The sequence below is a fragment of the Chelonia mydas genome, chromosome 3 (assembly GCF_015237465.2).
Source record: "Chelonia mydas isolate rCheMyd1 chromosome 3, rCheMyd1.pri.v2, whole genome shotgun sequence".
Lineage (NCBI taxonomy): Eukaryota > Metazoa > Chordata > Testudines > Cheloniidae > Chelonia > Chelonia mydas.
In genome coordinates this window covers 144,920,070-145,409,250 of record NC_057851.1, presented here as the reverse complement: position 1 = coordinate 145,409,250, position 489,181 = coordinate 144,920,070, and the positions used below count along the sequence as shown (strand labels likewise).

Below are 489,181 nucleotides of genomic sequence, written 5' to 3'. Positions count from 1 at the left end.
CAGGAGGCTGTCTGAGCAGATTGGTGATCTGAAGAGAATGGGTTAACACTGACCTCAGCTACTACTGTTCTCCAAGGAGGGGGATGGCTTCTATTTTCAACAGGGTGGATTGCAGATTGTTGGGATAGAGAGGAGTAAGGAAGTTGTCCCATGGAATTGTGGGATACTTCTGGATGACTCCTAGGACCTGAGTCAAGCAGGGCTGCAGCTACTCTGCAAAGCAGTAGAGTTCTGACCCTGGGTCTCAGCTTCACTTGAGCTCGGACCCTCCAGCCCTGCAGGGTTCTGGGACCCTGGTCCGAGCACTGGGTTAGTGCAATTGCAATGTAGACGCAAGGGGAGTTAGACTTGAGGCTGGGCTCAAACACAGGTTTATGCTGCAGTGTAGACATAATCTTCAGGGGCATTACCCTGGCTTCTTGCTCTGGGTGACTCTCTGGCTCTTGTTGATTGGCAGGCACCTCCTGTGCAGAAGACAGATTGTGGTTTTTGGCTTGTGCTGGCTGCAGAAGGATGATGCAGTGTGCCTATGGGATAAGAAAGTGCTTAGTATGCTGGAGATTTCTTCTTGTTGTTTCTCATTTCATTTTGAGTAATCAATTGGGCTGCTTTGGAGCTGCTGTTTACGACCTGTAATTTGTATAATTTGATTTGACAGTAATTCCATTGTCGTTACATTTATTTACAAGACATTCCCTGTGATTTGTTCATTTCTTATCTGTTATCTTTGCTTCTCTAATCATGACTTTCATAACAGTTGATCATTTTTAAAAAAAAATTGTTTGTTTTAATTCTGAGGGATTGCAATGTTTTCCTGGCTGCAAAGATGGTGTTTAGCTGTTCCCTTTAACTTCTAATGAAGAGCAAGGAACTATGGTACCTCTTTGTCTTTGCTTGCAAAAGACATGATAGACTGAATTACCCATTTATATTCTGGTGTAGAAGATACTTTTGGACTTCGGGCTAGATCCACAAAGGGAATTCAGTGGCTTACTGCCACTATAGGCACCTAAGTCCAACATCTAGGCATAACTGAGATCCTCAGACCACCTGCTTAGCTGCCACCTAATCCTGTGTGCACTTAAATTTCTGCTGGTGGGCATGTGCAAAATCACCTAAGTCCTGATGCCATCAAACAACTTAGTGCGCTAGCTCATGCGTATGCCCTACTGGGTTTCTGAAATTAGGCATTCCACTGCTTTTCTTGCCTGATACAGTAGGCGTGCTCTGAACCCACCTACTGAATCAGGCCCCATGCAAATGACGTGTGTGTCTATGTCCATATGTGTCCATCCAGTAGTCCAGTGGTTAGAGCACGCACCTGGAATGTGGGAGACTCTTTGCATCCTCTTTCCCTGATTTGGAACAGGGAAATGAACCCAGGTCTCCCTCATTTGAGGTGAGTGCCCTGACTATTGGGTGTTGTGGCGTGAGTCTCTCTTTTTGAAGCAGTTATACAAAATTAAACTAACTAAATATTCATTGGAGCAGGAACTTGAACATGACTGTCCCACATCCCAGGTGAGTGTCCTAACCACTTGGGTATATAGTCAGGGGTGTGAAAAAACACACCTCATGAGCAATGCAAGTTTCAGCGCTGTAAAGTGCCAGTGTAGACAGTGCACCAGTGCTGGGAGCCGCGCTCCCAGCTCTGGTAGCTATTCCCCTCGCGGAGGTGGTTTTATTTCAGCACTGGGAGAGCTCTCTCCCAGTGCTGGAGCTGTGACTACGGCAGCACTTTAACATCGACAGTGTAGACATACCCTCAATCTTTTGCTTTTTCTCTGGGCGCCCTGGTGAAAATTTAATTATGTATGCGAAGTGGAACAGCTTTAACTGGAGGAATTGAGAAAAGCCCACCTGAGAATATTCAGTAGCCCAGATAAGGTCACTTTCTTGCAATGTGGGAGAGCTGGGTTCAAATCTCTGCTCCAAACTGGGCAGAAAAGGACTTTGAAAACTATTCTCCCACAACTTGGGTGAGTGCTTTAGCCACTGGGCTGTTGGCTGTAATGGGATATGTGTTTGGGGGGAGGGGTTGTCTCTTCTTTTCTCCTCCTCCCCCCAGCCTTTTCTTCTTTTTCGCTTCCTCATGAGTAAAGGCTGAACTGGCTTAGGTACTTAACTCCCGGGGAAGATTCACAGCTGTGAATTCTGACTGAAGATAGGCATCTCCCTTCATTCAGGTGTGCCTGTCCTTTTGTGGATCTGCCACTTTCCTCTGCATTTCACTTTTGGCTAGCTTAGGCAGGTCCATGCTTTGCTTGCTGACTTCTGTGAATCCATTTCTTAGAATCTAACTCTCCCCATAAATTGTATTGGGAATCTGGGTGCCTATCTCAGGGGTGTGAATTCCATTGGACAGCAAGGCTCCCAGGTGTTAGGGGTTGCAATGCTAAGCGTTGCGATGCCAAAATCCCCTTTGTGGATCTAGCTCTTAGTTGTCTTCTGTCATTTTTCATTTTTTTGCCTTTTGCTCAGACTTGATTCCTTGCAACACACATGGTTGAACAATAGGGTGCCTGTTAATTTGGGGGGTAGTGGATAGGAACTAAACTATTGGGGCTCTTTTTAAAACTTATTCCATCTGCTACATTATCTTTCACTTATTATTTACACAAGTAGGCAAATGATGCCCTTCTCTAATGTATGTGTTGCCTGTGGGTTTCAATGATTCTGCCCCACAGTTTAAATGGCTAGATGACTTTTTCTCACAATACAACTTGCAGCTTTCTCTGTTAGTAAAGACAGGTAAACTTGTGTTCATGCTGACTTACACTAACATCAGTAAGTGTAATGAAAGTTTAAGGGCTGCATTTTCAAAGCTACTGTGCAAAGATTTCAGACCCACAAATGTACATGCACTAGGTGTGCCTTCAGCACCTTCTATCTGCATTTGTAAGCGGCATTTGCATATATCAACTGGGTAATGGTGTGCACAACAGGCAGTGAGGCAAGCAATTAATAAATAATAATGATTTGCACTTGGTGATTGAAATGTATGAGATTGTGATGCCTTGAATAAAATTGTGAAGACTTCAAATACAATTGATAAGTACAATAGAAATGACTATAAAAATAAGTTAAATTAATGTAGCCCCCTGTCAGACAAGCCTAGTAAAATATCTTTAAACAGGTGTCTGAACATTAGTATCGTTCAGTATCTCCGTTCTGTAGATGGGAAACTGAGGTAAAAGAGTTAAATCACATGTCCCGGATCACCTAGGAAGTCAGGAGAAGAGCCAGGAATGGCACTCAGAAGTCCTCCCTCCAAATCCCCTGTGCCAACCTGTAGACTGCAGAAATTTGTTTCTATGCATAACTTTTGCTCCCGTTCTATAAAAGCTTCGTCTTTATAGTTTACAAATGCTATGTAAAGTGATTTAATCATGTTTATGCTCATTCAAATGCTGTCTGCCAGTGTTTACACCGCCTGACTTGTTTCCATGCATATTATAAGCTACAAGAAATCTGTTTTTATGCAGTGTTCTTCCTTGCACTTTGAATTCTTCTTCCATGTATTTAGAATTTTCCTGGTTATGTGACCTCCTGCATCACTGGCTAACATTACTGCTGTGCTGAGTCTGGGGTTCAGATCCATCTCTGTTCTTCTGAAATACTGAGGTGATTATCTGCAAATAACAAGTGTCTCAGCTCCTGTCTTTGGGATTTGTGAAGAAGTAGAGGAGTGAGACTTCTATCTCTTGGCTTTTATTCCCTGGAATACATTTGAATGTGGCTTACTGCTTTGAAGCAGTGTTCGTGTTTGTAGGATTTACACTAAAGTTTATTGCTTCATTTTAAATACACCCACAGTGTATTGAAATTTGCCTTTCTCTAGTCTTCTTTTTCTTCTCTAAACCTATTTTCGGGCAACCAGTGGCAAACTTCCTCAATAGAAAAGTGACATCCTAGTGAGTCAAGTGCTGGTCCAATTAGAACTGTTCTTCCTTTCTGCATTTTAGTGGCTGTTACAGCTGGATGTAGCATTAAGACTTTTATGCTGCAAAAGGTTCCATTTTCTGAATGTTCTTGTTGCATTGCAATGTCAGACTTTAAAGGAAGGCATGTCTTCTGTGAGAGAAGACAAAAGTACAGTGGGGTGGCCTCATTGAAGTCTCCATTTGATCATGTAACATCAGCCTGTTCCAGAGAAGCCCTAGTTTGGAAGAGCATGGATGCTGCTAGTCAGAATTATTGAACTAGACGTGAATTAGCAGTGATACAGTTGTGGAGTATAGCAGGTTGGTACTGAGGTGCAAGGCTGTGCTCTAAGAAGGGTCCAAGACTTCAGGAGAACAGGGTTGCTTTAGGACAGCACTGAAGGTGCATTGTTGGGGGACTCTAGAAGAGAAGTAGTAGTATTGAGGTGGTAGGTTAGGATTGACATGCATTGGCAGCGGTGCATAGAGGCTTGGAATGGAATTGGAATAGCTGCTTAATGTTTTGAGAGCTAGGAACTGAATTATGCTCTGGGTGCCATCTCCCCCTCTCCCCCTATTCCAAGACTAAGATCCTAATTAAAAAGAGGTTAGGAGGAGCAACTGATGGACATTTTACTGCTACTCCTTTGTTGTGTAAATTAAGTACCTAATGATCTGCATCACAGACCTGTTTTTTGTATGTGTTGTTTCAGTGCAGATTGTTACAGACTGCATCTCTCTTTCATGAACAAGCATATTCACACTTGACTTGACCCATTTCCAGGAAAGTCCTGCCAAGCAGAGGAATCTATCTTACAATGCTGTCCCAGTCCAAGGATGCAGGAGGTCACATAGGGCCCTTATTCTGTTGTATGAGAGGATCTTATCCTTGTCTTACTCATCATAAGAGAGGTGGACTCGGAGTCTGGGTTTAAAGGGCACCACGCCATAACTTTTTTATAAGTGTGTGTGTTGCGGGGGCGGGGGGACAATGGGTTGAAACAGATCCTCAGAATAGAGGAGAGGTGTCTTCAATATGGGGTAAGGGAAAGATGATCTCAACAGAAACCTGTGTCTTCACATGCCTCCCTGCCCTGCCCTTTTTTTTTTTTCTTCTTTTGATCAAATTTGTGAATTTCCTTCAATGCCAGACTCCTGTGTAGCAAGTTTTGGTTGTCACTGAGCCTGGAAGCTCAAGCTGCTCAGTGATGACTCCATCTAGGTTGATCTTCTGGAAGGACAGTCATTCCACTTCCTTCCCCGCCATAGGAAAGCTGATACTGTGCATCCCAGCCCTATCTGTCTATCCAGGGGCCAGTTAAAGCAGGTCAGGAAAATGATTTTCCTGTCCCGTGAAAATTTTCAAGATTTTTCTGTTTTGCATTGGGATGAAATAAGAGAAGAACGACTAGGCACCCAGTTTCAAGTCCTTGCTCCAATAAATAGGAGAGATTGAGAAAAACCCACCCAGAATAGCTAATAGCCTGGTGGTTAGGGAACTTAGGTAGGATGCGGGAAACCAAGGTTCAAGTCCCTGGTCTGACTCAGGCAGAGCAAGGGTTTGAACTTTGGTCTCCTACACCCAGCTGAGTTCCCTAATCACAAGGCTATACTGTGGTGAATGAATCTTTGTCTCTGGTTTTGACCAGGACTTCCACCTTGGATGTGAGCGAATTTTTGTCAAAACTGGTATGTTCCCATGAAAAGGCCACATGGTTACAACATTCCTGACCACAACCTGTGAAGTGTCATTTTTGTTTAATCAGCATTTTCCAACAAAAAACTGTTCTGTTGAAAATTTCTTTACCAGATCTAATGTCAAGGCAGAAGTGTTTTCTATTTTAATTTTCTGGTGTTTTGTTCAGTCTAGTTTTGAGAATCTCTTCATCCTTTTTGACAAGGAGCTGATTGGTGTCTACCCCCCTTGTTCTACTTACTTCCAAATTGGCGTCTACCCCCCTTGTTCTACTTACTTCCAAATTGGCTCCTTTGAAAAGAATAACATATGAGTGGTAGCTGGTTTCACACACACCCATCCCTCAAGCTGAGTTCCTGGAGGGAATCTGTCCCTTTGAGAGGGCAGTGAAGAGTGACTGTTGCATTTAGATCTTGGCAGCTGGAAGAAACAGGCTGATGCTATCAATCATTTGAGGGGCCAGATTTGGGAGATGACAGACAGACCGGAGAGATAAGGACTGTGGACTTGTGATCAACACAGATACAGACACTGGTATCCAGGAACTAGTGTAGCTGCATCGGTAGAAACCTATAGCATAGACAAGCAAACCTGTGATTTGCAGAAGTAGCATTTATCCTGATGCCAGACAGGAGTACACTCAGCCAGTGCAAATTGTGGCTATTCGTGTTTCTATCTGGCTTTTCACCAGTGCAGCTACGCCGATTGCCAGCTACTGATGGCTGAGTTACAGACAAGGCCCATGATGCCTACATGAGATTAGGCAATAAAACACCCACTTACTGGAAACAAACACCACCATCCCCCCCCATACTGTGCACTAAGCCTTTCTGAGTAACCCCATTCTGGCTGATGGCATATATCTTCCCTCCTCCAGCCCCATACCTCATGTCTAATCTAGTTTGCAAACTCTTCAGGGCAGTTTGGGGAAGTGTTTGGTGTCACTAGAGATAAATAATGGGGAAGCAGTGGCTCAGCCTCCTCTGAAATTGGAGGAGTCATCAGGGCAAAAGTTTTGTTCTGATAGAAGAAGAAATCTAGCCCATGGCTCCAAACTATAAATGGACTGAGGGGCCATATCCCTCTTCAGTGGTTTAAAATATAAAGGGTGCAATGACACTGCCCCGATTGGTGGTTTAGTCCCTGGCCTGGGCCCTGGTCCCACTTAGAAAGCCAGCTGAGCCTGGACCTCTGACTGTCAGGTGCCTGCTGAATGCTCACTGTGTATGGGATTCCCTCTGTCCTCATGTTCTGATGCTGAATAATCCAACCTGTTGGCACTTTGAATTCCCTAGCCCAGCTCCACTCCCTGTTCATTCAGGTGCATGTGAGCCCCCACTGCAGCTTGGATGCTGTGAAATGGGGAGCTTTGACAAGACATAGGTGCATCTCGTCAAAACTGGTCTGGGCAAGGAGACAATCTATCCCAGTCAGTCAGGGGGAAAGTCCACCAGTGCAGCTGAATAACAGGGATGTGAAATGGTTTGTGGCTTTGGCTTATAGCTTCTCTCGGCAGCTGCCAATAGGGAGGGAGGGTAAGAGGGAGACTGTTTCATGGGCTCAGGAGGTACAAGAAATGTCTTCCCTTGTCTTTTCACCTACCATCAAAGATTGTTCCACCAAAAATGGAATGCAGCACTGTGCACCATCTGACCTGGTGAATTAGGGAAAGGGGAAATAATTTACAACTGATTTCAAACCCCTCCAGGCCACTTTCCCCAGCTTCACCATCTCGGCCCAGAGAAGATCGTTCAGATTGTAAGGCAGAGAAGAGAGAAATGGTGGTAGGGGGAGTTGCATGGGATAGGAGAGTCTTGCAATAACAATGAAACCTTCACGTTGGCACAAACAATTATGAGCTTCTCCTGCCTGTTTCATTTCTTCATAAACATCCTGATCCCTGAACTGTGTATTCTCTGGACAGCATGTCACTTAATTATTTTTTGCGGGATGAAAAAACTGTAATTCCACTAAATTAAAAATAGAACTGCAAATGGGTCTGGTTTGATCTCTGTGGCGTCTACAGCAGAGGAACAAGAGTAATTCTAGCAATTAGATGTTAATTGATGTCTGAGTGTATCTATTCCTAGAAACAGCAAGACCATGTATGGCATAACTAGCATCATTAAACAGCATCATCTCCCCTCTGTGCTCTGCAGGCTAGAGTGGAGAAACTCACCCAAGAATTCTCTTCTAAGCGGGAGAGCAGTGGTGGATGATTCAGGAGGAGAGGTTTGTACAAGAATTGACCTCATCTTAATAATGGCAAATGATGGGGAGAGGGAATGGGACTAATTTTTCATTGGCTGATTAAGTTAGAGGAGGTTAAATGCAGAGAATGTCACAGGCTTCCTAGTGTTTTTATTTAGTTTTTTAAAAACCCGGTGGTGCACACTGCCAGTGCTGGTTAGGTCTGCGCAGGACTATAATGGCCTACACAGTTTTGATGCAAGCCAGTCAAATGTAGAGTAGAGAAAAAGAGAAATTTGCTTTAGCCTATGCAGGCCCGTTACTAATTACTTCAGTTAAATGGAATAAGAGATCACTGAATTTGGTATCTTTTTCTATTGTACATAACTTCAGATACAGCCATTTCAGTAATGTGATCCCATTTCTGAGCTGCTTGTGCCTTCACAATAAAGCACAAAGTGCTATTTGTTTCACTTTGTTTTTCATTTTACAATACAATAAAAATCTTTTTCAACTAGAAAAAATGCTAACCTTGGATTCTGAACTGAAGCACAGCACAGAATAATAAATCCTATGCATCAGCAAAGTGGCTTTCATCTGTGGGTCTTAAAGAGCTTTGTAAACATCAATTAATCCTCCCAACATGCCTGTCACATAGAGGAGGAGTATTAGCTCCTTTCTGCAGTTATTGTTATGAATTCGTATTGTAATAGCATCTAAAAGACCCAACTGAGATCAAGATCCCATTGTACTTGGTATTGTGTACACACAATAATAAGACATCCCTGCCCCCAAAGAGCTTACATCACTATAAGAGAAGAGAGATAGGGGATAAAGCCACCACACTAGCTGTCCAGCTATTGTCACATGTTTTGTAGACAGCGTAGCAGAGGTGAGGAGGAATCTGGAGTTAGAGTATACGGCTTTTCAGATTTTAGAGGGCACTGCTCCCATGCATAAGAGGGAGCATAGGAAAAAGCATGAAGGTGTTTGAGGGACATTTGGACTAATGCAAAGGTGGGCAAACTACGACCCATGGGCTGTGTCCAGCCCATCAGATGTTTTAATCCAGCACTCGAGCTCCCGCTGGGGAGCAGGGTCGGGGGCTTGCCCCGCTCTGCGCGGCTCCTGAAAGCAGCAGCATATTTCCTCTCCGGCTCCTATGCGTAGGGGCAGCCAAGGGGCTCTGCACGCTGCCCCCGCCCCAAGCGCTGGGAACCACTGCCAATGGGAGCTGCAGGGGCGGCGCCTGTGGACAGGGCAGCCCGTAGAGCCACCTGCCCACACTTCCGCATATGAGCCGGAGGGGGGACATGCCGGCTGCTTCCAGGAGCTGCCTGAGGTAAGCGCTGCCCAGAGCCTGCATCCCTGACCCCATGCCATGCCTCAACCCCCTGTCCCAGCCCTGATTCCCCTCCCGCCCTCCAAACCCCTTGATCCCAGCCTGGGCACCCTCCTGCACCCCGGACCCTCACCCCGCGCTCTGACCTGCCCTCCCTCCTGCCCCCTGAACCCTTCGGTCCCAGCATGGAGCACCCTCGTACACTCCAAACCCCTCATCCACAGCCCCACCCCAGAGTCTGCGCACCCAGCCTGAGCCCTCACCCACCCCCCGTACTCCTGCCCCAGCCAGAGCCCCCTCCCACACCCTGAACTCATTTCTGGCCTCACCCCCCTCCCACACCCCAACCCCAATTTCGTGAGCATTCATGGCCACCATACAATTTCCATACCCGGATGTGTCCCTTGGGTCAAAAAGTTTGCCCACCCCCTAGACTAATGAATGTTAAAGACTGGTGTCATTGGCAGAGTGAAGGAAAGTTGATGGCTCAGAGTGGTAGGGGTACGGCTAAACTATGAAGAGTCTTAAAAGCGAAGACAAGTACATTGCATTTGTGGTGGTGAAGCGGGTGCCAGTGCTTGGGTGTAAGGAGAGGGGTGGCACAGTCCGCACTTAGAGTATGGCTACGCTGCAATCAGGAGGTGCGGTTTGCAGCATGTAAGACATATGGCTTGGTTTACCCAAGCTAGCTTTGCTCTTGTAACAATAGCTTGAGAACAATAGCCATGGCAGCGACAGCGTGGGTAGGGCTGCCCCTTGCCACTGTGGCTTCGCTGTTATTGTTACTGGAACTAACTTTGATCTATTTAGATCAAAGCTAGCTCCTTGGGTATGTCTCTGTAGTGCAATCACAGCTCCCAGTAGCCAGTGTAGACGTAACCTTAGTGGTAAGAACCACAGAGTTCTCAACAGTTAAGAGGCCGCTTGCAACCTGTCTGAGGGCAGCCTATTACAGTGCAACGTAGATGGGTGCCCTGCCCAGGAAAGGTACATGACATCTTATTGAAGGAGCTCAGGCTATGTCTACACTGTACTTTCATCGTTTAAAACTTTTGTTGCTCAAGGGTGTGATAAAGATACACCCCTGAATGGCAAAAGTTTTACCGATGAAAAGCACCAGGTGTGGACAGTACTTTGTCAGTGGGAGACACTCTACCGGAGACAAAGCTCTACCGCCCCTTGTTGTGGGTGGTTTTATTTTATCGCCGGGAGAGCTCTCTCCCAGTGACAAAGAGTGGCTACACTGTGTACCCTACAACAGCACAGCTGCAGCGGCACAGCCACGCCGTTGTAAGGTGCGTAATGTAGACATAGCCTCAGGCTGAAAGACAGTCGAGTGTTGCTAGAGAATACTGTCTGACTCTACAAATTAGAGCAGACTTTGACTTGGGGCATGGCTACACTAGAGAGCTTACATTGGCGCTTTTGCAACGTTGTAGCTGCACCACTGTACGCTAATGTAGCTGCTTTAAGCCAACAGGAGACATAGCACTGTGCACACCAGTGCTTATGACTGCGTAACTTATGTCACTCAAGGGGGTGATTTGTTCATCCCCCACGAGCGACTTAAGTTATGCAGACGTAAGCAGTAGTATTAGTATTAGGGAGAGTAGTAGTATTAGGGAGAGCCTTGGCCTGCAGCCAGACCACTTTGGGCTATAATCTTGTCAGATCTCATAAGTTAAGCAGGGTCAAGCCTGATCAGGACTTACAGGGGAGAGCTCTAAGGAAAACCCAGGTGCAGCAGGTGACGCAACTTGCTCTAAATACAGTGCCACTACCCCTGCCTGGAGAGGTTCTGTGTTTCTGGAGAGGCCATGTTTCATGTGAGAAGTGAAATTTACATCTTGTCCACGTATCCTTATTAAAGATCCCAGGGCACTCTTCCCTGAGTGGTGCCTGCTGTTTCATTTAGACAGCGTGTGCTTTTTCCTATTTCAAACTGAGGTGTAGTGTTGTTTTGTGCTGTAAAACAGCTGGTGTGTTCCATGATTCATCTATGTGTAATTCATCAGTGAGGCTTCTGATTTTCAGTTCTAACCAATAAACACTCACATATACTTATATATAAAAAATAAGTGTTTATCTAGTAAACACCAGAAATGGTTACTTGTATCTAAGGGGCTTGTCTGCCCAGAGCCGTTATGTGGACTAGCAGGGTGTGATTTTTCTGAAGTGCACTAACATGTTGTGCATTAATTGGTCTATGTGGACCTTGCTGGTGGACAGTAAAGGTTCCCTAGCGTACTTTAGCGTAGGGCTGTTTGAAACACTACTACATTAAAGTTCACTAAGGTACCTAAAGAGAGTTCTGAAAAAAAAACAATTTTTCATTGTAAAACTAAAAAAATGCTAAAAATAAACCCTAAAAAATAGAATCCCCATGCATAAAGCATTTGGGGATTTTTCTACATGAATTTTTTTTTTTTAAACTCTGATAAACTTGGGTCTGTACAAGCTACTCAGTAAGACAGCTCTACCCAAAGGAGTTATAATCCTCAGAAAAGCTTCTGTAGATGGTGCTGTACAGATGTAAATGATTTACATTTTGACTTCATAGAAACCGAGCCAGGTTATGAGAAGAGGATTGTATTTAGAGAAATAGCTGGCTATGAGAAGCATGACATATGAGTGAAGATAAGTCTTGAACTAATGTCCCAGTGGTGGGCTGATCATTTGGGGATACTCTCAGTGAAAAGGTAGCGAGATGTATTGGTGCTAGTGCTCTGAGGTAACTGAACCACTGGAACGGGATAGGATAATGTGTGCAAGGGGAGGATCTCAGTGTTTGGAGAAAGGCATCATCACCAGACTTTCTCGGAGGGATTTCCACATTGTGGCCAGGCTAGACTCAGTACCAGGAGTCTTTCACACAGAATTTCAGCGCTTCTGTTCCTAGTTATAAACAGATTTGAGCAGAACAATATTGCTGGTAGTTGGCTAGTCTGCATGTGGCATTATGGGTTGACTTAAAACCTCATTGAAAATGATTTGTGAATAATGCCTTTCATTCAAGGTAGTTGCAAAAGACAGTGAAGGGGCTACACCTAAAAAAGAGAATTAATGGAGTCTTCACAGAAACTCACAACTTGTGGGCAGAGGGTTCAACTGTGTGTGTGGGCAGACAAGAAACTGACCCAGACTGAGGCCTGGTCTACACTGGGGGAGGTGCAGGAGGGGAATCAATCTAAGTTATGCAACTTTAGCTACGTGAATAATGTAGCTGAAGTTGACGTACTTAGATCTACTTACCGCAGTGTCTTCACTGTGGTAGGTCCACTGCTGATGCTCCCCTGTCGACGACTCCTACGCTTCTCACTCCAGTGGAGTGCCGGAGTTGAAAGGAGAGTGCTTGGCGGTTGATTTATCGCGTCTTCACGAGACACAATAAATCAACCCCCGCTGGATCGAATGCTCCGGAGGTAAGTGTAGACATGCCCTGAGGCAGGAAAAAAAGTAAAGCAGCAGCCAGTAAATGTGGTGTGATCCTGGAGAAGCCTAGAGAACGGTTCTGGGTCTGGTGCTTGTTAAAGAGACATGGAGCGATAAGCAAAGAAGCTATCCTGTCTTTTTTTTTTTTTTTTGGTTCCTCGTTTGGAGAAGCAGAGCTTTGATGCAATTATGTTTATTTACAAGGAACATACAAAGAAAATACCAGATTCAGTCATCAATTTCTGCTTCCATCTGAAACATCCCAGGGCCCTGAACTTTGAGTAGCTGCTCGGTTTAAAAAGGGGAACATCTGTGTGAAGCATGGGATCTGGTTTCCAGGGAGAGATTGTGGATTGATATTCCTGTTGAACTAAATTAGAGCAAGTTAAGGCAATGCTTGCAGAAATCGAAGATGGCCAAAAGCAATAACTAAAACAGGAGCTGGAGATGTCACAAAATGAATTTAAGACGACCTAAAGCAAGAGCTGGAAGTTTCCCAGAAAGGACTCAAAGATGACTTACAGGCCTGGTGGAGCAACAATTACAAAGAGCCTAGACAGATTGGGAAACCAGAAGTTTTTCATGAAAATGGGGTAAACCAGTTAGACTTTGTTCAATTTCAGGGCCCTGAACTTTAAACTAGCCACTCAGATTAAAGAGGAGCCACATGTAGTGTTGCCTTTTTCTGGAACAGAAATGCTCACCTGTGCATTTGTCTTTTGAAAAAAGGACCATTTTCCAAAGAGCAAAGTGGCAAATGTTATGGGTAAGCTATTTTAATGTCCAGTATCAACCAAACTAGGCTTTATAAAGAAGCTGCAAGCATTTCAGGACTTGCCCAAAGAAAGAAACGGAGGATTCCCACTGGGCTCAGCTTGATGGAGCTTTAACAGTTTCCTCTAGACTAGAGAATTGTTTCTCGACTTTTTTGATAACATGGACCGGCTTGCTGCCTTCCTAAACTGTGCCAGGGAGATCTCAGGGACTGTCACTGGTCCGTGGACTGGTTGTTGGGAAACACTGCTCTAAGAGTCCTCTTTCTTCTAATGCTGAGTCTCTTCCTTTGCCACAGTGCTGATTCCTCATATACTTCTGAAAGAAGGAGTCCTCCATGCAGACTAGGCCATTCAGAACAGGCGCACTAGAAGGAAAGTCTCTCTCACACACAAAACAGTCAATATAACTTTCTCTGTGAAGTCCGCCATGACTGAAAATAATGCAGGCTTAATGTGAGCTACAGGCAATTCTCCTTCAGTTCAGATGTACTGGGCCTTCGCTGGAGCAGAGGATCCTCCTGAAATCTATTTGCAGCAGAGAGACACTCAAGAAGTGCTAGGTGGCCACAGCCTTGTTTCATTGTTACTTGAGTATCTTCAAGTCATAAAACGAATTTAGGTTTGGGTAGAGTTTGCAGCCAAGTTTTGCGTCACTTTTCATTAATATTTTTACCCAGCAGGAAAACCAGCAGTTGGACATTGGTTTAGGTGGAAATGTACCACTCCCCAACTGCTTTCCCCCGCAAAAAATATTAGCATTTGTAAATGTATTTGTGTTTACATAAAATTGAATTGGCTGCTGGCTATGTAGGTTGGTTTGATTAGAAATGTATGGATTGACTTTAGTTATACTACAGCCTTTTGGAGAAAGAGTGCTCAGTCTTGAAGGATGGATGCCTGAGAGTAGCTGGCATGCTTAGGTCACCTCTGGAAATCACAGACCCTTCTGGGTCCGTGTGTTACAAAGGGGAGTCAATTAAATGTTTCCAGTTGTGGAAAAAGCAGCCTCCTCAAAATACATTAGCTCTCTCAAATATCCAATTTAAAAAAAAAGGGGGGGCGGGGGAGGGGAGGGTTTGATTGCAATTTACAATAGTCTATTCCTTTAGTTCAAAATACCCTCCTTTCACTACTGTGTGCTTGGCTCAGCATCTCCATTTGATTAGATCTGTACAGTGTGATTCTGTGTATGGTGTATTGATCTCACTAGAAGTAATTTGGTGAAGACAAAAGTGGAACTGTTGGGGCACCAAGCCCTGATTTTTTTTATTTAACAACCCCACAAGTGCTCTTCTAAACCAGACATCCTTGAAGAGTCTAATGGCCTATAGAAATGAAACATGCTTGCAGCTGGCAAAGGAGGTGCAAAAAGACTGGGCTTTTTTTAAACTTTGTTTTTATTATAGGTTCACACAAATCCTGGTACAAGGGGAAAAAAAGAGAGTAGTTATTCTACAAACCCTACCTCTCCCATTCCTGCACAGCTTTGTAGCTGTCCCCTATTTACATACCACTGCAGAGAGCAGCCATACAGAGCGAGCACAGGTTTTAAGGCCATCTGGCACACACCACTCACCTGTCCATCATTTGAGACACAATGCTACCTCTGCGTTCAGAGAGACCTGCTGTTCTCTCTATTACTGTCATTTGTTGACATCAAGAAATGGAGGTTATGGAAAACGTTGTTTGTGAATAAAACAACCACCACCTAATTGGCAGCTGCCTTCTGTCTAGTTCCCTTGTTTTGGGGGAGGATATGTGTGTGTAATTCTGTCCTTACAGTTCTCTGTGGTCCTGTTGTAAATTGAGAGAGTGACAGACCTGATCACAAAACCAAGCTTTTAGCCATTTTGGCTTAAATGCTAGGCTAGTGTTCCTGACCTTTTTGCTGATGCTAATAGTTCTTTCCTAGTTTCCCATGGTCTGCAGGAAATTAATCATGATGGATTTTACTATGGTAAAATGACTTCAGAGATTCTAGTTTAGTTGTACTAGGAAAATTATTTTTGAGTTTTCACTGAATAATTGCAAAGTGAGGATGGGTACAATTGAATGAGTGCAACAGCAATGAAAAATGCAGGTAGAGGCATGAATTCGTAGAATTATAGAAATGTAGGGCTGGAAGGAACCTCAAGAGGTCATCTTATCCAGCCCCCTCATGCTGAGGCAGGATTAAGTATACCTAGACCATCCCTGACAGCTGTTTGAAGGTTTTTAAGAACAGGTTAGACAATGACAGATTCTGTAATCTCCCTAGGTGACCTGTTTCAGTGCTGAACTAAGTTACAAAATTTTTCTGGAGATCTAATCTAAATCTCCTTTGCTGCAGAACTAGCCAGTTACTACATGTACTAGCATCAGAGGACGCAAAACACAATCAATTGTCATTCTCTCCATAACGGCCCATAACATATTGGAAGACTTATGTCCCCGCTCAGCCTTCTTGTCAGATGAAACATGCCCAATTCTTTCAACTTTCCACATAGGTCATGTTTTGCAAGCTTCTTAACATGTCTGTTCTTTTCTGGATTCACTTCAGTTTGTTCACATCTTTCTTAAAGCGTGGCACTGTACAGTGGACCCAGTGCTCCAGCTGCAGCCACACCCGCACTGCATAGAACAGGACAGTTATCTCCCATGTCTTACTTACAACCCTCTGGTTAATACATCCCAGAATGACATTTGTCCTTTTAGCATCACACTATTGACTCATATTCAATTTGTGATCCACTGTAACCCCCAGATGCTTTTCTGCAGTATTGGTGCCTAGCCTATTATTTTCCATTTGTGCATTTGATTTTTTCCTTTCTAAGTGCAGTACTTTTGCACTTGTCTTTATTGAATTTCATCCTTATTGTACAAGGGGAGACAAAAGCTTTAATCGGACATTCTGAAAATAAGATAAAAGGCACATCAAGTGGACTAAGTCCATTAAAATGACAATATCCCTAGATAGAAGCAATCGACTTAATAAGCAGGGCTAGCATAGCATAACATAAATGTCTTGTTATAGCACCATAAGCCTACAGGGGGTGCTTTACAGGCAAAGCCAATGATAACACACAGTGGCTGCAAGCTAGAAGGCTAAAATGGCAGCACTTCCAAAGATGGGAGTCAGAGAATCAGAAGACAAGTCTTAGGCCTTGTCTACACTACAGTGGGAGATCGATCTAAGGTACGCAACTTCAGCTGTGTGAATAACATAGCTGAAGTCGACATACTTAGATCTACTTACCGTGCAGGGGCAGCGAGTTGTATGGGTGTGTGGTGCCCATGCTCCACTAATATGAGAGCATAGGGGCCCGGCTCCACCAAAGTTCGGAGTAGGGTCTCTACCCAGGCCCTGCCTGCCACCCTCAGGCAATTTAAAAGGGCCTGGGGCCCCCACTGCCAGTGCAACGGGGCTAAGGCAGTTTCCTGCCCACTCCGCTTCCGGAAGTGGCCGGCCTGTCCCTCCTACACCCCAACCCCCTTCCCCAGTCCAGATCCCACACCCAAACTCCCTCCCAGAGCCTTGGGGAGGGGGTGGGACTTGGACCCATTCTGGGGCACGACCAAAAATTATACAAACCTGCCGCCCCTGTTACCGCGGGGTTCACACTATGCTATGGAGTCATAGATTAAAGTTATCACCAAAAGAATAGGTTTGCGGTGGGTGAGAGCAAGAAACAGATGTACCTGTTACTATTGATTGTATAGTGGTTCTATGATTCTATGGTGACAGGAGAGTGTTCTGTGGTCGATTTCGCAGGTCTTCACTAGACCCGCTAAATCGACCACTGATGCATCAATCGCCGCGTGTCGATCCCCCAGTAAGTGTAGACAAGCCCTTAGTTTTAGGTTAACTTCCAACTTGAAATGCTCACAAACCCTGTTCGTAGTGCTCACACTTTCAAGTTAAGTAATTGATCCCCCACATCAATTAAAATATTTTATTTTAAACCCAGAAAGTTAAGAAATTTGCAATCTATCAAAAGGTAAATTGCCCAAAGGAGCCTGTGCAAACACTTCCAGCATGGATTACAGCACAGAATTTACTGTCATTCCACTGTGACTTTACTGCTGTTAACAAAGTCATTATATACCCTAATATAGTCAGAACTAGACTGCCCAGTGCTTACACTACAGCCACAAATTGCATTTCCTGACTAATTCATCTAAAACATAATATTCACACCATAAAATCAACATTAAGAGTGTGAAGGGAACCCATACCCAGCAAAGAAACATAAGGTCAAAAGTCTCTATTTTATTACCCAGTATTTTGTGCTGCAGTGATCCTGATTTTGTTCATTATGTCGTTAAATCCTCCAATTTACCTGTTTAACTGAAATCCTCAAGGAATGCTCTGATGTACCCCAACACACAACACAATGCTAGAGGTGCTTTTTGCCCAGCATGCCTGGTACAGTAGGCAGCAAATTGTTTAATACTCAGTAATAAATACTTAGCACCATATAGTGCTTTCCACCTCCAAAATGCTGAAAAATGTTAATCAATCAGTCCTTGCCCTGGACCCTGTGAGGTGGTATAAGGTTATTATATAGACAGGGATACTGAGGCCCAGAAAGGCTAAGTGACTGACTCAGGGTTCTGCACATTGCAAGTTAATGATAGATTGCATTAGACGGCATTTAACTTTACCTTGCTCGGGATATGTAGTTTGCATAGATATAGCATCATTTAAGTTTCATTTCATGATAGTTGAAATAAGTTGTGCAGGAACACTGTGTCCATGAATGAGCAATTGTGGTGTATTCTCAGAAGTGTTGTAGACCATTTAATTTCCTCATGTTTCCTCCTCCTTTCAGCCAGATAGCATTTTGTCAGGGGAAAGGCATTGCAGCAGATAGGTTCCCTGCTAGGCCAGTCACAGATCAGGGTTGTACTGCTTAACGTGATTAATACATTTTACCTCTTTATGCACAACCCAGTGTTTCACATAAATATTTTGACACCTCTTACTGTGCCTAGTTAGAAACTGCAAATATAATATACAAGGACTAAAGCTTCCAAACCCAGTGTTTTACATTTGCTCATAAAACTGTAACTCCTAGATGGTGGGCTGCTACTGAGATCTCTGGGGCACAGGGTACAAAGAGGTGAGCACCAGCCCCTCTGGTAGCACTGAGCACACCAAAAGCTCAAACATTATAAAAGTTAAGGGGCCAGATTGAGCTCAGTCTGGAATTTCATAAGTTCAGTGACGTATATTTATTAATGTAGTTCTGAAAATGGGGTAAACAGATTCCAAGGCCAGAAGGGACCATTACATCGTCCTTTAAAGAGCAGCAACTAAGTAATTTAGCATTTAAGAATTAAGATCTTCATTTACAAGTAGACTGAGATTGATTGGCAATAAAAGTCTTGCTGCTGTGATATTAATGGACATGATTGACTGCTCTAAGGACTGACTGACTGACTGTATATCACCATGCCCTCAGCTATAGTTTACTATGAAAGTGATCATGCAGAGTAAGAGACGGATTTGGGGAGCACCGAGAAAGGTTGTTAGGCACTGAAGGTGACTGGTGAGTTGCTAGTGGCACCGTTACTTTAAAATGGGTATAGCATTTTCTAGTATAGGTGCAGGCCTGGATGAGTGAAGACAGTAAAAGCTCAGACAGGTCCTTCCAGTAAGTGAGGTCAATAGTAGTAGGTAAGAAGCCACAGGCCATAAGCAAGCAGAAAAATGAGGAAAGACAAAGGAATCATTGGCAGGCCACTTTCCACCTGGAAATCTGTTGAGACAAGGGCTGGTGATTGGATGTGTGAATGTAATGAATTTATGTTTTCCTTCCAAACAAGGTAGGTCCGGCTTCACTCAGGCCTCTACTTTACAAGGAAACAAACATTTCTTTGCCTAACCAAAGCACGCAAGGAATGCCCCTTTGAAACTGCCTAGAGCCAAGTCAGTAGCGATCCAGGAACAGAAAGAAACAGTATGCACGCTGGTTGGTGGCTGTGAACATAAATTTGGGTAAGCAATTAATTAATGCTTAACTAATAAGGATTTCATCCAAACATCTCCAAATGTGGGTTTCCCCCTTCATTACCTTTCTGTATATTCAGCATGCACAAACTGTACATGTGTAGAGATGTATTCTGGGCCAACTCAAAGGTAAGAACCTCACTGGACTTGTCTAGACTAGAGTAAAAGGTGCATTAGCTAAAACTGTTTTAAGTAACATTTTGAAAACTTTAGATTAAGCAAATTGAATTTTAACATGCATTAGCTGGTAGAGATGAACCCTAGCGGGAGTTTAGGCTTTAACTCAACCAGCTAGTTAAGTACACACTGTCTTGTTTACACGAGACTAACATGTTTGCTAGAATGTGTTATCATCACACCTTTAAATCCTAGCCTAGATAAGGCTTTAGAGAGCCTGAATGTAAATTGGGGTAATTTACATGCTGAAGGGGGCAGACCAAGATGTAAAATTACAGGAATTTAAAATAATCTCTAAATCCAGCCCATCGAGCACAGGGGATTTCTCCCCTCAGAAGTTTGCTTTTTCTCCTTTGAAAAGTAACAGCTCATTCTGTTGGGTATTTCAGCATTTATGGAAACATTTATTTCAGGGAAAGAAATCTTGATTATCTTTGCAGTGCTGATCACACAGGCTTTTTTTTTTTTTTTTTAAACCCCACACACAATATGCTGCACTGGCAACTACTCGTTTCAGGTTTTTGGTTTTTCTAAAAAATTAAGGAAGTAGGATTACTAAGAAATTCTGAACAATACTGGAAGAGTATGGACTAAAAACACTATCCAGACATAAAACATCTTTCTCACTTTCCATTCTCATTCACAGTAGATCAGTTCTCTTAGCACTCTCTACCTTCAGCCAAATTTGTTTGCTTACTTAAGAAAGTAGCTTTCTAAAAAGTCAAGGACTTTGATTAGATCCCCATCTTCATTAGCAAAGTGCATCAGGAATTAAGAGATGGAAAAGAACTATTCGATCAGACTTGTCCTCTAGCTCAAGTGGATTATTCCATATAGTTAGGCGAGGTAGAATTCAGGGTGGTTTTATTTATTTATTTTATTTTTTAGTAATTTCAATGGATAATACCAGTGTTTATTTTTAAGCATTTTTATTGCTTTAAATTTTCACAGTTGTAAAAAATTATGGGGCGGTGGAAGAGAGAAGAGATCAAACAATCATCATTTAATGACAGTAGATGTTGAGATTCAATAAGTTTAAAGCTTTATAACCATTAAAACAAATTGTCAACATCACATGTCAATACACAAAGTAAATATCCTTAAATCAAACTCTAATGAAAGTTCTCAAGCAGCATTTTTCTTATTTTGCCCATCTGTAAATTTCAGTTATGGAAGTTTTGTTGGTTTGTATGTGTAGAGTGAAATCAACATTTACAGATAAAAATCTAATCCTCCCAAGCCCTTATTCAGTTTGGTTTCAATAGATTTAAGCAGCCAGGCTTCCACTAGTTGTCTAGAGGACTATATTCAATAGTCCAAGAGCTCATTTAGGAAACTTTTCCTTGGGTAGCTAATTTTCCTTTTGTTTTAGCTGCACCCCTTGAACAGACCCAACAGAAAGAAACTTTGTGCTTGTGATTAAACCAATGCCTTCAAAGCTTATCTATCACCATCTTAAAAAAAATGTTTTAGAATGCACTTCCTGAATTTTCAAACATTTCCCCAATACTTCAGCTGTTTAATCTTTTTTTCTATTTTGAATTCGGTATATAATTTATCTGCCAAAGTTATGCATAGTTTGTCCATTAGGGAATGTATAATATATTGTAGCAAAACAGGAAACTCGTAGCAAAATTTAATCCTATTAAACAGTAAAAACCAACATTTGTTTTTAGACCAAATATAAGCATGTTCCCATTTTACTTTGAACATAAATGGAGTTCCAGGTGTTGAATCAGACACCAGGACGCTATTCAGGTACTTTTAAAAAAAAGTAAGTTCACACCATAGCTTGGCACTTTGGTAATGTGTGAGATAACCTTTGTGATCACGGACTTCAGAAGATGCAAGTGGCTAGTACTGTATATGCATGTAGGTTTTGTACATTCTCTATTCTGGTTTCATTCTACTCTTCCTCTTGCTGACTCCTATCCTCAGCCTGCAGGACATGGTATACTGTAGGTGTCCGGCACCTCCAAAGGAGTGAGGGGAGTCTATAAAAAAGTCATAGTCCACATCCAGATTAGACAGGACACCTCCACGATGTGTCTGATGTCCTTGGAGCAATGCCACCATCTATATGCTTGTGGTGCCTCATGAACGTTACAGAACACAGCTCCTGGTTCAACCTGCCTGATCTTAAATTCTGAGGGTTGCAAAAAGAGGAGAATTGATACATCTTGTGTCTTATTGGGAATGCTGCAAATCAGTGTAGTAGAAGTGTGTGCTCTGGCAGAACACGAAACACTACTTCCACATATCCAGCTAACTTGGAGAGTACATCAACAGATAGGCCCTTGGGAGTTTGCATAAAAGTAAAGAACTCATTCACTTCCTTCAAATGAAACTAACACACCCAGTGCTCTCTGTTAAACAGAAGCAATACTTCTTGGTAAGACAGCCCGGAGCTCTTCCTCTCACATCTCCTTTTGATTTGAAGGCTATAACATGTCCTTCTTGTGGTTTGTTTGTTTTTTTTTTTTTCCAAGAGGGCAGCATCATAGCGGACAAAAGTTTGGCTAATAAGACAAAACATGCTGACCTCAGTAAGCAGAGTTCAGTCTAGGGAATGGTGACTTGTTTGTGTAAATCTCTCTCTTTTTACATTGCTGTAGACGTGCCCCCATGTTAAAGTTTAGAGTCAGAATTGAATCTGATATTCTACAGCAGTGGTTTTCAACTGGGGGTGTCTGCAGACCTTATCTGAGGGGTCCATAAAAGGTTGTAATTACCATACAACAATGGTTTTCAAGGAAGAAAGGAAAGCAGCAGAATACTGACCTGGTCTTCAGAAAAGCAGACTTTGACTCCCTCAGGGAACTGATGGGCAAGATCCCCTGGGAGCATAACATGAGGGGGAAAGGAGTCCGGAGAGCTGGCTGTATTTTAAAGAATCCTTATTGAGGTTACAGGGACAAACCATCCCGATGTGTAGAAAGAATAGTAAATATGGCAGGCAGCCAGCTTGGCTTAACAGTGAAATCCTTGCTGATCTTAAACACAAAAAAGAGGCTTACAAGAAGTGGAAGACTGGACAAACGACCAGGGATGAGTACATAAATATTGCTCGGGCATGTAGGAATGGAATCAAGAAGGCTAAATCACACCTGGAGTTGCAGCTAGCGAGGGATGTTAAGAGTAACAAGAAGGGTTTCTTCAGGTATGTTGGCAATAAGAAGAAAGCCAAGGAAAGTGTTGGCCCCTTACTAAATGAGGGAGGCAACCTAGTGACAGAGGATGTGGAAAAAGCTAACGTACTCAATGCTTTTTTTGCCTCTGTCTTCACGAACAAGGTCAGCTCCCAGACTACTGCACTGGGCAGCACAGCATGGGGAGGAGGTGGCCAGCCCTCTGTGAAGGAAGAAGTGGTTCAGGACTATTTAGAAAAACTGGACGTGCACAAGTCCATGGGGCCGGATGTGTTGCATCCGAGAGTGCTAAAGGAATTGGCGGATGTGATTGCAGAGCCATTGGCCATTATCTTTGAAAACTCATGGCTATCGGGGGAAGTCCCAGAAGATTGGAAAAAGCCTAATGTAGTGCCCATCTTTAAAAAAGGGAAGAAGGATGATCCTGGAAACTACAGGCTGGTCAGCCTCACCTCAGTCCCTGGAAAAATCATGGAGCATGTCCTCAAGGAATCAATTCTGAAGCACTTAGACGAGAGGAAAGTGATCAGGAACAGTCAGCATGGATTCACCAAGGGAAAGTCATGCCTGACTAATCTAATTGCCTTCTCTGATGAGATAATTGGTTCTGTGGATGAAGGGAAAGCAGTGGACGTGTTATTCCTCAACTTTAGCAAAGCTTTTGACACGGTCTCCCACAGTATTCTTGTCAGCAAGTTAAAGAAGTATGGGCTGGATGGATGCACTACAAGGTGGGTAGATTGGCAGGCTCAACGGGTAGTGATCAATGGCTCCATGTCTAGTTGGCAGCCGGTATCTAGCGGAGTGCCCCAAAGGTCGGTCCTGGGGCCGGTTTTGTTCAATATCTTCATTAATGATCTGGAGGATGATGTGGATTGCACCCTCAGCAAGTTAGCAGATGACACTAAACTGGGAGGAGTGGTATATACACTGGAGGGTAGGGATAGGATACAGAGGGCCCTAGACAAATTGGAGGATTGGGCCAAAAGAAATCTGATGAGGTTCAACAAGGACAAGTGCAGAGTCCTGCACTTAGGACGGAAGAATCCAATGCACCGCGACAGACTAGGGACCGAATGGCTAGGCAGCAGTTCTGCAGAGAAGGACCTAGGGGTGACAGTGGACGAGAAGCTGGATATGAGTCAACAGTGTGCCCTTGTTGCCAAGAAGGCCAATGGCATTTTGGGGTGTATAAGTAGGGGCACTGCCAGCAGATCGAGACAAATCGACGTGATCGTTCCCCTCTATTCGACATTGGTGAGGCCTCATCTGGAGTACTGTGTCCAGTTTTGGGCCCCACACTACAAGAAGGATGTGGAGAAATTGGAGAGGGTCCAGCGAAGGGCAACAAAAGTGATTAGGAGTACTTGTGGCACCTTAGAGACTAACCAATTTATTTGAGCATAAGCTACAGCTCACTTCATCCGATGAAGTGAGCTGTAGCTCACGAAAGCTTATGCTCAAATAAATTGGTTAGTCTCTAAAGTGCCACAAGTACTCCTTTTCTTTTTGCGAATACAGACTAACACGGCTGTTACTCTGAAAAATGATTAGGGGACTGGAACACATGAGTTATGAGGAGAGGCTGAGGGAACTGGGATTGTTTAGTCTACGGAAGAGAAGAATGAGGGGGGATTTGATAGCTGCTTTTAACTACCTGAAAGGTGGATCCAAAGAGGATGGATCTAGACTATTCTCAGTGATAGCAGATGACAGAACAAGGAGTAATGGTCTCAAGTTGCAGTGGGGGAGGTTTAGGTTGGATATTAGGAAAAACTTTTTCACTAGGAGGGTGGTGGTGGAATCCCCTTCCTTAGAAGTTTTTAAGGTCAGGCTTGACAAAGCCCTGGCTGGGATGATTTAGTTGGGATTGGTCCTGCTCTGGGCAGGGGGTTGGACTAGATGGCCTCCAGAGGTCCCTTCCAACTCTATGGTTCTGTGATTCCTGGGAGTCCACACCTCCATTCAAAAATTTTTAGGGGTCCACAAATGAAAAAAGGTTGAAAACCACTGCTCTAAAGATTTGTTCTATCCCAGACTTGATGCTCTAGTTTGAGCTTCTCTCCATTTTTTTACTGTACTGAGTGGCAATTTCAGTTAATATACCCAGTGACAAAGGAGCATTGATTGATGGCTGTATGTATTTAATAATGTACCAAGGACCATGCTGTCTGGGTACTGTTAATGATTTTGCTGATGGAGCATCTGGAATCCATTATAAAATTTGCATTTTATAACAGATTCCAGTTTTCTTCCTTTTGGGAGACCATTATTAAAAATAAACATTGCAAGGCAGAGAACTGGGTTTGAGTGCATGTACCTTTCACCCTTGGAGAGGTAGGCACAAATCATTCACATGAGAGAGAGAGATGATTGTGGCACAAACTAAATTATGGAGAATGAGAACAAAGTCAACTCACTTCAGCACAACATCGAAATAGGGTTCAGTGGATTGGAGTTGGTCAAAAAACTGAAACTTTTCACAAGAAAAAAATCACCCCATTTTGTCATCGGAAAAATTAAAATTGAATTTTTGACTGGCTCTGAGGATACAGCACCAGGGGACTGTTACACCTTCAGACTGAAGTATAATTGCATGTGTACACTTGCATAATGCTAGCACTTTCACCAGCACTAAATTCATTTTCTGTAATTAAAAAAGCTTTATTGTTGCAAGACAGACAATAGCAGATACAGAGCAAGAAAGGATTTTGGACGTAGGGCTCAAGACTAGCTGAGAGATCTCCCTCTTTTTCTGAAACCTTGGCTCACTCCTTGGAGCTACACCAATAGCAGCTGGGATATCTCTAAGTGTGACTAACCTTGCTATACTACTGAAGTGGTGTGCAAGAACCACAATACACAATTTTATCTTTGAAAGTACAGTGTTCATTTCAGGAAAAAATAGGGGTACATGTCCCATGATTCAGGCATAATTTCAATTCCAAACTGAATTTAAATAGTACCAGTTTGACTTTGTCTCCTTGTTCAACACATTCCGTTGTTATTGGCATTGTAAGATCTAATCTATATAGTTTAGCTCCTAATTACCAATTATGAACATCTCATAACTATGGAACTTTACATTCAGCATATAGCTACTGCAGGTGAAGAATCAGTCAAAATACATTTACTTTAGAGGACATTCTTTACTTCTCATACCACTGTAGCAGTGTGCAGTACCATATGCATGGGACTTAAGAGCAAAGAAACTTGTTTAATTGATAAAAGTGACAAATCTACTGTAACCTCAATATTAGGAAATAAAGTTTTGTGAGGTTAAACTAGAGTTGCTTACAAAAGAAATTGCTAAACTTGAACTCTGCAGAAGTGCTAGCTCCAATGACTGGCAGAAAATACTACCCACTTCCCACCAACTTTAAACACAATTTGAAATCACTGGCCCAGTGCTGAGGTTCCCCCTCCCCCCCCCCATTCACATTTCATAAACAGCAGAAACAGTGCAGATCAACATGACCTGCTGGAATAGTCAGAGAGGAATTCAAACTTTAGTCTGATTGGTTTAATTTTTTTTTTTTAGCAGGAGGAAAAAGAATAAAGTTACAAGAGTCTTTTAATATTTTCACAATGTTAAACTAAAACTGAGCACTAGGCTACATGTGTAAGTAAATCTAGAACACAAAAGGGTTAAATAAGATTTTCTTTAAAGATACAAGAACTTAAGCTTTCTTTACGTTTAACAAACTTCACAGAACAGATACTGCAGAAGGAACAACCCCTCCCCCCACTTTTTTTTAAAGTGAATATTGCCCATAATCCACATGAACTTTGAGTAGTGTTCTCTTAAGAGCCACCTTGAAACCAACTGTGCATTTATAACAGGGTTAAAGGAGTAGGAGGGATAAACAGCATCATCAGTATTAATGCAGAGGAGTCTTGTGTGTCAATCAGAATGTCCACCAAAGACTATGCTATGATTTTAGAGGAAAAGAAAGTGCGTATCTCAGCAACAGCTGAAATCCATGGTTTTTAAACTCTTCATGGCAAGTGTTAAAAATATCCTCAGATTGCCTTGTCACCAGGATGGAGTGGGACCATTTCCTGAAAATACAGCTGGAAATTTTGTTGCTGATTCCATAACCTTGAATAATAAAAAAATAGTTTGGTTTACATAGCTTGCATTTTACAAATGATGGAACATTTCTGATTTACTTCATGATTAAATCACACTAATACAGTCTGATGCTGAGTGTATTTTTAAAAAAATGTCTCATTAAATGGTTTGATCTGGCTACCAAACTAAAAATTAATTTGGCATGTATGAAATTATTTACCTTTAACACATGCAGAAAAAAGGAGGACTTATTTAAGCTCTCTTTCCCCACACACTATTATTGGAGTGACAGTATGCTACTTCACCCCTTGGAAGTTTTACACAAGCCCAATTTTTCAAAACTATACAAAATCCTCCCACCCCTCCCAGTTTTTCTACTAAACTACCTGATTGTTAATGCTTTACTAACTTGGGTCAGGGAACCATATCCACATAGGACTACTGAGACAAATCAGCATGAATCCTCTTGACCTGCATAAACTTTGTCTGCAGCAGGAGACATGCTGATTTTTTTTTCTTTCTCTTTTTTTTTTTTCTGCTACAAACTAACAAGATCTGTGCAGTTCAGCTCTATGTGGCTCAGTGTGAAAGCGCACATAAGTCTAAACAACAGATCCAAAGTTTTCTATTCCATGTAATGCATTTCACATTCACTTGCTTTGCAATATATGCGGGCAGAGATTTTCATGAGAGCATCGAGCTGCATAGAAACAAGGCTGACATAGCCCATTTGATTATCTTGTTAAAACTCAAGCTGATGAGGGATGCTTTCCTGGTTGTTCCCCAATACTGTTACTGAATTCTGTTTGCTACAATATGTCCTTTCCCCCCCCAATATATATGTCTAGCTACAGAAAGTCAGTCTGTAGAATCCAGCCTTGGCTACTGTGCTGTGAATTAGCCTTATTTGATCAATTATCAGATACCTGCACTTAGCAAAAGGCAAACAAGAGCCAATCAGGTTTCGGCCGGTGGGAATGGCAGCACTGGTCAGCATACATAACAACCGTGGAATCTGGTCAGACAACGCTTAGAAATTCTATGGATGCCATGTAGAGAATATACACTGTTTACTGCTCTAGGATGGAACCAGCTTTAAAATGAGATCACCATAATTTAAATGAAGAAAAATAGGATCTCTGCAGCAAGTTAGATATAAATTTTTTTCATAAGAATCTCTGTCCTCCTCTCTTTTTGGCTTCCTGGGAAGAATCAGAAAGATGTTCCCTCCCCAACAGAATCCCTGATGCTGGTGACATTGCCCAACCTCAAAAGCCACACGTGATGAAGGCACGGATGACCAGTCAGGTCTTCCGGGCTTAGCAGCTACCACTGCTGCTTTTAGTGGAGTTTCACCTCTTCAGGATTAACTAGAAGTGAAGAGGTGAAAGGCTGCACATTAAACACAGTTTGTCTGAAAGCCGTGTGCATAGCAAACTTTTACACCAGCTTCTACTCAGCTATTTATTTTAACTCTGCAGCTGGAAGGTTTCCAGCATAAGGCTTTTAGAGTTTGACTCCAGCAATAACAGAAGCCTTTGGATTTTTTGTTTTGTTGTGTTTTAAATCCACTAGCCATGCTCAAAAAAATATTTCTTCATGTTTTAATTTTATACATTGGCTAGCAGGCACCTTTGTAACCAGCCAGAAATCAATTTCAACCACCATCAACCCCTAAACTACAGTACCAGGACGGTTGGCTAAAGAAAGGAAACTGATTGGCTGTAGTCTGAAACTTGCCCAGTACAAGGTGTCTGGCTGACTTTGTCCTAAATAAGGCTAACATTAGTGAACTAAGAACAGCATTTGGTTGCAGAGTGTCGCACTCAGGAACACCCTTCGCCGATGCGCTGGCATGATCTCCCTACTTTCCGGTCCAGTTTCACCATTTTCATAATGGCTTCCTCGCGCCCACGTCCCATGTGGTCAAACGTGCAGTCATGTTGTTCGGGCAGGCGATGTAACATACAGAACACATAACCTGCCAAGGAGAAGGAAAGAATGTGTTGTGTTAAGGACTCCCTTGAAATGGCTGAATCCTATGTCACCCAGGAGAACAGCATTATGCTGGGTATTAGTGGGGTTTCAAGATCAATGAAAACTTCACGTTTTCATTTGTTTTCATGATATTGTCACAAATATTGGTATGAATAACTTTAAATTCCATGCTGTTTTGTATCATACACATTCAATGGGAGACAACATAGTTTACACCTACATTTACAGAATTTTCTATGGCATATCTGAGTTGGAGTCATATATTAGTAATTTATTCTTGCAACCCACCCCTCTGTGAGGAAGGAAGTTTCCTATTTTACAGATGAGACAGAGTAAAACCAACATTTTCTAAATTAGTCTGATTTTGGATGCCCAGCTTGAAATACCTAGGGTCTGATTTTCAGAGGCATTGAACACCCTCAGCTTCCTTTGACTTCTTTTGGAGTTGTGGGTGCTGAGCATGCTGTCCATGGTGTCACAGTTTGGGGACCCAAATACCACAGCACTCAAAATCAGAAGTTATTTTAAAAATGTTGACTCTGTTAGCACCACCAACCCTGTGACTGAGCTGGAAAAAGAACCCAGATTTCCCCAGTCTAGTTGTACTGAATGCCATTCTCTTTTTTGAGGGTGTCCTCACTCTCTGTCAGAACCCAGAGGATTCCCTTCCTCACGATGCTATGTCATGCCATTATCCTTCTGACTGTGGGTCAGTCTTCTCTCTCCCTTCCTTCCTCTCCCAGCTACTTAATACCATTCAGGCATCCAGAGCCCTGCACTTCAATGATAAAAGGCAGCCTTTTTTTCCCCCCAAAGGGGAAGAATAAAGCCTCTTCAGCACCCAGTCTTTTCAATCTAGGGAGAGACTGGAAACCGAACTCTCATCTCGGGACGTGGGCTGAACATCAGAGTGAGTATAAAAGTCTTGACTTCAGATCCCGTCTCTGACACAGATACTTGGTAACTTTGAACAAATCTCCTCTCTGCGTCCATTTCCCTATCAGTAAAATGAGGATAATAATTACCTCACAGGGACATTGTAAGTAGTGTTTCTAAAGGCCTTTGCAAGTGAAAAGTGCTGTATGATGGTAAGTAGTAGTAGGCTGATACAGTATGGCAGAACAGCAGCACACAGCTACCAGGATGGCATAATCCACTGCGTTTGAAAAGTAGTACAATATAATGTATGCCAACAATATCCCTCCTGCATGATAGCTCAAAGGACATCATTCTGCCTCCCACAGAACACTTAGCTAGTGCCTCTCCATAAGCAATCAGAACAGATTAAAACCACAATTATTTCAAGCTTCTAAAACAGGGGTTCTCAAACTTCATTGCACCATGATCCCCTTCTGACAACAAAGATTACTACACGACCCCAGAAGGGGGGACCAAAGCCTGAGCCCACATGAGCCATGCTGCCCCAGGTTGGGGTGGGGGCAAAGCCCAAGCCCCACCACTCCAGGAAGGGGGGCCAAAGCTGAAGCCCCGCCACCCAGGGCTGAAGCGGTCGAGCTTTGGCCCCAGGTGGTGGGGCTCGGGATTCAACCCCAGACCCCAGTAAGTCTAAGCCAGCCCTGGCGACCCCATTAAAATGGTGTCACAACCCACAGTTTGAGAACCGCTGCTGTAAACCTATATTACAAGACACCACTATAGAAATGAAAGAACCAATAGATTACCTTTACATTGGTAAGATCCTTAAGAAAACCGATACAAAAAAAATCTCATGAGGGATTATTTTTGCAAAACTAACTTGAAGACAAAATGGATTTATTTTGGCTTGCAGTTTCGATGACATCTACTATAGACTTCGCTATATTTCACACCCTTACCTTGTGCAGAGCATGTATTCTCGGGATACCAGCAACAAAAATGGAGTTTCCTTTACTTATCTTATTTAACAAAACAGACAATGATTCAGCTAAATTAGGATATAAAACCTCTATCCCTTTCCCCATTTATTCTCAACTGCTGATCCACAGCAGACATATGCAGGAAGTACCAGGCACTTCCAAGGTCAGATGGTAAAGATGGTTTAAGTAAGAATGCCCTTGAGTATCAACTTAACAGGCTACTTGCCTGATCCTCTTGTGTACATTCTGGGGTAGAGAACATCTCCAACTGAGATTGGCATTTCCTTTCTCCATTTGTTGAAAATAGGACATCAGCCTGCTGAACCAGTACCAATTGGATGGCATAGGCATATAGCAACTGCCATATTGCATCAGACCTGAGGTCCATCTAGTCCAGTATCCTGTCTCTGAAAGTGGCAAGCATCAGATGTTTTACAGGAAAGTGCAAGAAACCACGCCGTAAACAGATATGGTATAATCTGCCCACCATGACGGTTTCATCCTAATCCCTGTTAGAAATTGCCTTAAACCCTGCAATATGAGGTTTCATATCCTTTCCACTTTTTTTTATATCATTAGCTAACAAGTCTGGATATTCTTGCTATCCATATAAATGTCCAATCCTTCTTTGAATCTTGCTAAAACTCTTGGTTTCAATGACATTCTGTGGCAGTGAGTTCCAGAGTCTAATTATGCATTGTGTGAAAATGTATTTCCTTTTATCAGTTTTGAATTTGTCACATTTCAGCTTCATTGACTGTCTCCTTGTTCTTGTGATACGAAGCAGGGAGAACAGAAGCTTTCACTCTATCTTCTCTAGACCAGTGGTCTCCAAATTGGGGTGCGCAGCAGGAGGAGCGCCGCCAGAATGCCACCGTCACAGTGGCGGCTGCGCTCCTGGACCTTTGATTCCTCAGTGGCACGCTGGCGGCTGCTCAGCTCTCCCTGCCCCATCTTTGGCCGCACGCCAGCAGCCGCTCTTTTTTTTTTTTTTTTTGCTTCCCCTTAGAGCTGGCCCGGGGGGGTGCGCGATCCAAAAAGTTTGGAGACCACTGCTCTAGACCATTGTTTTATGTAACTATCACGTCCTATCTTATTTTGTCTCCTTCTAAGGTAGACAATCCCATTATTTTCATGCTCCACATATCAGTTTTTCTAAGCCCCAATCATTCTCACCACCCTTTTCTGAGACCCCGCTAATGCTGCAACATCCTTTCTAAGATGAGGTGAGCAGTAATTTACACAGTATCCTACATAAAGATATTCCATCAATATTTTCTCTATTATTCTTCCATTCAATCCTCATGTCTCCTAACATGTTTTTTAAAAAAAACTACAACTGCACACTGAACAGAAATTCATCAATCTGTCCACAAAAGGTATCCAGATGCTTTTCTTGGGTGGATTCTGTTAATTTAGAGTCTCACTATTCTAGTGGGCCAGTGAATGATCTAAACTATTTTCAGCTGTCTCTTATTGCCGGGGCTTTTGCTTTTTATAAATATGTGCAAGTGAAAACAATGCCTTAAAAAACCCATATGGAAAATTTACAGACTGTTCAAACAGAATAGTGATAATGCCTACAACTGAATTCATAAAAAAAAAATCCCATCATTAAAAAACCAATATCCAATACAGGATTTTTAACATTTTAATCAAGACAAGTTTTTATATTATTAGCTTTTCTTTTACATTATGCATTGGGCTTTTTAGATAGGTAAAGGATAAAATTATCGAAAGTGCCTAAGAATTTAAATGAGCCATGCATCAGCCTATCAAAGCTAGGTTGTGAAACAACATAGTTCTGAAGAATTTTTCGCTAGTTCACAGTTGTATCATTGCTTCTGTATTCTCTCCCTGCTTCACTAGCCTTGGGAATCAGGGTGGGCACTACGTAGTCGGTTGTGTGTGGGAGTGCCCATTCCAGTCCCAGGCTCATCAACTTTGACAGCAATTACATTATTAATTTATTGCACTAGGAGAGAAGGCCAATATGTTTATCTCTACTCTTATCCTTAAAACCAGTTCAGATTTAGAGATGAAACCGTTTCCTGAGAAACAGGAGCTCCCTCTTGGTTAGAAAGCAGAGTTAGATTAATGAGCTCTTGTGGTATATTTACTGTTAAGTTCATTACTGAAAGATACTGGATATGGGTTGTCTCTCCTAAAGGATAGTACAGAAATGCAGAAGTACCTTTGCTAGTCCACTTTAACAAGCAAAAAACTTCTTGCTGGGGAAAAATATCTGTCAGCTAAGGCTAGTTTAGCAAAAGCAGAGTCATACCAAAAATACAGCAAAACAAAAGATTTCAGCTCCGGGTAGCAGATCTCAATGTGCTACACTTCATGTCAGGAATAGGCTATGAACTGTGCTGTCTACACTACATTCATCTAATGCAGCATTGTGGAAAGATGTACCGAGGCATTAATACCTTATAGGTAGGGCCCTACCAAATTCATGGTCCATTTTGGTCAATTTCATGGTCATAGGATTTTAAAAATCATAAATTTCATGATTTCATCTATTTAAATCTGAAATTTCACAGTGGTGTAATTGTAGGGGTCCTGACCCAAAAATGAGTTGTGGGAAGGTCACAAGGTTATTGTAGGAGGGGTTGCAGTGCTGCTCCCCTTACTTCTGCGTACTGCGGGCGGTGACACTGCCTTCAGAGCTGGGCACCTGGAGAGTTGTGGCTGCTGGCCAGGAGCCCAGCTCTGAAGGTAGAGCCACAGCACAGAAGAAAGATTGGCATGATGTGGCACTGCTACCCTTACTTCTGTGCTGCTGCTGGCAGGGTGCTACTTTCAGAGCTTGGCACCTGGCCAACAGCTGCCGCTCTCTGGCCTCCCTGCTCTGAAGGCAGTACCGCGATCCCCTGCAACTTCCTTTTGGGTCAAGACCCCCAGTTTGAGAAATGCTGGTCTCCTCTGTGAAATCTGTATAGTATGAAGTAAAAATCACAAAAGACAAGATTTCACGGGGGCAGACCAGATTCCATGGTGCGTGACGCGTTTTTCGTGGCCATGAATTTGGTAGGGCCCTACTTATGGGATCTTATAAGTGCAGTAAGGAGCTATTCTCTGAAATTCATCAAAACGAGGCTTCTGCTACATTAATTAGAACTTCAATGGGACACTGGGAGCTAGGACTGCACCTGGTGTGACATCTCTCTCTAGAGTACTCATGCCATTTCAAGTGATCTTGAAAATGGTGGAAGCATCATTCAAAGAAAGTCTATAAGGCAGCAAAGAACAGCTGTGAAGTCTGCCCTTCATTTTTCATTCTTCCTGAGGACTCTACTGGAGAAAGCACATTTCAGCTGGAGGTCACTAAAGCAGCTCTATGTACCTAAGATGGGAGAGCACATCAGACTTCTGTTCTTACTCTGTGTGAAAGTGAAATGCTGCTGAGTCCCTGTTAAGTAAGAAGCTGTTCACATCACTAGACAGGAATATGGAACAATAACTATTGAGAGCTTCCACCAAAGTGCTAAAAAACCCCACATTTAATTCTTCTTGACGTTTTGACTTCTGAGTTTTGAAAGCAGCTAGCTGCTAAAATACCAGCAAAGTAATACATGAAGCATTAGAAACAATTAAAATACATTGCATAGTAATTCACTAGGAAAAAGTCAGGATGGAGTTTTGGAGGGTTCTTAATTCCCTCAAATGGCATCAATTCAGTTCAATTCCTTTTCTTGTCACGATAACTCAATGGAAGGAAGTATGGTCCTGGAACATGCCCCTTTTTGCAGAGTAGGTGTTGTAGGTGTTACTGCAAGCCAACAGTTTTACCCTCATTGCAAGCCAGCAACTGAAAGCTACAGCAAGAAGGACTGGGTATTCTCTTACAGGTTTTTGGCAGATCTGTAGACCTCAATCTTCCAGTAGTAGAGTCCACTGGAGAATTTCAAGGATATTCCTGATAAATATCTATATGAGGATTTCAGTGACTAACTAGCATGTTAAACAGAAAGGGAGAAAACATTTCCAAATGCCAATCCCTGTGTTTAAGAATCCAAAAACGTGTCATGACAAGACCCTTTTTTGGGGGATATGAGCATGTCTTGAGAAGCTAGCAAGAGAAAGAAAAATTGCTCAAGTACAAGTGTCAACAAAGACTATTCTTATTAAATATTTATGTAGTACCGTAATTTGCATGGTGATTTAGAGATATTGAAGACAATGCCCCATCTCAAAGATTAAGCCTAAATTAGCAAAAAAGCAATTGCACATTGACCTAACTACCCTGGAATAACTGCTCAACTTTCAGCACTTTTAAGCTTTAGTTTTTGTAGAAATCAGAAATGTTCAGACTTACCCTGAAGTTTTCATAGCAAATGTGCCGAGTTGTTGACTCATCCACCGAAGTTAAGACAAAACCCCAAACTCCACTTTAATGGGGTTTTATTTTAGTATTTCCAAACACCTCAATTCACAGAACTGCAAAAACCTCATTAGCTTAAGCTGACAAAATACCTGACTGTAAAATGCTGTAAAAACTGTAACAATATTTTCTGGGTCATAAATTTGAAAACATTAGTAATGTTCAGAGTTGGTTCACTAGTCAAAGCGAAAGTGAGCAATTCTCTCCTGAAATACCGGTTCTAACAGCAACCTGTTAGTTTTCAAAGTTATGCACGGTGATTGTGGCCATATGCACAAACCATTCTGAAAGTTGACTCTCCCCGCCCAAAATATGTATGCAACATCGACCCTCCTACAGCCTTTGAAGGGGAAGCTTCCCTGGGTAGGTAAATGGAAGCGATGCCAAGATTCACAGCCAAAGTCAGAGTGCTTGACATTTTAAATTCAGTCCTAGCTTCACACTACTGCTGTTGTTTGTCAGCTTTATTCCTGAATGAAAAGGCACAAATTCAAAGCCACCAGAATTTGCAGCTCATGCCACTTCTGAATTTTAATTAATAACACACTTTTTCCCTCACAAATATTCTATTTGGAGCCTCTTCAAAAGTGGTCTAATAAAGCCACAGACTTATTCCTGTGCAGAATTCTGCTCCATATGTTCTGGCTTCTTTCACCTCTCTTGCAAGAAATTTTACTTTCCTGCTGATTTGAAATTCTAATCAACAGAAGTTCAAGCAGAACCTAAAAATACCTAGATGCCTTAGAGATGAAGGTACTGCAAGAATTACATGCCAAAATGCAGCATTTTCTAGTAGTGCATGTGTGTGTGTTTACATAGAATTCTATATAAAGATTATGTGCAGGCATAAAATGTAGAAACAGAGGTTAAAATATCTGCAAAATGTAAAAAGACCAATACTTTTGAAGGATCAAAATTACAGACCTATTTATATCGGCAGACAGTACATTTGTGTGCATGTCCAGATCGTAAGTACACAGAAAAAGTCTGCAAATCAAGAGCTGCTCTCGTGTGAAGCACTGAAGTTTAGTCACACACACAATCTTTGCTAAAGCATACAGAAATGGATTTTCAAGCATGTTCAGCACTTACAGCGGGGGCCAGATTTTGAGACAGCTCCACTCCCATTTAGGTTCCTAGAGATGAATGGGAACTGCTAGGTCCTGAGCTCTTGAAAATGTGACACTTAAACGTTAGACCAACTCCTTCTTTAACCTCTTCCCCCTCTTATCCACAATTAGATTTATACAGAATAAGAGTTATTGTTCAGCCACTATAGGTGCGCTTGACTTAACTCAAAACCACACTCCATTACAGCTAAACTGCAGCAATTCCGTCCCATGTAATCCCTAAAACTAATAAACAAGGTAAACTTTTGAAGGCACCTTTTCCCTTCCCACAACAATTGACCACCCTTCACAACTTCTCTTCCCCTCTCCTATTGGGGGGTGGGTCAGAGGGAGGGAGGGAAGTGAGCTTTACCATGTAAAATGTAGCGTCATCTGGTTATCCCATCCTTCCCCCATCAAACTAGTATAGAAGATAGCCAAAAATATGTCTCCAGTACCACCTTTCTGTTGCGCTTTCTGGACTCCTCCCAATCCAGAGCACGGCATAGACAACACTTGCTGCTCTGGTGGGGGATGGCCTCCTGTCCATTTAAAATGGAAAAACAGTCATCTTCATCCTTCGGGACTTCTCTGGGGCATATGATACTATAAGCCACCAGATTCCAGTACACTCTCCAAGAGGCTGGCAGGCATGAATCTAACTGCCCTGAGATGTCTCAGTTCTTTTTTATCTTAGGGTTTTGTACTGCTGCTCATCAACATAATATTGAACTTCCTCCTTGTAAAAAAAAAAAAAGTCAATAGCAAAGTCTCTATTTGACTTATGTATTTCCTGGCTCTTCTCTTTTTGGATTATAGAAAACTGCTTTGAGTGACGACGTGTTTGTGGCTGGCTGGGGGTAGTAACTGCTTTTTGGGAGTTTTTAGCTTTGTTTTTTGGGGGTAGAGGTGGGGGAAAGGGTATTCTGGAAAAGCTTTATCAAAGAAGGTTTTGAAGCACTTTCTAAAAGTAGGACAGACCCTGAATTCATCTAATCGCTGGAAATTGGTTCACAGTTAGAGCCCCTCAATTGAGAAGCTTTATCCCCAAGCTCTCACATAGTATGTGGTCAGTTTTGTGATCTGTGTTATTACAGAGGAGCAAAACTTTCTTGGCAGTTCTTAGGTGGAGCTGAGATCTGATCCACTGATTTTCTTTGAAGATAAGGACCAAGGCTTTAAATTGCATAAAAAACAGACTGGGAGCCAGTGCCAGGTCCGGCTGTAAGTACTCACATGAACCAAAACTATGCAGGAGGCAGGCAGCTGAATTTTGTACTGTCTGGGGCCTTTCTACAGTGTTCACATTCAGCTTCAGATATAGTGAATTATAGTAGTCAAGCCTTCAGGTGACTAATGCATGGATGACTGAGCCAGGTCCTCTCCTGGCAGGAAGGGGCAGAGTTTCCTAGCAAGCTGGAGGTAAAAAAGTTTGAGTCAGATGGTACCTGATTATCCAAGCTAAGTGATAGTCAAACAGTACTGTGGGGCGTTGCACCACTTCAATGAATGTACACGGTATGCTTTCAATGGAAAGGTAGATGCAGGAAGATGGAGTCTCAGCTAGTTCTTCAAAGCTTTTCCCTCTGCTGACCAGCATCATTTCTGTGTTGCCTGGGTTGTGTTTGAGCTAGCTGCTGTTTCATCCGGGAACTGAGAACTTGTAGAAATTGTTAAATCTTAGTAGTGGTAGTATCATTGGAGAATGAGGTCATGTCTATGCTAGGAGCACTTTGCTGGTATAGTTATACCAGCATACTATACCAGGAAAGTGATCCTAGAGTGTATGCCAGCAAAACTGTGCTTTGTACCTGTATAATAAAACCATCCCTTCCTGGCGAAATAATCTATACTAGCAAAACTGCTGTTTTGCTCATATAACTGCATCCATGTTAGGCACTTCTGCCAGCACAGCTATGTCAGTCAGAGATCACACCTCATTACACCACTGATATAGGTAGGCCAACAAAAGTTTGTGGTGTAGACCTGGGCTGAGATGTATTGTTGGGTGTCAGTATACTATTGGCATTGGAGCCCATGAATTCTCACTCTACCTTCATATGGTCTCAGGTAAATACTGGAGAATAGGGGATAATCTGGACATCTGCAAGATCCCATAGGTGAGGGCCTTCAGAGAAGAGAAGTAGTTACCCATCATCACTCTCTGAGTTCTGCTAGAAAGGAGCATTTGGAACCATATGAGCATAACCTTTGTCTGAACCTATAGAGTAGTGGTTCTTAAACTGTGGGTCAGGACCCCAAAGTGGGTTGCGAACTGCTTTGAATGGGGTCACCAGGACTGGCTTAGATTTGCTGGGGCCCGGGACTGAAGCCCGAGCCCCACTGCCCAGGGCCAAAGCCAAATCCTGAGGGCTTCAGCCCTGGGTGGTGGGGCTTAGGTTGCAGGCCCCTGCCTGGGGCTAAAGCCCTTGAGCTTCAGCTTTGGCCCCCTTGTCCAGAGTGGTGGGGCTCAGGCTTTGGCCTCCCCACCCAGGGCAGTGGGGTTCAGGTGGGCTCAGGCTTCAGTCCCCCCTCTAGGGGTCATGAAGTAATTTTTTTTGTCAGAAGGGAGTCACGGTGCAATGAAGTTTGAGAACCCCTGCTATAGAGTCATTATGGACAGTTATATCTCCAACACAAGGGCCTTCAAGTTTTAGTTTTCTCCCCTGTACCATTCCATACCTATATGGAGCCATTGAGTGCTAGTGAGACAACATGGGCTTCAAGGCAGAGGTTGTGAGGGAAATTCCCAAACCTAAGCCATTCTTTTTAGGTGACAAATCTGAGGAACGGTTGCAGATTCAGGTGTAATTAGAGAAGGTTTTGGAACAAACTGATAAACAATAAGAAGTCACCAAGACCAGATGGTATTCACCCAAGATTTCTGAAGGAACTCGCATGTGAAAATGCAGAACTACTAACTGTGGTTTGTAACCTATTGTTTAAATCAGCTTCTGTACCAAATGACTAGAGGATAACTAATGTGATGCCAATTTTTAAAAAAGGCTCCAGAGGTGATCCTGGCAATTACAGGCTGGTAAGCCTGACTTCAGTACCGGGCAAACTGTGTGAAACTATAGTAAAGAACAAAATTATCAGACACATAGATGAAAATAATTTGTTGGGGAAGAGTCAAAATGGTTTTTGTAAAGGGAAATCATGCCTCATCAATCCACTAGAATTCTTTGAGGGGGTCAACAAGCATGTGGACATGGGAGATCCAGTGGATATAGTGTACTTAGCTTTTCAGAAAGGCTTTGACAAAGGTCCCTCACCAAAGGCTCTGAAGCAAAGTAAACTGTCATGGGATAGAGGGAAGGTCCTCTCATGGATTGGTAACTGGTTAAAAGACAGGGAAAAAAGGGTAGAAATAAATTATCAGTTTTCAGAATGGAGAGCAGTAAATAGTGGTATCCCCCCCAGGGATCTGTACTGGGACCAGTCTTATTCAACATATTCATAACTGATCTGGAAAAAGGGGTAAACAATAAGGTTGCAAAATTTGCAGATGATACAAGAGAGTTAAGTCCCAAGCAGACTGCAAAGAGCTACAAAAGGATCTCACAAAACTAGGTGACTAGGCAACAAAAAGGCAGATGAAATTCAATGTTGATAAATGCATGTATAGTTGGGATTATATTTTCCAATGTACATATAAAATGATGGGGTCTAAATTAGCTGTTACCACTCAAGAAAGATCTTGGAGTCATTGTGGATAGTTCTCTGAAAACATCCACTCAATGTGCAGTGGCAGTCAAAAAAAACCAGAATGTTGGGAATCATTAAGAAAGGGATAGATAACAAGACAGAAAATATCATATTGCCTCTATATAAATTCCTGGTATGCCCACATCTTGAATACTGCACACAGATGTGGTCTCTCCATCTCAAAAAAAGATATATTGGAATTGGAAAAAGTTCAGAAAAGGGCAACAAAAATGATTAGGGGTATGGAACGGCTTCAAAATGAGGAGTGATTAATAAGACTGGGACTTTTCAGCTTGGAAAAGAGATGACGAAGGTGGGGATATGATAGAGGTCTATAAAATCATGACTGGTTTGGAAAAAGTAAATAAGGATGTGTTAGTTTCTTATAACACAAGAACTAGGGGTCACCAAATGAAATTAATAGGCAGCAGGTTTAAAACAAAAGGAAGTATTTTTTCATACAACGCACAGTCAACCTGTGGAACTCCTTGCCAGAGGATGTTGTGAAGGCCAAGACTAACAGGCCTCTTCAAAAAAGAACTAGATACATTAATGGAGGATAGGTCCATCAGTGGCTATTAGCCAGGATGGACAGGGATGGTGTCCCTAGCCTCTGTTTGCCAGAAGCTAGGAATGGGCGACAAGATGGATCACTTGATGATTACCTGTTCTGTTCATTCCTTATGGGGCACCTGGCATTGGCCATTATCAGTAGACAGGATACTGGGCTAGATGGACCTCTGGTCTGACCCAGTATGGCCGTTCTTATGTTCTATGCTAATAGAAAACTCCCAGCTTTATACCTCCTTTACCAGATGCTACCATCATCTCCTCCAAGTTTTGTTTGGCTAAAATTAGTGCCTGATAAAGAACAGCTGACTGAAGATGAACCCTAACAAGACTGAGATGATGTTGGTGGGAAGAAGTAGTACTTGGAAGAACTCACCTTCATTACAACACCCACCATTGAAGGTATCTGCACTCAAACTGTTGGACCCCAATCACACCAGACGCTGATCTGGCCATTGTGATCCATGTTTTCATGCCTTCAGGCTTGACTACCGCAGTTTTGGGGGGAAGCTTTATAGTGATAGACTCAAGGAGCTCCATCTGTTTAGCTTAACGAAGAGCAGGTTAAGGGGTGACTTGATTAGAGTCTATAAATACCTACCTGGGGAACAAATATTTAATAAAGGACTCTTCAATCTAGTAGAGGAAGATTGAACATGCTCCAATAGCTGGAAGATGAAACTAGAAAGATTCAGACTGGAGGAACTAAGATATCAAGTTTTAACAGTGATAGTAATTAACCATTGTAACAACTTATCAGCAGTCATGGTGGATTCTCCACTACAGACAATTTTTAAATCAAGATGGGATGTTTTTCTAAAAGATAGGATTTAGGAATTATTTCTAGGAAGTTCTATGGCTTGTGTTTTCAGAAGATCGGATTAGATGATCACAGTGGTCTCTTCTGGCCTTGGAATTTATTAATTCTCTTTACCGAGGAATGCAGGCAAATGCCCTGAGGTAACTACAGCTTTTTCAAAATGAATCATGCCTGGTAACAAGTTACCAGAGACACACAATTCCAACTGCCACTCCCTAAACTGGCTCCCAGTTGTATTCACTGTACTGATTTCCAAATTGGCACAGGACTGGTCCTAGCTAATTTAGAGATCACATCTTCCTCTACAATAATCACCTTGCACAACAGCTTTGCTCTAGCAAATTTTTTGACAAACATGAAAATTCCTATCCACACAGACAAATGTCATGGTTGAATGATAATGTAAATATATATATATATATCTATCTCGAACTCTAAACATATAAAATATAGATTCATTCTGGAATGAAACTGCTAGAAGCTCAGGACAGCTAGGAGGCCAGAGAGCTCATTTTTAAGTACATGTCTGTAACAGGAGGTGGTTACAGTCAGTGGTTTGTTGGAAAGCATTAGCAGTTCATACTCCATCAGCAAAAATACCTGGATTACATTGTGTCTACTGACCCACTGCCCAAGACAGAATTTGTAACACAGAGATATATTAAAGCATCTTAATACATTTTATTTCATCAAGCCTATGGCAGGGTAGAGAAGCTGCAGGTGTTCCATGAATAAAACAGATCTGTTTTACATTCTCCTCCATCCCTGGGCTTTACATGGCTAAGAGAAAGAATTAAATTTACTCTACAGGGCTGGAAATGACTGGCCTGTTATCCAGTATAGTGCATGTCAGGGCAGATAATCAGCAGAGAAGAGATTACTTCCTACTGCGGATACAGAATGCTGCTGTACTGTTTAAAATAGTTAGACATCATTCATAGCAAGGTAACAGTAATCCCCAAAGCAGAGTGTTTATGCAACTCTCCCCCTTACAAAGGGAAAGAGGACTTAATTTGTTTTAAAAGATATTTTTGGCATTAAAGCCGCTAAACATTAGGGGAATCCTAAAATAAGCGTAATCTGCTGGTTTTTCAAGTGAAGGAAAATGGACCAGATAAGACAAATGTAAAAATAGAAGAAATAGCTAAGATACAAAGCAAACATTCTAGAGACTTGTACAGAGTACTTGAGAAACTCTTGCTCTATAGATGCCACTGTGATCCAGTTTATTCCCCTGATACTCCCCATCAGACTGCTCTAAAAGAGCAGCCAACAATGGAAATAAATAAAATTGTGTTACAGTCCAGCTTAATGAAGCTCCCAATGCAATTTGTGCGCACTGTCACTTTAAATTTTTAAAAAAAAATATTCTCTTCTGCTGACATTTTTTATTGTCTCCTTCCAGACAGTTCCATCCTTGCACAAACTATAATTACCTTTTTTCCTCTCTTCTGTAGGAATTGCTTTGTGCTGGTAATGTCTGCTTTCATTGCACAAATCCAGCAACATTCACTTTTAATGACATTTTACAAAAAGAAGAAAAATAAACCCAACAAGCCCACAAATCACAACAATTCACCAAAAAATTGACCTTTGGAAATGAATGAGCCAAACTAATCTCCTGTTTCCCCAAACTTTATAAATGGCAGGGACTCTGAGTAAGTGCTAGGGATAAAGGTAAAACTTTTGCATTCAACATGCTTTTGCTGGGAATCTTTTCACCCCTCCCCCCATCCACCTCGCCCTGAGAAGAGAGATGAGTCACATTATGGTAAAGCTTTTTATCCAAATTAATATAATTTTTAAAACTCCAGGAGAAATGGCCCAAGGCAGTTTTTGCCACAGATAGTGATATGTTCCTCCTATCATTTCTATTCCAAGAGCAGAACTGGCCGGGGTTGGGGGGGTGGGGGTGGGGGTTGCTAACTCCTTAATGCTGGAAATCAGGGTTTCTAGATATTAATGCAAAGCATTTTAGAGCTTATCAAGTGATCCCAAGTTAATATGCCTCTACAGAGGGACAGACACACACACACATACAGCCAGCCGCACATGTTCCAGGAAACACAGACAGCACCAACAGATGGGCTGGTGACCTTGTTTATTCCACAGTTGCCTGTGATCACTGTAGCTAGCCTTTCCTTGTCTTTTTAAAGATGTTCTTTTCAACTGAGTGCTTACTAGAAGCTACCAACAAAAGTGATAACTGAACTGAAATCAGCAGGAGAAGGGGAAGACATCAGAGAGCGTAAGATGCATCATAATGTGTCTCTGAGTCTTCCCACTCATGCTTTAGGACTGGAGCACCACTAGGCTGCAGGCAAACAAGTCTCAACCTGGATTCACATGGCAAGCATATCATGCCATGACATCTGTGATGCAAAGTGAAAGTTTATGCCTCAGAGCCTCAGGATAGTTAGGAAGTACTGCTGATTTGCAGTTCTAATACTGGATAGAAAATATGTCTCTTCTGATACCCTTGATGGTGTGTAAGAGAGTGAGAGGTGAAGAACCTAGTGAGAAAGAGAAGCATGTTTCCCTTCTGATTTGCTCTGTTTTCTTCCCTCTCTTGCAAATAGGACCTAAGCCAACCCACACAACCATACATATAGGCAAAAAGCCATCAGTGGTGCAAGGCTACCATGAGGTCAGAGGGAAACAACTGACATGCTTGCACATGAATGCAAGGAGTCTGTTCAAAACAGATATTATAGGGATTACAAAAACATGGTGGAATTACACTCATGACTAGAATACAGGTATTGATGGGTATGTGCTATTTAGGAGAGAGAGGAATAAAGGTAAAAGCTGTGTGTGGAGGAATAGCACGTCAAATCAACGAAGCGGTAAACTGTAAAGAAATACGAAGTAACAGATTGGCCAAAACAGTCAGTCTGGGTCAAAATCACTTTGGGGAAAGATTGTGAAATAGGTTCTATTAGTATAGTGTTAGGAGTCTGCTTTTGACCCTCAGAGTCAGACTTAGATATGGATAGATACCTCTAATATTAGAAAGAAATACTATTGGGAATTATGTAAATGGGAGACTGACTTCCCAAACATAGACTGGAGAATAAACGCTACTAATACTGATAGAGCCCAGTTATTCCTGGATGTGACAGACAGTTTTCTTCATCAAACTGCCCCAAACCAACAAGAGGTGATGCGATTTTAGACATGGTTTTGGTCAGTAGTGAAGACATCATAGAAGAGCTGGTTGTAGGAAATAACCTTGGATCGAGTGGTCACAAGTTGATTTAGTTTAAATTAAATGGAAGGATAATCAAAACGTCAACTATGATTTTATATTTCAAAAGGGCAGACCAGACACTTTGGGAAATTAAGGGAAATAGTTAAAGAAGTCAACTGGACTAAAGAGCTCAACAACTTAAATGCAGAAGAGGTTTGGAATTTCTTCAAATGAACTATACAAAACGATCTGAAATTTGCACCACAAGCAAGGGGGAAAAACTTGTAGAGAAAGGCTCCAGACCCAGCTGGATAAATAACCACCTTAAAAAGGTTATTAGGAGTAATCAGAGAGTCTATTGGGAATGGAAGAAGGGGATGATCAGCAAATAAAGCTACATTGTGGAGGTTAGAAAAGGTAGGAATAAAGTGAGAATTGCCAAGAGTCAAGCTGGATAAAAAAAAAGAATAAGGATGGATGAAGTTGGGCAGCTATGCAGTGAGGTTTGGGAAGGAGATTAAAGATAATCTAGGTATAGCCCCAAAACTAAATAAATACTTGCCTCGGATTTCAATAAAGATAATATGAAAAATGTGCATGAAAGCAGAATGGCTAATGGAAATGGAAATTACCACAAGTGAGATGGAAGAAAAACTTAAAGCGCTTTAATGCAACTCAGATCAGGGGACTGGATAATTTCCATCCCAGAATACTGAAAGAACTGGAATCTGAGATTGCTAGTCTGATAGCCAGAATCTGTAATAAATCTGTCTATTTGGTGATATTACCATTTAACTGGAGAAAAGCAAAAGTAGTATCTGTACTTAAGAAAGGGGGGAAAAGTGATCTGGGCAATTACAAACCTGTTAGTCTGATCTCAGTAATATGCAAGGTTTTAGAACAAATGGCGAAGGAAAACATGGAGATAAATGGTAAAGGGGATATAAAGCAACATGGGTTTACTGGAAGTAGATCATGCCAGTTATTTGAGAAAATAACTGATTTTTTAGATAAGGGAGTACAGTAGATCTAATATATTTGGACTTCAGTAAAGCATTTGACAAGGTACCACATGGGAAATTATTAGGTGAATTAGGGAAGGCAGAGATCAGTACAAGAATTGTAAGGTGGATAAAGAACAAACTGAAGGGGAGAATGTAATTGGGTTGTACTGAAAGGTCAATTATTAGACCGGAGAGAGATTACTAGTGGAGTTCCCCAAGGATAGGTTGAGGGACCAATCTTCATCAATATTTTTTATTACTGATCTGGACACAAAAAGTAGGAGTGTGCTAATGAAATTTGCTGATGATACAAAAGTTGGGGGCATCGTCAATGCAGAGGAGGATTTGATGATCTGGAGTGACATAAACGGGATGAAATTCAATAGTATGAAGTGCAAGGTCAGGCATTTAGGGTCTGATAGGTATTTCTGCTACACACTGGGGACTCATCGGTTGGAAGCAACAAAGGAGGAGAGAGACCTGGGTAGGTGGGTCGATCTCAGGATGACTATAATCACCTCTGTGCTGTGGCTATGAAAAAGGCTAATGCAATGAGGCATTTCAAGTATTAATGCCATTGTACAAGGCACTAGTAAAAACTCATTTGGAATATTGTGTACAATTCTGGTCATCCATGTTCAAGAAAGTTGAATTCAAACTGGAACAGGTGCAGAGAAGAGTTATGAGACTAATAAGGGGAATGGAGATCCTTTCTTATGAAAGGAGCTTGGAAGACGGCTGAGCGGGGATATTATTGCTCTCTATAAGTACATTGGGTGGTAAAAGGAGGGAGAGTGAAGAGCTATTGAAGCTAAAGGACAATGTTGGCACAAGAACAAATGGATATAAACTGGCCATGGACAAATTAAGGCTGGAATTTAGAAGAAGGTTTCTAACCCTCAAAGGGGTCAGGTTCTGGAACAGCCCACAAAAGAAGTTGTGGGGGCAAAACTTGGTTTTGAGAGAGAACAGGTCAAATTCATGAGTGCAATTGTATGACAGGTTTGCTTGTCACGGAAGGGGACAGAGCTCAACAGCCTTGGGGCTCACTTCTGGTTTATGTTCCTAAAAGCGCATCTTTCAGGGTTTCAGCTGGCCACCCCAGCAGGGGGTCACGAAGAGATTTATACATTGGGGGATTTAAAAAAAAAAATCTCCTTGTGAAACGTTGGGGAGGGCCAGGGCTCGGAGGTAGCACCAAGCATTCTCTCTCTTAGATGTGCTTGGCAGGCTGGTTCTTGCTAACATGCTCAGCACCTAACTGACCACTGTATGTGGGGTTGGGAAGGAATTTCCTCCCAGATTGGGGGGGAACCCTTGGGGCTTTTTGCCTTCCTCTGCAGCATATGGGTGCAAGTCTACCAGACAATCCTGGCATGTATCTCTCACTTATTTATTTCCCTACCGTTGCGGGGTCCTTGGGCACTGGTACACCTTGATCCCTCCTATTCTTTGCCTGAGGCACATAATAGTTTAGCTTCCTGTGGGCTCTAATTTTGGTTGTTGGGTTTATTGTGCGGGTGCTGGATGCTGTTGGTGGCTTGTGTTATACAGGAGGTCAATCTAGACAATCTGGTGGTCCCGTCTGTCCTTAAAGTCTATGACTGAATTGGTAGTGCTCTAATATTCCAGGGGTCTGTGCCCCATATAGAGGAGCAATCACGATGTGCCAAAGGCTTTGATATCTCTTGAGAAAGGTAAAGTGGATGGGATACAGCCACCCGAGCATCTGTGTTGGGGCATTAAGTATAAGGCTTCTTGGGTGTAGAACATTTCATACTTTGCACTGACTCTGGTTTAGTATTCATACTTCTCAAAGTCTCTGCACACCAAGTTAATCTCTACTAATACACTCCTCCCAAAAGTTGAGGATTCAATTAAAAGCCAAAGTGTATCCAATAATTTAATTAAAACAAGCAAGCAATACTAGGTGATCTGATAAAGTATGTGTACCTTCTGTTTTTTCAAACCAATGAAAATGGAAGTCAGATAAGGCTATTAAAGAGCCAGAATAAATCATGACAAGATTCCATGCTGAGGCAATGTGCAAGCTGCATAAATCCAGGGCATTTATATGGCTCCAGGTATTTTGACCTCAAACCTTCACATGCCTATCAGGACTCCAGTGCTTTAACTTGCAACACATTTTCTCAATTAGATTATTTATGCCCTGGATTTAAATAGCTGTCTACAGCTGTTGCTGTAAATTGATTAATCCCCTGACAATAGTCAGAGCTGCTGACCAAACCATTTGAGACAAAAAGCTCTAAATTTAGGCTGAAAACTCAGTGTAATCTATTTTATGTTCTGTTTCCCTCTCCCACTTAGAGGACTCCAGGTGCCACTTTGATTTTCCCTCTTGCCTCCTACTTCAGGGATCCATGTCATAGTAACCTCTTTCTTCTGGCAGAAGAAGGCTGGATGGAGTTCCATTCAGAAGCCCACTTGTGCTGGAAAGGTATGCAAAAAGAGCTGTAGAGTGATGAAAGATCACTTTCTTCCCCTCCCTGGGAAGCAAGGTGAATTTACACAGTACTTCCAACCCTTGCTGGTTCAGGATGTGACCGATAAGACCAAGATCACACACATGCCTGAGCCCAAACTGTTAAGCTCCCTGCTCAGCTATGGCTCCCAGGGCTTCTCAGCTCCTGGCATCCTATCAGCCTTAGTGGACTGATAAGGAACTGAGAGTCTAGAAGCCCTTGGGAGCCATGGCTGAGCCAGAAGCCTCAGAGTTTAGGATCCAGGGCTCCCAGCTCTGTGGCAAGGAGCCTGGAAACTCTCATTTTTCAGACAAGTCAAATGAGTCAGAATGAGTATGTGACTTACCTAAAGCCACAAAAGGATCCAGTGTCAGAGTTGAAATTAGAAGGTCTCACCTACGTTTCTTATGTTCAAGATCACTACATTACCTCTTCTGCTGAGTAGGTAAAATACAAGTAATGGTCTTTTTTTTTTTTTTTTAATTATTACCAGAATCACATCATCTTTTAGTCTGTGTGCATACTACCTATTTCCTACCTCAATTACACCAGTACTACTGTGAGAAGAGCCCTAAACAGGCCATCAGAAAGATGTTTACTTTTCTACTGTGGTGGCATCCCCACAAGAAGTTTGCACCTGGCTGCATACATGATTTATCAGTTTGGGGCTAAATACACATTCTTCCAGCCCAGTGTTTAAATGGGTAATCCAGATTCTGACAGACAACAAGAGTGACAGAGTCTATGAAGCAAAAAGTGGACAGATTCACAATCACATGAAGCATGCCAAAAGCAAAACTGATGTGAATTCTTTTTTTGGTTGATTGGTTGTTTTTTAAAGGGGTAGTGTACCTGTATGTGCGCTCTACTTTCCTGGCTTTTATAATCCTATCACTCTAAAACCCACAAGTCAATGATCAGACTTTAACCTGCCAGTGCCACACAGAAATAAGTTTGCACTTGAATGACAAAGTACATTTAGCTTTTGCCATCAGACACTGAATTTGCGAGTCACCGCTGAATCTCTACCCTGGCAGTCCAGAGAACTCATTACTCTTCGGGCCAGTTTTCATTCTAGTTTTATATCTCAGAATACAATACCTGCCATATTGTCCCAAGTACACTACAAAAATAATTGTTTAAACACTGTGAAACCATTGTAACTCAGGCATATTTTAAAAGGTATCTTCTCTCCTCTGTGAAGTCAGAAAAAACATGTTATAACCATGGGAAGGAGCCATGTTTTACCTAGATACTGATTATAACAGAGGTCCTAATGGTTATAACGTGTCTTTTTCTCAATTTTGTGGACAGAAACTACTTCTATATGACTGCTCTACATTGTTTCAAAATAGTGCTTACTCATGGTTATTGTTAAACATAGACGGGGCCTTAAATGGAAGGTTTTTACATTTCTTCCCTCTCTCTGCCCCCATTTTAAGGCTAGGTTCTGGACTGACAGTCAGGGAGACTAGAGACACCTATTGACAGAAAAGATATTGGACAGGCAACAGCAGTACTAGTCTGACGGACCACCACGAGGGGCTAAAGGGAAGCTCAGTCTCAGTTGCCATTCAGTCACAGCTTCTGCATGGACTGCTAACAGAATGCCAATGAAAGATGGTTGTTACGGGGGGAGGAAGGGTTTGGGATATGAACATGTATGTCCACTAGGAACTGAATACTGAGCACTAATTCATTTCACACAGGGACCACAGAACAGCCAGCGGATGGTAGTAATTTTTCTGTAACTGCTGACCAAGGCTGGATTTGAAATGGTGAAAGAGGGGAAATCCCATTACTGCCAATCCCCTAAACCATCCCCTTACGTCTTATATGAGATTTTTAATAGAGAGAAGCTCAGTTCACAGTTTCTGTGATTTTATACCACTCCAGAAAGCCACTGTAAATCTAACACTGTTAACAAAGACCTTGACAGGCTTTTAAGGTTTGACTTTAAAAATCAAGTAATACCAGAAATCAATTTTTTGTGACTAAACAGTTTACTAGTTGTAAATATTCATCTGCTGTGTGGAGAAATACGGTCATAAAATTAAGCAATATTTTCTATGCAAACAGCTTCCATAATTTAGATTATTATAATTTCAATGTATTTTTGAAAATGTGTACAGCTTCAGTTAATGGCCACATATATCTTATCAAATCATTAATGAAAAGCCTGTGAATCCATTCTACAAATAATCAGTTGGGAAATTTACATTGGAAAAAGGAAGAACTCTCAACGTTATGTTGCCATTTTTACTGACAACTTTACTGTCTCTAATTTTAGTCAACAAGTTTGCTCATGGTTGGCAACCTTGCTCACCACTCCTACTGAATTGGCAGTTTGATTTGCAAAGCAAACATGACCCACTGCTCAATTCTGTGTTGCTTACACTCTTGGCAGAAAGCTTATATTAAAATACACTTTGGGAGATAAGGTTCCTAACGTAATAGCTGATCTACTTGCCCACTGAACCAGATATTAAGTAACAGTATTTTTATGCAATCATTATCCATCATGGGAAACTAAACCATTCAAGGATTCACACAGTGCTAGAATCATCTGTCTGAACACATGCCTGGTGTAATTGGCTTCTAGGAAGGTTTCATAGGAAACTGGTGTTACTCAGATATTGTTAATTTAAAGGTTATCCAGTCAGAGAGGCACAGAATGAGAAGTCATTTTCAAATTTCGCCTCCTCACTGAAGCCTGCAAAGTGCATTGGCAATTAACAATTCCTATCACCTCTCCCAGTTCACTGTGAGAGAAGACTCAGAACTCGTCTTACAAATTGCTCTTTTGAAGATCAAAGGGAAGCGGAATTTGTCTGTGTGCACTCTGGATGAGATTGTAATTTAATGGAATTTTCAGAGAAAGCTTGGCAGTGTGTTCATATGACAGCCCCAGGGTAGAGGATTCAGGGGAGCTCTGTAACTCTTCCCTTCTAAGCGTCTTCCTTGCCTTTAATTGGCACCTCATTAGAAATTAATGAAAATGACATCCTCTGTTCTTCCTGCTTTAGGCACAGAGTGCTACAAAAAGGCCCATCACAATTCATAACACATTCAATTTATATAGCAATGGCTCTTAAGCATTATTTATGAGCTGTGAATTTCTTGTCAGCAGTTAATAAGCTGTACAGAGGGAAAGGAGAATGAAAAAAGATGGTGAATATGTAAAAAACAATATTTCTACAGCTGAGAAATGTTGTGTTTGAGCTTAAAGTATCTTTATTGGGAATCCCTTCTCAGTAGTAAATTGTTTCCCTCCCCCCCACCCCTAAAACCCTACCACACTTAAATTTGTCTGAAGTTCCACGTAGTGTCAATGAAATGGGATCCATGGTAATGCCTGGCTATCTGAGAGGCAGTGGGAGCAATGGAGCAGGATAAAGGGCATGTCTGGCCCCAGTTCTCTGAAGTGCAGTGTCCTGCAGGAGAGTGATTACACCTGGAGAGGTGTAACAGGCTTGAAGCATCATATCGTTAGGACTTGGAAACTGTAAAACTATGGTGTAAGCTCTGGATATCTAGTTCAGATGACACTGGTAAGCAAGGCCATATAAGCTCTAAGCTAATGCAAAAACTGCATTTTACAAGCATTTGTAAACCACCAGAAACTGCTGAAAGTAAAGCCATGCATTGTTCAGAATGTAAACATTGCAATAATGTTACTCTGAGAGCGTAAGTTCCTGGGTATGGCAGACTGTGAAAGACACATTTGTGAAATCTGCACGAGGTAATGGGTTGCAGAGGTGTTTGCTTAGCCTACAGCATTATCTAATGAGCTTCTAGACAGTCATTCAGTGGATGAAATATTCAGAAATAGACACTGCTCGCTTCAGAACTTCAGGGTAGATGGGGAAACATCACTGCATATACAGCTCATCTGACTGCTCAGTGCATGCCCGATAATAGCAGGCAGTATTGCATCAGATTTTCATGCAAACAAGTCTGTTGGAGGCAGCATACCCAACTTGATGAAACAATGGCCTAATCAAATATTACAAATCCTCTCCCTAGCACATGGGTTATCCGAGTGGAAATGCAGTAACCACAAAAGAAAAACCACAGGCACCTTGTTTCGGAGGAGTTGTCTCTTGAGGGTTCATTGTTAATGCTACCCTTCCAGAGAAAAAACAAACGTTTTGGGAGAATTTTCTTTAAAAAAATATTGGCAACAAAATACGAAACACCCAAATTCAAAGAAAAGGCATGCATATTCCAGTTACCTCTCTCTCATGTTTAGTGTTAATGCTAGTGCTGGGGCAGGTGACTATGGGAAAAAGACAACTTGTAAATGTTGAAGAAATGTTAAGCTGCTTTTGGAAACTGTACCCTTGCTGCTTCTTTTGGTATAGGTTTCAGAGTGGTAGCTGTGTTAGTCTGTATCACCAAAAAGAACAAGGAGGACTTGTGGCACCTTAGAGACTAACAAATTTATTTGAGCATAAGCTTTCGTGGGCTAAAACCCACTTCATCGGATGCATGCAGTGGAAAATACAGTAGGAAGATATATATACACACAGAGAACATGAAAAAATGGGTGTTGCCATACACACTGTAACGAGAGTGATCAATTAAGGTGAGCTATTATCAGCGGGAGAAAAAAACCTTTTGTAGTGATAATCAGGATGGCCCATTTCTAACAGTTGACAAGAAGGTGAGAGTAACAGTAGGGAGGGAAATAAGCATGGGGAAATAGAAAAGGAGTACTTGTGGCACCTTAGAGACTAACAAATTTATTTGAGCATAAGCTTTCATGAGCTACAGCTCACTTCATTGGATGCATTCAGTGGAATTTCAGTATTTTCCACTGAATGCATCCGATGAAGTGAGCTGTAGCTCACGAAAGCTTATGCTCAAATAAATTTGTTAGTCTCTAAGGTGCCACAAGTACTCCTTTTCTTTTTGCGAATACAAACTAACACAGCTGCTACTCTGAAACCTGTCATGGGGAAATAGTTTTACTTTGTGTAATGACCCATCCACTCCCAGTCTTTACTCAAGCCTAATTTAATGGTGTCCATTTTGCAAATTAATTCCAATTCAGCAGTCTCTCGTTGGAGTCTGTTTTTGAAGTTTTTTTGTTGTAATATTGCAACTTTTAGGTCTGTAATCGAGTGACCAGGGAGACTGAAGTGTTCTCCAACGGGTCTTTGAATGTTATAATTCTTGACGTCTGATTTGTGTCCATTTATTCTTTTACAATAAAGACTGTCCGGTCTCTGAAGCAAACACTCACCAGCAACCACATACCACACAACAAAAACACTAACCCAGGAACCTATCCTTGCAACAAAGCCCGTTGCCAACTCTGTCCACATCTCTCTCCAGGGGAAACCATCATAGGAACTAATCACATCAGCCACACTGTCAGAGGCTCGTTCACCTGTACATCTACCAATGTTATATATGCCATCATGTGCCAGCAATGCCCCTCTGCCATGTACGTTGGTCATACCGGACAGTCTCTATGTAAAAGAATAAATGGACACAAATCAGACGTCAAGAATTATAACATTCAGAAACCAGTCAGAGAACACTGTGCCAACGTAACTGTTTCAGTAAAAAAAATGTTATAATTCTTGACGTCTGATTTGTGTCTACATCCCTATCTGAAATAGTTATACTGGTACAAAATCTGTATATAGACCAGGCCTTTGATTTAAATACTTATCAATTTTAATAACATGAAGCTATTAACTAAGGGAAGGATCTTTTTTTTAAAAAAAAATACAATTTTTAACTTCATTGTCGCTTATGTTGCAATTTTTTTTGTTTATTTTGGCATCTAATTGCCGCTTTTGTTTAACCAGACAATGCAAAGATGCTTATACTGTGGCTCTCAACCCTTCCAGACTTCTGTACCCCTTTCAGGAGTCTGATTTGTCTTGTGAACCCCCAAGTTTCATCTCACTTAAACTACTTGCTTACAAAATCAGACATCAAAATACAAAAGCGTCACAGCACACTATTACTGAAAAGTTGCTTACTTTCTCATTTTTACCATATGATTATAAAATAAATCGGCTGGAAGATAAATATTGTACTTACATTTCAGTGTATAGTATATAGAGCAATATAAACATGCCATTGTCCTTATGAAATTTTAGTTTGTACTGACTTCGCTGGTGCTTTTTATGTAGCCTGTAGCAAAACTAGGCAAAGATCTAGATGAGCTGATGCACCCCCTGGAAAACCTCTGCATACTCCCAGAGGTACACTGCCACTGGTTAAGAACCACTGGCTTAGACAATAAAATCTCTACCACTGACGCATCCAGAGTGGGGGAGGTGTACATTTTCACATTTGCAGTTTCTATTGTTTGGATGGAAATACTTTTCTACCAAACTAGCAGTGATAGGGCAACAGTATGTTGATTGCCAGCGTGATGGCTTTATCTTCATATGAGAACTTATTTTTAACTGGAAGTTTAGAATTTGCAGAATACAGCAAAAATTGCTGATACTAAAATTACACAATCCACTTATTTTTATACTTGCAAAATTCTCTTGACCTTGACCCCCTAACTATGCTTGGACAATACTTCCTCTCAGTTCTATGTAGTAGGACATCCCAGAGTGCATTGGTCAAAATGCCACAGGTGTCATTGTGTTTACAAGTCCTCTGAGCACTCAATTACTGTAGTGAGGCATCATGAAACAAGTAGCAAACTTCACCAAATGTATAAACATCAACAGGATTAGGAAGTGTGGTATGCAGGAAGCACAAACTTAGTTGATACATGATTGTGTTATGAAAAAAATTACTATGCAAATAAAAGTACCATGTGTTTGTTGTAACCAAGTCTAATGAGTGTATTGCAAATTGATTACAACAAATACAATTGTATTTGTGTGGATGAGACAATTTCTCCCATGGTGTCCACCGCATTCATCACTTTTCCATGTAATAATACAAATTCCAAAATCCAATAGATTTAGAGTAGTCTGAATGAGACAAGCTAGTGGTCAGCATAGGCAATAGCATCCACCCCGAAAAACCTCAAATAGCTGAACAGTTTCCTCAACTTATGGAACAGTCTCCTTTGGGATGACATCAAGAATAGAAACGTTCAGCACAAAGGAAAGGGGTGGTTTTTTGGAAAGTTACAGACCCATCTAAAGATAGGATTCTTATATAGGGAGAAAGGACTGTCTTGTAATTTACATACAGGACAGAGGAAGACCTGTGTTTCTGCTCCAGGTTCTGCAGCAGACTTTTGTGTGATCTTCACCAAGTCAACTGATCTTCTCTGTGCTTCAAGCTTCTTCAGCTGTAAAGTGGGCATAACATTCATCCACCTCACAGGGAGTTATGAAGCTACATTCATTTATGCGTGTTAAATGGTTTGAGATCCTTTGGTAGAAGGCTCTACATAAGGACAGAGCATTAGTGGAAATTGATCTGACAGCATTAACTGTAACTTTTGCCACCAATGAAAGCTAGATCCTTTCTCTCAAATTTATCTTTAAAAGGTCTGAATAGGACTGCTACATTTTCCCATCCGTGCAACGGTACCTAATGTCATTCTGTCAGAAAGCTTAATTTTAACAGTATTGACAACCAGTACTTACCACAGCGACATGATCCCAATTCCTGCTGTACTAGCTCCAGTTTTGTTTGGCACTGGAAGCACCTGCGTCTGCTTTTCTGTTTGGATCGACTGGTTTCCTCAGGCCTGTCATTACTGTCCTCCAGTAGCCGTGGCCGTTTCACAGGAGAAGCCTCGCTCTCTGACTGTGAATCTGTAATATTCAGAACAAACATTTGGGGGAAATGTTAGAACCTCCTTTTTGAGGTCCTGTTCTAGAAAGATTAACGGTCTATTACTTGCATCTGGGGTCACTTGCAAGGATTATGTTCCTTCCTGCTCTATTGCATATATACATTCTTCAACAGTCAACACAGGCACCAACTAAGGGAGCAATTATCTTTGTTCCCTACAAGGACCCCTCCTGGCTCACAATACTGAAAATAAAATAAACTGGATAACTCCTCCCGGCCACAGCTTAGTTGTGCACAGACACATGTAGCACGCACACCATCCTAAACAATTGCAAGCTTCATTTAGTTTCTCCTACATGACTTTATTCCCCCTATACAAACCAACTGAACAAGGCTGCTGATGAAAGCCAACTGAAAGCGAGTTCAGCCTATTTCCTGGTTGGATAGAACAGAGGCTTTAAGGCACAGTGTGCTAGCTACAGCTCTGAAAACTGAAGGCGGAATACAAAAGCATCATACTGTGCCTCCCTTTCTCTACAAGGATAACAATCTAAATGTAAATGATTACACATCACCAAGATAAACTAACCCCATGGATGCTATAGATTCAAAGTGCTCCTGGATTCTCTCTTTAAACTAGGCACAACACTACTTCCATTAATAACCTTTTTTATATACATTTCCTCTTATAAGAAAGCGTGCTACTCTTAGAGGATGTAAATCCGCAGATGTTGCAGTTATTAGTGTATCTGTCGTAAGAATGAGAAGCTAATTAATTGTCTGCACATGACATTTTGTCAGACCACAGCGATTGGCACTATAGAAAAGTCCAAGATGAATGGATCCCACTCTCAAACCTGCCATCTTGCCTGTGGGATGCTCTTCACACTACCAACTTCCTTCAGGCTAAAAAGGTTAGGTAAGCATTTGTTTTAGGTGAGATAGTGCAGAAGAAAATCCTCTGTTGGGAATCCAGGATTCGGAGAGAACAGGCGTTCCCAGGCACCACGGTCTCCCAATATTGTCAGATTCTGAGGTACCCTTTCCCCCCCACCCCCAGGCCTAGAAACAATATAATATTTAAAACAAAAATCAAATCTTTCTTCTTCCATTTCATTTCTGCAACCACAGTCCCCCTTGATACAACATCCACCTCCTCAGAAGTTAACCTTTCCCTGCACAGGAACAAAAGGCTTTTGTTTCCAAACAGGTACATTAAGTGGACAATATTTTGAACAGCAGCTCTGCTGTAACATTACAGGCCTGCAATAAGGGGGGCGGGGGACCCTAATTCAACAGTGCTGTTGCAGCAGAACCAAGTCTCAATAACTTCCTGAAAGTGGTTTTGTCCCATCTACACTACAAATCAAACTGTCTGCAGTACTATTTCAAGTAGATCCACTGCTGAAAGCCAGTGTTGAAATGGGTCAATATCCTAGTGTAGGATGGGGTCTGAGAAAAATCCGTGTTACTGTAGCGACACCAACTGTAAAAACATACATTCAACAAGACAGAACAAACATGCCTTCCTGGCAGGACCCTGGCCTTGTAAACAGCTTTATTTTAAAATGCTATTGCAGGTTCACTATGATGATGGAAAACGTGTTTAATTTGTGTGAGCTGAACCAGTTTTTAAAATAAAGTTTTCATCAGCAAGAATATTTTTAGGACCAAATTCAGTGCCCTGTGCTTGCCAGAACACCCTGTAAAGGGGTGAGGAAGCGAATCACTACCCAAGTAACAAAGCCACTCTACAGGATTAGCACAACAGCGTAAACAGTTATCCACACCCTTGTTGTTTTCCATATTGCGCCTCTTCCCAGCCAATCTGTCCAAAATGCATTAGCCAAAGTTCTCTCATCTAATTAGACCACGTCAGCCCACTTCTGACTTGCACCAATGACTTCCCATCTTGTCCACCATATACAATTTAAACTGCTCTATTTTCTTGCCCTCAAATGCTGCTCTGTGTGTAGTATCCATAGGTGCCTGCCTCCTAGATCAGTATACAGGGGGCCTACAGCTCATTCATATCCCACCAAAAGATTCACTTCTGTGAGGCCCACAAATAAATGACTTATTACATTTAAATAAGTTTACCTAAAGCGATTCCTTCTGGATTTCTAAATGCATCTGTTTTTCTGTATCAGTCTTTTTAATCTGTTTTGTATAGATGACTGGTGCTTAAGTTATAAATAAATAAACAAACAAACTAACTGTAGTAACACTTAGCATATAATGTGCTGCTCTCTGGGCACTCAGATACCACAAGGAAGGAGGCCATGAGAGAATCTAGCAGGGAAGATGGAGAAATGGATGCTTACTCGTGGGGGAATTCTGCGCCACTGTGCATGTGCAGAATTTATATTCCCCGCAGATTTCATTGTTTTTCTGCAGAAAAATGACTTTCTGACAGGGAAGCAAAGGGAAACCACAAGAGCAGTCATGAGACCCTTTTCAGCAGTATGATTTGGGTGCCCAGGACAGCTGGCAGAGAGGTAAATCATTGTGGGGTAGGGGGTGGGACTGGGGAAGACCTGGCTGGTGGCACCTACCCTGCGCCAGGCTCAGCTGCTAGTCTTGGCTGGGATGGGGAGGACGAGACTTCCTCTGCCCCGGCATGGAATCCAGGACCAGGTCAGACCCACCCCCAGATTTTTCCCACAGCTGCAGGAAACTCTGCAAACTCCCCCCCGCAACCCCTTCCCCCGCTTCCTGCACCCATCACTCCTCAGCTGCAGGGGGAGGGATCCCTGTACAGGGAGCTGCTCCCCCATCCGCCTAACCCCTATGCATGCAGACCCCCTCATGACTCTTCTGCTGAGCCTCACCGCCCCGCACTCAAACACTCCCCCCACCCGATAAGCCCCACTCCCCCTGCACCTGGACCACCCCGACGAGCCCCCCACACCCAGATCCCCACCCCACTGAGGCCCCCACACCCAGACCCCCCTGCCGAGCTCTATCCCCCACCCCAAACCCCCACCCCCCCTTAGCCCCAACCACCTTCACCTGAATCCCCCTGCAGAGTACCATTACCCCAGTGACATGCTGGAGTCTCCATATTTATTTGATAAATAAAATCTGCAGAGTTTTGCAGAATTTTAAAATACTGTGTGCAGAATTTTTAAATTTTTGGCGCAGAATACCCTCAGGAGTATATGGATCTTTGTTGTTATGGATCGACTGGCACCATTTTACCTCAAACCACTTCTATGCAGCAATGCAGGAGAAGTTCCATGACAAAGGCTCTTTGAACAGGCTCCAAGAATCCTAACTAAGCCAGACTCCTGAGCAGCAGACCTGCATCAATTCCACTGTCTTCACTATACATTATGATATTAGGCTGGGCATACTGGATTCTGAGGGTAACATACACCTGATGTGCTAGGAGTACTCCTTTCCACAGGAACAGTAGCCCAGTTCATGCTGTGTTTAATAGTGAAGCCTACTACAGTACAGCTCTTCACGGCTAAACAGCTGGGGAAAACAGGAACTATCCTACCTGCCAGGACTCATCACTCAGAGCAACATTCGACACTGCCGTTCCCAAATGGTTAACCTCACACATATCTTTGCTCTGAGAAAAATAAGCCATTCTGGTTCTTCTCAACAGTCAATTTTGCATTTTAAATTAAGTTAATGGAACAAACAGTGGCCTACTGGTTTATTATGAAGTCTCCATGAGAAATTCAAGTCCATGTGCCAAGCAGTATCTAATTTAGTTAATATAGCCAAATCCTGTGGAAAGGCTCCCCCTAAATTAGATAAACAGCTGCCCAGGGTCAGGCTTGCAACTGTATAATTAACTACATCCAAATATTAAATTACACATTTCCTGTTGATTAATAAATGACTAATCAAATATATAGATAAGATGGCTCATAATAGAAATGAGAGAAGATTTAGAAATAAAGCCTTTTAGATGCCCATATCTTCCTGGCTTGCTTGGTTTAAACACTATTTTGTTAGACTACAGAGAGGTTGCTTAGCCTAATTTTAAAGGACAGTAGCCCATTTCTCAGTTATCTGATTACTTAGAAATTATATTGAGTATTACATGCTCAAGTACTGTACAAAAACTAACTAACCCTCACGACAAACTGCAATGCAGGGAAGCACTATCCCCACTTTATGGATGAGGAAACTGAGGCAGGGAGAAAATGACTTGCCCACACAGTCAGTGGAAGAGTTGACATTAGAATTCAGAACCGTGACTCAACTTGGTGTTCATTCCCCCAGATCACCCTGCCTTCCAAAAGATTAAAGTAAAACACGTACTGAAATCTTGCATCAGTAAAGTATAGGGAGCAGACAATGAATGGAAATAGTTTACGTATAGTTTTAGTGACAGGATAGTGAAATGCAAGACACAAGTATGTTCAACAGCATGTTAGAGGAGCTGCAGGAACAGGATAAAACTGCTGAAGCCACTGAAGTCAAGAGTAAATTCTAATTAAAGCAATTAAACAATCAACAAGGGCTACAACAAAGTGGATGCTTTCAGGTGCTGACATGTTCTTACAAAACAAGGTGGCATGTGACCAACAGACATGGGTGTTTAAAAAAAAAAATAGTAAGTTTTCATGTTCATTCTGGAGGTCAATTCTTTTCTACTTCTAACACAGCCTGGTAGAGAAAGGGAGGAGAGAGCTTTCCGTTTCTTAATTGCAGGTGTAAGAATACAAAACCTTATTCTCGTGAAGGAAGGCAAAATTAAATAATTGAGCTATCCCAAGGTTTCATGAGGAGTCTCATCTACAGAGTAACACATCACTCTGTCCTCCATTTTCACTAACTGCAACTCCACATTTAGAGATGGGAAATTTGGATTTTTCTAATCTACCTCTAAGGATGCAGATTCTTCTAATTGTAGCTTCTCTGTCAGACTCATTTGAAAGTGAGAGAAGATTGGTAATTTAGTAGAGCAAGTTTTAAATTGGAGAGTTGAGTAGAAAAACAAATAGAGCAATGTTCTTAAAAATTCTGTTTGGTCTCTAACAGAAACTCACATTTGTTCCTTACTGTCACAGATCTTGTCTTCATTACTTATGTTCTCCAGCTCATAATTTCCAAATAAATCATGCCAGGACTGTCAGAACTGAATCCCAGTCTTCCAGTCACTCTCCTTCCACAGCAGAGTTTGCAGACTGCGCATACATGGCTTCACTAACAATCACTGTGGCTCTTTCCTGACATTGCCAGGGGACTGTGAGGCCAGCAGAGAGGTGAGTGCTTGGAAAATGTAGAGGATGGGGGAAGAGAAGGAAAAGAAGCAGGAGAGAAAGGAAATCCCTTCCCTTGCTGCTTGCTTTAAGAAAGAAATGAATCTGTTTAATCTCTAACTTCATGACAGCTTTTGAGGAACTCAATCAGGCTTTTTTGAACCCATCCCATTCTGACAGATTGACATTTATGATCCCAACTGCCTGTGCAAACATCAGTAAGAGCAATAATTAATGAACCCTCACACATCACTGCTATCTCTCCTCAGACCATTTAAAAAGGAGCATAAGCTGTTAAAACCTCTGTCCACAAAGAACCCCACATAGTCACAGGTAAAAAACACAACAGAGACTTGGAGAAATACAGGCAGTTTTTTTCAGCTAGTCTTAAAGCAAGGGATTATCATTCTCCTGATATGCTGAACTACACATTAGGAATATCTAAGAGGAAACAGCCTAATTACCTGATTTTTACTATTGCATTTGCCAGAATCTTTTTCTTTAAATAAACCGTATCGTATATTTCAAGTGAAGTTAAAGTTAACACATCTGTTTGAAATAGTATTTGCGTGTTTGCTGCAGCAATGGAAGTTCAACTATTTAAGGGGACTGGAGCATAGCAAAATTTGTAGCCATTTCCTCCAGCAACTTCCCCAACCCCTACTCCCCTTTGATACGTATTATGTATTGTCACATGTATTATTATTATTATACGTATTATGACAATTATTTTGAAACCCTGGTAATTACACTGTGGATGATATTCCCCCCACACAACCAGAATCTGCATTTTGAAAGCGGGTCATATATCCTGGTGTTCAACTCCTTGGTATTGTCCATTTCAGCAAGGAACCAATTTACTTTTTATTTCCCTGGATTTCTATAGGACATATTTTCAGGGGTTTTCCCCATAGAGTTCAGGTGTCCACGTCAGAGTCCTAAGGATCCTCTCCTATTTTTCTTCCTGCAGGATCCACATCATCCTGGTTGAGACGCAGACGGAATTCCTTTTAGAACCCATCAGGGCTGCTTCTGTTATGGCAGGGCAAGTCAAAGGGGCAATTCTAGATGGAGACGTCACTTAACCAATATGGGGCCCTCCCTCTTTTCATTTGGGTTGAATTTACCGTATTTACATAGCATTTATATTAGCTTGCCTTCACTGCCTACTCAAAGTAGAAAGGCCGAATGGTGACCCTTCAGGTATTTGCAAAACAGATGGTTGTCACAACATAGAATTCTGACCAAAAAAACAAAAACAAAACGTTTTCTGTTAGACACAAACAACAAATTGAACAATGGCTGTAGAGATACAGAAAGTTAGAAACAAATGAGTAATGGCCTTTTATTACACTTCTGTCCCCCTCGCCAACAGCTCATTTGCATGTGTCTGATAGGCCCTTTTTAAAAGTAAACTGACGCAGAAGTACTATACCACACACCATGTCTTAAACAAATTTAGTGTTTGTGTAACAATAGCCTAGTCTGAGGGTTTTTTCCAAGATTTTACCAAACTAGTGATCTTTGGTTCTTGTTTTGGGGTCTTCACAGATTCCTTAATCATAACTGTTCTCTGGTACTTTGACCTAGCACTCTAGATAGAGATGTAGGTTTTAGCTGTGGTATCTGAACACCTTCCATATTAAATTGCCCATCCAAAAGTCCTACCATAACATAAAATTATCCTGACAACTCCTATTTTATGCAACTTTTTTCAATCTTTCTAGGCTGTAGCTCGTAAACCCCTATCCACAACACATTTCCTTACTAAGATTTAATGAGAAGTCCTGCTGTGATAACTGGGCCTACAGATTTACCCTAATTGTGAGCTCAATTGTGAAAAGTGAGTGAAAGTTCATAAAGCGTCACAATAACCTACAACCATAAATGTTGGTGGGAAAAGGTGGTGTGATACATGAAAGGGGGGAGACGGGGAAAGAGTAGCTCCCTTTGATGGACACCCAGCCAGCCAGTTAGCTGTAAAATCCCTCTTGGTCTGTTCTCTGCTTGCTCTACCTGTAAAGGGTTAATAAGCCCTTAGGTAAAAGAAAAGGAGTGGCCACCTGACCAAAAGAGCCAATGGGAAGGCTAGAACTTTTTAAAATAGGAGAAAAACTTCCCCTTTGTCTGTTGTTCTCTGGAGAAGGAGACATGGAGCAGCAATGCTATAAGCAGGAATGCTGTGTAAGTCTTGAATCAGGTATAAAAATTCATCTTCCATACCTAGAAGAAATCATTGGACAGGGCATGTTTAAATAAACGCGATTAGGTTTATTTCTTTATTTTGGCTTGTGGATCTCCTCTGTGCTAGCCCGAGATGCTTTTGTTTTGCTTGTAAACTTTAAGCTGAACCTCAAGAGAGCTATCTTGATGATTAATTTTTGTAATGGTTTCTTTTAAGATCTAGCAAAAAGCCTAAGTTCCAAATGTATTTCCTTTCTTTTTGTTTTTAATAAATTTTACCTTTTCTAAGAACTGGATTGGATTTTTGTGTCCCTAAGCGGTTAGTGCATGTGTTGTTTAATTAGCTGGTAGCAACAGCTAATTTCCTTTGTTTCCTTTCTCAGCTCTTCCCCGGAGGGGGGTGAAAGGGCTTGAGGGTACCCCACAGGGAGGAATTCACAGGTGCTCCTTCCTGGGTTCAATGGGGTTTTTTGCATTTGGGTGGTGGCAGCATTTACCAAGCCAAAGTCAGAGAAAAGCTGTAACCTTGGGAATGTAATACAAGCCTGGAGTGGCCACTATTAATTTTTAAAATCCTTGCAGGCCCCCACCTTCTGTACTCAAAGTGCCAGAGTGGGGATTCAGCCTTGACAGGTGGAAAATGGAGACAGAGACTGAATTAGTTCAAACAAAAAGGCCTCCTGATATAACTCCAGGAGTATATTAAATTATGCCTGGTAAACAAGGAAAGCACGGAATCAGAAGACAGTGAACCAAAACTGGTGGTCAAAATTAGACCTAATTCATGGACAAAATAATGTTCCACCCATCACTCCCTTTCAGGATTCTTAAAAAGAAAATACTTTTGGAGGGAAATGAGTGGAGATGAAACAAAGGGGGATAACTGCTGACAGAAAAGAGGGGGAGAGGAGTAAGTTTTACCATCATGGCCACCAGCCCACCTCTTCCTGGGACCCCAGGATTCAGTGGATGACACTGGCATGCTTTTGTCATCCTCATCCTAAGAGGTGTCCTGACTAGAGTCTGCACAAGATGACATCATCACCTCCAGTGGCTCAGGCTAAATCCTGAGCACCATCTGGCTTGTGACACACACACACACACACACACACCCACCTTTGTGTGTCTCTCCTTCCTTACCATATTTCTTCTCTTTCCTATTCCTCTAATTTTTTAACTCCTGTTTAATAAGAAAAGGAGTACTTGTGGCACCTTAGAGACTAACCAATTTATTTGAGCATAAGCTTTCGTGAGCTACAGCTCACTTCATCGGATGCAACTGATGAAGTGAGCTGTAGCTCATGAAAGCTTAGAGACTAACCAATTTATTCGAGCATAAGCTTTTGTGAGCTACAGCTCACTTCATCGGATGCATACTCTGTATGTAGCTCACGAAAGCTTATGCTCAAATAAATTGGTTAGTCTCTAAGGTGCCACAAGTACTCCTTTTCTTTTTGCGAATACAGACTAAAACGGCTGCTACTCTGAAACCTGTTTAATAAGAGTCAGGCTTAGGCTGCCAAGACTGTGTATTCTGCAACACTGCTGTGAGCCTGTGACCAGAGAGGCAGCTAAAAGCTATGATTTAACAGCCCAATGCTGGTATAAGTTTGTCAGTTCTCGGAGTGGCTGGTAAGACCATGTGCTATGCCTGTGTTTTTCCAGCAGAGGTTGCAAGTGACAGTCAACACCAGAGATGGAAGCTGCATTTTCTCTCTTTTCCCCAAAAGGACAGTTAATACAATCTTTCATACCATCTAAGAGACTGTGAGACAAAGGGGAGTTCTTTCTACAGAAAAAACTCTCTAGCTAACGGAAAAGGGAACAAGGGATCCTGTTAAAATGAAAGCCTTATTTAATACTTTACATTTCAAATACTTTAACTGTTTTTCCTTCTTTTCTGTATCTTTAATAAATGGTTAAAGTAAATTTTTAATGGTGTGTTTGTCATGGTACTAAGCAGGCTGAGGTCTCTGTATACCAAACCCCAAATCTTGTTTAACGCTGTTTAACGTTGGACAGTGATAGGAGCGTGTTAACATCTTTGACACTTTTATTCCATCTATATTAATACAACAGTCCAATTTCCCATCCTGTTAAGTATTTGTTTTCTGAGGTTACTACAGTATTCTAGCATTATTATTCACATTAATATCTGTTTATAACCTCTCGCTTTAGAACTTTGAGAACTTGATTAGGGGTTTTTTTGGGGGGAAAGATTTAAAAAAAACTTGATGCAGTGAAACTTATATAGAGAGTCCTTGTACAACTTAGTGTTTTCAGACTCTCCAGGAATCCCTGCAGAACTCAAAAACTCTGTTATGCATCCTCTTCTGTTTCTGTGGAGTGAATAAAATAGAGACCTCCTCATGAAAATTACCATTCTGGAGATTTTGGATAGCACCCAGAAACAACAAATAACTTTTACATTAACTACAAAACAGTTCAACATGCATTTGTCCTGAGTCCTAATGAATGCAACAAGTTTGGAATTCCTATACCAAGCTGTTTTAGATACACAATTAAATAATTGTTGGAAGACTTTCCAAAAGTAAAATACGTCTTTTGACACACCTTTCAACCAGTTGGACAAATCCACTTCAAATTCTGACCCTCTCCTAACCCTCTCCCTGCCCAAATCTGTCAGGAGATCACATATGCAAAATTTCAGGTAGAAGAGGTTTTTTTTAAATGTAGAAGTTATTGAGGGGACTGGGTCAAAACTGACCTGAAAATGAAACCTTATTTATTATAGCAGGAGTGACAGGAACTGCTATATTTAAACTTACTTCAAGTTTTCATTCAAACCACCCCAGTTTTTATTGTTTATAAGCTTTGTGAAACTCATCTTTTGGGCTGAAATTTCTAGGCTTCACTCTTTATGAATGTGAGGGGCTTTGTTTAACTAAGTTTGCTCAAAATTAATCTGTTTAGAGTAAGGGGGAAAAATTCCTCCATTATAAAAAATGGTGATCTAATTTTAAATTGCTTTGGCACTAAAAAAGGTGGGGTTAAAAAACCCAAAATTTCAAAAGGGAAATAGTTTTCACTGGCAATTAGCTGAGACTGAGTTTAATTGTAAAAATTGGTTTGATGTGACCAAACCTGATACAAATCACACTGCGCAGCACATTTTGAAAAGGACCTTCTCTCACTAGGCTCAGCAGGAGGGAAACTACAGAAGGCTGCACTTCATGTGTGAATGGCTAACTGCAGCACAGTGAAAAATTTATCAGAGCCCTTTCATTCACTGCCTAGTCTGTAAAAGCTACACGGCTTAAACTTTGCAGCAGGGAATCTCTCCCTCCACACCTTATACCAGGGGTGGGCAAACTACGGCCCGCGGGACCGTCCTGCTCGGCCCCTGAGCTCCCTCCCCCGCTGTCCTCCCTCCCCCGCAGCAATGCCGCCGTGCACGTAGCACGGCTTGCGCCCGCCCACCTCCCAGGCTTTCCAATAAGCCTGTCCTGCTGCTCTGAGCAGCATGGTAAGGGGGTGGGGGGGGGGAGGGGTTGGATAAAGGGCAGGAGGTCCTGGGGGACAGTCAGGACAGGGGATGGTTGGATGTGGCAGAGGTTCGGGGGGGGGGGGGGTCAGGAGACGGGGGGGTTGGGTGGGAGTACTGGAAGGGGGCGGTCAGGGGGGGATTGGATGGGTCGGGGATCCCGGGGGTCCTGTCAGGGGGCAGAGGTGTGGATAGGGGTCAGGGCAGACAGGGAGTAGGGGGGGTTGGATAGGGGGCGAGGGTCCCAGGAGGGGGCGGTCAAGGGACAAGGAGCAGGGGCGGTTGGATGGGTCGGGGGTTCTGAGGCGGGAAGTCAGGGGACAGGAAGTGCGATGAGGCAGGGGCCAGGCTGTTTAGGGGGAGACAGCCTTCCCCACCCGTTTCGCAACCCCGTTTCGCAACCTTTCCATACCGTTTCGCAACCCCGATGTGGCCCTCAGGCCAAAAAGTTTGCCCACACCTGCCTTATGCAGCGATTGGGACAGGATGTTCTCATAGTATAAAAATGGCCACACTTGGTCAGATGAATGGTCCATGTAGTCCAGTATCCAGTCTTTGACAGTGGCCAGTGCCAGATGCTTCTGACAGTTGGAGATTTAGGAATATCTGGAGCATGGGGTTACATGCTAACAGCCACTGATGGACCTATCCTCCATGAATGTATGTAATTCTTTTTTGAACCTATTTATACTTTTGGCCTTCACAACATCCCCTGGCAATGAGTTCCACAGGTTGACTATGTGAAGTAGTACTTGTGACGAAGTGGGACTGTTCTTAACGTTTCCTCTGAATACTGTAGGGGTGCCTCCGTTTCCCCTAGGCATTTCTTAAGTCTCTAGGTGGTGGGATAAGGTGTGAGCTTCTTGCCCTGCAGACAGTCTGCTCACAGAGAGGAGACTTCACCAGAGTCCTGCCTGGCTTCGTAGGGAGCAGTTCTAGAGCATCGCCTGGGGACTCCGTGACAGTACTTCCCTTTTTTTGTTTTAAACATGCTGCCTATTAATTGTATTGGGTGACCCCTGGTTCTTGTGTTATGTGAAGAGGTAAACAACGCTTGCCTTTTCACTTTCTCCACACTATTAATGGTTTTGTAGACCTCCATCATATCCCCCGTTAGACATCTCTTTACCAAACAAACAGCTGCAGTCTTTTTAATCTCTCCTTATATGGTAGCTGTTCCATACCCCTTCTCATTTTTGTTGCCCTTCTCTGCACCGTTTCCAATTCTAATATATCCTTTTTGAGATAGGGCAACAAGAACTGCACACAGTATTCAAGATGTAGGCGTATCATGGATTTACATATTGGCATTATGATATTTATAGTCTTATTATCTATCCCTTTCCTAATGGTTCCTAACATTACCACCTTTTTTGAGTGGTAACAGCTAATTTAGACTCCATCATTTTGTATGTATAGTTGGGATTATGTTTTCCAATGTAAATTACTTTGCACTTAGAAACACTGAATTTCATCTGCCATTTTGTCACCCAGTCTTGTGAGATCTGTTTGTCACTTTTCACAGTCAGCTTCAGGCTTAACTATCTTGAGTAATTTTATATCATCTGCAAGTTTTGCCACCTCACTGTTCACCCCATTTTCCAGATCATATATGAATATGTTGAACAGCACTGGTCTCAATGCAGATCATTGGAGGACCCCACTAGTTACCTTTTTCCAATACGAAAACTGACTATTAGATCTTTTCACCAGGTATTGATCCACGAGAGGACCTTTCCTAACTGCTTACACTTTGCTTAAGAGCCTTTGGTTAGAGACCTTGTCAAAGGCTGTCTGAAAGTCCAAGTACACTATATCACATGATTGTTGACTCCCTCAAAGAGTTCCATAGATCGGTGAGGTATGATTTCCCTTTACAAAAGCTGTGTTGACTCAACATATTGTGTTCATCTATGTGTCTGATAATTTTGTTCTTTACAGTAGTTTCAACCAATTTGCCTGGTACTGAAGTTGGACTTACTGGCCTGTAATTGCTAGGATTGTCTCTGGAGCCTTGTTTAAAACAGCTGTTACATTAGCTACCCTCCAATCATCTCTACAGAGCGTGATTTAAGTGTTAGGTTAATAGCACAGTTAGTAGTTCTGCAATTTCATATTTGAGTTCCTTCAAAACTCTTGGGTGAACATCATCTGGTCCTGGTGACTTATTACTGTTTAATTTATCAATTTATTCCAAAACCTCCAATACTGACCCCTCAATCTGGGACAGTTCCTTGGATCTGTCACCTAAAAGAATGGTTCAGGTGTAGAAATTTCCCCCACATCCTCTGTAGGGGAGACTGATGCAAAGAATTCATTTAACTTCTTCCCCAACACCCAGCCCCTCCAAAGTCTGTAACCGGCATTGAATAAAAACTTGGCATTAACACTCCAAAAAAAAAAAAACAACCCCAAAAAACAAACAAAACAAACAAAAAACAGCCTTGTCTTCCTTGAGTGCTTCTTAAGCATCTTGATCATCCAGTGGCCTCACTGACTGTTGGGCAGGCTTCCTGCTTCTGCTGTACTTTTTTTGGGGGGGGTGCTGTCAGTTTCTGTGTCCTTAGCTAGTTGCTCTTCAAATTCTTTCTGGGCCTGCCTTGTTATACTTTTATTTACACTTGACTTGCCAGTGCTTATGCTCATTTCTATTTTCCTCACTTGGATCTGACTTCCAATTTTTCTACAGTGTCTTTTTGCCTCTAACCTCCACTTTTACTCTGTTGTTTAGCCATGAAAACATTTTTTTTGGTCTTCTTACTGGTTTTTTTTTAATTATTATTTGGGGTATAAATATAGTTTGAGCCTCTGTTATGGTGTTTTTTTAAATAGTCTCCATGCAGCTTGCAGGCATTTCACCCTTGTAACCGTTCCATTTAATTTCCATTTAACTAGTTTCCTCAGTTTTCAGTAGTTCCCCTTTTTGAAGTTAAATGCTACTGTGATGGGATTCCTTGACACTTTCGCCCCTACAAAGATGTTAAACTTAATTACATTGTGTTCGCCATTACTATGCAGTTCAGCCATATTCACCTCCTGGACCAGATCCTGTGCTTCACTTAAGACTAAATCAAGAATTGCTTCTTCTTAGGTGGGTCCCAGGACAAGCTACAAACAATCTAACCAAACAATTCTACTTCAAGAATTTTTTTTTTTTTACCTAGGAAACCCCACGAAAACTCCCAAATACCTATGTCAGTGACTTTAAGGACTTGTCTACACTTAAAATGCTACAGTGGCAGAGCTGCACCACTGGACCTGCACCACTTTAGCACTTCACAGTAGACACTACTTACACCAACAGGAGGTACCTACCGTCAGCAAAGGTAATGCACGTCTTCGGTGGCTAGGGTGATGGAAGAATTCAGTTGACCTTGCTGGTCTACGCGGGGGGGGGGGGGGTCAGATCAGTGTAACTACATCTCTTAGGGGTGTGGATTTTTCACACCTCAGAGACACAAGCTATACTGAAGTAAATTCCTAGTATAGAGCAAGCCAAAGATACATGGTTAAGCTCTCATCAGAATATAGCAAAGCTGCAGCTGCATATGTCATTTTAATTATAACTGCTTGTCAATCTGCATTTTTATGGACTGTTTTTCAAATATACTTTTTCCTACAACCTTAGGTAAATGAGCCCTGCTAACATCCTTTAGGTCCTTCAAGTCAGAAGAAAAGAAGGTTGTGTAGCTGGCTGGGAGGAAAATGTGTAGTCTTTGGCTGCTGACTAAATTAAGATACTTAACGGAAAAAGACTTTTTTTATACAAGTCTAAATCAATGGCATGCTAGACTATTATGACAATGAAAATAGTATATGTATGCGTGAATGGAAATACAATGCAAAATGCTACGCAGGCATAGCTAAAATAGTATGGTATGTTTGAGAATATGTGATTATTAAATTCAAAAGTAATGCATTCACGTGCACATGGGGCAGAATTAAGGTTATGTGCATGATCTTGAATCTTTTTAACTCTTAAGTACTTAATTTTGAAACCTTAATATTTTTGTTTTTTTAAAATATATACAAACAATTTATGTACATAGGGTCACTAGTTTCCATTGTGCTCTGTAGACAAATAGGAAGATAAGGACATTGTAAGCTTCTCAAGGCAATCATAAGAGGATGACAATTTGTAGAGGGGAAATGGAAAGAAGACAAATCCAAAGGGGGGGGAAGTGTACACCGCAGATTCCTTCATTCCTCCCTCCCTCCCTCCGAACTTTCAGCAGTTTGCTTTGCCTCATCCCCATCCCCTGAGTGAGAAAAGAAGCATACTGTAGTAGAATGTAATTTAATGAGGTTGCTACCATCGCTCTCATGAAATGAAACATACCAATCTAACTCCATTATCCAAGATGAATGAAATGAAGGTAGTAAACAGTACAAGTGAAAACTAAACTAGATATTTAAAACTCTTGAACTATTAATCTAAGGTATGATTAGTAAAACTGTGGAAATTTTTTTTTTTACTTCATGGTAGTCCTTTAAATGCTAATAAATCTTGTCAAATTGGTTTGCTTACTATTGTCGTTGAACAATTGTGCCATCTTACAGAGGGCTCCTGCACTACAGTTTGTTTGGTGGTAGAAGGCATTCTCCCCCAGCCCATCATGTACTTCCATTAGTGTCATGCCTGTCTTTATCTGGGAATGTTAATTTCTTACATATTGTTACTTACACACCCAATTGATTCAGTTAATATGCATGTTCAAATGTAGTCAGGCACCTGCATTACAGAACTCCTTTGATGGATTAATAGAGGGATTTCAGTTAGGTTAAATGTGTTATAAGGCAATGGCCACCTGAATTGTTGCTAGTTGAAGAAAAGATTGACCTTGTTTATAAGCAAGAATAGTCTGAATTACTCTGTCTCACTTTCCAAATCACCTGACAGAAAGGAGACTGCAAACCTCTAGAGCCCAAAATAGCTGCTCAGTTTATGAATGTGGAGGAAGATGGAGAGCCTTCTCAAACATTCAGTCTAGCACCAGCTGTCTGTTGTCTGTTACAGGTGCAAGCAGCTGAGATGCTTGTCTAAAAACAGCTGCCAGCTGCAAACCCATGCACCTATAGTAACAACCAGTGATTGGCAGGTACCATGCTGGGTTTGTGATGACCCTTGATCGTTCTGGGCAATTTATCCAGTGTAGAAATTCCATGGTAATCCAGGGAGGTTAAAGGAAGTTGTTACAGCTGGGAAATTGAATGCCATATGATTCTTACATTCAGCTTATCAGCAAAGCAGAGAGTGACATCTCCTCAGCTTTTGGAAGGCTAGTAGTAATACTTTCTTCGCGGTAAAACTGAACTATTAGCTTCCCAAAAACGTTTTATAGATGCCAATGAAAAAATGATAAAAATAACCTGTAGGAGGTTTTCTTTTCCATTCATAAAAATTAGAACTTTCGTGCTCAAAAACATTGAAACCCTTCTAAAAAACAGAAATTCCACAACACACTAGGTCACAAAATAGTTTATAGAAAGTTCAGCTAAAAGGAGGGGTGCTAGTGAGGTTTAAGGAATGGGAATGAACTGTGTCATGGAAAATGTTCAAAATAGGTAGGGCAGGACAAGTGTAGACAAAAGTAGAGAGTTCAGAGAAGAGGCAGAGCAGAGACTCGAGTAAAGTGATCAAGTAAGGAGACAGGATAATATGAGGTCATACAAGTAGAACGGTGGGGTGTTCTGAAAAGCAATTGGATGCAATCACATATATATCACGTGCATCCCATCCATCTGCAGTATTTAAAGAGAACCAATCACTGTAAGACCTAAGCATATTTACATATGCATATGGTTGTTAACCTCTGAGAACAGGACAAGAAGCAATGGGCTTAAACTGCAGCAAGGACAGTTTAGGTTGGACATTAGAAAAAACACTTCCTTTCAGGGTAGTTAAGCACTGGAATAAACTGCCTATGGAGGTTATGGAATCTCCATAATTGGAGGTTTTTAAGAGCAGGATAGACAAACACCTAGACCATTGCTAGCAGATCAGGGGTGGGCAAACTATGGCCCTGCAGATGTTTTAATCCAGCCCTCGAGTTCCTGTCAGGGAGTGGGGTTGGGGGCTTGTCCTGCTCCGCGTGTGCTGTGGCTCCCAGAAGTAGTGGCATGTCCCTCCTCCGGCTCCTATGTGTAGGGGCAGCCAGGGGGCTCCACACGCTATCTCCTACCCCCGCCCGGGAATCGCGGGCAATGGGAGCTACAGGGGCTTGCGGATGGGGCAGCCTGCAGAACCGCCTAGCAACACCGCTGTGTAGGAGCCGGAGGGGAGACATGCCACTGCTTCTGGGAGCCTCTTGAGGTAAGTGCAATCCGGAGCCTGCACCCCGACCTCCTCCTGTGCCCCAACCCCCTGCCCTGATCCCCCTCCTGCCCTCCAAACCCCTCAGTCCCAGCCGTGAACACCTCCTGCACCCCTAATCCGTCATCCCCAGCCCCAACCCAGAGCCCTCACCTCCGCCCCCCACACGCCAACCCCCAGCCCGGAGTACCCTCCCACACTCTGAAGTCCTCATTTCTGGCCCCACCCCAGAGCCCGCAACCCCAGCCGGAGCCCTCACACCCTCCCACACCCCAACCCCCAATTTTGTGAGCATTCATGGCCCGCCATACAATTTCCATATCCAGATGTGGCCCTCGGGCCAAAACGTTTGCCTATCCCTGGTCTAGATAATACTTAATACTGCCTTGAGGGCAGAGGACTGGACTAGAAGACCTCTCAACATCCCTTCCAGTCAACAATTCTATAAAGAAATAGGACTCAGGGTTATTCAGCTTGTGTAGTACAAAATCACGAATCAACATTGTACATATAACATGGGAACTTTGTGTCAGCAGTGGCCTAACTGCTTCCCTTGAAGTCACTGGGAGAAATCCCATATTTATTGAACTACTCAAATGTTGTACTAATTGGAAAGAATGGGTAAGCAAGCTGTAACATTACAATTCTGCGAATGCTCTCAAGTTTATATAAACAGGCAACTCCTTCCTGCCTCAAAATACTGAGTTGTGTGCTTCAGAGTAGCAGCTGTGTTAGTCTGTATTCGGAAAAAGAAAAGGAGTACTTGTGGCACCTTAGAGACTAGCCAATTTATTTGAGCATGAGCTTTCGTGAGCTACAGCTCACTTCATCGGATGCATTCAGTGGATGCAACTGATGAAGTGAGCTGTAGCTCACGAAAGCTCATGCTCAAATAAATTGGTTAGTCTCTAAGGTGCCACAAGTCCTCCTTTTCTTTTTGAGTTGTGTGTGTAACCCATCCATGTCCATATCAATCAGAAGATGAACAGTATTCAAGGAGCTGATTTTTCAGACTATTAATAATCCAAACAAAGATTCTGGGAAGATGCTACTTGTTACAGTATTGTGTGTTGCTTCCTCACCCCACACCTATTGGAATATCAAAGGATTTCCAAGGCAAAACCACAGATGCAGCAAAGGAGGAGCTGTGAAAAGCTATCCTGATTGCTACTGAGCAAAACACTTTCTGCATTGTCTCTTCAAAATATGGTTTGTGAGTATCTATAGAATAGGTGACATGTTCCTAATGATAGTAATCTTGCAATGAGAGACTGTCACTCCATGAGTCGCTGTGTCATTAATGTAAAGAATAAAAATGTATAAACTCTTCTATTTTGATATTCTACTTAATGCATTTGAAAGTAGATTCTGAAATTAAATTGCTGATTTGTTTTCCAACTACTTTAATTTCCAATCAGCATTATCTTAAAATCACATTCTCTCTGGATCACTTTGTTTTTTGGGGCACTATCCTTAGGAAAAGAAGCAGACTTTGCTGTGGTGTGTAGATAGCTTACACTTACAGATATCTGCAGTAAAACAAAAATCAAGCTTTAGCTGAAAAACGTATACTCCATTTTGAAGAGAGAGACTTGGGAAGCATCAACACTGATTTATGATGAAGTGCCCAGTTCTGTGCTGGAGGAGAAGTAGAACAATGAAACTGAAGTTCAGGGAATACACATATGGACCTTGTTTTGACTTGTTTCACTCCTGGTTCTTTATTCAAGTGTTGCAGGGTCTTAGTTCAGTCTTTAGTTGCTCCCTTCAGATTACATTTGATATGCTAAGTTTGTGGGAGTATGATTGGGGATAAAGGCGGAGGTTTACATTGTAGATGCTTTTTTGCGTATCTTATTAGAAAATGGGACAATTTTTAAGTCAGACTGTAGAACGTACAGAGAGCAGCAAAGTAAACCTTGAGAATTGTACACTTCACATAATTTGATTACAGAAACTGGAAAAAGAGAATACCCCGCATATGAATCATGTAGTTAGAGGGACCCCTATCATTAAGGCTCAACACAATGTCTGCTACTTCCCATCCCTTCCATTCAAGGAATTAATAAGCCTCGTACTTCCGTTAAACAGATTTACAGAAGACTCCAAGATTATATCTGTACATTTTAAAGGGTTTCACTGCAAATTAATTCCTAAATGGAAAACAGTAAAAAGCTTTACCTGGAGGTTTATGCTGCTGTCTGAAATGTCTAAACTTAGATTCTGAGGCTTTACCCAAGAGTAAGATAAAACCTTTGGGACACTGTCTCCATGTTAGAAGTACAGCAATTACCTTCTATGTTGTATACACTTTAAATTTAAACACAGTACTAGAAGAAGCAAGAGATAAGTGTCACGTTTTTTAATGGTTCCAGGATAGTTACTTAATATTGAACTGGTAAAAAATATACTCTAGCACACTAAAATATCTCACTGAAAATGATAAAGAGCTATATTTCTCAATATTTTTAAGCCCACTGGTAAGAGAGTTATTACAGATCTGGACAGATAATCAAGCCACTGCTTAATAACTGTAGCAGTCTGTGGTGAAATCAACTCAGCCCCTTCAGGCTGACAGTAGCAAAGTCCCTGACGGATTTTTTCAATCGGATATTGGCTGTGTTCAAGTTAACGACTCAAGGATTCTTTGCTACATTCTTTATTTTGCCCTGCTAAGGCAGCCAAGACAAATTAGCCCAATCTGAAGTAAAAGCAAGCCCTCAGCTACCCCTATCTCGTACTAATATATATTTTTAATAAGTTTTGGAAAAGGGGTATAGGTGGGAAATGCATGACATGCAACTCTAATTCCCCTGTCCCTTGAATAAATGGAGATGTGGTTTATTTAAAATTCTGAGCTGTAGTTCTGCTATTTGGGAATAGCTTTCTGAAAGTCTGTGGGTGGATACTGGTAATGAAACAGAGAATTCAGAACTGCGGGGAGCATAAGGCCAAATAAGCTTTTATACCAGTTTACATGTGTATTCTTGAAAAATAATTATACAGCTATAGTGGAAGGCTAGTTAACTGAACCCACAGAGGCACTGACTGTTCAGACAATTAATCTCAATATGAAATCCCCCATGGCAAAGTGCTGTAAGTTTAAATTCTCTGATTTTAACCGTAACATTTAAATTTATTGGGTAGTGTCCACTCCTCTTTCTCAATGGATCTGAGGAATGATTTTTTAATCACAATATCATTTCACAGAAAGATGTCGTCATATCTGGAGTATAAGTGAAAAATTTGATAGTTTCAAAATCTTACAAACTTCATGCACGCTGACTTGGATAGGACTCCTGTCACATGGATTGAAGAAGGCCTAAAGGACGATAAAAAGCGTAATGGGAAATGGCAATGTAGAGTTGGGGCAAGATGTTTAGTGAGGTGCCGTATGCATTAGTCTTACCTTTAATAAATGATCTAGAAGGGGGAAAACCAGCAACACGTCTCAATCACTGAACAATCCTTTTCTCTGGCCTTGACAAAAGCAATGTTGCCCTGCTCACGTCCATGTAGATTGCTGCTGCAAAGGCCATTCTCCTAACCCAGTGATACTCTGACCTCAGTGGTTCAGGAGTCAAATTAGCAATTGACATTATCCAAAAGGGCCACAGTAGAGTGAATTCATTGTTTCATTTACTCAAATATTACATATTTATATTTAAACAGTATGACAGGAAATATTTATATATATAATTCTCACAGCAGAATGACCGAAAGTATTATTATTTTATCAACTACAACTGCTTAATAACATAGTAAAAGCATCCTGACTGGTTAATAGATTAAATCACACAGTATTTAATATCAAGTGCTGCAATGAGCTGCAGAGGACACACTGAAGAGCCACTTGCTGCTCACGACCCTCAGTCTGAGTATCACTGTCCTAGCCCATCGCTTTGACCGTGTCACCCCTCTCTTTGCATCCCTCCACCGGCTCCCCCTTCTCCATGTCATCAAACATAAGCTGCTTGTCTTCACTCTCAAGGCCTTTCATGGCCTATCTCCCTACTTCTCTCTCAATCGATATCAAAATATTGACTCCCACCTCCAATTGGCCCATGATGCCAGCCATCATCACCACTTGTTAAATTTCCAAACAAACATCTTCATGCTTTCTCCCATTATGCCCATCACACTTACGAGGTACTCCCCATAAACAGCCACAAAGCCACCTCATTATCATCAATCAAATCTCTCATCAGAACTCTTCTTTGCCATAATGCTTACAAAAAACTCGACAATGGTTAGGCTTCTGGTGTGCTGAGACCACTGCCTACATGCTGATCAATTTCTCTCTCTCTAGCATCCTTAATGGGTAGCTGTGATGGCTTGATAAGAAAGAGGAGCTGTTTCTGGAGTGGAGATTATCCGCATGTGTTCTAGAAACACTTCCAGTGTGTGCATTTCTGGGTAGAGAAGAGAGGAATGCCAGAATGTTCTGACTTGCTACGATGTGTTTTCATTTCTAAATGTTAACAAAATTTGTTAGTCTGTATCCGCAAAAAGAAAAGGAGTTCTTGTGGCACCTTAGAGACTAACACGGCTGCTACTCTGAAACATTTCTAAATGTTGTTTTTCACAGCCCAGGAACAAACAGCGTGAGCAACTAGTACCTGAAGTATCAGGCTGCTGGCAAACGTCTTTTCAGGATCCTCTAGTTTGAAGGCTAATTTCAATGGCATTATATTTCCTCTGTGGCTTTTCTGAAGAGATCACCAGTCAAAGGTTTATGAGATTTCAATGGAGGTGAATGATCGAAGATCAGAAAAAAGGCTTTTTTTCTGGATATTGTTAAGTATCAGGTGTTTACATGCTCTTTAAAAGCTTTGCAGTAAAAGCCACAGTTTGTTTCCATAACTCAGGGCTTCTCTACATGAATACTTAGTTTGCAGTGAGCTGGGGTGTAAACGTACCCCTCAGTATCCTGCCATTGACTGAAAGTTCCCTAGTGCATTTTGATCTTTCCCACTTTGAAATGGGAGTAGATCAAAGAGCACTAGGGAACTTTTAGAGTGTGGCAACAGTTACCACATGGACACTTCGCACATGGCAGGCATGTGAGGGGTAGATTTACACCCCAGCTTACCATGAACTAAATGTTTGTGTACATAAGCTCTCACGCAGTGACAGCTGCTGTTTGCACATTAGCACCATTGTTGGGAATCATTTTACCTATTAGTACAATATAGGTTAAGATACAACTCATCTCTTTGGGACTTCAACTACACTGGTTAGGAATCCAGTCCAGACAGTGCATCATTTAGTCTAGAAGAGGCTTCAGATGAAATGGTCAGCCACAAAATGTGGGTAGCAGTTCTGAAATCAGTTTACTTGTAGGTCAAAATTAAGCAAGAATATGCTTATAGTGATGCTGAAACGACATCCTAAAATTGCAGCAGTAGGCCCTTAAAACTGTTTACATGCCGATTACAGTACTTACAATTAGGATCTTAATCTACAACAATCATAAAAGGGTTTTCAAAATGCTCTTAGATACCAGTTTCCGAAACTAATGCAAACGTATATGTGCAGCAAACGTCAGACCACCTTCTGGCAACAGAGGAAACTGATCTGTCTATCCAGATAGATATGGGAGTATGGAACAGATAATACAACTCATCTCAGAAATAGGCAGCAAGATGAGGCAGTAAAAACCCATCAACATACATCATCCGATCATGGTACAGTGTCATCTTCCAGCCTCTATTAGCCCTCCCTGCATCAGTGCAAGTCCCAGACACTTTATCCTGTTTATAATTGCTGATGAGCAGTAATAAGGCCTCCATGCCTCAGCTCCCATCCGTTCCACTTCAGCGCCTACCTATTAGGTAATAACTTTTATTTACAGCCTTGCTTGATGCGCTGTTTTATTAGTATAGCCGAGAACTGAGCCGGGTAAAAAAGTGTCTCTAATGGGCACTATAATTGCCAGGGCTGGGAGATTTATAGCGCAGCTCTGTGGCTGTTCTCACCAGAAGGAACAGGATGCTAGAAGGCTCTAGGAAGGTTGGATTGCTAACACAGTGCCCTCCAACAGTCAAACACTAAAGAGCACCTTAAAGAGCACCTCAAAAGGTCAATTGGAACAACAACAAAAACCTCTCAAAGTTGTTTTTATAATAAAAAAATCCGTCACTAACCTTTTTTATATTGTTAGCTCAGACACTTTACCACTGCAGAGCAATAGAATATCTAATTAATGGTAGACCAGAGCTTTTTGTCCTTACTCGACGTGTAAGGGATGATAAAAAGTGATCATAAAAAGGAAGTTTCAGCCACAGCCAAAGCCAAGGAGCCATTCATTTGACTGGTATTTCCATACTGTCTGTGCTAGCAGTTCCCAAAAGGTTGTCATCTCAGGCAATATGGGCTCAATCCTGGCAGGGGGCTGAGCATTTTGGCACTGATCTAGCAAAACACTTAAGCACATGCCTAAATTTAAAGATCAGTGTTAGAGCGCTCAGCACCTCGTAGGATTGAGCCCCAAACAAGGAGAAGCATACAGCATACTCCTAAAACTGAAACTCTGGACCACAAAAGTACCACCTGACATGCAAAATAAAGTTCTGATATGTTAGCACCAAGACAAAATTACAAATGACGTGCACACATATCTTTATATGACATGAAAATCCTTCGTTTCCATGACCTCCCATGAGAAGTGGAGTAAGGCACAACTATACGGATAAACTCTGTGGACTGACTGTATCATTATTGAAACTGATCTGTTTCTACTGCACTCTCTTTTTCAAGCACAATTAAGAATTAGCAGAGTGCATTCAAGGAGTTTCACTGACCTTTCCAGAAAATCTCTAAATTGTATGAAAATGCTTTAAAATCCAGCTGTTATGATTTACATATTCAGTCTTAGAGTCATATAGCAGAAGAGTAATAAAATCCTTTTATGCTATTTAATACTGTACTTTCATGACACAGGCACGAGTATAAATGGGGTAAGGATGCCAACCTGAGTTGAAAAAGCTTTACTGCAATAATGTCAGCCATTAATCCGGACATGAATTCTAACCAATAAAAGACAAATTAAGATACATAAAAAACCATTCAGCAGGCCAGAGCCCAACATCTTTTCTACAACATTCGCACATGTCTCGCTCTTTAAAACCTTTAAGGCCTCGCCCCAGCTAGTCATTCTTAGACTTTTCATTCTTTTCTATCATACTCCTTGTCCTTTGGACACACTTCAGAATATAAATACTTTTACAACCAGACCATCAATTCTGGCAAAGGGAGAAAAACACTATTTGGTATCATAATGTGACTTTTTGTCAGAGGGCTGCTCCAGAATCCAAACTGATAAGTGCACAAGGTAAAAACTATTCTTTTAAAAAACACTTTTTCCTTGTCTTGACAGATTTATTGTTTTGATCTTTCTTCAATGGTTACACTAAATGCTAATAAAATGTGAAAGGTTTATGTCTTCCTTAATATTCTCCTGATGGGAGCCAGCATATTACATAAGTAGGTCAAATTTCTAATTTTCTGTCTCAAATACTGATACTGCAGACCTAAGGGAAAACCTACACCGAGGTGGGGGAGAGAGACGCAGATGGACTCACACCAAAACATTCTTCTTTAAAGCTCAGACCTGAGGAAACGCAGGGTTCTTACAAAAGGAAGTATTTATGCAAAGTGTAGTATATGCAGTTTTTATCCACTGAACTAACCAACTTCCTAGGAACAAGCACACAAATTGAAATGTGGCTACAGTTATCTTGAGTATAATATGCAACATTCACCTACAGTAGCCCACCTCTCAATCCCAGCTCAGTTTAAGACTTTATATACATATAGTAAACCTCTTTGTAACCCACACTACTATTAAATATTTTTATTTAACTGGATTCCCAAACACTGCCCCAGAACACAGCCATTTCTTCTTCAAGCACCACTGAGAAAATCTGATTGAAATGTAAGTTTTGAAATAAGTAATTTTAACAAAACTTAGAATTTTTTTTTAATTATTACAAGTGGTGCTTTAAAAAAAAAAAAAAAAAAAAAAAAATCTACATTTCCTGTATTACTTGCACCCAAAAAGAATTGCTTGCAAGCTAGAGCTTCCCACATTGTGCAAGAACTTGAGAACTTTAAACTGGAATTGACTAGCTTATTTCTACTGTCAGACCTAGGAGAAATGCTAAAAGTAAGCAAAACATAAATAGTGACAAAAATGTGAAATTTAAAATACTGGCATTTTTGTGGGTAATTATGATTTTTTTCTTTAGAAAGTAACATTTTAACTCCTTCAGTAGAGTGAAAGACTACAACTGAATCACATAGACCCTGACCAGTGAACGGAAAGCAATTTCAAAAAGAGGCTTGGGGAAAATAAGAAAACTACAAACAATGCAAAACAAATTTGCTTTACTCAATTGGCTGTTATACTAAAGGAGAGACTGGTAACCCAAACAGCAAGTTCTCTTTGCATTTTTGTTGATAGCTTCTAAAACAACATTGCATATGACAAATATGCCAGAATAAAGGGACCAAAAATCTCTCTAGATTACTAGCATAGACTTGGAATAAGAAAGCTACTGGGAAAAACATCTTAATGTTTAATGGGACATTTCTCAACATGTCTAATAGTTCCATCTGCCTTAATCTAATCTAAGGAGATATTGCTTCTCCCATATGGCATGCCAAACTGTAATCTTGCCATTATGCTAATTATGATCACATTTTTAATATTCACATAGTGCTTTTCCACTATCATTTTCAAGACCATCTATCCAGAAAGTTATTTAACCACCCTTCAATCTAAATTTTAGTTAAATATTACAGCGGCTACCGTATGAAGGAAAACATATGCAGTTGAGCTTAGTTTGTGTAGAGACAGAGGCAAAGGGATAAAGAGGCAAACTTACTTTCTTGTTTAGAAGCATCTAAATGGGACAGAAACATCTTGATCTTTTATGACTGGAAGAGGGGGACGACGTAAGAAAAAAAGGCAACAGTATAAGTGTCCTGTTTTAGCTTTTGACAAACTGAGAAACGTTTCCTGCAAGAGTCACAGCAGAAGAAGAATGCCCTAATCCCTGAAAGAGAGGGAGTCCTTAACTATGCTCAGGAATAGCCCCCATTCAGCCATCAGTACTGTAATATTGGTGCTTACTCCTAAATATAGAGACAACGGCATGGAAGGGTTTGCAACAACTGATCTGAATCAGGTTTACCCCCCGTCTCAACTGATGCAAACATCAGTTCCTCCTTGTATGTACTGTGAGGTCAATTAGGAAGGGTGCAACCAACTCTGCTCTTTCAAAGTGGGACTGTCATAGGTTCCATCTAAATTCGATTAAAGCAACAGGATTACTTTTGTATTTTTCTATGGTTATGTCATGTTAATGATTTAGCTGTTACTCTCAACAGCAGGTCACCAAGGTTTATTTTCCACTGTTATTCTCCTGGTATACTTACTACACTCACTTGTAATTGTACAACTACATATTATGCAAAGCCGAATAGAAAGCAAAACTTACCAGAGTCACAGGATCTTTTGGTTGGTGTACCTAACGAGACATGAGGTGTACCTGTGCATGGCCCACCTGGAAAAGGAGAATAAAGTCAGTCCCAAAACACATTACTACTCAGCATTTGCCATCTTCTTACAGATAAACCAAATCAGAGTTATGTCTAGGGATGTACAGGTACTGAAACATACACATGTCCTGGGAATTTATGGGTATTGAGAGTCCAGTATTCATTGAGCTCTTTGTCCTCCACCCCTTCCTTCCCATTAATATCTGAATATGACTTACAATTAAATATTGGGATGACACTTTTTTTTATATGCTGTAAACATTTTGTAAGAAATGTCTTTAGAGAAATACACTGGCAAAGGTGATTCTACATTCCAACAGAGCTGGGATCTCCCATGGTTAATCCACAAAAAGACCTTGTGGTGAAATCCTGGCTCCCCTGAAGTCAGTCAGTAGGAGGTTTGCATTATATTTCTATAGCGCTTTACATCCCACAAGGGCTTTACAAGCAGGTTATGTAAATGGATGCAAGATCATAGACTTTAATGAGTTGAACCTACTTTCACCAGGCCTAGATTTTGTCCCATTTCTAAAAATCACTTCTCCCACCATGGGAACGTACTTTTCTTTGGGTGGAATGCAATACTATTGAACAGCATATAGCAAAACTACACAATAGTTTAGGATGGGAAGAGAGAACAGCATATCCAGCTGAAACTGCTGCAAGAAGTTATACAGACATAATATTGACGAAAATGGAAGAAGTGTCATGGGATCATTAATCACCACAAGTGGTCAAAAGTTTGGTTTTACGTATAATCTCAACACAAACATATACTACATTACCTTTGTGGACAAATTTTATTTTCAGGTTCTGGACTCTTGCCCACTCATCTGGTATTTGTTTGGTGGTAAATTGCTTTTAGGCTTCCTACCATATTTCAACACTCATCATCATGGAAGAGCTCTCCAGAGATCTTGTTAAACTAACAACCCAATTCAGTATATTTACTGTGTTGCCGTAAAGCACAAATAAAACCATATAGCTGAGTCAAGACAAATTGACAGAAAGCATAACTGACAGTAATAATACATTGTAGCTTGGATAATTGGATGATATTACATACCTAGAACCTGAAACTAAGTCTGGTCTAGTAGACTTTGGCGATGAAAATACCAACAATTCAGTTTAAAGCAAGGGGTTAGTATAAGTCTGACCCCAAGTATTGGGATGTGCTGTTAACTGGGCGTATGTCTATGCTGCCAGGCAGTTTGGACTACAGGGGTATGAACTGCCATGCACACCGAAGTCCTGCACTATAATGGCCCTGTGTGGACATGAAGTAAAAGGTTTAGTTCACATTTAATGTATTCATCTTCAAATAGCACTACGTTAATGCAAACTAAGAACCCTTTTGTTCGCGCCTGCAGCATCCACATGGGAGTTACAGTGCAGCACTTTGGTGTGCAATGCTATTCACATACTTGTAGTCCAAACTGCTCAGCAGAGTACAGAAGTCCTCAGTTGTTACTAGTCATCCAATATTTGTGTGTCCTGAAATCAGCACTGTTGCTAGAACAAATTGTAGTCTTCCCTTTTCAAACCATTTCAAATCTGGACTGGTAAAAGTGACCAACGATGGAAACTAATTGTACCTTTTTGCTTCTTTATGTTTTATAAAAAGGCAGCCTGAATTTTTCTCATGTTATAATTGCACCTGTTTTTACTACAGAAATGTCAGATTTTGCTTGCCAACTCTGTTTATATTGCAAAAACTCATGGGATTATAGCTTTATAAAAGGTGACAGAAACATGGCTAACTGAGAGGGGAAGGCATTTTTAGTCAGACCACCTACAATTCTGCTTGTTGTGTTTGAACATCTGTTTAACTCAAGCTTCTGAAAAAACACTGAGGATCAAAGCTCTCAAAAGATTTTGAGATTTCAGAACCCAGCCTCTCAAACGAGGGAAGAAGTAGATCCCACTTGAGTTCCCTGGCCCTTCAAGGCGTCCTCAAGCCGACCTGTGGAAAACTAGTTCAACAGCACAATTTTTATTCCCCCTTGACAGGTCACCTTTAAAGTGATTTCAAGGTAAATCAAAATGTAAATCTAACAAGACACTGTCAAGTTCAAATCATTTAAGAATTCAGCTTCTTTACTTGTGTTAGACTTTGTTAGGATATTAAAAATGAAAATGTTAAGAGGTCAGAGTAATTTACACTATTAATGCTATTGTCCAAGATGCCAAGTAATGCACTAGTGTTTTGGAAAAAGGGGATGAAAGAATCCCCAAACAGACCTGATAACCATTTGAAGAGCCTTTTACAAGCTGACTCAAGCACTAGTACAAAGTTGGAACATTTTGGATATTTATATTGCAAAGGAATTTTTAGAACAAATACCAAAAAAACTTGCTATTGGAAATATACAAAACCTTCAATTTTAGGTCTATTTGACTTGTCAGTGTCCATTTTAAAGAGCCGGTGCACATCCATTGTTTACATGTAAACAACAACATGGAACAGTGTGCAGTTCTAGTGATGTAATTCCATGCAAGTGTACTTTGGTTTCAAGTGAAATACCTTTTCCATTAAAAAATGTCATTTAGTTACATTCTTTCAATTTTCATAGAAAGAAAAATTGATTTTCTACAGTGATGGAGCCTATGAGATCAAGATTATTGTACAGTAAAATATTTACACTAGGTGGGGCTTTCAGCACCCAGGCAAATATAGGATTTTTTACTTGCCATTTTTAAAGCAGAATAAATTGCAACTATTTCTCATTCTTTTGCATTTGCTGGAGTGCAACAGGAGTTTGTTTATTGCCTCATTAGATATTATGTTCAGATGGGTCTGATTTTTTGTATTGCATAGTAGTGGGGCTTCAAAAACTAGTAACTTGGGATTTGCATGCAAATACACCAGAGTGCCTCATAACCGATGAAGTCTGCATGCCCTTTGCAGCACTTTCTTCTACAGCTGTTTTTTGTTCCACCATTAAAAGTAGTCATGCATAATTGTGTACGGTGGGCTCGAATCTGCAATTCTATGGGGAAACCATGATGTTGAATCCATTGTAATACTGACAACTAACTCAGAGATCTTTATACTATTTGAAACAGGCGGTGTATTTTTCACTTGGCTGAAATTAGTACAGTTTTGTGTAGGAAACTGAAGTTAAATCACTATCCTCACTTAACCACTACAACAAGTAGGTTTACGTTAACATGTCCCTCTAAGTATCAGAATCTTAGTACCTGGAATCAGTGCTTGGTGTGTTTAACTATGGGTCACAAAATGCTCATTCAGTAGATGCACTTTGCACATGAAACACTCTAGTTGTCCAATTCTTAGCATAATCCAAATGACTGGAAGCTGTTAATTGCTCCCCTTTAAATGAAGCAGGTCCAGGGCCCTATGCCAGACCAGGTGCTCTAGTTTGGCCAATTAAGAGGGCAAAGCAGTACCTGGGGCTAGAAAGGATCAGGGAGAATCAGAGAGGTGGGAAGTTCCTGAAGGAAGCTGTCAGAGGTTCCTGGGGCAAGGCTGAAAGCAGGAGAGGGGGTTTGCTGGCTGACCTCCTCAAGCCAGAGAGCTGAAGGCAGGACAGCAGCAGAGGGAACTGCCTGCTGACTTCCAAGCTGGATCCAGAGGCCTGAAGGAGGCTGAAGCCAGGAGATCTGCAGAGGGGTTTGCCAGTTGACCTCCCAAAGAGCAGCAGAAGAGTCTCCTTGCTGGTCTTTCTGAGAGAAGAGGTTAACAGAGCAAGGGGAGTGATGGATGCTGCCTGGTGAAGATCAGGGGGAGTAGGGGGGTTGCTTCTGGGAAGACCAAGGTTGCACTCCAACTGGAAGGACTGGGGTGGCTGAAGAGCCAAGCTATGATGGAAGACACCAGAGCATGGTATGTGCTACATCGGCAGACTAGATGTCATGGGATTTTAAGGATCACATTACTGGAAATAATAAAAGGACTTTGTTTGGGGACTTTTGTTATGCATTTTTGTCACTATATGTTTTTGTAATGAACTGGCCCCGAGGAGGAGTATTATGGAGGCAAGAAAATCTATTATGGAGCCATTAGGGGCCCAAGTTGGGAAGTAGCATGGTAATCCTAGTGTTAGGGCACCCAGCTGCAAGCGGGTACTTGGGGGCAAGGGGGAATCATTTATAAAAATCATGAGGCTAGCTGAGAAGTCATAAGATTTTAAAGAATTTGTGATCTTTTTATGTGCCTTCTAGGATTTTTTGTTTGTTTGTTTTTTAAACAAAAGCTGAGCTTCCCTTGTAATATGACTCCAGGAGCTGCGGCTTCAAATATTGCAAGACTCACTATGAAGACAAAAGAGTTGACAATGTCATTGGGTTTGCACAGTCCAGCACTCAAAATAAAGGGAGGGCAACTACAGAAGAGAAGCACTTTGTAACCTTGAAAACACTAAAGTACATACATATACACACATATACACACAAGGTCTTGTTAATACATTTGCAATGCCTGGCTATTGTTGGCTCCTGGTATCACTAGTCCACTGTGGCTAATGTTAACATAGTGCACTAAAGACATCAATTAGGAAAAATGGATTGTGAAGCAGTCAGTCAGCTAAAAATTGTCTGTAGGTCAATAATCAAACGTTTCTCTACCAGCTTCTGTTGTAACTCTATAAAATATTAATAAAAACATAAAAAATAAATAGTTAACTTACCTATTTCTTTTGCAGATTTATTACACCTTCAATATTCTCTCTTAATTAGCATGACATTTACATAACAATATAATTAATTTCTATCTACAGGCACAGTGGACTAATTAGAAATGCATAATCCCTTTTAAATACCTTGTCAATTTCACTCCATTTATTCTGGTGGCTGATTTACCTTTGCATAACTAAACATACTAGTATGTCAAAATACTACCCTCAGACAAACAATTTTACCTCAATATTAAAAATAAAGGTTAAAAAATTCACTAATGTAAAATATCTAGTGACTAAGGCACTTGCTAGAATGTTCTTTAAAGTGGATCTATCAGATACCAAAGTTTGTATTTTTCTTGTTTGTCAACATTAATTTATTTAATACTCTAATATTACAAGCACGTACAATAGCTTCCTCACCAGAATAATTTTATTTAAAATTAGAGATCCTGACAAATTTAAATATATCAAATTTAAATATATAAAACAAATTTAAATATATCAAAGGAGATTATTATGTGTTATTTGTTAAGTGATGACAATGTGCTATCTCAGGGGAAAGAGAGACTACTCTTGGTACCGTAATAACTGTAGTTAGAATAGATGGACAGCACAGATCCCCACTTTTGGGAGCATATACATTCTTGACACCTTAGTCAGAAGCCTCTGGAAAGTAGTTCTGTTGGGGCTACTACATACATGTTCCACTTTTCATATAGCTGAACAATAGCTCATTTTTATGAGGAGCAGAAGCCTTGACCCATACTAGGTCCTTTCCCCATTTATTCAGAACCCATTATATAGACTCCAAAGAAGTTTGTGGGGAGTGGGAAATCTGGCTAAGTAACCTCTCTTTCTGCCATTACAGGAGGCACAGTGTTTGAACCCAGAATACTTTTCAATCTGATGTGCTGACTCAGTCCCGGGGATTTCTCAGAATGGTTTTCCTGGTCTACCAACCAGCAGGGGAGATACGCAGTGGATTGAAACCAGCCTGACTACACAATGGCATAGAGCCTAATAATAAAGTAATACATTTTTAAAAAATTTAGGAACTATGAATAGACTCAAAGCATGCTAACTAAAATAGTGAACACACATGACCATGAAGTGAAAAGGATACAGGAGAACAAAGTTTCCATTTCCCCTGTTCACAGTGCTCTAAAAGGGCAGTGTACATCTGAACCTTGGTCTGACCTTTCACTGCTGGAAGGGAGCTAGCATCCCAGAAAGTTCCTACTTAGATGCTGAAAGCATGTGCACTCCCTGGAGGGGTATCTAGCAATCTAAGGAGTGCTGGATTTCTTGGGATATTCATATAGTAAAGAGGGATTTTGTGAAGCTGTAGGAAATATATTGAGGGTATTGCATTACTGGGAAGACCAGTGCTTTGGAAACTTGCCAAAACCACGAATCTAGTTGTGCATTTCCTTAATCAGTAGAGCCGTACCTAATTTATCTGTGTAATCAAGTTTGAAAAGAATCATCGATTAGTGGCACAAATACATAAAAAGATATAAACTAGAGGGAATCTAAATTTGGGCACGTTTAGCCTGCAGAGATAGCACTGTCTTTCTGCAGGAAAACATTCAGAGTTGTGAGAACTGTGTGCATGCTGCCGAATGAGTAAGCTGCACAGTAATTTGGGGTATGTCTACAATGCACCTAGGAGCGAGCGCCTCTCAGGCAGACAGACGTTGTGATCCAAGCTGCAGCTTGGGCTCTCAAGCCCACCCAAGTTGACCCCCTAGGATTAACAGCCTGAGTCACAACATCCATACAGCTATTTTTAGTGCAGTGCTCAAGCCCTCCTAGCACGAGTTTGTCTGCCCAGGCTGAGACACACGCTCCCATCTGCAGTGAAGACATATCTTTAGGTTACACCCCTATTAAGCATAGATAAAAGGGTTAGACATGAATATTTTAGCGGAGTCTAATGAGTTAGCCCTAATTCACCTTGGTGGATTTTTCTTTATATGAAAGTCTTCAAAGAGAAAGTCTTTGCTGCTGCTATCTGGTAGACCTATTTAGTGCTTATAGCAAGGTGTTCTGCAGGGCTGGCCTTAGGGAAAATGGCATCCTGGGCAAATTTGTATTTTGGTGCCCCTGGCCCGCATTGCCTACCCCTCGTGTCCACTTTCCTATGAAGAAGAAGTGGCGAACTAGGTAATGAACTTACACTGGCCAGGCTTCTGACCCGTGCAAGCTGGTACAGTTCTGGGGTGCAAGACTGGGGAGCTGAGGGAATTGGCTGGAGCCTTTCTACCGTTGGTTCATGAGCGGCTGGGAAACCATTCATGTAGCACAGTTGGGTATGTCCCTGCCTGTGGATGTCTGTGTAAGTGCAGTGCCTGTCAGAGGCTTGTAGCTTGACATCAGCATCACAGTTGATACCCCAGGTTAATGGTTTTTGAAGAGCTCAGCAGTCCCACAGTCCAGGGTGCACCCTGGGAACCCTGTCACAACTTCGCTACTTCAGAGGTCTAATGTAATGTTTGCAAGGTGCTTCTGAGAACTGCAATTTAAAAACTGCATTATTAAAAGCCATAGATTAGTATTAGATTTAGGTTGCTTTACTCACACTTTCATACAAATGTGTTTCAGTTTCAGCTTTCTTGGGCCCTTCAGTCTAATGAATGAGGATACAATGTACTGCCAAATCTGCACTGCAAAATTTGCGTAGATCGGAGGAAACAACACTCGTAGAATTTTGCTGGTTTTAATTAGGCTTAAAAATTAACATGTCACTGACATAAAAAGGAGTTAATTTCATAGTCCTATGTGTCATCTCCTCAGCCCATCTACATACTTAAGGCATAAAGCAACAGTCCATATGATATGTTAAGAAGACAGACCTACAAACTCTCTTTAAATGGAACTTGGATTCCAGGGATAAAAGTAGAACCCATGGAAGATCCTACTGCCATAATTTGCACAAGGCAGGTTTGGACTGCCCATAGACAGAGCAAAGGCAAGGCCTGATGTGTACATTACACTCACTTGCTTCTCATTTCTAGTTCTATTTGTTCTGCATTGAGTCCCAAAACCAGGAGCCTAACTCAACTCTCATTTTTCTAAAAAAGATTTTTTAACCTACTCTCCCATAATTCCATCAGTTTTCAATTTTGAGAGTATATGGGTTATACTCCAGGCAGATGCTATTTATTCTCAAATTAAGAGAGGAAAAACGGATTGTGCTAAAATTAGAAGAAAATTTGCTACCATCTAGAGGTGAAAGATTGAATGGTGTTTAACTTTTACATTTTACAGATGTGCTAGACACTGAGCATGTGTGCATTCATTTTAAAATGTACACTAAAGAATCATCCCCTAACTAAAACTGTTCCACCTCTCTCACAATCATCTAGTTCAGTCAAAAAGCCTGAGAACAGTTGGGGCTTACAATGTGCCAACAGACTACAGCACTGACAAACATTAACCAGAGAAGTATATTCTAGAGCAGAGGTGGGCAAACTACAGCCCGCGGGACCGTCCTGGCCAGGGAGGCTAGCCCCCAGCCCCTCCCCTGCTATTCCCCTGCAGCCACACGGGCAGCGCTCTGGGCAGCGCGCTCCTGCAGCGCAGAGCGTCAGCGTGTCTAGCTCTGGCCAGGCAGCGCGGCTGCCAGACATGCTGCTCTGAGCAGCATGGTAAGGGGGTGGGGGGTTGGGTAAGGGGCGGGGGTCAGTCAGTGGACAGGGAGCAGGGAGCGGTTGGATGAGGCAGAGGTTCTCGGGCGGGGCAGAGGAGGTTATATAGGGGGGGTTGGATTGGGGGGGCTTGAGGAGGGCAGGAAGTGGGAGGGGGCGGGGGCCAGGCTGTTTGGGGAGGCACAGCCTTCCCTACCCGGCCCTCCATACAGTTTCGCACCCTGATGTGGCCCTTGGGCCAAAAAGTTTGCCCACCCCTGTTTGAGAGTCAAGGGCTCTCTAATGAGAATGCCTTAGGCCAGGGATTCTCAAACTTCATCGCACTGCAACCCCCTTCTGACAACAAAAAATTACTACACAACCTTGGAGGGAGGACCAACGCCTGAGCCCTGCGACCCAGGATGGAGGGCCCAAGCCCCACTGCCCTGTGGGCGGGGGGGGAGGGGGAGGCGCAAAACTGAAGCCCAAGGGCTTCCACCCCAGGCAGGGGGCCTGTAACCTAAGCCCCACGGCTTTGGCCCCAGGTGGTGGGGCTTGGGCTTCAGCTTCGACCCTGGGCCTCAGCAAGTCTAAGCCAGCCCTGGTGACCCCATTAAAATGGGGTTGTGACCCACTTTGGAGTCCCGACCCACAGTTTGAGAACTGCTGCCTTAGGCCAATTCCCAGACGTGTAAACTTAGGTATCAGCATGTGGGCTGATCACAGTGGATCGTGTGTGTTCACAGGGAAAACTTCATATATTGTATCTTATGGCCACTGTTTTACTTGTATCGTTTGTCAATTATGAGTGGGGATGCAATTAATTACAGTATTAACCATCTTGTCATATGACAGGCCATTGTTGCAATCCAGCACAATTTTAATAGTTGCTGCATTCCTTGCAGAGAAAAGGCTAGAAATTTGCTTTGGGAGAAGTCAGATTTGTGGATTTGCAATTTTATACTACAAAGTAGGGTAAAATTCTTTCCCACAATCACCTTTCAGAAATCAATCCGTTCTTGATTGCTTGACTGAGAAGTAGTGCCGGGGGGGGGGGGGGGGGGATTTAAAGTCTATATTTGTTTACACAGTTGACACATTACAGAAGTATATACAAATTAACATATTTGTCTCTCTCTACTCTTCATATATTGCTCACAATATTTGACTGAAAATTCTTCAGGGCAAGGACCATAGACAAGATTTGCAATACTGACTGGTGTTTGTGTGTGCCCATTTGGAGACACTGTAAAGGCCTCCAATTTTAGGAAAGTGATGAGCACCTGCTCCCTCGAAATCCAGCCCCTTTCAAGTGTCTCGAATTGGACATCCAGAAATGCAAGCACCCAAAAATCTCTGGCCACTTTTGAAATTCATGGCTGATGTTTACATCTATGTGTACAGACCAAGTAGTACAACAGTGATATAAATAATTTTTAACAGTAAACGGTGGAAAGTTGTCATGTCTGACTCAGTTTAGCAATTTTGACTTACTCAAGCAAAAGGCAAAAACCTGAAGCAATTACAAATTATTCGGAACCTTGGTTTTGTCTGGTGCTATCAGAGAGAAGACGCTCAGAAAAGGATGTGTTTCAGAGCAGCAGTTGTGTTAGTCTGTATCCGCAAAAAGAACAGGAGTACTTTTGGCACCTTAGAGACTAACAAATTTATTTGAGCATAAGCTTTCATGAGCTTCAGCTCACTTCATCGGATGCATTCAGTGGAAAATACAGTGGGAGATTTATATACACAGAGAACATGAAACAATGGGTGTTACCATACATATTGTAAGGAGAGTGATCAGGTAAGGTGAGGTATTACCAGCGGGGGGGGGACACCATTTGTAGTGATAATCAAGGTGGGCCATTTCCAGCAGTTGACAAGAACGTGTGAGGAACAGCGGCGGGGAGGAGGAATAAACAAGGGGAAATAGTTTTACTTTGTGTAATGACCCATCCTCTCCCAGTCTTTATTCAAGCCTAAGTTAATTGTAGCCAGTTTGCAAATTAATTCCAATTCAGCAGTCTCTCGTTGGAGTCTGTTTTTGAAGATTTTTTGTTGAAGAATTGCCACTTTTAGGTCTGTAATCGAGTGACCAAAGAGATTGAAGTGTTCTCTGAATGGTTTCTGCATGTTATAATTCTTGATGTCTGTTTTGTGTCCATTTATTCTTTTACGTAGAGACTGTCCAGTTTGGCCAAGGTACATGGCAGAGGGGCATTGCTGGCACATGATGGCATATATCACATTGGTCGATGTGCAGGTGAACGAGCCTCTGATAGGGTGGCTGATGTGATTAGGCCCTGTGATGGTGTCCCCTGAATAGATATGTGGACACCGTTGGCAATGGGCTTTGTTGCAAGTGTAGGTTCCTGGGTTAGTGGTTCTGTTGTGTGGTGTGTGGTTGCCTGTGAGTATTTTCTTCAGGTTGGGGGGCTGTCTGTAAGCAAGGACTGGCCTGTCTCCCAAGATCTGTGAGAGTGATGAGTCGTCCTTCAGGATAAGTTGTAGATCCTTGATGATGCGTTGGAGAGGTTTTAGTTGGGGGCTGAAGGTGATGGACAGTGGCGTTCTGTTATTTTCTTTGTTCGGCCTGTCCTGTAGTAGGTAACTTCTGGGTACTCTTCTGGCTCTGTCAATCTGTTTCTTCACTTCAGCAGGTGGGTACTGTAGTTGTAAGAACGCTTGATAGAGATCTTGTAGGTGTTTGTCTCTGTCTGAGGGGTTGGAGCAAATGCAGTTGTATCGTAGAGCTTGGCTGTAGACAATGGATCGTGTGGTGTGGTCTGGGTGAAAGCTGGAGGCATGTAGGTAGGCATAGCGGTCAGTAGGTTTCTGGTATAAGGTGGTATTTATGTGACCATCGCTTATTAGCACCGTAGTGTCCAGGAAGTGGATCTCTTGTGTGGACTGGTCCAGGCTGAGGTTGATGGTGGGATGGAAATTGTTGAAATCATGGTGGAATTCCTCAAGGGCTTCTTTTCCATGGTTCCAGATGATGAAGATGTTAACAATGTAGCGCAAGTAGAGTAGGGGCATTAGGGGACGAGAGCTGAGGAAGCGTTGTTCTAAGTCAGCCATAAAAATGTTGGCATACTGTGGGGCCATGCGGGTACCCATAGCAGTGCCGCTGATTTGAAGGTATACATTGTCCCCAAATGTGAAATAGTTATGGGTGAGGACAAAGTCACAAAGTTCAGCCACCATGACATTATCGGGGATACTGTTCCTGACGACTTGTAGTCCATCTTTGTGTGGAATGTTGGTGTAGAGGGATTCTACATCCATAGTGGCTAGGACGGTGTTTTCAGGAAGATCACCGATGGATTATAGTTTCCTCAGGAAGTCAGTGGTATCTTGAAGATAGATGGGAGTGGTGGTAGCGTAGGGCCTGAGGAGGGAGTCTACATAGCCAGACAATCCTGCTGTCAGGGTGCCAATGCCTGAGATGATGGGGCGTCCAGGATTTCCAAGTTTATGGATCTTGGGTAGCAGATAGAATTTCCCTGCTCGGGGTTCCAGGGGTGTGTCTGTGCGGATTTGTTCTTGTGCTTTTTCAGGGAGTTCTTGAGCAAATGCTGTAGTTTCTTTTGGTAACCCTCAGTGGGATCAGAGGGTAATGGCTTGTAGAAAGTGGTGTTGGAGAGCTGCCTAGCAGCCTCTTGTTCATATTCCGACCTATTCATGACGACGAAAGCACCTCCTTTGTTAGCCTTTTTGATTATGATGTCAGAGTTGTTTCTGAGGCTGTGGATGGCATTGTATTCTGCACGGCTGAGGTTAGGGGGCAAGTGTGTCCACATATCTATTCAGGGGACACCATCATAGGGCCTAATCACATCAGCCACCCTATCAGAGGCTCGTTCACCTGCTCATTTACCAATGTAATATATGCCATCATGTGCCAGCAATGCCCCTCTGCCATATACATTGGCCAAACTGGACAGTCTCTACGTAAAAGAATAAATGGACACAAAACAGACGTCAAGAACTATGACATTCAAAAACCATCCGGAGAATACTTCTCTCTTTTTGGTCACTCTATTACAGACCTAAAAGTGGCAATTCTTCAAAAAAAAAAAAAAAACTTCAAAAACAGACTCCAACAAGAGACTGCTGAATTGGAATTAATTTGCAAACCGGCTACAATTAACTTAGGCTTGAATAAAGACTGGGAGAGGATGGGTCATTACACAAAGTAAAACTATTTCCCCTTGTTTATTCCTCCTCCCCGCTGCTGTTCCTCAGACGTTCCTGTCAACTGCTAGAAATGGCCCACCATGATTATCACTACAAATGGTTCCCCACCCCCACCCCCCCGCTCTCCTGCTGGTAATAGCTCACCTTACCTGATCACTTTCCTTACAGTGTGTATGGTAACACCCATTGTTTCATGTTCTCTGTGTATATAAATCTCCCCACTGTATTTTCCACTGAATGCATCCGATGAAGTGAGCTGTAGCTCATGAAAGCTTATGCTCAAATAAATTTGTTAGTCTCTAAGGTGCCACAAGTCCTCCTTTTCTTTTTGCACAGAAGGATGTGTGTATCTGTGTGCATTCTTCACACAGACATCCTGAAAGACCTGGAAAGACTGGGATGCAAGTCTCATTGGGAGCATGGAAATAAAGAAAATAGTCATTGTTTTTCAAGCACAATAGGCATGTATTGCATTTTATAAAACAGTGGTTAGGCAAGTCCCCACACGAAGAAGCTCAATCTAAACATCCAACTGTTGCATTGGGAGAACAGGCAAAAACAATACACCTCACCCTTCTGATAAAGCTCTCTGATAGAGAGCCTTGGCCTTCAGCTACAGTACATGAAACCCAAATATATTTAAATTCCCTGGAATATTTTCACACTTACAAAGGCTGCTTCACTACTTCTAGCACAGTCAAAAATGCTTAGTCTAAGAGTAACATCACTAGCATGAGTACTACACAGAAAACTTATTTTATGAGTCATGAAATCAAATACTCAAAAGTGGCCAGTGACTTTGGGCGTACAGCTTGACACAACTAGGGCCAGATTTTTGATGTGCTGAGGAACCACTAAGAACTACGAATGCTCAGCACCTCTGAAAATCGGACCAAGGCGTCTAAAGTTGGGCACATAAAAATTGAGGCACAGTCAGTGGCCACCACTGAAACTTCTGGCCTAAACCTTTAACAATTGTTCTGCATCTACACTTCCACATCAGAGGCATATGTATCTGGTAGAAAGTCTATTTGCATATCTTAATTAAAAAGCATCTTAAGCATTGGAATCTAATGCATTTAATTGTTCTAGAAACAAAAGCAATTCTCTCTTCCCTCTCTGATTACGGTATTTGCAAATTCAAGGCCAGGAAGAAGTTAAGCACATAATTAAAATAAAGCCACGTCATTTGAAACTAAGAACTACTGAAATATCAAACCTGATCCAGCTGCCAAAGTCAGTTTTTCACACTGACATTTTTCCTGTCTTATTACAAGTTAGAGATAGCTTTAAGCCTGCATAGTGTCAGCTTTAGCTCCACCTGTACAGAAAAAGGAAAACAATATGACAGCCCCAAAGGAGGAGATGAAGGGCTGAAATTAAGTGAAATTGTTCCATATCTAGTGTGACCTTTTCTTTACCAAAATACAGAGAACCATACCTGAAGAAGATTTTTAGATTGTGTTTAGGGGGAAAAAAGCCTCCTTCAGTGCTTCCCTCCCCCCGAGATTAACTTCAGATAGCCACCTGCTAAGAAGCCTAGCTAGTCATCTCCAGAGCGACAGACAAATCCTATGCTAGGGCTGGCCAAGTAATGTTAGGGCAGCCTAAACAAAGGGTGGAAAGGGGGATAAAACAGAAGTATCCAGATTTAGAAGAACTGATCTACATAGTTTTTATTGATTTAACTATATCTGTTTATAAACAGATATAGTTAAATCTATGCAACCCCTCATGCAGTCAAAGTTATGCTGCTATCAAAGTGCTTATATCTGTATGGCCTATTTCAGTAAATTGACTACGTTTCTAGATCAATATAGGTAAATCGATATAAAAACTGTGTTGACCAGCCTGAAGATGCCAGGGAGAAAAATGCAGTAACACCTGAAAAAGATCTTAAAACTGTTTTTTCCCCCGAAGTTGTAACTGCATCTCGTAAAGGAAACGTAGTGCTTCATGTACCCAAAATATAAGTGACTAAATTAGTCACAAAGCCTTTGCTCTGGGTGTACTACTGTATGTAGTCTGTAACCCTCAAAGAACTACCCTCATTCTGCAAGAGAATTATTAATCAGCAAACTGGTCGAACCTGAAACAATCAGCACCGCCTTCCAGTGGTCAGGTGACTGTTCTGACCTTGATGTGGCAGGAGATGGAAACCTGCAGTAATCTGGCTCTGTATAGAAGACACTAGAAATTAAATGTGGTTCTCACAGGAAAAGTAATCAGAGTTACCAAAAAACAAACAAACAAACAAACAAGCAAGAGATTGTATTTAAATATTGTCACAAACTGAACTCCTGCAAAATCTAACCCTAGGAACTTCCTTCCTAGACCATTCACTGAATATTTAGAGGACAAAAGACACCCTTAAAGACCAAAACAAAAAAAAAAAAACACCCAAAAACACCTTTCCCTTCACGTAAAATATGAATCTTATCACAGAAGATTTGTACGGTTCTCTTTACTTGTTATATAACATGATGAATAGAGTTTGTTAATTACCAAAATGACTTGCTGCAGTTTTGTTCAATCTGTTTATCTTGCAGACTCAACCACCATGGCAAATGCCTTGATGTGGGACTGATTTAGAAGACATGAAAAGGGAGGAGGGGGCAGAGACTGCAGCCTGAGCAGTTACTGTAAGAGAACACTTCTGAGCACTCCAATCTTTCCACACTTTGATAGGGATTAACTTAATGATCCCATACATTGATTCCTGGTGAATTACTGCAGTTCTATTCAGTACAGCATGCAGCTGTACATCATCATACTGTACTGCAAAATATCAATCTTCTAAGAACACTGCTGTAATGAGAGAGGTGTATGCTTTATAGAACTAGCTACAAAATAAATAAGTAATGCACAGAAAAAGCCACCTTTAAATTAAAATAAAAAAAGACATTTAAAGTTTGGGTATTCTTCATTATGGGAAAGAACCTTCCACTTTGAGACCATTATCCATCAGAAAAGCTCCATCTGTTGTATAATTATCTCTGATAAATGACACTAGTCTGAGCTTCATTAGGGAGGTGGGGGGAGGGGAAGAGAGAGCTAGCTGGAACTGTAAATAAATCTCACTGTTTTGCACTTAAACTAAAGCCATCCCAGCAGGAAGGTGTAAAAAAAAAATTTTTATAGGTAATATTTTCAAGTGCTCTCTACTGGCTGTACTGCCTAATATCATTCACCTTGGAGCATCCATTGATGACTGTGTAGCAATTAGGGATGGAAAACACTTTATTTCTTTAATTCCCCTTTCCCCACACCCACACACATTCCTTGTAATCCAACTCAAGTCTCAATGAAAACATTTTCACAAAACCTGGCCCAGCAGCATGGAAGAAGTGCCCAGTATCACCAAATGGTAGATCTTGGGTTATGAGTGAGCAGGGGATTGAAGGCCCCAGACCTGAGAAGGCCCAACGTGTTGTTGAATTCTCTAGGAAAGGTGTTGTAAGAACTGCTTTTACAGCACCCCACAGGGTTTTCCGTGGAGAAGCGCTGGACGGAGGGAAGTGATGGGATCGTGGCCGCCAGCAACTGTGTGTGTGAAGGAAAGACAACAATAGTCACATTGCAAATTAACTCTTATTACAGCAATGGATATCAGAGTGCCTTGGAGTTTAATTAATAGGAAGTGCCCATTTCTGCCTGCCATAGTACTGACAGGGTACCCAAATACTGTATTCGTAGCATAGTACAATCTAATTTTAATTTAAATTTATGTTACAGTTAGTACAAATAAACTGTCACAATCCCACACTTGTATGCAGTGTTGTTGTACCCGGGTTGGTCCCAGGATATGAGAGAGACAAGGTGAGCGAGGTAATATCGTTTACTGGACCAATCCATATGGATACATACGGCCTTGTTCAAATCACTCAAACTAACAAAACTGAAACCCAACAAAGGCAATGTATCAAAGCTCCTTCAGTCCTGGCACTTTGAGGCAACTACTATAAAGAAGAATTCCAAGTGTTTAAGAACGCTGGCATCTCCAGAATCTTCCCTACTGAAAAAAGTGGATAGAAATATGTTCTCCTTGAAATGTGCATGCGTATCTGCCATTCATTAGATACCAGGGTATTAAGAGCAAGAGCGATTCTTTCCACAGCCCACCTTTCAAAAAAGTAAGACTTCAGTCTGAAGAAAATGAAACTATGAATCACACATTATTTACGAGTGTAACGTATTGTAAAATTTGTAACTCAATATATTACACACAGCATTAACTTATATAGAAATTTAGAATAAATTTTCCTGAAAGAAGGCAGACATTAGCCCAGAGTTTTAGCATGCCACCTCTGCCTTTAGATAGGATTCCGGTCTGTAAGAGTTCTGTAGACAAACAGAGAACCGTGACCAGGGAGATAGGGTCAAAGATCATCCCACAGTCAGTTCTGTGAGAGATTCACCACTAGTGTAACAAACCCTACGTTACTGCACATAGCCATTTTAAAAAGGTTTTAAAATAACGATATATGGACCAAATTGTTAAGATTCTGGGTGCTATGCCACAGCATACAATAGTTTACTTGTAGTAATGTAGGGACAGAATTTCATAAAAATGGGTAAAACTGTCTTAGAGTCAATCAAGATCAGCAAGACTAAAGTTCAAATAGCTGTACATCCGTATAAAAAGAGTTTCTAAAATCATGGTGGCACCGTTTTTGTTTGTTCATTTTTGATTAAACCCAACAGTTTGAGTTTCACGATTATTTTCTAACTCCCTCCTCCCCAAAAGAGAGGTCATATCTTCCTAGTAAGAGGCAGTAACAAATGGCATTGCGATCAGAGCAGATGTTTAGGTTTCCTCTGTTTTCCCCTCCTCAAGGCTCACGCACTTACATTCCTCTTTACTCAGTGAAGTTACATTCAGTTCTGTCGAAAGTTGCTGGCTGGAGTGAACAGTCTGCGTAGTTAGAGAGGTATTGCTGTTGTCACTGTTTGTTTCTCCAGAGAACAAATCTGATTGGCTGTTGCTTGTGCTGGGAGTGGAGTCATCATCTGGCTGCTTCTTTTGGAAATCTATCAAAAACAAGGTTGAGAAAGTGGAATGAGGTATGAAGGCTACTCACTTCATTTTATGCTTGAAGCAGCAGAATTGAGAGGAAAAAATGAAAATAGTCCAAAATGCAATGAGTACACAGTCTGGGTTAACATCACTCCAACTGATTCCATGGATATCCTGTAGAATAAAATGCTGAAGTAGCCTTAAGGTTTTTGATTTATCCCAGATTTGAAACTTCAGTTTAGAATTTCCTTGTTATTAACAAGTACTGACAGAATGGTTAGCACTACACAAAGAAGAAGACAGTCCTTGTTCCAGGGATCTTGGTCTAACAGAGCATCCAAAGTTTACTTGTGTGTTTAACAGTCGAACACTTAACATACATGCTAAAAACTAAGTGAGGAGAGAGTATGCATCTGATGAGGTAAGAACTGGAAGAGATTCCCTGGGTTATCCAATCCAACTATAAGAATATTTACACAATGGTGTTGTGAAAAATGTTTCCCACTGAGACCAGTAAAGTTCCACTAGGGTAGCAATGATGGGAGTGCTAGAGTAGACAGGACTTCTGGTTGTCTGTGAGCACTGTAAGCACAGTATGGTCTAACCCTGTTCTGAGCAGACCTATATAAACATGAGTAAAATGCCTGCAATGGTTGTCTGGCACTTTGTCTATACCAGTGCTCCCCGCCCTTGTTCCCACTAATGGAGCTGAACTGGTAGCAAAAACTGTGGGAAATTTTAGACACGGTAAGCCAGAGTAAAGCCTACCTGACGGAAATAGGCGTTGCCTCTATATTACTTTCTCTGAACATTTTATCTAGCCTGCTATTTAAATCTCTCTCCTAAAGGTGTCTAGGGCTACATCTACATTGCGGACTACAGGCGCGTGACATGCAGACCACACCCAAGTGTTGTGCTTTAACGGCCCTGTATGGACACTGCTGGCAAGAATGAAAAGGTACCTAGTTTGTGTTAGCATAGTCCTATTTGAAAGATGACTATGTTAATGTGAACTAGGTACCCTTTAGCTTGTGTCAGCAGCATCCTCAGAGGTCAGTTAAAGAGCAACACTTTGGTGTGCTCTGCAGTTCACATCCCCATAGTCCTTAATGTGACATGGTGCAGACAAATCCTAAGCCATCTCTTTGGATGATCGCTCCAGGACCTAGACACCACTTAAGTGAGGGATTTAATACCTAACCCTACAATTTTCCTATCACACTGCTGCTGTTTCTAATATTCTCAAATGATGAGTAATCCTCCATCCTCTACACTACTACTTCTCAAACCGTGGCAGACAATCATCATAACCATCCCACTTTATTTGCTTTTTGCAAAGCTATACATAGTCAAATTCCCTTAAAACATGAGAAAGCTCCTTATACACTCCATTTATACTGGAGAAAACTCAAATATATAAAAGTAAAAATATAAATGTTTTCCCCCAACTTTTCTTTTGTCATATTTGCTAAATAGCAAAGATAAAATTGTGAGCATAGAAATGCCTCCCTCCCTCTCCACCCTCACCCTCTACCAGAGACTGCAGTGAAGTCATAGTTCTTCACATTTCAACTGTAGGAAAAGAATACATCATCCCAGGATCATGACTTCATTATGGGATCCAGCAGATGACCTCAGTGAACACAGAAGTGTCCTAAAAAACTGTGAAGAAAAGTTTAGAAAAGTACTGGCAATGCAAACTGTTTGCAGATAAACTTTCACTCTTCCCGCACCAAGTAAAAACCTCAGCTTAATTTTTTCCACAGACATATCTTTTATTTTTCCTCGCCTTTCCATGTCTTTTCTCTAACATACAATGCTTATGGTACCTAGATTGTAAGCAATTTAGGACAGGTATTACTTCTTTATACAAATATAAAGCACCTAGCATACTGCTGATGCTATACATGTAAATAAATATGGAAATATTAGCATTAACATTCAGATATACATGACAACCATCTTATTCCCTGGGCCTCTCAGTCCTTAACCTTTTCCTCCATGTCTCAGACTTGGCTCATTCGCCCCAGCTGTACTCCACCTGTAGATAAGAAGCAGTTGAACAGCCCATGGATTCCTGTGGAGACAGGGCTCTCATCTTTAAAACAGATGAGAACTGGGGAGACCACAGGTCCTTGCAAGCAGTGTTCCAGATCTAGCCAAGCAACTGGGCCACTCATATCAAGGCAAATCATTGCATGTTGAGACCTGTACCCTCCATGGGCTGCTGCATATCTATATGAAAGATGAGAGTTTGCAATCTCCTCCATTTCCTCATACTTTGCTAATACTTGAAACAAATTGCAAGGGACAATTCTCCAAATAAAATGGGGTCTGGGGTCTGCTGCCTGCTGCAAGGTTATGTTTGCATTTTGATTAATTTCATGTTGCTTCGCTTTTGGAAAGGTGTGAGGAAAAGGCAGAGAACAATAAATTAAAATGCATATAAAACCCTCCAACTCTCCCCAGATGGTTCTGCTTATCTGAAAAGTCGCAGCAGTTCTCAAACTGTGGGCTGGGACCCCAAAATGGATCACGACCCCATTTTAATGGCGTCACCTGGGCTGGAGTTAGACTTGCTGGGGCCCCGGGCTGAAGCCAAAGCCCCATCGCCCAGGGCTGAATTCCGAGTGCTTCAGCCCTGGATGACGGGGCTCAGGTTACAGGCCCCCTGCCCAAGGCTGAAGCCCTTGGGCTTTGGGCCCCCCACCTGCGGTAGCGGGGCTTGGGCAGGCTTAGCTCTGCCGCCCCCCCCCCCTCCCCCCAAGGCTCGTGTCATAATTTTTGTTGTCAGAAGGGGTCATGGAGCAATGAAGTTTGAGAACTGCTGTGTTAAAGAGTTGCTTCTCACAGCTCCTGCTATTTTCCCTATGCTTATGGCCTTCCACCCACCCATACCATATACCTCCTGCCCTTTTGTGCCCAGGGATTCTCCTAGGACCCCCACCTATGCAGGTTCCTATCCTGATAGCAGCTCAGCTGTCCACAACAGAGGTGGAGCTGCTGAGGGAGAGAAAAGACAAGACTTGACTAGGTTGGGGAAATGACAGGTGTTTTTAAAAAAGTGTTAGCCAATACACGTCAACATATTGTGACAGACCCAGACCAGTGGGATACAGGAGTCTGGTAGAAGGCAAATATATTGGCCACTGGATGAACAGTTTTCTGTTCCCTGAGTGACCAGAGCAGGGGCTGCCCTAGAGCAATCAGGAACCTGCCAGAACCAATTAAGACAGGAAAGCTAATCAGGACACCTGGAGCCAATTAAGAACTTTCTAGATTCAAATATGGCAGGCCTGGTTTAAAAAGGACCTCCCATCAGTTAGGAGGGGGGGCGCCAGGAGCAGAGAGTGAGAAGGCGTGCTGCTGGAGGAGTGAAGAGTTCAAGGGTGATCAGGCTTCAGGAGGAAGATCCTGCAGTGAGGATAAAGAAGGTGTGGGGGGGGAGGCAATGGGAAGTAGCTCAGGGAGTTGTAGCTGTCACGCAGCTGATACAGGGAACATTGTGGACAGCCGCTATCCACAGGGTCCTGGGCTGGAACCCGCTGTAGAGGGTGGGCCCGGGTTCCCCCCCGCATCCGCCCAACTCCTGATCGGACACAGGAGGAGTTGACCTGGTCTGTGAGAAACACCAGAAGGGAAGGTCTAAATTGGAAAGGGATCTGCCCTCTCCCCGGCCCACTAGGTGAGACGCAGAGACTGAGGGGATTGTTCTCCGTTTCCCCTTGCTGGCCAGTGATGAGGTTAGCTGAGTGGACGGCAGGTTTGAGCCACTAGCAAGAGTGGCCAAACTGAGGGCTGCCGTGAATCTTTGAGGCAAGCAAATCCGCCAATAAGCGCAGGACCCACTGAGGCAGAGGAGGAACTTTGTCACAATATTTTTAACCACCACTTAGCACCTAGTGCAGACACAGGGCTTACCTGGACTAAGAAAACAGGTAGTGTTTAAAAACATGTTACTTAACACTTTTAATGCCTTTCAAACACTAACTTAAACACAGCTGAACTTTTCTAAAAATTATTAGCTAGTTGAGATCACTCCTTAGGCTCCCAGTTAGCCTATCCCTATATATATAGTATCTCCAGCCAGCTAATATATTTTTAAAGGAGTTACCTGTGTCTAGAGTAGCTGCAAAATCATGTTTAAAATCATGCTAGCTAACATTTTCAAACAATCTATATTCCTAATCTAGACAGGGCCCAAGAGTGAGCTGCCAGGGGCATGAAGCTGGATCTTCTGCCGCTGAGCTAGAGAGGAATCAGCCAGGGACTGAGGGGGCTCCTGCCTAGCAAGAAGCAGCTCAGAGAAAAAATTTCACCTGTTGCAACAGCACAGTCTTGAGACATTGGCAGGGATAGCAGTTGTCACAGATGGGTTTTGAAACCCTGGGAATGTCTTGGTCAAATGAGAACTGTTGGCAGCTATGTTTGATTCACTTTGAGCACGGCCCTTGAGCTCCTGGCTGAGTACCAATCTGACGCTTTGCTAGGGAAAGTTGGGCACTCATGGTGTACATCCTGCCTGCGCTAAATGCTCTCTACCTGCAAATGGAAGGACAGAGTAGAGATTAGATAAAAAATGTTTTAGGACGGATTTATATGCAAAGCACTGCACAACAATTAAGCTGTATTGTACACATCTCGGAAATGGAAGTACCTACAACCCTTGAGCAATGGAACAAAATATATAATGGTTACACTCCATATTCTACACCAGTGATCTGCAAAACCCATTTAAAAAGTCAATTTGAAGTTATAATAGAAATTAAGAAAAATATTAACATCCTACAAGTCAAAAATTCTCAGCTGATTTATTCTCCCCCTGCAAAACAGGTACAAATATTTTGCTTTTGGGCTGTGCTGCCTACTAAGTTTCATCCACAAAAAGTATTTACAGGTGAATTTTAAAACTTTAAAAATTAATCCATATAATGCAAGTCCTGATAGGCCCCTTATGACAATATAACTAACAGTGGCCGTACACTACATCTCCCAAAGCTATTTATTTGTTCAGCATGCACACTGAGCAAGGTTGGGGGGTTTTCTGAAAGGCTATTCATTTTTACACCCCACTGATAAACTTTCCTGTTTGAAATTGGGCACAAAAGGTTGACAAAAAATTCATCATTCAGCAATGTCATTCCCCAGAAGCTTAATATTGAAACAGCTGGCAGATTTGAGCAGCCAGACTGCAGCAGAGCCTACTTAACAATTGTACACTTTTAGCCATTGTGGCCCTACGATGTCCTACATTCAGAACTGTATTCCTTATTCATTAGGATCTGCTAGCAGATTTGGCAAACCAATTAGCTCACAAAGAACTCACACTTGCTCCATTTTGTGTGGTAACTGAACATGTCTATTTTTTTGTAATGGTTTCTTCAAAGCACACAAAAGGAGGCAGGAAAAATGTGGGAACTGCTGCTCCGAAGCAGTTGAAAGAGATTTTAGTTCTTCTAAACCACACTGCTTTTGGAATACAAATTCAACTGAAAAATTGCCAGCAGAAGGTTTTATATAGGTCCTATTGATGACAGACTGGTGCCATCAAAAACCATCACCAAAATGCACAGAATTAAAAATATGCAGGTGGTCTAAAATAGAAACTGGGATTTCCACATGTTAAGTAGTTTGGTGCATGCAATCTTTGCTGTTGGTCCATCTGAATCAAGCAGACTTTGCAGTTAGCTTTTTTTGCAGTGTTTGGTCGATCAAAGAGACAGAGGCTCCATATGGAGCTTTTAAATGTATTACACAAGCTTTTGGTCAAATGATCTTCTATAGTAAGACAATAATTTCTGAGTTCTGCTAGAATGTGAACAGGCTGCAACACCACTTCATTGTGTATCTTCCCTAGACCCCACAGCATTTAAATGAGTTTTCTTACCTTAAAAAAAGTTATAAGTAAATATCTAACAGCAGAACTCCCTAATGTAATCTACATTTCTGATTTTGGTAATAATAGTAGTGTGGTGAAAGCATGGTCTGGAAGACTGAACATTGGACTGAAAACCAGCTATTCATTCCACTCACTCATTATGTTACCATATCCAAGTTGCAATCTTTGATGGCCTGCATCTGTAAAATGGTAATAGAGAAGGAGCCCTTAAATTCCACCATTTTCAAAGATTCTGCTGCTTACTAGAAAGACAGAGGACAGCATTGAAAAAGATCTCTGAAAATTTCCTACTTTTTGAAAGTGTGTCCACTGTATTCATATGCCTCACAAAAAAGTGTCTTAGTGCTCTGAAAATGTCAAATGGTAAACATTAGTTTACTATTTTAGAATCAGTCTTTCAAATGTAAAAGAGCCCTCCCAGACCAGACCATTGTTGATATTAAGATCCCACAGCATCAGAATAGAGTTTGTATATTAGAAAACAAAATACATTAGTAGAGATCCAGCAGCACAAGGGCATTAAATTACTTAACATAGTTGAACAACTGTAGTTTGGACAGAAATCAACAGATACAACTAACAAATAATGAATAACAGAACACAGCTTCAGTACATGTAACTACAGCTAATTACTGAAAATTGTACTGGTAATAAAGATAGTTTAAGTTACAATGCAAGATCCATTTTTTCATACACTTAGCATTTTTAATGCTGATGTGAACAATGTATATATTAAAAAACATGAAATGTTTCATATTAAGTGTAGTGCTCCAATTTTTAATTGTGCAGCTGCAAATATTAATGACAAACTGAATTAGTCTTGTTAGTGTGTGTAAATATATTCTATACATTTTATTGGATTGCATTTGGTTTCTTTGAATCAGAGCTTCAGTTAATACAGGTAACTTATGGATCATCTCGATCTCACTCATACATCCCAAAAACGGGCAGTAAATTCAGAAATGCTGAGTTTATCTGAAGTTAGTTAAGCCCAAGCTGCTAGCAAAACAGTTAGGTGGATGCTGCCAATTCTGAAAGAGGTTTTTATGGGCTGTCTAGTGATTAAAACAATTAATCGTAATTAATCGCACTGTTAAACAATAATAGAATACTATGTATTTAAATATTTTTGGATGTTTTCTACGTTTTCAAATATATTGATTTCAATTACAACACAGAATACAATGTGTACAGTGCTCACTTTATATTTATTTTTTATTACAAATATCTGCACTGTAAAGAAGAAATAGTATTTTTCAATTCACCTAATACAAGTACTGCAGTGCAATCTCAATCATGAAAATTGAACTTACAAATGTAGAATTAGGTACAAAAAAAACTGCATTCAAAAACAAAACAATGTAAAACTTTAGAGTCCAAGTCCACTCAGTCGTACTTCTTGTTCAGCCAATGGCTCAGACGAACAAGTTTGTTTACATTTGCAGGAGATAATGCTGCCCACTTCTTGTTTACAATGTCACTTGAAAGTGAGAACAGGCATTCGCATGGCACTGTAGTAGCCAGCGTCGGACAATATTTACGTGCCAGCTGTGCTAAAGATTCATATGTCCCTTCATGCTTCAACCACCATTCGAGAGGACATGCATCCATGCTGAGGACGGTTTCTGCTTGACAACTATCCAAAGCAGAGCAGACAGACGCGTGTTCATTTTCATCATCTCAGTCAGATGACACCTGCAGAAGGTTGATTTTCTTTTTTAGTGGTTCAGGTTCTTTAGTTTCTGCATCAGAGTGTTGCTCTTTTAAGACTTTTGAAAGCATGCTCCACACCTCATCTCTCTCAGATTTTGGAAGACACTTCAGATTCTTAAGTCTTGATTCGAGTGCTGTAGTGATCTTTAGAAATCTCACATTGGTACCTTCTTTTCATTTTGTCAAATCTGCAGTGAAGTGTTCTTAAAAAGAACAACACGTGCTGGGTCATCATCTGAGATTGCTATAATATGAAATATATGGCAGAATGTGGGTAAAACAAAGCAGGAGACATATAATTCTCCCCCAAGGAGTTCAGTCACTAAGTAATTAATGAGGTTTTTTTTTTTTTAAATGAGCATCATCAGCATGGACGCATTTCCTCTGGAATGAAGGCCGAAGCATGAAGGGGCATACGAACGCTTAGCACATCTTGCACATAAATACCTTGCAATGCCGGCTACAAAAGTGCCATGCAAATGCCTGTTCTCACTCGACATTGTAACTAAAAAGCGGGAAACATTATCTCCTGTAAATGTAAAGAAACTGGTTTCTCTTAGCGATTAGCTGATCAAGAAGTAGGACTGAGTGGATTTGTAGACCCTAAAGTTTTACATTGTTTTGTTTTTGAGTTCAATTATGCAACAAAAAAAATCTACATTTGTAAGCTGCACTTTCACGATAAAGAGACTGCACTACAGGACTTGTATGAGATGAATTGAAAAATCACCATTTCTTGTTTATCATTTTTACAGCGCAAGTATTTGTAATCGAAAATAATAATATAAAGTGAGCACTGTACACTTTGTATTCTGTGTTGTAATTGCAATCAGTATATTTAAAACTGTAGAAAAACATCCAAAAATATTTAATAAATTTCAATTGGTATTCTACTGTTTAACAGTGTGATTAAACCTGTGATTAATTGCAATTAATTTTTTTAACCATGATTAATTTTTTTCAGTTAATTGCATGAGTTAACTGCGATTAATCAAAAGCCTAGTTTATTCTTTTGATTAAAATCTCAGTAAAATTCTATATGATGATACGCTCAGTTAATAGCTTTAACAAGACAAAGCCAGACTAAGAGCTGGTGAGAACCAAGTGGTCTGTTATCATTTAAAAAACTTTATTTAAATGGAAATGGTCTGCATACAGAAGACTTTTCTTTGCTCCACATTCATTGTTGCTTTCCCTATGCTGAAAAGTGAGAACTATATGCGAAATAATGAATGACTAAAAATCCATCTTATTACACTGATACTTCTGTAGTCTCCAGTATCCTCTATTGAAATGTTATTTTGTAACTTTCTACAGAAGTACCCTGGTGAGTTTCAACTAGTACTTAGAGGTATACAAGGAAGATAGTAGGTCAGTATCAGAGCAATGAATTATTTTTTGTCAAGATCCAAATTTCTTGGTCAAGGTATAGTCAAGGTCCAGACTCCAGAGAAAAATAATATAAAAACAACAACAATAATGATGATAATAAGAAGTAGTAAATAACAAGATTTTGTGGTCTGTTCAAAAGCATCTGGCACTCCAGATTTGGCCCACAGTCTGCCTATTGACTGTCCCATACTAGGTTCTCTTTCCCCAGCAGTAAGACTTTATGCACTGGCCCTCCTCCCTACAGAGTACACTTCAAAGTGCAGGATTCTACTGGCATCAGTTTAAATGTGCATACTCCTCACTCTCTCTTTTCCTCCCCCCCAGACTAAAGACTTTCTGCCTGAAGGAGTAAAAGGAAATTATCCAAGAGAGATGCATAAAGTGAGGCTTGTGGGCCAGGTCCCGGTCACAAAATTCTACCATACAGCATGCAGCTGCCTTCATCTTTAACAAATGCTGCTGGCAGAAACTTCCTGTCTTCTTTACAGCCAGCAGCTGCCAACCCCCAAACAGGATAAACTGACAAGATTTTGGAAGCTAACTGTATTTTTAAGGGTTGTTCCCTATATGATATTACAGTAGCACAATTAGGTCAGTGGGGAGAGAAGTCTAATGCAGCCTTATCTTGTGTCAGCTGTTTAATAATCTGAGAATGTCAAAGGAAGGGAAAATTTCTTGATAACTCAGGTTACTTAAGTATTTACATGCAACAGGATCACACACACACACCCCCCATATGGAACAACCTATATAAGCAATCAGTTAGAATTACTAATTTTCTTCATGTTGAGGATATTTAAAAAAAAAAAAAAAAAAGGATATTACCTCACCCGCCTTGTCTCTCTAATTTTCGTCAGTTAATCTAACTCAGAGCATTTATTTCCAGACAGCAGAGATTCAGTTATTAGTTTAGATCCTCCACGGAGAGAATGAACTAGACTCCAGCCTTAAAACAGGTTGTTCAGGAGTCAGAATTCTCCCTCTTCCCATTCATCATCGAGTCGAAACAAGCACGAGCATGGCTTCATGTTCTAGTCCTCCAAGTGAGAAAGACACACCACACAGCCTCCAACTGTGATTTGAAGACTACCAAACCAGTGTAATCATCTCTCTCTAATCCCAGTGTACAGAGATAAGGTAAAGGGAAAACATTTAGTGTACCTTCCAACTTCCCCATTTGATCCTCAAACACTAGGACTAATGGAAAGATTTACTATGAACTGTTCAGTGGCCTTAGAAATACTATGCAACTACTTAAAATTCTTTGACATCCCACCATAAGACGACAGTTGTCTCAGTTCCAGCATTCAGTTCAGTCAAGCATTTCAGATAAAATACATTACATATTGCAGCACAGTATCTTAAGGCCTCACCTCCTTGTTATTTATGAAAGTGGCTGTAATTTCTGTAATTTGCTACACTTATGTAAAACTATGTAGGATCATTTGGTTCCTGGTACATTACCTGCTAGTCAGATGAACTTTGCGCACTTATGCCTAACACTACAAACAATATCGATATATCTATCATACAGAGGGAGAATTCTGAAAGAAGAGTTGTGTCTACATTTTATAATATAAATGAATTTATACAAGTCAGTGTCTTTACCTGTTACTATATAATGAACCGAGAGCAGCAGAGCTGAGACCAAAAGGCCATGAATTTAAGCACTATCTTTTGCGTGCTTTGAGAGTAAAAGTTAGAGGTTTCTGATATCTGATATTATTATAAGTATTGATCTTGTAACCAGCAGGGTGGTGTGTTCAAACAGATGAAATGCATTATGAGAAGTATTAGTGTTACCAAAACTGAATATTTGAATCAGCCAAGTTAAATTCCTAACCAAAAGTCTTACAAGTAATTAATTAATCTGGTTTATTGCTGAAATTACACTGTCCTTTGATTTTTCATTCCTACAGCAACTAGAGGTTTGAAGTGTAAACTAGCAAAAAAAGTTATTTGGAGAACATTTGCTTCTTATGCAGCATTTTTTGTGCAGAGCACACAGTTTTCCCTGCAAGAGTACCTTGTTCTTTTACAGAGCATAAATTAACGTGGTAGCATTACAGCAAATGTCTAACAATCCATTAGCACCACAATAACATGCACAAGAGACTTTACCTTATTCTAGTCTAATCAGAAAATGGTTTAATGTCGAAAAGAATGCATATGTTGAAAGTACTGTATGAGAAGGAATATGATTATTATGACATTAATTGCTACACTGTACTGTTTATTTTAAATTATTCTATCATTTCATTTTTTTCTTTAAGTGCCTGGAAAAACAGTTAATACTCCTACCTCAGATTAGTCAGGGTTTTGCTTCAAGTTATGAAATATCAAAATAAACTATTTATTGAACTTTTCTGCTTCACTGCATATTAAAAGCATCTCAAGTGCCATTCATATTTGACTGCATTTAGGACAATAAGCTACGTTCCAATCTTCCACTTTCACTTATGTGCCCTAAATACACATTTGAATAAAACCACAGCCTCTGATCCTGGAAAAACAACTGGACGCCACACTGGATGATGACAGGTTTCAGAGTGGTAGCCATGTTAGTCTGTATCATCAAAAAGAACGAGGAGTACTTGTGGCACCTTAGAGACTAACAAATTTATTTGGGCATAAGCTTTCGTGGGCTAAAACCCACTTCACCCACGAAAGCTTATGCCCAAATAAATCTGTTAGTCTCTAAGGTGCCACAAGTACTCCTCGTTCCTTTTGCTGGATTATGAGTATTTTTTATACTATTCAAAAGGATGTGCTAGGCAGCTTACAGGTAAACAAACAAAGAGCCTACCCTGAGGGGTTTATAATGTAGAATTTAGACAATTATTTGTATTACAGGATCAGGGTCCCTGTAGGGGGGCAGCTGCCCCACTCCCACAGAACAGGGGTTAAAAGCAGCCCAGGAGCAGGGCTGTGGCTAGAAAAAGCAGTGAACATCTGAGTGAGTAGCTGACCACAGGTGTAGCCAGCTTAATTAGGGCCCAGCTGGCCCTTGTAAGAGGGCTGGGGGCTAGGAGTTGGAAGAGTCTTACTCTCTAGCCCTGGAGTGGGAAGGGCTAGCTGTCTGGGAGCAAGATACCTGAAGTGGAGCAGTGCTGGGGAATAGGGCAAGGGAGCTGGGGAGCTCCAGCCTGGTAAAACCCCAGGCTGCAGGCCTTGTTGGAGACCTACAGAGGTACTGGGGCTGCAGAATTTCAGCATGGGAATAGGCAAAGGCAGAAGGTCCTAACCCCTTGCCAATGATGAGAGGCCACTACAGACTCAGACTTTAAGGTCAGAAGGGACCATTATGATCATCTAGTCTGAACTCCTGCACAACGCAGGCCACAGAATCTCACCCACGCACTCCTCTAACAAACCCCTAACCTATGTCTGAGCTATTGAAGTCCTCAACTCGTGGTTTAAAGACTTCAAGGTGCAGAGAATCCTCCAGCAAGCGACCCGTGCCCCACGCTGCAGAGGAAGGTGAAAAACCACCAGGGCTTTCACGTGAGCAGGGACTAGATGATGACTGGCAGTAGCCACTGAGGCAAGGTGAGCTTAGAGCAGAGGTGGGCAAACTACAGCCTGTGGGACTGTCCTGCCCGGCCCCTGAACTCCTGGCCTGGAAGGCTAGCCCCAAACCCTCTCCCGCTATTCCCCCTCCCCCGCAGCGCGCCACATCACCAGCGCAAAGCTCTGTGCAGCTGGGCAGCGCAGTTGCAGAGCCGCAGCCTGACCCAGTGCTCTGGGCAGTGTGGCTATAGCGCGCCAGCCACCGGTGCTCCAGGCAGCGCGGTAAGGGGACGGGGGGGTTGGGTAGACGGCAGGGGAGTTCGGGGGCCTGTGGTCAGGGATCGGGGGTGTGGATAGGGGTCGGGGCAGTCAGAGGGCGGAGAACAGGGGGCTTGGATGGGGCAGGGGTTCTGGGGGGGGCCAGTCAGGAATGAGGGGGGGGTTGGATGGGGTGGCAGGGGGAAGTCAGGGCTGGGGGGGGGGATCCGGGGGGGGCAGGGGGTGGTGGATGGGGCAGGAGTCTTGGGGGAGCCAACAGGGGACGAGAAGCAGGAGGGTCAGATAGGAGGCAGAGGCTGGGCCACGCCTGGCTGTTTGGGGAAACACAGCCTCCCCTAACTGGCCCTCCATACAATTTTGGAAACCTGATGTGGCCCTGAGGCCAAAAAGTTTGCCCGCCCCTGGCTTAGAGGGTTGGGGGTCTCCCCTGGGAGGGGAGACACAGAGCGAGGGGGTACTGCTGGGGTAGAACCCCGAGGTAAACAGCACTGGGGTCCGGGAGGGACACGCGGCCAGCGGCAGGTGAGACACTGGCCTGCAAAGGGCACTCCATACGCTGGAGAGCTAATTCCCAAGACGACCAGCAGGAGGCGCTGCACCGGTGAGTCTCACTTCGCTACAGCCCCATTACACTAGGTGCTATACAAACATGTAGTTAAAAAAAATAGTCCCTCAAGCAGCTGACAATAACAATAAGAGGCAATTGGGGGATGAAACAAATTTAGAAAGGGGAGAGAAGGTGAGATAATTGTAATTATGAGCATGTTTGTGTGTGAACTAGCAGCACATACAGTAGAGGCCATCCCAAATATAGGCAACAAATGAAAAAAACACAAACAGAAGGGGTGGGGTGGGTATGGACAGAATATGGATACTCAATTTATGGACATTTAGTAAATGTTTATTTTTAAAACATATTTATAGTCTTTATTCACTCACTGAGTTATTAGGAGGGGTTTTAATGAAAGGTTGGCATTGTTGACAGAGCAGAGGAGGCAAGGAGGACATGAAAGGAAGAGAGAAAGTCAAAGATATAAATGGCCGTACATAGTGAAGGGCCTTGAAAGCATGGGCATGCAGATTCCTTGCAAGAGCGGGGCCAGCCAGAGTAAATGAGGAATCCAATTTCCCTAATGCAACATACTAAAGTTACATTATGCATGTGCAATGTGGCTCACCATACCTGGAGTCTAACAAAGCTTCCAGCAAACTATTAGAGACTTAATTTCTGTATTACTCAACTATCTAGTAACATATTACAAGAGCATCTGATGCAGAACCTCCATTCGCTAACTGAAAAGTTCTTTCCACCATGGAGGCTTCATAGAATCATAGAATATCAGGGTTGAAAGGGACCTCAGGAGGTCATCTAGTCCAACCCACTGCTCAAAGCAGGACCAATCCCCAATTAAATCATCCCAGTCAGGGCTTTGTCAAGCCTGACCTTAAAAACTTCTAAGGAAGAAGATTCCACCACCTCCCTAGGTAACGCATTCCAGTGTTTCACCACCCTCCTAGTGAAAAAGTTTTTCCTAATATCCAACCTAAACCTCCCCCACTGCAACTTGAGACCATTACTCCTCGTTCTGTCATCTTCTACCACTGAGAACAGTCTAGATCCATCCTCTTTGGAACCCCCTTTCAGGTAGTTGAAAGCAGCTATCGAATCCCCCCTCATTCTTTTCTTCCACTGACTAAACAATCCCAGTTCCCTCAGCCTCTCCTCGTAAGTCATGTGTTCCAGTCCCCTAATCATTTTTGTTGCCCTCCGCTGGACTCTTTCCAATTTTTCCACATCCTTCTTGTAGTGTGGGGACCAAAACTGGACACAGTACTCCAGATGAGGCTTCACCAGTGTCAAATAGAGGGGAACAATCACGTCCCTCGATCTGCTGGCAATGCCCCTACTTACACATCCCAAAATGCCATTGGCCTTCTTGGCAACAATGACACACTGTTGACTCATATCCAGCTTCTCGTCCACTGTAACCCCTAGGTCCTTTTCTGCAGAACTGCTGCCTAGCCATTCGGTCCCCAGTCTGTTCAATTCAGTCTTTGTTTATTTTAAGTCTGCTTGCACTCCCTATGTTGTTATATTTCCTTCTAACATAATGTAGCAGCAATACTAACTTGAGTTTAGACAGAACAGTAATTTGATGTGAAAAACCTAGGTTTTTCACATTTAATTTTTCTCTTCAAACACCAGAAAGGGAGACAAAACAGCTCAAAAAACAAGTGATGCTACAAAGGCAAAATGAAGGTGACCAGCAAACAGTGGGACTATATCACACTAGAGTCAGAAATATAAGTGAAAGTGATAGCTGTATTCCTGGAAGTACTTGTATTCATCCTGTTTCTTGGATGACCAGGAATCTGGGTTAAACTGTATAAAAAGTTGCTCACAAATATCGTATTTAACTTTTGTGCAACTACTGGACACACAACATAGAACACACTTATTTTTTCCCTCAGTATCAAATTTGATGACACTTGTGCTTTTAGGTAACTTTCATCTTCTTTCTCCTCTCAAGAGAAACTTCCGTGTGAATAAAAATATCAAGTCTTCTCCCTTGTGGCTATTTTACTCCCTACATAATCTTGTGAGATTGATATTTTGGCTCAGGAAATCCTTGCTTCATTAGCAGGATGCCCTGATTTTAGTATATTCAGCTATTACTAAGGGAAGTGCAGCAATGCATAAGAGTAACTGCTAAACAGAAGCAAACAAGAAGTTGGGTTGAACAATGGGATTAACAGGAGAGTTTTTATATCCAAAGTCTAAGTAACTAATAATTCCATAGGTAAATATTTGAAAAATAGCAAGACAATAAATGGATTTATGTATGTGAGCAGAAGTATCTATAGGAACTCTCTTAGCCAGGCTTCTAATATAGCTATTCTGAAAACAATGTCATTTCCACAGCACCGCATGCTCCACAGTAGTTGTGCAATGCTGAATGGATCGACTGGGTGATGAAAAAGTAGTTTCCCTAGCATTTAACAGCAACTATCTCACAATACAAAGACATGGTCTGGGTTGTCAGCTGTTGAAAAGTAACTTACTGTATCATTTTTGCCACTCACCAGTAACAGGGTCAGCACAAATTCATGCAAATAAATCTATCATTTTAACAAAGGTTGTGTCACTTTTTAAATTGGTGTGCATGCACTTTGACAATACTGTTAAAGAACTTTTATCCTATAAAACCTGCAAATGATAATGACAAGGAAGCATATTTATTTTTACTCAGAAAAAGCATTAAATTTATTGAAGCTATTACTTTGGCAACTGGCATTTCGCACGTTCCCTGCTATAGGACACCTTATCTTAAATAGTCAGCTTTCACACTGACTCCATTACACAGCATGCATAGTGGAAAAGTGCTGTATAAACATAGTACTGCATTGCAAAAATTAAATATCTCGTTGCAAAACTAAAAATTTAGAAGGCCAACTATTTAACAGTTGGTTCTATTGGTGGAACTAGTAAAAATGTGCGTTCTTTTTATAACGTACTTGTAATATATGGATTCCTGGACCTGTGGCATGGGAATGACTGAGTCAATCAAACCAAAGTGAAAGGACGGAATTTGTTCTAACTAAATTGCGGAACATGTACAGTAGAACCTCAGAGTTACCAACACCTCGGGAATGGAGGTTGTTCGTAACTCTGAAATGTTCATAACTCTGAACAAAACTTTATGGTTGTCCTTTCAAAAGTTTACAACAGAACATTGACTTACTACAGCTTTGAAACTTAACTATGCAGAAGAAAAATTCTGCTTTCCCTTTATTTTTTTAGTAGTTTACGTTTAACACAGCACTGCACTGTATTTGCTTTGTTTTTGTATTTGCTGCTGCCTGATTGTGTACTTCCAGTTCCAAATGAGGCGTGTGGTTGACTGGTCAGTTTGTAACTAGTGTTAGTAACTCTGAGGTTCTACGGTACAATTATTGCGCCTTAAGTCTGGCAACAGGAAACACTTTTCTTAAACTAACATTTTCAAATATAATGGAGCGTTTACATACATCAAGGAGAGCTTTTTGCTTGGTGAAATATCTATGATGAACCATTCCCAGTGGGTAGTTTTCACATAGTGTTAAGAGCCACGGTAAAATACTGTTAGAAGAGAGAGTACTATAGTAATAAATAAACCTGCGAACTGAAGGAATCAGGAACAAAAGTGATTTTGAGTCTGGTAGGGAACAACTGATGAGGAAAGAGAAAAAGAACTAAGGGTACATCCACACATACACAGCTGTGCTGGTGTAGCTCTTCAGTGTGAACAATACCTTTGCCGATGGGGGGGTTCTCCCATCAACACAGGTAATCCACCTCCCTGAGACGCAATATATCAAGGTTGACGGAAGAATTCTTCTGTCGACCTAGCGCTGCCTACATGGGGTGTTAGGTCAGCTTAACACCGCCACTCATGGGCATGGATTTTTCACACTCCTGACTGATATAGTTAAAGCAACCTAATTTGCTACAGTAGACCAGGCCTGATTCTCTATTGCTTGATAAAGTAATAACTAGGAGGTGATTTGTTAATTATCTACAAGTATTTCAAGGGTGTAAACATCAAAGAAGGAGAAGAATTGTCTAGTCTGGTCTGAAGGAAGAAAACAGTGAGCTATGAAACTAAGAAGAAAACTGAGGATGAAAAAGATCATGGAAAGTGTACTAAAAGGTTTGGTCTGTAGAACCCAGGGTGGATAAAAAATATTTTAAATTAATTATTTTTAAAAAAATTGGATTTTTTATTTAATCAGATTTTTTTGATAAAATGCTTTTTGAGGAAAAAACCTATCTAAAGATAGATTTAACTAAGATACATTATAGCTCAAAGATATCTCATCATGGAATAGGAATTTATAAATTCTAATTCAATAGTATGAGACAATATATTCATGTAATGTTTAAGAAAAGTTTTGTAAATGAGTTCCAATAGTTCATGGATTAGGGATCCAATCATATGGGGTTTCAGGGGCTTCTGTATAGATTATTTAGGTTAATCTGTCTATCTACCCAATGGGACTCAGTGCTCAGTCTAGAAGATACCATCACAGATGCTTAGTTTTGCAGTTCTCAAACTATGGATTTGCGTCTCCAGAGATAACATATTTGTTAACAGCAAAACAAATTTTAAAATAAATAAGTAAAATAATATATAGAGGTGAGAAATAACAGACCTCAACCCTATTGTCCCTCTACAAATTTGTGTACACAGGGTCAGTCCCTTACCTCTCTCTAAAAGTGCAAAGTTTCAAAAAGTTCAATGACTAGAAGATTGTTGAGGGCGGAATAGATCTGGACAAGGAGAAGAAGTCTGGAGATAAACGTGAGAAGGGAGGGACAGGCAGTAGAAACAAAAGTGAAACTGTTTGAGCAGCATATTCCAGAAGTCTTGAGGTCTTTCTGAGTGTAGCCTTCATCGATTTAAGATCTACCATACCATTCTCTCACTAGAAGGGAAAACCTATAACGGCGGCAAGCCGTAAAAGAGACCCAGTTTGGGAATACAAACCATTCAAGTATTATATTTGCTGAGCTGTAGCTCACGAAAGCTTATGCTCAAATAAATTACATATTTGCTGATGATGTAAGAAAGTCATACTAGTGAACTGGTGGAAGTCACTTAAGCACTTGGATTCAGAGACTGTTGAAGTGATAATCTCATTTTTAACAGCAGTAGCTTCTTCTGCCGGTGTAGAAAGAATATTTTTTTCCTTTGGACTAATTCATTATAAATTGAGAAATCGTTTGGGACCTGAAAAAGCAGGAAAGCTTGTTTTTCTTTTCCAGATTATGAACAAACAGGAAAATAAAGGTGAAGACAACCAAGTTAGCTGTAGAAGCCAATATTTTAAGTTTCTCATGTTGACCTGGCTGACATAGTTGATTTAATTTTTGTTTTTTGTTTTTAATATTTAATTTAACTATTTTAGTTAAAAACAATTTTAACAAAAACAAACCTGATTTTAAAAAACTTGAATGTTGAACTAAATTCAAAAATTCATATGCTTGTTTTGTTAAAATATTATACGTTTGCTGTTAAAGAAAAAAATCCATAAAACATAACATTGTTGTTTTAATTAAATAAAATAATTTAAATGTCTGTGTGGTGATGTTCTCCTCCTAATACAGCATGGCAAGAAAATCCTCCAAATATTAATAATTAACCTGTTGAACTGGAGATAGTTCACCTCCCAATGCATTCATAAATATCTGCTTCAATTACCTTTGGTAAATGAAATAACCAAACAATCATTCATTTTCTGATAGAGCTGTAAAACTCATCTGAAAAGTTTTCAGAATAAATCACCTTTAAAAAATGTATAGCGTGTACCTTCTAAAAAGGAAACCTACATCTATCTCTGAGTTGTGAAGAAAATGTATGAAGATTATAACAACCAACAAGAATGTACTTTTATGTAGAAATCCATTATTAAATCCAGTCTTCCTGACTAGTGATTGAAATCATGATTTAAATCAATTTGATTTAAATCAAATCCACCCTGGTAGAACCTACTCAAGTGAAGGGGTGGAAGCCCTGGTATATAGGCATTTAAAACATGTACAAGATACACTCTAGAGAATATATTGCAGGTATCAATTTTGTATTGGCTGGGACACATACAAAATGGATAAAATGACTGCAGTCACTTTATCTTCCCTAAATTTCTATGATTTCACCTCTAGGATTCTTGAAGTATAAGTACCCACCTAGAATAATTGCACTACACTGATGATTTAGAATAAAAATACCCACAGTTCCAAAGTGATTTCATGGAATACAGAGACATCCAAAATGCAGTATGTAACAAGGGAAAAAATTCTCTCTGTGATTAGAATAACTTGATAAGCAAACGCACACACAAACCAAGGAGTTAGCAACATGGGACAGTCTGAGGAAATGGACTAAAAATGAAGTGAACTTCTAGATGTATATCATAATAACTGAGGGCTCTTGGAAACTGGGTTATTAATTGATGGATACAGAATTTAATTATCCTTAACATTTACTCTGGACACTTGAATCACAAGGCATGTAGAAGCTAATATTGTTCTAATAAAAAACTTTCAATTAGCTTTTCTTGTACTGCTGGTATCTTCACAGCCCGTCTTGACATGCCCTTTCTGATGTCTAGAGAGAACCATAGAATTTCAAAACATGTCTATTTTTTTAAATTAATTTCTCTAGTCCAGCCTACACAGTTCCAATTAAAGCGAACATTTGCCTCATTTTCTGTCAATGAGATTCATTTAGAGTTCAAGCATTCTCAAATATTTGCCTCAAATATGAACTGCAATAATTTTTACAAGGGATAAAAAGTCTTTATGTTAAATTGAATCTTTCTGGTTCTAACTGACAGCTAGCTGGCCATTTGCCTTTTTCTCAGTCCTAGTTAAGGTATCTTAACTACACATTGAAGTAGTAAAAATTGTTATCAAGCTCTAGGTATATTAAACATACACCACAACCACCCACTTGTTTCCTTAGAACAGCAAAGGTACAAACCTATACTTCTCTCTAGAAGAGAGACAGAAAGGAGGAAAAGGCCCAGAAATATTATTTATAAAAAAAAAGAAGAAGAAAAAGAAGGGCGGGGAGGAGAGGTAGACAGCATTTTTTCTTTGTCCCACCCATCACAGACAGGGAATGTTACTTTCCCCAAAGAAAGGGCCCAGGATAAAGTATGTTAACTACCTTGAGAGACTCAATTTATACTGGCCCTTCATTGAGGGCCCCTTTCACCACATATCACCACCTCATTCATGTACAGCAGTCACAGACACTGTGTGGATGAGGGAGTCAGTCACTTATACAATGCTGTTCGGGCAGGCAGCTACTAAGAGGGGAAAACATGCCAGGTTCACCTCCCATGTTACCTCCCTAATTTTCTCAGCTCTTACAAATCCAGTCAGTGAAAACCTTGAGCTTATTCACCGCCTTTCCTTAAGTGCACAATATTATTATTTTGGGGGTGGCAGAGTAGCACACAAGTATACCTCTTTCCTGTTCCGTTGACCATTTTAGAGTTTTATACTGCCATCTATCACCACCATATCTGAGCGCCTTCCACATAAAATCAGTAGCAACAATGAAATCCCTAATAGATTTCATGGAGTGCCTGGCACGTCTCCCTTTTTGGGGTAAAAACTCACTGGGGTAGAATTTTTAGATATTTTATTAAATAGCAGCTGCCAGTGCCAATAGAAGCATCTGCAGCCTCTTCAGGCAGCCACAATTTCCCCAGTTGGTCTCACCCCCTGCAACGATATCAGAGTCTAGCTGAACACAGCTCCTATTGAGCCAGAGGAAGTCAAAGGACATAGCTTTTCATTCCCTGATTTGGCAAAGCACAAATAATTAGGATACAATTCAATTTAAAACAAAAGACCAAGATTGGTCATTTACTCACACATCTTGACTAAAGAGGAGTCAAGGGGAGAAACTAACTCTAAAATAACTACTTAATCATATGTTGTGTCCCTTATGCATATTACTAGTAATAATGTTGATTATTAAAAGTGACTGGGCTTTAAAGATTCATTTTTCTTGTCACTATTGAGGTTCCATTTTCTTTTTGTATTCCTCAGCTTGAACAATGAAAGGAGTTAAGTTAGGTGTATTTTCAGGATCCACTTCAGGTTAATATTTATTTTCACAGGATTTATTTTTTAATTTTGGGATTATTTCCATTTGTCTTATTTTTTTCCATAGAAACTTGTTTTTAACAAAATTCAACTTTTAGATCTAATTTACACTGATAGTGACTCTAATGTATTTTCATGGACTGTGAGGTCCCAACCATTTGGTTAAGGTCTCTCCAATACATTTGAAAAGATATGAACCAATCGAAATGGTGAAGCAGTAGATTCTGGAAGTGAAACTAATATTTGAAGTCAAACTTCTGCTAAATATTTGAGATTATAAAGGGTGGGAGAGGGTAGTAACATCGAAGTTTACAGTATATTTTAGAAACTAAAGCTTTCAAAGTTTAAAAAATTTTAACTCTGGAGAAAGTGTTATTTTTAGGAAGATTCCAAAAATTCAGAAATAAACTATATTAGCAGTTGAATACTCAATGTGTATGTTCAGCAATATAGTCCTGGATGTCTGGAAATGAAGTAAACATTGCACGAACAAACTAAGAGAAGTGTCAGAAAGAGGTTGTCCGTGTCTGATGAAAATAACCCAATTACTGAAATTACTTCTTCAGCCAATCTCATTTTTAAAAAACCAAACAGCTAAAAAGAAACAGATTTAAACATTAATCGAAAACTTTTACATCCTGCACCAGAAGTGGCTTTCAGAAGAGACAGCATTTTAATCCTTGTTACTGTTGAGAAGTGTCCTTCAAAATTCTGCTGCTTGTTCCGCAAGAAAAAAACCAACTTAATGCATGTACAAAAATTTCCATACCCCATGCATCAAAGTGTCAAAAAACTACCAAGGAAAGAAAAACTGACCTATATTTATGAACCAAAAAAGGTCAAGCGAAGCAAACTTTTCACTAGACTCAGTAGGTGTAAAATAACTGCATTCCCATTAAATTCTCACTGTGGAACACTGTGAATCAGAACATAGCATCAATACAGGCAACCTTTGCTATCACTTAAATTACTTGCTATATTTGAAGGTACCTCTCCATTTGAATACTTCCTTAGGAAAAGGACTGAACATCATTGCTGTATATGCACAGTGCTAGATTACAGAGAACTGCCCGCAGAGAATGAGAATTCTCTCAATCTTCATGGGTGTGTCTACACTGCCATATTTTCTTGCTCACATAGCATATGCCTACACTGTATCAGGAAGCCAGTCTCCCAGCCTGACTTGTGTTAGTGGGGCTCATGCTAACATATTAAAAATAGCTGTGTGGACACTGAGGCACTGGCAGAGGTATGGGCTAGCCACCCAAGTTCAGACTCAGGGCAAAGGGTGGGTCTGAGCTCAGGTCACTAGTCCAAGTTTCCAGCAGTGCTGCAACATCCACACAGCTATTTTTAGCATGCTATTGCAAGCCCCGCCAGCACAAATTTGTCTACCTAGGCTGCGAGGGTAACTCTCTACTACAGTGTAGACATAACCCTATGTGAGCAAGAAAACATGACAAGGTGTTGTGTTATACTGGACACCTGTACGATTTGTCGTACGTTTTGTCTATTTTATAAAATTGTTTGGTTGGGAAAAAAAAGTATGAAAATTAAATTCATTCTGGTACGGATTACAGGCATTTTCATTATTATTCATTCAGTCCCACAAAATACAAAAGTAGCTCATCTCAAGTATTCCAACTACTGTGAAATGAAATATAGTACTATAAAAGTAAGTAGATTTGCCAAGGTACATTTTTGGGTTAAAAAAAAAAAAAAGATGTTCCTAACATACCAATCACTCCCCTCCTCTGCTCCCCGCCAAAAAAAAAAAAGGTGGGGGGGGGCAGCGTGGGAGGAAATGGTCTCCCAAGGATTATGCATTCTTGTCCCTCCAGTGGAAAATTTGGATAATGCAACTCCTTTGGACCAAATAATTATTATATAGTAAATATGTCTGAGCTCAAAGTAGCCCTTGGGATGTTGAAGGGACCTTTTTAATCCCCAAAGGTTGTAAATCATAAATTATGTAGGATAAAAACTGGCGTCATTATCTATCTTGTCTATATTTTCTCCATCACTGACATGGCTACAGGGAGAGAGTGGTACTTACGGCTCCTCACGCGCTACGGTAATACAAATAAACAATATATCACAGGCAAAGAAACAATTACATTTTTGATTGTTTGGAAAAGCGATCCTATCGCTTCACAAACTCATGCCCTATAAGTCTCAGGCTCAGTTTACACTGGAAAGTTATACTGGCATAGCTATGTTTGTCAGGAGTGTGAAAATAACATACCACGGCCCAATTAAGGATGCTTACAAAACCCGCAGCGTAGGCACAGCTATGTTAATGGAGCTAACATCATTTGGGAAGGTGGTATTCCTACACCAAACCCTTCCGTCGCTGTAGGCTGCGTCTACTCTAAGGAGCTATGCCAACTGAGCTATGCTGGTATAGTCTCTGGCGCATAGACATACCCTCAGTGTCACCCGAGTTCCTGAAGATGTGAAACTGGTCTTTTGGCAATTTCCAGATACCAGAGCTTTGGACTTCAGGTCTTACCTGTTGGGCCCATTGGATCTGAAATCCCTTAAATGGAGCCTCTATAGCAATACAGTGCCAACTTTAAACTCCGAGTTTTAAATTTTGGGCCTAAACTTTTCACTAATTAAATTATTGCAGTGTTACGGTACTGCAGATAAATCAGGACACTGAGGTCAGTGTTTAGGCTGTATGTTTCTAAAAGTCTAGCAGTCTCATGGCCATGGAACTGGGAACCTTATTTTTGTAGGGTCCACAGGTGTTTTATGCTCCTCCTGTTGGCCCTGCAGCAGCAATTTACAAACATCCACTGACTGTCCTATCATCAGGTACAATGAAGAACAAACAAAGCTGACTGAGCCTTATAAGGTGCTCTCCATGTTAAAGGTGGGGTTCAAGAAAGGCAACACTGATTTCAGTTCTATTAAAAAAAAGAGGCAGAAAAAAACCAAAATGTTTACCAAACAGAGAGGAAAACTGGCAGGAAAAAATGCCAGTGTCAAGCTTCTAAGATAGTTTGTTAAATTTCCTACAGTTTTATCAACAGCAAACAAAAGACATTAAAATCTTCTTTACAAGAGTACTTGACAGTATCCTTTAAAATAGTATTTGTTTAACTCTGCTTATTCCTAAATATCTGAGCTATTAATAATTGTTCCATGCAGCAGCTTTAGATGAACGCTAAAGATGTTACAGGAGCGTGATATGACTGATTCAACCATCCGTGGAAAGCTTTTAGGGAAAATATTAAAATATACCCACAGTACTACTTTGCATCTAGTAAAATAAAAGAAATAGTTAAAAGCCCTTCTACTCAAACAATGGCTAACTGTGCACTGAGTACAAACAATTATAGGCATTACAACGGAAAAGTAACAGTGGATCGCCAGGTAAAATTCAGAATAAGTAATGAAATGTAAAGTAAACTGAAGTGTGAATAATCCCTGCAGGCAGAGCTGAATCACTGCTCTCGCGCGCGCGCTCTCTCTCTCTCTCTCTCTCTCTCACACACACACACACACACTCCCCCCCCCCCGCCAGCATACTCTGTTTAAAGTAGTTAGAATTGATCTGCAGTAGCAAAGAGTAAAAAAAGATCCTTTGCACTTTTTGGATAAGCAAGTATAGTAGGAACAGATTAAACTACTTCATCTGTGCCACCAGGGGAAGCCCTTCTATTAGCATGAGTTTCATGAGACTTTTCATAAAATGATTTCATTCACTGTCTTCAGTTATCAGCATCAGTAAGGAATAAGCTTCCAAGTCCACATAAAAGAATTACTTTAATACCACCTCGCTGTGCATATGCACTGCACGAGAGTTCACTTCACACTTATTTGCATAGCAAACTGAACCTACTGCAAATGGAATGTCATTTTCTATTTATCACCCCAAACTCAGTAGCTAACCCAGCAGTTCAATTTCCACCTTTTTCAGCACCTAGACGGGTCAGGGATGGTTCACTTAAACCACTACATCTCTAGGCAAGAAAATCCTACCATCCCCTCTTCCCTAGCCATGACTAAAACAAGATGAAAGCTCCCAGAAAGTTCTGCATGGAACAAGTTCCAAAAACTTCCATATTAGTAACAAAACAAGTAGAACAATGTGAAGTTTTTCAAAACACATTGTAGTTTCTGCTCTTACCTTTTAACCAATAGGAAGAAAACTTGGGTAGTGGCATCACCTTGCTGCTAGCCTGTATGAATTAGTTTCCTAACGGATGGAAGGTGGGGCATGAAAAATGTATTATAAATTAAAGTGGATAGGACCTTGACAAAACATGGCTGGGTTGCAGAGGCAAAACTGATTTCATTTTCTCGAAGCAGGGCTCAACTATGAAAAGTTTGGGAAAGGTTGCTATATGAAGTTAGAAGACAATCACTATTATAAGTCAGACTGTTTCTTTTAAAAGGCACGTTTTAGCATCTTGACGATCTTAGGCCAAGTCTACACTTAAAAGTTAGGCTGACATAGCTCTACTGGCCAAGGGTGTGAAAAATCCACCACCCTGACTGACGTAACTATGCCGACCTACCCGCAGAGTAGATGCAGCTGTAGCAATGGAAGAATTCTTTTGACGACATAGCTACCATAGTGCTGGGAGGTGGTGTTCCTATACTGGTGGAGAAACCCAATGTAGCAGTGAAGGCTGTGTCATAACCCCATATTGTAAATGGCATAGCATAGCATAGTCTCTGTAGTGCAGACATACGCTTAGACCAGGAGTGGCCAACCTGAGCCTGAGAAGGAGCCAAAATTTACCAATGTACATTGCCAAAAAGCCACAGTAATATGTCAGGAGCCCCGCAAAAGCTCCCTCCCACCCCCCGCTCCCAGCGCCTCCCACCCCCTGGCAGCCCCGCCAATCAGTGTCTCCCCCTCCTTCCCAACCAGCTGTTTCATGCGTGCAGGAGGCTTTGGTGGGGGAGCAGCAAGGGCATGGCAGACTCAGGGGAGGGGGCGGGAAGGGGTGGAGTGGGGGCAGGGCCTGTGGCAGAGCCAGGGGTTGAGCAGTGAGCACCCCCCAGCACATTGGAAAGTTGGCTCCTGTAGCTCCAGCCCCGGAATCGGTGCCTATACAAGGAGTCGCATATTAACTTTTGAAGAGCCGCATGTGGCTCCGGAGCCACAGGTTGGCCACCCCGGCTTAGACTTTACAGCTCTGGGCAGAGAAGAACAGGACATGGAGGATATGGGGAAATATTGGGGAAGAGAAGATGGCAGAAAGATTTCCTGGATGTATCACTTAGAAAAAAGGGAAGACTGATTCATACTTAACTAGCTACAGTAAAGGTCTCTGAAAATATATCTAACACATTATATATCCAAGGTCTGCTAATTCCTTTATACTTTGGACACTAGAGCAGGATTCTCTAAGTGATGCCGCAATATAGTTAAAGTTTTTCCATTACTCTGAGTTGCTCCAATGTTAAGGCTGACCTGTCTGGGAAAGCAGAAATAAGCCTAAGAAAAATGAGAATGGAAGTGCACAAACCTCTCCCGTGAATGAATGTTACTTGTGGATCAGCAAAGAGACACTTCCTCCACTGAACAGTGAATATTTTACAGGTAGCTTTTTTTCTCTTATGTTGCTCTACTTCACCTAAATGACCCAGAAGACTTTTTATGTTGCTGCATCATCCTCATTTTTAAAATCTTGTTAAAGTGAACCTTTCCTTTAATTTAAGTTTTTCTGGTCAATAAACCCCTTCAATGCTTTTAGAAGTATTTAACTAGGAAGATGGATTGGTTTCTTAGGGTCTTAGGAGAGGACTATCATGGTAAAGTTTAGGAACCTTTGCTCTATATTCTTATAAACTCCTAAGGGTTTAAAACAAAAGCAACAAAAAGAGGGTTCTTCGGGCAGTGCAAGATGGAAGGGAAAGACGACCTTCCTCGTATGAAGAGGCATAGCAGAGCCATTCACTTTCTTCATAACCTTCAACTGGCAATAGAATCCACTTATTTTGCTACTGAGTCTTTGTAGTGTTTATTTCTAGCATGGAGTACTAACAACACAGCAGGAAAACATGGAAACAAACTAAGCTAAGCAAGAACGGGCCAAGTTAGACTCACTTATAGTTACCAGAACCCATATCTAAAACTACAAATATATTTTATATTAAATTATATATAATCAAACAAAAAAATAGGTAATATACGCAGTGATTGTTAGGAAACTGAAATGGTAGCTCCACTAAAACAGAAGTAGGTACATTTTTCCTACATGAAGAACTTTAAGGCTACTACATCAGTCCACTGATTGTTGAGCTCCACTCAAAATTAGATTCCACATTGATGGTTAAAAAGTCTTGGAGAACAAACATATTAAGTTTAAGGAATTCAAAGTTAGTTATGTATAGGGTCCTATCAAATTCACAGCGATGAAAAACGCATCATGGACCGTGAAATCTGGTCTCCACCAGTGAAATCTGTATAATTTCACGGGGGAGACCAGCGTTTCTCAAATTGGGGGTCTGACTCAAAAGGGAGTTGCAGGGCAGTCACAAGGTTATTTTAGGGGGGTTGCAGTATTGCCACCCTTACTTCTGTGCTGCCTTCAGAGCTGGGTGGCTGGAGAGCGGCAGCTGTTGGCTGGTTGCTCAGCTGTGAAGGCAGCGCCCTGCCAGTAGCAGTGCAGAAGTAAGGGTGGCAATACCATACCCTGCCATCCTCACTTCTGCACTGCTGCTGATGGCAGCTCTGTTCCTGGCCAGCAGCTGCTGCTCTCCAGCTGCCCAGCTCTGAAGGCAGTGCTGCTGCCAGCAGCAGCGCAGAAGTAAGGGTAGCAGTATTGCAACCCCCCCCCTACAATAACCCTGTGACCCCCCCACAACTCCTTTTTGGGTCAGGCCCCCTACAATTACAACACCGTGAAATTTCAGATTTAAATAGCTGAAATCATGAAATTTAGAATTTTTTAAATCCTATGACCATGAAATTGACCAAAATGGACCATGAATTTGATAGGGCCCTAGTTATGTATTACAGATATTCCAAAACAACTCTATTGAGTCTCATCAAGCACAATAAAGATTAATCTCTGATCTCTCATTATGTGTGTGACCCTCTTGCACTTTGAGTTGTGGGAGCATTTCTGCAGGAATGTTCTCAGTTATTTTCTAGCTTTCTTCTGATGGCTTTAACAATAACTAAGAATAAGCTAGCAGCAGAAATGCAGCCCATACCTTCATTTCCATCTCCTCCCTGGGTAACCAATTCATGACCTTGGCAATGCACTCAGGAACTGCTATCTAGAGTCTGTTCCTCAATTTATATCTCTCAGTTCAGAGCATAATACAATCTTGGCTGCACCACGGGTGTGATGCACCACGGGTGTCTCGTTGGTCCTCAATTCCCAAAGACCATATCAAACCCTGTCAGCTGCAGCAGGTATAAACACTGTGGTTACAGACACCCAACTTTCAATTATAAGATTTTATTCCCATACATTTAATATTAGGATGCACATTCATTTTACTTTGCTATTGGATTTATACTGATAGCCATGCTGGTGTCGCTGCAGCCATTATATTCTGTGCAGAACTGTATGTATTAATAAGTTACCACTAATGCAGCAGAGGGAAATATGCTGCCTCAATGGTGATTCCTAACCATACCATATTATTTAAACTTGCAAGTTTAAATAAAGTTTTAAAATACAAAGACTCGCTTGCTGTTGAGGAGAAGGAGGAAGCGGTGGTGATGATGGGAGATAATAATTTACCTTCTATAACACATCCCATCTGAAGATCTCAAAATGCTTTATAAAGAATTAAATCTCCACCCCTCCCCCCTTTGGAGTACTGTCCCATCTTTACCATATTTTACTCAGCTGAGGGTGTCCCCCACCCCACCACGGTTGAATGATGTATTAGGTTATTCACCATTGGTAAGTAGATTTTGAGCCCATCTTCATACGTTTTCATGATAATTTGCAAAGCTGTATTATGTCTATTTTGCAGCTTGGAAAATTTAGGCATAAAGAGATATGATTTGTCCAAATTCACACAAGAAATATGTGACAAAGCCAGGAATCAGACAACAGGTCAAAGTCAACTACTTATTTCACATATTTATCCTATCACTTACACAAAGCGAAGGGGTTTACAGTCAGCAGGGAGGTGCGTAAGGACATCCAAGTTGAAGTTACAGTATACTGAGGTAGTAGGGAAGATGAATAGGGCGAATAGTTGAACGACTATGGTGGGAAGGAGAACTTATTATTTAACTTTAAAAAAAAAAAATGTCTTCCTTTACAAGTGTGTGCCTGGCTCGAATTCAGATGAAACTGATTCAAGCTCAGCCAGACCACTAACGTCTCTTTTCAACTTTGAAAAAACAGGAAGGCAATTTTATTATGTTTGTCATTGTTAAGTTTGTTTTCTTTTAATTCAGCTGTACAATGCCTTAACTATCTTGGCTGGAGCAGTGCAGGGTGAAGAATATAGCGATTATTCTGCCACTGAGCGCACACAGCCTTGCCGATGGACGTGGAACTTGATTTGCTGCCACTTGCAACCTGTCCAGGGCCTAAGCAGAAAATGTTTATTATACCAAATTATGCTCGATCACATGGTGGTTGAGGTAGATGGAGATCTAACTGCTAGGATGAGATTACCAAAATAATTCATTGGCTCTACAAAGAGCAAACTAACTCGTGGTTCCTTTCCTGAGAAAGTACTTGTGCATTTCTATTGTCTTCCTTACAAGTTCAGTGAGAGTAGACTGAAAGTATACAATTCATTCAGCTCATCTGATGCAGTAAAGAACTGAATGCTAGAACCGTCAACCTGGGTGGTTTATTTATACTGAAATATCTCCAAAAGCATCATTTGTATCTGTTTTTAAAAATCAGAATTTGAAAGTGTGGCTCTGTGCTTTAACATGTCTACCTTTACTAATGGTAGGTTTCAGAGTAGCAGCCGTGTTAGTCTGTATTCGCAAAAAGAAAAGGAGTACTTGTGGCACCGTAGAGACTAACAAATTTATTTGAGCATAAGCTTTCATGAGCTACAGCTCACTTCATCGGATGCATTCAGTGGAAAATACACTGTACTCCTTTTCTTTTTGCCTTTTCTAATGTGTATCTTGCTCAAATTCAGCCACTTCACAGATCTTTCTCTAGTTCACACCCAGGTTACTTCTCCATTAATGTTATAAAAACACTGTAGTTCAAACAAGAGGAAAATAACTGTTTGTAGGAGGTTATGCTGCTGACCTGGGGATCAGTGTCTGGAAGTAACCTTAAGTAGGTGAGATTCCATCCTAGCTCCTAAGACTCATCTGAAATCCACAAAATAAAGTCTAGGCAAATATCAAGTACAAATATCAGAACACTTGCACAAGAGACATTTCTGAAAACTACTGCTGAAACTGCAGAAATGCCCCACACTGGAAGAACACTGGAATATGCATAACCCTTTCAGAGTAATGCCTGCATCCTGATAAAACGCAGAGCGGACATCAGTGTCCATGCAGTTTTTTTGCTCTTTAAGCAGTGTTAGTGTCTTTAAAAGCTAGTACAATCTATAATATAAATTGGCAGAAATAAATGGACCAGTGACCCTTCAGTTTGATTCTCAAGTATGTTCCTGGACTCGACAGACAAATACAAACCTAGAGATATAAATAATTTAAAATTCAGTCTGACATTTAACTGACATATTTGTTTCCAAATGAGAGTAAAAATTAGTACTTGAAAATTCTTCCTACCCCAAGAGATAAAAAGCACTCCCCAGGAATCATCGGGTTTCACCTTTTGAACCAGATAAAGTAGATGTGGATCAGCATGTGCAAATGAGCTTAGACAAGGCCATCCAAACAAAACCTTAAAAATACCATTTGTGTATACTGCATGTTACTTTTATTTAACAAAAAACAGTCAGGAAATTTGTAGTTCTACATTTTCATTTCCTTTTCTTTTTTAACTATGATATAAAAATAAAATTAGATGGGAGACAGTGGCACCTATTATTAGAACTTTACATATACCAAGAACTTATCAAGACCATTCTATAAATAAGACAAAGCCTTTTTGATTTTCATCAGCTCACCCCATATTCAAATGTGCCAAAAAATGTATTTCAGTATCTCTGATGCTTGTGTCCAATTCATCACCCTCATAAAATTTACATTTATCCAGCAGACAAGTGGATTCTATAAGCCTTACTCACACACTATTTTAAGTATGGCCTCCTGGCCTAGATTTCTTTATTTCACACAAACTGAAAAATTACAGAGGATTGTAAGTGGATAGAACTGACTGGTTAGAAGAACAGGTAGAGAAAAGGTTTCTCTGCTTGAGAAAAGAAATTTATGGGATTTCCACATTTTCAAAAATAACTGGATACAAAAGTATAGCTACAAGCTTGTCCTACACAGGACTTGTTAGGTACCCTTTGACCCTCAGAATTGCCACTAACTCCAATTTCCAAGGCCCTCCAAGTGGACCTAGAAAAGTCTCTCTCAGTCCATACACTAACTCTCCCATGCAGAGCCAGATTAAAAGGATATGTGGATCCGCTTGAGCTCTTGTACCTCTGTTATGAAGCCTTTGAACAGAGCTAGCATCAATTCCAGATCCAGAAGAGTTTCTATGGTTGCCCCAAGACACATTTGGCTGAAGCTACAGCTCAGAAGTGCAAAATCTAAGTTGACAGCTTCCTTCCTTACTGAGGTGCAACACTTTTGAGGGGGAAGCTCTTGAGAAGGCCATGGAGAAGACACTTGAGTTTTGCAAGAACACATCCTCTCAACACCCTAGACCAGTGTTTCTCAACCTTTTTGATACCGGGTCTAGTTTGTTGCCTTCCTAAACTGTATCAGCGAGATTTCAGGAACTGGTGCTGGTCCACAGACTAATTGTTGAGAAACTCTTTCCTAGATTACTCCTCACTAAATCAAGGGCCCCAGAGAAAAGGATTTACTAGATCTTCCACTCCTAAGTCATTTTGCAAAAAGCTCTTCTGTTTTTGGAGTTCCAGTTACTCCTTCTGTGTATCATTCTGGATACTCTGAGCAGATACTTTTGTCCACACTCTCGTCCTTCCTTTCAAGCAACCTTTATGAGTTTAGGCCAGCCTGATCCCAGTACTCCTCATGCCCCCACACCTGCTAGGCGGGCAATGCCAGAAGTTTACATGGTGATAACGAGATTTGTACTGTGCCACCTTTGACTTGGATACCTAGATGAGAAATGGTATGCAATGGCTACTCCTGAGAACTCATTCCTTTTGGCCCAGCCAAATTTCTAGCACTACTGTTGAATACAGGAAATTCTGGATAATAGCCATTCTTTTCCATTGTCCGGGAAGAAGGTAACCAAGAATTCTACTCCTGGTACTTCCAAGAACACAAATTTACTGGAATTTTCTTTGCATTCTGGACTTAACTCTTCTCAGCAGGAGATTTGCAGATAAATCTTCTGCAAGGAAACTCTCTCTATTGCCCCTGGTGAGATTCTGCACTTTCCAGGGCATCTGTCTCCATGTCTGAACCCACCCTAAATTCTGGTCACACACTATTTCTTTTGAAAAAGATATGGAATTCTGGAAGAAGAGGACAGAACTTGTTGTTCTGCCATTTAGTTGTCTTAGTATCTTAAGTATTTGCCAGACTTTGGCCAGAAAGTGCTTCAAACAGCATATTAAAACAAGCCTGTCTCTTGTAGCTTATTACTAGCTATGTCCATTTGGGTCCGAGTTTGCTATTTTCTTCTCTTAGCCTATCCATTACAAATTTTCTTGCTCAATAAAGTTCTAACAAAGGAAGAGAATGGGCTGATGTTCAATGTACTATATACCCTTAACTGACAGGTTTTCTGCTTCTTTGCATCCCGGTGGGGTAGAATGTGGTTTGTTTTGACTAGCTCAAGTAGGATGTTAGAAGTGGGAAACAACCAAAGGAATTGCCAAAAATAATTCTCTGAATGATGAGACCAAGTGCCATGATGGTGATGACAGTAGGAGACAGGAGAAAACAGGAGTATCTAAAACACAAGCTGTGCTCTTATGCTAAGTAAAGGTATTCCTTAAAACTACAAAAGGTTCTGCTTGGTATTTTAGAACAATTAACACAAAAAACCCGAAACTAATTCAAACCACCCATGTTTACACACAGAGTGGGAAGCTGCCAAAGCAATGAGCATCTAGAATACTCCACAGGGAGTAAAGGAAAGCACAAAAGAGTGGCAACCACTGCATTTGGCTTCAGAGAGCTCTGCTAGCATGAATTACTTTTGCTGCCTTGGTGAGATCTCTTTTGCTGATTCAGAACCTTTTCCCCTCAGATATCCAGATTGGTTGCACAGCCTCTGTTGAGAGCAGCAGCCTTTTTGTAGAAATATTAATATTTTATACTTACCAAGGCAGCCAGCCATGAAGAACAGTTTTTCTTCAAAATTTTGCTTTGATTCTCTGTGACTCTCCCCCGATACTCAAAGTCAGATAAGTTACACAGACACCACTGGGGTTTTAAATCCTTGGTACATTCATTAATATTTTATAGGTTTAATTCTAAGTAAACCAAACAATATATCTCTATTAAAATATTTTTGTATATAAAAGAGTGTTGCTTAGAAGAACAGAAAACGGTTTATCATAGAACTTTGCAAAGGAGATCTTTCAAGGTATTAAGAAGCATTTATCCAGTGTTAAAATTTCTTCTTTTAACATAACCAGACAAAGCAGACTCATAAAAAAACCTGCTTGTGTGTCTTTTGTTGTCTGATGAATATTTCCACGTATGCATGCTATGTGCTTGTATAAATACTTTTGGGGGCAGAGAGATTTATGAAAGATAAACTTTGATGACTAATAAAAACAGGACCATCTGCTAACATATCGGCATTTAACAGCTGCCCAAAGCACTTGTTGAGGTCTAATTTGGTAAAACCCAAAGAAGAGAAGGGGAAGACAGACATTGGGGGGAAAAAAACCATAGGGACACACAATTTATATTGATAAACTCTTTGGAGCTGATGAGATCTGGAACTTTTGTCTTAACACACTAATGAATTTAGAGCAGCGGTCCCCAAACCGTGGGGTGTGTGTCCCCTAAAGGGGTATGGAGGAACATGGGGGGCACTTCGGGGTCCAGACCAGCCCTCCCAGGGGGTCAGGGAGGGAGTACCATCCAGCCCAGCTCTGCCCCGAACCCTGAGCCCCGACCGCAGCTCCCAGGGTAGCACGGACAGATTGCATTACAAAAGGGGGGGAGGGAAGCGACATTAAAAGTTTGGGGACCACTGGATTTAGAGTTATTACGTTGGTTTAAAATCTGAACTTCTGATTTCTGAGTCAAGGTTCACTAAAGAGGAACAATGGGTGCCTGTAAAAGAGATATATCAACTACATCACAGTCTAGTCATAAGGGAAACAAAACTCAATTCCTCATCCATTCATAAGGTTTCAGTTACAGGTTCATGCACTAATGAACATACTAACTCAAAACATGCTTAAGTTAGATTTGTAACTCTGCAACAGGCCACTCTGCTTGTGACTTGCACTGATTTATTAATAGCGAAACAAAACATTTAAGATCTCTAATTAACAAAAGACATGCAATCAAATTACAAATACTGTACATAACAAAATTTTAGAAAGTAAATTAATCTCTTGCTTAGCAGGTAAGACTTGAATTCAGGATTTTGAGCCCCCCACCCTACCCCAAAGAACTGAGGGGACCTAGAACAGAGCAAGATGTTGCAGTCTCCACACTGTTGAAGGTATCTGTCATGCTTCATTGTACAAAAGCAGGGAAAACAGATCTCTGAATGCTGGTTTTGGCAAATAAAAAAGGAGGAAGTGAATTCTGTATTAGTGTGCATGTGACTGGAAGCTCTTTAGGGCAGAAAACTGTCTTTCTTTGTACAGCATTCAACACATTCCTGGTTCTATCTTAGATAGGTATAGCCCCCATCACCTTAGTATCTGAGTGCCACACAATCTTAAATATATTCATCCTCACAAAACCCTTATGAGGTAGGACAGTGCTATTATCCCCATTTTACAAATGGGGAGCTGGGGCTCCCAAATTCTAGACTAGTGCCCTAATCACTGGACCATCCCTTCTTCTCTGACTGGAGACCTATTTTTCCCACAGTACTGCTACTAATATTATTATTTGAGCCTATTCTATTTAGATTCTTAAATAGCCTTCACCTAGTGTATTCCAATTCACTGTTAAAACGCAAACCAGCATTATATACAGGGAAAAACCTTCAAGAACGCCTAAGAAATTCAGGAACCTATGTCCTCTTGACTTAGGCAAATAGGAGCCCACAAGTCCCTTTGAACAGGGACCTACCTATTTTTCAAAATTTAACACGTTTTCTCTTTCTGATTGGAGGTTAATTTAATTATAAACAGCTTTGCATTGCAACTTTTAGAGATTGCATGAGTGGAACACAATACTAAAGTGGTTTGGGATATGCTTCCCTCAGTCTGTGGGCATATAACGGCAATTAATGGTGATTGACAATATGCATACTCCTCTGGAGAGGATATGCAGATACCCGAAAGACAGCTCTTTATTTTAAGATGTAATCCAAACAAGAAAGTTTGTACAGAATAGGATTAGATTAAATCTGGGAAGGAATACAGGCAAGGAAAGGAAAAACTGGAAGTTATTTTTTGGTTCATACGGGAGTGAAATGCAACGGTATTTTTAAATGCGTAGGACTGATGAAATTTAGAAACTAAAGTGGACCTTTTGACTATATCTAAGTCTGAACACGTAAAGTTCATAAAGATGCATTTCTTACATTGGTGTGTACAGCAAGCCATTTTTCTTCATTATGTCTGATGTTTCATCCATTAAACTATGAGCTTCCTCAGAGGATAGAAATAAATTGCCAGTCTTGTTTATTGGGTGAGAACATCAAGAATAATTATGAAAAATTATAGGGTATCCAACAGACAAAATTCATCTTTCCTTAGGACAGCAACTCCCACCAGAAAGTATGAGATACTGGATTTTTTTTTTAAAAAAGTCATGCTTAAAAGGTAATTGTCTTTTTCCAAGAAAGTCACAATGAACTCAAAGAATTAATAGATTTCGCAACATCACAATGCAGACGACTGTTGAACTTTCATCATAGATTCATGGGAGACAAGGAAGCAACAACGGCTAAAAATAGTCACAAAAATACTCAAAATACATAAACCTAATCCTAAAATACATTGTTCTATATATAATCTCTTTACATGATCAGCAGTTAATGTGTGCATTCAATAACCCACTCATACAACATACCTTCCTGGTGAACATGGGAAGCCCAGTTTATGTTTGAACGTTTGCTACATTTTCTACAAGACCACAGAAGCTCTTTCCATTTGTTTGCAATAACAGAATTTCATCTTGCAAGATGTTTAGGTCCAATTCTGCTCTTCAATTCATAATATCAACATAGTCAATGGAGCTGCACCTCCCTGGCCCAAAAGGCACAACTTGACCCACTGTATACTCCAGGCCTTCGTGTACAGAACGCTTTTTCATGTTTGCATAATAAAAAACCCTTAGCAAAAGTTCTCTGCTTCATTCAAGTCCCATAGTGATCTCTTACCAAGGGACTATTAACAATCTAAGTCATCTTATTTGAAAAGGAAAAATTAATCGCTAGTCATTTAGGCCAAATAATAAATGACAAAACTTAAAAGAATACTGATGTCTTTTACAGTGTTACAGATTGCTGGATTCAAAATAGTCTGGCAACATTCTAACAGTGAACTAACAATAAACGTCAGTGTCACTTGCTAGGCCTTGTGTCTAGCAGTTTCCTCCCTCCACAGCTGGTTCGAATGCAATTCAGCTTTGTTTTTTTCAAGTAACAATGAAGCCACTGTGTCTATAAAGCAAGAGAAACTTGGCCCTAAAAGGAATTTGAAATTGCTGCATTTTGAGTCCCCATCAAAAAGCTTGTGACAAACCAGATTTCTTATTCTCACCTCCAGGATTAAATTTAAATACCTGTATTTGTACATAGCATCTCTGTAGGATGACAAGATGTCCTGATTTTATAAGGACTGTCCCAATTTTGGGGGCTTTTTCTTATATAGGCACCTATTACCCCCCAACCCCCATCCCGATTTTTTACACTTGCTATCTGGTCACCCTACATCTCTGAAAAATGCAGAAACACATTAACTTGTATCTGAGTAGTTGACAACAATTTTAGACTTAAAAAAGACAAACTAATTCTTTCATGACTGGAAGCAGTAACCTTAGCTCCTGAGGGGAAAAGAGGTTGTGAAGAAAAGTGTGCTATCATTAAGCCCCTTCGTTTTCAGTTTAAACTGATTTTTAACAAAAAAATCTGGGGTTTTACAAGTATTTGTTTCTCCCAGCCCGATTTTCGACCTACTTTTGTATTATTCAAATATATAAAAAATAACTTGTGTTATTAAGAACATACAGTACATTGCATGAGATATATGTATTATAATACATTAGGTTGTGTGCATATACAAAGCTGCCCGTTGAAGTAAAGCTATATATTAGTTTAGACAATACACAACAAACAAACAGGCACGCATGCAAGCTCTGAAGCGCGTGCACATCTGAACATACTGATGAATCTCATGCCACTGCATATACATTTCAAGCTGTTGGCAGATAACGGTTTAAAAATCCGACACTAAAATGGGAAGAAAATGCAAATCTGTATCAGAATACATTTCAGAACACAAGGAAGTATTCAAAAGTTTTATTGGGGTATTAAAAGACATATTGTTTTCTTCAACTCAGAGGTGGCATTGTGTTTTGAGTTCTGTTTTAGTTCTGCAGCAAACCACACTGAATTCTGTTCATCAAAGTATTAATCTGCTGAATATTTTCCCCCCGTCCTTCCGTTCACCAAAATAACCCCGATATTTACCTAGAAAAATTATTACTAATTTTTTCACCAATTTTCAGCTGTCTTTGCTGTAGTAATAAATACCGATAAATTCCCAGGAAAAATTAGAACAAATAAGGCCCTTCATTTTCAGTTTCTATCATTGAATGCCAGACTCCCCAACAATTTAAAATGCAGCACTAATGACCTCCAAAAGAGCCTGTCATCTTTGGCTACAATGATGAATAGATAATGTGGGTCTTCAGGAAGGCGGTTTATTGGGTAAGCAACTCAGAGCTCTGCAGAAATGTGAAGGGGTAGGGAAAGGAAGGAAAGGAAAGTGAAGACAGAAAAATTCTTACAGCAGAAATTCTTGGGAGGCAGCGTAGTGCAGGGGATAGGGCCCCAGACTAGTTCTTAATAAACGTGCATTCTAGTCCCTGCTCTGAAACTGACCAGCTGTATGACCTTGAGCAAATCAATTTACCTGTGTGCCTGTTTCCCCTTTCATCATATGTCCATCTTGTCTCTTTAGACTAAGTTCCTCAGACAATGACTGACTCAGTATATATTTATAGAGTGCCTAGCATAATGGGCCACAATCTCGTTTAGACCTTCTAGGAATAAGTAGATTTCTGAATTCAGCATTTTAAAAAAACCCGTATATATATATAAGTAACATCCAAGTGAGTGCTGAAAGGCCTCTTTATTAGACAAAGCTCTTTAGCCTAAAACCTCCAGTTCTGCAAAAATACTTTACATGCTATTTCTACTTAATTCAAAGGCAAGCAGACTAGGTGAAGCCTCTCAAACCCACATCCAACTGCCAGACTATTTCCTTTGAAAACCCCATCCTTGTAGTAAACTTTTTATATGCTGACTTTCATGGACAAATCATTAACCTTCTTCACATTATTTATCTCAGCTGGGATAATGTTTGAACTAATTCTAACAGATTTTCATTTCAGAACCAATCGTAAAACTCAGCAGGGTGCTATATACAACTTTAATGAGAGTGCTTTATCCAAGATGCCACCAATATGCACTTGTTTAGATCCCTTTTTGGGGGGGGTAGGAATAGGAGGAGAGAGGTTAGTTGAGCAAAGGAAGAATTTAAAAAAAAATTGACACCTCCTTTCTGCTAACCACAGTGATATGACTACATATGAAATCTGACCTAACTGCTCATGGCATTTCTATTTACTTTTAGCAACCTGTATGCCAACTCTGTGCTCCTCTTTTATGGATGCTTTTCATTGCGTCCAGTGGCTTGCAGCAATTAATGCAGAGCAAGAGAGCAGCTCTGTAAACCGGCTGACAGCCGTTTAATGGGAGAGGTAGAAAGTGGTGGACAAGTCCTGGCAGCGTGCTTAATGGATACACAAACACCCACAGTCATCAGCCTGAAACGATAGTGGCAGAAAGTTAACTTAGAACTACAAAACTCATTTAGTTAGGAGATCCACAGCAATCTGGACAATATGAGACTTCATAATGGGAGGAAGGGCGAAAATGGTAAGGTGCATCTCTTGCATTTGCTTTCAAGGAGATGGCAGTCTTTAATTTCACAAGTCTTTCTGGTTAGCCCTGCTGCTTCAGTGCAAAAGTTAGCAGTTGCTTCTGTTTTGCAAAGGAAATGTTATCACATGGATCTGTAAGTTCCATGGACAGAGTATTTCAAAGACTTGTTTGAGGTAAAAGGAGATTTTCATGTTAATAAACAATAGCACCATGCTGCATTTTCTTCAGATACTCTTGGACGTGGCTGTACTATAAATGATTCTTCCCGTTAACTTACGAGAGGCAGTAAGGACAGTCAACATCTTATAAGGTTATTTTAAAAAAATAAGGTAAGCATTTTATGTATTTGACTGTATCCCGCCCCCATACCCCATCCTTTGTATGTCACTTTTCTTAGACCAAATTCTTCAGGGCAGGGAATATCTTTGTGTAGAGGCCAACATAAACGGGGCACCAGTCCCAACTAAGGGTGCTGCTGCAGCATGCATATTACGTTATTATAATAACCATAGTAATAAATCACATCCAATGACAACATTTAAGAAACTTGGGTTGGGGGCCACATTCAGCAATGCATTTTATATTTTATCATGATTGAACAAATAAATCCTCACATAAAATGGAAATTTTGCATGCAATAATAATAGCAGTCACCAATTGTGATTTCTGTAGCTAAGGCTGAAAAAACATTATAAACCCTGTTTCACATTTTCAATTTAAAAATAATAATCACCTTTTGCAATAAAGACTGTCTGGTCCTCAGACCAAGTGGGGTTTTTTTTGTTTGTTTTTTAAAGTTGGAGCAAATCTTCTTCACTAATTTGCATTACGTATTAACCAAAACTCAAGAATATTTTTATACTGGGCAAAAATTCAGACACTTTTTGAAAGCCTTAACAGGGAAAATAAGGCTCCAGTTTTAAACTTAGCTCCTAGACATACTCTTTACAATAAAAGGGCCTTTATCAAAGCTTATCCAAATCAAGCATATTTAAAAATTTTATATTGTACATTTATAGGGGGAAGTGTAAATTTTACAGATATGTATAACTAGTTCTGTGCTGGTTGGTTCAAGGTGTTTACAATGTCTATAATTCTAGCAGTCAACATTTTCCTTTCCCCTTTCAAAAACCTCAGAAACTAAAAGGGAAAGCTAGTCTTGACACATGAAGGGCCCAATCCTGCAAACATTTGTTCACAGGAGCACATGGCTACACCTACACGGTTACTCCTGTTTAGTTCATTAAATGTATAGCTTTAATACCATTGTGTGTTATTAAATGTATATAATAGAATACAGGATATAGTATGCAGTCAAGTTTCTAACGGGAGCATTATCTTACACATCACATTCAAATCAATTGAAATACACAGCTAAATATTTTTCCACATCGGCAACTGCAGTGGTTGATACAGGATGATGCATGACCACAAATGAGACAGAAGATGTCCACAAGATACCCTTCAATAAGAAGTGGCAAAGCATGGTGAGAATCCCTGCTCTCATAACAAGCACAGTCTTAAAATTTTGAAACCTCTCCATATATTTGCATGAATTCAGGCATAAACATTAATACCATATTCCTTTTCATTTTACATTTAAACTGGAGCCAGTGTGAGGCAATTGAATGCATTTCCATGCCATATTTGCAATATTCAATTTCCTTATTCTCTCTTTCACACAGACAAACCCCAAGGTGGAGGAGGATGAGGGAAACAAATCCCTTTCAGTTCCAGCCTAACAAACCTAATACTGAAAAAGGAAATACAGAATTGTGAAGCCATGTTCATCATATCTATACAGGTATTTCAGGAAGAACTGGTAGAAGCATATTAAGGCTGCATTCTAAATATTTTTGGATCCTTGAGCATCCTCTTTTTTCTGCCCTGAGGGGGAAAAAAATTGCTTTCTCATCTCAGAGAAGACTGAGCAGAGCCCCAAAAGATGGTCTAGCAAATTCAAACTTGAATGTGATTAATCTGCATTTAGACCATCTAGATAGAGAATACTTAAATGCAGATCACTGCAATTTCATATAAAGTCTCCCTGCACTGGGACTGGAGCCCAGTACTAGAAAAAGCAATAGATTGGCTGTGTTTGCCAGTACTTTGGGCTAAGCAGCAGCAGTCAGCTGGGGAAATCAGTAGACTTATCAGGTCTGTGGAGATGTTACTAGCCTGACTGAAATCAGTAACACTTCTTGCTAGTTTAGACAGGCAAGAGTTGCAATGGTGTAGTTTTAGGGAGAAAAAATAAGTAAATTTTTATGAACAGTAGTATCTAAAAAAGTTAATCTACCATTTACATTTCATATACAGTACATACACAGGCCTTCACAGCTAACAAAACATACAGAACACAGAAAATGAAACTAGGCCTTTGTCCAAAAGAGTTTACAGTATAAAAGCACAAATGGGTACAGTTCAAATAAGAAAGGGTATATGAATATTAAACTGGTAGACACCTTAGAACAGATAGGGTTCTAGAAGTGATTTGAAGAGAGGTAATCTGTGGAACATACCATATGGCCTCTCAAGGGGATGGGTTTGTTTTTAAAATAAAACACTTTACATATGAAACCACTTTTTAAACTATCAGTTGTTAAGATTTGTGAGCATCCTGGCATCTATCCAGCACAAAGGAGATAACACTAAGGGAAATCCCTGTATTGAAGAAAATCTCCAAGAGGTCATACAATTTTCAGTTCTTTCCTTTAGGTTAGACAGGAGATAAAATTCCTTGTCTCTTTAGTTATTTTGTTCCTATTGATTCTATCTCCCCCTCCACAGCCCCCAAAAGATAACAGAAAAATCTGAAATGCATGTTTATTCTGAAAGCTTTGTTTATCTTGAAGCTCTGTATGCACAAAGTGAAAAGACAAGCTCTGCTAAAGTGCCTCCAAAAGCAGGAACTCTGGTTTAGTGGAATTAAGCAGATCAAGCTTTCAGACTTTATTTTAAAAACACAGCTACCCCAAGAATGCATGGCTCACTGGGCACACTAATAACCAGCCTCAAATACCAGCCGAAGTAAATCTGTAATGGAAAAGCTGCCTGACTAACTGAATGCCAAACAGGAAACACAGCTTATTTTTCATTTGTCTTGCTTGCTTGTTCACAGAACTCACAATGGGTGAGCATACCATTTGTCCTCTAATTTATCATTTCAAGAACTAATATACATTTAGTCCCGTAAATGGAATTCTTAGGAGTTACAGAATGTATAGGGTTAGTCACCTGGGTAACGTTTTCAGAAGCACCTAAGTGATTTAGAAATATCTTAACTAGAAGGGTCAAAGTAGTGTACTAGTTATGGCCTAAACTTTAAAAGCCCAGGGTGAAATTTTAAAAAGCACGTATGACTTAGAAATATCACAGTAAACATTTGCTAGAACCTTGAGATTCTGTCTTCCTAGATCTACCACGGTAAGCATGAGCCTCCAATTTCTTTTCTCCAGTTAACTCCTTCAGATACCAAAGCACACCTACCTTTGGCCACTTCAGAGGTGCTACCACTGTGACACAAAACATTTTCCAACCCTGGCTTGAACATGCAGCTCCCACCAAGTTGTGGAGTGGGTGTAGGAATGAAACTGAACCATGCTTCCCACATGCCAATGCAAAAGCTAACAGGAAGAGTAACATGAAGAGTAACAAAGACTCTTCAAACTGTTACGGTATAGGAGTGAGAATCAAGAGATACTATATTATTTAGGTTTCATAGTGGTAGCTGTGTTAGTGTGTATCAGCAAAAAGAAGGAGGAGTACTTGTGGCACCTTAGAGACTAACAAATTTATTTGAGCATAAGCTTTCGTGGGCTAAAACCCACTTCACTGGATGCATGCAGTGGAAAATACAGTAGGAAGATACATCTCTACCCCGATATAACGCGGTCCTCGGGAGACAAAAAAATCTCACCAAGTTATAGGTGAGACCGCATTATATCGAACTTGCTTTGGCCCCCCCATTCCTTGTTCCCTGACCGCCCCCTCCAGAGACCCCCATCCCTAATCACCCCCAGACCCCACCCAATCCCCCTGCTCCCTGTCCCGACTGCTCCGACCTCTATCCACACACCCTGCCCCGACAGGCACTCACCAGCAGCGGCGGGAAGCAGAGCAACGTGGCCCTAGCCCGCTCCACTCCGCCACCTCCCCGCCATGGAGCTCTGCTTCCCACCGCCGGTGAGGTTGGGGAAAGGACGCCCCTGTACTCACCGGCGGCGGGAAGCGGAGCGATGCAGCCCCAGCCCACTCTTCTTTCCTTGCCCCGGCCCTGTCGCTGGGAGAGGGGGGTTGGGGAAAGGTCCTGCACTCACCTGCGGCGGGAAGCAGAGAGCCGCGGCGGGGAGCTGGCGGACTGGAGTGGGCTGGGGCCGGGCTGCTCTACTTCCGCCACTGCCGGTGAGTGCAGGGGGGGATCCCTTCCCCCAAGCCCCCTCCCCCCGAGTGACATGGCTGGGGCCAGGGCGAGGGAAGCAGAGCAGGCAGCTCCCGGCTCCCCACTAATCCCCCGGGTCACTCTGGGACTGCGGGGCCCCCAAAAGTGACCCCCCACACACAGCCCCTGCCTCCCAGACCCTGGGGGTGGGGGGGAGCCCCTGACCACCCCCGAGACCCTCTACCCCTTATCTAACCCCTCAGCCCTGGCCTGGCCCGGCACCCTTAACATGCTGCTCAGAGCAGCGTGTTGGAGCTTTACAGTGTTGTATGCTAACCCGTGTTATATCGGGGTGTTATATCGGGGTAGAGGTGTGCATATATATACACACATACACAGAGAACATACACAGTATAACGAGAGTGATCAATTAAGGTGAGCTATTATCAGCAGGAGAAAAAAACCTTTTGTAGTGATAATCAGGATGGCCCATTTCCAACAGTTGACAAGAAGGTGTGAGTAACAGTAGGAGGGAGAAATAAGAATGGGGAAATAGTTTTACTTTGTGTAATGACCCATCCACTCGCAGTCTTTATTCAAGCCTAATTTAATGGTGTCCAGTTTGCAAATTAATATTATTTAGATTCCAGCAGAGCCCAAAATATGCTAGACACTTGCCAAACAACAAAGGCATTTCCTGTCTGAAGAACATGCAATCTAATGACTGATAAGATAAGGTGAGGAAACAGGATACAACATACAAAATTATCAGGTTGATAGGTTTAGATTTTATTAGTTACAAGGTTTTTTGTTTGCTTGTTTTTTAAAGCTTCAACACACTAAATTCCCCTGCCTTACACATAAATTCTCTTATTACCATCTTCCCCCATGGCAAACCCTGGCTTCAATTCAAATGCCTTCCACCCTACCCCCTATATAAGTAAGCAGTTAACTCTTAGGATAAATACATTAGATGACTTAGATTTGCATTTTAACTCCTAGCTTTGTAACTAATTTGCTGTGTGACGGTGGAAAAGTCATTTAACCACTTAATAGCCCAGTTTCCCAATCTGTGAGGTGGGCATAACACAATCTTGTACCTGAGCTCAAAATATACTCAGTGATGGACAATCTAATATTTCATTCAACTATAAAAAGTCTCATCCTCGGGCATGCAGAATATTGCAAAGCTAGTCCAACAAGGGTGGTAAAAAGCTTAATCCACTGATTGTTTTTTGAGATCTTCAAATGAAAGAAGTGCAGTGAATGCTATTGATGTGCAGAGCAGTATAACCACCAACACTTGTAAGATAAGAAGCTATGCAATGGTTTTCATTGTAATAAATATGACCTAATCATAGTTTTCATAGTTAAAGTGCTTAGCTGTAACAATCTCATCCTGTTCATTAAAAGCAGCAACTTTATTTAAAAAAAAAGGGGGGGGGGGGCAGGGGGCAGGAATCTAACCATACATTTGAGCTGTTCTTAAGTGGTCTGATCAGTCTTTGTATTTTGAACCTATTTTGCACATATTTAGCTTGTTAATATTCTTTCATTAAAAGAACCCATTAAAGCAGAGACCCTATTCACTGAAAGTTTACAGCAAGTGACCCACATAAAGAAAAGGAGTACTTGTGGCACCTTAGAGACTAACAAATTTGAGCATAAGCTTTCGTGAGCTACAACTTATGCTCAAATAAATGTGTTAGTCTCTAAGGTGCCACAAGTACTCCTTTTCCTTTTGCGGATACAGACTAACACGGCTGCTACTCTGAAACCTGACCCACATAAGCTCTTTTAAAAAAAACAAAAAAACAAAAACGGTTACCCATGAGGGAAGAACAACAACAGTGTTAACCTCAATGATCTTTCATAATTAAATTTGCTGGCAGAACTCAGCACAGAATTAAAATGTTCTAATGTTTCCCCCAGGTCCTGCACTGATTTTTAAGTTCAAAAACTTAATTGTGCAACCTGTACAGAAATCAGGCTCCATTTTGTATACTTCTACACAAGGCTGGCTGTAGGATTTTTGCCGCCCAAAGCCAAAAAAAAAAAGGGGGGGGGGCGCCAGAGTCCCGCCGAAGCAAAAAAAAATTGCCGCCCCAAGCACGTGCTTGGTTTGCTGGTGCCTAGAGCCGGCCCTGCTTCTACAACACCACACATTACCATTGCTGTACACTGTGTCCTGAGTCTGTAAAGACCACATTAACACACACAACTTTCAGAGTAGCAGCCGTTATAGTCTGTATCTGCAAAAAGGAGTACTTGTGGCACCTTAGTGACTAACAAATTTATTAGCGCATAGTTTTGCGACCCCCGAGCATGCTCAAATAAATTTGTTAGTCTCTAAGGTGCCACAACTTACTTTCTTTCTACACACAACCTTTGCTCCCAGAAAAACAGTCTTAGGATATATCAAACTCCTGTAATTTTTGGTATGGAGAAGTTTCTCTGAATTGTTTGCAACACCCTGTAAGTGGGACTAAGCAATACACATAGCCTGATGTAAGTCTCAAGTTACATGAAGTAAAAATAATCCTTCATCCATCCTGAGTTTAATATTCTCCTCACTGCAGTTATCCCTCTGTCCTAAGAACCCAAGTGGGGCTCAGCTGCGGAAGGGACACGGTTGTGTGAGAGAAAGCTCACATTCCCTTTCATGGGAAATAACAATGTCTAAGCTGTACCTTCCTCAATTATAAAAGGCTACATTAATCACTTTTCTTATCCTGAACCGAATAGTAGCATGTTCTTTCAATGCTGCAGTAATATTCAACCATCCATTAGAGGGTGCCCAAGTATGAAGCATACGTCAGTCTTTTCCTTTCCATGGGCCAAGTGTTAAATTTCAACTATTCATCTGAAGCTCGTAGTCCACTAAGGAAAACCTCAGAAGCTGTTCTTGAACAACGCAATGCTATCAGGCAATCACGCTGGCCTATTTTAAGTACGCTTCTAAATTTTAGGGCTGTTGATTATTCTCAGTTAACTTATGCGATTAACTCAAAAAAATTAATCGCGATTACTCACAGTTTTAATCTCAATGTTAAACAATAGAATACCAGTTGAAATTTATTAAATATTTTTGAATATTTTTCTACATTTTTAAATATACTGATTTCAATTACAACACAAAACAAAGCATACAGTGCTCACTTTATATTATTTTTATTTCAAATATTTGCACTGTAAAAACAACAACAGAAATAGTATTTTTCAATTCACCTCATAAATGTACTGTAGTGCGATCTCTTTATCATGGAAGTGCAACTTACAAATGTCAATTATTTTGTTACATAACTGAACTCAAAAACAAAACAATGTAAAATTTTAGAGCCTACAAGTCCACTCAGTCCTACTTATAGTTCAGTCACTCTAACAAAAACTATTTTGTTTACATTACGGGAGATAAGAATCATGGCACTTTTGTAGCCGACACGGCAAGATATTTATGTTCCAGATACACTAAACATTCGTATGCCCCTTCATGCTTCAGCCACCATTCCAAAGGACATGCTTCTATGCTGATGATGCTCATTGAAAAAACAATGTGTTAATTAAATTAGTGACTGAACTCCTTGCAAAAGAATTGTATGTTTCCTGCTCTGTTTTACCTGCATTCTGCCATATATTTCAAGTTATAGCAGTCTCTGATGATGACCCAGAACATCTTGTTCATTTTAAGAATACTTTCACTGCAGATTTGACAAAACGCAAAGAAGGTACCAATGTGAGATTTCTAAAGACAGCTACAACACTCAACCCAAGGTTTAAGAATCTGAAGTGCCTTCCAAAATCTGAGAGGGATGAGCTGTGGCGCATGCTTTCAAAAGTCTTAAAAAAGCAACTCTCCGATACGGAAATCACAGAACTCGAACCACCAAAAAAGAAAATCAACCTTCTGCAGGTGGCATCTGACTCAGATGATGAAAATGAACATGTGTTGGTCCGCCCTGCTTTGGATCATATCAAGCAGAACCTGTCATCAGCACGGACGCATGTCCTCTGGAATGGTAGTTGAAGCATGAAGGGACATATGAATCTTTAGCGCATCTGGCATGTAAATATCTTGCAAAGTCAGCTACAACAGTGCCTTGTGAACACCTGTTCTCACTTTCAGGTGACAATATAAGCAAGAGGAGGGCAGCGTTATCTCCTGCACATGTAAACACTCTTGTTTGTCTGAGCAATTGGCTGAACAAGACATAGGACTGAGTGGACTAAAGCTTTACAGTGTTTTGTTTTTGAATGCAGTTTTTTTGTACCCAATTCTACATTTGTAAGATCAACTTTCATGATAAAGAGATTGTACTACAGTACTTGTATTAGGTGAATTGAAATATTATTTTGTTTTTTCTTTTACAGTCCAAATATTTGTAAACAAAAGTAAATATAAAGTGAGCACTGAACACATTGTATTCTGTGTTGTAACTGAAATCAATATATTTGAAAATGTAGAAAACATCCAAAAATATTTAAATAAATGCTATTCTATTAATGTTTAACAGTGCAATTAATTGCACAATTAATCGTGATTAATTTTTTTAATAGCTTGACAGCCCTAATAAATTTACATAGGTTTTCTTGGTATCAGAGAGCATCTTCTCAGACAAAGATGAGACGTTTGGGTTACTTATCATGCAGGCTAATCATTCTATGTATATACTACAATCCAGATTTTATTATACATGGGACAATATTACAGCCTAAATTGTGAAATACTGTACTTCACTGGGAACGTCCCCGTGCAAATTGTATCTTGCCAGAAAGATCAGAATTAGCAAGTCTTGGGCTCTCTTTTTCACTAAATGTTTTCAAGTGTTTCTATTTTGCTTGGGCATACCCTAATTTTCTTCCCAATACAGCAACATCCCTTTAACTATATAGCAAATTCGCTAAAATTCTGCAGTGGTTTTTGGTTCTAAATTTCAGTAATTTGCAAAGCACCATTTAAAACCAACCCAATAACATCCCAAAGGACAACCCTGAATTTGATTTCCTAGAGAATCCCTATCTAACAATTTTCTAGAAGGAAAGATTAAATTGGGTTGCTAACCAGGAAAAGTATTCAAGAAAGCATATTATTTGTACAATAATGTGGATGAATGATAGAAAACTAATTTTTTTCCAGAATCTGAAAATGTGTGCCTATTATGGAAACAGCAATTCCTATGGACATTCTGTTCTATAAACCATCAAGAATAGGGAAAATCCTCCACAATATATTAACATATGCTAATAAACTGTCCTTAGATTGTTTCTTTTATTAGTCTGTTTGGATTTTGAAAGACTTCCACCAGCAGTTAATTTTTACTATTTTGTATTTGTACAGACAGCTGCATGCAAGACATTTTTAGCAGTTCTAGTTAATTTACTACAGAATGGAAGAATCATTTAGCTGCTATTTATCTAACTGTAATGAGGACTCTCTCCAGAACCCTTTGATACACACAGCAAGTGTCCCTATCACGGTTTTCATACGGTATGCTGGAGCCTTCTGTACTCAAACCTTTCCTTCCATTTCTTCTGTTTTTATTGTCATGACTATATCTGTAACTTTAGTAACAGTGATTTTATCAAGACCGGTTACATTTTCCCAGGATCAGTTTATTATTTAACACTGCACTTCCCCCCCCTTGCCCCCCTCCCCCCCAAAAAATACAACACACCACTGCTTATTTTCCTAACAATCATGGCTAACTGAAACCAACTAGATCTCAACTAGTTTAATATTGTATTATGTGTGCGCGCACACACAGAAGCAATGTATATACGATCAGATAAGTTACACTCATGCACCTCAAGTACCCTCTACCCACTAACATTTCCAATAGGCCAATGTACTTACTACTACTGCAGAAATTTTTTAAATATACAAGAGCTATTTTTGGCTATTTTTAGATGTTTAATGTATTAGTTATAATTCTCCTCTCTGCGCCTTTTAAAGTTGGACTCCTGATCATCAGGAAGCCTGGCTTAGTAAGTGGTGGGGTACAAGAAGTAATCTCAATAAATGCTTTAATATTTCTAAAATATATTCTCTGTTGAATGTGCCATATGTGGAATACACGGTGGTATGGCATGGCACAAAGTTGTTAATCATTTGGGATGACCTATATAACTCCCTTGTGATTTCAACATTCATAAGCAATGCAGACATCCATCCCATGAGTGCTTATCAAATCTTTACTATCACCAACTTGTATTTTACTCGCATAGAATGTGCTACATTTTTTAAAACGCAGAAGTATGACTATACATTTATAAACATTGACTTGAATAGAAAACATTAAAGAAAAACAACTACTGAATAAAACACTTCTAAGAAATCCTTACCGGAGGATCACAATTCCATTTTGTGACAACTTTTGAGATTTCAAAATTTGTTTTTGTTTCACAGCAGAACAAAACCAAAGCCATTTGAACATTTTTGTGAAAATTAAGTTGTGTCAAAAACACGTGTGTGCATTTGTGCATCACATTCTACAGTTTGCCACTTCAGGCACAGGCCTGGGATGTGGGAGACCCAGCTTCAAATCCCTGTTCTCCCTAATTCAGAGTGTTCTAGGATGAAAAACTCTGCTCTGAATCAGGCAGAGAAGGCACTTGAACCTGGGTCTCCCACATTTCAGGCCAGTGCCTGAACCAGCAGGCTATCGTCTCTCTCTCTCTCCGTCTCTCTCACCTTCCCAACAATTTCATCAAAGATACATCTGATGAAATAGCTTATTTCACAAAAATATCATTTTGGCAAAACTGTTCTGGCCAGCTCTGCTAGTTACAGAAACATTCAGTTCAAGATTTTGATAACCATACACAAGGCAGATGTCTAATAGAGATTAAAGAATGTAATATTGTCTCACTTGTTACTCCAAATTTGTGGATATTTAAACTGCAGACTGTGGGTTGCGAGATAAATACTGTACTGTTCGCACCAGATATATGACTGTGTTGGGGAAAGGATACCCCTTCACAGAGATAGATGGTGAAAGATCACTTATAAAGCACCAAACATTAGTGCATGCAAGATAGAGATTATGTGGAGACTGCTCCTGTCGTTTAAGTAGTTCACTTTAGCAAATATTTACCCAGTGGCACTAAATTAACCAAGTGAAGTAATTCAGATGAGTTTGTAGAATTATCAGATTAAAGAGGGTCATTTGCTGGCTACTTTCCAATGGCAGAATGATTATCAAACCACACCATTACTACTATTATGACATTATGCAAAGTAATAGAAATGCTGAATAATACTGTTCAACTGAAACAATCATTGTAGCCTACCTTAAAGGGCTAATTAATATTTAATTATTCCATTTGTCAGGATAGAGATAATGTTATGAGAGCTGAGCATTATTAACACTTCATCTGTAGATTCTGAAACACTGAAGAGTCAAGTATTATCCCCATTTTAGAGAAAGACACAGTTGAAGTGCCTTGCCCAAGGCCACACCACATCAGGGGTCCATCTGGGAATAGAACCCACATCTCCTGACTTCCTATCCAGTATCCCAGTCACCAGACCACAGTGCGAGCATAGTTAGACCATAGGGACTAACTACCGGTAGTTCAAACACCACACACAAATTCACATATAGACAGATGAGAGCCTTTGTTCACGTCCATCCATCTACACACAAAGACACTCAAGATACTAAGTTGATGGGCATGTTGCAAGTTCCTGGGTAAACAAAAAATATTTCTGTGCTCAAGTCAGTGATATTCAGTGTGATAAATTCAGGATGATTCACAGAACACTTCAAATGTGGAATCATCCTGAATGGTACTCCGATTATTTTTAATTAAAGGAAAATAACCCCTTCATTGCTGCATTATGCAATTATGAACCTTTTTTTTTTTTTTTTTTTTTCCAGAGTTCCAGCTACGGCTGGTTTCTTCCTTCAAAACTGAGGTCAATCCTCTGACCTCACAATCCTCTCCATGGCAACCATTTGTCAGGTCACTAGATTCGGACTTTGAGGACTTACACTAATGATGATTCTTCATGCCAGTTTCTCAAGCAACACACAGGAAAGAGGAAAAAATGAAAGTGCTAAGCATTGAAATACCTCTAAAATTCATAGAAATCATAAAAACATGGGGCTAGAAGGGACCTCAAGAGGACATCTACGTCCAACCCCATTGCACTGAGGCAGGACAAAGTATACCTAGGTGTTTATCTAATCTGTTCTTAAAAGCCTCCAATGAAAGGGATTCCACAACCTCCCTTGAAAGCCTATTCCAGTGTTTAACTATCCTTATAGTGAGAAAGTTTCTCCTAATAATCTACCTAAATAATTATACCTAAATCTCCCCTGCTTCAGATTAAGCCAATTACCTCTTGTCCTCCTTGTACCTAAGAACACAAGAATAGCCATATTAATTCAGACCAGTGCTCCATCTAGCCCAATATCTTGTCTTCAAACAGTGGCAAGTGCTAGATGCTTCAGAGGTAGGAACAGAACAGGGCACTTTATCGAGTGATCCACCCCATCATCCAGTCCCAGTTTCTAAGCAGTCAGATGCTTAGGGACACCCAGAGCATGGGGTTGCTTTCTTGACCATCTTGGCTCATGGAGAACAACTGATCACCAACTTCTTTATAAACAGCCCTGAACATATATATTATCAGACTTCTATTATTTTGAAAGTTTTTCCAAGTGAAATCAGTAAATAGATTACCTGGATGCACCTCATTTGTGCAAAGAAAAGAAAAGCTATGTCTGAGTTTACCGCAGTGTGCCATTTGCAATGAAGACCTGTTTCAGCTGAGTGTTAAGGAGTTTTATGCAGTACTTTCAAAACACAGCCCTGAAGATGAGTGAGCATACTGAGGAACACTGAGTTTCAATAAACCCTGGATTTACATTTAATTTAGAAAGGGTGTTCTCTTAATTGTGAGAGGACAATTAGAATAAACTGAAGCAAAATGTGTGAAATTTCTCACAATTTCACATGCCATTACAGCAAGTGCAGACACATGTAACAGCTGGTCAATTTAACTTACATTCTCAGTTATTAAACATTACCTGCAGGTCCATTAAACTGCTTTTCTACTGGAAACACTATATAAATTACTTACTACTCACAACACAGAGGATTAAGTTGACCTTTCTCTAGGGCATGATATTCCAACTCAGAGCCGTTGAAGTATGAAGCCAAAATGATATTAGCTGTTCTTATAGTATGGGATTTCACAGCTCCACCTTTAGTGAGTGAGTTGGGGAGAGTCATAACCATTACCCATATTGCTTCCTTATTATGATCGCTATGGAGTTAATAGCCATTTATATAAAAAAAACCCCTACAAACTGAAGAGATATAAAACAAATGTATAAGTGAGTTGAATTCCTAGTCAATGCAAGGAAATGGTCAAAAATTAAATTGTTTTGTAATTCTCTTATTGTTGCTATAATTAACTGCTAAATGTATTTTATATGCATGTGTTTTATCTTCCATCCATATTATATAGATCAACTAATGGAAAACGAATGCACTATTATACCACTGTTTTTAATTTTTCATCTAGAAGAATTAAAACATTGAGAACTTGATCAAACAGAGGCTCATCAGTAGTAAAAGCTTGCCTTTTGGCAAACTACAGCTTATTAATTATGCAAATTTCAATAATTATATGTTAATTAAATGATTTTTAAAATCCATCATTGCAGCCAGAATAATTATTTGATTTAATATGCTCAGATCCTTGTAAAACACAGAGAATGAAAAGATGTTTGTTGCTATTAAAACCTGAAGTAAAACTCTATTCCTGCCTCAGACACCTGCATTTGGAAGGTACAAAGCCAAAGCCAATCTCCTTTCATTAATAAAGCCAGAGCTCTCAAATGGTCTTTCAGGAGTGGAGCCAGCCTAAGTACTCAGTGTAGAAGGTGTAGGGGAGAACGGGCACTATACCCAGGCCGTGGGGATGGGTGCATAGGTACGACCAAATAAATAAGGTGCACAACTCTATCACCCATGAACAGATCTCAGAATCTTACTCTTCCCACATAAGAGCTGTGCAAAGGTCACTACAGCCCCAGGGAAATATAAAACTTGTTGGAGCAGCATGAGGCTTGCTGTCAGGGGAAGTCAATGGGGGAGAAGAGATCTTCACCTTCCCTGTTACCCTTAGTTAATAGTTATTTCAGAGTAGTTAGCCCGGAGATTCATTCAGGCTGCTTGTGTGCCCTCCTCCTTTACTGTCACTTAGTCAAGGACACCACCCATATATGCCTCCCTCTGTGTGGAAGAGGAACACACTGTCCACCAGAGGTTGGGAGGTACTCCATATCTTGGTTGTGGAGGCCACTGAAGAGCAGCCCTCAGAATGAGAATTTGGCACTTGACTCCATAAGTTATGTCTATTTGACTGAGAAATAGATTATTTTATTTTCTTAATTTCTATGTAAGCATCACAGTCTTTATTCTATATTTTTACAGTGCATTGCACAATGGGATCCTTGCCTACGACTAGAGCTCTTAGGTGCTACGATAATACAAACGAAAACAAGAGAGACCTGGAAAACTGGATTCTTTGCTTGAGGTAGTAACATACAAGCGTGCACGCAGGTGGCACATGTACCATTATTAGCTTTCAAGCAAGTTTTTTTTAAAAGCTTCCTGCTCTGAACATTAACAAACGATAATTATTTTAGTGGCCTTTTGAGTGAAGGGAGAAGTGGAGAGATGCTGACATTTATTGAATAAAATCAATCCTCCTAACTCACAAGAAACCAGTGGCCATCCCATAGAATGGAATAAAAATTGTAACTGGAAGTAAACTGCTGATTTGGGTGCAAGTAAGCAAAGACTATATGATAGGAAACACAAATTCCACGGCGTTTTGTGGAAAGACGGAGTACATGAGATTCTCCCTTTTCATAGGCTGTTGAATCACTTGTTCACAAAACAAACTGAGATAATCTAGTACAAATTACCAATTAAATGGATCTGACCATATGACTGAAGAATGGACATAAAAACGATTACTAAAACACACTTTGGACAATTACAAAAAACTAGTTTAGAACTGGGTATTACAAACATTCTAGCTAATATGGTGAAGGTCTGTTCCCAGTTTCTTTGCGGGCCCGCCCCCTGATTTAACTTGATATTGCTAGGATGATATGCTGCTGCCATGTAAATGTACATGTTCTGCAAGAGTAACAGAAATTCTGCTCCTGACGCTTAAATCAGGCAAATTAAATGAAGGCTGTTGATCCGATGTAACCTGCAATAGACTACATGCAGTTTTCTTTAATTGGTACACCATTTTGTAACAAGCTGACAAAAGCATTTCATACTTCTCAACATTGACTTCCTTTGGTCAGAACTAGAGTAGACAAATATATCCAAGGAAAGAACTCCTGCACAGTACTGCTAGAAGCAAAAATGCCTTCCCCAGCATTTAGCTCTTGAGGCTCAGTATGACTGAGGCTATGTCTCCTCTACCCTATGAGCTAGGGGTGTGATTCTCATGTTCGCGCTCATCGCCTGAAGCTGGTGGGTTTATACTCCACACAGCTGAGCTGTGCCTCTACCAGTGATACTGTGGCTACACGGCTATTTATACTTGTGCTGGCGCAAATGTGTGTTCCAAGCCAGGGGGGTGGGGGTGGGGGGTGGAATCACACTCCTAGCTCATAGTTTAGACATAGCCTGAGGGCTGAATAAGTTCATCTGAGATTCTTTGTGAATGTGCGAACAGCCTGGATTTGCTTTAGGACTTGGAACATGCTTTGCCTGGATGTTTGTTTGATGCAGCTTTAGTGTTGTAAAAGCTCTGAAGTTACAGAATCAAAATCTTTTATTAAAATGGCAAGGAGAGATTCCAAATACCAGCATTGTTTTTTCCCATTTTAGGAACCCTCATTTTAAGGAATGTTCATCCCTGAACAGCTTAAACTCAATATCAGTCAGCATTCTCATGTCCTGATGCACTCCCTCCTACAAAAAAAATAAAAATTGAGCACTCCTGTGCAATTAGTTAACAGGCAAACATAGGTCTGTATTTAGCTGCTACATCAGATACATCCCCTGTGGTCACTGATTTAGCTAGAGCGATTGCGTCACTCAAAAAATTACTTTAAACCAACTACCAACTTCTCCAAACCTGAATATATTCAAACAGATATTGGAGCAATAAACATGAATAGATAAAGTTGCATGGACAAGTTAGAATGGTGAAAGTGTCATCGCATGGTTCCCACTCGATTTACTTTGCCTTTGCTCCTCTTTGCAACTTTCTGTCACAAATGGATTGGTCCTCAAAAAATTTGTGGAGAGGCAAAGAATAGCCATAATTGTGAAACTCTGCAGATTAAACAGCAGTAGTACTTTTGGTTTCATAATTTGCACCTAAATATACCAGACCTAATAAATTAGGCAAATTGTATTAGTGAACAGATAGCGCACACCACAATGGACTATATATAGGTATCGGGGTTTTGTACTACTGAGCTATCATGATGGTTCTTGAACACCTGCCCGGAAAGTTAGATTAACATAGCTAGGTCCCTAGAAAACTTCAGAGAGATTTTGGCTATTCTCCCATCTTAAATTATAGAGGGGGAAATAGCTTTTTGGAGGAGTGGGGTGGGGAGAAGGAGTGCAGTTGTCATAAAAGCTTTTTCACCGAAAAAGATGACACTATCAAAGTAAGGTTTTATGGCATAACCTATATACGTAAATTTTGAAAATTTCAGATTACAGGACATCACAAGAAAAGTTGGTGAGAAGGAGATTACAATTCATGAACAGGATATAAATTTAATTCTGAATATCAAAAAATATAAAATCAAGATGAATCAAACCAACAAGCTATTACATCCATAATAGAAGATAATTTAAATATTTAAGTTTTCAGTAGCGCCATAGTTTATATTAGGTTCTACAACAAATAGCAGATTTCCATTTTTAATCTATATAATAAAACTTCAGGTTTATCACAGTCACTCTAAAGCCCAGAATGTCTGTTGAGCCAGTGTGAAGCAATGCAAACAGCTATAAGCCTGGTTGAGAACTCTTCCTGTTCAGAACATCACCAAGTCAAAATGTTACCATCCAGTTTTTAATTTCTCAGCCATTTTCAACTCCTTTACACACAATTTACAGTCAGCACAGGCTTTCAGCTACTAATATTAAATATACACCTAAAGCGCACATGGTACATAAATTTGGTCTGTAATCCTAATGGTTAGGATTGTCACCAATTTGTGGTTTCCCTGTTCTTTGTAAATTAGGCTGTCATCAGGCAGAAATCACTGATTGTGCTTCATCATTCATCTTTTTCCTAAACTCCACAACGAGATGGTGGATATCCTCTTTGTATTCCGATCTCTTAAGAGTTACAGCCATCCAGTTCTCTGCCAATTTTCATTCCCATCTAATCTGCTCTCTCTTATGTTTATTTTTTCCTTATTTTGTCTGTCACATTCCTCAGGGAAGTAAAAAGAAAAGGAGTACTTGTGGCACCTCAGAGACTAAGGAATTTATTTGAGCATAAGCTTTTGTGAGCTACAGCTCACTTCATCGGATACATTCAGTGGAAAATACAGTGGGGAGATTTATATACACAGAGAACATGAAACAATGGGTGTTATCATATACACTGTAAGGAGAGGACAAGCCCAACAAAGAAAATAACAGAACGTCACTAGCCATCACCTTCAGCCCCTAACTAAAACCTTTCCAACGCATCATCAAGGATCTACAACCTATCCTGAAGGACGACCCATTACTCTCACAGATCTTGGGAGACAGGCCAGTCCTTGATTACAGACAGCCCCCCAACCTGAAGCAAATACTCACCAGCAACCACACACCACACAACAGAACCACTAACCCAGGAACCTATCCTTGCAACTAAGCCCGTTGCCAACTGTGTCCACATATCTATTCAGGGGACACCATCATAGGGCCTAATCACATTGACCACACTATCAGAGGCTCGTTCACCTGCTCATCGACCAATGTGATATATGCCATCATGTGCCAGCAATGCCCCTCTGCCATGTACATTGGTCAGACTGAACAGTCTCTACGTAAAAGAATAAATGGACACAAATCAGATGTCAAGAATTATAACATTCATAAACCAGTTGGAGAACACTTCAATATCTCTGGTCACTCGATTACAGACCTAAAAGTCGCAATATTACAACAAAAAGACTTCAAAAACAGACTCCAATGAGAGACTGCTGAATTGGAATTAATTTGCAAACTGGATACAATTAACTTAGGCTTGAATAGAGACTGGGAGTGGATGGGTCATTACACAAAGTAAAACTATTTCCCCATGTTTATCCCCCCCTCCCCCACTGTTCCTCAGACGTTCTTGTCAACTGCTGGAAATGGCTCACCTTGATTATCACTACAAAAGGTCCCGTCCCCCCCCCCGCTCTCCTGCTGGTATTAGCTCATCTTAAGTGATCACTCTCCTTACAGCGTGTATGATAACACCCATTGTTTCATGTTCTCTGTGTATATAAATCTCCCCACTGTATTTTCCACTGAATGCATCCAATGAAGTGAGCTGTAGCTCACGAAAGCTTATGCTCAAATAAATTGGTTAGTCTCTAAGGTGCCACAAGTACTCCTTTTCTTTTTGCGAATACAGACTAACACGGCTGCTACTCTGAAATTTTCCATTAGTGAATCTAAGAGGCCAAATTACATGTACTTCTGTAGCTGAGCACCTTTTTTCTCCATCCTTCTCGTGCCAATATTGATGCACCAGACAGAAACAAGTCTCTTCCATCCCTCAAATCAAAGATACACAGCATCAAATCAAATATAATCAACTTACAAAATATAACCAAAAAAGAACAGAGCATCATAGGAGAAGCACCAAAAAAAAAGCTCAGGCTGCCTGAGCCTGCAGCACTATGTGCCACTTCCTCCAATGACTGGCTATATTGGTAGCTAGTGCAGGAGCAAAGATAGGACTCTGAAACGTGCTAGCCTTCTATCACCTTCCCCATGGCCACAAGACCATGTTTACGGAGTGTGGAACTGGACTCATGATGCTTATGTTGACCACATTTTTCTCCTCTGCACACCCATTTCTCCCCCCTTTGTGAACAGTTGGAGATACATTATCCCTTATACTGACATTGTCTAGCCTCTTCTCGCTGTGACATCTTTTCCCTTCTGTGCCCCATCCCCATTGCACTCAGAGTAGGCCTAGCAACAATGTTTTTTTGTTTGTTTGTTTTAAGATCTGGGTAGCCAGACTTCTAGTAAGTTGCATTACTACCTGCAGTGCAGCACAGGGAAAAGTAGAGCAAATTTTTATATAGGCTGGAATAGAGTAGAAGTGAACAAGTATTTTTCTCATTTGCTTCCAGACATTTTTCACAGATCACCTCTAATTCAACCTACACAGCCAGTCACACCTTGGACTTCAGATTAAATAATACAGAGATCACCACACTTCAGCTGTTATCCTGAACATATCGTCGGCAATCCCTCGAGGTCGAAAATGATCTCTTTCACAGGTTTTGATGGGTTCTTTGATGACTGAGGAGTCCGATCCTTTAGCCACAGGCTCGTTGGCAGACATTGCAGGTGGTGTTGGAAGACAGGATTGGGACGTAATTGCTGCATGGCCATTGTCTTTCCTGGCATTTTTCTGCAAGCAGGATAAGGCAATTTTCCTCAAAAGTGGATATTCCCTCTCTGACAAGTCTTCGCTAGTTATCCCTAGCCTGGGCTGCTGTCTCCCTGTGTGTGGTGTCAATGCCACATCTCTTCATGTTTATCTTGAGGGTGTCTTTAAAGCATTTCTTTTGGCCTCCCTGTTTCCTTTCTCCTTTGGTGAGTTGGGCATACAGCAGTTGTTTTGGTACATGTACATCAGGCATGCACATACAATGCCCGCATAACCTCAGCTGGTGCTGGATAATCAGGGCCTCAACACTGAAGATGTTGGCCACTGTGAGAACATGGACATTAGTGCGATGATCCTCCCACTTTCTTCGGAAAATCCTCAACATAAAGTGCTAGCGTTCCAGGCTTTTCAGGTGTTTTCTATAGGTCACCCAAGTCTCACAGCCATAGAGGAGAGTTGGGATTATCACCGCTTTATAAAATAAAAGTCTAGTATGTGTTCTGGTGTCCTGATTGTTGAACACCTGGTGAGACAGTCTGCCAAAGACAAGGCTGGCACAATGAATTCTGTGCTGGATTTTGACGTCTATGTCTGCCCAAAGTGAGAGATGGCTGCCAAGATAGGCAAATTGTTCTATATTTTCCAGTTCTTCTTTGTCGACGCAGATCTTCCTTGCTGGGTCTGATGATTGACTGGGGACTGGCTGATGGTCAAAACTTTTGTTTTGCCGATGTTCAGAGTTAGCCCTAGGCTTTTGTAAGCTTCAGAGAAGCAATTAAGGGCTGTTTGTAGATCCTCCCTTGAGTGTGCAACTACAGCACAATCATCTGCATACTAGAATTCAGTTATTGTTGCTGATATTACTTTAGTTCTGGCATGGAGATGAGAAAGGTTGAGGAGGTTGCCGTCGATCCGATATTGGAGGCCAATGCCCTATGGTAGATGGTCTTGGGTTAAATGTTTTCATAGCTGCTAAGAAAATGGAGAAAGGGGTGGGTGCCAGTAAACAACCTTGTTTTATGCCAGTTTGGATGACAAAGGGCTCAGAGAGAGAGCCACTGCACAGGATGGAGGCAGTCATCTGGACGTGGAGGAGTCTTACAATGTTGATAAATTGCTTGGGCAGCCAAACTTTTACATGATTTTCCACAGAGCCTCATGGTTGACAGAGTCGAAGGCTTTGGTCAGATCGATAAAGGCCGTATACAGCTCCTGGTGTTGTTCTTGACATTTTTCCCAGATCTGCCTGACTGCGAAAATCATGTTGGTTGTGCCTCATCAGGGTCTGAAGCAGCACTGGGACTCTGGAAACACTTCCTCTGCAAGAGGGAGCAGGTGATTCAGTAAGATTCTAGCAAGGATCTTCCCAGTGATGGAGAGGAGGGCAATGTCTCACTATAGTCGCCACAGACAGCCCTGTCTCCCTTTTTGAAAATGGTGACAATGTTAGCATTACATAAGTCAGCAGGGATTTCTTCGGTGCGCCAGATTTTGAGGAGCAGCAACTGAAGCTTGTTAGTCAGTGTTTCTCCCCCCACTTTCAGTACTTCAGCTGGTATGCCATCAGGACCTGGTGCTTTATTGTTCTTCATTTCTTTAATTACTTTGCAGACCGCCTCAGGTGTTGGTGGGTTGGCAAGAGTTTCCCAGATTGGGTGTGAGGGAGAGTGTCAGTGGTGTTATCAGTCACAGTTGATTCTCGATTTAGAACAGGGGTAGGCAAACTTTTTGGCCCGATGACCACATCTGGGTGGGGAAATTATATGCAGAGCCATGAATGTAGGGCTGGGGCAGGGAATGCGGGGGTGCAGGAAGGGGCTCAGGGCAAGGGGTTGGGGTGTAGGAGGGGTGCAGAGTGTGACAGGGAGCTCAGAGCAGGGGGTTGCGGTGCGGGAAGGGGTGAGGAGTGCGGGAGGGGGCTGGCGGGGGCTCACGACAGGGGGTTGGGGTGTGGAGTGCAGGTGGTGTTCGGGGTGCGGTCTCTGGCCCAGCGCCGCTTACCTTGAGCGGCTCCAGGGTGGCAACGGCACGCAACGGGACTAAGGCAGGCTCCCTACCTGCCCTGGCCCCCCGCCAAGCCCAGAAGGGTATGTTCCCCGTTCCCAGCCAATGGGAGCTACGGGGGTGGTACCTGCAGGTGAGGGCAGCGCCCAGAGCCCTTTGCCACCACCCCTTCCCTCCAGGGGCCGCAGGGACGTGGTGCCGGCCGCTTCCGAGAAAGGCAGGGGGCCAGGGCAGGCAGGGAGCCTGCCTTAGCCCAGCTGCGCCACGGGGCTGACAATCCCACGGGCGGCATTAAAGCCCTGATGGGACGGATCTGGCCCGTGGGCCGTAGTTTGCCCTCCCCTGATTTTGAAGCCTTTGATAGTGTTCCTTCCAGTGTTCCTTGATGGATTCGTTATCTTTAAGAAGGGTACTACCATCTTCTGATCTCAGAGGTGTGAGGCCACATGTGCTAGGTCTGTACCAAGTCTTTGTCTCACAAAAAAACCTCTGCATATCAGTTCTGTCAGCGAATGTTTGGATTTCTTTTGCTTTGTTCTCCCATCATTTGTTTTTGATTTCTTGGATCCTCCTTTGAACTTCACCTTTGAGCGGATGGAAAGAGCTGTTTCTGACTGGATAGTGGTTGGCTTTGCCAGTCACAAAAAGTTTTTCTCTTCTGGTCCAAAAGGGCTGTAATCTCAATGTTGTTGTCGTCAAACCAGTCCCGATGGCAGCAGGTAGCAAGGCCAATAGATTCCTCGCAAACCTCATGGGTGGCCTGTTTTAGGGATTCCCAGTCTTCAACACTTGTGCTGTCATTTCCAGGTGTACATATGGCCAGTTTTTCACTGAGGAGCGTTTGGAAGTTCTCTTTGTGTACTGAGGATTGAAGTCTTTGGATGTTGTATTGCCGTCTGTGTGATTACGATTACTTTCTACGTTTCAATGCAATCCTGATGGACATGACTGACCTCACCAGATGGTGGTCAGTCCAGTAATCATCGGTGCCTCTCAGGACATGGGTGATTTGGACATTTTTAAGATTCTGTGTTCTTACAATGACGTAGTCTAGGAGGTGCCACTGTTTTAAGTGAAGGTGTTGCCAAGTTGTTTTGTACTTTTTGCTTTGTCTGAAAATTGTGTTTGTGATCACAAGGTCATGCTCTGCACATTTGCTGAGTAGAAGGATGCCAGTGGAATTGGTCTTGCCCACTCCTTCCTTCCCAATGGTGCTACTCCATATGTTAGAATCTCAGCCAACTCTTGCATTAAAGTCCCCTAAAAGGATTATCTTATCTGTTTTTTGGCACGGATGACAAAATGTTATCAAGGTCAGTGTAGAAGGATTTTTTTTGGTGGTTCTTCAGCATCAAGAGTTGGTGCATATGCATGGATGATAGTGGCAAAATGACTTATTGACCAATTGGATGCGGAGGATCATAAGGCGCTCGTTGATGCCAATGGGGAGCTCAGTTGGGCGGTTGACTAGAAGGTTTTTGATTGCAAACCCAATACCGTGTATTTGCCTGTTGCTTGCTGGTTTTCCTTTCCAGAAGAAAGCGTAACCGCTGCCCTCTTCCCTCAAGCGGCTTTCATCTGCACATCTGAGCAACATAAATTCTACTAAGCGCCAGTGTATACAGCACTATGTTTAGTGCACACAGCTTCACCCTCTGACATAGCTGCTGCCTCTCACAGAGGTGGTATTATTATTATTAAGTCCACAGCGGAGCTCTCTCCCGTTGGCTTAGAGCGTCTCCACCACAAGCACTACAGTGGAGCAGCTGGACCACTGTAAGTGCGGTAGTGTAGATGTAGCCCAACAGATCCCCCTGGTTTTTAGACACCCTGCACCAGACAGAAGGGGACACAAACTTAAATTCCAGTGGTTGAAATCTAATGCAGACAGGCTAAAAACAAATAATTTCTTCATTTGTAGAAATTCTTCCCCCTCCCACCTCCAACAAGCTGCCAAATCATAACTGTAAGGAGCTATTCACGTTGGTAACTGCCTACAGTCAACAGCAGAACGCAGCACCAAGATTGTTAAAAATTATCTTCCTACTTAAGTGAAAAAGATTATCCACATTTACAGGAAGGTTCTCAGGCTGCATGGATCCATTCCTCCCTATGCAGGGATGTAAGCACAACCTATCTCAATTCTTTGAGTTCAGCCCATTCACTCCGTAAGTAGTGTTTTACAATCTCAAGGAGATGCTACCAAAGACCTGTGATTCCAACGTACACCCCTCTGAGTTGGTGACAATAATCATGTACAATTGATATATCTCCTTATTGAAATAACCATTGTCCCATTCAGTGAAGCAGTCTTCCTTTCCTCCTTTAAAGAAGCAACAGTGTGACCAATAAAGAAGAAATCCCACCCTGTATATACTGGACTGGCTATCCACCACTCCACATCAAGTTAGCCAAAAGCCACCTTTAAACTCATCTAGAGGCAGCACATATCCAAAACTAGAACAATCCAGAGATTTAGGCCAGGACATGGAACGGAAACATTAATGCACTGCTGATGATCAATCTCTTAATGTCGATGGACAGATGGTCGATATTCCTTTGAGCTCTCATGTAGCAGCATCCACATAATGCACCACAAGCAATGATTCTATCAGAAATGTATGTCTGAGGCCAGATCATCTGCCAGACATACTTTTGTCATCACCTGGGTGGACTATAATAATGCTGGACATGAAGCTACGAGCCCACAGAAAACTCCCAACTAGTACAGAATGCAGGAGTTTGTTTCCTTAGCAACACAGGCTACTGCAAGCACATCAGACCTATCTTCTAAACTGGCTTCTCAGAGAATATCACGTCAAAATCAAGGTCTCAGTCCTTGTTTTTCAGAAAATTGAATTGTTTGGGCCCATGGTACCTGGAAGACACCTAAAACTTAGGGATAAGGACAATTAATCATTCAGTCACACTGGAACTGCCTATGGCAAGGGTAAAGCTGATCTGCATTGAACGATCTGCACTGAACAGGAGTTTTCCGAACAACCAGTCCAGGAGTGTGGAATGAACTCCTTTCGGAACTAAAATTCACCGAACTTCACCACCACCACAAGTTGAAAGCACACTTTTTGGACCTTGCTTTTGCTAATGCAACACACAGCAGAGTGTACCTATATTAAATAATAATACACTCAAAACAAGTTTCCTTTAGGGAAAGGAAGAGAAAGAATAAACTACATGTGACAGATGCTAGCCAAATTGCTTAATTCACTTCTGGTCACACACTATGGTGATGCAGAATTTATAAAAACCTGAATAGAACAGAATTAAAGGAAAAACAATGTCCACCAGTGTTGGAAGACCCAGCACTCTGGGCCGATAGTAGCTTTGTTGGTACCTAGTACCCTCCTGAAGGTCAGAAAATACCCCAAATAATGTGTACAAGACACAGAACTCTTGATAGAGTAAACATTTCTAGAAGTGGCACATAAGTCAGCATGCTTTCCAGGGGGTTAAGAGGAGTATTTTGCTTGTACTTAAGTACCATTTTACTTCAGACAAGTTTTATAATTCTTGGAAGTTCCAATGAATAAACATTAGCCTGCGTACTTTACTAGTAAGACACAGAGTTCTCTTTAGAGGCTGTATGGGTGTGTCTGTCTCCATAGGGTGCAGCAGTGTTCTTTTTTTTTAAAACCTTTCATACTACAAATTTGAATCTGTTCTCTTTTGGATTACCTTTGCTGTCCTGTGCAAGTAAAAAATTGTATGCATCGTTTTCACACACACAGAAACAGTACATTAGAAATTAAGCAATATATAAATAAAATAAACCTAATAGTACTGAAAAGAACAACCTAGAATTCAATCAAGTATGAATATTTGAAATGAGATGCTCTCACTAGAGGAAATCATTTGGAGCCATAGTGCTTAGTGGCTTACCTTACCCTTACCTTTTATAGGGTAAAAATATATATTGATTTCCTTAGTCTCTCTCTTTCCCACCTCTACATTTTATTTATATATATTTTATACATAATATTTTGATATAAAAGTATTAATCACACCCAGGTCAGCAAAAACCCCTCTCTATGGAAGAGCTTACAGAATTTTTTACTATGCAAAAATACAGTATACTTGCTCTGTGTGTGTTCTTGAACTATCTCTATCCCCTTTGAAGGTTTAGACGACAGGTAAGATTTATTCTGCAGATTTCCTTAACGGGGAGGTATGCCATTGCTTCAACAGAATGGGAACTGGTATAAAGAGTTAATTGTTGGCCCCTGGAGAGAGGGCTGCATATTGTTGGGTCTTTGGCAAGGTCTGATTTAAAAGTCTGAATAAACCAAATTAAATAACTCCATAACCAGACATGTCTCAGAACAACTTGAACTCTGTTTTCACGCAATGGGGACAAAGGGAGACAGTCAATTTTATACACTCTTCCGAAACTGCAGCAATGGGAGCTGGGAGAAAGGAATCTTAAGGTAAGCTCATTTGTTTTCTTTGTTTTGTTTTTTAGGACGGTGTTTAAAGTATTTTAAGAACACCTCTCTGTAAAAGGACGGCATGCTAACGGTTTGCTAGATAGTCGTAACTGAAAGTTTATTAGACTTTAAAACCATTAAGGTTTTCCCTGTCCCATTCCCATGTTTATTTGATTTATAGCAATCCAGACACTTCATATAGGTAGGTTCGTAGTTATACAGCCATGTTCCTATGAGACGGACAGACAGACAGACAGCTGTGCCTTAGCTTGATTAGGGCTCTTGTGAAGTTGTTGCAGAACATTGAATCATTACCATGTTAGCAGCTGATGTTTGGGGGGAGGGATGTAGTTTCCACACTCCTGCCCACAATAAGTTATACATTAAAATGTCTTTTTAATCTTATTAATACTTATTATCTTCTGAATCCTCATCTGAGGTCCCACAGGGTTTTGTTTTGCCACAACTCTTGCCCTGAAAACTTTCTTAAACCGCTAAGGAAGATGATCTGGGTGGCAGTGCCATCAATATTCTTCTCTAAGTCTCCATTTCTTTGGAGCTAGCTTGTACAGATATTTAGCTTTCCAAATATCTGGCCAAGGATAGGTCTCTTGCATGAAAACTAGCCAATTAAGGCTCTAACCAGACAACAGTGTCTGCTGGAGGAGCTATAATTCACAACTTAGAGGATTTTACTGGATCCCTGACTGCTTCTCGTTGTCCAGATAACAGTGGCTACTTCCCCATGCTAGACTGTACAACCTTTCCTGTTGGATGTGGACCTCATCCACCACAGCGTCATATAGTGCAAAATGACTGACTGATTAGTTAGCAGTGTTTCACATAGTGCTCTAGTGGGTTGCACTGGCTTCCAAATCATTTTTGGGTCAATTGAAAATGCTGATTATGAGCTATAAAGCCCTTTTCTGATTTGGGTCCTGATTATTTTAGGGTATGTTTATACAGTCTGTGGCAGCGAGCCTCACAGACTGGGCTGACAGACTTCGGCTAGTGGGGCTTGCACCCATGCTCTATAAATAGCTGTGTGGACAGTGCTTTGAAGTTGTGGCTTGGGCTGGAGCTCAGGTTCTGAAGCTGGGGGGGGAGTGGGCTTCACAGCCCAAGCTGCAACTTCAAAAGCACTGTCTATACAGCTGTTTTTAGAGCACTAGTGTGAGCAGCACAAGAATATCAGGGTTGGAAGGGACCTCAGAAGGTCATGTAGTCCAATCCCCTGCTCAAAGCAGGGCCAATCCCCAATTTTTGCACCAGATCCCTAAATGGCCCCCTCAAGGATTGAACTACCATCCCTGGGTTTAGCAGGCCAATGCTCAAACCACTGAGCTATCCCTCCCTCCACTAATCCAGGTCTGTTGACCCAGGCAGAGAGGCAGGTTGTGTAGACATATCCTTAGAGACCTGCCTCTCTGTAAAACTGTGACAGTTCAGAGTAGGTGGGATGTTTGAATCAACAGTCCCTACTTTTGTATCTCTGGGAGCTGCTGGCAGGGCGCTCTTGGTGAAGGGTCCCCTTGTGTAACTGCTTTCCCTTATTTGCCTCCAAGCCCAAATTTGTTAACCTCTGGGCACACTGCAAGGCCCATCTACCTTCCCAGGCGTCTGAGGAGATTTTTTTTTAGGGACATGAGGGGCTCGTTAGTGATTTTGTTGTATTAAATTTTGTATTGTACTCCTAGTGTAATTAAGATAGGTGCCATATCTAAACTGAACAATAAAATAGAAATCACAGCTGCTTCAAATGAGAAATTCACAACAGAAGGGCACAAAATAAACAGATCCCATCAATATGAATATACATATTTAAGGAATTAAGTGCATTTGAAATAGATGATTTATATCTGATTTAAGCACTATAAGCGCTGTGCTATTATTAAGTTATTTCTGTGTATCAAGCTGCAAAAACTATCAGTTTCGACCATATCATACAACAAAGTAACTTTGAAGTACGTACATTCCAAAATCTGCACTAGGACAGTGATGATGGATTGTAGGAGTCTGAAAAGTTACGTTTAAGATTATGCGTTTACTACTCAGAGGTTGACAAGTGAATAATTTATTTATTTTTTTAAACTAAGTAAGTCTGATTGATAACTTTCCAGTGGCGCTTCACATGAGGAGATCCTTCCTGGAGTCTTGACCATGAATTAATATGGAGCAGGACAAAGTCATGCAAGAGCAAGTGCCAAATGGAATTCACTGCACTAATGTATATTTTGAGTTGCCCAAGGCAACTCAGTTTGACATTTATTTTAAAGATCTGAATTAAAAACTTGGAATAAGGCTTGATACAAATTCATATCCTTGTACCAACTCGATAGGAGGGAGGGAAACGTTTGTGTGTCAGTTTAACAAATTAAATTTCTACCAAGAAGCTTTCTAAATTGAGCAAAAAAACTGGTTAATGGGATCTGTCCAAGAGTCAATAGATTCCTCTGTGCCCTTGACACAGCACAATGCATCAATAGACCTAATATTCTCTCACAAATGTCTCCAGCATTATGATACTGTCACCTTCCCTTTTCTACCCTCACCTTTCACTCTCCCATTCATTCACTGTCACATTCAATACAGCTGATCAACTGTTACTCCACTGGAAGCAGCGTAGGGAGGTTTCCACTTACAACTGTCAAATCAGTGTGGGATGTGCATTTCAAGCCATACTCAACAAGTCTTTTCTTCCCTTTTTAAATGGCTGCAGGAGCTGTAAAGTACACACGACTGGGAAATCCATTGACAGAAAAGACTATGAAGGAGTACAGACCCTGCTTAAGTTCATCCAGGACCCTAGTAAGAAGTCTTCACTGCCTTGAATTACTGCACAGAGTGACAATATGCAGTGAAGTGCTTAATGGATGTATATACGTGCTTAATAAGCATCTGTTTTGATGCAATTCACAAGGTTAGTGTTACAAATATATGGTCTACAGATGTGGCAGCCTTTTCTGTGTATCTGCCAAAGAATATAGCTGGAATCCCATTCTATTCCAATTTACATCAAATCTTATATCGCAAAGCAAGTAAAAAAGGGTTATTTTGTTTCAGTCTAAACTTCAAGACTTGCACTGCCACGAAACTCAATGGCAGGCAGGAAAGAAATAAAAGTGAATGCCTTATCTCAGAAAGAGCGTCTTCAACTAAGGCACGAGTTTGGGGATAGCATGGAGTCATGCCCGCTTCTATGGAAGTTAATGGAAATTGTCATTGATTTTAATGGGAGCAGAACTGAGCCCTAAGAGAACGCAGGGAGTTTGAGAAAAACCTCAGTATGCACCACATTTACATTTAAGACACGTTCTAGCTACTCCAGTTTGCTATATCCTCAGTATTCAGTGCATGTTACGCAAACTCTCCAACAATGACCTCCACATTAAGACCAACCTAATATCAGAATTAAAAGTCTAAAACATGGGAGGATATGCATTATGTCATGTCTAATGCAGACTGTAAGTCCCATGGAATGAAGCTGTCTTTCTCTCTGTAAAGCGCAATATACTAGTTTACAAATACTAACCGTATAGAACAAAGTAGCAGCAGCTTCAGTACTTTACCCACTTACAGGTCAAAAGTTAAGATAGCCTATTCAGTTACATGCCTTCCTTCACCAAAATTCCTGTTCAGATCACAGTGGGAGAGATCATCATGCATTGAACTCCAAATAAGAGGGAGAATGGTTTATGGTTAAGTTACTGGGACTCAGGAGACGTGAATTAAATTCCCAGCTCTTCTGCAGCCTCTCCCATGTGATCTTCGGCAGATCACTTAATCTACCCTGTGCCTCAGTTCCCCCAACCTGTAAATATGAAGATCATTCTGTCAATCATTCCGACTAGAGCTGGTTGGAAGATTTCCCAAAAGAACATTTTTCTGTCCGAAAATGCGGATTTCTCAAAAATGAAACATTTCATGGAAAAGTGTCTATTCCAATAAAACTGTCTCAGGAAAAAATAAAAATGCATTTTGATAAGGTCAAAAAGTTCAGTTTTTGACAGTTTCAGAATGGAATGTTTCGATCTTTTGTTTCAAAATGACTTTATTAAGAAATTTTATATTTTATAATATAATTTTTTTAAAAATAAAAAATATCAAAATCTGAACAAAATGATTCTATTTTCTCAAAATTATTTGTTTCAGAATTTTGTTTTGTGGGATATTTCCAAATTTATTTTCATTTCATTTCAGAATGGAAAAAGTTTCAAAATAACAGAATTTCCCATGAAACAGAAAATCCAGTTCTTGCTCAGCTCCATTTGTGACCTTTGCTTTCCTGGTCTGTTGTATCCACCAGTTTCTTCCCCCTTATACTCGCACTATAAGCACTTCAGGGCAGGGACCATCTTTTCATTATGTTGGTACACTGGGTTGCACAATGGTCCCCATATGTCATTACAATACAAGTGATTAAGTAGACATTAAAACTCCAGTAACTCCTTAGTCCATTCCAAAAGGAAGATAGCTAGTGGATACCAATCCTATCATTGGTTGATTTATTAAACCTCCAGATGAAAATTTATTCAAAATAGTAAAAAAATCTTAATACTGATTAGTAAAACTGAAAAATCATGAATATTTGACTTGCAATTTTCATCACCGGTGATGCTATACTAAGCCAGCAATCTGACACTAATCCAACTCTATTGTAATTTACTCATCACTGAATGGATTCAGTTTGCTTGCAGAGAGGACACCATTTGCCAGCACAGCTTAAAATTCTACAGAAGCAAAGGCAGCACTTTCACTCAGTGTTCAAATGAAAACACGACAGTACTAGCAGGACAGACTGACAATTTGTAAACTTTCATCAGTTTAGATTTTGTTAACATTTACAATAATGTTAAGATTGGTCTCCTGAAAGGATTCACATTTTCACTGAATTCCCAAAACTTACCTTCAATGTATACACTTCACCTTTTCTGCCCTGTGGAGGGAGCTCTGAGGTAAGATGTGCTTTGAGCTGTCCATCTTACTAACTCATTTCCACTAACGGCAGAGAAATAAGAGCTCATCAACACAATCTCTGTATGGAGAATATACAATTGTAATACTGAATAAAAAGAACAATTTAATTGCACACACTATTTCCCTAAGGAGCCGCTTTAGAGTTAGTTACCACCATCACCCTTTAGCTATCTGTTCTGACTTCATAATCCACTCTTCCCCCAGCCCAAGTCTTTTAGTCAGAAAAAAAGTCAAATCAAATGCAGGTCCAGTATTGTTAGTTTAGAGTTCAGACTTATTTTCTGTTTCTCTGAATAGGTAAGCGGAGATACAGACAAACATTTATTCTAAACATAACTCAGTACATTTCACGGGTGAACAAATTTAAAACACTTAACCCAGGAGAGAAAAAACATTGTTCTGAAACCCCATTTTAAAAGAGTTCAAAGAAAATACCCAAATAATTTAAACAACAGACAGCACAGATGGAGGAAATGTTGCTTAAAAAATGCTAATCACATTTGCCATTTATAAGCATGTGGGGGAAGGAGGACAGAGAGAAGAGAGAAATATTATCAAAAATGATTTATCAGCTTAGCAAATAACAAATTTTAACATTTAACTTATTTGCTCTCATATAGCATAAACAGTAAGAGCATGCTGTTTAACATTTTAATACACATCTGCTTCTCAGTGAGGTTTCATTAAATCATTTTCCGATACCTAACAATGTGGATATGGGTTAGGGTGAGTTTAAAGAGAGATGGCTGCCACAGCACCTCAAATTTATAAAGAATTCTCACCACTGATAACTCAAGACAGGCACCATATCACACATCAAAGATTAAAAACTGCTATTCAAAAAGCTACCAGTGATCTGGAGATTTCCTCCTAATGCTTATTGTCACATACCAGCATACTGACAGATCTGTATGTATCACTCCCTTTCTGAAGCAAAAACTAAAGGAAAGGACATGAAAGCTGTTGAGTTTGAAAAAAAGGAAAATATCTCCAAGAATGAACCGTCAGTAAGAGATAGGTAGCAGCACAATTCACTGCCTTTTGGAAACCAAAAGGTCAGACCTTGAACTCTGCCCCTCTTTCTGTGAGGTATCCTGGTTCAGTGTATTGAGCAGCTGAAGGGAGGACAGGATCATATTGCACAACTATCACTGCTAGTTTGTTGAAAGCAACATTTAGTTATATTGAATAATAATTAATAATAATAAAAACATCTATAGTATGATTTAAACCAAAATTCAACTGTGTAAAACTCCTGATTCTACAACCAGATGCAGTCCACAGAAACACATTAGACATAATATGAATTCATGAGCTGCATAGTGGCGAAAGATCATCTCATCTAGCACTCTGTTAGTGCCATATAAGCGAAGTTACACTTTCTAGGTGGGACCTTGCTATTTACCTCTCTCCACTGTGAAAACATTCATTCCTACCCTATGTTTCCTATCTTTTAACCAGTTACTGATCCATGAAAGGACCTGCCCTCTTATCCATGATTGCCTACTTTGCAAGTCTTTGGTGAGGGACCTTGTCAAAATCTTTCTGAAAGTCCAAGTACACTTTATCAGCTGGATCACCCTTTTCCACATGTTTGTTGACTCCCTCAAAGAATTCTAATAGATTGGTGAGGCCTTTACAAAAGCCAACAGATCGTGTTCATTTATATGTCTGATCATTCTGTTCTTTACTATAGTTTCAATCAATATGCCTGGTACCCAAGTTAGGCTTACTGGCCTGTAATTCCAGTATCTCCTCTGGAGCCTCTGGTTCAATGTGTGTGTGAGAACATGACGCTAAAATGAAGGAAAAATCATAACCCAGTATGCACTCTATTTTAAAACAGGTCAAAAGAAAAATTTCAAACAAAGCAATGCACACAATCCTTAGTCAAAGCTATGTACATGTTGAGTGGGAAGTTACAGTTGCATGAATAATCAGAGAGTAAATACAGGCCTGAAAAAGAAGTTCTTTGAGAAATGCTTCCCATTTCTCTCCACATGTTTTTACATAGGTCAAAGTGTACTCTGCAACTTACAAAAAAAAAAAAATCATTTCTGGGTTGAGATCAAGACACAAGTATATTCAGCCTAAGGGGATGAGTTAGAGAAAACAGACATCAACTGATAGTGCTACAGGAGTACACTACAATAATCAGCTATAAAGCAAGTCATGGCCCTATGAGATTCTTCCTCCCTGTGGGCAGATGACAGCTGAGATGTTGTGAAGGTCTCACAATGCAGGAGGAGAGAAAGAAGAAAACAGAAGTAATCAGCAAACCTCTGTCACTCATGGCTCCTATTCCTAGAAAGCTCCTACTTACCTATCAGTTGGAAGAGACCTTAAAAAACGCTATTGTGTGCACAAGCTTCTCGAGTTTAATTTTTATAAACTTTCTAAAAACAAACACAGGGGTGAGCCATTTGGCTCAGATAAAAGTGTTCGGCTGTTGAACAAGTTAAGAAATAAGTGTAAGTCACTCCCTTGTTGATAGAGTGATACTCATGCTCTGAGGGGTACACATTTCACCATTCTCAGGCAACCCCACTGGGTGGGTGTATGCAAAGCTGTATTATTTTGCTGCTACTTCATCTTTGTGCGAACTCTCAATACCACTTGGTCACTTGCCCTCTGCAAGCAGGTTTCTTACATACCAAGGCACATGCGACATGTAGATTAAAATACCATAGAGTCTGCAGGATGGTAGTCCAAACAGGTCTCTGCCATCTCTGATTTTTATCCTACTAATTTTATGGCTTCTGACACATTGAATATAATCCTTCCTATAATCCTTTTCTCAGAGAGGATCACTTCTGCCTGATGAGGCACAAAACCCATCCTTTCAGTAGAAATATTCCCAATCCTCCCATTATTGGTCTGCATTTCAGCAACCTCTGCTAAAGAAAGAGAGCAAGATCTTCTTCAGACCAATGTTTCCACATGTGTCAGCTGGGGTTGCCATGGAAGTGAAGCAGAGCAATCACTATTCCCTCAATCCCACCCCACAAGTCTATTGACTCCCTTGAGACATGATAGCAAAGATACATTTCCGCAGAAGAATGAGGCTTCAGGTAATCATTTAAAATGGCTAGTTTCAGCTCATGAAGGTTATAACCAAACTGAACACCTGCACTCCAGATTCTATCACCTAGTGAAGTGTGACAGGTTGCAATAAAGAAACTTTGTATGGAGAGAACCCCACTCACTCACAGGTAGCTGCAACGGCATCCCTTTATCAATAGCGTTATAAATATTTTAAAATTATATAAACAATTCTTACAATACTTCAATAACTGTTAAAAAGTGAAGACATCACAGTGTAGCTCATGAACTATTTGAGGGGGAGATAGGGTGACCAGGCAGCAAATGTGAAAAATTGGGACAGGGCTGGGGGGTAATAAGACCCAAAAATCAGGACTGTCCCGACTGGTCACCCTAGGGGGAGAAATCTGGCATGGGGAGGACACTAAAGTCTCACACTTTCAGCATCCTGACAAAACCCAGAACATATATCAGCAGCTAAGCTGAGCTCCAGATCGTGCTCATCTTAACTCAGTCTCTGGTTTCATACCTTCTAGCTTGTACCCCACTACAGGAGCTAGATGCAACAGAGAAAAAACTGCATTCTTATTCCACTTGTAAAAAGGATTGTGCCACTCATAACGTTTCTTTTTATGCATTCTAATATTAAACGCATGCACATCAGAGGATGACAAAATGTTACTATCAAAAAACTGAGGCCTTTTCTACATGAGACACAATGGTTTCACTAAATTCAGTTTTTAAACTGATGCAAACCCATAGTTGGACACATTTACATTAGTCTAAAACTGGCATATATTAGTTTAGCTTGCATTTGTAAACCTGATTTGAACCGAATTCAGAGCATCTACACAGGGTTCTTCCACTAGCTTAAATGAACTGATTTTAAAAACACACCTTTAGTTAATCAGGTGCAACTCTGGGTGTAGACCAGGCTGAAGACAAAACACCAGAAGCTGTTACAACTGTGCTCCTTGGAAGCGGAGGAACATCCCAGATCATATACTGAAGGCAAACATACCTATATTCATTACTTGCTGCTGCCCATCAACCCCGTGGGAAAGAAAGTACAGCATCAATAATGGAATGGTGTGAACTGTAAAGTATTAGAAAATAGTATTTATAGTGTCTCCTAAGAGTCACTTTGCTTTTTAAAATCAGAACGGAAAGACTACAGCAGAAGGTCCCAAGAATTTGCCCTCTCTCACCTTTGTTTTAATTTGGCCTTTGTTCACCTAATGCCTCTTACAGCACTTTTCCATGCAAGAAAGCAAGCAGGAAGCAAAGAAACAAATTTACATTACAATCTTTCTAGGAGTATTCTACTTCAAGCAAGGTACTGCTTATCCTACAATTAATTTTAATATTCTGGCAGGAAAGCTTTTTTCCTTTATGTTTTAATCTGGGGACAAGAACAAATCCAGTAACAAAACGTCAACATTAATTTGAGGGGAGATGAAAAATGACTTAATAACACTGCAGCAGGATTAATATTGTACAATAGCTCATGGAGCCATAAAACTCTTGACAAATTCATTTTTGTAACACTGTATATTCTTGCTAATAGGGCAGGGCCCGTCTGAGGGGCTATTAATACCTTACTGCACAATGGATATCAATGTACACAGCAAAAAATAAATAAATAAAGCTGCACACACAGTTTCAGTTCCTCCTCAGCAGTAAAACTGGGGTGGAAAAGCAGGGTCAGAGTGGCTTCACGCAGGAAGCCTCCCTCTTGCTTCAAAAATCATCAGGAAATTCACCTCCACTTTAAGCCTCTCTAGTCAAGAAATCTGAGTGAAGTACAGTAAGTGGTATTATAGAGAGGTTTTACCAAAGCCAATTGTAAACAGAGACCCAGAATAGAACATATCAGAGGTATCCTTCCCAGAGAAAGCGTAGGCCATATCTACACAGGAAAAGTGATGACTAATTCACCACCCGTAGTCACTGGTGCAGTTCCACAGCTAGAAAGCGGCAGAGTATACAGAAGTCAAGAAATTCTTCTACTGTGTTGTCTAGCTCTGCTCATAGCTGAGTTAGAGAACTGTGGTAAAAGCACCCAAGTCCCATCGACAATACTGCTTTCTGCTTGTGCTACCAGCAGCGGAGCTACACTTAGGGGGCACCTGTGATGAATTAAAAGGTCCCATTTTGGCAGCTTAAATGCAGCCCTAATGACATAATCCAGAGACTGAGATATCAATAACATCATTTTGTACTTATGTGACGTTATTGACTTGAACTGGGACCGTATAGAATATTGTTGCAATCAAGGTCCTGTAGTGGCACCAAATCTTGTATAAAGGGGGTCAAATAAGGTGTCTAAGACGAGGTTATGGTTTGCTGGTTAGAATTATGCTATCTGTTTGCATGTATCATTTTTGTATTTAAAGATATAAGTATTGGCTCTATACTGTCTGTATTCCAAACTTATGCTATGCTTCTGGGAGACACCCCAGACAAGTCTGTGTCAGCGCTGCCTAGACTGCTTGATGGCCCATTAAGGACCATCAGCTATACAACTGACCCATTGACAGAAGGCAGACACCCCTTGGGACTCAGCAAGGTATGCAGGGACCTGCCTATGGACAGAACTCTGAGGTTTTTCCAGGCCATGTGATGGACAGCTTGTCTTTGGAACAAAGAAAGAAAGATCACATGGCAAGAGAATATAAAAAGCTGCTGCAGCTCCTCCATCTTGTCTTCAATCCCGCTTCTTATCTCTGGAGGAACTTTGCTACACTGAAGCTTTGAACAAAGGACTGATGACCCATCCCAGCTGTGGATGTACTCCAGAGACTGGATTTGAACCTGCAGTTTATTCTATCATTGCTGCAAGCCTGAACCAAGAACTTTGCCATTACTGTAAGAATTGGTTAAGTGGAATCAATTACAAACTCTCATCTATATTTCTTTCCTTTTATGAATAAACCTTTAGATTTTAAAGGATTGGCAACAGCGTGATTTGTGGGTAAGATCTGATTTGTATATTGACCTGGGTCTGGGGCTTGATCCTTTGGGATCGAGAGAACCTTTTTTCTTTTACTGGGGTATTGGTTTTCATAACCATTTGTCCCCATAATGAGTGGCACTGGTGGCGATACTGGGAAATTGGAGTGTCTAAGGGAATTGCTTGCGTGACTTGTGGTTAGCCACTGGGGTAAAACCGAAGTCTTCTCTGTTTGGCCGCTCTGGTTTGCCTTGGGATGCATGGAAACCCCAGCCTTGGGCTGTAACTGCCCTGCTTTAAGCAATTTGTCCTGAATTGGCACTCGCAGTTGGGTCCCTCCAGAACCAGCCTCGTTACAACTTTAAAAAAAAATTCAAGTCAAAACAATCTTATCAAATGCAAGGCAACACTGGATCTCACATTATGCAATATTCATCACATTATTATACTGTTACATACGTAGCCCATAGACGGGCTGTGAACCTTGCTTGCAAAGGTTCTTTAAGATTCTAGTACCTATTATCACTCCCTCTTTCTCTTGTGCTGATAGTTATCCGGTTATCCTTTCCATGCTATTGATTTTTCCCATGTACCCAATATGGAAGACTACCCTCAGACTGACAAAGCCTGCCTCAAGTTTTCATTCCGTATTAAACAGATTTTTCTTCATTAAAGTACATGTGAAAGTGAACGTTCGTGCAAGCTTTGGCCTTCACATGAGTATACTCTGTCAGAGCTGGACTGATTTATCCAGTGGGGCAAGTCTCTCTGTGCTTGGTCAAAAGCAACTGTACATATGGAAAGTTTAAGCTGAGCTGGGCTCGGTCTTGAGAACAGCAGTGCTCCATGCCCTTCCCTCACACTGTTGCAAAAGTCATGGAAGTCCCATTTCCACTGCAGTAAAAGATTCAAATGGGTAAAACCTTTTAGAAGCAGAAAGAGTTCCCATAAACCTAGTATACAAGTCTAAAGTGACTGAAGTAAACAGCCTGTAGAAAACAACCAGGTCAAGAGGAGAATTATATTCCTGAGATTTACAGACTGCTTCTGTTGTTTACAGTGGGGTTTTAGCACTTAAAAAAAAAAGTTGGCAACCTTCCCCCACCCCCGGAGGCAAGCAATCAACGAGCACTCAGGCTACCACAACTGCCTCAAGAGGTATAAGGACAGATCAGTATAATATAATACAGTTTGTTATATAGCATCCTTCATATGATGGATCACAAAGTGTTTTTATCACAGATGAGTTAGAGGAGACGTAACGTGTTACAGAGTGTGGTACAGTGACTTGCACCAGCATAAAGGAAAAAGAACATACCAAGATTGAATACAAACACAAAGCTGATTACAAGTATTAAAGATGACATAACTGAAAACTAGATAGAGGCACTAATGGAATAAGGGACAATTGAGGATGGTAAAGATCTGTGGGGTGCAGTCAACCATAGGATAAAGAGAAGAGGTGTGTTTTAATCCAGGATTTTAAGACAGGAAATCGTTCAGTCGTTTGGAGTTATAAACTTCCAGGCTAAACTGGTTTTTCATTTTTGCAGCCCTTCCAGCTTTGAAGAGAGTTCCACCTAGGTACTTATTTGACCTTCATCACCTTAGTATGGGAATGCCCAAGAATCTAGAGATTTCCATGATTAGTGAGGAGGTGGAGTAGGCAAATACAAAGTCAAAGGACTGAGTGGATTCCATGCAGAGTTTTGAAATAGAAAAGAATGCTGAAATGGATTTAGACAGAATGACAACAAAGGGGAGAGAAAACAGATTCCCTAATTCCTGGAGTTCAGGCCAGTTTTAACAGAGATTTCCCCTTAATTTTAGGAAAACAACAAAGAGAATCACTTCACCAACTAAATAAATTAATATTGCACCGTTGCAAACTCTAAAGATTTCACTACTGGTCTCTCCATATCTGGTGTTTTCCTTAAGCCCCAGATTCTGAAATCAGGAGACTCAGCTTCTATTTAAAAATAAATAAATACATACATACAAATAAAAATCTAATTCTCCATTCCTCGTGGTTGTGCAGAAAATCTGGAAAATGTGACCCGAGTACACCCAAAGAGCTCACAAACCAGACAGCAAAGGAAAAGACTTCTATAAACCATTTATAAACATTTATAAAATCAGTTGTTTTTTTTTTAAACCATTCTCATGATTTTTGAAGGCTTGGGGTTGGCAATACCACTAAATGGAGAGCACTAAAAAAAGGAGCTCTGGAGGACAAGTCGTATAGCCTCACAGCAGATGCAGCATAAGCAACGGTAACAAAAGATTCCCTACGCTGCTATGCCAAAGGGTAATTTAGCCACTACCTGATGGGTCAGTGTGGGCTTCCTTATCCATCTCTATTCAGTCCTTGCCCTCAGCAAGACTGCCAACAATGTTGTCACTTGTGACGGTGTCTTTGGCAACATGGACCTCTGGCAAAACCTGTATTGTTACCAGCAACTCATTGGTCGCAAGCCCATCAACAGAAATTACTCATTACAAACCCGGGACAGATTCAAATTCATAGTGGAAATAAAAGGCTATAGTTCCTATCTTACAGATGGTTGCAAGAGCCAGACCAGGTTCCTCACAAAAATAGTGTAGATTGGGAGAAAAGAATAAGGGAAGTCAGAGAAACAGTATCCCTTCATTTTTACCTATGCATCCAAGTGATAACAAACAAGCCAGGCAAGGGAAGAATGCACTATACGGTAATAAAAAGCCACATGTAATGGAAGGGCAAAGCATTAGCAAATGAATTCTAAGAGAAAAAGCCCAAACAATTAGTGAAAACAAGCAATTGCAAAAATACTTCCTTTTGAACAGCTGCCACATTTTTTCTATTCTAATCAGTTATCACCTTGTTAATGGATATAAAACGTTGGTAAGTTGTATGAATAATTTAGGTCCATTTTCAGTTAAGTGGTATCTTCATTAAACCATATGCTGTGAGAATTTACAGCACCTGTCCCCAACTAACAGCTCTAAGGGAAGCTGCATTGCATAGTTCTAAAGCTCACTCGGCATTACTTTAACCAGTTTACATTTGGCAGCCCACAGAGCAGTCACCTGTCTTTGCCGCTTTGAGTGGAAAGAGAAACTTGTTTTTAAAAAGGGGGAAAAAAAAGTTAAGCCTAGTATCTCTAGTAGCATGTTCATAACAAATAACTGGAAAGAAACAAAAGATAACCGTGTACTGCTAATTAAACTCACGCATTTTGCTGTTATGATTGTATCCGCTACAGAAATGACTAAAATAGTAGAGTTAACAAAAATAATAGAAAATGTAAAAGGGAAACAAATTCATATCTAGAACTGGTCAAAAAAATTTCAGTGGAATAGATTTAATTGAAAACTGCTGAAATAGGAACATTTATCAGAAATGTCTGTTTTGACAAGTGAGGAAGTCAAAATGAATCATTTCAATGTTACGTAGATTCTTTTTTTGACATACTAATGTACATATTTACATATTATAGTTTATATCATAACATTTAGACCTTATTGCAACAAAATGTTTTGACAATTCAGAAAAAAAATTAAGAATCTGAATTTCACAGGAAATTTTCAAATTTCAGCTTTTCATTCTGATTTAGAATCTAAACAAATTTCAAAGTGGCAATTTTCCCACAGAATGGAAGATTTGATTTCTAAACAGTTCTACTTATATCCCAATTTTAAGTCCGCTGGTTATACATTACAAAACAGGAAATTACTCATATAAACCCCATCACTTAAAATAATTGAACACAGACTGGACCACACATTAGAAGATCTACTGTAAGGAACAACTCTATATTAGATGGAGATAGGTGCCTGACTAGATGACCCAAAAAGTGTTTTCCATCTCTAATATCTGTGAGTTCTATTGACTTCTCTCTCCCTCACTTACACAAAGGCAGAAATGAGATCACACTTTTTGCATTAGAGAACTTCTAATGAAAATTGAGTTGGAGTCTAAATCATTTCACAATGTCCTTGGGAATTAAATCATAACAATTTGAAGCACAGGGTCAAGTGGACAAGCATGTAGGATCCAATTCTGATCCTGCATCAGTTGCATATCTCTATTTACTTCAATTGAAGTTTCTCCAGATTTACACCACCGTAAGGGGGAAAAAAATAGATCTGGGCCCTTACTCTGCAGGTAAAGGTCTCAGAGTTATGTCTAGAGGACAACTTATCACAGCTTCCCGAGAAGTCAAAGCACATTTGTTGTCCTTTCTAGCAAAATCAGTTAAAACTAAAAATGGATTGACATTCAGCTTTAGTTATCTCACCCTGAAAAAGGGAAGCAGAAAAAAGTTTGGAAATGGGCCGTATAAATATTACAGAAATTTAGGCATCTAAATGTACATAACCAACTGGAGTTGGACTCAGTTACACCATCTGTAAAAGGGGGGAAATGATATTTACCTACCTCTGACAGGAATGAGCATGAAAAGCTTTACTTAGGAATTAAGACCAGTCAGTGGAAGGAACAGGAATTAGGGTTGCCAACCCCCAAGGATTGGCCTGGAGTCTCCAGGAATTAAAGATTAATATTTAATTTAAAATGTCATGTGATGAAACCTCCAGGAATACGTCCAACCAAAATTGGCAACCCTCAACAGGATCAAACTTCAATCCAGTGGAATATGCAAAGGTCCAGGAAAGCCATATGTTAAGGCAACATTTTGGCAAGCCCTTTTCCTAGGCTATGCCTACACTACAGCTTATGTCGTCATAATTTATATTGCTCAGGGGTGTGAGTAAATCACCCCCAGAGCAACTTAAGTTACACCGACATAAGCGCCGGTGTGAACAATGCTATGTCCTCGGGAGAGCTTCTCCCGCTGATGTAGCTACTGCCGCTCGCAGGGGCTGGAGTAGTTAAGCCGATGGGAGAGCTCTCTCCCGTCAGAGCGGCTACATTAGAGGACTCACGGTGGTACAGCTGCACCTATGCAGTGCCGCTGTAAACTCTCTAGTGTAGCTGTGCCCCTAGACGCTGCATTTCCCAGAAATATTTAAAATGTGATCCTGCAACATTCAGTGCATAGCTAAGTAGCTATACATCCACAAGGCAGCAGTCCTTAGCTGCACACTTTGCAAGCTCAGAACAGGGGAGAAAAAAAAAAATTATCTTCTCCACATGTTCTGTCTGATATCCAAGGCTTCACACCTATATCAAGTCAAAACCCATTTACCCTGGGACAAGTCCATATCATAGAATCACAGAATATCAGGGTTGGAAGGGACCACAGGAGGTCATCTAGTCCAACCCCCTGCTCAAAGCAGGACCAATCCCCAATTAAATCATCCCAGCCAGGGCTACTACTCCTCCTCCTCTTTAATAAGGGCTATTTCCCTGTCCAACTTCAACCCCAACCTGTTTCTGCACTAAAACTTTTGACAATAAGAGTCAAATTTTTTTTTAAATAAATTGAAAAATTCATACACAAGCCTCACCAACTACTGCAGAATCATTTTCATTCAGACTTTCCAAAATACAAGTCACCTTCAGGCAGACACCAAGTGTTGGAATTTCACCTTTTGAAATTTTCAAGAGTTATGAGACTGAAGACAAAGAGCTATAATGGAAATTAACAGGCTGAAATCAGCTCCCTACCAAAGTGAGGACAGAAAAAACATTTTAAATCAACTGAGAAGCCACAACTTTTTTTTCTTCGAGTGAAAGCAGAATGACGCTGTCAGGAGAATGTCAAGATAAACTGTTAAAATGATTTTGGATGCTAATGTTATTTTGGTGGACCCAGTCCTGAAACACTGTACGAAATCAGTGGCTAGATGCTGCTTTATAAATATAAAAATAAACATTTTCTGATGATATACTTAACAGCCATACCAAAGCTTGATTTATAAGTACTGTATTTTATCATACTACATGCATCATGCTGATTAAAATTGCAGTGCTAACAAATTTTAGCATGAACATTTTGCAAGTCTTGGTTAACATTAATTCATACAAGCCGTTCTGTCACTACGCAAAATGCATAGGCATAATGACAGCATTAACAAACTTAGCCAAGTTCATACTGTGCAATTTAACAAGCATCACTGACTCAGTCATCTTCCTTGTGATCACTTCAACAGTATGGACTCCACAGTTTGATAGCGTTAGCATCATATTAAAATGGGTTGCAGTATGGTCAAAGGATGGATATTGGTCAGCAAAGTGAGTAAAAAGCACATCTTGATGTTGCACATGATGCCTATGCATTTTCAAAGTAATATCTGTTTAGTTTACTTAAAGTTTTTTTTTATTGTCCCTACTGCAGAACCATCATGCTGTAGCAAAGCAAGCCATGTTCTATTCCCCATCACATATTGACTAAACTACCAGTAAAACTCCAGTTCCAGAATCTTTATTGCTGGTGATGTGGCATAAGCCAGAAAAGAACACAGCTTGATTTTCAGATACAGTACCCGGCTGAGCCTGTACTGCTGCAGTTAGAAAAATCTTATTTTGACTTGTAAACTGAACAGATTTGATATGGAAGTCACCGAGGAAGAATAAGTATGGAACACCAGCATAGCATTTTTCACAGTTTCTTTTCTGACCATCGCCACACTTGTTATGCAATTTGAACAGCTCAACATTTGTTTTTACATTATCTTGCTGACCCAGTCTGGTCTGTTTCTGTCTGTCTAGTGCAGGGTTTTTGCACTAACAAATCTGTGAAAAAACACAGATTGGATAACACTGGATATGTTATGTATAGAACATACTTTGTTATTCACCCAGAGACACATGCATCAATTGCTCATTTGGGTGTGTTTACTGGAGTGAGGCACTGCGCTCTTTATTATGCAGAGGCTGCAACTTTTCAATATGTGCACATAACAAAGGTAGATAGCAAGACTATATAGCTGGCTGGTGAAAGCATGAACAATTCCCATACCATGATATAAGATAGTATAGAAATTAAGCATGTATGACAGTAATTATGACATTTTTATCTTAATTCTTTCCATTTGGTAAAGGTGTTAACTGCAATTTGGGATTTGATAAATTCACTTTTTAGAATTTTACGTTAGGTAATTTAAAGATTTGAGAGATACCAAAATTAGATGTTGGGTGAAAAGTCATGTCACTTAATTTGTATAAAACTCTTTATAGTGAATATTCAAAGATATTTATTTCATCTCTATATAGCAATGGAGTGGGCTACGAGTCTGAATAGACTGGATGGTGTGATTTGGGTCAACACATCTACAGTGAATAAATATTGTATCAGCCTAGCATTAGCATGTAATTTTGGTAAATTTGCTCAGGCACATTTGGGATCAACAGGAAAAAATACACGATACGCTGCCTCAGTTTGGAAGAAGCAAAGAGTGTTAGCTGCAAAGTGGGTTTGGTGGTTTTAAGATTCAAAGAAAAGTTATATTTTTTTTTAAAACACTATTCAAAATGTTAGCTTCCAGAAAGGTTCAGAAATTCCCCTTTCCTGATAGAACCTTTACAAAACACATTAAAGAGGAGCTTGTGAAGATTGATAAGTGTGCATATGCACACTTATCGATCTTGTTTTCAGGGGTTATATATGTTCTAGACAGCTCCATACTGCTCATACAGTAAACAGCCTGTTTTACAGACAAAAGGAACCAGCAAATACTGATTTTTATTCCCTAACTTAACAGAGACTGTTTCAGAGAGGCTAAAACTTGATTAGGTCACAGAGCATAAAAAAATTGCTCCCTCCCCACCACATGTTCCTCTGCAGAAACGCTTATTTCCTTAATTTCTTTAACTCTGAAGTACTCTGCTGCCAGGATCCATGTGCTTGATTGTCAAAAGATGTTTTGCATTTCAGAGCAAATAGGTTAGCTAACATATCAGTTGGATGAAGAGTTGTCCATTGAGTAGCCAGTAAACAGTACTGCACAAAATAGCAGGGTATCGATTTAACACACTACAACTCCCTTCAACTCCATCTCTACCACCATAAGGGGAACAAGCTGTCGTAATGCTGCATAAGATTTAACATTGTAAGTGCTTTTTTCTGAAATCCCTTAAGAGGGGATAAAATATCAAGTACCAGTAATAACATTTTCAAAAGTCAGAATTGAGTGAGCAATGAATTTTCCATCCCTGTAGGATAAAGTATGATTTAATTTCTTAGGCTCAGGTGTGGGTAGGGAGGGGGTCACAACTGACAACTCATTCTCTCTCTACAGGGAGTTGCTTATTGGTGCTTGTTGTGCAGAAGAGAAAACGGTTTCATGTTAAAAACAAAACAATTACTTCTGTACTTTTGTAAATGGACTTTTCGTACTTTGCTGTGGGATCTACAGAAAAAACAGAGAAGTTAAATGTCTCATTCCCCCTGCGCGCGCGCAACACACTTACTGAATGGGGCCAGTGGAAGACAGAAGTGTTCTCAATGTCAGATGTTTATGCCATACTAACTCACAGTAAATATCTTATAAATCAAGAACGAAATAGCCTTCATTCTGTCAGAGAGCCTCAAATAGGAACAAATACATGAAATTTGACCTTTACATCCAAAAAGCTCCCTTGGTTACCACCAAGAAAACAAAACAGGTTTTGTGACAAAAGTTTCCCACAATTCTTCGTTTCTAAACCTACTCAGTGAATATCCCTATATATATATATTTTTTTTTTTTTCCTCTGTCTTAAACACATCAAGACCTTTTCAGGCGCAAAAGTCTAATGGACTGAAATTCACTAGAGACCTAATGCTACCCCAGAGCTACCAAGTAGATTGATTTTCAGGTAGTGTCAGCTATCTGATTTTGGATTTAGAAACACTCCCCCTGCTTCAGTTCAGTGGTTCACAAATTCAAGTGTCCAATTAAAAAAAAGAAGAGAGTAAATGGCTCTGTTATAGGTGCCCATCCAGTTACATCTGGCTAGCAGTCATGCATCAGCTGTGCTATTCATGTGCTCAGAATGTCAAAACAAATGACTGCTACTTATAACTGAAGCTAAGCCTTTCTAGTTTATCCGAGGCGCCATAACAATGGAATTTTCAGATATGCAACGATTTTTCATATTTTTAAAATTCTCATGCTAACAGGTCACGATGAAAGAAAAAACGCACACATTTCAATTTATTCAGGGATTTCTACATTAACTTGCCATGGGGCAAGTAGGTGGATGGAAGCTACCATTAAGGGCTTCTGTGTTTCCAGGTTTATTTATATCTATCACAGTCTTCTCTAGACGCTAGCGAGTCTCAATAAAAAAAAAAAAAAAGTAGCCAGTACTGTCAAAATGTAGTTTTTAAATTGCTGCTGAAGAACCTTCAGCACAAGTCTTAAGTGGAACTGCCTCCAAGTGATACAGAAGTATTGCTGATGCACACAGAAAGTGTCACAGTGAAAGAGTGTTCTCATCTATACCGGGATCAACCTTCTACTTCTTCACACATTGCAAGGCAGCACATGTCAACATAGGTGAATGAGAGCTTGTTTAATAAGGGTAGAAAAAGCTACACTAAACACAGCTGGGATACAATGGCAGATAACAGCACAAGCAGAAATGGATATCATTTTTCAGCCTGAAAATAAACCAGAATGTGGCATTTGCCTCCAAGTACACATCTTTCCTTTCTTTTTGCTTCAAAAGGAAGACATAAGATAAACAGCACCTTTAGGTAAAAGGGCAAAGCCTATGACCGCCACCATTACTGATAAAGAAGAGAAATGGATCTCTAAATGTTGACTTAGTTCACTGAAAACAACTTTGGCCTGAGGTAAGCAGAGTTTACTGGGAAATAAATGATACCTATTCTACTCTGTATATTCTTAAGTATTTCTGAGCATCTCTCTCTGAAGGCAAGTTTACTTTTGGTGAATTAATACTCCTAAAACTGAAGCACCCACTGACTATCTCCAACTTGTGTTGCATGCGGACAGATGCTCGTCTCCACAGCTCTGTCAATGCACCTCAGTTTTGACATGCAACACATCATGCTATTGAAGGATTGGGAATCTGCAGTATATACTGACTTCTTGCTGCACTGTTAATGTAATACTTTACACTTATAGACCACCTCTGATATGGAAATCTCCAAGGGTTTCATAAACATTAAGTTTCAATAATCCTATACAGCATGAAAGTAATTCATTTATGGTATGTATTTATTTGGAGTTATGCTACCTACAGAAAAAAGGAGATACCATCAGGCTATGGGCATCACTGACAGTTGAAAACTAACAAAATAAACAAACTCCTCAAATTTGTCCCAGGACACAAATACCCCAAGCAGTTAAATGCATTTTAGCAATAAAATCCAAACAAAATTCAAGCCTCTCCAATGTATACTACCCACACACTACTCAGACCATGAAAAAATCCCTGTAGTCCTCAAAGCAAGAAAAAGATGAGACTAGCCTTGTAACATGCCATTAAGGTCAGCACATTGGCTATTTTGCTGCAGAGGTGGAGCAAATTCAAAGGTATGGGGGCCTTAACAGAAGACTTTACCACCAGCCACCTCATTTATACCAAGGAGGTTTTCAGCTCAAGCACCTTGTTGACCAAAAATGGGTCCAGACACTTGTACCCTCTACAGGCCAGCTACAGGCCCCCACCCAGCCCGACACTCATAACCTCTACCCCCCAGAGCCCAGGGATCCAGAAGGAGTACCAGCCTGATGCTGGGTCCTGGGCTTGCACAGAGTTTCCTGCACGCCGCTGCCTCCTTCCTTCAGGGCATCCCGGGAACTTCAGCGGCTGGGAACCCTTCCAGTTCCCTTCCCCTCCCTTCCCCCTTGTCTTTTATTTGTGAATCAGGCTCTGCGCGGTCCAGTGGCCCCTAGGGGCAGCCAGCAGCACTGCAGCCCTTTTCTGTGGGGAAAAAGGAAATTCTGTGCACACAACATTAATTTCTGCAAAATTCTGCACTGCACCATGGTGCAGAATTTCCCCAGGAGTAATGGGCAATACAGTTTGGTGACATACCAGTCTCCTGCAGACCTGATTGATTCCACCTAAAGAACTCAAAAAAATATGCTTTAATCAGTGACAATTAATAAATGTGAAATGCAGTTCCCTAAACCATGGCAAAAGACAGGGAATGTGAAACACATATGAAGGACTGATTAGCAAAAATAAGACATACAAAAAGGTCTAAAACAAGTGACTGATTTTACATGGACTTACTCAAACGTACAATTTTACTGCTATAAAACACCAAAAACATCTATGGTGATTTGCAAATATCAAGTGTCCATTCCTCCTAACTACCAGAAGATGGGATGGAGCACCCTATAATTGCCCTGTTCTGTACACTCCCCCTGAAGCTCTAGTATGGGCCACTATTGGAGACATGATACAGGGCAAGATGCACCATGGTTGGTCCGACTCAGTATGTCGCCTCTTATGTTTTCTCCCTCTGACATACAAATGAAATGCCTAGTTTACTTTGCAGTACTGAACACTACTATTTACAGCCAGAACTGGCAGTGCAATCTATATTTAAGTTGCCTAACACTTTCCATTATAAGACCCTGTTTTCAGTTGCTGAGACTTCACCAAACTTTAATGGTTCAGGCTGAAGTTTTCCAGGCCACGTGTATGCCCCAGGCCGAATTTTTTGGAAGAGTTTCAGTTAAAATGGCTGAGCCATTTCAGAGAAAAGAGGAAGGAAAGATACATTTCGTGAATGTTAAATTATTGCAGCTGTATCACTGAGAAGCGATAGCCTGTCTCCACACTCTGGAAGAGAGAATTGTATTGTGACAGGGAAAGTCACCCCAGGTTCAGGGAAGTGTCTTTTGCTGTCCCTGTGAAATTTCTCGAAGTCTGGCGGAGTTTCAAGCCTCTGAAAATTGCTGTTTGCAAATGCTCACGAGAAACTTGTTATAGTTTGGCACCAAGATTCTCTGAAGATTCCTTCTCTACAGAGAAGGCTCCATCCTCACACTAAGCATGCTCAACTCCAACAGAGCATGGTCCAGGACTATTCAGGGCTGAGCAGGACTTCTGCAATTGCTCCTCCAGCCTATCGGGAACTAATGTGCCACTGGGCACCAGAACTGACAGTAGGGAGATACTCTCTCCTGTGTTATTTATTATTTGTATTCTGATAGTGCCGAGGAGCCATAGTCATGGATTAGGACCCCAAAATACTAGGTGCAGTACAAACACAGAACAAAAGATTATCCCAGCCTGAGAGAGCTTACAATAAGTATAAGACAAATGACAACAGATGGATACAGCCAGACCAACAGGAAAGTACAAAGAAACAATAAGACAGTGCTCTCAATGCTGTCCCCAGCACCCAGGAAGACTGATTGGAATGTAGGGGGAGAGGAGCCAAGAGGGACAGGGATAGAAGCCGATGGGGACAGACTGTGAGGGGACAGGGATAGAAGTGTCTATAACCACTAAATCACATTGCCCTCCAGAACATGGAATTGAACCCAGAATTCCCAAATTTCAGCATTCCTCTACTCTCAGCAAATAGCTGTAAAACCCCTGGCAAAATGTGTCTCATTCCTCTCTAGTAGCTTATCCACAGAGACAACCTACTATCACCATTGCCAAGCATTCATGGGCTCAAGCATTCATGTCTTGGATTTAGAGGTTCCAACTCCAACCTTGCTGATGACCAATTTGGAGGTCTATATGGTTCCATGTTATTAACTTCCATGATTTTGTCACAAATTCTTCTGCTATTTGGTGTTTTTCTTAAAGTTCCAAGCTCCTGTAGTCTAGTGATAATAATAGAATCTCAGCTTTTATTTAGACAACAGGTATCTCACGTATGGAGAAAAGACTGAAAATGTAACCTGCGTATACCCTAACAGCTAAGGAACCCGAATCCAAAGAAAAAACTGATTTTTTTAAGTCTCATAATTTGAGGCCTGACTCATGATTTTTGAATGATTGGGGTTAATAATATTGGTGGTTCCACATGACAATTTATAGGGATGGGGTTCTGGTAACTTTTTGAAAAACGCCAGAAATTATTACAAAAAACACCTCATAAAAGATTATTAAAGTTAAGCATTCAAAAGTTAGGAAGTGCCAGAATTGATGGTGAATGCACAACTTTATAATTTGGCCCCATTCTGAGCACATACACCCTAATTATCATCATATATAATAACAAATTAATTTTTCCAAAAGGACCTCTGCCTTATTCAGGACAAAATATAGATGGTGCTCCAGGAATGAAATCCGAATGAAATGAAGCTGTTGTCTTCACAACCGTTCTTTTAATTTATAACTGAAGTTGGAAAGTGTGTAGCAAACAAGGCAGGAAGAATTTGATTCTATCCCTCCCTCTGCCACACAATTCCTAGATGACGTTGGTCAAGTCACTTACACCAGAATTTTCATAGGTAGCTGCTACTTGTGTGTTCCTCATTTTCTGAGGGCTACAGTTAAGACATCTGATCCTGATTTGCAGAAATGCTAAACATACAGATGCAACTGAAGTCTATGGGAGCTTTAACACAGTGTCTCTCAACATTTCCACACTACTGTACCCCTTCCAGGAGTCTGATTTGTCTTGCGTACCCCAAGTTTCACCTCACTCAAACACTACTTGCTCACAAAATCAGACATAAAAATACAGAAGTGTCAAAGCACACTATTACTGAAAAAATGCTTACTTTCTCATTTTTACCACATAATTACAAAATAAAATCAATTGAAATATAATATTGTACTTACATTTCAGTGTATAGTATATAGCGCGGTATAAACAAGTCATTATCTGTATGAAATTTTAGTTTGTACTGACTTCGCTAATGCTTTTTATGTAGCCTGTTGTAAAACTAGGCAAATATCTACATGGATTGATGTACCCCCTGGAAGACCTCTGTGTACCCCAATCGGTACGTGTACCCACGGTTGAGAACCACTGCTTTAACATATAAAGCGCTATGTAATGCTAAGTTCACTGAAAAAATCAGGGCCTAGGCATCTCAAATTGGGCACCCAAAATTAGTGGGCAAAGAGGCAAGATTTACCTAAAATGCCTTCTACAGAATTTAAGTGACAGACCATGGCTCCTATGGCTCATAGCTAATTATTTTTTTTTAAATTACACACATTTCAAACGCTTTCAAGAAAAAAACAGTTGTCATAATAGCACATGATACACTGCCTGGCCATTTGCATTATATACACACACAATCATCCATGAAGAACAGGGTTCTTGTATGGTCAAGGATTTAAATTGGAAGCGGGTTTGACCAACATCCTATGCTCTCTGCAAAGAAAAACCCCAATATATAATTCGCAATAGCTACAGTGCTAGGTTCTTGCTGTATACATTTCTTCCAACATGGCTTTTCTCACAATTCTGGAGGCTGAAACAACTCTAGCACAGGAAGTCCTGGTTTCCCTTAGAGACTAGTCTTTATATAGCTAAGGTTGCAGCCAGATACCATTAAGAAACTTTGTAGCCCCCGTGTTGCTGTGCCTATTAAAACTGATGTGGCTGCAACATTGTCAAGTTTACTCTGAAATCTAAGGGGAAATTTTTTGCAATGTTTGAGAATAGATCAACTTTGAATTTGAAGTTCTGAAGATCTGAAGTTTGAATTACAGATACTTTTAAAAGGTTAACCAGATTGGAAATGCTGGCTTGTGCCATTCAAGGTCAGAAACTGCTAGTTATTTATTCCTTATTTTCACTTAATTAATTCTCCTTCTAAACCTATACATAGGCTACCTTTGAAAAAACAGGTTGTAATTAAGCAAAGTTACTAATTGTATCTAACTGTAATGGCTAATGCGTTTGAGTAGTTTGCCCTCTGGTGACTAGTTCTGAGAGAACAGAAGAGCGTCCCACAGCTCAAGGGGCAGTGATCTGTGTATGTAGAGCTCAAGTATAAAGCTGCTATTCCTAGACTTGAGTAATTGTGAACTGACAACCCAGTAGAGGCCTAACTTTTGAGGTGACACGTAGTATCGTGAAAGGTCATTTGACTAAAAACCCATACCTGCTGCATTGTCTGTATTCCTCCATAAGCCTGCTTCTTATACCACAAGATTTTTTTTTTTTTCCTTTTTCCAAGTGTGCAGAGGCAGACCTCTGCTAGGTATTTATATGGCTCCATTACCGTAATATTTGAATGCCTCTCAATCTTTGATGTATTTACCCTCACAATACCCCTGTGAGTTAGGGAAGTGCTATTATTCCCATTTTACACATGGGGAACCAAGGCACAGAAAGACTAAATGACTTACCCAGGGAGTCTCAGGAGTCCTGCTGTGGAGCAAGGAATTGGACCCCGGAATTCCCCAGTTCCAGACTAGTACCCTAAACATGACACCATCCTTCCTCTCAGGTAAACATTGATGAGTTATTAGTAGACCACATTTTTTGAAAATACAAAACATGAACTAAAATGGAAAACATAAAACAAAAAGCTCACCATACAACAGTGGCTCCTGCCCCACAGGGCTGGGCCTAGATTCCTGTTATGGGTGTGGCGATCTAGCACATGGGGTTGCAGTGCTGCAGCACCACTCAGCTTTGGCCCAGCTGTCCCTCTGTCATGGGGGAGAGGGAGGCAATTTGAGTGTGTTGCAGCAACCCCATGGGTCGCAGCACCCGTACCGGGGAGCTGGGCCCAGCCCCGCAGGATGGGAGTTGCCACTGCAGGGTGAATGTGGCATGTGCTTGCTCTGCAAACACTGCCCCCAAGGTCTGCCATCCCCTCAGAGGCACGACCCGACACCCTCCTCCCTCCATGGATAAAATGGAAAAAACAAAATAAGACAAAATTACCTAAGAACAAATCAAAGAATTTCAGGGGGCTCTAGTTATTGGCCATCTACCACTTACATAAGTTTCTATAACCAGATCACTTTTGTCCAGGTACCCAATTCTGCAGAGCCCCTCTGGCCCATGATTCAGCCTTCACAGGAGATGTCTAGCTTTCAGTAACCTTTTTTTTTTTTAAACACTGCTGAGCTAAAAGGTTTCCCTGAGGAAAGTTTTGTTCGTGGTCTCTCCTTGCTCATAATAATGGCTGCTGAAATGTTGTCTCTGTCGATCACGATGACTACTCACCTAATTTCATTCAGTGTCCTTAGTTAGAGGTGGTAAAAAGTCTGATTTCCTTCCATACCTAAGGTGTAAAAGCAGATGTAATCTAGGTGAAGAGGAGGAAGGCAAAGCAGAGCTAACCTCCATGTTTTGTTGTGTCTTGATTGAATTCAGCAGGAGTTCAATCACTGCAAAAACAAAGGCAGGCAGAACTGCTGATAGTTTTGGCAGGTGATGGAAGTATAATAATAGAGCACAAAACTGCTTTTTGTGGGTTACCTTAAGTAATGGAATGGCAATGAGGATTTCCTTATAGACTGGAATTGTGGAGTGTCAGCCAACTAAAGAGAAACCTGCACTTTTATTAATATGTTTATTTAATTTGTTTTTCCCAAAATGAAGCTAGACTCCTTGTAGGTGAACTAAGTCGTAATTCATTAGCTTTAACAGTAGTTTCTGGATCAAAGAAGGTAACAGGTTCATCTAGCATGTAGTAAAAAAAATAACCTTATTTAGCACTTTTTGTCCCTAGATTTCTGAATAGTTTTGCAAAACACCTTTCCAGCTAGCTCCTTTTCCACTTGGTACCAATTTTTGTCCTAACCCAGACCCGGACCTGGGGGTGCAAGGGAAAAGAAGGAGTTTAGCTGCTTGTACCCTGTATAATTTTCCACACAGCATTGGTGGCTCAGATCCTAGAAAACATGCAGTAAACCAGACAGATATCCCGTTGCATTTCTAAATATTCAACACACAGCTCTGAACAACAGGTATCTCCAATGACAAACTAAATTCTATCCTAGTGACAAAACATGGATTTGAATCACATATCTTAAAAGGAATGAATTGAATGGTTTAAAAATGTGCTCAGATACCGACTTCTTTCTTTTCACAAAGAAAGAGTTAAACACTTTCTTTTATTCCCCAAAGGCTGCCTGGTCCCACTCAGAGGTGCCATGTTTTATTTAAAACATACTCTCTCTCAGTAACCACTTGTTCTAATTGGCAAGGCAAGGCTGGGTCCCCAAAGCACACAGCTCGTTACATTCAGTTTGGATTACAAAAAACACGATGAAACAAACTGCATCGAAATGTACAAATTAACGGCTCAGGAGTGCACGACACGGACGTGGAATTAGATTGTAATATGGAACAAACACCACAGGGAGGCTAGGGAACAAATCACTAGTGTCTCTATAAGCTACACAAGGTTTCCAAATGAGCAAATACACAAAACATAGCACAGGCTTTTCCATAACTCACCCAAATTGCTAAATATGAATAGCAGAGATTCCTTCCCCCCACCTTATACACACAGGTAAAAGAGAATGGAGTTACAAACAAGAAGGCTTAATGAATTAAACCTGCAGGTTGCACTCTCTAAATATGTAACTCATCTTTGCTTTCATGCTGACAATGTGCAAACATCAATGCAATTAAGTCACGCTTCTAAACATTTTTTAAATCACCTGAGAACCAGAACACAAGGGACTAAATTAGAGTTGGTGTTTCAGCAGGCAGCATGGAGAGGATAATGAGCTAGAAGTTAGATGAACAATATATTTATGAAATAGGAGGAAATGGACTCTTCACTACAAACAACAAAATGTACAAGACAAAATAAAAGAACAGCTCTTTGTACAAAAATTAAACAAAAACAAAAAGGCAAAAAGGGTGCTCTGCTCCGCAGTCAAAGTTAGTGAGATTAGCCAGCCCTTGAGATAACAATAGGCATGGAAAATACCAAGCAATAAAATTGTTCAGGTACAAAAACGTATTAAAATTAAAAACAGACATTGCAGTCTTTTCAGGCAGCCAGCACCTAGCAGAGGTCACACTTCTAGTTAACTGTAAAGTGCAATTTGTAATGGTTTACATTAATAAGCCTCAAACTACCAGGCTGTCAAAGTCGCAACAGCTAAAAATCATTCCAACCATCTTTTGTGATCTTAGTTCCACGTCTCCTTAAATAGGAATTATGAAAACATTGAAGCAATACTGGATCTCAAGTGTGATGGAACTCACCATGGCCTCAAACTGGTAGCTTTGTTGTTCCCCTAACAAAAGGGCTCACATACCTTGCATGACAGCATTAACATATCTAGATGCCTGTCACAAAGAGGTTTAATATCTTCATGAGAAGACATTAACCCCATTCAGTACAGGCTAAATCTACTGGCCAGTAGGAAACGCTCTTTAGTGCATTGAAGGCTTACCCATCAATTGCTACAAAATTTAAAAGTTCCCATTGTAAGAGTGCTGTATTTCTAGCCTTTATGTTTGTGAAGAGACACTTTTTAATCTTCCTGATGCTGGGGACATCCAGATAGGAAGATATGAATTGTCCTGGGCCCATGCACAGCTTGAGTGCCAGGCTTCATAAAGAATCCTCCTTCCTCCCACCAATTATAGTGCAGCAGTGGGTCCACTCTGTGGCCATGGCCTCCCACAATGCTTATACACCCCTTACTACTTGGTTTGGGGAAGAAAGGGGTGACATGAGGGAGAGGGGAGAAAGGAGAGAGAAGATAACTTGCAGATCAGCCCAGTGGCTGAGCCACCAGCCAGGCTCCCAAAATCTTTGTTGCATATTTGTATACAGGGAGCCCTCATTAAGCAGGGCTCTTGGCATGCAGGGAGTACACAACCCCTAAATGGGATCCCCAATTCCCATCTCACACCAGTACTACACTAATTCTGCTACCAGGGTGTAGAACCCTGTAGTAATATTTCTGCGTCATGGCTATAGAGAAGAGGGCAGGATCCACCTTTGAAAGAGGTGTAAATTATATTCACCTCATTGAGTAACCCAAAATATTGTATTCACCCCTCAAAAACTGCTGTATAGTACCCTCCTGCCCATCCTATACCCTGCACATATTGATTTCTGGCTACACGTAGGGGGAAATCTTCTACAGCATAATTTGTCACAGGTTGCCTCATCAACCAGAGCTAAATTAAATTAGGAATGCAACTATACTTGGATGAACTGATTTCCTACGCATAAGTATTTCTCCTCCAAAACATTAGGACTTTATCTTTTGTCTTGTTTGCTTATGATTCACTAATCAAGTCACATTTAGAAGAGTAGTAAATGTTTCCCACATGACTACAAATATTAGCCCGTTTTAATGAACCAGGCAATGCTATCACCTGAGTCGTCACACTTTGCAGAGGCTTCAGTCTTGCTAACGGCGCAAAATGATAAGGGCCAGCTAGCAAGGTAAAAGGAATTGAGGGTAGACAATGCAAATTAAGAGTGTCAATAAACCAAATCCCAATAAAATCCTTTATTTAGCTTCCATTTAATTCTTTTTCACAATCATGATTCTCCTCCTTAGTAAGGTTTGATATACGCTTGGATTCTCTGAGTGTTTACAAGTTCTGTGGCATTCTTCTCTCTCTTCCCATTAAAAACACAGACCTTTAACCTGCAATTGGGGAGGGCTGTATAGAAGACCAAATGAAGATATGCTGAATGCTAAATAAATATCTATGATGCTTCAGGACCCTGTAGATGGGTATTTCCAGACTACCTAAGCTAGAGTTACCATGGTGAGCAGTGTGATTGGCTACGCAATTTTCAAAAGAATGCTTATCAGTTTGAATGTGTAATACAAAATGGACTGGAACACAAAAATACTGCCAGTCTCTCAAATGCTAGTCAAGTGAATTTGCTTTAACAGTTTTGCAGTAAACATTCTGTATGCTACAAACACTAAGACAGACATGAATACAATGGGAACCCACCACTATCAAAGATCCAGCCTAATGGAGCAATACAAAAGGAGATGCCTGCTTATATTAGAGACTAACACAGACACCATACTGCAGCCCTCCTAAAAAAAGGTGTCTGCGTACAGACACAATGCTGCTTTTAAGCTGTAGATATTTCTTGCTGCTCTTCCAACATCAGAGCACTAAAACATAAGGCTGCACATCAGTAGAGAGGGTAAGCACCTAGACAATGCAAACACACTGGATTTTTTGATATTTCATTTAGAAACAGAAGTTTGTTCCTCCCTTTGCCCCTGAAGGAAAGTACATAAATGGTTTGCCATTTATTGTGCAATACTATATAGCACAGATTACAGGATATGAAACAGCAGTCTGCAAAAGGCTTGTATTTTTGTTGGAATTGTTTCCCACACAGCAAGCCAAAAGACTAATAGAAGACCTGCTCTGCAGTTTACTGACTCCAAAAAGCGACTTGGAAATGCACCCCCAAAGAGTGTTTGTCAGGTCATCCCTGTGGTCGCTTTACATTGCCATGAAGGAACCCAACCTTGATTCCAGTCTCTTGCAGCCTAGAACAAGCAGGGTGGAGCTACCATTGTAAATCCAGGAAAATCATTCAGGGAGACAGATGAAAGGATAATTTCTGGTTTTACTGAAGAGTAATTCTTCCTGTCATTTAATGAGTTTCTAAACAAGTCATGTCTAGTTCTTAAAAATCTACTACAGCAGCAGGCCTCCTCAATGGAAGTGGCAGGGTTAAAAGTGTATAGAAATTAATTTAATAATTCTGCACAATCAGGGATGCAGAAGAATTCTGGGGAATAAAGATTTGCCACTGAAATGGCTTTTATAGTTTTCTAGATCTACATTAAAAGATGAAAACCAAGGCAGAACATTGGTATGTTGTATATATGAACCCACCTTAGAGAAAGCAGTGCCATTTTTTTTATCCCTCTTTCCTTGTTATATGCATCCCTCAAACTGAAGGGAAAATAAAAATCAATATTGTGTTCAAGTAACAAAACTTTATAGTCTGACATATAGCCACTGCATACGTATTGATACATATTGCCAGTTTGGTGGTCAGCAATAATGATTTTGGACTAGATGACCTCCTGAGGTCCCTTCCAACTCTGATATTCTATGATTTCTACTCTATTGTAGATTTTGGTCATAATTAAACAGGATTTTATTTGTCAAGATGGTAGCACAAGAACACACGCACACACTATTTCAAGCAACAAATGACAGTGAACCAGCAATCAAGACATTCAGTCTTTTCTGACAATTTTAGAGAACTCACCACATGTACATAATCTGTTGCATGCACAGCTCAGAGAAAGAAGTATATTCTTGAATCGAATTATGCTGATATAGTGGTTCAGGTAAATGTGGAAATCTTGTAGCATGGTTTAAATCAGAAGTTAGAGATGGAAGATAGCTTGGGTCTAGTTCCCTCATACATACCTTCAATTATAGCCTCACTGAGAAGCACTATGAAGCCCCTCAAGAGTTTTGTTAGAAATATTTTACCCCGCTGATGTTCTTAAATTATTCTGTTCTACTTCCAGAGGTCTTTGTGCATCTCCCCACCATACAATCTTGTACTATGGCACTTACCTTTAATTTCATGTATTAGCCTTTGGGCAAGCTGCAACCATTGCCTGCACTCCTTTTCCTTTCCTGTCTGCTCCATAACAACTACCTTCCACTAGTCTGAGAGCAAATGGACTAAAGGTGAAATATATTTATATAATGATTTAAGGAAAGAGTACACATAAATATTTGGTGTTAGTGAGAGGTCTATTTGTTTTGCACTAGTGCCCAGAGTCTCAGGATTGAGACTTTGTTATGCCACGTGCTATACAAATATATAGGAAAACAGTCCCTGCCTGAAAGACCCTACAATTTAAGAGTGAGTTTGCATAAACAATCAGCATCGGCCTAATCCTGCTCCCACTGAAGTCTACAGTAAGAGTCCCCAGACTTCAGTAGAAGCAGAGTTAGGCCAATGCTAGATGCTTTTGAAAATCCCACAGTGTCTAGTAATTCAGGCACTGAGCACAAACAGTTTGCCAAATTGACAGGACAGGTTGTAGTAATGGTATAGAATGTGGTGTCGGTGAAGTACCTAGTCTACCTATCCATTTGCATTTCCTCACTTACCATTCTACATTCCAATTTGAAAAAGTATGACAATATAGCATTTCATAAGAACATAAGAATGGCCATACTGGATCAGACCAAAGGTCCATCCAGCCCAATATCCTGTCTACTGACAGTGGCCAATGCCAGGTACCCCAGAGGGAGTGAACCTAACAGGTAATGATCAAGTGATCTCTCTCCTGCCATCCATCTCCACCCTCTGACAAACAGAGGCTAGGGACACCATTCCTCACCCATCCTGGCTAATAGCCATTAATGGACTTAACCGCCATGAATTTATTCAGTTCTCTTTTAAACCCTGTTATAGTCCTAGCCTTCACAACCTCCTCAGGCAAGGAGTTCCACAGGTTAACTGTGCGCTGAGTGAAGAAGAACTTCCTTTTATTTGTTTTAAACCTGCTGCCCATTAATTTCATTTGGTGGCCCCTAGTTCTTATATTATGGGAACAAGTAAATAACTTTTCCTTATTCACTTTCTCCACACCACTCATGATTTTATATACCTCTACCATATCCCCCCTTAGTCTCCTCTTTTCCAAGCTGAAAAGTCCTAGCTTCTTTAATATCTTCTCATATGGGACCCGTTCCAAACCCCTAATCACTTTAGTTGCCCTTTTCTGAAACTTTTCTAATGCCAATATATCTTTTTTGAGATTAGGGGACCACATCCGTACGCAGTATTCAGGATGTGGGCGTACCATGGATTTATATAAGGGCAATAAGATATTCTCTTATTCTCTATCCCTTTTTTAACGTTTCCTAACATCCCATTTGCTTTTTTGACTGCTGTTGCACACTGCGTGGACGTCTTCAGAGAACTCTCCACGATGACTCCAAGATCTTTCTCCTGATTAGTTGTACCTAAATTAGCCCCCATCATATTGTATGTATAGTTGGGGGTATTCTTTCTAATGTGCATTACTTTACATTTATCCACATTCAATTTCATTTGCCATTTTGTTGCCTAATCACTTAGTTTTGTGAGATCTTTTTTAAGTTCTTCACAGTCTGCTTCGGTCTTAACTATCTTGAGCAGTTTAGTATCATCTGCAAACTTTGTCACCTCACTGTTTACCCCTTTCTCCAGATCATTTATGAATAAGTTGAATAGTACTGGTCCTAGGACTGACCCTTGGGGAACACCACTAGTTACCCTCCCATTCTGAAAATCTACCATTTATTCCTACCCTTTGTTCCCTGTCTTTTAACCAGTTCTCAGTCCATGGAAAAGATCTTCCCTCTTATCCCATGACAACTTAATTTACGTAAGAGCCTTTGGTGAGGGACCTTGTCAAAGGCTTTCTGGAAATCTAAGTACACTATGTCCGTTGGATCCCCCTTGTCCACATATTTGTTGACCCCCTCAAAGAACTCTAATAGATTAGTAAGACACGATCTCCCTTTACAGAAACCATGTTGACTTTTGCGCAACAATTTATGTTCTTCTAGGTGTCTGACAATTTTATTCTTTGCTATTGTTTCAACTAATTTGCCCAGTACTGACGTTAGACTTACCGGTCTGTAACTGCCAGGATCACCTCTAGAGCCCTTCTTAAATATTGGCGTTACATTAGCTATCTTCCAGTCATTGGGTACAGTAGCTGATTTAAAGGACAGGTTACAAACCATAGTTAATAGTTCAGCAATTTCACATTTGAGTTCTTTCAGAACTCTTGGGTGAATGCCATCTGGTCCCGGTGACTTGTTACTGTTAAGTTTCTCAATTAATTCCAAAACCTCCTTTAGTTTCTAGTTTGGATAAGTGAGATGTCTAAAGTTATTATAGGTTACCAATCTACAGTTAATTCATCTGTGACAATTCAACATCAAGGTTTCACCCTACTGTACCTTTACTGGAGACAGTGGGGTATAGATAGCTTTTAGGCATCATTACAAAATGAAGACCAGCACACTATAAAGTACTTTGCTGACCCAGGATTAATGTTGAGTCTCTGTTGAAAGCATTTTAACATTTCAGGATCTGTGATTTTTACTAATTCTTAACTAAGACAGGTTTGATTTTTCTCAAAAAAAATTTCTTGTTAATTTCAAACTCTTCTCTCCAGAGTTTCATAAACCTTTTTGTGCAAGTTAAGAACTAAGAATTAAACCAGAAATGCTAGATCTGTGGTCATGTTGAATAGTCCTGTGAACTTTCAAGCCTTTCGAGGTTAGTACTTCAATTTCTACCAGAAAGGGTTTATCTTCACACTTGTCTATAAAGTGCCTGGCATACTGCTCAGAAATTCCTGGCTCCTAGCCCATGATCATGCTACTTTTCCTTTTCGACCACAGGTTAAACAAACAAGTTGCCAGATCACCCCATATGTTCATCCCCATAGTCATTTAGCTGTTGTTAGTATTTGGCCAAACAAGAATTAAAGAACAGCTCCTGGGCATTGCCCTTTGCTCTGACCAGATCTGTGCCAATTTAATCCCATTTCTTATCACAACTGAAGACTAATTATGTAATACCCATGAATGTTTCAGGGAAAGAAAGATCATATCAGATCATGATTATATATTCAGGAACTTGTATATAATTTGGCAAGATTGAAATTATGGCAAAAAAGGTAAAGGAAGGCAGGAAGACACTGTTTCTGTAATTTATACTGCAATGCAAACCCAGCAACTATGTTTTGTTTCCTCAGTAGCCTGTTGCCGTCCTCATCTGATATATTTAAAATTCTACCTTCTACCAGAGTGTAATTTTTTTTCCCCTCAGAGAAAGGGGACAGAAGAGACCCGCCCTCCATTTTTTGTTTTAATTCAGTTACTTAACCGCCTAGTTACTAACCTTTTTCATTGTGTGGATTTCTTTTTTCTAAAATGAAAGAGAAAGGAAACAAGGGTCAAGATAAGTAATAACACTCACAAATTCTCCCCCTCATGCAAAACTGCTACAACACATTAGTTTATAGCTTGCCACCTTATCACAAAAATGTAAGAGGAAGAATCCTTGGCATTTTTGGGGGGTCTAAATTATGACAACACAGATTTTGATGTTTTTCTTGATAACTATTGTGGTTCAATTTACAGGAGCAGAGTACAAGTCTTTGCCTTCCTATTTTAATGGTCTGGCTGAAATCCAACAACATTACATTAAAAAAATCCACAGAAAATTAGTCACTCGCTTTTAAAAAAAAAGAAGAGGGAAAGTATTAGAGGAAAGCATGTTAGTTATCACCTGTTAATGAATACTAGAAGACTCCTGCCATATGAAGATTACCAACAAGCCACAATTGGGACCTAAGACAGCAAAAGCAAGTTTGGCAGTCCCAGAATATCAGTTCTCTCCCTGTCAGTAATAACTAGTGGCAATCTGATCACTGATCCCAGACTGTCAAGGTCTAATGGATACAGTAGCTTTAAATTCACATAATACAGTGTATTTTAGAAAAGAGACTAAAATGGCTCTAAGGGATCCTTGACATTTTAAAGTTTCTACATATAGGTTTGAACAATATCACTCGCAGTGTGAGTAAGCCTTTGCATATGCAGGGTACTTATTCAGAGGGGAAGGGCTTTTCAAACAAGACTTGCAGAACAGGAAGAAAATACATCTTAAACTTGTTTTCTTCTAAAGAAAAATCAATACAAATCAAGGTTTAAAGAAGCTCCACTCCATGTTGATCTGCTGTTTGTACAGCCTGGTGTATTCTGTTAACTCCAAGATATGCAAGATTGTCAGTTTATAGCTAACTATTAAATATACAGGTTGTTTGTAGAGTTGCCGCAGCTGTGTTGGTCCCAGGATACGAGAGAGACAAGGTAGGTGAGGCAATATCTTTTATTGGATCAACTTTTATTGGTGGCAGGTACAAGCTTTTGAGCTATACAGAGCTCTTCTGCAGGTCTGGGGAAGGAAGCAGAGTATCACTTCCCCAGATCTGAGGAACAGCTCTTTGTAGCTCAAAAGCCTGTACCTTCCACCAAGAGAAGTTGGCCCAATAAAAGATATTGCCTCACCTCCCTTGCCTGTCAAATATAAAAGTGTATATTTGATATGTAAACATACTTGTATGTCTAATACTTACTTGTAATCTGAAATCTGCATGCTTTTCAGTACTCATGTACATCAAAGTTTGTGGTACTTTATTCCTTTATGAAATTAGTATGGTGAACTTGTATATTATCTATGATCCACCAAGCAAGGGTCTTCCTAGACTTTAAAGAGAAATTCCAAAAGGAATCTGGCGGGTACTTTATGCACTCTTAGCTCAAATTTAAAAAAACAAACCAACAAACATGGATTTATGCATTCAAAATGAATAGCCTAAAAAAATCCAATGGGTCATTACATTTTAGTTTTAGGGCTCAGCCAAGAATCTAAACCATAATAAGGTTGAGTTTTTTTGCCTCAGCTTTTTAATTTACTTCTAGCCCTTGAAGGAGATTCTTTTAAGACATGGAACAATGGAAGAGCTTTAATTATGGCAAAGTAAGTGGCATTAGTATAATGAATGGCAACAGAATGATTTCAAAATCGAGAAAGTTAATGTAAGAGGGTGCAAGCTACAAGAGACTGACAAAAGGTTGATAACAGTTCGCAGCATTCTCCAAGTTTGCAACAGGAAAATATGATGCAGAGTTTAGGGTTGAGCCTGTTGGTCAACAACCAATGATTTAATGTACAAGTTGGATATTAAATACACATGGGCCGCAGGACTGATTTCCATAGCCGCCACTCTTCCTTTTATAGTTTCATCTATGCAAGATTTTGGTGTTTAGTAGGAGAGTAAAAATGTGACCGACTGAATTCAAAATGCCAAACCAGACTGATACATTTTGAAAGCTATGTGAAATTTACACGAGTTGCACTAAGACTGGAGCTCTACAGTTCAAGGGCATCCCAGACTTCTGTTATCTTCACTGGGTGAAGGCTTGATGGGTATGTTTACACTAGAGGCTCTTGCTTTATATATTGGGGATTGTTTCAACAAACCTGAGCAAATAAAATGAAGAACCAAAGTGAGGAGAATCTGATTTCACACACACTGAAAAAACTGAACCCCATGCATAAACCCCAAAAGAGATGGCAACAATGTGATTTAGATAGTCGAAGAAAAACACAAAACCTTTTAGTGCACTTACCAGCAAAGCATTTGGAACAGAGATTCATAGTCTTGCTGGACCTAGGGCAAGGGGGAAAAAAAAAAAAAAAAAAAGAGAGTAGAGCTAAAAATTCATTATTATAATTCTAAGCAATACATCAGGAGTTTTCAGAAGAAAAACAACGGTAGGAGGGGACAAAAATTTAAATGGCTAGGCACCTATACAAGTCATCAGTGGCAAAGGGCTGGCAGAACTGAAGGCGGGGCAGGGGGTGGGAAAGAATCTCATTTGACAATCTTTCTTCAACTTCGGAAAGAGCTTTCAAAGCATGGCTTCCAAACATCTATCCTAGCATTCATAAATAACCTGTAGGATAACAGGTATGATAGAGATGAAAAGCTGAATTATTCCACTTGAATGTGACAGCTCCCTGCAGCAGCAACAGGTTTTCAGGACTGGCAATCTCCCATTGTAACATTTCAGGAAATATGTTGACATGTTTTCTTCTACACAAACTACACAGGATTTGATTTGTCCAATATTCCTGATTTGGTTCAGACCAAACGCCATAAAAGGCACATTTTGGGGTTACATGAGAAAGCACTTTAACACCATTCTGAGCAGGGTTGAAGTACATGCTGGTAAGCAAGGTTACAGCAAAACTGCCCATGCTAGACCAGTTCCGAAAATAGAGGAACTCACTTTTCATGGGTGGTCTACCTGGAACGTCTCACCAGTGCTAAATTAGCTATGTTTCTAAAGGTAAAGACAGATGTGGGAACAAAAACAATGGAGCCTACCAAAATAATTACATTTCTAGTTTAAAATCAAACAAAGCTGGAATTTTGAAAAAGAACCCACAACTTGCATAGTTTATGTATGTTATAAAAATCTAGGCACTCAATGGAGACCACTGTAGTGTCAAATGGCAAGTATTTCTATAAGTGTCTTTTCAGACCAATTACTTCTCAGATTAAATATTTTCCTGATGGAATTATAGAAACATTCTAAGTGTTTTGCAAATAGGGCATTTTAAATTATTTTCCTGTAACATAGAGAAAATCCAGATATGATTACTCATATCTTTGTGCCAGGCATTTCAGGACATTAAGATGCTTTTGAATTTCTGCAAAGGTGAAAGTTGGTTTATAATTGACTAAAAATCCCAATAGAATACAGGTTACTGCAGGTATGAGTCAAACATACTTGCCAGCTACAGCAGGAGATGCACAGACACACACTCTAATTTTAAATATGAGCGGTATGTGCGAAGGAGAAACATTAAATCCTAGGGGCGGAAAAAAAGCAGAGCCGCTCTATCCAGCCATACAAATACATCATCTGGTTGATATATACCCAGATATTGAATATGTGCATTGACATTCTACACAGATTATCTACCTTCAGAAAAACTGCAATTAAAAACAGCAGGTGAGCCCACACCTACAGCATTAGCATACTGAAGTCCCGTACTCACTGATTGTGAGTTAGACATTCTAGACTGACTCAATATGCCAGGCAGGAGCGTCTCTGCAAAACCACCAAACCCCAAAGGGCAGTCAAGAGAAAACAAGGCAGAGTAGGGGTGGTTCATACTGATCTCTTCAGAACTGGCAATGAGAAAGAAGGCTTTCAGAGGCATAACCAACCTGCCTCACCTGCTAATTATCAATCCAAAGTCTACTCTTCATGGGATTTTTTTTTTTTTTTTTTTTAAGAAAAAGCATGGAGAGGGAAGGAAATATATTGCTATGTTAACAAAAAAAATGACACATTTTCACAGCACAGGAGCTGGATGTTCTGAACAAGTGGTGCTATGAAACAGTCCCCACATATTCATCTTACTGGCTGAATAACTTCAGGTCACTGTACAGAATCTTTCAGTTTCTCGTTCACATAAGAAGGAAAGATCACAGTGGTCAAACCACACCGAAGAAAGGAGATTGCTACTACATATTTGGCACATCCTTTTTTTTTAATCCCACAATAAAAGAATAGAGAACAAGTTGAGCAGGTTGTACATTCTGGATCCAGTCTCTATTACTAAATTTCAGTTCAGTGCTATGCAGCAAGGCAACTGAAAAAACAAAGCAGAAAGAACCAGAATCAGCAGGATAGCAAAGAGATTTAGAATCAAAGCAACACTCTAGAAATTGAAGTTGCATTCAGCCAGAAGATCAGAGGAACGAAAACTGCCAATGCAAGAAATAAAAGATAAAGCAAAATCCTAAAAAGGCCTGTTTATTTTGGATACATTAACACAAGCTGATGAGAAACTTAACAATTTTCTTACAAAGCTGTATCCTGCATAGTGCTCACTGCAAAAACAGATCATCCTACCAAAATCCACCAGATTCTGATTCCAGTCAATCCATCATTTTTCTTTAAAATAACATGGAAGATCTTCGGATGGGGGGCAATAGTGTTTAAAACCCAATTCAACAAAGCACTTAAGTTCCACTGAATTCACACTTAGGCCTGATCTACACTAAAAAGCTAGGTCGACCCAACTCCATTGCTCCGGAGTGTGAAAAATCCACACCCCCAAGCAACACAGTTAAGCTGACCTAACCCCAAGTGTAGACAGTGCTACGTTGACAGAAGAATTCTTCTGCCGACCTAGCTACCGCCTCTCGGGGAGGTGGATAACCTAGGCCGACAGGAGAATCCCTCCTAGGGCGGCCCAGGTGCCTGGTTTTCGACCAGCAAGTCTGGTCGAAAAGGGGATCTGACAGTATCCGGTCAGATCTACTGACCTGACACCCAAAGTCTGGTTACTGCGGGCGGGGGAGGCGGGGAAGTGCTAGGTCATCACCCACGCCAGCCCCTACCTCAGCTGGAGCAACCTCCTACCTGTGTCGGGAGGCTGCAGCTCCCAGCCCCAGCCCTGCAGGGAAGTCCCTCCTGACCTGGGCGAGGGTGGGGAGGGTGGAAGTGGAAAAGCAGCAAGCGACAAGGAGGTGGGGGGGAAGACGAGTGGATGGGGGCAGGGCCTCAGGGGGACGAGACAGGTTAGGGGAGGTTCTGGCACTCCTGCTGGAGTGTCCAGCTTTTAAATATTACCAAGATGGCAACCCTAATCCATCTCAATGATGTAGGTAGTGTCTAAACTGTAGCATTTAAGTGTAGACAAGCCTTTCGTCACAAAAGGTCACTTCAGAATTCAGTGTACTTAAGTACGTTGTTAATGCTTTGCTGAATCTGGGTCTTAACTAGGGAAATGGACACCACTACCAGCCTGTGGATAACAGTGGCAAATGGGGAAGGGATGGGAGGGCGGGCATTTATAACATGGGGCCAATCCTGTTGCTCCTGAAGTCAACAGAAGTCTAGCCACCCACTCCACTGGAAGCAGGACCGAGCTCACAACAAAACAACTAAATAGAAAACAGTGCTTTCTTTTGGTTAGAGCACAGGAGTGGAAGTCAGAAGAACAGAGTAATCTTGAGTCAGACAACAGTTCAACGAAGGCCACAGCATAGATGTCACAGAATCAATATTTTGAAAGCAAAATACATAGTTGTGGGTTTTTTTAAATTTTAGTGGTGTTTAGCAAAAAACCTCTACTAAATGCTACACATTGGTATACCTGGATACCCCAGTACTAAACATGTGTATGTATACCAGTTACACATAGTTATACCCACTTCCAGCAAGATCAGGTATGTAATGCCACAGAAGTCTCATACTGTTTCTGTACAGTGCAATATGAAGTTATGATTTTTAACAAAGTAAAACTGACTAAAGGTTTCCATTGTATATTTCACTGCAAATTATTAAGAGCTAACCCATCTCCCCAAAACACTGGAAGATAAGGCTGAAACTGAAAAATTCTTAATATATCTCCAGAAAAAGCAAGCCACTACTGTTGTTCATAAAGTTCAGCTGAATTATTTTTGTAAAGGTGAGGAAGGTACCATGGTTCTAGAACTCCAAGTCAATACAGAAATGGGAAATCTCATGCAGGATGGATTAAAAAAAATCAAGGATTTCTTAATTTTATTTAAATTATACTATGGTTTTTCTTTTTACAAATAAACCTGTTTAAAATTAAATCTGAATTGAGTACAAAATATGTTAAGGACTAAGCTTATTATAATCTCTTAAAACATTTAAATAAAAAAAAATATGTTGAATCCATAAGCCTCTATCAGAAACTTTGAGTTAAAGACTGCTTGTGTATATAAAGAATGGTGGGGAGGGGAGAGAGAACCTGATGGCAGGTCTACACTACAGCGGGGATAGACAGTCTGAGATTGATCCACTGGCTGTCGATTTAGCGGGTCTAGTAAAGACCTGCCATATTGACTGTAGATCGCTCTCCAGTTGACCCTTATACTCTACCCTCAATGATAAGAGTAAGATAAGTCAACTGGAGATTTTCTCCCATCAACCCGCAGAGGTGTAGACCCTACGGTAACTTGACCTAAGGTATGTCAACTCCAGGTACGTGAATAACGTAGCTGGAGTTGCGTAGCGTAGGTCGACTTACTGAGGTAGCATAGACATAGCCTGACTTTTGAAGTCAAGCTTTATAAATATGGCACAATAGGTCATGTACATTAGGGGACTGATCCTGTAGGGGAACCTGTAGGGGAATTAAACTGTGCGTTTAATTGCTGGTAGGTTTCTAGCCTCACATTTGCATCACAAGAATCAACCTCACACTTAGTGATAGTTAATGGAGAATTGCATACTTGTGTCTGTTAAACAATGGATTTCTATAATTTACAACCTACCCTTGGAAATAATTTAAATTAGTATTCAGACATCCACAAATATGAATAAATCAAATCAAACTAATGGTATTGGCTTAAAGAGACTATAAAGTTAGAAGGTTTCAGAGTAGCAGCCGTGTTAGCCTGTATTCGCAAAAAGAAAAGGAGTACTTGTGGCACCTTAGAGACTAACAAATTTATTTGAGCATAAGCTTTATTTGAGCTGTAGCTCACGAAAGCTTATGCTCAAATAAATTGGTTAGTCTCTAAGGTGCCACAAGTACTCCTTTTCTTTTTATGAAGTTAAAACCAACTGGAAGGTACAGTGTCAGAAAAGAAACCATTTAACTGATGTAAAGTTACCCTGTGGATTCAGGAACTATTAAGTGAAACAAGCTACCCAGGTCAAGTGGCATGACATAGAAAATTAGAGGCAGAGGATACTTCTAGGCAGCTGGAAAATCCCCAAGGACAGAGAATGATCAGATGTAACATTTCTATAGGCCTCACTGGCTAAAGGAAAGTTCAGGTAGTAGAGAACACAATATTCCTTTAAACAGATAGAGGAGAAAGTACCAGCAGCAAAATAGGGACTTTGATAGAGGAAGAAATTTACAAGTCTGCCCTCAAGCAAAACTACAATTACAGTGATATTTACACACTCCTGGAGGGCTGGCAACCCCGTCTTTCACTTTCCCTGCTAATGCCTGCAAATTTCCCCAGTAGATGAAGAAGCCATTTTAAGGATTTAGAAGCACATATGTGAACACATGATGTCACACACACACTGCATTTTAAAATCTTAACTCACTAACCAACATTTATACTCCCCCACCCTCCCATCAGATTTTTTTAAAAAAGGGAAAAAAAAAAAAAAAGGCTTTTATAGGCTAAAGCCTCATAAGCCAACCTCCAGCCTAAACTAGAGTTTTGTTGTTTTGTTGGGGGGTTTTTTATGGCCAAGGACCATAATGGAAAATGAAGGCTGTGCAGAGGGGAACTATAATTGTGAAAATTAACATACTTGAAATCTCAAATATATATTGGTATCACAGGTGCCAACTTTTGACGGCGCCAGTGGGTGCTTGCACCCCTGCCCCAACTCCGCCCCTCCCTGCCCCTATTGGATCCCTCCCCAAATCCCTGCCCCGGCTCCGCCTCCTCCCCCAAGCGTGCCGCATTCCCCCTCCTCCCCCCTCCCACCCAGGCTCGCGGAGCAAGTGCTGGGAGGAAGGGGGAGAAGCAGGACCCAGCAGCGCGCTCAGGGGAGGAGGTGGAGCAGAGGCAGAGGTGAGCTGGTGTGGGGTGGAGAGCTGCCCCATGGGTACTCCAGCCCCAGAGCACCCACGGCGTCGGCACCTATGATTGGTATTATAACTTACTGGCAATCTGAATGACATACAGCAGCATGAAGAGTTCTTTAAATTCTGTTACCACTGATTGCACTTTTCTACTTACCCTTACTGAAACTGTATGAAGATCTGAGCTCATCCACTCCAACAACATTTCAAAGCAGTTTACTGGATTCTATTCACTATTCCACTAAGTATTCTATTTATTACTAGCAGTGTGGTTAAGCATTATCATAAAGTGTGGTACAACTCAAGGCACAAAACCCCACTCAGTACCTGCCAGTGTTTTTGCAATAAATTAAATTACAGATACAATATGTAATCCCACTTCTTTACACCAGCGAGCATGACTAAAATCCTAACTGCAAATCCTCAGAGCAGAGACTGCTAGATGTATTGTGCGTAAGTATAGTAACTTAAATCTAAAAGACTGAAGACAATCTAGAACTTCAAGAATATGTAAATGGTCAATTTTGAGCATTAGAAAGAAACTGAGAAGGGATATCCAGAAATCTATTTAATATCCAAACACCTTCCGTTTTTCCAGTGAAATCTATTTTCTGAAAAGCAGTGTCAGTTGTAGCTCAGAGAAATTAATGGTTTTGCCATGAAATCATGTTTCACGGTGGACTGAAAATCTGTTTAAAAAATAAAGGGGTGGTGAAAGGAAGCTAAACACATACAGAAAAACTAATACCAGATTACTCCTCCCCACTGCTAATAAGCAATGTAAGAAACTCAGCTCCCCAAACCTTCTCTGTGCTAGAAAATTTCTTAACCTTTCTCCAGTAACAGCTGAACTAGTGCTACTACTGCAGGGGTGGGCAACTTTTTAGTCTGAGGGCTACATCTGGGTGGGGAAATTGTATGGCAGGCCATGAATGCTCACGAAATTAACAATTCAGAGATATTCAAATAAACTTTATTTAATGAAGATTCATTTTAGTGGAAATAAACATAAAACCTTACTTACTGTTATAAATATACCATCATAACAATGTATTACAATAATTAAATCAAACTTACCCCCTTTCCATGCCCTCTCTCTCTCTAATCTGGATTTGTCAGGCGTCAGCTTCCAGTCATTGGAACTCATTGAGATTCACCAGCGCCCTGCTCTCAGAAATCTCCTCCCACATGAAAACCGCCACTGAGCACTCCCTGGCCAACTACTCTTCGTTTTATCCTCAACAATGGAAAATTAACACTACTAAAACATCAGAGTCACGTAAGCCAACAAATAGCAGGCACATGGGCTTGCACGTTCCAGGCTCTGATGGTGCGTGAGGCACGTTCAGGTTGTGCAGCTGGAGTAACATGAGTGTCCTCACGCCTGTCACGCCGGTCCTGAATACACAGGAGCCCCCAACCCCGCTCCCCGACAGAAGCGCTAGAGCAGAGAAAGCCCCCAACCCCACTCCCCAGCGGGAGTGCCAGGTGGGTGGAGTGGGGCAATGGAGCTTGAGGGCCAGATTAAAAGGTCTGATGGGCTGGACGCAGCCCACGGGCCATAGTCTGCCCACCCCATACTAATTTGTAAGCACTTACACCACTGGCAGGACAGGTGCACCTCCTCCATTCTTAAAAAGCATAAGAATTTTTCTATGCTCAATGCACTCCTTCAGTGCCTGAGTAGAGTCAGATTTTCCTAAATACTGGTTCAAATCTTCTATTTGAAGACAGGGTGTGTGTGTGTATTATAGTTAACTTGATATACATTTGAACACTAGATACGATTTCAGAACAACTGGAAAATCCCAGAATCTGCATTTTTATTGGGACTAAGGGCTTGTCTATGCAGGCAGCAAAGCACACTAGAGGGGTGTGATTTGTAGAGCACACTAACATGCTGTATTCCAACTGTCCCATGCAGACCTTGCTGGTGCACTTCAAAGTTCAAACAGTTCAGACTGTTTAATGTATAGTAGATATCTTTTAGAGCGTGCTGGGAGGATCTACGCAGGGCAGTTGGAGTGCAGCATGTTAGTGCTCTCTACAAATCATCCCACTAGTGTGCTTTGCTGTGCCGTGTACATAAGTCCTGATACATTCCCACATGCCGTGTGAAGGGTTCCAAATGAGTAGTTCAAACTGTTGTATGCTAAATTAAAAAGCGGAGTGAATTGCAACAGAAATTCCAAACTGAAACTGGTAACATTAATACAGTGGTAAGGTTAAGAAATGAAGCACACAAGTTCTTTTACAACTTAGAAGTTGCAATGAATTGGCAGTAAAAAAAACTCTGATCTGCTTCAATGACACTGTAATTGGAATGGTGATTAAATGCTTCCTGGGCCTTTTCCAGAATGGCAATTATACAGCAGGATCGCTGCAACCTAAACATCTTAGCTCACTGAATGATACCCATCCAGCATGTCAGAGGTCATATGTCTGAGAAATACTTTAATAATTAATGAATGGCAAGACATGCAACAAAGACTATACACAAGCCTCCTTACTGCATATGTAATAGACATATTGTTTAATATATTCAGCAACCTGAGACAACCTGATGTATGTTAGAGCAATGCATTTGTACCACTGTAGCTAATAGTCTGTCAACATTTCCATTATACAGCAATTTTCAAAGGTTTATAATTCCGCTGAAGAATCTGCTGAGCTGAATCTTTGCAGAGAGTAAAAGCAATACTGTAACCCATGTTTGTATATGTTTATCCAAGTAGGCCAGTAGATTTAGTGTTAAAGAAAATTGATCTAACCCTGTATTTTACTTTTTCTTTATATTGCTTTTCATCAGTGTCATCCACAGCACAGTAACACCTCACCTTGTATAGGGAGGAGGATAATTAGACTTTGTTAATTAGACCCTCAATCAACCGCTTGGATACTGTGTATAAAATTCAGAGTAGCAGCCGTGTTAGTCTGTATTCGCAAAAAGAAAAGGAGTACTTGTGGCACCTTAGAGACTAACCAATTTATTTGAGCATGAGCTTTCGTGAGCTACAGCTCACTTCATCGGATGCATACTGTGGAAACTGCAGAAGACATTATATATACAGAGACCATGAAACAATACCTCCTCCCTCCCCAACCCTCCTGCTGGTAATAGCTTATCTAAAGTGATCATCAAGTTGGGCCATTTCCAGCACAAATCCAGGTTTTCTCACCCTCCGCCCGGCCCCCGCCCCCCCAACTCACTCTCCTGCTGGCAATAGCCCATCCAAAGTGACCACTCTCTTTACAATGTGTATGATAATCAAGTTGGGCCATTTCCAGCACAAATCCAGGTTTTCTCACAGCCCCCCTCCAGCAGGAGAGTGAGTTTGTGTGTGTGTGTTTGGGGGGGGGGGGGGGGTGAGAAAACCTGGATTAACATTAATACAGTGGTAAGGTTAAGAAATGAAGCACACGTCAGGAAATAATATAGTTAATGATGAAAGCTCAAATTTAACTTTACCCTTGTGCTCATGCTTTAAAAATAGTCTACTGAAGAAGAGCTCTGTGAAAGCTGCCTTAATTTGGCCCCTTTGTAGGTATGCATTATAATACAGTCTTTCATTCAGCCCACAGCAGAAATGGTGTTCACCATAGGTGCTGACTCCGTGGGTGCTCCATGGCTAGAGCACCCACAGAAAAAAAATGGTGGGTGCTTAGCACCCACCGGCAGCCCCCTTATCAGCACCTCCCCCTCTGCCCCACACCTCCCACCTGCCACAATCAGCTGTTCCATGACCTGCAGGAGGCACTGGGGGAGAGGGGAGAGGAGCAAGAGCTGGGCACGCTCAGGAGAGGGGGCTGAACAGGGTGGAAAGAGGCAGGGCAGGGGCAGAGTGGGGGCGGGAAGAGGCAGGGCAGGGGTGGGGCCTTGGGGAAGAAGTAGAGTAGGGGCGGGGCTTGGGGCAGAGCCGGGGGGAACATTCGCCAGCACATTAGAAACTCGGTACATGTTCACTGAAAAATAAGTTATTCAAATCTGGTTTTATCCTCATTATTCAATGTATGGCCCCACGTCTGCACACCTTCCAAACCCTGCTCAGTTCCAGTGCCACAGAGGCCTCCAAAAGCCAGCAGCAGCAACTGCATGGAAGGTCCTGCTCAGCTCTCGGTTGGAGCATATCCAGTCACTGTGGGGAGGGTGCACACTGAGTCCAATCCAGTCCATGAAGGAGTTGTGGGGGGATAGAGCATGCCCAGTGCAAACACAACTTTGGGGGATTTAGCTGCTAATCTATAACAAGTTTCTACTGAGCACATGTGAATTGAGATTTTTCAAAGTCTTATAAATTACCCAAACGTGACTGTTTTTTCATAGGGAAGTGTCACGGGTGACTGAGCCCTTTAAGAGGGAGCAAAGGTTCCAGTGCATCCATGACTGATTACCTGCCACCCAACTGGGCAGGAAGGAACCTTGACCCTTAAGGGAAATGGATGCACCCAGGGTGAAGTAAGAGGAGAGCTGCTGAAAAGACTCAAGAAGAAAGGAGCTGGGGAAACTGCTGGAGGAGTGACCAGACAGTCTAGCAGACACAGGCCGAGGAAGTGGGTCTTTGCAACCTCCCGACCTCAAGGGGACAGACTGATTCCATAGAGCTTGGGAAGGGCTGATAACTGTACTAAGTAGAGAGGCTTGGAACCTGAGAGATCTCAAGTAAGAGGAGCTGAGCCCAGCTGGAGACTGGGGGTGAGTAGGAAGAGGCTTTACAATGGGTTTGTTTTAATAAACCAGCCCCCAGGAAAGGGGTTTGTTATTGGACATAAGCCTTGGTAACAAGGAGTCCGGTGGCACCTTAAAGACTAACAGATTTATTTGGGTATAAGCTTTTGTGGGTAAAAAACCACTTCTTCAGATGCATGGAATGAAAATTACAGATGCAGGCATTATTATACTGACAAATGAAGAGAAGGGAGTTCTCTCTCAAGTGGAGAACCAGAACTTACCTACATGCCTCCAGCTTCCATCCAGGACACATCACACGATCCACTGTCTACAGCCAAGCCCTAAGATGCAACCGAATTTGCTCCAATCCCTCAGACAGAGACAAACACCTACAAGATCTTTATCAAGCATTCTTAAAACTACAATACCCACCTGGGGAAGTGAGGAAACAGACTGACAGAGCGAGACGGGTACCCAGAAATCACCTACTATAGGACAGGCCCAACAAGGAAAACTGAACACCACTGGCCATCACCCCAGCTAAAACCTCTCCAGCACATCATCAATGATCTACAACTTATCCTGGAAAATGATCCCTCGCTCTCACAAACCTTGGGAGGCAGGCCAGTCCTTGCTTACAGACAGCCCCCAACCTGAAGCAAATACTCATCAGCAACTACACACCACACCACAGAAACACTAACCCAGGAACCAATCCCTGTAGCAAACCCCATTGCCTACTCTGTCCCCATATCTACTCTAGCAACACCATCAGAGGACCACATCAGCCACACGATCAGAAGCTCATTCACTTGCACGTCTACTAATGTTATATATGCCATCATGTGCCAGCAGTGCCCCTCTGCCATGTACACTGGCCAAGCCGGACAGTCCCTACGTAAAAGAATAAATGGACATAAATCGGATATCAGGAACGGTAACATACAAAAGCCAGTAGGAGAACACTTCAATCTTCCTGGACATTCTGTAACAGATTTGAAAGTAGCTATACTTGAACAAAAAAAGTTCAGAAACACACTTCAAAAAGAAGCAGCAGAACTAAAATTAATTTGCAAATTTAACACCATTAATTTGGGCCTGAATAGGGACTGGGAGTGGCTGGCTTATTACAAAAGCAGCTTTGCCTCTCCTGGAATTGACACCTCTTCATCTATTATTGGGAGTGGACTACATCCACCCTGATCGAATTGGCCCTGTCAACACTGGTTCTCCACTTGTGAGGTAACTCCCTTCTCTTCATGTGTCAGTATAATAATGCCTGCATCTGTAATTTTCACTCCATGTATCTGAAGAAGTTGTTTTTTATCCACGAAAGCTTATGCCCAAATAAATCTGTTAGTCTTTAAGGTGCCACTGGACTCCTTGTTGTTTTTGTGGATACAGGCTAACACGGCTACCCCCTGATACTTTGAAGCTTTGGTAAATTATTCCTGGGAACATGTGAAGGGGAAATCGACGCAGGGGCCTACAGACCCACATTGAGCATAAAGGGGTGATGAGGAGGTAGCTGCCCCTTCATAAGAAGGTAAAAAGGTCTCTCTCTGAAACAAAGGCCACCCCAAATTTCAAGTCCCTGCTCCAAGCCATTGTGGTGATAAAGTTTCTCAAAGACATGGTTGTAAAAAGATGCAAAAATGCATTTTTCCCTGATCTTGTTCTTGGAAACATCTGCTGAAGCCTTCCATAAAAAGAGTTCAGCCTTAAGGAGACAACTGGACTTGAAGATTTCAACTTTAACAGTTTAAATTTGGCCAAGTTATAAGCAACTAAAAACAGGATAATATAATGGGAAGTGCTGAGGCAAGCTTAACTATAGGTGGCACCACAAGCTCCGACTATAGTAAGAAATTCTAGTTTCTATTAAACATGTGTAGAGCACCAGTCATATCGGGAAACTACAACCTTACAGTAAGTTATAGTACACACAGCATGTTTCCACGTCTCGTATTCATGTTTGAGGAAAATGAGTTCAATCGTCTAAAGTTATGAATGTTTAAACTTGAATACCGCCTAAAGACTGAGATAGTGAATACTCTAAATCACTAAGTTTTGAGTAGACCTAAAAAAGTCTGAGGTCTTGTCTGTACTGCAAGATAGCTCAAGTTATTACATTCTGGATTTGTCTACACAGCAACTCGGAGGGGGCATCTCAGAGTGGTTAGACAGACACATGAGAGCTCTGCCTGAGCTAGTGCTCTAAAAAATAGCAGTCTGGCTGAGGCAGTATGGGCAGCATCTTGGGCTAGCCATCCAAGTACAATCCTAGTGGAGCCCATGCCACTGAGGCCACACTGTTATTTTTGGCATACTAGCTCAGACACCGATGGCACGTCTGCCTATATGTGCTGGGAAACACCCACCCAGTCGCTATGTAGACATACCTTCCAAATACTACGTTTGAGCTAGGCTAACTCAAGTGAGAGTGGTCATGCTGCAGAAACACTTCACAGTGATTTAGCAACACAGGCCTTGTCTACACTACAGGGGGAGATCGATCTAAATAATGTAGCTGAAGTCGAGATACTTAGATCTAGTTACCGCGGGGTCCACACTACACAATGTCGACAGGAGACGCTCTCCTATAGACTCCCCTTGTGCTTCTTGTTCAGGTGGATTACAGGAGTCGACGGGGGAGAACGATCGGCGGTCAATTTAACCGCCGATGCATCGATCGCCGTTTGTCGAAGCCGCTGCCCTCCCCTCCCCCAGTAAGTGTAGACAAGCCCACAGAGTGAGTAGATTAACAGCTAATAAGTTGTGTTAACTTGAGCTGTAGCTGGATCCCCACTGCATCACTAGTTCAAGCATCAGCAGCATTCAAGCTTCAACTCATACACCCTGATGAGCCAGCCAGTTCAAGCTTAAAGTAACACTTAACTCAAGCTAGAGATTTATTTGTGTAGATGTGAGTTGGGCTAGAGGCTAACACTGCAGAGAAGGCAAACCCTGAGTGAGAGATTTAACTTGCAGACTTCAAACATTTACTTGTAAAAAGTATTCGACCCATTTGCTTTCAACATTGCCTCCTTTGTAGAGAAGAGAAAAAGAAATCAAGCCTGAAAAATGTGGATACTATATACTTATATAAGAAAGCCTAATTGAAATTTGTCACTATGATACTATAATGTGGGACAATGTTAAATGTACAAACCCAGACAGGCAAATTTAAGGTTGACCTTTCATATTTAACTCTGTCTTTCATGATATGATTACTTGACTTCACTGCTTTGACATTGCATTCAAGAGGGTTTTTTTGCATAGTATATTCTTTGCATTTTTGAAGGAGAAAGGATTACCAATGAAGCTTGCAAATTCCATAATCATGAACTATCTAATTTAATGTCTCCTAAGCATCCAGACACCCTTTACCATTGCTCGGCAGGATATGTATCCCTTAATTTTTAATCACTTTAGATATTTAGATTTTTTTTAAAAAAAACTCAGCACTTAAAATTTAACTCCTGTTTTACCACTTTAGTTGGCAATAGCTAAATCCATCCCCATAATAAAATGTATGCTAATTCTGCCTTAATTGTGCTAATTAAGTAACTCGGTACCATTGGGACAGGCAGGAGCCATCTCTTTCTGTTTTGGAAGGCACCTCCAGCTGCCATTCCTAACAAACCACTCCTGACCCCCCAACAAATCAGTTTCCTATAAATACCAAGATAGATTTCTAAAGTGCCTAATCATAGTAACTAGGTGTAGAATACAAATTGAAATAAAATGTTCCATAAAGATATCTAATGCTTGGTTAGTTATTCTTTACTTAGGACATTCCCACCTTCATGCTTTCCTTCCCTTTTTCCTCACTTTCTTCATGGCCCTTTCTACACTAGATAAATTAATACAAGATATCACATTGGTGTAACCTTAGTTCAGATGAACTGATGTTAGCAGCATAGTGAGATCCATTCTAGAAAAGCAAACTAGCTGCCAACCCCATTTTCAACACTGCTGCGGAATCTGTAGCAAGTAGTCAGGGGAGCTGCCTACACTTGGGCTCCCAAAAAACGATAAATCTCATTCAGCTGAAATGGCATTAAATACCAGTGGGACTTTTTGATGATTTCTCTAGCACAGATGAGGTCTATAGGATGGTTCTTTAGCCCCCCCCCGGATGGGAAGACCTGAAAGAAATTCTCTCTCACCTTGTGCTCTAGAAGCGATTGGGCTTGTGTTGATCAAGATTGGAGCTCTCTGCTATGAATGTTCTGCCTCTGACTCCTGGAATTCGGGACACCAACCATGTTAGTGTTCCTTACTAATGCAGGAGAGTTTTGGTAGGTTGTAGATGCAAAATGTTTGAGTTAACAGACAAGGGCCTGAGTAAAGGCTTTAATCATCTGGACTAGAACACTGAACTGGATTTTGAATGGAATGGGGAGTAAGACAGAAAATGCTTTTGTGATGGCCTCTTGCCAGTCTCTCCTACTCAAAAAGCACGCTGATATGTCCCCAAAATGCAGCCATTCTGATTTAGCATGTACTAATTGTGTATATTGTAGTATTCTTTTGCATTTATATTGCATCTTTCATACTGAAGCACTACGTAAATTTTACATGTTCAGAAGCAATGAAGTGCACCAGCCTCTGTGGCAAAGCCCAGCAGCCAGCCAGCCAACAGGACACTGCGCAACAGCAGAAAGAAGAAATGTACAGACAGCAGAACAACCCCCTACTCTTAGAGAATGCATCATCGGCCCTGACACCTACACACAGCTGACAGAATTTCAGTTAAGGTCTTGCCTGAACTTCATAGAGCTTAATGTATCTAAATTGAGGATGAAAGGCTGAGACAGCTCTCTCTGTATTTCCAAAGAAAGTAACAACTACCAAGCAGACCAAGTCATCCTCTTCCAGCAGAGTCTAAATGGTCCACATTGCTATTTCGCATTTTCTTTTTGAAGTCAGCTTCCCCACAGAAAATGCTACTGTCAAACATTCACTCTCCTTAAATCACTTGCAATCTTTTAATGTATAACCTGTATACTTCACTTCCCTCCAGGCTCAAAAGAAGCAAAAGGATACAGGAAGTGTGTGCACGCGCTACGTATGTACAGAATATGAAGGGCTCTTACTGGCAAAGGTGGGAATAAAACTCAAGTTCTGGCCTACTCACCTTCCACTTATTCCTCTAGAGCATAAATTTTTACATACTGCTGTTGCACCTACATGTGGCCTCCATGGAGACACAACCATCTCTCTGAGATTTTACAATATCCAATTACCTTGTTCCTTAGACCAGGTACTCAGATAAGGTGATAAGGGACTTGCAAATACCTACCTTATCCCTGTACTCCCTTCCCCAAATAATCTCATTAAGATCTACAAAGCAAGTCATGTTTGAAGAAAACTGGTACAGTCATCACTGAGTTGTTTGCAAAATTTCTGATAATATATGGGGAATTTCTCACATGCAGAAGTCAGGTAACTACACAGATTTTACAGAATCTTGCAAAAAATTAATTTCTAGGCGAAAGTCAAGTGTGGAATTCACAAAGAAGCTAAGAAAGCCACAATTAACTGAAAAGGGGAGAAATATAATAAAAGTTCAATCTCAACTTTAAATGCTGAATTCCCTGTGAACCAAGACATGGCCTCATGATCCTTTTAATGTATGTAGTAACATGCAGCAGAACTGAGAGACTAATACAGGTGAAGATATAAGGTCACTAAAAATTACAGGAGAAGACTCAGAGGAAACAAATCTTTACCTGTAACATGAATATTGAAGAAAATACATTTTCAATGAACAAAGTAAACATGGAGAAAATTTTAGATATTTATAGGCATATTCAGCATTTTGTAAAGGTTATAACTTCAGAATGAGGAACAGATGCCATGCAAGTTGTTTATGCTTCAGGGAACTTTCCCCTTTGAATGTAGGTTAAATATGAATAATAATTACAAGTCTCTCAGTCAAAAGGAGCTTTTATATTCTGATACATCCCGTTCAATATAGTTTCCTAAAAATAAACAGACTCCCCACAAACTGATGCAGCTTCAACAACAAATGAGAACATTTACAAAATAGTGAAAGGATGGCCCAAACAAAAGCAAAAAGTCAAGAATGAACCCAGAGTTCACTCTGTAGTATTCGCAAAAAGAAAAGGAGGACTTGTGGCACCTTAGAGACTAACCAATTTATTTGAGCATGAGCTTTCGTGAGCTACAGAAAGCTCATGCTCAAATAAATTGGTTAGTCTCTAAGGTGCCACAAGTCCTCCTTTTCTTTTTGCGAATACAGACTAACACGGCTGTTACTCTGAACTCTGTAGTATTGTATCACATACATATCTCATATTGATCTCTGTGACCTAGCCATACCCAAGTGAATTAAGGACAGCATGGCAGCCTCAACGTTTAATGTCCTTATTTTTCTTGCTCAGTGACACCATTTTAGGTTATTTAAACATTTCTGTCTTTGAATACTATGCTTACAAGGTAAAGCTGCTTGAAAAGCAAAGGCAGCACCCTGATCAGGTGTTTCCAATTACATCTTATTAGCTTCTTCTTTCTGAAATGTACAAGTAATGAACAAAGTGTTAATTTTATGCTAACACATCTCTTTAAAACTTCTTTAACTACTAGAACAATGATTTTGACTCATAAGTCAATTTTATATCTAGTGCTATCATTACTTGGGAGCTATTGGATAAGTCTTTAATTCTCTGCAGCCAGCTTTGTGATGCACTCATTGTACAAGAGAAATATAGCACTTCAACTCTTCTGACATTTAAGGGGAAAGGGTATAATAAGTGATATGTAAACTATCTGGTATTCCTGGTTAACATTGTACCAGCTACTATGTACAGCCTGTTATACTCAAATCAATTTTTTTACTTAAGGATATCAATGGAGGTGGCACATTTCACTGTTAGTTGGTACAGGCTTTTAGATTTCCACAGCTTGCCAAAAGGGCACTTTCAGGCCACATGTGTACACTATGCAGACATGTGAGAGAAGATAAGTTCAGGGAACAGAATGCTGTTGAGACGTGAACCCCTTCTGCACTAAACAAGCAAAGTCTCATTGCCAGAGTTGCTTCTCCTACAGAGAGAGACCACAATCCATGTGAACACCACTGCTGAGTATCTGGGCATAAGGAGTTAGAAATAACTTCAAAAGAGACCCGTGGACCCAAGTGATTGTTATAAAAAAAACAATGCTCAGGGATGGCTCAAATGGGGAGAAGGATAGTGTCTATACAATCACCAACTCCACTAAAATATTCTGCTACACTTGTCTTTGGCTAAACTGATTTTTTTTTTTACGTACACTGTTCTCTTTAATTGGGATACAATTGCTACTAACACTTTGCATCAGAGTTAGTCAAACATGTTTCAACTTCAGCAACCACTCTAGAAATTACAGAACTGGGCTTCTAGTGACTGCCTAATTGACTATAGCATAAACAAATTCACCTTTGGACTAACAAAGGAAGTTTGGAAGTTAGCAGCTGAGGAGGGGTGTCAAAAGAACGCCTCCTCTTAATCTTAACTTCAGGGTCACTACTGTGATGTTATAATTAAACAGCAATTATTTTACTTAATTCTGAAGAACACAGCAATTTCTAAATCATAACAGGAATTAGGTATACTATAAAACATTATGACAATCACAACAATGTTTATATGTTAAGTAAATAAAAGTAAAAAACATTCAAGTTGGCAAGTTTCAGCGGGGATGAAATAATCTAAAGTAAAATTTAGCACACACCACATAAACAGCTCAGGTAACAAACAACACAGACCCAAATCTTTCATGACCCCATGAGAAAGAGGAAACAAAAAAAATAAAAGAAGTCACAAGCCAGACAGATATTAATGAGCAGGAAGTGTTCTGCAAAACAATAAATTAATCTAAGCCTAGAGTTGGGCAGATTGTCCATGAAGAAAATTCAGAAGGTGCATGCATGTAGAAGTCTGACACGAAAACAATGAGCATCATTAGTACAGTCAGAAATATGAGCAATGACAAGTTATAGGCAACAATTTTTAGGTTAGTCTGTTATAAAGCAGCACTTACAACTGCTCTTAAGAGAAAGAAAAAAGTCTGTACAAGGCACCTCTGTGGTGTTTTGTTTTGTTTTTTAAATGAGTTACACATGGATTTCTCCCCTAAGAAAAATCTAATTTATATCCTCCATACCAAAAAAAAAAAAATAAAATCCAAAATTTGTCCCATTGCTGTAGAAGTAATAGGTCACCTCCTTACAGAATTCAAGTCCCTTATTAGAACTACTAAAACAGGAGGCAATACCAAAGTAACTCATTAACACATATTCCTAATGAATAAAAAAAAAAGCTGTAAATGCCTTAGTGCAACTTGTTAAATACCAATTCGTTCCAATGAGCAGCCTCTATTGCTAGGAACAAATGAAACAAGAATCTATATTCACTATGCACTGAAATGGCATACTTGTCAACTGTTACCATTTTAAGACAATGGACTTTTGTCTTTCCGTGTTCTTAAGAATTCACATTGTTAAGTCGAAATCTTCTATGGTTACAAAGTTTATTACCAATTAACTAAAAGCTATTTGTTGGTGCATCAGAGCTGGTAAGGCTTTTTTTTTTTTTTTTTTTAAGCACAGGGAAAGCTATGATTTCATTTCACGTGATTTCCAATATATGCCAAATAAAAACACACTTTTCTGAGACAAACAAATTTTATGAGCAGATAGTACTAGAAAGTTAGCCCCATACCTCAGGACTGTCACTGTTTTGAAGTCTAGAAGCAACATTTATGCCTAAAGCTACATGAAAAAAGCAAAAAGGCAAAAAAAAAATTTTTTTTACCATGCCACACTCTTACTGCACAAATTAAAATAATTAAAATACTTCACTATTTAGGCTAAACATGTATCTTCAGATGATCTTAATTCTTTGGCACAGAAGGAGTGAGGGGCCTAGTACATTAGCAGTCACAATGAACCAGATGCTCTACTTGTGAAAAATGTAGTTCAACTGAAGTCAAAGGAGCTGTGACAATTTACACCAGCTCAGGATGTCCCTAAATGACTAATATACCACAGCAATATAATAGTATCACTGCTATTACAGATTATTTGCCAAATAAAATGACACAATGGGTGCTGGTTATATCAGCTATAGTTAAGGTTATCTCAGATCTTCTGTTAGCTTGGAAAAATATATTGACCATATATATAAAATGCAGCAATCGTAAATTCTGCATGGTTTAACTCCAGGTCTCTAATTTCAAGAAGTCAAGAATGAAATTGGGCATTGGGTCACGTGGAAAGAAGAGAAATATCACAGAGCACATGAGTTTTGACCCCTGTGGCAGAAGTATTAACCCAGTTGCGAACAGCCATGCGTCAAAATTCACTGTCCAATCAAACTGCTTCTTTAGCCCTTTCATGAGACTAAATAAGAATGTTCCAAGGGCTTACCTATATTACAAAAAGGAACCATACTAAGCACATAGCCATGGTTAGGGGTATCTTATGTTTTCTCTTACAGCATGGTCAAAAGATACAGGATTAGATAACTCTTTTATTCTAGATCTCGAACAGTGTGTTCATGATACAAGCTAAAACACCATTCACTAATGCAGCCCTAGCACCATGTTTTCTCTCCACACTGGCAAGAGAAACGCTGTTTCTGCAGCATAGATTGGTTCTAAACAGCCAGGAATGGAAGAATCAGACTAACTTTAAAAGGCTCTAAGATGCTTTCATTAACTCACATTGCAGGATTCACACAAGAGAAAAAAATAGTTTTGGGACATAGCACTGGAATGGAACTGAAGAGATCTGGGTTCTAATCCTAGTTCTTCCTGTGTGACATGGGGCAAGTCACCACCCCTCTCTAGGGCTCATCTCCCCACCTGTAAAATGGAGATTACAGTTCCCTACTTCAGGGAACATCATGAAAATACACTAATCTATCTTTTTCAAACTCTGATATTACAGTGATAAGTGCTATAGAGAAGCCTATAAATAAAAATGAACAAACGCCACGGTCAGTGCTCTTTTGGGGCAAGGAGACTGGGTGCCACTTCCTTTGGATTCCATCATCGCCATTCCTTTATCATCTAGCTGCATCACTCTTCAGTTATAAAAGCAATAGACTGCAACATTCCCATAGCTTGCCAACCCAGAAAACAAGAGACCAGGAAAGGAAATTGAAGAATGGTCTCCTGAATATTCAAACAGACTTCTGCCACTGCATTAATAAGCTAAACAGGGGAGCGTCCTAAAAAGTGCTACAGGAGTGTGGACGTATTAGAGCAGAATTTGTTCCATGATTTCTACCGAACAAGAGGACTCGAGCAAATACACATTACAAGTGGGGCTTGAAAAAAAAACTTTCAAAACTTACTCACCAGGGGACAGAGATACTGATTTACTTTGTTTCCCTAACCCCACTGTAACATTTCTACCCTCTCCAAACCTCTTTGTAGGGCTTCCTCTGCTACTGAGGCAACCATCTTCCTAGGTGCACATGAGGCCTTCTGCACCTCCCAGCTCCTTAGGACCCTCTGTTCTTCACTCTCCTTTATGCAAGACAATTAGTATGCCTTAGGCCACCAGGCTTGCCTTCTCTGAAGCTCTTCCAGGGAAAGAATCATTGGCTCTCCTATCCCATTCAACCTCGCTGAATGGGGTTTTCTGACCAATGGTTAAAATTAGGCATGCAATGGCTATTTCAGTAGCTGCAGAGTTCAACAGCTTTATGCATCTTCAATTTGAGTACTCACATGTGAGCTTCATGCAAATTATACTGGTATAGAATGGAGTCAGCCAGAGCATATGATGCTGGAAAATTAATGACTCAACTCTCTGGTAACATTCAGAAACCACACCTCAAGCAAATCACTATATTCTAATTTGTTGCTTCCCTTTAACTCACCAGCCATGTGCCCATGAAGAACAGCTGTCTCAGTTTCTCATTTGATCCAGCTGTTTATGCTGCTCCAACATTTTCAACTTTGCTTCCAGTGGAAAAATTAGTTTAGCCTAGTTAAATATATCTGAGACAATTAGGCATTTCAGTATAGGAAGGGAACACACTGTAATAACTGTATACTGAGTTAACACATCTCAGCCTTTGATTTCCAGAGTTATGTTGCCTAGGATACAATTACTTCACACAGGAAGCGTCTTCTGGTAATCATTTAACACCCCATAGTGTTGACAGTTTATTATGTTCTTGAGCCATTTTCATACCAGGAAAATATTGTCTGAGAGTGAGTATTCAGAAGGAATGCATAATATCCAGCCATTCTCAAGAAGCTATTTTCAAGAGGCAGGCAAGCAGGGTAACTCTCTGTTTCTCCCACCACAAAAGTTGTACTGACAAGAATAGGTACTTGGTACCTGTACATCTGAAATAAGAGGAGCCAAAGTAATGTTATTACTTAATTCTCTCATTGGCTGTTAAAATCTTTTGGGTGGGGTGGATGGGTTAAGTGCAGACAGGAAAAGCAAAGAAAGTTAAATATTGTTAGTATTTCACTAATTAACTTCATATCAACTTCACACGATTGCCTGTCTACTTTCCTTTAGCGTGACAACATTCCTTGGAAGTCCAAATATGAAAGGACTAATATTAGTACAGTGAACCCAGTCCAAAAAGCTAGTATATATAATGAAAAGGAGCTCCTTCTATAAAGTCCTTATAGATTCACTTCTGTTAAAACTACTGAAGACTAGCAACCTATGCACTAAACCAAAGTTAAAGATTAGCTGGATTTACTGAGTAAATGTGGTATATGAGCAAGTCTACGAGACTATTCTGCTATAATTTTTGTCACTCAGAACTGAAACACTTAAAAAATAAATATTTGATATAGAAATAACCCTCATTAATGGGATATGTCTACTGTACAGATGACTGTATACTTAAGCTTCCACTGTAAATACTACAACAGTCTAATTAAGACTTAAACTCATGCATATTATTAAACAAAGCAATGTTTTCCAAGTTTAAAAGCTGCTCTCATAACAGTAAGCAGAATATCTTAAAAAAAAAAGACAAAAAAAAAAAAGACAAAAATCTATTCACTGTCACCATCTACTAAAAGGGTAACTAGTTTTCTCAACTAGTTATTTTGGAAACATTTTGGAAAAATATGTAACTCTCCAATAAAGAATGAGAAAAGAATTTAACCTAAGCAGTATCTTCATCAGCTTCAAAATTTATTTTTCACAACTTCTTCCTATCCTAAAAAAGCTCAAAGCTAAGTTTAAGACTGACACTTCCAAATGATCAACTAACTGGTTGTTCTGTTAACTAAATGACTGTTAACCATCATCTCCACCAGAACTTCAGTCATCTCCATGACATTCACATGAGCCTCTCTAGTCCTTTAAACCTCAGCAGTCAACTTCTTCACCATGCCCAGACGTTTCCTGGCCACTCTGTACTAGCAGCCCTTAACATAGAGCCCAGCTGCCAAAACAACAGGTGCAACAGAAATTAATAGTGAACTCCTATACACAAATAAAGCCTCATGCCAGGGAAAAAACTCTTAACTTGTAAAAATCTCTGTCATCTGTCTGATTAGCAACTCAGACTGCTGTGAACACATCACCCCAACACTCACTCTCTGCATTGGCTCCCACTGAATACAAAGTCCAATTCAAGGTCCAATTCAATTCTGTCCCTATATTTAAAGCGCTCCATAGATTAGCCCCTAGCTACTCAAGGGACTGTCTCTCCTCCCGCAACTATGAATGCTACGTTCCACTAGAACAGTGAATCCATTGACGAATATAGCAAGGCTCCTGAGTACCAGATAATTTCCACAGGAGCTGGACCTAGCATCATGGAACTCACTCTAAAAAGCAATAGACCATGCAGGGGATGGGGGGGGGGGGGGGGCGCAGAGGGTCTCCCCACCATCATAACTACACACAAAACTAATTTCTTCAACTTCGCTATCCCTAAATAAGTTGTTCTCTCTCATGCACATGCTATAAATGAATCAAGCTACCACTCATACAGGCTGGAAAAGGAGAGCGTTGATGTTATTTCTATTTTTAAATTCTTGGGAGGCACCAGATAATATGGTGACAGAAGTTGTGAGAGATATGGTAATTTCCTGCAATATCTTTGGGAGATCTCCCTGCATTACACTGATATAATTCTATGGGGGAAGGTGACTACAGCTCCTCCACGAACTAAGAACAGTTGGGGGGGGGGGGTGGAGAACTAGGTAAATTCACCTAAGGTGTAACATCTCCTTACATCTTAAGAACAAATGTACTTGCTTATAGAGAGTAACCTGTGAAGTCTACTGGCAATTAAACTATGTATATGCCTTGAGAGCGAAATCAAAGCACAGATCCTGGCCCGTTTAAGTAGTCTGGCTTGCTGGGAATATCAGAGTCAGCAGGAAACTGCATGACCTGGAAAATTTGCCTTTCAGGTGGAAGACACATAGGCCTTTTGCCCAAGAGAGGTGACTGCTGAGAGCTAGGAGCCCTTGATGGACCACTAGGGGGAAGCACAGGTGCAGTTACCTGGAGCTGTGACAGAGGTCATATACATACCAATCCAAATAGGACACTCTTAGTTAAACTATGCACGGTGTAGGACTTTTAAGAGGCCTCCGTTGCTTTGTTTCGGTGTGAGCAAGAGCTAGTCTCTCTGCTCCGTGTTCAGTTGTGGCACACTTTAAATTAGTTCCATACGCTTCCAGTTCTAACATGTACATCTGAGGGAATGGAGAAACATTGGGTTTTTAAAAAAAGAAGTCTACAGACATTTATCCCTACACACTCCCTCTTTTGCACTTCACTGAAAGTCAATGGAATTCTTCTCCAGTGGTCAAATGCCCATTTATTCTTCCCTTGTTATCTTTGACACTGGGGTGAAGGGAAATACAGAGGAATGGACAGACATTAGCAAGTTCTATCCACCCTGCTAGTCTGAATGGTCTAATGAAATTTCTCAATTAAATAAACCAGAGGAGAAGACACATTTTAGTAGTCAGATAGAAATACAAAGCATTATGGACAAGTGTTGCAATTCTGCTTTTAACACTTTGTCGTGAACTACTGGACAGGTTTTACCCTGAAGTGAAACTTGACACACTTACAAAGCTTACAACATAATTGGTCTGACACAGGAAACCATGTGAAAAATGACTCTTTCCTATATAACTTTCTCTCTGAATAACAGGAAGGTGCAAACTGAGGCAGGGCAAACTCTACAATACTGCTGATGAAACCCTGACCAAAGCTCAAGAGCAGAATTATTAGAGAGCACTACACTACTGGATCTACAAGAGAAGCATGCCAGCTATTGTGGCCATCCCCAGTGACTGCCTAATAAGGGAGGATTACATAGACTAAAGCACATGCGAATTTATGACCTCAAATCATGGCTGAAAGGACTGGTGGTGGTTGATTTTTTCCCCCCAATTCAAGTTTTATACCGCATCTGAAAGTAAAATTACAAAATAAACATCTGAGAGTTTGCAAGACTTCAGGTCTTATATTTTAACCTCCTCATGTGTAGATGAGGAGAGGATAGGGTACCCTCACTCCATTTAAGACTCAACAATTTTTATCAACCTTTAACCCACCATGCTCAAGACCCCACATTGCAGCTATTATCCTGCTTGACAAGGAAAGCTGAACTAAACTCCTTACAGTACTCACCGATACAGTTTCTAGTTTACTACAAAGCCATACAAATCATTGTGTCCACAAGAGCTCAATGAACTACCTATGCAGTACTCAGAGCCCAAACCAGCTTGGTGAAATAGAACACAGGCCTCACCATCAAACTTTATTGCTCACTTAGCTAGTCACCAGGCCAAAAGGTTGGCCAGACATCTGTCATGACAACATTCCCATCTTGTAATCCAGCTCTTGCAGGATTCCTATTTCATAGAGACTCAAGGCAACAGGTGAACCAACGCAGAAATCTCCATGGTCTAAATGGAACGTCAACAGCCTTAACTTTTAAATTTTCCATTTTTTAAAAATAAAATAAAAAATTTAATGGAAGCTTTTAAGATTTATAACACCTCTCCAGAGGTGGTATATAGACAGGTAGGGTTTTACTTTGCGTTAACGGAACCAGAGGCTAGAAAAGCCCTCCTGGGTCTCACAGTCCACTCCCCTATATTCATGCAGAATTGTCCTTTATAACAGTCGTTCTCAGTCAAGGGTCCGGAGCCCCCTTGGGGGCCGCGAGCAGGTTTCACGGGGCCCTCCAAGCAGGACCAGCATCTTTAGACTCGCTGGAGCTCAGGGAAGAAAGCCAAAGCCCCACTGAATGAGGCTGAAGCCCGGAGCCCCGCCTCTTGGGGCTGAAGCAGAAGCTTGAACAACTTAGCTATGTGGTACCCCCTGTGGCATGGGACCCCAGGCAACTGTCCCGCTTGTTACCCCCTGGCTTTTATATACAGAAAACCAGTTGTTATGGCACACGTGGGCCATGAAGTTTTTATAGCATGTTGGGGGGCCTCAGAAAGAAAAAGGTTGAGAACCCCTGCTTTATATTAAGGGTTTTATTTAGCCTCCTCTAGAACCCCTCTAGTGATAGAGCTTCAATGACCTTCCTTGGCAAACTGTTGCATTGTCTAAGTGACCTCACTCAGGGAAAATGCTACAATCTCCACATTTCAATTTTTCTGTTTTTAGTTGCAGGACAAAAGAAAAGAATCCGATGAAGTGAGCTGTAGCTCACGAAAGCTCATGCTCAAATAAACTGGTTAGTCTCTAAGGTGCCACAAGTACTCTTTTTTTTTTTAGGTTCTCTACAGACCAGGAAAGCAGATGTAGAGTACAGTTTGGTTAATATCAAAAGCCCATAGAATTAATTTCGCAAGCCATAGACAAATAAATTTTCAGAACATCAAAGAAATATTACCATGCAATATAATCTAAGTGGGAAGAGAAAGCTTTTTTTTAAAATTATGTTCCCTAATGACTTTTGTCCATTCACCTTTCCCTACAGTTAGTAGTAGTAATAAGGAAGCTTGGGTAGAGGGATAGAAAAGCTCTACCAAATGTTTTAGTCTCTGAACAATGACAATTATGCAACTCTTAAAAAAAAAAATCCCACAAGTGGAAAGTACAGGGATTTTGCTTTCAATTCCAATGTAGTACCATTTACTTAGCTTTGTTTTTAAAGTTAATTCTTCTTTATGGTAACAAATTGCATTACATTTGTGTCCGGCCCAATTCTGCATAGCATATATTCAACCTATGAGAGCCACTGACACCGGACATAATGAAGATAAATAATTCAGCAACATTTAAAGGACTGAGTAATTATTTTGAGCATGAATAACTGCAAATGTTGTAAAACTAGGACAACACTACATGAGGAAAAATCTATTCTCATACTTTAGGGCATCAGCTGACTACATGCAGAGGGAAATGAGGAAGAGGTGTCTCCACTCTTATAGCACTTAACAATTGGTTATGTTCATTGTAGGCACTGCTCGCCTTCCTTTGGAATTGCACACTGCTGAAGATACCAAACAAATGATCCAATATACCAAGTTCTTACTGAAGAATCCAGCAGCCCTCTAATCAAGAGCACGAAGGTGCTCAAATACTACAGGGATGGGCACAGTATAAGAACATGGAGAGACAACACTTAAGTATAGGGCTTTGCTACTTTGCAAGACAGAGAGGAACCATTTACACTGAACATTCATAATTTTCAAGGTAATGTAACCTCTGTGAAACATTTTATAACTAAGGACGTGACTACAAAATGGCTCAAGCTGGTGCTAACATGGATCAAGTGAACCGGAGGTAGTACTGGGGGACATTTATCATGCAAGAGAAATGCATTACAGAGTCAGGTTACCACACTTTAGTGCCAGACGGATACATTAGAACAGGTTTCAGAGTAGCAGCCGTGTTAGTCCGTAAACGCTAAAAGAAAAGGAGGACTTGTGGCACCTTGGAAACCAACACATTTATTTGCGGATACATTAGAGTAAGTCTTGCGCCATGATTTCAGTGTTCCCAAATATCCCACAGTATTGCAAAAATTAAGTTAAATCATTAGTTGGTCCCATTTACACTGCAAACTTGAATTAGGTTTTGTCTATGTTGGGCACTACAATACAGTAACCCAGCCCTCAACATAATCTACATGATTTATCTATGGGAAACAAATGGTTACTAATTCTCAGTTCCTTTTTTGTTGAAAATAGCTCACCAGAAAGTTTATCCCAAGTACATGTACTGAAGCATTTGTTGTGTGTAACCAGAACAGGGAAATCTGGCAATATTAACTTAGATAGATGAGATGAAGTAAATATTTGGATTACTATGGGACTAAACTGCAGATATACAAAACAAAAAAGTCTCAGACCAGGACATTTTCCCAACAAGTACTAGAAAGGAACCAATAATCTATTAAATAAATATCCACTTATTTTCCTCTTAAATAATTTATAAGTCTGAACCTTTTCCCCCCTGCTCATCTTTTTAACATAACCACCAGGTAAATAAATTTCTTGTTTTTGCTGAACTCCGTGGAGGACTAGAGAATTAGGGGAAATGACATCACAAGAAAAATAAAATCCAAAAAACCAAATGCAGAATGGATATTTGGTCAGTCTGTTTAAATCTTTTGAGTTAAATAGGAGATAATCAAAACTCCTTGACCAACACAGAAGAGAAAAGCTATGTATATCTTTTGAAACATTCCCCAGGCCTTTAAGGTCTGAAAAATTGCCCACATCAGTTCAAGAGACTTCCACTAAATCCAACAACAATAAGGAAGACAAGACTTAATATTACTAATATTTCATAAGGTAAAAACCCTGCTTATGTTTTTAAAAGCCTTCAGGCAGTTTAAACCAGCAAGCAAGAGGCTTTTTCCCTTTACAGATTACCTTTAAAACAGTGTTAATATCCTCCACTCGTCAATCAACTGAAATATAAGCCTTAAGATAGTTAACTTTTCCTATAATTATTTCCCTACATGTGAATGAACCATCTGTGATTCGGAGAACTTAAAGTATCAAAAACTACTCACATGCTCCACATGTAGCAGCATGAATAGGGACTAAAGTTATATATCAATTTATGATTTCCAAAAGGGGCATTTAACTTTTTTTTTTTAATCTCCCCCATACAAATACTCGACTTTTTGCAGAAAGAACAAACACTATTTTCACTATGAAAACTAAGTAGTCTGAACAATTTCATTATTTAGGTTCATTCTCTTTACATCTACTAAACAGGAGTCTGAAAGCTAGAGGACAGGCAGGTAATTCTAGGTCTTATTTGGACTTGTATCTCTAATTCAGTATCTGTCAATGATTTAATTGTTCATCTATCAGCTGGAGCATTAGAACCATCTTGATGCCAGCAGTTCCATCTGGGGAGCCAACAAGGTATATCCACTTTTGCATTTTCTGCTACTATTCAAGTGAACTGTGTACAGAGCGTACACTATGGCAGCATTCATCTTTCTGTCTCTATTACATACCCAGTAAACCAATTACACAATGATGGAAGGATTTGCTCCTGTGACACACCATGAGCATTTCATTCCAAAGCACACAGGGAAGCCCAGAAGCTTTTCAAACAATCATATCAACAGAATGATCTGCAGTGAAAAAAAGAGTTTTAAACCAACTTTCTCCTCTCAGCTGTCAATGGGCCAGTCAGCCATACCTGACCTTCCCCTTCTTACTGCCTTTTGTTCCCAAAGGTGAACATTTTGTTTTAAGTCATCCAATACTTTTCAGTTTGTACAAAGGCATTACACAGTTAAAAAAGAATTTTTGTGAATGTGACTAACTTTCTGAGTGAACATCGTGGTTTCTGGTGAAGTGTCCCTGATGTATAATGTGGTGCCCTTTATATACCAGACCAAAAGGTTTGGAAAAATTCTTCTCACCTCTCTACTGCTGATGGTCAGTGGCCATAACTGTATTTCTGGCATTTATAGCATATGATATGAAAAACGATGCAATTTTATTGAAGGGCTTCAAACAATTCAAAGGTCAGGGGAAAGTGGAACACCTATAGCAGAATAACGGCCTTCTCTAAGCAAGCTGTGTCATGGGTGCCAACTACGTGGGTGCTCAGCACCCACCGGCAGCCCCATAGATCAGCTGCTTCCCTCGCCCCCCTCCCTGCCCTCCTGCCTACTGGCAGGCCAGGACAATAAGCTCCTCTCCCTCCCTCCAAGTGCCTCCCGCCCACCACGATCAGCTGTTCTGCAGTGTGCAGGAGGCACTGGGGGGAGACGGGGAGAGTAACGGGGGCAGGAAGAGGCAGGGGGAGGGGTGGAATGGGGAAGGGAGGGTGGGGCAGGGGTCAAGCACCCACTGGGAACTGGGGAAGTCATTGCCTCCGAGCTGTGTCATATAAAAGCCGCAGTTTACATTAAGCCTCCATCTACACTACAATTAAACACTACCACACAGCAGGGTGGATGGGACAATACCTTTAATACTGAGGCTGCTGAAACCTCAGTATGCCAAGTACCATGCCCTGGAATGTTTAGAATTTTAGGACTCCTGGGGCTTTAAGGGCCTATTCTCTGCTTGATACATGCACACAAACTCCATGAATCAACAGAAGTTTCATGCACTTATTCAGTGGAAAGTACAGTAAATAAAGATTGCATTTCTGCAATCAGCAAACACTTCAAATGACCTTGAGTTCGCAGCACGGTGGTTTAGCAATCAGCACTAACTAGCGGGGCAGCTATTGACCTTTTCCCCTCTCCACTCCCTTTATCCTCTGAGTCTAATTGGAATTTATATGCTTTTGGAAGACAATATTTTGATTTAGATTTTAGAAGGATACCTAAACCATTTTGTAAACAAGTCAATATTATCTCTGTTTTAAATTTCAAAATGTTATTTTAATTTACTATTTATACTATTTAATGGTTCTATTCCATTTACAACTTTTAACAGTGTTGTAACCGTGTCAGGGGACAGCCATATTGCTACCTGCACTCCCGATGCACAACTGCAGTGTAGAGAGGACCCCAGGCATTATTGATTTATTTTGATTGATAACTAAAGAGACACCTGTTGTGAGCTATATGTACCTTCAACATAATTAAAGTGCAATGACATGAGGAAAAACAGCAGCTTTTCCTCACCCCCAAACTAGAAAAGAAATGAAACAGATGAAAAACAAATCCAAAAAAAATCCCACTGGACCAGAAAATATCCACCATTATTAAAATCCTCCCTCACCAAAGAGGTAGGCCTTGCAGTGTGCTTGTAAAGTCAGACTGGCTACATCAGACCAAGTTGAGAAGGAATGAATGTCAAAAACTGAGGGCCCTTCAAGGAGAATGCACTGCCCCAGGATCTCTGCTGACCAGAGCTGTGGCAGTATTACATGCAAAAGATGCAGCCTCTCACGTAGGTAGGTCCCAAACAATTTTGGGCTTTACAGTTTGGGAATCTATGTGAACCTATGAATGCCAGATTGATTTTATGGACTTAGGTTATGTCTACACGGGCAATTGAACAACAAAACTTTTTTCTTTCAGAGACATTTAAAAAAAAAAAAAGCCTGAAAGACAATTTTGCTGAGACAAGTGCCAGTGTGAACAGCGCATTGTCGGCAGGAGCACTTTCCTGCCAACAATGCAAATGCCGCTCGTTGGGGGTAGAGGTTTTTTGTCAGCAGGAGACCTGACAAACAGTGGCTACACTGCACGACTTCTAGCGGCACGGCTGTGGCAACACAGCCATGTCGCTAAAAGCTGTGTAATATAGACATTACCTCAGTTTTTATACCCTTCCCTTCTGGCTATCTTTCACTGTATCCTTGCATCATACCTCTTGTGTTTTGGGTGTGGGTGGGCGTTGGCATTTGGGTACGTCCCTGAATGGGACAGACATTAAGAACCATCAACAACTGAATAACCTCACCCTAGCAGGACAAGAAAAAACTCCCTGGAAAGACTGATGATTTGCTAATGAGGTTTATGATCTACCCTGCCTACAAGACAAAGGGAGATGTGCATATGAATACACTACAGCTAGGGCACCAGGTCTCACCCTGCGACTCATGACTAAAACTGTGCTTATAAATAGGAGGGCTTGTGTGCGCTCAAGCAGAGACAAACCAGAACCAGAAGACGGGTTGGGGAAGGAGAAAAGGGGTGTAAAAGAATCCTGGAAGACATGTGTTTGTTACTTTTCTATAGTTCTATATCTTTCTTGTGCTCTCTCTATAAAGAAAGAGAGTGTCTAGAAATTCCTTTGCAGAGTTCATATGTTCCTTGCTCACACTGTCACCTAGTCCCCAAAAGAGCAAAACAGTAAATGAGGAGCCACAGCTTCAGTGGAACTCTGCGAACATGCAACAGTTACTGGAGAGGCTTTAGCAAGCCAGCACTAGTTTCAGAATTTAAGCAATTGGACTGCAGAGTCTGCATTTCCAAAAGGGGTGTCAGACATGTGGTCTGCACTTGGGGTGTGTACCTACAGACCCAAAGTCAAAACTCTGCCCAACAAGCAAAGAGAATGTGGGACCCAAGGCTTGGGTCCAACACAGAAGCCTAATGTGGACTCACTAGGAGGAGCTCATCAGGATTGTGATAAGAGGCCTTAACTAACATCTTAAAAGTGACCCAGAGACCTGTAGTCAGTCAATGGAAATCCCAGAACACTGGTGTCACACTCATGAAGAGATAGCCAGCTACTAAATTCTGCACCTACCTTAATTTCCAGGATGTTTTAAAGTAGAGTCCCATGTAGAGCACTCTGAGGTAGCCTAGTCTGGAAGTGACCAAGTATTGATTATGGTAATAAAGTTGACAGACTGAAAATAAAGATCACTGTGAGGCCAGACGATGAAGAAAATAGCCATTTGAGGCACTATTACAATATAATCATGCAACAACAGATTCGGACATGAAAGGGAGAAGGTTTGTAAATTCTGAAGTTAGTTTTGCACAGATACCTTTGACTTTAAGGTATGAAAATTTCCTCATGAACTACCAACCAAAAATTCTGTTAAGGTTGAAAAATATTTTCTATTATAAAACACCTCCTGCCTACCCAATAACGAAGAAATCACTCAAACAGCAGGACTTGGAAATTTCGTGTGCAAACAGTACCCATTTCAGAGAATGGTCATGTCTAAGTTGGCAAAAAAATGTCTGGATAATAAAATGAAAAAGTTAAGCATGCCTCTGTTGTGTCATCATGATGTACATCCTCTGCCTAGTTTGATAGGACAGTTCCAACAAGATACATGCAGACAACACAACACAATCCTCTCCAATCCTATCTGCCGCCCCGACCGGGAAAACCGAGAAGTCTGCTGCTTGCCAGGAGCTAAGATTCGCGATGTGACGGAGAGACTGCCGAGACTCATCAAGCCCTCAGATCGCTACCCCTTCCTGCTTCTTCACATGGGGACCAATGATACTGCCAAGAATGACCTTGAGCGGATCACTGCAGACTACATGGCTCTGGGAAGAAGGATAAAGGAGTTTGAGGTGCAAGTGGTGTTCTTGTACATCCTCCCCGTGGAAGGAAAAGGCCTGGGTAGAGACCGTTGAATCGTAGAAGTCAACGAATGGCTACGCAGGTGGTGTCGGAGAGAAGGCTTTGGATTCTTTGACCATGGGATTGTGTTCCAAGAAGGAGGAGTGCTAGGCAGAGACGGGCTCCACCTAACGAAGAGAGGGAAGAGCATCTTCGCAAGCAGGCTGGCTAACCTAGTGAGGAGGGCTTTAAACTAGGTTCACCGGGGGAAGGAGACCAAAGCCCTGAGGTAAGTGGGGAAGTGGGATACCGGGAGGAGGCACGAGCAGGAGCACGTGAGAGGGGAGGGCTCCTGCCTCATACTGAGAAAGAGGGGCAATCAGCAGGTTACCTCAAGTGCCTATACACAAATGCACAAAGCCTGGGAAACAAGCAGGGAGAACTGGAAGTCCTGGCACAGTCAAGGAATTACGATGTGATTGGAATAACAGAGACTTGGTGGGATAACTCACATGACTGGAGTACTGTCATGGATGGATATAAGCTGTTCAGGAAGGACAGGAAGGGCAGAAAAGGTGGGGGAGTTGCACTGTATGAAAGAGAGCAGTATGACTGCTCAGAGCTCAAGTATGAAACTGCAGAAAAACCTGAGAGTCTCTGGATTAAGTTTAGAAGCGCGAGAAACAAGGGTGATGTCGTGGTGGGAGTCTACTATAGACCACCAGACCAGGGGGATGAGGTGGACGAGGCTTTCTTCCGGCAACTCGCAGAAGTTACTAGATCGCAGGCCCTGGTTCTCATGGGAGACTTCAATCACCCTGATATCTGCTGGGAGAGCAATACAGCGGTGCACAGGCAATCCAGGAAGTTTTTGGAAAATGTAGGGGACAATTTCCTGGTGCAAGCGCTGGTTAGGAACCAACTAGGGGCAGAGCTCTTCTTGACCTGCTGCTCACAAACCGGGAAGAATTAGTAGGGGAAGCAAAAGTGGATGGGAACCTGGGAGGCAGTGACCATGGAATGGTCGAGTTCAGGATCCTAACACGAGGAAGAAAGGAGAGCAGCAGAATACAGACCCTGGACTTCAGAAAAGTAGACTTTGACTCCCTCAGGGAACTGATGGGCAAGATCCCCTGGGAGAATACATGAGGGGGAAAGGAGTCCAGGAGAGCTGGCTGTATTTTAAAGAATCCTTATTGAGGTTACAGGGACAAACCATCCCGATGTGTAGAAAGAATAGTAAATATGGCAGGCGACCAGCTTGGCTTAACCGTGAAATCCTTGCTGCTCTTAAATACAAAAAAGAAGCTTACAAGAAGTGGAAGATTGAACAAATGACCAGGGATGAGTATAAAAATATTGCTCGGGCATGCAGGAGTGAAATCAGGAAGGCCAAATCACACCTGGAGTTGCAGCCAGCAAGAGATGTTAAGAGTAACAAGAAGGGTTTCTTCAGGTATGTTAGTAACAAGAAGAAAGTCAAGGAAAGTGTGGGCCCCTTACTGAATGAGGGAGGCAACCTAGTGACAGAGGATGTGGAAAAAGCTAATGTATTAAATGCTTTTTTTGCCTCTGTCTTCACGAACAAGGTCAGCTCCCAGACTACTGCACTGGGCAGCACAGCATGGGGAGAAGGTGACCAGCCCTCTGTGGAGAAAGAAGTGGTTCGGGACTATTTAGAAAAGCTGGACGAGCACAAGTCCATGGGGCCAAATGCGTTGCATCCGAGAGTCCTAAAGGAGTTGGCGGATGTGATTGCAGAGCCATTGGCCATTACCTTTGAAAACTCATGGCGATCAGGGGAGGTCCCAGATGATTGGAAAAAGGCTAATGTAGTGCCCATCTTTAAAAAAGGGAAGGAGGAGGATCCTGGGAACTACAGGCCAGTCAGCCTCACCTCAGTCCCTGGAAAAATCATGGAGCATGTCCTCAAGGAATCAATTCTGAAGCACTTAGACGAGAGGAAAGTGATCAGGAACAGTCAGCATGGATTCACCAAGGGCAAGTCATGCCTGACTAATCTAATTGCTTTCTATGACGAGATAACTGGCTCTGTGAATGAAGGGAAAGCAGTGGACATGTTGTTCCTTGACTTTAGCAGAGCTTTTGACACTGTCTCCCACAGTATTCTTGCCAGCAAGTTAAAGAAGTATGGGCTGGATGAATGGACTATAAGGTGGATAGAAAGCTGGCTAGATTGTCGGGCTCAACGGGTAGTGATTAATGGCTCCATGTCTAGTTGGCAGCCGGTATTAAGTGGAGTGCCCCAGGGGTCGGTCCTGGGGCCGGTTTTGTTCAATATCTTCATAAATGATCTGGAGGATGGTGTGGATTGCACCCTCAGCAAGTTTGCGGATAACAATAAACTGGGAGGAGTGGTAGATACGCTGGAGGGTAGGGATAGGATACAGAGGGACTTAGACAAATTGGAGGATTGGGCCAAAAAAAATCTGATGAGGTTCAACAAGGACAAGTGCAGAATCCTGCACTTAGGACGGAAGAATCCAATGCACTGCTACAGACTAGGGACCGAATGGCTCGGCAGCAGTTCTGCAGAAAAGGACCTAGGGGTTACAGTGGACAAGAAGCTGGATATGAGTCAACAGTGTGCCCTTGTTGCCAAGAAGGCCAATAGCATTTTGGGATGTATAAGTAGGGGCACTGCCAGCAGATCGAGGGACATGATCGTTCCCCTCTATTTGACATTGGTGAGGCCTCATCTGGAGTACTGTGTCCAGTTTTGGGCCCCACACTACAAGAAGGATGTGGAAAAATTGGAAACAGTCCAGCGGAGGGCAACAAAAATGATTAGGGGACTGGAACACATGACTTATGAGGAGAGGCTGAGGGAACTGGGGATGTTTAGTCTTCAGAAGAGAAGAATGAGGGGGGATTTGATAGCTGCTTTCAACTACCTGAAAGGGGGTTCCAAAGAGGATGGCTCTAGACTGTTCTCAGTGGTAGCTGATAACAGAACAGGAGTAATGGTCTCAAGTTGCAGTGGGGGAGATTTAGGTTGGATATTAGGAAAAACTTTTTCACTAGGAGGGTGGTGAAACACTGGAATGCGTTACCTAGGGAGGTGGTGGAATCTCCTTCCCTAGAAGTTTTTAACATCAGGCTTGACAAAGCCCTGGCTGGGATGATTTAGTCGGGGATCGGTCCTGCTTTGAGCAGGGGGTTGGACTAGATGACCTCCTGAGGTCCCTTCCAACCCTGATATTCTATGATTCTATGAAGCCTCTCCCCACAGCCTTAATATCAAGAACAGGAGCAAGTGGGGGGGGGGGGGGGGGGGGATGTTGCTGCATTCTGAACTATCCTGCAAGCTCTAACTTTTTTTTTCCTTGTTTTTTTCTTGTTTTTTTTTTAAGATAACAAAGGTTATTCTTTAAGGTTGGCTAGGGTACAGACATCAAAATATACACAGATAAACTTTAAAGGCTTTTCCTTTTTTTTCCTGTCAGTACCTTTATACACAAAGAAAAATAGGGCTTGTGCTCTTTTGCAGGTCCCCTTAAGATTGTACAATTAAAATTAAAACATGGTTAAGCTGGCATTGCTGTGATAATAATAACTTCCTACATTTACTGACTTTTTAATATTAAGTGCATAAACAATGTTGCATTGACAGCTTTCTTGAGGAGCGGGGAATTGCATTTAATATAGTTGAGCTTCAGAATCACATTAGGCTCAGCCTAATCAGTTGCAAAGAAAATTTGTTATTTGTAAACCAAAGCAAAATATTAGAATAGTTCAAACCCAGTTACTCTGAAACAAAAGTGTTACTTATTTACCATGATTATAAAAGTAAGACACACACAGATCTCAAACATTGTCATACTCTTTAGAAAAGCATAGCAAAGTAATTTTAAAATAAGCTTGACTGTCTTGACGTAAGCCTGAGGTTTTTCACACCATCCTTAACTCATTTCATTGCACCGAAGTGTTCCAGAAGCCTGAGAACATAATTGTGTGGTCAAAGACAGGATGAAAATCCTAGGTATAACATCCTTAACTTGGACCAAAAAGCATTAACTCTGAGTTTCATAGGTTCCGTGTTTTAACCCCAGATTCTGGTTAGAACTTAGTGTGGAAAAAAACTAGACTGTGGTACCCAATTCCCCCCTGCAGTTTCAATTATGCACAAGATTTTTTCATTTCTTGTCCTGAAGTGTTGTAGAGTGTTGCTGTGTGCTGCTGTTAAACACTTATGGCTTTCACCTCGGAGGCGGCTGCATTGCGGTGTTGGGTGAAGTAATCCCCTTTGTAATTGTAACAAGAACTGCAAACCTAGCATAGCAAAAGCTGCAAAATTATTTCCGTTATAAAACCCTCTTTTCAGACTTTGAAGGTTTCCCAAAGTTTAACCTTTGTGGCTGAAGCTTTCTAGCCCTGTTCTCTGCCTAACAGATTTTTTTTCCTTAAGTTTGGGCAAAACGATTTAGCCATTTTACAAAACCTAGGAAATTAAATATGAAATTAATGACCTACGTTCATGCAACATTAAGGTTCCATGGTTAAGCATTGAAAAGTCAGCTATTGCTAGAGTTGAGGTTGCACATGCAACCTTTACTCTGGCTCCTTGTGTGCGCATGCACTACAGAACAGTTTATTTAAATTATTTCTTAAACATACTACTTTAGACACATACAAATCCAACAATTCATAGTACTGCGTATGTCCAACTCCAAGAAAATAACATGTAAATCAGTCATTAATAAATCTTACTGTAAACACAAATATTAAGTCAATTTATGGAAAAAAGTTTTAAAGTTACTTGGACTAGTTAGAAATATATAGGTATTTCCAGCCAGTAGCATAAGAATATTTTCACTCATTAAAAAAGTTTCACTATATATTTTAAAAGTACAGCCAATACTTGGAGAAAGTAATCTATCTCAGAATAGTATTGGGATAGGTCACATGGAAAATACAAACTAGATACACTGCTACTTAAGAGACTGTCAAAGACGCAGTCATAAATACACTGATAATACAACACTGGATGCGCATTTCTGGAAGAAACAGCTTGTGAGCAGCTACAATAATAGTGATGCATCAGTCTCCAAAGGAAAAAATATCCTTTTAAAATGTATACAACAGTTGGATGCTGACATTATTAAAATACATACCTAAGGGAAAGGAGAATGTATAAAAAGTCAGATATATTAGACTATTATGGCAATTAAATTACTGTAAATCTATAATGAAAATAATTACAAGGCAGTGCTACATTAGTTGTAGAAAAGGTTGTAGACAAAAGTTTGATATTTGAACAGTATTATTTGAAAACTAGGATATGATTATGTAATTACAGTCCATTCTAATGTGTACACACAAAATGGGCAAAGTTAAGGCTGGGCATTCCACCTTACCTTTGGAGTTGAACGCTTAAGTTTGCAACTTTAACGTAACATTAAAACCAACCTATTCAGTAAGCGCAAAAATATTAGTATTTTGGTACACTGCTGTACAAAAGTCACTATACGTGTAAAATTATAATAAATACTCATTGTGACAGCTGTTACACCACCAATCGGATCTATTTTAAAGCTGTTAAAAATCAGGGGGCAGAGGATTAAGGAGAAGTATTCAAAATACTACATTTGTATGAAGAGTTATATTAAGTAGTGAGAAAAGTTAATGTGCCTGAGCCTACAATATTTTTATCCTGTTGCTAAATAGTCAGCATAATAAGCATAAAGAAAAGGAGTACTTGTGGCACCTTAGAGACTAACCCATTTATTTGAGCATAAGCTAACAGCTCACTTCATCGGATGCATCTGATGAAGTGAGCTGTAGCTCACGAAAGCTTATGCTCAGATAAATGGGTTAGTCTCTAAGGTGCCACAAGTACTCCTTTTCTTTTTGCGAATACAGACTAACACGGCTGCTACTCTGAAACCCATAATAAGCACATTACCTAAAACCCTATTCAGAGCAGTACTGGTTTTTGGCCCAGTCCTTGAAGTCTTTAGCCACTGACTTCACCAGGACTACTCATATGAGTACGGGCTGCAGTGCCAGGGGGGTAAAATATTCAACAGCACTGAATGGGAAATTTTCAAAGGCATCTGACTTTCAGTGGGACTTCGGCACCTAAATCAAATCAGCTGGGTGTTTTGAAAATGCTATGTGAAGTCTTTCACAGAAAATGCTAATAGTAAACAAGATCCACATTGGCCTCTGGTACATAAACAGGAAGATGTTTTTATTTTTTAACTTGGCTATGTCACTTTAAGTGACACAGTGGAACACTAGGAAAACTAAGAAATTTAAAGTCAAAAATAGATATTTAAGATGTTTATTTTATGCACTTTAAAGTGACAATCAGCTTCATCTTTCGCTATTGTTTATCCAAGCTTAAAGTGCACCTGATCTAAGGTGTCTGAACAGATATTCACAAAGCTTCTATGGGAGGCCCTCAAAATCAAGTTTAAACTAAACTGAATTTCGGCCACTTAAATTCTGAATGAAAAAGTCCACACAAGGGGTTTAATGAGGTTTAACTAATGTGCTATAACTTCGCATCTTTAGTTAGTTTGGATTAACTTTCTGGAGTGTCCCCCATGTAGATATGACCTTAGAATGACAATATTTTTAAACATACACATTTTCTGACCTGTTCAGAAACCTCAGATAATGAAAACTTAGAATTTTAGAAGTCATATTTACTCATTTATGATGTTTATTTTATTCACTTCTTTCAGCCTGCATAAAAGACGGTTTCAATTTCATGGGTATTTGATCTACTAGATGAGAGACTGATTGTTTTTTTCTGTACTTTTTTTTTTTTTTAATAATAATTGGTGTAACTCATATGACACCTAAAGCTGTTACAAATAGGCACCTTTCAAAATATCTGCACGTAAGTTATTAAACAAAATATTACGAAATACAAGTTTCAGTAGAACACGAAGCAAGACTCCACTCTTTACCAGCTCCCTGGAAGAGGGTACACCTTTCCTCCATCATTCTGCCCTCAACCTCCTACAGTTTATTCGCCAATATCCACAAACATCCAAGGATATTAACGTGCTCCTTGTCAAATTCTGATGTGCAACTACCAACTCTTATGCCATTTCCTTTCTAGGAACTAGAAGTTGCTTACTTTGTTGCCCTTTTAATGACCCCACTGGATCTTTTTTCCAGATGTCAGATTTTTTTTTTTTTTAATTAAAAGTCTGTTATTGGTTTTAATAACTCCAGATTTGGGCTTTATTTTTCCCCTTTTGCCCTTCAAATATCTCCCTTTATAAAAATGTTGCAGTTTTCATCTTCCTATAATTTAAATGCTCGCCTCGGTTATCTTAAGCAGTTTGTCCTCCACTCAGTGGTTTTAGAATCATTTACTTTTTAATATAGTATACTCTTCCTTTGAGAACTACATTCTCTCTAAACTTTGACAAAATATGCAGAATTTTAAAATACTGTATGCAGAATTTTTATTTTTTTGGTGCAGAATTCCCCCAGAAGTACATTTTACAGAGATAAATTTCTCATCTTTACAGTTATGATAAGAGCCTCCTAAGCGTGAGCAGATGCAAAATTGCTCTCCTGAGTTATTAGAGAGCCTGAAATAACAGCCACTAGAAAACTATGTCTTAAGTACATGAAAACAACGATACTGGGTTAGATCAATGGTCCATCTAGCCCAGTGTCCTGTCTGCCAACAGTGGACAATGCCAGATGCTTCAAAAGGAATGAACAGAACAGGGAATCATCGAGTGATCCATCCCCTCATCCACTCCCAGTTTCGGGTAATCAGAGGCTAAGGACACCCAGAGCCTAGGGTTGCATTCCTGTCCATCTTGGCTAATAGCCATTGATGGACATATTGGTAGGGTTGCCAACTTCCTAATCACACAAAACCGAACACCCTTGCCCAGCCTCCTGCCCAGAGGCCCGATCCCTGTCCCCACTCACTCCATCCCCCTCCCTCCGTCACTCGCTCTCCCCCATCCTCACTCACTTTCACTGGGCTGGGGCAGAGGGCTGCGGTGTGGGAGGGGGTGAGGCTTGGGCTGGGGGTACGGACTCTGAGGTGGGGCCGGGGATGAGGGGTTCGGGATGCAAGAGGAAGCTCCAGGCTGGAGCCAAGGGGTTCGGACTGTGGCAATGGGCTCAGGGCTGGGGTGGGGGTGCGGGCTTCAGCCGGGGATGTGGGTTCTGGGATGGAGCCGGGGATGACGGGTTTGGGGTGCAGGAGTGGGCTCAGGGTTGGGGCAGGTGGTTGGGGTGCAGGCTCCAGGAGGGAATTTGGGGCTGGGATGGGGTTTGGGGTGTGGGCTCCAGCCGGGTGGTGCTAACCTCAAGCGGCTCCCGGTCCATGGCACAGTGGGGCTAAGGCAGACTCCCTATCTGTCCTGGCTCCGCATGGCTCCCGGAAGCGCCTAGCATGTTCGGCTCCCAGGCGCAGGGGCAGCCAGATGGCTCTGTGCAGTGCCCGCACCTGCAGGCACCCCCCAAGCAGCTCCCATTGGCCACGGTTCCCAGCCAATGGAAGCTGCGGAGCCAGCGCACAGAGCTTCCCTGATCACCCATGCCTCGGGGCCGCAGGGACATGCCGGCTGCTTCCAGAAGTGCTGCACCACTATCCAGACTTTTAACGGCCTGGTCAGTGGTGTTGACCAGAGCCATCAGAGGCCCTTTTCGACCGTGCGTTCCAGTCGAAAACTGGACACCTGGCAACCCTACCCATCCTCCAGGACTTGCCCCATTCATCAATACAAAATTGACTCTGAAACCTACTGGCAAAAAGACAATATTATTTTATGGCTGATCATTTTAAAAGATTCAGCTAATCCAGTGTTGGATGAAGTAGCAGTTGTGGGTGAAAGAGTAAGGCTATATGCAGTGGCTCCCTAAAGTGCTGCCCAACTGTATATAACTTTCTGAGTCCACTCTCTGAAGGAACCCTGCCGAATGATTGGAAAGAGGAAAGAAGAGAAAAAAATCCATGACTGCTTTTCTGCCCCCAAATCTAACCCCAACTGTTGTGGACACTAGACAGAAGATATAATATATAGGCCCTACCCACATATCCTAAACAATCATCATCTGGCATTCTTCAAAAAGAGCTTAACAATTCTTTCACAATCTCCTTTAAATTGCCTCGCAGGGATAGGATCTCCCCGAGATTTTTGGGTGTAGTTATATCTCATCCTCACCTTTCTTCAGCTTTACATGTCTAGAAGATTGGGATGGATCCTCTCTCTTTTCTCAACTGATCTACCCTCTTTTCACAATTAACCAAAACCCAATGGTGCCTGCTGACTTGATTGCCTCTCCTTGCAGCGTTTCCTGTGCAACTATCCAACATTTCCAATCACTGCCCCAAAACTGCACAGCATGTCAAAATGTCCCCCTAGGATCCAGAGATTGCTTTTCACCTAGCGGAACAATATCATACCAAATGCAGAGCATTCTTGCATCACCCACCACCTGGAACTAGACATGATGTGACCATTCTCTGTAAGAAGTATCTGTCTACCTTTGTCTAACAAGCTTTGCACTCAGAGAAATATCTCTAAACTTGTTATAAATCACTTATTCAGTTTTCAATCTCATATGTTTTTCCTGACCTTATTGCTGAACGGCTGTGGCCAAATTCAGATGCATGCTCAGCTCAGACACTTCCTGGTCTATTTGTACCAAATTACTCCTCCCATATCCAATTACTTGCAGTAGCTGCTCCATTTTAGCATTTTGAGCAGTTCTACGCAGAAGGCTTTGAATTATTAATATACTTGACAACTTCACATAACTTCTACACGATATATTATTTTTCTAGTTTTAGAAGACAGTTGGCTCCCTGTAAAGTAAAAAAAAATAGCACAGTTTTTATATAGTTGTTTTCAGGTCAAACTTTGCTCCAAGTTTAGGTTTAGCAAAATTGAGTTTTCACTGAAAAAAAGCTTTTACCTTTGATTTTAATCTCTTTGGGGCTGGGACTGTATCTGTACAGCACATAGCACATGGACACCACTGAACAAGTAGTAATAAATAAGGTAAAGCCAATAAAAGTCTTCCCAGGATTGTTATTTAATTCCAGTGAGAACCAGTTTATTAAATAACTATTCCCCAGTAGTTTTTAAACCCAAATAGTATAGTGCTATGATAAGGCATGAAAACTTGTGTGTTAAACTGACTAAACAAAAGTAAAACTGGTTAGCCTAATCTATTTTCATGGTCTAAATGAAGAGCCATGCAAATAGTAAGCAACTTATATGGTGAAATGTTATATTTCCTTTTTAGCTTTCAGTTTTAATACTCAAGTGTGCTACTAACAGCTACTAAGAAAAATAGTTTAAACATCTATGATATAACCAGCGTCCCTTCAAAGAAATTACATTCATGGCCATGGTCTAAATCCACAAATTTCATTTGCTTTTATTTCAGATCCTTCTATAGTATATCACCCTTCCTTTTCATTTTAAGCATCTGATAGTATTTTCTGTCAAAAATTCACCAAGAAATACAAAAGCTTAACCTCCTGTACTAAGCAAACTCCACTAGAACTTTTCTCTACAAAAATAAAACTATCAAGGATCTCTCTGAGAAGATCTAAAACATCCCCGCCCCTTCACAGCTTAGGGTAACTTTTTAGAAATCTGAAAATGAAATCTGTTCCAAAGTAGTCCTCATTTCCTATACTGCACATGAACGTTGGTTTCTCATGGTAGAGCTGCTCATGTGTGTTGTGGCTTTCTGAAAAAAACATAGCATATGAGAGCTTTTAAAAGTTAGTGTAGAAATATTAGGATCATCTGCATATTTATGAAGTAGATACAATTTTGGGCCTAGCCACTTGACATTGCCAGTTTAAAATTTGTCCCTAAACTTTACGCAAACACACAAGATCTGAAATTTGATGGTTAGAGGACAGAGAGATCATGAAGTGAACTAGGTCACCTGAAATGCATTGCCTTAAAATAGAGGATTTATCCTCTGACACAAGTGAGAGGAGCCAGCATTCAAGTGGCTTGTGCAGAAATCCTCATATATGCTGAACTATATAAAATATGACTAATAATTCAGCATGAACGCTTTCTTTAGAGTTAACTTTTTTGAAGTGTTTAGAGTAGCAGTTCTCAAACTGTGGGTCGGGACCCCAAAGGGAATCACAACCCCATTTTTAATGGGGTTTCCAGGGCTGGCATTAGACTTGCTGGGGCCTGGGGCTGACCCCAAAGCCTGAGGGCTTCAGTCCTGGGTGGTGGGGCTCAGGTGACAGGCCCTGCACCTGGGGCCGAAGCCCGTGGGCTTTGTGTATCTCTCCTCCCCACCCGGTGGAGGGACTTGGGCAAGCTCAGGCTTTGGTCCCCACTCCTGGGATTCTGTAGTAATTTTTGTTGTCAGAAGGGGGTCATGGTGCAATGAAGTTTGAGAACCTCTGGTGTAGTGAGGCAACAATCCTTCATCCACTGACAGACAAGGGACTACAGCTTTCTACTGATTAGTACTTTGTTTTCTCTAGCTTCTGTGCTCTGGATGAAAGGACTGAGTACAAATTTCAATGTTCAAAGTTGTCACTGTATTAGTATGACTATTTTTGTGATGTAGCTCATAATATAAAATATTTTAAAGTTATCAGTCTAACTTCACAACATGCATTAAAACAAGGGAATCACGGCAGCATCTTATACAAGCCATTTTGCTGTTTTCATCACGATCTACTTTGGGAGACCATGGAGAAACTGTAGAGACGGGCCAGAACATTACCTTCTTTGCTTTTTACTTATTTTACCTCATTTAGAATGGAGGGATTAAATCCAATTACTATGCTTATTTCATCCAGTATTCACACATGGGGCAATCAGGGCAAAGTGGGACATCACGCCCATTTTCATGCAGAGTGAACAACAAGGCTCCTATCTCAGATTACTTTTTTATGCATTTGTGAAGAAAATGCTAGTCAAAGACATTGTAACCATGCACAGAGTGATATTAAACAGTAACAAACAAAAATGAGCCCCTGTTCTATTACCTCATATAGAATGCTATTATTCGAGCTACATGGAACTTTGTTAGCAGTGGGGAAACCATTGATTTTTAACCACCTAATCTATCTTCTGCGATACGCTAGAGTTGCAAAGTAAAGGATCTCTCCTGCATCAGAGAAAAAGTTATTTCAAAATAATGGTCTGTTTTAAATAGAGGCAGCAGCTATAATGACTTAAGTTTAAACAAACAAGACCTGTAATTCGCCCATAACTCTTCAAAGTTGTTTATTTCTCCATTCTGTAGTGGAGAGAGAGCGTTCACACACTACTGGTTTCCTTTGGCTAAGTATTTTTAGAACTTTTCAGCATATAGCATCCTATTAATTCCAATCTAAATAACGAAGATGTCAATCACAGCTTTGCTATCACCAAGCTTGAAGATTGCAATTCCTGCAGGCTGAACAAATACATGAGTATCAAATCCTCTTGAACTTGTACTTTCCGACCTCTCGCTTCAAAACAGCTATTCCGCCTGCTCACACTACTCCCCTTAGTTGCGGCCCTCTCTTTATCCTGCCTGCCTCAAACCTCCATATTTGCAGAATGTGGTGGAGTGGAAATGATATTCTTTCATCGGTGATGACTCATCTCTTCAAACTGAGTGACTAAGCCCATCACAAGCTTGCCTTAAAATCTTCCTTATATTTTTAGGTCAAGAGTGACAGTCTCCATGAAACATTTTGACACTTACTAGATGCTACATAAAAATATTAACAAAAAATTATTAGAACGAAGTTCGGCTGTGGTTTTTTTCCCCCCTCCATCCAATCCCACATCTCAGCCTGTCTCAAATGTCCTCCTGGATGCGTCTTCATCAGCTTGAACTTTACATGAGATGGCTTAGTCCTGTTATGGCGGGAAGTTTACATGTTTTCAAAACTGTTTGCATTTAACACAACTAGAATCAATATGTACTTAATACAATCTTAACTATAGGTGGAGCTGCCAGCTCAGACTATGATATCTCGCCCTAAAGACAACTTTCACCATGAGAATGTTTTTATATCCACAGTCTGATCTGTGACAAATTGCGCCACATGATACTAACGGAAACAAGATGTTGTCAGATGCAGATATGAATACATACATTTTCAGTTAAGTGTGGTGGTCTGTCCAGCTAGCAAGCAAAATGATTGTAGAAAATATGTAAGAGACAGAAAGGCCCAGCAGGAGGAAGAAAAGCATTACTGATTATTTAACTAGTAAGTGCCAGGAAAATCCCCCTCTCCCAAGCCCTAACCCTCTGGTGCTCCATTTTTGCATGGTAGGACTGAGACAGAGACAACTGCTAATCATCAACAATACAAGTATCTATGGCACATTCATTTACTGAAGCCTTACTGATTAAAATGTCTTAAGTTTTACAGTTAAAAAATTAAAAACCAAAATTGATCAGCTGAAATGCTATCAGAATGACTTATTTCATCAAAACTAGGTGCATTCTTATGTATTATTATTATAACGACCCTCAATTGCACACAATCAATCTAAACAATGACAGATTGCATACAAGCCATTTCTTTTTTGCAATGATGACCCTTGATCAGTAATTATAAAGAAATTGAGGTTCTCCATAACTTGCAAAATCTTCTAACTATTTTCAGTTATAAAAGCTAGTTACAGCTGAACTCCAGATATATATCCTAAGTTAAAGGCTACAACAATGGTATTTTAACCAAAGCCAGAAACTGATTAGCAAATCAGCAAACTGAGGTGACGGCATTAAAAAGAAACCTCTGTACCAGTAAGGTAACCAAATCAATTTCCAACATCAGCAGCTTCAAGAATTTAATGATGTTTCAGCTACTTGAGCTGAAAATACTGAAAAATAAAGTTGAAAATTATAATAAAATCCACTAGTGTCTGCCTGTCAGGCAGCAATAGATTTAAAGCACCCACTGCAAATACCTAAAGCCTTCATCTGGCCTAATTCTGTCCAGTTTAGGTTTCCAATTACTGCACTATTTCAAAAGCAAATCTTAATATACCTCATTGCAGAATACTATCTAAACTCACACAGAAGTAATCAGGCTCAACATTTTATATAGCAGTAATATAAAGGTGGTCACCTGACTGTGTATATTTAGTCAGGTCCCAAGTCAAGTGACCCAAAAACCAGAAAAGGAAACAAGCTCAGTTCTTCATTTTCTCTCCCCACTCTCCACCCAATGCTTTGTTTAAACAGTATATGGCTTACAGAAATGTACATGGTCTAGATGTTCACAAGTCCAGAGCACATACAAAACAAGCAGTGAGGAAGGAAAGCATCAAAATAGCAAAGGGCTTGTTAAAATTTCAGTCGCACCTTGTCAGACTGCAGTCAGACCTACCTCCTGACACCATCACAAATGCAGTTAAAAAAATATGTTAATGCAACATTAAGATTGAGAAGTGAACTTTATACTACTTAAGAAATTCAAAGGTTAAGCTTCCCATAGCAAAATTAACTCAAACACTGCATATATTTAGGTTTGTCAATTGCTGTTTCTGCTGTGTTGCTGTGGAAACCTTAAAGGCACAGGTCAGGATAAGTCACCTTGAAATAAGGGTCATCTAAGGGTAGTTTTTTCTCCAAGACAAAATATGCTTTGAGTCACAACTTAATTTAAATAGGATGTCATTAATATTCCTTTTTAAAAAAATATTAATTGGTTTGTTGTAAGAAATGAGGTCAAAATAATTGTAAGAAGTGATTAAAACTATTTAAGAACCCAGACTCCACTAGCAGATAGAGCCAAATTTGAATAAGAAAAATCACAGGGTAGTCTTGCTCAGTGTGGGCTGACCAGGGAGACAGACCAATACTAAGTCACAGAAATCAAAACCAGGACACACACGCAGTCATAGGGCCCAATGCTACAAACCCTTATGCATATGAGTAACTTTGCTCAGGTGAGAAGCCCAGGTGATTTCAGGATCATAGGAATAAGGGACACATTATTAAAAGTAAAAAGCAAAGGAGTTAAATTGGTTAGTCTCTAAGGTGCCACAAGTACTCCTTTTCTTTTTGTGAATACAGACTAACACGGCTGCTACTCTGAAACCAATTATTAAAAGTGAAATAATTATATTAATCGTGTTTACTTTTCACTATGCTATTTACTTTCACTATTCAAGTTGAGTGATGCAGAAGAGAGACTAGTCAATTTCCCCTTCAGGTTCTCATATAGTACCACAATACTGCTCAGAGATTATTTCTATTTGCTGTGGTGTTGTAACCATATTGGTATCTGGATATATAAGATATTACCTTACCTAGTACCTGTCTCTCCTATTTCTTTTGGTATTTTAAAAGTAATGGAAACATTTCTACTGGTCTTCGATTTTACTCCCAGGTGAGATCTAATATTTATTTCTTGAATTCCATTTTCTTTAAGAAAATCTGCTGCTATATCAGCAAAGTACCCAACACTAAAGTCAAAGTGTTGCCCAGAGAAAGGAAGAAGAGCGTCCTTCCTCCAGGCCCCACGCCATTTTTAGTAGAACCACCAGTTACCTGGTCATTAGGGAAGGAATTACTAAATTACTTGTGGGTGTAGTACACAGGTTGAAAATTTAAAAAAAAGAAACAGCTACTCAACCAATAGAAACTACTTGCCAGAGAAACAAATGAATTGTTTAGCAAGCATTAAATGGCACACTTCCTACATCTAACATCCATCTAAATAAACAGAGGAGCATGCTATCAGAAAACGTAAGAGAAAAATTACAAGCATTAAAAATATTCCATCTTCCTACCACAGGCAGTTATGAGGCTTGGAAAGTTATTTTGCAAACTAAAAAGGAATCAACCTTCATCAAATTAACTGAATTATTTCTAAGGCAATTTCATTTATTTTGTACATCAGTATTAAATGCAGAGCCCCACTATTCAGCAAAAATACTGGAAGATTTCAAATGTAATTATAAATTGCTTTCTACACAACGTTCAAAAATGACAAGTTAGCATATAGGGAGACTACTAAGCATATTTTGATCCATCGTAAATGCCCTGCATTAATTATACCAAAACCAACTACTCATTCCATGTTTGAGAAAGATTTCAGGAACCCCAAGCAATGACCAGTTTTTCAGTCTTCTAAACTTTAAGGAGACTGAATAAGTTTCAAGACTTTTCCAGCACCAGATTTTCCTATACAAAATTTGAACAAAGATTGACACAGGATCCTCAACACTGATATTGGAGCAAACTTTTTATAGGAGGGGCTCAAAAAGGCTCTTGCTCTTTCAAGGTAGCATGGACTCAAGATCAATTCTAAAAAGGAAACCATTGGATGTAAAACTGATGAATACTCTATTAAAGCTGTACCAAACTAAAATCAGAAAATTCTCTTCTGGTACCAATCATTGTTAAAACACTATCGATAGAGCTAAAAACCAAAAGTCATTAATAAATCAACAAGTGTGTTAACACATACTGAGTCCAGCTTTAGAAACTGTATTCTCCAATAGCCAGCCAGCACTGAGTGGGATAAGGGGGGAATTGTTTTTTGTTGTTTTTTTTTTAAATTACTTAGCATCCCAGATGTAAAGATTGGATGAAGTTCTCTAGGATGGGCCAAATCTGTACTAAGATTTTCTGGGTTAAAAAGAAAAACAAAAAACAAACAAAAAAACAAAACAAAAAGTGTTCTCCTAAAAACCCAGTGAACTAATTTTGTCATTGCTATATTTTAACACTTCCTTCATTCTTGATGCACACTAAAAAGTAATGCCAGCACATTTTTAAAATAAGAAGTATTACTTTGTCTAACATTAAAATCAACACCTGCTCCTGCAAGCTGTTATCAGCAATATCAGGCCTAAGATTTAGCTCCTCTCAAGCTAAAAATGTGTTTCAATGACCTGCAATTGATTTTTGTTAAATAAAAAAACAACACCACCACCACTTTCAAAGACATATAATTGATTCTCCAACAAGCTAGACTGCATGATATTGATGACATCTTGCACCAAAATAGTATCTAATCAACAGCTAGGATAACCATACAATTTCAAATACTGTGGGATTCCTCTGTAAGTGAGACAGCTTTGCATACTTTAAAAATACATATGTAACTTACTCTGAGACATCTTTCACAAACAGCATATAATTAGAGATCAAAACACTGCCGTCATGGTGACAAGGCCAATCTCTGTAATATGTGCATATTGTGAAAGCAGACCTTGTTTTAGTGATTAAGCCAATGAGACAGGACTTTGGATTCTCTATGATAAAGAGCTATTCTGTATTTTTCTAACTGCTCTCACTCTAGAACTGCTTATTTCTTTTTTTTTTTTTTTTTTTTTTAAAGATACTTTGAACTGATATAGCAATTTTCATTCAGGGATCTCAAAGTGCTTTACAAACATTAGTGGCATGATAGATAAACACACTCATTTTAAAAGGGACGAAACCAAGGCACAGATGTTAAGCAGCTCATCCAAGGTCACAGACTATGTTTGTTTAAAAGCTGGGAATGGAACTCAGTTCCATCAGTTTCTTACTAAAGGTTTCAGAGTAACAGCCGTGTTAGTCTGTATTCGCAAAAAGAAAAGGAGTACTTGTGGCACCTTAGAGACTAACCAATTTATTTGAGCATAAGCTTTCGTGAGCTACATCGGATTTCGTGAGCTGTAGCTCACGAAAGCTTATGCTCAAATAAATTGGTTAGTCTCTAAGGTGCCACAAGTACTCCTTTTCTTTCTTACTAAAGTCATCAAACAATGCTCCCTGCCCTTTTTATCAGTTTGCCTGGTTGCTTTTTAAAACTGCTTTAGAAAAAACAGTATGCACGCATGAACACGTGTACAATTTATTCTCTACAGAAGAGTCTGCATAGAACAAGTGTTTATCATATTTATTTATTTAGAGCCATTCAAATTGGGCAAAATACATTTTTTGTAAAAACAAGCTTTTATAAAACCTATGTCCAACAGAAATGTTTTCAAAATTATTTAAATGACAATAAAAAGTCTTTTTAAAACAAATAAATATTTCCCTGAAGCGTTTACAATCCAAACACTACAGCACTGAACTTGAAACCTAACTGCCTGCATTCATCTTCGGTGTTCAAGTTAAGAGAATGCAAGAAGCGAGCATGATAAATAGCGAAAAGTGAACAGGATGCTTACGAATCTGTTTTAACCACCTAAGGCAGTGGGGTTCCCAAACTGTGGGCTGTCAGAACACTAGGAGCCCACGGAATACTTGCTGGAACTAAAAAATAATTAAATACTTTTCTAACATACTCTTCCATGTTCACAGGTGCTGTAGTTGCCACAGGGATGTTATTCAATCGCCAGTGAGAAAAGCGATGGTGGTACACACAATTGTGAATGGAAGAGGAAGCATCCGAGTCAAGCTCTCCATTATGACAGCATTCCCTGCTACGAACATTTGAAAACTCTTCATTTAAGGCACAATTTGTAACACAGCTAAAGAACTGTTTACAATATATGGGACTAATCCTACATTTCCTGTGTACCTATGATTCCCAATGACTTCAATGAATGCAGGATCTGGCCATATGATTTTTTTAATATGATGGTATCTCTTTAAAATCTGAAGTAGCAGTTGTCTGTTTTTGCATGAGTCTACAGAAACTACGCAAGTTCTACTGATACCACTGTCAGCTCTGGCACCTAGACAAACCTCTACCTGAAATCATAAGGTGCTAGTCATCCACACAGAGGCTTCATTTTCAGAATCATTTTGCATTTGTCACTGGCAATGTCTCCAGCTATATTTGCCCACATATTCTCTCAGGCCCCTGCAGGTCATTTTGTTTTGTAAATAATAGATCAGGAAATACTCAGACCTGGACCTTCTAGAATGTTTCGCATCTGGAGAAGCCAACTGTCACCCCACAATCACACGTCCCATTTACAATTTCTTCTAAAAATCATAAGAGGGCTCTTTCTCAGTAACCCCTGTCCAACCTGTATTGACAGGAAAAAGAATATCCTCTTAGTCATTTGAGTAAGACAAGTGGGCGGGGTGCCATTTTCTCTTTAAAAAAAAAAGAAAGAAAGAAAGAAAGAAAAGGGCGGGGGGAGGGGCGACAAATCAGACGAGTTCACTTGTCCCCAGATTATCTGAACACATGGCTTCCTTTTGAGGCCCAAAAGAGGATCTCATCACATGATCACAATCAACATTATAGAATATATACATACACATATATACATATATTCACTGCATGCCATTCTCCTAAGACATCTGCAGGATATGTACACCAATGTACTTATTTTACAGTTAACTAATCCATCTTCAAAAAATGCTAATTTGAGAGGACAGGAGATAATCATTCCTCAGCTTCAGGCTCAGATTATAAACAGAAAAAAGGACTGTTTTTTTATGAAAACATGGTACATCCATCTCTGATATATGCACTTATGTGCTGCCAAAAGAGACTTGCATTTATTTATAGATAAAGTAATCTAATTTCGAAGCCATTCTCAAATCTGAGAGAAATTTCCATGCCAAGTCAATCAAAATATTCAAATCAAAACCAAGCTCCTCAATGAAAATATGTAACCGACTCATTTCATGACACTAGCGGAACCTGTGTGTTCTATGGCCAACTCCTTCCTTAGTCAAAAGGATGACATGACTCTGAACGCAAAATTAGCTTTTAAGCCTCCTCTTTTCATTACTTCAAGGATGTAGTATTAGAATCCTTTGAGCTCCATGTTCAGAACAGTTTTTATAAACATTTGTGAGAGTTTGGTGTCAGCGTGAAGACAAACTTAAATATCCCTTTTAATTATGAAAGTTATGCTTACTTAAAACTGAGATGTACATTGACAACCCTTTGTCTCATGGACTATGTTCATTATAAGATGTTAGAATAATTTAAAATGAACTGAAAAACACCTCCAATTAAGTCAATTGACTCAATATGTAAAGCGTGACATATCTACAGCACAAAACCAGTGTCAGGTTCTTGAGTGACACATTATAGAGTAGTACAGTCTATGTTATTAAACAGTATAAAACCAAAGAAACATTTTGTAGTTCTCACTATGGAGCAAATGTTAGCATTATTCAAGTCACAATACTTTCAGCTTACCACAGTTTGAAAAAAATACCAGACACATACCATTCAGAAGCTAATAAGAAAGACCGTAGGTGGTCTAGGACAAATGACTCTAGTGCTCCCAAACTGCTCCAAGCTTCACCAACTAGTAGAGTGAAAATGACTTGCTCCTTGTCAGTTTACATTCAGAAGGTTATCTTTGCAACAATTTTTTCTATAATTTTTGCTATCTTACAGCAAAAAAACTTCAAATCCAGACTCCAGCGAGAAACTGCTGAATTGGAATTCATTTGCAAATTGGATACTATTAATTTAGGCTTAAATAGAGACTGGGAGTGGCTAAGTCATTATGCAAGGTAGCCTATTTCCCCTTGTTTTTTCCTCCCCCCCCCAGACCTTCTGGTTAAACTTGGATTTATGCTGTAAATGGCCCACCTTGATTATCATGCACATTGTAAGGAGAGTAGTCAGTTTGGATGAGCTATTGCCAGCAGGAGAGTGAGTTTGTTTGGGGGGGGGGGGGGGTGAGAAAACCTGGATTTGTGCTGGAAATGGCCCACCTTGATTATCATGCACATTGTAAAGAGAGTGGTCACTTTGGATGGGCTATTGCCAGCAGGAGAGTGAGTTTGGGGGGGGGGGGGAGGCCGGGCGGAGGGTGAGAAAACCTGGATTTGTGCTGGAAATGGCCCAACTTGATGATCACTTTAGATAAGCTATTACCAGCAGGAGAGTGGGGAGGGAGGAGGTATTGTTTCATGGTCTCTGTATATATAATGTCTTCTGCAGTTTCCACAGTATGCATCCGATGAAGTGAGCTGTAGCTCACGAAAGCTCATGCTCAAATAAATTGGTTAGTCTCTAAGGTGCCACAAGTACTCCTTTTCTTTTTTCTATATGAAAGCTTGTATTATGGAGAAATTCATGGTTTAGGTGACTAGATTTTTCACCCCCTGGCTTAACTGGAGAGATGAACAGATCTCTAGTTCAGCAAGCATGCCAATGGTTTTCTTAAACCAGATATTTTCATATGCCATCTGGTTTTTGTTCATTTTTTAGAACAGCAAATTCAACGTTTTTGCTTTGTCTACTCTCATTTTTGTTTCTCCAATTTTGAACTCATTGGTCCAAATGAAGAAGTTATTTCCTATATCCACAGAGAAGAGGTTTCTGTAGAGAAAGCTGGTTTACTACTTCAACAAAATATGGCTCTATGTGATAGGCCAGCAATTTCCATTTCAATGGTTCAACTTCAGCAACAAATGTACTTTTGAAATAGTTTAGCTCCAGTCCTGAAATTGATACCTTGTGGCAAGAATTCCACAGGTTGTGTGCTGTATTCAAAAGTATCTACTTTTATCAATTTTAAATTTACTATCTTTCAATTTAAGTGGCTGTCCCTTGCATCTAACTTACTTGCTCTATATTAGTCATTATTTTATATAAACTCTAGTTCAAAGAGAGAACATGATAAAAGAATCCCAGACTGTTTCATTTTCCCCTCATATTGAAAAATTCCCATGTCTCTGATCATCTTCAATATCCTCTATGATGAAAACTGATGCAAAGAATTTTAGTTTCTCTAAAGTGTCTTTATCATCCTTAATTACTCTCTTTACTTGCTGGTAGTCCAGTGGATCAACCCATTCTCTTACAGGCTTCCTCCATTTCAATATAATACCTAACTACAAAGCCATGAAGCTGGTGCAAGACAGAAAGTGGTGGAAAGACTTAATTCAGCACCATCATTGCTGCTGAGCCAATGGACGGAAATCAAAGAACAGAAGAGAATATCTAGCTCACAGCAACTGTTGTAAAGCCTTATTTATAAAGTACTTTGAAACACTCGTGTGAAGATACTAAGAGGTCAGTGTTAATGAGTTCATATCTAGTAAACCAGAAATATTACATTCAAGTATTTGTCACACAGATACACACACACACACAAACACAAAATCAGATCCTAACCACTAACTCAAGACATGTTAATTACTCAGTTTAAGCCTTGTAAAGTGCCCCCTGATAGGTAGGTGCCCCATAAACCTTTGTAATAAAATAATTTTTAAAGAAAGGAGACAACTTATGTTTTGGCTCTCCTATCGGAAAATGAGTTTTCACTTAAGTAAAAAAAAAAAAAAAAAAAAATCAACAGTAATTAAAGGCAGTGATTTTTAAGCTTTATGTTTTACTATGGATTTAAATCAATTCACCCTATTTAGTGTGAGGAAATAACAGTTTTGGTTAGAGCTAGACCTAAAAGTAGGCTTCCTTACCACAGCTATGTCAATACTCCTCAATTCTGATCCACAGCATCACCATCAACCTGCAGTTACTCCAATGCACCTCAACTTCGACCTACAGTATTCACTGCCATTCTAGTCCAGTCTTCACTAAAGACTCGTCAACACAAATTGTAACAAGCTGTATGGTAGTTCTGATGTGAACTAGAACAAATCAACAATTCATTCTCTAATGGCTTGCTCCAGAACTTGAGGTTCCAGACAGGAGAGGCACCACTAATCCACTGCACCACCTTCGTCGCAGTGGAAAAGCATTTTCACAGAAACGTGTATATTTCTACTACTGTCTATTCAAGCCTGGTTTAGGTGGCAAGGATGTGGTGTTCTGGTACAAAACAAAATGAAGCTTACAAAGGCACCTTTAGTTAGGTAAGAATGTGAACAGGTGTGGACTCCGGAAATTAGGAAGTTATTTTTAAAAAGGGTTCAGAGTAACAGCCGTGTTAGTCTGTATTCGCAAAAAGAAAAGGAGTACTTGTGGCACCTTAGAGACTAACCAATTCATTTGAGCATGAGCTTTCGTGAGCTACAGCTCACTTCATCGGATGCATCCGATGAAGTGAGCTGTAGCTCACGAAAGCTCATGCTCAAATGAATTGGTTAGTCTCTAAGGTGCCACAAGTACTCCTTTTCTTTTTAAAAAGATCACCCAGGGTCCTTGGAGAGGAAAAAAAAAGCTTCAACCTCCAAGTTAATCAGTGCCCAGAGAGAGCGTTGTGAAAAACCAAAGGACTTTCTTTTATTTAAAAAAAAGAAACAACTTATTTGATTAGAAAAAAGGAATGCTTCAGTGATCCATAGTCAGAAATTAATCATGTAACTGAAATTTATATTCTGTTGATCAACTGCTTCATACTATATTAGACAATCACAAAAGGGCCAGGTTAATGTGACAGCAGCATGGTAATGTACTAACAACTAGAAAATTCAGATTCAGAAGTAAGCTCTGGATTCTCCCAGGACACTAGAAAGCTTGGGGCTGAATGTGTCATCATGTATAGGATGGAGACAGTGTCAGTGAGAAGCAGGATAAGTGGTAACATCCTACCGAACCCCTGCTGGCCGGTTCTCAAAGCAGTATTGCCATCAGCTTTGGCGGAGTACAGTACCTTATAAGTTGCCAGAAATAAGATGGGATCAAACTAATCATACTGTGTATTTAATCAACTTCCTGCTAGCAGCCACCATTTTGAGAATGGAATTCATTTGTTTTATGCTTATTAACATATTTCCTTCTTTTCTGGTTCTAAGGCATTGCATACAATGTTGGTATGGGCTTTAAAGGAAATAAAAATATTCACTAGAGCACAAATAAAGTTGTCAAGTTATTTCTTTGACGTCTCCCTTCCCCACAATCAACTCCTATAAGTCCAACTGGTATTTCAGCTTGTAATATTAACCCATGCATATGACTGCTTAATTACAAAGGTCCCAGTCCTGCAATGAGCTCTGCACAAATGGATTCCTGTCCTTGTGTAGAGAAAGCCCTTCCAAAGTCAATTGGGATCTGCCCACAGGATATCCATAACAGGATTGGGTCCTAAATTTGAGCAAAACAGCTCTAGGTACCAAGAAAAATGGCTTGATTGGAGTACGTATGGCATAAGATATATGTTTGTGAAATCTGCAGCTCTAAAAGAAAACAACCAATGCAACCTGCAGTCTGTGATTCCAAAAAGAAACTGAAAGAACGTAAATCCAGTACAACTGAAACCCCAAATGTATGTTGCAATGCTCACACTGCCTGAAACTCAACAAAGCTTATGACATGCTATAATAATGGAAGGAAAGAACAGTGAAGGTATTTCGAAGATATTGGAAGCATAAATTCTTTTGTAAATGAAGTTCTAAGAGATTATTATAGACTAGGTTTGCAGATTTAGGCTGTCTGTTTGGATACCTGAAATGATTTATTAAAATGTAATGTTCAACCCAATGCTCCACTTGACCTAAAGGATTTAAAGGGATTGTTCCTTTTTTAAAAAAAAAAAAAAAAAAAATGATGCATAAAGAATAATTGAAAGGTATTTTTTTTGTTTTTCCTCCTTAGAAAAAAGGAATGTCAAGGTATTGCTATAAGGCCTCTGGGAGCTTTCAGGGCTTGTTATTGTGAGCTTTAACAAAGATTAACATTTATAATTGAAGTTAATCATTGACCTTAAATAGATGTTTAAAGAAAGTTCTACATATAGTCTGACAAAAAATCCCTTCCCCTCTCAGTTGTTCAGTTCGCAGTATCTTGTATCATCACCATTTTACTAGTTTTCTAGTAAACGTCCAGTAAACACAGAGTCTTCCAGCCTAAACAGGACCTAAATTTCTAATATAAAAACAAGCAAAAGTTTTTTAAACTTTTCAGACTTTTATGCATCAGAAATCAGCAACAAAATATGGAATCCTCCCTCCTCCTCACCCCCCCCCCCCTTGTACATCACTTTTTAAAATGTGTGTTTCCTGAACTCCTGACATTGTAGTTCACCTAAAGACAGATTTTAGTGCTAGGATCAACAGCAAGTATTTTTACATGAAAGGCCTACTTTATTTGTAATGCTCCTTTTCACATTTTTCTTACCACGCCAAATGTTTGTGGATTACTGTAGAGAACATTCACTTTAGGCAAAAGCTAGTACTAAACATTACACAGAACTTTTCTGTTTCACCACATGAAAATAATTACAACCTTTTCATATTTAGCCAAGACCAACTTCCTGGAGTCCAGACTAGCCCATTGGCTTAGCATACATTGTTCTACCACAAGTGTGATTCAGGATCAAGGGCAGCCTTGAGAGAAATCCTGATCATTAGACTAGGGGGGAACATTGAACAGCCAAAGGTTTCGGAGAGAAGAGTGAGATGTGCACCACTTACTGCCTGTCCACTAGTACAAGGATCAAGATTCCTCCCAAGGCTGGTGATAAGCTGCATTTCCACTAGGAGGACTTGCCAACATAGCTACAGCAGTACAGTTCTACCAGCAAACCATTTCTAGTGTAAACAAGGACAAAGAAAACGAGGACAAGTGTGTCTTCAGAGATCAGAACTACACTTGTACACAAGCCAGCCACTGTACAGGACGCTTAACAATGTCAGCCTCTGATAACTCAATGAGGAAAAGTCTGAGCTTCTGATAAAACAATCTCTCTCTTTTCTTTTCTTTTCCTTCTGATAAAGTATATTTGTGTTCTGGAAAGGTGCCAGATTGACAGACCGAGAAACTGAAGCCCTGTTTATCAACACAACAGGTAGAGAAGGGGAAATTTTCCATACTGTTCCACTGCCAAAGTATTTCAACCCTATCTTGGAGGAATTACTGCTGGAACGACATCCTTTCGAAAGGGGGAAAATCAGTCCCAATTGTGATGGGTGTTTGTGTGATGAGGAGAAATATCCATCAATATATAGGCAGCATCTTTAAAGGGCCATTTTCTTCATAGCCTCATTGCACCATTTGAGGCACCAGATTTTTTTCATGACAATACACTGATGTCACAAACACAGGACACTGAACTCAATACAAAGTTCAGCATGAAAAGAGCTGTGAGCTGAAGTTTTCATAACTCCTTCAGTGCCTTTGTACATCATCACTGATCACAGAAGCCAGCACATCATAATGGAAATAGTGGCAACTCTTTTTCAGTCATGTTATAGAAGACATGAGGCATGAATACAGGGGCCTAGTAAATCAAAAATAAAGTAACAATTTACTGTATATTTACAATATGCCTTGTAGGTTCACTCCCAATGGAATCATCATATTTGTCAAAGTTCAGACTTGTATCATAACTCACAAATGGGATTTAATTTAGAATTCTGCCATTCCAATAAAATCATCAAATGTAGCCTATTGAATAGTGACCGTTCTAAATCACTCTTAATATGTGTCCCTCCGCTCCTCCAAAGTACCTTAAATTGTATTATATAAATCCCAAGAAGGTACAGTCATAGACAGGTATAAGTCTCAGGTGGATCCCACAATTCTACCCATTTACATATCCTTTGAACACTCCATAAATAAGAGCTTTAGGGACCTACATTTTCACCACACATATTAAAGACACTTTTTGTTCATGTCTCAGCCAGCACATTCCATATGCCACAGTATATCTGCTAAAAACCAATAATGGAAACATCATTACCAGGCATGGCCCGGAAAGTGAAAGAAGAATCAAATGGGCAGTTATGTTTTTTTCCTCCAGCACAGAGGAATGACTTTTCCCCCTAAAAAAACAGGATTAGCCAGCAGATGACATGGACCATCCCTAGCATGAGGCCTGCTGGGAAGGTTTTATAAAGTGGCAACAGGACACCTTCTGTATTGCTAATCATATATACATGGCTGTATATGGCTCTTTACAGACCTAAAGCAGGACAGACTGAAAGGGGACCTAAGTTACATGCTAGCCATATCTATGAAAGACCAAAATTCTTGAAAGAATTCAAGAAAATTGCCTGCCTGGCACTTTGCTGATGTCACAATTATTCCACCTGGGGGCTCAGAAACAAGGTGTGTTAGTATCAATTAAATAGAACATCTGGAGGGATGGGCAGAGAGAGACATTGAAGCTGCTCCCTTCAGGAAATTCTCTACAATTTCTAAAGGCCATGGAGGAGCCCAGACAAAGGTGTCAAAGCTGTGGGGGGGAGTGGGGAGGTGGTAACACATGGGGATGACTAAATAATAATAATGTGATGACTAATACAAGCCACAGACACACACAGATGGGGACCCCACTACAGAGAGCTATTCAATGCCTTGAAACGAGAATACAGATGGGATATTTTGGGATGATTTAACGACTGTCGCCACCCCTACTAAGCCACTTGTACTTGTAAATCAGGAGCCAGCCACCCCCTCTGTGATGCAGCAAATACAGTCACATGCCTGGGGGAGGGGCCCCTCTGACAGGGGAAGCCCCCCCGCACAGCAGGGGCCACACGCCCCTGCCCTGAAGCAATCCAGACTAGGGTGGGGAAGGGGGGTGGTGCAGCCTTCGTGACAGGCCCGAGGGGAGACCAGTAATCCCAGCCCCAACCCGGCTCTGCCGTCCCTGGCCTTAGCCACCAGGCCCGGCTCTGGTCCTGCCCAGCCCCACGGTGTAGCCCAGACCCCGGCCCGGCCTCCTCCCCCGGGCCTCACCCCGCCCGCTCGGCCCCCTCCCCGGGCCGCACTCACCCCCAGAAGCCGCAGGGGCACCGGGGCGGCAGGCTGGGCGCCTTGCTGCGCTCGCTGCCGGCGTCTCCCATGGCAGGTCCGAGTCTCCGGCGGGGCCGGGGCGGGGGGTCGCTAGGAGCGGAGGGTCCGGGGCTCGGAGCCGGGATTCCAGGCCGGTCAGCTGGAGCCGGGCGCTACCACTGCGGCGGTAGCGGAGGGGACGGAACGGGAGCAGCAGCCGCGCCCGGCGAGGCCTGGGGGGGACACTGAGCTCCGGCCGGCGCCCCTCCCTCTCAGCGGCGGCTGTGACGAACCTACTCTCGCCGCGGGCCGCACGCACCCCCTGACCCAACAATACCCCCAGCTCCTCCCCCCGTAGTGCGCGGGATGGTATCGCCTGGCCGCTGGCTCAGGTGGGAGTGGCCCGCACCATCGTCCTCCGGTGGGGGAGGTTGGAATAAAGCAGGGGCGAGGGCCAGGAGACGGTAACTGCTGAGGGCGCCGATATCCAGGACTAATGAGTCGCATCCGGCCTCAGAGGGTTCAGGGGCAGCGGGGACAACAGAAGTATCTTGAGAGGCCTCCCTCCCACCACATGTACGTGATGGTACGGCCCGGGAAGATGGACCTCGGCCTGAGAGATGGGGTGAGGGTTGGCGAGTGGCGCATGCGCGATTAGGGGGAACCCGGAAGTGGCAGCGGAGCCGCCTCGTCGCGGGAGGTTCCCCCGGCGTGAAATCCAGCCCCGGCACCCCCCTGTGGGTCCGGCATCCCCTACTCAGACCCCGCCGCCGCCCGGGGCCTCGTGCGCCTGGAGGCGCTCGTGATTGAGAGGCGGGTCTGCGGGCCCGGACTCCTGGGTTCTCCGTCCGGACCACCCCCCCACCCCGTGTGTGACCTTGGGCTGGTGCCCGCTGCCCGCTCAGTGCCCGAGCGGTGCTGGGGCCGGTTCGCTCCCCGGGGTGCCCGACCTTGACTCTCATCGATCCCCTGAACCATTTCCCGCAAGACCCAGGGTCTTTGTCTGCCTCGGGTCGCTCCCCCCCCCCCCCCCAGCTCCAGCCCAGACCCCCTCCCCACAACACGCCCCACTGCTTAGCAAGGGTTTAATGACCCCAGAGGTGTGTCTGGGGACTCGTTGTTCCGCACGGTGTGGATCCTACCCGGTCCCTTCCTTTCTCCGTGCTCCTGTGAGTTTCATTGCCCTCGGACAGGAGCATTGGTCTATCTGTCATCCTCAAAACTTTCCCCACTCCATACCCCAAATTCTGCCAAAAGACACCTAAACCATCCAGAGCTGACTAAAATTAAATGAAAATTACATTTAAACCAATCTGGCAGAGGGGTTAGCCTCTCTACCATTTGTACTTTGCAAGTACAGAATCAGATTAAATTTGGCCCCCAAATGTAGGTGATGTAAGAACAAACCTATACAAATCTAAGACCACAACAGATATTTCTGAGAAATAACTCTTAATTTTCAATTGCAGTGGAACACAATTTTTTGTTAACAAATAAATATTAATTTAGTATTTGCTACTGAAAGAGTATAGCACTGTACAAATGATTTGTGGTGTCTATACTTATGATTTTGTTTTCTGCATATTGCATCCTTCAGATTAAAGATTACCTGCTTGTCTATTGGGAGCAGGGTTGAGAAGATTCAAGATAATTGTGTCTTACAAAGTGAGAGAGAAAGACTTTGCTTTCTCTTTCCTGGACATTTTCTAATTTTTCTTTGTTTTCCCTGATGTAAAATAAAAGTAATCTAGACTGAAAATGCATATATTTCCTTTATGTATGGCAAACATAACACACCGCACATAAAAAAAACCAGCCTTAAACTGACATTGAAGAAGGAAAACTGACGAGTCTTTCTTCTTGTCTGAGCTGAACAAATTGCAAAAAGTAAAGCAGCATAAACAGAAGAGTAAAATACATTTTTAAAATAATCAGTTACAAGTTTAGAGCACTCTAGCGCTACAAAAATGGGAGGTTCTAGCATTTAAGTATTTGAACTGGAGGTCAGGAGACCTGGACTGTATTTCTGACATAGACTTGGTGTGTGATCCCAAGTAAGTTGTCTCTGTGTGCCTCAGTTTCTCCATCTGTGAAATGGGAATAACGATATTGACTGACTACTGTAAAGCGCTTTTTGATCCTTGGATGAAAAGTGCTATGTAAGTGAAAAGTATTAGTATTATGATTAACAATGTAAGGTAATTTTAATATAGTTTATTATGGAGATGCTGGTTGCAATTCCATAGTTAAAGTTTTTCTGTTTTGCATTTAAAGCAGGGTTGGATTCAACCTTTTTATGTTGTATGATAAATAAAGCATATCCTCTCCAAACTTACAGCACTTGCTCTTTGAGTACAAGTAAATCTGATCATTAGTTTATAAATTACAGGGTAAAACTGGATCCTTTAAGAATTTTATCATCCTGTGTCTTTTCTTTGTCTTGAATTATCTTTACAATGGAGTAACACAAATACTTCATACTTTTTGTCTAGTTAACATTAATTGAGATCTTATCTATAGGCTACACTTTGAGAAATTAAATTGCAATTATGCTACATTATTAAAGATTGGTGAATCTAATCATTATGATTATATAGGCTACAGACAGGCTCAGGTCAACAGTTTGGGTAACACTTTATGTAGGGCCATTCTGACATCAGAGGTAACTCAACCAGTCACCATCTTTCCTCTACAGCTAATTTGAATGCAACAATTGTATTGGTTGCAGTGACTGGTATGCGGGAAATAGAACACCTGTCAAGAGTTCTTGCTGACAACTTAACTGATCCAAATGTCGCTTCTCTTTAAAGATCTGGTGGCTGTATACTAGTCTGGGCATCAGTGCTTTGTCCTCACCCACAACTATTTCACATTTGGGGACAATATATACCTTCAACTCAGTGGCACTGCTATGGGTACCCGCCTGGCCCCACAGTACGCCAACATTTTTATGGCTGACTTAGAACAACGCTTCCTTAGCTCTCGTCCCCTAACGCTTCTACTCTACTTGCGCTACATTGATGACATCTTCATCATCTGGACCCATTGAAAAGAAGCCCTTGAGGAATTCCACCATGCTTTCAACAATTTCCATCCCACTATCAACCTCAGCCTAAACCAATCCACACAAGCGGTCCATTTCCTGGACACTACTGTGCTAATAAGCGATGGTCACCTAAACACCACCCTATACCGGAAGCCTACTGATCGCTATACTTACCTCCATGCCTCCAGCTTCCATCCAGGACACACCCCACGATCCATTGTCTACAGCCAAGCTCTAAGATACAACCGCATTTGCTCCAATCCCTCAGACAGAGACAAACACCTACAACCGCATTTGCTCCAATCCCTCAGACAGAGACAAACACCTACAACCGCATTTGCTCCAATCCCTCAGACAGAGACAAACACCTACAAGATCTCTATCAAGCGTCCTTAAAACTACAATACCCACCTGCTGAAGTGAAGAAACAGATTGACAGAGTCAGAAGAGTACCCAGAAGTCACCTACTACAGGACAGGCCCAACAAAGAAAATAACAGAATGCCACTAGCCATCACCTTCAGCCCCCAACTAAACCTCTCCAGCATATCATCAAAGATCTACAATCTATCCTGAAAAATGATCCCTCACTCTCACAGATCTTGGGAGACAGACCAGTCCTCGCTTACAGACAGCCCCCCAACCTGAAGCAAATACTCTCCAGCAACCACACATCACAAAACAAAAACACTAACCCAGGAACCTGTCCTTGCAACAAAGCCTGATGCCAACTCTGTCCACATATTTATTCAAGTGACACCATCATAGGACCTAATCACATTAGCCATGCCATCAGGGGCTCATTCACCTGCACATCTACCAATGTAATTGCAAGGAGATGATGGCATATATGCCTCTCTGCCATGTACATTGGTCAAACTGGACAGTCTCTACGCAAAAGGATAAATGGACAGAAATCTGATATCAGGAATCATAACATTCAAAAACTGGTACGAGAACAATTCAACCTCTCTGCCCACTCAGTAATGGATTTAAAGGTGGCAATTTTGCAACAGAAAAGCTTCAAAAACAGACTCCAACAAGAAACTGCTGAGCTTAAATTAATATGCAAACTAGATACCATTAACTTGGGTTTGAATAGAGACTGGGAGTGGCTGGTTCATTACACATATTGAATCTATTTCCCCATGTTAAGTATCCTCAGACCTTCTTATCAACTGTCTCAATGGCCCATCTTGATTATCACTACAAAAGTTTTTTTTCCTCCTGCTGATAATAGCTCATCTAAATTAATTAGCCTCTTACTCCACCTTTTCTGTGTGTGTGTGTGTATGTGTATATGTATATATATATAATCTTCTTACTATATGTTCCATTCTATGCATCCGATGAAGTGGGCTGTAGCCCACGAAAGCTTATGCTCAAATAAATTTGTTAGTCTCTAAAGTGCCACAAGTACTCCTGTTCTTTTTGTGGATACAGACTAACATGGCTGCTACTCTGAAACTGGTGCTTGACAGGTTCTTTGTGGCACTGCAGCTTGAGCACCCCTGCACACTGAAGCAACACTGCCAGGAGAGCTGTGGCAGAAGTATAGTTATGAGCTCCTAAACCACAACATTGGGACTCAAAGTGGGCTCTCCATCTATAAAGCACCAGTCTCACTCACACAGCACTCTAAACCAATAAGACAATTTCAAATTAAGAGCCAGATTCCCCAATATGCTTTGGCTATTTGCATCAATGTAGTGATGCATCTTAACTGGCTGGTGCATTCTGGCTGCTTTGTGCAGCTTTGGTGCCCATACTGGGGAATCTGTCCTTAAAAGTTATTTTTAAAATTACATGAAGTTCACAGTACAGATCTTCGTATAATTGGAAACATCACCTGGTAGACTTCTCTTTGGATTTCTTGCTGTACCACTGAATGGCCTATGTAAATGTGCTATCCACCATTGTGGACAGGGCCTGTAGCAGTTACGCACCAGATTGTGGACAATGTAGAGTACTTAACTTTATGAATGTCCTTTGACCATACGATAGTTATGCTAAAGAGTAACTGCATCCTAAGGGAAATGACTTCTTTCCCCCTCCCTCTGCAAGGAGCTGGCATTGGAAGAGTGGAAAATTCCCAAACAAGACAAAGCAACAGACATGACAAAACAGGTGTTTAAAAAGGACTCATGGGAAAGGACTGAGGAAGACAAGCCAGAAGTTTGGGCAAGAGGAAGAAAGGGGTTGGACTAGCCAAGCTAAGAAAAATCAAGCTGACCGAGGGAGACAAGGCTTTATTTTTCAGAATACAAGCTGTATACTCGAGCGAAAGGTCTGCATCGTACAAAGGTCTCTGAGGCAAGCCCAAAGAATGCCCTGCAGTGGTGAGGAAACTGAGGCAGGGAAATTGAGGTAGGGTTTATTTTTTTATAGATCCATGTATTTCTTGTGTGATTAAAGGGCAACCGTGTGTTAGAATCTGTGCAAAGTGTCTGTGTGTTATATGATACACCTACTGAATGGCCCCTTGAAAAGGTAAACCAGAAGGCTCAGACCTTTGGTGGGATTCTGGGAAAGGGTGTGTTTAAGCTATGGGGGAGTCTGAGGAGTCATCACTGGTGCCAGGGGTTGGGCAGGGGACTGTGTGGTTGTTGCTCTCAGCATGGGATGCTAGATAGAGGATCTGCACCCAGAAAGTGTGTCTAAGGACCCCAAGAGATTGACAGTGTATGAGCTCTGTTAGACTCCAGAGGCTTAAAATACCTGAGGAACCAGCAATCTGGTGAGTCAGCCGTAGGAGCTGCTTGACCAGATCTGTGATACTTGAATGAGTTGCTTTAACCTCTCCAAGCCTCAATAAAATGGAGATCATGATACAAATTTCCTTTGTAAACTGTGTTGAGATCTACTGATGAAAAATGCTATGTAACAGCTACCTATTATTAATTATTATTATTATTTTATTATTATTATTTCTTAATTTTCTAATGCTCAGTTTGGGGATAATTACAACATTCCCATAATTTTTTTAAACTTAAGTGACCGATATGTGCACTCAATCTTAACGCCATTTCAGTGCAGTATTTTATCTGGGGAAATTATTTATAAAATTTTAACCTACCCATGTTATTTTAAGTCTTTGTAAAGATCTTAAGCTTCACCATATCCACAAATCCATGTTGAAACTAGCATATTGGTCCACTTCAAATTGATGGGAGTAAGTTGCCTGTGGTATATCACTGCGGCAGCGGAACATACTAATCTCTGATATTAGAGCTCTTCTCCTCCTCTCTGTCTCAGTAAAGTAAGTGGGGGGTGGGAGGGCGCTATTGGGCTGACAGGAAATTAAGGTAGTTGATAACAATGCACCAGAACCTAGTGTTCAGTGTGCTGTCTCCAGTAGGGCTCCCCTTGTGTCACAGCCTTGACCTTCAGAAGAGCATCCTTAATAATTAACACTTTCTATAGCCCTTTTCATTCAAAGCGCCCAACAAACTTTATAAACTAAAATAGAAAGTGTGTGTGTGTGTGTGTATATATATATAGCGCAAGACCCATGCTGTATCACTATATATATATATATATATAGTGATACAGCATAGCCAGAGGGCAGCAGGAGAGTGGTTTTTTTTTTTGAAGCAAAAAAAGGTGTTTTTATTTGCATAACACACTTACAAAACAAAAACAACAGCATATGCAATGTGTAACACAGCAACCAAACACAATTGTTTTCTCATTAGCTTCAGGGGAGGGAAGTGTTCAAGCTTGCCTGGGCCCAGGGTGGGGGGCTTCCTCGACTCTCGTGGTCTACCACCCTTCCGAGTTACCTGATGGCCCAGAGCGAGGGGGCTTCATCGACTCTCAAGGTCTGCCACCCCCTCGAGTTACCTGGCACCACGCCCAGTATCACCAACAATTCCCTCCTTTGAAAGCACCCAACAAGAGGGGCAGGCTGTGGGGTGGACAATCTGGGGGAGGGCACGTGCACCCACATGTGAAAGGACCCCTCTAAGGTGGTGGTGCAATGGCTGGGGGTGGGGTCCCTTACTCTCTCCCCCAATCAAAGGGTCAAACAAAGGGAACCAGATGGGGACACCGAGCAGAGAACCTCAGACAGTGCCCACCGCTCCTCAAAAGCATCAAGGGAGTCGGTGGATGCCGCCCAGAGGAACTCCGCCCAGATACGTGAACGGACCAAGGATCGGAAAACGGCCCCACGGTCACAGGAAACTCTATCGGCCAACCTCCTCTCTCTGGTTTTATAGATGGACAGAGGTCAGGACCAGGCAGACGCCAAGGTCCTCTAGTGGCTCTAGGGGGACAAATACCCTCCCCACCACCACCAGGCCCCTCTCCACCACTTCCTGGGCGGCAGCCTCCAATGCTAAGAAGAAGACGACCTTCCCGTACATTTTGGAGGCTGCCACAATGGCCGAGGGCCCCACCACTCTCGCCAACGCCCGCACGTAGGTCTCCACGTGGGGCGAGGGGGGCACCATGAGGCATCGGAAATGTGCTTCCTTGTCATGGTGGGAAAGGGGCCCCGGCTGCTATTGATGGTGGCGGAGGCGGTGGGCGGGAGAGATGACGAGGCGGCAGGTGGGGGGGCTGCCGCCGCCCGGGCATACATCCTGGGGGCTGAGGGAGGGACACCCGCAGAGCTGGTGGAGGAGGCAGCGGGGAAGGACGCTGTGGTCGGTGGCGGGGCCGCAGCAGTGGGGGTGGCCCCTGCCACGGAGGGCCTAGTGGTTTTAGCGGGGCCCTTCCCCTTCTTCTTGCCCTGGCCTTCCCGCCGGCTGGGGGGGCTCCCCTAGAGTCTGGGGAGGCGATGGGCATGGCAGTGGCGGAGGTCACCCTGGTGCCCTCCATTGCCGATGCCCCAGTGGGGCAGTGGCAGGTGGTTAACAGGAGTTGGGGTCAGGTAGAAAGGGACAAGCTGTGGGATGGACAGTTTCGGGGGGGAGCACATGAACCAACGTACGCTCGTACAGAGAGTCCTGTTTGGTTGGCTGGTACTTCTGGCCCACACGGTGGAATCAGGGCGAGCAGCTGAATCCAGAGGCAGATGTTAAACAGCCAGCAAAGACGGTGGAGGGAGCAGTGGTGAGGATAGTAGTGTGGGGGTTGGGAGGACACAGATGGATCAGGGGGCAGCTCCGTGCTGCACCCACTCTGTCCCTACAAACACAGTCAAGACACAGTCAAGGCCTCCCCCCACATGAGAGCACAGTTTGAAAGTTACTCAGTCTTAGGCCCCCTCCACGGTGATGTGTAGATTACCCGGGCGGTGTTCCTCCGGTGGACGGCTTGTTCCCTGTCTTTTCCGGGCTTTCTCTGCAGCTGCAGCATTCCAGGGATGCCGGAACAGATGATAAGAGACTCTCTCGGCCAGAGACAGGTCCACAAACAAACAGCAAGCAGCTGGGTCCCTACACTCCCCCCTCCGGGGAGCGGGTCAGCAGGCCCTCCCTCTCTCAGGGGGCTCAGTTGGAGTGGTAGCAGCATCCGAGGGCGGGCGGGGGCTGGCAGCCGACCGGCACTCAAGCAGCAACAGAAAAACAACAAAAAGAAAAAGGGGGGGAAGAGCGTCTGGCCTGGTCAGGGGGGAAGCTGAAAGCAGGGGCAAAAAGCAAGGAAAGCCCAGACCAGAGGGTAGCAGGAGAGGGCTAGAAGGGAGCCTTATTCCCTGTAGAGGGAAGAAAGTTTGCTATAAATTAATTAAAGCACCTGAAGCCAATCACATGATAAAAAAAAACCCTGCTTCAATCAGACAAGAGGAGGAGTTGAAGCAGAGAGGATTGGGGCTGGATCAAAGAGCAGTTTAGAGGAGTTGAAGCAGGGTGGATTGATGTGGGAGTAGAGAGCAGTTTGGAGGGAAGCAGAGGAGAGTTTGGAGAAGTGCTGCGGTGGGCTAAGAAGACCAAGACCCTAGGTAAAGGGACACCTGGTTCCTGCAGAGGGAGGGCAGGAAGACCCACAAGCTGAAGGGCAGGAGAGGGAAGTAGCCCATGGAAAGGAACCCCTAGTTCTAGTGGTTTACCGCTATCCCCAGGGTCCCTGGGCTGGAAACCGAAGTAGAGGGCGGGCCCGGGTCCCTCCATCTCCACTCCCCTCCTCTAGGATGCTAGTGGGGCAGTTAACACCCCAGTTCAGGGGCAAGAAATAGTGCCCTGAACCCCCACCCCAAGAAAAGAAAGCCAGCAATTTGCCATCATCTATATATGGATCACTTCACTCAGCAGTAGGTGCAGCCAAGGGCTGGGATGCAATGTTGAAGTTATTTAACGGATTTCAGCCCCTCGGCACAAAGGTCTATGACCAGAGGTGAAGCAGAATACACTGTCCAATGGGAAAAGCAAGACCAGTTTTATTTTTTTTCGGTCAGTGGTTCCCAACCTTTCTTTCTGAACTCCCTCTCCTGTGATGGACTAGCAGGTGCCAGGGAACAGCTACCTGTCTAGGAAAGAAAAAGGGAAATAGAGAGTTTCAGCAAATTGACAAAGAAAGGGGGACACTTATTTTTTATTTGTTTTCTCCAAACATCTTACATGAATAGTGCATTCAAGCTGGTTTGGACATAAGTATTGTCGCAGAGGCTGAAGTTTGGCTTAAGGTTCATAAACAAAGGGTCATTACAAGGTATCAAGCTGAGAAAAAGTGTCTAGGTGTTGGGTCCAGTCTTATTTAACATGAGTAATGATTTGGAAAATAGCAAACAACAAACTGAAGAAATTCACACATGATACTAAATTGGGGCGGGGGGGAGGGCGGGGACCGTAAACATCAGGGTAGGCAGAAAAAATATGACAAGGGACCAGCAGAGGGTTGACATATGGCAGAAAATAATAAAATGCAATTTGACCTGAACAAATACATGTAAGAAAAAGTAATTAGAAAAACAGCTACTTAATGGTAGAAAGAAAACTTGGAAAGCAATGATGCTGAAGGAGACTCTAGTGGGAAGCAATTTAGCACTATGGCAGCAAAATCAGCTGATGTAATTTTGGCACTGCATACATGAATCCATCATGAAATGGACAAGGAAAATACTAAGCTCTCTTTATGAGACTCTGAAGATGTTGTTGCTATAATTCTGTATTCATTTCTGGGCACTTTCTTATAGTAAGATGCAGACAAATTGTTGGGAGTACACAGAAAAGCAACCAAAACAAATGAAATCTGGAAGAGCTGAAATAGCTTGGCTAAGGAATGGTTACATTTGGGAAACAGGTGATACCCATCTACACATGTATGAAAGGTACAAACAAGGAGAGAATAGAATTTTTCAAAGTAGTACAAGGGAGTTTAATAAAGGGATGAAGAAAAATAATATTTAGGTTGAATATCAGGAAAAGTGTATTAACAGAAGTCTGTGAGACTGTGGAATAGTCTTCCAAGGGAAGTGATCACAGCCTCCCATTTAAGTCAGTGGGAGTTTTGTCTTACAACTCCAGGGGAGCAGGAATGGGCCCTAACGCATCAGTGCTGCAAGATGCTGTGCGGGTTCAGTTGCCACTGAAATCAATAGGAGTTGGGGAAATTCAGTTCTTCACATGATCAGCCTAAGTGACACCTCCCAGGCTCAGGCTCGGGCTCAGACCATGATGAGAGACAAAACTGTTCCTGATCTAGAAACATTAATTGGCATAACTGTTTCTCAAACCTTCTCTTTGTCAAATCTGCTAGACAAGATTGTGCCTGTACATCAGACCATTTTCGTGGTGTTTATTTTCATACAAGCACGACTGCTCCATTGAGGTACACATGCACAACCCCACAGTGGAGCAGGTGGAGTGTGTCACAAGTGCTGCACATCTTCCTTCCCATCTTAAGATCTAAATTACCATAAAATGAGAGAAGCGACTCATGTGGCGCCAATCTGTTAGAGAGACTCTTCATCTGATTGAAATAATCACCACTTTCTATCCCACTCCAGTCAGCTGGGTATCATTCTCCATGAAATCCTGTCTCTTAGAAGATCCCTTCTCTTAAAACCCTCTTCTGATGATGGCAAATATGAGAGCTTTGAAAGGGGCAGTAAACAGGACATGTGTTAATTGTCGTTCAGTGGCAAACTTGTTAGATCTTTCACAAAAAAGGTGTTAGAATGTAGAACGCTAACTGAATTTTTCAATTTGTCTCTCAGTGATGGCTGTGTTGGCTAAACAGCAAGCTGGGACCAAGCATTATTTATTGAGTTGTGAGTCCTGTAGAGTTGTGTTTAATATGAGACCTCCACAGTCATACCATCATAACACATGGCTGTCATTATTTGAACAATAAAGGGAAGAAACATGGTTTAAGGGGTAGAGCATGGGGTTCAGAGTCAAGACTCCTGCATACTTTCCCCAGCTATGGCACTGACTCACTGGGCCAATAACTTTACTGCTATGTGCCCTCAGTTTCCCTCTTTGTAAAATGGGGGTGACCTACTGACTTATATCAGGCAAGGGCTTTGAGGCATAATTCATGTTTGTAAGGCACTTCAATCTTTGCTGGAAAGGTGTTACAAATGTGCGATTATTATTATTTAATATTTTATTATATTATGACTATGGGAATGACATTTCCTGGCAGCTAATGGCTAGCTGGAGGAACTTACAGTCCAGTGTGAAACTGAGAGCTCTTAACACTGCCAGTCACTAGTGGCTAAGAAATTACTAACCTGGAGGCCATCATAAATATTATGAATAATAGTTTTATTTATTATGCCCTCCCCATCATTCATCCAGGGCACTTTGAGTGTTGCATTGTAAAATAAGCAATTTAAGAAGGCCAGATAAAACATTAAAAAGCCAAAGGATTAGGCATAATTTATAAAAGAAGGTGGAGAAGAGAGAGGCAAATAGAAACCCTACACAGGTTTGATAGTGACTAATATTGAAACCATCCACATAGAATTAAATCTGCATATGTTTTATATAAGCTGGAACTTTTATTACTATTATAAACTGTCAGGTTTATGAATGGATAATAAGGACGATTGTGCTGGGCATTTCCTGACAATGAATGACTGGCTGGGTGAAGCTTTTACATAACTGTTCAGCAGAAGATCTCAATGCACTTTACAAAGGAAGATAAATATAATTATACAATCAGGGAAATAGCCACAGAAAGTGAAGTACTCAGGGTCACACAAGGCATCGGTAGCACTGGGAATAAAACCCCTATTGCTGAGCTCCTAATTTAGTACCTTATCCAAGGGTCCATGCTGTCTCTCAAAGCCCCTGCCTTCACCTTGGGTGTTCAACTCTTCCAACCAGTCACTAGCACCATCTCCTCCCCTCCCCCCCACCATCAGTCAGCATTACCCTACCTTAGACCTTAGTTCCTCCTGTGCTGCTGACACATGAGGCAGTCCATTTCTTCCACTGATTATGGCTGTTTGTTAGTTGTGGTACCTCTTCCCAGGTGATACCAGCATATTCAATATCCTGCGCTACTGTATTCTCCCAGCTCTTCCTTGCTTTCTCTTTCCTCCCTGGGGTACCCAATTCAATACTTGCTCAGCATGTCTCCCATGTTCCATGGGGAGCACATGTCCCAGCCACGTGAGCCTTCTTTCTTTGATGATATTTTCTAACATGTCCTGCTCTATCAGCTCCTTCAGTCTCAAATTTGTTGTTTTATCTTTCCATGAAATGTGTAGTATCTTCCTCAGCCATCCGTGATGGGCAGCCTCCAACTGATTTTTGTTAGCTGCTGTCATCGGCCAAGTCTCTGCTCCATACTGTAGTGTGCTCAGTACCGTTGCATGGTATAATCAGACCTTCAGTTTGGCGTGCAGACCTCTGTTTGACCAGATGTTGTTCATCCTTCCAAAAGTGGCGTTTGTTTCCATAACCTCATATGAATATCTTTATCTTAGCTACATCAGATGTCATCAAGCTCCCCAGGGCACAGAACTCTTCTACCTGTTCAATTTCTCTTCCATCCATCTTTTTCATCTGTTGTCCAGTTTCCTACCTTAATCATCTTGGTTTTCTCTGTATTTACTCTCAATCCAATTTTTGCTTATTCCTCTTCTTCCTCCAAGGTGAGGGCAAGCATTCCTTTTCATGTCATACTTAGTAAACCAATGTAGGCAGCAAAGTAACGATCTTGTAACTCATCTCCACTAACCCATTTCATACCATCCATTATGCCTTTTGTTGCCTGCTTCACTGCTTCACCCAGTGTATTTTTAATGCAAAGAGGGACTGGTGATAACACACACCCTTGTCTAACTTCAGTCCCAATATTGAACTATGCACCAGGCTTGTATCCAGTCTTACTGTGCATTCACTTCCATCATGTAAACTTAATGTTTTGTTGATCAGCTTATCTGATATCCCATACTTTCTAGCAGTATTCCACAGGGTTTCTCGGGGGACACTATCGAATGCTTTCTTAAAGTTGATTGTAATGGATTTTTTGCCAAGCAGTAGCTTTTTTGATGATCTGTCAAAGAGCAACTGTCTGTTTACAACATGATCTACCTGAACACAGCCTATCCTGTTCTTCTCTTAATATTTCATCCACTGTCTTCTTCATTCTATTCAGCATAACCATAGCCAGTACTTAGCCCAGAATTGACAGCAGTACAATATATCTCCAGTTCGTGCCCTGAGTAAGATCACCCGTTTTTTGCAATGCCACGATGATACCATCTTTCCAGTCTTCTGGCACTTGTTCTTTAACTCAGATTTTGTTGCAGAGACAGAAGAAGCAGAAGAGAGGGGAGAGTTCTAGCAGCTCTCTAGAATAGCAGACAACTTCTCAGGAAGAACCAGACCAACACAGATGATGCCCAACAGGGACTCTCATGGACAGATGTTGAAAACCCATGAAGAACAAGTCAGATGACTGAAAGAACATTTCCATTCCTTATTAAACTGTTCAAAGCTGACAATCATGCACATGTTCAAGAGAAATGCCAGCGTTAAATTAGGAATAGAAGAGGGACCAATAACAGCTGATGAAATTAAAACAACTATCAAAGGCCACAAACAGAGGAAAGATCCTGGGGCTGACAGAATTGAAGCAGAAGTACTAAAGGCAGGAGGCGAAATTCTGGTTCAGCAGTTAACAAATCATTCAGTATTGCCTAATAAAAAATGGAATCCCCAAGTCTCTCTGTTGCAATTGTTTTTTATATACAAATGAAAGCATTAAAAATAGTTTACATTTATTTCTCTTTGGAAAAATATCTTATGCCAGAAGGATATAATCCAATAACAGAGAGGAAATAATTTAGAGTTGTTTCCTCTGTCTTTTTGGTCTGTGTTTGTACCACATGCCTAGCACAACAGGGTCCTTGCCCATGACAGGAGCTCCTAACCATTATGGTAATACAAATAATAATGAATCTTAAATAGCGTGATTTTGAATAAATGTGTGCCACTTCAGATTCTAAGATCTAAGATTCAGATTATAGATGCCTTCCTGTTACTTTCAGTTTGAACATAAATTGCTTTTTCTCTTCCCTCAGCTTCTTTGAGGACCAGGAGTTTGAATATGATGCAGAGGATGAGGGGAAGCCAGTGAAGGCATTCAAATAAGGGAGTGACAGAATCTGAGCTGCAGGAAAGGAAAATGGTTTGTACAACAGCTTTGTAGCTCGACCGGAGGGGAAAGCAGGAGACCAGAAAGAGGAGGTTGCAGGGATGGAAGAGTTCAAGGAATACGTGGCCAAATATTATTTCCATCCCTCTATCAATTCTCTGACTTTTGACCTGGTGTTTCTAAGCATACCTGAGATGGGTGTTAATTCTCCTACCAAAACTGTGCTGTCAGTTGGGTCTAATTGCTTAGCTGCATGAGAAAATGTTCCTGGAATCTAATGATGTCATGTCCTGAGAAGATGTGAAATATGAGCTTAAATTTCTTTCTCTATAACTTATTCAAGGTTTTTGGTTTCTTCAGTGTTATGGCAGTAACATCAGCTGAGACAAACCCTGTCTTGCCATTTGTGGGGTCCATATGCCTGAAGCAAGATCGAAAGTAATATTTCACAAGGGGTACCTGCAGCCTGGCTAATTTCCTAAGCAGCACTAATTACTTTTATAGCAGGTTCAAGCCTGAAAAAGTAGAGATTGCAGCTGAAAGTTGAGATCAGATAGAGCAGCTGTTTTATATTTGCATGAATTTGTTACAAAACAATTTTAAAGTTGTTTAAAATCCTACCCACAGCAATATTTCTCCTGCTGCATCCATGTCGATGGTTTTACTTTTATGCTAGGAGATCAAGTGGAAACATCTACATACTGACTGGTTGATTTTTAGAACTATTTATCAGAGAAACGTTGATTCAGTTGCTGATTGAAGGGTACTGCTTAACAATATCCCTTTGTTATTATTTATTGAGCGTTAAATGGTGCTCAACCCGAAAATACAGAGGAAGAGACATCCCTGTTCCAAGGGGCTTACAAACTAGTGAACAATACAGTGCAGACATAAAATGTTCTTGGTGGCCATTATGCAGGTGGCTTACAGAGAACACAGGGAGCAAGGAAGGCAGTAAGAAGAAATAAGAGCATCAACATAAGCAAGAGTGGAGTTATGCAGGGTCCAGAAGGTGAGGACCAGAAGTTTGAATGTGATGCAGAGGATGAGGGGAAGCCAGTGAAGGCATTCAAATAAAGGGAGTGACAGAATCTGAGCTGCAGGAAAGGAAAATGATTTGTACAACAGCTTTGTAGCTCGACCAGAGGGGAAAGCAGGAGACCAGAAAGAGGAGGTTGCAGGGATAGATGACCAACGTAATGACAAGGTTTTGACTGTAAGGATGGATAGGAAAGGATCAATTCCAGAAATGCAGTAGAGGATTTGGTGGTAGAAGAAGAAAGAGGAGTCAACAATAACAGCAAAGCTGCAAATCTGGGTGATGGGAAAGACAGTGGAATCATCAGCAGAGAAAGAGAGAGGAGGGTTTGGGATTAAAGGATTAGGATTTCAGTATATTGAGTCTGAGCTGGGAGTAGGACATCTACAATGTGATGGCAAAAAGAAAAGGAGTACTTGTGGCACCTTAGAGACTAACCAATTTATTTGAGCATAAGCTTTCGTGAGCTACAGCTCACTTCATCGGATGCATCACGAAAGCTCATGCTCAAATAAATTGGTTAGTCTCTAAGGTGCCACAAGTACTCCTTTACTTTTTGCGAATACAGACTAACAGGGCTGTTACTCTGAAATGTGATGGCAGTAAGACAATTGGAATATTGAGAAATAATAGAAGGGATGTGAGGAGTAAACAAGAGGATTTCAGATTTGTCAGTACAGAGTTGGTAACAGAAGCCATGAGAGTCAATGAGGTTTCCCAGCGACAAAGTACAGAAAGAGAAGACTAGAAGACTAAGCACTAAATCGTGAGGGATGGAGATGGAAGAGAGGATGAGGAACTATTGCAGCACAGCTAGAAGATGCAGAAAGATAGATTTTAGGAGTAGGACCAGGTGAGTATGGAGACATGAATGTTCAAAGAGAGAGACTCCAGAAGGAGAGGCTGACCAAATGTGTCAAAAGCAATAGCTAGAAAGTCGTGGCTTTATATGTGATCTTGATTAAATGCTGTGACTCAGTTTCCCCTCTTACTCTTTGCCCATCTTGTCCATTTTTGTAAGCTTTTGGGGGCTGGGACTGTTTCTTCCTATGTGTTTGTACAGCACCTAGCACAAGAGGGCTCCAATCACGGATGGGCCTCTAAGTGCTACTAGCATAATAATAATAAAGATAGAGCAAGAGGGTAACAGAGAAGAGGCCCTTAGGGTTGGCCAGCAGGAGAGCATTAGTGACCTTGGTGAAGATACTTTGGTAGAGTTGAAGGGTGGAACCAAAGCCCGTTAGGAAAGAAAGTCAAAACCATGAGAATAGAATGTACACTTAAGGAGTTTAAAGGCAAAGGAGTAATGGCTGCATTGGCAGGGTGATGACTGTACTGGATGATCAATTAATCTTTTCCATCTTTAACTCTGATAGAGAAATGAAGCAGTAGCTGGATGGGTAGAGGACTTCAGGGAGGGGCCTCTTGTTTTTGAAATAAACTAAAAAAAAGAAGAGAGCAGGCAATATCAAATTTCTCCTTGAAGAAATTAGTGAGCTTCTGAGCAGATGGCCTCAAACCCCTACTGCGTCATTCATGATCCTGCAGCATATAGGCAGATTGAGGCCAAGTCACTATGGCCCCCCTACACAAGGAATGTAGACCACTGCAACATCTAACTTTAGGTGCCTAGAAAATCAAGGAACACTGGGATCCACAAAGCCTACGTTAAGCACCTGGGCTCCCTGTGCAATGAATGGGGAAAGATGGGCACCTAAGAATGGGATCCACAAAAACCAGTATGGTAGGCAGAGAGCTGCCTAAGCTAGACAATGGGAAATGGCAATGAAAGGGGTGTGTCCTAAGACCCGCCCCCCTCATGGAATTAGGCACCTAAATCCAGGCTGCAAGGAGGTACCTAGCTCTGTGAGCAAGTACCTCACTCCTGGAATCAGGCAGGTTAGGTGCCTAAGCCATTTCTTGCAAGGAGGAGAAGCTTCTGCTACCCTTATAATTTCTAGGCCAGTGGTTAGAGCGCTCATCCAGATACCCATGTAGCCTATTCTCCTTCCCATATGGGAGTTGGGGCTATGATGTGGGCAGCAGGACCATGGTGCACAGCTGTGGGGAGCCCTGTGTCATGGTGTGCCTAGGACCCTGTTCATAATGTACCAGGTGCTGCAGAGACATACAAGAAGACACAGTAGCAGCCTTGAAGAGTTTATGATTAGAGCCTTGTGGTTTTTGCAAATGTGAAATAAAATGAAATGAGGTAATAGGATGAAATTTAATAGTGAAAAGTGCAAGGTCATGCATTTAGGGATTAATAACAAGAATTTTTGCTATAAACTGGGGATGCATCACTTGGAAGTAACAGAGGAGGAGAAGGACCTCGGAGTATTGGTTGATCACAGGATGATGATGAGCCACCAATGTGACCTGGCCGTGAAAAAAGCTAATGCGGTCTTGGGATGCATCAGACGAGGTATTTCCAGTAGAGATAAGAAGGTGTTAGTACCATTATACAAGGCACTGGTGAGACCTCATCTGGAATACTGGGTGCAGTTCTGGTCTCCCATGTTAAGAAAGATGAATTCAAACTGGAACAGGTATGGAGAAGGGCTACTAGGATGATCTGAGGAATGGAAAACCTGTCTCATGAAAGGAGACTCAAAGAGCTTGGCTATTTAGCCTAACCAAAAGAAGGTTGAGGGGAGATATGATTGCTCTCTATAAATATATCAGAGGGATAAATACCACACAGAGGGAGAAGAATTATTTAAGCTCAATACCAATGTGGACACAAGAACAAATGGATATAAACTGGACATCAGGAAGTTTAGACTAGAAATTAGATGAAGGTTTCTAACCATCAGAGGAGTGAAGTTCTGGAACAGCCTTCCAAGGGAAGCAGTGGGGGCAAAAGACATATCTGGCTTCAAGACTAAGCTTGATATGTTTATGGAGGGGATGGTATGATGGGATAGCCTAATTTTGACAATTAATTGATCTTCAACTATTAGTGGTAGATATGCCCAATGGCCTGTGATGGGATGTTAGATGGGGTGGGATCTGAGTTACTACAGAGAATTCTTTCCTGGATGTCTGGCTGATGAGTCTTGCCCACATGCTCAGGGTTTAGCTAATCGCAATATTTGGGGTTGGGAAGGAATTTTCGTCCAGGGCAGATTGGCAGAGGCCCTGGGGGTTTTTCGCCTTCCTCTCCAGCGTGGGGCACGGGTCACTTGCTGGAGGATTCTCTGCACCTTGAAGTCTTTAAACCATGATTTGAGGACTTCAAGAGCTCAGACATAGGTTAGGGGTTTGTTACAGGAGTGGGTGGGTGAGATTCTGTGGCCTGCGTTGTGCAGGAGGTCAGACTAGACGATCATAATGGTCCCTTCTGACCTTAAAGTCTATGATTCTATAAAATAATGCATAAGACTAAATACAATGAAACTCCACAGTGGCAGCTCCTGTCGTTCCTGTCCTGGGGGGCTAGACCCAGCTCCCCACTCCAGGCATTGCTACCTGGGACACAGGGTGACAGTGCCACTCAGGTTTGGCCCTGCCACCTCTCTGTCATGACAGCTGTGTGTGTGACTGGACCAAATTTGAATGAGTGGCATTGTGATCTGGTGCACGGGCTCATAGTGCCACACTCAAATTTGGTCCTGCTGTCCCCTTTGTCATCATGATAGAGGAGCAGTCCAGCCAAAACTGAGTGGCACTGTGACCCTGCATGTCAGGTCACAACACCCAGAAAGGGGAGCTGGGTCCATCCCTGCAGGACAGGAGCCACCAGTGTGGGGGTGAGTGCAGGGCAGGCTCTCTCTGCAAACCTAACCATAGGAACTCTACCTCCTGCGGCAGGAATCAGGTCCTTCCTCCATGTGGATAAAATGGATAAAACTGAATAACACACAAGTCCTCCAAAATGAAAATTACAAAAAAAAAATAAAAATAACCTATGAACAAATGGTAGAAATTATGCAACATGTGACAGCCACAGCCATAAGTGGGGAAATAGGAGGATGGATGAATGTTACGAAAAGGCCACTATGGATTCTTATAACAAGACGTGCATAAATCCTATGTATCCTAATATGCGTGAAACTACTAAAATCCCCCTCCAGGGCAAAGCATATCCTTATCCAACCTCCTTGCATCCTCCCTCTCTGCTGAAACACCCTTTCTCCTCACTTCACGTGGAACTCTGGGCAAACATTCTTACACATGTTCTGTATTTTCCCTGGAAACTCTGAGCATAAATCCCACCCCCAAGCTCTTAAGGTATAAAGGCTGCTTCCAGGCCCCAGGCTGCATGAACAGACAGATGGCAGTGTCTCTCAGGAGGAGCCAGTCCACAAGACATGTCAATCCCCTGCAGCACCTGCAAGTCTACTTCATTCCTGCTGCTGTCTGACCTCCCAGCTCACTGGAGGTGTCAATGATCCACCTCAGGCTAACTTCCCTTGTTACTGAGGACAGTCATCAGCTATTGTCCTCACTATTTGCACCTGCTTTGGAAGTGATGGTGGGAAAAGGTAGAGTGCAGAATTCTTGACCTTCATCATTGTCCTTTCTTGCTCCTTCTTCAGCTCCTTGCAGGATGGCTTGAGCTCTGCCACCCACAGCGACCCATCCTTGTTGCCAAGCCTCAGTACTGCTTGGGTACCTATAATAACACATGTCCCCTCATCACTGTCATACCAAAATGCTAGAGGAAACAAGAGATGCAAATGAACTAATAATTTCCACTTGCAGTCTGAATCTGCCACCTTTATTCATACTGGGCAGTACCTTACTGAACAAGTAATCCCACTGACTTCAGTTCTACATTCCCACAGAGTAAGGCTATCAGAACTGGATCTTCAGTAAATAGTGTCTGACATGTCCAGGAACATTCTTCTGCCACCACATAACTTTTGCAGAACTTGGTAGCATTAGCATTTTGAATTCCACAGAATCAGGTGTTATTTCTGCAGCCAGAAGGAAGCCACAACAATATGATGCAATGAACTACAATGGACAGGGTGCAGGGGCACTACCTGGTCCTGAGTCAACCAGGGGTCAACCTCAGCTCAGCCTCCTTCTTCTCTTGCATAGGTGCCAAAAGACTGTACACTGGCCGTTCCAGAGACTGAGAAAGGAACTGCCTCTTGGGAAAGGGTGGGGTCTATAAGTGGAGCATAGGACTAGGTTGAGTCCCAGGCTGGGACTGTGGTTTGTTTGGGGTTTTTTTGAAAATGTAAATCTATTTGATTCTGGTTATAAACATTCTTCTTTGGAGGAAAAACCCTGTTGACTTATTCTGTGTGCTGTTTCTGCTCAGTCACACCACTGACTTCCAACAACTTTATTTGTTTTACATTGTTGTTCACATAAACTACCCCAAAATGCTTCTCAGAGAATTAAATAATACATTCCTCTAAAAGGAGCGTGAGAAGAAGTAAGAGGGATGAGCAGGAGAAGAAAAGAGAGGTCTTAATATAAGATTTGAAAGTAGATGGAAAATCAAAGAGGTGCAGAAATAGAGTCTGATATTTAATGGCAAGAGCTGTAGAAGAGCTTGTGTGATGGGATGCCAAAAAGGCTGGTAGTATATGAGCAGAGGGACAGTAGAAAGAGACTAGGGCTATGAGACAGAATGGAACAAGACTGGAAAGGGTTTTAAAATCAAGCAGGATAATCTTGAAATGGAGAAGGGAAAACTGCCTTAATTCCAAGATAAAAATTCTTCATAATTTCCATCGCTTCCAGCTGGGACACATTTTTTGTCCCAGCTGGAAAAGGCTTGGAAATTCTTAGTGGTTGCAGTTGGGAACTTGCAGTCTCATGCACTAATTGCTGCTCACTGACTTATTAGATTTGTAATTAACTTTGGGTCTGAAATAATACCTGTGGCCAACTGGAAAATCATTTAACCTTCAAAGATATTGAATATAAAGATATGTAAAAGTTGCCATGTTCAGGAATTGCTTGCCATATTTCCAACAGCTGTATGCCAAGGATGGGAGCTGTCTTGAATGGTGCAGATGTAATCTCCCAGAAGTAGTTTTCATAAGCTGTTTCTGTATAGCTGAGCAACAAATTCTCTTGTCATTATCAAAGGTAAAATCTCTTACTTGGACCTGCATTTATAAAGACTCCTGAAATTTCAGCAAGCTCTGGCATCCTCCATTCAAATGGCATGCATTGTCTTCCAGACTTTATCTACAACTGAAAAATCAGATTGATTCTCCTTCCGCTTACACTGGTTTTAAATTGTGCAACTCAAATGACTTAGTGTAAATCAAAAATAATTCTTTTTATCTCCAAACACATAAGCATGGGCTTAGCTTTATTACAGTGAACACTCTCATTAAACACCTCTGTATGTGTGTTCAGGACTGGGGCCTACATTAATCTGAAAATCAGGCTCATCGTGTCTTGGCTTTTAGGAAGACTTTGTTGTCTTATGATTAGAAGAGGATGGTCAGAACCAGAATTCCTGAGTTTCTACTAGTGATTTGTTTGGACTCTTGACTGCTCTATGCCTCACTTTTGCAGTCTGTGGAATGGGTATAATAATACTTTTCCTTTGGGGGGGCGCAAAGAGAGGCTAACTCATGAGTGTTTATAAAGTGTTTTGAGATCCTTTCATGAAAGGGGCTATCTGAAAACTTCAAGTGGTGTTCTAGTGCATGCAAAGCACTACTTACTGCCCCCTTTTGTGGGTGATTTGTTTTAACTATGTCAGGCTAAACGGTTTGTAAATAAGCAATAACTGAATGTTGAGAGTTTGTCACCGGGGTGTGAATGATTCCAATCAGTGTATATGGTTACAAGTTGATTCAGAGCTTTCTGTGCTAATCCTCCCCTTGGCTTCTCCCTCACAATCCTCTCTAGCAGTGATAAATTCCCCTCTTGAAATTAATAATGCCAAGCCTGTCAGTGTTTTAAAATCCAAACTTAATTTTGTCCTCTTGAGCTTTGCCTTTGGCACGTGAAAGCAGAAGCTTTAAACTCTATTATTTGGAAAGTCCGCTGGGATGCCTTGGCATGGCAGGTGCTATATAAGTTTAGTGCTGCATTGCTACTAAAGTCCATTAAGAGGGATCTTTCTGAAGCTGTCAGCACACTGCAGATTAAAACCAGAAAAATAAAGGCATGCACAACACATGCCTCTCTAATGGTTCAGATAGCTGCAGAGAGGGGACTCATCTTTGGCTTGTGATCAGTTTACAACTAGGTTCGCTGAAAAGGGTGTTTGGCTTTCTGTACAAGCCCTGCAAAAAATATTAATGTAATCAACCTTGTGTGGGAGCCAGAGGAAGGTTTGTATTGAATCCAGCCCTCTGTTGTTTCTATATTATGCCCCAGACCAGTTCTCTAACTTCAGGCAAGACCTAGCCTTTAGCACCACTACTTTCAGGAAGCTAGCATGGTAGATAACTTAGTATTGGTGAGGTGAGAAATTTATTTTGAATTTTAGAAAGCCGTGGACAAATTCCCTAACAAGAGGCTATTCAAGAAACTACGTAGCTATGGGGTGAGAGGCAAAGTCTGGTAGTAGATCAGAAACTAAGAGATAGGAAACAGAATGGGAATAAGTAACTAGTTTTCTGCAGTGACGTGCCCAGAGGTGAAAGTAAGCTGGTACGGCATACCAGGAAGAGCCAGTACGCCGTGCCGGACTGGACTGGCTTCCCCAGGTTGGTGATTTAAAGGGCCTGGGGCTCCCTGTGGTGGCTGGAGCCCAGGGCCCTTTAAATCGCCTCCCGAGCCCCGCTGCCGGAGCTCTGGGGTAGTGGTGGCAGGGCTCCGGTCACTGCAGGGAGCCCCGGGCCCTTTAAAGCGCCACCCGAGCCCCACTGCTGGAGCTTCTGGGTAGCGGTGGCAGGGTTCTGGCAGTGATTTAAAGGGCCCAGGGCTCCCTGCAGCGGCCGGAGCCCCAGGCTCTTTAAAGCGCCGCCAGAGCCCTGCTGATCTAAAGGGCCAGAGCTCTGCCGCAGTAGCAGTGGCCAGAGCCCCAGACCCTTTAAATCACCCCTTAGCTCTGGGGCTCCCAGCCGCCTCTGCAGCTGGGAGCTCCGGGGGTGATTTAAAGGCCCCGGGGCTCCCAGCTGCAGTTGGAGCCCCGGGGCCTTTAAATCTTGATTTAAAGGGCCGTGGTATTCAAAAGCCCTGCCTCTTCCGGTTAAGGCCACGCTCCCTGCTCAGGACTCCAGCGTGGTAAGTCCTTTTACTTACTTTCACCCCTGGAGGTGCCTCACGGTTCCATACATGGGCCAGTGTTTATATATTTATTAATGATTGGGAAAAGGGAATTAACAGTGAGGTGGCAACATCTGTATCTGACACAATTGTTGAGATTAGTTAAATCTACAGAAGACTGTGAGGAACTGCAGAGGGACCTTGTGAACGGGTAGCACAATGGCAGATGAAATCCATTATTGACAAACACAGACAATGCAAGCTGGAAGGGATAATTTAAACTACTCAATAATGTAAACTTCTTCAATACTCAGTGGTCAAAAAAAATAATGTTAGTATACATAAAGAATTGTTTAGAAAACACTGGAACTGTTGTAATGCCATTATAGAAATTGGCACAGAATCACCTGTGCTCACTTCTGGTCCTGCTATTTCAAGAAAAGTATAGCACAAATAGAGGGTTTTCAGATACATGGTAGTGGACATTATTAGAGGTTTGGAAAGACATCTGTGTGAAGAAAGGCCAAAAAGTCTGGACTATTTCCTCTTATTCATACCTTCTCTAAAGTAGACACGATATATGTATGCAAAATAATGAATGACAGAGAGAAGATAAATTTGAGACTCTTATTTACCCTCCCATACTAAAAAGACAAGGGGACAGTCAATGAAATTGAAAGGCAACAACATTTAAAATTGATGAAAGGAAATAAGTTTTTATGCAGTGCATAATTAACTAATTCCCATAAGATAACATTAAGCCTAAGAGATTAGTAGGACTCAAAAAAGGATTAGACATTTATATGGGTAATGTAATTGTAGATGTTCTTATTAAATAGAATAACTTTTCTTTCTTTTGTCATAAAAGGATATAAACGCTCATGCTTCAGGGCCTAAGCTGATCAGTACGTGAAAAAAATTAAAAAAAACCCTTGCTCTATGGGCAGGCTATTCCATAAATGTCTACTGCTGAGTTTCTTGTATGTTAATGGTCACTGCCACAGGGCTTGCTAGACTAGATGGACCACAGTTCTGATACTCTCTGGGGCAACTACTGGGCTTCAGTCAGACTTCACACTGGAACAGTACAAACAACCCTAGTAGCATGACAGCAGCATGTTCCTCCAGGCAATGGATAGAAACCACAGCCCCACTTTTTCTATTTCTCTCTTCCTGGGGTAGGGCAACCCCTCCCTGTACCTAACTTATGATCAGACCACCTAGGGTCTTACTGTTCCAATCAACAGGACCCCCAGAGTAGTAAAGGCTAACTCCAACCCCCCAGTGTCCTGCCTAGTGGGTCCAGCAGTGATCCATCCTACTTCCTTCCTTTTCAATGGTACATGAAATCACTTTGAGAGGGGGTAAGACACCACCGACTCCGCTACCAACAGCATCCAGTAGTGTATGTCCTTCACCACAGATGAACCAGCATCACCACATCAGTGCCTAAAGATCAGCAGCTGGATCATCATAAATTCAGAGAAGAGAAAAGTGGTGATGGTCAGAAGGGGAAAATGTGTCAGAGACGTGGCTTAGATACTGTCTTCCACTTCCAACAAAAAGAGAAAGGAGGGTCTTATGGTTAAGGCTTTAGCTTGAGATGGAGGCAATCGGGGTTCAAGTCCACCCTATACCACAGACTCCCTGTGTCAGCTTGGACAAGTGTCTGGGTATATCTGTAGCTCAGTGCCCTAGGTGTAAAAGTGGGGATAATGATATTTACTTACTTCACAGGGGTGTTGAGGATAAATGCATTAATGTTTGTGACATGCTTGGATTCTATGGAGATGGGTGCCATGTAAATACCTAGATAGGAGAGGAATGCTTTTCTACCTACCTGCCACCCATGAAGATGCTGTGACCTCAGAGACCCATTTAACTCATTTCTAACCCTAGAAAATCAGGTAGCATCAGTGGTGAAAAAGGCCACTTCCACCTCCAGTTTGCTAGGGAACTGTCCCTTCCCACCACATATGGAGTCAACTACAGTGATTCTTATATGGTTTATGGGACTCTCTTCAACAGAGGAGCAAATAGAGTGCAAGTTTATTTATCAAAGTAAATGTATGCATCTCTCATGGTTAGTGGTTCTGGTTCAAAAACACTAGGCCAGAAATATAAGAAAGGGTCAATAATTTTGAGTGCTACAGTTTTTGGGTGCAAAACGTGAGACATGTAAGGTCTGATTTTTTCCCCAAGTGTTGGGCACCCTCAATTTCAGATGACATCAGGGGAGCTGCAGGTCCTCAGAATATTTGAAAAAGATTGGGTACATGGTGTCTCAAGTTGAGCACTCAAAATTAAGGGCTATGAAATTAGTAGCCCTAGCATGCTGTACACTATTTACATTGCAAGGGGTATCATGTAAGTGGTTAGAATAGCAGACTATGAAAGATGAGCCTTGGGCCCTGATTCTCCACCCTGTCTGAGCTCTGCTTGGATGGAATGGGGGCAGTAAATGGAGCCAGTTGTGGCTCTCTGATTCACAGCAGCTGGCTCTGGCACAAGTCACTCCGCAGCCCTAACTCCCTTCGCTGGTATATGGTCCCTCAGGAACCTTATGCCAGTGGAGGATCAGGCATAGTTGAGTTTAGCTCCACCATGTCCTCTCCATTCCCCGTCCTGATCCTGCTCTTGCATCACCCCTCTCCATCCTGATCTCCCATGAGCACAAATCCAGATGTCACATCCCGACTCATCTCTGCTGCGTCCTTCCTCTGGTGAAATTTGCCTCACCCCTAGTTCTGCCTCCATTCCTGCTCTCTTGACTTCCCACACCCTTCCCCACCATCTCTGCCCCTCTCCTGACACCAGTCACCTAACTTCCCACCCCACCCACTCCTCCCCCCACCCCTTCTCCTCCTGTCTCAGGAGCTCACACTCCATCTCTAAAAAGGTCTCAGAGGACAAGATCCCTTCATCTGACACTGCCATTGCAGCTGCCCGCTCTGAGGCCTCTCCTTCATACTCCCTGCGCTTTATCAGATGGTGGGGGGTGTTGGGCTTCTCCTTTCCTGTTCCAGCTGCTTCCAGCCCTGCCCTCCTTCCCCTTGCCACTTTTTCAAAATAGCACCGCGTCCAAATCTCCACTCTTCTCCCACTCTACGTTGCCTTCATCTACTATCCACCCAACTCTTCCCCATCAGCCTTCCTCTCCTCACAATCTCCACCACTCCACCATAGTGACTTCAACTGCTATGTTGATGACCCACCTGATCCCTTCGCTGTACATTTCATCCTCCTGTTTTCATTTGACCTGCAGCCCTAGTTTAACTCCCCCATTCACCAAAAGGGCCATTTGCTTGACTTGGTCTTCCCCAAGCACTACTCTCTCTGATCTTTCTTTTGTTGATTTTCCTCTTTCTGACCATCACCTGGCCTCTTTCAGTATCACATCAGCCCCCTCCATCATCCCTTGTCACTTGGCCTTTCCGTGACTTCCAGTCTATTAGCACTGATAACTTCTTGTTTGCTCTCAGCCCTCCCCTTGCTGCTGCCCTTTCTTCCCTTAATGGGGTTGTTAATTCTTTCCATGTGTCACTTTTTGTCCTCCACCTTGGACTCCTTCCCTTCCCTTCCCTTCCCCCCTCCAAATCACAAAATCTGCCCTGTCAGCTTCCAGTCCTGGCTTACCTCAACATCTGCTTCCTGCACTCATGCTGCAGAGCATCTCTGGCAGAAGTCCTGTGACCAGGCTGACTTCTTCCATTACAAATTAGTGATCCCTTCCTTCAGTTCTGCCATCTTCCTAGCTAAACAACTCTACTTCAACTTAATTGAATCTCAGGACCACAATCCCAGCAGCCTTTTCACCAGTGTGTGAACTATGGGGGAAAAAATAGGGGGCCCTGGTACTTTGCAGGTGTTTTCTTCTTGAGCTACAGCAGTGGTGTGCTAACAGGGTGGGAGGGGCGTGCTGAAACTGGGATCCTGCAGGTTCTCCCACACTGCAAACAACATTTTTAAAAATTCTGCTCCTGTCCCACCCTGCAATATCCACTTCTGATACCACATTTTGTTGACTCTTTATCCTGCTCCTGCTATTATGGTGGAGGGATCCCAGAGAATGTGTGTGTTGAGTGCTGTGGGGCATCACTCAAAGAGGTCAGAGTTAAGGTTGCATGGGAGTTTACCTTAAATCTGTATTTCTTGGCTTCTCAGAAGTTTGAGTTTGGCTGAACTCGACATTGTGGAAGGGCACGAGCTATCACCAGGCAACTTGAATTTGCTGTTAACTATTTTTTGCCATTTAATTTCCTAGTGTTTTTTTGTTTTTGTTTTTAAACAGAATGAAATGTTTGTTGGGAGGAGTTAGTGGTTATTCAGGCAGGTGTAGTTCTCCTCTAGACTTGCAGTTGATATGTTACTGTGGCTAGGTAAAAATCAAAAGCCTGAGCTTTTGCACAGTGCTTTTCATCATTAGATTGCAAAAGAACTTTACATCATTCTCATTTTACAGATGGGAAACTGAGGCACACAGAGGTGAAGTGATGTGGCAAGGTCCACCCAGCTGGCCAGTGTCAGAGCTAGGCATAGTCCTAGTCCTGTGGTCTTTCTACTTGGCCACACAATTGCCATGTGATTCCTCAGTGCTCCTCCCCCATCCTGTTCATTGTGGTATAGTGGAACGGGGAGAATTGTCATGCTTTGAGAGATTTTCAGTGTAGTTGCTAGCAGGGCCCCCAGTTCCCAGCACACACAGAGGGGCAAGAAACAATATTCAGACACCACCAGGGGGCAGTGACTCTCAGATCCTATGAAGGGGTCAGGGAGTGGGGCTCAGAAAGGCCCAGTATCGTATCAGCCTCCTCTGTCATACCCCGCACTTGGCCTGTCTGTTCATTTCCGTTCAGAAAGGCAAGCCCACCCCCCGGAACATGGTTCACATGACAGGGACAAGGTGTGGGGAGGGGGGGATAGGATATACCCTCAAAGGTGGGCAGGGCCCCCCAGATTTTGGTGCACACACTAGAGCAGGGAGCGGGGCTCAGATACCATCAGGGAGGGAGGGACTCCCAGCTCACATAGGGGGCTTGGGAGAGGGGCTCAGACTCCTGAAAAAAGAAACCCTCCACCCCAGAACCTTTGACTCACTCCTCAAACCCTTCCTTCCTCCAATCTCCGCTCCCACTGCACAGGATCTTGTCAATCTCTTTCAAGAGAAAACTGACAAAAAAGGATGTGACCTTTTCTCTCTCCTGGTTGTACCTTCCCTCCCCCCACAACTCTCTCCTCCTCCACCACAGACACAGAAGTTTCTCAGCTGCTCTCCTCCTCTAACCAGTCCACCTGCCCCAGTGATCCCATCCCACCCCATCTCCTGATCACCCTCATGCCCACTCTCATCTCCTCTGTTACCTCCTCCTTAATCTTTCACTTGCCACTGGCTCTTTCCCCTCATACTACAAGCATCCCTCCCATCTTAAAATACAACAAGGAATCTGGTGGCACCCCAACCTGAAGCAAATACTCACCAGCAACTACACACCACACCACAGAAACACTAACCCAGGAACCAATCCCTGTAGCAAACCCCGTTGCCTACTCTGTCCCCATATCTACTCTAGCGACACCATCAGAGGACCCAACCACATCAGCCACGCCATCAGGGGCTCATTCACTTGCACGTCTACTAATGTGATATATGCCATCATGTGCCAGCAATGCCCCTCTGCCATGTACATTGGCCAAGCCGGACAGTCCCTACGTAAAAGAATAAATGGACACAAATCGGACATCAGGAATGGTAACATACAAAAGCCAGTAGGTGAACACTTCAATCTTCCTGGACATTCTATAACAGATTTGAAAGTAGCTGTACTTGAACAAAATAAACTTCAGAAACAGACTTCAAAGAGAAAAGCAGAACTAAAATTCATTTGCAAATTTAGCACTGTTAATTTGGGTTTGAATAGGGACTGGGAGTGGCTGGCTCATTACAAAAGCAGCTTTGCCTCTCCTGGAATTGACACCTCCTCATCTGTTGTTGGGAGTGGATAACATCCACCCTGATCGAATTGGCCCTGTCAACGCTGGTTCTCCACTTGTGAGGTAACTCCCTTCTCTTCATGTGTCAGTATAATAATGCCTGCATCTGTAATTTTCATTCCATGCATCTGAAGAAGTGGTGTTTTACCCACGAAAGCTTATGCCCAAATAAATCTGTTAGTCTTTAAGGTGCCACCAGACTCCTTGTTGTTTTTGTGGATACAGACTAACACGGCTACCTTCTGATACTTGACATCTTAAAATACCTCACCCTCGATGCTACTTGCCTCATCAACTCCAACTAGGGTGACCCAGGTGTCCCGATTTTGTAGGGACAGTCCTGATATTCGGGGCTTTGTCTTCTATAGGCGCCTATCACCACCCACCCCCATCCTGATTTTTTCACACTTGCTATCTGGTCACCCTAACTCCAGCTCTACCACCCCATCTGCCAGCTCATTGAATGTGCTGCCTGCAGTCCCTGTCTGGAGTTCCTCCTCTTCAGTTCCATCCTAGTCCCTCTTCACTCTGACTTCTGCCCCTGGCGCTCCACTGAAAGCATTTTCACCAGTGTCAGAACCAGGACTCCATCCTCCTCCTTGACCTGACCATTGCCTTTTGACACCATTGATGTTGTTCTTCTACCGCTATAATCCCTCTTTCAGCATGTCCTTTGGAGGATCCTTCTCCATCCCATCTCCAACTTTCTGTGGAGGTTCCACAAGGCTCTGTCCTTGGTCCCCTTCTCTTCTCCCTCACTGTATCTATGGGTAATCTAACTGACACACACAAATTCAACTACCCTCTCTATGTTGATGACTCACAGATCTACTGCTCTGCTGTCTCCTGTCCAAACTAAAATGTCATCTCGTCTCTGACATCTCCTCACTCCTCAAGCTCAGCATGGCTAGAACAGAGCTTTTAATCTTCTCACCCTGCTACTTCCTTTCTCAGTCACTGTGGACCCCACCACTATTCTGCCTGCGCCTCAGACCTGTAACCTGGATGTCCTCTTCAACTTGGACCTCTCTCTAGGTCTTCCCATGCAGGCTGTCTAAATCTTGACGATTCTTTCTGCAAAACATCTCTAAGATATAACCTTTCTTATCCATCCTAGCAGCTAATATTCTCATCCAAGCTCTCATCCTCTCTCATCTCGATTATGGCAACAGTCTTCTCTTCAGTCTTCACAAATGCAATCTTGCCCCACTCATGTTCATTCAGAATGCAGCTGCACAGATAATTTTCCTAGCCTTTCACTCTGACTGTGCCACACCTCCCTTTGCATCTCTCCACTGGCTCCCCCATAAGCTACATGTCTTCACTTTTGAAGTCCTTCACAGCCTATCCCCATGGGAAGGGGTTGACTCACTGCTAGCACCTCCTTTTAGCCAGGCGCTGCATAGCAGCTCTCTCCCCCTCAGATTCCCCCTCCCAAGAGTTGTTCCAGCACTGCGGTGGTCTGCTACTTCCTGTGACTTGGCCCTCCAGCCAGGTCACTTTAAAGTCTCCTTCCAGGATAGTCAACAAACAAAACCAAGGGGAATTAAGACACATCACTCATCCCAAAGTTGGGTTAAGGCTCTCTTCTCTCAGACAGCACTCAGGCTAAGCCCTGAACTGAGTTCACAGGTAAGAGAGAGGAATGGTCCCTATCAAGGTGAGTCAGCATCTGCCTCTTCCCTTCACTCAGGGACGGTCCATGAGATAGCAGTCATCTGGGAGCTCCTGTCTTCATTCAGCAGTTTCCCCAGAAGCTGAGGGCTGAATGTGTTCTCTCCTCCATCTGCCATCAACAACTTCTGTTTTATGGTGAAGCAGACTCGTCTACTGAGTCTATATCCGCCACCTACTATATTCTTTCCTTCATGCCACTGCGCTTTCGTACCCTGCTTTATCTTCTTAAGAAAATGTAACCCCCTTTTCCCTGATACTCTCGCTAAATCCCTCAGAGTATATTCTGTCACCTTTAAAGTGTCTACACTCTTCAGAAAGAACCCTTCTTTCCTGGGAACACTCCCTGTATTCCCATAGCAGGTGATCAACTGTTTCTTTAACCAAGTGTGTTACAGAATCCATCTTTGTGTCTATTCAATAAATATAAATTATTATTCAAACCGCAGTGGCTAGTTAACATGTTAAATACGAGCACTTTATTTCACAACCTTGGAGTACCACCTTATCCTCTATTTTGGGGCATAATTCTTAAAATCTTCTTCCTCTTTTCTCCTTGGTCCAAATTTTTTGCCATTCTTTTTTAAACTAAATTTTTAATTCCTGCTAACTCAAAGGAATTTTTATATCAATTTCTTCATTTTTTCAAAGCATTTTTTATTTCCTTATCTGCTATTTCTTTGTCAGGTGTCCCAGCATGTGCTGGAACCCATGCTAGTACTATGTTCATGCCTGAGCATGCTAATTTTGTTGTCAAAAACAATATATCAATTAGATCTCGCCTGCTTTCTGACGTACCCCTTTTTAATTGCCAATAAACCTGATAACAAATCCAGAAAGATAATAGCTGGGTAGATCAGTTTAGTGCTAATATTATTCCCACCAGCTCAGCTGTCATAATGGCTAAACAATTAAATATTTTAGATTTCTTAACACCAAACTCAGGGATGCAAACAGCTATTTCTATGTTACCTGATTTTTCATCTTTAGAGCTGTCAGTATATAGTTGGTAATGGTGACCATATTTACCATATATAAACTCAAACTTTATCCATCCTTTAGGATGACTTTCTTTCCCTCTATTTTATTATATAATTCTAAATCCACACCTGGAGAGATGATTTTCCAGGTATAATTTAATGTCTTCTAGTATTTCCTTTTCACTTAACACTTTTACCCACGTTTTAACCCTTATAGCATGACTGAGTTTGTGTCAGGCTATATTCCATCCGTGTAATTCCCAACAATCCTCATATTTATCCAGTAAGCTCATCTGCATTATTTCACTCAACTTTAGCCCAAAATGTCAGCTCTAACATTTTCATTCTTAAATTAATAGCTACCTGCATTACATACAGAGGTGCTGTAAGAAATGCATCACACACAATTCTTAGCACTTGAGCCTAATTGAATCTAATTTTTTTAAGTTCCAATCTGAACACAGAACTAAAGGCTTGACATCAGGTCAATCTATGACTTATCTTATTAATGTTCTGTATAGCATTATCAGCACTGTCCTATCTGTTCCCCAATTAATCACCAGATCATTCTTTTGCAGATTATTTCTGCCTTTACATTTGTTTTTAATAGTTTCTAGATGGGTCTTCCAAGTTAGTTTATTATCAAACACTAAACCCAACAATTTAAAACTGTTAATTACATGTACCTGCTCTCCATAAAGACGAAAATTACACTCTTTACTACTATCAGCTGAGCTGGTTTCTCCCTCTTAAACTCCTCCCTCAATCCTGACAGGTGCGATAGGGCAGAGCCACCTGAGCCCACATTAGGTCATTAACACCACATAGTCCAGTATGCTGTTTGTATAAGCCAGCACACCCCACCTACCTATCATCTCTCATTCATTAATGAGGTGTCAACTCCTGCCTCTGATTGGGCCATGCTTCCAGCTTCCATCAACCACTTATTAAATTTTCAAACAAGTACCTTTGTGTTTTCTCCTTCGCTGCCTTGAACTTGGGAGTAGCTCTCTATAAACATCTGAAAAGCGACCCCATTATTCTTCAAAACCCTCCTCAGAGCTCTTGTGATGCCTACAAAAAACTTTTGACAAGGACTACACTGATGGTGTGTTGAGACCATTGCCTGTCTTGCTGACTCAGCATTGTTTCCTGGTATTCCCCTGCTGCTCTGTCTGGTGTCTTTTGTCTTATACTTAGATTGTAAGCTCCTTGAGGTAAAGACCATCTTTTTGTTCTGTGTTTGTACAGTACCTAGTGAGGTCCTGGCCCCAGTTATAGCTCCTAGGTGCTATGGTAATAACGTCTCTGTGTCAGGGTACATAAACCCCTGCACTAGCACAGAAGGGTTTAAGGAGTGCTTTTGGGCTGCAGTAGCTGTGCCCCTACCACGCCTGCAAATCATGCCAGGACTGGAGGTGTTATAAGGAGGGAGCTCCACTTAACTAGAGCAACCCTGGGAAGGGGACGGAGTGAGCTCCCTAGCTCTGAAGAAGGGACTGATAGCCGGAGAGCCCCTACCCTCACAGAAGAAGGGTACAGAATCCCTGAGGGGACGGGGAAGGACCCAGACTTGCAGTGGTCTCTGAAGTAGGCAGTGATACTCCCAGGGCCCCTCTGAAGTAAGAGAGGCCCATATCCTGGAGGGAGCTGCTGCCTGCAGATTTTTCTTTCTCTTTCTTTTGTTTTAGCCCAGTTTGCTGACTGTGGGCTGTTTTTGTGGTTTCACTGTGGACCCTAAGTGGGGATGAGACAGTCAAGAGGCCTCGGCTGGAGGGCTGAGCACCAGCCTGCTGAACAGGTGCCCTGCAGCACCCTCTAGGGTCAGGGGATACTTGGTCTCTCATGTGTATGCTTCCCATGAACCCTAAAGGGGGTGTTCTACCACCCACAGATTTGGGACAAACTGCTCTTTCCTCTTACGCTGGGGTCTCTTGAATAGCTTACCAGAGTGTTGATGTCATTATGCTACCACTACGCCTGTGTTAGGCCTGGTCTACACTAGAAAATTGTCAGCTTAACTACATCGCTCAGGGAGATGAGAAAATCCTCTGAGTGGTGTAGTTAAGCTGACCTATTCCTCAGTGTAGATGGAAGAATTCTTCTATTTCCTCTCTGGGAGGTAGATTAACTACAGGAGAACCCCCTCCTGTTGGCATAGTGTTTACATTTCAAATGTAGGCCCCAGCAGCCTGTATTTTACTGCTTCATACACCTGCCATATATAGTCAGCAGGCAGAACTATGTAGCGGAGTATATAGAGGGTCAATGCACTCAGCAGCAGGGTGTCTGCTAAACAAGCCTGCAGCTAAAATTGGTTTCCATAGCAGAAGAGTTCAGCATAGCTCTGTTCTTGGCAATGCTTATTTTCCCTCATCTGCTAATAACTCCTGCAAATCCTTCAGTCCAAGTGGGTGTCTTTTGTGTACTAAATGCTGCCATTATTTATAAAGCACTCTGCATCTGAATGTGCTTAAAGTCAGTCCTGCAGGACAGTTTCAATCAACTTCTGTTCAATTTATTCCACCTAAATGACTCAGAAATGTAAATAAAATTAAATTAATGGTACTGTATTTGTCTCCCGTTACAAATGTCATAGGCTTGAAGTACTGCTGACTGTACAATCAGAGGAGGACTACACTGAGGAAATCAGCCTCTAGGAAACTGCACAGATTCTGGTATCTGGCCTGAAAGGGTCATAATGGCCACATTTAATCCAGATTTTTTAAAAAAAAATCTTACGTGTAAACTAATGGTGGGGGGAAAAAAGACTAGCCCAATCTCACTCAGCACAAGTCTCTTCTCAGTAACATGTATATTGGGTTAGACAAGCACGCAAGCTGTGCTGAATCTACAGGGTAACTTTATTCTTCACTAATGTACTGTTCTTGACCATGCACTAAATTATTAAATAGTAATCTTCTATTTGACACCTTTCATCCCAAAGCACTTCACAAAGGAGGGCCAAATCCTGAGGTCCCAATTTAGGGAAACTTCTATCAATGTAAAGGGGAGTGTAATACAGGGGCCTGCTCCTGTCAGAGCTAGGAGTCCTGGAGCCAGCCTTCCCTAGTCCTACATCAGCTGGAAAGGGGTCAGGTGTTGGGGGTTTTTTTTATAAAGGGCAGAGAGAGCTCAGGGGAGAGGAGCTGCAGGGCTGAGAGGGGCTCCTCCAGTAGAACCTGAATCAGGGGGATTGAAGGATATCGTGCTGTCATTTCAGCAGAGAGAAGCAAGTGGGAAAGACTGGCTGCTCTAGCCCAGAGTCGGCAGAGGAACTGCTCTTGTTTGATGTTTTACACTTGAAGAAAACTGCCTGGAATGACACTTGGCCATAGCAATGATGACTCTGGGAAGGTCAGGAGAGCCAACCTGAGTGAGGGGAAAATGAGGCAGTGGTTAGCTGAAGCCAGAGCAGGTAAGACTGTGCAGCTGCCTACTTCGTGTAAAAACTCTGGATTTTGTCCTACCGTGTATGAATATAGATAGGTCATTGTATCTTATGCATTACATTTCTTCATCTACCCCTGAACCTCAACCCCAGCCAGGATAGCTACCAATGAAATATCTGGAGCACAGCTAGAGAACCATTCCTTAAGGACACTCGGGAAACCCCAGTTTTTATATAAGAAGGGCTATAGGATCTATTCTATCTAGGCAATCCACACATATTAAAGGTCTTCCCCAAAAGGCTCACAGACAGATACATTGAACTCAGTTTAGCTACCTGGGAATGATGGTCTGAGTTGGCCCTGCTGGGTTCAAACTTGTGGCTGCAAGGCATCCAGGTATTTTGAATCCAGCCATCTATTCTAGCATGAGTTAGTTGGTTTCAGACTACCAGCTCAATGAACAGTTAGACTTTCCAGTGTCTCATGTACACCTGTCGCCAGATGAGCGAGTGGCAGATTAAACAAAAGAAAAACCTCCTTCTCTGAGAGGACTCACTAGCTTTAGAAAACATCAAAACAAAGGCCCTGTACTCTGACTGCAACACCCGTCTCCATCTCTCAGGGCTGCCTTGTCCAACCCAAATCTATCTGTAATGCCAGCAGACCCTGGTCGTCGGCAGGCTGGATCGAACCTGAGACCTCTGGAGCTTAGTACATGAGCCTCTACTGCATGAGCTAAAAGCCATAAGGCTGTTAGCTAAGGCTGTAGAGCAGACTCATTAATTTCTCTCTCTAGATGGTCTTGGTGCCACTAGATGGGACAGAACACTACACCCAGGAGGTGTGTGGGTTACATATGCAACAAATAACCTTCAGCGCAGGGCTAGAAGTGGGGCTGTGCACACCGACCTCTCAGGAGCTGACTGCCATATTGCCCCCTCCCCTCCCTGCTTGTTGGTGCCACTGGCCAACCGCAGCCAGTGGTGCCAAAACTCAGAACGGTTGCCCAAGACCACGTGTACTCCAGAACCTTAACTCTGGCAGCTTCTTTACCATTGTGGCTAGCAGGGGGAGCTAGAGCATGTACCACCACCACCACTCAGTGGGGAAAGTTGCAGGAGTGAGTAAGGAGCTGCCACTGCCAGGGCCCTCTGCTAAGTGGAGGTGGGGGAAAGAGAGGCAGAAGGGAGCTCAGCTTCTCATGCTGGTGCTCCTTGGCCCAGCACTCCCCTTCCCCTCAACTCATACTTTGCCTCCAGGCGTGGGAAGGGGCATCTAAGACACCCACACCATAGCCTATGTTCCGCCTCTTGGCTCTCTCCTCAATCTCCCCCATGGGCTCATGCACTCTGTCTTTTTAAACCCAGAAGTAGGGGAACTGGGATGGAGGGAGATGTGCAACACAGCAGCAGAGGATCATGGGCAAGGTGGGGGGCAGTGCTGGTGTGAGTCCCCTTGCTTATTTTTTTACAATTTGCACCCGGCTGCAGGGTAGAGCCTGATTCCCAGGTTGACCTGCCCCAACATATTTCCAGAGCTTCCTAAATGAATGGAGAGAGGTTCTGGCTGGCAGCCTTCTTCTCTTGGAGATGACCCCCCTCCCTATAAGCCCATCTGCCACTAATGCAGGCCAGCTGCTTTATTATAGTGAGTCAGGCTCCCACAGGGATTCAGGTGTTCTCCCTCAACTTCCCTGAGCTATGCAAGGACTTCATTGAGTCTAGCTTCTCCTGGCATCACCCTATCTGAGGCTAGCTGGTGCCACCTCCGTTTATAAAGGAAACTGGGACAGTGGTGTATCAAGGTCATGAGGCCCCTTAAGGGTCTATATCACCCATCACAGGGAGGTATCATTATCCCCATGTTAGTTTTCCATTGACTCGAAGGTCACGCAGCAAGTTAGTGGTAGGACTGGTGTCACACTTGTGCTCTACCACTAAACAATGCTCCCTCCCACTGATGCCAACTAGCTCATCTTTGCAGTTGTTAACTTATTTCCACTGATTCAAACTGAATTGCTTCAGAAATAATTTAAAGTTATTTGCTGCTCTGAAATGTGAAACTGCTGTGTGTGAAATGGCTCTCTGCTGGTACCATCTACCAGGATCCTCCTAAAATGATATGCATCTTCCACTGAGCTCTGATGGCAGCTAAGAACTGAAACTAAATGAGAGCTCATGCATGCGGAGAGAAAATAAACACTATATTTCTGCCCCAAGAATGAAGTGACACCTTTTGGCATTCTCTTCTGCTCTCTCTCTGCAGTTTCATGCAACATATCTAATTACTTTGTTTCATATGAAACTTAAATCAGACAGAACGTGCCAGCAGAGACAATGGGTAACTGTTGATAGAGGGAGGGGGCACCTGACCACCCCTCGTGTCATCTTTGCTACCCACTCATCAGTCCTTTACATGCTCCCCTCCTCATTGCATCCTCCCCCAGCTCTCCTTCTCACCGTCCCCTTCCTGCTTTGCCCCTCTCAGACCCGCTGCTTCTTCATAAATCTCTAGCAGGGTGCATCCCGCTCCCAGCAGTGTGCAGAGACCCAGCCCCTGGTGGGAGTACTCAGCACCAGAACTCCAAGGGGCAGGAGCAGCCTTGGGGGGCAAGCCCAGCCCCCCCCGCCACGGAGACCTAGAGCCACACACACCCCCTGCAGGGGGCGGCTACGTAGGGCACCAAAATGGCTAGGGACGACCCTGGTGCTGAGTACTCCCACCAGGGGCTGGTTCTCTGCACAGTAGAGAACCCCCCTGCATGAGCCGCCGGAGTGGAGCAGGTTGGGGCCGGGTCGCTCCACTTCCTGCCGCTTGGTGAGTGCAGGGCAGGCCCGACCCCGCACTCACGGGACTGCGGGGAGTGGAGTGACCCGGCCCCAGCCTGCTCCGCCCTGCTCTGCTCTGTTCCCCTGGCTCCCAGCCTTGGGGTTTGGAGGGAACCGCCCCCCAGCCCTCACCGGCGGCGCGGCTGGGAGCCAGCGGAGCGGGCTGGGGCCGGGTTGCTCCACCTACCGCCGCCTGGTGAGTGCACATCCCCAACCCCTGCAGCAGTCCTCAGGGGAAGGAGTGGAGTGGGGGCGGAGACCATGGGGAAGAGGCGAAAGTAGGGGCTGAGCAGCACGCAGTTGTATATGGCACCCGGAAATTTGGTGCCCCACGCAGTTGCGTACTTTGCACCCTGTCTGGAAAGCTCCTTCCTCCCTTGCTGCCTGTGGCCAGGCCAGTGCCCTGGGAAAGCCCAAGACCCTCCTGCATGGGATGCTGCTCAGGAGGAGCTGAGCCCTGCCTGTGCCAAAGCCTCCTGGAGCCCCGCACAGTGCTGATATGGGGGAGCCTCTCTGGTCTCCGCCCCTCTGATAAGCGCTGGAGTGGAGCTGGGGGAAGCTCCAAACGTGCAGGCTCTGCAGCATTCCCCTGAGGCTTAGAGCCCTCTTCCTCCCCCACCACCCCTGCTGTCCTGCTCCCCCGGGTCCTTGCCCCAGGGCTGCTCCATCCCTCAGGCTTTGTGCTTGAGGCAGCAGCCACTTGCTGGGCTGCTCCTTCTGCTCGGGGCGCCCTCCCTTGCTCAGACACCTCTGGCCGTGCTCCACTGCTGCTGAAGCCCCTGCAGAGCCCAGCACTCATGGTTGGTTTGAGGAAGCCAGAGATGGGATCTACTGGTTCCCATCTTTCCCCACCCAGCTCCCTGCTGCTGGGCACCAGCAACAGCCCTGTCCTGCCTGCTGCCACTGCCTGCTCAAATGGCCCTGCCTGGTCTCAGTGTGCTGCGCAGCTGGATGGTCCCTCAATGGAGAGCCCTGGGACCCAGCTGCTTCTGCTGATCCCCCTGGACTGCGATGGCTGTGCCCCACAAGCCCCCCACTGCTGGTGGATGCCTGGTTGGAAATGGAAGGCAGAAATCGGGGGGGAGGGGGAGGATGTGACCCCACGTGCCTCCCCCACCACGTGTCACCTCTGGTGTCGAGGAAATCTAGTTTTCCCCTCAATGTGTGATTGACTGTAGGAAGTTTCTTACATCACAAGTATCAGAACAATAGGTTTATATTACTCACACTACTGGCTAAACTTACATCTGGTTGTAAATCCCTTGAAGTCAGTTAGATTACTACAGGGCCAAATTAATATCTGGTGTAAAGTCCTCAGACGGCCAGGTTGCCTACTGGTTAGCACACCTGTTTCCAATCCCTTGCCTTCAGCAGGAAGAGCCTTAAGTCCAGTTCATAGCCCTTGTATGAGGCTTATTGTCACCACAGGGTTTTCGTCATCCTTACCCTCTCCTTACCAGAGAGCAAGGTGGGGTGGAAATGAGGCTTATGCCCCTCCTGCAACAAGGTCAGTTGGTATGGAAGCCCAGGCCCTCCCATGCCACTGGACTCAGACCCAGGGCCCTATGACAGACTACAATGTCAGGTGCTTTGGAGTGCCACAGAGCCGCCTGCCTTGGTCACTTCCTACCATCCATTTCCCCCAAAGTCTCCAAATCCAATATAAGATAGCGAAAGAAAAGAGAATTAAATCTTCAGCCCCAGCTGGGTTCAGCAGGTAGTCTTCTTCCTCCCAAAAAGAAAAGGAGTACTTGTGGCACCTTAGAGACTAACCAATTTATTTGAGCATAAGCTTTCGTGAGCTACAGCTCACTCCTGTAGTGCATGAAAGCTTATGCTCAAATAAATGTGTTAGTCTCTAAGGTGCCGCTAGTCCTCCTTTTCTTTTTGCGAATACAGACTAACACGGCTGCTACTCTGAAACCATTCTTCCTCACAGTGAGGCTTCTTGGTACCCAGCTCAAGTTTGCACACCCCATCACAGGCCCTTGGGAGTCTATGTTCTCTCCCACTGAGGTGCAGGAATTGATGAGTAACTCCAATTCTATTACTCTTAGTAGGAGTTACATAATTAATTCTGTTGGCTGATATTCTCACTGCTATTGCCACCACAGCTATTGGCTGAAATGGGAGCAGCAGAGAGCCAGCTGCCGTAAAGGGAACATTTTCCTCTACATGGTAGATATGTACAGCGTAAATTGAGAATGGTGAAAAGGTCGAACTTCGATTCACTCTCACCCGCTGCCGGGTCATTTCTCAGAGCAGTTTTCTGAGTACGGTATTTCTGATTTCATTTGCCTGGGTTAACCATTTATCTAGTGCTTGGAGTTTTGCCCCAACAATTGTGAGTTATATGGTCACCCCAGAACAGCAATGTTAGCTGGATAAATCTCATTCTGCAAAATTATATCCGTTCTACTTAAAATTCTGTAACAATTTCAACTGGATATGGTGTCCTTCCATTCCTCTACTAAATGGCTGGTTAGTAGTCCTGTGCACTGATAGAGAGCTACCATATTTCACCACAAAGGTGGGGTGGTGGTGAAACGATTTTTGTGCATAGGGGTGCTGTTTGTAAATTGCTTCGTGATCCTTCCAGTGGCAATTCTGCTGTTGAGAGAGCTGGGGCACTGCCCAACTCAGAAACATGGGGAAATAGTATTGGAATGAAATGAATGGACTTTTATTCCAGTGTTCGGCTCCTCTCGCAGTGAGTAAAATGCCTTTTCCACTTTATTGAAGGATCTTCGCTTCGGCAGCTGTTCCCGGGCCCCTAATTGAGTTGTGCACATGCATACATTCCAGTAGAGGGCTCCAAAGCAGCAGCAGCAGCTACAGAGAGCACTAAGGGTTGCTTTCAAAACCAAAAGTGCCCTTAGTTAATGACAGGTTTCAGAGTAACAGCTGTGTTAGTCTGTATTCGCAAAAAGAAAAGGAGTACTTGTGGCACCTTAGAGACTAACCAATTTATTTGAGCATGAGCTTTCGTGAGCTACAACTCACTTCATCGGATGCATACTGTGGAAATTGCAGAAGACATTATTACATACACAGACACCATGAAACAATACCTCCTCCCACCCCACTCTCCTGCTAGTAATAGCTTATCTAAAGTGATCATCAAGATGGGCCATTTCCAGCACAAATCCAGGTTTTCTCACCCTCCGCCCCCCCACAGACAAACTCACTCTCTTGCTGGTAATAGCCCATCCAAAGTGACCACTCTCTTCACAATGTGTATGATAATCAAGGTGGGCCATTTCCTGCAGGAATCCAGGTTCTCTCACCCCCTCACCCCCCTCCAAAAACCACACACACAAACTCACTCTCCTGCTGGTAATAGCCTATCCAAAGTGACCACTCTCCTTACAACGTGCATGAAAATCAAGGTGGGCCATTTCCAGCACAAATACAGGTTTTCTCACCCCCCCCCCCCCAAAACACACACACACAGACTCACTCTCCTGCTCACGAAAGCTCATGCTCAAATAAATTGGTTAGTCTCTAAGGTGCCACAAGTACTCCTTTTCTTAGTTAATGAGCACATGTGCAGCCAAGGTGAGGTACAGTGTTCCTCCACCTAAAATTCTGGATTAGAGCCCCCACTGGCTCCTTTGGAATAAAAGGTGGTATGGAAATGTAAGATATAATTGGCTAACTCAATATGGGTCAGTCCAGTGAGGGGAAGGAGGTTAAGTTTCATTTAGAATGATAACGAAGAGAGCATTTTTTTTTTGTTTAACCTTCACAGTTAAAATCATACTTGCTCTGTAGCTCTTCTGCTTGTCTGGGGAGGAGAGGAATAATCTGGATTCTAATAATCTTTAATTTTCTTTTTCTAGAGGAAATTAACACAACATAAATCTGCAGTAATTCCATCGAATCAGTGGGAACCATTGCACCAGGATAAATCTACAGTAATTCCGCTGAATTCAGTGTAGTTACTCCACGTTTACAGTAGTATAAAGGAAATAAGAGTCTGACCTAATTGTCTTTCCCTGACTGCTAGGGCAAAATTTCTGTCTGTGTACATCTAGATAGCTGTGCCACTAAACTAGTTAGAGAGATATTAACCTACTACTACCCTGCTGGGCTATTTATGGGAGTGAAAAGAAAAGGAGTACTTGTGGCACCTTAGAAACTAACAAATTTATTTGAGCATAAGCTTTCGTGAGCTACAACTCACTTCATCGGATGTATGCAGTGGAAAGTACAGTGGGGAGATTTTATATACGCAGAGAACATGAAACAATGTGTGTTACCATACACACTGTAACGAGAGTGATCAGGTAAGGTAAGCTATTACCAGCAGGAGAGAAAAAAACCCTTTTGTAGTGATAATCAAGGTGGGCCATTTCCAGCAGTTGACAAGAACGTGTGAGGAACAGTAGGGTTATTGTAGTTGTAAGAACTCTTGATAGAGATCTTGTAGGTGTTTGTCTCTGTCTGAGGGGTTGGAGCAAATGGGGTTGTATTGTAGAGCTTGGCTGTAGAAAATGGATCGTGTGGTGTGGTCTGGATGAAAGCTGGAGGCATGTAGGTAAGTATAGCGGTCAGTAGGTTTCCGGAATAGGGTGATGTTTATGTGACCATCGCTTATTAGCACTGTACTGTCCAGGAAGTGGATCTCTTGTGTGGACTGGTCCAGGCTGAGATTGATGGTGCGATGGAAATTGTTGAAATCATGGTGGAATTCCTCAAGAGCTTCTTTTCCATGGGTCCAGATGATGAAGATGTCATCAATGTAGCGCAAGTAGAGTAGGGGCATTAGGGGACAAGAGCTGAGAAAGCGTTGTTCTAAGTCAGCCATAAAAATGTTGGCATACTGTGGGGCCATTCGGGTACCCATAGCAGTGCCGCTGATTTGAAGGTATACATTGTCCCCAAATGTGAAATAGTTATGGGTGAGGACAAAGTCACAAAGTTCAGCCACCAGGTTTGCCGTGACATTATCAGGGATACTGTTCCTGACAGCTTGTAGTCCATCTTTGTGTAGAATGTTGGTGTAGAGGGCTTCTACATCCATAGTGGCTAGGATGCCTCCAGCTTTCATCCAGACCACACCAAACGATCCATTGTCTACAGCCAAGCTCTACGATACAACCGCATTTGCTCCAACCCCTCAGACAGAGACAAACACCTACAAGATCTCTATCAAGCATTCTTACAACTACAATACCCACCTGCTGAAGTGAAGAAACAGATTGACAGAGCCAGAAGAGTACCCAGAAGTTACCTACTACAGGACAGGGCCAACAAAGAAAATAACAGAATGCCACTAGCCATCACCTTCAGCCCCCAACTAAAACCTCTCCAGCGCATCATCAAGGATCTACAACCTATCCTGAAGGATGACCCATCACTCTCACAGATCTTGGGAGACAGGCCAGTCCTTGCTTACAGACAGCCCCCCAACCTGAAGCAAATACTCACCAGCAACCACACACCACACAACAAAAACACTAACCGAGGAACCTATCCTTGCAACAAAACCCGTTGCCAACTGTGTCCACATATCTATTCAGGGGACACCATCATAGGGCCTAATCACATCAGCCACACTATCAGAGGCTCGTTCACCTGCATATCTACCAATGTGATATATGCCATCATGTGCCAGCCATGCCCCTCTGCCATGTACATTGGCCAAACCAGACAGTCTCTATGTAAAAGAATAAATGGACACAAATCAGAAGTCAAGAATCACAACTTTCAAAAACCAGTTGAGAACACTTCAATCTCTCTGGTCACTCGACTACAGACCTAAAAGTCGCAATTCTTCAACAAAAAAACTTCAGAAACAGACTCCAACAAGAGACTGCTGAATTGGAATTAATTTGCAAACTGGACACCATTACATTAGGCTTGAATAAAGACTGGGAGTGGATGTGTCATTACAAAGTAAATCTATTTCCCCATGTTTATTTTCCCTCCCTACTGTTCCTCACACGTTCTTGTCAACTGCTGGAAATGGCCCACCTTGATTATCACTACAAAAGCTTTTTTTTTCTCTCCTGCTGGTAATAGCTCACCTTACCTGATCACTCTTGTTACAGTGTGTATGGTAACACCCATTGTTTCATGTTCTCTGTGTATATAAAATCTCCCCACTGTATTTTCCACTGCATGCATCTGATGAAGTGAGCTGTAGCTCACGAAAGCTTATGCGCAAATAAATGTATTAGTCTCTGAGGTGCCACAAGTACTCCTGTTCTTTTTGCTGATACAGACTAACACGGCTGCTACTCTGAAACCTGTCATGATGGGAGTGAGTGTCAGTAAATTTCACTACTCCAGCATCCTGGTTTTAGGGGAATGTCAGTAAAAGATACTGCAGTAGAGGCCTAGTTTTGGAAGACATCATTCTCTCCCTGTCTTCTAGAAGGCTATTGCCTTTCTTGACCCAGATCTTCTAGATCCAGAAATGCAGTACACCTGACTTCAGCTTTGATCCACCCTCACTCCCAGCTATGTCGTCCCTCAGAGCAGTTTTCTCAGAACAGCAGGATGCACAGCAGATTGAGTGGATGTATCAGTGTGGGTTTCTTTCTGAGCCACAAGAATTTAATTTACTCTGTTACTTACAACTGCTTTACTTTGTCTAGCTTGAAAAATTTTTGCAGCCACCTTTTCATGCATTTGAACCTTAATGGAGGTTTAGGGATGGAGACTGAGTAAAGTTTTAAAATAAACACATTGTGCTCTATTTAGCCTTAATGTACAGTTTCCTATTACTGAGAAGAAGAATAACCCTGTGGTCCTTTCTCAGTTATGATACATCTTACTCCAGTAGGAGCTTACCACAGGAAGTGTCAAAACTGAGGCAGGACCTTATAAAGTTTTGGTGTTATGGTAATAGTTATGGTTATAGTAATGGTTACTATATTTGTGAATAACCGGTAGGCAGCAACTGCACCTAGGAAAATGATGTCGTCATAGAGACGCTTGCTTGAATCTCTCTACCCGATGAACCAACTCGTGCCATCTGGTGCTGCCCAATAATGTTACAGAATTCAGGAGCTAGAGTTTCCACTATTTGTTCCGAGTCATCTGCTTTCCCCCCCGTAACCTCCCCAGGGAACCACAGTATTTTTTAGTGCATTATTGGGTATTTTCTGATTTTCACCAGAAAAATGTGGGAAAGGCAGAAGCCACCTATGTCCACAGTGAGACCTACCAGATCTAGATGTGGAGGTTGACGGGATCCAAAAGAACACTTGTCTGTCAGATACACTCAAAGATGAGACCTCTCCTTCTCAGGTCTCCAGCCTGTGCTGTGCAGTTTGTCTAACTGCTCTAGGGCTTTGTTCCACAGGAGAGAGCAGTTTCACAGCCTGAGCACCTAGTTCCTGCAGGGAAGCCCCAGGGAGCCCTGTAATTCAAATACCAAAAAGTACAATCAGACCTAAAAAGAATGAAATAAGCTCTGGAAAACTTTGAAGGTGCCTGCGAACTCTTAATCACCTCCTCACCAGGTGACACATGCTGCCAGAGAGTCTCTCACTGCCACTCAGGCTCACTTCCCTTCCGTCTGATGCAGAAATCGACAGGAGATGTCACTTGTCCGCTAGCGCTTTGGATTGCTAACTAGCTGGGTCTGTGTATTTCATCCTGGAATAGCTGCTGCTGCTTTTTTTCCCCCTTGCTCAGAAGGTGGATGTCAAAAATGTCATCCTTTATGAAAGCTAGAAGGAAAGGACAATATCAGTGTGTGATGTGCAGGGCTGTGACAGGGAGAGGAGCCATAGATAAAGGTCCAGTATTGCTAATAATGCATGAGATAACGAGAGATCTTTGGTGGGGGGAGGAAAAGGCAGCACTTATGGCATACTCAACACATGGAATTGTTTCTTTGGGGGTTAATTACACCATTTAGGCCATTTCATCCTGATATTTCACCTGCTTTGATATATTGGCTCATTTCTGGCATTTAATGTTAAAGGGTGAAGTTCCCGTAGCTGTTTTTGTAGTGGGCCTGCCTCATAAACTGATACTAGGGTGGGTCAGACTGGAGTCTCCCTCTGCCTTGGGTTTGAAGGGATGCTGATCTTAGCACCTCAGTAGTTTTTCAGGTTAAAGCATATTCTGGAGAATATCATTACTAACTGGACTCTACTTTTTAAAAAATCTGTGACATTTGTATATTTTAAAATCATATTTTGAGTCCTGACTTGGCAATGTCCTCCGGCCTCATCCTGAGCACCCTCGGCTCCCGTTGATTTCCATGGGAACTGGAGGTATTCAGCACCATTCAGGTAGTGCTCAGCACCATGCATCATTGGGTCACTAATATGTATTTTTGGGAAGGAGTATCTGTGAAGGAGAAATTCTCTAGGATCCCTCCTACGAACACAGGCGCCAACTCTCCTTGGTGCCGGTGGGTGCTCGTGCCTCCCCGCCCCAATTCCGCCCCCTCCCTGCCCCTATTGGACCCCTTCCCAAATCCCTGCCCTGGCCCTGTCTCTTCCCCGAATGCGCCGTGTTCCTCCTCCTCCCCCCTCTGTCCCTCCCAGCGCTTGCTGCGCGAACCAGCTGTTTTGTGGCGGAATCACTGGGAGGACAGAGAAGCAGGACGCGGCAGAGGTGAACTGGGGCAGGGCGGGGAGTTACCGGTGGGTGCAGAGCACCCATCAATTTTTCCCTGTGGGTGCTCCAGCTCCCTGCCAGCCCCCGAGTGAATGCAAAGGTGGTATAAAGTCACTTTTCTCTCCCCCCACTTGGGTCTGGAGTCAAGCTAAGCTCACCTTTACCTGTGAATTGGGGCCACTGTTTTTTGCCTAGGTTCTGCATCAGGGGTGGACAAACGTTTTGGCCCGAGGGCCACATCGGGGTGCAAAACTGAATGGAGGGCTGGGAAGGGAAGGCTGTGCCGCCGCAAACAGCCTGGCCCCACTCCCTATCTGTCCCCACCCACTTCCCACCCCCTGACTGCCCCCCTCAGAACCCCCGACCCATCCAACCCCCTCTGCTCCTTGTCCCCTGACTGCCCCCTCCTGGGACCCCCCCCGCCCCAAGCTGCCCCCTTCAGGATCCCACCCTCATCCAAACCCCCCGCTCCCTGTCCTCTGACTGCCATGACCTATCCACACCCCCACCCCCTGACAGGCCCCCTGAGACCCCCCAGTTCCCCACCCCCTGACCGCCCTAGAACCTCCGCCCCATACAACTGCTCCCTGTCCCCTGATTGCCCCCCGCTCCTAACTGCTCCCTGTCCCCTGACTGCCCCCCGGGAACCCCTACCCAATCCCCTCACCACCACGTGTGCGCGCTGCCACCACCCCCTTACCATGCCGCTCGGAGGAGCAGGAGCTCGCAGCCCTGCTGCCCGCGCGGCAAGGTTAGGCTGTGGGGGAGGGGGAACAGTGGGGGAGGGGCCGGGGGCTAGTCTCCCGGGCCAGGAGCTCAGGGGCTGGGCAGGACGGTCCCACAGGCCGCATGAGTCAAAAATTCAAATTGTTGTGCTAAATTCTTTGTAACTGCACTAAGGTCATGGAATCATATCAGGGATGAACTGGGCCCATTTTTACAGCTATCATGTATTTTAATTACTATATTTATACAGTCTTTTCCTTGAAGCTGCAGCAGAGATGAACTCTCACAGGCAGCAGTAGCCTGAAGTGTAGGCTAAGTAAGCAGCCGTATAGGGTGCCAAGGGATTATTTCTGGGGTGGCACTGGGAGTCATGCATGGTTCAGCAGAAAGGGGAGTGGAGTGGTGCAGATGAAGCCAAACCCTCTGGTGGACTTTCTGGGTACCCGAGTGTGGCCATGGGTCTTCGTGGAAGGGTTGCGGGTGGGAAGAAGTCTATCTTTGGTGTCCACTGAGGTGGGCTTTAGGTCACAAGATAATTGTCCCTTCAGTTTTATTCCCTGAGTGAGGATGAGCAACTCAGCCTCAAAATATTCTACAACAAAACACAAATGTAACTCAACACTGGGCCATTCCCCCGTCTTCTGGAGGGTGAGGGGTGTCCCTGCCCTTTCCTTCGGGCTTGGTTCTAAACAGTCTCTGATTCAAGTATGGCTCGCTCCTTGGGGTCTAGCAGTTCCTCCCCAGAGGCTGCTCCAGCTAGCAGGCCTTTCTCCTTACTTCTGCAGGTGAAGTTCCTTTCAGGCAGGGACGCAGAGCTCTGTCCTCCTTCCTGGCCAGTCAGCCCAAATCTCAGCTACATTCTCTCCTTTTATTCCTCCTCTGGGCTTGACATAGGCCACAGGGATAGCAGGTCAGAGCTAGCTGGGTGCAAAGGATCTCCTTAACTCTTTCTCTGCTGGTATGGGGCCTCTTTGACCCATCACACATCATCCCACCAACCTCATTTGGGGTACATCTCTCTCCTGCCAGCTCTTCCCTATCCCGAGAAAAAAAAAATCACCATTCACATGGGCTCTTTTGGCCTTGTGTTGGACACAGAAGGAAAAGGGCTGGAGGCACAGGTATCACCTCATAATTTGGGGGTTGTGTCCTTCATGGCATGGAGCCAACATAGCAGGGCCTGGTTGGTGACTAAAGTGAAATAATTCCCAAGACAGTAATATTGGAGTGAGTCCATTGCCCACTTCACTGACAATGCCTCTTTTTCAACTGTTGAGTAGGTCTTCTCTCTGGGAATAATTTTCTACTAACGTAGAGAATGGGGTATTCTTTGCCTTCCACCAACTGGGATAAAATGGCCCCTAATCTCGCATTGGAGATGTCAGTCTGTAGCAGGAAGTCCCTGGTGAAGTCAGGGCTATACAAGACTGGTTCTTGGCAGAGATGGACCTTAAGAGTTTGAAAGGCCTCTTCACAAGCTTTGGTTGACTCCATCTTCTTTGGGCTGTTGTTTCTAAGGAGAACTGTAAGAGGGGCCACGGTGGTCCAAGTTGGGAGTAAAATGTTGGTAGTATCTGGATAGTCCTAAAATATGGCATACCTGTTTCTTTGAGATTGGCATGAGACATGTCTGGAGGGCCTTCACCTTATCCACAAAGGCTCACATCTTGGCTTTCTTCAGGGTGTACCTGAGGTAAATCATCTCGTTTTTGCCCAGATGGCATTTAGTGGTGTTTGCTGTCATTCTGGCCACCTTGAAGGATTTGAGTACAGCAGCTAAAGCTGGTCTTCCCAGATTCAACAATAGATTATTACATCTTCTGGGTATGTGGCGGCATAGCTATTATGGGACTGGAGGACCTGATCCATCAGTCACTGGAACATGGCTGGGGTCCTATGTAATCCAAACGGCATAGTCTGGAACTGAAAAAGACCAAAAGGAGTGGCAAAAGCTATTTTCTTTCAGGACTTAGGTGTGAGGGGGATCTGCCAAAACCCTGTGGTCAGATCTCGGATGGTACTGTACTCTGCATCACCTAGCCAGTCAAGTAATTAATCAATGCGTGGCATAGGGTATGGATCAAACTTCAATATGGGTTTGACCTTCCTGAAGTCAATGCAAAAACAAGTGATTCCATCAGGTTTAGGGACCAGCACTATTGGGCTCCTCCAGTCACTAAATGATTTCTTTTAATCCCAGCTCTAGCATTGCCTGAACTCTTGCTTCATGATTTCTCTCATCCTCTGGGGAATAAATGGTGAATTTTCTTTAACACAGTGTCTGGATTCTGTCTACATCTGATGGGAAGTTGATCACTGCCTTCACTGTAGAGAAGGTTCGCCGTCCCAGGCCAATGGGGGCTGCGAGAAGGACAGTCAGCACATCCCTCAGCCCACGCCTCTTCCCGCAGCCCCCATTGGCCTGGGATGGCAAACCACGGCCAGTGGAAGCTGCGATTGGCTGAACCCGCGGACGCGTCAGGTAAACAAACCAGCCCAGCCCTCCAGGGGCTTACCCTGATGGGCCACATGCCAAAAGTTGCCGATCCTTGCTCTGGGGTATGCTGGACAGGTAATGGCCTGCTGCTACAGGGTCTCCCAAGGTAGGCCTTCACCACAAGCTAGGGTGGTCCAGGCAAACTGTCCTGACAAGGGCAGTCACGACCTAGGGTCAGAGCAGGGTCAAACTTGAGACTGACAGTAGCGGAGGACGCATGCCAAAGGTTGCCGATCCCTGCCCCAGAGGGTACTGGAGATGCCTGAACAGCTTGACTGCTCCCAGGAGGAGCTCCCTGTGCTTTGAGCCCAAGTATTGCAGATCACAACAGAGAACCAAGCTCTGTGCAAGCAATCCACCCCACTCCATGATGAAAATGTGGCACTGCGGGCCCAACTGGCACAGCACGCTGGACCTAGCCAGATGCTATGAGAGCAGGCAGCCTGGCTGCAGGATGAGAATGCTGCACTACGGGTGTGCACTGCATGTGTCTGGACTGAGAACCCTCAGTCCCCCTCCCAGAAAGTTTTAATGGGGACTGCCAAAAATTCAGGGGGTTATTAACCAATGCTGCCTGCTGTTTTGCCCTGTCCCCAGTCCTACCTCACTAACCAAGCAAAAATAGGACTCATTATTAGCCTCCTGATGGGCTATTGGCGTCGGCCTCAACCCCTCTTGAATGAATCAGTCTGACACTATCTGATTGGGATGCCTTCCTCCAGGCATTTTCTTCCACGTTGACGATCCCCACTATGCCTGCTTGATGGAGACGGTCCTGTGCAAACTCCAGCAGGGGCAGGGACCAGCGTCCTCCTATGCTGCCCACTTTTGGTGACTAATTGCCGACATGGAGTGAAACAAAGTGGCCCAGCTCGACCAGTTTTTGTGAGGAGCAAGTGAGATTAGGGATGAGGTACCTCATGTGGAGGCCCCGACCAGCCTAGATGCCTTCATTCACATCATATGCATTGACAATAAGCTCTGTGAGCGACATGAGGAAGAGGCCCGGGCCACCTGACTGGTGCCCCTTGAACTGTGAACCCATGCAGCTGGATGCTGCCTGCTGTCATGTGACCCCTGAGGAAAAAGATCACCGTTGCCGCCACAGGCTGTTTTCTCTACTGTGAAGGATCCAGCCACACTCTCGCCAATTGCTATATCCTGAACTCTAGCATGATCCAGGTCAGGAAATGACCACATGCGGGAGGGCTTCTCCCATTGACATAGCTATCACCTCTTGAGGAGGTGGATTAATTATGCTGACAGGAGACGCTCTCCCATTGGCACAGTAGCATCTTCACTAAAGCGTGACAGCTGCACTGCTGCAGCGTTTTAAGTGTAGACCAGCCCCCAGCCTTGTTAGGAATGAAGCTGCTTCAAATGTCATTGGCCAACTCTTGAGTCTAATTGTATTGTGCATGCATTAACCGCATAAGACACTCAAACTTATCCCTTAGCCAGACTTGTCCCTGCTCTAACTACAAGGAACCAGTGAAGTTATACCAGAGATGAATTTGTCTCATTCTGTTTTACTCCATTCAATACAAGCAAAACTCCAGTCAAAGCATACCATTGAAATCCATGTCAGGGACCTCAGAGTTGATTCTAAGGAACAGCAAGTGGGCATGATTTCTCAGGTCTGTGTGGGAGAGGCAAGGCATCTGACAGGGCCCAGCAGGAGTGACTGCCAGTGCTCTGCCTGCCGCACAACAAACAGGCCTATTTAGCTAGTAGCATCCTCAGAGCTAGCTGTTATCACCTGACGTAGCTCCCTTTATATAGCACTAACTCTCGGCTTGCAACAAACCATGAAGCTGACATTACCTCTGTCTCTCTGCACTATATTCCAAGTTGTGTGAGGAACGTGAACAACTTGGAAAGAGCTTGTTGTGAGTTTGCACCTCTGAGACAGAAGGAAGTTCTTTGTGAGCAACCTTTAGAGTCAGCGTTCACTTTGGACTAGTCCATGTTTCCCTGGTTAAGTCCATGGAAAATGAGGAGTTAATCACTCTTGTATCAGACTTTTCTTCTGCTCTGGACCTTGCATAGTCTGCACCCCTATTTGTCCCATGACCACCCTGCAACAGAAACACACACCTTGAGGAATACAAGCCCCATTTGGGGTCATTGCCTTGGCATCCCTTCCACGTCACTTGCAACATGTGCAAAATGTAGCCTCTCACTTACTTGCTCACTGGTTGGAAGAGTGTTCAAAATATTTCACCTACCCTGCACTCTGTACATTGGTTGTATACAAAGTGGCAGGCTGACTGTAATATAAGCTGGTGCTGCTGGGTCTGAATGCTGCCAATGGCACAGGTCCCTGCTGTATTCAAGACTTTCTCCTTCCAGCTTACTGTGACTGGTATTGGCAGTAGGACACAGTCCACCTTTAAGTATCTCACTGAAGTCTCTTGCTGGCAGGCAACTGAGCCTTTGCTGTAATTGGTTCCAGTGTGTGGCACTTTCTCTGCACCAACATCACTCACTTTTTAAAGCTTAAATCTTAAAATCCCTTAAAACTTCACAGGGTGTTTGTGAGCATGACCATTGTAAGCCTCGTATCTGTTCCCTTCCCACAACTCCTCCTCTCTGTATCCTACCTGCACAGTGTTTTGAATTGTTTTTTATTGCTGTTCTACAGTGCCCCAAGTGTTTGAGCTGGAAAGTGTTTTAAACATAAAGGGATTATTACTTTGACTATGTAATAATTGGGAAATGAATTCAATAGTGGTACATCTACAGGTGGAAGATCTGTCCTGAACATATGTATATACATACATACACACCCTGCAGGTGTGCACACACACAGAACACCTCTCTTTGTCACATACATGCACTTTCATAGCCCATCAGTGCATGGGCAGGACACCTCCCCCCCTGCAAACACACAATAGATATGAATCTACACCCCTTTGAGTATTGAATGTTAGGTTTGGTTTTCTTGCTTCTATTGATTTGATTCCAGGCTGGACAAAACCAAGGAGAGGTCTGTTTTCCAGTTCTGGGTTGGACATAGCTGGGCCAAAGATGGCATGTATTGGAGAAATTGAGGGAATTTTGCAAAATCGGGTATTCTTGTGAGCTTTCTGCCATTTTGAGTCAAAATCCTGTGAAAAGAGTTTACCAGTTTTTGGCAGCATCAAATCCAGATTCCAAAGTTGTTCTTGATCTGAGCTCTGCCACCTTGGGCCGTCCGTCTTGCTTTTTTCCTGCCCCAAAAGGCAGATAACAGCAAAGTCACACCTGGTCATGCGTATTCACCCTTACCGAATGAAATACCAAAGTACCTTCTTTTTATATTGGATTAATAAGAGGAGTCAGCAGAGTATCTGGAACTCAGAATTATTTATTACACAATTACTTTGGAGTTAGTATTCGGGTGACCAGGCAGCAAACGTGAAAAATCAGGATAGGGTTTGGGGGGTAATAGGAGCCTATACAAGAAAAAGACCCCAAAATTGGGACTGTCCCTATAAAATCAGGACATCTGGTTACCCTAGTTAGTATAGAATAAGGAGAGAGCATGACTGTGCAGGCAGATCAAGGGACTCTGTGAAAGCATGTGATTCTTTAAGTGCTACCCTGTACATGACCTTCAGATAGTGTCAGCTTCATGGAACTGAAGGCGGAGCCAGGTTTGCTATCTAACATTGGTCTTTGTGTTCCCACTCCTGGCCATTGCTTTCCAGGTGTACACATCCGAGGGCCAGCGTTTGGCCTGTTTTCGCAAGATATCTTCAAATTGCCTTTATCTCCATTGCTTTGATCAGTTTTGACTGTGAACGAAAGGACCAAGTCAAGGGGATCAATAGTAACAGGAGCGCACTTTATCTTATGTTGCTGAGCCTTGTTCCAGGTGTTCTTCTTTCTGGCTTTTTTTTTTAATTTTGTCTTGTCTTGTTTTCGTTATTGTTATATATTGCTGGGGCTGCAAAAATTCAATAGGAATTAAAGTTACACAGCAAGAAGCACAATGTTGCCTTTTGCTGGGTTTTCTTAGGTGGATGGGGCCCGGGCACCAGAGAAAGAGAGGCTATGAAAACCTCTGCTCTCCTTGGTCATTCCTTAATGTGTGAAATGCTAACCTGGCTTAGCAGAGTCTGTGGCTGTTCCTACACTAGCATTTTTCCTTGAAAGCTTTCCACCAGCTCAGCTCCAGCTGCCACCATTTTCGTCACAGTGTCACCTAACCTTGCTCAGAGCAGGTCTGAATGACATGGTAGTAAAACAGGCCACCACTGGTGCCTCGTCTCCACTAGAGTTTCTGCAGTTGCTACCATTAGTAGTGCTACAATGGTGGTAGCAAAGGGAAACTTTTGGGAGGGAGGGGGGAAGGGGAGGCTAGTATAGCCTGGGCCAGTGAGGGCTCAAGGAGAATGTTTGCCCATATTGACACCACAGAGTTTGTAGTACTTCAAGCAGGGGTTTGGAGGAAGAGGCTCTGAGCTGTAGCTCATGAAAGCTTATGCTCAAATAAATTTGTTAGTCTCTAAGGTGCCACAAATACTCCTTTTCTTTTTTCAGTTCAAAGAGTTGTTCAAAGCTGGAGACTGGGTTGAGTGGTGGCAACAAGCTCTCTGCAGTTCTCCCAGCCAGGGGATGTTTGCAAGTTTTTTCAAGCTGCTTCTACTCACAAGCTACAATTACCATGTAACTGTCTTTCCCAGGGTTGGCCTAAGTTTTGTACTATTAACCCTTAAAAATTTGATGTGCTTATTAGTCGTCTTCATGAATGCACCTCCAGGTTCCATTTTCAGTAGCCTAACCTTCCAGCCTCAGCCTCAGAACAAGACAGATGCTGGCTTCTACACCAGCAAAATGAATTGCTGCTGACCATGGATGGCAGTGAACCCGTGCTGAACATAGGTTGGCGTTGTCTATGCTTATTGCTAAACTTTGTTCTGCACTGATTCAGCTGCCAACGTAGCTAGCACCTGCTTTCAGCAATGGTTCAATTTCATAGTGACGACAAGGCCTAAAGGACCTTGCCTAGGGCTGTGGTACTCATCTATTGAGGCATCCTGTTATCAAGTGCTGTAACCCTGTGTAACCCTTCTGCCAGGCCAAGTTGATAGCAGCAAGGGCCGGGTTCAGTACACAGGGGTTCCCTCTCATCAAAGCAAATACAAAACTGGCTCGAGCCCCCACCCAGTGACCTGGGAAAATCTTACACACCCCCTGGGCGCCTCAAAGAGGCAATACTTCCCCTCTCGCAAGCACAGAGTCTCGGTGTAGCAGAGAATCTTTAATAACATGAGGTAAACGACATCAGCGTTAAATTGGGGAAACACCACAACTAGTGTTCATTAACGAAACCATGAGCAAAGACCCACCCCAGAAAATTGGGCCACATCCTTTCCCTCGAGTTCTTGAGTCCCAGAACCCAAACGTCTCTTGAGTCCAGCAATCCTCAAATCACCCAAAACCCAAAAAGTCCAGCCCCAGAGTTCAAAAGTTCATCTGCAGAGTGTTACTCCCCAGTCTAAAATATGCCTGTGTGTGGGGGAAAGAGGTAAGGGGTACCTTACGTGTCCTGAAGCTGACTGCCCCACAGGGCTCTGCTCTGCTACGCTGTCTCACGAACGGCTCTGCTCCACCACGACCGGCTCCGCTCTGCACAGCTCGCCGTCTCACGAACAGCTCTGCTCAGCTCGCCGTCTCACGAACACACCGCTGTCTCACGAACGGCTCCACTCCACCACGACCGGCTCCGCTCTGCTCAGCTCGCCGTCTCACGAACAGCTCTGCTCAGCTCGCCGTCTCACGAACACGCCGCTGTCTCACGAATGGCTCCACTCTGCACAGCTCGCCGTCTCACGAACAGCACCACTGCACGCTAGATTTTCTGGCTCCCCACTACTTGACACAGTGCTCTTAGTGATTTCAGCTCTTAGTGATTTCAGCTCATAGTAGTGGGGGCCTTAGTGCTGGTGCACCATAAGGCCAAAGTGAATGCAGCACAGTACCTGCAGCAAGACTCTTAATAGACCCAAAATTAGCTCTGACATTCCACAGTGGAGAGAGACAGAGGTGCAATTGGTGCTTCAGGCCCTCACAAAGGAGCCCACACCACCAGGTACTAATACCTGTCTCAAGTCTCTCTCAATTCACAGAGTTTTGGAACCCATGTCCCTTGCCTAGCGAGTGCTACTCAGTTGATGGTGAGTCCCTCCATCATAACAAAAGGCCAAGTACAGTTCCAAGCACAGTTCCCATAATCAGGGTAATAACAATTTACTCTTCCCGCCCCAATAACAAAGACACTGGGGATCCCACAACAGCCAAAGTGACCATTTGGGCAGTTATGGCCTCATTCTAGGCGGGGTGGGTGTGCCTATGCAAATTGAGATCAGCCCCTGAAGTTCTTTTCCACTACTTGCCACACCTCACCACCAGATGTCAGGGTGGAGCCCATCCTGACTCTGCTTACACCTGCATGGAAGTGAAGTGGAATTACTGCTGAGTCACTCCAGCAGTAGATTCAGTTCACACCAGCTAGGATGTAAGGGCTAGAGACAAGACTTTCAGGGAGGACCTTGGGAGCAGCCAAGCTTGGGCAGAAAGCTTAGGCTGAGGTTCATGTGTGGTTGCTTTTTATTTGAGTTGCCAGTAAAACCAAACCTCAGGAAGGAGGGTAAGTTTGACCTAATATTTTGTGTGTGTGTGTATTCCGTTCAGAGCAGGGTGGGAGCCATTATTGCCTCTAACTTGCATCTTAAACCTCCCAGGGCTCCTCAAGAAGCTCCTGCCTCCTCCCCCTGCCACATGCCCAATCTTTTTGTATCTCCTCTAAGACGACCCTGGACTAACCACCCATGCACATCTTTGACAACCCAATACCCCTATAGCTATCTGCCAAACCCAGCCACTGCCCCTCCAGAAAGGGCTCAGATCTCTGTAACCAGGTATCAGATTGAAGGACCCTATGGAGAGATGCAGCTTAGGTGGGTCTCAAGTTCCAACACAGGGATGTGAAGAAAAAAAAAAAAAGAAGCAGATGAGAGAATTAAAGAGACCCTGAGAAAAAGCCCTTCATGTTGCAAGCACATTCCTACCTTAGGGCTCTGTTATGTTATTGAACAATAAAGGCAAGCCCCTGGAAGGGGATGAATGTTTGGACAAGGACCTAGTGTGAGGTGAGTGGTGGGGAATGTTGTGGGGACTCTACCCATTGATACCATTCTTCTGTATTGCAAACCCTCCATCCCCTGCCAATTCACTCCTTCCAAGCAACTGGATTCACCCAGTTTCTAGTACCATCCACAATGCAAATGTTAATGCCGCTGAGTAAGTTGCTGATCTGTTTCCTGGGAGACTAGGGGGGTCCATCTTCCTCCATGACTCCTGGAAAACGCAGGTGGGCAGAGGGGAAACCACTAATTCATTTCCCAGGGGGAGGAACTGAAAAGACTCCTGAGGAGGGGAGCTGTCAGGCTGATGCTTCCCAGTAGCTCCAAATGGAAGGTTGCAGAGATCCCCGCTTTGCACTGGAGCACTTGGCACATACCCCCAACCACTGTTCCCTCTAAGCTGTGCGCGTGTGCACGTGCACACAGATCTTAAACCCCACGCACACGGTGAAACACCGCGCGCACAAACATTTGCACAGAAGCACAACCATTTGCAAAGAAGACATTTTTTGCGCACACGGCCTGTCAAAAATTAGAGGGAACATTGCCCCCAACCCATTTTCTATTGTGTGCTGTGAACCAGCATTGTTTTCATTAAAACAATATGACAAATGAGCCAATAGAGCAGGGAAAGGACTGTGTGCTGTTCAATGAGCTCTTTGTATTTCAGTCCTCACCTTCCCCTTATTGATCGAGTGCTCCTTGCTAATCAAATGATTAAAAATGAAACCACTAATTACAGGAAATGGAAAGTCATTTAGTTGCTAGTAATGTAAAAAATAAAATTGGATTTTTCACATCTTACCTGGTGTACAATGTCCTCTGGAGCACCAGCACGGCTTCGGGAGCACCTTGTCCTGTGTCTAGTGTGCCTCATTCACACCTGTGGAGTACTCTGGCCTGCATCTAGAGCACCTGGCCCCACAGTTGAAACACCCTGCCTTGCATCTGAAGCAGTTCATTCCACATGTGGAGCACTTCATCCTGCACACAGAGCACCTTGCCCTGTATTTGGAGCATTTCCCTAATTACATCTATAGAATCTGACCTGCTTTAGGGTATGGCTGATGTAGAGCGCTTTGAGTTAAACCAGCCTTCAGAGAGCGCAGTAGGGAAAGCGCTGCAGTCTGTCCACACTGACAGCTGCAAGCACACTGGCGTGGCCACATTTGTGACACTTTGTGGAAGCATTGGAAGCGGTGCATTATGGGCAGCTATCCCACAGAGCACCTCTTCCCATTCTGGCGCTGTGGCTTGTGGGTAGGGGGTAGGGGTGGGGGTGGGGGCGGGACATTCTGGGTCCTGTCCCAATGCCCCGTGATGCATTGGTTCGCATCCCAGCAATCCCTGTGCTTCCATCCACAATTGGCACCGTTTTTCAACGTTTTTTGTACTGCGCGCTCTGTCTTCCCTTTCAGTCTGTGGGAATGGAGCCCTAACTGCTGAGGAGCATGCTGATGAGTCTTGCCAGCACATCACATTTGGCAGTTAAGTTACTCTTTAAGATCCAAAGTGACAGTGAGGACTCTGACGATGATATCGACTCGAGTAACACATATGACACGAGTTTGCTTGTGGCATTCACGGACACGCTCACCACCGTGGAATGCAACTTTTAGGAAACAAGCACTGAGTGGTGGGATCACATCGTCATGCAAGTCTGGGATGACGAGCAGTGGCTGCAGAACTTTCGGATGAGAAAAGCCACTTTCATGGGACTGTGTGATGAGCTCACGCCCACCCTGTGGCTCAAGGACACAAGATTGAGAGCTGCCCTGACAGTGGAGAAGCGGGTGGCTATTGCAATCTGGAAGCTGGCAACTCCAGACAGCTCCTGATCAGTCGCTAACCAGTTTGGAGTGGGAACGTTGACCGTTGAAATCATGTTGATGCAAGTTTGCAGGGCCATTAATCGCATCCTGCTCAGAAGAACTGTGACTCTGGGTAACGTGCATGACATTGTGGCTGGCTTTGCACAAATGGGTTTCCCTAACTGCGGAGGGGCGATAGATGGGACACATATTCCAATTCTGGCACCAGCCCCCCAAGCCTCCGAATATGTTAATCGGAAGGGGTATTTCTCTGTGGTTCTCCAGGTGCTTGTGGCTCTCCATGGGCATTTCATTTACATTAATGCAGGCTGGCCTGGAAAGGTGCATGACACACGCATCTTTCGGAAGACTGGCCTGTTCAGGAAGCTGCAAGCCGGGACTTTTTTCCCAGATCAGAAGATCACTGTAGGGGAAGTCGAAATTCCCATTGTGATCCTTGGAGACCCTGCTTACCCTTTAATGCCGTGGCTCATAAAACCCTACACAGGGAGCCTTGACAGCAGCAAGGAGCCATTCAACAACAGGCTGAGCTGGTGCAGAATGACTGTGGAGTGTGCTTTTGGCCGTTTAAAGAGCCGCTGGCGCTCTCTGTATGGGAAGCTGGACCTGGCCGATAACAACATCCCCGTGGTTATATCCGCGTGCTGTACCCTCCATAACATTTGTGAAGGGAAGGGTGAAAGATTCACTGAGGCATGGACCTCAGAGGTTCAACACCTGGAGGCTGAATCTGAACAGCCAGAGAGCAGGGCTATTAGAGGGGCCCAGCGCAGGGCTGCAAGGATTAGGGATGCCTTGAGGGAGCAATTTGAGGCTGAAAGCCACCAGTAATGTCTGATGCCCTGCATGGGAGTGAAGTGCAGTGGTTCCAATGTTAGTAGGAACCTGTGTTTGCTACGCTGACTTGCAGTGCCTGTTGCTTTCCTAGGCTAAGGTATCTTTTACTTTATGCAATAATAAAGAATGTTTTCAAAGCCAAAAAATGCATTTATTGAAAAGAAACACAACTGCTTGGGAAACAGAAAGGGCAAGGGGGTGGGGTGGAGAACGGTACAATCACAGCTTTGCATATGTCCTGTTATCATGCTCAGCCTTCCTGTCTGGAGTGCTGTGCAATGAGTGCTGCACTTCAGGATGGCTATACTGCATGGTGATGGGGGTTGAGTGCAGTGGGTGAGGGTTGTAGTTTTCAGGGCTGGGTGGTGAAGCTACCGGTGTTGTAGGCAGCTGGTGGTGATAAGAACCTGGATGTTGGAGAAAGTGGGTTGGAGGTGACATGGGGGCGCAAGGGAAAGAGTTTTGGGACAAGGGCTGCAGGGGGGCATGGGCGCAGTAGTGCTCCGCCTGCATGGTTACGAGCGCCTGGATCAAGTCGGCTTGGCGCTCCACGATGCTTATCAGCCGATCCGTGCTTTGCTGCCAGAGCTCCGTGCTTTTGTGCCCGTGCTCCTCATTCTGCTGGTGGATCCTCCTTTCACTCTCCCTCCACTCCTGCGCTTTTAGATTCTCGTTAAGGGGCTTCATGCATCATAGTCTCTTTGCTTCTACGTGGCCTCTTCCTAATTCTTTGGAATCTTTTGGCCGATGATAACATGGATGGCTGAGATCTGAAGGTTGCATCTGTAAAGGCAAAATGCAACACTTAACAGAGGCAGCATTGTTCACACCAGATAGAACAATGATTCCCCCGTACTTAAGGGCAAGCACAGTCTACACAATAGCATAAGGAAAAGGAGTACTTGTGGCACCTTAGAGACTAACAAAGGTGCCACAAGTACTCCTTTTCTTTTTGCGAATACAGGCTAACACGGCTGCTACTCTGAAATCTGACAATAGCATAACCTGCCCATCCCAAAGCGAGCACACATAACCCGAGGGAGCCCCAAAATGGTGAGTAAGCACAGGGTCAAGGGGCACTGATTGTTTCATGGCTATACTGCCCTCTGGGTTTCCGTGCCTTGGGGAGAGCCAACAGCTGCAGGGCGGCGCTATGCTGAACACTGTCCCCACATTTTCCACAGGAGTTCGTCCTGGAAGATATCTCGCTGCTGAGGGTGATCTGGGAAGCAAGGTAGGGTTTTCTACTACAATGCGGCTTCTGCCCTGGCCCATATGCAGCTTGCCTGTGTGCAGCAATGATCCCCCGCCCCTCACGGCACAGTGGCGTGGACACGTTAGCCTGACTGGGACAAGGACCACAGTGGCTCTCCCAAGAAACCTGCGCAAGCGCATTGCCCAACTCCTGGATGAGACCTTTGAAGAGATCACTGAGGCTGATTACCGCGATGTGAGAGAACACATCAACGCTCTATTCCATATCTAGGCATGCATGCAGCCCTAACCCTCCTCGCCCCAAGAGCCTGCACCGAACAACAAAATAAAAGCCGGGCACCTTCTCTGGTGTTTGTCCTTCCCCAAGCACTGGCCGCCACGACTGGCTACCTTCCTCCTGGCTTGAGAACAGCTCCTGGCTGCATGCATCTAGGGATGCCAGGGTGTCTTCCTCCTCCTCAGCACCCTTGCTCCCTCTTTCCTCCTCCTGCCTTGTTGAACTGGGCTCTGAAGTGTCCATGGTGGTACTTGGAGTGGAGGTCGGGTCGCCCCCAAGTATCGCGCCCAGCTCTTTGTAGAAACAGCAGGTCACGGGGGCAGCACCGGAGGAGCGGTTTGCCTCGTGGGCTTTGTGGTAGGCATTTCCACAGCTCCTTCACTTTAACCCTGCACTGCTGTGCGTCCCGGTCATAGCCCCTTTCCATAATGTCCCTTGATATCTGCCCGAAGGTATCGTAATTCCTACGGCTGGAGTGCAGCTGGGACTGGACAGCTTCCTCCCCCCAACCACTGACGAGGTCCAGCACCTCACCATTGCTCCATACTGGGGATCACCTGGCGAATGGAGGCATGGTCACCTGGAAAGATTCGCTGAGAGCACTCCACGCCTGGTTGAGCAAACAGGAAGGGAATTTTCAAAATTCCCAGAGAATTTAAAGGGCGGGTCTGACAGCTGGTCACCTGAGGGCAGGGCAGTAAAGTTCAAAGTGATGACCAGAGTAGCTAGAACAGGCATTGTGGGATACTTCTGGAGGCCGGTCAGAGCACATTAACAGACCAGGGCATCCACACTGGTGTTGCGGCGCTCCAGTGGGGGGTGCATCAAACGTTACTCCACTTGTGGATTACCAGGAGCGCTCTAGCCGCGGAGTCCGGGCGCTTTATGTGCCTTGCCAGTGTGGATGCGTTGTGAGTTAGACCGCACGGGGCTGCTTAAATGCACTCTAACTCGAAAGTGTAGCCATGTCCTTAGTCAGTAGCACTCTGGTCTGTCGTTCAGAAGCCCTGGGTTTCAGTCCCCTTTCTGGTTCCTTGCACTGAGAGTCCGAAGCATCTGGCCATGCTGTGATATCTACTTGAGCAGAGGGGAGGGGGAGCTCTCAGACAAAACAGAGCATATTGCCATATTTTAATTTAGGCCTGAGCAACATTGGTAGGCTAAATGGTGAAGTTTAACATTTCTGGCTTGTAGTCAAAAGGTTATTTAGGATAAGTTAACTCACCCTAAACTCTGCCCCCACCTTTGAGTCCCTTGATTTGGTTGGTGTTGGTCCTGCTTTGAGCAGGGGGTTGGACTAGATGACCTCTTGAGGTCTCTTCCAACTCTAATATTCTATGATTCTTCCCTTGTCATGCTTACTGACTGTCCTGAAGATGAGTGGAAACAAGCGAATCTGTAATCATGACCAGCTATTAATTATATTGAGACAATTAAGACACTTATTTATGTCTGGCCTAAGCAGAGATCTGTTACCAACTCCTTCTCCTTTGGGCCTGCTTACAAAGACGATATCTGTTTTTGGTCACCACCAGACTTTTCAGGAAAATGATTCCAGTTTGAGGTGGACTTCTACTATTGCCTCATATCAAAATACCTAATTCTTGGTCCATGATGAACTATAACTAGCATGCTGGAATCGCTAACTGGACAAGGATGGTCCCTGAGGTGTAGCAAGGGGACACTGACCTCTACAAAAGACTTAAAACATGTAGAAAGAAAAGGAGTCTCTCTTACATTAGTGACACCTGAAGTTGTATCCTGCTTTCTTCCCTGGACTGGCCATCCGGAGAAGGAGATGCGAAAGACTGACAAGTTTGAAGCTATAACTAAGAGAGAAAAAAGACCACCTCTGTGCATGCAAAATGAGCTCAAGTTACTTGCAACATCAGAACTAGTTCTCAGCTCAGACTGACCAGATGAGTTAGCGACTCTGGAAGAAGATGACATGATAGTGCTTTTGTTTGAATTCTGCAACATTCTAGTAGAGAGTCTGGTGTGTCATCAACTGGTTCTCCAGGTAGACACTAAAAAACTCCCAAGTTGTTGTTTAATTAGTAAGAGATTAGTTTGCGTTAAAAGCATGTTATTCCAAACCTGCTAAGTGTCTGATTTAAGAATCACTTCTGTATTTGTGTAAAAATGCCAGCAGATGCAGAAAGACATTGACGCTGTACTAGTAGGGGAAGAGGAATGAGCTAAAGGTTTGTCCGCATGGGCAGAGGGGGGTTATTGTGAAGCTTTTTGCTATGTGTCTGATAAAGTGCTGTATAGAAGCTGAACCAATAGTGTGCACGTGGAATGCCTGTTCCAGTTTTCAGTGTGCATTGTGTGTACACAAGATGCATGCAGCTTGTTGCAAACTGACGAGATTGTGTTCTTGGAGGGTGTCCTATGATCCTTTACTTCACCGTGCAGCAGCGTTGCATCCTGGGATTGTTTTCATTATGAATTGTGGGAAGCCAGGTGATTTCAGATTTTTGGATAATCCCGTGTCTCTATACCGTGTTTATTTTCTGTGCTGGCTCGCGCCTTTGTCGAACTGCTGTTGACCAGCATGGACCCAGCAATATGCCGTTCCGCTATGGTGGCAGCCTCAAATACGCACAGGCTTCTTGGGTTGTATTTCGGCACTCCAAGCCAGACAAATTCAGATTTGGAGACCGCCCATTGCAGTGCTATGTGGTGGGGCAGCAGTGGTGGAAATGGGACGAGAGTAAGGGGGAAGAGGAGGACACCGAGTGGTTGGTTCTAGAGGTTGTCAAGGTTCCTCCCCCACTCTGAACTCTAGGGTACAGATGTGGGGACCTGCATGAAAACCTCCTAAGCTTACTTTCACCAGCTTAGGTTAAAACTTCCCCAAGGTACAAATTAATGTTATCCTTTGTCCCTGGATCTCCACTGCTACCACCAAACTCTAACTGGGTTTACTGGGAAACGTAGTTTAGACACGTCTTTCCCCCCAAAATCCTCCCAACCCTTGCACCCCACTTCCTGGGAAAGGTTTGGTAAAAATCCTCACCAATTTGCATAGGTGACCACAGACCCAAACCCTTGGATCTGAGAACAATGAAAAAGCGTTCAGTTTTCTTACAAGAAGACTTTTAATAGAAGTAAAGAAATCCCCTCTGTAAAATCAGGATGGTAGATACCTTACAGGGTAATTAGATTCAAAACATAGAGAATCTCTCTAGGCAAAACCTTAAGTTACAAAAAAGACATACAGACAGGAATAGTCATTCTATTCAGCACAGTTCTTTTCTCAGCCATTTAAAGAAATCATAATCTAACACATACCTAGCTAGATTACTTATTAAAAGTTCTAAGACTCCATTCCTGTTCTATCCCCGGCAGAAGCAGCATACAGACAGACACAGACCCTTTGTTTCTCTCCCTCCTCCCAGCTTTTGAAAGTATCTTGTCTCCTCATTGGTCATTTTGGTCAGGTGCCAGCGAGGTTACCTTTAGCTTCTTAACCCTTTACAGGTGAGAGGAGTTTTCCTCTGGCCAGGAGGGATTTTAAAGGGGCTTACCCTTCCCTTTATATTTATGACAGAGGTCCAGGTCCTGGATCAGCTCCACATTGTGCAGCGCTGTTTCTCGGCTTAGTAGACCAGCATTGATTGGTAGGAAAGGATCATTCTGAAGATCAGCAGCGGCAAGAGAATTTCAGGATGGGAGGGCAATCTTGATTGAGATCTGTGCTGCACTGACTGTGGAGCTGCAGTGCCAATGTACGAACATGAGATGCTCCATTTCCATGGAGAAGTGGGTCACCATTGCCATATGGGTGGTTAGTCATCCCTGAATGCTGCTGTTCCATAGCCAACTGATTCAGCATGGGGGAGATCACCTGTTGGAGCCATTGTCATGCAGGTGTGTCACACCATGGAAAAGGTACTGTTGTACCAGGTTATAAAGCTGGGTAATGCTAAGGAAATTATTATGACTTTGTATGCATGGGGGGTTCCCAAACTGTATTGGGGCAATTGATGGAACCCATGTGCCTATCATTTACCCCTCCATCCGAGCACAGAATTTATAAACAGAAAGAGTTATTTCTCCATGGTGCTCCAAGAGCTGGTTGACCACCATGGCAGGTTTACAAACATAAATGCAGGGTGGTCAGGAAGAAGGGCCTATGATGCTAGGATCTTTTGGAACTCAGCTGTATTTGTATTAATGGAGATAGGACTGTTTGCCCCGAGGAACTCTATGAGCATTAGTGGTGGTGAGCTTGCTTTGGTTATCTTGGGAGAATTGGCTTATCCCCTTCTTCCCTGGGAAGCATTCACAGGCCACTTGGACAGAAGGAAGGAACTTTGTAACGGTTGACTGTCATTCTGCAGCTGCTGAGTCAAGTGTGCATTTGGCCATTTGAAAGGGAGATGGTGCTGTTTGTGGAATAGGTTGGAAGCAGCAGAAAAAAATGTTGTAGCATCATGTTGTTGTATTGTGATATGATATTTGTAAGACCAAGAAAGGAAACCTTCATGATGGGGAGGCCCAAATACAGACACTTGCTCAGAGGTTTGAGCAGCTAGAGGACAGCTCCTCTCCATCCTCATCCTACTCAGCCTCCAATGAGTGTTGCTGGTTGCCCTTGTGGGGAGGGAGGGGAAGAGAGCTGACAGCAGAATCCCCAACCTGTCAGGGTTGGATGGCTGTATAATTGTGTAAAATCCTGTCCAGTTCTTCATAAAATGGACAGATCACACATTCCCTGCCCAGTGTCTTCCTTGCATCCTTCTTTTTAATGTAAACTCTCCTGAGCTGCTTGCTTTTTACCCATCGTTGGTATGCATCCTGGTCATAACCCTGTGCAAACAACTGCTTTGCAATGTCCACAAACAGGTCTTTATTATGGTCCCTGTCCACAAGAATTTCCTGCACTGATGCCTCTCTCCAGATGGTAATGAGATCCAGAGTCTCAGCACAGCTCCTAGGCATGTGGTGTGGTTTGTGGAGTAGAATTGCTGATTCATTTAAATCCAGGAGAAAATGGGCAAAAACTGTCAACTTTTAAAGGGTGAGGGGAGGGTTTGACACCTGGGAATTTGACACCAGGGCAGGGGGAGCACACAGGTAAACAGACAGGTAAATGGCTGATTTCAAAGCAGTGTGGGATAGCCATTGGAGGCATGTAAAAAGTGATGGGCAGCAAACTTCCACAATTCACAGTAAGTGTGGAGTTAATTTGCTGTGGTGCATTGCAGCATGTATATGCTAGCATTTTAGAAGTGGATTAACTCAACTTGAACCAGTTTCAAAACTGGTTCAATCCATAAGTAAATAAAGTCCAACATAGGTTTTATGTGTTCCGAGAAACTTAAGGCAAGAGTCAGCTTCTGTCCTTAGCAGACTCTTAAGCCAATTAATTAGATTAAAAGAAACTCATTCTTCCTTAACTGTCCTGTGAGGTATTGAAGTAATTCCTGAGGTAACCTTGTACATTGATTTAATTACTCATTGTAGTAACTGGTGAGACAGATAAATTGATCCATGGATTTACTGATTGAATTTCAGTTGTAACCTTGATTTGATCATTGCATTGTTATATTTAATGAGTTTAGGGAAACTGAAAATAAATTAGTTAGAGATATTTTGCTTAAACTTATTTTTGCTTAGCCTTTTTATAAATCCGTAAAAGCACAGAAGAGTGGTTTCTTTCTCAAAACTTCAGTGTGGGAAAACAACCTATTTAGAGGAAAAAGTAAATACAGAGAGTTGTTCCTGGACCCCCGTATTTTAATTCTTTGATTAAAACCCTATTGCCACTACTTCTCTGTAGCTGGGAAAGATGATGGCTCCCATATGGGACCCCCAGAGGTTAAAGGGGAGAGAGATAATGGGTTGGCTCCTCAAATGTTCCACCACTAGGGCCATGGGAACAGAAACCCCAATACACTCCAAATGCTAATTTTCTTTAGTATTTTATTTCCTTTGCACATTTTTAGTTCTCATTTGTCTTCCTTAGCATGCCTCTGGAATAACTCTTTTTTAAATCTCTTGGATCCCATCACTATATTTTTTTATAGCAGTGGCTATCACTGTGGTATCTGAACATCCCCATTTTAAATTACTGTTCTTGTATCTCTCTCCCTCTGGGCTGGAGCCAAGAGAAAGAGATGAAGATTCACCACCAAATAGATGTAAGAGAGCTAAAGATGGGCCCAAAGGTGATTTGAACCAGATCTTTCAGGTCACTGGTGCATCAATTAGCGAATAGGCAGCGAGGCTTGCTAGACTATCAGAATGCAGGCTGTGTTAATAGCTGTTCTCCTCTAGGCCAAGAGTCTTCCACTTGCAGAAACCCAGGAGATATTCATCTCTTCTCTCTCTTGGAAATGTTGCCATTAGTTTTAAAAGTGACATTTGGTAATATAGCAACAGTGCAGCAAAAAACCCCTCAGACTGCAGAGATGAATAGCTCCTGCCATTTCTCTTTTGTATCCACTGCTGAGCTATTTGAAAAGAGCAGGAGATAAGTAGCCTTATGACCATCACAGATTAACAGGCTCTGAGGCACTGAATGTGGGTTGTTGCTGCTGGGAGTATAATGGCTGTTGAATTCACATTTATACAGAGATTTCAGTGAGGGCACTGCACAGAGCACTATGTGTAAAAAGCCACGTATTATAAACAACGGGGCCATGCAAAATGAGACACAGAGCAAAAACCCAGTCACCCAGGACCAGCAGGGCATTGACCAGTGCCTGCCACACAAGAGACCCAGTCTGATTGCAATTTATGAATCCTCCTCAGAGTCAAGGGATATGCTGGAGCCTGTAAAATTCCAACTACTCTTGTAGCTTTTTGCTATCGGGGATGCGAGTTCCTGGCTGCCTCTGAACCTGCAATATGGGTGCAGCAGCCTCCGGAGAGGTGTCAGTTGTCCTGCCTGGCGTTCTGATGCATGCAACAGGCACTGAGTGACTTCCCCCGCCAGGCAAGCAAAGGAAGCTCCGGAGGACAAAGTTGCAGTGCAGCTGGTGGATTCTCTCACTGCCTCTGCTTTTGCTTGCTTCCCATTTTGCCGAGCTGAATGATCAGCGATAGGCTCCAAGAGTGGCTGGAGCAGTGGCAGTCGGAGTCATGGAAGTGCCTGGGGCTGATGTGCTTGAGGCACAGGCCTGGACATGCCCTGTCCTCACTTTCCAAAGCACATGTCCTAAAGAGCGAGCAGGGGCTTGCTCAAGGGTGGCCAAGATGAGAGCAACTTCTGCCATCCCTGCTTTTGTGCTGGAATAGTATAGACTCAGAAACAGCTGTGCTAGGCTCTCACAAAGGCAATGATATGACTAATACTTTGCAGTTCTCTGGCACCTTCAAGCAGGAATCACAAAACACTCTACAGACATGAATGACTTCAGTCTCGCGACCCTTCTGGGATATAGGTCTCTATTATTGTCCTCATATTATGGATAGGAAAATGGAGACACTGAGGGAGAAGTAACTTGCCAGGGGCCCGCACTGAGTCAAGGGTAGAGCTGGGGAAAGAACCAAGGCATCTTGATTCCCAGTCCCCTGCTCTAACCTTTAGACCAGAGGTGGGCAAACTACGGCCCGTGGGACCATCCTGCCCGGCCCCTGAGCTCCTTGCCTGGGACGCTCACCCCCAGCCCCTCCCCCGCTGTTCCCCCTTCCCCCGCAGCCTCACCTCACTGCATGGGCAGCGGGGCTGCGAGCTCCTGCCGCTCCGAGTAGCATGGTAAGGGGGTGGCGGCGGCGCGTGCATGTGCGGTGGTGGAGGGGTTGGGTAGGGTGTCCCAGGGGGCAGTCAGGGGACAGAAAGCAGGGGGCGGAGGTTCTGGGAGGGGGTGGTTGGGGAACAGGGGGGGTTGGATAGGGCGTGGGAGTCCCAGGGGGCCTGTCAGGGGGCAAGGGTGTGGATAGGTCAGGGCAGTCAGGGGACAAGGAGCATGGGGGTTGGATGGGTCGGAGGTTCTGAGGGGGACAGTCAGGGGGCGGGAAGTGGGAGGGGGCGAATAGGGGACGGGGGCCAGGCTGTTTGGGGGGCACAGCCTTCCCTACCCGGCCCTCCATACAGTTTAGCACCCTGATGTGGCCCTCAGGCCAAAAGGTTTGCCCATCCCTGCTCTAGACAATGCTGCCTTCTAATAATTAATCGTAACAAGTCAATTATATATGCGTGTATTTACAGTGTATGGTACCAACACCATAGTATCTGAGCACCTTCTAGACATTGAGAGTTAGCCCCACAACACTTCAGTGAGATAGAGAAATCATATTGTACCTGTTTTGCAAATGAGGAATTGAAGCACTGTGATTAAGGTCAATTTAATCTCCTGTGTTCTTCAAGGAATCTTACATTACATAAAGAACCTGTGCAGGTCCCAATGAGCCGCCCAAATGCCGCATGAGTTCATTGTAACAATGTAATTCAGGGCACTGGGTCCCAGGAATCTCAATAGTTCTTTCAAACTCAAGAGAAAACGTTACATCCAAATTGCTATGTTTGCACCTTCAAAGAACAGAATTTGTTCATGGCAACGAGTTTTAGATCTCAGTCTAGTTCTTTTATTTCAACAGGTGTCTCTGCAATTGCTGTTTCTCAGGGTATGTCTACACTACGAAATTAGGTTGAATTTATATAAGTCGATTTTTTAGAAATCGTTTTTATATAGTTGATTGTGTGTGTCCCCACACAAAATGCTCTAACTGCATTAACTTGGTGGAGTTCTTCCCCAGTTCCGAGGCTAGCGTCGACTTCCGGAGCATTGCACTCTGGGTAGCTATCCCACAGTTCCTGCAGTCTCCGCCGCCCATTGGAATTCTGGGTTAAGATCCCAATGCCTAATGGGGCAAAAACATTGTCGCAGGTGGTTCTGGGTACATGTCGTCAGGCCCTCCCTCCCTCCATGAAAGCAACAGTGGACAATCATTTCACGCCTTTTTTCCTGGGTTACCTGTGCAGATGCCATACCACGGCAAGCATGGAGCCCGCTCAGCTCGCTGTCACCATACGTCTCCTGGGTGCTGACAGATGTGGTACTGCATTGCTACACAGCAGCAATCCATTGCCTTGTGGCAGCAGACGGTGCAATAGGCCTCATAACCATCGTCGTCATGTCCGAGGTGCTCCTGGCCGCCTTGGTAAGGTCGGTCAGGAGCGCCTGGGCAGACATGGGCACCGGGACTAAATTAGGAGTGACTCGACCAGGACATTCTCTTTAGTCCTGCCGGCAGTCCTATTGTATCGTCTTATGGCGAGCAGGCAGGAGATGGGAATGGCTAGCAGTCCTATTGCACCGTCTTCTGCCAAGCAGCCAGGAGATGAGGATGGCTAGCAGTCCTACTGCACTGTCTGCTGCTAGCCAAAAGATGTAAAAGATAGATGGAGTGGATCAAAACAAGAAATACACCAGATTTGTATTCATTTGCTCCCCCCTCCCTCCCTCCGTGAAATCAACGGCCGACAATTGTTTCGGTGAGGTCTGTCAGAGGCACCTTGAAAAGTTTAATGGAGATTCAGTCCTGCCTGAAATACCGGGGGGAGGGATAGCTCAGTGGGTTGAGCATTGGGTTGAGCATTGGCCTGCTAAACCCAGGGTTTTGAGTTCAATCCTTGAGGGGGCCATTCTGTGTGACAGTTGTTTTTGTTTCTCCTTGATGTAAAGCCACTCCCTTTGTTGATTTTAAGTCCCTGTAAGCCATGTCGTCAGTCGCCCCTCCCTCCGTCAGAGCAACGGCAGACAATCGTTCCACGCCTTTTTTCTGTGCAGACGCCATACTACGATAAGCATGGAGCCTGCTCAGATCACTTTGGCAATTAGGTGCACATTAAACACCACGTGCATTATCCAGAAGTATATGCAGCACCAGAACATGGCAAAGCAAAACCGGGGGAGTAGGCGATATCAGCATGGTGACGAGAGTGATGAGGACATGGACACAGACTTCTCTCAAAGCACGGGCCCTGGCAATGTGGGCATCATGGTGCTAATGGTGCTAATGCGGTGGAACGCCGATTCTGGGCCTGGGAAACAAGCACAGACTGGTGGGAGCGCATGGTGTTGCAGGTCTGGGATGATTCCCAGTGGCTGCGAAACTTTCGCATGCGTAAGGGCACTTTCATGGAACTTTGTGACTTGCTTTCCCCTGCCCTGAGGTGCAAGAATACCAAGATGAGAGCAGCCCTCACAGTTGAGAAGCGAGTGGCGATAGCTCTGTGGAAGCTTGCAATGCAAGACAGCTACCGGTCAGTCGGGAATCAATTTGGAGTGGGCAAATCTACTGTGGGGGCTGCTGTGATCCAAGTAGCCAATGCAATCAAAGATCTGCTGATATCGAGGGTAGTGACCCTGGGAAATGTGCAGGTCATAGTGGATGGCTTTGCTGCAATGGGATTCCCTAACTGTGGTGGGGCCATAGACGGAACCCATATCCCTATCTTGGCACCGGAGCACCAAGCCAGCGAGTACATAAACCGCAAGGGGTACTTTTCAATAGTGCTGCAAGCACTGGTGGATCACAAGGGACGTTTCACCAACATCAATGTGGGATGGCCAGGAAAGGTACATGACACTCACATTTTCAGGAACTCTGGTCTGTTTCAAAAGCTGCAGGAAGGGACTTTATTCCCAGACCAGAAAATAACCGTTGGGGATGTTGAAATGCCTATAGTTATCCTTGGGGACCCAGCCTACCCCTTAATGCCATGGCTCATGAAGTCATACACAGGCAGCCTGGACAGTAGTCAGTAGCTGTTCAACTACAGGCTGAGCAAGTGCAGAATGGTGGTAGAATGTACATTTGGACGTTTAAAAGCTTGCTGGCGCAGTTTACTGACTCGGTTAGACCTCAGCGAAACCAATATTCCCACTGTTATTACTGCTTGCTGTGCGCTCCACAATCTCTGTGAGAGTAAGGGGGAGATCTTTATGCGGGGTGGGAGGTTGAGGCAAATCGCCTGGCCGCTGGTTATGCGCAGCCAGACACCAGGACGGTTAGAAGAGCACAGGAGGGCACGGTGCGCATCAGAGAAGCTTTGAAAACCAGTTTCATGTCTGGCAGGCTACGGTGTGAAAGTTCTGTTTGTTTCTCCTTGATGGAAACCCCCCCACCCCCCCTTGGTTCACTCTACTTCCCTGTAAGCTAACCACTCTCCACTCCTCCCTTCGATCACCGCTTGCAGAGGCAATAAAGTCATTGTTGCTTCACATTCATGCATTCTTTATTAATCCATCACACAAATAGGGGGATAACTGCCAAGGTAGCCCGGGAAGGGTGGTGGAGGAGGGAAGGACACGGCCACACAGCACTTTAAAAGTTTAGGCAATCCTCTGGGGTGGAGTGGCTGGGTGGACGGAGGCCCCCCCACCGTGTTCTTGGGCGTCTGGGTGAGGAGGCTATGGAACTTGGGGAGGAGGGCGGTTGGTTACACAGGGGCTGTAGCAGCGGTCTGTGCTCCAGCTGCCTTTCCTGCAGCTCAACCATACGCTGGAGCATATTAGTTTGATCCTCCAGCAGTCTCAGCATTGAATCCTGCCTCCTCTCATCACACTGCCGCCACCTTTCAGCTTCAGCCCTCTCTTCAGCCCGCCACCTCTCCTCCCGGTCATTTTGTGCTTTCTTGCACTCTGACATTGTCTGCCTCCACACATTCATCTGTGCTCTGTCAGTGTGGGAGGACAGCATGAGCTCAGAGAACATTTCATCGCGAGTGCGTTTCTTTTGCCTTCTAATCTTTGGTAGCCTCAGGGAAGGAAAAGATCCTGTGATCCTTGAAACACATGCAGCTGGTGGAGAAAAAAAAAAGGGACAGTGGTATTTAAAAAGACACATTTTATAGAACAATGGGTACACTCTTTCACAGTAAACCTTGCTGTTACCATTACATACATAGCACATGTGCTTTCATTACAAGGTCGCATTCTGCCTCCCCCCACCATGTGGCTAGCCCCTCCCCCTTCGCCCCTTCCAGTGGCTAACAGCGGGGAACATTTCTGTTCAGCCAGAGGCAAACAGCCCAGCAGGAACGGCCACCTTTGAATGTCCCCTTAAGAAAAGCACCCTATTTCAACCAGGTGCCCATGATATCACTCTCCTGAGGATAACACAGAGAGATAAAGAACAGATGTTGTTTGAATGCCAGCAATCATACACTGCAATGCTTTGTTCTACAATGATTCCCGAGTACGTGCTACTGGCCTTGCGTGGTAAAGTGTCCTACCATGGTGGACGGAGTAAGGCTGCCTTCCCCAGAAACCTTTTGCAAAGGCTTTGGGAGTACATCCAGGAGAGCTTTATGGAGATGTCACTGGAGGATTTCTGCTCCATCCCCAGACATGTTAACAGACTTTTCCAGTAGCTGTACTGGCTGCGAATGCCAGGGCAAATGAATCATTATACACGCTTGCTTTTAAACCATGTATACTATTTAAAAAGGTACACTCACCAGAGGTCCCTTCTCCACCTGGCGGGTCCGGGAGGCAGCCTTGGGTGGGTTCGGGGGGTACTGGCTCCAGGTCGAGAAATAGTTCCTGTCTGTCGGGAAAACCGGTTTCTCCACTTGCTTGCTGTGCGCTATCTACAACCTCATCATCAACATCTTCCTCATCCCCAAAACCTGCTTCTGTGTTGCCTCCATCTCCACTGAAGGAGTCAAACAACACAGTTGGGGTAGTGGTGGCTGAACCGCCTAAAATGGCATGCAGCTCATCATAGAAGCGGCATGTTTTGGGTTCTGACCCGGAGCAGCCGTTTGCCGCTCTGGTTTTCTGGTAGGCTTGCCTCAGCTCCTTAAGTTTCACGCGGTACTGCTTCGGGTCCCTGTTATGGCCTCTGACCTTCATGCTCTGGGAGATTTTGACAAATGTTTTGGCATTTCGAAAACTGGATCGGAGTTCTGATAGCACGGATTCCTCTCCCCATACAGTGATCAGATCCCGTACCTCCCGTTCGGTCCATGCTGGTGCTCTTTTGTGATTCTGGGACTACATCATGGTCACCTCTGCTGATGAGCTCTGCATGGTCACCTCTGCTGATGAGCTCTGCACTCACCTGCAGCTTACCACGCTGGCCAAACAGGAAATGAAATTCAAAAGTTCGCGGGCCTTTTCCTGTCTACCTGGCCAGTGCATCTGAGTTGAGAGCGCTGTCCAGAGCAGTCACAATGGAGCACTCTGGGATAGCTCCCATAGGCAAATACCATCTAATTGCGCCCACAGTTCCCCAAATTCGACCCGGCAAGGTTGATTTCAGCGCTAATCCCCTTGTCGGGGGTGGAGTAAGAAAATCGATTTTAAGAGCCCTTTAAGTCAAGAAAAAGGGCTTCGTTGTGTGGACGGGTGACATCAATTTAACGCTGCTAAATTCGACCTCAACTCCTAGTGTAGACCAGGGCTTAATAAAAGGATGAGCGGTTAATTCCTCCCCCCTACATTTTTAAGAATAATTGGTACTCAAGGAAGCAAGAGACTAACAGAATTGTCTACAGGTTCCTACAGATACATGCTACAGAGCACTGATGTTCCAGCTTAATCCTATCCAGCAACATACCTTATTCCACTCCTGCGAGTCCTCTAAGTGGAGAATGCCAATTATACCAAATTGTGTGGAGATACACTTAAACCTCCATAAAGAACCAGAGTTTCATGAGGCAGTCTGAGGTCTACAGTACAGACTAAGGGTTTGTCTACACTACCACTTTTGTGAGTATAACTTCTGTCACTCAGGGGTGTGAAAAAACCCACCCCCCCTAAGCAACATAAGTTACACCAATAGAAGTGCCAGTGTGCACAGCGCTATGTTGGTGGGAGAGCTTCTCCCACTGCCATAGCTACCGCTGCTCGTGGAAGTGGTTTTATTATGTTGACCAGAGAACTCTTTTCCGTCGGCACAGAGAGGCTACACGAGTGATTTTACAGCAGCACAGCTGCATCAGTACAGCTGTGCCGCTGTAAGCTCGCTCATGTAGACGTGGCCTTACAGAGGTATAACTATGTGTGAAAAATCCACACCCCTGATCTGAGTGATGTAGTTATACCAACCTACCCCCTGGTGTAAACAGTGCTAAGTTGGTGGGAGAGCTTCTCCCTTTGAAATAGCTATCGCCTCTCCTGTTGGCATGGAGCATCTTCATTAAAGAGCTACAGTGCAGCTGTGCCGATGCAGCATTTTAAGTGTAGACTTTCCCTTAGAAGGGCGTCCAGGACTGAAATAGCAGGGAGGCTGCAGCACTGGATTTGAGGAGCACTAGCAGAACTGTAAGGGGGTGGCACTGGAATACAGTGGGGAGGGGCTACAGGTCAGGATCAAGAGGCATTGACAGAACTGCATGGAGAGCCTAGGACTGGAATAGCAGGGGCTGCTGCAGGTCCGGAGTGAGAGGCATTGTCAGATTTGTGTGTTGAGCTTTTACAAGTGTGTGAGAGTAAAGTGCCCTGCATTATATCTTTCAAAAAAGGGGAGGACCCATTGATCTTGCTACACTGGAACCATTGACCCCCAAGGCAACCTCCATTGTGCCAATGAATTCACACTCTAGCTTCTGTAATTGCTAAAATTCAGAACCAAACAAGTGAAGTTTAAAGATAACTTTATGGCTGAGTCTATTGCTCTCCGTAAGTAAACACACACTGTCTTTGGTTTTGATTCCAATGCTGAAAAAAACAGTTTTCAAAACCCCCACAGTTGCTGTAAAACAGACTATGTTATCCTTTGGACAGCTCTAGTAATTATTCTATTGCTTGTCATTTTAGTACATTTGGTTCAAAATGTATAAGAAAGCAATTTTCCTCCTGGGGACAGAAGAGGGTATCTAGCAGGGATTGAGGGACCACTCTCATCATGGCAGGATTTCTTTCCTTGTAATGAGGTAATGATTCTGTGGGGATTAAGGCAAAATGAGTATTTTCAACGGAGAGGGCCAAAAAAGGAGGAAGGTTCCCTTCCCCCTTCCGCTGCTTCCTGTGGTCAGGTGATGGCCTGTTAAGTGCAACCATGCAAGTCTTTTTCCAAAAGAATCACTGCTCTATGTCCTCGGAATTTCATTCACTTTAGATCTTTTTCATGTTCTCTAGAGTAAAGAGCCAAGGAGTTAAACCTGCAAAGTACTGAGTGCCCTCAACTCCTAGTCTTCCACTTTTCAAACCTGCAGTGGTATTAGCAAGACAGTGAAGCAATCTGAGCTATGGCAAAATGTGCTATTAAATGGGCCCGATTCGCCACTTCCTTGCCTCTTGAGTTATAATTTATGCCTTGTGCTAAGTGGCTGCCAGTTCCAAATAGCAGCATTTAATATCCTCTCTGTGTAGGTGCAAAAGACTACACAAGGTACAAGGCAGAGGAGGATCAGGCCCTACGGTTCCAGCTGACAAGTGTTAACTGTGCAAAGGCGTGACCAGAATAGAATGTCTCCTGTGAGCCTGATTTCTTCAGCCTCCTGTCGAAAACAAGAATTACCTGATATGGCTAAAAACAATCGGAGTATAACCCTCACCCTGCAAAACTGGCATAAACTGAGAAAGCTGCTGAATCTAAAATATTGCCTTCTGAGGATTTGCTCAATTTCAACCTGCAAACAGAAATAAATTTTTCAAAACCTGGGCCCATAAAGGGATTATAACCTGCAAGACTGTTTCCTCAATTATGTTCTTATGTCCTTCAATCAACTACAGCACCAGTGCAATATAGAGACAAAACACTTTTATATGCACCTACAATTAAAAGGCTTTTTATATCCAAGGCTAGGTATTTACTTTCTTTTTATGTTTCAGACAGAGAGAAATACTTTCAGTAAACAAAGAGCCCTAAGTATTCCATTTCTAAATTGTGTAGAATCCTACGAAATAGTAATTGACACCTTAGTGACCCTTCTTCCCCTTCAAGAATGAATTTGCTAGGCAAATGTTCGAACCCTCACTGCCACTGAACTGCAGAGGCTGGGGACTCGCACTATAAATTGGGTAAATGCTGTGTGGGGGAATGGCAGGATGTGGGAGTTGTGGCAGGATCTTGGGTGTCTAGCCACCATAGCTGTGAATACCATATTTGCTTCACCTACAGCCATTGTATTCATGGAATAGGTATATTTCCTATATTCATAGGCTGCATCAGCTCCCCTTGGTTCCCTCAGAGGAGTATGTATGTGCCCTCTATAATGCCCAGTATAGATGAGATGTTCTCCATGGAATAGGATTCTGGAACAACTTGGTGCTGCATGTGCCTATCTATAGGAAAGAGAATGAGGTCTGTAACCCTGCAGCTCACAGCGTTTAGGAAAAAGAACGAGGAGTACTTGTGGCACCTTAGAGACTAATAAATGTATTTGAGCATAAGCTTTCATGGGCTAAAACCCACTTCATTGGATGGATGAAGTGGGTTTTAGCCCACGAAAGCTTATGCTCAAATACATTTATTAGTCTCTAAGGTGCCACAAGTACTCCTCGTTCTTTTTGCTGATAAAGGCTACCACTCTGAAACCTGTCAGCGTTTAGGAAGTATCCTAGGCACACAGGGGCAGAGGGCTGGTTGATGCCAGTAGTGTCCCTAATGGGTCTTTGAAAGGAGCAAAAGTCATGGATGCCAAGTGTAGTTCTGATCTTGATTACTACACAGAGTGCATGACTCTTGTGGGTCAATTCTCTTGCTCTCCCTTCAGCTCATCACAGAAGTGTCAAATAGAAGGCTGCGGGGGGTAGCTTGCACCTCTGTATGAACTGTGCCTCAGATTGAGGAAGTTCCTCTGAAGTTCACAGAGGATGTTAGAAGGGCAAGGGCACTTCCTTCTCTGAGCCTTTCTCTTCCTTGCCCGTTGACTTCTTTCTCTGCCTCATGATGTACGGACCCAGAGAAGGTAGGTGTTGTACTTCAGTCTCTTCCCAGGGATGTCTCCTACAGCTTCAGTGACCCCTCGCCCAGAAACCCTATTGTGGGTGTGATGGTGAGGGAGCTGGGATCAGTTATATATGGAACCAGAGCCTTATTGGAAGAGCAGCTCAAATGTTAGTGGCCTTAAACTTCGGACTGATTTGTCCTTCTGCTGATAAATTGTATAGTCAATTGCTTGACCACACTTACGGTTCATTATGAAATATACTCGAGACAAATTAACCAGTCAGATTTGTTAAGATAGTACAGGAAAAAAGTTCTATATGATATCAGTCTCCGCAGAGCAGTTCCATGCAGTGACGACACATTTCCCTTACACAGATGGTGTGCCCCCAAGTTACACATTTCAGCTGGGACTATTTATCTGATTTTACAGGTTACACATTTCTTTACACATCACTAAAATCCAACCCATCAGTTTGTTCCAGTTCTCTAACTTATTCTATTCCTTCCTTATCTTTCTTTTGGATACTAGCATTCCACGTACCGGTCCGTGAAGGTACTTCCCTAGCTTGTACTAAAATATAGACTGACAGTATCTTGATTTTTGTCAAGTTTCCTCTCTGCTTGTGCCAAATGCTTACTTAAGCAAAGAACGGTGTTATGGGATACTTAGCATAAGTGAACAGGATTAAGGTATAGGCCAGTTTAGGTTATATCACTGTTACAATATTTGTGCTTAACGTTTTTGGTGCTTAATGCATATTTATATACAGGGCACGGATAATACATATTAATATATCTATTTATATGCTAGTCAGTGCTTCCTTTACTGAAGCCTTTTGGCTGGTGTAGAGGCTTAGTCAATTGTCACTAATAAAGTCTGTTCGCTGGAGGACCTATAGTTGTACAAAAGGAGTTTGCCTTCCACTTTATTAGACAGATAGGATTTCTATTGAGATTATGGAATGGATTACTTGCTGCTCATGTGGTGCAGAGTCTACAGGTTCAACGCAGAAATGGTCAGTAAAGAATTCTCTTTGAAAAGGGCAGTGCTTCCCAAAGTGTGGGTTGCCCCCTTGGGGAAGGACAAAAGGCTAATGGGAATGGGGAGAAGGTGAATACATTAAGATGTGTGGGCCTTCAGCAACACATGGTGAAGTTCAAGGGGGGTTCAATAGGTTTTGCTCTCCTGAGGAGGCGTTCAGCTTTTGTTAGTTGGGTAGCATAGGAAACACTCCCATAGTATAAGGCTGGTGTAGATGGATGAGGCAGAGCCTGTACTCCTGCCCTGTAGATGAGGTGTCTCAGGGGAGTGAAGGGGGGGCGGGGGAATGACAGAGCAGAGCAGAGCACGGCTATGCCAGTTCTCCACTAGCATAAGTTCCCTAACTTCTGCCAGGTTTGACTAGCAGTGGATCAGGGAGCTGATTTTGGCCCTTCACTGTAGATGAAGTTTGCTTGGGTGGGGTGGAGAATCCAGAACTATTTGTTTATTTGACATTAACCTGATAAATGTTATTCTAAGATGGAAAGGACATTTTATATTAAATTTAGAGATAGGTATTTAATGATGTATTTTATTATTAATTTGAGGGGTATTAATAAAGTTTATCAGTTGGAAAAGTTGTGTCTGAAGTCCATTTCTTTAGCATCAGGAATGAGGGCTCCACCAAACCACCTACCCCGTTCGGGAGGTTAAAGAGAACTAATCAGTCTTTGAATCCATTAATCCCCAGTTGTTCCTCACAATAGATATATATATATCTGTGTTTACAAGCTGGGGCATATTCTTCTACCATCTGAGAAGCAGAAGTTGCTTGGATGATCTTGTCCACAATAACAACAAACCCTGCAGAGAAGTGTTAAAATTTACGTGTTCTTCAGGCTCCCTCATCTCTGACTCACTCATGGGTTGTCAACTTTAGAGCCAGACCTTCACTTAAACCTGGTGTTTCAACTGTAGCTGCTCCCATCTGAATAGAGAAAGGGGTGGGCGATGAAGAAGTAAAATTTTTTTTAAATACATCAGAAGCAGGAAGCCTGCCAAACAAACAATCGGTGGGGCCACTGGATAACCAAGGTACTGAAGGACCATTCAAGGAAGACAAAGCCATTGCAGAGAAGCTAAATGAATTCTTTGCATCCATCTTCACTGCAGAGGATATGAAGGTGATTCCCACACATAAGCCATTCTTTTTAGGAGAGAAATCTAAGGAATTGTCCTAGATTGAGATGTCCATAGAGGAGGCTAATAAAATTTGTATATATACACCGACAGAGAACATGAAAAAATGGGTGTTGCCATACCAACTGTAACAAGACGAATTCATAGATTCATAGATACTAAGGTCAGAAGGGACCATTATGACCATCTAGTCCAGCCTCCTGCACAACGCAGGCCACAGAATCTCACCCACCCACTCCTGCGAAAAACCTCTCACCTATGTCTGTGCTATTGAAGTCCTCAAAATGTGGTTTAAAGACTTCAAGGAGCAGAGAATCCTTCAGCAAGTGACCCATGCCCCATGCTACAGAGGAAGATGAAAAACCTCCAGGGCCTCTTCCAATCTGCCCTGGACGAAAATTCCTTCCTGACCCCAAATATGGCAATCAGCTAAACCCTGAGCATATGGGCAAGATTCACCAGCCAGATACTACAGAAAATTCTTTCCTGGATAACTCAGATCCCACCCCATCTAACATCCCATCACAGGCCATTAGGCCTATTTACCATGAATATTTAAAGACTAATTAGTTGCCAAAATCATGTTATCCCATCATGCCATCTCCTCCATAAACTTATCGAGTTTAATCTTGAAGCCAGATAGATCTTTTGCCCCCAGTGCTTCCCTTGGAAGGCTATTCCAAAACTTCACTCCTCTGATGGTTAGAAACCTTCGTCTAATTTCTAGTCTAAACTTCCCAGTGACCAGTTTATATCCATTTGTTCTTGTGTCCACATTGGTACTAAGCTTAACTAATTCCTCTCCCTCTCCAGTATTTATCCCTCTGATATATTTATAGAGAGCAATCATATCTCCCCTCAACCTTCTTTTAGTTAGGTTAAACAAGCCAAGCTCCTTGAGTCTCCTTTCATAAGACAAGTTTTCCATTCCTCATATCATCCTAGTAGCCTTTCTCTGTACCTGTTCCAGTTTGAATTCATCCTTCTTAAACATGGGAGACCAGAACTGCACACAGTATTCCAGGTGAGGTCTCACCAATGCCTTGTATAACGGTACTAAAACCTCCTTATCTCTACTGGAAATACCTCGCCTGATGCATCCCAAGACCGCATTAGCTTTTTTCACGGCCATATCACATTGGCGGCTCATCATCATCCTGTGATCAACCAATACTCCAAGGTCCTTCTCCTCCACCGTTACTTCTAATTGATGCGTTCCCAGCTTATAACTAAAATTCTTGTTATTAATCCCTAAATGCATAACCTTACACTTCTCACTATTAAATTTCATCCTATTCCTATTACTCCAGTTTACAAGGTCATCCAGATCCTCCTGTATGATATCCCGGTCCTTCTCTAAATTGGCAATACCTCCCAGCTTTGTGTCATCCGCCAACTTTATTAGCACACTCCCACTTTTTGTGCCGAGGTCAGTAATAAAAAGATTAAATAAGATTGGTCCCAAAACTGATCCTTGAGGAACTCCACTGGTAACCTCCCTCCAGCCTGATAGTTCACCTTTCAGTAGGACCCGTTGTAGTCTCCCCTTTAACCAATTCCTTATCCACCTTTCAATTTTCATATTGATCCCCATCTTTTCCAATTTAACTAATAATTCTCCATGTGGCATGGTATCAAACGCCTTACTGAAATCTAGGAAAATTAGATCCACTGCATTTTCTTTGTCTAAAAAATCTGTTACTTTCTCAAAGAAGGAGATCAGGTTGGTTTGGCACGATCTACCTTTTATAAAACCATGTTGTATTTTGTCCCATTTACCATTGACTTCAATGTCCTTAACTACTTTCTCCTTCAAAATTTTTTCCAAGACCTTGCATACTACAGATGTCAAACTAACAGGCCTATAGTTACCCGGATCACTTTTTTTCCCTTTCTTAAAAATAGGAACTATGTTAGCAATTCTCCAATCATATGGTACAACCCCTGAGTTTACAGATTCATTAAAAATTCTTGCTAATGGGCTTGCAATTTCAGGTGCCAATTCCTTTAATATTCTTGAATGAAGATTATCTGGGCCCCCCCGATTTAGTCCCATTAAGGTGTTTGAGTTTCGCTTCTACCTCAGATATGGTAATATCTACCTCCATATCCTCATTCCCATTTGTCATGCTACCATTATCCCTAAGATCCATTTTAGCCTTATTAAAGACTGAGGCAAAGTATTTGTTTAGATATTGGGCCATGCCTACATTATCCTTGACCTCCACTCCATCCTCAGTGTTTAGCTTTTACTATTGGTTTTAATTCCCTTTGCAGGATCCAACTCTACTTGACTTTTAGCCTGTCTCACTTTATCCCTACATGTTCTGACCTCAATAAGGTAGCTTTCCTTGCTGATCCCTCCCATCTTCCACTCCCTGTATGCTTTCTGCTTTTTCTTAATCACCTCTCTGAGATGCTTGCTCATCCAGCTTGGTCTACAACTCCTGCCTATGAATTTTTTCCCCTTTCTTGGGATGCAGGGTTCCGATAGCTTCTTCAGCTTTGATTTAAAGTAATCCCAGGCCTCCTCTGCCTTTAGATCCATAAGTTTTCAGTCCAATCCACTTCCATAACTAATTTCCTTAATTTTGGAAAGTCAGCCCTTTTGAAATCAAAAACCTTAGTTGCAGATTTATTTTTGTTAATCCTTCCATTCAGTTTGAACTGAATTAGCTCATGATCACTTGAACCAAGATTATCCCCTACAACCATTTCTTCTATGAGGTCCTCACTACTCACCAAAACCAAATCTAAAATGGCATCCCCTCTGGTCGGTTCAGCAACTACTTGATGAAGGAATCCATCAGCTATCACATCTAGGAAAATCTGAGCCCTATTATTGTTACTAGTACTCATCCTCCAGACTATAGCTGCGAAGTTAAAGTCTCCCATGATCATGCAGTTTCCATTAGTATTTACTTTATTAAAAACGTTAAAAAGGGCTTTATCCATATCCAAATTAGGTCCCGGCGGTCTATAGCACACCCCAAGCACTATCCCAGGGGAGGCTCTAATAGTTTTCTTCCCCAGTGTAATTTTTGCCCAGACGGACTCTGTCTTATCCATTCCATCGCTTCTGTCAAGGTTCCTCCCCCACCCTGAACGCTAGGGTACAGATGTGGGGACCTGCATGAAAACCTCCTAAGCTTATCTTTACCAGCTTAGGTCAAAACTTCCCCCAGGTACAAAATATTCGACCCTTTGTCCTTGGATTGGCCGCTACCACCACCAAACAAATACTGGTTACTGGGGAAGAGCTGTTTGGAAACGTCTTTCCCCCCAAATACTTCCCAAAACCTTGCACCCCACTTCCTGGACAAGGTTTGGTAAAAAGCCTCACCAATTTGCCTAGGTGACTACAGACCCAGACCTTTGGATCTTAAGAACAATGAACAATCCTCCCAACACTTGCACCCCCCCTTTCCTGGGAAATGTTGGATAAAAAACCTCACCAATTTGCATAGGTGACTACAGACCCAAACCCTTGGATCTGAGAACAATGAAAAAGCATTCAGTTTTCTTACAAGAAGACTTTTAATAGAAATAGGAGTAAATAGAAGTAAAGAAATCCCCTCTGTAAAATCAGGATGGTGGATACCTTACAGTGTAATTAGATTCAAAACATAAGAGAATCCCTCTAGGCAAAACCTTAAGTTACAAAAAAGATACAGAGACAGAAATAGTTATTCTATTCAGCACAATTCTTTTCTCAGCCATTTAAAGAAATCATAATCTAACATATACCTAGCTAGATTACTTACTAAAAGTTCTAAGACTCCATTCCTGGTCTATCACCGGCAAAAGCAGCATATAGACAGATAGAGACCCTTTGTTTCTCTCCCTCCTCCCAGCTTTTGAAAGTATCTTGTCTCCTCATTGGTCATTTTGGTCAGGTGCCAGCGAGGTTACCTTTAGCTTCTTAACCCTTTACAGGTGAGAGGAGTTTTCCTCTGGCCAGGAGGGATTTTAAAGGGGTTTACCCTTCCCTGTATATTTATGACAGCTTCTTATTTCTTTACATGCTACCTCATCATTGATATACAATGCTACTCTACCACCTTTACCTTTATTTCTGTCTTTCCTAATCAGCACATACCCTTTAATACCAGTAGTCCAGTCATGACTACTATTCCACCATGTTTCTGTTATCCCTATAATATCTGGTTTCACTTCCTGCACCAGTAGCTCTAGTTCCTCCATTTTGTTACCTAGGCTCCTCGCATTGGTGTACAAACATCTTAATTTTTGCTGTTTGGCCTCACTCACATTCTGTACCTTATTAGACACGGTCATTCTACAGCCAGTATAACCTATTAGACTGGTATCCACACTGCCCTTCCTCCTTATATACATTCTCCTACCCATGGCTGTATCCTTTCTTACTTCATTTTCTTCCCTCTCAATGCTAAAATCTGGCGTGGAGATTACCTGGACATCTCCCAACCATCTCCCCCAAATTCCTAGTTTAAAGCTCTCTTAATCAGTTGTGCCAGCCTCCATCCTAGAAGTCTATTTCCTTCCCTACTCAGATGAAGTCCATCCCAAGAGAACTGTCCTCTGTCCATGAATGCCTCCCAATGGCCATACATCCCAAAGCCCTCCTTATAGCACCACTGCCTAAGTCATCTGTTGATAGTCATAATATTGTCACACCTTTGTTGCCCTTCTCTAGGAACAGGCAGAATCCCACTAAAGATTACCTGAGCCTCGATTTCCTTAAGCGTCTTCCCCAGCCTAGCATAGTCTCCCTTAATACTTTCCAGCAAGAATCTAGCTGTATCATTTGTTCCCACATGAAGGATAATTAGGGGATTCTTTCCTGCTCTCTTTAGGTTCCTTTTCAACCTCAAGTCTACATCCCGTATCTTAGCACCTGGAAGACAGCACACCCTTCTATTCTCTGGATCAGCTCTGGTTACAGGCCTGTCTATTCTTCTCAGTAAAGAGTCCCCGATTACATAGACCTGCCTTTTCCTGGTGACTGTGCTATTCTCCAGTCTATCCCCTGTTCCCTCTGGCTGCAAGTTTTTTCCATTCCTATTCTCCCTTGTAATCCTCTTCAACCCATCCTGTATCCTCCTGGGGCTCATATTTGGGGTAGTCTCTGTTGACTCTTCCCCTTTTCCTATAGGACTAGCCGCTCTTCTCTTCTTCCTTGCCCTTCCACCTTCAGTGACCACCTGTTGAGCCCCTTCTTCATTTTCCAACTCTGAAAACCTGTTCAGGAGCTCTATTTCTCCTTCACTAGCCTGTCTTTTCCTCTGCCTAGTTCTTTTAGTCACATGCTTCCACTGACCACTTTCCTCACCCAGTCTCCCCTCAGAATTCCCCAGTCCTGCTTCCATCTGCAAGTCTGAGCTTGTCCCTTCAGATACCTCATGTCTTTGCTCCATAATCTGCTCAAACCCCTTCTTAAACTCAACCAGACTTTCCACCTGCATCTCCAAACCTTGGATCTTTTCCTCCATCAGCTCTATCAGACGGCATTTCATGCAGACAAAACTCTTACCAGGTGCCCCCTCCAGAATCATGTACATACCGCAGCTTCCACATCCAGTCATCTTCATTGTGTCTTCCATGACATGAGTCACTCCCACTGCTGCCTCTGTATCTGTCTTAGCCTTCCCACCTAAATTCTGTTAATCTGGGAAACACAAACCACACCAAAACACCACCACCCACAGCAAAAACAAACCCCAAACAAGCACCACAAGACAAACTCCCCTTTCAAACTCCCACTCAAGCTCCCCTGTTTACAGCTCTGTTTGCTGGCTCCTGTGCTGCTGCAGCTGTCTGAATTAATTAAGGTGGGCTATTATCAGCAGAAGGAAAAAACCTTTTGTACTGATAATCAGGATGGCCCATTTCAAACAGTTGACAAGAAGGTGTGAGTAACAGTAGGGGGAAAATTAGGATGGGGAAATAGTTTTTACTTTGTGTAATGACACATCCACTCCCAGTCTTTATTCAAGCCTAATTTAATTTTGTAAATGGGATAAAATTTAATAGTGCAAAGTGCATTTAGGGACTAACAACAAGACTTTTTGCTATAAACTGGGGATTATCAGTTGGAAGTGACAGAGGAGGAGAAAGACCTCAATGTTTTGGTTGACCACAGGTTGACTATGAGCCACCAATGTGATGTGGCTGTGGAAAAGGCTAGTGCAATCCTAGGATGCATCAGGCAAGATATTTCCAGTAGAGATAGGGAAGTGTTAGCACTATTATACAAGGCACTGGTAAAACATCATCTGGAATACTTTGTGCAGTTCTGGTCTCTCATGTTTAAGGAAGATGAACTCAAAGTGGATCAGGTACAGAGAAGGGTTACAAGGATGATCAGAGGAATGGAAAATCTACATTACAAGAGGAGACTTAAAGAGCTTGGGTTGTTTACCAAACAAAGGGGAGATATGATTGCTCTCTATAAATACGTAAGAGGGATAAAGACCAAGGAGAAAGAGGAGTTATTCAAGTTAAGGTGCCAATGTTGACACAAGAAGAAATGAATATAAACTGGCCCTCAACAAGTTCAGGCTTGAAATTAGATGAAGGTTTGTAACCACCAAAGGAATGAAGTTCTGGAACAGCCTTCCAAGGGGAGCAGTGGGGGAAAACAACCTAAGTTGCTTCAGGACTGAGTTTGATAAGCTAATTGCAGGGATGGTATTGTGAGACTGCCTACAATGGTATATAGTTGACTTGTGACTGCTAGCAGCAAATATCTCCAATGGCCAGTGATGGGACGCTAGTTGTGAGGGAGGAATGGCTGAGAGATACTACAGGGAATTCTTTCCCAGCTGTCTGGCTGTTGGGTCCTGCCCACATTCTTAGGATCTAATTGATTGCTATATATGGGATCAGGAAGGAATTTTTCCCTGAGTCAGGTTGGCAAAGACCCTGGGATTTTTTTTTGCCTTCCTCTGCAGCATGGGGCATGGGTCACTTCCTGGTTTAAACTAGTTTAAATAGTTACAGGTTTCAGAGTGGTAGCCGTGTTAGTCTGTATCAGCAAAAACAACGAGGAGTCCTTGTGGCACCTTAGAGACTAACACATTTATTTGGGCATAAGCTTTTGTTGGCTAGAACCCACTTCATCAGATGCATGGAGTGGAAAATACAGTAGCAGGTATAAATACACAGCACATGAAAAGATGGGAGTTGCCTTACCAAGTGGGGGGGTCAGTGCTAACAAGACAAATCAATTAACAGTCGAATACTAAGGGAGGAAAAATCACTTTTGTAGTGGTAATGAGGGTGGCTGATTCTCTGTAACCTGAAGTCTTTAAATCGTGATTTGAAGACTTCAGTAACTCAGCCAATAGGGGTCTATTACAGGAGTGGGTGGTTGAGGTTCTGTTGCCTGCAATGTGCAGGAGGTCAGACTAGTTGATCATGAAGGTCCCTTCTGGCCTTAAAATCTATGAGGTTTTGAAATAAACTGATAATTAAATGATAGTAAGTCATCAAGACCAGAAGATATTCACCCAAAATTTCTGAAGGAACTAAAATATGAAATTGTAGAACTACTAACTGTGATATGTAACCTATTGTTTAAATCAGCCTCTCTACCAGATTACAGGTGGATAGCTAATGTAATGCCAATTTTGAAAAAACACTCCAGATGTGATCCTGGCAGTTACAGGCCAGTAGGTCTAACTTCAGCAAACTGTTTGAAACTATAGTAAAGAACAGAATTATTGGATGTATAGATGAATGTGATATGTTGAGGAAGAATCACCAGGGCTTTTGTAAAGGAAAATCATGCCTTACCAATCTATTAGAATTCTTTGAGGGAGTCAAGCAAACATGTGGATAAAGGTGATCCAGTGGATATAGTGTACTTAGAGTTTCAGAAAGCCTTTGACAAGGTCCCTCAGCAAAGGTTCTTAAGCAAAGTAAGGAGTCCTGGAATAAGAGGGAAGGTCCTATCATGGATCAGTAACTAGTTAAAGACAGGAAACAAAGGGTAGGAATAAATGGTCAGTTTTCACAATGGAGAGAGGTAAATAGTGGGGTCCCCCAAGGACCTTTACAGGGACCAGTGCTGTTCCACATATTCATAAATGATCTGGAAAAGAGGGTGAACAATGAGGTGGCAAAGTTTGCAGATGATACAAAAATATTCAAGATAGTTAAGTCAAAGCAGAAGAGTGAAGAGTTACAAAGGGATCTCACAAAACTGGGTGAATGGGCAACACAAGGGCAGGTGAAATTCAGTGTTGATAAATGCAGAGTGATACACATTGGAAAACACAATCCCAACTATACATATAAAATGTGGTCTAAAGTAGCTGTTACAACTCAAGAAGGAGATCATGGAGTCATTGTGGATTGTTCTCTGAAAACATCTGCTCAATATACAGTAGCAGTCAAAAAAGCTAACAATGTTATGAACCATTAGGAAAGGGATAGAAAATAAGACAGAAAATATTGTAATGCCATGATATAAATCCATGGTACACCCCACCTTGAATATTGTGAACAGTTCTGGTCACATCATCTCAAAAATGGTACACTGGAATTGGAAAAAGTTCAGAGAAGGGCAACTATCATGAATGTCATGGAGAAAGTGAATGAGGAAGTGTAATTTACCCCTTCATATAACACAAGAACCAGGAGTCACCCAATGAAATTAATAGGCAGCAGGATTAAAATAAACCTAAGCACATAGTTCTTCACACTCAGTCAACCTATGGACCTCTTTGCCATGGGATGTTGTGAACACCAAAAGTTTAGCTGGGTTTAAAAAAGAATTAGATAAGTTCATGGAGGATAGATCCCTCAATGGCTATTAGCCAAGATGGTCAGGGACACAACCCCATGCTGTGAATGTCCCTAAACCTCTGACTGCCAGAAGCTGGGACAGGATGGCAGGGGATGGCTCACTCAATAAATTGCCCTTTTCCTTCCCTCTGCGAAGGGTCCCCGGATGCAACCTGGACTGTGGGACCACTGACCTCCAAACCCACCAGCCTGGGCCGCTCTTCACACTGTGATGCTGATGTCAAGCTACAAGCCTCTGACAGGCACTGCACTTACACAGCCATCCACAGGCAGGGACACAACCAACTGATTTACATGAATGATCTCCCAGCCACTCATAAACCAACAATAGAGAGGCTCTAGCCAATTCCCCCCAGCTCCAGCCCTACACCCCAGAACTGTACCGTCTTACACTGGTCAGAAGTCTGACCAGTGTAAGCTCAAAATTTAATTTGCCACTCAAAGGGTAGTGGATGTACAACAGTCCTTGTTAACCTGAGCTGAGATTCCCTAAGCACTTCAACCAAAAGCAGACTGTGTTAGATGAAATATAAAATATTTATTAATTACAGAAAGGTAGATTTTAAATGATTATAAGTCTCAGGCATAGAGATCAAAGCTGGTTACCTAAGAAATAATAATAAATTTGCAATCTAAATTCTAACTTAAACAGACTAAGCAAGATTTGAATCAAACAGTTTCTCACTCTAACAGATGGTATAAGCAGCTTACAGTTCCTAAATACACAGACTGGACCCCCTTCCAGCCTGGGACCAATCTCCCTAGTTCAAAGTCTGTCTTCTGGACAATCTTCCAGGTGTTGAGATGGAGGGTGTGTGTGAGGCCAAGTGATGATGTCAATGACTTTTATTCTGTCTTCTAGCTACTAGAAAGATCCTTGCTATGATGTGAATGCATTGTACAAAACATATCATATGACAGTGGGGAATATGGGAGTTCCAGGGTGCTACTTTGAAGTACAGCATGCCACACCCTCTGAAGTATCTGACACTGGTCACCATCAGAAGACAGGATACTGGGCTAGATGGATCATTGGTCTGACCTTAGAGGTTTTTAAGGTCAGGCTTGACAAAGCCCTGGCTGGGATGATTTAGTTGGGGATTGGTCCTGCTTTGAGCAGGGGGTTGGACTAGATGACCTCCTGAGGTCCCTTCCAACCCTGATATTTTATGATTCTATGACCCAGTATGGCTGAATTTATGTTCTTAAGCCCAAAGGAGGATTGCTTTGTGACTTGTAAACACAACTAGCCATAATAGTTATACTCAGATCCTGTGATTTGCATAATGATCTGATATTAAATTACAACAAAGCACATTGATAAGTGAATGGCAGTGATTAGCCAGTAACTTTGGTGTCCACCACAGGAGACTGCTGTGTTTGGTTCAGTCTGCAACATCCCCTGAAGATCAGCTACTTTTAATTTTGATTGGTGCACAAGAGGGACACTGGGTTTGCATCAGTGACTAGCTTAGTGGAAGTGTGTGAAAATGTTATTAAAATGGGAAAATGCCTCTTCAAGTGGGTTTTGCTTTGCCACTTAACAGTCCCATATAAATGATGTACAAAGGATTTGGATGAGAGGACGCTATCAGAAATAATAAACTATTAATAGGAACTAGTCAAGTTTCACTCAGTGGGATTAAGACTCAATCATCTCCCATTTAGGAGTATAGTACTAAGCCATCCTTCTGATATGACAAGGTTTGTGTTTTCCCTGAATCATTTCTTAGTGAGGAGGAAGAGCGGATTTTCATTTAAAATTTTTCATTTGTGTCAACGATCCTTTTGTGGGTTTGCAGCTCTGCGGAGACCTCCAGGCTCATACTCTAACCATCCAGTTAGAGGAGCGGTGTAGGAGATAGGATCATCATTGGAAACCGTGAGCACAGGGGGTTTCTGAAACAAGTCACTTGGCACAGAGTGGGTTGTGGGGTGGGATGCTGTTTTCTGAGAGGGGTGCAGACAGGGGTGGGTTCCACAGCTCGCCATATATGGGTGGAGGCAGTGGTGTAACGGAATGGAAAGGGGCAGCTGTATATTTCCTCACTTTGAGGAGAGAAGATGCATCCTCTACAACTGCACTAGGTGCTATAAACAAAAATCACAGATAACAGAGGAAAGACTTACGAGGGCGTCTATCCATCCACCCCTCTCTTCCCCAAGTTTGACCCATTTAGTTAAAGTGCCCCCAGTGAGGGAGCTTCCAACCCTTCCCTTGGGAGTCTGTTCCACAGCTCGACAGATATCACCATTAGAGAGTTATTTTTTCTTGATATCCAGCCTAAAATATCCTTTGTACAATTTCATCTCTTTATTATTAGAGCCCATCCACACTTCAAAAGCAGGTCAGTCAGGGGAACCCATTTAAAACTTAGTTAAAATAAGTAGTGTGAATGGGCCCCAAATGTGTTGCAGATGGGACCCTTGAGTCAGTTGTTTCACTCGTGTAGAAGGGCCTTAGCTATAGATCCCTGTGCCATCCTACACAATCCCCCTCTTTCAAGTTTTTGGAGACAGCCCAGTGCTACATACTGTAACCAATCTGTGGTCACCAACTGTAGGGAATTGAATGGTTATCCCTGTGCTGTGCAGCCTGGGCATTCAGATTTCCACAGCATCAGCAGGAATGGAAACCAGACCCCCTACCACCTGAGCTAACCAGAGAATTGTCATGAGCTGCTAGCCCAGTAGGGCCTGTGACTAGAAAGGCTACTGTCACCAAGTTACCGTCAATATTTGTTTGCATTTTTAAATGAATTTGCTGGGACTCTGTATGATGGGATCCTCCCAGGTGCAGCCTGGGACTGTGGGACCACAGTGCCCCCTGAACTCTCTCCAGCCTGGGCTGCCTCTCACAATGCCTTGCTAGTGACCAGCAGCAAACCCCTCCAGGTGCTGTTATCACTCAGCACAACCACATGTGGAGACCGAACACCCAGCTAGATTGCATGAATGCGCCGAAAGCCACTCATGAACCACACAGGGAAAGGCACCAGCCAAATCCCCCCAGCTCTGTACCCTAGGAATATACTGTCTTGCACTGCTCAAGACGAGCAATGCAAATGTATTAATTGCTTCACCACTTAATCAATAGAAAGTGGATGTACACCAGCCTTTGTAAAACCTGAGCACTTTTGACACACACTTCATACGAACTCACTGGTAAAGATAAACAGTAAAACAAATGTATTGACTACAAAAGATTTAATATCACTTAAAATCTGTGATAGGAAAAAAGTCAGAGTTAGTTACCAACAGAAATAAAATACAAGCACCCAGTCTAAACTCTCAACCCTATTAGACTGGGCAACAACTAGACTGAGCAGTTTTTCTCACCCCACTGGACATTGCAGTTCATAGCACACAGGTTTCACCCTTGAAATCTGGGCCAATCCCCTCAGTTGGAGACTTCAGAGTGTCCTTGTTGCTTGCAGCGTAGGTGGGTGAAAGAGAAAGGCCCAGCATGTGGCCACAGTGTCTGTTTTCTACCCTCAGTCCTATGTGCTTGGGGAGCACAAGTCCAGGCATGTCTGGGGGCATTGTTGAGTTTCCAGACAAGGTTGAGCAATTCCCCTGGTGTGGCCTCATGCAGGTGAGTCATTGAATTGTAGCTCCCTTGCTGGACAATGGCTGTTGATGGGTTGTTTAACACCCCTCCCGGGTATTGGTTACTTTCCCGGCTGTTGCCTCTGGGGAGCTAATATCTGGCTGATTCCCCAACTAACAGCATGTTTTAGTTACAACCATACAACACAATTCTCATAACTTCATATGCATTAATTATACACATACTGTATATGGATGGAGAAATGACTTTCAACAGATCATAACCTTTCCCCTGATACATATAAAGCATGCTTTGTAAGGTAAGATCACAATTATATAAAAATTAGGAATATGGGGGCTACAAGACACTTCCCCAAGGTATAGTAGGTCACACTCTGTTTGCACCCCTGTTGGTTTGGCTCACCACAAATATCCTAGGCATCACTCAGAAATGTTTGAGACACATCACTCACTGGGATCTCAAAACTATCTGCATTTCACACAAATGTCATGTCCCCTTGCTTTTACTGTTGAAAATGACTTAACATCAGAAACATAGATCCATGAAAGTGTAGTTGTAGAAAGAGGTGTTTACACTACACGAATGACTCCCACAGCAGTGTATCTCCAGCAGAAATAACATTGGTATGTCCTTCTTTGTGTCTTTGTTAACTTTATATCCCTCCTCTGGGCGTTGGTAGATAGGATTCAAGGGAATTAGTTCACTGGCAGGAATATTAATGGTATATTGTGGAATAGTGACAGAAGGTGAATTTTTAATTTGTAAATGTATTTGCCCTGGAAACCTGATACTAAGAATTATATTCATTCAATCAGAGAACACAACCATACTGTGTCACCTATGGGGGCAATCAAAACAGCTGAAATGTCGGATATTCAATTTTCACAACAGACTGTTTGTAAATGGACTACAGACCAAGAACTTTTTGGCAAATTTAAAATACTTTTGAGAAAAAAAAAAAGTGGTCCATGTGCTATTTATAAACAGAAAAAAAGTGAAATTCACTGAGTAAATTATTTATTATAGACTTGCCCAGCTGACATATACTTGTGCCATTCTGATTTCACCCATTAAAGGGCAGTGGTACACACAATATCTGCCCCCACAAATTATCCCCGCCAGACACACATGAAAGCCTCCCTATGCTCCCACAAAAGCCATTGCCCTCAGTCACTTTTAGTGTTTTTTCTAGATTCCCTTCAGTTTGTCAAGATATTTCCGGTCTTCTATTTGGTTATTCTATGCCCCAATCATCATGGTGTCTTAGGCCCAGATCCTCAAATATATTTGGAGTTTGGCCCATATGCTTAAAGATATTTAGGTGCCTGAGTGTCTTCTAGAATTAGGATTTTAAACAAGCAGACATGTATTCTGGATTTGAGATGCTCATAGTCGAATGCAGTATCTTGAGATGCTATCCCCAGGTGAGCACACTAGGTAGCAGGGGCCTACTTTTCCTGTTATTTTCTATTTGTAAACCAACTTGAACTTTAGTGCTGGTGAAAGTCCATTAGCCTTGGGGTAGCTGGGTGTAGGCATTGTATACGTTTTACATAGTAAATCTGATATTGGTTAACGGGCACCAATTAATTTAAAAAAAGGAAATAGCACTTTTTGGGAACACTTATTTGAGGAAAAAGCCCACCAAAAATTCCACAGAGTTTGCAAACCAACATAATTTAAAAAATAAGATTTGCCCCACATTTTGGGCATGTTGTTTTTAAGAAACCTGTATGCTGCCTTCAAGCTGTCTAGCTAGTATTGACTCAACGTAAAGCAATTCCTGCAATTGTGTTTCTAAAGAACTGGTGCAAAGTGATATGAAATTAAAATAAATGGCACCATTAAGTGCTCCCCAGGGTCAATAGCACTGACACTTAATGGTCAAAGATGTACAGTAGGCAGCACTAGGAGCCTCTGTTCTGTCAGAGCCCTATAGACAGACTTCCAGCAAGATTAATTTGCCAGCAGTCTTCATTGTTCCTTTCCAGTAAATAGAGTTGAGGTGGGGAATAGTCTTAAATTGATACATTGTTATTTTCACTGGTGTAAAGCCCAGCGTGGCCACAACCTGCAATCACTCCACCTCATTTCCCTCCTGCCCTGAAACCTTGACAAGTTCTAATGTCTCCTGCTAAGCTAGTCATTCCCATAACACAGTTATTAAAGCATTGTTAGGAAAATGAGGGCTTGAAAAGTGGAATGATTTTGACAAGAAAATCTCATTTCTTTCAGGTTCATTTTGCTTGAATTGGAATTGAATTACTTACATTATCTTTTATTTATTTATATTGCACTTCTGAGCCAAGCACTGTGCAGCTAACAGGTGAGTGACCCAGAAAAGTTGATTTTAAAGGGTTGGGAACGTCAGTACTGAAAATTTTAGCCTTAAGCCTGGTTAGTGGTGTAATTACTCATGGGGTGGGGGTGGGGGAAAGAGAAACATCTGCAATTCTCCCTAACCACTCCAACGGGTTGGTCTAATCACTACAGCTAGCTCCAAAGAGTGAATCACAAAGTTTAAAAAATGTTCAAAATATATATTTAAAACAAAAACTTAGCTAGGAAGTTGCTGCCTTAATAGCCTGGTGCAGTGTAGGACAGGACTGAGATGGCAGCTTCTATATGAATGCATAGAAAAACAGAAGTTATTGCTTTTTCAACATTTTCAGATAACTTAATTTGTTTTAACTAATAACCTTAATTTATCTTACTGCCGCTTTGAAAAAATCCTAGCTCTCCCTGTGCATTCAAAGGGGTTCTGCATTCTTGGAGTCCTGTCTCTACATTCCCCACGCTGGAGCTCCTGCCTGGGAAGCATCAGTGCAATGGCAACTTCTACTGAGAGTCCTGCCACAGCCATGAAGATAGATGAGCAGTAGTAAGTCTTTCTAAAGACTTTGGAAATTCTGTTTTTATAAAGAGCGTGGGGCGAATCCTGAGAGAGCCCCTGCAACTCCCAGGAACTTCACCAGGAGTAGCAGGGGCTCAGAATCTCCCAGGAATGGTCTTACTCAAAGGGCTCAGTCCTGCAAACACTTGCACACAGGAGTAACTTTACTCATGTAAGCATCCCCATAGAGTCCAATGAGACTCCTAATGACGGTCAGTAGAAGTGTCTACAGATTCAGGGCCTGCAGGTGCAACAGGGAACCACAACAGTTTTCATCTAAGACTGGGTCTTGCTCTTGAGGTGCTTTGTGGTTGATCTCATTACTACATGTTCTTTAGTCAAAGATTTAGGCCTTGTATCTGCTATGGGTGCTGTAGTGGCATATCTATGCTGCCACAGCTAGGCCATTGTAACGTCCTGGTGCAGAGACAGACTACAGTGACAGAAAGGGGTTTTCCATTGCTAGAGGGTTGCCACCTCCTGGGGCAATGGTAGCTAGGTTGACGGAAGAATGCTTTGTTAGGGGTTAGGTCGGTGTAACAATATAGCTGTTGGGTATGGATTTTTCACACCCCTGAGCACTGTAGCTATGTTGACCTAAGTTTTAAGTGTAGACCAGGCCTGAATAGTAAATGTGTTCAAGTCTACACTGCTACCCTTTCAAGAATATCCATAGTGCAGCCCTTTCTTTCCCAGCTAAGGTGACCAGATGTCCCACTTTTATAAGGACAGGCCCAATATTTGAAGCTGTGTCTTATATAGGCACCTATTACCCCTCACCCCGTCTCGATTTCACACTTGCTAGCTGGTCACCCAGTTACCAGCATAGCTCACCAAACACCATTCTGAACCAGATCAGGCTGATAATCATATCTTGTATTTTTCTAGCAACTTGCATCTCAATCTGCAGCATCCAGGGTTTTCCTTGGGAATCATCCACCCACATTCTGACCAAAGCCAGTGCTGCTTTGCTTGTGTGTTCTGATGGGACCACAGCTCAAGATGGCAGGGACTACTAGAAACACTATTTACTGAGCTATTTGTCAGGCTGTTAAATGCCTGCCTGCAGTACAACCTTAGATATTCAGTTTCTTTATACTGATTTTTGACTAATCAGCCCTTCTCACTACTTCTCCCCTAAGCCTCCCCCCCTTCCCTTAGGGGTCTCTGTACTGTAGCGGCATGCACCAATGGAGAAAAACCAGAGATGACAAGTGGAAATTTTACTGGTACCATTACATCAGAGCAGGCCTTCAATTAGCAGCTCTGAAGGGAAGAAAATCAATTCTGCTTGTATCTGTTACAGACACACGAGAGGGATGCTAAACAGATGGAGACCGTTCTTCATTAAAGGGAAAGGTGTTTTCTCTAACCTTGCAAAGGCTTCTAATCAAACACTCTCCTTCATTTTATGAGCTGTTCAGCAGGGTGAGGGCATCCAAAAACACCTGAAAGCAGTAGAGGAGAATGGAGGAAGCAAGATCTTTTTTAGTTGCCTGTAATGTGCTGCTTAATTTTAGTCTGTTAGTCTTGTTCCTGAGGAGGAGAGCTAATTCTTTTCTTACTTGCTCCGCTTTGGCTTATGTTAGATTTCACTGGGGATTTGGCTAGGATCCCAGGGTCTAACACCCTGTGTCTTGAAGAAAGTGCCATGTGATCTTTACCAAGGGGGTAGGGCCTTGGTTTTACCTCTGATCTGAAAGATGGCACCTCAAGTTGCACAATGCTGCTTATCCTGATTTCTCCAGAGCAGCCCTGATTTTTGGAATGGATTTGACCTGTCCAGTCTTGAAGGAGCTGCCCTCCATTTCACTGCAATGGAAACATGGCATTGCCGTAAGTCTTGCAGAGCAGATTTTGTTCTCCCTTCTCCAGTGCCTCTTATCCAGAGGTTTCCAAAAGCACTTCTCCCTCTCCTCCAATTTCTTTTTCAAACTATAAAGTGAAACCCCTGGATGAACCAAGCCACCAAACCACTTACTCCATTTAAGGTGGTAGTATTTTGTGTGCTCAGCTGGATGGGTCTATGGGAATAGCCAGTTTCCAGACCATCAAGGCTTCTTCCATTTGGATAAGAGGCCACTCAGGAATTCCCCCCAGAGGGTATGGGAAATGTCTAAGATGCTATTAGGGTTTACTTATTAAGAGGAAGATACTTGCAACAAAGACTCCTAGGAGCTGGCTGTTGAGAAATGAGCCATTGCATTGTCTGCCTGCATGATGCGGTCCTGTCAGAAAATCATTGTTAAGAAAACTGCAAGTGTTGAAGTGACTCAAATGCCTATATTCCAGTCCCAGGTTTCTGTGCTGTCTCTCCCCAGGGCTGCAAGACCTACATGGTTTCTGTTTCATGACATTCCCTCCCTCCTTGTCTACTGCTCAGGGTACCCTGTGTTAGGCATTCATGATCCTCGCTTTCCTAAATGCTCTGTGCTGGTTGGTCTCGGAGGGTTTGAGGTAAGTGTCAGAGGCACAGAGAGACGTATAACTGTAATAGGGAGATGAGTAAAGAGAAACAAATAGAGCTGGTCAGGAATTTTTCAATGAAACAATTTTTCATCAGAAATGCCAATTAGTCAAAACAGAAACAGTTCACCAATCATGATCGATTTCCACAAATCTCCCAACTTGAAAATATGCTGAACTTAAAAAAAAAAGTCTAAATATTTCATTATGACAACATTTTTAGACTGAAAAATTCTGGTTTTTCATTTTGAAATGACTTTTCATTTTGAAACCTAAGTTTTAAAATCTATGACTAAATAAAAGGCTTTTTTTAAAAAAAGGGAAAAATTGAAAAAACCCACAACATACTGAATGTTTAAAGTTTTTTTTCCAGTTCATGCAAACTTCAAGATTGATTTTTTTATCCCAATTTAAGGAGGTGGAGGAAGAAAATGTCAAACTCGCAAAACTCTCCGAGGGACAGGAAAATGGTTTCCTGCTCAGCTCTAGAAATGAAAGCTCAACAGGAACAGTGAGTAAAATTTTCAAGAGTGCCTAAGTGATGTAAGAACTTAAGACCCCTTTACTATCATTTGTATGGCGATCATCAGACTCAAGTACATTTGCTATAGGAGATAATGGTCAGGAAAATATATAACATATGGCAGCTGTCATAGGGTTCACAGAACGCTAGTAGCCACCTCCTGCTGGCTGTCCTGGGGATTAGCTCTAGTCAGGCATTGCACCCTCTCCTGGTGGTGTCTCTCCTGTCCTATCTCACCTTACAGTCCCTCTTGCTTCAGCAACTGCAGCCTCCTTTTCTTGACTCGGCCCTCCAGCCAGGTCACCATACATGTTCCCCCTTTCTGGGGTATAGTCAAAGTCTCTGTCATTCCTACAATGACCCAGGCACTCTTCTAGTTCACTCCACTGCTGGTGCCACTTCCCCAGTAGTCAATAGGGGAACCCAGACCTGTCCTCTACTCCAGGATCCCGTACAGGGGTCCTCTGGTTAGCAGCTAAGGCCTGTACCGCTATTCCCCTAAGCCTTCTTCTACCTACCTCCCCCTTTGGGTTTGCCAGCCTCCCAGTGAGTGACTCCAGCCTGACTTCTCACAGCCCCCTTTTGTTACCAGCTTCCTGGTTTATATAAGCTTTTCCCTGCCCAGCTGATCCTCATGTTTAATTAATCAATTCCTGCTCCCTGGCTCCTCCTCCAGGTGCAGCCCGGGTAGTTAATTGGGCTTAATATACCCTCTCAGGGCCAGTGTGGGGATTACATCCCATCACAGCCCCTAATTCAAATCCAGAGGCGCCATCTCTCTGAGTTGCCGGAGGTGTGTGTGCGCGTGCGCGAGCATGCATGTGCGTGCGTGCTTGACCCCCTCTCTGCCCCAGGCCCTGCCCCGCTCCACCCCTTCCCTCGAGCCCCCACCCCACCTCTTCCCATCCCTGCTCTACCGGAGCCCTGCCTCTTTCTGCCCCGTTCTGCCCCCTCCTCCAAGCGCACCTAGCCCGTGCTCCACCCCCTTCTCCCCCCAGTGCCTCCTGCACGCCACTGAACAGCTGGGGTGGGAGGTGCTGGGAGGAGGAGGGGGAGGAGGTGATCCGTGGGACCTGCTGGCGGGCGGGAGACACTGCGGGAGGAGCTGATGGGGTGGGGGCTGCCAGTGGGTGCCGAGCACCTACTATTTTTTTTCCCCTGGGTGCTCCATCCCCAGAGCACCCACGGAGTCGACGCCTATGATTCAAATCTATCCAGATCTGTCACATTCTGAGTGAAAGAAAAGAGGTTGAGAATGGAAGGGGGTTTGCAATTAGAACCACCACAGACACGGGGCCATAGGGTTTGCTGGCTGGATCAGACAATTGTCCATCTACTTGGATATCCTGCTTCTGGGAGTGGTTTAAAATCCTCCACAATGCACCTGACCATTTGTGTGTGTGGTAGGGTAGAGCTGCACTCAGCACAGACCTGACAGTGAGTGTGTAAAATGCTACCACTGGCATAAGGGAATGAAGAATTTGGATTTGGTAGCATTTTATATTGGCGTAAAGAACTACACAAGGCAGAGGAGAATAATGGTGCCGTACTCCCAGGGCTGGATTCTATATATCTCTTTACTTTAGCTACATAAATAGCCCACCATCATGATAGTAGCTGAGCATCTTGGACACATTAATGAATTTATCCTCACAACCTCCTGTGAGATTGGTAAATATCATTATTCCCATTTTACATGTGGGGATCTAGAGCAATTGAGTGGCTTATCCGAGGTCACACTGGAAATCACTCACAGAATCAGGAACTGTGCCCAGATTACTTAAGTATCAAGCCAATGACTTAAAGACATCATCCTTCCTCCCTATTTTTGCTCTCACACTGACATAAAGGAGGAGTAACTCCACTGAAATCAGTGGAGTCATTGGTGTAAAACTGGTGTAATCTATAGGAGGCCCTAAGTCCTTTAAGTCAGACATAAAACTGAGGGTCTGACTTGTGGCCATTGGAGACCCTGGAATACTTTCTCCTCCTACAGAAGAAAGTATGCTAGCTCTGGAAACTTTCCCTCCCCCAGAGTAGATGTGTATTAGCCCAGGGTTCAGGTAAAATTCCAACTTGAGCAATTTAAGTCTGTCTCTAAACTCCACATGCAGGTTCAGGTTGGCATAAAATTCTTCAATTCCAGTCCTAAAATACTCCACAGCAATGCTGTGCTCTGTTAAATAGCTGCTGTGTCCAGCCCTGTGATGGCTGCTCTTGAGTGAATTGATTCTTGTATATGGAATAGTTTATAAAAAACTTTGGGCTCATTCAAGATAAAAAAAAAAAACACTACAGAAAAGTAAGATATTTGTTACTGATACAAGGGATCTCTTGTGTAAACAACAGCCATCCTCCCCCAGAGAAATTTGGAAACTCTCTCCCCACCCCATGACATTTTTGTTTTGTTTTTTTTATTTTTGATGACTTGGTGGAACAGTCCTGAAGGGATAGAGAGGCCATTTGTAAGATGTGAATGCTTCTGTGAGGGCATTTTTACATTGCCCAGTACAAACAACATTTCCAAAAGCCCAGACATAGATCGCTTCCTGGCGTATCAACAAGAGGAAGTGGCCCCAGATTCCTTCTCGTGGACTTAGAGCTGCAGATGGGATGTGAAACAGACACAATAAGTCCATACACCTTCATTGGGTAGCTTCTCTGCCTTTTTTTGGACACCCTTTCACTTCATTTTCACTCCAGCCTATCCTGCTTCTCTTCTACTGATTGCCTTCCCATGAAATAGTTTTGTTCTGATGGTGGTGGTTTGCTAGTGATCCATCACTTCCAGAACTAAAAAGGTGGCAAATCCTATTGAAGGAACAAATCACAGAAGGAAAAGGCCCATTAGATGATCCAGGCCGTCTTCCTGAGAGCATGAGAGGACTGACAATCATCCAATCTGATCCTTGGTGTAACTCCACCGACTTCAATAGAGTTATGTCTGAGAGAGCATTTTTGCCTAACATATCTGTTGCTACTCTCTAGGTGTGAAGTGAGCAGGAATCCTTTCCCTGATCTAATAGCAGGTCACAGTTCAACTTTGAGTAGTGGTGAGGAGGTTTTTGTCGCAAAGGATGGAACTTTTGCCTCTTATTCTCTTCAGGTACCAGCCAGGAGGTTTTAAAATGTAAAATGCCATTTCAATGTTTAAGAATAGCAAGTAATTTGATGGCTCTAATAGAAACACTTCCAATCCTTTAGCAATGTGTTCCAGACCCTCATAACACTGCTATAAAATTGCCTTTGGATTCCCTGCCTAATATTCCAGCCTTTCTCTCATTCAGCAAAACACAATAGCTTGCACTAAGCCTCCCTGGGAGGATGGCTAACAGCACATTTACTAGACACTTCAAACATTTGATCATATTTCTCCTGAGTGTATTTAATATCTGTTAATGCCAGCAGCTCAGCCTGATCGAAAAGCTCGCATTGCTGGGAAAATTGTTTAATATAAAAGACAACGCAGGTAAGCAATCACTTACTGCTGTCTTTTTTGGAAATGGATAGGTGACCACCGATGGGCCCCCTCCCCCCTTTTCCACCAACTGCTCCCCCTCCCAAGCCCTATCCATTACCAGTTCTGCTGCTGTGTGCTCCTCTGGATGCATTAGAGCAGTTATTCTAAGTACATAAGAGATGCCAGGAACAGTTTCAGGTTTCCTGCCTCATCAAACTAAACCTGATCTGTAAAAAATTAATACACCCAAAAGGAACAGTTAAAAGCATCTCCAATCAATTAATGCTGAACCAGAGGCAAGAAGGGTCGATTTGTTAAGGAAACCCAACCCACTCAGGCTGAACAGAACTCAGGAGGCTGCAGGTGTAGTTTTGGCCAATGAGACAATCCCAAATGCTTTGAACGTGGGTGTGATGCTGGCAGACCCCAGCTGCCAACTCTTGGCCAGGCTTTAGGCCTCAGCTCAGCACTGACAAATTCATTGCTGGAAACTAGTCTGTTTCACCTGTGTGTTAGGATGGTGAAGATGGTATTAAACTTATAGCAATGTGTTTATCGGTTAGATGTTATCAAATGCTTGTAAGTTGCTCCAGGTGTTAAGCTCACTTATAACATCTTTATCAGGTGCTATAAGGTAATATTTAGATTTTTGCTTTATAAATGTTTGGTCTGAGACTGTGAACTCAGTCAGAAGCATTCATCTCTTGCTTATCAAAAAGGCCTATAAGAAGGCCTATCAAAACTAAACAGGCCGTTGTGGGACATAACAATACAAAGACTTTATTAATTGCCCTTTCACACTGAGGGCTCGTCCTATCAGCTTGATTTCTGGAAGAAGGAAATAAAAATAGCTGACAAGAAAATTTTTCATCTCTCTCTTGCTGTTTGGACTCTCACAGGGTCAGAGGTATGAAACAGAAGCTGAGATCCCCAGAGTCAACTTGCGTAAACCCTAAAAGACATTCAGAGCTGACAGATTACTACAACTCCGTCACACTTTAAAACCATAGCCTGTAACTCATTTGTGTATGTATGTTTGCCTGCTTTAACCTTCTCTCACTTCTTTTTCCTAGTTAATAAACCTTCAGTGAGTGTATTACAAGACTAGTTGCCTTTGGTAAGAGATCTAAGGTACAAATTGACCTGGGGTAAGTGACTGGTCTCTTGGGCCTAAAAGCAACCTGAATATTTTGTGATCTTTGGTGTATAGCAACCAACTGTCAACCAACTCCCTATTCGAATTTACTCTTTGACCAGAGACTTTCCAACCAGGTTCTCCTTCTAGCTGGTACTTTAAATCTAAGGGGGACAACCAAGCACAGCCCTATAGTGGTCATTTTGCCTTTGACTGCTATTGCTTCAGGCTGAGCCTTACTCCCTTCCTGCTTGTAAGTATTTAGATCCCTTTATGTTCTATCTCATCTTTTGTCCTGATCTCTGTTGAGATGCTACATCCTGTGATAGGGGGTGCTGTTAGCAGCTACAAATAGAGCCCCCTTTAGGAGCCACTTTGAAGAATTCACAGGGCACTGGGTGCAGTTAGAACAGGAAGGAGTTAGATAATCTGATTGGGTTTGGATGTTTAGTGGGGATCATTTGCACCCATAGAGAGGCTGATGAGCTAGCCAGGTAATTAGCTGACCAACTGGACAGCTGGGAGAAGATAGCAAGCAGTATAAAAGTCTGAGCTAGGGTGCTCTTCCTGTTCTCTGCTGTGTTGTACTGGGAGTATAAGGCAAGAAAAGACAATAAAAGCAGTTAGTGAAGGTGCCCTGGCAGAGTGTGTGATGTTCAGTCACTGGGAGGGCTTACCGGACAGAGGTTTCTAGGGTTGGGTAACTTGCTTATTCATCCTTGTAACCAGGGAGTGTGGAGACAAGTGAAAGTGATAGACAAATGGTGGGAGGCAGTTAATTCAATAACCCTCCTTTTAAGTGGCTTGAGATCAGTGCTTTTATCTAAACTGATGTAGCCCTCTGCCCCTGCTTTCAAATTGATAGGGTGCCTGTACTTTAGGATGGTGTTTCCTCCCATAGGGCAGAGGGACTGTGGAAATCTGGAGGGACAGTTTGAATGGTGAATCTTGGAGGATGGCTGCTTTGGAGGATGGCAAATGCAGCTTTTTCACTCTAGTGCAGACCTCTCTGGAAGTGACTCAGTGGGAAGCTCCATTCTTAAGGTATCTGTTTATTACAATAAGCATGTATAGAGCCTTATTTATTCTTTACATTATGGTAGCACTATTGTGCTAGCCACTGTACAAACTTGTAGTAAGAGACAGTCCTTGCTCCAAAGAGCATATGGTCTAAATAGATAAGGTAGTTAAAGGGTGAGGGGGAAAACTGAGGCACAAGAGATGCCCTGCACTAGGATCTGAAAATATGCCAGTCCCTTCTATAAAACAGTGTTTAAACATAGTTCTTGAAACAATGGGTTTAATGTCATTTCAATCCCCTAAATCCTGACTGGGCCAAAGTATCCTCTCCCTTAAAGTGGGGTCACTTCACTGAAGTCAGTGGGATTGTGCAGGTGTAGCTGAGGAAAGAATTTGGCCCTGGTGCTGTAATTGCTCTTTAGGTGGGCTGACGTGTTCCACCCCTTGCACAAGGGAGTGGTGAACACAGAAACCCCGTGTTGCTGAGATGTGAAGAGCACAAACTGCATCTCCCACCTCTGCTTAGTCATAAGAATAGTCCATGCAGAGACTCCTTTCAGGATCGGCAGCCTCCTTCTCTGGAAGTTTATTTGCTTTGGGCATGGGGAGTCCATGTGGACTCACCTGGTACTTCGGCTGTGGGTACACCTGGCACTTAGATCTTTACAAGGGGTCCTATGGAAGAGAAACTGTGGAAAGTCTATTCAGCCTTTAGGGAGGAAGCTTCTTAGCCCACAGTAGCCACATAGCCTGCAGTGGAGATGTGCACTGATCCCAACTCTTACCCATGTTTTATTTGAATTTGGAAATAACTCATCCCCCCCTCTCGCAGCCCTCCACCCCACCCCTTTTCACTTCCTTCTGCCTCAGGCACTACATGACCTTCCCTCCACTTGAGAGTAAGTGGAGGCTGGAGGTGGCTGAAGAAAAGCTCATCGAGGCCAAACCTGGCACTCTTCAGAAGGAGAGCATTGCAAAGATCTGTCCCCTCTATCAGTAGCTGGGTAACACTCAGACTTTGAATGCGGGTTCCCTGCATGCTGAACTGCAGGCCAGTTCCCAAAAGGACTTTGGAAATTAAACACAGCTCTGTAGGGAATTTTCAGAACTCACGTATTCTATAGAACAGCTGACATAAACTGTGCTTAAAGTACAGGCCAGTGTCTTCGTTAACATTTACCCAAGTTGGACACAGTGAATGACACACTCATCCCTGCAGTCAGGTGTAGGGGACAGTGTGGCTCAGTCTTGTCTCTGCCAAGATACAGGAATACACAGTGTGATGCGCTTTCATTTTAATACAAAATAAATATTTTCATAACCTATCAAATTCCTCTAATATACTTATCTGGGAGAACACAGAGATTAAAGAAGTCCTGCTAATTCTTTTATCTTTCAGGTACAGGGCTGGGAACAAAGGCACCCAAACCTTGGACTGTTTGGAAGAGGAAACAGACAAAATTTGTGCCAGAGGTTTGGCAGCTGGGTTTACTCATAGCTTCAGGTAAGCTTCTTTCCCTAGAGTGTTTAGTTTCTCAGGGGCCGTGCTGTTCCTCAAGGCAACGTAAGGATTACACAGATGAACACACACTCAATTCTCTGCCTCGCTGCAACAAAACTTGTAGCCAAGAAGGAACATGAACAGCTGGATCATTTAGGTTCATTTAGTCCAATACCCTGTCTCTGACAACGACCAGCTCCAGATGCTTCAGAGGAAGGAGTTAGGCTGCCACAATAGGCAGATGTGGGATAATCTGCCCCCCACATTAGGTCTCATCATGGTCTCTAATAATTGGAGATTTGCTAAAACTCTGAAGTATGAGGTTTTATGTCCCTTTTGCAGTGTTTGTTAAAATTAATTATGACAGCTCTGGAGTTCTTGATCTCCATATCAATATCCAGTCCTTTTCTGAATCATGTTAAGTTCTGGCCTCAACAACTTCCCATGGCAATTAATTCCACCTTCTAATTACAAGTTGTGTGAAAATGTCTTTTGATCAGTTTTGAGTTTTCCACCTTTTAATTTCCTTGCATGTTCCCTGGTGTTATGAGGCAGGGAGAACAGGAGCTCCTGATCTATCTTCTCTAGACCACTCATTATTTTATCTGCTTTTATCGTGTCCCCTTTTCTTAATCTCCTTTGTGAAAAGGAACAAGCCCAATCTTTTCAAGCTTCTGTCCGATAAGAGTTTTTTCCAGGTCCTTGATCATTCCTGTTGCCCTTCTCTGAAATGCCTCTAGTTCTGCAATATGCTTTTTGAGATGTATGACAGGAGTTGCCTGCACTGTTTCAGACGAGGCTCCACCATTGATTTACATAGCGGCATATGGTTCACTATTTCATGCTTACACCCTGATGCCTTGTTCGGCTTGCCTTTTTTGGTACCTCAGCTGCACATTGAGCTGTCTACAGTGATGACCAGGTTCGTGTCTGGAGCTGATACAGTTAATTTAGAACCGTGTAAGTAGCACAGGGCTGGAAATGGTTTTCCCATTCCAAAAAACTTTGAGATTTCAAAAGATGTCTGGTTCTGCATCAGGGCAGAACCAAGATACTTGAGTCGGGCAGATGGGAGACTTGAACCTGGGTCTCTGGCATTGTAAGGGTGTGCCCTGACCACCAAGGGGTGTACGTCTGTCCCATGAAATGCTCTTATCTCATCTAATCAATCAGTATTTTGTATTGCAAAATGCCTGTCCACCTCTACCTGGAAAGTGTCCCGGTAGTTTAAAGTTTTCCCTCCGATGTGCATTACTCTGCATTTATCAACACTGCATTTCATTTGCTGTTGTGTTGCCCATTCACCTAGTCTGTTTAAGTCCTTCTGAAGTTTCTCATGGTCCTCTCGGGTCCTGACTCACCTCAATAACTTTGTGTTATCTGCAAATGTTGCTCCTTCATTACCCACACCCCCTTCCCAGATTATTAATGAACATATTAAACAACACAGGATCTAAGATGGAACCTAGCTGCACCTACCAAACCCCATCTTTTCCATGATGAAAATTTGACCGCTTTGCTTTCTGTCTCCTACCCAGGGTTTGATCCAGACAATAATTTGCCTCTCACCACATGGTGACTTAGCTTCAGTGGCTCTCAACCTTTCCAGACTACCGCACCCCTTGCAGGAGTCTCATTTGTTTTATGTACCCGAAGTTTCAGCTCACTTAAAAACTACCTGCTTGCAGAATCAGACATCAAAATACAAAAGTGTCACAGCACACTATTACTGGAAAATGTCTTACTTTCTTATTTTTACCATATAATTATAAAATAAATCAATTGGAATATAAATATTGTACTTACATTTCAGTGTATAGTCTATATAACAGTATAAATAAGTCATTGCGTGACATTTTAGTTTGTACTGACTTTGCTGGTGCTTTTTCTGTAGCCTATTGTAAAACTAGACAAATATCTAGATGAGTTGATGTACCCCCTGGAAGACCCCTTCATACCCCCAGGGGTACATGTACTCCTGGTTGAGAACCACTGCTTTAGTAGCTTCTTGTGCGGGACATTGTCTAAAGCCTTTTGGAAGTCTTAATTATGTACACTGGTTCTCCTTTATCCACTGTTTTACTGATGTGATCAAAGAATTCTGAGAAATTAGTAAGATACAATTTTCCTCTGCAGAAATAGTGTTGGTTAGACTTGCTCAGATTATGATCTTCCAGGTGTTTTTTTGTTCTGTTTTTAAGGACTACTGGATGGAAATGTTTTCAGCCTAGCCAAATGGCTCCTAAAATTGGCCACAGGTGGAACTGCTGACTCTGAGCACCCTTTCCCCTCTGCCCCAGTGCTGAGCATGCTGCCTCCACAGCCCACCCAGGGCCTCCTGGCCTGGAGAAAAGATTGACATTGATTGAGCAACCATGTTCATCATTGCCATCTGCTGAATGGAAGTGCCAGAGCAGGGGTGGGCAAACTTTTTGGCCCGAGGGCCACGTCTGGGAATGGAAATTGTATGGTGGGCCATGAATGCTCACAAAATTGGGGTTGGGGTGCGGGAGGGGCTGAAGGCTCTGGTTGGGGGTTCAGACTCTGGGGTGGGGCCTGAAATGAGGAGTTCAGGGTGCGGGAGGGGGCTCTGGGCTGGGGTGGCAGAGTGGGGTGCAGGGGGAGTGGGTGAGGGCTTTGGCTGGGGGTGCAGGCTCTGGGATGGGGCTGGGGATGAGGGGTTTGGGGTATAGGAGGGTGCTCTGGGCTGGGATTGAGGGGTTCAGAGGATGGGAGGGGGATCAGGGCAGGGGGTTGGGGTGTGGGGAGAGGCTCAGGGGTGCAGGCTCCGGGTGGCACTTACCTCAAGCGGCTCCCGGAAGCAGCGGCATGTCCTTTCTCCAACTTTTACGCGAAGGCGCAGCCAGGCGGCTCTGCACGCTGCCCCGTCCACAGGCACCGCCCCTGCAGCTCACATTGGAGCGCTGGAGGGGGCCATTGGAGCGGGGCCATTGGAGCATGTAGGAGCCACAGCGGGGCCAAGCCGCTGCTTCTGGGAGCCGCGTGGAGCGGCCCCCAACCCTGTGCCCCGCCTGGAGCGGCCCCAGACCCTGCTCCCGAGTGGGAGTTTGAGGGCTGGCTTAAAATGGCTGGCGGGCTGGATCCAGCCCACAGGCTGTAGTTTGCCCAACCCTGTGCCAGAGTTTTGGAAAGAGTATATATTTGCAATAATACTACCACAGAGTATAAATCTTAACTCCTGTGGTAAAGCCTGAAATCTGTGAATGATGCTCCCAGCATCAACCACAAGGAGCTATTAAGAACATAAGTATGGCCATACTGGGTCAGACGAATTGTCCATCCAGCCCAGTATCTTGTCTTCCCACAGAGGCCAATGCCAGATGCTTCAGTGGGTTCCAGAGGGCTTCAGAACAGGGCAATTACTGAGTGATCCATCCACTGTTATCCAGTCCCAGCTTCTGGTAGTTGGAGGTTAGGGACATCTATCATATGTGTTTGCATCCCAGATGATCTTGGCTAACAGCCATTGATGGACCTATCCTCTAGGAACTTATCTAATTCTTTTTTGAACCCAGTTATACTTTTGGCCTCCAACATTCCCTGGCAACAAATTCCACTTTTGTTTGGTTTAAACTTGCTGCCTGTTCATTTCATTGAGTGACCCCTGGTCCTTGTGGGGTAAATATTGGAGAGCACTGCCGGATACCTTTCCCCAGCGTGATCATCACTTCTGTAGCACTCCTAGCGTCTGTTGGCTCTGAGAGCGTGGGACCTCAATAATCAGGACGTTAACTCTTTTCACCTTTCAGTGAGTGGTTTCTAACCATAGCTAGATGTAATAGGACTAGTTCTTTAGGCTTTTGTGGCTGGTCAGCCAGGCTCCCACTTCCTGCCTTAGTGTGCTGGGCCCTGGCACACAGCCATAATCTATCCCGTTACTCCGTACGTACGGTAACCCATCATGGGGCTCAAGCTTGAGCTGTGGAACAGCTGAACCTTCATAGCAGGCTAGTGACCACAGCAGATGCAGAGGTGAAGGAGATGGGCTGCTCCAGTTGAGGACTTCGCTTAGTGACTTAGCACACTCAAAAAGATTGGAGACCACTACTCCAACTAACCCTGTTTCTCTCATTGGCAGGAGCTGAGTTCTGCCATGGGGCTGTTACACAGAGACATGTAGGACGATAGTTTTATTGGGGGATCAGCTATTTGCTCAGGAGGCTCTGGGATGTAGCAGTTCCTTGGGCACCATAGATGTATTTACCGTATTTAAAGGTCAAGCAATCTTTCTATTTTCCTGTTTGCTACAGAGGGTTTTTGTTGAACATTCTCATTACTTCTTGTGGTATTTTTTTTGGTTTAAGAGGATTTCTCTGTGAGACTCTAGTTATTAGGATGTGGTGAGTGTGCAGTGAATGTGTTATTACTGTAACAAGCTTCTCATAGCAAATATTTATTTTAAGTGTTGGAAAGCTTTTCATTTAGATGCAAGTGTGGAGGTGCAGACAAGATAGGGTAGGTGGTCTGGAATGAGGAATGGTAAGCAGGGGAGGATGATTTGTAAAGAAGGCACAGGAGTGGTAGTTAGGAGCTGTGGGGTCTGGTCCTGCCTCCATCACTGGTTTACTATGTGACAGTCAGCAGGTCTCTTCACCTCTCTAGCCTGCATTTTCCCCTGTGGATGGGGGAGAACTGTGAGAACTGGCCATGGAACTGTGAGAGTTGAAACTTATGAATTTTTCTCCTGTTACAGTTTGCCCCCTCTCTGTCGGACTCTCCTAACCTGTAGATGTGCTGAAAGCGGCAAAAATCTTGTGGATCTGAGGACACTGGTTGGGAGATCTCTACCTCTGCCCTATTTCCTGGACTTTCCTTCCCTCAGGTTTTCTGTTGCCCCCACCCCTTTGGGAGGGGGTTCTGTCTGTGAAGGGGGAGGCAGAGTAACATTATTTGCAAATTCTCTGCAGCTTTTTTGTTTGAGGGTGGAGAAGAGGATGAATCTGATAGCAAAAGGAAAGCTAAAGGGAAAAAGCCAAGATCTGACCATATCAGGATAACAACAAGGAGTTTTTAAAGTATATCTGGAATAAAATGGCATAGACCCATTACTAGATGGAGATGGTAAATTTATTGATGATGCAGAAAAGGGAGCAGTGTTTAGAAGGTGTTTCTGTTCTATAGTTTGAAAGAAACAGGAGGATCTACTCAGTTCAAATGAGAATGATGAACTATATCCCAGCCCATTAGTAACTAAGGAGCATGTTAGATAACATCTACTAGGTATAAACATTTTAAAATCATCAGGCCTGGATAACTTTTACCCAACAGTCCTAAAAGAGTTGCCTGAGGAGACTCTGGCCTGCTGATATTAATTTTTTAATAAATCTTGGAATATCCAGGAATTTCAGAAGATTGGAAGAGTGCTAATGCTTTGCCAAAATTAAAACAGGGCAAGTGGGATGACCTTGCTAATTATAGGCCAATTAGCATGATATAAGTTACGAGCAAAATAAATGAAAAGTTGATATATTCAATCAATAAAGAATGGGAATATAATTAATGCCATTTAATACAGTTTTATGGAAAATAGGTCTTGCCAAACAAATTTGATTTCATTTTTTTTATGAGATTACAAATTTGGTTGATAAAGTGACTGTGTAGGTGTGATATACTTTTGTAGGGCTTTGTAAGATGTAGTACTTCACAATGTCCTGATTACATCACCAGCAATACAACAAAACACATGTTACATGGATTAAGAACTGGCTGACTGATCTCACAAAACAAGTGTCAGTGGGGAGTCATCACTGAGTGGGGATGTTTTGAGTGGGGTTCCACAGCAATCAGTATTAGGCCTGCTGCTGTTCAAAGTAAATATAAAATCACTTCTGATTTAAAAAAAAATTACATGACACAAAGGTTAGTACAATGGTACATAATGATGAAGTCAGGGCAGACATAGAGTGATCTGGATTGCTGGATGAGTTGGGCCTTGTGATAAGGTGTTCACCCCACACCCAAGTGGAAGGGGTTAATGGAGACCTTGGGGGCCTGCCATACTCCATCCCAGAAAGGTTGTGTGTAAGTCCTCCTTTCAGCCTAAGGAGGCTGCGCAGGAAGCAATCAATTGGAGAGAGGCTTCACAAAGCAGCCAGTCAGGGCCTAGAGGTTTAGTACAAAAGGAGCTGCAGGGCAGAGCAGGGTCAGTTGCTGTGGGGAGCTCAAGGAGTGAGGACTGTGTTCCTAGTAGGCTATAGCAAGGGTAGCACCTCAGACGGAGCAGTTGCTGACAGGGACAGGGGGAGCAAGAAGGAGCTCCTGGCTGGCTGAATGCCCTGAGAAAAGGGCAAAGACGGTGCTGGGGCCATGGGGAAGTAGCCCAGGGAAATGAAGGAGGCTGCTATCTACATGATCCCTGGGTTGGCACCTTAAAGTAGTGGGCAGGCCTGGATTCCCTGCCCCCCTCCCATTTGCCACTGGGGAACTGGATTGACTGGTAGACAGTGATACCTACCCCCAGATGGGGGAAACTCAGATTGTGACACAGCCAGAGGGCCGAGTCATGAAGAGGATGTTGTGGTACTTGGGCTGAGGTGGGTCTGCAGGTGGAGAAGATGACAGGAAGGCACCACCAGGAGAGGGTGCACTGGCTGGCAGAGCTAATCCCTGTGATGGCCAGCAGGAGGTGCGATCGTGGTCAGTGGACTCCATCACAGGCCCATTCAAACAAAACATGTTTTAATACAGTCCAGAACAAGGTCATACATCTAGGAGCAAGGAATCACGCTGGCTTGGTTGACACGTATCCATGGAAGTTTTAACATTGTGCTGGTTCCTGGAATACGTATGACATGAAGTTATTATGTGTGTGTGTGCCTTAGTGATCTCCCATCCATTCACTGACAAAACCTGTGAGGAAAGATTAAAAAAACTGGGCATATTTAGTCTTGAGAAAAGATGACGGTAGAGGGGGGAGGACCTGATAAGTCTTCAGATATGTTAAGGGCTGTTATAAAGAGGACAGTGATCAATTGTTCTCCATGTCCACTGAAGGTAGGACAAGAAGTAATGCACTTAATCTGCAGCAAGGGAGCTTTATGTTAGTTGTTAGGAATAATTTTCTAAATACAAGGGTAGTTAAGCACTGGAATAGGCTTCCAAGAGAGGCTGTGGAATTCCCATCATTGGAGGTTTTTAAGAACAGATTGGAAAACACCTGTCAGGGATGGTCTAGGTTTATTTGGTCCTGCCTCAGTACAGGTGGCTGGACTTGATGACCTCTCGAGGTTCCTCCAGCCCTACATTTCTATGATTCTATAAGACCCATGCTGCTGAGCTTGTGAAAGCTGATGAACTCCCAGTGCAAGGAAAGCAGTTAGCTTTATTAAAATAGGTACCCTAGAACTGAACCAATTTCTCAAATTAGTTTCTTTTGGCATTAACCCAGACAGATCAATGGAATTAAATTTCCTTTTTCTTACATAAACACCAAACTGGCTTTGATAAAACTAAATATATCTTTGAACAATTATCTATTTCTTTCCAGGAGATCGGATCATGATACATACCGAGTTACAAATAGCCTACTGACTGTTTAAAGCACTCTTTTTAACTCCTGTGGTCTAGTATTGAATGGACTAATATATTGCCTGAGATTGTTAATTGTACTAATTATGTCTCTTTCAGAACTTATTCATTGTCTCCTACTTTTGTATAATCAATTAAATGGATGTACTAGTGTTTGTATTTTTTAACCCTCTACTAAAGCACTTGAAATTAAGGGATCGTAATGTGAAGTACTGTAATGACTCTGCCATTGTAGGGAGCTAAGGTTATGGCGTTGATCTCCCTTAGTACTCTCTATATGTGTGTGCGGAGTCAGGATAGTGTGGCAGAGATTGTCCCTGAGCCTGATTATTCTCTTGCTTACACCCTTGTAAATCAAAAGTAACTCCCTTGAAATCAATAGTAAACTAGTGTAAAGCTTGTGTAAGTGAGAGAGGAGTTGGGCCCACTCTCTTGGACAAGTGCAGACATGCAGCCCCAGGATATGTTATTTGAGGACCACCTGACAAGAGAACTGAGGGTCATGAAAAGAACCATGTATGAAACGTGAACTTGTTCCCCCGAGCGCTGTGGCAATTAAACAGAGACCTGCACCAGAACAGTGCATCTGTCTGAGTCTTACGAGAGAGCCGGTATCCAGCTTCCTTCTGTACCTACAAGGTAACAGATACGAGCCCCCTTTTTGTAAAAGGGAAGGTAAAGGGTGAGAGGTTTTCCAGGCCCACACTTCGTCTTCCCCTCACCTGAACAGCTTCCAGTATATGTTAAATAAAGGGCATGGTGGGAAGCTGTGCTTGTGATGTCACCTGCAATTCCTCCCAAACACTCTTTCTTCTCTCTGTGGCTGCCCCTCACTGGCCCGCATAGCATAGCCATCGATAATATTTTGTGGACTGCATCTGCCCTGTCTCCCCACTGTTTGCAGCGTGACAGGCAGGCACAGCAGACTGTCTTAGTGACCGTGCGCACGTCCATGCTGGGGAAGTGAGAAGGAAATGAAGAATTCATCTCAGCTTCTATTGCCTTTGCTCTCTGTGTCAGTGAGATCCCAACATCTGTAAATATTTCTGTCCTCCAGAGAAGATATTGCCCATGCTGCATTATCTATGAAAAATCCATGCCCCAAAACCCTATTTGTGGCTCCATTAACCTAAAGAACTCATCTGAATGCTCCATTTGCCTTTTAAATAAAGAGCGAGCGATTGTTCAGGGCTCAAATCCCTATCATTTCATGTTGCTTTCCTCATTATGAGAGGAACATAAGGGTCCCCGATCATTATTTCTGACTCTGTCATTAGCAAAGGTCTGAAAAGCCGCATTTTCACTCCATTAGCCTTCAGAAATAAAAAGAATGATTGCTTAAGTCGAGAATAATTATTTCAACCAGCTTTCCTCAGCATTTTGCCATGGAGCAGGCTAGGCCCCGCACACAGACTGACAAATTAATTTCTATTATTTATATTTTGTCGAAAAACCTACCCCGCTCAAGACTCATTTAGCAATACAAATGGCTTTATTTGTGGTTTTATGTGCTTCTCTGGTCACCCATGACAAACAGCAGGACGCTTATTGTTTCCCCCATGAAATCTGTCAGGGTTCCTATGATTAACACCTGGAACCGGAGTATAAAACAGAGGTTCCTGGAGCTGTCGTCAGCCTGCTGTTAGCCACAAGTGGGTGGAGTTTTTGGTCGACTGGAACCTCTTTCTCTAGTGCATGGGTTCTCAAACTTCATTGCATCGTGACCCCCTTTCAAAAATAAAAGTTACTACATGACCCAAAGAGGGGGGACTGAAGCCTGAGCCAGTCTGAGCCCCGGGGTGGGGTGGGACAAAGTCAAAGCCCAAGGGATTCAGTCCCTGACAAGGGCTTGTAATCTGAGTCCCGACACCCAGGGCTAAAGCCCTTGGGCTTTGGCCACAGGTGGTGGTGTTTGGGCTTCAGCTTCGGCCCCGGGCCCCAGCAAGTCTAAGGCAGCCCTGGTGACTCCATTAACACAGGGTTGTGACCCACTTTGGGGTCCCGACCCACAGTTTGAGAACCGTTGCTCTAGTGTTCACTGGTGCTGGTTACTAATAAGCTTGGAGTTTACTCTATGTGACTCTGATGGCGTGAGGGTCAGGGGATGAGCCAAAAGGACCTGAGTGGGGCTCTGCCTGTGTTCAGGGCAGTTCTCCATTCACTGTAAAGCAGAGCTGGGATGAATCTGCTTTCCCCTCCCATTTGATAGAATGGCAAGTAGTAGCTATTGGAATTTTAGATCCAGAGTTAACATTCTGTAGATTGGGAGGGGAGGGGGAGATTTGGAATCTGTCATGAGATACACCCACCAGGAAACAGGGCTTGCAGAGCAGGGACACGCTCAGTGCACTGTTTATGCAGGATAGCTCATCGCTGATGAAGTGTGGTTTGCCATTAGAGAAAGGAAAGGAGTCAGGACCAAGAAGATGGATTTCCATCTCTGCCGTTGACTCGCTGTATAGCCGGAGGCAAGTCTCTTCACCTTCCTGTGCCTCCGTTTCCCCAGTTGCAAAAAGGCAGCAATGAGGTGTTATGAGGATTGATTTGGGAAGTCTGCCAAGTGCTTTGATGGAAGGTGCTATAGGGAGGCAGAAGTATTGTATTTGTTATTCAGAATGTGAATGGCACTCCTTGAAGTTATTAGAGGCTGTGAAGATAACTGCATCCCAGCTGAGAGCCTGGGTGGTGTTAAAGGAGACTATTTCAATTCCCCTCTCTTCCCTAAACAGACCCCCTTCCCCTCCACTGCTTAGCAAAGCCTAGTAACCTTCTTGACTTGTACAATAACATCTTGTACAGACCATCACTTCCCCTTCCCACAGCAAGCAGTGCATACGGGAGAGCCCAGCACCCAAAAAGCCATTTACAGGGCGTGGCGACTCTCTTTGCACGTGTTCTCACTGAAAAGATTGAAAGATGGTATTGAACGCCAATTATTATTTTTACAGGGCTCTCAGTTCAAAGACCAGGTTCCTGCCCCAAACGGCTTTGCAGTCTCATTTTAAACTCGATGCCACAAATGAGGGCAATGAACAGAGTGGCATTGGGTGAAGAAGTACAAGGCTTACAACAATAGCAGCACATGGTTACTTGGTCTTGGGTATATTCAGCTCATGAGGATTCTGTTAGATATCTCAGTCTGTTGTGAATGAATTCACAGTCTCTAGATGCCAGGGCAGAACTGAGGTTTGAGGAGGGATTTGAATGAGGTGTGGGCTGTGGCGTGGCAAGTAGGGAGAGATGATTTTTCCATGCACAGCGGGAAGAAGACACATAGGCGGCAGGTGTGAATGAAGAAAATCAAGGCGGTGCCCAGGGCTGGAGTTACTGGCAGAACACAGTAAGCTGGGGGGAGATGTAATGCTCTGGTTATGCAGGATGCCAGGCTAGATGATCTAATGGTCTCTTCTGGCCCTAAACTCTATGAATCTCTACAGAACAGGACAGAGAGAAACTTTAAGTACCATGGCTAGTCTGCTCCGCCGTAGTACTACAATCCCATTTTGGGAGGCTATGATGTGCCTCCCTAATCCCTTTATATAGCCCAGCCTCTTTATCTAGCCCTGAGGATCACTCTTGCCTCCTGGTGTGAATGCTTACGTCTTTGTCCTCCTCAGACTCTTGGTGATTTCGGTCTCATCCTCTGGCTTTGCTGGGCGTTTTGAATCCTGCATTCCTGAAGCAGCCGAGCTGAAATCTGGATGCATTGTAATTAATACACTAATGGAGTCTTCATTGCACTATTAGGACCTTTTAAAATTTACTCTGGGAAACCTTTCAGCACTATTAAATACACCTTTGTCACATGATGAAGTGCTCTTCATAATAGGCTCATTAACATTCATCGAGTAATTCAACCCCATCCATTAACAGCTGGCAGGCAGGATTTTCCAAAAAGACCCTGGGAAGCTCTTTCCCTGGCCCAGGGCATGCTTCCTGATGCTGCTCATTAGTCAAATGTTGGATGCCTCGTGATGGGGAATCTGTCAGCTCCCCCATGTCATTCAAATATATTACAGAGGGCAGCTGAAATCAGTGAGAGATTTGGAGGTATCTGTAGGGAGCTTCTACCTTGGATCTCTGAAGCATTTATTTCAAATTGGCAGCTGCAGTGAGGAGAAGACCCCAAATTTGTGGAATTTCTATTGGTGTTTTTCTTCTCTTCTCTTCTGCTTGGCCTGACTCTCATTTAAAGCCAGGCATCAGTTGCCCTGGATAAATGCATTAGCTGGATGTTCTGGATATGGTGATTAGCAGTGAAATGGTTAACTATGGCATTTGAGAGGTTGTCAGTAGACTTCAAAGTTAAATATCTTTTCCCATTGAGATAAAGGTTAGATGTTGGGAGCCAGATTCTTCCAGGAAAATTAGCATAGGGAAATAGTTTTTATTTTGTGTAATGACCCATCCACTCCCAGTCTTTATTCAATCCTAATTTAATGGTGTCCAGTTTGCAAATTAATTCCAATTCTGCAGTTTCTCATTGAAGTCTGTTTTTGAAGTTTTTTTGTTGGAGAATTGTGACTTTTAGGTCTGAAATTGAGTGACCAGGGAGGTTGAAGTGTTCTCCGACTGGTTTTTGAATGTTATAATTTTTGACATCTGATTTGTGTCCATTTATTCTTTTGCATAGAGATTGTCCAGTCTGGCCAATGTATACAATGCCCCTCTGCCATGTACACATTGGCCAAACTGGACAATCTCTACGCAGAAGAATAAATGGACACAAATCAGACGTCAAGAATTATAACATTCAAAAACCAGTCGGAGAACACTTCAACCTCCCTGGTCACTCAATTTCAGACCTAAAAGTCGCAATTCTCCAACAGAAAAACTTCAGAAACAGCCTTCAATGAGAAACTGCAGAATTGGAATTAATTTGCAAACTGGACACCATTAAATTAGGATTGAATAAAGACTGGGAGTGGATGGGTCATTACACAAAGTAAAAACTATTTCCCCATGCTAATTTTCCCCCTACTGTTACTCACACCTTCTTGTCAACTGCATCTTCTTGTCAACTGTTTGAAATGGGCCATCCTGATTATCACTACAAAAGTTTTTTTCTCCTGCAGAAAATAGCCCACCTTAATTGATTAGTCTCATTACAATTGGTATGGCAACACCCATTTTTTCATGTTCTCTGTGTATATATATATTTCTACTGTATTTTCCACTGCATGCATCCGATGAAGTGCATTTCAGCCCATGAAAGCTTATGCCCAAATAAATGTGTTAGTCTCTAAGGTGTCACAAGTACTCCTCGTTTTTTTGTCCATTCTGTCTTTCTAAAAAGTAAATTTCTAGCCCTCCTGGTAGTGGAGCAAATATCACTCAAGGCAAATAAAATCAGAAGGCCAATAAAAAGAACCCTGAATGAATTTTTTTTAAAAACCTCAATTTTTAAGCCAGTCTCGGGATTTCTTGGGACCAGTCTCGGGATTTTTGAACACTAGGATCTGTCCATCTGGAGTTCTCAGGCCAGTTCCTACTAGACATGGCCACAAAATAGAAACTGCCTCATGATTGCCAGCTGGTTGCCACACTTAACAGACGAGCTAAAGGCTACCTGCTTGAGTCATGAAGAGGGAACCACTCTCTCCCCATTAGAAGTGGCTGCTCCAGGGGAGGGTTAAGGCATGTTGGCAGGTAGTGGTGTGTTTGGGAAGCTTGCCCTGAAGATAAATAAGAGGTTTTGAGTCTCCAGGGTGTCATTCTTCCCCAGTTTAGCAGTACTATGTGTGATGGGTTAGACTCTCCCTTCCGGGGTGCCACCTGATGTGCTGGGGTCCCACTGAGCCTGCCTGTCCCAAGAGCCTGGGTTCCCCTTATTCTTTGCTGCTGTGACAGGCTCTCAGGCCCCCTTCCAGCACACACACAGGTAGGGACACACCCAACTGTGGAATCACACAGAGTTTGCAATCAGCTCTGAGTGGGAGGACTCAGCTCGGGGAATTGTCCAGCACTTTGGTGCACACACCCTTTGGAGTATAAACCCAAAACTGTATTGTCTTGTGCTATATAGAGATTTATACAGCGTAAACTCATGAAATTGCTCCCTCCCTCAATGTGGAGTAAGATACGCTCAGCTTCCCCCCCAGTTATGAATTGCACAAACTGGGTTTTGGAGTAAACAAAAAAAAAGTTTATTAACTACAAAAGGTAAATTTTAAGTGATCATAAGGGATAGCAAACAAAACCAAGAAGATTATTGAGCAAATAAAACAAAACATGCAAACTAAGCTTAATACACTAAGGAATACTGACTACAAATAATAATTTCTCACCCTAAATGTTGTTTCAAACAGGTTGCAGAGTTTCTTGAAGGTAAACTGCATGGCTTGCAGCTTAAATCTCTAGGGATTCCTTTTACAGGCTGATCTGTCTTGCTCGAGCTCAGCCGCTACCTCCCTCAGTTTAGTTCCTTTGTTTCTTCAGGTGTTTTCAGCAGTCTTCCTTCTTGGGTGGAGACGTGGAGGAGAAGAGCCAAGATTAACTCACTCCCCAGCCTTAAATAGGATTTGCATATGGCGGGAATCTTTTGTTTCCCAGTTTTGACCCTCATCCCCTTCCCATGGAAAAGTACCAACATTTCAAGATGGTATTCTATACCAGGTGACACGATCACATGACCCTGCTGTGTCAAAGCAGCATCCCAGGAAAATTCTCAGGAAGGAGGGAGATTAGTATCTTCAAAGTCCTATTGTCCTTCGTAATGGCCGATGCAGGCTGATTGCATACTGTCTGGTGGGCGTTCCCCAAGTACACACACAGTTGTAATTGTTACATAGTCAATATTCCTAACTTCAGATACAGAAATGATTCATGCATACAAATTGGATAATCACATTCAGTAAATCATAACCTTTCCAATGATACCTCACATGACCCATCTTGCATAAAACGTATCTTAGTTATGCCACATTCATATCATAATATTTCTATGAAGACTCTGGGGCATAATGTCACACTATAATAAATTATGGGAGCTCCTACCTCTGGCCGTAGTTTCAGTCCACCCTACAGCCGACTCCATAAGCAAGATATCCATCAGTTTTCACTGTCAGGGATGAACTTATACAAAAGGGCTAACAGTGGCCTCTTTTCCCCCGGTGACAGTGTGGTTCAAGAGACTACAACATAAACTGAAACTGTGAGCTCTTTGGTGAAAACCATATATTTTCTTTACAGACAGTGCCTAGATCAGGGTGGGCAAACTTTTTGGCCTGAGGACCACACCGGGGTTCCAAAACTGTATAGAGGGCCGGGTAGGGAAGGCTGTGCCTCCCCAAGCAGCCTGGCCCCTCCCCCTATCTGCCACTTCCCACTCCCTGACTGCCCCCTCAGAATCCCTGACCTATCCAACCCCCCCTCCCCCCGCTCCTTGTCCCCTGACTGCCCACTCCCAGCACCTCCCACCCCTAACCGACCCCTGGGATCCCACCCCTATCCAACCCCCCCTGCTCCCTGACTTGCCCACTCCCTGACAGGCCCCCCGGGACACCCATGCCTATCCAACCACTCCCTGTCCCCTGACTGCTCCACAGGACTCCCTGCCCCTTATCTAACCCCCCCACTCCCCGCCCCCTTACCATGACGCTCAGAGCAGCAGGACTGGCAGCTGCACCGCCCAGCTGGAGCCAGCCATGCTGGTGCCCAGTCTAGAGCACCGGGGCAGGCCGGCGGCTCTCGCAGCTGCACTGCCCGGCAGGAGCTCGCGGCCCCATCGCCCAGAGCCCTGGCGGCATGGCAAGCTGAGGCTGCTGGCGAGGGGGCTAGCCTTCCCCACCAGGAGCTCAAGGGCTGGCCAGGACGCTCCCGCAGGCTGGATGTGACCTGTGGGCTGTAGTTTGCCCACCTCTGGCCTAGATGGTGGTTACTGATTATCCCACTTTGCCTTTTTAATTTTAACTAGGGAAATACTATTCTCTTTTCCTGATCTACCTGAATCTACACCCTGCCTTTTTTGCTCCTGAGTGACTAGTGGTGAACAGATCTTTCAAAGACATCTTTCTGGTCCCCCTGAACCAGACCCAGACAAATACAAGGTCTAAAATGCAAACTGTATAAAGCCGGAGGCAAAGATGTGTGAGAAACTCAGCGTTATGAAGCAGAAACAGCAGGGGAAAGCAGAAAGTACATCCCACTGCTAGAGCCTAATGTGATTTAGTGGACAAACAACAAGACATTACAGTTAGGTTTTACAATTGCTAAATGCATTAGTCCTTAAACAAACATCTAATGTGATTTTAAGCCTTGCTTCCTTCAAAGCAATAGGCTTCATGGGATAGTTATTTTCCTGTGGCATCTAGCATCATGTCTTCAAGCTGCAGAATTCTATCAATGTACCTTTAAAAATATCATCAGAGTTCAGTCCAGGACACATTTCAGGTTTTTCCAACTGGTTGTAAACAATGTTATTGTGTATAAGGTCTTTTGTGAAAGCTTGTAATGTTCTGAACTTGATGGCCACTATGAGATACGTATGCAGACTGTGGGTTATGAATTTACATATCTGTGTAGATATAACACTATGCTCATAATTTGGCTGCAACATTCAGCTCCAAATCTCACAACAGGGAGGTGGTCGGTCAGACAGGGAGGGGCTGTCTCCCAGCCAGATGAGACTAGCTGCAAGCACCTAGCCTTGCACCACCCAGGAAAAGACAAGTGATGGGCCATTACATTTAATAGTGACCTTGTTGCAGACACATATGAGGACTGGCTAGCTGCCATAGCCTGTCATCCTCTCCTTTGGTTGCTCGTAGATCACGTGGATTGCCTCGGCTCTCATTTGTGGCTCCTTTTCTTGACTCTTCTGCAGGATCCAGTAAGTGGCTGGCAGCTGTTACATCTTGGCATTCTGTGTGGCTGTGCATAGCAGGAATATCAGTCTTCCTAAGAAGGCTATGGAATGGCAGCAGGCATTTGATGACTGCATTTTCAGTAGAAACACAATGGAGAAGGGTGGTATTACTGAGCTGCAGCTGGTGAATCTTTTTTATGGGAATCCATTTGCATTCCAAACTTAACAGTAGCAATCAGGTGTGAGACATCACCCCACTTCCCTCACAAGGTGGCAGTTTTGAGGAGGGAGGAGCATGCCACTCCCTTGGGACTAAATTAATTTAGGGTCTATTAGCAGCAGGCAGTAGCAATCCGCTACTAAGCCTGCTCCTTCTCTCCCCGCCTCTGTCCCATTGCCAGCATCTGCCTCCCTACCTCGGGCACTGATGATCCTTTAATAATCCAAGAGTGTGTCCCAGCTCAGGATCACGGTGAATATATTTCATCATGAGATTTCCTCTTCCTCATGTGCCTGCCTCTTGCTCTCATGAGATTTCCTGCTCTATTTCTAAGCCATAGAGATTTAGAGAAACAATCCAACTTTCTGACTCATAATCTCAACCAAACTTCTGTCTCCGAGGGACAGATGCCCCTCTCACTGACACTGGTGGAAATCAGGAGTAACTCCAATTAAGTCAGTGGAGGTACAATGTTGTAAAACCAGTGTTGTGAGACTAGAACCATGCTCCATATCTTCAGGGGTTCCTGCCATTGCGTGGCTCTCCTCCTCGCCCAGTGCTGGACAGCTTTGACAAAAATCTCTAGTAAAAAGGACATTTCTGACTCATCTGCTGCTGGTTTACACAGCAGCCAAATGTGCAGAACTGTACTTTGGTTTCCATCCAGAGTTAAAGGGAGTTTATGCATCTTGGTGCTGCCTCAGCTCGGGGATGTGAGGCCAAATGAAATTTCATTGCTGCCTCAAGTGCCATATAGGCTTGCCAGTTTTGGTTGGATGTGTTCCTGGAGGTTTCATCACATGACATTATCCTTAATTAAAGATTAATCTTTAATTCCTGGAGACTCCAGGACAATCCTGGAGAATTGGCAACCCTAGTGTCGTAGGCCATCCTGGTGCCTCGCCAGCATTCCTGTGGAACCCTGGCTCGTCCCAGTTCTGCCCTCATGACCTCCCATGGAGCAAGCTCAGTAGTGAAGGGATTAACTACCAGACTGTTCATGTTAAATGGTTCATTTTTTGAAGAGGAAAAATTATTTTCCTTATTTTCCACTTGGTACTAGGGACAGATTGAAACTTTTTTTCAGTCTGAATGTGGTCACCCTCCCACTGGTGCCCAGCCTTGATGCAACTGAAAACCCCTCCATGGCATGAGCTCCCAGCCACTTGGGAGTCTGAGGACAGAGCCAAATTCATAGCATGTATAAATCCTGAGCTTGGCAATTCTTTTTGTGTAATCAGGGAGATCAAAACCCGTCTCCAGTGTTTTGGTCTCCAAGGTTCACATTTATCATAAGTAGTTAGTTTGTTTCTGTTTAGGCTCTCTCCCCTTCTTGCCCCGCACCCTGTGTTGTATATTGCTATGGTGTAAAAATGATCTGTGTTGACACAGAACTGAGGAGGTACTTTGTATTATCCACTCCAGCATTTGCCTGGATGCTTTATTTCAAGCAACAGAAGTGTATTTCACAGCAAGATGGTTTCTTAAAAGGTTTCCACTGACAATTTGTCTTAAAAGAGACACTGAGGTGGCTATTTTTATCAAAGGCAGAAAGCTGGATTTCTTAAATGCATCCAGCAAAGTTACCGGGAAATGGTAGAATGAGGTTTGAAGGGTCATGAGGATAGGGATGTACAGTACAAGTGGCACCACCAGCACTGGTACCAGTACCAGCACCATATGAGGTGCCCGTGAGGAAAAAGTTGCTTTAACTTCGCTTTGCTCGCTTCCTTCCATCCCAGTCCTGGGACTGTCTGGGTACCAGTCCAGTCCTTGGTGTTAATTAGAGCATCCTGCTTAAATCTACCTACATGACCGCCAGAGATTAGCTGGGTCCTGACATGCTTGGCCATGCCCTCTCTCCCTGGCCACACCTCTAGTGCTGGTAGCCAGGAGGGGGTGGTGTAGCAGAAGAGAGAGCTGCCATTTTGTTCTGAGTTGTTGCCCAGACACAGTTGTACACTCTGCTCTCACCTGAAGACTTAACTTGGAGCTTGCTCAACTCTTGTTTATATTTTCATTCATGGGACTTTGCACAGGTGAAGAAGTTCACCTGATCAGCCGACCTTTAAAAATGACGGGATGGCAACGGCTATCTTGAACCTCTTCTCTGCACAGTCCTTGGAAATTATAAAGCAGTGGATCAGTCCCAAAGCTTATTAGAATTCTTTGTAGAAAGACAGCGGTGAGGATGAGGTATGTTGATAGCCTGCACTGAAAACCAGGGTCTTCTCCTGTTTCTTGGTGAATGTATAAATTCTGAACCTAAGCCCCCACTCATGTTCCCAAGGTATCACACACCATTTTAGCCATGTGGCTCTCATTAGCTTTATCCAACTGGAGAATAAACTCTTGGGTGTCTTTCTTCCCTAGAATTATAACAGTGTCACTCATGATCATCAAATCTTTTTAGGTCAGACTCTTCCCCCAGTGCAGGGTGCCCCCTGCTGGTAGCGAGCAACATGCCTCAGTCCTCATTAAACAAAGATCATCTGCCTGCCACGCACGGCTTTCCCTTCCCTGGCAGCAAGCTGTTTTCCATTGCTGTTGGTCTAACTGTTTTTAATGATCCGCTTTGGACATTCTTGCTGGTGCTTTGCACAATAATCAACAGTTAATTACAAGCAGTCAGACAAATTGGTCTGCGAGGCAAGGAGATGAAGCTGACAGAGAGGTTCAGGGAGTAGAGCTGGAGCGGAATTCAATGAGGGAGAAATGGCTGGTGTGTAGGCATGGTGGGCTACTGTTTGGGTGAGCAGGTGTTCAGAATGAATCAAGGGAGTGTATTGTTGTGCAAAAGCTTTACTTCTTTCCCTGTCCCAGATGCACTTTCCTGATGATTTGTTTTTACAGTTTGCTTCTGTGACACCATCTCCAATGTCAGGCAAGTTTTGGTTTTGCAGGCAGCATTGTCAGATCCTGAAAGGCTGTGGGAAAAATGAGTCATTAGAGAATAGAAAATTGGAAGGCTGAAAGCACTGGAAACGTTGCAGGTCTTTCTGGAGTTTCCTAGATGTTCTCAGGTGTCTCAGGTGAGTCCTGGCAGAACTCAGAAGTCTGAGGTAAGTCCCAGACCAGATGGGCTCTGGAGTCACAGATGTGTACCAAGTGTGTACAGCAATTCTAGATGTGTCCCGGGTGTGCCAGATATGTCCCAGATGTGTGCAGGAGATCCCTTGCCAGCTAGCGAATGCAGTTTTACTACCAGACCCCAGGGATGTGCACTTCTATTTTTTTCCATTTATTTATAACTTTTTTTGCTACAGTTAGAAAACAGAGGAAATTAAATGCAGAAATGCCAAATTTCAGCCCACACTAAGATGAAGCCCAGGCTGCTTTTCTAATTGGTAAGCGATGGGGGGGCTACATCCAATGGCTGTGCAGACACCATAGTAATTAGCTAGCCTCATGGACATCTGCCAGCTCTTGTGCAGCTTCATGTCTTACTGGTGAAAAAAAAATGTCTGCCTACTCCCTCAGGGTTTCCCTAAGCAGTAGGAGAAGATGTGGGGGAAGGCAGGAGACTAGCCTTTGTGTGTCCCAGGAGCAGGAAGTGAGGAGAAGCAATGGTGACTCTGGAGGCTGGTGGAGTCAGTAGGTTGCCTGGGGCTCCCAGTTTCTAGGGGTAAGATGCCAGAGGGGAGGAAGTGCTGAGGGATCCTGGGGTTTGGACAAGTAGAATCTGCTTGTGTGAGTTGTTTGAAGGGCCCAGAGACTGGAACAAACTAGCTAGGGGAACCTTCCCCATTCTGCCCTTCCTCTTCCCCCTTCAGCCCCTGCTTCTTCAATCCTTGCGTCCTTCCAAAGTGGGTGAATATAATGCAGATATGGGCAGGCATGACAGGTGTTGCCAAATGTGTGAGCCCTGATGTTTGGTATATGGAATCGGGATGGGACGGCAGGGCCTTCTGTTCTCAGAAGATGGATTGTTACCCAGTGAGCATCTCAGCTAGCACAGCCAGCAGAGGGAAGAGGTCTGGGGTGAACGTACCCGTACCGCTGTGTTACAGGGCCTCCCCCCGCCAGCTGAAGCGGAGCTTGTGGTCAACATAGAGTATTTGAGGTTCAGTGTGAGTCAGCATATGGCCACACACATGCAAACGCCCCAGCCATCAGCCAATCCAAGAAGGCATCAGGGACTACAGCACCCACGACTGCTCGCCCCTCTGCCTGGCAAGTGAAAGAAGCAGCTCCGCCAGTTCAGGCGGTGCAGACAGCCTATGTAAACTTGAGCCAGTCTGACATATTGCAGCCAGCAGAGGACAGTGCCGCTCACATACACCGGTCACTTCATTACAACCACACCCTTACGTGCCTAGGCACTGAAGTTCTTCTGGTATGAAAATTCTTTACTGTTGTGAGGCTCCTTCAGCGTCTAGGCAGCAAAGAATTAAGGGCAGAGTAGCTCGCTGCTGTCGGTATAAATTAGATCCTTAAGGTTAATGTACTGTTTGTCTATTTTCCACATCACTTCTTTTTTTCTAATATGATTTGCAGTCCCTTTAGGCCTACAATTAGCCACAGGCTCCTTCTAATGTATGCAGAACATATCATACTCCCTAGCATCCCCTCCAATGTGCTGTGCTGGTGAAGGTGAAGGAAAGAGGCCATAGAATAACTGGATTTATCCTACATAACTTTGGATTCGAAAGAAATTGCCTCTGATAAATCCCTAGTGGACGTTTGCCCCTATCACATAACCACTGCATAATTCAGCATGGTTCAGTATGCTTGGCCAGCTAGTCTTAGGGGCTTGAATAGTGCTGAGATAGTCAGAGCTGTGTGCGGAGAACCCAGGACTGGAATAGCGGAGGGGAGGCTGTGTTGTAGGACAAGACTCGGGGCAATGGCAGATTTAATGAGGAGGCAAAGATAAAAGAGCAGCAGGTGCTGCAGATCAGAGATTAGATGTATTAGCAAAGCTGGGGTTGGGGGCAGGACTAGCAAGGTGTGCTGTGAGTCAAGATTAAGGTGTACTAGCTGAGCTCGGACTAGGATAGCAGGAACTGGTAAAGGTGCGGATTGAGGTACACTGGCAAAGTTGGATTGGGGCCCAGGACTAAAATAGCAGGGTTGCTGCAAGTTGGAATTGAGAGGCCTTAGCAGAGTCCCAGAGGAGGGGATGTTTCCTGTATGGACTATGCTTTCTCTCCACATTCCTCAAAAGCTTTTCTTTTGCATTGCTGTATCCCCTTCTTTTGTTTGGGCTGCAGATGCTCAGTCCCTGTCAGTGTGGATGGTGCCAATGGCAGACGGGGCCAAAATCACTTCCAGAATCCTCACTGGGAACAGACTCCACAGACCATATTCTAAGTACCCCATAAATTATATCACGCTTTTTGCCATGTGCCTTTGTGGTATTTTTCTGGGGTCTAAAATATTAATTAAAAAAAAGCCCTTTTACAATACACCACTATATTAAACTTACAACACTATAAATCGGGGCCATAAAACTGTAACTCGATGACTGAGTGGAAGATGAACCTGACACGCTGCTGCAGGAACGACAAAGATCCTAACAAATTGCATCATATACAAGTTCCTGCAATATACATAAAACTTACTATTTTTCACTCTTATTAGTTTGTTTTTACAATATTTTCATGGACAAAATATAAAAATGGCAAGAAACACACAAGCAAATCAGTTCACAAATATAAAAAGTGACATGATCATGCATCCAAAGCGTGAGCTGAACTTCAAAAAAAAATTTTTTTTTTTTGAGCTTTGAAATATTTTCCATTTTCTCTCATTTCTGTGCGTCCAGCTTCAGGCTGGGGCCAGAGGACGAAGCACAATGAAATAATGTGAGAAGGATTATTTCTTGTGCTAATCACATCCTGATCTGAAGCAGAAAGTACCCTAAGTCTCACAAGAAAGTCCAGTTTTACCAGATTTCCACCTCCAAAACAAGAACAAGTTGTTTTGCTTTCTGCTTTATTATGCATAAAGATTAGCTTAAAGTGTTGGTTTTTCCTCTAAAAAGAACTTTTCTTGTGTTTGTCTGTTGTGTTTTTACGTTAGGAATGTGAAATCTTCACTTTCCTCTCTTAGCTGGAAGTCCTTGGCAAGAACTTTGGAGGACAGGAATAATGATGTCATAAAAGGCTGTAACTGGGCTGTAGCTTTTGCTTTCTGGAGCTCAGGTAGCTGAAGGGATGTAGATTGTTAAGAGTCCCTTTCCATTGGAAGGAATGGAAAGTTGCAGCTCAGTTTAGAGCTTTATATGACATCGCTATTCAGGTCATCCAGCAATGAGAGGGAAGCAAAGATCAAATATTCCAAAAGGAAAAAAACCCCTTTTATTAGGGAGCAAGGTCTGCAGTGCTGTATTTATCTACCACAACGGAGCAGTAAAGGGCATAGCATTGATTTCTTGTTTTTGCTCTGTGGGTCAGCTTCTTGAGGTTTGGACTGCTGGGAGAATTTTCAGAGATGCATCTGCCTGTCTAGCTGCTTTTGAAATGACCCTTGGACCTATTTGAGGTTTGCCTCTCACCAGTATTCCTGGAACAATACAAAGGCTCAATCTGGAATCTGGCCAGGACATGGAACTGAAACTGCTTTATTGGTACTGATGGATGATGTTCTGCTGTCAATGGATAGAGGGAAGACATCCATTCTGAAGTATTTGACATTGTCAGCCATGAGATACTGCTGTCTCGCCTGAGAGAGGTGTCAGGGGTCCAGGGTAATATATTAGAATGTCTGAGTTCTTCCTGGAGGGACACACCCATTGAGTAGTAATGGGGAAAATGCATCTCCACCACTAGACCTGTCACTTGTGGGAGTCCTTCAAGCATCAATTTTTTCACTGGTCCTATTCAATATCTACATTCAGCCTCTAACTTAATTGATCAGATGACATGGACTCAAGTGCTAGCAATATGCAGATGAGACACAGCTCCACCTATCCGTCATCACATATGAGCACACCGCTACTATCAAGATGGGTGCTTAAATGAGATGAATGAATGATGGATGAAAAACAGTTGGCTGAAGCAGAAACCACACAAGACAGGTGATGCTGGTGGGCAAAGGCCTGTGAAAGGCTTGCAGCCACAGTCCAGTTTCCTTTGGTTGAAGGTACACACACACACACACACACAATTGGTCAATTCAATATGTAGCTTAGGTATGCTCCTGGATTTCTTGCTGATGTCAAGCTCTCAAGTGGCAGCATCCATGAGTAATGCTTTCTATCCTCCCTGATTGGCTAGGAAACTCCATCCCATCCTTGTGGATGATGGGGTGGCCTCAGTTATGCATGCCTTTGTAACACTTTTCTGCACAGCAATGCAATATACCTGGCGTGAAACCATCAACGCTTAGGAAATTCCAACTAGTAGAGAATGCTGCAGGGCATCTCCTCACCCACATGGGCTACAGTGAGCACATCAAACCCATCTTCTGCCCCTAACACTGATTTCCCAATTCCCATAGAGTAGCCAGTCAAGTTTAAGATCTCAGTTCTTATCTTCAAGACACTCAATGGTCTTGGCCCAGGATATCTAAAACACCATCTAAAGCTCTGGGGTGAAGGCCATGGTCAACAACTCTGTTCCTCTGGCACAGTGAAAATTTTTACAATAAGGGTGAAGCTTGTCTGTGTGGGAGACAGAACTTTCTCAGGGGCCAGTGTGAGACTGTGGAATAAACACCCACAGGAGGCAAGGGCCATCACAAACCTCATCACCTTTTATTGCAAATGCCAGGGGTACTTCTTGGACTTGCTTTGTCCAAGCCAAAGAACATGTACATAAAATAATAATAAAAAGCCCTAACCAAAACAAAACACTCCACTGTACATCCAAAATCTGCCCCCAGGGAGAGGATGAGAGAACAAGCCACACGTGGCAGAGGTTAGTTACATTGCTTACAGCTCTACTGGAAAGTTCTCAGATACTACGGTGATGTGTTGTAGAAGAACCTGTATAGATTAGGACAGGCTGTGTGAGGATAGCAGTACACTTAGCTGTTTTAATGGGTTTATTAAAAAGCAAAAATAAAGCAAGAAAACCCTATCATTTGTGAAGGATAATAGTTTTTTCCCCAGATAAACGGGCTTTTATTTATTCCATTGGAACCACAGTTCATCCACATACTAAAATACCAAACACACTATCTGTTGCACATTCTATCTTCCCAGCATAGGATAAACACTAACTAATTAAACCTCACACCTGTCAGGTAGGTAAGTATTATCCCCATTGTACTGATATGGAAACTGAAACATAAGGGGTGAGCGCCTCAAACCCACTCTGGCCCTTTTACTTCTCATAAAAGGCTCAGAGCAGATGGGCATGGATCCCCCTCAGTGAAGACATTGCAGAAGATGCCCTTACAAGCCCTGGTGGGAGGAAGAAGCTTGTCAGGAGTGGAGCTGGGGGAAGGACATAGCACTGCAGAAATTCCAGGCAGTTTTGTGACACACCGGGCAATTATGGGAGGCTACTGTAACTTAGGCCACCAGAGCCATCTCAGTTACACCAGGGCCTCACCAGCTCCCAGAACAGACAAGGATCAGGAGGATGCAAAGGTGCCTTAAAGCCACTGTGATGTTTTGGGGTTCAACCCAGACCCGTGAGAGTCTGTGTCACTGCCTTCCCTGTAACCGTGGGTGCTTTAAATGCTGCGCTCCTGTAGCTCATAGCCCAGAAACCAACAGCCAGCAGACAAGCATGCAGTTCCCTGAGGGTCTATGTGCTGTGCAGCCCTGGTTCAGCACTCTGACCCCAGCAGCCTGCCACAACACAACAGCCTCACCCTGATCTTCTCTAGTCTTGGTTATTACTTGCAGGGTGACCCCCACACACCCCCAGTCCTGAATTTCCCCCAAACCATCTGCCCTGAAATGTCCAGTGCTCTTCTGGAACATTGAGAGAAGTAATAAGGTTCATTCGCTCCTTTAAAGAGACAAAAGCACAGCTTATCACTTTAACTGGACTTAACAATCACTTCAATTCAAATATAGCACTGGGTTACTTTGCATTAAAATTAAAACAAGTTTATTAGCAAAAAGAGAGGGGTTTGAAATGAGTTCAACTCGAAGAAATAAAGACAAAATAGTTACAAGCAAATAAAAGTAAAATATGCTTCTAAGGCTAGGACTTAACAAGCTATGGTCTTGGTTCAAAGTAGATTTATTACCATTTTTTTTCCTCTCCAGCCATGGCTGATTTTCTGTCAGTCAGGACCTTCCACAGAAGTACAAGGGACTGGTTTCCCTTGTCTTCCTAGGTGAACGATGCCCAAATGGCTCTGTCTCCCCTTATCACTCTCAGAGTTCATTGATCCTGTTTTAAGAGGCAGGATGGCCTCATGCTGTTCTTTCCTTCCCGTTGACTTCCCCTTCTCCTGCTGATTCATATATATATGGTGCTTTCATTGTTTTGATTCCAGAATGCTTACTTTACATAGGAAACAAGTCTCCTGTCTGGGAGAAAACCTGTTTCGCCCTGTGTTTGGTCACAGACTTTAAAGCATAATATCAGTTAGTATCCATAATGCCTCATATAGTGTTAATGCACACATTTCACAATGATATTAATCACCAGTGTGTTGCAGGCTTTCATAAAAGACCTTACTCAATACACTTTTATAATACAGAACTATTGCATAGAATCAGTTGATTCACTTATTTATCATTTGTGATAAATGTGTCTTTATAGTCCAGCAAACCATTGAAATGTAATCTCAGACAGAGATCCTTTTCTCCTTCTGGGAAGAGATGCCATATGGTGGTGAAGACTTCACGCTGGCCTTGTTTTCAGAGCTACAGAGCACTTGTCTTCACTGGAGTTGTGGATGCTCATCACTTCTGAAAAATAGACCCCTTGTGACTTGACTACGATGACACAGCAAGTCACTGCCAGAGTTGGGATTAGAACCTAGGAGTTCCTGGCTCTCAGTCTCACACTTTGGTCACTAGATAATGGTGCCCCAGAAGTGATGGCAGCCTTGCTTCCCTGTGCAGTATATAGTCTTTTCCTCCCTCTCATATATCTATATAATTTTATGTACATATAAGTCACAGATTTTCTATAGCTCTTTAAAAACCTTAAGTGGGCTCAGAATCAAGAGGTGAAAGGAAACATTCTGTGATATTCAAAGGATTGTAATATTAACTGGAGAGACAATTCCTAGTGTTCTTCAGTATAAAAGTTAATTGCAGGCACCCAGGGGTTTAAAGACCTACTGTTATTGGGGGATGGGGTGTTTGCTAGCAACAGGAGGGGACTCTAACATTCAACTGGGATTTAGCATGTACAGTAGGTTGTCAAGAGGGAAAAAAAAGAACAAAGGAGACTATTATTATCTTTTACTGCCATCTTTTAATTCCCCCGTTTTCCTTTCACGCGATCTCTTTTTCTCAGCCCTCTCTTTTTCAATAATTACAATAATCAACTTGCCAATGATAACAGAAATAATCTCCTGCAAGATAACTAAACAAACTGCTTGTTATCTGTACTGTACTGTGCTCACTTATTGTAGGTATTTCATTTTTTATGGAAAAGCCAATAAAATTTTAATTAAAAAAGCATGTAGGTTGTCAGCTGAGACGCAAAAGGGTGTGGGTTTTGTGTGTGCGCAAAATGGTCCCTAAATCACTTTCATTTGATAGAGTAGGTGGGAGGGCAAACTCCCCCCCCCCAAACAAAACAAAGGCATCCCTCCCTTTCCAGATTTCAGAAACTATGCGGCTCCATCAACGGTACTAATTGCTTGGGAAGTTAAAGGAAATAATCCTACAAATCTCGAGTGACAGTCACATCCACCTCTGTCAATGGTGGCAGCAAGTGCTGCAAAACCTAATTAAAGATTTTGCATCTCAGACTGTAATGTTGGGTTGTTAGCCCTGGCTATGGAGGTACAAGCAACTCCTCCTACACCCTGTATCATTAATGTGGCTCAACCTTGTCCTGCAGGGACTGCTTGTAGTGATTAGGGGACATTCAGTATCCATGGACCATTCAGTACTTGTCCTCTCAGTTGAGACTGCCAGCAAGGCAAGTGTGCCAGTCCCTGAACAGTGAGGTTGTTGGAGGCATGGGCACATGGGACAAGGCATGGGGAACAGACTAAAGTGGTCAAGGTGCAGCTGTGAAGAAAAGGCGACCTGCTGAGCCCACTTGGGATAAAGGTTTGGTTTTTATATATTTCTGTCGAACTTTGATACAGGACTCAGTGGTCTTAGAAGGGGCTGGACTCCGCAAAGTGGTCTGGCTGGAGGGCCAGGACATGTCTATGGTCAGAGTAGGTCAAAAGAAGGTGGGGGGAAACTGAGGCAAAATGTGCTGCAATATCACATTCTGCCAGTAGAGGGTATGTTGAAGCAGCAACTTTGCCATATTTTGGGGCTTGTTTTGAGGTGGGACCCCAGAATGATACCAGACGTTGGCTGTCAGTCCTCCTTTCATCAAGGAGGGATGTCTGAGCAGCGAGACACAAACACCTTTCCTGGTGGTGAAACATTTCCCTCCCAGATCTGTATAAGGGGGGCCAGCAACAGTTGTGGGAGGGCACCTCCTAATTTTTTGAGGCAATGGGGATGAGATGACAAGGAGGAAGATGTGGGGCTCATCTGATCACATGCTGACTACAAGCAGGCAGGGCATGTAAAGTGGGTCTGTCCCTATGGCAGCAATAGCTGTGAGTCCTTCCCAGATGCCCAGAGTACTAAGAGAACTGGGGCGTTTCTGACTATTAGAGATGTCATGCCCCAAACCAGTGGGACACAGACTACTACAGTCTAAACAAAGAACTGCGAGGACCCATTCTGGGGCAAGAAAACATGAGACCCTAGGGACCATCAGTTTTAGTCTGAGAAACTGGGGCACGTAGAAAGATCGCTCCTTACTAAAAGCTGGTCTTTTGGGTGGATGAACTGTACCTATGGGGAGACTAGAGTCTGCTGGAATAGGCCCATATCGAGTATTCAAGGAAACAGACCCTGAGGTGTAAACTTAAATGGGGGAAGTTGTCCTGAGGGTTCAACTTCCCTGTTGCTTATGGAAGGTACCCCTGACTCCATTCTCAGCCCCAGTCGGTAAGAACTGGGGGACTTTGACTATCTTGTAATGGAAACCAGGTGTAAAGGACAGCAGGGTTACATGGCAGAGGGCACCCAGCTGGAAACTGACTTCAGGTTTCTGGGGAGCCGAGGAAGTGCTGGCTACAAGGTTGGTGTTGTCAAACAATTTCATAAACTGCAGGCCCAGATGAAGGATTTCTACTTAGAACCTGGATGGTCAGATAAAGGTGCGGGAAGAGTAAATCCTAGAATTAAAGAAAAGCAATCCCGGAAGCATTGATGGCACAGCACAAATGAACAAAGCAGTTAGAAGCAGATCTGGAAAGGGCATGGCATGGGAAAGTGACTATTCTATACTGGCCAGTGAATTTAAGAAGCTTCTATTTGGCAATGAAAACATTCTGCACATATGGAGACAAGTAATAGAACTGCCACTCAGTTTGAATAGCAGCTCAGGAAGGCTGAACCAGGTGGAAAGCAAGTCTTTTACACCTGTTGATGCTTTGATAGACCTGAGGCCTGACTACAGGAGTGTTACAAGAAGAGATGCACCAGGAATTAAGGCTGCAGAGCCAGGTGAAGCAGGTGGAGGCTGAGAAAAACCACTTCAAAGAGCAGCATGCAAAGGAGCCAAACTGAATTGAGGCTTTGAGAATAAGATTGCCTTCCTAGAAGGCAGAAAAAAGGAGGCAGAGTATCTACTAGTTTTGGAGAAGAACTGCTACTCCCATGACAAGGACAAGTGGGAATGGGCTGTAGCCAAAGTTTAGGAGCTAGAGAAGCTCAAGCTTACCCTGGAAAGGGAGTGGGAGACTAAGGCCAGTGGGCTCAAGGGGTGATCCAATGAAGCAGTAGCGCTGGGCCCCTCGGCAGAAGAACCTGGGTTATGGAGAAAGCAAATCCAGAGTCATATTGAGTCCATGGCCAGGGCACGGGAACATTTGTGGAGATATGCAATAAGATAGCCCATAACGAGGGGCTGGTATCAAAACAAGTGAGCTGACTAACACTTCAGATCTCCAGGAAGACCATTCTGATGGGATTGCTGGTGGTTCAACAACAGGCTGTGTATCCTGAAGTATACTCACTGAGATGGGCTTCAAGATAAATGCTGCAGTGCTGGAAGTAGCCTGAACAACTACACAGCAGACCCACACAGTGATTGACTCCGGGTGAATTAGAAGAGAAGGCCACTTCCCTTGATAGTTTCCAGGCCTAAAACCTCATGCTACAAATCAAAATCAGTGAGAGCCAGTGCGAGCTAGAGGAGACTACAACACAGAAGTTGTGTTGGAGCAGCAGCCCTGGGGCAGCACATGTGGGGGCTTGCTCTGGAGTGAGACCCCATGACAAGGATCAATGAACACGGATGCCTGTCCCTCAAGAATATGGACCTTAGGTAATTATTACCTAACTATGAGCCACAGTAGCTCAGAGGGATCCATCTCAGTGCTATCTGCCTGTTCTAGTGATGTCAGGAATATATAAGGACTATCTGGCATAGAAACCATGAGGAGGAACAGAGTCAGTGCTCAAGTGCTGTGGGTCCCTGCTATGAACCAGTCCTTTTGAATCTCCTTTCGAAGGTTGGGTGAGCTAATTGAAGGCAGCAGAGTGCCAGTGCTCTGCAGCATGTGGGAACCTGAGCTTGTTTTGGAACCTTGCTCTCTTGAGTAGCTCCTGTGTAAATAATACAAAACTCTGTTCTGAGCTGTTCCGAGCTCTGTTCTGAGCTGCTGATATTCCACCTCTGGGTCACTCCAAGGGTGTTGGTTCCAGCACTAGCTTTGAGGGTTGAAGTGCACAGCCCTCCCCGTGACTCTGCTACTCTAACCCTGAAGCAAGAGCATTTTGATATCAGTGGGGGGAAATTTCAGCAAGATCTGGGAAGATCTGTGTTGGCCTCCAGTCACACTTTGCATCAGTGTTCCTCTGTGAGTGAATAACAGTCTCCTGGGACTGCAGTCTAGTATTGAGACAACCCTTCGTGTAATGAATATGCTGCCTTTGGGCTGCATGAGCATCCAGTGGTGGAGTCTGGCCTTTTCCCCCTCATGGCTTAATCTTTTAATTTCAGTTGTAATGGACAGGCATCCCACCAACACATTTCTAAAGCAAGTCTTTGCAAATGAGTGATATGCAAGACTATAGGAAGCAAGGCTTGGTTCAGTGAGGGAGCATTATTCTAGTACGTATCCACTGCTGTAGGGCAATATGTACTGAAGATATTAATAATACGTAGCATTTATGTGATTCCCTTCATGTTTAAAACAAGCCACAGGCACTAACTAATTAAAACTCACAATAGCCGTGTAAGGCAGGTCAATAAGAATTATCCCCATTCTATGCACTGGAAATGGAGGCAAAGGCATTCAGCGACATGTCCAAGATTACAGAGATGGGGGTTGGTGACAAAGCCGGGATTAGAATGCAGGACTTCCTGATTCCCAGTCCTCTGCTTAACTGTACACCTCTCTGACTCACACACACACATTATTAAGATCGAGAATAACGATAGGCTAACATTTATATAGCACCGTTCATACCAAGATCTCAAAGTGCTCTATAAACTGATTTATATACTCTTTAGGGGTCACTTCACCCATTATCTAAATGCCACAACCTTTGGTGCATGAAAGGTAGTAGCCTTTAAATAGTGCACAGCAACTCTGACAGTTTAGAACGACCTCTCCAAATGAATCTGCAGGGGCATTTAGAGAGTAATTATCTGCACTGGAATTTGGCCAGGAGTATGGGACTGCCATCCCAACTCTGATGAAAAAGTGCCATGGGATCTTCACTGAGCACAAAGGGCCATGATCTTAGGTTTACGTCTCTTCCAAAAGAAATAACTGCGTCCTCTTGCAACCCTCTGGAATCGACTGTCTCTCCAGCTTGAAAAGATTTCCCTACATCTCACATTGTAAAGTAAAGCTTTTTTCCTCTGCAGCTGCTGGTGACTGGCAGCTCTGTTTTTTTTCTTTCTTTCATATTTTGATTACAGAGTTGCTCTGTTATTCCAGCAAGTCTGAAATTAGATACAGGTGCAAATGAACTGTGTAAGTCATAAGTGCATTAAAGTTGGTAATTTTTCTGTCAAGAGTCATGTTGAAAGGTTGCATAGAATAATAAGAGCAGACTAGAGCCAACTGGCTTGCACAGGTGCACCTACAATTCAGCGTGTTCTTGTAGGTGGCATGGGGTTATGTATGGTAGTGTTTTATTTTTACACAACACCTTGAAATCCTCTCCCTTTTGGTTAACTTTCCATCATGCATCTCTCATTTGCCACTCCTGTGCCTGACCACGATTCGTTTAGAGGACTTTAACAAATCCAAGACAATGGGGTCTCTAGGTTACACACCCTGGCCTCTCAGACCATCACAAACAAAGCAGGGAGAGGACCCAGACCCCACTCCTCCAAAAGCATGAGCCCCTGTCACTTTTGCGGAAGGAGAACATCCATTAGCTGTTAGCAGTATGGAGCCTATGCTACACAGCTGAATATGTCTGATTCCATCCACCTGAGGACAGGCACATATGCACCCCATTCTCCTACACTACTGAACTTACAAGAAAGACACCAATGGGTGGTGTGTGAGGTGGAGCTTCCAAGAAGTCAACATAATAGGACCGTTCAACTGATTAGAACTCAAACAGCACATCAAGGACCTTGCCTTAGTTTTGTATCTGTAAACAGAAATGCACACCTTCTAGAAAGCACCCTCTAAATAACAGAAGTGCTGGTAGGCACTGTGCATGGCACTGGGAAGGTGCATCTTCTAGGAGCTATTCATCTGTTGCAGTTCACAGCTGCTTAGTTGTCATGTTTCTGACAACCTTCATTTCTAGCTTCTGTGACAATCTATTAATTGTGCTAAATTCAAGGAAAATTCAAGCATGATGAGTTTGGTGGGCTCAATTCCAGTGCCCTCTTCACAAACTTACCACCATGCTCTGCACTGATTAGCTATAGAGATGCATCCGATGAAGTGAGTGGAGCTCACGAAAGCTTATGCTCAAATAAATTGGTTAGTTTCTAAGGTGCCACAAGTACTTCTTTTCTTTTTGCGAATACAGACTAACACGGCTGTTACTCTGAAACCTGTCATATAGAGAGACAAAGAACTACATGGGCCATGGAGACTGAACTACCCCTGTTACTCCTAGAAGAAGTTGTGCCTCTGTCTACCAGATCAAGGCTGCAACATGCTGGCAGGGCACTGTGTGAGTGGAGCTTGCCCTACGTCTGTCTCATAAATAAAGGGAGAATTTCATTCATCAAGGCTGTCAAGCAAATGCTTTCACCAGCGCTAAATCCACACAATTTATTTAAAGCTGAAATTTATGGTTCTGGGTAAATTAGTTTGTAAAAATGTAAATTAGTTCATCATATAATATGCATAAAATGTCACACATGGCACTGCACAAAACTGGCAGCTCTGAATTTTCTCTGCTGTTCAGTATGGTATATAGACAACATTGCCTTCCATCTGCAGGAACTATGGGTCTGCAGGCCTGGGCCTGGGCCTGGGCCTGGGGCTAGCTGGCTCAGCCCTCAGGCTGGTTAATGAGCCCAGCTGCGCTGCAGCAGCATGACGTGATTGGGTACAAGGAGCCTACAGGTCTGCATTTAAGGTAAGGAGCAGTAGTAGCTCAACACTTATGTCTGCAGCTACAACTGCTTCTCTATCTGCCTTGTTCCCTGTTCAGGGCCTGACCCTTGGCTCTGACCTCTTGGTGCTGTTTCTGGTGTCTGACCACCACTGCTCTGACTGCTAGGCCTGACTACCCACACCCTGGTCTGTGACACTAGGTCACTTGGTTGCCACACCCTGTGCCCACCTGCATGCAGCTGAAGCACACTCCTGCCCCCCTCATGTCTCCTGCATGTCGCTGGGTTGTATGCCCAGCACTCCCTGCCCCACTAGTGTGGAATTAGGGTGCCTGCCTACCGCAGCCCACGATCCCAGCATGGAGCAGGTTGTAACCAGCTTTGCCCTCTGTGCAGAGCTGGCAAATGTCCATAATACCTAGCTGCAGCTGGTAAGCATTAGCAAGTAACACCCAGGGCTGACTGACTGCAGTCAGCATATGCAGTATAATGCTTCCAGGCTGATGCATATATTGTCTTTCTAATTTGGCTCTTTATTTTGAACAGATGTTGTGAGAGTGAAAAAATTAGCAACAATTAGTCACTTTTTTTGTCACAAACAACACTGCGCTATAACTGCAGGAGTAAGTAACAGACCCGGGTGTGACTTCAGAAATGTTTTCTGTGAGATGTCAAAGGTAAATTGCCACTTACTGAATGCATCTTTCCCATGGTGCTCAAAGCATTTCAGAATGGATCTGAGCCTTTTCTTGCCAGTTCCCATGGCCAGTATGGCCTTCCTGGTACAGAGATGGACTCTCTTTCTTATGCGCTACATTACTCTGCACTCCAATGACCCTTAGGTAAGGCTAAGGGGTCCTATTCCTTTCCCAGAATAGCTATCATTGTCCCACTCTGCCCTTCCCCAGTTCAGTAGATTTTAAGGGGTATATATGGAATGTTCTCACCCCCACCACTGTCTTTTTTCCTCCCCAAATCTCTCTGTGTGTAGTTTTCAAATATAGGCAGATGTAGAGCAGGCAAGAAATTTTAGGATTAGGTAAGAGGAACATGGGCTGTAGGAAACCACCCCTCTTATTATCGGGCTCAACCCCTCTCCCCCAAACATCCAGAATTCTCTCACTTCACTATACTGTTGTTTACTACTAAGAGAGCTGGAAACCCTAATTAAGACCAAACCCCCAGACTGCAAACCCGTCCTCCTCCCGCATCTATCATCACTTAATGATTTATTCCTAAGAAACCAAAGAGGCAGGATTAGGTGCAAAACAAATAATAGTTTATTAAAGGACCCCCAACAACTATACTGAGTAAGCTAAGAGGAAAACCACTCAGGTGTTAAGCCAAGGCCTCAAAACCATACAACACCAGGGGTGGGTAAGACAAATTAAAGGGATTAACACATCACCATTCTTCTTCTTGTTTACACAGGACCCTGGACACTCTGGAACTCAGGACACCACCAGGACCATAGGACATTAAGGGACAGGAACCACGAACACCAGGATACTCAGGACAGGATCAGGTAAGCAATCTTCTAGCTTCTTCCTTCTCAACTTGCCATGCTGTTTTAGCAGGGAATAGACCTTAGCACTGGGCTGCCTCTCTGATGGACAGCTGCCATCACAGGGCGCTGTAAACTTTTATCACCTTTAGTTGCCAGGCAGGCTTCTCTAGGTCACCTGACCCTTTCCCACCCAAATGTACAAAAGGTGCCAATACTTCCTGCCAAAATACTGCTGCTAGGCAGATTATAGACAAAGGGAGAACACGAAGGGGGAATGCAATATGGAGGGTGAAGTACAACTTAGGGAAACCAAGATGGCGAAAAAAAAGTTCCTTAATACAATTAAAAATTGTAGATGTAACCTACCAGGGGGTTAGGGAGGTTGAATAAGTGGTGGTGCATTTACATGGGGAAATATATAAGAAAAAAGGAAAACACAGGGCTGGCCCACAACATTTTGGCACCTGAGGTGGGAAGCTCAAATGATGCCCCCATTTTGCTTGGGCCAAAACTTTGAAAGGTCTCAGTTCTGCCTTCTTCCTGTTCCATTCCTCTCATGGTACTGCTCTGCTACCTACCCCAATAAAGGAGATCTAAGAACTTAAAATGCCTTGTTCAAAAATGTTAAGTAACACTTAACTTTCCAACGCCTGAACAGCAAATGTAACTTTTCTTGTCTGCATAGTAAACACTGGCATTTTTATCTGTTTGAATAATCAAAGTGGAGCTTTCTGTGCCTTCTTGGTTGCAAAGATTTGAACTCGTTCCTGCTGAAGGTCCACAGTCTGGACAAGCTCATGCTCTATTGAGATGGTTGCAAGGCCGACCAGCCTCTCCTGTGTCATTGTGGAGCATAGATGTGTTTTTATTAACTTCAGCTTGGAGAAGCTGCGTTCTCCACTGGCAACTGTTACAGGAAGTGTTAGAAGTATGCACAGAGCAACAAAACCGTTTGGAAAGAGGGTGGTCATCTTATTTGTGCACATATATTCCAGAACAGCCTTTGGAGTTGATCCTGCTGAAATGTATCTTGAAAGGGCTTTCAGTTCATCACCTAAATCACTTGCATCAATATTGCGCATGTCATCACGTGTCAGCACTGTCTCTAGTGCCCTGCATTGCTGGTGTAGGTCTTCTTCAGGTATAGTGAGGAGTTTTGGAATATCATACAACATCCCATATATACTGCTGTGTTCCTTGAACTGCGTGAAATGTTCTTCAACTGACTGTATTGCACAATCTAGCACCTGGTTAAAGAATTCAACTTTGAATTGTTGTTTGGGGTCTCTTATGGGATTATCTTGTGCCTCATAATCCAAATGTTGTCTTCTTCGGTGACTCTTGTATTCTTGAATGGGTGGGAAAATAGCTTCAGTGTGAAGTTCCTCTCCCAACTTCTGTGCACTCTTCAGAACGTTTTGAAATCCCGTATCTGACCGGTAAGACTGTAGGTATGACTTTGCTTTGTCCAGTTGTTCCATTGCTCCAGATATATCAAGGTCAACACCTTGGAGTCTCTTGTTTACAACATTTATTTCAAACAGTATGTCATGCCACAACACTAAGCCACACAGAAATTTGAAGTTATGTATGTTTCTGCTGATTCCATTTCCCTCTGCCACTGTTCCCCCATGAACAGTTCTTGTCATAGCATTATCCTCCATAATGGCAACTATGGCATCATCTATCTTCTCAACTTGGTGTTTGATAGGCTTTATTGCCTCCACTCGACTTTCCCATCATGTGGCACTCAGTGGTTTCAGTGTCAGAAAGATGTTGCTTCAAAATTTTCCACCGATGAGCCGATGCAGAGAAAAATACATAGATGTTTTGAATTACATTAAAAAATTCAGCACCCTCACTAGAAGCTGATGCTGCATCACTGATCACCAAGTTCAATGAATGAGAACTGCATGGGACAAAAAAAGCTCGAGGGTTTAACTCTCAGATCTGTGTCTGCACTCCTCTGTTCTTTTCTCTCATGTTGGCACCATTATCGTAGCCCTGACCTCTCATGTCAGCTATCGCAATTCCCATATCTTCCAGCTTTTTAAGAAGCACATTTGTCATATCAGCTCCTGTAGTATCATCAATGTCAATAAATTCTAGAAAATGCTCTCTGACAGTCACCATTGCAGGGATATTTTCACTAGATTCTGTTGTTATTACAAAATGCACCATTAAAGTCATTTGTTCTGTATGGCTGCTGTCAGGTTTGCAGTCCAGAATAACAGAGTAATAGTTTGCTGACTTCAGATCTGCCACAATCTTCTGTTTGATTTTTGTTGTCAGTAACTATATGATCTCATTTTGAATTGTTTTTCCAAGGTAGTGGTGTGTGTACATTTCTTGAGTGGTGACTCTTCTTAGATGCTCCTGGAATACAGCATCAAACTCAGCCATCAGCTCCACAATTTTAAGGAAATCTCCATTGTTTGGCACATACAGCTGATCTGAAGTGCCACACAGTGCTAGGTTTTGGGTAGCAAGCATTCTCACAATGGCAATGAGCGTTTTCAGAACGGTCTTAAGAGGCACAGATGCAAAGAATTCTTGAGCATTCAAAACAGTCACCTTCAGCTGGCAAAGTCTAGGGAAAAGGTAGCTGCCTGGGAGGAGACAAGAAATGCTCCTCTATTGTTAATTTGTATGATGCTTGTGTCTGGAGGCTCCAGACAGCATTGGAATCTCATTGTGCTGGGTGAGTGGGCACAAATGAGTAGCTTTTCTTGTGTGTGGGAGGGAGGGAGAATATGTGGAGAGCAAATATATTGATATATTGCACAAAGTTTTTTATGGGCAAGAGGGACAAGTGTCAAGACACATGCTCAAAAATGAACACATGCAACTTTTACTATGGCCTTTCCCTATTCACCGTTCATTCAGGCTCCGTAGAACCAACAGGGGAAGCAGATTCCAGGCATGGGATCTCCACTGGGAACACCCTATCCCCAGACTCTTGAATATAGGTAGCTTTAACTTCCATGAATCTTTTCTACTATGGTGATACCTAGAATGAGAGGAAGGATGCACGCCATGTAGTGCTTTGTAAATCATAGGCAACATGCTGAGTTGCCCCTAGAAGTGAATAAAGAGCCAGACAGTTGCTGGAGAGCCAATGTAATTTTTTCCCTGTAGCAAACACCATTAATCAGGGGAGTGACCACATTCTGCACTAGCTGTAGTTTCCAAGTATGTTGCAATAGTACGGTCCATGTACATTTCGGTTTATAACCCAAGATTTGGGACGTGTGAGGTGTGAAAATCTTTCCAGCCTTCCTGAATATTATACTTCTCTAGATGTTCTCTCTCTAGGTAACAATTTGCTAGAACAAACTCTTCTATACTGAAGGTCACATAAATTGTTTGTACTACTCCAAATGATTATTTTTGACTTGTGGGGATCATTCATTAGAACAGGAGGTTGATGTTTGGTCCACTGGCCTTTGTCACAAAGTGACTGTCTCAATAACCGCAGCTCTAGGAATGTGACGTGTTTGTTTGCTAACTGCTGAATTCAGTAGATCCTAATCTTGAGGCACATGAATCACTGACCTCTTACTTTAGAAAGAAAGAAACAGTGATAATATTAACAATTATTCTTGTCCCCTTTAGTCCAAAGGGCTTCACAAATTTGATATAAGCGCTACAGCACCAATGAAATGAAGCCATTCATGGGATGGAGGCCAGAAGCTAACGGACTGGGGCACAAGAACAACAGTGGCAAAAAGTATCATGGGATCTTCAATGCTCTTGCATAATCCTATGGCCTGATTTTCAAAGTGTCTTAGTGACTCTAATTGCATGGAACTCTATTTATCTACGTTGGAAAGATGAAGGGCAGAGAGGACCATGCTGGGATTTGAACCTCTAGCTCTAGGGAGTCTTGATGCTTAGCTTAGTAGGCCATCTCCTCAATGCAGTACTGAAAAAGGAGTCCTGGAAATTAACCATTTCATCTTCTCTTACTGTAAAAGGGGTCACGTTCCTCTTGTGCTGAACAGCATTAGGAGAACTGACCGAGACCGTAGAGGCCACACATGTTTAGGAAAACCCAGATTTATTTATTTTTTCATTTCAGAGCCTCCGGATGGAGGCCAAAGGCCTGGAGGGACAATGATTTTGAGTGTGCCCATGCTCCTAAAATGACAAACTAAACACTTACTCTTCTTAAACACGCCTGGTCTTTTTGGACTCTGTTTTCCTGCTTTGGGGAACAAAGTCATCATACAACAAAGTCAGGGAAAAATCCCTCTCCTCCAAAATACAGCATTGCATATTTGGAGAGGTGCATTATGGGGTGTGTGTGTGTTACTCCTTCCTGTGAAGCATCAGGTATGAGCTATTACCTGAGACTGAATACTGGACTAAAGGGACCAGTGGCCTATTCTTGTATAGCAATTTCTGTGTTTCCATTCCTGGTGTTCACCAGGGGTTCAAGTTCGTTTGGATCGTCACACAGACTAAAGGAGGAGTTGCGGCTAATTTCTCTGAAACAAATAGCCTCCCCTCACCCTCCCTGCATTTAAACATCACAATTGAAATCTATATGCCAGGAAGGCAAGTTGCCTCTTTAGGCGCTACAGAGCCTACATGTCCACAAACACATATTATATAGAAAACAAATGAACCCATTGTCAAAGCAAAGACCAATTTCTCTCTGCATCTGCCTCTTTCAGCCTGAAGTACGGTTGGTCAGCATCAAGATTAGAACTTTGCAACACTTTAAAAGCCCCTTTTCTCCAGAGAGGTCTCTTGAATTTATAAACTCCAGGTTTCACATAGCTACTGTTTAATTTCTAAAGTGTTAACCAAAATTTACTACAACTGCCATTTTATACCGGCATATTTGTTGTTGTTACTAAGGTAGCTATTCCATAGTTACTATTTTGGTTCCCATGGTGATTGCATTGCTACCTGAGTCTGAGATGATAAAATTGCTATGTTGACAGATTCTGATTGACTGTTGATACCGGTTGGCAGCAGAAAGGAAGCCTTCCCAATAGGTTAACATGTATATTTTCAGGAAGAAAACAAGGCAGCACAAATTAGTTTTTGATGCAGTTAAATTTGAGTAGCTGCAGAATGGAGAGTGCAGATGAAAACAGCTGGAAGCCCAGAGGCCGGGTGGTGGTGCGCCTGAATTTCCATGGGGCCACATTCTAGATGGCTGCCTTGCATTGATTTCTCAGATGGAGCAGGAGTCAGGGGGTTACCCTTCTAAGCAGCTGCCTGCTTGTGCTCTTGCTGGGATGGATGTCTGAGATGTGAATTCAGCAGGTATTTAACTTCTATGGAGGGTCTAACACAGTGAAACTCAGACTGAGGCTCGCGAGCCGCAAGTGGCTCTTTAATGTGTCTCCTGCAGCTCTTTGCACCGCATGCTATTAAAACACGATGTGATTTAATTATTAACCCATCAGGATGCTTTTACTATGTTATTTATCAATTGTTATCAACTTGCACTAAGTTATTAACTTATTTACTGTGAGAACAATATATAATATAAAAACTAAATATTTTCCCTGTCATTCACAGTATTGTGGCTCTTTTGGGGAATGTTGATCACTAATTTGAATCCTGAACCACGGAGGTCCGGGTATCACTGGGCTAACAGGATTGTAATGAACCTGTTGCAGGTCATTACTGAACATTGTGTTAACTCCCAGCTCAACATCCAGCCAGTAGAGGACTCTGTCACTTCCACAGCATAGGGAAAGAAAGTACACCCAGAGGTCAGAATGGACCTGGCTCAAGGAGGAGCTGGCTGCAGCCATTAGCCGTGGAGTTGGCTGTGGGGGAAAGGTTGGCAGTGAGTTAGCAGCCTGTGAGCTGGGGTAGGAAGGCTGAGAACTGGATGGGGTGCACCCAGGTGTGGGCAAGGAGCTAGTAGCAGCAGTGTGGAAGGGTTGCACTAGGATGCTGTTACCTTCGTGCCTCTGGGCTGGACTCCCTGCTGAAGTTCTTTCTTTTTTGTGTGTGGTTGTGGTGGCCATTACACAAGTGTGCCTAGGAACTTTGCAGGGTTTATTTCTGGCAGCCCTAGTGAAGGGATCGTCTTTACCGTTCTAAGTGTGTGAATGTCTTTGGGAACCCACCGAAGACTAGAACCTGAAGAACTAGTGCCTGCAGTGCTTGTCTCCAAGCTGGTGGTTCACCTGGTACACTACCAAAGCACTCACAGTGACTCCCCGCCGTGGAGTTGGTTAGGGTACTAGCTCAACCACCTAGGTCTGAATCCCATCCCCTTCCCCTAGAAGTTCCCTGGTAGCCAAGTGAAACCTTGCAAATCTGCCTTTATAAAGATACTATAGTAACAGCCCCAGACCCTGAGCGTAAGCTCTGGGGATGTGGCTCATTAATGAAGAAAGCTGTAGAATGTTTTCCTAAAAGTAGGCCCCAAATTTTGGTGTGGCTTTGTGCTTCCTGGGAGAACCTTGTACCCCATCTGATTGGTAATGGTCCCCACCCAGGTCCCACAATATCCTGCAAGGTATCCCTTCCCCAGGTCCCTGCAGATCTAGTACAGCATCCATCTGGCCTTTGACTGCATGGATGGGAATTCACTACATCTCCAGCAGCTGAGGGCTGGCTTCAGAACCAAATACAGTGGGCTCCATGAAATCTGGTGTGTGGTTCCAGCCCATAAGGCCTCATGCAGTTTCAAGGGAACTTCCAGGGACTTCTGGCTACAAGGAGGGACTGAAGGGGTGACACAAAGCTTTCTTTCACCTGCGCCACAGCAGAGCAGTGTTACACCCTCGTGAAAGGTTTCTGTGGCCAGGCCCCTGCAATTCCACCAGGCTTGGGCTTTGCCTAGAATTTTGGCTGGGCAGAAAGACAATGGTTTGAGAGGTGAAAAGCTTCATTTCCTTCCTGATGAAGAATGAAAGATTGGACACATGGGGAAAGTTAGGGGAGGAAGAGGATGGAGGGGAAAAGAAAGAAAAGGGAGTGCAGAAAAGATGTGGTGGAAAGAATGAGGAGAGGGAGAAAAAAGAAGGAAGGGAGATGCCAGGGAGGTTGTTGATGGAGTGGGGCTGACTGATGCCTGGCTCTCCTTTCACATTTCTTTTATTTGCGTGATGACCCTGGACTATCATTCAGGAACTTACACAAAGCTGATCCTCTCCTTCTTAGCAAATGCACAAAATGCCTCAGGTAGCACATGACCGGGATTCATCACTGAATTTGGTCCACTGGTTGGATCATTAGCTTCCCCGGCCCGGGCCAGGTACTGTCGGGGAGTGCAACATGAATGCTGATCCATGAGCTGATCCCCTATCTTAATAGTATCCCCTGGGGCAGCGGTTCCTAAATTTTTCCCTTGCATGTCCCCATTTTCAGATTGGTTGCTTCCCCTGACCCCAGACAGCATGGAGGACACCATTTTAAAATGTCATCTTTTGCATGGTGTGACCTCGCACACACCATATGTAGAAGGTCATGCCATGCAGAGGATGCAAGTTTGTAAAATAGTGTCCTCTGCACACTTGGGATTGCCCTGACCCCATCTGCTGATGGAGTGGCCTCTAGGGAACTGCTGCCCTAGAGCTTGGAAATGACTATATTCCCAGCTCCATTGCTCCTTAAAAGAAAGACAGGTTTGATTATTGTTCTGTTTTCTTATTTTGGTAAATGCTACAGTGGTTTACTGCCTGCCGCTTCTAATCTCCTCCCAGCCTCCCTGCAATCTCTTTGGTAGTGACTGTAATTTATTGTGAATTAACCCAGCCACTGGGGAGTGCCTAATGGCCGTTCTACAGGTTCACAGATTATCTTAAGCAACTGATATTTAGTGCAGAAAGAGGGAAAACTTCTAAAAGATTTAGTAAATGCCATGAAAAGTCTATTCCGGAGCTCAGTTTTTATTCAGTGTTCTGTTGACACAGCATGGCTTTCCTCATCCAGGTGAATGCCAGGCTAGCCATACTGTGTCTTCTGGAAAGCATGGGAAGCCTTTAAAGGGGACAGTGAGATGCATATGTGTGAGAAAGGAGGGCACCTGCCACTTCTCCATTTACATAGCATGGTAGCGCAGAGAAGAGATGTTTCTAATCCACCGAGGCTTTATCTGCACAAAGATGCCTTGTTGTTCTTTATCTCCCTTGTGTTACTTAATGGCTGGACTGGTTCATGCAAACCCAGATTACAGCAGATAAAAAAACCGAAGCTCTGAATTATTCTGCAGAGGAGGAGGATGACGACTTGAGTTGAAGGATGAAACTGCAGCCTTGTATGGAACTGCCCAGGCTGCTGTGTTTTATTTCTAAATCTCTTTACTTGGCGTAAGCCTTTGGCCCTTAATACTTTTGGAATCAAAAAGGGGCAAAGTGTGGCCTTTTCATTGCAGTGCCTGGGGTCAATGTGTAGAGCCTGATAAAATACTCTTGTGTTAGGCTTCTGCAAGACTTTCTATCCTTATGGCCCTTACTGCAGTAGGTCAGGGCTGTTCAATTCAACACACTTGTTGTTCAGCTTTTTTCCTCTTTTGTTTTATTTTTTATTTCTCTTACCAGGAGATTACTCACTTGGCTTGTCTTGAGGGCCTGGTGGGAAGACTGGAAGGTTTGAACAATAGTCTCCTAACAAGAGGTTCTTTTCTTGCTGCTGTGTAGGTCTAGAGATGCCTGGGAGGAAAAGGGGAGAGGTGACGAGCAGGCTAGGCTTTTGCCTCATTGCTTTGCCACCCAAACCATAACCTGGTCTCTTCAACAGCTAATTACAGCACTACTCCACAGACTGAGCATGGGTGCTTTGTATGTCCTTTGAACAGACCAAGCATGTCATCTTTTTATCTCTAGCTCATTTAAGTGACGGGGTGATTGCAGGTGGCCTGATCTCCCCCAGAGAACTTCCTCCTGCTGCTGTGATCAGGAGCTTCACCTCCAGCAACCAAACAGAGGCAAAGTCCCCAGACAATGCAGCAGGTGGTGTTTGCAGCTGCTCACCTGGACTTGTTGTTGTTCTGTGTGGGCTGGCTAGAGTCTGCTGGGTTGTCCTACCAATACTAGACCCAGCTGGTGAAGAATAAAAGCCCGAAGACAGCAAAGGCTCTATCAGTCTTGTTGTCTCAGTTACAATAGGACTGATTCTGATCCCACTGATGTTGCTCAGCACCTCTGACAATCAGGCTACTGCTTCAGGTGCCTACATTTGTCTAGGCACTAAGTTTTGGAAATGTTGGTCTACATGACTTGCTGAGCTGTGATTGGAAGGAACCCAGGATTCCTGACTCCTAGGGCTGTGCCTCTGGGCCATGCGAACTCATACTGACTGCCCCTTTTATCCACCTCTGGCTGCGACCTTGTTTAATCTCATAAATTGTGGAACGAGTGACCCAGCAGAGGTGAGAGTCAATCAAAAAGGCTGGTAAAGGAGGTGCTGTCGTCATCATGAATAGGTCGGAATATGAACAAGAGGCTGCTCGGCAGCTCTCCAATACCATTTTCTACAAGCCATTACCCTCTGATCCCACTGAGGGTTACCAAAAGAAACTACAACATTTGCTCAAGAAACTCCCTGAAAAAGCACAAGAACAAATCCACACAGACACACCCCTGGAACCCCGACCTGGGGTATTCTATCTGCTACCCAAGATCCATAAACCTGGAAATCCTGGACGCCCCATCATCTCAGGCCTTGGCACCCTGACAGCAGGATTGTCTGGCTATGTAGACTCCCTCCTCAGGCCCTACGCTACCTGCACTCCCAGCTATCTTCGAGACACCACTGACTTCCTGAGGAAACTACAATCCATCGGTGATCTTCCTGAAAACACCATCCTAGCCACTATGGATGTAGAAGCCAACATTCCACACAAAGATGGACTACAAGCCGTCAGGAACAGTATCCCCGATAATGTCACGGCAAACCTGGTGGCTGAACTTTGTGACTTTGTCCTCACCCATAACTATTTCACATTTGGGGACAATGTATACCTTCAAATCAGCGGCACTGCTATGGGTACCTGCATGGCCCCACAGTATGCCAACATTTTTATGGCTGACTTAGAACAATGCTTCCTCAGCTCTCGTCCCCTAATGCCCCTACTCTACTTGCGCTATATTGATGACATCATCATCATCTGGAACCATGGAAAAGAAGCCCTTGAGGAATTCCACCATGATTTCAACAATTTCCATCCCACCATCAACCTCAGCCTGGACCAGTCCACACAAGAGATCCACTTCCCGGACACTACGGTGCTAATAAGCGATGGTCACATAAACACCACCCTATACCGGAAACCTACTGACCGCTATTCCTACCTACATGCCTCCAGCTTTCACCCAGACCACACCACACGATCCATCGTCTACAGCCAAGCTCTACGATACAACCGCATTTGCTCCAACCCCTCAGACAGAGACAAACACCTACAAGATCTTTATCAAGCATTCTTACAACTACAATACCCACCTGCTGAAGTGAAGAAACAGGTTGACAGAGCCAGAAGAGTACCCAGAAGTCACCTACTACAAGACAGGCCCAACAAAGAAAATAGCAGAACGCCACTATCCATCACCTTCAGCCCCCATCTAAAACCTCTCCAACGCATCATCAAGGATCTACAACCTATCCTGAAGGACGACCCATCACTCTCACAAATCTTGGGAGACAGGCCAGTCCTTGCCTACAGACAGCCCCCCAACCTGAAGCAAAAACTCACCAGCAACCACACATCACACAACAGAACCACTAACCCAGGAACCTATCCTTGCAACAAAGCCCGTTGCCAACTGTGTCCACATATCTATTCAGGGGACACCATCATAGGGCCTAATCACATCAGCCACACTATCAGAGGCTCGTTCACCTGCACATCTACCAATGTGATATATGCCATCATGTGCCAGCCATGCCCCTCTGCCATGTACATTGGTCAAACTGGACAGTCTCTACGTAAAAGAATAAATGGACACAAATCAGATGTCAAGAATTATAACATTCATAAACCAGTCGGAGAACACTTCAATCTCTCTGGTCACTCGATCTCTGACCTAAAAGTTGCAATTCTTCAACAAAAAGACTTCAGAAACAGACTCCAATGAGAGACTGCTGAATTGGAATTAATTTGCAAACTGGATACAATTAACTCAGGCTTGAATAGAGACTGGGAGTGGATGAGTCATTACACAAAGTAAAACTATTTCCCCATGTTTATTCCCCCCCCCACAACTGTTCCTCAGATGTTCTTGTTAACTGCTGGAAATGGCCCACCTTGATTATCACTACAAAAGGTTTTCTTCCCCCTCCCCCCCCCGCTGCTCTCCTGCTGGTAATAGCTCATCTTAAGTGATCACTCTCCTTACAGTGTGTATGATAACACCCATTTTTTCATGTTCTGTGTGTATATAAATCTCCTCACTGTATTTTCCACTGAATGCATCCGATGAAGTGAGCTGTAGCTCACGAAAGCTTATGCTCAGATAAATTGGTTAGTCTCTAAGTACCACAAGTCCTCCTTTTCTTTTTGCGAATACAGACTAACACGGCTGCTACTCTGAAGACTGAGGCCCTAACCACTCCCGGGAATTAGAGACCCTTTGGCAAACATTCACAACAGTTAGGGATTTAGCCTTGGAGTCCTTGCTAATTTATAACCTGGGTAATTGCATTCTGCCTATCTCCACTCTTCCTACTGTTTCAAATGAATTATAGGCTTCTTCTTCACCTTGTGTCGTAAATGGTGTAGCGTTGCTGTTAATCAGCTGTAGTGTGTCCCTCCAGAAGTGGCTGCATTTCTTTGGTCAATGCAGTGATTCCTATAATTAAATTTATAAATATATTTTAAATATAAATCTTTTGGCATCCTTTGGGATGAAAGATGCTCAAGAAATGTATGATAGTATGGAGGGAAGCCTCAATTAGGATACAATCCTCCAGTTCAAAGCTCACCTACAGGCCTCTGAATTTTTGCCCCAGAAATCTCTTAATGCAAGGCATCATCCATCTCCTCTTTGACATTGGAAGTCGGGCCAGGGTTTAATGGGTTGAAACACAACCCTTGCTCTCCAGCATCAGCTTTTCAGTGCCTGTTACAGCCCTTGAGCCACACATCGGAAGAGCATGGGCTTTCATTGCCTTTTCTCCTCATCAGACACACTCAATGACCTTCAGGCAGTATAATGATACCATTTCAGGCCTCTGTCCCCCTCCCACTCAGCCTTTCTGCTCTGCTCTCAGGTACAAAGCACATACAATACAAATATTTATTACATTCCATGGGGGATATCATATTTGCAGCAAGCCAGGCTCTGAGATCCCCCCCAAAGACTGACTGAATTACCCATTGATTAATAGTACATCTTGTGGTCTTCTCGCTCCTTTCAAGCAGAAACTTGAGCCTAAGTCTTGTAAGGGAGGTTTGGGATATTTGCAATGTTGAAATGGCAGCACACCGCTGCAGATATTAATCATAATGCTGGTTAAAAAAAACAAGACAGCAAAATTATCAGAAATATCAAGGAGTTGATTTAATTATGGGGAGTACACACACTGCAAATGCTTCTTAACGTTCTCCATGTCTCAATTAGATGGGGTTGGAGTTCTCTTTGTTCTTGCTTTTGAACAGTCTGAAACTCTGCAGGTTTGATCAATGGCGAGGGACAGAGAGGAAATGAGCAGGAGATGAAAGGGCTGAGTATCTCTAGAAGCTGTCATGGTAATTTATGGCTGTGGCTGATAAAACTTTTAGCTAGTCAGGTATGACTTGGGAAATAGCAAAAGCAAAGTGGCAGCTCTGAGACTGCAAGGAGGTTTCCCAAACTGGTGGAGAACTCAGCTGGGGAAAAAACCCTGGATAATGGGTATCAATCCTCAGCTTTTTGCCCAGGGACCTTTCAAGAATGAACTCTGGACGGCTGATCTCAGTGCTCATCTCTGGTGACCTTTCCAAGTTCTTGAACAATTAGAACAGGACCAGTTGACTTGCAGAATGTTTTAGAGTCAGGGCTACTGCAGGTAGAGAACAACGATCTGGCTGCTTGGGGCAGGTAGGTTCAGGGACCAGGAGATACTTGTGGCCAGTGCCAGCTGGGAAGGGAAGAGGCTACAGGAGAGAAGACAGACTATTTCTTTGTCGACATTTCTGTGGTGATCACCACGGTAGCACCTGAGTGCTCTATGATCTGTGTAGTAGCAACTATGCCCCTTTGGGCTCTGCTTTCATCCCACCACACAAGCCAAGCAGCATTTTTCCGCATGAGTACTTGGATGGGAGATCACTAAGAAAAATCCCAGGTGCTGCAGGAAATGGTGGTGATAATTCAGTCTATGCATTGTGTGCTCTTCCCTTTGAGTCACTACCAAACGAATGTCTCAGCATGACAGCATGAGGGTGCTGTGCTGTTAAAGGCATCATTTTCTGGAGGAGAGAGAGAAAAAACACTGACCTCTTCAGTTCATTACAGATCCCCAAGCACTCCTCCCAAGAGTTAAGGATATTGGTATTCTGGTCTAATTCTAACTCAGGCAGTTCACTCTACTACTTACATTCTTCTGGTAGTTTCATTCTTCGTTTCTGATGTTAAGCTGCTGTATGTTGTTGAACAGCTGCTATACCTAATCCCCATCCCTAGAGATGACTGTACGATGAGTGAAGGGACTTCTGTATATTGTTTATAAATTGCTTTGGGGTTCTTTGAGATCAGGGACCCTATACAAAGCAAATAATATTGGTTAGAGCTGATAAGCAGCTTTGCTGACAGGGAGCCTGAAGCCCCCTGCTCTCCCAGCCAGTTTGTTTGAGACAGAAAGCCAGGGAAGGAGACAGTTTGTGTGGGTTCATGTCCCATTACCCAGATAGTGGAATTAACAAATCCCTTTCTTTCCTCACTGCTTGATGGTGACTTGACACAGAGAGGACTTAACCACAAAAGAGTCCCCTAGTAGCCAGGAGTTGTCCTGCCCTTCACTGCTGCTAAGATTCTAACTGAGGCCCTCATGGTCCAAAGGCAACAGCAGTTCTGCAAGATGAGCCAAAATCCCACTGGCGCCCTCCTCAGCAGTCCTGGGCTTGGCTGGGAATCATGCTGCAGATCCTCCTTTTTCCCTTATTAGAGGACACCCCACTCCCATCTCCTTTCCCTCACTAATGAGCCGAATTCTAAGCCGCAGAAAGTCACCTACCTAGCGTCTGGAATTTGACCCCAAGCTGCCACGTCTCTCTCAACCCTTTCCTAGAGCTACAGGTGAGAGATGATTTAGTTAATTATGAGGTGATGCTACCGCTTTGCTGATCCACTTGTGTCCCAGCTGCTTTCATTGCTGATAAAGGAGCCGGTGAATGGAGCATGGAGATACCAGTGAGACAGATGGTAGGGAGGAGAATGGTCAGTACAAGTGACCACTAATTGTCTAAATGAACTTCTCCCTCCTGCACTTTTCTTCCCATTCCCCACATTCATCTTTTGAAAAGTCTCATACCACTGCACCTGAGACATCTACTTACTGGTGGTGTCTCTGAATAGGTCAGTTCAACACAGCATCCACAGACCACAGTCTTGTACTCTGGTCAGCATTAGTGTATCTGGGTTAGTATTTTGGTGATCCATCCCTGCCCCTCAAAAATTAGACAATTGGTGACAAACTTCTCCCAATCCATATGTATTTCATTTTGAGAGGCCCACAGAGTGGGGCAATTGACAGGCAAAGAAGGAGAGAAATCTGTAGTCTGGAGGCTACAGAATTGTTTTGCTACAGAACAGCTGGTGCTCTATGGCACTGAGTGAATCCACTACCTAGCCCTTCGAGCACAGACGTTGTATCTATTGATTTGCCCCTGCATGTGTAAGAGGGGACGTCAGAGAAGAGTTGCTGCCAGTGGCAGTGAGTAGGTGACGGAAAGTTGTGTAGCGCACACACACACACACACACACACACACACACACACACACACACACACAACACAAGGATATCTCCAGACCTGACAGGTTAGATGTTCAGTTTGGTGCCTTGGGTACCTATCAGGAACCTAAAGTAGCAAAACCACAACACTGCTCACAGCCTTGCCCCCCTTGCAGCACCTGCTCTCGCAGTAAAATAAATAAATACATAAATACTCCCCAAATTATCCAAACTGAGCCGACGTTTGAGCTAGCACAGTTAATACCTAAATCCCTAATGTGACCAACTGCTACTGCGGGCTGTACCAAGTAATTGCTTGACATATTTGCTTACACTGTCTATGAATCTGATTATCTTATCCTGGAAGGAAAACTCTTGATGATCAGTAATCCACTGGGTCTCTGTGCTGCTTCATACAAATTCAAAAAGATTTTCTAAAAAACCGGGCTATAAAGATGCCTTATATCTGGAATCAGTATCCAAATGATATCTTTATGGTATGCCCTGGTGGAATTTAGAACCCATCTAGAACCATATCACCGGCCCACCCGTTCCTCTCCCTGTGACTTATTCGAACACTCCAAACCCCTCAGCAGCTTCAAACAGCCACTGTTTTTTGTGATATTTTTAAAATCAACCTGTCAGAGTAATATTTCCTTCTTTTTTCCCCCCAAATGTGGAATTTCTCCTTTCTCTTCTCCTTTAAATTACCCCTGCTCAAGGCCTTGGGTGGATTAGAATTTGGGCCGGGACAGTAACTGGTGTCCTGTATATAAAATTGTCATGAGATTGATTCTCATTTACACTACGCTCCCTTTATACCATTTTGACAGTGTAAAGAGGCCTTAAAGGTCACATCAGTTACTCCTGTTGAAAGGCCCCTTTACTTTGTCATGGTCCTTTAAAGGGACCTTAGTGTAAACGAGAACAGAGCCGGTGCTAGGCATAAGCAGACTAAGCAATTGCTTAGGGCCGCAGCAGCTCAAGGGGGCCCCCTATTAATTATTAGTATGTGTTGTGTGGGAGGCCCCCCAGTATATTCCTGAGTAGGGCCCCAATGATCTAGCACAGGCACTGAATGAGAATCAAGCCCTGAAGCTTTAAAGACGGTTAGCTCACATTCCTGTAAAGCTCGGAAAGGGAGTTGTACCCACCAGGAAGGAGAAATTACCAGCTTCCCAGTGGGGGCCAAGGCTGCACTCATTTCTAGTCCTGGAAGGGTCCAAGAAAAGCCGCCTATCTCTGAATGCTTCAGGTGAAGAAGTAGTTGCTCTGGAAGTTGGTAGTATTGCCCTCACTGGGGCTATTGCAGGCTGAGACCTGACATCTGCCTGTCAGAGGGTGATTTGGGGATACTGAGATCAGTCTTGACATGATGGGAAAGGAAGGGACCAGTTGTCCCCTGCGGGGGTCTATGATTCCACACACCCCACCACTCCTTCCATTCCACAGAATCAGGAGTACAGCCCTGAAACAAGGTGGTTGACTGACAAAGCAGCTAATTCGCCCCTAAACTCATCCCATCTCAGATATATTGATCCTCCTAACCCCATTCCCTTGACTCCAGCCCAGGAGCAGTTCATAGGGCGTGCGGGCCAAGGGACACAGCCTGCATGTGATGAAGGGAGCATATTATTAAAACATCACTGTAGACAGGCTATCCCCCAGAAGCGGTGTGCTAATGCTGTCTGCGGTGCTGTCACCCCAGGGCTGCTGAGTCAGCACTCTTTCCTGCCTTGCTGCCTCCCCCCGCCGCGCACACACCTTGCTGCTCTCTCTCTCAAACAATATTTCTGCTGTCCCTGCTTGTTCGGTGGCCTGTGCTGACTGTCCTCTGGATTTTATCAGTCCAAGTCACTGAAGCGAAACCTGACCAGCTCAAGCTGCCAGGGCAGCCGCAGCTGGGCTATTTGACTGATTTCTCCTCCCTGCAGGAGACTGAATGTCACCCACTAATATTGCTCCTCTCTCAGGGGAGAGAGAGATTTATTTTGTCTTTAGGTCTGAAGCAAACAGCCTGTCTCTGGCTGCAGGAGGGTTTGGCTTAGAAACTAGGTTTCAGCAGCCCCAGCCTGCGTCAGAGGGTTTACTGAAAATTACAGTGGGGAAAGCTAAGAACGCTCCAACTGGCCCAGCTTTGAGCTGCAGCTGGTGGCATGTATGTGTATATAAACTGGAGCAAAGTACCCACGCTTCCAAAATCAGCGTGCAAAGGAACTGACGAGGTCAGACTGAGCTTCTGGGGAATTCAAACATCCTCAGAAATAGACAGTGGAAGTTGGAAGTGTATTTGACAGGCAACTGGAGAGACACAGAATGGGAGATTAGTAACCTGAACAAAGCAAATTGTCTGTAAAGGATTATGGGGCCATCATCAACCAGGAACAAGGTCATTTAAACTATTCATTCACATTTCTGTGTTCTTCTTTAATTGAAGAAAAGGCTCAATGAAACCCTGTATATAATGTGTTGTGATGGTAAAACAAAATAAGCAAAGTGCTAGGATCCATTAGAAATGGGACAAAAAACAATACAGAGAATATGAGAATGCTATTATAGAAATGGCTGGTATGCCCTCACCTGGAATGCTGTGTTCAGTTCTAACCAGTCTATCTCAAAAAGGATCTAGCAGAAATATAGGGATTCAGAGAAAGGTGACAAGAGTCCAGGACAGAAGGTGACAAGGTGACCAAGATGACAAGGTGACCAAGAAAGGTGACAAAAGTCCAGTACAGACTTCTGAATGAAGAAAGACTGAAAAGACTGGCATTGTTTCTATAGAGGTGAATAAGAGGGGAAGTGATAGTCAGATACAAAATAATGAGTGGTCTAGGGAGGGAAGATTGGATGTTCCTATTTACTTCCTCTCATTATAGAATAATAAGGAGGCAATGAATTAAACTGAAAAGCAACACGTTAAAAACTGGTCTAAAGAAATCTTTTTCTTATACAATGTATAATTATTCTGCAGAACTCATTACCACTAGATATCACTGAGGCCAAGAGCTAAGCAGGATTAAGAAAGAAAGATTGGACCAAAATATGGACAACAGCAACATCCACAATTACATGAAAAGGAATATAAATCCTCTTACTTCGTGGCGTAAGCCAACCTCTCACAAGTGATAGGAAGAAAGGTCCTCTATGTGCAGGCAGGTTATTGTATATGTATCCACTGCAGGGTTTCTTGCACCTCCTTCTGAAGCATGTGCAGCTGTCCACTGTCACAGCCAGGATACTGGACTAGATGGAGCCCTGATGCAGTACAGCAATGCTTATTTCCTAAGGTGAACCTGGCTTGAAGATCAGGAAGCTTTAGGGTATGAACACAAGAAAATAAGTGAGTTTTGTTTATGTTGGCAATAAATACAGTGAAATATGAATGGCAAAGTGAAAAGTTCTCCTCCTGCTGAGCCTGCTTTCCCTGGCATTTCCTGCCACTCAGCCATGTCTCCTGGCAAGGTCAACTGTGTTGCTATAATAGACGTCTGCTCAGATAAGTCTGAGATGGGCAGATTTGGTAGTATCTGATCATTTTTGTTAATGGCTTGACAGCTCTGGGGACTGAGGTCTTCTTTTTATTCCCACAATAATTACAGCACATGCAGCATCAAGGCAAATTCTCCTTCCACTGTGACTTAGCACTGAGTTGGAGGAGCATCCTCTAGGGGTAAGCGGGAAGATCAGTCTCTGTGGCAGTCCTTGGCCTCTCGGCTAAGACTGGAGAACTAGTGCCCATGGTGGTGGTGGAAGAAGTATTCATAGAATGGACTGAGATCCACAGAGTCACTTCACACAAAATACTGAACAGCCGTGTAGTATACTTGTATTTACAGAAAGCCTTTGACAAGGTCCCTCACCAAAGGCTCTTAAACAAAGTAAGCTGTCCTGGGATAAGAGGGAAGGTCCTCTCATGGATCAGTAACTGGTTAAAAAATAGGAAACAAAGGGTTGGAATAAATGGTCAGTTTGAGACTGGAGAGAGATAAATAGTGGTGTCCCCCAGGGGTCTGTACTGGCGCCAGTACTGTTTAACATACTCATAAATGACCTGGAAAAAGGGGTAAACAATGAGGTGGCAAAATTTGCAGATGATATAAAAGTACTCAAGATAGTTACATCCAAAGCAGACTATGAAGAGCTACAAAAGGATCTCTCAAAACTGGGTGACTGGACAACAAATGGCAGACAAAATTCAATGTTGATAAATGTAAAGTAGTGTACACTGGAAAACATAATCCCAATATACATATAAAATGATGAGGTCTAATTTAGCTATTACCACTCAAGAAAGAGATCTTGGAGTCATTGTGGATAGTTCTCTGAAAACATCCACTCAATGTACAGTGGCAGTCAACAAAGTGAACAGAACGTTGGGGATCATTAAGAAAGGGATAGATAATAGGACAGAAAATATCATATTGCCACGACATAAATCCATGGTACGTCCACATCTTGAATACTGCATGCAGATGTGGTCACCTCATCTCAAAAAAAGATATATTGGAACTGGAAAAGGTACAGAAAAGGGCAACAAAAATGATTAGGGCTATGGAACAGCTTCCATATGAGAAGAGATTAATAAAACTGGGACTTTTCATCTTGGAAAAGAGACGACTAAGGGGGGATATGATAAAGGTCTATAAAATCATGACTGGTGTGGAGAAACTAAATAAGGAAGAGTTATTTACTCTTATAACACGAGAACTAGGGGTCACCCAATGAAATTAATAGGCAGCAGGTTTAAAACAAACGAAAGTATTTCTTCACACAATGCACAATCAACCTGTGGAACTCCTTGCCAGAGGATGTTGTGAAGGCCAAGACTATAACAGGGTTCAAAAAAGAGCTAGATAAGTTCATGGAGGATAGGTTCATCAATGGCTATTAGCCAGGATGGGAAGGGGTGGTATCCCTAGCCGCTGTTTGCCAGAACCTGGAAATGGGCAATGGGGGATGAATCAATTGATGATTATCTGTTCTGTTCATTCCCTCTGAAGCACCTGGCATTGGCCACAGTTGGAAGACAAGATACTGGGTTAGATGAACCTTTGGTCTGAGCCAGTATGGCTGCTCTTATGTTCATGGTAACAGTGTGTATTTTGTACTTTCTACCAGCCTGTGCTGGATTCAAACCAGCAATCTAGGCCGCTCCACAGCCAATTCCTTCTCCCCAGTGATCCAGTTCCTTGTGCTTTGTTTTTCATGGTAGCTGCCACTGGGACTTCTGCTCTTCTCTTCCGTCTCTGAATTGCCTCCTCTCCACATAGACAGTGGAGATCAATCAACTCTGCGGAACCTGACTGTGAAGTCAGAAGTGCGACCATCCTGTCCCATCGTGGGTGTTGGTGGTGAGCGGATGTAGGAACAATCACTTTGGTACACACACACCTTGCTGCTGGTGACAAAGTAGGTATGCACCGTGTATATATTGCTGGCAGGAAGTTCATTGAGGGATTTGCTCTGGATAATGGAACATTTATTTCAAAGGCTCTGAGTCAGTGAAAGATCTCAGGGGAGCTGCCCTATGAAATGATACTGCCCTTTCTGTTACACTGTTGCTGTCAAGAATCCATTCAAGCGATTCAACCAAGTTTATCGGAAAAGCAGCGGAGGCAACCTGTGCACAAGTTAGCATGGAAGATGGATAGAACAAACAAATCCCCATGAGTCGGAAACCCAGTCCCTCCACACTGCCTCTATTAGTGAAAACAAGAACTGTTACAGCAGGAAACTGGGAAGTAGGACTTATGGGTTCTAGTCCCAACTCTGCCACTGACTCACTGTGTGACCATGGACAGGTCACTTATTTTCTGAGTACCTCAGTGCCACCATCTATAAAATGGGGATAATATTTACTTACTTTTGAGTGCTTTGAGATCCTCGAATGAAAAAGACTATATGATCCAAGTATTAATTATTAGGATTGTATTATATCACTTCTTGTTTAGCTGACAAGTGTCAGCTGGTCAGCAATCTCATGAGTCCTGTCGTGCATTAAAAAAACGTCTGAGGGACCTGATTGTTGGAGGCGCTGAGCGCCTGCAGTTACCATTGAAGACAATGGAAGCTGCAAGTGCATAGCACCTCTGAAAAAACCTAAGCCTCGTATTTTACTCAATGCCCATAAAACTTCAAGACCTAGTGCAGTAAATGGATGTCAGGCAGAACGACGTAACATTCTAGCATAGTGTACTGCACTGTCTCTGCAGCTGCTATATGGCAGGTACTGGACAAGATCACACAGAAGTCAGCAGGAATAGGATCCAGGAGTCTTGAGCGGCAGTCCTGTGCTCTATTCACCAGTTCACACATGATGGACAGTGGACTCGATTCTCCTCTTCTATTTTGAAGCAGTCTTGGAGCTCTGCTGGTTTCAATGGCATAACTCCTGATTTACACCATGTGAGAGGAGGATCAGGCCAAGTGTGTGGGTCTAAATATACCTAAAAGAAGAGGGGACAAGCCTACAGCAAACTGACATGCAGCATGCAATGCCTGGCCCGACAATGATTGTTGTGGAGAGAGAGACACTTATTAACTCCATCACCTGTGCTGCTCCAGCCTGGTGCCTCATTAACAGGTAGAATATATTAGTAACTGTCAAACAGTGGGAGAGCTACCTCGTTGGGCGAATGGATGAAAACACATTAGCTCCCACAAAAAGGGGGAGAGGTGGTGATTAACTGGTGGGATGACAATATGAAATGTCAGAGGCACAGACAGTAAGCACAACTGTTCATTATTATATTAACAGACCTAATTTTCTGCCTTTAACCACCAGTTCCTTGTCAGTTCAATTAGATTTTGTGTGTGTGTTTAATTTAGATCAATATACTGCTGTGTCTGGAGTTTTTCTCACATATCCTTTGTGCACCGTGAGAAGCAGACCAGCCGGCAGGAGCTTCTTTTTGTGTGTGTGTCCTTGAGGTGAAAGGCAGTTTGTGAAGAGGGTATCTAGGTGATGCACGTTCCTATGTTAGGTGAGTCTAATCTGCAGTGATTTGTGAAATTCCCGCACCGGGATGGGACGGTGGGAAGGGCAGGGAGGGAAGGCACGCAAAGGTCGCAAAGTGGCAGGCTGAGGTAAATAGCACATGGTAATATATTTAGTAAATGGCATTACCAACTTCAGAAAAATACAGAGGAGGAGGAGGAAGGAATAACATTCCACTTATCAGGAGATTACTGAGGGCCTGATTCTGATCTCAGTGACACTGGTGTAGATCTGGAGATGCTCTACTGAAGTTAACTCTGGATTGACCCTGGTGGAAGTGGAATCAGGCTCTGGCCCTGGATGTTCAGGGGCGGGATTTCCCCCTTCCAGGAGAATCATAATTCATTTGAGCACTGCTAGGTTGGAGGAGGGAGAGCCCAGGGAAGCCAGTTGGGTTTTCTACATCACCCAAAACTATGTCAAGGGGACTTCTCACTGGACCGTTGCCAGCCAGTCTGAGTAAGAGTGGGAGGGGGGGCTAAAATCATCACACCTCATCTCCCTCTGTCCTATGCACTCTGCTGACTTTGGTGTAGCTGAGTGCGTTGTACTCCCCCCTCCTGCTTTGTGATGGGTAGGAAGATACGCAGCTCCCACCATTACTAGGACCTCACTGAGTCATCAGGAGAAAAGGGTATCAAAACATGACAGCATGTATGCTCTGCCCCCAGCTCTGACCCCTTCATCTTCTTGGCTCTCAGTGCTTCGTCTCTGGATCTCATCACTGTATGTGTTCATTGGGGTTTTCATTTCCTCCTGAAGCCTCTGGATCAGCAACAGTATGACTCAGAGACCTTTATTTTTAGTAGCTAATCATATTATTTTGCTGCATTGCCCTCTATTGCCTAGATCTTCATCAGGATCTTTACTCATCCTTCTAAATCTTCTTAGATCCTAATTTTTGCTCCTTGGGTTCCAATCTTTTGGGCCTGGCTCCTCTGCTACTTTCACTTAGCTTTGGAATCTATCTATTTATTGAGTATTGGCACCCATAATCAGAATACATGGCTACATTTGGGCTGAGTTGCTAAGAGGACCTGAACTCCAGATCCTAGATATTGATCTCGGATTCCACCTAAATTTTCAATCCGGAGACCTATCCCTCTCTTTCTGAAACATCATAATCTTTGATGATTGCATCTGGGCTCTTTGCTTTGTAATAACTATATTAATGTAGTCTGCTTCTTGCACATCACTTTTGAGTAGCTCACTTATTCCTTCAGCATCTGCAGGCTCTTTTAATCTCCTCCTTTAGATTTCTTTTGTCTTTTCTGCAGACACACTAGATTTTCCTCTGATTGCCCAAAGGTTTCCCTGACTTGAACTGAAGTGGGACTTTTGATCATTTGGGTAATTTGACTTTCACCATGGTATTTGCCCAGGTTTCATTAACTTCCTTTTCTACTTCCTTCAAAGGGGGTTTCCTTTTTTTCTGGGTCCCAATCCCCTCCTCCTCTGATTCCCTTTAACATAAATGTCTGGGCAGCAGAGAGGGATGGAGTCCAGTTGGAAACATGCTCCTACCCTTCTTTACCATATAGCAGGGAGGTGAATAAACAGCAGAAAATATTCCAGCAAAACAAAAACAGAACACTTAATTTAAAATAAGGACAAGCAGAAAAACAGTGATCTGATAACCTGCAGGAATGGATGGGCAAGAGCAAAACCAAGGCAACAAAATCCCACAGATACAGCACTTGAAAAATGTGTACCATAAACTCTCTGCCTGAGACAGAGAATACAGTGCTTGGGCTGGCAATTCCCTAGCAACTTCAAGCTACTAGAGAAGGTGGCAGTGAGTTTGGGGAGCAGCTCCTGACACTTCTGGGTACGAGGAAATGGATGCTGGGTCTGGACAGCAATGCTGGGGACTCAAGTTGTTAAATATTCACTATGCACTACGGAAAACAGGCACTGTCATATCAGATTAAACCAGTGTTCCAGTATCATGTCTATGACAATGGTCAGCATCACATATTCAGAAACACCATGGTGGACAATTATGAAATAACCTGAATGGGCGACTAGGCTGGTATTTGGAGTTGGGTGATAATTTAGTTTTCTAATATTTGGATGATATTCTGATCCCTGCTTTCAAATATCATCTGAACAGCTCTTCCCAGTCCTCATCCCCAGGCCTAATGCTCCCTTCCTTCCAGACCCTAGAAATATCTTCCCTTAGCAGGCATGGCTATTTCCGTTACATTAAGATGTCATTAGGGTTGCCAACGTTGTAATATTTAAAAACCAGACACTCCGGCAGGAGTGCCAGAACCTCCCCTTCCCCGCCCCTTTCCCCTGAGGACCCACCCCTGCCCCGCCTCTTCCCCCTGAGGCCCTATCACATTCACTCCTCCCGTTCACTCCTCTTTCCCCCCTCTCCCTATCACACGCTGCTTTCCGCTCTCTCCCCCATCTCTGCCTGGGTTGGGAGGGACTTGCCTGTGGAGCCAGGGCTGGGAGATGCAGCTGCCCAACACAGGTAGGAGGCAGCCCCGGCTAGACTAGGGGTTAGCGCGGCTGATTAATCAGTGCCTCCCCGCCTCCCCCGCCCACAGTAACTGGACTTTGGGTGTCTGGTCAGTAGATCTGACCAGAGACTGTCAGGTCCACTTTTTGGTCAAAACCAGGCACCTGACCACCCTAGATGTCATCTGTGGGGGTGGCCCAGTGATTTGTATCACTACCTGGTTTGTGTCCCAGTTGGAGGTGTTTGGCATTCTGGGGAACAGCCTGCCTCTTCAGCTAGTGGTGGTTTATGTTCCTGGATCTGAATTCCCCCAAAGCGCAGGGGTGTTGAGATCCAGCGGTTTGGATCGGGATCATCTCTATTCCAAAAAAGCCTTGTCACACATCCCTGTATCTCTTACGCCTGGCTCTGGAGCTCTCACTGAACACGGACTCCTGGCTCTCTAGTTTTCCTCCCTTGCCCCATAGGGCTTCTCGCTGGGTCAGAGACCCTCCAGTTTATTGGTTCTTCCCTTCCCCTCCCCAGACCTCAGAGTTAACAAACTGCTGAGTGTGTGAATGCATTGGTTAATCTCCTTGTATCCTAAGCCTGAGCATAAACATTACAAATGAAACCTCCAACAGGTAATGACCGAATAATCATTTAAAATTTTTTTTTAAAATGCACCTCAGGGCTTTTATCAGCAAAGCATCACGTCCATTAAAAAACAAATCAAGTCATTCTGCAGCCAGGCCAAGTGCCATGATTTCTATGCCAGAATTAATACTGTCTATTTCCACAGTGGATGTTTAAGTTCCCTTCCCCCCACTCCTCCCTCCCGCCCTGGGATTATAGCTACTTTTAGTTCTTACAGGGGGAATTAATCAGCGACGCTCCTGTGCAGAGCACCTGAAATAGAAATCACAAATCAGGGTGGCTGGGAAGGAGCCTGTGAAGTGAAAAACATGAAATTATGTTGCATTTTGTTTGGTGTGGCGGGATAGTGCGAATGCAGTGTCTTCAGGGACTCTCACCAACTCTGGGGAGCAGCTGGCTACTTCCACTCTAGAGGGGGTGATACAGAGTGGGGCTGTTGGAGAGTCCAAAGGAAGAGGTGAGAGCAAAAGCAGAGGGACAGGAGGCAGAGAATGTTTTTTAATCACAAATTGCTTTTTAGAGGTGTTTCCAGGAGGAGATAGTCAAAGACTATCCTCTAAACCTACAACGTGTCTCCAAGCAGTTAGGGTCTGTGACCCTAATTCCCAGGTGAGTTCAGAAAGCCTCTGAGTTGGTATAACTTCCATCATCATCCGGGCTCTTCAGGGTATATGGAATGTTACTTCAAATTAGACTCTCTCCAGATTCTTTCACCCTAACTCCTGAGATATTACCTCTTAAACTGGCCCACTGAGACCATGGTCTGGGTTGCATACAATCTTTGTACCGATTTAACTATTTCAGTTCAGGGTTTGATTTTATACTGTTCTAGTGAAAGCAGTAGAACCCCTAGTGTGAATACAGTTATACTAATCTAAATGTGCTCACGCTGCTTTTTAAACTAGAGCAGAATAAGGACCTTTAGAAAGTATAAATATGTCCACAGGAAGGGGGTTGTACCGCTTCTTTTGATTTATAAACCAATATAGTGACAATAGTATAAAAAAACATGTAGACACATCCCAAGGGAGTTAAAATTGGTTAACTCACTCTGAGGAGCTGATGTAGCAGCAAGGACTGTAGCAGAGGAAGCAATTAATGGGAGGGTGCAAAAACATGCAAGCAAAAGCATCCCTGCCCTTTAAAAACTTACACCGTCTTCCAGCCCCGCAGCAGGTAAGTGACACCAATTTAGACTGCCTTACCCATCTAAAGAGTGGGTGAGAAGGTCTAAGGGAATCTAGCTGAATGGAGAGGAGTCTAATTGATGCCACCTTGTTCGTCACCTCTCAGTTTGGCCCTATGTGTTCTCCTGGCATGGAATTCAGTCAGAGTAAAGGATAGTGCAGGTCATGCTCAAACCTTGGGTTTTCTCTATCTGGTGAGATTGCTCTACACAGAGGGAGGATAGTGTCAGGCTATCAAAAGGCACAGCTCTGATCCCTAGAAAGCAAGGAAGAAAGCCACAAGCAGTTTTGCCAACATGCAAATGATTTGGTGTCACTTGAGTAGACACGTCATATTCATCCAATCACACAGAGAGATATACAGTCAGAGACAGACACATTCTCTGCTATGACAGTATCTGCTTCTGCTCCTGCACCTGATCATTAGGGCTGGTCAAACATTTTCCATAGAAACTTTTTTTTAGATGAAAAATTGGGTCTTGATTAAATGAAAATGTTTACAGAATGTCAGCTTTCCTTGAAATTTTTTTTTTCTTTTCAGAAAACCAGACACCCAAAAACTAAAAATATTTTGTTCAAAAACTGGATTTTTTTTTTTAACTTTTTGGTTTTTTGATGGAAGGTCAAAAATTTCTGTGGGGAAAAATAAACCCATTTTCTGACCAACTCTACCAATCACCCAAACAAGTAAATGAATAAAGATACCCCTCCCCCAAATAAAGGACCACAATAACAAATCCAACCATGCTCTCCCAAGAGTGATGGAGTGGAATTCCATATCCCCTTGTTCTCTTTGGTTTCTTCTCCTTCCCTTTCACATATCACCTTTCTGTATACCTGGAGTCAGTCACTCCTTATTGTGTTAACTGTCCACTTTAAATTGTGAGCTCCTTGGGATAGGGGGCCGAGAAAAAGGCCAACGTCACTAATGATGTACAATATGCATAACAGTGAAATAATCACAGACACATGCTTAATCATGTACAATTACCTAAGGGATCTATGCTTAGGAGTGAGCAGATGCTCTTCTTAGCTGTACCCATTAGGGGGCCCAGCCATCCTGACATTCTGCAAGCTGCATGACCTGTATGTATGACCCACGAACCTCTTGGTGCAAACTGGCAGAGGGCACAGGGCATGCATAGAGTTTTACAGGGATCCCCTGGGTCAGAGGCGTGCATATTAAGTTTACCAAAGGGCGGTGTGTGAGGTCTCTATCAACAGTCAATAGCCCTCTGATTTTCATAATCATTGCAAAATGTATGGATGGATGGATAATGATTAAGGAATTATGTATCAGTACTAAAAATTATATTCTTAAGATATATGTGTTAAGGTGATAAACATGCTCCTGTCAGATAGTAAGGAAGTGGCGCTTATCTCTCTGGTTGGCCATGTGCTTATTGTGCATTTTCCACTTCATAATGAAGGCCTGAGCCAAATGCTAATCAAGAGATTGTGAAATTGACAAGAAAAAGAGGCACAGGAAAAAACACTGGGCAGGGGGGTGTCTTGTTTACAAGTAAAAACAATGGATTGTGGGGGGCAGTATAAGTGAGGGCACAGCGAGACTCTTTGGATCTTTTCCGTGGAGGAGGCAAGCGGACAGCAGGGCTGGTCACATGAACAGAGAATCACAGCCAAACCTGTCTGAAATGTGCTGGAAGGGTTTGGGGGGAGGTTTTGCTCTATAAGACATGACAATAACTCGTAAGGTAAGTCTTGGTTCTAGAATACGTGCTATGATTTTATTGTATATGTAACCATTTATTTCCAATACTTCTACTTTTACCATTAGAATCTCTATACTGTGTTCAGTAAACTTTTACTTGCTTTCACTATACACATTTCTAAGTGCTGTGAGTGAAGTGAAGCAGTGAACGGAGGTGTAACTGGTAAGCTGGGGTGTAGTGCTTTTCTGGGAACAGTGGATCTGTAACTACTGTGAGTGTCCAGTGGAACTGGGGCTGGACACCCCAGGCAGATGCTTGGGGACTGGAAGTGCCTATTGCTAACCTGTAGAGAGAGAGCGGGGCCTGCGCAGGCCTGGAGGAGAATGTGTGTGTTATCTGTAGCTGGTGAAGTTGGGGAGCTTACTTGCACACACTAAGTTAGGCTTCCTCACGCTAGGGGCAGGTGGTAGCAAGGTGCCTCACGGCCCTGGGCTCCTTAGGTGCATTACCTGTATGTCACCGGATACTCCTGCTTATATATATATAGTGGGTACTTTCTGTGCTAGCTTGGAACTTGCCTGGAACTTACAGTGGATCCTGACTAATAAAATGATCAGCTGTGCAGAAAGAGTCTCCTCTTACTCATAGACATTAAGGCCAGAAGGGACCATCATGATCATTTAGTCTGACCTCCCGCACATTGCCGGTCACAGAATCTCGCCCACCCACTCCTGTAACAGACCCCTAACCTCTGGCTGAGTTACTGATGTCCTCAAATCTTGGTTTAAAAGCTTTAAGTTACAAAAAATCCACCCGTTTACTCTAGATCAAACCAGCAAGTGACCCATGCCCCATGCTTCAAAGAAAGATAACCCCCCCCTACCCCCCAGGGTCCCTGCCAATCTGAAGTGGGAGAAAATTCCTTCCCAACCCCATATATGGCAACCAGTTAGACTCTGAGCATGTGGATGAGATCCAACAGCCAGATAATTGGGAAAGAATTTGCTGTAGTAACTCAGAGCCCTCCCCAGCTAGTGTCCCATCTCCAGCCATTGGAGATATTTGCTAATAGCACTCACAGATGGGCCATCTGCCTTTGTAGGCAATCTCATCAAGCTCCGTCTTAAAACAACTTATCAAGCTCCGTCTTTCAGAGCTGGGCAGCTGGAGAGCGGCATCTGCTGGCCGGGAGCCCCGTTCTGAAGGCAAAGCTGCTGCCAGCAGCAGTGCAGAAGTAAGGGTGGCAATACAATACCATGCCACCCTTACTTCTGCGCTGCTGATGGCGGGGCGCTGCCTTCAGAGCTGGGCACCCGGCCAACAGCTGCCGCTCTCCAGCCCAGGGCCGTCTCTACCCATACGCAAAGTAAACAGCTGCGTAGGGCACCAGGAAATTTGGGGCACCAAATTTCCTGGTACCTTACGCAGCTGTGTGCTGCTCCATCCCCTGCTCCGCCTCTTCCTCATGGCCCCCGCCCCTGCTCCGCCCCAGCCCTGCCTCTTCCTGCCCCTGCTCCACCCCAGCCCCAGCCCCAGCCCCAGCCCCACTCCCACTCCACCCCTTCCCCAAAGCCCCTGCTCCTGCTCCGCCCCCACCTCGCCTCTTCCCGCCCCAGCCCCGCCCCCACTCCCTTGAGGACTGCAGCAGGGATTGGGTGGCTGTAAGTAGAGCGACCTGACCCCAGCCTCCTCGGCTCCCCTGGCTCCCAGCTGCGCTGCTGGTGAGTGTTGGGGGGCTGTTCCCCCCTTCCCCCCAAACCCCAAGGCTGGGAGCCAGGGGAGCAGAGCGGAGCGGGCTGGGGCCGGGTCACTCCACTTCCCACCGCGCCTGAGTGCGGGTTGGCCTGGCTGCCCTGCACTCACCAGGCGGCAGGAAGTGGAGGGATCTGGCCCCACCTGCTCCGCCGACTTGTGCTGGGGAGCGGTTTCCCCCCTAGGCCCCCCCACAAAGACCTGGGGCCCCACACAGACCCCCCCGTGGGGGGACTGCGTAGGGAACCAAAATGGCTAGGGATGGCCCTGCTCCAGCCGCCCAGCTCTGAAGGAAGTGCAGAAGTAAGAGTGGCAATACCGCAAGCCCCTCTAAAATAACCTTGCGACCCCCTTGCAACTTCCTTTTGGGTCAGGACCCCCAATTTGCGAAACACTGGTCTCCTCAGTGAAATCTCTACAGTATAGATTAAAAGCACACAAAAGACCAGATTTCACGGTCCATAACATATTTTTCATGGCCGTGAATTTGGTAGGACCCTACTCATAGTCATCCTGTGATCATCCAATACTCGCAGGTTTTCCTCCTCCTCTGTCACTTCTAACTGATACGACCTCAGCTTATAACAAATATTCTTGTTCATCCCTAAATGCAAGACCAGGCATTTTACACTATTAAATTTCATCCCATTTCTATTACTCCAGTTTTTCAAGGTCATCCAAATCTTCTTATATGATATTCTGGCAATACCTCCTAACTTTGTGTCATCTGCAAATTTTATTAGTGCGCTCCCACCTTGTGTGCTAAGGTCATTAATGAAAATAATAAATAAGATTGGTCCCAAGACTGATTCCTGAGGAACTCCATGAGTAACCTCTCTCCAGCCTGACAGTTCACCTTTCAATATGACCCGTTATAGTCTCCCCTTTAACCAGTTCTTTACCCACTTTTTGATTCTTGTATTAATCCCCATCTTCTCAAATTTAATTAATAATTTCCAGCTTGGAAATGTACCAAATACTTTACTCAGATCCAGGTAGATTAGATCTACTGCATTTCCTTTGTCCAGAAAATCAGCTATCTTCTCAGAAAAAAAGAGATCAGATTGGTCTGGCATGATCTACTTGTTGTAAAACCATGTTGTATTTTATCCCAATTCTCATTTACCTCTATGTACGTAACTACTTTCTCTTTCAAAATTTGTACTAAGATCTGGAATACAATTGAGGTCAAACTAACAGGCCTGTAGTTTTTCAGATCCGTTCTTTTCCTTTCTTAAATATAGGTACTGCATTTGCCATTCTACAGTCATAGATACTGTAGTAGAAAGAAAGAGCCTGAAGCATGGGGCCCGGTGCAAGGCCTGAGGCCTGAACCAAAGTCAGCAAAAGTTATGCTATGAGCAACAGTCAGGCCCTGCCAAAAGCAGATGCTTGCCTGCAAGCCAGCGTCTGGAACACGAACTCAGCACCAGTATTGTTAGCACTGGTAAAACCCACTGAATATGTGAACACATTCCAGCAGGCCAGCACAAGAACACCCCAATCTAGCACACGATAATATGACTTGACAAAAGTGATGAATAGTGATATTTTGTCTGAAACATCAAGCATGGAAGTACAAAGACAGGTGGTGAATAGGAATGTTTTGGCTGAAACATCAGGAAGAAAGTAGGAGGGGAGGTAACAAAAGTAATGAAACGCGTACGGTGATACGTAATCTGTTTATCCTAGACTGTTTGTCTCAGCCTATAAATGTTGGAACACCTTGCCTTAGCCATTCATCCAGCCTGAGCTGCGTCCATTGTCATGGGTATATATGCCTTAGTATCCTCGTAGAGTCTGCCAGGTGCTATTACTGTGCTTGTCGACAATAAACCTGGCCAGGCGCCTTTGCCACTAAACCAAGTCTTGTGGTCATTGGACAGTTCTACTGAGGTTTGCTGTGCCAACTATCTGTGCAGAGCTGGGACAGAACACAAAGAACGCACACACGCAAGTAAATCCAAACCTCCTCCACATTCAGATCCATCCATTCTTCAGTTCAATTCACTTCCCTCACTAATTCTCTTAATTTTTTTAAGTTTGCCTTTTTGAAATCAAGGACCCTAGTTGCGTTCCTATTTTTGTTTATCCTTCCATTTAGTTTAAACTGAATTAATTCGTGATCACTTGAACCAAGATTGTCCTCTACAACCATTTCTTCTATGAGGTGCTCACTGCTTACTGTAATGGAATGATAAACGGTATTAGACTGTTCAGCCGTTGGGTGGTGCTATGTGTAAAATCCCGATTTTCAATGAACTCCAGCCATACCTGGCAGAGCATTAAAGGATCTTATGATGAACACATCTGGTGTATATTAGCAAGCTCTGTGATCAGTACATGTCTGGTACGGAAGAACATAATATTTCCCAATACTTCTTGTGGGCTCAGTGACTATTTGGTGAAAAAATCTCTCAGCTATCATATCCAGGAATATCTGGGCCCTACCACTATTAGAGGCCCCAAGCACTATCCCAGTGGAGCCTCTGTTACCCTTCTTCCCCAAAGTGATTTCGACCCAAACAGATTCCGTTTTATCCATCCCATCAGTTCTAATTGCTTTACACTCTACCTTGTCCTTAATATATAATGCTTCTCTGCCACCTTTACCTTTATTTCTGTCTTTCCTGAACAGCACGTACCTTTCAATACCTGTATTCAAGTCATGACTACCACGCCACTATATTTCTGTTATTCCTATAATATCTGATTTCACTTCCTGCACCAATAATTCTAGTTCCTCCACTTCGTTACCCAGGCTCCTTGCACTAGTGTATAGACATCTTAATTGTTTCTGCTTGGCTTCACCCAGAGTCCTCACCCAACTAGGTACAATCATTTTACTGCCAGCGTTGCCTACCTGACTGTTACTGTCAATGGTATTGACAATATCTTTCCTCTTGGCATTGCCCATTTCTGAAACACAGGATACTGGGCTAGATGGACCATCGGTCTGACCCAGTGTGGCCGTTCTTATGTTGTCCATTCTCCTACCCTCTGTTGGTCCTTTTTCCATTGCTGTATCCTCTCCTACTTTATTTTCTTCCCACTCAATAGTAGAATCAGGCATGGAGATTACATGAGCATCTCCCAACCATCTCCCCTAAGTTCCTAGTTTAAAGCTCTTTAAATCAATTGTGCCAACCTCCATCCCAGAGGTCTGTTTCCCTCTCTGCTCAGGTGAAGTCTGCCCCATGAGAACAGTCCTGTCTGTGAAGGACTATCAGTGGTTGAACACCCTAGAGGCCTCCTGATAGCACTATTGCCTAAGCTATCTATTGATCACCCTAATCTTGTCTCACCTTCACTCTCCTCCTTTAGGGACAGGTAGAATTTCACTGAATATCACCAACATCTCCATTTCTTTAAATGTCTTCACCAGCCTGGCATAATTTTCCCTAATGTGTCCCAGCAAGAATCTAGCAGTATCATTTGTTCCCACATGAAGGCCAGTGAGTGGATTCTCTCCCACTCCCCTTAGGATCCTCTTCAGCCTCTGATCCACATCCTGTATCTTAGCTCCCGGCACACAGCACACCCTTCTGTTCTCCGGATCAGCTCTGGTGACAGGCCTGTCTGCTTTTCTTAGTAGGCAGTCCCCAGTCTTGTAGACCTTGTGGCAGAGTTGTGGGGCTAGGGGATTCTGCTCTGCAGGGAGGGTTCTCGGGGCTTAAGCCCCACAGGGAGGCATCAGGGCAGAAGCCCCGCATCTCAGCAGGTGCTGCCCTTTCAGCAGATTGTGCATGTCTTGCGGCTCTCGAACTTCTGAAGATTATTGTATGCAGTCAGTAAGTTTGGCCACCCTTGTTGTATGCTATCCTCAGTCTCTTTTCAAGGCAGACTTCCTTCACCGTACATGCTCAGCAGAATCCAGCAGGACAGCAAGAATATCATTCACTGAGGGCATGTCTACACTGCAGTTAAATACCCGTGGCTGGCCCGTGTCAGCTGACTTGAGCCTGTGGGGCTTGGGCTAAGGGGCTGTTCAACTGCAGTGTAGGCGTTCAGTCATGGGAGTCTCCCCAGGGGGTCCCTGAGCCCAGACTCCTGCCTGAGCTCGAGTGTGTAGCCCAAACTCTGCCAGCCCGAATCAGCTGACAGGGGCCAGCCATGGGTTTTTAATTGCAGTATAGACATACCCTGAGAGATCCATTTGCACTGTGCCCCAGAGCAGTCCAGATGCCTTGACCTTTAGTCCATTGCCTGGAGGGGATGCTTTTCTTGTAGGGTAGCAGTCGAGATGGGATAACCCCTCTCTGTGTCCTGCCTCATTAGTGAGGCATGCCGGAGGGTCTAAAGGTAGGTTTCTTTTTCCAGCCTGAACACGGCATAATATTAATTGGGGGAGGGGAAGAATTTGTCACCCAAGGCCATGCCCATCTGGCCACCCTTTATTACTGCATTTCAATCTTTTCAACGGTGTTGTCGAACTGTGACCCCAAATCTTCATCTTGCTTCCGAGGTGCAATTCTCCAAACAGCCTGTCACCGCTGCTCCTGGCACCAGAGAAAAGAATCAGTGACAAAATGTCAGCCTGTCTGACTCCAAACTCCTCCACTGTTGCAAGCCAGGACTCTCCAGTGCTTGCCCACTGCAGTCCTGGTGATCTGATCTTGACCTGCTTGGAGCTTGGTGTGGGGGGGAATGGAAAGGCAGAGGTGAGGGGTAGGGGAGAGCTCCGGAGACCCAGCCTGACCTGGATGTTTTGCACCCCCACTCACAAGTATTGATGTGTATGTGGCTTCTATCCTTGACAAGGGCTGTGTCACGTCCCTCCCAGACCAGGTGCAGTGGGAAGAGGGGGTCGTAAGAACTCAGCGACTGCCTAATCTGGTGGAGGCATCTTAGGAGAATGGGTTAGCTGAAGGAAGCCCAGGAGAACCAATTTTCTCCTCCTGCTTGCTGTGGGTTGGCGAAGCATTTGGAGAATGGAAAATTCCCAAGTGTGGCACCAAGAAAACAAAGTGTTGCTGCTGGCATTTAAAATCCACAGCATCTTTACGGGCCAGGGGAAAACGCAAAAAGGGAGCTACACAGGGACTTTTGGGCAGGAGGGGGGAAGAGATGACCAGGCTTTTGTAGTAGAGTGGGCCTAGTTTAATGTGGGACTAACCAAAGTCAGAGAAAGGAAGCTGACTTAGGGAGAAGTCAAACTAAAAGCTGCAACAGAAGGATCCTGGGAGCCCTAGAGAACTCAGACCCAGGGCTGGGTGAGCAGGGGGTTGACCTGGGTGCCAACGTCCTGCTATACAGTCTGGCTTTTTTTTTCTTCACTGATTGGTGGCTTGTCCTGTTTGTTTGGTTTTGCTCAGCTGTTCTGGGGCCTCGGGGTGAAAAGTTTTCTGCCCTGGTGAGCAAAATGTCTGTGGCCGTTCCTGCTCAGCCCCAGGCCCAAAGAAAGCTCCAGAGTGGTGAGGAAACAGAGGCAGGGAAACATGTGTAGAGTTTATAATTGTTCTATATATCTGTATATTTCTTGTGTGATTAAATCGAAGAGCAATGGTGTTCTAGACCAGTGGCTCTCAACCTTTCCAGACTACTGGACCCCTGTCAGGAGTCTGATTTGTCTTGCGTACCCCAAGTTTTGCCTCATTTAAAAACTATTTACTTACAAAATCAGACATCAAAATACAAAAGTGTCCCAGCACACGATTACTGAAAAATGTCTTACTTTCTCATTGTTTACCGTATCATTATAAAATAAATCAATTGGAATATAAATATTGTACTTACATTTTGGTGTATAGTATATAGAGCAATGTAAACAACTCATGGTCTGTATGAAATTTTAGTTTGTACTGACTTCGGTCGTGCTTTTTCTGTAGCCCCTTGTAAAACTAGGCAAATATCTAGATGAGTTGATGTACCCCCTGGAAGACCTCTGCGTACCCGCAGGGGTACACATACTCCTGGTTGAGAACCACTGTTCTAGACTCCTGGGCAAGGTCTGATGGTTTGTATCTTGTGTTACACCTATTGTGTGCCCTTGAAGAGTTACTCTGTGACCCAAGAGAGCCCGCACAATTGGAGTTGTGGGAGAGGATGTGTTTAAGTACGGGAGAATCTAGGGGTTAGTACTGGTCACGTGGGCTAGATAGTGGGACCATGGGTTCTCAGCTCTCGGGAGGAGGTGCTACACAGAGAATCTGCAGCATGAGAGCATGTCCAGGGACTTCAAGCTAGGGTCAGTATCTATACTCTGTTCAGACTCCAGAGGCGTAGAGCACATAGGGATTCAGTGGTTGGATCGTAATGCAGCACTTTTGCAGGGGCAGCTTGACTCAGCGTGTAACAGGGACCCATGGCATAGGGCAGTAGGTGGTCTCTGAGCCACCCTCCTGCTTTCCTTGTCGTATTGGAAAACCCGGGAAGTGGGTGGGCGCAAGCCCACCCACTGCTAAAGGCCCCTCCCCCAGCCTAGCGGGAGGGACCACTGGACCCAGGGACCAACTGATTACGGGGGACAACTAATGAAAAAATAGGGACCGGAGTGAGGGTCAAAGGTTCAAAATGAGGATACTGGATGGGGACACCGAGCAGAGAACCCCGACAGCGCCCACTGCTCCTCAAAGCTGTCGAGGGAGCCAGCGGACGCTGCCCAGTGGAACTCTGCCCGGATGCGTGAAACTAGGGAGGAACGGAAATAGGCCCCACAGTCGCAGAGCACCCCCTCGTCCAACATCCTCCTCCTGGTATTGTAGATGGAGACTTTGGCCAGAGCCAGGAGGAGGTTGACGAGGAGGTCTCGCAACTTCATGGGGCCACGGATAGGATGTGCAAAAATGAACAAGTGTGGGGAAAAGTGCAGCCAGGGCTTTCCTTGTGAATGGGTGCTATGCTCCCTGCTCCAGCTTCAGTTCACTTTTATAAACAGCCAGCGAGGGGATAATCCCTCTCCCCTCTGACAACTGGTCACTGTAGAGTAGAAGGGATCCTTCTTTGGTGCTCACTTGTTGGGAGGGAGAGTTGGAGTGGGGCTGGGATTCGTCTGTTCATAGCTTCAGTTCCAAAAGGATGGCAGTGGGACATGAAAGGGCAGCACTTTCATATGGGAATGTGGCCTACCAAATCAAAGCATGGGGCTGTGTGGCCCCAGTCTGGGGAGAACACCGGGTGGCATATATATGGCCAAGAAAGGAGCCAGCCAGGTAGTCAGGAGAGGGGGAATTGCATGAATTTCGCTCCACAATGCAACATAAGGGATTCTGAGCAAACACATCCCCAGGTTCTGCTGTATCTGCAATCCCCTTGGGACAACGTGTGTGGGCAGGGGAGGAGAATGACATGGAGGAGAGGGAAAGTAGCAGCTGCTCAATGTGCAGACTCATCTGGGTGGTTTTGGCAGCAGCCCCTGTTCCACTGAATGATGCGTCCAGGAGATGAGGGGCAACTGGAAGTGCAGTTTTCATGCTGCAGCTGGGCAGTGCAGGGGATTGAATCCCAGGCCATCTCTTTGCAGTGGCTCAGCAGATCTTTAACGTGGCCACAGCCTCTGAAACAACTGTAGCGCTTTATAAATCTCATTGCAAGTTAGATTTGGGACACGCCTTTCCTCTGGCCCTGCCGCCCTGCGGATCTACGCTGCTCGTTCTTCATGTTGCCTCTTCTCCCTTCTTTTCCACCCACCCCTTTGGGGGTGCTCCACAGGAGGACGTTCTCCTGGGAACCTGCGTGATGCTTTCATCCCTTTTTACTGGAACATAGAGGATAATCCCAACAAAGGAAACCAAACACTTTGAGGGCCAAGGAAAATTGCCTCTAATTGTCTGCTCACTGCTTTCTGCAATGAAATATTCATGGGCGGGCAGGGAGTATTTGTCATCCACTGTGCGCAGAGCCCTGCTGGATTCCGAAACCCACCATCAATTATCTGTTTGTGAAGCAGTTAAATCTGGGGGCAAGTCTGACAGGTTGGGAGCTGTGATCTATGCATATGAGCCCAGCTTCACCCCGTTGATGCCAGCTGCTGGGGAAGGAGGTGCCCTGTCCATGGCTGTGCTAGTGTGGGAGTTCAAAAGCACTGGTACCAGAGATAATAAAACTATTAACCTCCTGAGCAGCTTGGTCTGAGCCTCTCTGAATTTTCCTCTCCCCATAGGAAATTTAAGGAACCACCCTCAAAAATGGGTAGGGACAAGGGGCCTGAACTGAGGTGACCACTGATAAAAAAAATTATAATTTATATTGCACCGTAAATATACCTGGTTCTGTACTATGTGCAAATAGGCTGATCAAAGTCCTGGAGCCAAAGAGCTTGCATGTAAAGGGTCCAGCCTAGTAATAATCCCCAGCTCTTATATAGCACTTTTCAACTGTAGATCTCAAAGCCCTTTACAAATTAGGTCAGTATCATTATCCCCATTTTACAGATGGGGAAACTAAGTCATAGAGAGATGAAGTGACTTTTCCAAGGTGGGAAGAGGCCAGAGCCAGGAGTGGAGCCTGAATCTCCTGCGTCCTGCTCCAGTGTTTTGTCCGCTACAACAGGGCAAAATTAGAGTTGACTAGTATTTGGAGCCTGAATGTTTCACAGGGAAGAGTTTGCTGGGGGAGATGTATTTTGAAGTGTATAGATAACTCTCCCTTTAACACTTTAATCTGACAGGTGCTATATAAGGGTCGCAATGGGAATTGAGGGACCTTGCAAGGTTGAGCCCTTCATAAATATTGGACCAAAGTAATCTCTGATGAAACTCCACTGACTTCAGTGGTCTTACACCTAGGATGAACCTGGGTCCATAATGTAATATTTGTGATTTTGAGAAAATGTATACCCAGGGTCCAGCTGTACCTTTAATCGCTTATGCCTCAGAGATGCGGCACAACACATATAGACCAGGAGGAGGTAGGGCCACGATGGCTTTACAGTACTTTTGCCTTGCTCTGGAGACCAGTGTGGCCCCTGGTGTAAATTAGAGTAGCTCCAGAGCACACACCAGATCTCATGGTCTCATCCAGTCTTGACTAACCTAAATAAATCTGTGTCATCTGCAGTTTTTGCCACCTTGCTATTCACTCCCTTTTCCTGATCACTAATAACTATATTAAACATAAATCCTAGTACAAAACCTTGTTGCAGCTCACTGATGGTCTTTTGCCAGGATAAAAATTAACCATTTTTTTCCTATTCTTTTTTTCTTTCTCTTAGCCAGTGTTTGATCCGTGACAGTACTTGGCCTCTCACTCTATGGCTACTTAGTTGTCTAAATATTCGTTGGTGAGACACTTAGTCAAAGTGGGAATAAGTGGAAAATAGGTCAAATTACAAAGGATGAATATAAAAAACCCCCACAAGCATGTAGGGACAAAAGTAGAAAGGCCCAGGCAAAAAAATGAGATTAAACTAGCTAGGGACTTAAAGGGTAACAAAAAAACCCCCAAACATTTTACAAATACATGAGAAGCAAGAGGAAAACCAAGGAGAGGGTAGGCCCCATTATTCAATGAGGAGGGAAAGACAATAACAGAAAATGCAGCAATGGTTGAAGTATTAAATGCTGGTTTTGTTTCAGTTTTCACCAAAAAAGTTAGCAGTGATTGGACGGTTAACATAGTGGACGTCAGTGTAAATAGGGTAGGATCTGAGGCTAAAATAGGAAATGAACAAGTTAAGAATTACTTAGACAAGTTAGATGTTTTCAAGTCAGCAGGGTCTGATGAAATTCAGCCTAAAATACTTAAGGCTGAAGAGATCTCTGAGCCATTAGTGATTATCTTTGAGAACTCATGGAGGCCGCGAGAGAACAGGAAAATGGCAAATAGAGTACCTATCTATAAAAAGGGGAATAAGGACAACCCAGGGATTTATTCACCAGTCAGCTTAACTTTGGTACCAGGAAAGATAATGGAGCAAATAATCAAACAATCAATCTGTAAGCACCCAGAAGAAAACAAGGTAATAAATAGCAGTCAGCATGGATTTGCCAAGAACAAATCGTGTGAAACCAGCCTAGTACCCTTCTCTGATAGGGTATCAAGCCTTGTGGCTAGATGGGGAAGCAGTGGATGTGATATATCTCAACTCTAGAAAGGCTTTTGATAGTCTCACTTCCAGGAGACCTTGGCAGCACGGCTCAAGACTTTTCTGGTCACCAGGGTTGACATCAGTTTCCATTGCATCATTCACTTTGCCCACCACTGTCATCCACGGGAATTTTTCCCACGCTGCAGGCACAATAGGTTCTGGATTCACATCACCAAAGCAGCAGGTTTGCTGTGTTCTAAACATTCTCATAAACAAACTAGAGAAATATAGCCTAGGTGAACCTACTATAAGGTGGGTGCACAACTGAATGGAAAACTATACTCAGAGAGTAGTTATCAATGGGCCACAATCGAGCTTGAAGGGCATATTGAGTGGGGTCCCGCAGGGATCTATCTTTGGTCTGGTTCTATTCAATATCTTCATAAATGATTGGATAATGGCATAGAGCATGCACTTATAAAATTTGCAGACAATACCAAGCTGGGAGAGGTTGCAAGCATTTTGGAGGACAGGATTAGAATTCAAAATGATCTTGACAAACCGGAGAAATGGTCTGAAATAAATAGGATGAAATTCAAAAAAAGGACAAATGCAAAGTACTATACTTAGGAAGGAATAACAATTGGACACATACAAAATGGGAAATGACTGCCTAGGAAGGAGTACTGCAACAAAGGATCTGGGGGTCATAGTAGCTAACAAACTAAATATGAGTCAACAGTGTAATACTATTGCAAAAAAAGAGAAGTTCATTCTGAGATGTATTAGCAGGAGTGTTGTAAGCAAGACACGAGAAATAATTCTTCCACTCTACTCAACACCGATAAGGCCTCAACTGAAGTATTGTGTCCAGTTCTGGGCACCACACAGGGGAAAAGATGGAATTTGGAGGAAGTCCAGAGGAGACCAACAAAAATAATTAAAGGTCTAGAAAACATGACCTACAAGGAAAGATTGAAAAAAAAAGGTTTGTTGAATCTGGAGAAGAGAAGACTGAGGGGGGCCATGATAACAATCTTTGAATATGTAAAAGGTTGTTATAAAGCGGAAGGTGATAAATTGTGCCCCAGAAGTAATGGACTTAAATTGCAGCTAGACAGATTTATCTTAGACATTAGGAAAAACATCCTGATTGTAAGGGTAGTTAAGCACTAGAACAAATTGCCTAGGGAAGCAGTGGAATCTTGGTCACTGGAGGTTTTTAAGAACAGGTTAGACAAACACCTGTCAGGGATGTTCCAGATAACACTTAGGCCTGCCTCACTGCAGGGGACTGGACTAGGTGACTTATCGAGGTCCCTTCCAGTTCTACATTTCTATGATTCGATGAAAGGCTTTTTAGCAGTGCAAACAAATTACATCAACTACTTCTCCTTTACCATTTTACTGAAAAGGTCAAAGAATTCGAATTGATTGGTGAGACATGATTTCCCTGTGCAAAAATCCATGCTGGTTGGTCCCTGTCGTATCCTGATCATGTGTTTTATGATTATATTTTAAATTATCGTTACAATGAGTTACCAGGTTCCTGAGTAAGGCTGGGTCTATAATTCCCTGGATCGCTCCTAGTGTCTTCTGAAAAAATAAGTTCAAAATTTGCTACCCTTCAGTCCTCCAGTTTAGAAGTTGGTTTTATTGTATGGTTTTGTTAGAAGCTCAGCAGCTTCATTCTTACGCTCCTTCAGAACTCTTGGGCCCGGTGATATATTGCTACTTAATTAATCACTTTCTTCCAGCATCTCTTCTTCTGACACATCAATCCTTGAGAGTGCCTCAGCTTTACTATTTTGTATTGTAGGCAGGGTTGGTACAACTGCCTATTAGTAAGGTTCCCTGACATGTCCCATTTACAAGACCCTGTTTTCAGTTGCTTATAACTTTGCCAAATTTTAAATATTTGGGCTGAAATTTTTCATACCAAGTGTCTACCTCAGCCTGTTTTTTTTAAAGGAGACTGGCGTTGAGAAACAGTGGGGAGAGGGGAGGAATGAAGATGGATCTAATGAGAACTGGGACTGGCTGAGCAAGGAGACTGGTACAGTTAGCCGAGGTGGGGGGAGGTGGGGACCCTGAAATTAGACAAAGAATCTGTGGTGGGGAAATTGGGACTGAGACAGAGAACATGGGCAGGGGGGCACCTGGACGCCAAGGTAGGGGAGATAGATGAGATAGGAAACCAGGGGGTGTGAACTGGGACTGGCTGGGCAAAGAGATGGGAGTTAGGGAGCTGGGGTGAGAGAGGATGGGAATGGCTGGGCAAGAAATCTGGGACAGGGAGCCTGGATGGGTGAGACTAAGACTTCGTGGTCAAGGAGACTGGGACTGGGATGAGAAGCCTGAGGAGTGGAGACCAGGATGGTCTAGCAGAAGAGAATGGACTAGGACAAGGATTTATGGGGTGGGAAAGAGACAGGACTGGGACAGAGACAGGTTGAAGGGGATGAGGCAGAAAGAGTCATGCTTGGAGGGAGCGGGCAGAAAAGTCTGTCCTCCTAGAGCACGCTCCTCTCCAGAGCTTAGAATGCAGTCAGTAGGAACCTGGTGAAGAACCTGAGTCCCTAAATTTTCCTTTCTGGAGGCAAGAGTGTTACTAGTTGCATTGCACTGCCACCAAATACTCCATCTTGCATGCAAATGTCCATGTGTTTTATCATACTCAGAACAGAGCAATAAAACACAAACGTGGAAATCAAAGCCATATTTCTGCTCTGCTTTTATATTACCAGTTGTGTTTAATGCAATGCACTTAAAATGCCTCTAGAATACATTAGGGTGTTTTGATGGTGAAGTTAACTGCCAGACTGTAGCCTGTGTTGCTGAGCTACCTTCTCTTTTTTATGCCCATATTATTGTTGTTTAACTTCTCCATTAATAGGAAGAGCGAGTAAGGCACCGCAAGGCTATTGACAGGTAAACCAAGGAGTTGGAAGTCATTCCTGGGCTGTCCACAATCACCCAGCAAACCCACTCTTTCCTGTGTAACAACCCTTTCCACATTGACACAGAAAGATTGACAGTGATCTTCTGTTCTATTTTTCTGACTGATCTCTCTGTTTCACACTGTGCAGAACTCCTCACTGGCCCAGTGGCTCAAGAGTCACCTCAAATTGTTTCAACTAGTCAGTCCTGCTAGCCACAATACTGGCCAGAAATAGAGATGAGGGGGTGTCCGGATCTGTTCTTCACTTTATAGGCACAAGAGTCCTTTGCTAAGTGATTCAGATTCACCTAGCTGCTATCTAGAGGCTGCCATTTAAAAGGATCCTATCAGCTCAAATTTGACCCCAAAGTTAGATTTCTGTAAAACGTGAGCTTACCGTCCCAACAAACGAACAAAAAGCTGGAGACCAGTACAGATGCTCCCATTGATTTGCTTGTAAAAATTCCAAGAAAACAATTCCGTTAAAATAAACTAACATTCCCCAAACATTCTCATAGAAATATAGGACTGGAAGGGGGGACCTCAATAAGTAATCTAGTCCAGTCACCTGCACTGAGACAGGACTAAGTATTATCTAGACCATCCCTGATAGGTATTTGTCTAACGTGTTCTTAAAAACCTCCATTGATAGAGATCCCCCAGCCTCCCTAGGTAATTTGTTCCAGTGCTTAGCTACCCTTACAGTTAGGAAGCTTTCCTAATGTCTAGCCTCATCCTCCCTTGCTGCATTGTGCTGTGTTAGTGCATGAAAGTCAAAAAGTGAAATTGACTAGAAGCTAAAGTGAAACTGATCAGTGAGCTTTCATGGGCCATTGGAGAGAGAGGCTAAAAACAAGTACATACCAGAAAGAGTGAAAATAAAATTAGATTTTGAAAACTCTTTCATTGTCATGATTATGAGGTGTTATTTGTAACAGAGAGAACATAAGATTTTTAACCTGACAGTGTCCATTAGTTAACAGTGACTATTACTTTAATTTTTTGCAAGATCAGCTGTCCAGATAACTAAAACCCCCAACAAATTTGCCAATGGTACCCATACTGCCTCTGGAGAAATATGCAAATTTGAATCCAAATGGGTCTCTTAGAGCTTTACACTTTCACAGACAATAACTATGGTGCCTGTAAATGCCAGGCAATTGATTCCAGAGAATGAATTTCTCACCTGAGCAGGGATACTGGGAGTTCTGGAACTGAACCTCCCCAGTGTAAACAAGCTGTCAAGCTGTATTGGACACTGTTAACCTGAGCTAAATATTATTAGGAAGTGCCTTAGGCACTGTAAAGCAAAACTGCTCTAACTGGGTTAAAATGGGATACAGAGCTGCAAAGAGTCTTTGGAAGCTGGGTCTGAGGATACTCTCATAAAGAATCAGAGGTGAGTGTGTGTGGTGGTGGGGGGGGGAGTGTGTACCAGACAGAGAGACAGAGAACAATGTGTGTGTGTGTGTGAGAGAGAGAGAGAGAGAGAGAGAGAGAAGTGTGGCAGGACCAGGTATTGAGTCTCAAGTATTGTGACAGTGCAGGGCTGTTCTGGAGAGTTGAGGTGACTGTATGGTCCAGATCTGCAAAGGTATTTAGGCACCCAAATTGCATTGTTTTCAATGGGAATTGGGTGCCTAAATACCTCTGAAGATCTGGCCCTATTGTGAGCAAGGGTGTGTTGCCATAAAAGTAACCAAATATAGGGGTCTTCACTAGCAATTCTGTCATTGTTGGCAATGTGGACGGGAATAAGCAAATGATTTCTTGTAGTAAACAGGAGGTTCAATCAGAATAGACGTTCGATGGGGATAAAAGACAGGATAGCGCAGGGAAACACCACAGTACACTGGTCTGAATTCAGCTAAGCTAGGCAGTGAATAAAAGCTGTTCTGGGGCTATTTGAAATGAGTTGATGGATCTCTGTGCACAGTCATCAATATCTTCAAGCCACCACCACTGCTAGTCCTAATTGGCTCCCATGTTGGCAGTCTCAGCAGAGAGGCCAAGGACTGAATAGGTCACAGAGAGTGAACTTGTCTCCATCTGCCTCTAGACTGAAGCACATTGGCAGGGCAGCATGGGGGGAGCGAGGGGGGAGGAAGCTTGCAGTGTCCCTGCCTGTGCGGCCCCTGTTCTGTGGATAAATAAAGGCTTTAGGTCATTAGAACTGTCAGTTCAGCACCTTTCACCAGCACTGAGCTCATTCCAATAAAGAAGGGAAGAAGAGAGGCAAGGATTTGTAGCCTTGTGCCTTTAATTGCGTGGCTGTTTCAGGTCCCGTTCATTTCATTTTAAATTGAGAAGTTTAGACAGTGTTAAATCTGGTAGCATTGCCTTTCACAGGAGCTTTACGTTATACAGGAGACAGGCTTACATTTTGCGGTGACAAATATTTTATCGACATTGATACAATATATACATTGCAGAAGAGCATCCTGAATCAAGTCTCTTTCTATTTCAGCGAGGAGACATGTTTGCTATGCAGATGACTGGAGTAAATCTGGCCTCACAATTAAAATCTGTTTAGAGATTGTTGCAAAAGTGACTGATGAATTAGGCTCTGCGCTCCATCAATCCCCAACACACTCGTCTCTGTGGAGTAATATTGACGGCATATCATAAATAGCCATTTGTACAAAGTGCAGGAACTCTCTAAGAAGCAGTTTATAGCCAGCATATATATCCCAAGTGATAGACAAAATGCAAAGTTCCTGAGCTTTTAAGAAACAAGGACAATGGGCCCTGCATGGCATGCAACTGCCTATCTGTGTGCACCAATGGTGCCCCATAGAAACACATGAATTGGTGGCATTATTAATATTCTGGTAGCATCCACAAGGTACTATGCACTGTTACCACATACAGGAGTAGTCTGTTCCCCAAAGAGATTGGGGCAGTAGGCAGAATTTCCTGGCCAAATTCCTGTCTGGGTAATTACAATCTGCCTCCTTAAAGCCTCCCTGAACTTTCGGTTGGATGCAGTACTGCTCCTCACTTCCTGTCCTAAGCTCACATTCCTGTGCACTGCTAAACAGCTTCCATGTTTCTCTCTAGAAGGGCTTGATTTCAGTGTTGGGGGGAGTTACATGTTACATAAAGCCAAATTCCCAGCCGTAGCACTGAATACTTGCAATTTCCACTGATTTTAATGGGAAGTGTAGCTGCTCAGCACCTCTCAGGGTTTGGCTTTTGAATTGTCAGGGGCATTGGGATCTTTTAAAAATAAAGGCACTAGGGAAGTGTAAAATATTAAGATAACAAAACTGCTGAGATTTTAGGTATTCATAGTTAATACTATGGCCACTGAGGGCTTCAAAGAGGCATGGGGCAGAATGAAAATCCAGGCCTCCAGTCGCGAGCTGAAGGAAGATCTCCATTCGCTGGTAGTGGGGAACACAGGGGGGGAGAGCTTCCTTTACAGCAGCTACTATAGTAATATCACCTTAGCTGAGCAGCAGGCTCAGACCCAACCTCAACGAGGGCTGAATAGTTCAATCAGCAGATCTGGCGTTAGCATTTTTAGTCAGTCTCATCCCCAGAGAAAACCGTCACCGAGCCGCTATGATCACACACCACGGTGCACAGGCTGGCACACGGGTTTCGGGGAGGGTCAGTGACATGGTTCTTTGTGATGCACCCTAAACATAATGGACTCATTTTACTTTAAAAATGTATATGTAGGAAATGGGATCTTTAGGTCCCACTCCCTCCTCCTGCTGCATACATAGAGCCCTATAACTGCTTGTTCCTTTTGACTCTAGTTTTTGGTTTGTAGCAGTTACATTTTCAAGGTTATCTTCTCAAGAGCAAAGGCAAGAAACTTACTGTACAGGAGAGCTGAGATTCTCCTGTAGAGGGCCCAAGTCCAGTTCTGTTAACAAGGGGCACATCCAAGTCCCCGCAGGCCCCCTCCAGCTCATCAGATCTTTTACCTTATTTGTTCATGAGGAAAATCTTAGCAGAGGAGACTGTTTCAGTACAGCTGTAATATGCCCAGGTTATCTGCACAATTACAGACTACTGATGTCTTCAGACCAGCAGCGAAGGAGGACCAAAAGTTCTATAGTGCTAGTGGTTGCTTCTGGCACCAAGTGTAAAGTAATTTAATGAACCTGAAAGTATGCATGTCTACCTTGGGTGGAGGGAATCAGAACTCTTAAACTGTGTTATAAGCCCTATGCCATTACTAATTCATAGAGCATCTCCTTTAGCTCAAATGGTAAGGGGCCTATTGCCATGAACTTTCAGATGATTGCAGTGTGTAGCATTTTGACAAATGTGAAAGAGCTAGGGACCCACAGATTCATTATGGTGAGCTCCGAAACTGAAGGAAGCTGTCAAGAGAAACAGGCCAGAAACAGGGGTGTCCAGATTTCTTAAATAAGAAAATAATTACGGTACGTTAATTGTTAAGACCAAGTCAAATTTGTTAAATTAATAAATATTTTTGGGAATTACTATCACGCCTCTGCTGAGAGGAAGCAGATTTGGGGACTTTGCGGGTTGGTTTCCCATTGGAGGGGAAATCAGTGACACAGAGTCTAGCTACTTCCTTAATATAGCTTGCGTTATTGACTCTATATACTACAATCCTGTGACAGAGGTGAGCAAGCAGCATGCTGGCAATCCCTGCTTTTGGGAATATCTGCCCAGTTCCCGGGAAGCATCTCTGCTCCCAAAATAGACTCTAGTTAGAAAGATTAAGGCAGAGAGCAAACTCTTTTGCTGTTTACAACCACAATCCCTCCCTCCTCCCGCCACACCCCTGAAAGCCTGCACATCACAAAACAAACAACAATACATCATTTCTTCCAAGACTGTATATTATTTGCATGCTAAGAAAAAGAACTTGTATGACTACGTGTAACAGCACCACCAGTGACTCCCACCAAAACATTACTTAAGGGAAGATTTTCAAAGGTGCCTATGGGATTAAGGAGCACACATCCCATTGATTTAATGAGTCAGTGCTGCTTCAAAGAACATTAAGTCCCATGCATATTTCCACATGGCAACGTGCCAGGTCATCCAGGAATTATACTTGTATCTTGACTTTCTCTATCCTGAGTTACCCCCGCAGTCTAGGAGAGCAGCAACTCCCCCGGAGGAGCTTCTGCAGAGACCCAGACAGGAGAAGAACACGCTGTGGAGCTGCTGCTCCCCCTTTTCTGTGATTCCTTCTCCCAAGATATCCACTGGATCTGAGTCCTTTCTGCTTGGAAAAGCAGTAGGGACAATCCAGCCTCCAGTATTAAATGACTAGAGATCTCTAAACATTAGTATAAATTATGACTGGGGGAAAAGTTCCTTTCCTGTTCTCAATGGTGCCCTTTGCTAGGTTTCAGAACTTGCAAGTTATATTTTCCTTTGGGTAATACAATTCTTCTCTCTGATCTGATGTGGCTTGACAGCAGTAGTAAGGCTTGGAATCAATAAGGAATTATATACTAATATGTGTTCTTGGCTCAGTTAGTTCTGATTTTGGAAACTCAAAGCAGAAATCAGGCTATTGTCATATGTGCCGCCTAGTGAAATGGGAGTGGGCTAGTGCCCCACCTGGCAATGTCTAGTGCCTGAGAATTGGGGCGGGAGCTATTGCATTTGTGAATAGATAGAAGCCCATCCGGACACTGGAAACTACATTCCCCTGTCAACAGAATGAAGTAGGCTCCAAACACCAAAGAAGCCAGGGTGCATGCTAGCAAAACCCATCCGCTTTCTTGATGACACCAATCCAAGGTGCTATCATATTTGGTTTTAAAAACATATCTGAATGAACACATGGAAAATGAATTTTAGACTGTCAATTAATCCTACTGAACCCAGCTCCTCATGAGTGCCTTGGGATCTGTGTCAGTTAAATGGATTTCTTGAAATATTCATCTACATACTTGTAAATTATTCCTAAAGGATCACACTTTCCTTTTATCATAAGAGGAGCCAGGCCTTTTGGGGACCTTTAGGTCATGTGTACAGATGTCTGCATGTGTAATTTGCAGGTTCAGTTACACAAATTGCCTGTGCAAATTGGGTATTTGTGTGTGCAAATGGATGTTTGCAAATAGCTGACTGGTGCATGCAGTCACAGGGATTATGTGTGCAAATTTGGTACACAATTGTGCACAGCTCCAGGCACTTGAGCTTTTGAAAATTCGGCCCTGAATGTCCCAGGAAGAACTGTATCCTCAATGACCACTATGACTCTCAAGGCATGTCTACACTGCAGCTGTGGTTGTTATTTGCCGCTAGTAGACATACCCACAGTAGCTATACTCTAGCTGTCTTGCTAAAAATAGCAGTGAGGATGCTCTGGTGTGTGCTTCAGTGACCCCTGGCCCCCACTGGTAGATGCTCGCGTGTGCAGGCAGTGCTGAAGCCCGTGCCACAGCAGCCTCACTACTATGTTTAGCAAGATAGCTAGAGTGCAGCTAGTGAGGGTGTGGCTACATGAGCAGCAATTCCCAAGCCCTGGCCGCAGTGTAGACATACCCTAAGTGAGAATGGAAATAACCAGCCCGCCACACAGATCGGTAACTACCACACTAGGTAACTGGTTTCCCATCCCATGCTGGCTCCATATAGGGTGACCAGATAGCAAGTGTGAAAAATCGGGATGGGAGTGGGGGGGGTGATAGGCGCCTATATAAGACAAAGCCCTGAATATCAGGACTGTCTCTATAAAATTGGGACATCTGGTCACCCTAGCGCAACACCCGGTGTGGACTCCTAAACCTGCTAACAAGTTCCGTCTATAACAGATGAAAGAAGGTGAGCAGACCTGGAAATGCCTACTTATGTGTAAACAACAATTCCTCAGGGCCGTTCCTGCTAAACACTGCGCATGAGGACGCCTCCCATCCATCCATTCTAGTGATTAACAAACTGGAAATAAGTGTATAGAGAAGAGAGAAGCTATTAGACACTGACGTGTGTGCTCCTAGCCATATCAGGGAACAGAGATAATGGGACTTGGCTTTACATAATATCCACATAGTGAGTCCAGACCAGATCAAAGCAGATGTAAACAACGCAGCTGAAAAACACTGACCAGTGTCTACGCTAGGGTGTTCACTGTTGCCATTACTACCACTGGGGGAGCTAAAGGAACAGGAGAAAACTTTTGCCAAAAAGATCTCTGTCTCAGGTAGGCTGATCCATTTCTTTCAGCTGATTGACACAGGAGAGACCCCAGTGGGCTCCAGAATGGCACCTTGCTGCTGCTGCTCACCTTGTGCTTATAGCATTAAAAGATACAGGAATTCCAGGCCTGGATTTTCACCCCTCTGCAACTCTTAGTCCCTCCTCTCAGCCCAACTTGAGACATGGCTCAGACAACAAGAGGACTCAGAGGGAAGCTGATCCTCCTGTTGTTCTTATCAGCTAGAATAAAGTGATCCTCAGATAAGGAAGGATTTCAGGAGCTCCTTGTAACAGGGTAGCTGGCCCCTTAAATGAAGTCAGGCCCAGCTCTCCAGTTCCAGTGCAGGTGCGCCCTACTTTCGTGTAATGAGGAGTGTAGGGCTGTCCCTTGGAGTCCAGAAACCTGAGAAAGAGGAGCCCAGAGTGGGAACTCATAAGCAGGGAGGGCTTAGAGCTTGGGTGGGGGACAGTGGAGCCGGTGAAAGCAGAAGGCTGGAAGGCCATCGAGGGGTCACCTGCAAATTTCCCCAGGCCAGAGAGCTATGGCTGACAGCAGCAGAGGGAGATGCCTGTTGGCTCTTGGAGCTGAAGCCAGAAGGTCAGGGAGGACTGAAGGCTGAGGAATGATGGAGGAGTGAGCCAGCTGAGGTCTCTGGGCAAGTGCTGGAATTATACCTGGGAAGGAGATAGGGCAGAGAAGCACTGCAGCTAGAGGTGCTGGGGTAAGGCGCGGTGAGTGATGCTGGAGACAGACCTGAGAGGTGGGGCGAGACGCTGGAGCTGTACTTGGTGTTGCACTGTTGGGACAAATGTACTGTCTGGGGGCATTGTGGTTTATGGTAGTGGGACTTTAGATAATAAATTAATCCTGCAAAAAGGGCTATTCATAAACTGCAAAAGCTGTACTGGGTTTATTTAGGAGCTAAGAGGAAATCTGAGGCAAGTGGCCACTTGCAGGGCCACCCTGAGGTCACCGGTTCACACTCCTTCTCTCCTGGGATGTTTCATGCTGAGGTAGAGCAACAATAACAAATCTGATTTACAGCCATGGTTACTACTGCAGGGAGAAGCCCCCAACCTCTGTGTAAGCCCCATGGCCAGAAGCTTCAGAGGGGAAAGAGCTCTCTACTTCCGCTATCTGTGAAAAGGGAAAAGTGCTGCCCTACAAAGCTTCATTTGCATAGTCTCCCGCTGGCTCTGGTTGCTCACTTCCTCTAGTGACACTTGGGCAGTCACCGTGACTATACACGAACATGGATTTTGGGGGGTAGTAGGCTCAAAGAGGGAAAAAGCTCTTACCTTGGGACAAGGAGCTCATTCTGAAGCAACCAGGACTCTGCTCAGAAGCTGGGAATGGGTGACAGGGGATGGCTCACTTGATGATTACCTGTTCTGTTCATTCCCTCTGGGGCACCTGGCATTGGCTACTGTCGGAAGATGGGATACTGGGCTAGATGGACCTTTGATCTGACCTAGTGTGGCCTTTCTTATGTTCTTATGCTCAAGGGTCTTCAGTGCTCTTGGTTCCCCTTCCATGTGGACTTTGCTGCAGATAAAGAAGTTCACTGTGAGAGAAAACAGAGTGAGGGCTTCACTGTGAGAGCTTTCACAGAGAACAGCACTAGAGCTGAGTGGGCTCTGGTGAGGTCCTGGCTACGTGCTGCCTTGATAAAGCTGAATCACTAAGCTGAAAAGGGGTTAGTAGGCGAGTGTTGACTTACCAAGCCCTCTTTACACATATCATACATCATTCGAAAGCTTAGTATGTCTACTTTAAGAGGAAGTGTTATGTGGAGCTGTAAAGTGGTGCCAGTATCATAAAAATGGGGATAAACAACGATACCATCAACACATTAAAATGACCACTTTGAAATATTTGCATTTGTTTCTGTTAGTTTAATTACTCTGTTTTATTTCAAAACATAAAATTGGATTTCTTTGTGACCTCAAAGCATCACGACAATCATCAAAAGAGTAAAACAAAATCTAATAATAAATGTGCACAGGTGTAATTGAAATGTAATAGCACTGATGACATTTCTAGTCAACACCATTATCATCATCTTGTTCCTCATGATCTCCGTCAAGAGCATGTGGGTTACCACAGTCTTTGTTGCCTTGGCATGTACACAGTTTTTTGAAGAGCAGATTGTTCTGATTACCGTCACAGTTGATTTTCTCAAGTCCTTTTTCATGGCAAGCTGGTTCTGGATGTGTTCAAATGCTGCACACTGCATAAGAGACTCTGATTGCCTGTGAAAGTAAGTGACTTTTCTTTCCCGTGCTTCAGTGATATTTCTTGTGGTGCTGGGACTATCGGCAGACTATTCTTGAAATACCACTGTAGCCATTGAATGGAAGGTATTCTTTCCACCAACGGTCTCTCTGTTGATGTCTATATCATCAGCTCCTCCTGGATGAGATTTACACGGGTATGAAGTGGTACAATTCCATGTGGAATGAACAGACCTCCCTGGAGTCTTTCTACTTCAGTTCTTGCAGCACTAGTGATGAACTGGCTCAGTTCATACTAAGAGATGCAGAATCCATGAAGGTGTCATATGTCAATTAAATTATGAGACCCAAACTCATGGTGTAGATGTGCAGCAAGGCTTATGGGCATAGGTATGATAATTTTGGAACTGTGAAATACTATGCAGTTGAAAAGCACTTTCTCGGAATGTCTTCTGAAGGAGGATACTCATTGCTGGCTGAATTATATGCCTCTTTATCAATCAAAGGACAAACTCCTGCACCAATTAGGACACAAAAATAGCTGGCCTCTGTAAACTACAATCACCTGGTTTTGGATAATATTCTGGGGCTTTCATTTGGGCTATTTCAGACAGAAGGATTGAAGCAGCATTATATGAAGCCACTTCTTCATTCGAAAGCTGTTCATCAGGCTCACTCACCAGAAGAACATCCATAAAACATTTGGATGACTTAAATTCCTGCTTCAGATTACTAGCAGCTTGGACAGCATCAGCTAATGTTATTGTGCCGCATAGAACAATGATAGACTGTCACTTGCCTCACCCAGCTGTGCATGGGATGACATTTCAGAAACACAGGGTTTTTCTAATCTTGCCTGTAATTTACTACTGAAATAGCTTGGAATTTCTCCATGTAAGGGAAGTAGGGCTTTATATCTTTGTAGCAGCATGGACAAGAGAAGAGCCTTCTTGTTGTACATAAGATCATTGTCTCTTCAATCAGCTGATAAAATGCAATGTCATATGATGACTGTATTGTTGCAGTGTAACTAGATGGTTTTGCTTTAAGATTTGTTTTACTCAAGTAGGAAGAAAGGCATGTTGAGTGATAAACTGCATCCTTAGCAATCAAGTCTTCCACAGATAGTCTGTGCAACATGTCATCATCTCCTCTTTGAAGTGCTGCCTCCCTTAGATTGGCTGCTATCTCAGATGTTTCTATTTTATGAAGTTTCTTGTCCTTCTTACGTGTTTTGCTCAAGCAAACACTGCAACAGGACCAATCACTGGCGGACGTGCTTGCTGTGGGGGCTATAGAAGTAGGTGAACATGATGCTCACTGATCAGATTCAGAGTTTGTTTTCTTTCCTGCGTTCAATACAACTCTGACATGTGCCAAATTTGTCTTGCTTGTGTATTTCTGCGAGCAACCCCTGTGATAGAGTATTGATGGCACATCATTTAAACTAGAAAACTCATCCAGTAGTCGCCAGTACAATTCATCTCCCCTCGTCTCTGCTGCCAGCATCACAGAATTCTGTGGAGCACTGGTGGCTTTTGACAGTATTTCATTCATTTGATTTTCTTGACAAATTAACACATTTTTCAAAGTTTGTGGAGAGTGTTTTTCTCTTCGATGTAAGCTTTAAGGGGCTTTTATCCTCCATGCCTTTATGTCCTGTAACTTCCCTGCAGAAGTAAAATTCTCAAAGTATATTGTTAGCATTACTGTAAGGAGGGGTGCGTGTCTCTCCAGTTCTGATAGGGTGGGAGGCCGCACCTCCTTACTGTTTTTCCAGCAGGGCGCAGCTCAAAGCTAGTGAGTCCACCTGGTGATTAGTCCAAGTAGCAGTTAGTCCCTCTGTCCAATACCTCAATCAGGGCAGTGAGCAGTTAGCAGACCTGGCCAGTAATCAGCCAGGCCTTAATTAGTCTCTCCGCCCCAGTCCCTCAATCAGGGAAATTCACAGTTTGTAGCTCAGGCTGAGTCTGTGCGATACAGCCCCGTGGTTCAGGGTGGGGAATTAGCTCTCAACTGGGAGCGACAGCTAATGCGCCTGGTGTCCTAGCTGTGGTGGGCGCCAGACCAATTCAGGCCTCCCGGCCTCTTAGTGGGGAGGTGGCCACTCTCCACATGTGGGGTGCCCGGGATAGGGGGACGCAGGCCCTCTCGCTCCACTGCGTCCCAGCCCAGGGCCCTGTTAGTGGCGGGGTAGTTTGCCACTACGTCAGAGGGGATCTGCCCGCAACACGCTGGCCAGTTCACAATTATTCCACAGCCGAACCCTATTTGGTGTCCCTGGACTCCTTCCTACCCTCCCCAGTTTGGGGCACCTGGGTTCCGAGGTCGTCCTCCTTCTCCCCGGGGTAAACAGGCAATGGCAGCCCCGGCAGTTCGTCGGCGTTGCTAGTCTCCGGCAATTCAGGTAACTCCTCTGGTCGGGCAGCCGTCTCCTTCAGCTCCAGGCTCGGCAGCAAGGAAGAGACGTCCTGCTCCTCTGGCAGCTCTCCCCCTACAGAGCTAGGAGGCTGGCCTTTTAGAGTCCAGCTTCCCGTCCTGCACCTCTGCTTCTGGCGGAGCAGCCGCGGGTAGCCTGGTTCTGCCCACCAGAGGGTGATCTCAGGTCTCTCCCCTTCTGACAGGGCGGGAGGCCGCGCCTCCTTTCTGCAATTACCATATCACCATTTTTTGTTTTGTACAAGTATATAGACTATATTTACGATCCATATTTTAGTATCAAAATTGCCATTTTTGTTTAGTGAGAATGTTGACTGAAGCCCAGGATGAAGCTGTGTATTGTCATCTCTAACACTAAAACTGACCTGTGCATAAGTATCACAGAACTAAAAAGCTAGTTTCTAGTATATTTCAAAGGCTAGTACTGCATGCATAGGCAGCTACAAATTAAAACCTTCTACCAGGCAGACTAGATGCTACGATGTATGTACAGAAGCTTAAAAATGGAGAAGCATTACATTAAGAATTCATGTATATTTATAACTATCCACTATGAAGAGCAAACTGTGAGCATGATATCTACTGCTACTGGTGCACAAACTTCAGTGTGAGACTGATCTGGTCAGCAAATTTCCATTGAAAATATAGAAAACTATTATAATCACTTGTGAGATAGTTTGACAATTAAGAATATGTGATGTGAACACATTCAGTGTTGGTATATTGCAAAATGTTGATATTTGCCATTTTTGCCACATGCTAAACAGCATCATCATTTCTGAAAACATAATACATGCCCATGCAAAACCAATAAAAATCTTTTAATACATTGTCGTTTTGTAGTTTTGACAAATGAACATCACGTTTAAGGTGTTGAAATTAACATAAACAGTAAAAACTATAGTCAGAGTCGTGTTGCAGTGTTTTTGGAACTGTGCACAAGAATGACACTTTCTCATTTTGGATACCATTGTTTCACCTTGCCTAAAAAAAGCTTTCAAATGATATATGACGTGGGTGTATGTAGGGTGGGGACATTAAACTCCAAAGATATGTCCCTTTTGGGGGAATTGCTGCATGCCTATAGGTGGAGCCTCCAGTCAGGACCAACCAGGCAGTTCCCACGAGACTGGAGACAGACTTACACAGAGACACTTGGACTGCAGCTATTCATTGATCCCAACTGTGAGTGGAGTTTGGTGGACAGCTGAGATGGTGTGGGGACTATTACCTATGGAATACTCAAACTACTGACAGACGACTGCCAGAGTTACTGGAGGAGTAAGGTAATGGCATGTATATTTTGTTGTGTGTTTTTCCAAGTTTATGACTGTGTTCCCTTTTCCCTAATAAAGATTTCTGTGTTTCTACAGAGTCTCAGAGTGCTTCTCGGTCTTTTAAAGGCACCCCAGGTGGGTGCCTTTAATTTTCCCAGGTTTCTGGATGGGGGCTCAAGTCATTTTAGTTATTTGCCAAGAAGGACCCTAGATATATTGAACAGAGCCCCTCTTGCTGCTGTTAACCACTTGGTAGATGGGTTTCATTTGGAGGGTTGCAGAATAACTCAAAAGTCTAGGTGCTTTCCCCCAAACTATTATAACCTCTTAGGTCTGCAAAACTGAGATGGAAATTTTTGGAAAATGGGTCTTTTTCTCATGCAATTTCTGCATTTCTGGAAATCATGAAAAATACATGTATTGAATCTGTGATCAGCTAGGACTGCACAGCTGACACCAAGCAGCTTGCCATGGTCACTTAGCATTTCACATGGGCAACAGGGACAGAACTCAGATCTTCCTGCTGCAAAACCTCAATTTCTAATCCTTGAGTTAAAGGAGGACCTTTGTTGACAGCATAGGGCTGATAACAAACTGTTGAGCAGCTTTGATTCTATAGAGAGTAATAATCTCTCTCTCACACACGGACTAGTAGGACACGCGGATTTCAAACTGGGGTCTTTGGGATTTCTAGTTAACTGGCACGACTTTGCTCGCACCACCAACTTACTGGGTGTTGAGACTATGAAACCTGAAGCTACATCAGGGAGGCTTCCCTTGGTCCCTGATTGGAGGAACACCTATACTTCTGATTGGTCAGGACTTCCTATTTAAACCCAAAGAGTCACAGGCAGTTGTTAGCATAACTAGGCACTATCTAGCTGCTGTTTGGATCCTTTGTCTGGTGCTACAAACTCTGACCTACTTGAGTCCTGATATTCTGACTTTGGCTTGACTCCTGGTGACCTGATTAGTACCTGACCCTGTTCGGATTGGTTCGACAGGCTCCTGCCTGGTTCCCAGTAACCTGAATATAACACCTCTGAACTAGGTTGCTAACCACTAGCCATGGCCCTGACACACTAGCTGTTTCATTATGGCCGGGGTAAAAAGTGATGGGAAACTTTCTGAACCTCTAAAGATGCATCAGGGTTCTTTAGAAGAAGCTGTTTGCTCTTTCTGGGCTGTAATGACCCCTGATGAAATTTTGATGTGAGCAGGTTCTTCTGTCTCATGTGGGAAAACAGTGACTTGGGGCTGTTTGTTTTGAATTTACCTCCAGTCCCAATCTCATAATTCCCTAAGGTACCAATGAAGAGTTGGAAATATCCTTTCTCCTGTACACCTCCCCCATGAACATGTTATTGCACAATTGTCCATTATGGGGTTTTATGCCTTCCTCTGAAAGATCTGTAAGCGGCCGTTGTAGGAATCAGGAGCCTGAGCCAGATTTGCCACTGGCAATTCCTGTGTCAGAGGCAAGAACATCACTGTGCTGCACTTCAGCTTTATTGCTTCCCCCCTCACACTCTGTATAAGCGGTGGCGGTGCTGTGAGAGAAGGACAAATTTGATAAATAACAATGTAAAACAAATCTGCAGAGATGGATATTCCACTGTAAACCATATGTCACCCACTGCCTCTGCCGGGTCGTTACGAAAAATGGCAGGGTAATAAACAGTGAGATTCCTTACATTTCCAGTCATGTTTCATGACCATCCAGCTCATCAGGTGGTGTGGGACTGGCCAAAGTTTAATCCCAGGAGACCAATAGAAACACCCCATCTCACCTCCTGGGTGTGTGCAGGGGAGGGGTTTGGAACTGTTTGCCAATCTGAGAGGAACTTGCACTGTCTTCCAGCTGCTTTCTGGCAGCAGCTCCTCAAGCTGCTGGCAGCAAGGCAAAGGGGAACTGTCATGGAGTGCCAGGGTCTGGTCTATGCCCCAGCTTGTAACTGGTCTCTCAGGAGTGACCCACGTTAGTGTGCCAGGACCCACACTGTACCACCGGGGCAGGCCTGTGGCCTCCAAGTCTTGGCCTTTGGCACCTGCAATCCCTGTCTGTGGCTCTGTGCAGTAAATGCAGCCAGGCCAGACTCCAGTGGGAGGCTTGTCCTGTGCCCCTTCACGGTGCAGTGCTCTCGGTGAGTATTCATAGTGACTCAGGCACCTTTTTCAAAAACAAGGTGGTAATTTATTAGTCACCTGGCGCACAGAATCTGAAAATTCTTAAATTAGCAAAAAGAGGGGGAGGTTAAGCCATAGTCCAGCCTGGTCAAGACAGTGCCTTGATGTAATGGACTTCATCTGTGGCTCTTTCCCCTATTCCCCTTCTCTCCCCAGGTCAGAACTCCGGAGTCCCTCCAAAAGGGCAGCCCTTATTCCAGTCACCTGACACCTTGTTCTCCAGCTCAGTTCACAGGGCTCACCTGCTGGGGTTTCCTGCTGTTAGGTGTTGATTTGTTTGGACATTGGCATGTCTCTTTGTCTTGGGGGACCCTCTGGTGATTTGAGTTGTTTTCAGCCAGTTCTTCACTGACTGTTCATTCCATCCCGATAGCTAGGCGATACCCTCCTCCCCTGCCTGCCTCCTGCACTGTTTCAGGAGCAGTGTTAACTTATTTGCACCCGCTGGGAAGCAATGCAACGAACAGAGGGCCACTGAGGCATGCCTGGGGTTCATACAAATATCACAGAAAACTCCCACTTCACTGCAGGAGGCTCATACACCCCAACTGTCCCCACAATGTTGGTGCTTGTAAACTGAGGGTGATGCCAATGGATGAAGTTTAGCACAGAGTGGGTAAGCACTGTGCAAGCTTCCACCTTACACCACATCTACCCACGCATCTCAACCCTACCCTGTAGCCTCCCCGGCTATTCCAGTCCTGATGTACCTCATTCCTGATCTACACCACCACCTTCTATCACACTGTCAAGTCTTTATGTTGTTGTTCCAAAGGAACTTCATGCTAATCTGCAGCATTCCCTGCTGTTCCATGCCTGGCCCTCTCCTTGGCTGAGACTACTGTCAGAGTGATTTTATGCTAACCATTAATAAGGGCTAGGATGAGAGTCCGCCAAACTAATTTCATTTGTAACTGTAGTCAGGATATCAACCCATACCTATGGAGGTGAAAGATTGGTATATTAACCCCTGATGCCCTGGTGGCATCTCACTTCATATTTGCTTAGAATTGTTTCCTAATCTCTGGGTGAACTCTGAGGCTGCTGGGCAGAATGAACAGACATAGGATTGTTTTCAGCTATAACCCATTACCTTGCTGAAAGGGCAAAGGGAACAGATAACGCTCCTACATGAGCACAGGCAAAGGGCCAGACAGTAAATAGCCTGTGCGAGAGAGAATTCCAGAGGGCAGGGACTGCAATATGGGGAAAATGTTGGGGAAGAAAGTGAAAGGAGTAAGAAAAAACAAACACTATTGCAGGGCAGAAAAATCCAGGGTGGTAAGAGATTGCAGAAGAGGCACAGCTACTCCTATGAAAGCGCCAGAGCTGAAGGGAAACAAAAAGGCCTGGATGCTGGAGATACTTAGTGTTTTCTGTGGGATTGCCTTTGGCTATGTTTGGCTTCCTGGCTGTTTTCGTGGGCCTTCAACTCACCTTTTGCAGGGAAGTGGCTATTTATAATGCTGTACAGATTCCAGTCTGGCTCATCAGTATCTAGCCCAGTTCTCTCTCCTTCCTTGGCCTGCAAGAAATAAAGGGCATGGGGTCTGGGGGAATTAACCTTGGAGAGATCAGAAGAGCCATCAGAGCTTCAGACCATCAACTGACTGCCCATGAAAGAATTCCCTCACTTGCTCCTCCCTCCACTCTCCTGCCCCCATCCATATACACCATCAAACAATTAAGCAGGTTTATTGAGGAGATTTTAGCCCTACTCTTAAGCATCCAGTATTGAGCCCTGCTGATCCATCCTTCATTTGACCGTCAGCTGCAAAACCAAAGGGCACATCTACGGGAGAACTGTAACATCAGTAGCAATCCAGAGTAACTCACTGGACCTCAGTGGATTTACTCCAGATTTACACCAGTGTAAAAGAGAGCAGAATTTGCCCCTGTTTTTTCCATTGGTGATCTGGGGGGAAGTGAGATTATTTTCTTAATATATATTTTAGATGAATTTTAGACCTCATAATAAAACACTAAAAAACCCTCAAACTTGCTCCTCTCTGCAGAGGTGAAGGTGAAACCAATTCACTGAGTAGGGACAGACAAACTAATGTAAAGAAAACAAACTATTCTGAGGGTTGGAACAGTCCACATGCAACCTCACTATCACCTGTCCTTAGCATGAGGAAGTTTTGCCTAGGTCTGCTGTGGATCAGCTCCCTATACTGTCCAGCCTCTGGCAGTGCAAGCACCTTCCAGGTCTTGCTCTTGCTGTACAGGTTAATGAAAGACACACATCAGCCCCTGGCTCCTTTTCCCAGAGTTCCCTGCTTTGCATAGCCCCTATCTACTGAACATTCACAGCATTTCCAGGCCTGCTGTTCGCAAAGAAACAGTGCAGCACAGTTTGTTAGTTACACTTAGAACATAGCTCTATTAAATACACAGAACTGAGATATATTTATAGTGAGAACAAAAGTAAGTATATTATCAAAGAAAAGAGATTCAAGTGATAGGGAGTAAGGATATTGGAAACAAATGGTTACATATTAAACAAAATCATTACACACTTTCTAGAGACTAATCTTAACTAACCAGTTATCCTCTTGTCTAAAGAAGCTTATCTTACCCAAAGTTCTCTCCAGTGTTTTCAACCAAGCTTGTCTGAAACCCCTCTTCTAAGAAGCAAACTCGTTGTCCGTTTACTTCCTAGGTGAAGGATACCAGGGTGTCTTCTCTGTCCCCCAAATGTACCTGAAGATAGGGTTCGTCCCCATACTCCCACAGTTTACTTCTTCCTGCTACTTTTTTTTCCTTTGAAGTTGTCACAATCCTTCATTAGCATTCAGTTCAGACTGGCGAGAAGAGGGCCATTGTGAACTATACAATGCTTAATTTACATGAAAACAGCCAGATAGATAATCATTTCTTGTCTGCCAGAAAATCTGTTTCTTCCCCTTTGCTGGTGACCAGTCACTAGACGTAGACCTTAAGAACATGATTTTCAGTGTAGATGCATAACTCCTTACACAACATCTGTACATGCATTTCACAATGATATTGATGACCAGTGTGATACTCACTTTTATTTGAGCCCTCATATCACACCCTTTGGTGAACTAGAATGTGCGTACCAGACCCACGAGATCCCGGCGGTAACCCCTATGCATCCCCTCTGTACGCCTTGTCAGTTGGCACTAAGAGGTTCATGCATCACATGGCTTAACTTACTTTTTAATTAAATAGTCTCGGGCTGCCTCTGAGTGATCTGATTCCAGCTGGCATTGGAAGAAATTAAGTATTTTGAGAGAGGCCATTCATGTGGAATTACATTCTTCCTTGGTCCAACTCCACTGAAGTCCATAGAACAGTTACACCAGGACTGGTGTTTTCAGCCTGGCTGGGAGGAGGTAGCATGACAAATCTCCCAAGAGAGTCTTTCCTCAGGGGATTTCTAATCCAAAGAGGCTGGGGATATGTTCAAATAAACAGCATCCAAATCTGTAGCTGCCTTTCCAACACAAATCTTTTCAGGATGACCCATCACTAGTGTTAACTTGCTGCACTTCTAGGGACACAGGATGGGTTAAGGCAGAATCCATAGATTCTTGGGATATGAACCCCATAGTCCAAGGGGTTCCAGATTAAGTTGTGAGTCAGAGGCAAAGCAGTAGACAGGTCATCTGACTGGTGGCAGCCAGTCATCTGTAAGGGTGAGTTAGGCTGCTTTTGTTGCCAAGATGCTTAAGGACTTGAGAAGGAAGAAAATGTGTCCATTTTGGGGTACAAGGGGGAAAAATCTGCCTCACTGGAGAGCTTGGGCTCTAAGGAAGAAGATGAAAGAGGCTTCCGGAAACAGAGGAAGGAGGGCTGATAGACTGCGCGGAAGAGTCTGGGGAAGAGGGGGCCGGAACAAGAATCTATCCATTGGGCCTGCGGGAAATAGAAGTGAGCGAAGTTTTGGCATTATAAAATATTAGTGGATCAATGCTCTATTTAGCCTAATCCACCCTTACAGAGGACCATAAAAGTAGTTTGTTGTGATGTAGCTTCTGTCTCTCACCTACCACAAGAGCTCCCTGCCCTTGCATCCATCATCTTCAAAAATCAGCCAGACCACTGAGTTTGGATTCAGATCCCTGTCCAGCCTACCTCAAAGTTCAAGGGGTTCAGATGCAAGGGTCTGGTTTAGTTTGAGCAGAGATAAAGTGTGCAGCCATTTAAGCACTGTGACCCCCACTTTGCCCTGGAGACAGAAGGCTGGTGAGGGAGAGAACTCTCAGAAGCCTGATCACTGAGGCTTGTGCTGAATCTCTAGCTATAGAAAACCTCACCCCAGAGCTCTGGAGGTAAGACACCTAGTCCCATTGTTGACTGGATAGGAGTTTCCCTTAAAGGTCATTCATGTGAGTTGTTCGGTAGCAGAAGTTTAACTTGGCCTCTCTTTGAGATCCTCACCTCCTCCTTCTGGTGCTGAAATGGGAGGAAGTGGTTTTGTCATTTAAAAGAAAGAAACAGATGGAATTTGTGGCAGCACTAAAAAGCTCCAGCTTGTTGCCACGGTAACTGAGGGGAATTTTTTTTAATTATTATTTTAAATTCTTCATTGTCTTCATTAAAGGTAACAACGATAATAGCAGAGAATAAACAAAGCAGAGCCCTGCTGTGCAAATCAGTCCCTCAATAAATAAAATTAAATGAGAACTCTCTGTGATGAATGCTGATACAGTCACTGAAAGGATGGAAGGACTACGGGTTAGCTGAGGAGGCTGAATTAAACATATTGGTGGCTTTCTGGGCAAGGTAGAGTTACACCATGGCTCTGCCCCACAAATCAAGGCACCAGGCTACACAGGTTAGGACTAATGTGCTGCTTAATGTAAGGAACCCAGGGTAAAAACAATCAACTCATTTTTCGGGGCATCACTTGATTGCCTTTAAGGGTCAGGAAGGAATTCCTCCATCCACATACACCCATATGTAGCATTAGACAAGTACATTATGGAGATTTTCACCTTCCTCTGAATCTCAGGTATTGGCCACTACTGGATGTAGAATATCAGACGTCTCGAACTAGCGGTCTGAGGAATTATGACAACTTCTGTGTTCCAGTGTGAGGGGATATAGTCCAGGGTCTGTAAAACGAGGAGTGATGGCTGACATTTTATAGTAACTTCCACCCAAAGATTTCTATGGCTTCAGCAAACTGATCATAAATGATGCAGACTGGTATTGCTTCACTCACCACTGAAATGAAGTTTCCTCTAATGTGGGACACAGCAGCTGCTGCCCAGCGCACAGGACAGGACAGGACAGGAAGTGAACAAGAATCATCAGCCAACTGAAACTACATGGTAAATTTAAGACAGCAGAATGCAATTCCTTGAACTGGAATTTGGGCAGAACGTGGAACTAACAACAATAGCAACAATAATCATGACTGGCCTTTGGTTCTGTAGTACCTCCCATCTGAAAGATACCACCTCAAGATGTTTTCACTTCACTCGTTCTGTCAGCCAGAGTTAGGCAGGCACAATCAATAGATAGCTGAGTCACAGGGGGAAAGAACTTCAGAAGAATGAGTATAGCTCTACCCAGCATCAGGCATACACAGCAACATTTGTTTCCTGGTGGCGCCAAGGTCAGTGAAGTGAGTGTGTGAACATGGTCAGGTCTAGCTTGACCGACAGTGCAGGTTTTGTGAAAACAACTTTATACAAAATGAAAGGTTATTTATTTATTATTTTTATTCCCCACAGATTAAATTGATATGATCTGGTGTTATTAACATAAAGAAATTTTTTTTTTTAAATGGCAGTGGGGTAGGATTGTTCTTCTTCTCCAAGATCTGCGCATGGACTTTCTATTTACTGCATGGATACAGGGGTCTTCAATCTCTGTGGAACCATACCCCAGAGCCTGTGAATGTCTTACAATCTGAGAAGGCAGACCAGGAATGGGGCTCTGGAGGATGTGCATCAGACCTAACCCCTAGACGCCAGAAATAAATATCCCCAAATTTAACACTGCTCCCTCTCCGTCCCATATCAGTGAAGTTTGGTCCCCAAAATGATACAAAATTGCCCTTAGAAGGGATTGGACAGCAATCCGCATTCTCCATCCACTAACTCCATCCTTCATTGGAGTCTTAGTTCACTGGGCAGTTATAGGCAGATCTTTTTCAGGCGGAATATTTGGGCACAGTAATCCATGATTCTCCGCCTCTGGTGCATGATTCCCTGCTCCCTCAGGAGTGTGGGAGCAATAGGCCAATGAGATATTGTATCTTTCCCTCTGCAGATGCCTCCAGCTCTTGTACATGGCTGGAATATGTACTAGGAATCTCTAATGCAGAAACCTTGCTTTAAGGACATGAACCATTTCTGAAATCATGTCAGCAAAAATGAAATTCACTGATATGTCATAAATGTTCATCTTATTGCTGAATTTACTGCCATAGCGACCTAGTTCTTCCATGCCTAGAAAAGGGAAGGACAGCTTGAGGGTCACATCCAGTCACCGTCTGGCCATTCCTTTATTACCAGGTGTAGTCCCCTTCCCCATGTTCCAGCAAATGACAAGGAAGTTCCCCGTTTGGTTTTTGTATTGCTCTTGGATCCTATATATTGGGAAGTGAATAATACTATTCTTTCTGCCATGGAGTAACTTCTAGGGTATAGCTGACTCCAGCTCTTCTGGGCACTGCAGAACACGTGCTGTCTTTGAGCCTTCCTTTTCTCCCTTCCCGTCTTTATGTGCACAAAAGCTGAAATTCCCCTGTTGTTTCTGTCTAATTTAGCTAGTTTTCCAGTGCCATTAACTGGTCACTGGTTATGAACTGGGCTTCAGTTTGAGTTTGGTATGTGTGTGCACTGGGGAGCTTGGGTTGGTCCTTCCTTTATCCAAACCACCTCTCCCTTCCCTAGATAACCCTAGGAAAAGAGGAGACATTGGCCTTGGACTCTCTCCACACGCTGATGAATGTCTTTCGGACCTTCCCGTATGGTAGAAACTTCAAGCAGGTTGTGATCTGTTTATTGAGCTAATGGTAATAAGCCCACCAAGGATCACTACGGTCAGTAGCCTATATTGTCTGATAAGACATTAAGTCATACTGTCACATGAACCAAAATGCCCCCTGGGAAAATATGCTCCATGTTGCTGACCAAGACTTTGGAAGAACTAAAGTCTACACAGCTTCTGATGCATCCACCCTAGGTTTTATACAGACTGGGCTAGATCACTGTGGATGTCCTCAGTCAATGATAGTCAGACCCACCCCCCCAGGTAGGATGGATGTGTTCTTTGAAGATGCTAATTCTTGACTTTTGTTCTGATTCTTAATGTGAGGGTGCGCCTGTCTTGGAGATATTGGCTCATGCTTCTTTCTCCTTTAATCTGCATTGTGTAACAATCCCTTCTTACTGAAATGCTTGTGTGTGTGTGTGTGTTTATAGTACAGTCCTTACTGAAGAGATCCAGTAGGTGAAGAAGGGAGGAGGCAGCTATGTGAGTAGCATGTGGTCTCCAGGCACCAGCACATTCTGGAGCAGCGATAAAATCCTCAGGGGGTACATGCAAAGGAGGTGAGTGCATTAGCCTTTGCAGTCAATGTTTTCTCATTGGTGCAGCCCCAGGTTTCCAGGACTGCCCCACCGCATGTCAGCAATTCTCCTGTGAGCCGGAAAGACTGACTGTGGATGGGCCTTCTCTTCCAGGTTCTTCCATCATGGTACTGACTGATAGGGAACAGAAGATCAGGGAATTGGGAGAGGGGAATACATTCTTAGATCTCCTTTCCTCCCTATCAAAATAAATGAAGGAGCAGTTTTCCAGAGGGTGGAGCATCTGACCTCTCTAATTTTATCTGTGAGGGTGCAGATCTATCTTTTCAAAGCTATTTTCAAAGTGCCTCCGATAACAGAACTGCCTACAGACAAGGCTGCAATGATTATTCAAGGCATTAATCAGGGAAAAATTATGCCAGTTACTGATTAACTAATTACTGCAATCAAATATTCACTCCGCTCTTTGGAACGGTGGGCATGGCACAGGGAAAAAGCAACAAAAAAAACCTCACAACGACCAAAAAGTTGAATTAATATTTTGAGGGCCAGGGGGTCCACTGATGGGAGCCTGAGGCACATGAGGAAAGCACTAGGCTCCATGCTGTGTCCCCAGGCAGATATCATCCCAGGGCATCTCTGCTGCTCCAGCTCTCCAGATGAATGGAATAACTGGAAGGAACGGTGAGTGCTTCAACTGGGAAGCAGTTGAAAGTGACCCCTGCTAATGGCAGCAAATTACAGATTCAATAATGCCACTTAGCTCCATGTTTCTAGGGGCACATCCGCCAGTCTCCTCCTGCCACGTCGGCACTTTGAAAACACTGGTCGTGGCTGTGCCCCCGGAACAATGGAGCAGAAAACTCCAGAGGAAGGCATTTCAGTTGCACAGAGGAGCTTTCCAGGAAATCTCCTGCCTACATATTCACCACTGCAGGGCTGAGCAGCGGAGGGTAATAGGAAGGTTGGATGGTGGGAGTGAGGAGAGGGGAAGGGATTGTTCTCCCCGGTTTGAGGGTGATTCGCCAAGGACTATCCAAACATTGTTAAGATCCCAACTTGTTTCCAATACAGTGGTAAAAATTAAGGACAATAGGTAAAAGCACAGAACAGCAGCAAATTACATTATTTAGCCCAGAACCGAATATCCAAGGGAAATTCATGACTATGAAATGTATTAGGTTGTAGAATAAAATCCCAAGGTTAGCACATTTCCATAGGACATTTAAAAAGAGCTAGGACAAAGCAGTGGACTGTACACTGTTGGGCATAATCCTCCTTGGCAGGGGGAGGGATCAGATCCAGGAGTCTCAGACTGGTGCAAGGCTTCTAGGTGATCGGTGGAGCTGCTTCTCTTTCAAAGAGGAATCTTGAATTAGTCTCCAAGCAGTGGGGCTTCCTGCTAGCTGGAGCTCAACCCCAGAATCTCTTAGGGCTTTCAAAGGATCTTAGGGTTTGACCATTTGAAGACCAATCTGCACTCTGCATAGCTCCTATATGCCTTTCTTTGTTAGGTGATTCATCTTGTCTTCCTAGCTATTCATATAACCAGTTATTACAGATGCCAGGGGAAGGTGAGGGATCAGAACAGGGAAGGTATCTATGTGAGGATATCAGTGTGGCTTCACTCTGAAAATGGGCCCTTCATACTGAGCACATCCACCCTCTGTATGTGTATCAGAGTTAGATCTGGCTACTTTGATGATTAAAATAATTTTTTTTGTTAGTTGTACCCCTTCTGTTATCCTTATAGGACCAGTATAACTCCAGGGGAGTGAGTTGGATTCTATTTCTTCTTGTGCAGTCTTAACAAAATTGTTTGCCAAATTCCAATTACTTATACCTGTGAAAACCCACTGAGGGCAATGAGTCGGCACAAGGGCCTCCAAGGGCAGAATTTGAAGACACTAGGGTTGCACAGGTGTCACTGATGGCAGAATTTGACCCACAAAGCTTTTGTTACTGGTGGTGATGCACAAGAAGAACATAAGGATGGCCACACTGGATCAGACCAATGGTCATCTAGCCCAGTATCCTGTCTTCTGACAGTGGCCAGTGCCAGATGCTTCAAAGGGAATGAATAGCATAGGGAGAAGGAAAAACCCTGCTTGATACTCATCTCCCAAGAGGAGTTTGCAGATGGTGAAAAGAACCTTGAATTTGAAGCTGAGAGATTCAAAGGGAGACATTTATCGACACCACATACAACGAAAATGAGTACATTGTCAACATACATCTGTTAATGCCGATGAGGTAAAGCAAAACCCAGAAGTTTAACAAATGGATTTTACTTTTATTTTTTTGAATTTTGACATATAATATTGACATTCCTTTCCAAGTAATTTTATTTTAAAATTGACTTACATTTTTCTGCTAGCCGGAACTTTAAGAAAGAACTTAGATACTAATTGCTATTAATTCAAAGTGTAATGACTGCAGAGGCTGAGCTTCATACCCAGTTCGGACATAAATCCATGCTTGATAATAATCATATTTCATAATGTTAGCTTCTTAATGTTTTTATTTTAAGTATCATCAAAAATTCTCTTCTAGCTCACTAACACCCACACACTCATCCACTCACGCATCCCCTCACACACACTAATTTGCTCTCACATATTATTTTAAACTTTTAAGTTTTTCCTCTCTGTAAATTTCAATCATAAATTATTTGAATTTTTGTCCATTTGTTTTTGAGTAGAACAAGAATTTGTCTGACATTCACAGATTAAAGTCTAACTCTTCCAAGACAACAAATAGCAAAGCATGGCTGAAGACATGTCAGACACTCCTCTAATCCCCACCCCCAAGCTCAGTGGAGCCGTAGTAGACTCCCTGAATAAGGCACAACTTCATGGGTGGGGGTATCATAGGCCAGGGGAGGCTGTGCCTCACCAAACAGCCTGGCATGTCCCCAACCATACTCCGCCCCAGATCCCCTCCTGCAGTTCCTAACTTCCTGTTCTTCGGTGGCCCAGGCTGGTGGGGGCTGAGGGCGGGGGGGCTGGCTTGCCGCTGGGACTCGGGTCAGCTGGGACTGAGCCCGGGACTGCGCTGCCTGGCCGGTGCTTGTGGCGCTGGGACCACGCACCCCAGCGCTCCAGGGCTGGGGCACTCGGGAGGCCTGGGCTGGAGCCGGGGCTGCGGTCGCAGTGGTCTGGGCTCCTGCGGTGGAGGGGAGGCAGAAGGGGAGAGAGAGGGGCAGGGCCTTGGGCAGAAGGTGGGGGACCTGGGGGCTAGCCTCCCCCAAGGCTGGTTTACTGGCAGCCCATACACAACTTTCATCCAGCCACACCATGGGAAAGGGGTCCTTTTTATTAAACTGCCCAGTGCTTTGCCCCATTTCCTAGTGTGGTTCGGCCAATGGCTTCTAAAATAGCCAACTTCCTCTTCTCCGCTGGGACTTCATTTCCTAAATCTGCAAGAGCCAGTTCTCAGAGAGTTAGGCCCTTTCCCCCTCTCAAAATGGTCACTGGTAGGGCTTTGGTAGCCTACTTACCATGGGTAAGTTTCCCTGCTAGGCTTGGTCTTCTCCCTTTCTTCCATAGACCTTGCAGAGGGATTTGGGTGTTGGACCAGAATTACACAATGTAGTAAATACAGGGAGAAATGTACATTGCCTGCAATTAGGCAAACTAAGCATCTTGCTTAGATTATATAGACTAATAACAGTCTTCAAATATGTTATGGGCTGTTATAAAGAGGACAGTGATCAATTGTTCTCCATGTCCACTGAAGGTAGAACAGGAAGTAATCTAGTTAATCTGCAGCAAGGAAGGTTTTAGGTTAGATATTAAGAAAAACTTTCTAACCATAAGTGTAGTTAAGCTCTGGAATATGCTTCCCAGGGAGGCTGTGAAATCCACATCACGGGAGGTTATTAAGAACAGGTTAGACAAACGCCTGTCAGGGATGGCCTAGGTTTACTAGGTCCTGTCTTAATGCAGGAGGCTGGACTAGATGATCTCTCCAGGTCCTTTCCACCCCTATGCTTCTATGATTATAGCATAATGAGAGGGCTGTCTGTCCACCCCCTGGGGAGTTCCAGCCCACCTGAAACAGAGCTGGAGAAACACAAAGGGCATCTTTCCTGAGCCCACTATCACAGAGAGAGGGCTTCCGGAGCCCCGTGGTAGAGTCCCCCTTTACATCTGATTTTCCTACTAAATAACAAATGGTTTTTCAGAGTGAGGAAGGCTCTCAAATGGAAATACAGCACAGCAGCCCCTCTAGCTAACCTCTGGAGAACCTCCATTCCCTCTGATCCCAGCTGCAGTTATGGGCCCCAATATAAGGTATTGTATAACAGCTGCTTCCCAGACAGCTGAGTTTCCATTCACTCCAATATGTTTGATGCCTGTCTGATGCTAGGAGGACAAGGTTGCTGTACTTGTAGCAACTCTCTCCCCTCCCCTTGACTGCTTGCAAGTGGCACCAAAATACCAACAGGAAAACCTTGTCGAGATGGTGCCTAGAGAAAGGAGAGTCATATTTATATTGTAGGTGGCCTATTGCCCAATCCAGATCAGATCCCCACTGTACTGGTGTTGTACACACAGGTAGTAGAAAAAAATAAACTCCACCCAAATGGTTATACCACTAAATATAAGTACAAAAGCTATGGGCCAAATTCAGGTTCAGTTTAAGCAGGTGCCACTCCACTGAAGTCCACAGAGTTACACCTGCTTACACCAGTGCTGAATTTAGTACATTTTCTCTCGTGAGCCAAACCTTGTCTCCAAGACCCTGCTCCTGCTGTCATTCAAGTCAATGACAAAATGCTCAATGGAGATAAGAGCAGAACCCATGACAGTAACTAGTTCTGGGGAGGGGTAAATGCTTTTAACATGCCTCAGCAGGGTCACAGCCATGGCTACCAAAGGGGGCTCCCTCCCATCCAGCAGTAATTATATGATTTCTGCGGTTGGTGAAGTGATCCTTGGGTATAATATATATATTCAGCACCCCAGCTGTGTCCATTTCTCCCTTCTGAATGCTGCTATAGAAACATACAAGATTATAAGAGAAGATGAAGTCACGCAACTGAGCATTAAATATTCATTCCCTTACATGCTTCATTTGGTTTGTTTTAAAATCCTTCCCTTGATTTTCTTGTTTCATTCCCGAAGAGCAGCTGTGACGCTGGCTGCAGTTGTGACTCTTCATTATTATTATTATTTATATTGTGGAAATAGGCCCCAGTCTACATTGTGCTGGGTATTGTACAAACACCGGAAAACATGAGTGCTTCCCTAGAGAACTCACAATCTACAAAGAAAAACATCAGAGTAGTGGTGGAAAAGGATCCACCATACAATCAAAGTCACCTGGGTGATTGCAGTCACAAAGCAACTTAGTTCCATGCCTTTTTTAAAAAATGAGTTCATCTGTTTCACTTGTCCGTAGTTTTGAGGGGGGGGTGTTTTGTTTTTTGGGGAGCACTCAGGGTTGGAACTGTGAAAGGGAGGGATGCGAGGAGTAAGAGAGGGGCCTGGGTAAAGGAAGAGGAAACCTAAAGGGGTAGAAGGCATACAAGGGAAAGAACAGAAAGGAGGGGAAGTGAAGGAGAATTGGTGATTCGAGGGGTGAGGCTGGACAGTGGAGGGCAATTGCAGGGGAGTGGGCAGAATGCAGGGAACCATCAACCAATGGCAAAACACTGAGCAAGAAAAATAGATCTGAGAGTCCGAATTTCAGAGCTGAGTGAATGATGCCAGCAGGAGCATGAAAAGGCTTCCCTGCTGCTGCTGTTGCTACCCATCTGGAAGGGAAAAGAAAGATTGCCCTGGGCAGGTCCCTCAGGCTCTGGGGATGAGGGACAGTGGGAGGCTGGAAGGACTTGACTTGACCCCTCCAATCTCAGGCTATGTCTACACTACCGCGGTAAGTCGACCTACGCTACGTAACTCCAGCAATGTGGATAACATAGCTGGAGTCGATGTACCTTAGGTCGAGTTACCGGGGGGTCCTACGCCACGGAGGGTCGACAGGAGAAAATCTCCCATTGACTTATCTTACTCTTCTCATCTGAGGTAGAGTACAGGGGTCGACTGGACAGCGATCTGCTGTCGATTTGGGGAGTCTTTACTAGACCCGCTAAATCGACCACCGGTGGTTCGATCTCAGAGCGTCCATCCCCACTGTAGGGTTGACCTGCCCTCAGTGGTTGTTGTTCAAAGTTGCAGTCCTTGTTCACACCAGAAGAGGGCACTCCTGCAAGTGTTTGTTATGTGACACTCGCCCCCTCTTCATGAACACAACCACATGGCTAGAGGAGGTAACAGGGAGTTTGAAGAGGGGTGTGCACAGATAAGGCTCTTATCTCCATTTTGCTGGCTGAAACACCAGGCTTAAGATGTGTGTGTGCATGCGCATGGAGCCACAATAACTAGAGGGAGATGCAACAGAAGGAAACATGAAAGCAGCTAAAGTGCTGAGAGATTAACTCAAGCAGAAGGGATTGTCTGGAGATTGGAGATGAAAGGAAAGTGAGCATATCGGAAGAGGTGCAAACAGAACAGTCACATTCTGCGGCAACTAACCCTATTGGAAGAAGGTCGGTGAAGCCAAGAGAAGATGAAAGGGACTGTGGGTGGCAGTGGGGAGAGTGATAAACAAACTGACATTTACTGTGGGACTAAAGAGGGGAAATGATGGATGAAAAATAAACCCCTAGAGAGGGATGAAACAAGTTCTTTAACTAATCAGCTTGTCCAGCTGAGCTGAAGGGTTAATCCAGTTATGACACAATGAAAAGACTAAACACATGGCAGAGGTCAGCTAAGCTGTGTGACCTCCATCTAGTCCCGCTCTGGAGGATAGTGAGGAAGGAATAGGTAGGGGATTGGGCAAAGCTTCAAATGGCTCAGACAAGCACCCAGAAGTTTGGATGCTTCCTCAGCTCTGGCTTTGCTGAAAAATCTCATCCGCACAAGCTTATTTGGGGCATTTCCAGAACATCCTGGAAACACAGAGATGTGTAATGACATCTAAACCATCCTGAGCCTCCAAGCTTGGGCTGGGGTTGGGAGGGGTGGCTTCAGTCTGAGTTTGGGAGGAATCATATTTTATCTGCACTGGTCACGTGTTTTTAGAAAAGAAAGAGAGTGAGGAGGGGTGGTGAGGGAACGTGCAGACTGGATTGACACCCATAAGTTTGAGAGGAAGCCTGGCTTATGGGCTGTATTAGAAGAGACTAGCCACTGTGCCTGTGGACCAGGATAGAAGTAGGGTTTATAACATTGGGGATGTTGCATCTCTGGAGAGTGGATATGCTTTCTCTGATTTGACAATAACAGCCCTTCACTTGGTGCAAGTCCTGAAGAAGAAGGTCTTTCCCCCAGTGCTGAGAGAAGATGCCTGAAAGGATAGTGATTCCTGGATATACTTAGGATTGGCTTGCTGATCCATGGAGAACACCCAGTGCTGAAAGGAAAAAAAATTGTACTAAAGGAGACTATTTATCATCAGCCACTACAGATAACAGAAGAAATCCAGCTCCCACTGAACTTGGGGTCTCTACATACTAAATGGACTTCTGATGTCATAACCAATATTTCTAATGCTGTCGTAGTGGGAGTGGATTTCATCAGAGGGCATCACAAGAACTCATGGGCTATTAATAGAATGAACTTGTCCCTGGACAGTATTCGGATGTACTTGCTGGATATGGGAAGGAGGAAGTATAGATCTTGGGGCGGGGGAGGGGGAGGGCAATACGTGGAGCCATATAGGTTCCTCTACTGTGCCTACAAGGTGACTATGTGGGAGTTCAGAATAAAAGTTGTGGTGAAGCCAGGTCATCATGCAGTAATACCTCCTAAGGATTAGAGGACTGCTGCAGTGACCCTGTAGGAGTGTTTGAAGCTACCAATATCCAGTCAGGATTGCTGTTTAGGAGACCTCTGTTTTGAGCTGACCAAAGGATGAGTTCTGGGTAAGAGCAATTACATCGCCACATAATATTTCTCAAATATTACTCTCACAAACAAAACCTTGGTTAAAACACAGTTAAGCCTGCAAATTCATGTCAACGGAATACTTTTTTTTTAAAATTACCCTTTCTTTACCATACTGCTACAACTCCAAAACAAACTGAGACATTTAAAAGTCTGGAAATGAACAGCTAAGTGATTCAGCCAGTTCTCTTATGCCATATCATCCTTCATCACTTACTCTCACCCTGCTCAATTTGTGCTATGCACCCAAACATAACATTGCCCCCTTGTTTTGTTCTGCAATAGACATGTGCTATTAGATGGTGTAATGGGGTGGACTAGGCCCAGAGGCCCCCGGCTGGAGGCCTCAGGATCCTGTCACACCCATCCCAGAAAAAGAGTAGTAGAGGAGTCCTCTAAGCTTCAGAGATAGGCTGTGTGGGATGCAGCCAATCGGGGGAGGCTGCAAGGGGCTAGCCAATCAGAGGGTTGCAGGTTATTATAAAAGGAGCTGCAGTATGGCCTAGACTCAGTTGCTGCTTGGAGCCTGAGAAGTGAAGGTGGTGCTCCTAGTGGGCTGAAGGACTGCAGAACCACAGGCAGCTCAGTGCTGGCAGGGACCAGGAGGAGAGAAAACATGCCGGGATGGCTGCTGGGCCTGAACACAGAAGATCCCTAAACTAAGGGTCAAGTATTGGGGAAGGCTGGGGAACTGCAAGCAGTTTGGTTAAAGGGACATGGTGGTACATGGTTGCTATTTTCAGGGTCCCTGGGTTGGGACCTGGCATAGTGAGCAAGCCCAGATCCTCCCCATAAACCACTGGGAAAGTGGCCTACAACTGGACAGTGATAAACCTCCAGAAGGGAAATGAACTGTTAAGAGGCCCAGCTGGAGAGCTGGGGCCAGAACAGACCAGAGTGGGCGAAGAGTCACCAGGGAGGAAGCCCTGGAGGCACAGCTCCCTACTAGCACCAGGAGCACTTAAAGACTTTGTTGGACTAATGGCCCAGAAGGGGTCTGTTTGAGTTGTGTTCCATACAGGCTGTGTGAGACTTGGCTGGAGGGCTGTGTCACTAGAAACTGCCAGAAGGGGTCACCACAGACTGAAAGAGGTGTCGACAAACACGTGAACACGGAGGCTCTCGCTAGAGGTGGGTACCACCCCATTACAGATGGACATAGTGATTTCACATAGTGTTTATTAAATGAGAAGTAAAGGTTCCAAAAGGATTCTAGTCCCATGGTACATTATCATGACAGAGTTCCATAGACTTTTCTCACAGAGTGTGTGTTTGTGGAGAAGAAGAATATTGTTATGAAACGAAGTGATTGATCTGCTTGGTGCTATGGAATGTGTGGATTATCGTGGGGGAAGGGTATGTTGTTTGTGAGTATCCCTGTCTTAATAAGGGTTAGATGTTTAAATCAGGTTGCTGTATAAGGTCTGGAAGAGAGGAACCCTCTACTGAGCAATCTTATGAGGCCTACCTAATCAGAGCTTCCCTCCTGCAGACATGATAGAGGGAGTTCAGTTATGCCTCAGTGGGCGTTGGGTAAAGTTGTATGTGGAGGAGACTGAGCAAGGATAGAATGGAGGTTTTTAGTCCACAGAAAACTTAGAGACTTTCTGGTTTTTAATATGGATAAGACTCCCCTGATATTCTATACACCCCTCCATGCCTCAGAGGCCCCAGCTCCTGCCCTTCATGAGCAATGCTGCATGACCCCATCCATGCCTTCATTGGCCTCTCATCCCTACCATCATGTTGCCTATCCCCAGCTCTTTTCTATGCCTCCCAGTATGCTAAACTCCCTTTCAGCCTCCCACTACTACACTCATCTCCTACCCCATTCCATGCACCCTTCTATTTCCTCCAGTATCCCCTCCCCCACCTCCTGTTCTCAGTCTCCCTCAGTGCCACACCTTCATCCCCTGGACCCTCATGCCTCCCCCAGTCCAATGTATGCACAAACCTTTTATGCCTTTCCTGTTCTCTGCTCCATGCTCCACTCTGTGCCCTTTGTCCCCTGTCCATATGTTTTCCTCCAGGTCCCCTCCATCCTCTTCACGCCACTCCTCAGTCACCACTCGTATGCTGCCCTCCTCCATGTGCCCCCTTTTCTTCCCTTTTCCAGAGTCCCTCATCCTGAGACCAGGAAGCATAGCTCCATTACAGCCTTCCATGTGCCTCTAGTCTCCTCCGCCATTCGAGTCCCTCTTAGTCACCTCCATGCCCTCTGCTGGACTTCTGGGTCTCTGTATTTCCCCCTGGTCTCATGGTCCCCATCCATGCCCCCTAGCCCTGGCTCAGCCCAGCGGCTGTAGAATCAAAAACTGCAGTCAGTAGCAGACCACTTAATATTTATAAATCTTTATTTACATTGTACAAGTAAAACCAGTTCTGTATGTCCTTTGCAATTCCCGCACTAACCTGATCTTTCTCCCAGAAAAAAGGACTAAAATGATCTTTTCAGCAAGGCCAACACAGAAAGACAACGTAGTTGGAGGCTGTTGGCCAAGCCATTTGGGAGATGTGATGAGCTAAAAAGGGCTAGAAAAAGGTTTAAAACTGAACCAGAGGGGGGTGTTTAAAACGCCAACATTTCAAAGTTCCTTTTCATAGGGTTTTTAGTAATCCCAGAAAAATCTTTCATGGGATTAGATGTACTATGTGGAATTTATGGGAGATTGGGTTTGTTTTAGGGGCACTAAAAGGGAGGTGGGATTGAAAATTGGATTCATGGTAAAATAGGAAGCTAACTTCGACCTTTGCTGTAGTGCTGCTCCATAATATCATCCAGGCTTTTTCTAGGACCTTAGATATATGTAACATCCTGGAATATGCTTTCATTCTTCTTTACGCAAAGTTCACTAATTGCATTGCTATACTGCCCCAGTGTATCTTCGATGACAGACTTTTTATAAGGTGAGCTCCTTTCTGTCTCTCTCTGCTGGGCAGTTTTGTAATGTAGTCTGCAGCCATGCACTGCCCATTTTCTTCTCATCCATTATGGCCGGGCTCCTTATTTCCAATGTGGGGATGAAGCCGTTAATTATGAAGCAGACCATAGTTAAGGATGACAGTGAAATGGCACACAGGTAAATGAAAGGGTACTACTACTACTAGGCCACATTCTTAACCCTTCTTTATCCTCTTTGTACCTATCTGGCTGTGCAAAGGGGATGGAAACTGGCCAGATCTCCCCTGCTGAGGACTCCCCTAGTATTCAGTTGGCACATAGCTAGCTCCTACACCAGCTCCCATCCCATCCCTGGCATACTGGACATATGTAGGGTTACCATACGTCTGTATTTTCCCGCACATGTCTGGTTTTTTGGTTCTTAAATCGCCGTCCGGGAGGAATTTTTAAATATCTAAAGACGTCCAGGATTTTGCCATTATTATTTTTCCCCAAAGAAGAGTTGATCATTCAAGAAAGAGTGAATGTTGATCATTTGAGAAAGAAAGTGAATGTTGATCACTAGAGAGAGTGCCCACTTTTCCCCCCTAGCTCCCAGCGCTTGCGCCACGAAACAGCTGTTTCACGTGGCTGGAAGTGGGGGGGAGGAGGGGGAACGCGGTGCGCTCAGGGGAGGAGGCGGGGCCAGGGCGGGGATTTGGGGAAAGGGTCCATTGGGGCAGGGAGGGGGTGGAATTGGGTCAGGGACTCTGGGGAAGGGGTGGAGTTGGGGTGGGGTCAGGGACGGGAGCAAATCCCCCCCGTGGAGTGTCCTCTCTTTTAATGTTCAAACATGGAGGGAGGTGTGAAGGAACCACACTGCTTTGGCTCTCCCCAGGTGGCAGACAGTCGTATGGTAGCTGGCAATGGCCCCCATGAATCAGAGTAGTACCCAGGTTACCCTGACTTCTGCTAGAATCATGCCTGGGGCCAGTGAAGAACTGACTGAAGAATCAGGCAGCCCACAACCAGTTTTCTGATGGACTTTCCTCTCTGCTCTGCAGAGCAGAGCTCAAGCACAGCTGAGAATTTGGGTCATTTTATCTAGTGCTCTTCCTCTTCCTCAGTGTTTGAAAAAAGTCTGTAAGCATGGTCATCCTCCTTTTACGGATGGCCAAAATGAAGCACAGATTAAAGTCCAAATCCTCAAACGTATTTAGGCTCTTAACTTCCACTGATTTCAGTGGAAGTTAGTAATTTGCCTGAGACCACTCATTCAGCAAGTTCAGACTAGAACCCCACAGTCCAGACAGCAGTCCGCTGTCCCAGCATTGCAGCATAGACGACTAGGTTTAGTTAGCTCAAAATCCCAATCAGAACTTGTGTAGATAGCAGCAATATAGAAATAAGAGCTAAAAGAACCATCCACATCTTTGTTTGGACTTCAGGATATGTATAGTAGGGAAGAGTGAATTACTAGGTGAAATTCTGTGGGCTGTGTTGGGCAGGAGGTCAGACTAGATGATCATAGTAGTCTTTTCTAGCTTTAAAGTGTATGAACCTATGAATCTTGACAGAAAGTTCAGCTGCCACACAGTAAGTACCAGAAAGAACTTGGTCCCAAATTTTTGCAGATGGTAGACTGAGTTCTCCTGCTTCAAAACAACAAATAGTGCACCAGAGACTTAGAAAGACACAACATGAAATATTGATAAGAGCGGAACATCGGGAGAAATGTTTAAAAAGAGCAATTTTAGCTGCTTTTTCTTTCCAAGAGAGCTAGATTGAGGGTCAGTTTCAGAAAATGGCCCCCGGTAGCATTCCCACCCCACAGAGAGGGGAATCTACAAAGCTGGCTGTATCTAGGTGGGGTGGAGTAAAAACAATCTGTGTAAGAGCTTAAATGGAATATTCTTGAGCCTCATGCAAAATGAAACATATGGCATTCAGCCCAAGTAAATTCCCTAATATCCCTCCATTATTTTGACACTTAAATCCTCTGTTCTCATGTGTCTGAGAATCTTTTATTTAATGTTGGAAGGAGCCCTACAGCATATATACCCAAGGTACCTCGGTGACTTGCTAGAGTTCTTTGCTTAGCGATGCACCTTCCCAGGGGAGTGTGGTCTCCAAAGAGCTTGTCATGTTGTGCCTTATGTTGTACATTAAATGGTGTTTATATGCAAAACATATGTACCGAGAAACTATACGAAAAGTTAGAGAGAGAGGAGAACAATTCAGTCATCAAATCCACCCCTTGGTGGTCCGTTCAAGATAGGGTGACCAGATAGCATGTGTGATCAGGACAGGGAGTGGGGGGTAATAGGCACCTATATAAGACAAAGACCCAAATATCAGGACTGTCCCTATAAAATTGGGACATCTGGTCACCCTAGTGCAAGATTTTTCCTTACAGTGCAGTTAAATGTCCTGAGCGTCCAGGCATCTTAGGAGACTGTCTTAACCTTGATGGATATCACTGTCCCTGGTCCTCTCCTGCAGTACCTGTGTTTTGTTTTTCAAATTCTCCAATCCAAGTACTCACCGGCCCCGAACCTGCTTGGCTCGTGAGATCTGTCTGGATCTCAGCATAGTTGTCTGGGTGCAGTACAATCGGTATCTCTGAGCTCATGCAGCCATATTTCCTAGTGCTTCTCTCTTAGAACTGACCGTGGGGACCTGGTGTTTGGCTGACTTGCATTGCCTTCCACCCAATTCTCTGTCATCTTTGATTTCTAACTGGTGTTGCAATGGCTCTGGAGCACTATGCAATGGGACTGTGAAACTGCTCCTGTGTGACAGAGGTCCGGGGATTATAGTAGCTCCAGTGTGCTGGTCTCTAACTCCAACACTCTCTGCTTGCTCTTGAAAGCACTAAAGTGGTAGGCCAGATGGCCAGTCCCCTGCTGCCTTCTATGCAGCCACTGGAGCATTAGGACAATGTAGCCTGTCACTTTAACTGTATGTAAGCAGAGGGAAAGGCAGGAAGCATAAGGTTTATTAGTGGAACTACTTCAGATAGTAGTTGAGATGGACAACATTTATCCCTGGAATAGGCATGCAAGTGCTACACCACATGAATTAACCCCCTGTGATGGGGAGCAGGGGATAGCAAATAAATCCCATATTGTATGGCTGGAGAGCTGTTCTTCTTGGTCCCTTTGAAGTGTTTGTTGAGAAGCAGTGTTGTCCAAGCGCTGAACCAAGGCAATCTGAAGTTCTGTTCCCGGTCCTACCAGTGACTTGTAGCAAATCCCTTCAGAAGTGTCCGATTTACGTTATGACTGCGTTATAGGAGGTCGGGCTTGAGGTGTGTGTTTGCCATGAGCACGGTTTCAATATAATCTCTATTTTTAAAGAAGCCTTTCTGCTTGTGCTACTGTGCAACACTTCTGCGTGCATGTGAAAGGAAATAATGCCCAGTGGGCAGTGCCAGCAGGCAGTATGAGGTTGCTGGGTGTTATTTACACACCTCAGAACAAAGTCATAGATCAGCTAAGAAAGGTCTCCTTAAATCTCTGGGTAAATAAAGACTCGGATGTCTGTTATCTGACTTCACAGCCCTTCAGTTTCATTATGTTAATAGCCCTCATCAAGAGGGCAGCCCGGATGCTGGCAATTGATTTATAACCTGTGAATTCATCAGTCTTAAACTGCAAAGTCACTGTACTGCACCCTGGAGACATTCTGAAGGCTTTGTGTTCTGTGCAGGGGGTTGATGCCAACATTATGGATGCAAGTTAGCGAGGGTCCCCTGTGCAATCCTTATCTGGCCCCATTCAGCTGTGATGGTGATATTAGAGCTCCCCATTGGATGCTGCTGGTCCATGAATCCAGGTGTGCAGTGTGATGACTTGCCTTTGAAGTACAGGATGCTGGATAAAGGTGGCTGTTGTTGGGGTGCTCCATGGACACTGGCTTGGCTCTCAGTGCTCTCTGAGTGGTGGTGGGTGAATCTATCCTCCAAAGCTTTGACTTGGAGAAGCAGCGACAATTTAGCTGTTTCTCCAAGGTGCACTGTCACTTTGAAAGAAGTGGAATAAGGAGGCGGAGTGGGGATGTTCGGGTCTTACCCCGGCAGAGAGTGAGGGGCTTGCAAACTTTACATGAAGTCAGCTGGAACTCACCTAACCAGCTGGACAGTTGTAGTTTCTGTGTAACCTGTGTTGGTTTAGGCCCTGTTCAAATTAGATGACTGTCTTGCACATATGTGCTGCTAGCTTGGCTTCTGCCACATTATCAGCAGGGCCTAAGAGATCCCTAGTCTCTAGGGATAAGTCTGGGGATTTTGCTTGTCTGGGTAGGAGCGTGGCTCCTGTGCCACTTCACCTCTAAGGCTACAGGTTGCTGTGATCAGGTGCAAGGGACAATCAGAGTTATAAAGACTCCGCTATAATGCATATACCTCTCAGTCTTGCTTGGGGCACCAGAAACTCAGACCTGGGGACGGGATGTGCAGGGGATTGGGAATGGGATATATATAGCCTTTCAGATCTAGGCCAACAAGTCTAAATCTGGTCCAACTCAGAGGTCACCCACAGGCATTAACAATTAGCTTATGGATCAATGGACTCTCTGAAATGGCCAACCCATTTCAGTCCACTTCCTAGCAGGTAGATGTCCCCATGACTCTTGACAATCACAGCAGAGAGATTCAGAGGTTGTCTACACAGAAACTGGAATAGAAATATCTATATCTGTTCTAATTCACACCTTCAGTCATTTTGGTGTCAGTCTGTGACACTCTAGAGGTGGTCCCTCCAGGTCAAGAGTAAGGCACATGGGAAGGTAGCATGAGGAACCTGGAGCTGCCACAGTCTTAGCTCTGCTTTTTCTGTGGGTATGTCCTAAATGGGAAATCTCTTGTCCAAATCATTTCAAATTTTGCAGAAGAATTCTACATTAGGCCCAGACCTAACTCACTGACTTCTGAGGCCAATCTGCCTCTTTCAGGGTATTCTAGAGGTGGTCATTAAATTAGGTATATAATGCAAACTCAGCTGCAAACTTAACTATAGAGCAACTACTGTCACTCCATAATATAGAAATCTTCAGTCTCCACTGCTGTTAATCCGATACATTTCACTAGTACTAAAGTCACTAAAACAGGACAGCTGTAAGTCCATCCATGTCCAAAGCTGCTTCCAATGTGTTCCAGTCAGAGTCCACAAGAGTTGAAGCTCAACTGTTAAGGAGAGGGGAAAGGGAGAGCAAGGGAGTGCTGTGTTTTCACCCAAGCTCCTTTTTATCTGTACTTCGAAATGATATCATATTTCTTATTCTTGGATGCTTTTCCTCCTTGCTGAGTCCTTGCTGCTGCCTGCATCTCATACATAGCAAGGCCCTCATCACATCAAGAATTCATAATCATCCAAAAATATTCAATAGGAATATAAAATATTTACATGCAAAAGACTGTCAGATGGAATGAATCATTTGTGTTACTTCACTGGAAATCGTTCACTTAGAAACTGTATGAAATGTGCCAAGTTGCAATGCAATGGGTGCATGATCTAGCGCCGTGCGTATGATGTGGATGGGACCCCAGGTAGACGCCTCATCTCCTCTCCTAGGCTGCTATGTAATGTGGAGATTAAAAGAATTCCAGGTCTGGACAGTCTCCTGGTATCTGCGGCTAGCCAAACCATGTCCTGTTAATCATAGAGTAACAATATCCGACAGAAGGAGGCCGTGTGGCTGGGCTTGGTCCATTCACCTGACACAGCTTGTATTTTTGTCCTGGCTTCTGAATCTACCCCACATGGTCTTCGTCTTCTTGCATAATGAAGACACTACTGAGAATTGCTTCAATACCTGATTCCTTTCTTAGCCTCTGTTCATGCTCTCTCGTTCTTGAGCCTGTTTCTCTCTCAAATGCTTTCTCTGGAACTGTCAAGATTGTCTATCCAGTCCTCTCATAACTGTCTTCTCTTTTGCAAACAATAGCCGAATTCTGCTCCATTGCAATGGGGGTAAATCTGGAGTAACTACTGATTTCAGCGAATGACTCTGAATGTACACTGGTGTAACTGAGAGCAGCATATAGTCTTGTGTTTTGAATACTCTGCAAAGAATCTGCACACAGGCACTACCAGGGAGTATGGGATAGATGAACTAGGATTCCCCTGGGGAGCACACTTAGCCCATAATTTTCAACTGCCAGCCAAAACCCCCTTACAAATGCAGCACATGGAGTTAAATATCAGACCCCCAAACCTGAATCAGACTTATAACTGGAAACTCTGCATAGTTGTTGTAGCTGTATTTCCTAGTGATAGGAACCCTTTGGATGCTGCATGCAATACTGGTCACCTCTTTAGGTGGGGAGCTCTGTAGTCCACTTTCATAATAGTATATGAATGAGTAGCAAGGAAGATGGGAGAAAACAGGAGGACCAGCATGCAGGGCAACTCATTCAGGCAGTCAGAATAAGGCAGACAATACTGGTCTTAACAATGGGGATAAAAATGCATCTTGGAAGCTGTCCATTTCTAGTGTACAGGTTTCAGAGGGGCAGCCATGTTAGTCTGTATCAGCAAAAACAATGAGGAGTCCTTGTGGCACCTTAGAGACTAACAAATTTATTTGGGCATAAGCTTTCATGGGCGAAAACCCACTTCATCAGATGCATGGAGTAGAAAATAGAGTAGGCACGTATAAATACACAGCACATGAAAAGATGGGAGTTGCCTTACCAAGTGGGGGGTCAGTGCTAACAAGCCAATTCAATTAAGGTGGAAGTGGCCCCTACTCTACTTGCGCTACATTGACATTTTCATCATCTGGACCCGTGGGAAGGAGGCCCTTGAGGAATTCCACCATGCTTTCAACAATTTCCACCCCACCATCAACCTCAGCCTGGACCAGTCCACACAAGAGATCCACTTCCTGGACACTACAGTGCAAATAAGCGATGGTCACATAAACACCACCCTATACCGAAAACCTGCTGACCGCTATACTTACCTACATGCCTCAGGCTTTCACCCAGACTACATCACACAATCCATTGTCTATAGCCAGTCTCTAAGATACAACCACATTTGGTCCACTCCCTCAGACAGAGACAAACACCTACAGGATCTCTATCAAGTGTTCTTAAAACTACAATACCCACCTGCTGAAGTGAAGAAAGAAATTGACAGAGCCAGAAGAGTACCCAGAAGTCACCTACTACAGGACAGGCCCAACAAAGAAAATAACAGAACGCCACTATCCGTCACCTACAGCCCCCAGCTAAAACCTCTCCAGCACATCATCAAGGATCTACAACCTATCCTGAAGGACGATCCCTCACTCTCACAGACCTTGGGAGACAGGCCAGTCCTCGTTTACAGGCAGCCCCCCAACCTGAAGCAAATACTCACCAGCAACTACTCACCACACAACAAAAACACTAACCCAGGAAACAATCCCTGCAACAAACCCCGTTGCCAACTCTGCCTGCATATCTATTCAAGGGACACCATCATAGGACCTAATCACGTCACCCATGCCATCAGGGGCTCATTCACCTGCACATCTACCAATGTGATATATGCCATCATGTGCCAGCAATAAAGACTGGGAGTGGCTGGGTCACTACAAAAGCTAATTTTCCTCTGCTGAT

General features: G+C 43.0%; 1 protein-coding gene and 2 long non-coding RNA genes across 4 annotated transcripts; 2 read left to right on the top strand and 1 right to left on the bottom strand.

The window, feature by feature from the left end:
• The first annotated feature begins 14,488 nt into the window (after positions 1-14,488).
• On the top strand, positions 14,489-72,890 carry LOC119565824. The gene is made up of 3 exons (XR_006289764.1): positions 14,489-19,339; positions 47,723-47,852; positions 69,690-72,890. It is a non-coding gene; the product is annotated as an uncharacterized LOC119565824 (long non-coding RNA).
• Positions 25,544-266,445, bottom strand: ZFAND3 (zinc finger AN1-type containing 3). Of its 2 annotated transcripts, XM_037895531.2 has the most exons (8): positions 264,699-266,445; positions 204,096-204,136; positions 201,799-201,825; positions 99,723-99,902; positions 82,342-82,407; positions 55,461-55,631; positions 28,621-28,733; positions 25,544-26,779 (listed from the first exon to the last, which is right to left on the bottom strand). In XM_037895531.2, exons 1-8 carry the CDS (start codon positions 264,767-264,769, stop codon positions 26,714-26,716), a joined length of 735 nt encoding a protein of 244 aa, XP_037751459.1. In that variant the 5' UTR covers positions 264,770-266,445; the 3' UTR covers positions 25,544-26,713. The 2 variants fall into 2 exon arrangements, with proteins under 2 accessions (XP_037751459.1, XP_037751460.1); XM_037895532.2 differs by having other exon boundaries at positions 25,544-28,733.
• A 101,728-nt stretch (positions 266,446-368,173) lies between these two features.
• Positions 368,174-378,399, top strand: LOC122464838. The gene is made up of 4 exons (XR_006289233.1): positions 368,174-368,224; positions 369,113-369,255; positions 370,631-370,735; positions 378,240-378,399. It is a non-coding gene; the product is annotated as an uncharacterized LOC122464838 (long non-coding RNA).
• The last annotated feature ends 110,782 nt before the right edge of the window (positions 378,400-489,181 follow it).

What these genes read in the sequence shown, in the direction of transcription:
- ZFAND3 (XM_037895531.2), bottom strand. Translation starts at nt 264,769, where the DNA reads ATGGGAGACGCCGGCAGCGAGCGCAGCAAGGCGCCCAGCCTGCCGCCC. An exon ending in AAATCCACACAATGAAAAAG is followed by an intron (nt 99,903 to 201,798) that starts GTTAGTAACTAG and finishes TGTTTTTGATAG; the next exon opens with ATTTCCAAAAGAAGCAGCCA. An exon ending in ATTGGGATCATGTCGCTGTG is followed by an intron (nt 28,734 to 55,460) that starts GTAAGTACTGGT and finishes TCTCCTTGGCAG; the next exon opens with GTTATGTGTTCTGTATGTTA.